At 44.6% G+C, this 558,455-nt stretch overlaps 1 protein-coding gene across 1 annotated transcript; it reads right to left on the bottom strand.

Moving 5' to 3' along the window:
* Positions 1-262,199: 262,199 nt before the first annotated feature.
* On the bottom strand, positions 262,200-506,029 carry LOC148508677 (rho GTPase-activating protein 6-like). Its single transcript, XM_088444291.1, has 12 exons — positions 505,950-506,029; positions 505,561-505,691; positions 505,169-505,216; positions 412,084-412,310; positions 340,913-341,105; positions 336,552-336,607; positions 292,474-292,624; positions 286,750-286,898; positions 278,666-278,830; positions 269,821-269,918; positions 265,927-266,057; positions 262,200-265,377 (listed from the first exon to the last, which is right to left on the bottom strand). The coding sequence occupies exons 1-12, from the start codon at positions 505,970-505,972 to the stop codon at positions 265,217-265,219; spliced, it is 1,533 nt and encodes a 510-aa protein (XP_088300417.1). The 5' UTR covers positions 505,973-506,029; the 3' UTR covers positions 262,200-265,216.
* Positions 506,030-558,455: the final 52,426 nt, after the last annotated feature.

The following is a 558,455-nucleotide window of genomic DNA, read 5'->3' as shown; positions in this document are numbered from 1 at the left end:
CCAGATCAGCAGCTATAGGTAATAGTCATGTATGTATGGTTGTATATATACAGAGCACACCAATTAATAAGTATATTTAAACCACCATTACTACATACAGACAGTAGTGTACGTCAATGTTTTGTTATATATAAAAAATGGACGCAGGACAATAATGTAGCAAAATTAAAAACACTGCAGCCACAAATAGATGCTACCTACCCCGCTCTATATAGAGAAGATACAACCCAGTGAGTAACAGCTGGGACCACGAGGCGCTCAAAAATTACGTCACACAGTCTCCCATCAACACCAGCTGTAGTAGGTGCGCTGTCGCCTGGCAACCACTGATGCGGCCGTGGTTCTAGATGCCCGCATTCCATCCAAGGCCAATGTTTCAGGTGGACTGGTTGTAGTATGCTGCCTAAGAACGACAACGTCTTTACGGATGTTATAAAGGAGTTTTGCATTTTTTTAATCCTTTTTGAGCCGCTGGACTATATATACTGTAAGCCTCCATTAAATAAACCTAACATTAGGATGATTTCAGAAGTTTATTAGTGTATTATATGATTAAGTAGGTAGCTTATGCCGGCCATACACGGTAAGATTTTTTTATACAATGTGCACGATTTTGATCGATCGCAACGATTAATCGTGCATGGTTTGGCATGCTGTACGACGGCGGGGACTGCGTTGTACATCGGCATCGTACATCTTCTGGAAAAACCATAAGATCTGCGATCCGTCATGCTGTTAAGTAAACGAAGCATCTTGTAAGATGCATCATTTGCCATTCACAGCAGCATGCAATGCATCGGGCTGAATTTGAAAACGTACCGAGGTGTTGTACGTTTTCAAATCGCTGGGAGGGGTGCCGCCCTCTAAGGGTGGCGCCCCTGTGCGACCGCACTGGTCTAACACCCCTAGAGCCGGCCGTGGACAGGCGCCGGTGCAATCCGTAGTAACTAACTTCTCTCTCTCTCATCATATTTTACATTGGCAGCCTTGGAAAAGCATAATATATGTGGAAGGTGACTTTGCTTCAGCATAGGTCCCTCATTCTAAAATCTTACATATAAAAAAAATTAAAGAATTTTCAACACATTGAAATATATACTGTAAGCTGCAATTCAGTTCTCCGCAATGTCTGGCCGCGTTTATAACCACTTATTCTGGTAAACAATCTTCACTCGTTTCCCTTAGTACATCTCTATGGGGTACAAGGAAAATTAGCAAAGACAATTTGCTGCAGCCTGTGGAGTTCCTATGTTACCATTCCAGAGTCAAATTGCCTAAAATTGGATTGCCCTCTTAGTTTTGTCAGAGATAATGTATAACACTGGGCGGGATGCATCAACGCTAAAATGCAGTCAGACCTTAGAAAATCCAGTTTTCAGGGGTTTGACCACATTTTCCATATGCACCAAGCTCCAGAAAGCTTGATCCAATAGGCAACGCAATCTATAGATGCGTTGCCTAACAGAAGCTTATGGGCTTCTTTTTGGGAAACTTCCCCGAGAGAGACCCAATAGGATCCCTCCCAGGGTCCCAAGTGGCACGCGTAGAGGGACTCCTGGGTCATAAACACATAAGTCCCCAGACCGCAACAGCACTGCTCTTATTGGGAGAGCTGTCCTTTGCTTAAATCATTATGTATACGGTGTTACTAAATGCTGGTATGCATGCGATGGTTGGCAGGATGCTTTGCATCGAAAGGGGTAGATGTATGAAACGCCAAAGCGGCATCAGCGCACGTTATGTGCGCTAATACCGCTTTTCCCAATGTATGATTGGGTGACTGGGTGGTAAATGACAGGGGCGCTATGCGCCTCTGTCATTATCGGCACTGCTATCTACAAGACAGCAGTGCCGATACAGCGCTGTCCCTACTGTGGCGGCTGCCGGCTCCAGGGCTGCATGCGGGATATCGCAATGTTTGCAAGATCCCCACATGCTCAGTGGAGCCGGCCAGGAATGAGACACAGCCCATCAGCAGTAGGCTGATGCGCTGTGTGCTCTGGCAGGGATAGCCGGAGGGGGGATACATCTCATCGTTAGGGCTTCCTGCTTCGCCTCGGTAAAGAGGCAAAGCAGGAAGTGTTATAGCAATAATAACAATAAGTGCCCCTATAATACATCTCCCCCAAATTGCGATGCTTGATGCATCCTGCCCAAGGTGTGATAACCAGTTTGTCTGTTGGGGAGCCGATGAAGACAGGAACATGGAAAGTATACAAAATTGTAATGTAGCTGTCTCCCCTATCTACTACATATGTCATGTTAAAATGTTGTTTGGGAGGAGAACTCTTTAAAGTAGAAGACATAAAGGGGTCTAACACTATTCAGCAAGCATCTGAGAATGGCGTTATATAAAGAAAATCCTTATTTCAGCCAAAAACTGCAGGGACAGATGGATCTTATCCAATCAGTCCCTGCAGCCGGCAGAAGCTTATGCGGTCAGTGTTCCAGGCAGTGCAATTACACAGATTTGCAAAAATGCATATATATATATATATACACACACACACACACACAGACAGTCAGGTACATAAATATTTTGGCCTCTAGTCACCACCACAATGGCTTTGAAATGAAGCAAACAAGATGTGCTTTAACTGCAGACTTTCAGATTTAATTTGAGGGTAATTACATCCAAATCAAGTGAACGGTGTAGGAATTACAACGGTTTCTATATGTGCCTCCCACTTTTTAAGGGGCCAAAAGTAATGGGACAAACTAAACAATCCTAAATCTAACGTTCACTTTTTAATACTTTGTTGCAAATCCTTTGCAGGCAATTACAGCCTGAAGTCTGGAGCGCATAGACATCATCAGACGCTGGGTTTCATCCCTGGTGATGCTCTGCCAGGCCTCTACTGCAAATGTCTTCAGTTCCTGCTTGTTCTTGGGGCATTTTCCCTTCAGTTTTGTCTTCATCAAGTGAAATGCATGCTCAAACGGATTCAGGTCAGGGGATTGAATTGGTCATTGCATAACATTCCACTTTTTAGCCTTAAAAAACTCTTTGGTTGCCTTTGCAGTATGCTTCGGGTCATTGTCCATCTGCACTGTGAAGCGCCGTCCAATGAGTTCTGAAGCATTTGACTGAATATGAGCATATAATATTGCCCGAAACATTTCAGAATTCATTCTGCTGCTTTTGTCAGCAGTTACATCATCAATAAATACAAGGGAACCAGTTCCATTGGCAGCCATACATGCCCACGCCATGACACTACCACCACCATGCTTCACTGATGAGGTGGTATGTTTTGGATCATGAGCAGTTCCTTTTCTACTCCATACTCGTCTCTTCCAATCACTCTGGTACAAGTTGATCTTTGTCTCATCTGTCAATAGGATGTTGTTCCAGAACTGTAATGGCTTTTTAGATGTTGTTTGGCAAACTCTGATCTGGTCTTCCTGTTTTTGAGGCTCACCAATGGTTTACATCTTGTGGTGAACCCTCTATATTCACTCTTGTGAAGTCTTCTCTTGATTATTGACTTTGACACATATACACCTACCTCCTGGAGAGTGTTCTTGATTTGGCCAACTGTTGTGAAGGGGTTTTTCTTCTATAGGGAAATAATTCTTTTGTCATCCACCACAGTGGTCTTCCGGGTCTTTTGGTGTTGCTGAGCTCTCCGGTGCGTTCTTTCTTTTTAAGAATGTTCCAAACAGTTGATTTGGCCACACCTGATGTTTTTGCTATCTCTCTGATGGGTTTGTTTTGATTTTTCAGCCTAATGATGGCTTGCTTCACTGATAGTGACAGCTCTTTGGATCTCATATTGAGAGTCGACAGCAACTGATTCCAAATGCAAATGTCACACCTAGAATCAACACCAGACCTTTTACCTGCTTAATTGATAATGAAATAATGAGGGAATAGCCCACACCTGTCCATGAAATAGCTTTTGAGTTGATAGTCCCATTACTTTTGGCACTTTAAAAAGTGGGAGGCACATATAGAAACCGTTGTAATTCCTACACCGTTCACCTGATTTGGATGTAATTACCCTCAAATTAAATCGGAAAGTCTGCAGTTAAAGCACATCTTGTTTGTTTCATTTCAAAGCCATTGTGGTGGTGAATAGAGGCCAAAATAAGAAAATTCTGTCAATGTCCCAATATTTATGCACCTGACTGTGTGTATGTATGTATGTATGTATGTGTATAAATATATATATATATATATATATATATATATATAAAGCAGGCAGGGTGCGGCACTCATGGCATATTTCAATGAAGACAAGAGACGGTCAATGTAGATCAACGTTTCAGTTCAATAGGAACTTTTTTCATGATAATCTTGGGGGTGTAATCAACAGAAACAATGAGGCAATGGTTTACTCTATCTTCTCTCATAATGACGCTGGAAAATTCCATCAATCCTCTGGTAGGTTAAGCTGTGCCCTTCAATTAATCTTTAGGTGGTATAGAATATAGAAATCACCTGGCAAAAAATTGGGGGTAAATTTAGAACATTTTAGAAGTGGAGATGTTGCCCATAGCAACCAATCAGATTCTAGCTCTTATAGATTGTAAGTTTGCGAGCAGGGCCTTCCTACCTACAGTATATATCTGTCTGTTATTACCCAGTTTTGTTCTAGTAATGTTTCCAATTGTAAAGCGCAACAGAATATGTTGCGCTATATAAGAAACTGTTAATAAATATAAATAATAAATTAAATCTTCTAGAAGGTGGTAGTTAAATGTTAAGTATAATCTAAAAACTCAAACATAAATTTACCCCTTGGTGTTTCATATTTCTTAAGCCGCATACACACTTAACGATATGCTCTATGAGTGATATTGTTAAGCGTTTCTCCTGCACTGCCGGGCTCAATGTCATTAACGACATTGAGCATACACACTGAACGATGTCGTTAACAATATCGTTCAGTGACGGCTCCCTCCCTCATCCCTGTACTTGCAGAACCTGACAATATCATCAGGTTGCCCTGCAAGTACAGGCGATGAAAGACATTAACGATCTGCTGGAGCGCGCATCGTTAACGATGTCTTGCATACACACTGGACGATATTGAACGTGATGAATGATATCGTTCACATCATACAACTTATCGTGCAGTGTGTATGCAGCATTAGTTTTTGTTCTGTCCTCACGTGCTCATGACTCTTACCAACAAGAGAATGAGGTCCGTGCCACTATAATACCCAGGGCCGGTGCAAACCATTAGGCAGCTGCCTAGGGCGCCGACCCCTGGAGGGTGCCGCTGAGTCCACCAAACAAAAGAAAAAAAGAGAGTAAGCCTTCTTTTAAAAGGTGCTGGTGGCGGCTGTAGTTATAATCAGCAGCAGCCGCTGCTATCCAGCCCAACTCTATACATGACCTCACTCACTGGTCTCTCCTGCGGCCACCCCTGCTGTCTGGGCTGATGCAGGTGCCTTTTCCCTGGGCTCTGTCAGGGCCACGTCTGAGGGAGACAAGTGAGTGGAGGCCGCCCTTGATTCTCAGAGCCCGTACCGGATTTCTGTCCCAGCCGTTCCTGAGATACAGAGTCTGGCATCGGCACATACCTTGCATCCCATCTGCCACTGAGAGATACCCGATCCCAGCCTCCATTAACCCCTGCCTTTCCACATCGTAATTTTTTGTGTAGTGCATCATCATTGCACCATTACCCCCAGAATCTACCAGTCAGCCCCAACCTGCTGCACATCTCCGACCCTTTCCTTACTGTCCTGCTCCTATCTGCCGCAGTGGTCCTCGGTGTCAGCAGCCCACCCTGACAGCGCTAAGGGGCTGGAAAGTGTGTATTGGAGGGGTAGTAGGCTGAAGTTCTGCCTAGGGTCCCAGGAAACCTTGCACCGGCTCTGCATCTACCCCTATGTGCACCACATTGTTCAGGACATTTTCCCATCTGACGTGCACAGTGGCGGGCTGGGCTGGGGGGCAGGGTGCCAACTGCCCCCTGGGCCGGTATACTAATACGCATTTGGGGCCGCACAAGCCAGGAGGCAGGCAGAGATTACGGAATTTGGATTGGATGGCTAGTATTAAGTGTTCACACTACTGGCAGTCAAGGAAGCGCTGTGTTGCAGCCAGCCAATAATATCTTCAGCTTTTCCCTGCGTCCCCAATCACTGTGGCCGACAGCTCTGCCTCATCCAATAGCAGTCTGCGACCTCCGATCTGAGTCACATGACACCGCCGGGCTCGCGCTCATTTATCCCCGACTCGAGTATGGAGACTGCCCCTGCATTCTCTCCTAAGCGCTACCACCGCTCCTCTGGGTGCCAGATCTGGGAGTGACTCCGGGATCCAGGCGTTAGATCTGCATCCAGAACCAATGCAAGGATGCCGGTAATGAGGGAGATGGGTGTGTGACTGGGATTTGCTGCAGGTTACCAGGGCTGGTGTGGTGACAGCTCCCTCCGCCTGGCCTCTTCCTACTAACCTTCATTCCTGTGCACTGGTCTCTAATAATTGCACAGCTGACGCTGCTGACGCTGCTGCTGCTGTGTGCACAGAGAGAGGAAGGGGGGGGGGAGGGAGTGATGGCAGTGAGTAAGCAGCTGGCACTGCCACAGATGTAAGATTACACACATTATCATGGCAAACCTGCAGCACTGACCTCTTCTTCATACAGTATATGAGAACCCATGTAACCATAATACTATTATTATTATTATTATACATATAGCATCTGGGGAGGTAATTGTGTGCCATTATACAGCACATTCACAGGACAAGGTCATTGTAATAAAATATAGAGCTTGCAGTATTGCTTTTTTTATATAGTGTAGGGATAAGGGAGGGTCAGTGGTCAGTGATTTTACTAATACACGTAAAAGCAGAAATCCTCTCAGACCTGTAATATGGCCAGTGGGGCCCTGCATGGCTGCTTACAGAGGTGTGCTAGGTCGGATGGCAGGATGCCATCTATACTTGCCAGGGCCACTTGTATGCATTTGCCCCCCAGGCTAAAAGTTGCCAGCCAGCCCCTGGACGTGCGGGACTCATCAGATGTGAAGAAGCAATGAATGATGCACATGTATGCGGAATTGAGCGTACACACTATGCGATGTGGCTGATACAGCATGTCATACCGGAGCATATTTATATAGGAACATTGTGCCTCACATGAGAAATATTGTGTCTCTATATCCACAAGTGTAACCTGGAGACTGATACTTAATAACACCTGTGTGGTGTAATGGAACTTTGGTCTCCAATATAAGAACTAGGAGACATACACCACATACCAGAAGGATCAATTTAATAGATAAAGCGCAGAATTGTTTTTCTTGTTTTATATTATATATGTTATGTGGTATGCAATTGTATCTTTTATCTATATGAGATTTAGTGGAGCGCACCCTTAGGTGAATGTGTTTATATTCACTATAGCATTTATGTGTAATTTTAACTAAAGTAATTGGAACCTTGGATTGGGTGGCAGCTATATTGAGAACAACAAGTTTTAAAAAAAAAATTATATAGTAGACTTGGTTTTACTAATTCTATTGCGCCCGGTATTTACTATATGTATTTGTAACATACTTGCCTACCTTCCCGATTTGGCCGGGAGCCTCCTCGAAAATTGGGTGCCACTCCCGGCCCCCCGGAAAGGCAGCAAGCCTCCCGGTCCCCGATGAACCGTCTGGCCCCCCCCCCCGCAAATATAGTATAATCCCCAGCAGCGCGCGGGGGGGGGCAGTGATGCGATTTGCGCTGAATCGCGTCATCGTGGCCCCGCCCCCTGCTTTACAATGGCATTTATCTCGCCATTGGGAAGAGGGGGTGGGGCCGCGATGACACGGTCGCGCTGTCACGCCCATGCCAAGCCCCCCGCGTTGATGCATCATGTACCGGGCCACGCCCCCTTTTGATGTGACACGCCCCCTGCTGAGGACGCCCGACAGCTAACTCCCGGAAGGAGGGAGCTACAAGTCGGCAACTCTGATTTGTAAGTATGCCATGCCAGTTTTCCTCAAAATGAAAAATTGGCCAATATATCACCTATGTACCCCACCTTAATTCTAAGCAGAAGTGAGAGGTAAAAGTTTCCACTTTCAACTCTGCCAGATTCAAAACTTTTTTCTCGGCTATGCAGTATTATTATTGATAGGTTCTACATTGTCATTACTGGAATGCATTCGCCTGTTTCAGAGGCGAATTTATTCTGTGCTCGTCCCAGCTCTTCGCCTACTTCAATTGCAAAACAGGCGAAAACGGAAATAGGCGAATGCGGAACAGGCGAAAAGCTCTGAAAGAATTGGGGAAATCAATCTGTACCCCAGAAATCAATATAGATGTGTACTACTAGCCCTAATAAGACTATTTTGGGTACTTAAGTTGTGTAAATTGATTGCTATTAGCGTCTAGGTAAAAGTGGTGAAGAATGGCATAAAGCTGTATTTTTTGGTGAAAATAAGTAGTCCTGTCAAATTTGGGGTGCTTGAAAATGGGTGCTAGCATGTTTTTATGTCTCTAAAGTGAACTTTTAAAAAACGTGAAAAAGCCACCTGCTGCATGCACCTGCAATCCCAAAAACACCTGACCCATACTTGGGGACCCCCAAGAAGTCTATTTCGATACTTTTAATGTTTATCCCCCCACTTTTTAAATTTTCACCCCAAACATGACATGTCTTTTTTGGGGTGTTCTTAGATTTTTGTTTCTGTTTTTTTTGCAGATTTGTCCTTTGGGGGGCTGTCCCAAGGGGTCTGAGTTGTTTCCCCATGGTTGCACCCCAAAATAAAGATTTTGCATTTCTTTTCACCAGCTATTGATTGGAGAATTTTTTTTGGAGAATTGTTTCCCCTTAGGCGAAATTGTCCTGGAATTGAATTTGGCAAATTTTTTGTAGGCAATTTTTTCTATAAAAAACAGGCGAATATGGCTTTTCGCCTCTAATTGAATTCCCCTCTTAATTTCTACAGATACTGCAATCATGCTTTGTGCATTTTAGACCCTCCCATCAGTCGCACTTTTGACGTAAGTTACAGCGTCATTCATGTCTCTGTACACAAAAACGATCAACAACATGCCTGTGTCACTCTAATAACACCCTCATTCTATGTTACATCTGCATCTGATTAGCCAACCCTATCTGTAATCACCCAGGTACAGTACGCCACACACATTTTTAATATACTTCTTCATGCATGCGCCAGAATCTGTACTGTGACTCTGGGCCTGATTCAGAGCCGGACGCTCTGACCAGAGTGCTCGCTCTGAATCAGGGCCCTCCTACCTAAACTTGGAGCGGCCTCCTGGCCGCTCGCATAGCTGTGGGTGACCACCCACAGCATATGCGAGCGGCCAAAAAGATGGTCGCGATGAGACCCTACGGTAGGGTCTCGGTGACCGCAAGCCCTGGAGTGATTTTGGCTCTATCAGAGCCAAAATCACTCCCACTGACATCACTAGTGATGTCAGTGGGGCCGGACTCAGACGGTAGGCGTTCCCATGGGAACGCCTCAGTCTGGCAGCCACGCCCCCAGCACGCCCACCAAAGGGGGCGTGCTGTCAATCAACATCGACAGCACGCCCCCTTTGGTGCGAGACCCGGAGCGACGGCTTCCCCGTCGCTAGCCGGGTCTCGCGCATGCGCACGACGGAGCAGCCTCCGTCGTACGCATGCGCACTAGGGCACCATCGACCCGCTTGCGAGCACTCAGCGCTCGCGAGCGGGTCTGAATCAGGCCCTCTGTACGAACATTATCAGGATGCATGATGGTAAAAAATAAATAACACATTGGCCCCAATAGGAAAAGACAAACATTGGCCCCCGACAGGAAAAAACATAACACATTAGCAATCACAGGAAAAAAAAACAACATACACATGGGCTCCCACATGGGAAAAAAAGCACGTTAGACCCTCAAGAAAAAAAAAAACAACTACATTGACCCTCACAAGAAAAAAAATAAAACACATTTGCCGCTTACAGGAAAAAATAAAACACATTAATACATTTACCCCCAGCACCCAATAAGTTTCCCAGCACCCATTACTAAATTCACACATTGCACCTATTATTACATTTACCCACAGCACCCATTCTGGAGTCAGTCACATTCATATAAAGTGGCTCGGAACTGAGAGGTAAATGAGCAAAAGAGAGTATTCTAACAATTTCTAATCTCCAAGCTACCAAAATGACTGATCCTTATGCTATAGCAGAATCTTTTGCACTGAATTATTCTACTTTGTACAACTTGGAAGATGACTCCGAAATACCCAACCTACAACAGCACAGATAGATACATTTTTAAACACGGTTGACTTGCCATCTAGATGCTGACTCTCTTGCCTCCTTGGCGAGGCCATGGACAGAGGAAGAAATATCGTCAGTTATAAAATCCCTTCCTCTAGATAAGGCTCCAGGCCCAGATGGGTATATTGACAAATTTTTTTAATATTTCCAGGGTGCATTGTCCCCTATTGTAGCACAAATGTTTAATGAGGCCTCATCGGTGGGTTCATTTCCAGGAGAAATGCTGGAAGCGAGAATAGTAGCATTCCCTAAACCGGGAAAAAAGTTGACCTCCATGGCTAATTACGATCCAATTGCACTCCTAAACACCGATATAAAAATATACGCTAAACTTTTAGTGAACATAATTAATGTATTACTACCTGATCTAATTCATCGAGACCAGGTAGGATTTGTATTAGGTCGCCAAGACTCGGACAATATGAGAAAAGTGATTAATATTATAGAAGCTTTTTTTGAATTTGATCAGCCCCTTCTCCTTCTCTCATTGGACGCTGAAAAAGCGTTCAATAGACTGAATTGGAGATACCTAAAAGCTGTCCTGGAAAATTTTTGAATTGAGGGTAGACTACTGTCCTCAATCCTTGCATTATATTCATCCCCCTCGGACAGAGGCCCTGATTCAGAGCCGGACGCTCTGACAGAGCGCTCGCTCTGAATCAGGGCCGTCCCTCTGAATTTAAGAGCGGCCTCCTGGCTGCTCGCATAGCTCTGGGCGACCACCCACAGCTATAGCGAGCGGCCAAAATGACGGTCGCGTTGGTCAAGGCCATCGCGACCATCGGGCTTGCGACGAGACCCTTGTGGTAGGGTTTCGTTGTAGCAAGCCCTGGAGTGCTTTTTGGCTCTATCAGAGCCAAAATCACTCCCACTGACATCACTAGTGATGTCAGTAGGGCCGGACCCAGACGGTAGGCGTTCCCATGGGAACGCCTCCGTCTGGCAGCCACGCCCCGGCACGCCCACCAAAGGGGGCGTGCTGTCAATCAACATCGACAGCACGCCCCCTTTGGTGCGAGACCCGGAGCGACGGCTTCCCCGTCGCTAGCCGGGTCTCGCGCATGCGCACGACGGAGCAGCCTCCGTCGTGCGCATGCGCACTAGGGCACCATCGACCCGCTTGCGAGCGCTCAGCGCTCGCGAGCGTGTCTGAATCAGGCCCTCTGTACGAACATTATCAGGATGCATGATGGTAAAAAATAAATAACACATTGGCCCCAATAGGAAAAGACAAACATTGGCCCCCGACAGGAAAAAACAACACATTAGCAATCACAGGAAAAAAAACAACATACACATGGGCTCCCACATGGGAAAAAAAAGCACGTTAGACCCTCAAGAAAAAAAAAACAACTACATTGACCCTCACAAGAAAAAAAAATAAAACACATTTGCCGCTTACAGGAAAAAAATAAAACACATTAATATATTTACCCCCAGCACCCAATAAGTTTCCCAGCACCCATTACTAAATTCACACATTGCACCCATTATTACATTTACCCACAGCACCCATTCTGGGGTCAGTCACATTCATATAAAGTAGGGGTGTGCACCGGCCACTTTTCGTGTTTTGGTTTTGGATCTGGATCTTTCTTCGTGTTTTGGATATGGATTGGTTTTGCCAAAACCACCCTTCCGTGTTTTGGGTTCTGGGTTTTGTGTTTTGGATCTGTATTTTTTTTAAAAAAGCATAAAAACAGCTAAAATCACAGAATGTGTTGGTTTTTCTGCTCCTATGCTATTATTAACCTCAATAACCTTAATTTCCACTAATTTCCAGTCTATTCTGAACACCTCACAATAGTGTTTTTATGTCCAAAAGGTTGCAACGAGGTAGCTGGATGACTATGCTAAGCGACACGAGTGGGTGGAACAAACACGTGACCCATCTATGAGTGACACTGCAGTGGCAGACAGGATGGCAGTTTGAAAAACTAGGCCCCAAACAGTACATAATTCAAAGAAAAAAAAGAGGTGCAAGATGGAATTGTCCTTGGGCCCTCCCACCCACCCTTATGTTGTATAAACAGGACATGCACACTTTAACAAACCAAACATTTCAGCGCCAGGGTCTGCCACACGACTGTGGCTGAAATGATTGGTTCGTTTGGGCCCCCATAAAACAAGCTGGCAATTAATCTGTCCCTGCAAGAACTGGCTCTACGGAGGCAAGATGTCGTCCTCATCCTCCTCATCCACCGATTCCTCACCCTCTTCAGTGTTGTGTACATCCTCATCCTCACAGAGTATTAATTCGTCCCTGCTAGAATCCACAACCACAGGTCCCTCTGTACGTTCTGGAGGCTGGTCTCCCTGGAAGAGATGATAATTCATTTTATGAACATCATCTTCTCCACATTTTGTGGAAGCAACCTCCTACGCCTTTCGCTGACAAGGTTCCCGGCTGCACTAAACACTCTTTCGGAGTACACACTGGGGGGGGCAACTCAGATAAAATAGAGCCAGTTTGTACAGGGACCTCCAAATTGCTTCTTTTTCCTGCCAGTACAGGTATGGACTGTCTGACATGCCTACTTGGATGCTGTCACCGATGTAATCCTTTAACAGACAGATGCACGCTTGTCGCTGCTGCTTTAAGGATGCACGTGCGGCTACATCGCACACAAGTCACAAACATAAAATTAAATAGTTTTTTATTTTTTGGAGCACTTTGAGGGTTACACCACCCTTTAACAGACAGACGCACGCTTGTCGCTGCTGCTTTGAGGATGCAGGTGGAATCTAGACGGGATTTGGAACCGGGGACACACTACCTCCATCAATTGTCTAAATCCCACTGCACTAACGGCGGATACCGGACGCACGTCTAACACCAACATAGCAGTCAAGGCCTCAGTTATACGTTTTGCTTCAGGATGACTGCTGTCGTACTTCATCCTCATCGCTAGGGACTGTTGGAGGGTCAATTGTTTAGTAAAAGTAGTGGTGTTCCTACTTCCTCTCTGGGATGATGAACAACTCCCATCAGCAGCAACAGCACTAGGAGGAAGTGGTTCTTGATCTTTCCCTATTTTATTTTTATTGGAGAAAGTTTGGTCCTCCATTTATGTTATATTGATATATACGTGCGGCTAAGGCGCACACATACACAGAAAATATTTTTTTATTTTTGCTGGAGAGTAGTGCACTTTGTGGGTTACACCACCCTTTAAGAAATGAGCCAGCCGGCTCTTTACTTATGGGACACAGGCGCACACTTGGCACTGCTCCTTTGTTGATGCACGTGCAGCCACAGTGCACACAATTCACAAACACAGAAAATATTTTTTTATTTGGTTTGGAGTGTACTTTGGGGGTTACAGCACCCTTTAACGGTCAAGCCAGCCGGCCCTTTACTTATGACACAGGCGCACGCTTGGCACTACTTTGTTGATGCACGTGCGGCTACTGCGCACACAATTCACAAACACAGAAAATATTTTTTTATTTGGTTTGGACTGGAGTGTACTTTGGGGGTTACAGCACCCTTTAACGGTCAAGCCAGCCGGCCCTTTACTTATGACACAGGCGCACGCTTGGCACTACTTTGTTGATGCACGTGCGGCTACTGCGCATACAATTCACAAACACAGAAAAAATATTTTTTTTTTTTAGCACTTGGGGGAGCACCCCTGATGGACAGAGCACCCCCTGGACAACACTACAGTACCCCTTTAGGACTGGGACACTGCACAGGACTTTGGAGTGGACACAGCCCCTATGGACAACTGACTGCACAACACAGTCCAGCCAGCCCCTATGGACTTTGAAGTAGTGGACACAGCCCCTATTAACAACAGCAGCACAGCACAACACAGCCAGCCCTTATGGACTTTGAAGTAGTGGACACAGCCCCTATGGACAACAGCAGCACAGCGCAGCACAGCACAACACTACTCTGCACTACACTACACAGCCCAGCCAGCCCTAACTCCCACCCTCCCTCTTCACTGTCCACAGCCGAGTGAGAAAATGGCGCCGACGCGGGTACCTTATATAGGATCCAAAACCCGCGAGACCCGGAAGGCGGGATGATGACGTTTTGCCTCGATTTCAGATCCGAGTCAGGCGGGAAAAGTCGAGCCTGACTCGGAACGGCCTCGGATCGGGGGTACTCGGGGGGGGTTCGGATTTCAGAAATCCGAACCCGCTCACCCCTAATATATATATGTGTGTGTAGAGAGAAAGGAGCCAATAGTAGATGATAACCTCCCCTTGAAGAAGGCTGAAGGACGAAACGTGGTGGGAAGTGACCTCTCTTGCTCCATGAACTTAAGACTGACATTTGATCCAGATAAGAACAGTTTTTCATTTTTATATATTTTCTGCCAACTTGATCAACTCTTCATTTTTTTTATCTAAGAACTAGGTGTTCTATGTTATGCTAATTCCGTTGCATGGAACTTCCATTAATAATAGCTTGCTTTCCTCATTTCTATTACACCACCTTTTATTGTACCCCTCATACTTGTCTCTCTTGCTTTTAGGCCACCCTCCACCGCTTTCAGACCTTTTATACATCCATTTTATTTCCAATTTTTTATGTATGTACATTCATCAAACATTTTGCACTTTATGCACCCCACTGTGCAATTTTATATATTGTCTAGATTAAATATTGTATTTTATATTTATCATGGTATAATTTTCTGATTTCATTTATTTGTTATTGATTCACTTACACTGTATACTAAAACACAGACTTAAGATGGGTATCCACTACTAGATATACAAACGAGAGCACGATTACGACATTGCAATCGTGCTCTCGTTTGTATAGCTAGTGATGTGCCTAGACTGAACGTTCACTCGTTCAGTCCAGGCACATCCATCATCCCCGCACATGCTGAACCTGACGGGATCGTCAGGTTGACCAGCATGTACGGGTGATAATAGATGTCGGAGCGACCAGGGTGCACGCGCTTCGCTGGTTGCTTTCGAACTAAAATCGCCTAGTGGATACCCCCCTTTGCACTTACTAACAGTAAGATCTGTGTCTATGATTAATTTGTGTAAACTATTAGAAATCTGACAGTCGCTCCAGACAGTACACCCATCTGTGTGTGTGTGTGTGTGTGTATGTATATTAGGGGTGAGCGGGTTCGGATTTCTGAAATCCGAACCCCCCCGAGCCCTCCCCGATCCGAGGCCGATCCGAGTCAGGCTCGACTTTTCCCGCCTGACTCGAATCTGAAATCGAGGCAAAACGTCATCATCCCGCCTTCCGGATCTCGCGGGTTTTGGATCCTATATAAGGTACCCGCGTCGGCGCCATTTTCTCACTCGGCTGTGGACAGTGAAGAGGGAGGGTGGGAGTTAGGGCTGGCTGGGCTGTGTAGTGTAGTGCAGAGTAGTGTTGTGCTGCGCTGTGCTGCTGTTGTCCATAGGGGCTGTGTCCACTACTTCAAAGTCCATAGGGGCTGGCTGTGTTGTGCTGTGCTGCTGTTGTCCATAGGGGCTGTGTCCACTACTTCAAAGTCCATAGGGGCTGGCTGGACTGTGTTGTGCTGCTGTTGTCCATAGGGGCTGTGTCCACTCCAAAGTCCTGTGCAGTGTCCCAGTCCTAAAGGGGTGCTGTAGTGTTGTCCAGGGGGTGCTCTGTCTGTCAGGGGTGCTCCCCCCAAGTGCTAAAAAAAAATAATTTTTTTCTGTGTTTGTGAATTGTGTGCGCAGTAGCCGCACGTGCATCAACAAAGTAGTGCCAAGCGTGCGCCTGTGTCATAAGTAAAGGGCCGGCTGGCTTGACCGTTAAAGGGTGCTGTAACCCCCAAAGTACACTCCAAACCAAATAATAAATATTTTCTGTGTTTGTGAATTGTGTGCGCAGTAGCCGCACGTGCATCAACAAAGTAGTGCCAAGCGTGCGCCTGTGTCATAAGTAAAGGGCCGGCTGGCTTGACCGTTAAAGGGTGCTGTAACCCCCAAAGTACACTCCAAACCAAATAAAAAAATATTTTCTGTGTTTGTGAATTGTGTGCGCAGTAGCCGCACGTGCATCAACAAAGGAGCAGCGCCAAGCGTGCGCCTGTGTCCCATAAGTAAAGAGCCGGCTGGCTCATTTCTTAAAGGGTGGTGTAACCCACAAAGTGCACTACTCTCCAGCAAAAATAAAAAAATATTTTCTGTGTTTGTGTGCGCCTTAGCCGCATGTATATATCAAATCGATATAACATAAATGGAGGACCAAACTTTCTCCGATAAAAATAAAATAGAGAAAGATCAAGAACCACTTCCTCCTAGTGCTGAAGCTGCTGCCACTAGTCATGACATAGACGATAACATGCCATCAACGTCGTCTGCCAAGGCCGATGCCCAATGTCATAGTAGAAGCCACATACAATCCCAAATGACAAAGTTCAGGAAAATGACCTTAAAAAAACATTTAAATCATCTGAAGAGAAACGTAAACTTGCCAATATGCCATTTATGACACGGAGTGGCAAGGAACGGCTAAGGTCTTTCCCTATGTTCATGACTAGTGGTTCAGCTTCACATGACGATGGAAGCCCTCCTCCCACTAAAAAAATCAAACGAGTTAAGCTGGCAAAAGCTCAGCGAAGAACTGTGCGTTCTAAGAAGATATCACAAATCCCCAAGGAGAGTCCAAGTGTGGTGGCGGTTGCGATGCCTGACCTTCCCAGCACTGGACGGGAAGAGGTGGCTCTTTCCACCATTTGCACGCCCCCTGCAAGTGCTGAAAGGAGCACCCACAGTCCACTTGCTGATATGCAAATTGAAGATGTCACTGTTGAAGTACAACAGGATGAGGATACTGGTGTAGCTGGCGCTGAGGAGGAAGTTGGCGAGGAGGATTCTGATGGTGATGTGGTTTGTTTAAATCAGGCTCCGGGGGAGACAGTTGTTGTCCGTGGGATGAAAAAGCCCATCACGGTCATGCCTGGGCAGAAGACCAAACATTCTACCTCTTTGGTCTGGCAATATTTCTATCCAAATCCGGACAACAACTGTCTTGCCATTTGTACCATATGTAAAGGTGGAATAAGTAGGGGTAGGGACGTTAACCACCTAGGAACATCCTCCCTTATACGGCACCTGCAGCGCATTCATAATAAGTTACTGCCAAGTTCAGAAACTTTGGCTAAGACCGTAAGCAGTCCAGGGACACCTAAATCCCGTTGTCCTGTTGTATCCAAGCGCCTGCAAACCACACCGTCAACTACCTCCTCGTCAATTTCCTCCTTAGTCAGGATGGGAAGTAGTCCTGCAGGCCATGTCACTGGCATGACTGACTCTCCTATACGGGATTCCTCCGGAGGATCCTGCATTGCAGCGCCTCCTGCTGCTGCTGTTGCTGCTGCTGGGAGTCGTTCATCATCCCAGAGAGGAAGTAGGAACACCACTACTTTTACTAAACAATTGACCCTCCAACAGTCCTTAGCGAGGAGGATGAAGTACGACAGCAGTCATCCTGAAGCAAAACGTATAACTGAGGCCTTGACTGCTATGTTGGTGTTAGACGTGCGTCCGGTATCCGCCATTAGTGCAGTGGGATTTAGACAATTGATGGAGGTAGTGTGTCCCCGGTTCCAAATCCCGTCTAGATTCCACTTCACTAGGCAGGCGATACCGAGACTGTACAGAATCGTCAGAAAAAGTGTCCTCAGGGTCCTGAAAAATGCCGTTGTACCCAATGTCCACTTAACCACGGACATGTGGACAAGTGGAACAGGGCAGACTAAGGACTATATGACTGTGACAGCCCACTGGGTAGATGTATCACCTTACGCAGCAACAGCAGCAGCATCTCAGAAACGCCAGCTCGTTCCAAGGCAGGCTACGCTGTGTATCACCGGTTTCAGTAAGAGGCACACCGCCGACAACCTCTTAGAGAAACTGAGAGAAATCATCGCCCAGTGGCTTACCCCACTTAGACTCTCCTGGGGATTTGTGATATCTGACAACGCCACCAATATTGTGCGGGCATTACATCTGGGCAAATTCCAGCACGTCCCATGTTTTGCTCACACAATAAACTTGGTGCTGCAGAATTTTCTGAAAAGCGACAGGGGCGTGCAGGAGACACTTTGGGTGGCCCGAAAATTTCTGGCCACTTTCGCCATTCAGCGACTGCGTGCCGAAGACTGGAGCGCCAGCAAACACTCTTGAACCTGCCCCGCCATCACCTGAAGCAAGAGGTTGTGATGTGGTGGAACTCAACCCTCTATATGCTTCAGAGGATGGAGGAGCAGCAAAAGGCCATACAAGCCTATACATCCACCTATGACATAGGCAAAGGAGGGGGTATGCACCTGACTCAAGCGCAGTGGAGAATGATTTCCGTGTTGTGCAAGGTTCTCCAGCCCTTCGAACTTGCCACACGTGAAGTCAGTTCAGACACTGCCAGCTTGAGTCAGGTCATTCCCCTCATCAGGCTTTTGCAGAAGCAGCTGGAGAAAGTGAAGGAGGAGCTAAGACGGAGCAATTCCGCTCGGCATGTGGGACTTGTGGATGAAGCCCTTCATTCGCTTTGCCAGGATTCCAGGGTGGTCAATCTGTTGAAATCAGACCACTACATTTTGGCCACCGTGCTCGATCCTAGGTTTAAAGCCTATGTGGTGTCTCTCTTTCCGGCTGACACAAGCCTGCAGAGGTGCAACGACCTGCTGGTGAACACACTGTCAGCTGAAGCGGAACGTGACACGTCAACAGCTCCTTCATTTTCTCCCGCAACTGGGGCTGCCAGGAAAAAACTTAGCTATCCTAAGCAACCCGCTGGCGGTGATGCAGGGCAGGCAGGACTAAGTTTGGACATCTGGTCCAGACTGAAGGACCTGGCAACAATTTCTGACATGTCTACTGTCACTACATATGATACTGTCACCATTGACAGAATGGTGGAGGATTACATCGGTGACAGCATCCAAGTAGGCATGTCAGACCGTCCATACCTGTACTGGCAGGAAAAAGAGGCAATTTGGAGGCCCCTGTACAAACTGGCTCTATTTTACCTGAGTTGCCCCCCCTCCAGTGTGTACTCCGAAAGAGTGTTTAGTGCAGCCGGGAACCTTGTCAGCGAAAGGCGTAGGAGGTTGCTTCCACAAAATGTGGAGAAGATGATGTTCATCAAAATGAATTATCAACTCTTCCAGGGAGACCAGCCTCCAGAACGTACAGAGGGACCTGTGGTGGTGGATTCCAGTGGGGACGAGGATATACACAACACTGAAGAGGGTGAGGAATCGGTGGATGAGGAGGATGAGGACAACATCTTGCCTCCGTAGAGCCAGTTTGTGCAGGGACAGATTAATTGCCAGCTTGTTTTGTGGGGGCCCAAACGAACCAATCATTTCAGCCACAGTCGTGTTGCAGACCCGGGCGCTGAAATGATTGCTTTGTTAAAGTGTGCATGTCCTGTTTATACAACATAAGGGTGGGTGGGAGGGCCCAAGGACAATTCCATCTTGCACCTCTTTTTTTCTTTGCATTATGTACAGTTTGGGGCCTAGTTTTTCAAACTGCCATCCTGTCTGCCACTGCAGTCTCACTCCTAGATGGGTCACGTGTTTGTTCCACCCACTCGTGTCGCTTAGCATAGTCATCCAGCTACCTCGTTGCAACCTTTTGGACATAAAAACACTATTGTGAGGTGTTCAGAATAGACTGGAAATTAGTGGAAATTAAGGTTATTGAGGTTAATAATAGCATAGGAGCAGAAAAACCAACACATTCTGTGATTTTAGCTGTTTTTATGCTTTTTTTAAAAAAAATACAGATCCAAAACACAAAACCCAGAAACCAAAACACGGAAGGGTGGTTTTGGCAAAACCAATCCAGATCCAAAACACGAAGAAAGATCCAGATCCAAAACCAAAGCACAAAACACGAAAAGGGGCCGGTGCACACCCCTAATGTATGTATGTATATATATGTATATATATATATATATATATATATATATATATAAGAAAATAAAACTGAAGGGCACTCGGCAGGACTTCCACAGCCTATATAGATCAATCAAGAACCAGGCAGAGCCAGATGTAATGTCAACGTTTCAGCAGAAGATGCTTTTATCAAGACATGAATAAGAACAGAAATGCAGTGAAATATATAGCAGATCACTCACCCAAGTGTCCATCACCTCCACGATCTCCCCAGCCGCGGCTCCAGCTGATGACGTCACCGTCGGGAAACACCAGCGCGCGTGTAGGCCTGGGGGGCGTGGTATAATCACCAAGTGCCATCACCATGGCTATCTAATACTATACAGGAAATAGGCTCAACAGGGCGATGTATACAACATGCAGCAGCGCACAGTACTGTAACATGAATGACCAAGATATTGTGCACAAAGTAAAGTATGTCTCATGTCACATCTATAGTACATGTATAAACAAACATATAGTTTGACCGACTGCGCTACAAGCTAGCTGCGCTAAATATAACAAACATATAGCAGCGCACAATGTAGTGACATAAATGACCAAGCTAAAGTGTACAATATGTAATGTGTCCATGTTATCCCAATATTGCATGTGTGAATAAACATGTACTGTAACGGGCTGCGCTAAAGGCTGGCTGCGCTACAAGGGACAAAAACTAACTACCCATTATAGAAAGCACGAAAAGGAGAGATTTTCATTTAAGCCCAAGGGATGTACAGTCTGCAGAACATGAATCCATTTAGCTTCCTTTTGAAGCAGGATTCGACCCCTGTCTCCACCTCTGGTGCAAGGAGGCACCCAATCTATCATTTTATATCTCATGCTAGATAAATTATGTAGATGCTGCAAAAAATGCTGTGCGACAGGCTGGTCACAATTTTTACCATCCAAGGCTGCCCTAATGTTGGAACGATGCAATGCCATACGTTCCTTCAATTGTCGCGTGGTTTTCCCAACATAAAGTAAACTACATGGGCATTTAATATAGTACACAACAAATCTACTCGAGCATGTTAATGCATATTTGATGGAAAATTTCTTGCCTGATCTAGGATGTGTGAAAGTATCTCCTATCTCTAGGAAGCTACACGTCGTGCAACCCATACATTTATAGTTGCCTGGCTTGCGAGTCAGAAAGTGACTCTGCCGCTGAACTGCAAACTGGCTGATATCATTATGTACTACAGTGTCACGAATATTTCTCCCTCTTTTGAATGAGGGTAGGATGGAACAGCCACATAAAGATGGAGTATGTTTATCTGTGGCTACAATGGGCCAGATCGCTTTAGCTGTCTGCATGATAGTTTTGCTGTCATCTGTGTAGATTTGGGGCCAAACTATACGTTTCTCCAACGTTTTGGCTGTAGAAGACACCAAAGAATCTTGGCGACTAACTGCAAGTGCCCGATCCCGGGCCTTACTCAGCAGACTGTGATGATAGCCTCTGGCGAGAAATTTGAACATCATTCTCTGAATCTGGATTTTAGCATCAATGGGGTCACTACAAATTCTGATAACCCTCAAAAATTGGGAAAACGGCAACCCATATTTTAGGGGTTTGGGGTGTTGACTATCACTTGCCAACAGGGTATTTCTGTCGGTTTCTTTGTAAAACATAGATGTTTGGATGGTACCGTCGGATAACAAATTGATGGACACATCCAAGAAATGGACAGTGGTGTAACTACTCTCCAAAGTTAATTTAATCGGGCAATCCCGTATATTGATGTTGTGAATAAGTGTTTGAAACTCGTCTTGACTACCCTTCCATATCAGGAATATGTCGTCGATGTAACGACAGTACCCATAGATTTTGTGGGCTATATCTGTATCTGAAAAGAAGAAATCTTCGTCAATGGCTAACATGAAAATATTTGCAAAGCTCGGGGCTACACATGAACCCGTGGCACACCCCGAGCGTTGCAAATATATCCTGTTATCAAAAATAAAATAATTCCGGGTCAAAGTCCATGTCAATAACTGGATAAAAAAGCAAATCTGTGGACCTTTGTATTCCATTATAATGATATCAGCCAGTTTGCAGTTCAGCGGCAGAGTCACTTTCTGACTCGCAAGCCAGGCAACTATAAATGTATGGGTTGCACGACGTGTAGCTTCCTAGAGATAGGAGATACTTTCACACATCCTAGATCAGGCAAGAAATTTTCCATCAAATATGCATTAACATGCTCGAGTAGATTTGTTGTGTACTATATTAAATGCCCATGTAGTTTACTTTATGTTGGGAAAACCACGCGACAACTGAAGGAACGTATGGCATTGCATCGTTCCAACATTAGGGCAGCCTTGGATGGTAAAAATTGTGACCAGCCTGTCGCACGGCATTTTTTGCAGCATCGACATAATTTATCTAGCATGAGATATAAAATGATAGATTGGGTGCCTCCTTGCACCAGAGGTGGAGACAGGGGTCGTATCCTGCTTCAAAAGGAAGCTAAATGGATTCATGTTCTGCAGACTGTACATCCCTTGGGCTTAAATGAAAATCTCTCCTTTTCGTGCTTTCTATAATGAGTAGTTAGTTTTTGTCCCTTGTAGCGCAGCCAGCCTTTAGCGCAGCCCGTTACAGTACATGTTTATTCACACATGCAATATTGGGATAACATGGACACATTACATATTGTACACTTTAGCTTGGTCATTTATGTCACTACATTGTGCGCTGCTATATGTTTGTTATATTTAGCGCAGCTAGCTTGTAGCGCAGTCGGTCAAACTATATGTTTGTTTATACATGTACTATAGATGTGACATGAGACATACTTTACTTTGTGCACAATATCTTGGTCATTCATGTTACAGTACTGTGCGCTGCTGCATGTTGTATACATCGCCCTGTTGAGCCTATTTCCTGTGTTGTATTAGGTAGCCATGGTGATGGCACTTGGTGATTATACCACGCCCCCCAGGCCTACACGCGCGCTGGTGTTTCCCAACGGTGACGTCATCAGCTGGAGCCGCGGCTGGGGAGATCGTGGAGGTGATGGACACTTGGGTGAGTGATCTGCTATATATTTCACTGCATTTCTGTTCTTATTCATGTCTTGATAAAAGCACCTTCTGCTGAAACGTTGACATTACATCTGGCTCTGCCTGGTTCTTGATTGATCTATATAGGCTGTGGAAGTCCTGCCGAGTGCCCTTCAGTTTTATTTTCTTGTGTCTATTATACCTTTATGGTTTGTTGTGGCACCGGGGCAATACATATATCTTTAGGAGAGTGCCGGACTCTTACATGTTTTATTTATATATATATATATATATTATTAAAGCCACGCACCACAACAGGTAGTATGTTCGCTGATAACATTATTTGTGAAATTGGTCTAGATGCAGTTCAAATTTCTGGAACGTACTTTGCAGATGATGACTAGAATGAACGTTCGTATCCTAGTTTGCCCTGAACCAACTCCCACCATGGTTCCTGTTAAGAACGGATGGTTGTCTGGTCAAATATAGTGCTAGTCTTGAGGGTGAATTTTGAATGGACTAATTGTGGTTTTTTGAGCTGTGGAGGCAGCCTTGGGGCTTTCCAGCTGGGGCTTGTTGTGGCCGGAGGCCTGGAGGTGAGATGCAGCCTTTGGGCTGTGGAGGCAGCCTTGAGGGTTGGTGAGTTTTGGCTCGTTATGGCCAGAGACCTGGATGTGATATGCAGCCTGTGGGCGACAGTGTGCAAGATTGTGCACCTGGAACGCTAAACTGCAACTGGTGCCGCCGGGTTAACATATGCCACCGGATGGTGACAGACGCTTCTGGGGTAGGAAGCGCTCAGTGCTGCCCAGATGGTACAAGCAGCACATGTGGACGAGATGAAGGCGGAGCCACCTGGATGGAATAAACGGCACACGCGAAACACAACTAGACTGACTCTGGAACTCGACTGACATGCAGGAGACAGGAACCGGAAGTACAAAAAGCTCTGTCACCGGCATGGAGTGAAGGGCTGGCTGGAATTTAACAGAACAGGGCAAGTCTCCCTTAAAAATAGATTATTGTGCACCTGGGCTGTGCACAGACAAAATAATCAATCAGTGTGCACCTGATGCTGCACACAGACCAGGAAGTAATTAATGCAGTGCCTCAGGCTGGAAACTGCGGATCCTAACAGTTCCTTGATGACTAATAAAAAGAAAGGGAGAGATTCCGCACAGAGCCGTAACAAGAATTTAATGTAACCAACCATGATGCATTACTCAAAATATTTCATCAATAGATGTTGGTGGTGCTCCCATAGCCTAAAACGGAATACTGTAATAAGCAAAAGAAAAAAAGTAAGGCTATTCGTTGGGGCACACTTATACGAATTCGTAAATATTATATTAAAATATAACTTTTAATAAGTATGTATAAAAGTTATTAGTAAGAGGTACCAGGGTTAAACAATTTATATTGGCAAGCTTATTTATTAGACAATTTCTGCATATCACCAAAACATTCCAAATGAAAGTAAAAATACAAACGTTTCATTTATTATTACATGATGGATACCATGGATACTGTTATACAAGCTACACTGTGTGCAGTCCTATGATCCTCACTGATCAGTGCAAAATTACCTACAGCACCTGGTATTCCTAGGGGAATACCAGGGGTATTCCTCCCACACCAGTACTGACCAGGCCTTTCACTGTATCGCTTCCAAGATCTGACGAGTTCGGGCATAGTCAGTGAAGTATGGCTGTAGGTATTTATATGTCACTGAAACCATAAGGGGATTTACCTTATGCACACAGTCTGAGTTTGCTTAAAATGTAGGACTAATCACACCAGGAGAGTCCATTTATTAAGATTTAGCTTTCAAGGAAAGTGATGCATAAGCATACCTTACTTGTGATGCAAACAATAAATATATAATATAAGCATATATGAATGTTGATAATGACATAAATGAGCATCACATTAATCGTTGTATCCTATTGTACATTCCAAAGTATCCAAAAGTAATGCACTTATATAGGTATTATGACAAGCAAGATGATAAATCACAGAGTAAATGATTTATACACATAAATTAGTCACATATAGAAATGTGCACCTAACTTTAGGCCATCTATTCATAAAGGACCTATAATTGCGAAGTGCCAAAGATTAACCTCACAAATGCTGTGGCCACACTAAACAGATTAATCCCTTATTCACACTGTGGTAAACCAACGGTTTAAAAAAGTTGAAGTAAGCTCCGTAATAAAAAGGAAGGCTCAGTATCCTAATTTAATCCTCAATATTTTATAGATAAGCATTCATGTATCAAAATAGCACATGAAGAGCCAGAAAAAGAGTTGCAGCACATAGAAAATGGTGTGTAATACCAACAATGTGTTAACAAATACGCTAAGGCACAGTCTGGTAATGATTTAATGTGCCTTAGCGTATTTGTTAACACATTGTTGGAGAGGAAAAACAAATGGAAGGGGATAAAAAGCCATGTGAGATCACTCAAGGGCCCTCATTCAGAGCCACTCGCTAGCGGCAGTACGCTCGTTCCGAGCGATGTTCGCACATCTGCGCATGCGTACGGATCGTTATACGCATGCGCGAACCAGTCAGTGCGGCCGAAATTCATGTGCTCGCAATATAGCGAATGCCTGCTATTTTGAGTGACAGAATGAGGCGTATGTGGGTGGTAACAGGGGAAGGTGCTTGAAAACGGGGAGTGGAGATCAGAACGCAGGCGTGCTTAAAGGTCAAAACGGGCGTTTTATGGGAGTGCATAATTAATACAGCAGCGTCATTGACCACGTCACTGGGTTATTTTATAGCCAGAACTGCTCGCAAGATTGTGGTAGCAAAAACCAACCACAAGAATAGCGAGCAGTTCATACGCTGGTCGATGTACTCGATTAATCTAATAAATAGCGGACATGACGTATGGTGCGAGTGGCCAGGGGGCGTTTTTAACAAATAAACGAGCGTATGTTTTGCTCGCTCGTTCAGACTTAGAGGTGTGAACAGACTGCAATTTGCGAACGGATCATTTGAATAGCCACCCCTTGTTTTTGAACGAACGACCGCAAATAGCGAACGGCTCTGAATCAGGCCCAAGGTCACTGTCCAGCAAAGGATGAAAGAGGTCAAAAAAGGCTTTATTTAAAAAAGTTTCACCAATGACAGATTAAGAGATGGGAGTGATGGCCTAAATACTTCAACAGTACGATTATGACTGTATTACAGATCGCAATACTGCATACACACACAGTTCAACTGCGATAGCAATTCAAACCACTGCAATCGCAATGCAAACTCCACCACATAAGGATGTCCACTTTACCATATGCACATCCATAATACCATCAGTACAATCGAGTGCCATCGGACAAGCACAAGCTATGACCTTACTCAGAAACAGCCACGCACGTATGGCTTCGCAACTTTTAACCTGTAAAAAATGTTTTGTTCAAAAGATGATTGTTACAGTATGCTGAAACTGATTTAAATACCTGACCCTATAGAGGTGCATCAGCATGAAGTCACCAGTCAGGAATTTTGTGCAGAAATTAGTGTTATCAAATCAAAAAAATTAGAGTTCAAACTGCACATTATGCAGACATTGGGCCTGATTCAGAGCCGTTCGCTATTTGCGGTCGTTTGTTCAAAAACAAGGGGTGGCTATTCAAATGATCCGTTCGCAAATTGCAGTCTGTTCACACCTCTAAGTCTGAACGAGCGAGCAAAACATACGCTCGTTTATTTGTTAAAAACGCCCCCTGGCCGCACGCACCATACGTCATGTCCGCTATTTATTAGATTAATCGAGTACATCGTACAGCGTATGAACTGCTCGCTATTCTTTTGGTTGGTGTTTTCAACCGCTATTTTGCGAGCAGTTCTGAGTTAAAAAAAACCAAGTGACGTGGTCAATGACGCTGCTGTATTAATTATGCACTCCCTTAAAACGCCCGTTTTGACCTTTAAGCACGCCTGCGTTCGAATTCCACTCCCCCGTTTTCAACCACCTTCCCCTGTTACCACCCACATACGCCTCATTCTGTCACTCAAAAAAGCAGGCACTCGCTATATAGCGTACAAACGATTTTCGGCCGCACCGACTGGTTCGCGCATGCGTACTAAAAACCGTACGCATGCGCAGATGTGCGAACATCGCTCGGAACGAGCGTACTGCCGCTAGCGAGCGGCTCTGAATGAGGGCCATTGTTCATGGACATCAGGAATGACAGCCCTGGGAAAGCTAAACTGTAGGATAGAAGTGTAGGATATTTTTATTGGGGTGTATTGATAATAAACTCTTAATTGCAATGCTACATTGGTTTCTGTGTATAGGTGCTGTGATGATCTGGGGTATATTGCTCAGTAGTGGTCAGTGGTGCAGTGTTTAGGTGCTCAAAGGAAGGTTAACACCCAGTTTGTCCATGGTTAAACAGTCAAAAGGGTGCTTTACTGGTGTCGGCATAATGTAATAGAAAATGAGTGGAGTTTGCTGCCCGGAAGCCAAGTGGCTGCGGCAGTTCTTTGGCACTGGCCGCGAGCCAAACTCGGCTCGCGGTCCAGTAGCCAATAGGAGGCCAACGCGGCATCATAGCCCCGCCCACTCACGGTATCTTGAATTAGACGCCGCTGAGCGGAAACTTCAGTGCCGGCGGCGGAGGGGAGGAGTGAAGACCTCCTGAAGACAAGAGAAGAGAAGAGCGGGGCGGCAACAGTTCCAGCGGCCGCGCAAGAGGCCAGAAGCTGGCACGATCAAGGAGGAAGAAAGGAAGAGGTGGCGCCGCTGGCCAGGACAAGCCAGCGGCAGAAGAATGAAGCCGAGGACCGATAAGGACTGCAGAGGTATAAAGAAAAAGAGCTAATGAAGCTCCCCCCCCCCGCAGCCTCTTCCACCATATGGGTAGGTGGCCTTGGGCCACCGTTACTTAACCCCTCCCTAGACCTCCAGGGTTGTCAGGCACTAGGCCCGTGGGATAAATTCAGGCAATAGGCCTGTGGGTATATAGGTGGGCACAAGGCCCGGGCTACATAGGGGGCATTATGCCCAATTGAAGGTGTGAGTGACCTGGGCATTAGGCCCAGGTCACTAAATGGCAAATAGGTGGGCCAATACTGGGGGCAATGCATAGGGGGTAAACTACTGGGGCAATGCATAGAGGGTAAACTACTGGGGGCACTGCATAGGGGGGGATTACTACTTTGGGCAATGCATAGGGGTCAACTACTAGGGGCAGTGCATAGGGGTCAACTACTGGGGGCAATGCATAGGGTGGACTACTACTGGGGGCAATGCATAGGGGGACTACTGCTGGGGGCAATGCATAGGGGGATTAAAAGGCATTAATGTGCGGCATAATGTGTAAAGGGCATTAATGTGCGGCATAATGTGTAAAGGGCATTAATGTGCGGCATAACGTGTTTAGGCCAGGCATGACTGTGTGGCATCATTTGTAAGGGCTATTACTGCATGGCATAATGTGTAAAGACCGGGCATTAATATGCGGCATAATGTTTAAAAACCGGGCATGGCTGTGTGGTAAAATGAGTAAAGGCCGGGCATGGCTGTGTGGCATCACTTGTAAGGGATTAGGGGAGGTCTGAGAGGCATATGGGGAGCTCTAAAGCATGGAGGGTCCCTGGGACCCACACATTTTGTCACCGCGATCACTGATATATAATTGTTCTACCCATGCTTAATTCTCCTGCTGCCCGACACTTTGACGCGATCGAAAGCCACGCTTTACTGATGTTTCATATAGAAATGTCACTGTGACTTATTGGCTGCCAAGCAGGATCCCATTGGACAGCAGAGCAGATCCCTCCCCCAGTGTAAAAGACAGGGTGATTCGTTGCCATTAAAAAGTGAAGAAAATGGACAGACAGCCTGCATCTACTTTCTGCGTTTTAGTGGCCGCGTGTTGTGTGTTACTGGGCCATATGTGTAGCCTTACGTGCACTGCTAAATCAGGTCCAATGATCATGAAAAAGCTGCAGACAACTGGGCTGCTAAGAATAAGAGAAGAATTAATATATAAAATGTTAATTTCTAGTTTAAATCAATATAAGAGCAGGATATCAACATTTTATTATTGCGAAGACCCCCATCCAGCTAAAAAATGCAGCTTTTATAGGACTGTCCCACAATCCTAATAGTGAATACTTTTGTCCCAGCTGCTGGGAGGTATGTCATGATCCTGGGAGCGAGTACTTCTCATGTGCTAGACACGCCCCCAAAATGCTGTGGCCACACCCCCCCAAGAGGGGGCCCAGTGAAGTTGCTGTACCGGGGCCCAAGATTTCCCTTGGCAGCCCTGCGTGCAATAGAACAGCTGTGGCTTCTGAGCCCGGCCCCCATCCGGGCACAGGGGCTGCTGGACACCTGTTCTCGGCAGGGTCACATTGTGTGGGGGCCCCTCTATGCGTGTGGGCCCCGGGACAAACGCCCCTGTCTCCCCCCCCCTTTAATCCGGCTCTGGAATCTGGGCCTGATTCAGACCCGCTCGCAAGCGGGTCGATGGTGCCCTAGTGCGCATGTGCAAGACCCGAATAGCGACGGCCAAGCCGTCGCTATGGGTCTCGCACCAAAGGGCGTGCTGTCGATGGTGAGTGACAGCACGCCCCCTTTGGTGGGCGTGGCTGCCCAGACGGAGGCGTTCCCATGGGAACGCCTACCGTCTGGGTCCGGCCCCACTGACATCACTAGTGATGTCAGTGGGAGTGCTTTTGGCTCTGATAGAGCTAAAAGCACTCCTGAGCTTGCGGCAGCGAGACCCTACCGCAGGGTCTCGTCGCAAGCCCAATGGTCGCGATGGTCTTGACCATCGCAGCCATCATTTTGGCCGCTCGCATAAGCTGTGGGTGGTCACCTACAGCTATGCGAGCGGCCAGGAGGCCGCTCCAAGAATAGGTAGGAGGGCCCTGATTCAGAGCGAGCACTCTTGTCAGAGCGTCCGGCTCTGAATCAGGCCCTCTGTACACAAGTCTGAATTAGGCCCATAGTCCTTTTAGGGAGTTTTTCATCTTTCACAATTCTGTCCGATCTTGCCCATAGTGACATTTAAAGAGTGCATCTCCATTGTTCGATTGCTGCCAACAGCTATTATCCTTCTAGAACATCTTAATTTGTGCAATCAAATTGCTGTTTGTCTGCTGTTCATTATACAAGTCCTTTCATATACTATCCAAATCCCTTTGCTTCTAGCATATCACTCTTCACGCCAGCCTTCTCACAATCAACTTGTAGGATTGCTCTCCATATAAACAATTTCCAACTTTTGTACAGCTACCTTCATCCCTCCGTTACATACAGAGTGGCTCTGAAATGGGTTGGGTACAGAATGCCAGTGGTCAGAATACCGACAGCCAGAATCCGGATGCCCAAAGATAAGTTTCCTAACCCTAACCATCCTCCCCCCACAGCTAACCCTATCCCCTGCAGCCCAACCCAAACTCTCCCCCTAGAGCCTAAACCTAACCCTCCCCCTAACCCTAATACTTAATGTTGTGGGATTTAGACTGCTGTCAGGATTCTGGCGACGGTATTCCGAGCCTCTGCTCCCTGCTTTGCATGAGGGAAGTCAGAGTTTCCGTTCTTTGTACAGTATCAAGGCAGAGTATAGGAGAGGGAGACTGTTTACACTCATTTGTGTTTGAGAAGGAGATTCTCTGCACTGTAATCTCCTCTTGTCTGGTATCTCTTTAACAACTGCCTCATCATCAGGCTTGGACTGGGCTGCTGGGGAGTCGGGAAAATCCCTAGTGGGCCTGGCTGATTTGCCTATGGCACCAACACCATTCTCTATAACGAGGCACAGCATGTAGTGCAGCTACTAAGGTACCCTGCACTGCACTACTGGGTAATATCCATGAGACTCTGCAAAGGGGCCAGATGAGCATGTGCTGGGCTCTGATTGGAGGAGCCCATCACATGCTCCTCTGACCCGTGGAGATCACCAGAGAATTTCTTTCTCATATGCATAGCTTTCCGGAGGCATGCTTCAGTATTGTGATGAATTGCCAGCATTTTTGTGACAGTTTCTTTCTGGCTGTGCAGTCACTGACCTCAACATTCAGCGTTATTTCATTCTCTGTGCTACTGCCAGTAGAATTAGATACCAGGTTTCCTGCATCATAGCCTGAATTTCTGTAACCTGGCGCTTACATATTTTTGCTGCCTTTTGTGTGTAGCCAAAAAGCGGATTTTGCGTCTGCATGGGCATAACTACACATGATTGCGTCGGCAAAATCCGAATCTTTCCCTTGTAAATGTATATGTACTGTTGTGTGTGTGTACAGGAAATGACAATAAGAAATGAAGGGAGAGCGCTGGATAGAGGTATAATATTTATATTTAATATCAGTTTAGACATATATATAAAAAATACAATATTTAATAATATAAAAAGCAATGACAGAATAGTATAACTAAAACCAGGATCGACCAAACAAACATAATCTGAAAAATCAGAGATTGAAAATGGTCAGTTTGTTAGTGCAGGTCAATTAGTAGAAAATGAAATTTTGGCAGCAGATGTTAATAGAAGCAAAGCTTGATGAAAAAGCATCATGCACTTAAAGCAACTGTATCAGCCACAAGAGTATGGATAAAGCTGCATTGGTATGAGGCAACAAGTCCTGCACATATTGCCAAACTCCAGTTATATTGATATAAATCTCCTACAGGTAGAAGAGCAGGGTATGATATGAGTTACACAATCGTATCCCCGTGGGGAAATAAACTTGCTCTATATGTGTCCACTCTATGCCGGCGTCCCGGTCAAAACAGTGATGGATTAGCTACCTGTGTTCCTGGAGTCTCCAGCAGCGTGGTGGCTCTCTATGAACAACAAGCGTGTCCAGCAAAGTGAAACCAGTCGACGGAGAAACTGGCTATGCCTCCGTGTGCTGCAACAATTGAGGGAGGGAGGCGGAGGGAGAAGGACAGCATCCCCATATAGTGCTGTATCCCGGTCTCGAGTGCTGCAGTAACTCCGGTTAGACTGGGTAAGGTGGAACACGCTGGCACGGTAGAGGCGACCAATCAAGTGCTCTCTTGGTCAGGATCCTGGGATTATCACCTGGTGCATTTTTTGGCCAATGAGAAGGGCCGTTTCATCAGAGGTCAATTACAAACCTTTGAATATGGACAGAAAGGTTGAAAGAGAGGTTATAGGAAGATTGTTTCCCTGCCAGCCATAAATGTCCACAGAAAAAAGATGTCCCTGGAAATGACTACACATCTGACCAGGCTATGCTAACACCAGGCATAAAAAGTCCTGTGTCCTGTTTAGGGATGGAGATCAAAGAATTGTTGTTTATACCAACAGACAGCCAGGCTACAGAGGTGTATGTTTAACTACTTAATCTGTGTGCACGTTTATTGACCTAAGCCCACTTCTCAAACTTCTGGGCTGAAAGGTAATTAAGAACCCCTGCTCAAATGATAGAGAAACCCTGTAGTCCAGCTAGAGGGACAATACTCTCTGAGCTGAGAAGGGTTACAATTACCCCAGGGAGGAGGGGTAAGGGGGAAGGAGCTGGGCACACAGGGATAAAATACAGGCTCACCATAGTTGCCAAATCCACTTATAACAAGCGGAATTGGGCTTGTTTTTTTGCAAGTTGCTTGTTTTTTTGCAAGTTGCTTGTTGCTTGTTTTTGGGCTTGTTTTTTTAAGGTTGCTTGTTTATTTTGTGTGCATTGCCGAGACACCCCTGGAGGTAAGTAAATGTGTGTGTGTGTGTGTTTTTTTTGCACTGATAGTGACTGAGAGAAGTGGGAAGGTTGTGTCTGGGGAATAGAGCACAGTAGCTGGAGTACAGGGTGAAGTTGGAGGGGGCAGGCAAGAAGGAGAGGTAAACTAGATGTTAGAAATGAGGCAGGTACATGGGGGTGGGTTAAACTTATTGAGGCTATTAAAAAGAGGAGATGATGGAATTAGACAGCCTACAATCCAACATGACCCATTCCATTAGGTACAAAATGCTCTGCTCCTGGACTTCCCACCTAATGTATGATGATTGCAGTCACCTGTGTTGAACTAGGTAATTGATGAGACAGGTGTTTCAGTACAGGTGTCTGCAATCATATATTAAGAGGGAAGTCCAGAGCAGAGCATTTTGTACCTAATGGAACGGGTCATGTTGGAGGGTCTGAGACAGGTGACAGGAATGAAGGAAGTAAAGAATAGTGGTGAGAGAAATGCGGAGAAGAAGAGTCGGGTAAAGGAAAGGTGGGTACACACTAGACTATATGTTGCCTGATCCTGCTGATTGGACTGACATATTATCCACATCGGCCAGTGTGTAGCCACTATGCATGACCCTGCATACTGCTGCGGGTTGTCCAACGGGGTTGTACCGTTGGCCTGCATGTAGGGCCGATGGAACAACCCAGATGCCGACACTGGTATAGTGGATGGAGCCGGTGCCTGACATATCGGACGTTTGGTCACCACATCATGCAGTATGTATCGACTGCCCGATCTATATTGCGTGGTCGGGCATCGCATCACTGGGTACACACATCAGCAAGTGTGTACCCAGCTGAAGACTGGCAAGGGAATATGGTATGAAAAGAGGGAGGAGGTAAAAATATGGCAGCTGATTTAGAGGGAGAAAAATAAATAGGCAGATAAGGCTGTGCATATACTAAAATATTTAGGTTAGAGAAGAGGGGGAATAAAGGACGTTAGGCAGGTAGAGAGTGATTAGGGTTTTTTATTGGGCTTTTTAGGATTGGTTTGGGCTTGTTTTGGGCTTGTTTTTTACTTATAGGTTGCTTGTTTTCCATTTCAGAGTTGGCAACACTGAGGCTCACTAGTCAGAAGGGGTGATTCTTTGCTTGAGGCTGTCGACAAGACATAGCGCACCTGAACTCTTCCGTGAAGGCCTCATCCCAAAAGCTGTTCTATCCGTCGCGATCTGAATGGTCTGTTTTCTCCCATTTTATTATTTTCTTTGGTTTACTGGAAACTTGTCATTAACTGTGTTTGTGACTTTTCGTAACATCCTTATATCCCTTGTAATTTTTGTACATAAGCTTTGAAGATATTTCTTGAATTAAATTAATTTTAGTTCTTGGAATCTGTGTTTTTATTACCCAAACGCCTCATGTTTGGCATGTTACCTATGTCTAAATATTGATAAGTTGTGTGTACAGGTAAGAGCAGAAGCTTGCCTTATGCTTTAGCATTAAATTGGTCTTCTGCTGGTGGCAGATACCGGAGTTAATAACCACACACACTGAGGTATTGGTATAAGGTCACGGCGGCGACTCTCTCATTGTCGTATCTGGGAAGATTCGTCACGGCGGTCCGTGCTAGGGGGTGTCTGTGGTTCTTTGGTTTCTGTTCTTTTCCTGGGCTGCTGTAAAAAAAACTGTTCTTGTAGTTGATCAGTCTCAAATGTCAACACCTCTTCCAGGTTATCGTAGGCAACTTGGACGTATTGCTTCTCTTCTAATAAAGTTTTATGCTCCAGCCTGACATTAACTAGTTATATTTGCTCATTAATATGTTGGTCAGATAGCTGAGTCATCTCCTTGTCTTGTTTTTCTTTACACAAGCCATTCTCATTCTTCACTGTCCGAAGTCCATAGTCTGCAGACTAAAGCACCACTCGCAGATTATGGACTTCACTCTGTAGCACATCCTCCCTACTAAAGTCATCTTGTTGTTGTTTTTCATAAACATTCATCTCTCCAAGAAGCGGCCGATGCTGAAGAGAATTTAACCAGAGGGGATTATCCTGCACAAAAAATGAATTTTATAAACACTAATGTTGAACTCATATCCTTTATTCATATTTATACTAATCGACTTGTTTATGGCTAATATGCTTGTTTTTGCCCCAGCATTGTATTTGTATTATAGAGTATGCTGCCACCACACTCATTAAATCATAGTATCATGTAGAAGAATGAGATCACTGGTGCACTCCAGGAGTAATACAACATAATCATATTGTACTATTAAGAATTTCTGCATTTCTTAAAACATAACCTTTAATGTTTAACTAATAATACATTCATATTGTATCCAAAACTATTTATTCCTTGGCAAAATATAATAAAATAAAGAAAAAAAGGTGAAAAAAAAAAAAACTAAAGAAATACTGGAATTATTAAATTGACAACTTCCTATCCTCTGAGTGTATGTCAGTTATTGGAAAGTTCCTATATTGGTAATGTGTTAAAAAAAAACCTGTTTCTGAAGAGAAAAGCTCCTGTATCTGAGCTGAAAGATGCTCCATCTTGTTCACTTGCTGTTGGAGCTTCAAATATTTATTATCTTCTTCATCAAGTATTGCTTGGTTGGACACATTAAAGAGTCTTTTCTTTCCACACCAGAACTAAATTCGCCACTTTCCTTGTACGCACTGCGTCACTCTGATATCTTTTTACACCTTATCACACACTATTGATGCAATTCCACAATGTCCTGTTCTTTCTTTGCAAGTAGCGAATCATTTACACGGTCTTTTCCCACTATAGATGCTGTTATCACTTCAGCCTTCTCAAGGATTTTAGACATTACTGCCAATTTGAGGTCGGTTTCTTTAAGGGGTCTATTCATCATCAGTTCATTTCTACAAAAGCAGGTGAAACATTTTGACCTACTTTTGTGTAAGCCAAGAGTCAAGGCATATACATGATAAAGATATCTTCTTGGTTATCACAGATATCTCCTGCTTAGCTTTCAGCTCCAATGTGGCCCGCCATCCCCATACACTAGTATTGGAACCTAAATTCATCAAACTCCAAAAATATATATTTTTTTATAGAGTTTGACTGTGGGAACTTACGCCATCTTCATGTTCCTCACAGTGAGTTGGATAACTAATTATCGGGGGGCCACCTGCCCCCCTGATAATTAGCATAATGAATGGACCCATAGGAGAAATTTTTTTCTTCTTTTTGTCTACATAATATTTTTAAAGAGAATAATTCACTTTGTAACTTTAAAAAAATTTGCTGAGGCAAATGTTATTTTATTTAACACTTCTATCTGCCCATAATAATAAAAAATTCTTTCATGCTAAACTTTGTTCATATGGTCAAACTCTTCCATGCTGACATACTCTTCCCTTGGCAGACCCGGCACCATACACTGACTACATACACTGTTAGTCTAAAGGTGCCCATCCATTAGACTACTTAATTGAGCGATTGAACGATAACATTATCATTCATAAATAGTTTGCAAAAATGTCTAAAACGACCAGCGATGCACGCTCCCGCTCGTCGTTTAGACATCTATCAACGGGCAAACATGCTGGACAACCTGATGACAACGTCAGGTTCAGCATGTTTGCAGATGATTGATATGCCTACACTGAACAACTGCTTGTTCAGTGTAAGCACATCACAGACTGATAAACGACTGCACAATTACAATATCGTAATCGTGCAGTCGTTTTCATGTCTTCTAGTGGATGGGCACCTTTACTCCGCTTTGCAGTTCAGATGCCCTTTTTTCCCTGGAACATCACTTCACACCACATCATCTTAGAAAGAGTTATCCACCATCATCTCACAGAGGAGTTCAAAAACTTTAAAGGGGGAATTCAGTTGGCCGCAGGATATACTCTGCAGTTAATTGATCAAGCCACGTGGAGAAAAGCTATTCAATTAATTAGCCTTATCCCAATGTGATAAGCCAGAGGATAATGCTTGCTAACCCATTGATTCAGCATAAAGTGTGGAATCAATGGGTTTCCCCGCTCGTTACAATGCAGAATCAGCATTTTAACGTGGATAGAACTGCCTCTGGTGCACGGGGTTACCACAGCTAAATGAATTGCCCATTTATGGGCAGGTTTTAGTAAATAGTCTTCATCACACCAATTAACATTGGGATTAATAAATGAATGTCCAGAATTCAACAGTTATTCAATAAAGGTGAGTGCAACTATTATCATCATCATCTGTATCCATCACTGCATTTGGAAGATTTACTGTACACTATGTTGTCTCGTCTTTTTCTTATCTCCTGAGTATTGGGAACCCGATACTGAACACCCAGACATAAAGAGGAGGCGTCACTGCAGAGCAACCACTAAAGGACCACAGTCCGATGCCTATCTTTGTCATTTATATGGTGAGTTACCCATTTCATCATACACCAATATGACTGTATAACCGTATACATTATGATCTTGTCTTCTCTTCTTATTTTATAACCACATTGCTAAGATGAAGTAATATTATTCATACACACTAATAAGACAGAGACAGCGCCAGGACAAAACTCTCTATCTATATTCATGAAAAAAGGTTCATATGTTGCCAAAAACAGAAACCCCTAAAAGAGAAAAAAATGTGACAACCAAGATAAAAACTTTTTTAGGGGTAAACAAATTTTTGGTAGTTACATGTTTTCTTCTGATATAACATTTTAGCAAAACTGAAGTCATGGGGGATGCTACTGATGTTTGCTGAAGCCATTCCAGCAATACTTGGAAACTGGTGTCTGCACTCATATGGTGTGTGAGTGCATGGGGTGATGTACTGTAGAAGGCACATTGTCATCACCCCTGCCATCAGCATGACCCATTGACGTTAGTCGCTGTAGTCTATGGGCTACACCGCACATTCACGTTTCTCCACCTTTAAGCCCTTCGGCGAATTCCTCAGGAGATATTTACTGTGTCCACGGCTAGCTCTATTTATGTTATACAGCCGCTATCATAATCAACTGTTCCCGCTAACAATCACTATCATGCACACGCACCAATCATGCACTTCAAGCCTCTTTTTAATGCCGCTTGTTTCTAAGCAACAATCTCTCTGCTGCTGTTATATCTACACGTGTGTTCCTCCTGTGTTTTGCACGTCTCATTATATTGTCTCTTCGACCCGAGTCTATCAAGCTGCAAACATTATACTCTCAGGACGTCTCTCATTAGTGGACTAGTTCACCTCAATCCTAGGGCTAATTGGAATAAAGTCAGCTTATTAATGTGGACTTTATCTTAAAGGTGCCTCATTTATACCCACGATAAGGTGCACAAGTTAATTCAAAATATCATTATATAAAAATATATACAGTCAGGTCCATAAATATTGGGACATTGACAGAATTTTCATATTTTGTCCTCTATTCACCACCACAATGGCTTTGAAATTAAACAAACAAGATGTGATTTAACTGCAGACTTTCAGATTTAATTTGAGGGTAATTACTTCCAAATCAGGTGAACGGTGTAGGAGTTACAACGGTTTCTATATGTGCCTCCCACTTTTTAAGGGGCCAAAAGTAATGGGACAAACTAAACAATCCTAAAACTAACTTTCACGTTTTAATACTTTGTTGCAAATCCTTTGCAGGCAATTACAGCCTGAAGTCTGGAACGCATAGACATCACCAGTCGCTGGGTTTCATCCCTGGTGATGCTCTGCCAGGCCTCTACTGCAAATGTCTTCAGTTCCTGCTGTTCTTGGGGCATTTTCCCTTCAGTTTTGTCTTCATCAAGTGAAATGCATGCTCAATCGGTTTCAGGTCAGGGGATTGACTTGGCCATTGCATAACATTCCACTTTTTAGCCTTAAAAAACTCTTTGGTTGCTTTTGCAGTATGCTTCGGGTCATTGTCCATCTGCACTGTGAAGCGCTGTCCAATGAGTTCTGAAGCATTTGACTGAATATGAGCATATAATATTGCCCGAAACACTTCAGAATTCATTCTGCTGCTTTTGTCAGCAGTCACATCATCAATAAATACAAGGGAACCAGTTCCATTGGCAGCCATACATGCCCACACCATGACACTACCACCACCATGCTTCACTGATGAGGTGGTATGTTTTGGATCATGAGCAGTTCCTTTCCTTCTCTTCTCTTCCCATCACTCTGGTACAAGTTGATCTTTGTCTCATCTGTCAATAGGATGTTATTCCAGAACTGTAATGGCTTTTTTTAGATGTTGTTTGGCAAACTCTAATCTGGTCTTCCTGTTTTTGTGGCTCACCAATGGTTTGCATCTTGTGGTGAACCCTCTATATTCACTCTTGTGAAGTCTTCTCTTGATTGTTGACTTTGACACATATACATCTACCTCCTGGAGAGTGTTCTTGATTTGGCCAACTGTTGTGAAGGGGTTTTTCTTCACCAGGGAAATAATTCTTCTGTCATCCACCACAGTTGTTTTCCGTGGTCTTCCGGGTCTTTTGGTGTTGCTGAGCTCTACGGTGCGTTCTTTCTTTTTAAGAATGTTCCAAACAGTTGATTTGGCCACACCTAATGTTTCTGCTATCTCTCTGATGGGTTTGTTTTGATTTTTCAGCCTAATGATGGCTTGCTTCACTGATAGTGACAGCTCTTTGGATCTCATATTGAGAGTTGACAGCAACTGATTCCAAATGCAAATGTCACATCTAGAATCAACTCCAGACCTTTTACCTGCTTAATTGATAATGAAATAACGAGGGAATAGCCCACACCTGTCCATGAAATAGCTTTTGAGTTGATAGTCCCATTACTTTTGGTCCCTTAAAAAGTGGGAGGCACATATTGAAACTGGTGTAATTCCTACACCGTTCACCCGATTTGGATGTAATTACCCTCAAATTAAATCTGAAAGTCTGCAGTTAAAGCACATCTTGTTTGTTTCATTTCAAAACCATTGTGGTGGTGAATAGAGGCAAAAATCTGAAAATTCTGTCAATGTTCCAATATTTATGGACCTGACTGTATATATCATATATAAAAACACTTGTTAATATAGATGTTGTTCCATACAATATACGGCCTGCCCATATATATGTAAATTCACAAATACCTATACCACTTCATAAATATAGGTGAAAGTATAAATATAAAAAATGATTATACCTATATATATATATATATATATATATATATATATATATAAAAATCAGAAAACCCAGCACTCACCATGTTTAAACACTCACAATGATGTATAAATAAATAAATAAATAAATAATGGGGATTTGGTTCATGGATTGATCAATGCATCTAAGCCCGCAGCCCACATCAAGGGACCCCACTTCTCTGCAGGTCCTTCACTATCCGTCACACTGATGGAAACCTGGTAGCTGCTATCACATAGTTTAAACTGAAAAAATGTTACCTGATTTAAAGCTCACCTGCCAGCTAATGGCTTTTAAAAGGTAAGGCAGTCACCTAACATAGCTTCCATCATACTATCAAAAAGACAGCTGACACAGGTCAATATATGCAGGTCTGCACCCCAAATCTGGGAGTGGTGAGTGCAGTGGATTTCTGACTTTGTTTATGCGGTTAATTTTTAATTAACCTTTTGTGATCATAGCTTTCTCATGCACCCCATGTGCAAACTCGTTTATATTGACCTGTGTCAGATCTCTTTTTGGTAGTATGATGGAAGCTATGTTAGGTGACTGCCTTACCTTTTAAAAGCCATTAGCTGGCAGGTGAGCTTTAAACCAGGTAACATTTTTTCAGTTTAAACTATGTGATAGCAGCTACCAGGTTTTCATCAGTGTGATGGATAGTGTAGGACCTGCAGAGAAGTGGGGTCCCTTGATGTGGGCTGCGGGCTTAGATGCATTGATCAATCCATGAACCAAATCCCCATTATTTATTTATGTATTTATTTATACAGCATTGTGAGTGTTTAAACATGGTGAGTGCTGGGTTTTCTGATTTTATTTATTTAAGCAATGTGGTCACAGGCCACTTGCACCCCAGTCCTGGGAATGGCGAGTGCAGGTCTGCACCCCAAATCTGGGAGTGGCGAGTGCAGTGGATTTCTGACTTTGTGTATATATATAATTATATATATATATATATATATATATATATAGTGCATCTGGAAAGTATTCACAGCGCTTCACTTTTTCCACATTTTGTTATGTTGCAGCCTTATTCCAAAATGGAATAAATTCATTTTTGTCCTCAAAATTCTACACACAGTACCCCATAATGAGAATGTGTAAAAAGTTTTTTTGAGATTTTTGCTAATTTATTAAAAAACAAACAAACTAAGAAGTCACATGTACATAAGTATTCACAGCCTTTGCCATGAAGCTCAAAATTGAGCTCAGGTGCATCCTGTTTCCACTGATCATCCTTGAGATGTTCCTACAGCTTAATTGGAGTCCACCTGTGGTAAATTCAGTTGATTGGACATGATTTTGAAAGGCATACACCTGTCTATATAAGGTCCCACACTTGACAGTGCATGTCAGAGCACAAACCAAGCATGAAGTTCAAGGAATTGTCTGTAGACCTCCGAGACAGGATTGTCTCGAGGCACAAACCTGGGGGAAGGTACAGAAAATATCTGCTGCTTTGAAGGTCCCAATGAGCACAGTGGCCTCTATCATCCGTAAATGGAGGACGTTCGGAACCACCAGGACTCTTCCTAGAGTTGGCCGGCCGTCTAAACTTAGTGATCGGGGGAGAAGGGCCCTAGTCAGGGAGGTGACCAAGAACCCGATGGTCACTCGGTCAGAGCTACAACATTCCTCTATGGAGAGAGGAGAACCTTCCTGAAGGAATCCACCAATCAGGCCTGTATGGTAGAGTGGACAGACGGAAGCCACTCCTTACTAAAAAGCACATGGCAGCCTGCCTGGAGTTTGCCAAAATGCACCCGAAGGGCTCTCAGACCATGAGAAATAAAATTCTCTGGTCTGATGAGACAAAGATTGAACTCTTTGGCGTCAATGCCAGGTGTTATGTTTGGAGGAAACCAGGCACTGCTCATCACCAGGCCAATACCATCCCTACAGTGAAGCATGGTGGTGGCAGCATCCTGCTGTGGGGATGATTTTCAGTGGCAGGAACTGGGAGACTAGTCAGGATAGAGGGAAAGATGAATGCAGCAATGTACAGAGACATCCTGGATGAAAACCTGCTCCAGAGTGCTCTTGACCTCAGACTGGGACAACGGTTCATCTTTCAGCAGGACAACGACCCTAAGCACACAGCCAAGATATCAAAGGAGTGGCTTCAAGACAACTCTGTGAAAGTCCTTGAGTGGCCCAGCCAGAGCCCAGACTTGAATCCAATTGAACACCTCTGGAGAGATCTGAAAATGGCTGTGCACCAACTCTTCCCATCCAACCTGATGGCGCTTGATAGGCGCTGCAAAGAGGAATGGGCGAAACTGGCCAAAGATAGGTGTGACAAGCTTGTGGCATCATATTCAAAAAGACTTGAGGCTGTAATTGCTGGCAAAGGTGCATCAACAAAGTATTCAGCAAAGGCTGTGAATACTTATGTTCGTGTGATTTCTTAGGTTTTTTTTTTTTATTAAACTTACAAAAATCTCAAAACTTTTTACACGTTGTCATTATTGGGTATTGTGTGTAGAATTTTGTGGACAAAAATTTATTTATTCCATTTTGGAATAAGGCTGTAACATAACAAAATTTGGAAAAAGTGAAGCGCTGTGAATACTTTCCGGATGCACTGTATGTATATAAATATATATATATATATATATATATATATATATATTCACCCAAAGCATACAATGTTGTCACAAATGCAGTTGTAGAGAAATCGTTATATTTAACAGAATTTTACTAGAAAATAATCAATATGCAAATATCACCATAGGCTCAAATATACAAACAAAAAAGACATACAGACAGAATCCACATTTATTATACATATATAAATGTAAAAGTTGCCGTTTAAAGTTTGTGTGCTAAAACTAAAAATTTTCATTGCTACAGCTTTTGAATGTTACCACAAGACAATGATGATGCGCTAATAAACAAATAATATTTATACTATGTACAGTAGTTCCCAAAATGGCAGAAAAAATTCTCAAGACTCCACCTATATAATATTTATAATCTTTATAAAAATGGAATATGTCAGTACATATAATCACATTTACACTTAAAAATAATCACATTTATCCAATATAGAAAGACTCAAATACACTCCTGAGAATTTAAATATATATAATATACTATCTTTAATAGAAATGAATCACTGGATCTTTGATGCCTGGAGCCGTCTCTTGTCAAATGAATGACATGTGGAAAATCCAATAATAAATATATATAGCTCTTTCTGTATGATATAAGTGCTCACACTGTTATACCAATCTCTCACCACATCGATAACTAGTTGTAGAGTCCCATGAACAATCCGTTGTGTTTGGAAGGATACACCTCCTATGAAGCACGCTCATGGTGGGCACGCCTGGTAAGTAGTGGGGGTCTGGACAGTGTTTCACGTGTGCAGCTGATAACCAAGGGAGTTTCATATGCACAATCCCAAGCAAAATGAGCTGTTCTGAGTCATAGCCACTTGTATATATGTGCTGATGGAGCTTCCAGCTACCGGCTTGAGACTCAGTCTATTAGGTTTCCACAGCACAGGATCCCAGTTTTAGTAGCATGGCAGCAAAGCTACTGTAATATATAATCGCTGGCAGGTACATCTCTGTCCAGTTTCGCTCCAATATGGGGGCTTTATCAAAGAGGAATCATATACAGGACAGGACGTCCTTATATACCTGCTTCTTTATTCAATTATTAAACTTTCTGCTCAACATATCATCCACACCTGTTGACCTAGGTGTGCTCAGGTCAGCATTACTCTTAATTGAGTCTTTTTGTGTCTAAATGCTGCAGACAAAAAATCTCATGAAGTTATAAATATAGACTGTCGAAACTGGATTATTGGCTGAGACAAGATCAGTTTAAAATAGAATCGCAGCTACACCATCTTGCGACTGGCCGCAAGACGCCATTTTGCGAAATGGCCGCCTAAGCGCCATTTTAGATAAACTCACATTTTAGTACATGTGGCGATAATACTATTAGCATCATGCGAATGCATCTGTGACCATCGCCATAGGTTACGGCGATTCACCAAAAGCCCATTTCATTACTTTAAGTATTATAAAGGATATTTATTTCAGAAATGGCTTTGCAGTATGCCAAAATTGATTGCATTAGCTGAATAGAGCAAATGGCTACGTGACAACTAGCTTGTGTAGATAAGCTTCCTGGACAGTGTCTGCCCTCACTACAGGTGGTCTGGCTCGAATACACACCTTACATTAGCAGGCTTCCTGCAATGACATGATTTCAAAGACTTAAGTGTCACCTTAGGTCTGTCTCTTGTAGCTGGGCTATTTGCATTTCACACAAGAGACTGGGAGAATAAAGAGTTTTTCTTTTGAAGCCTGGGACAGGTGGGGGGGACTGCTGACAGAGTGGACATGTGGAACTATCTGGCTCAGCATGTCACACTGCTAAGATGTTCACTTAGTGAGAGTTAAGTGCACCCTTCCTCATACACACATTAATACGTCTTTATATCAAACCCTGAATACTCACACATTACATATTCACACATAAGGTTTAATAAGCTTTAAAGTATATGATTTAAGTTGGTTCAGTTAGTTTAAATGCTGTCAAATAAAGATATTTGATAACTAAGGTTCTATACATGTTAAGACAGCCGTGTGTGGGTTCGTACTGATGCATACTCTTTCAACAGAATTCCGGTACTATCGGTGTGGAGATTGCATCAGGCATTCTCAACTTATGGACCGCAGAAACTGCAAGCAACAAAATGTATTTTATGAACAACTGTTAGGATGCAGCATGGGGAGGTGGGAGGGAAAAGACCCTCAGTTGTTAGAGGCTGGGCGAGTCTATTTGAACCAGCCTGTTAAATGCACTGTAACATATGCTTCTCCCCTGGGAACCAATGGCATAAGCAAGAAACTTCTCTATTGTCCTGTCTATTCTGGGGGGGTATAAACATGTGTGCTCAAACACTGGGTCTTTAGTCTTCTTGCTGAATGCTGATTGACGGAGGTTTTCTTTCTGAATGCCGGGATCTGGTCCAGAGGCGCTGCGTATGTATACTGTACTTGGGGGTCTGTATAATTCCTTTGCGTCTAATTGTGTCTGGATCAATAGCGTGTAACTGACTGTACTTTTTACTTGAATAATACTTTGTGCTTTGGAACCACATGTTCTAAGTCTGGGGTCTCTATTTACTGTATGATTGCGTACGCAAATTAAGCGTCATCCTTAGAGGTTTATAGGTAGGATTTTAGAAGGTACAGGCAGGGGTATATAGAGGTTCAATTTTAATATCGACAAGACATACACGATTCATAACCATAATATATACTAGTCAATAAAACATCATTGTTAAACTTAACAATTCTACCTGAAAATTAATGGTATCTTGATTTAACACATTCAAAACAATTGAATATTTAAACATTCTGATAATCCCTATTAAATTAAACATGCAAACTATTCTAAGAATTCCATACTGGGATTCAAACCCCAATGTATATATAAGGCAGAGTAATAATAATAATAATAATAATAATAATAATAATAATTTTATTTATTAAGTGCTTCTCTCCTAAAGGACTCAAAGTGCTTTACATTTGCCTTTACAGTACAAAATAAACTTAAACAAGGGACATTAGGGAAATGCATGGGTGAAGAGGAAAGTCTTGAGTCTATTTTTTTTTTTTTTAAACATTCAAGTTTTATTGTTTAAAATTTTTTTGGGGAAGAGTATGGGGCACAGAAAAAAAAATTAGGAGGGAAAAGAGGGGGGGGGGGGGGGGGGTAGTGGTACAATAGTTGTGAACATGAAGAGCCACTAAACATTCACAAAATTTTAGACTACAGAATATACAAAATAAGTACACAGCCATGATCCAGATTTTTTTTTGTTTTCTTTTTTTTTACAATTATACACCTTCTCATATACATAAGATAAGTTTAAGGTTCAAACCTTAATTGGTAGCGTTAGATTACACTGAAACATTATAGCTACCTATGTGAAAAAAAAGTACAGGTCAGTTGAGTAGATCTAATAACTCCACTCTCCTCTTTAAATATCACCAATTGGCTAACACACTACCCATTGCTAGTCATTAATCTGAAGCTCACATCTCATGGTTTGGGTTTTAAAGCTCAATAGTCAAACCAACCCATCCACTTCAGCAGCGCGTTCACCCCCTCCGTCTCAAACTCACAATGGTGCTGCACATTTCTTTCTATAGCTGTCAGTGTAGGAACTATAGGGGACCGCCAGTATTGTGTTATCATTTTCTTAGTGGCAATAAAAATATGACCCATTGGGGGCGTGGCTTGCTGGCTAAAGGCAGGAGACGTGTTCCCCTGCAGCTCCTCATATTATCCTTACAAACTCCCGATTTCTGCTGGACCCCGCTGCTTTTATCGGTCTTCTCTGCCCAGTTTTACTGCCTGCAGCCCTGCTGACCTCCTGTCTGGACCCTGGGAGTGTTTTGTGGCCCTACACCACTTCCAGAAGCCCCGGCCTCGATTTTTGAGCTCCGTGGACCGGAGCAGTCGCGGTAGTCGCAGTTGCCGCTGGACGGAGCTGCGGCCCCTCTGCACCCTCCGGACCCTCGCTGGCTGCTGGGACTCAAGGTGAGGCCACTCATACCCTCAGGGTGCCCCCACACATACCCGCAAATGTACCCGCGAATCTCGGGAGGCCATCATCTTCCCGCAATTTCCCCGGCCCTGTGACCCTCACTGCAGCTACCTCCCTCCCCAGCACTGACAAGGGACCCAGAAACCATCCAGTAATACTTATATAATTATTAGCCTTGTGTAAGGCCAGCCTACGCTTCAGGACACACTGGCCTTCTATTACCTGTGCTGGCTGCCTCCCTCCTGCTGGATTTGGTCCTCTGCTGATGGGCTACTCTCTCTCCATCTGCTGTGGCTGGGACTTTGTTGCTGCTCACACAGAGGCATCTATAACTTACCAGCAATTGGGTCCCTTGACGCCCCTGCGAACATGCCTGCATGGGACATCCCTCCTGTCATCTAAGCGGCACCCATCACACCAATCTGCAAGCCTCTTGTGCCACAACTCACTCATCACCTATTCCTGAGCTGGCTGTGTGCCCCTACCCTGCACACTCCTCCTACCTCACCTGAGCCTCTGTCTCCGGGACTGCCTCTGTCTCTGACCAGTACAGGACTCTGTTTACTGCATATCTACTGCTCTCCTTATTGGCCATAATTCTGGATCTTTCAATCTGTTTTTGGCCCTCATTCAGAGCCACTCGCTAGCGGCAGTACGCTCGTTCCGAGCGATGTTCGCACATCTGCGCATGCGTACGGATCGTTCTACGCATGCGCGAACCAGTCAGTGCGGCCGAAATTCATGTGCTCGCAATATAGCGAATGCCTGCTATTTTGAGTGACAGAATGAGGCGTATGCGGGTGGTAACAGGGGAAGGTGCTTGAAAACGGGGAGTGGAGATCAGAACGCAGGCGTGCTTAAAGGTCAAAACGGGCGTTTTATGGGTGTGCATAATTAATACAGCAGCGTCATTGACCACGTCACTGGGTTATTTTATAGCCAGAACTGCTCGCAAGATTGTGGTAGCAAAAACCAACCACAAGAATAGCGAGCAGTTCATACGCTGGTCGATGTACTCGATTAATCTAATAAATAGCGGACATGACGTATGGTGCGAGCGGCCAGGGGGCGTTTTTAACAAATAAACGAGCGTATGTTTTGCTCGCTCGTTCAGACTTAGAGGTGTGAACAGACTGCAATTTGCGAACGGATCATTTGAATAGCCACCCCTTGTTTTTGAACGAACGACCGCAAATAGCGAACGGCTCTGAATCAGGCCCTTTGTCTCCTACTGAGAGATTGATATAACATATAGTTTACACTCCCGCCCTGACAGCTACAACATGTACTAACTGAAACCTCACCCTCTCCCACCCCTAATTAGTACATGTGGAGTTTTTTACGTTCTTTTCCCCCCTTTTATATACCCACATTCATAATGCCTGGAACGAAGAAACCCCTTGCAGGATACCTTACACCATACCTCACGAAACCTAAATCCCTGTCTGATGCTAAAAATATTGCACCAGAATCGGATCCTGACCACTCTAACTCAGAATCGGAAGAAGATGACCTCTCTCCCATTACCATCAGGGATTTTCTTATACTGTTCAAAGAACTCAAAGATGTGAAAAAGTCTGTTCAGGCTCTTCATACCATACAAGCAGAAATTTCTGCTATTGGTTCCAGAACAGACCAACTAGAACGTAGAGTAGAGGAGGTGGTTACATCCCAGCAATCTTACGACGCCGACCTCACACAGTTATGCCAAGATGTTGCTCAGCTTCAAGACGGCCAAGAAGACCAAGATAACAGGGCCCGACCTAACAACATCCGCATCAGAGGTATTCCTGAAGACGTCGAGCTCCCCCACCTTGAGCTCTATCTCAAAGGCCTGTTCATGCAACTCTCTCCCTCTACTCCGGAAGATCACCTGCTCCTAGACCGAGCCCATCATGCGCTAAAACCGCGATCTCAATCTTCTTCTTAACCTGGAGATGTAATCCTATGTATGCATTACTTTACAGCCAAGGAGACTATAATGAGAGAAGTTCGCAAGCTCCCTTCGGTCACCTTTAGGGATGCTACTCTCCAGATCTTTCAGGATGTTTCCCCTTTGACTCTTGCTAAACGTAGGGACTTTAAGTCTCTTACCACCCTGCTTCGCCACCATAACATTTCCTGACATTTCATAACCTTTTGCATTCTAATATGGTACCAGAACTAACTACATATGGCTCGGTCTCTCCTTGAAGTTCAACCTCTTCTTTCAACACTGGGTATATCAGAAGAACTTGTCCCTACATCCTCCGCCCCCCTCCCTCAAAGGTCTCGACAGCTGACTTGACACCCCCCTCCATCTGAATGGTCTACTGTTCCTGCGTCTTCCAAGTCTTCCACTCTGATCCCTGAAACCAGAGACCTGCTAAAAGGTTTATTGTTGCATTATTTTTGTGATTTCATGATGGGGCCCCTCCATTTGTGAGGACGTCCCGCATTAAAAATATTTATATTATAGTCTCACTATTTGTATCTGGAATTCATCTGGCCTATTTTTGATATTTTTATAGAAGTTTATGTAATTATGTTTTGATGAAGCTCCATTACAATGAGTATAAGATATATCTATATATGTTTATATCTTAGCTGTTCACTCATTACAGCCTTATTGAGACTCTGTTGAATTGTTTATATGTATAAGTCCATGAATATCCAAATTTTATTAGTTTGTATTTCAGTTGTATCTGGGATGATTTAACCTTCGATTCATTGCCATGTCTTGTTTATTAATTTTTATGTTTCTATTGTATTTTATATGTTCCCCTCTTTATATTGTTTTCCAGTTTTGCACAATATTGGCTTATCTATATTTTCTCCTACTTTTTGTGGTCTCCTTCCCTTTTTTGTTTCTATTATTTTCTTTCCCTATCCTCTACCTGTACGATGTTGCACTTTTTTCTTTCTGTATATTTACTATATTTAGGGCTTGTGGGAGGGCCCTATATATTTTTTTCTCTCTATGACATCACTATGGATATGTGGCCCACTTCTGCCATGCCCCCGCGCTGACCTATGTGCTTTATTAGTACATAGTTCCCCTCCCCTCTGTCAGCACCCGTGGCTTTGGACTTCTGTGCCATTTGGACAACCTACCTTCCTTTTCCCTCACCGGTTTCCCTTCCTTCTCAAACAGGACAATCCCCTCCTTTCTATATGCCTGATGATGTGTCACTTTTGCTTACCTCTCCATCTTAAATTGTTTTTTTTTCTAGCTTTCCTCTCGACCATCGCGCATGGGTCTTAAGGTACTCTCTTTCAACGTGAAGGGCCTCAATAACCCCCTAAAACGTAAGTTTTTACCACTCTTAATTTATATAAAGGAGATTTAGTATTCCTACAAGAAACCCATTTTTTGCAAAATCTCCATCCAGAATTTCGCTCTAAATCCTATCCCATCACATATCATGCCTGCGACTCTAGGCAGAAAAAACGAGGAGTTGCTATCCTTTTTGTCCACCACCTCACTTTTTGATATGATCGACTCTTATGAAAATAAAGAGGGCCGCTTCCTTATTCTTGTGGGAACTCTTAACAATACACCATTGTTAATATTTATGCCCCTAACCAAGCCCAGCCAGCTTTTTTCACTAGACTAGAAACCCTCCTATCTCGTAAATGGCAGGGCTCCCTTATTGTATCTGGTGATTTTAATGCAGTACTGAACCCCTCACTAGATAGATCTACCTCGGAGACCACTAACTCCAACAGGGCAAACCTCCATAATTCCAAGGCACTGCTTGATCTCATGAAGTCCCAGCTTCTCTATGATTCCTGGTGGGTTCGAGAGCCTCTTACTCGAGACTATACTTTTTTCTCCCCTGTGCACAACTCATATTCCCGTATAGACATGATCCTGCTCAGCCACGACCTAGCCCTACAACTTGTGGATGTTCGTGTCCATTCTTTGATATGGTCTGATCACGCTCCTGTTTCAGCTGACTTCTCTTGTGTCACTGAACGCCCTCATCAAACAACATGGCGCTTAAATTATACTATCCTTCATTCTCACGATACGAATACCCTTCTTATGGATTATTTTCAATTAAATGCTCTCCCAGACACTTCTCCCTCCACTCTCTGGTTGGCCCATCAAGCTGTTCTATGTGGACATCTTATTTGTATAGCTTCCAAAGCTAAAAAAAAGATTTTCTAACCCATACTAACTCCCTCTCCATCCGCCTCCAACAACTAGAATCACAACATAAACAGTTCCCTAGCACCTTTTTTCCCAACACACAGCTAAATGTCTAAAATGGTTGCGCCAAACCTTTTATGAAAAGGGTGATAAGGCTGATAAGATTTTGGCATCTAGGCTGTGTACGACACAAACCCATAGAAATAGCCTCATGATTAAAAATTCCAATAATCACCTTCTTCATGACCCGGCAGCTACTCGTTCTGAATTCCAGAGCTTCTACAGTAATTTGTATAACCTACAATCTGCCTCATCCCCTACTTTTATCCCACCTACTGAGACGGCAATTCAAGAATTTGTTTCCGCTCCCAATCTTCCTCAGCTGTCTCATGAAGCACTCCTGGGTTTTAGTGAGGAGATCTCAGAAGTGGAAATCATAATTTCCATTAAACGATAGAAGTCTGGCAAGTCCCCTGGACCTGACTGCTTTACGGCTGCATACTATAAAAAATTCATGGAACATCTGGTTTCCCACCTGCACACCCTTTTTAATACTGTTTTACAGGGGGGCTCCTTTCCTATGGATATGCTAGAAGCCAGAATTGTCGTGGTGCCTAAGGAGGGTAAGGACCCGTACAATTGTGTTAGTTATAGGCCTATCTCCCTCCTCAATCTAGATATTAAAATATATGCTAAAATTTTAGCCAATAGACTCAACCAGGTCCTTCCCTCCTTGGTCCATTATGATCAGGTCGGCTTTGTGCCGGGTTGTCAGGCTCGGGATAATACCCATAGGACCATAGATTTAATTCATACCATAAACTCCAGGAGGTCCCCAGCTGTTGTCCTTTCTCTCGATGCTGAAAAAGCATTCAATAGGATCTCCTGGACCTTTATGTCCCAAACCCTACGATCATTTGGGATATCGGGAGACTTCCTGGCTGGTGTCATGGCCCTCTATTCCACTCCCTCTGTTACTGTTTCTATCAATGGAATCCCCTCCAACCATTTCCGTAATCTCAAATGGCACCAGGCAGGGCTGCCCTCTGTCCCCTTTAATCTTCGCCCTAGTGATAGAACCCCTGGCCTCCTTCGTCCGACTAAACCCTAACATTCATGGAGTGCAGGTTGGAAATTCATCTTCCGATATCACCCTCTTTGCCGACGACATTCTACTTACCCTCACTCAACCCCGGATATCTTTACCCAAACTTTACAAATTATTAGACCATTATGGTGTCCTCTCCGGACATAAAATAAATTTTTCAAAATCTGAGTCCATGCCTCTCCATAACCCCAACCAGGAAGTTGATGCCCTTAAATCCTCCTACAGTTTTAAGTGGCAACATAGAAAAATGAAATACCTTGGGGTCTTTCTGACATCCCGTTATGATCTTTTATATCAGGAAAATTTTCCCCAACTTTTTGCGAAATTACAAGCGGATCTGACTTCCTGGAAACGGCTTATACTCTCGTGGCTGGGCAGGATCATCGCAGTGAAAATGAATATTCTCCCCAAATGGCTCTACCTTTTCCAAACCCCTCCCAGTGGTGGTTCCCCTTACCCTCCTTCAAAACCTTCAGAAATCTGTCAACCGTTTTATTTGGAATGGTAAACCCCCTCAGCTATCTTTGTCCATCCTTAAAAAAACTATTTCCAAAGGGGGTAGAAATCTCCCGGATTTTAAGCTCTACTATCTAGCCTCACACTTTTCCCAAATAGTGTCCTCCTATTCCTCCCACGGATGTCCTCCTGGCTTCATATTGAATCTAGCTATATCAATTCCCCAGACCTATCTTCCCCATTTGGAGAACCACAAATACCAGCATGCGGGGCATTACGGGCCCGCTGGCACTTGTAGTTCCACAACTAAAGAAATACGTAAATAAACAAACATACACCGTGAAAGTAAAGTTTTAATAAAACATACATGCACACTCACAATCACACATACTCACCTAGTATCCGAAGTAATCCATAGGGGTGTACTTGAAAAAAAAAATCCATACTCACCTCTGCTATGCGTCGTGCCCCGTCAGTGAAGGGGCCGCCAGGAAATCAGGGAGCTGCTCCGACAGAGATGCTCCCTGATTGGCTGGCGGCCCCTTCACTGACGGGGCACACGTGTGCCCCGGTCATTTACGCAGAGCAAAGGTATGTGTACACACATACCTTTGCTCAGTCCGTATGGTTCGTTTTTTTGCGTTTTTTTATTTTAACAGCTGGATTGCCTACTTGGACAAGTGGACGCGATCTACGCATAGGAGAGGTGAGTATGGATTTTTTTTTTTCAGGTACACCCCTTTGGATTACTTCGGATACTAGGTGAGTATGTGTGAGTGTGCATGTATGTTTTATTAAAATTTTACTTTCACGGTGTATGTTTGTTTATTTACGTATTTCTTTAGTTGTGGAACTACAAGTGCCAGCGGGCCCGTAATGCCCCGCATGCTGGTATTTGTGGTTCTGGAAAATTTATTTTTACACTTTACACTATCAGCCTGGCACCCACGGCCATAGGGTGCCGGGGATAGCCCCGGGCTATCAGTCTAGGCCTGGGGTGCCCTGGAGGGGGGTACCCCTTTATTGGGGGGTACCCAACTCCCCAGGGATCCCCGGCCTGGACTGACTAGCGGTCAGGGATAATGCTTTGGCCGGGGAAACCGGTGAAATGTTTTCCCTGGCTGTGGCATTATCTCCCTGCTAGACAGAGTTCGGTGCTGGTTCTGGAATTTTCAGGGGACCCCTACTCGTTTTGTCCCCTGATTTTCCAGAGCCAGGACCAGCTCAACAAAGCCCTGTGCTGGTTCTTAATATACAGGGGCCCCCTATGCATTTTGGTCCCTGTATTTTTTGAACCAGAACAGGCTTTATAAAGCCCGGGGTTGGTTATGCTTTTGGGGAGGGGGTGCACGTCATTTTTTTTAATTTAAAAACATTTAACATAAGTACACACAGAAACATGTACATATCTCATGGATATGTGCATGTTTCTGTGTTAATCTGACCTGCTCAGGATGTACTCGCTAGCCTGAAGCAGGTCTATTATTTGGGGACTTTTGGTAATCTTTTTTTTGCGAGTCTGAAACAGACACTCTATTACATTGGGCAAGTTGATTGTTTTCAATGTGAAAACATCTGGATGCGAGTTTGAGAATGGAGAGTTTTAGTAACTCTGAAAAATGCTAGTTTTAGTGAACAGACACCCTATTACATTGGAGAGTTGTAAAAAATTGTGAGTTTAGCACCAAACTCGCAGTTTACCAAAACAGACTACCTATTACATTTGGCCCCATATGTTTTCTCAAGTTTGGGCTCCGTGGCTCTCATACAACAGCACTTCACTACCTCTGCTCCCTGCACTCACTACCCATATGTGATTCATGCGCGATGGTTTTGTCTGCTCAACATCCAACTTCTCTATGCAAACCTCCCTAATTGACTGAATATTCTTCTCTCCTGTTCTCCAAATGGCACGTTTTTCTTTTTACCTTCTAATACTTCTTGCCCAGCATTTGGCATTTTCTATGATATTTTGTTTCTCTTGATAGTCCTGTTCCCACCCCCTCTACTAACCCCCCTACCCCCCACATGTTTATTGCTACTTATTTTATTGAAAAAAAATGGCTCATGTACACTGTATTTTTCTATGTTACACTTTTATGAGCTTTCTAAATAAATAATTGTTTTAAATAAAAAGAATATGACCCATTATATACTTGTCGCTTTCAGTCAAATTTTCTTCATATAACTGGAAGATAGCCAGCACAGGATGAGGTACGATAGAGATCTTTAGGATTGTAGAAATTAGACTGAATGTTCCAAATGTGAAATGCATTTAGATCATTTATAACTGGTTCGAAATATGGAGCGACAATCCTCCTCTGAAAAGGAGTGAGAGAGGTCAGTCTCCCATTTTCGTAGTGCCATAAGTTTACTAAATTCTACAGGGGTTATAAGGTAGGTATACCACCAAAAAAAACCTCCCTTGCTATTTGTTTTACACAATTGATTATATAAAAACTGAGGGAGGTTATGGATAACATGTGGAGCTGGGGTTACACTATTTAACCAATGTCTGATTTGTAGGTATTTATAGAACTCTTTAAGGGCTCTATTTATTAACATTATTTTTACTAAAATAAAGTAAAAAAGGGTGTTTTCACACCATTTTCACATTATTTTAGTATCACCTATACTTATTACAGGGCAATTGGAGTAGACTTCATCAAATTCTACTCTAACCCCTAAGTATCACTTATTTTTAGTAATCAAATCGCATTTCCCATAATTGTAATGGGAAATGTGATCTGTCTGGTAGTTACTAAAAATAAATTGTGAAAAAAATACCTGGGGAGGCCCTGTGATAATAACGCCACCTGGAGGTGGCGTTATCCAGGGTCTCCCCCGGTTACCGGACTCCTACTCTGCTCTAATGGGGAGAGCAGAGTAGGAGTCCGTGGAGGGGGTAGCAGCGGTGGCCGGTCGGCGCATGCGCAGGCACTTTGTCACAGTATTTTTTCCGAAAATATCGTGACTAGTGTGTGGATGGGATTCGCAGGGACAGAGCTTTATCTGTAGTAGATCCCCGTGATATTGCCTGAATTCGCAATGCGAATTCAGTCATTAATATCACACTACAATCTGAATTCAATATGCGGATTGTAGTAAATAGAGCCCCAAAAGAGGTGTTGAATTGCATACTAATTTGCAAATAAGGTAGAAGAATACCTGATGCTGTAATCTCTTTAAGGGAGATTATACCCTATGTTCCCCATGTTACGAGAGATAGGTTAGGAATTAGGGTTGCTATTCCCTCCAATGAAACGTTGGGGGAGGGAAGAGTAACATCTGATGTCAAATTTACCAGTTCTAGCCAGGCTTTTTGAGATGTAAATACCGTCGTGGATCTCTCAATCCACGGCAAGTTAACATTTGAAGGTAGCCACAGACAATCAGTGAGCAGAAACGGGAGAACCATATCACGCTCAAGTTGAACCCAAGGCATTACATTTTCTTTAGAAAACCAGTTAGGCAATTGCACTAGAAGCGACGCTAACAAATAGTACTTTAAGTCTGGATACCCCTGACCTCCTTCTGTTTTTGGGAGAGACAGGGTTTTTCTCGCTAGCCTTGGTTTTTTGCCTTTCCATACATACCCGTTAAAGATAGGGGTGAGCGGGTTCGGATTTCTGAAATCCGAACCCCCCCGAGCCCCCCGATCCGAGTCCGATCCGAATCAGGCTTGACTTTTCCCGCCTGACTCGGATCTGAAATCGAGGCAAAACGTCATCATCCCGCCTTCCGAGTCTCGCGGGTTTTGGATCCTATATAAGGTACCCACGTCGGCGCCATTTTCTCACTCGGCTGTGGACAGTGAAGAGGGAGGGTGGGAGTTAGGGCTGTGTAGTGTAGTGTAGTGTAGTGCTGCTGTTGTCCACTACTTCAAAGTCCATAGGGGCTGGCTGTGTTGTGCTGTGCTGCTGTTGTTAATAGGGGCTGTGTCCACTACTTCAAAGTCCATAGGGGCTGGCTGGACTGTGTTGTGCAGTCAGTTCTCCATAGGGGCTGTGTCCACTCCAAAGTCCTGTGCAGTGTCCCAGTCCTAAAGGAGTGCTGCAGTGTTGTCCAGGGGGTGCTCTGTCCATCAGGGGTGCTCCCCCCAAGTGCTAAAAAAATTATATATTTTCTGTGTTTGTGAATTGTGTGCGCAGTAGCCGCACGTGCATCAACAAAGTAGTGCCAAGCGTGCGCCTGTGTCATAAGTAAAGGGCCGGCTGGCTTGACCGTTAAGGGTGCTGTAACCCCCGAAAGTACACTCCAGTCCAAACCAAAAAAAAAATTATTTTCTGTGTTTGTGAATTGTGTGCGCAGTAGCCGCACGTGCATCAACAAAGTAGTGCCAAGCGTGCGCCTGTGTCATAAGTAAAGGGCCGGCTGGCTTGACCGTTAAGGGTGCTGTAACCCCCGAAAGTACACTCCAGTCCAAACCAAAAAAAAAATTATTTTCTGTGTTTGTGAATTGTGTGCGCAGTAGCCGCACGTGCATCAACAAAGTAGTGCCAAGCGTGCGCCTGTGTCATAAGTAAAGGGCCGGCTGGCTTGACCATTAAGGGTGCTGTAACCCCCGAAAGTACACTCCAGTCCAAACCAAAAAAAAAATTATTTTCTGTGTTTGTGAATTGTGTGCGCAGTAGCCGCACGTGCATCAACAAAGTAGTGCCAAGCGTGCGCCTGTGTCATAAGTAAAGGGCCGGCTGGCTTGACCGTTAAGGGTGCTGTAACCCCCGAAAGTACACTCCAGTCCAAACCAAAAAAAAAATTATTTTCTGTGTTTGTGAATTGTGTGCGCAGTAGCCGCACGTGCATCAACAAAGTAGTGCCAAGCGTGCGCCTGTGTCATAAGTAAAGGGCCGGCTGGCTTGACCGTTAAGGGTGCTGTAACCCCCGAAAGTACACTCCAGTCCAAACCCAAAAAAAAATTATTTTCTGTGTTTGTGAATTGTGTGCGCAGTAGCCGCACGTGCATCAACAAAGTAGTGCCAAGCGTGCGCCTGTGTCATAAGTAAAGGGCCGGCTGGCTTGACCGTTAAGGGTGCTGTAACCCCCGAAAGTACACTCCAGTCCAAACCAAAAAAAAAATTATTTTCTGTGTTTGTGAATTGTGTGCGCAGTAGCCGCACGTGCATCAACAAAGTAGTGCCAAGCGTGCGCCTGTGTCATAAGTAAAGGGCCGGCTGGCTTGACTGTTAAAGGGTGCTGTAACCCCCAAAGTACACTCCAGTCCAAACCAAAAAAAAAATTATTTTCTGTGTTTGTGAATTGTGTGCGCAGTAGCCGCACGTGCATCAACAAAGTAGTGCCAAGCGTGCGCCTGTGTCATAAGTAAAGGGCCGGCTGGCTTGACCGTTAAAGGGTGCTGTAACCCCCGAAAGTACACTCCAGTCCAAACCAAAAACAAATTATTTTCTGTGTTTGTGAATTGTGTGCGCAGTAGCCGCACGTGCATCAACAAAGTAGTGCCAAGCGTGTGCCTGTGTCATAAGTAAAGGGCCGGCTGGCTTGACCGTTAAGGGTGCTGTAACCCCCGAAAGTACACTCCAGTCCAAACCAAAAAAAAAATTATTTTCTGTGTTTGTGAATTGTGTGCGCAGTAGCCGCACGTGCATCAACAAAGTAGTGCCAAGAGTGCGCCTGTGTCATAAGTAAAGGGCCGGCTGGCTTGACCGTTAAAGGGTGCTGTAACCCCCAAAGTACACTCCAGTCCAAACCAAAAAAAAAATTATTTTCTGGGTTTAGCCGCACGTATATATCAAATCGATATAACATAAATGGAGGACCAAACTTTCTCCGATAAAAATAAAATAGAGAAAGATCAAGAACCACTTCCTCCTAGTGCTGAAGCTGCTGCCACTAGTCATGACATAGACGATAACATGCCATCAACGTCGTCTGCCAAGGCCGATGCCCAATGTCATAGTAGAGGGCACATACAATCCCAAATGGCAAAGTTCAGGAAAATGACCTTGAAAAAGACATTTAAATCAGCTGAAGAGAAACGTAAACTTGCCAATATGCCATTTACGACACGGAGTTGCAAGGAACGGCTAAGGTCGATCCCTAGTATGTTCATGACTAGTGGTTCAGCTTCACATGACGATGGAAGCCCTCCTCCCACTAAAAAAATCAAAAGAGTTAAGCTGGCAAAAGCACAGCGAAGAACTGTGCTTTCTAAGAAGATATCACAAATCCCCAAGGAGAGTCCAAGTGTGGTGGTGGTTGCGATGCCTGACCTTCCCAGCACTGGACGGGAAGAGGTGGCTCTTTCCACCATTTGCACGCCCCCTGCAAGTGCTGAAAGGAGCACCCACAGTCCACTTGCTGATATGCAAATTGAAGATGTCACTGTTGAAGTACAACAGGATGAGGATACTGGTGTAGCTGGCGCTGAGGAGGAAGTTGGCGAGGAGGATTCTGATGGTGATGTGGTTTGTTTAAATCAGGCTCCGGGGGAGACAGTTGTTGTCCGTGGGATGAAAAAGCCCATCACGGTCATGCCTGGGCAGAAGACCAAACATTCCACCTCTTTGGTCTGGCAATATTTCTATCCAAATCCGGACAACAACTGTCTTGCCATATGTACCATATGTAAAGGTGAAATAAGTAGGGGTAGGGACGTCAACCACCTAGGAACATCCTCCCTTATACGGCACCTGCAGCGCGTTCATAAAAAGTTACTGTCAAGTTCAGAAACTTTGGCTAAGACCGTAAGCAGTCCAGGGACACCTAAATCCCGTTGTCCTGTTGTATCCAAGCGCCTGCAAACCACACCGTCAACTCCCTCCTCGTCAATTTCCTCCTTAGTCAGGATCGGAAGTAGTCCTGCAGGCCATGTCACTGGCATGACTGACTCTCCTATCCGGGATTCCTCTGGAGGATCCTGCATTGCTACGCCTACTGCTGCCGCTGCTGCTGTTGCTGCTGCTGGGAGTCGTTCATCATCCCAGAGAGGAAGTAGGAACACCACTACTTTTACTAAACAATTGACCCTCCAACAGTCCTTAGCGAGGAGGATGAAGTACGACAGCAGTCATCCTGAAGCAAAACGTATAACTGAGGCCTTGACTGCTATGTTGGTGTTAGACGTGCGTCCGGTATCCGCCATTAGTGCAGTGGGATTTAGACAATTGATGGAGGTAGTGTGTCCCCGGTTCCAAATCCCGTCTAGATTCCACTTCACTAGGCAGGCGATACCGAGACTGTACAGAAACGTCAGAAAAAGTGTCCTCAGTGTCCTGAAAAATGCCGTTGTACACAATATCCACTTAACCACGGACATGTGGACAAGTGGAACAGGGCAGACTAAGGACTATATGACTGTGACAGCCCACTGGGTAGATGTATCACCTTACGCAGCAACAGCAGCAGCGTCACCAGTAGTAGCATCTCAGAAACGCCAGCTCGTTACAAGGCAGGCTACGCTGTGTATCACCGGTTTCAGTAAGAGGCACACCGCCGACAACCTCTTAGAGAAACTGAGGGAAATCATCGCCCAGTGGCTTACCCCACTTAGACTCTCCTGGGGATTTGTGATATCTGACAACGCCACCAATATTGTGCGGGCATTACATCTGGGCAAATTCCAGCACGTCCCATGTTTTGCTCACACAATAAACTTGGTGGTGCAGAATTTTCTGAAAAGCGACAGGGGCGTGCAGGAGACGCTTTGGGTGGCCCGAAAAATTTCTGGCCACTTTCGCCATTCAGCGACTGCGTGCCGAAGACTGGAGCGCCAGCAAACACTCTTGAACCTGCCCCGCCATCACCTGAAGCAAGAGGTTGTGACGCGGTGGAACTCAACCCTCTATATGCTTCAGAGGATGGAGGAGCAGCAAAAGGCCATACAAGCCTATACATCCACCTATGACATAGGCAAAGGAGGGGGTATGCACCTGACTCAAGCGCAGTGGAGAATGATTTCCGTGTTGTGCAAGGTTCTCCAGCCCTTCGAACTTGCCACACGTGAAGTCAGTTCAGACACTGCCAGCTTGAGTCAGGTCATTCCCCTCATCAGGCTTTTGCAGAAGCAGCTGGAGAAAGTGAAGGAGGAGCTAAGACGGAGCGATTCCGCTCGGCATGTGGGACTTGTGGATGAAGCCCTTCATTCGCTTTGCCAGGATTCCAGGGTGGTCAATCTGTTGAAATCAGACCACTACGTTTTGGCCACCGTGCTCGATCCTAGGTTTAAAGCCTATTTGGTGTCTCTCTTTCCGGCCGACACAAGCCTGCAGAGGTGCAAAGACCTGCTGGTGAACACACTGTCAGCTAAAGCGGAACGTGACACGTCAACGGCTCCTTCTTCATTTTCTCCCGCAACTGGGGCTGCCAGGAAAAAACTTAGGTATCCTAAGCAACCCGCTGGCGGTGATGCAGGGCAGGCAGGACCAAGTTTGGACATCTGGTCTGGACTGAAGGACCTGGCAACAATTTCTGACATGTCTACTGTCACTGCATATGATACTGTCACCATTGACAGAATGGTGGAGGATTACATCGGTGACAGCATCCAAGTAGGCATGTCAGACAGTCCATACCTGTACTGGCAGGAAAAAGAGGCAATTTGGAGGCCCCTGTACAAACTGGCTCTATTTTACCTGAGTTGCCCCCCCTCCAGTGTGTACTCCGAAAGAGTGTTTAGTGCAGCCGGGAACCTTGTCAGCGAAAGGCGTAGGAGGTTGCTTCCACAGAATGTGGAGAAGATGATGTTCATCAAAATGAATTATCAGCTCTTCCAGGGAGACCAGCCTCCAGAAGGTACAGAGGGACCTGTGGTGGTGGATTCCAGTGGGGACGAGTTAATACTTTGTGAGGATGAGGATGTACACACTGAAGAGGGTGAGGAATCGGTGGATGAGGAGGATGAGGATGACATCTTGCCTCCGTAGAGCCAGTTTGTGCAGGGACACATTAATTGCCAGCTTGTTTTGTGGGGGCCCAAACGAACCAATCATTTCAGCCACAGTTGTGTGGCAAACCCTGGCGCTGAAATGATTGGTTTGTTAAAGTGTGCATGTCCTGTTTATACAACATAAGGGTGGGTGGGAGGGCCCAAGGACAATTCCATCTTGCACTTCTTTTTTTTCTTTGCATTATGTACAGTTTGGGGCCTAGTTTTTCAAACTGCCATCCTGTCTGCCACTGCAGTTTCACGCCTAGATGGGTCACGTGTTTGTGCCGCCCACTCGTGTCGCTTAGCATAGTCATCCAGCTACCTCGGTGCAACCTTTTGGACATAAAAACACTATTGTGAGGTGTGAGGTGTTCAGAATAGACTGGAAATGAGTGGAAATTAAGGTTATTGAGGTTAATAATAGCATAGGAGCAGAAAAACCCACAAATTCTGTGATTTTAGCTGTTTTTATGCTTTTTTTCAAAAAAATACAGATCCAAAACACAAAACCCAGAACCCAAAACACGGAAGGGTGGTTTTGGCAAAACCAATCCAGATCCAAAACACGAAGAAAGATCCAGATCCAAAACCAAAACACAAAACACGAAAAGTGGCCGGTGCACACCCCTAGTTAAAGAGTCTTTGGAACTTATTAAGAGTGGAATTTGGTACAAAGATAGGTATTGTTCTAAATAGATATATCAACTTCAGCAATACAACCATCTTTAAAGCGGAAATTCTACCCATCCATGAGATATCATACAACATCCAATCAGTCATTGTTAGGGATCATTTCTGCAATAAGGGTAGGTAATTAGTTGATACTAAGCTATTAGTAGAGGAAGTTAAATAGATTCCCAAATATTTAATAGAATTATCCTGCCAGGAATAGAAGTAATTTGTTTTAAGGGCTGTTACTAAACATTGAGGGAAATTGATGGGGAGTGCTTCTATTTTGCAACAATTTAGTTTATAGTAGGAAACTTCCGAATATTTTTTTAATATAGCATGTAAGGCTGGTAGGGAGGTAAGAGGGTCTGTAATGGTTAGGAGTACGTTGTCTGCAAATAAACTTGTTTTATATATTCTATTAAATAATATGGGGCCTTCTAATGACCTCAGCTAAGGGTTCAATCGCCAAAGCCAACACCAAAGGGGAAAGGGTGCACCCCTGGCGCGTACCATTCGGAATCATAAATGGGGAGGAGAGTATACCATTGATATAGACTCCGGGCCTGATTCAGACCCGCTCTCGAGCGCTGAGTGCTCACAAGCGGGTCGATGTTGGCCAAGTGCGCGAGACCCGAATAACGACGGCCAAGCCGTCGCTATGGGTCTCGCACCAAAGGGGGCGTGATGTCGATGGTGAAAAAAAAAGCTTCTATAATATTAATCACTTTTCTCATATTGTCCGAGTCTTGGCGATCTAATACAAAACCTACCTGGTCTCGATGAATTAGATCAGGTAGTAATACATTAATTCTATTCACTAAAAGTTTAGCGTATATTTTTATATCGGTGTTTAGGAGTGCAATTGGATCGTAATTAGCCATGGAGGTCAACTTTTTTCCCGGTTTAGGGAATGCTACTATTCTCGCTTCCAGCATTTCTCCTGGAAATGAACCCACCGATGAGGCCTCATTAAACATTTGTGCTAAAATAGGGGACAATGCACCCTGGAAATATTAAAAAAATTTGTCAATATACCCATCTGGGCCTGGAGCCTTATCTAGAGGAAGGGATTTTATAACTGACGATATTTCTTCCTCTGTCCATGGCCTCGCCAAGGAGGCAAGAGAGTCAGCATCTAGATGGCAAGTCAACCGTGTTTAAAAATGTATCTATCTGTGCTGTTGTAGGTTGGGGTATTTCGGAGTCATCTTCCAAGTTGTACAAAGTAGAATAATTCAGTGCAAAAGATTCTGCTATAGCATAAGGATCAGTAATTTTGGTAGCTTGGAGATAAGAAATTGTTATAATACTCTCTTTTGCTCATTTACCTCTCAGTTCCGAGCCAATAAATGACCAGCCCTATCTCCTTGTACATAGTACTTTTGGCGCAGTGTAAACAACATTCAGTGCACATTGCAGAATGCTAAAGTATTCCATTCTTCTCGAACATTGAGCAGGTCTCTGTATATTTTATCGTCATTGGGGTTAAGTCTATGTTTAGCATCTAAGGCCCTCATTCAGAGCCACTCGCAAACAGCAGTACGCTCGTTGCGTTCCGATGTTGAATAACCGCGCATGCGTCGGTGTAACACTGCGCATGTGCGTACGGCAGATTGCGAGCTTTTTTGGTCTCGTTCGTCAAATAGCGTACAGGAAGTGACATGTCAAATGTGATTGACAGAACAGGGCGTTTTTGGGTGTTGACGGGGGTGGAGATGGAAAAACGCAGGCGTTTTTGGGGCGTACATACATTAGCAGATGCGAGCGTAAAATGTGTTCGGACCGACTCATACGTCACTGGATGATCCTCTTTCCCTTCAAAATGCTCGCACAGCTTAGGGTCTGGATTACTCGACCACATTGGCGATGGCCTTCTCCTCCGTCCCGGGACTCCACGATGTTGTTGCGATTAATCGCGGGAGGGCTGAAAAGCAATTAGTGTTGGATTGAAAACCGGCTTGGTATGTGTTTTGAAATCAGTTTTTTGGGATAGCACAAAACCGTACGCAGGTGGAAATCAGAGCTGCTAATGTCAGGATGACACAATCAATTTGCGTACATTTGTGGGGGTTTATTTTGCCCTCAATTTGGTGGTTAGGGCCTATTGTAACAATAATGTCATCATGTTTTAATTTTCCCACCATTTTATTTTTGCCTCTTGAATTTGCCTCGTTATATGAATTTTTAAACGTTCCTTAAAGAGCCCATTTTTTTTTATTGGTTTTTTTTTTTTTTTTGCCAGTTTTTGCCTTTTGGTCCAGGATTAAATGTAACCCATTTGTACAATAATTTCACAATCCAATGTCAGATTTTTGGTGTCAATTTATTGCTCAAACAAAAAATAAATTAATAAAAAATTTGGGGACATCTTTTTTTGGCAAAGATCTGTCCCAAAATCAAACAAATTGGCCCAACATAACTGTTGACATAAACATACAACAAAAAATTAAAAACATTTCACAAGAAAGGAGAGGGAAGTTTTGACCAGAAAGGAATATGAGCCAAGCACAGAAGGATTGTGGGAAAGTCACCATTGCTGTCACGATTTTTCACCCGTTTGGATGGGGGAGGGAGGGCGCCAGACCGGGTCCGGGATGTCATCGGGCTGGCCTGTCCAGAGGCAGATGTTGTGGCCTCTGGACTAGGCACAGGGCTAGGCACATTTGGAGGATTGGCTGATGTTGTGCCAGAGGTGGAGGATCCTGATGTTCCGGCAGGAAGGGAGGTCGGCTCCACCATGTGCTGGCGAACGAGCTGCTCCAGGGCATTGGCGATGCGGATGTTGGCCCTGGTATTTTCCGCCAGGGCCTGACCAATGGTCACGTTGGCCGCAGCATTTTGCTCCAGGGCCTCAGCCACCCGTAGCAGACTGGCGTCCATCCTCTGCAGAATCTCCGTATGGAAATCTGATTTGAAATTGAGTTCTGTGAGGAGGGACACTGCCTGCGAGGGGGATTGCCCTGGACTGGCTTCTGCAGGGTCCTCAGCCGGATGTACTGGTTCCTCCCCTGCCGAGCCAGCAGAAATTCGGCGGCCAAGGCTCCCCTCTGGAGCAGACTCATCCGCCTGTGTCTCTGTTAGGAAAAAAGAGAAAAGACTCACATTAGAATCTACATATTGGCACAATAACATTTCAGAGTTGGTGACATCAAAAGATTTACCTGGGACAACATGAGGAGCCGCAAAGTCTGGCATGTCCGTATCCATGTTGGACATGCCAAACACCTCCACAGGCTGCACACACCCCTGTGCCAGCTCTTCTAAATCCGTCAACTCCAATGACACAGGGGTGGGACCCCCACCTGTCCCCCTTGCATGCCTAGCCCTGTCTGCGAGTTTTTGCTTGAGGCGATATTTGAAGTCGCCCCATCTGTGGGAAAAAATGGAAACCATTATCCTTTTGTTTAAAATGGTGTTTGTTTTTAGGGGGGGCAAGTGTTTACTTACCGCCGTTTGACATCCCGGGCTAGACGGACATAATCACCCACCCTATTGACAGCAACGGCTACCTCTTCCCACATTCTCCCCTTCTGGCTTAGACTCATATTCCTGTCTGCCTGTGGCAGATGTCCACACACTTCTGTATCAAAACCTCCATCTCCTTTCTTGTGAAATGTGGCTGCCTTTTTTTTTTGGCAGCTTTGGCCAGAATACTGGGCCCAGCAGCCTCTTCCATGTCATCCTCCTCACCTATTTGTGTAAATATTCATATTTCACAAAATCACAACTTGCCCAATCTTATGTTTCAAATTAATCATTGATACAAAATGCATGAAAGACTTACCGCCTGACTCTTGGGCATTGTTTCCCTGGTCTGTCGCCATGTCTGAGGTCCAAACAAGAAATACACCAGAATTTTAATGTGTTTTCGTGACGTATTTATACATGCGTCCTTATTTTGCGGCCGCATCATTGATTGTGCGTTCCTATGATCCCTCCTTAATTTGTGCGGGAAACGAAACACTATTTATGGCTTGGTGTGTCTCGAGTCGAGGTGGCGTTTTTGGATTGTTGGAGGTTACCTTGGCTGGAGTTTATTGTTTGCGGATAAAGGAGTTGGCGGTTGGAGTTTATTTTGTTTGGTAGATTTGCGTTTTTATTTTCCGTTCTCTTTTTTGGTTTTTTTTTTTTTGCCCTCGTTTCTTGATTTGGTAAGTTTTGTGAAGTCTAACTTTTGATCAATTGTTGTCTCATTGTGTTTCTTCTTGTTTTTAATTTTTGGATCCATAATTTCATATATTTTAGCTTTTTATTAATTTCGGACCCAAAGACCTTTTGATTTGGACTCTTATATATTTGCTCTTGGTAAGTCCATTTTTTATCTTGTATTTGTGAACTAATTAGCGCATTTTTCTCAGTTTGTATAGTGACTTGTATTTGCGAACTAATTAGCGCATTTTTACTACTTACTATTGTGACTTGTATTTGCGAACTAATTAGCGCATTTTTACTACTTACTATTGTGACTTGTATTTGCGAACTAATTAGCGCATTTTTACTACTTACTATTGTGACTTGTATTTGCGAACTAATTAGCGCATTTTTACTACTTACTATTGTGACTTGTATTTGCGAACTAATTAGCGCATTTTTAAATGCTTATTAATCATGTAAATTTTTTGGTGGTTGCCCTTTCGCTTTTTTGGCAAACATTTCAACCCATTTTGATGTACTGTGTGCAATGTCGTTTTGCTCTTTTGCCAAATGTGTGTTTCGCATATTTTAAGTTTTGTCTAGCACAAAATTTAGAAACAAAAATGCACAGAGTGAAATTTGTCAAATTATTTTTGTGATTAATTTCAGTTTGGACGTATCATGACAATACCCCGGCATGTAAGCAGCAATGGATGGTATCATCAAGCTAAGTTGTTTTTAATTTTCTTTTGGGGTGGGTCCAAAGCCTTACATTCCAATCTTGCCATTTCAGGTTGATCTTGGGCGGATTGTTCTGGCCATGCTCCCGGAAGCCGACCAACCTCAATCTCGTCCCAGGCGTAGGCATCGTAGGCGTGCAAGGCCCCAGATATTTCGAACACGTGTCACCCTTTTTGGAATGCCCGATGATGAGGTTTTAAGATGCTACCGTCTTCCTCCCAAAATCATCATAGACACTCTCTCATTAATAGAGAGTGATCTTGAGCGGCAAATTGACAGTCCTACAGCAATACCACCACTTACGCAATTTATGGCGGTGTTACATTTCTGTGCCTCAGAATCGTTTCAAACAACGGTCGGAATAGTGGTGGGCATCTCACAATCCTCCTTTTCCCGGATCCTGAGGGCAGTGATGGAGGCACTTTTCAAGCACCTCCATCATTTTATTCAAATGCCTTTGGATATGGGTGCCCTTAGTGTGGCCAAGGCCAATTTTTACCAAATAGCTTTGCTTCCCACACATCATAGGGGTTGTGGATGGTACTCACATACCACTTCAGCCTCCAGCACGGCTGGAGGCCATATTTCGAAACAGGAAACACTATCACTCCCTGAATGTAATGGTGGTATGTGATGCCTCCCTCCAGATCCTGTCCCTGAATGCAAAATTACCAGGAAGTGCACATGACTCCTTCGTCATCCGGCAATCAGGGATATGGCACAAATTAACCAACCTACAAGCTGGTGATGCGTGGCTTCTGGGTAAGTGGAGACCTTTAGTACATAGCAATGTTAAGCTTGATACACAGTGATCCTGATGTTGTCTATTCTTTTTCACAGGAGACAGTGGATACCCTTGCATGCCCTGGCTGCTCACTCCTTATTTGGCTCCCACACCAGGTCCACAAAGTGAGTTTAATACCGCACTTACAGCCACCAGGCAAGTGGTGGAGCGCTGTATCGGCCTTTTAAAAGGCCGATTCAGATGCCTCCACCGCTCTGGTGGCGAGCTCATGTATTTGCCGGATATGGTTTCGAAAATTGTGGTCCTGTGTGGGATCTTTCACAACATCGCCATAAGGAGTGGTGTTCCAATGCAGCCAGAGGATGCCTTACCTGAGGATGGCCCCCCCGAGGTTGGTCGGAGGTCAGTATGTGGGGGGGCCATACGCGATGATGTGGTGGCCCGATATTTTAGGTAATTATTGATCAAACAACAGTGTGTATACCCAATGTGTTACGGTTTTTTAACGTTCATCTTTTTTGATATTAATTCTTGCACCATCTTCTGTTTGTTTGCATAATCTTTGGCACTCCCACGATGACTACTTCCTGCTACCCTTCAAAAACCTTTCTGTTGAAACTTCGGGAATATATTCTGACACCAATATTGCAACGCCATATTTTTGAAATCATGTGGGCATGGACCTTCGTCAACCAGTTCTTGATTTGTTGTGTGTTTGTTTAGTGTTTTTGGTATGTGGTGTTTTTCAGATTATCACTGTGTGTTTTGTTTGTGAGTGACCACTTTGTATTTTGATTTCTGTTGTGAATAAATATTTGGAGAGTGTAATTTGTTTCCTTTTTGGGCACGTTAGAAGCAAGTGTAAACAAACTCCCAAACGTTAATTTTACCTAAGGGGTAACCCAGTAATGAAGCAAGTGGAGCTAAAATGTAATATGTTTTCGGGGTACTAACCAACACAACAGGGAATCGTGTACAATCAGTTGCCTTCGTAAGATTGTCCTAAGCAGTTTGGCCACCAAATAGGAACCTGAAAAATGGTGTAAACTATCATGTTGACCACCACAAAAAAGGAAATGACATTGGTACTGGGAGGTGTTTCTTGTGCCTGTTTGCATTCAAAATACAACACACAATCTGTAGTGAGATTCTGTGGCAAACCTTGCTTGAAGAGTCTACTTATGGCAGTGTAAAGAATCTTGGGTTTACTACAAACGCATGAGACAGAGCTTGATTTAAAACTGATTTATTAAGAAACAATTTGTAAAAAAATAAAAAAAAAACTAATTCCTAAGGAGGACCAACAGATGGTCAAGGCCCTGCATAAGCCCGGTGATCTGCTCCCGCATACGGCCCACACAATTCACGATCTCTTCCCGACGCCTCTGTTCCTCTGTGGGTGACAAAAGTTTGGGGATTAATAAATCGTTAATGAAGCAACATTGTAAAAAAACACAAAACAAGCAAACCAAAACTTACAAGCTTGTGGGCCAAAAAAACATTACACGGATAAAACCCAGCACCCCAAAATGTCTAAGGGCAAAAATACAAGGGCCCTAAAAAAAGGCACACAGGTGTGATATGTGTATGGTGACATCAGCGGGAACAGGTAAAGACAACCCCCAAAAATACCCTAAGGCGACAAAAAGTCAAAAAAAATGGGGACGACACATGATTACATACAAACAGTTTGTGGTGTCCAAAATAAACTTTAAAAACATACCATTCTCCAAAACGACAGAGCCAGAAGCCACTCCCTGGACCACCTCTGAGGTGGCTACATTCCCCAACCCGAGGGGCAAGGCGTTTTCGGGATCCTGGGAGGGGGTATTTGGAGGAGGGACGGATGGAGGAGAGGGGGAATTGGGCTGGAGGGGAAGTAGGCCTGAATTTTCGGCCACAGGGTCTGGGGAGGAGGGGGTAATAGAGGAATTGGGGGTTGGAGAGAGGGGCCGGGACCGGCGTCTTGTGTGGCGATGCCGCCGTAGTGTTTGCTGTGCCCCTAAAAAATGACAAAAATATTGTGGTTAGTTTCAACAGGAAACCAAAAAAAAACAAAAAACAATAGGACAGACATGAAAACATGCACATGCAGATATGACTACAATGACTCAATAGGACAGACATGAAAACATGCACATGCAGATATGACTACAATGACTCAATAGGACAGACATGAAAACATGCACATGCAGATATGACTACAATGACTCAATAGGACAGACATGAAAACATGCACATGCAGATATGACTACAATGACTCAATAGGACAGACATGAAAACATGCACATGCAGATATGACTACAATGACTCAATAGGACAGACATGAAAACATGCACATGCAGATATGACTACAATGACTCAATAGGACAGACATGAAAACATGCACATGCAGATATGACTACAATGACTCAATAGGACAGACATGAAAACATGCACATGCAGATATGACTACAATGACTCAATAGGACAGACATGAAAACATGCACACGCAGTTAGGGCACACAAGATAAACTTGAAAACCACAGTCCAGGACACTTACTTTCCGCAATCTGCATGCGAAAGCATGCCAGCAAGCGGGGCGTCCGCCGGTTCAGGTCCGACCACCTGCGCTCCAGCTGGCCAATATGTTGGCGTGAGCCGAAGGAGCGCAGGCGTCAACGTACCTCCGCATATGCGGAACGCTTGCGCCTATTGGAGATGGGTGGAGGCTGACTGGTGATCCTCCTGTCCATCACCTCCGTCAGCACCAGCAGTTCGCGCCTGGTGAATGCGGCGGATCTCATGATGGCAATGGTGTTTTTTTGAAAAAATATTTTTAATAAAGCACCCCAAAAAAATTTGATTGGCTAATGTATTTGGGAAATTAACAGGACAAATTCTATTGGTTAGTGTATGAGTCATGTGTTCGACAGGGCCACAAATCTCTTGAGAGTTATGATAGGCTTGATGCAGTGACATGCATAAGCAAATTTAAATAAAGAAATGAACCACAGAAAAATTGTGGGGAGACAAACAAATAGAACAATTGTTTAATTGGGGCTAACATGTCTTTTGAACAATAAAAGCGAAGGTTTCAGCCGTACGTATTCTGCGAGCAAATACAAACACGGACAAGATTAAAGTTTATTGCATTGTGTTGAAAAAAAAAAAAAACAATTAAGCTAATTGATACATTGATTGGCATGATACGATTGAGGGAGGTAGGCCGAAAAAACGAGCAGGTAATCGGAATCTGACAGTCCCACTTCCGGTTTGTACTTGTGCGTGCGTTCCCTTCAAGCCATTTCGGGGATGTACGCTCGCTATTTGGCATGCTCGTTAGTCAAAGGAGGGGTCGCCTGAGTTTGGGGCAGATTTTTAGCTGCGTAGGAAAATACGAGCGAGTGCTTGAATTTAAATATTTTTTTACGTACGCCGAACGTGCGTACGCCCACTTGCGAGTGGGTCTGAATCAGGGCCTAAGTCAGCTAGTCGACACTCTATATCTACTTGCCGCAAAACCGCTGTCTTATGTAGGCGGGCCACAGCCTGAATCGCTGACCCTCTAACAACCGCCTTTAGAGTGCACCAAAATGTAAATAGAGTGGTGTCTTCTGGTTTGTTGGTTTCTAAATAGGTAAAGAGAGCTTTGGATATTATCTCCTTAGATTCTGGGTTTACTAAAAGATGTTCTCCCAATCGCCAAGGGCCCGGGGGGGGGGGGGGGGGTTCTTAGTCTGGAGATGTCCCAATCAATAGAGCTGTCACATGATTGGACCATGCTACTGGTAGAATCAGGGATCGCTTAATATAAGGTAGAGACCATCTATCCGATAAGGCTAAAGTAATGCGGGAATATGAAATATGTACCTGGGAGTAAAAGGTGTAATCCCTTTCTCCGGGGTGTCCCGCTCTCCATGCATCATATAGCTCATAGTCTCTGAGGATTCAATGGAAACTATGGGAATAATCAGATATAAAATGGGATACCGCTCTAGGACTGGCTGAGGACTTATCCAAAGAGGGTCTAGGACCATATTAAAATCACCTAAAATAAACAGTATACCTTTCCTACAATCTTGAAGGGCTGTGCAAAATTTCCTGGTGAAGGGCACTTGTTGAGTGTTAGGGGCATAAATTGAAGCAGTTGTCATTGGGATATTATCTATCTTACCTATAAGAGTTAGGTACCTACCTTCCTTGTGTTTTATTTGTTTATCTAGAACAAAATTGCATGTACTAGAAAATAGTATCGCCACTCCTGCTCTAGCAAGGAAGGACCTTTGGAGGTATAGCAATGGGGGTATTTCAAATTGGAAAATTGGGGGGGAAGATTGCTGAAAGTAGGTTTCTTGCAAGGCTATTATGTGGGCCTTACACTTGGCGAAATGTCTAAATGCAAGTCTTCTTGTATTAGGAGAGTTGAGACCTTTTACATTAATAGAGAGTACCTTAACCATTTGGAAGGACAAACACAGTGCTGGAAAGTGACTTGTCTAAACCATGTTGTAAAATGGACAAAGCCTGTTGGCCTGATTCAGAGGCGCTCGCTATTTGCGAGCGCTCTCACTGAATCAGGGCGGGGTGTTTTTTTTTTCCGGCCTCCAGGCCACTCACTAAGCTGTGGGTGACCACCCACAGCTTTAGCAGATGGCCTGGCGATGGTCGCGATTATCGCGACCATCGGGCTTGTGAGGAGACCCTGTGGTAGGGTCTCAGGTCTCGCAAACCCGAGTGGACTTCCTGCTCTAATGAAGCAGGAAGTCCACTACTGACATCACGAGTGATGTCAGTAGGGCTGCCCACAAACGACAGGCACACCTTCGGGAACACCTCCGTTTGTCCAGCCAACCCCCCTACCCGCCTACAAAACGGGGCGAGCTGTCGATCAACATCAGGCTTGGTAGTTTGGCATTCCTTTGGTAGTTTGGCTGTGGGGATTCCAGCCCAGATGGAGGATACTTTATCTGCAAAAAATTTTGCAAACTCATTGCATCTTGACTGGGAGAGGGTTTCATCAAGCTGCAGGCATGCTGGTTTGCAAAGCATCACCACTGTACGGAAAAGCTGAGCTGGCCTATTGTTTGCTGCTTTGATCTCATTTGAAAGTAACTCTGTTTTCTTATGGGTGATTGTTGATTGATATTCTCCAATATGTTTGATTAGTGTTAATTTATCCTCTACCAGATTCATCTTCCTCCATTGTCTTTCAAGTCTACACCCCCTTTTTTTGAGTTCACCTACACCATTGTCAAACCAAGGGGCTTGATAGTGTGGTATGCGGGGTCATAAAAGAACAGGGGCAATAATGTCCTTTGTAGCTGTCACATCTCTGTTATAGTAATGGACTAGAGAACAAGGATCTTCACAGGCCCCCATTATCGCAGAAAGATCCAGGTTTGCTCCAAGAGCCTGGGGGGTCATGCCCCTCCTTGGATGATACTTTGGCAACTCCATGGGTAAAGTTCTATTTTGAGGGGTTGCAACTGAGAAGCGAATTGAGTGGTGGTCTGACCACGTGACTGGGTTTACATTTAGGTCAGAAACTTCTAATCCAATCTGGAAGACAAGATCAATAGTGTAGAGTTAGAATAAGTGTAAAGAAGCTGCTCTAGTTTATTGCCCATAAAAGGATGTACTGTAGTTACGGGTTGCTGCTATGGGAATTAGAAGTGGGGGTGCACTAAACAAACCCCAATAATCATATACAGAAAAGACAGTAATTCCTAGCGCATACCTTACAGTATAAGTATATATCCAAAACGTTAGATTCATAAAATTAATGTTTCAAAGTCTCAGTAATCTAATATGAAATTTATTGGTGTTAAAATCTACTAAAAGTAATCTTTGGATTTAATAACGATTAGGTAGGTTCATAAAGATATAAAATTTCTACACTTTACTAAAAAATATATAAAAAAATATGTAAATACGTTTATCAATTTGTTAAAAACTGTATCTGAAGTGCAAACACCTAATACCGGTATACGAAACATATGAAATTACCACATGACAACATATATCACGTTAACATAAAAAATGCCAAATTGGTACAACATATAAAATCCAGAAACATATGGATACCTTCTGTGTATACTGGAATAACCCCACTTGTAATAATGTCTTTTAGGGGATAATGTCCTTATGTATAAATATCAAAATATCTGGTGGTGAGTGCATTTTACTCACCCCAGTAAAGGTGTCTTTATGATTTGCTCCCAAAGGTAGTATTTAGAGGAAAGGGACACTGTGTGGTCAGGTGCTCAATATCATGCCTCTGAAGGCTGGTCAGCCTTAGTTCTCTTGATTTCCAGGTTACTGATGTACAGGCGCTGCAGTCACGCAGGTGTATTCAGTAAGCCGGGTGTGTGTGTTCCGCTATGGTGGTATGTGGAAGGATCTGCCGGCAGACTTACCCATGTCTCTATCTCCTGTGCATAACAGTTTATGGTGGTAGATGCAGGATCGATACGTTCCACTTGCTTCCACGTTTCACCTGATCACAGGCTTCGTCGGGAATGTAGAGTTGATCGAACCTTCCCTCCTGTACCGTCCAAATAAAGCGGTCAGCGGCTATGAGTCCTTGCAGAGTCATCTCCATCCTTATGGTGCTGGTGTGGGGTTTTATCCACCCTGAGTTGTATTAGGGAGAGTTATGCTTGCCTAGCTGTTTATGGGGGTGGTGCATAGACCTGCATTCATGGTTATATGAAATGGCATTGAACGAAACACAATTATGTGACAAAAGACTACATATAATACTGATCTCAGCAAAACCTGAATATGTACATTTATGCAATAAGAAAAGGGGGTTTATTAAGAGAATAGGGGGTTTATTAAAAGAATGTAGGAACATTATATACATGAATGACGGTAATGATGAAAGAATCAAGTAGTAGAAATGGTACTAACAATACTTGGGAATAGTGAGAGTTAAGAGTGTACAAAAAGTATGAGGCACCTATAACTCATATTCGTGTATTTGGCTTGTGTATTGAGATTAAAATGACCATGTGATGTTCCATATATAAGTATTTGTGTATCTAAAAATAGGGATATCCAATGGCATAATAGAAGCAGGATGTGGTTTAGTAAGTCGGTTGACCCAGATTTACTCAAAAGGCGGGAATATAATGTCTATGGGACTGGTGCGGAAATGCTACATGTGGAGGGGTAACCGTGGCTAAATTCCTATATTACTTCTTTGTTTATGGCTTGACCCACATAAGGTTTAGAATTTGGTTGGGAATAGTAAAGGAGTATCACAATTATATAAGACAATATCAAATATATAAATATCTAAAAAAGTACAGACATTATTTAAAAAGGTACAGACATAGTTTAAAAAATAGATACTAGTAAAAAGGAACTAGTGTATGTAGGTGTGATCCATCTGGTCGTATAAGACATCATATCATAGGGAAAAAGGTGGCCCTGAATGTCAGGTTTTTGTGCTTTTACACATTTTCCAGTGAACTGATGCCAATGTTACTATCAATCATCAAGGAAGGGGGTTACTTCTAAATCCATATTTAGTAATTTCAGTTGTCTTGTTCCTAGTGTGTAGATCATCTCTGTTTCTTTTCTTGCAAGAGCTTTTTCCATGTTGTTTTCTCTCCAATTGGTTGTGACTTTCTTTAGACCTATTATGTTTCTCATAGAAGTGGACTGGAATGCTATGGTTGTCTCTTTCATTTTGGATATTGCATAAATGCTCTTGGATTCTCACATGTAACTTTCTTTTGGTCATCCCTATATACTGCAGTCCATAAGGGCAAGTCAAAAGGTAAATTACACCTTTCATATTGCAAGTAATGCATTCTATTATTTTGTATTTTCTTTGATTGGAAAAAGATATGTCTTTCACAGGTTTCAGGGATCTCTTTTTCTTTGTTTTCTTTCATGCTGTACACATTTTGCATCTGTAGAAACCCTTTAGTTATGGGTTGAGCCAAGTTTTCTCCAGCAGTTTGCTCTGGGCTGAGAAATTTGAGATAAAAAGGAGTTCTTTTTGCTTTCTTAAAGGATGTTTTTTGTAAGTTAGAAGATCTTTACAGTCCATGGACTCTGCTTTTTTGCATGCTTTTTCTACATCTTCCTTTTGGTAATTTTTTTTACATGAAATGAGTTGCCAGGTTTTTGGATTGTTCTATGTAGTCTTTATTTTTGGAACAGTTTCTTCTTATCCATCTGAACTGTCCCCCTGGAATGTTTGATAACCAATTGGGATGATGATTGCTCTTCACGTCCCGATAACAATTTAAGTCGGTGGGTTTTGTAAAGGTTTTTGTTTCCAGTTTATTGTCTTCTATGTAAATTGTTAGGTCCAGAAAATTGATGCTTGTTTTGCTACTTTCGTTATTGAATTCCAGATTTAGTGTATTGTCATTTAGAGTATCTATGAAAGCCTCCAGTTCTTCTTTTGTGCCTTTCCAGATGATGATGATGTCATCCATATACCTCGTCCATAGTTTTAAGTTGTGTTTGTATTTCTCATTGTCCCATATGTTCTCTCATTCCCACTGTGACAAAAACAGGTTTGCATAAGATGGCGCAAATTTGGTGCCCATGTATGTACCTTTTTCTTGCAAGTATAAGCTATCATTAAACCAAAAATAGTTATGTTTCAGGATAAAATTAATTGCCTCCATAATGTAGTCTATTTGTAATGTCTGTAGGTCTGAATCTTCCTTCAGTCTTTTCCTTACATTCTTGTATCCTGCTGCATGGTCAATGTAAGTATACAGTGACTTTATGTCACACGTAGCTAGCATGAAGTCTTCTTCCCATACAAAGTTATTTCAAATGTTTAAAACTTATGTTGTGTCTGTTAGGTGTCCAAGTTGCTTGACCACTATCGGCTACAGAAATGTGTCCACATATCCTGACAGTTTTGCCGTCACAGAGTCTATTCCTGCTACTATTGGCCTACCGGAGGGTTCACAGGGTCTTTGTATATGATTATGTATATGATTATTGGGGTTTGGTTAGTGCTCCCCTACTTGTTATTTCCATAACAGCAACCCATAACTACATGACATCCTTTTATGTGCAATAAAGTAGCGCAGCTTCTTTACACTTATTCTAACTCTATACCCACCTGCACTACCATTTCAAGAAGCAGCAGCTTATTTGTGCACATATTTTAAGTAAAATAGAGATACATAATTCTATATCTTATTTCATCTTAGTAGAGAATATCAAGAGATACCTACATATACTAACCAGTAGAGCTATTATTATAAATTACACAACATGGCCCTCAATAGACAAGAATGATATAGACATTTGGATATGTTTCCTTCCGAATCCAACTCTACAAAGGGAAGAAACAACAACAGTTTTGGAAGAAAATTTTTGTTCTTTATATCTAACATTACAAAAACTAGAAATCACAGAAAGAGCACCACTTTAAGCTGCTACATTGAACAAAAAATGATTTCAAGAGAACTATGAATAATAAAAAAAACAACTTTTACTCAGAGAACAAGAAATTTATAGAGCAGTGGAATGAAACCCTAGACATACAGTACCAGTCAAAAGTTTGGACACATCTTCTCATTCAATGGTTTTTGTTTATTTAAATTATTTTCAACATAGTAGATTAATACTGAAGACATCAAAACTATGAAAGAACACATATGGAATTATGTTGTTAACAAAAAAGTGTTAAACAAATCAAAATATGTTTTATATTTTAGATTCCTCAAAGTAGCCCCCTCTTGCTGTGATGAAAGCTTTGCACACTCTTGGCATTCTCTCAATCAGTTTCATGAGGTAGTCTCCTGGAACGGTTTTCCAACAGTTTTGAAGGAGTTCCCAGAGGTGCTGAGCACTTGTTGGCTGCTTTTCCTTCATTCTGCGGTCCAACTCATCCCAAACCAGCTGAATTGGGTTTAGGTTGGGTGATTGTGGAGGCCAGGTCATCTGACACAGCACTCCATCACTTTCCTTCTTGGTCAAGTAGCCCTTACATAGCCTAGAGGTGTGTTTGGGGTCAGTGTCTTGTTGAAAAACAAATGATGGTCCCAGTAAGTGCAAACCAGATGGGATGGCATGGCGCTGCAGAATTCTGTGGTAGCCATGCTGGTTAAGTGTGCCTTGAATTTTGAATAACTCACCAACAGTGTCACCAGAAAAGCACCCCCACATCATCACACCTCCTTATTTCACAGTGGGAACCACACATGCAGAAACCATCTGCTCACCTTTTCTGCATCTCACAAAGACACGGCGGTTGGAACCAAAAATCTCACATTTGGACTCATCAGACCAAAGTACAGATTTCCACTGGTCTAATGTCCATTCCTTGTGTTTCTTGGCCCAAACAATTCTCTTCTTCTTGTTGTTCATCCTCAGTAGTGGCTTCTTTGCAGCAATATGACCATGAAGGCCTGATTCACGCAGTCTCCTCTGAACAGTTGATGTTGAGATTTGTCTGCTACTTGAACTCTGTGAAGACTTTATGTGGTCTCTAATCTGAGGTGCTGTTAAGTAGCGGTTTCTGAGGCTGGTAACTCTAATGAACTTATCCTCTGCAGCAGAGGTATCTCTTGGTCTTCCTTGCCTGGGGCGGTCCTCATGAGAGCCAGTTTCATTATAGCGTTTGATGGTTTTTGCAACTGCACTTGAGGATACATTCAAAGTTCTTGAAATTTTTCATATCTACTGACCTTTATGTCTTAAAGTAATGATGGACTGTTGTTTCACATTACTGAGTTGAGTGGTGGTGCCATAATATGGATTACAACAGTAGTCAAATAGTGGTGTCCACTGTGTACTAACCCTACCTCTGCACACCACAACTGATGGTCTCAAACACATTAAGAAGGCAAGCAATTCCACAGATTGACTCTTGACGAGGCACACCTGTTAATTCAAAACCATTCCAGGAGAGTACCTCATGAAGCCGATTGAGAGAATGCCAAGAGTGTGCAAAGCTATCATCCAAGCAAAAAGGGCTACAGTACTTTGAGGAATCTAAAATATAAAACATATTTTGATTTGTTTAACACTTTTTTGTTTACAACATAATTCCATATGTGTTCTTTCATAGTTTCGATGTCTTCAGTATTAATCTACAATGTTGAAAATAATTTAAATAAACAAAAAACATTGAATGAGAAGGTGTGTCCAAACTTTTGACTGGTACTGTATGTTCAACAAATTTAATGAGATTAATTATAGAAGACAGAGAAATGTCCATCAAAAAAATCAAGACAGCGATAGAAACTATAAGAAAGAAAGTAGAACCCCTTAAACATATGGAATACTTCAGGACATTAGAGGGTATAACAAATAATAAATTGAGAAAGATAGAAGAAACAGTTATTGAACAAAAGAAGAGAAAATTCCAAAGAGATATAGAAGATTACAAAAGGGGATACCATGAATGGAAAGTGGAGAAAGAAAAGTCAGAAAGATCTACTCAATTTAGGGGCAACAATAAAAACACATATAAAGACAGACCAAGATGGACCCCATCTCATCAAGGGGACCACAAAGAAGGACACGAAGTAGAAGGAAGAACATGTGCAAGAAATCCCACAATTAGCAATCCACTAAGAGGAGAATATGGACGATCCCCAAGGAACAGATATAAAAGAAATGAAGGAAGAAGTCACTGGAAATCTAAGAACTTAAACCCAGAGAGGACTACAAATCCATGAAAAGAACAATGGGAGCACAGAAAAATAGCTAGATTCAACACAACTCCCTATAACTACACTCATAAAAGGCAAAATGGTAAAGAAAGAACATACCCCCAACAGTACACACTAATTAACAGCTACAACCAAGGCCGAGAGGACCAACAGGCAGAATTAGATACATCTACAAGGACCCTCATGAATCATATCAAAGATACAACAAACAGACAGAAACCAAACCCAGAGGAAATAACAGAAGATGAAGCTGAAACTTTTATGGACACCTTTTTGGATGGCCTACAATATCAGCAAGACCTCAGATACTGGGCCAATGCCCAAGTGGTCAAAAAACTACAGGGATGAAGAAAAAACAACAAGAAGAAAAAGGATTTCCACATCAAGTGAGGAAAACAAGGAGGAACCAAAACAAAACAGAAAAAAGAAAAAAGGAAAGGGAATAAGGAAAGCATCCCAAAGTCATCTTCAACATAAGCAAATACAAACTCAAGGAGGCAGAAATAAGAATTTTACAAAAAGGACTTAAATTTGCCCCAACAAATAAATTAAGAAAATTTGATACAGTAATAGACTTGCACAAGTTCATAAGGAAATTAGCTTTGAAAAAATACTTTAAGAAGAAAGTAGACAAAGCAGATCAGAACTTAGAAAATCCTAATGCAGATCAGTGTGATCACTTATATGAGTAGCTAAAGGAATGACTTGTGTGAGGCCCAGAGCATTCATTGTGCACAGGAGATCTTGGCCAAGGTGATAGAGCTCATCATCAACCCATGCATTGAAATCCCCAAGGATCAGCCATCTTTGATGCTTCAGAACTAGTCCAGCAACAATATCTGCAAATTCTTGTATAAATATCTTTCCATCTCCAGGGGGGCGGTAAATGAGAAGTACTCTGAATCCTAATTCTGTAGAACTCCGAGCAGCAATGCACTCAAATGAGTGAGTAATGTCCATTGGGTGGACCCTAAGTTTAAGTGCTTTTTAAAGCAGATGGCCCCTCCTCCCCCTCCCCTGCAGTTAAGTCTTGGGTTGTGAATGACAGAGTAATTTGTTGGACCTGTGGCTTCAAAAATAGGTGCTGCTTTTTTGTCTAGCCAAGTCTCTGTAATGCAGGCAAGATCTGAAGATTCAATAAGGTCAGCAATTGTAGCAGTCTTGTTTCTTATAGATCTGGCATTACAAAGGACGGACCTGATAGGGCATACCAGAGGGCCTGTAGTTTATTTATATTGAGTGTGGGGGCTCTGGGGATGTCAGTCACAGAGCGAGAGTTTAATGATCTGTTCTTCCAAGCATAGGGTCGTTTGATAGGTACCACTTCTATTTGTCTCCTATATGAAACTGGTGAACCTGAAGGCAAGGAACTTACGTGGTTACAGTGTATAAGAGATTTTCAAACTCGTTTCCCATGACTGCCCCATTGAGTTTTTTTTAAATACCCAGGGATTTAAGAATGGAAGCCTGTGCTGGATCAATGGGAATTGCTGCTCGTGGTAGGCGGGGTGAAAGCATAAAGCTGGAGGTGTAAAAATATATTGGGTCATCGATAAGAGAGCATGAATTGCATTTGATGATGAGAAAAGATCAAGCAATTTTTATTTTTCTGTTTTCTCAACTCTGTGTGTGATCCAGAAGTTATAATGGGTTTCATGAACAGTCTAATTTAATTTGGCTGTTGCTATGCACAGTTACTTCTCTCTTATACAAAAGGTATATTTTGAATAAGGAGTATCTAAATAAGCTAACTTGTCTTTTCAGTTGATGATTTAGAGTCGCACAAATTATTCCAGGGCAAAGCAGGCTTGTGTAAAGCTGTTAGAAGCCATTCCTATTGTATAGGTGTGAAAATCCCAGTGTGAGGCTCCTTTTGAAGTGGATATTCTGTTCAAGGGTAAAGATAACATGTCACCAGGGAAAAAAATGGGATCCTGTGTTTTAAAATGACCGGACCTCCAGATTTCAAAGACTGGGGATACTGTATAATTTAGGTTATTAATGCACAAAATCAGAGTTATTTGCTGAGCAGAGAACAGAGGTGAATGATGTCTTAGGGGGGAGCTGGAGCCAAAGATAATTTGTATTCTACAGTACCTTGCTCTGGGGTGTCCAATGCAGAAGTAATGCCAGTCTGAGTTCTAGTGGAGAAGGGGAGGTTTCAATCCAATCCAATGTGAATCTCCGTGCAGGAAGGCAATCCGTTGATTTTGGAGAGATGTTCATTTAGTGCAGTACAAGTTAAAGGTAAGTCTTTGGATATCTCTTGTGCTTCTGATGTCACTTTTGTAGAATTTAAGCATTTTAATGGAGATATTCAGGAGCATGTAAAAGGTGAGGCAGCTATGTTGAGCGCCTGAGAGTATTTACCACTGCACCACCAGGGTATTACAATAATCAAACATAGTTTTCCATATACTGTGTTACTTTTAGAGTGACTCAAGATAGATATACATTTCTATGGTATTATATTACATCTTACTTTTATTGAGAACAATATTATAAAAATGAATATATACTGTAAAGCATAGAGAAAGGTTCAATGAATATTTGGAAGATATACATATTTACCTGTATTCCTATATTTTTGTGCGAGTCAAACTCCCACTATAAAATCAGGTGAACCTCATTACCCAATCTTACTACCGATAGAATAGATAATACAAGATACCAAAAAATAATAAAACCCCTATTTTGATACATTTGACCATATGAATTGGATAAACCCCTCATTAATGTGTGGCAGTCCAACCTACATCCATAGACCACTCGACTTGCCAAAGCAGTCCAGATGTATTATATACAAGAATAGTAGGCGGTGCCTATAAACACAAATCAGGGAGTGTAGTATTAAATATCCTTTAATAAAATCTCATGTATCTGAGTGTAGATGAACATTCAAGGGCATGAATAAAACTCCCGGGAGTATAAGAAGTCTATACACAACATATACTAAATAGAGCATAAACTCATCTTCCAATATTGCTATAACAAACAGACACATACAATAAAACAATTTTCTCTCTAATAGTTCTCAGCTGATGAGTATGAATCTGAACTCCAATGCATCTGTAGAAACATGTATTAAGCCAGGTTTAAAAGAGGCCCAATTGACAAGAATGTGTCTAATGGCTGAGAACAAGCAACTATTGTAGTGATGGATGAAAAGATGAACGGCCCAGTAAACTAAATAGCCGCCTACTATTCTTGTTTGTATTTTTTGCTACAGTTGGAAGCTTGGCAATACTTCCTGTGTTTGTGCTGCAATTTTACACAAGGAGGGGAGTTAACCACACACCATCACTGGCGCTTGGGTTATATCTTTTTACAGATGTATTATATGATAACTAAAAAGCATATGAAATGCCGGCAAAAAGATCCTCACCATTAAAGACCCAGATAGATCTCCTAAGACTCACTGGATTCAAAGTAGATGTTAAGAGAATGATTCAAAATCTATGTTGTCATTGAGACCAGTGGGAAATAATGTATGTAACCTAAAAATCCAATAGGCTTCCTTAGCACATAATGTCCTGTAGCGATCACCTCCCCTTTTGGTTATCCCAAAATGTTGGACTCCTATGACTTTTAAACCTGATGGATTACCCTCATGGCACTTTGCAAAATGTTGGAACACACTATGAAACTGATATTTCTTAAGTATATTAAGCCGATGATCCCTCATTCTCATTTTAAGCTTGCGAGTAGTTCTGCCAACATACTGGAGGCCGCATGGGCACTTCAGTACAAGGATGCATAACATAGTGTTGCAATTAATGAATTCCTTGTATGGGAAATGATTCCTTGCTTACACTTGACATAACTGACTGTGCCTTGTTTATTTACAGTGAATTATAAAAAAGAATTTGACTCAAATAGTTTCTCTATTTTAGTAGTGGCCATTATAAACTTGGCTCCAGAATGTACCCCAAATTCAATTTAATCATCTTCGGCGCAATTGTTCTAATGTGGAAACTTTTCGAGTTCAGGCAAATCAACTTCTTGTAGATTTTTTGGATAGGGGGTACCCTAGGCATCTTTTGAAGTCAGCCTATGATAGATCTTTAAATCTAGAAAGGGATAGTCTTTTAATTCCTAAAAAATCCAAGTCTTCTGATGATAAGAGGGATGAGAATTTGGTTAAATCAGAGACGCAAATGTATTTAATCTCTAAATTTAATAATACATCTAATGCGATTAAAAAGACTCTAATGAAAAATTTTACTATATTACAACAGGATCCCTTCCTTAATGAGGCAGTGGACCTGGAACTAAAAGTAATTTTCAAGAAGAACAGAAGTTTAAAGAGCATTTTAGCTCCTGGTGCTATCAGAACTGTGGTTCCTGCCAAATCCAGTAGAGACAATTGGCTTCCATCTTTTCCCAAGGGCTGTTACAGGTGCGGGAGCACCAGATGTATCACATGTAGATTTATTATAAACAAGGCTCAGTCAGTTTTGTCAAGTGTAAGTAAGGAATAATTTCCCAATCAGGAATTTATTAATTGCAACACTATGTTCTGCATCCAGGGCCGGACTGGGAGTAAAAATAGGCCCTGGCATTTAAAGCACACAGGCTCACCTCGCATCAGCATCTGGTTCCTGGCACAGACCCCTCCCCTTACTATTCCTGACTCCTCCCACTTCCTAGTCTATGCTATAAGTACAAATATAATTAATATTAGAGCAATATACAAGTGTACATTATTCTCTGTATTAAAATACACACATTACAGAGCTCATCCTGCAGGGGATTCAAACATGTGCCATAGTCAAACTTTTGCTATTTGGTTGGTGTTAAGTAAAGCTGGCACTTCATTGGTGGAGGTTACAAACAAAGAAAAGGACCAAGACCTAGCTTAGCAGTTATAGAGAATTAGATAGTGTCACTGTAGGAATTTTTGTGGGCAGGTGTGCTGAACACACATGTGCACACCAAAGCAGAGCCGTAACTACACATTTTTGCCCCATGTACATAAAGAGCATTGGTGCCCCCATTAGAAATTGAGGCATAGAGAGTGAGCGGCGAAGGTGCATTCCTGAAAAACACAGGTGTGGTCTCACTGGGAAGGAGTGTGACCACACAATAGTATCCCCAATTCAAATTATGCTACACAGTTGAACCCTTAGTCAAATTACACAGCACAGTAGTGCCCCTTCATCACATTACACCATACAGTAGTGCCCCTTCGTCACATTACACAGCATAGTAGTGCCCCGTTATCACATTACACCACACAGTAGTGCCCCATTGTCACATTACACCACACAGTAGTGTTCCTTATTGGTTTTACGTCACACAGTAGTGCCCCTTATTCACGTTACACCACACAGTAGTACCTCTTATTCATGTTACACCACACAGTATGCCAGAACCCATTCACGTTATGCATCATAGTAGTACTCCTTATGCACATTATGCCACACACAGTGATGCCCCTTATCACACATTATGGCACACAGTAATGCCCATTACACATTATGCCACACACAATGATGCCCTTTACAAAGTATGCCACATAGTCGTAGTGTCCCTTGTAATACATTATGTAACACAATAGTGCACCTTATAACATTATGCTACACAGTAATGCCCCTTACACATTATGCCCCCCCAGTAACTCAACTCCCCCTGTGTCACTCCAGCAGCCTCTCAACTCCCCTGTGTACCATCAGCAGGTGTGTATTTGGTGTTGGGCTGCCAATCGCTCATGACCAGGCACCAGCTTGGGAGGGCACGCTGGTCTTCAGTCGGGAAAATGCCTTATTCAGCATCTGCATACAGGCCCTCTTAATGGCCGTGTTCCTTGGCTGGGACTGCTTGCTCTTGGAGGAGCAGGGAGGCTGCTTTCCGGTCTGGGTGCTGCTGGCTACACATTTTCTACGCCTACCGCAAGTCTCCACATTACCATGTCTGCCAATGCCTGGGCCTGATGCCGTCCATGCAGGGAGAGCTGCATGACTATGTCTTTGGCTCCTCACACCAGTGTTTCACCCAGAACATGGCTGCAAAACATGACATCATGACGTCATGATTCTGACACGTCTTACAGACACTCCGCTCACTGAGAGATAATTAAAAAGTAGGCAAGTATGGGCTATTCCCTTTGTTTTGTCTTTGGTGAGCTGCCATAAAAAGAGCCCTAACTAGACATTTTTGCTCACATATACATATACAGTACACACACACACACACACACACACACACACACACACACACACACACACACACACACACACACATATTATTTGTAGCTGTCAGCCCGGCACTCCCAAAGCCATGTTTTGTACACCGTTGCCCTCTGGTCACGATTACTATAGCTTAGAAAACCTCAAACAGTGGTACTGGAAATAGTGGATTACATTATATATATATATATATATATATATATAATGGGCTGCCAGTCACTTCAGGCTTAGTCCAAAAAGGACCCAGTCCATAATATCCAAATGAAAAGAGGTGCACTCATCAGACTTGATCAAAGAAGTGAAAAAACACTCAGCACTTTTTTCTTTCATAAATATCACCGAAAGTTGTCTCTGGTCGATGTTTTGGTCCAAACAAGGACCTTTCTCAAGACCAACAATCTGCCATAAGGTCAGCCATAATGTCTACATTACGGTGGTATTTATGAAAGAATAAAATGCTGAGTATTTTTTCACTTCTTTGAAGTCTGGTGAGTGCACCTCTTTTCATTTGGATATATATATATATATATATGTATTTATTTATATAAAAACTTTAGAGTGCTCCTCTCCTATTGGCTATGCAAATAGAATAAAGGTGGACATATATATATATCTGCGTACCGGATAATGCAAAGTATAGTGTCACTCCTCCGTGTTTCTGGTATGTAAACCGACCTCCAGCTACATAAACGAGAACAGGCTTGGCCCCTTCCTGCGGGTCAGGTGCAGCCGCAGCCTCAGTCCCTCAGCTGCATGGCGATTCCGCCAGCGTCGCCAGGAGTGACACTACTATATGCACTATACTTTGCATTATATGGGACGCAGATATATATATATATATATATATATATATGTCCACTTTTATTCTATTTGCATAACAGTACTACACTAAATTACGTTCATGGTCTTGTATTAAGCCCCTTTTTTAAGGTTGATTCAAGCAACATCACCCTTGGATTAGCATCCTGATTACATTGTTGCCACGTGGATCCTGGTCATAGGAGGGTTTCCTGACTATCAGATAATCGTGATATAATTTTATTTTTGGTACGCACATTATCAAATATATGTTATATACCTTGCACAATTAGGCCACGCCCCCTCATCGCATACTGCTGCGATCTGGGAAGAGGCAGGGATCTGGGAAGAGTAAGGGTCAGGATCTGGGAAGAGGCTGGGAAGAGGCAGGGTCAGGACTTTTCAAAGATGCATGCAGACAGGGGTATATATCGGGGCGCAGGGGGGATCATTGATACTGCTCTGGCTGGAACAGAAGTGCTCTGTGACTCCGCCCACAATGGGAGGTTTTAAAGGGATTCCTGGCCAACAGCACAGCTGGATGGATCTGACCGAAGGCCGGGGCCAACCATTCTGTTTGTGTTATAAACACAACGGGAGTGAGTGACTGGAAAGCACTGTTCCCTTGCCATGGCGCTGAGCAGAGCATCGGGTGGTATATTATCTACTCAGCTGGTCTTCTCCAAAGCTGGACAGGCCCATTTGGTCATCGGCCCTTCTGGCAATTGTCAGATCTGCCCAATGGCCAGTCCGGCCCTGTCTGCATCTATGTACTGGAGTGCCAATGCAGCCTCCAGTATGTTGGTAGAACTACTCGCAATCTTAAAATGAGAATGAGGGAACATCGGATTAATATACTTAAGAATTATCAGTTACATAGTGTGTCCCACCATTTTGCAAAGTGCCATGAGGGTAATCCATCAGGTTTAAAAATCATAGGAGTTCAACATGTAGGGATAACCAAAAGGGGAGGTGATCGCTACAGGACTTTATGAGCTAAGGAAGCCTATTGGATTTTTAGGTTACATACATTATTTCCCACTGACAACATAGATTTTGAGTAATTCTCTTAACATCTACTGTGAATCCAGCAAATCTTAGTTAGGAGATCTATCTGGGTCTTTAATGGTGAGGATCTTTTTGCCGGCATTTCATATGCTTTTTAGTTATCATGTAATACATCTGGACTGCTTTGGCAAGTCGAGTAGTCTATGGATGTGGGTTGGAATGCCACACATGAGGAGTTTATCCAATTCATATGGTCATATGTGTCAAAATAGGGGTTTTATTATTTTTTGGTATCTTGTATTACCTATTTTATCGGTAGTAAGATTGGGTAATGAGGTTCACCTGATTTTATAGTGGGAGTTTGACTCACACTAAAATATAGGAATACAGGTAAATATGTATATCTTCCAAATATTCATTGAACCTTTCTCTATGCTTTACAGTATATATTAATTTGTATAATATTGTTCTCAATAAAAGTAAGATGTAATATAGTAACATAGTATATGGAAAACTATGTTTGATTATTGTAATACACTGATTGTGCAGTGGTAAATACTCTGCCTTACATATGGAGAGATTTTGGTTTGAACTTTGAATCCCAGTATGGGATTCTAAGAATATTTAACATTTTTAATTTAATAGGGATTATCAGAATGTTTAAATATTCAATTGTTTTGAATCTGTTAAATCAAGACACCATTCATTTTTAGGTACAATTTTTAAGCTTAACAATGATGTTTTATTGAATAGTATACATATATTATGGTTATGAATTGTGCATATCTATATTTATAACTTCATGAGATTTTTTGTCTTCAGCATTTAGGGCTCTATTTACTACAATCCACATTTTGAATGCAGATTATAGTGTGATATTACCGACTGAATGTACATTGCGAATTCAGCCAATATCACAGAGATTTACTAAAAATCCCTTGCAGCGACAGAGCTTGCGATAAAAAAAGCTCTGTCCCTGCAAATCCCCTCTGCACACTTATCACGGTATTTTCACAAAAAATACAGTGACAAGTGCCCGTACATGCACCGACCGGCCGCCGCTACGCCCCACTGCTAAGTCCCAACCCCGCGATCGTGACCCCCCGCGTCCCTTCTCCTCCACACGACGCCCTTCCTTAATTACACTTACCTCCGGTGATCGGTGCTCCAGTGATGTGCTCCGTGGCTCCGGTCAGCGGATCTCCCAACCTGCACTGGGACCCGGTCAGCTGATGACCAGTTCCCACTGCAGGATGGGAGACCAGCTGACCAGAGGGAGGACATCACCGGAGCCCCAATCTCTATGTTTTTCTTTTTTTTTACTAATTTTTTTTTCTTTTTTTTACAGTGTATCAGCATGTGGTCTGTTTAGACCACACAGCTGATCACTGAGGCCGGCTTCGGGTTCTGCTCTGCCTTTTAGAGCAGAGCAGGTGTCCGGTAACTGAGGCAGACCCTGAATAACGCCACCGCCAGGTAGCGTTATTATCACAGGGCTTTCCCCGGTATTTTTTCACAATTTATTTTTAGTAACTTTGGCCAGATCACATTTCTCATTACAATTATGGGAAATGCGATCTGCTTACTAAAAATAAGTGATAATTAGAGCTTGGAGTAGAATTTTACGAATTCTACTCCAATTGCCCTTTAGTAACTTTAGGTGATACTAAAATAATGTGAAAAGGGTGTGAAAACACCCCTTTTCACTTTATTTTAGTAAAAATAATGTTAATAAATAGAGCCCTTAGACACAAAAAGACTCAATTAATAGAAATGCTGATCTGAGCACTCCTAGATCAACAGGTGTGGATGATATGTTGATTGGCAAGTTAAATAATTGAATGAAGAAGCAGGTATATAAGGACGTCCTTTCCTGTATATGACTCCTCTTTGATAAAGCCCCCATATTGGAGTGAAACCGGTCAGAGATTTACCTGCCAGTGATTTGTATATTATAGCAGCTTTGCTGCCATGCTACTGAAACTGGGATCTTGTGCTGTGGAAGCCTAATAGACTGAGGGCCTGATTCAGCAGGATTGCTATTCTGCTAGAACACACGCACTGCAGTTGCTAATATTAGCGGTAAAATGCAAATGTTTGCAATCGCAGTGCGATCACAGCCTAACATAAGGACGCCCACTTCGCTAACTTCAGCACACGCTATGAGCCCTCATGCTAGGTATGGTATTACAGTGGATAATTTACGCATGCCCCTGCAACAGCATTGCAATGCACTGGCATGCCTGCGTTCATTGATGAAGTGATTCATTTCTATTAGAGACAGTATATTTTATATATTTAAATTAGGGGTGTGCACCGGACACTTTTCGTGTTTTGTGTTTTGGTTTTGGATCTGGATCTTTCTTCGTGTTTTGGATCTGGATTGGTTTTGCCAAAACCACCCTTCCGTGTTTTGGGTTCTGGGTTTTGTGTTTTGGATCTGGATTTTTTCTTAAAAAATAAAAAAAAAACGCTAAAATCACATAAATGGGCCTTTTTTTGTTCCTACGCTATTAATAACCCCAATAACATTAATTTCCACTCATTTCCACTCTATTCTGAACACCTCACACCTCACAATATTGTTTTTAGGCCAAAAGGTTGTACCGAGGAAGCTGGATGACTATGCTAAGCGACACAAGGGGGCGGCACAAACACGTGGCCCATCTAGGAGTGGCACTGCAGTGGCAGACAGGAAGCCAATCAGCGTTATGGTGCCCATTTGCATGTAGCACGAACCCGGGAGATCCGTGCTACATGCATCTGTGTGATTGGCACAGAGCAATGACAGGTCCGTGAGACCCGTCTGTGCTGCTGTGGTAAAAAAAAAAAAAAAAAACCTGTGTAAAAAAAGAAAAAAATGGCGTGCACCCCCCCAAAAAAGAGCAACCAGCCCCGGGCATTAGTAACCCAGTGCTGGGTGTGCTTAAATACAGGGGACAAACGACGTAGGGGTCCCCTGTACTTAAGCACAACCAGCACCGGGCTAGTCAGAACCAGCGCTGGTTGCCAAAATACGGGGGACAAACGACGTAGGGGTCCCCTGTATTCTGCGCAACCAGCTCTGGGCTCTGATCCGGTCCTGGTTCTGGAAATATAGGGGACAAAAAATGAGTAGGGTTCCCCTGTATGTTCCAGAACCAGCACTGGACTTTTTCTAGCGGGGGGCTGATGCCACAGCCAGGGGAGCCCTTTCACCGGGCCCCCCAGCCGCAGCATCAACCCTGACCGCTAGTCAGCCCAGGCCGGGGATCCCTGGAGAGCTGGGGACCCCCCCAATAAAGGGGTCACCCTCTCCAGGGCACCCCAGTCCCAGGCTGATAGCCCGGGGCTATCCCCGCCACCCCTGGTGGCGGTGGGTGGCGGGTTGATTGTGTGGTGTGGTGTAAATAAAGAATATCAAACATTGTCTTTACAAGTAGAACTGCAAGTCCCAGCTAGCCTGCCCCGCATGCTGGTACTTGGAGAACCACAAGTACCAGCATGCAGGGCATTAAGGGCCCACTAGTACCTGTAGTTCACCTGTAAAAAAAATGTTTAAAAAAACACAGGACACACACACCGTGACAGTATAAGTTTATTAAACATACATACACACACACACATGTACACATACTCACCTATGTAACCTGTAGCATCGGTCCACTTGTCCGGTAAAGTATCCCTAGGGGACCTGTGAAAAAAAACATACTCACCATCTCCTATGCGAGGTTCTGTCCTCTTCGTTCCAAAGTAGGCATCCCCGGACTTGGCAAAAAAAAAAAACGAAAACGCGATCCACGAACTTAGTACCGTTCTATAGAACGGTACTTCCCGAATGAGAGCTTAGCGGCGGGGTATCACCATGAAAACCCCGCTGCTAAGCGTTCATTGGCTGAGAGAGGTCATCTCCCGTCTCTCAGCCAATGAACGGCTCCCTCCATTGTAGTCAATGGTGGGAACCGCAGGGTAAACTTTAATAACCTTGCGGCTCCCAGCATTGACTACAATGGAGGGAGCCGTTCATTGGCTGAGAGAGACGGGAGATGGCCTCTCTCAGCCAATGAACGCTTAGCAGCGGGGTTTCCATGGTGATACCCCGCCGCTAAGCTCTCATTCGGGAAGTACCGTTCTATAGAACGGTACTAAGTTCGTGGATCGCGTTTTCGTTTTGTTTTTTTGCCAAGTCCGGGGATGCCTACTTTGGAACGAAGAGGACAGAACCTCGCATAGGAGATGGTGAGTATGTTTTTTTTCACAGGTCCCCTATGGATACTTTACCGGACAAGTGGACCGATGCTACAGGGTTACATAGGTGAGTATGTGTACGTGTGTGTGTGTGTGTGTATGTATGTTTAATAAACTTATACTGTCACGGTGTGTGTGTCCTGTGTTTTTTGTAAACATTTTTTTACAGGTGAACTACAGGTACTAGTGGGCCCTTAATGCCCTGCATGCTGGTACTTGTGGTTCTCCAAGTACCAGCATGCGGGGCAGGCTTGCTGGGACTTGCAGTTCTACTTGTAAAGACAATGTTTGATATTCTTTATTTACACCACACCACACAATCAACCCGCCACCCACCGCCACCAGGGGTGGCGGGGATAGCCCCGGGCTATCAGCCTGGGCCTGGGGTGCCCTGGAGAGGGTGACCCCTTTATTGGGGGGGTCCCCAGCTCTCCAGGGATCCCCGGCCTGGGCTGACTAGCGGTCAGGGCTGATGCTGCGGCTGGGGGGCCCGGTGAAAGGGCTCCCCTGGCTGTGGCATCAGCCCCCCGCTAGAAAAAGTCCAGTGCTGGTTCTGGAACATACAGGGGAACCCTACTCATTTTTTTCCCCTGTATTTCCAGAACCAGGACCGGATCAGAGCCCAGAGCTGGTTGCGCAGAATACGGGGGACCCCTACGTCGTTTGTCCCCCGTATTTTGGCAACCAGCTCTGGTTCTGACTAGCCCGGTGCTGGTTGTGTTTAAGTACAGGGGACCCCTATGTCGTTTGTCCCCTGTATTTAAGCACACCCAGCACTGGGTCACTAATGCCCGGGGCTGGTTGCTCTTTTTTTGGGGGGGGGCACGCCATTTTTTTCTCTTTTTACACAGGTTTTTTTTTTTTTAATTTACCACAGCAGCACAGACGGGTCTCACGGACCCGTTAGTGCTCTGTGTCAATGACACAGATGCAAGTAGCACGGATCTCCTGGTCCGTGCGTGCATCTGTGTCATTGAAATACACAGCAGCACAGACGGGTCTCACTGACCCATCTGTGCTCTGTGTCACTGTCAATCACACAGATGCATGTAGCACGGATCTCACGAGTCCGTGCTACATGCAAATGAGCACCATAATGCTGATTGGCTGAGAGCCGTGACAGACGGCTCTGTCAGCCAATCAGCACTTTGCCCATTAAAGGCAAAGGCATTTTTTTTTAAATGGCCGCTCGAGGCAAAACCTCGAGATCCGACAGCAGATCTCGAGGTTTTGCCTCGGGAGAGGGATCCGGGGCAGACAGGGAGATCCGAGCTTGGGCTCGGATCGCCCCGGATCCCCGAAGTTCGTGTGGGTTCGGTTCTCAGGGAACCGAACCCGCTCATCCCTAATTTAAATTCTCAGGAGTGTATTTGAGTCTTTCTATATTGAATAAATGTGATTATTTATAAGTGCAAATGTGATTATAAGTACTGACATATTCCATTTTTATAAAGATTATTAATATTATATAGGTGGTGTCTTGAGATTTTTTTCTGCCATTTTGGGAACTACATAGTATTTTATTTATTTGTTTATCAGCGCATCACCATTGTCTTGTTGTGGTATCTCTATGTTAGTAGTGTGCATACACAAGTCCACTGGGTGAATTTGCTGCTATTATTTATAATAATCTATTCATTGATTGGCACCCAGTCTTTTTGTTTCTCTACTTTTGCATGTTAATCTCAAATACAAGTGATCGTTTGCTGCAATAGGATATTCATTATTGTAGCTGGATTTGTAACAGAGATTCACAGTAAAGGGAATTTTTGTCTGCTAAAATTCATTCTGCTGGTTGTAATATATCTGTAATATATCTGTTTATGACTTGTTAGGATATTAATTAGTGCCTCATTTATAGTGGCTAAGCGTATTATAGTTCAGCCTATGGAGGCATTGTCGCCAGTGGCGGAAGTCCCGGAGACAATGGAGTCATCTGCCGCTGGGCGCCAGCCCTGAAGGGGGCACCTGGCTCCATTGTCTCTGGGAGCTGCATGGAGAAGGAGCGCCGCTGATCGGCGCTCCACCTCCATTGGCGTAACTACGGAGGTTGCAGGGGGTGCGGTCGCACCCCCTGCACCCTCCATTTGCCGAGTGTGTTACAAGCGGGCGCCCGGCTCCTATTCAAACCCCAGTGGCAGCCAGAGGACGGAGCTCCCTCCGTCTTCCGGGTCCCGCAGTGCACTATGTGAGTGACATCATGACGTCACTCCCATAGTATAGAATATTAATAACAGCGCTCCAAAGGAAAGATGAAGATGTATTTCAATGGAAGCAGCTTGACAAGCGGGCAGTCCTCACCACGTGTTATTTAGAAATGAGAAAAGGGGTTTGTCAAGTGCTACACCTATGAAAATGTGTGATAGTGTGGCATGTATATTATCAACACAATCTAAATTCAGAGATATGAACATACAGTGGGGGAGAGGAGTGTGCTGTATTGCTATCTACTTTCAGACATAAAATACTGTATAAATGATATGCAAATGATGAATAGGATAATATTCTATTTATTGGTAAAAACCACACAAACTTGATGAAGGTGTCTGTATGATCAGCAATGGGTGGCAGCGGTGGATAGAAATTTGAATAGTAGGATGAATACGGTGGATAAAAAATTGATTGAGACTGTCCTGTATTGTCACTTGATGTAAAATGTTCGTGACTTGAACTTTGATGAAGGATTAATTATCAATAGAGATCACAGCGTCCTGTGATCTCCAGGGAATAGATTGATGCTCTGGTTATATATGATGATTATCTGTACTTCTGTGTAAGAGAGTTGCCCGGGATATCTTCGGGCTAGAGGGGGAACGAGGGGTCTGACTGGTATGCCCCGGACTGTACACGCCGCTCATTCCAACCTCTAGGATGTGCATGTGTCTTGGGAGGAAGCAGACGCCGGTTCAGGTATGCGAACCTTACACCGGGTGCTTCCTCCACTGCTGGGATCTTACCTGGTCTGACCACTCTTGCGCCATCCTCCCACCTTCTAGGAAGCCCTCACAGTCTCAATCCTCTGTTCCTGTGCTTCGCTGTCTGTCCTCGTGAAACACACGGTGATACTCCGGTCTCCGTCTGCCTCTCCGTCTGCGTCCTCCGTAAAGTGATCGGGATCCCGAGTAAGTGTTTGCTAGGGTGAATTGCTGCCACTGATTTCCTGGTCGAATGTTGTCTCTGACAATATATCCAACGCGTTTCAGCCTTAGTCGGCCTTTGTCATAGGAACAGAGGATTGAGACTGTGAGGGCTTCCTAGGAGGTGGGAGGACGACGTAAAAGTGGTAAGATCCCAGCAGTGGAGGAAGCACCTGGTGTAAGGTTCGCATACCTGAACCGGCATCTGCTTCCTCCCAAGACACATGCACATCCTAGAGGTTGGAATGAGCGACATGTACTTCTATTGAAGCGCATTGCCGATCACATCCACACTGGTTGTTAGCACGGTCCGGGGCATACCAGTCAGAGCCCCACTCCTCCCCCCTCTAGCCCGAAGATATCCCGGGCAACTCTCTTACACAGAACTACAGATAATCATCATATATAACCAGAGCATCAATCTATTCCCTGGAGATCACGGGATGCCGTGATCTCTATTGATAATTAATCCTTCATCAAAGTTCAAGTCACGAACATTTTACATCAAGTGACAATACAGGACAGACTCCATCAATTTTTTATCTACCGTATTCATCCTACTATTCAAATTTCTATCCACCGCTGCCACCCATTGCTGATCATACAGACACCTTCATCAAGTTTGTGTGGTTTTTACCAATAAATAGAATATTATCCTATTCATCATTTGCATATCATTTATACAGTATTTTATGTCTGAAAGTAGATAGCAATACAGCACACTCCTCTCCCCCACCGTATGTTCATATCTCTGAATTTAGATTGTGTTGATAATAACATGCCACACTATCACACATTTTCATAGGTGTAGCGCTTGACAAACCCCTTTTCTCGTCACTCCCATAGTGCCGAGGAGTGGACGCCGGGGACGGAGCTCAGGAGAGAGCTCCGTCTTCTGGGTCCCGCAGTGCACTATGGGAGTGACGTCATGACGTCACTCCCATAGTGCTCAAGAGCAAACTCCGGGGATGGACAGCAGCAGCACTGGAGCGGGGTAAAGGGTAAGTGGTTTTTTTTGTGTGTGTGTGTGCGTGCGGGGGGGGAGGGCTCACTGCAGGGGGCAACTACTGGGGGCTCACTGCTGGGTGCAACTACAGGGGCTCACTACATGGGGCAACTACTGGCGGCTCACTACTGGGGCAACTACAGGGGGCTCACAACTGGGGGCAACTACTGGGGGCTCACTACTGGAGGTACTGCATAGGGGGACCATTACTGGGGGGCACTACATAGGTGGGCACTGCATAGGGGGACCACTACAGGTGGCATTGTATAAAAGAAGCTGCATAGGGGGGGCAGCGGCAGCTGTGGCTGGCATAGGTGATGGGGGGTGGTACATTTTAATTTGGGAGGGGCACCAACATTTATCTTGCCTCCGGGCACCTGGGATGAAGTTATGCCACTGATTGTCGCAGGTGAGAAATCTTACGGCCTCCGGCCCTGATTCAGACCCGGTCGCTCTGACAGAGCGCTCGCTCTGAATCAGGGCTAGGTTTTATTTTTTTTAGAACGGCCTCCTGGCCGCTTGCATAGCTGTGGGTGACCACCCACAGGTACAGCGAGCGGCCATGATGATGGTTGCGATGGTCAAGACCATCGCGACCATCGGGCTTGTGATGAGACCCTAGTGGTAGGGTCTCGTGGCCGCAAGACCCAGAGAGCTTTCGGCTCTAACAGAGCCGGAAGCTCTCCACTGTGACATCACTTGTGATGTCAGTGGGGCCGCCCCCAAACGACAGGCGTTCTCATGGGAACGCCTCCATTTGGGCAGCCACACCCTGGCCCGCCCACAAAAGGGGGCGAGCTGTCACTCAACATCGACAGCTCGCCCCCTTTGTTGCGAGACCCGGAGAGACGGAGTGCCCGTCGCTATCCGGGTCTCGCGCATGCACATGACGACGGAGCCGGCTCCGTCGTGCGCATGCGCTCTGGGCCACCATCGACCCGGTTGCGAGCGCTCAGCGCTTGCGACTGGGTCTGAATCAGGCCCTCTGTCCAGCTCCGGAAACTGGCACTGTTATAGTTTACTGTTACCAAAACACCAAATTGTCACAGATGTTGAAAAGAGCCCTAGTGGTTTTAGCCATGCTGAACAGGATGTATAACATTATAACAATGGGTCCTAACACCAGGTTTCTCTGCTATAGCGTGGACACAGTTAAGCGTGTCATATCCTAGATTTTTTTGGGAAATACTCTTTTACAGGGAAGGTGAGGATGCCTTTTTTATTATTATTTTATTAAACCTTTTTCTTTTTGCATCATGATACAGTTACTGTATATTGCGTGCTCATCTTATATTCAGGGAACACTCCCGGACTCTTTACGTGGGCAGTCCGGATCTAGATAACTTGATTATTATGGCCCCATCTAATTGCACAAATAGTTCAATGCTGTTTGCAAACTGGCATTTTCCCAGAACCACTAAAAGAAGCAATTGTTAGACCACTTCTTAAAAAAACGAATTTAGGCCCCGACTGCATGACCAACTATAGACCAGTATCAAACCTTCCTTTTCTAGGATAGGTCATTGAGAAAGTGGTGGCAATGCAACTGGAAACCCACCTGTCTACCCATGATATTTATGATCCATTCCAGTCAGGATTCAGGAGAAGACAGCACTGAAACAGCTCTGGTATGTTTGCTTAATGATCTTCTGATGGCAAGAGACAGAGGTGATTGTTCAATCTTAATCCTTCTTGATCTCTCAGCAGAATTTGATACTGTGTACCACGGGATTCTAATTGAGCGCCTGAAAAATTTCTGTGGACTGGATGGCACAGTCCTTAGCGGGTTTAAATTAGGGGTGTGCACCAGCCACTTTTCGTGTTTTGGTTTTGGATCTGGATCTTTCTTCGTGTTTTGGATCTGGATTGGTTTTGCCAAAACCACCCTTCGGTGTTTTGGGTTCTGGGTTTTGTGTTTTGGATCTGTTTTTTTTTTTAAAACCGCATAAAAACAGTTAAAATCACAGAATGTGTTGATTTTTCTGCTCCTATGCTATTATTAACCTCAAAAACCTTAATTTCCACTCATTTCTAGTCTATTCTGAACACCTCACACCTCACAATAGTGTTTTTATGTCCAAAAGGTTGCACCGAGGTAGATGGATGACTATGCTAAGCGACACGACTGGGCGGCACAAACACGTGGCCCATCTTGGAGTGACACTGCAGTGGCAGACAGGATGGCAGTTTGAAAAACTAGGCCCCAAACAGTACATAATTCAAAGAAACCTTATGTTGTATAAACAGGACATGCACACTTTAACAAACCAATCATTTCAGCGCCAGGGTCTGTCACACGACTGTGGCTGAAATGATTGGTTCGTTTGGGCCCCCACAAAACAAGCTGGCAATTAATCTGTCCCTGCACAAACTGGCTCTACGGAGGCAAGATGTCGTCCTCATCCTCCTCATCCACCGATTCCTCACCCTCTTCAGTGTTGTGTACATCCTCATCCTCACAGAGTATTAACTCGTCCCCGCTGGAATCCACCACCACAGGTCCCTCTGTACGTTCTGGAGGCTGGTCTCCCTGGAAGAGTTGATAATTAATTTTTATGAACATCATCTTCTCCACATTTTGTGGAAGCAACCTCCTACGCCTTTCGCTGACAAGGTTCCCGGCTGCACTAAACACTCTTTCGGAGTACACACTGGGGGTGGGGGGGCAACTCAGGTAAAATAGAGCCAGTTTGTACAGGGGCCTCCAAATTGCCTCTTTTTCCTGCCAGTACAGGTACGGACTGTCTGACATGCCTACTTGAATGCTGTCACCGATGTAATCCTCCATCATTCTGTCAATGGTGACAGTATCATATGCAGTGACAGTAGACATGTCAGAAATTGTTGCCAGGTCCTTCAGTCCGGACCAGATGTCCAAACTTGGTCCTGCCTGCCCTGCATCACCGCCAACGGGTTGCTTAGGATACCTACGTTTTTTCCTGGCAGCCCCAGTTGCCGAAGAAAATGAACAAGGAGCTGTTGATGTGTCACGTTCTGCTTCAGCTGACAGTGTTTTCACCAGCAGGTCTTTGCACCTCTGCAGGCTTGTGTCGGCCGGAAAGAGAAACACCACATAGTATTTAAACCTAGGATTGAGCACGGTGGCCAAAATGTAGTGGTCTGATTTCAACAGATTGACCACCCTGGAATCCTGGCAAAGCGAATGAAGGGCTTCATCCACAAGTCCCACATGCCGAGCGGAATCGCTCCATCTTAGCTCCTCCTTCACTTTCTCCAGCTGCTTCTGCAAAAGCCTGATGAGGGGAATGACCTGACTCAAGCTGGCAGTGTCTGAACTGACTTCACGTGTGGCAAGTTCGAAGGGCTGGAGAACCTTGCACAACACGGAAATCATTCTCCACTGCGCTTGAGTCAGGTGCATACCCCCTCCTTTGCCTGTCATAGGTGGATGTATAGGCTTGAATGGCCTTTTGCTGCTCCTCCATCCTCTGAAGCATATAGAGGGTTGAGTTCCACCGCGTCACAACCTCTTGCTTCAGGTGATGGCGGGGCAGGTTCAAGAGTGTTTGCTGGTGCTCCAGTCTTCGGCACGCAGTCGTTGAATGGCGAAAGTGGACAGAAATTTTTCGGGCCACCCAAAGTGTCTCCTCCACGCCCCTGTCGCTTTTCAGAAAATTCTGCACCACCAAGTTTATTGTGTGAGCAAAACATGGGACGTGCTGGAATTTGCCCAGATGTAATGCCCGCAAATATTGGTGGTGTTGTCAGATATCACAAATCCCCAGTCTAAGTGGGGTAAGCCACTGGGTGATGATTTCCCTCAGTTTCTCTAAGAGGTTGTCGGCGGTGTGCCTCTTACTGAAACCGGTGATACACAGCGTAGCCTGCCTTGGAACGAGCTGGCGTTTCTGAGATGCTGCTACTGGTGACGCTGCTGTTGTTGCTGCGTAAGGTGATACATCTACCCAGTGGGCTGTCACAGTCATATAGTCCTTAATCTGCCCTGTTCCACTTGTCCACATGTCCGTGGTTAAGTGGACATTGGGTACAACCGCATTTTTCAGGACACTGAGGACACTTTTTCTGACGTTTCTGTACAGTCTCGGTATCGCCTGCCTAGTGAAGTGGAATCTAGACGGGATTTGGAACCGGGGACACACTACCTCCATCAGTTGTCTAAATCCCACTGCACTAATGGCGGATACCGGGTGCATGTCTAACACCAACATAGCAGTCAAGGCCTCAGTTATACGTTTTGCTTCAGGATGACTGCTGTCGTACTTCATCCTCCTCGCTAAGGACTGTTGGAGGGTCAATTATTTAGTAAAAGTAGTGGTGTTCCTACTTCCTCTCTGGGATGATGAATGACTCCCAGCAGCAGCAACAGCAGCAGCGGCAGCAGGAGGTGTAGCAATGCAGGATCCTCCTGAGGAATCCCGGATAGGAGAGTCAGTCATGCCAGTGCGCATGCGTGAGACCCGCTACAACCGACAGCGCTGGTCGTAGCGGGTCTCTTTCCAAAGGGGGCGAGCTGTCGATGTTGATTGACAGCTCGCCCCGTTTGGAAGGCAGGCCGGGGGGGTGGAATCCCAAACGGAGGCGTTCCCATGGGAACCCCTGCCGTTTGGGGGAGGCCCCACTGACATCACTAGTGATGTCAGTGGAGAGCTTCCGGCTCTGACAGAGCCGGAAGCTCTCCGGGGCTTACGACAAGTGAGACCCTACCCTAGGGTCTCGTCGTAAGCCCCGATGGTCGCGATGGTCTCTGACCATCGCAACCATCACCCGAGCGGTCGTTAGAGCTGTGGGTGTTAACCCACAGCCTAACGACCGCAACAGAGGCGGGCGGTCAGGATGCAAGTGGCCGCCCAGTTTCTGAGTGACCGCTTGCATCCTCCGACCGCCTCTGAATGAGGCCCTTGGACTCTCCTTGGGGATTTGTGATATCTTCTTAGAACGCACAGTTCTTCACTGTGCTTTTGCCAGCTTAACTCGTTTGATTTTTTTAGCGGGAGGAGGGCTTCCATCGTCATGTGAAGCTGAACCACTAGTCATGAACATAGGGAAAGACCTTAGCCGTTCCTTGCCACTCCGTGTCGTAAATGGCATATTGGCAAGTTTACGTTTCTCTTCAGATGTTTTAAATGTTTTTTCAAGGTAATTTTCCTGAACTTTGTCATTTGGGATTGTATGTGCCCTCTACTATGACATTGGGCATCGGCCTTGGCAGACGACGTTGATGGCATGTTATCGTCTATGTCATGACTAGTGGCAGCAGCTTCAGCACTAGGAGGAAGTGGTTCTTGATCTTTCCCTATTTTATTTTTATCGGAGAAAGTTTGGTCCTCCATTTATGTTATATTGATATTTATACGTGCGGCTAAGGCGCACACAAACACAAAAAATAATTTTTTATTTTTGTTGGAGACTAGTGTACTTTGTGGGTTACACCACCCTTTAAGAAATGAGCCAGCCGGCCCTTTACTTATGGGACACAGGCGCACGCTTGGCGCTGCTCCGTTGTTGATGCACGTGCAGCTACAGCCCACACAATTCACAAACACAGAAAATATTTTTTTATTTTGTTTGGAGTGCCCTTTGGGTGTTACAGCACCCTTTAGCGGTCAATCCAGCCGGCCCTTTATTTATGGGACACAGGCGCACGCTTGGCACTACTTTGTTGATGCACGTGCGGCTACTGCGTACACAATTCACAAACACAAAAAAATATATATTTTTTATTTTGTTTGGGGTGCCCTTTGGGGGTTACAGTACCCTTTAATGGACAAGCCAGCCGGCCTTTTACTTATGGGACACAGGCGCACGCTTGGCGCTGCTCCTTTGTTGATGCACGTGCAGCTACAGCCCACACAATTCACAAACACAGACATTTTTTTTATTTTGTTTGGAGTGCCCTTTGGGGGTTACAGCACCCTTTAACGGACAAGCCAGCAGGCCCTTTATTTATGGGACACAGGGGCACGCTTGGCACTACTTTGTTGATGCATGTGCGGCTACTGCGCACACAATTCACGAACACAGAAAATATTTTTTTATTTGGTTTGGAGTGTACTTTGGGGGTTACAGCACCCTTTAACGGTCAAGCCAGCCGGCCCTTTACTTATGACACAGGCGCACGCTTGGCACTGCTCCTTTGTTGATGCACGTGCGGCTACTGCGCACACAATTCACAAACACAGATAATATTTTTTTATTTTGTTTGGAGTGTACTTTGGGGGTTACAGCACCCTTTAACGGTCAAGCCAGCCGGCCCTTTACTTATGACACAGGCGCACACTTGGCACTACTTTGTTGATGCACGTGCGGCTACTGCGCACACAATTCACAAACACTGAAAATATTTTTTTATTTGGTTTGGAGTGTACTATGGGGGTTACAGCACCCTTTAACGGTCAAGCCAGCCGGCCCTTTACTTATGACACAGGCGCACGCTTGGCACTACTTTGTTGATGCACGTGCGGCTACTGCGCACACAATTCACAAACACAGAAAATATTTTTTTATTTTGTTTGGAGTGTACTTTGGGGGTTACAGCACCCTTTAACGGTCAAGCCAGCCGGCCCTTTACTTATGACACAGGCGCACGCTTAGCACTACTTTGTTGATGAACGTGCGGCTACTGAGCACACAATTCACAAACACAGAAAATATTTTTTTATTTTGTTTGGAGTGTACTTTAGGGGTTACAGCACCCTTTAACGGACAAGCCAGCTGGCCCTTTACTTATGGGACACAGGCGCACGCTTGGCGCTGCTCCTTTGTTGATGCACGTGCAGCCACAGTGCACACAATTCACAAACACAGAAAAAATATATATTTTTTTGCACTTGGGGGGAGCACCCCTGATGGACAGAGCACCCCCTGGACAACACTACAGCACCCCTTTAGGACTGGGACACTACACAGGACTTTGGAGTGGACACAGCCCCTATGGACAACTGACTGCACAACACAGTCCAGCCAGCCCCTATGGACTTTGAAGGAGTGGACACAGCCCCTATGGACAACAGCAACACAGCACAGCACAACACTACACTGCACTACACTACACTACACAGCCCAGCCAGCCCTAACTCCCACCCTCCCTCTTCACTGTCCACAGCCGAGTGAGAAAATGGCGCCGACGCTGGTACCTTATATAGGATCCAAAACCCGCGAGACCCGGAAGGCGGGATGATGACGTTTTGCCTCGATTTCAGATCCGAGTCAGGTGGGAAAAGTCGAGCCTGACTTGGATCAGCCTCGGATCGGGGGGGCTCGGGGAGTTCGGATTTCAGAAATCCGAACCCGCTCACCCCTAGTTTAAATCATTTCTGAAAGGCAGGTCACAGAGAGTTTCTTCTAGAGTAAACTCTTCATCGACAGTGCCACTTCCATGTGGTGTCCCATAGGGTTCTATACTATCTCCCATGCTTTTTGCAGTATACATGCTACCATTGGTGAAATAATCAAACGTCATTGCCTGGTCTACCACTGCTATGCAGATGATACACAACTGTACCTGTCCTTTGATCCAGGTACAAAGGATCCCATAACAATCCTAAATGGCTGCCTAGCTGAGCTTCAGGAGTGGATGAGTGCCAGTTGGCTGTGACTGAACCCTGATAAAACAGATGGTCTCATTCAGACCCGCTCGCGAACTCCGGGCTTGCGGAAGCGAGACCCTACCACAAGGGTCTCGTCGCAAGCCCGATGGTCACAATGGTCTTGACCATCGCGACCATCTTTTTGGCCGCTCGCATAAGCTGTGGGTGGTCACCCACAGCTATGCGAGCGGCCAGGAGGCCGCTCCAATATTAGGTAGGAGGGCCCTGATTCAGAGCTAGCTCTCTGGTCAGAGTGTCCTACTCTGAATCAGGCCCAGAGGTCCTTATGATATGTTGTGCTCTCTACCTCTCCCCATCAGACCCTCCACCTCTCTACAATCCTTCAAACGGGCTCTCGAGACCCACTTCATCAATGCTTTCCAGCTCTCATCCTAACTTGCTACTACATGCTCCCTCCTCCCTATCTTTTCCATCTGTATCATGCCTGTCTGTCTGCCCCTCCCCTTGAGAATGTAAGCTCTTGCGAGCAGGGCCCTCTACCCTCTTGTGCTTCGCCTTACTTTATGTTCATCTACTTCTTACTCACCACTAGGACACCTAACACTTGGTGCCTATGCTTTGTTGCTTAATTGGGTGTTATGGCCACCTATGTATCAATGTATATTATCCATGTCCTTGTCCTTCATTGTATTGTATTTTACTGTAAGTCACTTTTTGGTTATGTACCTTGTAAGGCGCTGCAGAACACTTGTGGCACCATATAATAAATGATAATACTAATAATACTAATAATAATAATAATAGGTCACAAGTCAGCGCTACAGCATAGCCAACCAACAGGACTTACGCTTGGGGGATCAGAATTACAAAACACTGAACATGTGCAGAATCTTGGTGTTGTTCTGGATAGTGGCTTGACCAGTGGCGTAACTAGGGGGGGTCGAGCAGGGCTTGTGCCCTGGGCGACATGGCAGGCCCAGCAGAGGGGGGTGCCAGCCAGGGCATTGTTACCCGCACCACCCGCTCTCCGCTCCCCCCCACGCTTCCCTCGACGAAATCTACTACACAGTACAGTGTAGTGAGTTACCACAGCAGCAAGCTGCTGGTGCTGACTGTAGGGGGAGCTGCAGCAGAGACACGCAGCCCCTCCAAGGCAGTCCTCCTGGTATTCTACAGCATTCTGCTGATCCTGAGAGGCTGAGAGCTGCTGCCGGCGCAGGGTGACATGGATAGTGAAAGTTCTCCTTCTCTGCAGCTTCACCACTGGTAAGTATTGGGGGGGGCTGATGCATCATATATATATATGCATATATATATATATGCATCAGCATGTGTATATATGTGTCAGCGTGTGTATCTGTTTCAGCATGTGCATGTGTGTATCTGTGTCAGCATGTATGTATCTGTGTCAGCATGTGTCAGCATGTGTGTATCTGTGTCAGCATGTGTGTATCTGTGTTACTGTCAGCATGTATGTATCTGTGTCAGCATGTGTGTTTCTGTGTTACTGCCAGCATGTATGTATCTGTGTCAGCATGTGTGTATATGCATCAGCGTGTGTGTATATATGTGTCAGCATGTGTGTATCCTTGTCAGCATGTGTGTATCTGTGTCAGCATGTATGTATATGTGTCAGCATGTGTGTATATATGTGTCAGCATATATGTATCTGTGTCAGCATGTGTGTATCTGTGTCAGCATGTGTGTATCTGTGTTACTGTCAGCATGTATGTATCTGTGTAAGCATGTGTGTATATGCATCAGTGTGTGTATGTATATATGTGTCAGCATGTGTGTATCGGTGTCAGCATGTGTGTATCTGTGTCAGCATGTGTGTATCTGTGTAAGCATGTGTGTATATGCATCAGCGTGTGTATGTATATATGTGTCAGTTTGTGTATCTGTGTCAACATGTATGTATCTGTATCAGCATGTGTGTATCTGTGTCAGCATGTGTGTATCTGTTACTGTCAGCATGTGTGTATCTGTGTCAGCATGTGTGTATCTGTGTCAGCGTGTGTGTATCTGTGTTAGTGTGTATCTGTGTCAGTGTGTGTATGTGTCTGTGTCAGCATGTGTGTGTGTGGCTGTGTGTGTCTGTGTCAGTGTGTGTGTGTGTGTATGTGTCAGTATGTACTGTATGTGTATATGTCAGTGTGTATGTATGTGTATATGTCAGTGTGTATGTTTGTGTATATGTCAGTGTGTGTGTATATATGTGTCAGTATGTACTGTATGTGTATATGTCAGTGTGTATATGTCAGTGTGTGTGTGTGTGTGTATATGAGTCAGTGTGAATATATGTCAGTGTGTGCAGCGCCGTAGCAGGACGGCAGTGTGCCCTGTGCTGCACTTCCGCCCCTCTCGCTCACCCCCACCCCCCTCCTCCCCCTGAATGCTTACCTTTTCCTCTCGGAGGTGGGTGGAGGACGGGGATCTTCGCCGGCATCGCTGGTGTGCGCCGCGCAGCACTGCAGGTCACTTTCTGCAGACCTCTCTGGAGTCGGGCAGTTCGTGGCCAGTGCCGCTAGGGGATTCCGCCCTGTGCGGAGGCATCGGCCGCACCACCCTCCGTACGGCCCTGAGTGTGTGTTTATGTATCAGTATGTACTGTATGTGTATATGTCAGTGTGTATGTATGTGTATATGTCAGTGTGTGTTTGTATATGTGTCATTGTGAATATATGTCCGTGTGTATATGTCAGTGTGTGTGTGTGTATATGTGTATATATATATATATGTGTGTGTGTGTGTGTAAACATGTGTCAGTGTGTGTGTGTATATATATCTGTGTCAGTGTGTCTGTGCTGAGAGAGAACGCGGGGGGAAGATGATGGTGTGACTGAGAGATAACGCAGGGAGGGAGCTGATCGCCTGACTGAGAGACGACGCAGGGGGGAGCTGATCGCCTGACTGAGAGACGACACAGGGGGGGAGGTGACGGTATGCTGAGAGATGAGGCAGGGGGGAGATGATGGTGTGCTGAGAGTTGACACAGGGTGGCGGTGATGGTGTGCTGTGAGACGACACAGGGGGGAGGCTATGGTGTGGCTGACGGATGATGCAGTGGGATGATGGTGTGGCTGAGAGACGCAGGGGAAAGGAAGTTACACAGGAGGCACGAGGCTGGTTGAACCGCTGTTGTATGATGATGACTTTGTTATTATTCCCACACGAACAGGCATCTTCCGGACGATGTGACATACATGAATAGTGAATACCGACTGAAGACGCCATCATCCCAGGGAGGATACATTTCTTCAGAGGTTCCACGTTGTGAGAAACCACCACAGAGGTAAGGTGCATATGGAATGTAAAGGAATGTGCCAAAATATGGGTGTCGTGTCATGTTGGCATGCCCCATATTCAGTAGCCACGCCCCTTATGGGTGTGGTCACCTACCAGATTTTTTGCGTGCGCCTACGGCGCGCAAGATATATTTGTAGTGTGTGTGTGGGGGGGGTGCCAATCTGAAACTTGCCCTGGGCTCCGCAGACCCTAGTTACGCCACTGGGCTTGACACTTAAACATCAGGTATCAGCCGCAATCAAATCCTCATTCTTTCATCTAAGGAACATTGCCAGAATCAAGCACTTAATTCCCTCAGAAGATCTGCCTAAAGTCATACATGCATTTATATCATCACGCCTAGACTACTGCAACGCCCTCTACCTTGGACTCCCAGCAAAAGAATTGCACCACTTGCAGATGGTACAAAACACAGCTGCCAGGCTATTAACCAACCAGCCCCGTTCCAGCCACATAACACCCAGTCTCTCCTCCCTTCACTGGCTGCCTGTCAGATGGCGAATTGTTTTCAAGATTGGATTAATAACTTACAAAGCCCTACATGACCATGGCCCAGGGTACCTAAAGCAGCTTCTGATTCCTTACCGTCCCACTCGATTACTGCGATCCGTTGACGAAGGACTATTAACAGTACCTAGAATCTCACGGAATTTGTCTGGGGGTCGAGCTTTCAGTTTTGGGGCTCCAACCTTATATAACTCACTTCCCCGCACAGTTCGAGAGGCCTCCACTCTAGAATCCTTCAAAAATAGACTCAAGACTTACCTTTTCACCCAAGCATTTCACTAATGTCGCGTGTTTAAGCTTATTTTGTGTTTCTACTTCAGGGTCCATAGGGGGTCCACAGGGTTGACCTTGGGGTATAGGTTGGGAACCAAATCCGGGCACCACGCAGTTAAAGCTTTTAGCTCCCAGGATGCACTTGGGTCCACTCTCCCTATAACCCCACCCCCAGCCAGAGGCACCTCAGTTTAAGTTGTGCCCGGCTGGAGTCGGGTCACCGTTGAGTGCAGTGGGGAGCTGATTAGCAGCCCCTAAGCTTTATTTTTTCTAAGTACAGAGTTTTTTTATTTTTACTTTGGACTTTCAGAGCGGCAGCGTCGGACTGTCCATAGGACGTCTAAGCTGCCGCTCCGTCACCCCGCCGGCGCTGAGACGCCAGTACAAATCTGGGGATCTCAGCGGGACCCCAGAGTCTGTACTAGCCGGACTCTGCGGGCACCCAGGACTGCTGCCGGATCTACGGGGAGCAGGTAAGCGGTGATCCGCGCATTTAATATGCAGTCCTGTGCCTCCGGTCTCCGGGGACAGACCGGAGGCGCCGGCAGTGGCGGCGGGCCCCCCATACCCCGTGTGTCCACTAGACCACCAGGGACTTACTGATCGGCGCTGGGAGCCGGCGTCACGGGAGGTTAATAGCCGGCCAGGGGAGGAAGCTTTCCCTGTTACAGCGGCTCCTCCCCTCAGCTCAGCGCGCCTTTCAGTATGTATAGTCTGGCGTCGCTGAGCTGCATCCTCCGCGGGCCACGCTTCTTCTGAGGTCTCCAGCGGCCATTTTCTTGTGGTGCAGCAGCAGAGCTCCGGAGATGGCAGTGAGTCCAGTCCCCCTGCGTACCTCACCATCAGGTCAGTGTACACAGCGCTGTAGCCTTCCCAGACACTGAATCTGGGTAAGTTGAATGCAGTGTAATAGTGCAGTATATTATATGACATGTTTATGTATATATGTATATATCTGCATGGTATGTGACTTATGCTAGTGCTGACTGTCTGTATTTAATTCTCTCACCTGTCAGTGTATATCTATCCCTTTTTCTTATCTGCCCTAATACAGCTGTACTTAGGGTGGTTCTGAGACCTCACATTTATATACTCGTTGATATTTGTCAGGCTTGTCACATACTGTTGCGTGCTGCACGTTGCCACATTTTCGTTGGAACTGTGTGTTGCATACGCTGAAAATGGGTCCCTGCGGCTAATTTTAGCATCAGTCAGGACCAGTATAGCACTGCTTGATATTTCCGCCAAGATTGGTCAGATATCTTTGACCAGGAGATAGAGCGTTATACTGCACCCATTTTTGCTATCCTGCAAGTCATGTGCTGCAGGTGTTAGTGCGGAGGATTTGTTTCATAAAGGGTTCTGTGTGTGGCGTCATCTGGTGCCGGCCCCTTTCACGACCCCCTTCGGAGGTTTGTTTTCTCGGGATCCTCTCAATTGCGGATCGCCGGGTGGGCCCCATTGTTGTACCTCACTTGGGGTTACTTCACCATACTGCCCTTTTCATCTCAGGGTATCTTGCAGTTTCTTGCACTCTTCCCCTGTGACACAGACTATCGCTCCCTGCAGGGGGTTTGCGCAGTATATGAAATCCCCCTGGTGCCACCATAGTCTGTCATTCCCCTTGCAGGGATTCCCACGGCCACCCTGGGTGGATGTCGTTTTCTACGAAACGCAAATTGGCGTGGTTGACGCCCTGTGGTTACTTCCCAGTTGGCTGTGCGTGAACTGGATACTGTTTTGGGCTCTTTCCCTCTTACACGGGGGGAAGCCTATTTCAAGTATTATTATCCCTGCTTTGGACTGGTGGCAGGTCCATTCTGGTTAGAGTGAATGTTGACCTGCACCTGTATCATACACCCTCAGTATTGCGTGCCTTCTGGTTCCCTGTTGCTGACTAGCAGGGGGATCGCATGGCGGGACTCTGGCTGTTGTCAGTTATGAGGTATTACAACAGTGTTTGGCCTCCTGTCCCAAATTCCCTGAGGGTCATCACGAGCCCCTCATGGGGTGGATGGGCATGTTACTCGTCAGATTACAGACGTTACTATGCATCCCATTCCTGCGCGGTCGGATTCTTCTGATCCGTAGGTGGTAACTCTGCCTGAAATCAGTATACTCGCTTTCAGGGGTTGTTACCCATCCTACCATGGCTATAGCATAGTTGGTTAATACTATTGCATACTGAGCTGATGCATTTGTAATGTTTTTTCCCCACCAACACGTCTGGGGTTCAAATGTATTTGGTCGCACATGTAATATATGCAGTTGTCATAGGTGGACATGCCTATATTGGATACCAGTCTCCTAACTTTCAGAGTTCCGGCTGCGACGGTATCCTCCGTAATACCCTATGGCTGCGCTCTGGGAATGCAGAGGTGCAGATACCATCTATAGGGTAGATCTTGTTGGGTCCTGACCTTGACAGTGGCAGTACAAATTTCCCGCCTTCAGCTATGCCCACTACAGGGCCTCAGACTAAGTCTATTAAGTCTTTTTGTCCTCTGGGTCAGCCTAAAGGTCTGTTTCTTCAACCGAGCAGGCCTGGACTGCCAGCCGATCCTGCTTCTGAACCTACGGATATATTGTCAGCATGACGAGACAGGCCTACCACTGGGAGATGGCGATTTTCTCAGTTCGCCCGGTACTAGTGTCTAGTTGCCGCGGCTACGTGGGTAGGAGGGTACGCCCTCTCTTTGCTCAGGCGGCCTATTTCCATGTGATGGTACGCAGGCCCTTATTCGGACCCGAACAGGGCCTTACGAATCCAGAAAGCTATACAGTTGTTGGGGTAAGCGGAGCTAATTGGGCCATCCCCACTTTCTCAGCGAGGGACTGGTTGTTCTGCTTTCTTTCTGGTGCGGTGGCTGAATGGTCCTCTTTGGTCTATTCTCTGTCTCAATTCCCTGAACCAGTTCCTAAATCTACCTGGGCTCAGGAGGCAATCCCTATGCTCCATCATACTATGTTTGGAACCTGGGAACTTTATGGTATCACTGGATATACAGGACGCGTGCCTACGGGCACTTACAGAGACCTTGCCTCAGCATGGACTGAGGTTTGCTGTATCACAGCACTTACGGTTTTCGGGCTCTGCCTGTTGGGACTGTTCTCAGCCCCACAGGGGTTTACCAGCGTTTTGGATTTTCTGACAGTTCTTCTGTTCAGTATATCCCAATGCTCCTGTACCTGGATGGCCTCCTGCTCTTAGCAGGATCACCGGGGTACTTTACAGCCGGGTCAGGTTGACTGTGGCTTCTTCAAGGTGCAGAAGTTTAATCAATGGGGAAAAAGTCCTCCCTGCATCCCTCTCTGGGTATTCTTCACCTAGGAGCCCTGCTGGATTCTCAGAATCTGAGAATTCTTCTGGCGTAAGACGGCATCTCCACTCTTCCATTAGGAGTACATGGATGTCTGCGCAGTCGACATATGTCTTTGCACTTTGGGAGGCATGGTCCACTATTCAGTGTCTGCCTTTGGAAGGGTGGAATGGGCTTAGTTCCATTCCAGGCCTTTCCATAATTGGCTTATCTCCAGATGGAACAAGTTTTTTTCTGTCTGATCACTGTTCAAATGATGCTGCTCTCCCCGGAGGCAAGTCTGTCCCTTTTCGGGTGACTATGACCATCTCGTCCAGGGTATTCTTTGCTAAGGACAGTGGGCCTGATTCAGACCCACTCGCGAGCGGCTGTCCGCTCGCAAGTGGGTCGATGGTCTGCACTGAGCATGCGCACGACGGAGGGAGCTCCGTCGTGCGCATGCGCCAGACACGACGAGCGAAGGACTTTCCTTCGCTCGTTGTGTCCGATCAAAGGGGGCGTGCTGTCAATGTTGATTGACAGCACGCCCCCTTTGGTGGGCGTGCCGGGGGCGTGCCTCCCTGACGGGGGCGTTCCCACGGGAACGCCTCCCGTCAGAAGCCGGCCCACTGACATCACTAGTGATGTCAGTGGGAGTGATTTTGGCTCTGATAGAGCCAAAATCACTCCGGAGCTTGCGGTTGAAAACCTCAACCGCAGGCTCCGGCTCGCAATTTCGATGGTCGCGATGGTCACGACCATCGCGGCCATCAAAATGCACGCTCGTATAGCCTGTGGGTGGTGACCCACAGCTATACGAGCGTCTAGGAGGACGCTCCATGAAAATGGAGCCCGGCCCTCATGCAGAGCGTGCGCTCTGCTCAGAGCGTACGCTCTGCTCAGAGCGTACGGCTCTGAATGAGGGCCAGTGTCTGGTTCGCATCCATTTCAGTGCAATTGGATGTCTGTCGATTCCACCCTGTCAATTAACTTGTTGGAACTTTAGCCTGTCTTGGGCCTTCACTCTGGCATAGCCCTTGTTTCCCGGTGAACCTGAAAAAGTTCAGTCCGACAGGGTCAGAACAGTAGCTTCCTTTTTAGCAATACTGTTCATTGGGTGGCAATGTCAGGTATGTCATACATTCGGACATTGTCTGAGGGTCTCCTCCCGACCATCTCGACGGTGTTCATTTCAGGTGCTCTCCATTGGGAAGCGGGAGTCCTCAGCCGTTACGACATGCATCCCGGGGACTAGTCTCTTCCCCAAGAGAGGTTTCATCTCCTGGTGAGCAGAGGGGGGGGGCCCTCCTGAGGTGACACTCATGGCCTTCTGACTCTATCACACTATGGTGTTACAGTCCAACTCTGGGGATTCTGAAGCAACCTTCAGTGACTCTTTGTCGGTGAAGGGGTTCTTCCAATTTGCGTACCTGTGTTCTCCAGTCTCCATTATTCTTCGAGGGAAGTGTTTCAATCGAGACAGAGATGCTTTCCTGCTGGTGGCTCCTGATTGCCCCAGATGTCAGGGGTACTTGGTTTTTCGGAGTCTCTCCATCGATACTCCATTCCTGATGCTTCACTACCCAGACCTGTTGTCTCAGGGTCCTGGGGTTTACCTTGGACCTGGGTCGTTTGTCTTTGACTACGTCCCTACAGTGGTCTTACGGCTTCCATGGCTTTGTCATCGTTGGAATGACTGGAGCACATGGATCAGCTTTTGCTGGGACCTACCACAAACTGTGGCAGCCATCATTCTTATGGTATTATACCTATCGATACGATCCTCTGGTGGCCAGGATTTTCAGATATTCTGGCATTCCTTCCGGCTGGCTTGGGTTTCACCCTCGGCCTGGCCTTCCTGACAGTGCAGATCTCTACTCTGTCAGTATGATTAGGTTATGGAATTGCTCCGCTCTGATATCCAGTTCATCCTTTGGAGTGTTTTCTGGATTATGCCTCCATTTGTCCTCCCTAGGGACTTCTTGGGAGTTAGGAGTGGTTCTTTGTTAACTCCAGGGAAAGTTAATGGAACCGTTGGTTGTGATAGCCATTACATGGTCTATTGCTTTGGCTTTCTCTCTTTCTATCAGGGAGTTTATATCAACCAGGTGAGTGTCGGAATTGGGAGCGTTCTCAGGTGGCTCCCTCTTCTGGAGGGCATCTTGTCAGGGTGTGAGTTGCTCTCACCCTGTGTTTCTTCTTAGTGATTTTCAGGTTCCATATTATTCTGGAACTTATGGTGCGGCCATTCAGTTCCCAGTCCTCTCGGCTGGTGTGGCCTCATTGACTGTGGTCCGGCCTCTGTGGATTTATGTGATCCATTCAAGTTCCTGACGGAAATCGGACTCCTTATTGGTGGTCTGAGATTTCTGGTTTTAACAGGAAAGGATGGCCGGCCTATGGCCATATGTTGGCTGGACGGCCTCGTATGTCTTCTTCAGGGGCCTACCCCTGCTGCTTGTTTTTTCTCGGGCCATGTAACCCTTGTGGGTGGCTCGCTGTGGCGCCTTGGCTGCTTTGCCTTGCTAGGTGGCCACGTGGTCTTCTGTCCACACCTTTTTAAGGTTCTAGGCATTGTTTTCCTTTGCCTCTCAGGATGCTTCCTTTTTGGCGGCGGATTCTCCTCTCAGCACAGGAGCGTCCCCTCCCTTGGTTGAACTGCTTTGGGACATCCCCAAGGTCAACCCTGTGGACCCCCTATGGACCCTGAAGTAGAAAACAAGAGATATGGTAAGAACTTACCTTTGTTATCTCTGTTTCTACGAAGTCCATAGGGTCCACAGGGCGCCCGCCCTGACGCACCTGGCTTCAAATGGGCTGTGTGACTGGTCACCGGTTTTCCGTCTCCCATTTCTGTGAGTATGGTTATCGAGTGTTCCAGTTTTCTCTCTTTTTTTTTCTCCTCCTCCGGCCTTTGGCTACTTACAAACTGAGGTGCCTCTGGCTGGGGGTGGGGTTATAGGGAGAGTGGACCCAAGTGCATCCTGGGAGCTAAAAGCTTTAACTGCGTGGTGCCCGGATTTGGTTCCCAACCTATACCCCAAGGTCAACCCTGTGGACCCTATGGACTTCGTAGAAACAGAGATAACAAAGGTAAGTTCTTACCATATCTCTTGTTTTTGTACTATAAAGGCAAATGTAAAGGACTTTGACTCCTTTAGGAGAAAAGCGCTATATAAATAAAATTATTATTATTACTGCTGCACAATTCTTTGAATCACTGCATTATACAGTGGGGCTGCGACGATGTGATTCATAGCAGCACACCCAACAAACCTCCCACCTGGAGCTCCCCACAGGAATCTCTCAGAGGATACTAGTAAAACTTTGATAAGTGTAGATAAACTTAAAGCATATCTTAATGTGCATGTAATTACATGTTTATTTTTAAATAAACAGGCTTGTGATGGAGAATACTGGTGATATTACAATTGAGATGAAAAAGGTTCTTATATCAGTCTATATATACATATGTATATACCTAGTGCACTAAGGGGCCTATGCATCAAAGCTGGGAGAGAGATAAAATTGTGACAAATAATTACCAACCAATTAGCTCCTAACTATCATTTCTTAAACACAGCCTGCAAAATGTAAATTGGAAGCTGATTCGTTAGTACTTTATCTCTTACCATTTTATTTCTCTCCCAGCTTTGATACTGTACATAGGAGCTCATTCAGACCTGATCGTAAGCAGCAGTTGCTCGCTGTTGCCGATAATCGCACATCTGCGCATGCGTATGGTTCGCAATGCGCATGCACAAGCCAGTCTTAGTGATCGGGAATCGAGCGCTCATTGCACACAGACTGGCCGCTACTTTGAGTGACAGATAGTGCCTTTTGTGGGTGGTAACAGGGGAAGGTGCTTGTGAACGGGGGTGTGGTGTGCGAACGCAGGCGTGTCTGGCCGTCAGAATGGAGTTTAATGGGTGTGCATAATTAGCAAAGTAGCGTCATTGAACACGCCACTTGGTTGTTTTTAGCCTGAACTGCTCGCAGTGCTTGCGGGAGGGTAGGGTCTATCACAAGCGCTGCGAGCAGCTCTGATGGCCCTCAATGTTTCCAATTAAATACACACTTCCTGGAGATGACGTGTGCAGCGAGTGACAGTTGGGAGGTTTGATAGTCCTGCGTACGCTCACTGCCATCGCTCTCTAGGACATAGAGGGCGTCCTTACACAGCAAAGTGCGAATGCTTGATTTGCATAGCGGCCGCTGCTTAGCGATCGGGTCTAAATGAGCTCCATAGGCCCCTAAAAACATACCACAATACAGGAAGTTAAAGTGTAATGGTGCATACGCATGGTCAGATTTCCCTGGTCGATTTGAACGATAATGATATCGATCATATCGTTATCGTTCAAATCAACCAGTTTTTGGCCCCTTCAACTGAACAAACAATGGTCGATGCGTGGGCACGGATCGTCGATATCAACCATCGCCCGTGCATGCAGGCCAACCTGGTTGAAATCGACCAGGTTGGCCTGGTTACTATAGGGACCTGCGATCGTTAATCATGGGTCGTTATAGTCGATGGGGGGTTGGTGAATGTGCTGGATGTTCGATATCAAACATCCAGCAGAAGCAGGGCGATCAGACAATGATCATTATTGTTATCTGATCGACCAAAAGTCTGACTGTGTGTATTTATTATTTTATTTATTATTACCAGTTATTTATATAGCGCACACATATTCCACAGTGCTTTACAGAGAATATTTTGGACATTTACATCAGTCCCTGCCCCAGTGGAGCTTACAATCTATATGTGTGTATGCACCATTACAGCTCACTAACCTCACAAGATTCCTATAATATTGATGAGTCTCTAGATTCACTGTCACATACATTAAATTTCATGAAATCTAAGGCTGGCTGTATAATTACAACCACTACTATAGTTTTCTACACTGCTTTTTTATGTTGTTTTTGTCAGGTAGAAAGTCACTGGTTCTCATCTCATGGTGACACAAAGAGGAATGTATGATTATTTATTGTTCAGCATTGCAGTTACTCAGTGTCTAGTGTTCAAGGACAGCAAGATATGGGAAAGGGGAAAATGTAGGCAGAACTTAGAATCTTGATATGTAGGAGACAATCCAGAAAAAAATTGAAAAATCGATGCTTAAAGAAGCACTGAAAGAAAAGTAAACAGATAAAGGTATATGGCATAATAATATAGTATTACATGTCAAAATGATTATTAAAAACTTTATTTTGAAATGAAGTGTATTTATATAGCTAAGATTATACATAAAGTGATAAATAATAGTAGGAAAACATCTGTTAGGCATTATCTGGACCACCCTAACAACTGTGTAATGTTTCTGACATCACAGGGGTTTTAAACGCCCAAAGAAAATTGTCTTTCAACTTAGGTGTTTGAATTCTCAGCGTTGAAACGTCTAATTATTTAATGATGGAGTAGGGGGATGTGTGAACATTAATGCATGGTGGACAACATGATGCTGGGTTGGGGAAGACATATTGATTGTGGGAAAGGAAAAGGGATATGAGTTGGCGCTATCAAAAAGCGGCTAGTTCAAATGGAGGTGTCAACTCCTAACAATATATATATACAGCACTTGGATTCCTATGTGGACTTGCTTCCGGTCCAGCACCGCTCATTATTTACCAGCCCATCACTTTCAAACGTCAGCACGCCAGTACAGTCACTTCTGCATCATTTTCAGGTCGTGGACATTATAACCAAGTCTGGTAAATACTATTAGCTCGACATTATTCCGGATCCACACGTGTAGGCCAGTGACTGTTGCTACATTTTTATCACCAACTGTTACTTCAATCAAGACTATTTTCTGAGATTTCTCTGTCATGTTTAATTGCTTTTAATCTATATTTTTTTTCCGTTGGGGAAGACAGTAGCATGCACTTGTGCTTAGTTCTTAAGGCCTTATTCATTGTCTTAGTAAGATTAAGTTGGAGTAAAAATAGCTAGCGCCCATTCTTAAGAAGTAAACTAATAATGGCCGGGATTAGTCCTAGCTGCAACACATGTTTTTCTCCCGCTCCAGTCAGCAGCAGCGTACCCCCACCATCTCTCCTACTGACAATGGAAGTGTAGCACTTGGCTTCAATACCTTCAGTGTTTTAGCCCTCTAACCATAGGTGCACTACAGTATGCTATACACTGGAGGATGGGCAGCTTAAGTAAAGCAAAGCTACTTTGTACAAGGGGATCCACGATGCCTTTTTTTTTGCTCCCTGGGCCAAAGGTGCAAGTTTTTTGTGCCGGACAAACTTGGACCTAATTGCACATTTGGAAGGTGCGAGTATGTCCTGAAATTTGCAAATTTAATAGGGTGCGAGTTTAAGTGTCACAGTTTGACTCTAATGCAAGTGCATGTGAGTTAAACTGCTGGTAAACCAGTGAGCCAATCCTGGTTGTGGAAATACAAGGAATAAAATGAGTAGGGGTCCCCTGTATTATCCACAACCAGCACCAGACTCTTTCTAGAGGGGGTGTAATGGTACTTCATGGAGTCCCCTGGCCAAAGCATTATCATCCCATGCTAGTCAGCCCAGGCCAGGGATCCCTGGGCAGGTGGGGACCCCCAATAAAGGCCCCCCTCTCCAGGGCAATGCAGATCTGGGATGATAGCCCGGGCTATCCTCAGCACCCCTGGGTGTTGGGTGCCAGGTTGATTGTTTCAAATAATATATAAAATAATATTGTCTTTTACAGGAGAACTACACAAGTACCAGCATGCGGGGCATTAAGGTCCCACTGGTACCTCTTGTTCATCTGTAAAAAAAATATATTAAAAAACCACAGGACATGAACAAGGTTATAATATTTTATTACACATACAGTCACTTATTCTCACAATCACACACACTCACCTACAATCCCTGTTGCCATTCACGTCCTCTTCCCCATGTAGCATCCGCGTAACAAATACTCTATACTCTCTTACCCATTATTCCGGTCAGCTTCTGTCCCTGTAGGCATCCATGTCTTGAGAAAAAAGCAAACCAAAAACGGACATAGAAAGGCATCGGCTGCGCGTCCATTGGCTGAGAGAGGTGAGCCTCCACCTCTCTCAGCCAATGAACGGTTCCCACCATTGAACCTAGCAGTTCCCATCATTGAAGTCAATGGTGGGAACCGCTCATTCACTGTGCCCGGTGATGGTTGATGAAAATCCATGGGAACTACGTCTTTTTCCACCTGTATTTTCGCAACCAGAAGCGGTTCAGAAAAATCCGGTGCTGGTTGTGCTTTTCGGGGGGACTCCACGTCTGTTTATTTTTTCCATTTTTCCATTTTGATAGTTTTTTTTAACACAGAAGCATACACGGATCTCACTGATCTGTTCATGTTTCTGTGTAACTCGCACCTACTCAAGCTATACTCGATAGCCTGAAGCAGCAGTGGCGTCCCTCCCCGCTGTGACACCCGATGAAAAGGGGGCGTGACTTCATGGATGGGTGCATGACCTCAATAACAGGGCATGGGCTTGCGGCCCGAACTCTTGGTGTCATCACTGGGGTGGTGGTGGGTGCCGGAGGTGCGGAGTTCCGGCTCCCTCACTGTGACAAGAGATGAGTGCTGCACTTAATGCTATAGTGCAGCACCCAGCTCCTGTCACTGAGGGGAAGCCAGCACCTTGGTGTCACTGTGAAGTAGGACTATTATTTAACATTTTAGGTCAGTTATAGTGTGTGAGTTAAAAACTTGCATTTGCCAAGTTGTATCCACTCAAAGGCAAAACATCTGGATGCAAGTTTTGCCATTGCCAGTTTGCGGGGGTGTGAGAATGCAAGTTTGGGTGAGTTCTAAGTATAGCGCTATACTCACTCATTTTTAACATTTGGACCCTATTACCATTGGCCCATTAACTTCAAGTACATAAAATACCTGTGGATCTGGATGGTTTAAAACATGAGCAGATTGGAAGGCATTCTTTACCTGGGAGAGGGCAGAAAGGCACATTTTTTGAGTAAGAGTAGTTATTGGCTGAATATTATTAATATTCTTATTATCTTTTATTTTTAATGCACCACAAAGTGTACAAACTGCTGTACATGATAAACATAAACAGTACAAAAAAACATACCGTGTTATTGGTATAGTATAAGGTCCAAAGAATCATTTCACCTTACAGACTGTACGGAAGTGGCCTGAAGAGAATGCAAAATTATGGGGGTATTATGTCTGGAGGTATTATGGGAGAGTAGCAGGCAGGGGCGTAACTAGACCTAGGGGCAAACGCAGGTTTTTTAGGTGGGGTTTATATATATATATATATATATATATATATATATATGCCCCAGATGTGCCAGCCCCAGCCCCAAACAGCCAGTCCCAGCCAGCCCCTGTCAGTCTCTGTTCCAAATAGATAGCCATCCCACACAGCCAGTCTCTATTCCAGACAGCGATCCTGCCAGTCCCTGCCACAGACAGCCAGCTCCAACCCCACACTTTGCTGGTGCTTGTAGCTCCTCAGCTCAGTCAAAATCCACAGTTCTGAGTCCTCCTCTGCTCTCAGTGGGGCAGCGTGACGTCATGAACGCCGGGCGCCGGACCTCACTCTCTCTTCACTGTAGCATAGCGGGCGCAATGGTTGGGGCCCCCCTCTCTGTCCGGACCTCCAGTCCAGTCCCTGATGGCGGCCCTAGTGATCCCTGCGCGCTGCCTGGCCACTGTCGATTCAGCTGTCAACGCTTCCACATCAGGTGGTATGAAAGCCACCTGATGCAGAAGTGCTGACAGCTGGACAGGCAGCGGCTGGGCAGTTCCGAGGGTTGCCGGGGTCGGGTTGGTCGGGGGGGGTTTCTGGGTACTCAGAAACCCCCCTGCATTCGCTAGTGCCATAGCAAAATTTTCATGTGCCCCTCAAGTCATTGCATGTGGCTACGTTTTCATATACACCGGGGCGAGCACATTCCAACGCATGCTAGTACACAATTGGAAGGCTAAAACTAGTAATTGCATATTATTGTCACCATGACAGAAACTTGCATTTACATATTATCAACACTGTGGCTCTGCAAAAAGACTCATGACGCCAAGGCAACTGAGTGCATTTACCTGTGAGTGAAACAGATTTGTCTACAATGTATGTGATAAGTCAGTGGTAATTTCCCAATGGTATTACAATCAAACAAATCAGCAAAGCCTCTGTTGGACAACATGCACCTCTGCACTTAAAGTAATCAGGTCAAGCTTTGTACTGTCTGGCAGACCCAGAGGCGGTTTACTGTCCACCTGTAGCGCACGCAGAAAGAAAATATTTCTAAATTCTGTAACAGGAATTCATGAGAAGCACACATAACAAATAGAAATATTTTCTTGGTATCGCTCCTGTGATTATCTCCAGAAGTTATATAACAATCTATTTGTCCTTGCAACATTTGTTGCACCTTACAATTATACAATGTTGCTCTTCTCTCCAAATAAACCTTCACTGCAATTAACTAGATGGAGATGCAGATGTAATAAAATCAGTTATTATATGTGTGCTCACATGGTGTTCAATTTATTGCACTTTTTTTCCAGAACCGGATAAATTAGTAGATTTGTTCATTATGCTCAATAAGATTTATTAAACATATGTATCATGCATTATTGTATAAATGTCTGTCCTTGTAACAGTTAGAGTTTCTCAAAATCTGTATATAAGGCTATTGTTATCTTTATTCCCACGACTAATAAGACTGTGTAACACTTTCAAGTTTAACCAGTGGCCAATATTTACAAATCGATTTGAGTGCCCCTGTTCTACTTAGTAACTATATATATATATATATATATATATATATATATATATATATATATAGTAGAACAAAAAAGCTGCGGCACTCCAAGATTGGTGAAGTAAATAATGCTGTATTAAAGCCGACGTTTCAAAGCCTTCAGGCCTTTTTATCAAGGCACATACAGTGTGTCAATCAAACAAAAGAGCATACACAATCTTATCTTAAGTAAGCAAGGCACCACACTCATCTGCTGCAGACCGGGGAGAGGGGCCCGTCACGTGTCCCGCGACGTCCCTGAATGATGACGTCACAGCGCTGCTGGTTTGCCGTGGCAACCCGCTACTTGCCGGAAAAGTCTCCCCGGTCTGCAAAAGCAGACCGGGGGCTCAGTAAGTCTCTCACGATTCCCCTTCAATTTTTGATTAGAACTTTTTTGACGAGCGTTTTTGACGAATATTATGTGTATTACCAGTGTGGATTTTATTGTGTCTAGTTATACTAATGGAGATGTGTGCCGTCTTCAGGAATTGTTTTTTGTTTATCCTATATATCTCCATTTGTTCATCTTCAGATGTTAATCTCACTGATGTGTCTCTGTTCTGCTTTTGCAGACCGGGGAGACTTTTCCGGCAAGTAGCGGGTTGCCACGGCAACCCAGCAGTGCTGTGACGTCATCATTCAGGGACGTCGCGGGACACGTGACGGGCCCCTCTCCCCGGTCTGCAGCAGATGAGTGTGGTGCCTTGCTTACTTAAGGTAAGATTGTGTATGCTCTTTTGTTTGATTGACACACTGTATGTGCCTTGATAAAAAGGCCTGAAGGCTTTGAAACGTCGGCTTTAATACAGCATTATTTACTTCACCAATCTTGGAGTGCCGCAGCTTTTTTGTTCTACTGTCTTTTATACCGCTGAAGGCAACCAAGTAGTCGCTGTTTATACACTGAAGTGCCGGTCCATTGTTGCTAGCTTGCATTTTTGGAACGTGTTTCCTCCCGGGACAAGGCACTCACTTCCATTGTTGTACTTATTCAAGTGCACACGCTTCTATTTTATGACACATCTTTTAACATGGAGTATCATCCACCAGCAACAACATCTGAAGATTCTGTGGGATGTAGAGGCATTTTTTCCATGAAGGGCTCCCTGCATAGTTTTACCGATGAGGAGGCCAACAATATCTTATTTACAGAGACATGGCCCATTGCGGACAGCACAGACTCCATTGAAGATACATACCATCAGTTATTAAAACTCAAAAAGCGGGAGATCGACTACCTGCTTCATGGGATTTCTCTTTCTCAATATTATCGTGACCTTATGATCCCCAGGGGTTTTAGGGTCCGTAATTCACCCACCATTGGCCGCTACAATCCAGACTTCTGCCGCAAATGGGTGGGGGTATTAAATAAATGTAGCATGGATCTCATGCTGCTCGTGATTGAAGAATCTGGTCGTGAGTTAAATCTCACCAGACAAAAAATAGAGCCTTTAGAGAGCAAGTTTAAAGCTGACTTACAACATGAGCGCAATATGGAATTATGGCACAAATTACAGTCCCTGTGCGATGAACACAGGAAAGAATTGACTAAGTTTAAAAAGAACAAACGTACCACAGTCATCAATGACTATGAAGATAACAAGGTGTACAGATGGCTTACGGGGACCGAACCGAGGTCGTTACAGCAAGGGTCCTTTAGACCGCGACAGGGATGGCATCAGCGACGGGAGAATAAGATCAGGGAAGTTTATACTTCAAACAGTGATAGTGAGTTTGCGACAAGAGGGTCAGATGAGGCTTTGGAATCACAGCCAGCCCCTTTAGGGGACTCCATCAGTGTTCCAACAGATCCGGTGGCAAAAGGACGCCCACCCGTCGGGGGCACCAAAATGCAAGGACGAAGAGGTCCAAACTCACGAAAGAAAACCTGATTTATAACCTGTCATCCCGTTCCTTAACACCTATTGAAACACAAGTCCTCAATAAAGGGCTAACATTTGTACCCACAAACTTTTTCAATGAGTTCACTTGGAATATCGATTTACATCGTTTCGCTAGGAAACTTCGCATTCAAGAATTCTTCCAATCCCAGACATCATCGCCTGAGAGGGGACTCCATGAGTCTTTTTTGACAAGCAGGAGCAGGTCTACTTTTGATCCCCAGTCATCGAACGCATCCATTAAAACTTTCACGAGACTGATCGATGATTCAGTACATAGGTACATACAAACTCCAACACAGCAGATTCCTAATTTGTCCAAAGCAGAAAGATCTGCTCTCAAAGATCTTAGTTCCTATCGTGACATCATAATTCGCCCAGCCGATAAAGGCGGAGCGATTGTCATACAAAATTTTGATCAATATCGCCATGAACTCGAGAGACAATTAGCGGACGAGAATACGTACAAGCGCTTGAGGCACGATCCCACCCAACAGTTTAAGAAGGAACTGGACTCTGTCTTGGCTGTTGCCAAAACAGAAGGTCTCATTTCTGAACAACTATTGAGGGCACTTAGCGAGGACTTTCCTATCACACCCATCATCTATACGGTTCCCAAAATTCACAAAAATCTCACCTGTCCGCCTGGTCGACCGATTATATCGGCTAAAGGATCGATGTACCAACCGATTTCAAAATTTTTGGATTCAATACTCCAACCGATTGTGATGGGACAACCGATATATATCAAAGATACGACGAGCTTCTTGCTTTTGCTTAAAACCATCAGCACAGTGCCAGAGAACACACTGATCTGCACGATGGATATTAGCAGCCTTTACACATCTATACCACACTTGGGAGGCTTAACTGCTATGCGTAATTTTTTACTTCAACAACAGTTTTTTGGATTTAATATCGACCTGTTTATGAAACTTCTTGAGTTAACTTTAACCAGAAATTACTTTATGTTCAATGGGTCTTTCTATCAACAGTTATCTGGTTGTGCCATGGGGAGTAACGTCGCCCCGACCTATGCGAACATTTTCATGTTCCAGGAGGAAAAGAAGCTGTTTTTTTCTGATTCGTCTATATCGAAACACATTTTACTATATGCACGGTACATTGACGATTTGTTTATCCTGTGGACGGGGGGTGAGGAGTCATTGTTACAACTGATGTCTGAGGTTAATGCAGCTGAGTCACCTATTAAATTCACATTTCAATATAACTCATCGTCCTTAAATTACTTAGACGTTCAAGTGTCCATTATTAAGGGCAACATTGTGACGGGAGTGTTCTGTAAACCCACAGACAAGAACACTTTACTCCTGGCCAGCAGCCACCAGCCTAAACCCCTTAAGAAAGGATTGCCAAAATCTCAGATGATGAGGGTTGCCCATATCACTAGTGATTTGGAACAATCGACAGCAGAAATCGATAGAATCATCGATAGGTTTTTGGTGAGGGGATATGACTTACATTCCTTACATAAAGCTAAAGAAGATGTCTTAAGGATACCACGTGAGGCCTTATTACGTCCCTCAGTCAGAGACAAGAAAGATTCCATCCCGTGGAAAATGGAGTTTCAGACCAGCAGTCCGGTAGTCCAAAGAGCTACCAAAGCACTGTGGCCTATAATAAAAACCGACAAAGAACTCCAGTGCTTTAAAGATAAAGTTCCCATGCCATGTTACACCAGGGGCCGTAGTATACGTGATATGATAGTCCGTACAGATATTACAAATTTTGTTCAGCAACAACCATCTCAATCATCTTTTCTGCACAGGACTAATGGATGTTATAAGTGTCTCCATTGTACTACGTGTTCTCACATGATTACCGGTGAATCTTTTAAACATCCTCATAATGCGAGACAATTTAATATCAACTATATTTTGAACTGTCTATCATCTTTCATAATTTACATCATTATCTGCCCGTGTGGTCTTTATTACGTAGGACAAACTACGCGGACTGTGAGAGAAAGAATGGCAGTACACAGATCCTCGATCAAAGCGGCATTGGCTAAAAGATCTTCTGACCAGCCGGTGGCACGTCATTTTCTGCAACAGGGCCACACGGTAGCCTCCCTTCGTCACATGGTCATTGACCATGTTCCGGTGTCCATTCGGGGAGGGGACAGAGCTGGAAAACTCTTGCTCCGGGAGACTAGATGGATTCATCAACTCGGCACAATTGCCCCACAGGGACTTAATGAAAAAATCAATTGGAATATGCTTAAATCATGATTTTGACAAATACTTTTGCATTGTGTTCGTAATAGGAGCTATATTCTGTTACCTGTCTGTGTGCGATCTGTTGTTCGTTACCCTTCGGGGGCTCAGTAAGTCTCTCACGATTCCCCTTAAATTTTTGATTAGAACTTTTTTGACGAGCGTTTTTGACGAATATTATGTGTATTACCAGTGTGGATTTTATTGTGTCTAGTTATACTAATGGAGATGTGTGCCGTCTTCAGGAATTGTTTTTTGTTTATCCTATATATCTCCATTTGTTCATCTTCAGATGTTAATCTCACTGATGTGTCTCTGTTCTGCTTTTGCAGACCGGGGAGACTTTTCCGGCAAGTAGCGGGTTGCCACGGCAACCCAGCAGTGCTGTGACGTCATCATTCAGGGACGTCGCGGGACATGTGACGGGCCCCTCTCCCCGGTCTGCAGCAGACGAGTGTGGTGCCTTGCTTACTTAAGGTAAGATTGTGTATGCTCTTTTGTTTGATTGACACACTGTATGTGCCTTGATAAAAAGGCCTGAAGGCTTTGAAACGTCGGCTTTAATACAGCATTATTTACTTCACCAATCTTGGAGTGCCGCAGCTTTTTTGTTCTACTGTCTTTTATACCGCTGAAGGCAACCAAGTAGTCGCTGTTTATACACTGAAGTGCCGGTCCATTGTTGCTAGCTTATATATATATATATATATATAGTGGTGGCCAAAATTGCGGACACTTTTTGAAATTTGAATGTTTTTCAACTTCGAATACTTATAAAAACTGTTACACTTCACGCAGTGCAATGATTCATATATCAAATGAAAGAAAACTTAATGCTGAATTCAACACAATAAACAGAGGTCAAATATTTGCATTACAAGGGAAGTTATGCAGTGAAATCAACACTTAGGGTGAAAATCCTGTGTACTTATGATGTTACTGTCCTATCAGTATTACATTGGGTATCCTTTATTTTTCAAGACAGCAGCACAGTGATGTGTCATTGAGCCAACCAATGTTTGGAGCTCTTCCTTCTTTTTTATGTGGTGCCATGAGACAATTATAGCCTCAATTAATTGTCTTTTATTGGATGGACGCCTCAGATGTACCAGTTTTTTCAAACAGAACCACAGATGTTCTATGGGGTTCAGGTCTGGGCTGTTTCCTGGCCATCCCAGCACCTGTATGTCATTCTTCGTGAACCCCTTTTTGCATGTCCGTGCAGTGTGGCAGGGAGCTGAATCCTGCAGGAAAAAAATGGGGCATTATCTGGAAAAAGATCCCTGATAGAAGGTAGAAGTTTTGTTGTAGGATGGTGTCAATGTACTTTCTGCTGTTCAGTGTGTCATCTATGACATAAAGGCGGCCTACAGCATCTGCTGTCATACATGGCCAGATCATAACACTTGTAGGATTCTTTGTTGTAGCTTGAATAAAATCTGGATGTACCTCTTCCCTGATGCGACGTCTCACACATTTTCTCCCATCACTACCAAATATCGATATCTTAGTTTTGTCACTCCATATCACTTGTTTCCACTGACCTTCTGTCCATGCAATGTGTTCTTTTGCCCACTGTATTCATTTCTGCTGCTGCTTTTTATTCAGCAATGGCTTTTTTCGGGGAATCCTACCTTTTAGGCCAACCTCTGTTAGTCTTCTCCGTTCCGTTCTTGCACTGACAAAAACACCAGTTGCCCTCAGTTTACTGCTAATGGCTGCAGATGACATCCATCCATCCATTTTTTTTTCTATCATCAACAGCTGTTGTGCACTTTTTCCGTCCTTTTCCTTCTTTGTTTTGTATAGATTGTGTTTCCTGATAGCGTAAACAAAACTTTCGTACTCCTGATGTTGTCACATTCCTACCAATTTCTCTCGCAATTGCTGCATACGAAAGACCATTTTCACTTAACACCACAATCCTGGATCATGTCGCTGTGCTGCGGTCTCGAAAAACAAAGGATACCCAACGAAATACTGATAGGACAGTAACATCATAAGTACACAGGGATTTTCACCCTAAGTGTTGTTTTCATGTCATAACTTCCCTTGTAATGCAAATATTTGACCTCTGTTTATTGTGTTGAATTCAGCATTAAATTTCCTTTCATTTGATATATGAATCATTGCACTGCGTGAAGTGAAACAGTTTTTATAAGCATTCGAAGTTGATAAACATTCAAATTTCAAAATGTGTCCGCAATTTTGGCCACCAGTGTATGTATATATATAATTATATATATATATATACTTCTCAAGTGGTGCAGCACTCCTGGATTACAAAGAATTAGTCCACCAGCGGCATGTATGGCAATGTTTCAGTGCCTAGCTTTAATAGTGTGGCACTTTCATCAGACAAAGGTTAAAACAAAACATCTTACCTTAAATACAGAAGAACACCATGTGAAAGCTGCAGGCAGACGTGGGACCTCCCACCCGGCCAGCGGCGCAGTGAGTATGACATCAATTAAAGGGTCTGGGGTTATAGCAATCTTCAGGACCTGCTCTATAAGTTTGAATACCCGGGTCCATAATGGGAGTAGCATGGGGCATGACCAGAACATATGATGAAGGGTTCCCAGATGGCCACAGTTTCGCCAGCACAATGGAGATTGTGGGCCAAATCATATGAAGCTTCTCTGGAGTTAGGTACCCTCTATGGAGAAGCTTATAAAATTGTTCAACATGAGAAACACTTTTAGAGAGTTTAAAGCAAGTGCGAAAGACTGACTGCCAGTCTTCTTCAGTCAATGAGCATGCCAAATCTGATTCCCACTTCACCAAAGAGGAAAATTTAGATGGTTTTGTAGAACTAATTATAAGGGTGTACCACCAGGTTATGCCACCCTTGTGGGAAACTGTAGAAACCCTATCAAGCAAATATTTGGGAACCTTACAAATAAACTGGGGAGTATGTGTTACCTTATGTAACCAATAGTGTAGTTGAAGAAAGTTATAGAAATCATTCCCCGGCAATGAGTATTTCTCACGTATCTGAGTGAAAGAGTTCAAAATGCCATCTGAGGTAACATCGTTCAAAGAAATCACTTCCCTGTTTGTCCAATTATCGAATCGTACATTTGGGATAAAGGATGCAATACCCTTAAGCAATAAATTAGTAGCCATGAGAGAAATGCCATCCAATTTGGAAACCACTTCACGCCAAGCCTTTCTGGAAGATGTGATCACTGATAAGCAACCAGTACCTCCAAGGGTTACTGGATTTGAGCAACCACAGTAAGTCTTGCAAAGAGAGTGGGGAGACCATGACTCTTTCGAGACTCACCCATGACTTAGTATTGGTTGGTACTGACCATTCTCCTACTTGGCTCAGTAAACACGCCAATTGATAGATTTGCAAGTTCGGAAAAGCTAATCCCCCTTCTAAGTTTGGTAAGGACAAAACTCTCCTAGCAACTCTTGGTTTCTTATTTTTCCATACGTATGTAGTGAATAATGTGTGAACTTTATCCAATAGATATTTTGGGACTAACAGTGGAATTGTTCTAAAGAGGTACAAAATTTTGGGAAGAAGCATCATTTTCAAGGCGGCTATGCGCCCCAGCCATGATACCTCCTGCATCATCCAGTCTTTTAATAGCAAAGAAAAAGAACTCAATAAGGGGAGATAATTACATATAATTAGATCAGATGTTTTCGGGGTGATCTGGATTCCGAGATATTTAAGACTTCCGGTTTTCCATACATATGAGTGGGAAGCTTTGAGGGAGATAAGTAAGGTGGATGGGATGGTAATTGGAAGGGCTTCAGTTTTAGACATGTTCAGCTTATAATATGACACAAGCGAATATTTCTCTAGTACTTTATGTAAGCTGGACAAACTAGCAGTGGGGTGAGCAAGGGTTAACAGTACATCATCTGCATATAAGCAGATTTTATGATGTACTCCCGCAAAAACAGGTCCTTGTATAATTGGTGTTGATCAAATAGATTTGGCGAAAGGTTCAATGGCCAGTGCAAATATTAATGGGGATAATGGGCAGCCCTGGCGGGTACCATTAGATATGTCAAACCAATTAGAGAGCAAACCATTAATAAACACTTTAGCTGAAGAATTGGAATATAAAGCCATTATGGAAGATAAGGTTCTGTTACAAATTCTGAAACGTTGTAGTACCACTGTTAAATATCCCCAGTGAAGTCTATCAAAAGCCTTCTCTGCATCCAAGGAAAGCACCAACAGTGGCTCCCCCAACCCAGAGAAGGCCTTGATCAGGTCAATTACTCGTCTGGTGTTTTTCGGGGCCTGACGGCCCAAGACAAAGCTCACTTGGTCTTGGTGAATCAAAGAAGGAAGGAGCGGGTTTAGCCTATTTGCTAACAATTTAATGTATATTTTAATGTCCGAATTTAATAGTGCTATTGGGTGATAGTTGGAGATTAGGGTAGTGCTCTTACCTGGTTTAGGAAATGCAACCAATCTAGCTTCTAACTTTTCTTTAGGCAAGAAACCACAATCAGATACCTCACCGAAGAGATTCACTAAAATTAGAGCCAACAAATCACTAAATTCTTTATAAAGTTTACTATTGTACCCATTAGGGCCAGGGGCTTTATCTAAAGGTAGAGAAGCAATGACCGCACCCACTTCCTCCACTGACCAAGGCTCATTCAAGGAGTTGATAGAGGTGTCATCTAGAGAGGTTAGGTGGATGGAATCTAGGAATTTGTCAATATCTGTTGAGGAGGGTTGAATCACTTGGAGGTCATCCTGTAGATTATAAAGTTTAGAGTAGTAATCTGTGAAGGCATTCGCAATATCATAAGGGTCAGTAATCTTAGCTCCCCGTGAATTGTATATCGTCCAAATCCGTTCCCTAGCTATCTTGCCCCTCAACTTCCGGGCCAACATTCTTCCCGCCCAGTCATCATGAGCATAGTATTTCTGTTTTAATTTAAATATTATTCTATGAACCGCTCCTAAAACCAATATATTAAATTTTTCCCTAGTTTTAAGAAGTTCCCTATATATTTTATCATTATGGGGGGAATTTTTATGTCTGGCGTCCAGATCAGCCAATTTTACTTCTAGTTCTGCCTTGGTTTCAGCAGCTGTTTTCCTAAGTCTTGCCGCCGATTTGATTGCCGAACCTCTTACCACCGTTTTTAGAGTGCACCAATGGTTAAAAATAGAAGTGTCTTCAGGTTTATTGATTTCTAGATACATCGTAAGAGCATCCAGGATATTTTGTCTAGTTATGGAATTATTCAGCAAATAGTCACCAAGCCGCCATGGCCTAGAGGGGGTCTTATGAGAATCAAGAGCCCAGTGTAACACAAGAGCTGAGTGGTGTGACCAAGCTACTGGTAAAATAAAAGCTTTTTTGATTTGCTGTAGAGTTCATTTATCTGACAATGCTAGATCTATCCTTGAGTAGGAGTGGTGCAAATGGGAGTAGAATGTATAATCCCTGGACGTAGGGTTCTTCGCCCTCCATATATCATAAATATCGTATTCTGCTAATAATCTATTAAACACTTTGGAGTGATCTGTGACCTGTTGAGAATGTCTTTTACTAGTGGGTGTAGATTTATCTAATGACAGGTCCAGTACCATGTTAAAATGCCCTAGTAGTATAAACTCGAGGATCGGGTGGTATATGCCCCAAATTCAAAACAAACCCTATTTTGCAGGAAATTTTGTTCCATTCTCCAAAAAGTTGTAAGGGCCTTACAACTTTTTGGAGAATGGAACAAAATTTCCTGCAAAATAGGGTTTGTTTTGAATTTGGGGCATATACCACCCGATCCTCGAGTTTCCCTATTAAAATGAGATACCGGCCATTAGGGTGTATAATTTGTTCATCTAGGATAAATTGACAGGAGCTTGAAAATAATATGGCCACTCCCACCTTTTTTTGTGGGCCATTGGACATATAGGATTGGGGGTAATAGGAATTATAGAATTTCGGGGGTGCTGATGAGATGAAATGGGTTTCCTGAACCGCAACTATGTGAGCCTTATGTTTGTGGAAAAAATAAAGGGCCAGAAGCCTCTTATTGGGCGAATTTAGCTCTTTAGTATTGAGGGACAGAATATTTACCATTGTGTCATTATTAAGTAATGATAGGAGGACCTATAGTTTACAGCAAAATATACCAAATCTGCACATATAGTACCACTGGAACAACAGAAAAAAAATCAATATTGGGAGCACAAAAATACAATAAGGAAATGAGAGAAAACAGAGACATAAACAACATAGTAGAAAAAAACATAAAAAGGGAAAATGGAAATAGCACCATATAGGAGCCAGAAAAGGCCACCTCCTGAGGCGGCACATATAGGAAAAGTAGGTAGCACCGGCCACCCCTCACCACTCCAAATTTCAACAACTTTAAACAAGTGTATCATCAAATAATTTCCAATTATGGCATAATATAATGTGAAAAATTTACCAACTGAAGTGACATTATCACAGCAAATCAAACAGTGAGTGGTATCAGAGTAACTAGAATGGAATCACTGTCAATATTAGCAACAGAAAAATCCTACACCTTATATAGTGTCCACTGAGCTTGACCAAATCGAAAACCATTCTTGTGTGTTTAGAACATTGCAACATTATTTAAGACTATTCTCTTTCAATCCGTGGGCTTTTGGGGAGTGACGCAGAGATGTCCTCCAGGTTCCATGAGACCAGAAATTGGACACCATCATCTGGTGAAGAAACTACCATGGTAGAGCTTTTGTGAACAATCAACAATTTAGTAGGAAAGCTCCATCAGTAAGAGATGTTGGCCTGCCGAAGAGCTCTTGTGACAGTATACAATGATCTGCGCTTGGCTAGTGTAGAAGCAGAGAGATCTCCATAGATTTGAAGGTCGCCCAGAATAGTCCCAGAGGTTTCGGAGGATCGGGCTGCACGTAGGACAGCTTCTTTTATGTGGAAGTAATGCATTCGCATAAGAGTGTCTCTGGGTGAGCCTTTAGGGGCACTTCTAGGTTTAGGTATACGATCAACCAGAAAATCATTAATGGACACTGTAGGGAGTAATTTCATAAACAGACTGGTAACATATTCCTTAAGGTCTGAGTATGATACTGACTCCGGAATACCTCGGATTTTTACATTGTTACGTCGGGATCTATCTTCCAAATCCCCGACTTTATCTCTCAGAAAGGTGACCTCCATTTGAAGTTGCTCATGTAACGTTATCAGATCATTGTGGGATTTGTAAACCTCCTTAAATTTATTTTCTAAATGATCTGTTCAATCTCCAATGATGTCCACTGACTGCTGGCATGACTGTAATGCTTCCTTTAACTTCTGAAGAAATCTCAGATTTGAAGGAAGCCAGAAGAAGCTTCATGTATCCTATCGTTAGAGGAGCATCGCCACCCAATGAGTCCCCTGAATCAGGGGGTGATATAGAAGGTTTAGGTGTCGCTTCTGTGGAAGAAGCCGGTTTAGCTCCCTTGCCACCTGTGTGGGTCTTAGAGCCTTGTGCAGGAGAAGATAATTTGAAAAAGCTTACAGGAGGCTTTCGCAGGATTCATCTGGTGTTTAGGAGCCAATGTTTCCGCACCTATCCTTTCCTTGTTTTTTCTTTAATCACAGAAGAGTTGGTGTCAATTATATGTGAAAAATAATAAAGTAATGATATATGTTAAGACATCAGAGAGCGGTGGGGGATTTTATGCATCCATCCACACTACATCTGGAGGATTGTTGAGAGAATAATATCATGTTTCTAAGTGAAATGAGCATCTGACATAGAATGTGCAGCAGGGCCAGACACCAATAAAAAAGGAAGGTGTTGGAAATGATTCACAGATAATGAGTAGTGCAATAACAAAAACTTGCAATCGAGTGGAGCCAGAGTATCAGAGAATGGTGGTAATAGCAAATAATAGGGCACTGTGATTAATATTAATTGTGGTAATATTGAGTTACCCAGAAAGTAATTATATCCAAGCCCCAGGGGAGCAGCTGCTGTGAAATCACTGCTGAAATCCCTTTTCCAGTTTACACAATTTAAAGAGGGGGATAATGCTGATTGACAGCTGTATTATGGCTTGCAATGTGAGGTAAGGCTGGAAATGGTGTCTGCCAAAGATTCCCTGTTCAATAATCCCCACTGCCCTGTTTTTCAGTGGAATGGAGTAGGGTGATGAGGGATGGGGTTAACAGCCCCTCCGGTACTGATTGCGTCACAGGGTGCGGCAGGCCTTCTCCAAAATCCAGTCCCCGGCTCACCACTGGATACAGTGCCACAATCCGCGGGAGCAAATCCTCGATCCCCAATTCCACGGACCGCTGCAGTCACCGCACCGGGTGGTAGAGGGAACCTCAGGGGAGAAGGGGCTGTAGTAGTGATGGCCTCGGATGGGCTGAAAGACCCCACAAAGGGTCTAGTCGGAGCTCACAGGCCGTGTGTCCTCTCTCCTCTCCCGCTAGGCCACGCCCTACACACACAACTTTTATTGATAGGGGCCCCCACCCATTTGTTACCCAGGGGCCCCCACAGACCTTAATCCGGCCCTGTGAATTTCTGTCAAAGAATTACAAATATTTTCTCACCCTATTCATTTGAATATAATACAATATATATAGGGTATGTGGTTATGTTAATATTTAATTATTGGTGTTGCAATTGTTTTAAATAAATAAAAGTTATATTTTAATGGATTGATGTGACCAGTGCACCATTACACTATTTATTGTCCTCATATAAATGACTTGATCTCTATAGTGGGTAGTACCTCTTTATTTGAAAATTAACATTCATTTCAAAGGAATAATTAAGAGCAGGTCACGCACTGGGGCGGTTGTCTCCTTTTCTTTGTCTCTGTAACCAGCCAGGTACTTGAAGAGCCGGCGCGGGTCGCTGGGAAGGGGGCATGGCCTAATCGTGGGAGGCATGACCAAGCCCCCTTAGGGGAAAAAAAACACACTTTTTTGCAGCATAGTGCGTGCATCATGTCCCCGGTTCCCTGGGCTCAAAGCGGCTTTAATGGAGGTAACCTGAGCAGATCACTCAGGCTGCCAGTACTCTGTACAGAGGCTGTGTGTTACGGGGGGCAATCGCCCTCATCGCCCCCCCGGATCCGCCACTGCTTGGTGGAGGTAACTGCATTGGCGGCAGGCCTGCATCTGGGAGGATCCAGTCCTCTGCAGAGTTTAGCAGTGGTGCCAATTTAAAAAATGGCACCTCAGCTGCATTTTTGAAATTCAATATGGTCAGCGCCCCGCCCCCTCGGCTGGCTTCTATCAGCCAGCTCAAGGTAGTGGCCTGGCAGTCCTACAGCAGGGAGGGAGCGTGAAGAGCTCCTGAAGAAAGAAGACTTCCGAAGTCCTAGTGGGCGGCAGCCATGCAAAAGAGCTCAAAGACTACCACCCACTACTGTAGGTGAAGAGAACACCAGAAGCCCAGGGGAGGTGGCAGCCACATAAAAGAGCTAATTGGCTGCCACTCCCAAGCTGAAGACACTGGAAGCTCTGGTGGGTTGGTGCCCACCAGGCAAAGATGCCAGAAGTTCTGGTAGGTTGGCGCCCACCAGGCAAAGACGCCGGAAGCCCTGATGGGTTGTTGCCTGCCAGGTGAAGCCCTGGGTGGGTGGCAGCCATGAAAAATAGCTCAAAAGCTACAGTCACCCAGGCGAAGATGCCGGAAGCCCTTGTGGGTTGGCGCCCGCCAGGTGAAGATGCCGGAAGCCCTGAGGAGGCGTCTCCCCCCATGTGAAGACTCCATGAAAGTCCTGAGGGAAGGTGGCAGCAATGTAACAGAGCTGAAAGGCTGTCACCCCCCCAGGTGAAAGTGCAGCAAAATAAATTATTAAAACATTTGGTGTTATAATTTAATTTTAATATTTCTTTTACAGGGGTGCTATAGGTACCAGCGGGCCCTTAATGCCCAGCTTGCTGGTACTTGTGGTTCTCCAAGTACCAGAATGGGGGGGAGGCTTGCTGAGACCTGTGGTTCATCTGCAAAAGACAATATTTTTACTTATTTCTTTGCACCACACTTTTACATAATCAACCCACCACCCAGGGATTCTAGGGATAGCCCCGGACTATCCGCCCAGGCTTGGGGTCACCAAAGAGGGTCACCCCTTTATTTGGGGGTCCCCAGCTCCCCAGGGATCCCCGGCCTAGACTAGCAGTCAAGGTTAATGCTTTGCCGGGGGACCCGTTGATAGGGTACCCTCGGTTGTGGCATTATGCCCCCACTAGAAAGAGCTTGCTGCTAGTTATGGAAAATACAGGGGACCCCTACTCTTTTGATCACCTTTATTTTCAAAATCAGCACTGTCTCGCTGAGCCCAGTGCTGGTTGTGCTAAATACAGGGGACCACTATATCTTTTATCCCCTATATTTTGACAACCAGGACTTGCTCAGAGAAGCCTGGTGCTGGTTGTGCTAAATACAGGGGACCCCTACATCATTTGTGCACTGTATATTCACAACCAGGACCGGCAGTGTAAAGCCTGGGGCTGGTTGTGATTTATGGGGGTACTTTATACAATCAACCCTGCACCCACCACCCAGGGGTGCCAGGGATAGCTCCGGGTTATCAGCCTAGGCCTTGGGTGCCCTGGAGAGGGGAACCCCTTTATTGGTGAAAGGGCTCTCCTGGCTGTGGCATTACTCCCCCACTAGAAAGAGCTTGGTGCTGGTTATGGATAATACAGGGGACCCCTACTGTATTTGTCCCCTATATTTCCAAAACCAGGCCGGGCTCAGCTGAACCCAGTGCTGGTTGTGCTACATACAGGGGACCCCTACATCTTTTGTCCCCTGTATTTTCACAAACAGGACCAGCAGTTAAAAGCCTGGGGCTGGTTGTTCTTTGGGGGGGTGGGGGGTGGCATGTATTTTTTTTTACACATATTCAATGTTTAACACAGATGCATGGATGGATCTCACTGTCGATGCATCTGTGTCTTATTCATTTAATTTTCTCAGATGCATGTCCAGTGCCAGTGAGCCCCTCTGTCATCTGCTGATGCCCCTGTGCATTGCCCCGCTGCTGCCATTGCTCCACATGCCCCACTGCTGCCACTGTCCCACACACCTGTGTGCTCGTTGGAATATACACATCTATAATCAGTGCACTAGTAATACTTTAGCTGTAAACAGTCTTTAGTGGACCAACTCATATATAATGTACAGAGCAATTGACCCCTTATTCTTCACTGCAATGTGAGTAGATAAGCACTCAGGTCCTGGGGTAAGTAAAGACCGCTGCTCCCCTCTGTGATGCCAAGGATTCACGGGCTAATGAGACATCTAGGTAAAAAAAAATACAGTAGAGGGGGCACTCTATCATTCATGAAACGTTTTGATATACGGTGTACAGGTATATATTTAGTTTCATCTGCTTCTTACTCTCCACCACGGCACCTAACACTTGGTTGCTTATGCTCTGTTGCTTATCTGGGTGTTATGGTCGCTAATGTAGCAATATATATTATCCATGTCCTGGTCCTGTATTGTATTGTTCTGTAAGTCGCTTGTCTACAACTTGTTTATGTACTTTGTAAGGTGCTGCGGAACATTTGTGGCACCATATAAGTAAATGATAATAATAATAATAAAACATCCGCAAACTAGCAGGTAATGCTCGTACCATTAGATAAAACACTGTGGGCTGAATACCACATGATTTAGAATACTGCACCACGCACCACCAAGGCAATGCTGCTCCACTCTGTGAGTATCACCTCCAGGAACCTTTACACCGTGCCACCGATCCGTGGGTTTAGATGCGGTACACCGGGGTCCAGAACTTCACGCTGAGGGAAAGAGAGATACCGGATGCCAGAGAGCGTCTGTGAAGCCACACTCTAACGCGTTTCATAGAATACTTCATCAGAGGGCTGGCTTAACGGACGTGGTGAGCTCACTATAGCTGCGCTGGCAGCCAATCGTTAATTAGCTACCCACTGTGAATTTACATATGTAAACAAAATATAGCTCCCAACGCTGGATGTTGTACCTAACCAGTAATCCAATATTAAAACCTTTTTAGGCAATACCCTTAAATTAGGGCTAGTTGTTTACATATGTAAACAAAATATAGCTCCCAACGCTGGATGTTGTACCTAACCAGCAATCCAATATTAAAACCTTTTTAGGCAATACCCTTAAATTAGGGCTAGTTCAAACCCAGAGTATTCGCTGAGATTAAAACAAACCAACCACATACAGAGTAGATTTAACTTTTGTTGCACAATGGATATTGGTTCTTAAACCTAATGAATGCTTGTTAGTAACATCCAGAGATAGGCATATCTTACAATTAGATCCAGTTTTATCTATATGTCTGCCGAAGCAACCGAACATTGTGTATACAAAAGCCAAGAATGTAAAATCTATAATATCAAAAAGTTTGAAAGAGTTGGAAGCATGTAAAGAACTGAATAGTAGTAATTTTCTGAAAAATGTTAAGGGCTTTTTCCCATGTGGAAAATGTGTAAATTTGGAGAAAAAGGTGTAAAATAATTATATGGATCAACTCAGGAGAAGTCTTTTTTTTTTTTTTTTTTTAAATATCTTTTTATTGAACAGCAATAAAACAATTATACATTGCACAATCCAAGAATTAAATAAAATAAAATTATCTGATAAACGACTAGTCTGTTTCTTGGAACAAACAATATACAAACTACTGTTAATCTTTTCAAACTTTTTTGGAAAATAGTACAAATATAGATTGAAATTATGTCAAAGTACAAAGAAACAAAGTACTTGAATATAATATAATGTAGAAAATTACAAAATTACTGTATAAAAAAAAAAATCGATATAGTTCACCGTATAGAAATGCAAGTAAATATACAATTAATGTCACTCAAACTATGCAACTTATAGAGCCAGTGTAAGCAGCAATTGAATTTTGAGTTAACCAATTATCACATCAACTTCGGTATATCAGTCAATCGTTGCGTCAATATAATCTACATCAATGCAGAATTATATTAGAAAAAGGGGGAGAGTTAGAATAAAATGATAAAAGAAACAGAAGAAGAAAGAAAGGTGAAATAGAGGGGGAATCACTGACAAAAGGTGAGAGATACCTTGTCTGGGGGGATTCACAGAGAGCTACATATAAATAGCAACAATAGGGGCATTTTAAGTGATATTTCTTAGCATAAACCATTCCGTGTGATCAAAGACTTTCCATATGTTATTCCGAATCTGGACCGGTAAACATTGTATGTATGGTTCCCATTTTTTGGAAAAAATCCGTACCCCTCTTTCGATGTTAAAGATAGCCATACGTCTCTCCGCATAAATTACCTCCAGCAGCGCAATTTTCCATTCCATTAGTGTAGGTGCTGATTTTGAGATCCAGTAATTAAGGATAAGTTGTTTAGCTACTGTAACCATGACTCTCAGAGCAGGTTTCCATGGGCCCAAAGAGGACTCAGACTCCCATATTGAAAATTCTGCGAAAATAAGAGCTGCCGCATTTTTGGACAATTTAAGATGTATTGTATTATTTAGATAACACAAAATTTTATTCCAAAATCTATGGATCTTTCTGCAGTACCAGAGGTTATGCGAGAGAGAGGCATTAGAGCAGTCACATTTCACACAATTTCCCTCCTCCAGTGGCACAAAATGTCTCAGTTGGGCCGGGGACATATATGTACGATTTAAAATTCTAAGATGAATTTCTTGAAGTTTCGCTGACTTAAGACAGGGTAAAACACGATCCAGATTCGCAACAAATGGCTCCAAGTCACATAATTCGGGTATCTCTGTGTGCCAAGCTTCCGCAACTGGTGCCCAAGCATGTATAGGAATTTCAATCCAGGAGAAGTCTTTTAATATTAATAACTTTATCAATTGTAACTCTTTGTATGTGGTATACATGATCTCGTGCCCCTGTGGCCTTAAATATATCGAAAAGACCTAGAGAACCCTAAAGATTAGAATAATGGAACAAATCTGTAATATTAAGAATGAAGTATTAAATAACAGCCTACCACACCATTTTAAACATTTTCATAATAGCAATCCGGAAGGTTTGCAACTTAAATGGATTGAACATATCCATAAGTTGGAATGAGGTGGCAATAGGTATAAAGAACTGATAAAGAAGGAAAATTGGATCATCACCCTCGATACACTGACACCTAAATGCTTAAATTAGGGTTATGAAATCACCCCATTCATTAGATAAACCATTATAGAATCATAATAGATAACACTAACTTTGGTGCAAATTATATGACTAGATAACCTGCGATCTGTGATGATGGAGAGCAATGGGCCATCTTTAAGAAGTTAGTCTTGTAAGTTTTTTAATGTGTACCAATAATGTTGTAATTTAATTTTATATATATGTACTTATATTGTAAGTTGGCTTATGAATAGATTGGAAGCTGCCATGATAGGTAATCTGATATTAACCTATATAATGGTATACTATTCATTTGTTTTTATGTGTGTGTGTGTATATATATATATATATATATATATATATATATATATATATATATATTAGGGGTGTGCACCGGCCACTTTTCGTGTTTTGGTTTTGGATCTGGATCTTTCTTTGTGTTTTGGATCTGGATTGGTTTTGCCAAAACCACCCTTCCGTGTTTTGGGTTCTGGGTTTTGTGTTTTGGATCTGTATTTTTTTTAAAAAAAGCATAAAAACAGCTAAAATCACAGAATTTGTGGGTTTTTCTGCTCCTGTGCTATTATTAACCTCAATAACCTTAATTTCCACTCATTTCCAGTCTATTCTGAACACCTCACACCTCACAATAGTGTTTTTATGCCAAAATCTTGCACCGAGGTAGCTGGATGACTATGCTAAGCGATACGAGTGGGCAGCGCAAACACGTGGCCCATCTAGGAGTGACACTGCAGTGGCAGACAGGATGGCAGTTTGAAAAACTAGGCCCCAAACAGTACATAATGCAAAGAAAAAAAAGAGGTGCAAGATGGAATTGTCCTTGGGCCCTCCCACCCACCCTATTGTCCTTGGGCCCTCCCACCAACCCTTATGTTGTATAAACAGGACATGCACACTTTAACAAAGCAATCATTTCAGCGCCCGGGTCTGCAACACGACTGTGGCTGAAATGATTGGTTCGTTTGGGCCCCCACAAAACAAGCTGGCAATTAATCTGTCCCTGCACAAACTGGCTCTACGGAGGCAAGATGTCATCCTCATCCACCGATTCCTCACCCCCTTCAGTGTTGTGTACATCCTCATCCTCACAGACTATTAACTCGTCCCCACTGGAATCCACCACCACACGTCCCCTCTGTACGTTCTGGAGGCTGGTCTCCCTGGAAGAGTTGATAATTAATTTTTATGAACATCATCTTCTCCACATTTTGTGGAAGCAACCTCCTACAGCTTTTGCTGACAAGGTTCCCGGCTGCACTAAACACTCTTTCGGAGTACACACTGGAGGGGGGGCAACTCAGGTAAAATAGAGCCAGTTTGTACAGGGGCCTCCAAATTGCCTCTTTTTCCTGCCAGTACAGGTATGGACTGTCTGACATGCCTACTTGGATGCTGTCACCGATGTAATCCTCAATCATTCTGTCAATGGTGACAGTATCATATGCAGTGACAGTAGACATGTCAGAAATTGTTGCCAGGTCCTTCAGTCCGGACCAGATGTCCAAACTTGGTCCTGCCTGCCCTGCATCACTGCCAGTGGGTTGCTTAGGATACCTAAGTTTTTTCCTGGCAGCGCCAGTTGCGGGAGAAAGAGAAAATGAAGAAGGAGCTGTTGATGTGTGACGTTCCGCTTCAGCTGACAGTGTTTTCACCAGCAGGTCTTTGCACCTCTGCAGGCTTGTGTCAGCCGGAAAGAGAGACACCACATAGGCTTTAAACCTAGGATTGAGCACGGTGGCCAAAATGTAGTTGTCTGATTTCAACAGATTGACCACCCTGGAATCCTGGCAAAGCGAATGAAGGGATTCATCCACAAGTCCCACATGCCAAGTGGAATCACTCCGTCTTAGCTCCTCCTTCACTTTCTCCAGCTGCTTCTGCAAAAGCCTGATGAGGGGAATGACCTGACTCAAGCTAGCAGTGTGTGAACTGACTTCACGTGTGGCAAGTTCGAAGGGCTGGAGAACCTTGCACAACACGGAAATCATTCTCCACTGCACTTGAGTCAGGTGCATACCCCCTCCTTTGCCTATGTCATAGGTGGATGTATAGGCTTGAATGGCCTTTTGCTGCTCCTCCATCCTCTGAAGCATATAGAGGGTTGAGTTCCACCGCGTCACAACCTCTTGCTTCAGGTGATGGCGGGGCAGGTTCAAGAGTGTTTGCTGGTGCTCCAGTCTTCGGCACGCAGTCGCTGAATGGCGAAAGTGGACAGAAATTTTTCGGGCCACCCAAAGCGTCTCCTGCACGCCCCTGTCGCTTTTCAGAAAATTCTGCACCACCAAGTTTATTGTGTGAGCAAAACATGGGACGTGCTGGAATTTGCCCAGATGTAATGCCCGCACAATATTGGTGGCGTTGTCAGATATCACAAATCCCCAGGAGAGTCTAAGTGGGGTAAGCCACTGGGCGATGATTTCCCTCAGTTTCTCTAAGAGGTTGTCGGCGGTGTGCCTCTTACTGAAACCGGTGATACACAGCGTAGCCTGCCTTGGAACGAGCTGGCGTTTATGAGATGCTGCTACTGGTGACGCTGCTGTTGTTGCTGCATAAAGTGATACATCTACCCAGTGGGCTGTCACAGTCATATAGTCCTTAGTCTGCCCTGTTCCACTTGTCCACATGTCCGTGGTTAAGTGGACATTGGGTACAACCGCATTTTTCAGGACACTGAGGACACTTTTTCTGACGTTTCTGTACAGTCTCGGTATCGCCTGCCTAGTGAAGTGGAATCTAGACGGGATTTGGATCCGGGGACACACTACCTCTGTCAATTGTCTAAATCCCACTGCACTAATGGCGGATACCGGACGCACGTCTAACACCAACATAGCAGTCAAGGCCTCAGTTATACGTTTTGCTTCAGGATGACTGCTGTCGTACTTCATCCTCCTCGCTAAGGACTGTTGGAGGGTCAATTGTTTAGTAAAAGTAGTGGTGTTCCTACTTCCTCTCTGGGATGATGAACGACTCCCAGCAGCAGCAACAGCAGCAGCGGCAGCAGGAGGTGTAGCAATGCAGGATCCTCTGGAGGAATCCCGGATAGGAGAGTCAGTCATGCCAGTGACATGGCCTGCAGGACTACTTCCGATCCTGACTAAGGAGGAAATTGACGAGGAGGGAGTTGACAGTGCGGTTTGCAGGTGCTTGGATACAACAGGACAACGGGATTTAGGTGTCCCTGAACTGCACGTGCAGCTTAGCCAAAGTTTCTGAACTTGACAACAACTTTTTATGAACGCGCTGCAGGTGCCGTATAAGGGAGGATGTTCCTAGGTGGTTAAGTCCCTACCCCTACTTATTCCACCTTTACATATGGTACATATGGTACAGTTGTTGTCCGGATTTGGAGAGAAATATTGCCAGACCAAAGAGGTGGAATGTTTGGTTTTCTGCCCAGGCATGACCGTGATGGGCTTTTTCATCCCACGGACAACAACTGTCTCCCCCGGAGCCTGATTTAAACAAACCACATCACCATCAGAATCCTCCTTCAACAGTGACATCTTCAATTTGCATATCAGCAAGTGGACTGTGGGTGCTCCTTTCAGCACTTTCAGGGGGCGTGCAAATGGTGGAAAGAGCCACCTCTTCCCGTCCAGTGCTGGAAAGGTCAGGCATCGCAACCACCACCACACTTGGACTCTCCATGGGGATTTGTGATATCTTCTTAGAATGCACAGTTCTTCGCTGTGCTTTTGCCAGCTTAACTCATTTGATTTTTTTAGCGGGAGGAGGGCTTCCATCGTCATGTGAAGCTGAACCACTAGTCATGAACATAGGGAAAGAACTTAGCCGTTCCTTGCCACTCCGTGTCGTAAATGGCATATTGGCAAGTTTATGTTTCTCTTCAGATGATTTAAATGTTTTTTTCAAGGTCATTTTCCTGAACTTTGTCATTCGGGATTGTATGTGCCCTCTACTATGACATTGGGCATCGGTCTTGGCAGACGACGTTGATAGCATGTTATTGTCTATGTCATGACTAGTGGCAGCAGCTTCAACACTAGGAGGAAGTGGTTCTTGATCTTTCCCTATTTTATTTTATCGGAGAAAGTTTGGTCCTCCATTTATGTTATATTGATATATACGTGCGGCTAAGGCACACACAAACACATAAAATAATTTTTTATTTTTGCTGGAGACTAGTGCACTTTGTGGGTTACACCACCCTTTAAGAAATGAGCCAGCCGGCTCTTCACTTATGGGACACATGCGCAAGCTTGGCGCTGCTCCTTTGTTGATGCACGTGCAGCTACAGCCCACACAATTCACAAAGACAGAAAAAAAAAGAAGAATTTTTTTATTGTTTGTGGAGTGCACTTTGAGGTTTACACCACCCTTTAACAGACAGACGCATGCTTGTCGCTGCTGCTTTAAGGATGCAGGTGCGGCTACAGCCCACACATTTCACAAAGACAGAAAAAAAAAGAAGAATTTTTTTTTTGTTTGTGGTGCGCACTTGGAGGGTTACACCACCCTTTAACAGACAGACTCACGCTTGTTGCTGCTGCTTTGAGGATGCAGGTGGAATCTAGACAGGATTTGGAACCGGGGACACACTACCTCCATCAATTATCTAAATCCCACTGCACAAATGGCGAATACCGGACGCACGTCTAACACCAACATAGCAGTCAAGGCCTCAGTTATACGTTTTGCTTCAGGATGACTGCTGTCGTACTTCATCCTCCTCGCTAGGGACTGTTGGAGGGTCAATTGTTTAGTAAAAGTAGTGGTGTTCCTACTTCCTCTCTGGGATGATGAACGACTCCCAGCAGCAGCAACAGCACTAGGAGGAAGTGGTTCTTGATCTTTCCCTATTTTATTTTTATCGGAGAAAGTTTGGTCCTCCATTTATGTTATATTGATATATACGTGCGGCTAAGGTGCACACAAACACAGAAAATATTTTTTTTATTTTTGCTGGAGAGTAGTGCACTTTGTGGGTTACACCACCCTTTAAGACATGAGCCAGCCGGCCCTTTACTTATGGGACACAGGCGCACGCTTGGCGCTGCTCCTTTGTTGATGCACGTGCAGCCACAGTGCACACAATTCACAAACACAGAAACATTTTTTTTATTTTGTTTGGAGTGCCCTTTGGGGGTTACAGCACCCTTTAGTGGTCAATCCAGCCGGCCCTTTATTTATGGGACACAGGCGCACGCTTGGCACTACTTTATTGATGCACGTGCAGCCACAGTGCACACAATTCACAAACACAGAAAAAAAATTTTTATTTTGTTTGGAGTGCCCTTTGGGGGTTACAGTACCCTATAGCGGTCAATCCAGCCGGCCCTTTATTTATGGGACACAGGCGCACGCTTGACACTACTTTGTTGATGAACGTGCGGCTACTGCGCACACAATTCACAAACACAGAAAATATTTTTTTATTTTGTTTGGAGTGTACTTTAGGGGTTACAGCACCCTTTAACGGACAAGCCAGCTGGCCCTTTACTTATGGGACACAGGCGCACGCTTGGCGCTGCTCCTTTGTTGATGCACGTGCATCCACAGTACACACAATTCACAAACACAGAAAATATATATTTTTTTTGTTTGGAGTGTACTTTGGGGTTTACAGCACCCTTTAACGGACAAGCCAGCCGGCCCTTTACTAATGGGACACAGGCGCATGCTTGGCGCTGCTCCTTTGTTGATGCACGTGCAGCCACAGTGCACACAATTCACAAACACAGAAAAAATATTTTGTTTTTTTGCACTTGGGGGGAGCACCCCTGATGGACAGAGCACCCCCTGGACAACACTACAGCACCCCTTTAGGACTGGGACACTGCACAGGACTTTGGAGTGGACACAGCCCCTATGGACAACTGACTGCACAACACAGTCCAGCCAGCCCCTATGGACTTTGAAGTAGTGGACACAGCCCCTATGGACAACAGCAGCACAGCACAACACAGCCAGCCCCTATGGACTTTGAAGTAGTGGACACAGCCCCTATGGACAACAGCAGCACAGCGCAGCACAACACTACTCTGCACTACACTAAACTACACAGCCCAGCCAGCCCTAACTCCCACCCTCCCTCTTCACTGTCCACAGCTGAGTGAGAAAATGGCGCCGACGCGGGTGCCTTATATAGGATCCAAAACCCGCGAGACCCAGAAGGCGGGATGATGAGGTTTTGCCTCGATTTCAGATCCGAGTCAGGCGGGAAAAGTCGAGCCTGACTCAGATCGGCCTCAGATCGGGGGGGCTCGGGGGGGTTTGGATTTCAGAAATCCGAACCCTCTCACCCCTAGTATAAAGGTCCCATGATTGCTGCCATTTTTCATTCCAGCTGTGGAGAGTGAAGAGAGAGGGAGGTGGGAGCTGTGCTGCGCTGCTGTTGCATAATTCTGCCTTGTGAGGTTGTGCTGGGAGCTGTGCTATGCTGCTGTTGTGCATAATCATTGTGGGGCTGGCTGTTGTCCATAGGGGCTGGCTGCCTGTATAGGAGCTGGCTGTTGTCCTATCCATAGGGGCTGCCTACAGTTCATAGGACCTGGCTGGCTGTTGTCCATAGGGGCTGGCTAGCTGTTTTGAGGTTGTCCTGTCCATAGGATCTGGCTGACTGTTGACCATAGGGGTTGGCTGTTGTCCATATTAATCCATATAGGGGCTGGCTGCCTGTTGTCCTGTCCATATGGGCTGGCTGGCTGTTCTGCTGTGTTGTCCTGGGGGTACTCTCTCCATCAGGGGTGCTCTTCTTCACCCCCAATGTAAAATTTTTTTTTTGTGTGTGTGTGTTAGCCTGCCACACCACCAGTGTGAAATAAAAACATTTTTTTTCGTTTGTGCGCGTTAGCCACATTTATTAGCAACGTAGATGCGCAGGGGTGCTGTGCTGCCTGTGTCGTTTATCAAGTGGCCGCTGCCTCGTTGGGGTGCTCTCCCTCCCAAGTATCCCCCAAAAATTAATTAAATCAATCAATCTGCTTTTTTTGTGTGTGTGCACGTTAGCCATGGCATCGCAAAATGCCTCTGCTGATATTTGCATACACATTTTCAAAGGTGAAATTAGAGGATATGGTTTAAAAAAATGGAATAAAGCAGTTAAAACTGCATTCTCTGATTATAGTGTCCCTACTCCCAGTCCCTACCCATGACCCCGCTACCTGAATTTCAGCGAGGTAGAGGGGCAACTCCATGCAACCGTGTTCCAGAGTGCAGCTGCTCCTTCTGTAGCCCATGTGAGAAGATGTGTAGGGGGTGTGGTGATGATATGGACTAAAATGGAGCTCACATCCGCTAAAGTGGACAATGAATCCCCAATCTAACAGGGAGAGCAGCTGTAATTTATACACAACACAGGATGGGATGACGATATAGGCTTGGGTGGTGGTATAATCTGGGGTGATGTATACATAATCTTCTTCACACAATATTAATTTGTCCCCGCTGGAATTCACCATTACAAGTGCTGCTGTAATTTTTGTACGTAATTGACGGTAAAGGTCTTCCTCTTAGAATGTGTAGTTCATTTTGATGGGCATCATCTTTTCCACATTTTGGGGAAGTAGTCTCAGACCGATCACTGACAAGGTTCCCGGCTGTGCTGAAAACTCTTTCTGAGTACACACTGGAAGGTGGGAAGCTCAAGTAAAGCAAAGTTGTGTGTAAGGGCCTCCAAATTGCCTATTTTTCCTGTCAGTAGTTATTTACATCTTTTCAGATCTGTGTCCATTGGGAAGAAAAAAACAATGTCTTCATCCCTTCTGGGATCCACTCCCAGCAGCAGGCATGGCACTCAAGACACAACTTAAGACTTAAACCTTAAATCTTAAATGTTGCATATGCTATTCTATTCCGTTGTCCACAATATCTGCTCTGGTTAAGTGGACAGTGGGTACAATGGCAGTTTTAACTGAAGGCCACTAACTAACTATGTTTATTTTAATGTACCTGTATTGGTTAAGAAATGCTTTTTTGGAAGGTTTGCAAAGGATTATTTAACAGTTAATTGTTTTTGGAAAGCACTCTTTTTGGTCCCCTTCTGGGATGAAAATCCACTCCTAGTCGCAGAAGCAGGTGCAGGATTCTCAAGAAAGACACAACATAAGGCCTTAAATCAGGGGTAACCAACCTTGGTCTTTGAGAGATACTAACAGTTCAAGATTTCCAGACCACCTAGCTGGTGCACAGGTGTACTCATTACTCACCAACATATTTGGTAAGATCTACAGGTGGAGTTAATTATTTATTACACTTGTGATTCTTTGAGGAGACCTGGAAAACATGCACTGTTGATAGCTCTCAAGGACCAGGCTTGGCTATCACTGCTTTAAATCATAGATCTTACGCTTGTCCACATATCTGTGCTGTTTAAGTGGCACTTTGAGGCCACTAACTAACTATGGCCCTCATTCAGAGCCACTCGCTAGCGGCAGTACGCTCATTCCGAGCGATGTTCGCACATCTGCGCATGCGTACGGATCGTTATACGCATGCGCGAACCAGTCAGTGCGGCCGAAATTCATGTGCTCACAATATAGCGAATGCCTGCTATTTTGAGTGACAGAATGAGGCGTATGTGGGTGGTAACAGGGGAAGGTGTTTGAAAATGGGGAGTGGAGATCCGAACGCAGGCGTGCTTAAAGGTCAAAACGGGCGTTTTATGGGTGTGCATAATTAATACAGCAGCGTCATTCACCACGTCACTGGGTTATTTTATAGTCAGAACTGCTCGCAATATTGTGGTTGAAAAAACCAACCACAAGAATAGCGAGCAGTTCATACTCTGTTCGATGTACTCGATTAATCTAATAAATAGCGGACATGACGTATGATGCGAGCGGCCAGGGGGCGTTTTTATCAAATAAACGAGCGTATGTTTTGCTCGCTCGTTCAGACATGGAGGCGGCAACAGACCGCAAAGAGCGAACGGTTCATTTGAATAGCCACCCCCTTTTTATGAACGAGCGAGCGCTAATTGCGAGCGGCTCTGAATGAGGGCCTATGTTTTTTTTAATGTCCCTGTACATGTTGGGATACGCTTTTTCATGTGAAAAGCATTACTAGAAGTCTTCCTGGTCCCCTTCTGGAATGAGAAAACTCCACTCAAAGCAGCAGCAGGCATGGCCCTCAAGGATTCTTCTGGGGCAAGGACTGATGTGAATGTGTCAAATATTTTTTTATAAATGCCTCCTGCCCTCCCCTTCTCCCTCATAAATTTTCATCAGAATCAAAAAACGAAATTAAATTTACTACCAATCAACCCTTCCTGTTCTTGCCCTGCCTTCATCTACATACATGACATGCTCCAACTCCCTCAGGGCTCTCTTGAGTAATAAAAACAATTGTTTCCTGGTGTGCCATGTTGGAAGTTGAACTGCAACGTGTTTGTGCCGCCCACTGCTGCCGCTTAACTTAGTCAGCCAGCTAGCTTGGTGCAAAGTTTGGGCCTAAACTGGATGAAAACAATATAGTGATCTGTGAGGTGGTCAAAATTGACTGGGAATGAGTGGAAATAAATGTTATTGAGGTTAATAATACTGTAGCAACAAAACAGGCCCATTTTATGTGATTTTAGCTGTTTTTATGATTTTTTTAAAGAAAAAATTCAGATCCAAAACCAAAACCGAAAAACAAAATATGGAGGTGAAATTTTGGGAAAAAAAATCCAGATCCAAAACCAGGGGAGATCCAGATCCAAAACCAAAACACGGGGGTCAGCGCACATCTCTAGTTTAAACTAGCCCTAATTTAAGGGTATTGCCTAAAAAGATTTTAATGTTGGAACGCTGGTTAGGTACAACATCCAGCGTTGGGAGCTATATTTTGTTTACATATGTATATTCACAGCGGGTAGCTGAGTAGCGATTGGCTGCCAGCACCACTATAGTGAGCTCGCCACGTCTGTCAAGCCAGCTCTCTGACTAAGTATCCTTCAAAACGTGGTAGAGCGTGGCTTCGCGGATGCTCTCTGACACCCCGCATCTCTATGTCCCGTGGCGTGGAGTTCTGGTCCCCGGCATGCCACACCTGAACCCACGGATCGGTGTCATGATGTAGAGGTTCCCGGAGGTGACATTCGCAAAGTGGAGCAGTATTGCCTTGGTGGTGGGTGGTGCCGTATTTTAAATCATGTGGTATTCAGCTCACAGTGTTTTTTCTAATGGTACAAGCATTACCTGCTAGTGTGCGGATGTTTTATACCTGTAAACCATATATTAAAATGTTTCATGCACGATAGAGCGCTCCCCTCTTCTGTTTTGTTTTTTACCTAGATGTCTCATTAGCCCGTGAATCCTTGGCATCACAGAGGGGAGCAGCTGTCTTTATTTACCCCAGGACCTGAGTGCTTATCTACTCACATTGCAGTGAAGAATAAGGGGTCAATTGCTCTAGACATTTATATATGAGTTGGTCCACTAAATACTGTTTACAGCTAAAGTAATACTAGTGCATTGATTATAGATTTGTGTATCGAGTTTGTATATTCTCCCTGTGCTTGTGTTGGTTTCCTCCAGGTGCTCCGGTTTCCTCCCACACTCCAAAAATATACTGGTAGGTTAATTGGGTCCCATCAAAAATTAACTCTAGTGTGTGTTTGTATGGGAGAATGTAGTAGGGAATATAGATTGTAAGCCCCACTGGGGCAGGGACTGATGTGAATGGACAAATATTCTGTGTAAAGTGCTGCGGAATATGTGTGTGCTATATAAATAACTGGTAATATATGTATTGTGATGGAAGCACTGGTAAAGTGCTAAATGGTGTATATTTTTGCCCAAGGTTTCTGACCTATGTATTTTAAACCCCCAGGAAATGTCTGTGTCTACTTAATGAGAATTTGGTCTTTTATAATGGGTCCTGGGGGTGTGGTTGTGAGAAAAGGGAGGGCTCTATCCACGAAGCCCAGTTCGGGTTTTCTGGCCTTCAGCCTGAGAGCAGGCTATTTAAGTGATTGCACCTGTGAGAGACTGATATAAGCTGTGTCAGGGTTTGGCTTAGGGTCTCATAACTCGGGAGAGCAGGCAGTCAGGCTTGTTCAGAGACATTGTGATGTACTACTTGTAAGTACTGTGCATATGCCTATGTTTGTGGTGAGGGCAGTAGAGGGAATTTATTGTTTAGTTAGTGCCCAGACAGGCTAGGATTTATTTTCATGTTCTCTATATTATTCGTGCAGCTACAGTAGCTTGCACGAAAACCCTAGTCTGGTGTGCTGTTTCCTGGCTGCTGTCTGTTAGGAGGTGTCCATCTACCCCAGGTGAGGGACCTCCTACCCTGATCATATTACAAGTGGTGGAGAATGCGGGCAACACACTGAAAATAGGAGCAATAGGAAAAGTTTTGCATTTGAAATTTAAAGTGACAGACGCCAATCTGTTGTTTTGGACATCAGCTCGTGTATGGTGAAATCCATGATGGTGTCGGCAGATGCTTAGGGAAGCCAGATTCTGCTTCAAACCTACACCCAGACTACGGCAGCTCAGCAGGAAACTATCAAAATTCAGCAAGAATCCATCAGGACTCAACAAGAATCCACCAAGGTGCAACTATTGGCCTTTGAGGCAGCCCAGAGGCAACAACATGTGGCCATAGAGGAAAACCACCTGGCCTTAAGAGAAGTGGTACAGCAGCTAGTAGCCCAGTCTGGAGATGCTTCCACTGATGTTCCAACTAACACTCGCTCCATATGGGCCAGTCACTTTCTGCAAAAGATGACCCAGAGTGATGATGTTGAAGCATAAATTACTGCTTTTGAAAGAACAGCCGAGAGAGAGAATTGGTCTAAAGGACAGTGGGCAAGTCTTGTGGCAGCCTTCCTGTCTGGAGAACCGCAAAAGGTTTATTTTGACTTGTGCCTGACTGATGCTAAAGACTATGACAAATTAAAACAAGAAATCCTAACTCAGTTGGGAGTCACAGTGTTTGTTCGCTCCAAACAAGTCCACCATTGGGAATACCAAACAGAAAAGCCTCCCCACTATCAAATGCATGACCTCGTCCATCTGACCACAAAATGGCTACAGCCAGAATCTCTAATGGGACTACGACTCTGCGCAAGTGGATCAGCCTTGCAGACCATAAACTAGCAGACTAATTGGTTGAAATGGTGGAGAGGTATGTGGCAGCTGAGGAACTATTAAGGGTACCCCACCAAGTCCTAGTTCCACAACGGCGATCTCCCATGACCACTGGGAAGACTGTTCTAGGGGAGAAGGGTACTGTGTGGTTTGGAACCTGGAAGTAGGCCAGTAGGGTCAGGAGGTTCCTACTGCATAAAAGACTTTATAATAATCTGAAACAATGTTTTCGATGTGGTGATTTGCGCCATATTGCTGCTAATTGTTCACTTACCTCTGAATCTATGAATTTGCAGTGTCTTTCTTTGCTTAACCAGCCTGTACTGCTGACCGACAGGCTGAGACAGATAAGGAAATGTGTATAGTCACTATAGAAGGTAAATAGGTAGAGGCTCTGTTAGATTCTGGTAGCCTGGTTACTCTTATGAAAGCTGAACTGGTGAACCCCTTAAATCGTAAGGGAAAACTGTTGGTGTGACTTGCATACATGGGGATACTTGGTATTCTGTTACTGTGGAAGTGAACATAGAAATGGATTGTGGTTCCACTGTAGTCTCTGTGGGTTTGGTTCATTGCTTGATGTATGATGTAATATTAGGGAGAGACTTTGCCCACTTCTGGAAGTTGTGGGAAAGCCGATTTGTTACAGAAGTAAAATAACCCAACCCATTTGAGAAGGTCACTGATACAGTAGCAATGGGTGTGTCTTCCGAGTCTGAAATGTTCCCTTTTTCTTGCATGATTGGTGAACCAGAAAATGGTGAGCGCAGTAGTGGGTCACCGAATGATGTACCTTCCACTGAAATAGGAAATGTTATTGAACCAGTTGATCGTCTGCCTGATCTTGAAGTCAGAAAAGAGATCTTTGCTGTATAGTAGTTAAATGACCCTACTCTGGTAAAAGCTAGAGAATGTAAAAGTGATTGATGGCAAACCCATAGACCCTGATAGTCAGTTGTCATATCTTCACATGGCAGTACGCCAGGAATTTTTGTATCAAGTGACTAAGAAAGGGAAAGATATTGTGGAACAATTGGTAGTTCCCAAGGCATATAGAAGAACAGTGTTAGACCTGGATCATGGTCACATAACTGCAGATCACCTAGGGGTAGAGAAAAACACTGAGCAAATTTTACAGAGGTTTTTCTGGCCCGGGGTCCATAAAGAGGTATCTGAATATTGTTCTTCCTGCCCTGAGTGTGAGTATCATGCTCCAAGGCCAAATTTTAAAAGTCCCATTACCCATTATTGAGGTTCCGTTTGAAAGAAATATGGATTTGGTTGGACCTCTAATGAAATCTGCTTGGGGCCATCAATATGGTATACAGAAGCGATACCACTGTGCAATATATCAACAAAGACCATTGCTAGAGAGTTAATCCATGTCCTTAGCAGGTTGGGCATACCTAAGGAAATCCTGACTGAACTATGTACCCCATTTATGTCAAAAATCATGAAAGAGCCTGTTTAAAATTACTCAGTTAAAAACCTCTGTGTATCACCCCCAGACCGATGGGTTAGTGGAGGAGCTTAACAAAACTTTAAAAATCATGTTAAAGAAAGTGGTGGATAAAGATGGAGGAGATTAGGATTACAAATTACCTTATTTATTGCTGGCCATAAGAGAGGTTCCCCAATCCTCCACAGAGTTTTCACTTTTTGATTTGTTGCACGGGAGACATCCAAGGGGATTACTGGACATTGCCAAAGAGACATGGGGCAGTCCAGTCCATATAAAACTGTTATTGAGCATGTTTCTCAAATGCAGGAAACAATTGCTGCAGTGGTGCCGATAGTGAGAGAGCACTTGGAGCAGGCCCAACAGGCACAGCAGCGGGTGTACAATCGCAATGCCCAGTGTCGAAGCTGGATAATTGGCTGAGACAAGATCAGTTTAAAATTGGATCGCAGCAACGCCATCTTGCGACTGGCCGCAAGACGCCATCTTGGAAATGAGATCGCAAGACGCCATTTTGTGAATGGCCGCCCAAGCGCCATTTTAGATAAACTCACACTTTAGTACATGTGGCGATATTACTATTAGCATCATGCGATTGCATCTTTCACCATTTCTCATACACACATTAATACGCACAATTGCGCTGTTAACTAGTCGCATATTAGCGAATGCATAACATCCTGTATGAAAACGCTGTTTATTAGCTACATGCGCACGCATCTGCCCCAAGTTAACTAGCGTCTTTACATCAAAACCACATACTCACACATTACATATTCACATACAAGGTTCCATAAGCTTTAAGGTATAAGATTCAAGTATGCACATTTATTATAATTGCTAGGAAATAAAGATTATTTTGTAACTAAGGTTTTATACGTGATAAGTAAGCCATGTTTGGTATTTTACTGATGCGTACTCTGTCAACAGTATTCCGGTAATATCGATGGAGAGATCGCAAGATGCATTCTCAATTTATGGACTGCAGAGACTTCAAGCAACAAAATGTACATTATATGACCAACTGTTAGGATTTGCATGAGGCGGGAAACCAGAGACAACCAGTTGTTAGAGGCTGGACTGTGTCTATTTGAACCAACCTGTTAGATGCCTTGTAACATATGCCCTCTCCTTTAGGACAAATGGTATTAGCAACAAACTTCTCTATTGTGTTGTTTATTTCTGGGGGCTATAAATATGTGTGCTCTGACCCTGGGTGCCTGGTCTTCGTGCTGAATGCTGATTTACAAGGGGTTTCTTGTTGATGCCTACATCTGGTCCAGAGCACTGCATATGTATAACTGTACTTGGGTCTGTATAATTCCTTTGCGCCAAATTGTACTTATAACTAGCGTGTAACTGACTGTACTTTTACTTGAATAATACTTTGTGCTTTGGAACCACAGGTTCTAGGTCTGGAGTCTTTATTTACTGTATAACTGCATACGCAAAACAGCGTCATCCTTAGTGGTTTATAGGCAGGATATCAGAAGGTATAGGCAGGGGTGTATAGCGGTTCAAAGGCAGTATCGTTAGTTGGGGGCTCGTAGTGAAGTCACTTACCCACTCACACGGCACATACGGTTATTGATATCTCACAAAAGGGTGGAGTGGCCACATGCAGGGTTTACCTGCAACCGCTCGGTGCTGAGAGATCGCTACCCATTTTCGTGTGAGCCAGGGACGCTGACTAGAATCCAGGGACAAGAGAGGAAAAAGTTTGTTTTCCTTTGTTGATAGAACCTAACATTTAAAGGGGTTTCGTAGTATTGAACACACGGCTGAGTCGCAGTTTTGCGCACAGTAAAGATGCACTTTTTTGTGTACGCAGCTAAAGATTGTCATACGGTTGTGTGGTAGTTGCATTATTGTGTATGCGACTGGTCGCACAATAGCGTATACGTACTTCTGGTTGTGCTGCCACATGTTTAAACAAAGCCATTGAGTTTACATTTTCAATTGTTGCCAATAATTGGGTTAACGTGTAATTTTCTGCGCAGGAAAAGAGTGTGTGATTGTGAGTATTTGTTTAGGGTGTAACACGGGACCTAAAGGTTAAGGATATTGTATGACCCTTAAGTACTAGGTGCAGGAGTTGGCCTACTAGCTCGGTAAGTAGATTACCATTCTATACACATCAGCAGGTGTACATGTTGTCTTTGTTGTAGGGACCGGCTCTCGGTGTGATTGCAGTGTTCAATAATTAGGTTGGGTTATTTGAGCATTGTAGTTGAGCCACACTAGGAAACTTGTGATTGTGAGATGAGAGATAATAGGTGAGTGGGGGCATCTAGAAATTTCTTCCGTAGGTGAGCGGGGGCATCTAGAAATTTCTTCCGTAGGTGAGCGGGGGCATCTAGAAATTTCTTCTGTAGGTGAGCGGGGGCATCTAGAAATTTCTTCCGTAGGTGAGCGGGGGCATCTAGAAATTTATTCCGTAGGTAAGTGAGAGTATCTAGACTGTCTTTCACCAATTTAAATCTTTATTGAAAAACTTAGGGTTCTCCCAGGATGAGGGCCAATCAAACGGTAGAGATGTTAAATGATTTGCTGCTGTTGGAAGCGCCACTTGGGTCGGTGCGGCATATTATGTATATTAGGTATGGTGCCAATGCAACCAGGTATTGTGATTTATGGTTTAATATGACGAGGAAGAGTGTTAAACCGTTTCCTAGAATTGGTAGTTTTGATAAAGATGTATTGAATAATGTCCGAGACCACATAAGTCTGAAGTGCTCTCGAGGCAAAAAGGTAAAATATTATGAATGTTTAAAGTTGTGGCAGCATGAAGGGGATGCGTGGCTTAAAAATGCGCAAGCGATGCAAACTAGTGTTGTGAGCGCATTGCCAGAGAATGCATCCACGACGCTAAATTGCAATACGAGGAGCCGCAAAATGGCGCGCACATGCGGCAAGGTAGCGTTGTTGAAGGTATTGCTAGCAGTTCACGCTCACCTCCCCCACCTTATGTGGATGGAGGTGCAATTACAGTTATCAAAAATACCCATAAAAATGTAACAAGCAATTTGTACCCTCTCTTAAGCAACCATAAAGAAAATGTTCATGATGTGGATGATGAGCCTATTGTAATGTCTGCCATTTCCCATGCTGTACAGATGATAGATGCTGCACCACAACAATCATGAGTGGTGTCATCATCTCCATCAGTAACAGTAAGGGAAGTGCTAGCCCCCTCTGCACCCGTAGAGGAAGTTGTTAATATCATACGTAGCAGCAGCAGACTAAACCCCCAGCCAGGTAACAAGGTCAAAGGTAGCAGCGCTGCCGGTCTGCATCCCATTCGGACTATAACTGTTCTGAATGGAAATACAGATGCGAACGGTGTAGTGCACACGAGGGAAGTGGTAATGCATTGTCCTTGGACAAGAGCAGAACTAAATTCCATCATAAATGATTTCCCCGATCCCAAAAAGGAACTAGCCAAATGTCAAAGATTTTTGAGGAATTTGGGTAGTTCTCAATAGCCAACTAATAAAGATTGGCATGTGGTGTTAAGGGCTGTCTACCACACAATACCAACATGACAAAATTTATCACGGATTGTGTATTGGATGGTGACGTTCCCTTAACAGACCAAGTAAATCAAGATAATATTTCCCGCTTCATAACTCAATTGGGTACATATTTTCCAGCAGTAGTTAACTGGAACAAAATTTTCACCACAAAGCAAAAGGAGAGTGAATCTGCAGAAGATTATTGCGACCAGGCTCTGCAGACTATCACCCAGTACACTGGGTTAGAAGATAGCACTCACCACAGGGAAATGATTGTCACCATACTCATGGATGGCCTTAAAGAAGAATTAAAGACCCGGGTTCAGACCTCACAGCCTCGCTGGAGGGGAGTCACAATAGATACTCTCATAGAATCTGCCATAGAACATGATAAAAACATCTCAAAGAAGAGAGAGACCCAGAGCGAAAAACTAATGGCTGTCAGTATCCAAGCTCTGGAAGGAATGACTGTAACATCACAGCCAGTAGACACACCTGCACCTATACACACACTTGCACCTGAACAGTTACATGTCCTCACCAATCCCACACCACAGCAAACACATCCTTACCCCACATATCATACACAACCACAGGTTCCATGCTACCCACAAACTTCATACCTCCCACCATAATCTTATCCTCCTTATTCCTGCCCATACCCACCATCTTTCCCTCTTGCTCAACTCCCACAACAATCTTTTCATCCACCCCGTTCAAAAAGATGTTTTAACTGCAAAGTGAAGTACTGCAAAGTGAAGAACACCACACATGAACACGGGTTTCCCATGGGTTCATAGGCAACCCCAGTATCTTCTCCCAGGCCTTATATGACTGTTTACAATCTTTTCAACCTGCCAATGGATCTGTTCTAATGTAAAATGTGGACGATTTATTGTATTTAGGTCATGTTTAAATTATATTAAACTGTTGTGCTTTATCTCTCACACACAGGACACAAGGTTGCTAAGGATAAACGGCAGCCATGCCAGGCTAAGGTCAAATACTCGGAATACTATCCAACCCAGGGGCCCAGGCATTATTTAGAGCAGTAGCTATTAATAACAAGATTTAATTGCAGGAACCTGTATGCAGATACTATATCCCTAGAATTATTAAAAGTGATAGGGGGACTCATTTTTCAGGTGACGTTTCCCAGAACATGTGTAAGATGATAGGTAATAAAACCAAGATCATTCCAGACTGTCATTTCTTTTATCTGTCCCCCATTTGAGATACTGTTTAAGCAGGCAGCCTCATGTGAAAAAAAAAATGATAATGTGGTTATTGTGCAGGGTCCCACGAAGATGAATAAGAATAACAGAAATTGAAAGTGTTATTAACTAACATGTCTAATGCAAACTGTCATGATGTCAAACCTGGGGAATTTGTAATGATCCGAATTTTTTTAGCTCAGGTCGTTTGACTGATCGGTGGAAAGGTCCGTATCTGACGATTGTTGACAAAGTACCACATCCTCAAAGGGTGGCCGGGGAAGATACATGGGTCCATTCCACTCACTATAGGGAGGTTAACCAACCGGTGGAGATACAAGGTGGAGACGAGGCCGATAACATGGACCTGTCAATTGCGAGCTTGTGCCGGAAGGATTAAAAAGGTGACGGTGAGATACCTGAGCTAAAGAAATGTGTAAATCAGTGTTTCCAGCAATGGAGTGGTCTGCTGTGGTCATCCTAGTTCTTTCTTCCAGAGTTTCTGTCGTGATGATCTTTTTGGGGATACCCAGTTTCTGTGATGGAGGACCGATAGAGGAGATGAGAGCTGATGGCAGCGCTGATGGAGTGGAGTCAGGAGGAGTGCTATGCCAATCAGGGGAGTGTCTGACCAATCTTAGTACTGTTATTGTTAAGAGAGCTGTTATTCCAGATATTCGGGGATGGTGTGAAAGTTTGTCGTCTGAAGATTCCTGTATTTGTGAGCTTTGTGGGTCCTTAGTTGATGAGAACTGTATCCAACGGTGCCAACCTAAATATAACCTGTACTGGAGTGGGTATCCTTTAGAGGATTATCATAGCATGGTAGGCAAAGTGTTAAATCAAACTGATTGCTGGGTGTGTTCACATGTACCACAGGGACAGCATAATGTAGGGTTGGTGCCATTTCCACTGAATATCACGGAAATTTTAGAATTACAAAAAGGGAAAACATTGGATGGAAAATTCCTCTCATCCAAGCCACCTCATTTCAAACTCTATCAATTCCAAGTAGATAGATCACTTTTGTGTTTAAACATAACCAACCCCAATAAACCCGGGAGTTGGGAAGTGACAGGGAATAATCAGATGATGACCTTCTCACAAAGAGCTGATAATGAGTCCGTAAATCATGATCTGTTACGCTCAATTAAATCTAGTGGGAGACATTTTAGGTACCGGTATACATTGAGTTCCACCAAAGAAATTATTGGTAAGGTGCCAGATGGTTATTTTGCTAAAATAAAACAGCCAGAGACTTGCATGTACCAGATGGAAGACCCAGAAATAGGATTGTTTGCAAGGGAAATGTGCTTAATGATAATGATGCATACCATTCCTTATGTTCTCCCTGATCATGTATATTTTATATGTGGAAGAAAAGTGTATAAGTGGCTCTCCCCGAGTTCCGAAGGTTTGTGTTACCTGGGAAGAGTAGTCCCAGAAGTTATGACCCTCACACATGTTGAAATGCTTGGCATACATAAAAACACACCATCACCATATCTTCACATGCAATATGAACACAGAGGCAAACGAAATATGATACCTGGTGACGTGCATAAAGCCACTCAGTTAATTAGTGAGACAACTGGCTTTCAAGTTTTAGTCACACTGGATCCCACCAGGATCGCTCGGGGTACATTAAATTTTAGATATATTCAGGAACTTATAATAGGGTGGTGAGGCGCGCTCTTCTGTGGGGAGTTCATTATATTCAGGAACTTGCTAAATTGATAGATAATATCACCGAGATGTACGATGACACATTCAGGTATACAGGGAGAGAATTGCAAGAGTACAAGAAATAACTGGTGCAACACAGGCTAGTGTTAAATTATTTAACTGCTGATACTGGAGGCTATTGCGTAACGTTGGCCACCCAATTTGGAGTAAAATGTTGCACCTATGTCACCAATGATACCAGCGACCCTAAGGAAGTGATAGACCGGAAGATGGATGAAATTCTGCAGCTAAAATGGGAATTTCGTAAGAACCATAATGCTTCAGTGGCTGAAGTAGGGGAGGATAGAAGGATGGGTTTCATGGCTGAACCCAGTGAAATGGTTCTCAGGTCTAGGGGAATGGGTCCAGGAAGTGATCGCCAGCATTGGCAAATTCTTAATCCTTATACTGATTGTCATCATAATAATTGGCATATGTGTCCGGTGTGGAAAATTTAAAAATAGAGTAAAACGAAAGAACGAAATCATGATGATGGTCAGTATGAATACCGAGGTAAGTACAGAACTGCATTACAACCCTGAACTAGGAAATACCATCATTTAATGTATTATATTTAGACCTGCATAGAATGTATTATTGAAATGTTATTTTTAAAACACCTCAGATAATACAAAGTCTCAAATTCCCCTTCAAGACTGCCTTTATAGGACTGGTGTATCCCCACACCTTTCACATGATCTTCCAAGATCCGTGGTGTGGGTATAATAGTAGTTTTATGTCCCCACTCAGAGACACCTTATTGATCGATTAAGAACCACCTTGTGCCATCCCATAATAACACTAAATAGTATATAAATGTAAGCCTAAATTATATTTTAAAATCAGATTGTGATAGAATGTTGTTCGCTATCAAAGGGTGGACTGTCGAAGCTGGATAATTGGCTGAGACAAGATCAGTTTAAAATTGGATCGCAGCGACGCCATCTTGCGACTGACCGCAAGATGCCATCTTGAAAATGAGATCGCAAGACGCCATTTTGTGAATGGCCGCCCAAGCACCATTTTAGATAAACTCACACTTTAGTACATGTGGCGATATTACTATTAGCATCATGCGATTGCATCTTTCATAATTTCTCATACACACATTAATACACACAATTGCGCTGTTAACTAGTCGCATATTAGCGAATGCATAAGATCCTGTATGAAAACGCTGTTTATTAGCTTCACGCGCACGCATCTGCCCCAGGTTAACTAGCGTCTTTACATCAAACCCCACATACTCACACATTACATATTCACATACAAGGTTCCATAAGCTTTAAGGTATAAGATTCAAGTATGCACATTTATTATAATTGCTAGGAAATAAAGATTATTTGGTAACTAAGGTTTTATATGTGATAAGTAAGCCATGTTTGATATTGTACTGATGCCTACTCTCTCAACAGTATTCTGGTAATATCGATGGAAAGATCGCAAGATGCATTCTCAACTTATGGACCGCAGAGACTTCAAGCAACAAAATGTACATTATATGACCAACTGTTAGGATTTGCATGAGGCGGGAAACCAGAGACAACCAGTTGTTAGAGGCTGGACTGTGTCTATTTGAACCAACCTGTTAGATGCCTTGTAACATATGCCCTCTCCTTTAGGACAAATGGTATTAGCAACAAACTTCTCTATTGTGTTGTTTATTTCTGGGGGTTATAAATATGTGTGCTCTGACCCTGGGTGCCTGGTCTTCGTGCTGAATGCTGATTTACAAGGGGTTTCTTGTTGATGCCTACATCTGGTCCAGAGCGCTGCGTATGTATAACTGTACTTGGGTCTGTATAATTCCTTTGCGCCAAATTGTACTTATAACTAGCGTGTAACTGACTGTACTTTTACTTGAATAATACTTTGTGCTTTGGAACCACAGGTTCTAGGTCTGGAGTCTTTATTTACTGTATAACTGCGTACGCAAAACAGCGTCATCCTTAGAGGTTTATAGGCAGGATATCAGAAGGTATAGGCAGGAGTGTATAGAGGTTCAAAGGCAGTATCATTACCAGTTACGTATCTTTGCTCCTGGGGACAGAGCATTTGTTTTGGTTTCCACAGTAGAAAGTAAAATTTTGGCTAAATGGCAAGGACCCTTTAAAATCCTCAAAAAAGTGAGGAGGTTAATTATAAAGTTTACCAGCCTGGGAAAAGAAAGCCAGAACAGATCTACCATGTAATTCTTCTAAAACCTTGGAAGGATAGAGCGGCTATGTCAGCCATCCCAGCCCCTCCAGTAAACCCAGGGCCTTTGGCAGGGCCGTAGCTAGGGTAGTGCGGCCAGTGCCATCGCACAGGGCACCACAGGTCAGGGGACGCTGTTTGGGCCTGTCAAATTTCTGTTTATCATCATTCTCACTTGTAGCTTCCACTCATTTCATCCCCAGCATCTCCTGGCCTCACCTATCTCTTCCCTGGCCCTTCCCATGAGTCCATTCCCCTTTTTTGTGCATTATGGGGGTCATTGAGACCCGCTCGTGAGCGTCAGGAAGCTCACAAGTGGGTCGATGTTCCCCACTGTGCATGCGCACGACGGAGGGAGCTCTGTCATGCATATGCGCGAGACCCGGCGAGCGACGGGCTCACCATCGCTCCGGGTCTCGCACCAAATGGGGCGTGCTGTCGATGTTGATTGACAGCACGCCCCCTTTGGTGGGCGTGCCTGCCAGATGGAGGCATTCCCATGGGAACGCCTACCGTCTGAAGCCGGTCCCACTGACATCACTAGTGATGTCAGTGGGAGTGATTTTGGCTCTGATAGAGCCAAAATCACTCCAGGGCTTGTGGCAGGGGGAACCTACCGCAGGGTCTCTGTCGCAAGTCTGATGGTCGCGATGGTCAAGACCATCACGACCATCTTTTTGGCCGCTCGCATATGCTGTAGGTGGTCACCCACAGCTATGCGAGCGGCCAGGAGGCCGCTCCATTTTCATGGAGGAGGGCCCTGATTCAGAGTGAGCGCTCTGGTCAGAGCGTTCAGCTCTGAATCAGGCCCTATGTCCCTTTGAAAAATGAGGGTGGCGCCAATGCTCTTTCTGGCACAGGGCACTAAAAAGTCTAGTTACGGCTTTGGCCTTTGGTTCCCAAAGTAACAGTAGCTAAAACTCTATCAACTGTTCAATAGCAGGAGGCTAAACAATTTCTTATAAGAAATAGAATTTCGTTTTCAGACATACCGGGTAAAATCACAATCATTAAACATGACATAATAACTGGTCCAGGGGTTAAGATGAACATAAGCCCTATAGATTATCAGAATCCCAACGGGAATCAGTGTCCAAAGAAATTAGAAAATGTTGGAGTTGGGTGTAATTGAAGAATGACATAGTGAGTGGTCAAGTCCCATTGTGCTTATTCCAAAGCCTGAGAGGAGTTTGCACTTCTGCAATGATTTTCGTAAATTGAATAATGTGTCAAAGTCTGATGCCTATCCAATGCCTAGGATGGATGAATTTATTGAAAGATTAGGCACAGCAAGGTAATTAACTACTCTAGACTTAACCAAAGGGTGTTGGCAAGTGCCGTTAACTGAGAATGCCAAAGAAAAGAAGCTTTTCTGCACCAGAAGGGTTGTTCCAATACAAGATGTTACCATTTGGGTTACTTGGGGCACCTTCTACCTTTCGAAGGATGATGGATAAAATTCTGAAGCCCCCTAGACAGTATGCTGCTGCTTATTTAGATGATGTAATCCTCTATAGTCCTGATTGGCAGTCTCACTTATCCAGAGTACAAGCAGTGTTGGACCCCTTCTATAAGGCAGGATTGACAGCCAACCCAAAAACATTTTGTCTAGGGATGGAAGAATTAAAGTATATTGGATACACAATTGGCAGGGGTTTGATAAAGCCCCAAATTAATAAAATTGATGCAATACAAAATTCGCCACAACCCCTAAATAAGAAGCAGGTGAGAGCATTCTTGGGAATCATGGGGTATTATAGAAGATTTAAACCCAATTTTGCCACCATTGCAGTTCCACTGGCAGACCTTACTAAAGGCAAACAGAAAGTTATGGTTCAATGGAGTCCTGAAGCATAAAAAGCTTTTCAGGAGTTAAAGATAGCATTTTGTACCCAACCAGTTCTGATGACACCTGACTTTAACAGGGAATTTGTTGTGCAAACTGATGCATCAGATGTAGGGATAGGAGCAGTCCTGTCCCAGAACAAAGAAGCTGAAGAACATCCTATTATTTACTTAAGCAGAAAGTTAAATGTAAATGAGAGAAACTATGCTACTGTTGAGAAAGAAGCATTGGCAATAAAGTGGGCATTAGAAACTCTCAGGTACTACTTGCTGGGAAGGAAGTTCAGGTTGATCAATGATCAAAATTTCTTTATTGCGTAAAGCAAAAAAAGAAAAAAGACAAATATGCCTCCTGTAGGAGAGAGATATATATTCCACAAGAATTTTGTCTCTTTTTCCTTCAGGGTTTATTATCTGAATAATAATTTTGTCGCTTGTGTACACTTCATATCATATCCCTGTAGGAGATATATATCATATGTTCTTCAATATATGCCAATTGCTTTTTCTTCCTTCAGGGTTCATAATGACAAAACTTTGCCATGTATGTACACTTTATGTCATTCTAGATCAATTATAAGGTCACTTCTTCAGATAGCATGATATTCATCTGATTTATGTGTATATGTTGACCTTTCATTTGATTGATACCTATTTATATTTTCACCCTAGATGGGAATTCATCTTAATAAATAGTTCAATAAATGTTAAGTTTTATTTTCACTTCATTTCTGTATACATCACATTTTTAATTTTTGTATAAGAGTGCTCCCACAAAGACATATTTGTCTTTTTTCTTTTTTTGCTTTACGCAATAAAGAAATTTTGTATGCATGGCCTATTCTGCAATGGACATGTCCTGCCTTTCAGGGGCATGGCCTATTGGGCAAGGGGCATGGCCTATTCGACAATGGACATGTCCTGCCGCTCAGGGGTTGTGGCCTATTGGGCAAGGGGTGTGGTCTATTGGGCAATGGTTGTGGCCTAATGGGCAAAGAGTGTGGCCTACTGGACAAGGGGAGTGTCCTATTGGGGCAGGAAGCATGACCTATGGAGGAACATGGCCTCTTGGGGCAGGGGGCGTGGACTCTTGGGCAGGGGGCGTGGCATAGGCACACAGTTGAATCAAACTCACAACCTCAGTGCTATGGGTACGATTTACTCAGTCTGTGCTGCTACAGTTGTACTTGATATGTAGGTTCATAGCCCAACTGTGGAAGGGGTGTTGCCTATTGGGAAAGAAGTGTGGCCTATTGGGCAAGGGGTGTGGCCTATTAAGCAAGGGGCATGACCTATTGGGCAAGGGCGTGGTCTATTGGACAAGGGACATGGCCTATTGGACAAGTGGCACGGCATATTGGACAAGGGGAGTGTCCTATTGGGGCAGGGGGCATGACCTATAGAGGAAAATAGCCTCTTGGGGCAGGGGGCGGGGCCTCTTGGGCAGGGGGCGTGGCATAGGCACACAGTTGAATCAAACTCACAACCTCAGTGCTATTGGTACGATTTTCTCAGTCTGTGCTGCTACAGTTGTACTTGATATGTAGGTTCATAGACCAATTGTGGAAGGGGTATTGCCTTTTGGGCAAGGGGTGTGGCCTATTAGGCAAGGGGCATGTACTATTGGACAATGGGCATGTCCTATTGAACAATGGGCATGTCCTACCGCTCAGGGGGGTGTTCCTACCACACAAGGGGTGTGGCCTAATGGGCAAGGGGTATGGCCTAATTGGTAAAGGGTGCGCCCTATTGGGCAAGGGACATAGCCCATTGGGCAATTGGCATGTTTTACCACTCTGGGGGCATGTCCTACCTCTCAGGGGGTGTGGCCTTTTGGGCAAGGGATGTGGCCTATTGGGTAAGGGGTGTGGGTTAATGGGCAAAGAGTGTGGCCTATTGGACAAGGGGAGAGTCCTATTGGGATAGGGCGCATGACCTATGGAGGGACTTGACCTATTTGGGCAGGGGGCGTGGCCTATTGGACAGGGGGCATGTCCTATTGGGCAAGTCCTACTGCTTACGGGGCATGTACTACTGCTGAGGGAGTGTGGCCTATGGGGTAAGGGGTGTGGCCTATTGGGTAAGGGGTGTGGCCTATTGGGCAAAGGGGTGTGTCCTATTGGGCAATGGGCATGTCCTACTACTCAGGGGGCATGTCCTATTGCTCAGGGGGTGTGGCCTATTGGGGTAGGGGGCGTAACCTATGGAGGGACCTGACCTATTTGGGCAATGGGTGTGGTATATTAAGTAAGGACATGACCTATTGGACAAGGGGTGTGGCCTATTGGACAAGGGGCATGGCCTATTCTGCAATAGACATGTCCTGCCGCTCAGGTGGTGTTGAATATTGGCAATGGGTGTGGCCTACTGGACAATGGGAGTGTCCTATTGGGGTAGGGTGCATGACCTATGGAGGGACTTGACCTTTTTGGGCAGGGGGCGTGGCCTATTGGGCAAGTCCTACTGCTTAGGGGGCATGTACTACCACTGAGGGGGTGTGGCCTATTGGGTAAGGGGTGTGGCCTATTGGGCAAGGGGCATGTCCTACTACTCAGGGGGTGTGAACTATCACTCAGGGGGTGTGGCCTATTGGGGTAGGGGGCGTAACCTATGGAGGGACCTGACCTATTAGGGCAATGGGTGTGGTATATTAAGTAAGGGCATGACCTATTGGACAAGGGGTGTGGCCTATTGGACAAGGGGTGTGGCCTATTTTGTAATGGACATGTCCTGCCGCTCAGGTGGTGTTGCCTATTGGCAAGGGGTGTGGTCTATTGGGCAATGGGTGTGGCCTAATGGGCAAATGGTGTGGCCTACTGGACAAGGGGAGTGTCCTATTGGGGTAGGGTGCATGACCTATGGAGGGACTTGACCTTTTTGGGCAGGGGGAGTGGCCTATTGGGCAAGTCCTACTGCTTAGGGGGCATGTACTACCGCTGAGGGGGTGTGGCCTATTGGGTAAGGGGTGTGGCCTATTGGGCAAGGGGCATGTCCTACTACTGAGGGGGCATGAACTATCGCTCAGGGGGTGTGGCCTATTGGGGTAGGGGGCGTAACCTATGGAGGGACCTGACCTATTAGGGCAATGGGTGTGGTATATTAAGTAAGGGCATGACCTATTGGACAAGGGGTGTGGCCTATTGGACAAAGGGTGTGGACTATTTTGCAATAGACATGTCCTGCCGCTCAGGTGGTGTTGCCTGTTGGCAAGGGGTGTGGCCTATTGGGCAATGGGTGTGGCCTAATGGGCAAAGGGTGTGCCTACTGGGCAAGGGGCATGTCCTACTACTCAGGGGGTGTGAACTATCGTTCAGGGGGTGTGGCCTATTGGGGTAGGGTGCGTAACCTATGGAGGGACCTGACCTATTAGGGCGATTGGTGTGGTATATTAAGTAAGGGGCATGGCCTATTGGACAAGGGGCATGGCCTATTTGGCAATGGACATGTCCTGCCTCTTAGGGGGTGTGGCCTGTTGGGCAAGGGGTGTGGTCTATTGGGTAATGGGTGTGTCCTAATGAGCAAGGGGTGTGGCCTATTGGGGGGCACAGGGTGTGGCCTACTGAGGCAATGCGCAATGGTCAATGCTGTTACTTGTGATATATATACAGGTCATTTGAACTAGGAGAGGGGGCGTGGCCTAACTGTGGAAGGGCGTGTGCTACTATAATTATTTCTAGTTACTTGGAGAAAGGAAGGAAAGCCAAGCGATTATACAATTATACACACTCTACACAGATAGGGCCGTACTGGGAATCGAACCTCTGCGATGGGAAGCGGCAATGCTAACCACTACACCATCTGTGCTGACGATTATGCGAAGAGCATATTTAAAGATATATAATAATTCCTTAATAGAATACCCTTGGTAATGCCACCTAAACTATGCTTATAAAGATAATCACCAAAATTCTGAAAAAATCATTTTGTTAATACACAGCCCTAAAAAAATACATTAAAACATTATTACAAGTACAGATAATAAAATAATCACCAGTTATTTATATGGTGACAAGTTGGCCATTCACGTTTGGAGTAAACCAGAGTGCCACAGGGAGAGTATACAAACTCCACACTGATGTGGGAAAAGTGGGAATTGATCTCACAACCCCTGCGCTGGGAGGCTGGAATGCTAACCACTACACCATCTGAGCTACAGTTATAATCAAGTTCCATTGGTAATGCCACCTTAACTACCCTTATAAAAAAAGATAATCACCAAATTTCTGTAAAAATATTTTTTTTTCTCCATAGTTCATACAAAACCCTATGGAGTTCATGTCCCCAAAACAATTCAATTAAAATGTTATAAGTATAGATAATATCATTATTTATAAAGTGCACACATATTCTGCAGTGCTTTACAGAGTATATTTGAAAAAACAGGGGGCGTGGCCTACCGGTCAGGGGGCGTGGCTTAAGGAACAGTTTAATCTAACCCACAACCTCAGTGCTATGGGTACGATTTACTCAGTCTGTGCTGCTACAGTTGTACTTGATATGTAGGTTCGTAACCACACTGTGGAAGGGGTGTGGCCTATTGGGCAAGGGGTGTGGCCTATTAAGCAAGGGGCGTGACCTTTTGGGCAAGGGCGTGGTCTATTGGACAAGGGACATGGCCTATTGGACAAGTGGCACAGCATATTGGACAAGGGGAGTGTCCTATTGAGGCAGGGGGCATGACCTATGGAGGAACGTGGCCTTTTGGGGTAGGGGGCGTGGCCTCTTTGGCAGGAGGTGTGGCATAGGCACACAGTTGAATCAAACTCACAACCTCAGTGCTATGGGTAGGATTTACTCAGTCTGTGCTGCTACAGTTGTACTTGATATGTAGGTTCATAGCCCAACTGTGGAAGGGGTGTGGCCTATTGGGCAAGGGGTGTGGCCTATTGGGCAAGGGGCACGTACTATTGGACAATGGGCATGTCCTATTGGACAATGGGCATGTCCTACCGCTCAGGGTGGGCGTGTCCTATGACTCAGGAGGTGTGGCCTAATGGGCAAGGGCAACCTCAGTGCTATGGGTACGATTTACTCAGTCTGTGCTGCTACAGTTGTACTTGATATGTAGGTTCGTAACCCCACTGTGGAAGGGGTGTGGCCTATTGGGCAAGGGGTGTGGCCTATTGGGCAAGGGGTGTGACCTATTAAGCAAGGGGCGTGACCTTTTGGGCAAGGGCGTGGTCTATTGGACAAGGGACATGGCCTATTGGACAAGTGGCAAGGCATATTGGACAAGGGGAGTGTCCTATTGAGGCAGGGGGCGTGACCTATGGAGGAACGCAGCCTTTTGGGGTAGGGGGCGTGGCCTCCTTGGCAGGAGGCGTGGCATAGGCACACAGTTGAATCAAACTCACAACCTCAGTGCTATGGGTAGGATTTACTCAGTCTGTGCTGCTACAGTTGTACTTGATATGTAGGTTCATAGCCCAACTGTGGAAGGGGTGTGGCCTATTGGGCAAGGGGTGTGGCCTATTGGGCAAGGGGCACGTACTATTGGACAATGGGCATGTCCTATTGGCCAATGGGCATGTCCTACCGCTCAGGGTGGTCGTGTCCTATGACTCAGGAGGTGTGGCCTAATGGGCAAAGGGGTGTGGCCTAATGGGTAAAGGGTGTGGCCTATTGGGCAATTGGCATGTCCTACCACTCAGGGGGCGTGTCCTTCTACTCAAGGGGCGTGTCCTACCACTCAGGGGGTGTGACCTATTGGGCAAGGGGTGTGGTATATTGGGTAATGGGCGTGGCCTCATGGTCAAGGGGTGTGGCCTATTGGGCAAGGTCGTGGTCCATTAGACAAGGGGCATGGCCTATTGGGGTAGGGGGCATGACCTATGGAGGGACCTGACCTATTTGGGGAGGGGCTGTGACCTTTTGGGTAAGGGCTGTGGCCTATTGGGTAAGGGGTGTGGCCTATTGGGCAATGGGCATGTCCTATTGGGCAATGGGCATGTCCTACCTCTCAGGGGGCGTGACCTATTGGGCAAGGGTTGTGGTATATTGGGCAAGGGGTGTGGCCTAATGGGCAAAGGGTGTGGCCTATTGGACAAGGGGAGTGTCCTATTGGGGTAGGGACCGTGACCTATGGAGGGAGTTGACCTATTTGGGCAGGGGGTGTGGCCTATTGGACAGGGGGCATGTCCTATTTTGCAAGTCCTACTGCTCAGGGGGCATGTACTACCGCTGAGGGGATGTGGTCTATTGGGCAAGGGGCATGTCCTATTGGGCAATGGGCATGTCTTTCTACTCAGGGGGCATGTCCTGTCGCTCAGGGGGTGTGGCCTATTGGGGTAGAGGCGTAACCTATGGAGGGACCTGAACTATTTGGGCAATGGGTGTGGTATATTAAGTAAGGGAAAGACCTATTGGACAAGGGGTGTGGCCTATTGGAAAAGGGGCATGGCCTATTCTGCAATGGACATGTCCTGCTGCTCAGGGGGTGTGGCCTATTGGCAAGGGGTGTGGTCTATTGGGCAAGGGGAGTGTCCTATTGGGGTAGGGTGCATGACCTATGGTGGGACTTGACCTTTTAGGGCAGGGGGCATGGCCTGTTGGACAGGGGGCATGTCCTAATGGGCAAGATCTACTGCTTAGGGGGCATGTACTACTGCTGAGGGGGTGTGGCCTATTGAGTAAGGGGTGTGGCCTATTGGGCAAGGGGTGTGACCTACTACTCAGGGGGCATGAACTATCACTCAGGGGGTGTGGCCTATTGGGGTAGGGGGCGTAACCTATGGAGGGACCTGACCTATTTGGGCAATGGGTGTGGTATATTAAGTAAGGGCATGACCTATTGGAAAAGGGGTGTGGCCTATTGGACAAGGGGCGTGGCCTATTCTGCAATGGACATGTCCTGCCGCTCAGGTGGTATTGCCTATTGGCAAGGGGTGTGGTCTATTGGGCAATGGGTGTGGCCTAATGGGCAAATGGTGTGGCCAACTGGACAAGGGGAGTGTCCTATTGGGGTAGGGTGCATGACCTATGGAGGGAGTTGACCTTTTTGGGCAGGGAGCGTGACCTATTGGGCAAGTCCTACTGCTTAGGGGGCATGTACTACCGCTGAGGGGGTGTGGCCTATTGGGTAAGGGGTGTGGCCTACTACTCAGGGGTGGTGAACTATTGCTCAGGGGGTGTGGCCTATTGGGGTAGGGGGCGTAACCTATGGAGGGACCTGACCTATTAGGGCAATGGGTGTGGTATATTAAGTAAGGGCATGACCTATTGGACAAGATGTGTGGCCTATTGGACAAGGGGCATGGCCTATTCTGCAATGGACATGTCCTGCCGCTCAGGTGGTGTTGCAAAACCCTATGGAGTTCATGTCCCCAAAACAATTCAATTAAAATGTTATAAGTATAGATAATATCATTATTTATAAAGTGCACACATATTCTGCAGCGCTTTACAGAGTATATTAGAAAAAACAGGGGGCGTGGCTTAAGGAACACAGTTTAATCTAACCCACAACCTCAGTGCTATGGGTACGATTTACTCAGTCTGTGCTGCTACAGTTGTACTTGATATGTAGGTTCGTAACACCACTGTGGAAGGGGTGTGGCCTATTGGGCAAGGGGTGTGGCCTATTGGGCAAGGGGCACGTACTATTGGACAATGGGCATGTTCTATTGGACAATGGGCATGTCCTACCGCTCAGGGTGGCGTGTCCTATGACTCAGGAGGTGTGGCCTAATGGGGAAGGGGTGTGGCCGAATGGGTAAAGGGTGCTGCCTATTGGGCAATTGGCATGTCCTACCACTCAAGGGGCGTGTCCTTCTACTCAGGGGGCATGTCCTACCACTCAGGGGGTGTGACCTATTGGGCAAGGGGTGTGGTATATTGGGTAATGGGCATGGCCTCATGGTCAAGGGGTGTGGCCTATTGGGCAAGGTCATGGTCCATTAGACAAGGGGCAAGGCCTATTGGGTTAGGGGGCATGACCTATGGAGGGACATGACCTATTTGGGGAGGAGGTGTGACCTTTTGGGTAAGGGGTGTAACCTATTGGGTAAGGGGTGTGGCCTATTGGGCAATGAGCATGTCCTATTGGGCAATGGGCATGTCCTACTGCTCAGGGGGCGTGACCTATTGGGCAAGGGTTGTGGTATATTGGGCAAGGGGTGTGGCCTAATGGGCAAAGGGTGTGGCCTATTGGACAAGGGGAGTGTCCTATTGGGGTAGGGACCGTGACCTATGGAGGGAGTTGACCTATTTGGGCAGGGGGAGTTGCCTATTGGACAGGGGGCATGTCCTATTTTGCAAGTCCTACTGCTCAGGGGGCATGTACTACCGCTGAGGGGATGTGGTCTATTGGGCAAGGGGCATGTCCTATTGGGCAATGGGCATGTCCTACTACTCTGGGGGCATGTCCTGTTGCTCAGGGGGTGTGGCCTATTGGGGTAGAGGCATAACCTATGGAAGGACCTGAACTATTTGGGCAATGGGTGTGGTATATTAAGTAAGGGAAAGACCTATTGGAAAGGGGTGTGGCCTATTGGACAAGGGGCGTGGCCTATTCTCCAATGGACATGTCCTGCTGCACAGGGGGTGTGGCCTATTGGCAAGGGGTGTGGTCTATTGGGCAAGGGGAGTGTCCTATTGGGGTAGGGAGCATGACCTATGGAGGGATTTGACCTTTTAGGGCAGGGGGCGTGGCCTATTGAACAGGGGGCATGTCCTATTGGGCAGTCCTACTGCTTAGGGGGCATGTACTACCGCTGAGGGGGTGTGGCCTATTGGGTAAGGGGTGTGGCCTATTGGACAAGGGGAGTGTCCTATTGGGGTAGGGTGCATGACCTATGGAGGGACCTGACCTATTAGGGCAATGGGTGTGGTATATTAAGTAAGGGCATGACCTATTGGACAAAGGGTGTGGCCTATTGGACAAGGGGCATTGCCTATTCTGCAATGGACATGTCCTGCCGCTCAGGTGGTGTTGCCTATTGGCAAGGGGTGTGGTCTATTGGGTAATGGGTGTTGCCTAAAGAGCAAGGGGTGTGGCCTATTGGGGGGCAAGGTATGTGGCCTACTGAGGCAATGCACATTGCCTATTGGTCATCAATGCTGTTACTTGTGATATATATACAGGTCCTTTGAGCTAGGGGAGGGGGCGTGGCCTAACTGTGGAAGGGCGTGTGCTACTATAATTATTTTTAGTTACTTGGAGAAAGGAAGGAAAGCCAAGCTATTATACAATTATACAAACTCTACACAGTTAGGGCCGTACTGGGAATCGAACCCACAATCTCTGCGATGGGAGGCAGCAATGCTAACCACTACACCATCTGTGTTGCCGATTATGCGAAGCGCATATTTAAAGATATATAATAATTCCTTAATAGAATACCCTTGGTACTGCCACCTAAACTATGCTTATAAAGATAATCACCAAAATTCTAAAAAAATACATTAAAACATTATTACATGTACAGATAATAAAAAAATCACCAGTTATTTATATGGTGACAAGTTGGCCATTCACATGTGGAGTAAACCAGAGTGCCACAGGGAGAGTATACAAACTCCACACTGATGTGGGAAAGTTGGGAATTGAACTCACAACCTCTGCGTTGGGAGGCAGGAATGCTAACCACTACACCATCTGAGCTGCAGTTATAGTCGACTTCCATTGGTAATGCCACCTTAACTACCCTTATAAAAAAAGATAATCACCAAATTTCTGTAAAAATATTTTTTTTTCTCAATAGTTCATACAAAACCCTATGGAGTTCATGTCCCCAAAACAATTCAATTAAAATGTTATAAGTATAGATAATATCATTATTTATAAAGTGCACACATATTCTGCAGTGCTTTACAGAGTATATTAGAAAAAACAGGGGGCGTGGCCTACCGGTCAGGGGGCGTGGCTTAAGGAACACAGTTTAATCTAACCCACAACCTCAGTGCTATGGGTACGATTTACTCAGTCTGTGCTGCTACAGTTGTACTTGATATGTAGGTTCGTAACCCCACTGTGGAAGGGGTGTGGCCTATTGGGCAAGGGGTGTGGCCTATTAAGCAAGGGGCGTGACCTTTTGGGCAAGGGCGTGGTCTATTGGACAAGGGATATGGCCTATTGGACAAGTGGCATGGCATATTGGACAAGGGGAGTGTCCTATTGAGACAGGGGGCGTGACCTATGGAGGAACGCGGCCTCTTGGGGAAGGGGGCGTGGCCTCTTTGGCAGGGGGCATGGCATAGGCACACAGTTGAATCAAACTCACAACCTCAGTGCTATGGGTAGGATTTACTCAGTCTGTGCTGCTACAGTTGTACTTGATATGTAGGTTCATAGCCCAACTGTGGAAGGGGTGTAACCTATTGGGTAAGGGGTGTGGCCTATTGGGCAAGGGGCACGTACTATTGGACAATGGGCATGTTCTATTGGACAATGGGCATGTCCTACCGCTCAGGGTGGGCGTGTCCTATGACTCAGGAGGTGTGGCCTAATGGGCAAGGGGTGTGGCCGAATGGGTAAACGGTGCAGCCTATTGGGCAATTAACATGTCCTACCACTCAGGGGGCGTGTCCTTCTACTCAGGGGGCGTGTCCTACCGCTCAGGGGGTGTGACCTATTGGGCAAGGGGTGTGGTATATTGGGTAATGGGTGTGGCCTCATGGTCAAGGGGTGTGGCCTATTGGGCAAGGTCGTGGTCCATTAGACAAGGGGCATGGCCTATTGGGGTAGGGGGCATGACCTATGGAGGGACCTGACCTATTTGGGGAGGGGGTGTGACCTTTTGGGTAAGGGGTGTGGCCTATTGGGTAAGGGGTGTGGCCTATTGGGCAATGGGCATGTCCTACCACTCAGGGGGCGTGACCTACTGGGCAAGGGTTGATGTATATTGGGCAAGGGGTGTGGCCTAATGGGCAAAGGGTGTGGCCTATTGGACAAGGGGAGTGTCCTATTGGGGTAGGGACCGTGACCTATGGAGGGAGTTGACCTATTTGGGCAGGGGTGTGGCCTATTGGACAGGGGGCATGTCCTATTTTGCAAGTCCTATTGCTCAGGGGGCATGTACTACCGCTGAGGGGATGTGGTCTATTGGGCAAGGGGCGTGTCCTACTACTCAGGGGGCATGTCCTGTCACTCAAGGGGTCTGGCCTATTGGGGTAGAGGCGTAACCTATGGAGGGACCTGAACTATTTGGGCAATGGGTGTGGTATATTAAGTAAGGGAAAGACCTATTGGAAAGGGGTGTGGCCTATTGGACAAGGGAGGTGGCCTATTCTGCAATGGACATGTCCCACCGCTCAGGGGGTGTGGCCTATTGGCAAGGGGTGTGTTCTATTGGGCAATGGGTTTGGCCTAATGGGCAATTGGTGTGGCCTACTGGACAAGGGGAGTGTCCTATTGGGGTAGGGTGCATGACCTATGGATGGACTTGATCTTTTAGGGCAGGGGGCATGGCCTATTGGGCAAGATCTACTGCTTAGGGGGCATGTACTGCCGTTGAGGGGGGTGGCCTATTGGGTAAGGGGTGTGGCCTATTGGGCAAGGGGCATATCCTACTACTCAGGGGGCGTGAACTATCGCTCAGGGGGTGTGGCCTATTGGGGTAGGGGGCGTAACCTATGGAGGGACCTGACCTATTAGGGCAATGGGTGTGGTATATTAAGTAAGGACATGACCTATTGGACAAGGGGTGTGGCCTATTGGACAAGGGGCGTGGCCTATTCTGCAATGGTCATGTCCTGCCGCTCAGGCGGTGTTGCCTGTTGGCAAGGGGTGTGGTCTATTGGGCAATGGGTGAGGCCTAATGGGCAAAGGGTGTGCCTACTGGACAAGGGGAGTGTCCTATTGGGGTAGGGTGCATGACCTATGGAGGGACTTGACCTTTTCGTGCAGGGGGTGTGGACTATTGGGCAAGTCCTACTGCTTAGGGGGCATGTACTACCGCTGAGGGGGTGTGACCTATTGGGTATGGGGTGTGGCCTATTGGGCAAGGGGCGTGGCCTACTACTCAGGGGCATTAACTATCACTCAGGGGGTGTGGCCTATTGGAGTAGGGGGCATAACTTATGGAGGGACCGGACCTATTTGGGCAATGGGTGTGGTATATTAAGTAAGGGCATGACCTATTGGACAAGGGGTGTGGCCTATTGAACAAGGGGCGTGGCCTATTCTGCAATGGACATGTCCTGCTGCGCAGGGGGTGTGGCCTATTGACAAGGGGTGTGGTCTATTGGGCAATGGGTTTGGCCTAATGGGCAAATGGTGTGGCCTACTGGACAAGGGGAGTGTCCTATTGGGGTAGGGTGCATGACCTATGGATGGACTTGACCTTTTAGGGCAGGGGGCATGGCCTATTGGACAGGGGGCATGTCCTATTGGGCAAGATCTACTGCATAGGGGGCATGTACTACCGCTGAGGGGGGTGGCCTAATGGGTAAGGGGTGTGGCCTATAGGACAAGGGGCGTGGCCTATTCTGCAATGGACATTTCCTGCGCTGAGGTGGTGTTGCCTATTGGCAAGGGGTGTGGTCTATTGGGTAATGGGTGTCGCCTAATGAGCAAGGGGTGTGGCCTATTGGGGGGCAAGGTATGTGGCCTACTGAGGCAATGCACAATGCCTATTGGTCAATGCTGTTACTTGTGATATATATACAGGTCCTTTGAGCTATGGGAGGGGGCGTGGCCTAACTGTGGAAGGGCGTGTGCTACTATAATTATTTTTAGTTACTTGGAGAAAGGAAGGAAAGCCAAGCGATTATACAATCATACAAACTCTACACAGTTAGGGCCGTGCTGGAAATCGAACCCACAACCTCTGCGATGGGAGGCGGCAATGCTAACCACTACACCATCTGTGTTGCCGATTATGCGAAGCGCATATTTAAAGATATATAATAATTCCTTAATAGAATACCCTTGGTAATGCCATCTAAACTATGCTTATAAAGATAATCACCAAAATTCTGAAAAAATCATTTTGTTAATACACAGCCCTAAAAAAATACATTAAAACATTATTGCAAGTACAGATAATAAAATAATCACCAGTTATTTATATGGTGACAAGTTGGCCATTCACATTTGGAGTAAACCAGAGTGCCACAGGGAGAGTATACAAACTCCACACTGATGTGGGAAAAATGGGAATTGAACTCACAACCTCTGCCCTGGGAGGCGAGAATGCTAACCACTACACCATCTGAGCTACAGTTATAATAAAGTTCCATTGGTAATGCCACCTTAACTACCCTTATAAAAAAAGATAATCACCAAATTTCTGTAAAAATATTTTTTTTTCTCCATAGTTCATACAAAACCCTATGGAGTTCATGTCCCCAAAACAATTCAATTAAAATGTTATAAGTATAGATAATATCATTATTTATAAAGTGTACACATATTCTGCAGTGCTTTACAGAGTATATTAGAAAAAACAGGGGGCGTGGCCTACCGGTCAGGGGGCGTGGCTTAAGGAACACAGTTTAATCTAACCCACAACCTCAGTGCTATGGGTACGATTTACTCAGTCTGTGCTGCTACAGTTGTACTTGATATGTAGGTTCGTAACCCCACTGTGGAAGGGGTGTGGCCTATTGGGCAAGGGGTGTGGCCTATTAAGCAAGGGGCGTGACCTTTTCGGCAAGGGCATGGTCTATTAAGGGGCATGGAATATTGGACAAGGGGCATGGCCTATTTGACAGGGGGCATGTCCTATTAGGCAAGTCCTAATTCTCAGGGGGCATGTCCTGCTGCTCAGGGGGTGTGGCCTATTGGGCAAGGGGTGTGGCCTATTGGGCAAGGGGCTTGTCCTATTGGGCAATGGGCATGTCCTACCACTCAGGGGGTGTGGCCCATTGGGCAACTGGTGTGGCATATTGGGCAAGGGGTGTGGGTTTGTGCAGCTACAGTTGTACTTGATATGTAGGTTCATAGCCCAACTGTGGAAGAGGTGTGGCCTATTGGGCAAGGGTTGTGGCCTATTGGGGAAGGGGCACGTACTATTGGACAATGGGCATGTCCTATTGGACAATGGGCATGTCCTACCGCTCAGGGGATCATGTCCTACCACTCAGGCGGTGTGGCCTAATGGGCTAGGGGTGTGGCCTAATGGGCAATTGGCATGTCCTACCGCTTAGGGGGGTGTATTACCACTCAGGGGGCATGTCCTACCACTCAGGGGGTGTGGCCTATTGGGTAAGGTGTGTGGCCTATTGTGCAAGGTTCATGTCCTATTGGACAATGGGCATGTCCTGCTGCTCAGGGGTTGTGGCCTATTGGGCAAGGGGCATGTCCTACTGCTCTGGGGGCATGTACTTCCACTCAGGGGGTGTGGCCTATTGGGCAAGTGGTGTGACCTAATGGGCAAGGGGTGTGGGTTAATGTGCAAAGGGTGTGGCCTTATGTTCAAGGGGAGAGTCCTATTGGGGTAGGGTGCATGAACTATGGAGGGACTTGACCTATATGGGCAGGGGGTGTGGCCTATTGGACAGGGGGCCTGTCCTATTGGGCAAGTACTTCTGCTTAGGGGGCATGTACTACCGCAGAGGGGGTGTGGCCTATTGGGTAAGGGGTGTGGCCTATTGGGCAAGGGGCGTGTCCTATTGGGCAATGGGCATGTTCTACTACTCTGGGGGCATGTCCTATCACTCAGGGGGGGTGGCCTATTGGGGTAGGGGGTGTAACCTATTGAGGGACCTGACCTATTTGGGCAATGGGTGAGGTATATTACGTAAGGGCATGACCTATTGGACAAGGGGTGTGGCCTATTGGACAAGGGGCATGGCCTATTCTATATGCAAACAGGGGGATGAGACCGCACTAGTTAATTGAATTCAAGCAACTCTTTTAGAGGGTCACTATGACGCAATGGAAATACCAACATAATAATCATTGAGATACAATTATCAAATGGTTCTAGGTTGGTGGTTCCTCCCCAAAATTTGTGCTGAACACATGTACAAAATTTCTTTATTGCGTAAAGCAAAAAAAGAAAAAAGCAAATATGTCTTTGTGGGAGCACTCTTACACAAAAATTAAAAATGTGATGTATACAGAAATGAAGTGAAAATAAAACTTAACATTTATTGAACTATTTATTAAGATGAATTCCCATCTAGGGTGAAAATATAAATAGGTATCAATCAAATGAAAGGTCAACGTATACACATAAATCAGATGAATATCATGCTATTTGAAGAAGTGAACTTATAATCGATCTAGAATGACATAAAGTGTACATACATGGCAAAGTTTTGTCATTATGAACCCTGAAGGAAGAAAAAGCAATTGTCATAAATTGAAGAACATATGATATATATCTCCTACAGGGATATGATATGAAGTGTACACAAGCGGCAAAATTATTATTCAGATAATAAACCCTGAAAGAAAAAGAGACAAAATTCTTGTGGAAAACATAATATATATCTCTCCTACAGGGATAAATACCCACTCCAAAGTCTAATAATGTATGATAATGAACAGCCTCCAATTGTGTTCACCTGAGGATCATGACTGGTAACAATAATGGCTGTTACACAAAAGGTTTCCCTTAATAAAAAGGGGTTTCAAGATATACAGGTATGACAAATGATATTTAGGCAATCATTGAAAGCCACAATAAATATTGTATGATAATGAACAGCCTCCAATTGTGTTCACCTGAGGACAATGACTGGCAACAATAATGGCTGTTACACAAAAGGTTTCCCTTATTAAAAGGGGTTTCAAGATATACAAGTATGACAAATAATAATTAGGCAATCATTGAAAGCCACAATGAGGTAACAACAGATGTTATATAAATAGACCTCTTTCTGAACTCTGTTGTTATCAGACACGGTATAAGATGTATTGAAAACAATATTGGGTATGTATTCTAAGTTAAAGGAAAAAAGTTAGATCCAGGGAGATGAGAGAAGCGACTAGCCAATTCTGCTTTCCCCTGTCTTGGGATCAAACAGGGGATGAGAGAGAGGGAGGCGCATTGCCCTTGAGGAAATAACAGAAGTGCTTCTGCTGTCTGGGGAATCCGCCGTGTCTAACTCCTGTTACCGCTGGGCATTGCAGGAGAAGTCGCCGGCTTCCTCCCAGATGAGAGAGCACTGTGAGGGAAAGAGAAGGAAGTACCTTAGTCAAGGTCTGTGTGTAAGGGGGCTGCTGGAGTGGTGTATGAAGATAATGCTGCTGGCGCAGTAGCATGCGCGTTTCGCCGGGAGGCTTGGTCACCTAATCGTCATTGTTGACTCTAGCTTCCTGCCTTTTACATTGCCTACATCCAATCATGGAGCTATGCTTGAGATTGACTGCATTGTCAGCCAATGATCTGAATGAGTCAGACGGCCACTGGTAATAATGCTAGGAGGAAAAAGGGAGTATCCCAAATATCTCATTACCATATGTAAACAAAACGGATTCCTGTGAATAAAGGACTATGATTCAATCACATGAAAAGAGAGAAATGGGAAGAAGCATCTTATATCCTTATGGTGATTGATGTAATCTCTATAGAGCCTATTAGAATAGCGATTTAATAATTAAAATCATGAATAAAAAGGGAATAAATATATATATATACATACCTATGTAATAAATAAAGACACATGTATCTATATATTGGGGACACATTTGGTGTGATCAGTGAACACAAATAGTGTTTAATAATTCCAATAAGGATAAAATGATCAATAGTGAAGTAAGTGGGATTCTTAAAAATTTGGATAGTGTGAATGAATAAAATAATGAATAATAATATATAATATAGAAATTATTATTTTTTTTATTATTTATAAAATCAAAAGGAATGAATATAACATAATGTCAAAAATATTATGTATTAACATATATACATCAGACAAGAAAAAATGACTCTGATATAATTAATGAAATAGTGTGTGAGGATTAGAGTGTAAGAAAAATAGAAAGTGATTCAAAATGGGGGATTGATGATTATGAAAAATAGGAATGATAATGTGGCATATGTGTTAAAGGTGTGAAATGTGAAAAATAGTACTAAGTAGAAGTATAGTGTGAAAGAAAAGCACAAAGTTTAATGTGGGAATATCAGATGAATACTGTAGGAATAGAAAGGGGAAAAAAAGGGAATGTGGATGAAAAATTATGGATATATATAAATAAATAAAAATATATATATAGAGAAATAGGTGAAAAATAAAAATAAATATAAAATAAATAAATATAAAAATTGGGGAAGAGAGCAAATGACATAAGAAATTAAAAGAAGTGGGGATAAGTATTGTGAAATAAAGTGTGATCAATGATGAGTGAGAGATGTAAGGTGATGAAAGAAAGAGAGTGAATTAATCAAATGATGCACAGGGTACAAAAAGATTAAACATAGATGTAAGAACTTGATGACTAGAAATTTCAATGTAGAAGCCACTTAATATTGAAAGTCATATATTCAAAAACATAGAGTTGTAACTATAGAGAGATTTGAGAATATGAAATAGATGTTAATTTACATAATTATAAGGAGAGAGAGGAAGAGAAGTAAATGGAGAACTACGTAGGCTAATAATGTTATTCAGCCAAAAAAACAGTATAGTTTATATTTTCGTTTAAGCCTCCAGGTATTAGTGTTCCTAAGCGGAAAATCCATTCACTTTCTCTTCTCTGGAGAGAAGTCCCCTCCTCTGAGTCCAAGTTTCACCTTCTTTAGGCAGAATACTTTGAGGTCTTGTATCCTTCCGGAATGTACAGAATGGAAATGCTTCACCACTGTAGTGAGTTGTTTCTTTTTAATGATATCTGTGGCAGCATTTCAGACATTGCCTATGTGTTCAAGGATTCGGGTCTTCTTCATTCTTGATGTCATGCCAACATATTTTTTCTCACATGCGCAGGTGAAACAATAAATAACATTTGTAGTTTTACAATTATGAAAGTCATTGATTTTCATCTCCTGATGGAATTTATCTTTAATCGTTTTGATGTTAAGTATGTGTGGACATACTTTACAATTACCACATGGGTGACTGCCTACATTAGAAGAGGTTTTTTTGGGTTGTGAAATAAAGTGACTTCTTACTAGTTGGTCTTTAAGGTTTGGTGACCTTCGCCAACTCATATTTACCTTATCATCCAGGTTTTTAGCTAGGTCTCTATCTGATAATAGGATGTGCCAGTGTTTCTGTAGCGTGTTTTTGACTACTTGCCAGCTATTGCAAAAATCCCCTATAAACCTGATGTTATTGTTTTTTTCTCTTTGGGATTTTTCATTGAAAATGAGGGATTCTCTTGTTGTTCTTGAGACTTAATTTCTTGCTTTCTTTATCAGTCTCTTACTATACCCTCTATCAATTAGTCTCATGGTGAGATCTTTGCTCTGGATTTCGAATGTTTTCTCATCTGAACAATTCCTTCTTAGTCTCAGGAATTCCCCTTTGGGAATATTCTTTATAGTTGATGGGAAGTGAGAACTGTCACGATGTAATAAGCTGTTTGTAGAAGTCTCCTTCCTGTAAATCTCAGTATGAATTTTATTATTATCTCCTTTGAGGATTCTGAGATCTAAGAATGAGATGCTCGTACTGCTGCTGTCATGTGTTAATTTCAAATTGATGTTATTCTTATTGAGATGTCCAATGAAATTGTCAAGTTGTATCTTTGATCCCTCCCATATCATCAGGATGTCATCAATATAATGCATCCAGATGATTATGTGTTAGGTATGAGATTCATTTGGATCTTAAAACACATGTTCTCTCTCCCACCATCCTAAGAAGAGGTTAGCGTACGTGGGAGCACATGCTGCTCCCATCGCAGTGCCACTCGTTTGGATGTGGAAGTGGTTGTTAAATGTAAAGTAGTTGTGATGTAAAACGAAGTCCAGAAGTTCCTAAAGAAATTCCTGGAAGTCCCCTAGTCCTTACATGGAAAGAAAATATTTCACAGCTTGAATCCCTAGGTTGTGAATGATGGACGTATAGACTGAGTCAACATCAAGACTGACAAGAAGATAATTATCCTCAAGAGTGATATCATGTAATTTCCATCAGTTGTGTCCTTAGTATAAGATGGAAGACTAAGGACATGATGTCTAAGATGTACATCAAGAAAACAACTGGCTTTTTCAAGAAGTCCTCCATTGCCCGACATTATAGGTCTACCAGGTGGATTTGACAAGTTTTTGTGAATCTTTGGTAGAAGATAAAATGTCGGGGGTTCTAGGATGAGAGATCCATAGATAGTCATATTCAGATTTAGTTATCGTACCATTGTAAAAGGCCTTAGCTATGATCCTAAGATAGAAAGTTTTAAAATTATCAGTAGGATCAAATAAGGTGGTATAGTAACATGAAGCATCTTGGAGTTGTTTATTGGCCTCTTTTAGGTACATGCTCAAAGGCCAAATGACGATATTTCCACCTTAATCGGATGGTTTTATTATTACATCATCCCAGTTTTTAAATTCTTCCGTGGCTCTCCTAAGTGACACATTTAGGTTGTCATTAGGTTTACGATATCTCTGTTGTTTGTAGATGTTATCAAAATCTTTTGAAACTAGATTTAAGAAAACACCTACTTCCGGGCATATATTCTCCAAAGGAAAAAAGGTTGAGCATTTCTTACATACAGGTCTTAATTTTGTAGATTCCGTTTCGGTGTTTTGAGCTAATTCCTCAAGAGCAGCAAGTGCCTCAGTTTCCAGTTGTGAGATATCTTCCATATTGGCATTGGTATTGGTGTCAGTGGATCTAGTATTTTGAAATTTATTAAGTAAAAGTTTTCTCCCAAAAAGCTTCAGATTGGTTTCCCATTTGAATCTATTGAAATGGTGAGTAGGTGAGAAGGAGAGACCTTTACTTAAAATCTGAGTTTGATCTTCAGTGAGGATGTGTTCTGATAAATTAATAATTTTGAGTTTTGCAGTTGGCATGGCTATCTTTTGCTGGTCCTTGTTGAGTAACGGCTTGGTGATTGATGTTCCCATCTGTTTCTTCCTTTGGCCCCGTCTTGTTTTAGATTTGCGGGGCATCCGCGGGTACCCCTGGTATCCTCTAAAAAAGATGTAAACTGTGAGGGATTGGTGTTTCTTTTAATTAATAAATCTTTTTGGTGTGAGTTGTTCTCACTTAACTCATCTATATCAGAAATATCTGTTTCTGAGGATGAGGGTGTATGATCCAGGGGTTCCAGATGTTTTCTTCTTTGGGGTTTACTCCAGCGGAAGATGTTCCCTGAGGAGAAATCCCTTTTGTCTCTATAGAATTTATTCCGTTTGCGTTCGATTATTGTTTTATCATAATCTTCAAGATCTTTTTTGATTTTAGTAAAGGAATTTTGGAAGATAAGATTTTGTTCCCATTGTTCTAAAACCTGGCCTAGTTTATCAACTTCTCTGATACATTCTTCTAGGATCAGATGATCATGTATTATTAGAATACCCATCAGCTCATGAGAGCATTTAAGTAAACTGTTCTCCAATTCCTTTCGCAAATTTTCAGTACATAATTAAAATGTAGGGAAGCGTTTTGGATGTAAACCTCTTGGGGTGATCTTGTGTTTGCAATAATTATCAAGGCTGATTAAATCCCAATTTGTCCTCATTTGTCACTGTAAGATGCGTTTGAGTTTGGACAAATCCTCTTCCCAACCTGAATTAATCTCTGAACTATTGGACTCTTGACAGAAAATACCTTCTAGATCTTCTAAGCGACATCTATTGTGTAATTCAGTCTTAAGACTGAAACTGGTCATAGTACAGAACAAGTTATCAACAGTTTGTACAGATGAAAAGAATGTATAAAATAGAGACAGTATACAGCCAGCAAGTTATGAATATTAAGGCAGGAGTATAGAGTCACAAAATGTGATCACAAGGAGATTTCAAATGAAAGAGAGATAATAGTAAATAAATTATTTATAATATATCAAAATTATTATTTACCGTGCAGGGCTCAGGATCTGAGAAAGACTCAGGAAAAATACTATATGCAAACAGGGGATTGAGACCGCACTAGTTAATTGAATTCAAGCGACTCTTTTAGAGGGTCACTATGATGCAATGGAAATACCAACATAATAATCATTGAGATACAATTATCAAATGGTTCTAGGTTGGTGGTGCCTCCCCAAAATTTGTGCTGAACACATGTACAAAATTTCTTTATTGCGTAAAGCAAAAAAAGAAAAAAGACAAATATGTCTTTGTGGGAGCACTCTTATACAAAAATTAAAAATGTGTTGTGTACAGAAATGAAGTGAAAATAAAACTTAACATTTATTGAACTATTTATTAAGATGAATTCCCATCTAGGGTGAAAATATAAATAGGTATCAATCAAATGAAAGGTCAACATATACACATAAATCAGATGAATATCATGCTATCTGAAGAAGTGACCTTATAATCGATCTAGAATGACATAAAGTGTACATACATGGCAAAGTTTTGTCATTATGAACCCTGAAGGAAGAAAAATCAATTGGCATATATTGAAGAACATATGATATATATCTCCTACAGGGATATGATATGAAGTGTACACAAGCGGCAAAATTATTATTCAGATAATAAACCCTGAAGGAAAAAGAGACAAAATTCTTGTGGAAAACATAATATATATCTCTCTCCTACAGGGATAAATACCCACTCCAAAGTCTAATAATGTATGATAGTGAACAGCCTCCAATTGTGTTCACCTGAGGACAATGACTGGCAACAATAATGGCTGTTACACAAAAGGTTTCCCTGAATACAAAGGGGTTTTAAGATATATGGGTATGACAAATGATATTTAGGCAATCATTGAAAGCCTCAATAAATATTGAATGATAATGAACAGCCTCCAATTGTGTTCACCTGAGGACAATGACTGGCAACAATAATGGCTGTTACACAAAAGGTTTCCCTTATTAAAAGGGGTTTCAAGATATACAAGTATGACAAATAATAATTAGGCAATCATTGAAAGCCACAATGAGGTAACAACAGATGTTATATAAATAGACCTCTTTCTGAACTCTGTTGTTATCAGACATGGTATAAGATGTATTGAAAACAATATTTGGTATGTATTCCGCGTGTTAAAGGAAAAAAGTTAGATCCAGGGAGATGAGAGAACCGACTAGCCAATTCTGCTTTCCCCTGTCTTGGGATCAAACAGGGGATGAGAGAGAGGGAGGCGCTTTGCCCTGGAGGAAACAACAGAAGTGCTTCTGCTGTCTGGGGAATCTGCCGTGTCTAACTCCTGTTACCGCTGGGCATTGCAGGAGAAGTCACTGGCTTCCTCCCAGATGAGAGAGCACTGTGAGGGAAAGAGAAGGAAGTACCTTAGTCAAGGTCCGTGTGTAAGGGGGCTGCTGGAGTGGTGTATGAAGATAATGCTGCTGGCACAGTAGGATGCGCGTTTCGCCGGGAGGCTTGGTCACCTGATCGTCAGTGTTGACTCTAGCTTCCTGCCATTTACATTGCCGACATTCAATCAAGGAGCTAGGCTTGAGATTGACTGCATTGTCAGCCAATGATCTGAATGAGTCAGACGGCCACTGGTAATAATGCTAGGAGGAAAAAGGGAGTATCCCAAATATCTCATTACCATATGTAAACAAAACGGATTCCTGTGAATAAAGGACTATGATTCAATCACATGAAAAGAGAGAAATGGGAAGAAGCATCTTATATCCTTATGGTGATTGATGTAATCTCTATAGAGCCTATTAGAATAGCGATTTAATAATTAAAATCATGAATAAAAAGGGAATAAATATATATATACATACCTATGTAATAAATAAAGACACATGTATCTATATATTGGGGACACATTTGGTGTGATCAGTGAACAAAAATAGTGTTTAATAATTCTAATAAGGATAAAATGATCAATAGTGAAGTAAGTGGGATTCTTAAAAATTTGGATAGTGTGAATGAATAATGAATAATAATATATAATATAGAAATTATTATTTTTTTAATTATTTATGAAAATCAAAAGGAATGAATATAACATAATGTCAAAAATATTATGTATTAACATATATACATCAGACAAGAAAAAACGACTCTGATATAATTAATGAAAAAGTGTGTGAGGATTAGAGTGTAAGAAAACTAGAAAGTGATTCAAAATGGGGGATTGATGATTATGAAAAATAGGAATGATAATGTGTCATATGTGTTTAGAGGTGTGAAATGTGAAAAATAGTACTAAGTAGAAGTATAGTGTGAAAGAAAAGCCCAAAGTTTAATGTGGGAATATCAGATGAATACTGTAGGAATAGAAAGGGGAAAAAAAGGGAATGTGGATGAAAAATTATGGATATATATAAATAAATAAAAATATATATAGAGAGAATTAGGTGAAAAATAAAAATAAATATAAAATAAATAAATATAAAAATTGGGGAAGAGAGCAAATGACATAAGATATGAAAAGAAGTGGGGATAAGTATTGTGAAATAAAGTGTGATCAATGATGAGTGAGAGATGTAAGGTGATGAAAGAAAGAGAGTGAATTAATCAAATGATGCACAGGGTACAAAAAGAATAAACATAGATGTAATAACATGATGACTAGAAATTTCAATGTAGAAGCCACTTAATATTGAAAGTCATATATTCAAAAACATAGAGTTATAACTATAGAGAGATTTGAGAATATGAAATAGATGTTAATTTACATAATTATAAGGAGAGAGGAAGAGAAGTAAATGGAGAACTACGTAGGCTAATAATGTTATTCAGCCAAAAAAACAGTATAGTTTATATTTTCGTTTAAGCCTCCAGGTATTAGTGTTCCTAAGCGGAAAATCCATTCACTTTCTCTTCTCTGGAGAGCTCTAGTTATGTCCCCTCCTCTGAGTCCAAGTTTCACCTTCTCTAGACAGAATACTTTGAGGTCTTGTATCCTTCCAGAATGTACAGAATGGAAATGCTTCACCACTGTAGTGAGTTGTTTCATTTTAATGACATCTGTGGTGGCATTTCGGACATTGCCTATGTGTTCAAGGATTCGGGTCTTCATCATTCTTGATGTCATGCCAACATATTTTTTCTTACATGCGCAGGTGATACAATAAATAACATTTGTAGTTTTACAATTATGAAAGTCATTGATTTTCATCTCCTGATGGAATTTATCTTTAATTGTTTTGATGTTAAGTCTGTGTGGACATACTTTACAATTACCACATGGGTAACTGCCTACATTAGAAGAGTTTTTTTTGGGTTGTGAAATAAAGTGACTTCTTACTAGTTGGTCTTTAAGGTTTGGTGACCTTCGCCAACTCATATTTACCTTATCATCCAGGTTTTTAGCTAGGTCACTATCTGATAATAGGATGTGCCAGTGTTTCTGTAGCGTGTTTTTGACTTCTTGCCAGCTATTGCAAAAATCTCCTATAAACCTGATGTTATTGGTTTTTACTCTTTGGGATTTTTCATTGAAAATGAGGGATTCTCTTGTTGTTCTTGAGACTTCATTTCTTGCTTTTTTATCAGTCTCTTACTATACCCTCTATCAATTAGTCTCATGGTGAGATCTTTGCTCTGGATTTCGAATGTTTTCTCATCTGAACAATTCCTTCTTAGTCTCAGGAATTCCCCTTTGGGAATATTCTTTATAGTTGGTGGGAAGTGAGAACTATCACTATGTAATAAGCTGTTTGTAGAAGTCTCCTTCCTGTAAATCTCAGTATGAATTTTATTATTATCTCCTCTGAGGATTCTGAGATCTAAGAATGAGATGCTCGTACTGCTACTGTCATGTGTCAATTTCAAATTGATTCTTATTGAGATGTCCAATGAAATTGTCAAGTTGTATCTTTGATCCCTCCCATATCATCAGGATGTCATCAATATAACGCATCGAGATGATTATGTGTTGGGTATGAGATTCATTTGGATCTTGAAACACATGTTCTCTCTCCCACCATCCTACAAAGAGGTTAGCGTACGTGGGAGCACATGCTGCTCCCATCGCAGTGCCCCTCATTTCGAAGTGGAAGTTTTTGTTAAATGTAAAGTAGTTGTGATGTAAAACGAAGTCCAGAAGTTCCAAAAGAAATTCCTGGAAGTCCCCTAGTCCTTCCATGGAAAGAAAATATTTCACAGCTTGAATCCCTAGGTTGTGAATGATGGACGTATAGACTGTTTCAACATCAAGACTGACAACAAGATAATTATCCTCAAGAGTGATATCATGTAATTTCCTCAGAACATCAGTTGTGTCCTTAGTATAAGATGGAAGACTAAGAACATGATGTCTAACATGTACATCAAGAAAACAACTGGCTTTTTCAAGAAGTCCTCCATTGCCCGACATTATAGGTCTACCAGGTGGATTTGACAAGTTTTTGTGAATCTTTGGTAGAAGATAAAATGTCGGGGTTCTAGGATGAGAGATCCATAGATAGTCATATTCAGATTTAGTTATCGTTCCATTGTAAAAGGCATTATCTATAATCCTAAGATATAAAGTTTTAAAATTATCAGTAGGATCAAATAAGGTGGTATAGTAACATGAAGCATCTTGGAGTTGTTTATTGGCTTCTTTTAGGTACATGCTCAAAGGCCAAATGACGATATTCCCACCTTTATCTGATGGTTTTATTATTACATCATCCCAGTTTTTAAATTCTTCCATGGCTCTCCTACGTGGCACATTTAGGTTGTCATTAGGTTTACGATATCTCTGTTGTTTGTAGATGTTATCAAAATCTTTTGAAACTAGATTTAAGAAAACACCTACTTCATGGGCATATATTCTCCGAAGGAAAAAAGGTTGAGCGTTTCTTACATACAGGTCTTAATTTTGTAGATTCCGTTTCGGTGTTTTGAGCTAATTCCTCAAGAGCAGCAAGTGCCTCAGTTTCCAGTTGTGAGATATCTTCCATATTGGCATTGGTATTGGTGTCAGTGGATCTAGTATTGTGAAATTTATTAAGTAAAAGTTTTCTCCCAAAAAGCTTCAGATTGGTTTCCCATTTGAATCTATTGAAATGGTGAGTAGGTGAGAAGGAGAGACCTTTACTTAAAATCTGAGTTTGATCTTCAGTGAGGATGTGTTCTGATAAATTAATAATTTAGAATTTTGCAGTTGGCATGGCTATTTTTTGCTGGTCCTTGTTGAGTAACGGCTTGGTGATTGATGTTCCCATCTGTTTCTTCCTTTGGCCCCGTCTTGTTTTAGATTTGCGGGGCGTCCGCCGGTACCCCTGGTATCCTCTAAAAAAGATGTAAACTGTGAGGGATTGGTGTTTCTTTTAATTAAAAATCATAATAAACAATAAATATTGTATGATAATGAACAGCCTCCAATCGTGTTCTCTTCAGGTGAACACAATTGGAGGCTGTTCATTTTCATACAATATTTATTGTGGCTTTCAATGATTGCCTAAATATCATTTGTCATACCTGTATATCTTGAAACCCCTTTTTATTAAGGGAAACCTTTTGTGTAACAGCCATTATTGTTGCCAGTCATTGTCCTCAGGTGAACACAATTGGAGGCTGTTCATTATCATACATTATTAGACTTTGGAGTGGGTATTTATCCCTGTAGGAGAGAGATATATATTATGTTTTCCACAAGAATTTTGTCTCTTTTTCCTTCAGGGTTTATTATCTGAATAATAATTTTGCCGCTTGTGTACACTTCATATCATATCCCTGTAGGAGATATATATCATATGTTCTTCAATATATGCCAATTGCTTTTTCTTCCTTCAGGGTTCATAATGACAAAACTTTGCCATGTAAGTACACTTTATGTCATTCTAGATCGATTATAAGGTCACTTCTTCAGATAGCATGATATTCATCTGATTTATGTGTATACGTTGACCTTTCATTTGATTGATACCTATTTATATTTTCACCCTAGATGGGAATTCATCTTAATAAATAGTTTTCAATACATCTTATACCGTGTCTGATAACAACAGAGTTCAGAAAGAGATCTATTTATATAACATCTGTTGTTACCTCATTGTGGCTTTCAATGATTGCCTAAATATTATTTGTCATACTTGTATATCTTGAAACCCCTTTTAATAAGGGAAACCTTTTGTGTAACAGCCATTATTGTTGCCAGTCATTGTCCTCAGGTGAACACAATTGGAGGCTGTTCATTATCATACAATATTTATTGAGGCTTTCAATGATTGCCTACATATCATTTGTCATACCTGTATATCTTGAAACCCCTTTTTATTAAGGGAAACCTTTTGTGTAACAGCCATTATTGTTGCCAGTCATTGTCCTCAGGTGAACACAATTGGAGGCTGTTCATTATCATACATTATTAGACTTTGGAGTGGGTATTTATCCCTGTAGGAGATATATATATATTATGTTTTCCACAATATATGCCAATTGCTTTTTCTTCCTTCAGGGTTCATAATGACAAAACTTTGCCCTGTAAGTACACTTTATGTCATTCTAGATCGATTATAAGGTCACTTCTTCAGATAGCATAATATTCATCTGATTTATGTGTATACGTTGACCTTTCATTTGATTGATACCTATTTATATTTTCACCCTAGATGGGAATTCATCTTAATAAATAGTTCAATAAATGTTAAGTTTTATTTTCACTTCATTTCTGTATACAACACATTTTTTAATTTTTGTATAAGAGTGCTCCCACAAAGACGTATTTGTCTTTTTTCTTTTTTTGCTTTACGCAATAAAGAAATTTTGTACATGTGTTCAGCACAAATTTTGGGGAGGCACCACCAACCTAGAACCATTTGATAATTGTATCTCAATGATTATTATGTTGGTATTTCCATTGCGTCATAGTGACCCTCTAAAAGAGTCGCTTGAATTCAATTAACTAGTGCGGTCTCAGCCCCGTTTGCATATGATCAATGATCAACCCTTTGAAATGGATGTCTGAGGGTGCGTGACCTGGCAGCTGACATAGGAGGACATGTACAGCTGGAGCTCCTACTTGGGTGCTTAAAATACCCCATAACTATGTCCTCTGGGGACATATCCTCAAATCCCCCCTCCACTCCACACCAGGCAGTGTGGTCTGTGGATATGGGGGACACAGGCATACTAAAGATCTCTGCACTCTATGGACCAGACCTATTAACTTTGTAGAGGGCAGGTTTGCTTTATTTTGTGCAGGGTCTCTTACTTGTACTTTTCCTAATTTGCAATATTGATATATTAATATATTGAGTTACATGTAATTTCCCAGTGGGTGGTTGGGGCTCGGTCCCTAATTTTTATGAGCACTCTACTGAGGCTGGAGCTCCCTCTTGTGGTTGATCTTTATTATAAAAGCATTTTATTTATATTTACATTCTTTTATTCGGCTCTGATAGTATAAAGGCCTTTTGAATAATAGTGCCATGATACCTTGAGAGGCCGAGACTTCTCAACGTACTTTACAATGAAATCAGCTCCTATGATCCAACGTTGTTAATGCCTATGGCTGCTTAGGCCACCTCTCTGCTAGTAATAACAGTCTACATCTCTTTACGACTGCTCAGTTCAATTTCTCCGCTGATGGCCTTGTTATTTTCCCTGATCCCTATGGGAATAAACAAGAAGGGATCCTCGAAGATGGAAACTCCGAAGCCATCAGGTTCTGCTCTCCAACCTGATTTGCGTAAATTTATGAGGACGCTAGCTTCTTCTTCAGCGACTCAAGATGCTTCCTCTCAACCTTCTTCACCGTGTACACCCCCATCACCAGACTCATCCCAATCTGGTGATACTGCGGGCAAAGGTCCACCAGAATCCCCTGATCTCTCAACTATAATGCAGCTTCTTAAATCCTTGCCAACTAAACAGGAGCTTCCATCTAAACGGGACTTTAAACTACTTGAGCTTAGACTTCAAGAGACAATTTGTAAGGAATTAGTGGTTCTTCAGGCTGACATCTCTCAATTGACAACCAGACTGGTATCTTTGGAAGAGAACAGGGAATATATGGCTTAGTATATACAAAGCCTACAAGACACAGTTCATGCTCAAAAATAGAGGTATTCTCCTTTTGCAACAGAAAATGGACGATCTGGATAACCAAGGATGCCAAAACAACCTCTGTATTTGGGTTATCTCTGAGGATATACCCACGCAGGGACTTATCAATGTGCTGATCAAGATTTTTTATTAAATATTGGGCACTGACCCTAGCGCACTCATCACCTTTGATAGGGCTCACAGAGCCCTGAAAGCACATGGGGATTCTTCTGCTAGACCGAGAGACGTCATTTGCAGATTGCATTACTACAACCAAAAGGAAGAGATACTGCGGAAACTATGTAATGTAGAAGGAGTGGACTTTAATGGCAGTCGTGTCCAGATATTTCAAGACCTCTCCTGGCACACCCTCCAGCAGCATCGTCTTTTACGGCAATTAACTGAAGCTATGCATTCTGATTGTAGGAAATATAAATAGTTATTCCCGTTTGGTCTTCAGTCGACACATAATGGCAGGTCTCCTGTATTCCGTGATTTATCAGACCTTGATACCTTATGTTCGGTTCTGTGCTTTCCCACACCTGTGCTACCAGATTGGGATGAGATTTACATAGTCCCTCGGGAGGACGTTTCACTGGATGCAGCATTCAAACAGGTGAAGAGCTCCAAATGTCAAAATAAGCAGAGGGAGCAGGTAGCTTTGTCTGATAACACTTGACTGCGTTCTTGTGGTTTTCTGTGGGAAATGTGTTGCTTGACCCTCGATCAATCTCTGATTGTGTGCCTCTAATAAGGTGAGGGTGATTTCCTATGCAAGTTCAGGACTTTTGGAATAATTTTTATCTTGTCTTCATCACCACTGTTCGAGTTTTTCTACCTATAGGTAGTTTACATTTTTAGTTATTGTTTTTTCAATTTCTCTGAGGTGTATGTATGCTGTTGACCTGCTATGGAACCTTCTGGAAGGTTCTAGATTATTTTTGTTAGTGCAGTCATATTGACTGTTTAATATTGGTTCATAATTTTAATATTATAATGTTATGTAGACTGTCCAGGTTTATTTTGCCTGGTAGCTTAGGTGTATCTTGTCTCATATTTAATGTTTTTTCACATGTGATGTTATGACAAGGTTTATTCACTGTTCATTGTCTTTCACTGTCGGTGGCACTGATCCCCCAGTGCCCCTATACCGCTGATGTCTTTCCTAATCATGGAGGGAATTTCTCTTTTTCCTTCCATGCTTATTGGGAGCGGTATTTCTCTTGTTGATCTTTTTATTTTGTTTATTGTCTTCCAAGTTTATAAGTGTATTTTCTCTTTTTGTCTTTCTTCTTCTATCTGTTTTTTTACCCTCTCTCCCCTGTTCCCATCGTGTTACTGACCGCTAGAATAGGATTTTTGTTAAAATTGTTTTTGTGTCCCGTCTCAGCATCCTGGGCCATATATTGGGCTTGTCTCTCTGTCTTCCCTGATAACTCTTAGGGGTATATTTACTAAAGTGAGAGATTTTACAAGTAGAGATGTTGCCCATAGCAACCAGAGTCTAGCTATTATCTTCTAGAAGGTGCTAGTTAAATGTTAAGTAGAATCTGATTGGTTGCTATGGGCAACATCTCCATTCTAAAAACTCTCACTTTAGTTAATATATCCATTAAACTCAAAATAATTTTGATAATTTCTAAGGGATTAAATATTCCTGAAAAGAGATACAGACTTCTCAGAGAGCTCCAGGCATCCGGGAGCAGATGTGGCTTTAATCCAGGAAACTCACTTCCAGGAAGGTAAGGCTATGTTTCACCGTAACCGTGACTATCCACAGGCATACTATTTTAACAATAGTCTGGGTAAGACATTGGGCGTGGCAATTCTTTTTAGCCACCATCTTCCCTTGTTGAATGTTGAGACTCACGTTCTCACTGAGGGTAGAGGGTTGTTGGTTAAATGCATGATTCATAATCAGACTTTTACTTTTGTTAACATTTATGCCCCAAATGTGAACCAACCCACATTTTTTAATCACTTGTTTGACAAGGTACATGCTTTGAAATAGGGTATAATCAAGTATCTTGGTAGCAGGGGGTGATCTCAGTTGGGTTGACCACTCAAATCTGGACCCATTCTCTTCATCCTCCGACCGTCCTGATAAATGGCATCGCAAGTTTGCCGTTTACTCCATGAGCACCAGTTACTAGACACTTGGAGATTACAACTTCCTGCAGACCGGGATTATACTTATACTTTTTTCTCACATCCCCACAATGTTTATTCCAGAATTGATAATCTGCTATTAAAACATCACCACCTGCATATGATTGTCTATGCAGAGATCGGGAACCTTACATGGTTGGATCATGCACCGGTATCTCTTACGATTAGGATTGTCCATCCTCCACCTGTTATTCATTCGTGGAGGCTCAATGAGCTCCTCCTCCAGGATTCTTATTGTAGGAACCAGCTGAAACAGTGTATTGAAGACTATATTTCTCTCAATGAGAGTCCTGATATATCAGCATTATGCTGTGGGAAGCTCACAAATGCATTTTGAGAGGTAGGTTGATACAGCTTGGCTCCTACATGTAAAAACAGTGGGAGGGGCAACATTTGAAGCTTTAACAGAGGATTCAGGCTTTGGAGACATTTCATAAATCTTCCCTGTCTGGAGACATTCTTGCAGACCTTACTGAGGCCGTTTTTTCCAATGGAGCAACAAGCCTAGATGCAAGCAAGGGTGCTGCGTGCGCAACGAGTTTCCATGCATATACAGTCCATACTGGACGATACCGTCGAAAGTGCCATTTGACTTCTGAATTGCGAAGGCTTTTCATACCTGATTTTTCTAAGATAACTGAGGAAGAGGCACTTGATCTAGAAAGGCCCTTTAGACAGGAAGAAATAACAGCGGCAATCAAGGCTTCTCCATCTGGGAAAAGCCCTGGGCCGGATGGCTTTCCTATTGTAAGACCTTAGGTGATACTTTGGCACCCATGATGCTCTGAGCCTTTAATGTTGTCACTGATAAAGAATTTTTCTCTGCTCGGTCTCTAGAGGCTTACATCATCATTATCCCTAAGGAAGTGAAAGATCTGTCTCGTTGTCCTAGCTATAGAACATCCTAAATGTGGACCTAAAACTCAATGTGAAACTCATTGCCAACAGACTTAAACTACTATTACCAGCCTTAATTCATACTGGCCAGATGGGATTTGTTGTGGGTAGCGAGGCCCGTGACAACACTACCAAAATGGTTAACTTGATTCACCTTGCGACCCAGTCTCCTATGCCTGCGATGCATAGTTCCACTAATATACTTACTCTTGAGACTCATCTAAAGGTTATATCTTGCTGGTATAGATGTCCTTCCATTTTATCTAAATTGTACCCTGGGATGTCTGCTTGTTGCTGGAGGTGTGGATTTGGGGACCCCACTCCATATATGGTGGTCTTGCCCAGTCCTGTGGGTTTTCTCGGATGAGGTAATGTTGGTCGCACTGAATTACTGGGCTCAGAGGTACCAGATGGGCCTGAATTCTGGCTTATAAATGACATGCCTCACCCTTATCTATGTACCAAAAAAAATCACTGTAGAAATATTTAAACAGTGCGGTTAAGGCTGTAATCTCTGTGTGCTGGAGGTCTACCTCTCCCCCGACCCTGACTGACTGGTTTCAAAGAATCAAAATGTATACTTTGTGTATTGAATAAATAATGTTATATTAGTTATATGTCCCAAGTGTATATTTCACTATATAAGCATATATATAAAGATTTATATATATAAATATAAGCATATATATTCAAACCCTCACCAACACCTCCGAATCTGAAAGAACTTGGACGAGGAGAACCAGCAGGAAGATACAGAATGACAATGTTTGGTAAGTACACACCTTAATTTACCTATCCTGCATAATCGTGTTTACCTGGTTCCTGATACTGCGCTATTGCATTATATTTGAGGTGGAGAGGAGAGCAGAGATTGCCATGGCACCATCATCTTAATTGTTTAAAGAACACCCATCCTACAGCTACAACAGGACTAATCCCCAGAGACTATAAATATACAGACCCTCATCTTACTATTTTTGGACATGATTTAAGGACATTTGTAACACATATCGGGATTACTATAAGATTTATTTTTGGACATTATTTAAGGACATTGGTAACACACATTGGGATCACGTACAAACTGTATTGGATTGTATTTTAAAAACACCCTATTGTCAGGACTGCGACTATTTCAGTACATAAAGATAGACTACTTTTGCCAAAGTTCCATTGTGGTCGTTGGAGGAGCTATCCTGCTTGCTGGCATGCTTCTATTTCAGGGAATAGAGTGTTAAAGTGATCATCTGTTTCCCAGGTGTCGTCAGGTTGTGGGATTCCTAGATTGCTCATTATTTCAAACCTGATTCCATTTGGGTCACATGTTCTGAAACTTCCTATGGATCACAGACCTCTACTGTAAAGCCTGTTACTAACTGTGTCTCAGTGTCTGTGCAACGTTGCTTTCAGGTCTTTTCTTGGACTCCTGCCAGATCCCCGCTGTGCCTGTGGATTGCTGTGGACTTTGTTGTATTCCAGATGAACTTCTGATGTCAGTCACCCGCTGCACTACAGGGCCCAGCATTCCTATTGCCTAAGTATTGCTGATTGCTCCATCACTGCAGTTTCACCATTTTGCTGCACTATTTACTTTCCTGTTGTTTTTCCGTTCCTGTGGATATTGAACTCATCCTTGTTACAGTTGTCAACTGCACCATTCCAGTGTCATCTCTGCATCACAGGGCTCAACCCCACCGAACCCTAGCCGTACTACAGGGCCCAACCCCGCCACAATCTTCTCCACGTCACAGGGCTCAACCCCGCTACAATCTTCTCCACGTCGCGGGGCTCAACCCCGCTACAAACTTATCCGCATCACGGGGTTCAACCCCGCTACAATCTTCTCTGCATCACGGGGCTCAACCCTGGTACAATCCTCTCTGCATCACGGGGCTCAACCCCGCTCCGAACTCTAGCCACACCGCAGGGCTCAGCCCTATCCTGGAATCTCATTGTCTTACAGGGCTTAACCGTGCTCCGACTTCACAACTCCACAAGGCTCAAGTTTGCTTCATCTCTCACTGCACCGCAGGGCTCGGTCCTATCCAGGAACTATATTATTCTGCAGGGCCTGCTCTGCTCCGGATTTCCATTACTACAGGATTCTACCCTGACAAAGGTCCTTAATGTCATCCTGAGGTGTTAGCCTCATTCTGGACTCGGGGTTCCCTACCACGTTAGTTCCTATATGCTAAAGACTGCTTATATATATTCTCTCCTATACATATTATTGCATATGTGAACCTCTGTGCTGTTTGAGACTTTATTTGAGACCTTGCTGTTTATAATTCTTATGTGACTACATTCTATTTTACTTTTATCCTGTGCTACTGAGTTTCATGGAAGGTCATTCCTAGGACCACCCCAGTTTATTGTGCCTAGTAGGCCTGCCTCCCTCCAGGAGTCTCAAGTGTTGGCAGCACAGACCTAAAACTGAATCCGGATCTGGAACAGGCTACTGGGGTAAAAGGTGCTTCAGGGTTTGACTACCCATTTAGATGTACAGGAAAATACTCAAGTTCAAGTTTTGCAATGTCTACAGGATTTTCCACATGCCTTGATAAACTTAAAATTCCTGCTACAAGTACATCAGGGGTTTCTGCTTCTCATTTACACCTACCGACTCCCACCTCTTATGATGGTAATCCAAAAATATGTAGAAGATTTCTCAACCAATGTGAGATTCATTTTAAATTGTTACCTCAGAGTTTTACCACCCCTCATGTCAAAGTGCTTATATTATGTCATTATTGTCTGGTACTGCTCTTGAGTGGGCCTCTCCTTTATGGGAGAGAAATGATGCCTTAATATCTAATTACCAAGCTTTTGTTTCTACTTTTAAAAGGATATTTGATGAACCTGGAAGATCAGTGGCTACATCTGTGGACATTTTACGAGTAAAGCAGGGAGCAGCTCCAGTTGGTCAGTATGTGGTTCGTTTTCAAACTATAGCCGCAGAACTTAAGTGGAACAATGAGGCATTAAGAGCAGCATATTGGAATGATATCTCTGAGAGATTTAAAGATGAGTTGGTGATTCGGGATCTTCCTGAGAGTTTGGATGAGTTAATTTCATTGACTATTAAAATTGATCTGCGTATGCGAGAACGAGGGGTTCAGAGGAATCGCACTGAGTGTTCTAAAAATTCTCTTCCCCAGTCTCGCTCTGTTCTTGGTACATCTGATGAGCCTATACAAATTAATAAAGCCAAATTGTCTGAAGTGGAGAAGCAACGTAGAAGACGTTCTAATCTGTGTATGTATTGTGCATCCTCTGAAAATTTTTTAGCTAAATGTCCAATAAGGCCGGGAAACGGTCATCCCTAGTTGATGGAGGGGAAGTCAAACTAAGGGTACTCTCTAAAGTTTCCCCCCAAAAAAGATTGTTTAATTTCTGTGAGCATTCCTGAATTTGGTTCTTCATGTCAAGAGTATTCTGCATTGCTAGATTCTGGAGCAGCTGGCAATTTTATTTCATTGTCTTTAGTTCAAAAGTTGAAAATTCCCAGTGGCGTAACTACTGCCCCCGCAGCGCCTGCGGTGGCTTGGAGGCACTGGATAGCTTGGGGACGACCGGGGCAGTAGTTACGCCACTCAGTGGCGGAACTCCCATGACTACGGAGGGTGTAGGGGGTGCGGTCACACCCCCTGCACCCTCCATCTGCCGGGCGCCCACTGAGTGTGTTACCAGCAGGTGCCCGGCTCCTATTCAAACCCCCGGAGGCAGCAGGAGGATGGAGCTCCCTCCGTCTTACGGGTCCCGCAGGGCACTATGGGAGTGATGTCATGACGTCACTCCCATAGTGCCAAGGAGCGGACGCCGGGGACGGAGCTCAGGGGGCCACTACAAGGGGCAACTACTGGGTGCAACTACAGGGGGCTCACTACTGAGGGCAACTACATGGGGCAACTACTGGGCACAACTACAGGGGGCACTACTAAAATGGGCACAACTACAAGGGGCACTACTAGAAGGGGCACAACTACAGGGGGCACTACTTGAAGGGGCATAACTACAATGGGCACTGCATATGGGCACAACTACAGGGGGCACTACTTTAATGGGCACAATTACAGGGGGCCCTGCATAATGGGCACTACTACAGGGGGCATTGCATAAGGGGCACTATTACAGGGGGCATTGCATAAGGGGCACTAGTATAGGGGGCATTGCATATGGGGCACAACTACAGGGGGCCCTGCATAATGGGCACTACTACAGGGGACATTGCATAAGGGGCACTATTACAGGGGGCATTGCATAAGGGGCACTATTACAGGGGGCATTGCATAAGGGGCACTAGTATAGGAGGCATTGCATTTTGGGGCACAACTACAGGGGGCACTGTATAAGGGGCACTAACTTGATACACACAGTTTACAGGTTATAAACTATGGCCCTGATTCAGAGCCAGATGCTCTGACCAGAGCGCTCGCTCTGAATCAGGGCCCACCTCCATTAAGATGGAGCATCCTCCTGGATGCTCGTATAGCTGTGGGTCACCACCCACAGCATATACGAGCGTGCAAAATGATGGTCGCGATGGTCTTGACCATCGCGACCATCGGAACTGCGAGTAAAAGCCTGCAGTTGGGTTTTTCAACCGCAAGGCCAGGAGTGATTTTGGCTCTATCAGAGCCAAAATCACTCCCGCTGACATCACTAGTGATGTCAGTGGGGCCGGCTTCAGACGGTAGGTGTTCCCTTGGGAACGCCTCCGTCTGGCAGGCACGCCCCCGGCACACCCACAAAAGGGGGCGTGCTGTCAGTCACCATCGACAGCACGCCCCCTTTGAGGAGACACTCCGAGCGAAGGAAAGTTATTCGCTCGTTGGGTCTCACGCATGCGCACGACGGAGCTCCCTCCGTCATGCGCATGCGCAGTGGGGAACATCGACCCACTTGCGAGCGGACTGCCGCTCGCGAGTGGGTCTGAATGACCCCCTATGTTCCCAATAATCTGGTTCTACACGGACATAAAAACTGTGCAACCTGTCTTGATCTGAGGTGACACACTGGCAGGAGCAGAGAGAAGGGTTGGTGAAGTAGATCTGTCAGGGTGGGATGTAGTGGGCATTACTGTTTGGCATAATGTGTATTTGGCATTACTGTGTGCACAATGTGCTATTAGGGGCATTACTGTGTGGCATAATGTGTAAGGGGCATTACTGTGTGGCATAATGTGTTGTATGTGGCATTACTGTGTGGCATAATGTGTTGTATGTGGCATTACAGTGTGGCATAATGTGAAATAGGGGCATTACAGCATGGCATAAATTTGTTATAAGGGCTTTACTGTATGTCCTTATGTTTTATATTGTGGCATGTGTAAGGGGCATTGCTGTGTGGCATAATGTGTTGTAAGGGGCATTCCGGTGTGGCACACTGTTTTATAAGTGGCATTTCTGTGTGTGTTATAATGTGTAAGGCACATTGCTGTATCATGTAACCACACACCTTAAACATCGTCTTTGGGTGTGTTTGATCTTGGGGCGGGGGGGGTGCCTGAAACTTTTTTGGCATGGGGGAGAAAATTTATAGTTACGCCACTGAAAATTCCTGTTGTTAAATTAACCCATTCTTTTTCCTTTTCTGCAGTAAATGGGACTAGAATTTCTAGTGGATATGTTACACATCAAACAAAGTCTGAAGTTGAGGGTAGGAGCTTTGCATGAAGAAAGCTTAGAGTTTTTGGTATTACCTATTTCTATGTATGATATAGTTCTTGGTTTACCATGGTTAACTCTTCATAACCCTCGTATTGATTGGACTTGTTCTCAAATTCTTCTTGGCGTCCCAAATGCAAATTAAATTGTTTGATTCCTGTGATACGATTGGCTGAAGTGAAAGTAGATGTTCCACCTTCTCTCCACAGCCTTATCATGAATTTGCTGATGTCTTTTCTGAGCAGGCGGCAGACGAACTCCCACCACATCATCCCTGGGATTGTCCTGTTGAACTTATCCCTGGTAAAATGCCACCTAAAGGTCGAGTATACCCTCTCTCTGTTCTTGAGACTCAAGCCATGTCGGAGTATGTGTGAGATAACCTATGAAAGGGGTTTATCAGACCTTCTTCATCTCCCGCTGAAGTGGGCTTCTTTTTTGTAAAGAAAAAAGATGGCAGTCTTCGTCCATGTATCAGCTTTATAGGTCTAAATGAGATTCCGGTAAAAAAATAAATATCCTTTACCTTTCATTACGGAACTGTTTGATAGAGTTAACTATTTACTAAACTTGATCTAAAAGGAGATTATAACTTGATCAGAGTTAAAGAGGGTGATGAGTGGAAAACTGCGTTTAATACGCGAGATGGCCATTATGAGAACCTCGTTATCCCTTTTGGTTTATGTAATGCTCCTGCGGTGTTCCAGGAGTTTGTGAATGAAATTTTCCAAGATATACTTTTCCAGTTTGTTATTGTTTATCTTGATGATATTTTGATTTTTTTCCAGGAATCTTTCTGATCACCGTACCCATGTTAAAGAGGTATTAAGTCATCTTCGAGCTAATAAGCTTTATGGTAAGATCTCCAAGTGTGTTTTTGAAGTTCCAGTTATATTCTTTTTGGGGTATATCATCTCCGGTTCTGAGCTTCAGGTGGACCCTGAGAAGTTAAAGGCTATTCAAGATTGGGCTTTGCCCACTTCCTTAAAGTCTATTCAGAGATTTTTAGGCTTTGCCAATTATTACAGAAAGTTTATCAAAGCGTTTTCAACGATTGTAGCCACAATTACTGCTATGACAAAAAAAGGGGCTAATCCCAAAGTATGGTCCCCAGAGGCATTGAATGCCTTTCAGACTCTTAAAGATGTATTTTCTGCGGCCCCCATTCTAGTTCAACCTGACGTTGAGAGACCATTTATGCTAGAAGTGGATGCTTCCACTTATGGAGTTGGGGCTATTCTGTCTCAAGTGGCTGCAGATGGGAGAACAGTGTCTTGTGGATTCTTTTCATGAAAGTTTTCTAGTGCTGAGAATAATTACTCCATCGGGTACCAAGAATTGTTAGCTATTAAGTTAGCTTTGGAGGAGTGGAGATATTTATTAGAAGGCGCAAAACATCCTGTTACTATTTTTACTGACCATAAAAATTTGTTGTATTTGAAGACGGCCCATTGTCTGAACTCACGACAAGCTCATTGGCCACTCTTCTTTTCTCGTTTTGATTTTGTCCTCAGGTATCATCCATGTTCTTTGAATAAAAAGGCAGATGCTCTCTCACGCTCAATGTTGGAAGAAAAAGAACATAATGAGGATCAAAGGTACCCTATAATAAACCCTCTGGCCTTTTCTTCAATTTCCATCTCTCCTGATCCTCCTCCTGGGGAGATATTTGTAGCACCTGAGTTACGAGGTAAACTTCTTTCCTGGGCTCATAATTCTCATTTCTCTGGACATCCAGGGGTTCGTAAAATGTACTCTTTTTTGCAACATTCCTATTGGTGGTCTTCCATGAAAAAAGATGTCCAAGAGTTTATACGTTCTTGTTCTAAGTGTGTACAGCATAAGTCCTCCCAGCAGTCTCCAGTTGGTCCTCTCCATTCACTACCCATTCCCACCCAGCCATGGACCCATCTTTCCATGGATTTTATTACAGATCTTCCTGAGTCTAGGGGGTGTACAGTTATTTGGGTAGTGGTGGATCGTTTTACCAAGATGGCTCATTTTTGTTCTTTGGCTCGAATTCCATCAGCCCCCAAATTAGCACAAATATTTATCAAAGAGATATTTCGTCTTCATGGACTTCCTTCTGAGATAGTGTCTGATTGGGGTGTCCAGTTTGTTGCTCGGCTTTGGAGGGCTTTATGTTCATCATTGCAAATTAAATTACAGTTTTCTTCTGCATATCATCCTCAGTCAAATGGACAAACTGAAAGAGTGAACCAGTAGTTGGAGACCTTCTTAAGAATGTACATTTCTTCCTCCCAAGATGATTGGATGGATTTTTTGCCTTGGGCTGAGTTTGCTCATAAATTTCATTATTCGTCTGCTACAGGTGTAAGTTCTTTTTTTGCCAATACTTGTCAAAATCGAGTTCCTGAGCTTCAGTCAATTCCTACTGTGGACATCCCAGCAGCTAAAGCTACCCTCCAATATTTTCTGGAATTTGGAGACAGGTACATAAGTGTCTTAGGAAAGCCTCTCATAATTATAAAACCTTTGCTGATAGAAAACGTTCAGCTGTTCTTAAATATTCTGTTGGGGATCGTGTCTGGTTGTCTACTAGAAATTTGCGACTTAAGGTACCTACCATGAAGTTTGCTCCCCGGTATATTGGTCCTTTTCGTATTATAAAAATTATCAACCCAGTGGCATGTAAATTACAGTTACCTCCAACCATGCGTGTACCTAACTCCTTTCATGTCTCTTTGCTTAGACCATTGATTCTTAATCGATTTCATGACAGCTTGCCTAAAGTACTTCACATAACAACTGCTCGAGGTCTGGAGTTTGAGATCGATAAGATTCTGGATTCACGTAAGCATCAAAATCAATTGCAATATCTTGTAGACTAAAAGGGTTATGGCCTGGAAGAGAGATCTTGGATTAAAGATTCTGATGTCCATGCTCCTAAGTTGATACGTAATTTTCATGCTAAATTCCCTTTAAAACCTGGTGGGTGTTCGGAGACCACCCAAAAAGGGGGGGTACTGTCAGGACTGCGACTATTTCAGTACATAAAGATAGACTACTTTTGTCAAAGTTCCATTGTGGTCGTTGGAGGAGCTATCCTGCTTGCTGGCATGCTTCTCATTCAGGGGATAGAGTGTTAAAATGATCATCTGTTTCCCAGGTGTCATGAGGTTGTGGGATTCCTAGATTGCTCATTATTTCAAACCTGATTCCATTTGGGTCACATGTTCTGAAACTTCCTATGAATCACAGACCTCTAGTTTAAAGTCTTTTACTAACTCTCAGTGTCTGTGCAATGTTGCTTTCAGGTCTTTTCTTGGACTCATGCCAGATCCCCACTGTGCCTTTGGCTTGCTGTGGACTTTGTTGTATTCCAGATGAACTTCTGATGTCAGTCACCCGCTGCACTATGGGGCCCAGCAATCCTATTGCCTAAATATTGCTGATTGCTCCATCACTGCAGTTTCACCATTTTGCTGCACTATTTACTTTGCCTGTTGTCATTCCATTCCTGTGGATATTGAACTCATCCTTGTTACAGTTGTCAACAGCACCATTACAGTGTCATCTCTGCATCACAGGGTTCAACCCTGCTCCAAACCCTAGCCTCACTACAGGGCCCAACCCTGCTACAAACTTCTTCGCATCCCGGGGCTCAACCCCGCTACAATCTTCTCCGCATCCCGGGGTTCAACCCCACTACAATCTTCTCTGCATCCCGGGGCTCAACCCCGCTACAATCTTCTCCGCGTCATGGGGCTCAACCCCGCTACAATCTTCTCCGCGTCACGGGGCTCAACCCCGCTACAATCTTCTCCGCGTCACGGGGCTCAACCCCATTACAATCTTCTCCGCATCACGGGGCTCAACCCCGCTACAATCTTCTCCGCATCACGGGGCTCAACCCCGCTACAATCTTCTCCGCATCATGGGGCTCAACCCCGCTACAATCTTCTCCGCGTCACGGGGCTCAACCCCGCTACAATCTTCTCCGCGTCACGGGGCTCAACCCCATTACAATCTTCTCCGCATCACGGGGCTCAACCCCGCTACAATCTTCTCCGCATCACGGGGCTCAACCCCGCTACAATCCTCTCTGCATCACGGGGCTCAACCCTGCTCCGAACTCTAGCCACGCCGCAGGGCTCAACCCTGTCCTGGAATCTTATCGTCTTACAGGGCCCAACCCTGCTACAAACTTCTTCGCATCCCGGGGCTCAACCCCGCTACAATCTTCTCCGCATCCCGGGGTTCAACCCCACTACAATCTTCTCTGCATCCCGGGGCTCAACCCCGCTACAATCTTCTCCGCGTCATGGGGCTCAACCCCGCTACAATCTTCTCCGCGTCACGGGGCTCAACCCCGCTACAATCTTCTCCGCGTCACGGGGCTCAACCCCATTACAATCTTCTCCGCATCACGGGGCTCAACCCCGCTACAATCTTCTCCGCATCACGGGGCTCAACCCCGCTACAATCTTCTCCGCATCATGGGGCTCAACCCCGCTACAATCTTCTCCGCGTCACGGGGCTCAACCCCGCTACAATCTTCTCCGCGTCACGGGGCTCAACCCCATTACAATCTTCTCCGCATCACGGGGCTCAACCCCGCTACAATCTTCTCCGCATCACGGGGCTCAACCCCGCTACAATCCTCTCTGCATCACGGGGCTCAACCCTGCTCCGAACTCTAGCCACGCCGCAGGGCTCAACCCTGTCCTGGAATCTTATCGTCTTACAGGGTTTAACCCTGCTCTGACTTCACTACTACACAAGGCTCAAGTTTGATTCATCTCTCGCTGCACCGCAGGGCTCGGACCTGTCCTGGAACTATATTATTCTGCAGGGCTTGCTCTGCTCCTGTCACATGCCGCCCTGGAGACTCCAGAATCAGACCCCGTCACTTACCTTTGCGGGTGCTGACCCACGCTGTCTTCCAGCTCCTGCACTGTGCGCTGCTTCCTTCTCTCTATGGCCAGTCTCCGCTGTCCTCTGGAGGGTCCCGCTGCTCTGCTGCTCCCACGCTGGCTCCTGCTTGTCGCTGGTCCCCGCTGACTTCTTCTGAGAAGCGCTGTCCTCCGGTCCATGGGTGCGGCCATCTTGGATTGCCCATGTGACTCCCCTACCACCAATGAGGAGTCTTCTTCTTTCTCAGTCTGTCAGCTCCCAGTGTCCACTATAAAAGGTTCCCCAATGCTGACACAAGTTGCCAGTGCAACTAGTTTCTTAGATTACTAGTGAGCTTTCCCACTGTGCTCCAGCCGCTCCACGTAGCTTCCCAGCTACCGACGTCTCCACACGGCTACCCAGCCGCTCCACGTAGCTTCCCAGCTACCGATGTCTACGGCTATCCTGCCACTCCACGTAGCCACCCAGCTACCAACATCTCCACACGGCTACCCAGCCGCTCCATGTAGCCACCCAGCTACCAACTTCTACCCACGGCTATCCAGCCGCTCCACGTAGCCACCCAGCTACCAATGTCTCCACACGGCTACCCAGCTGCTCCACGTAGCCACCCAGCTACCAACGTCTCCACACAGCTACCCAGCCGCTCCACGTAGCCACCCAGCTACCAACGTCTCCAAACGGCTACCCAGCCACTCCACGTAGCTACCCAGCTACCAATGTCTCCACACGGCTACCCAGCCACTCCACGTAGCCACCCAGCTACCAACGTCTCCACACAGCTACCCAGCCGCTCCACGTAGCTACCCAGCTACCAACGTCTCCACACGGCTACCCAGCTGCTCCATGTAGCCACCCAGCTACCAACATCTACCCACGGCTATCCAGCCGCTCCACATAGCCACCCAGCTACCAACGTCCACTCAAGGCTATCCTCTCTTCCAAGTGGCTCCCAAGCTACCACGCTACTTCTATATTCTCAAACTCCCTCTCATGTGGAGGAACTTTATTAAGCCAAGTCTCCTCCAGCGAGCATCTGCGCCAAATAGTACAGGTCCAAGACCCAGTCCGGGAACACAGCCTTTAAATCCCATGATTGTGACAGCTCCGGATTTCCATTACTACAGGATTCTACCCTGACAAAGGTCCTAATGTCATCCTGAGGTGTTAGCCTCATTCTGGACTCGGGGTTCCCTACCACATTAGTTCCTATATGCTAAAGACTGCTTATATATATTTGGGGATTCTCTCCTATACATATTATTGCATATGTGAACCTCTGTGCTATTTGAGACTTTATTTGAGACCTTGCTGTTTATAATTCTTATGTGAATAAATTCTATTTTACTTTTATCCTGTGCTACTGATTTTCATGGAAAGGTCATTCCTAAGACCATCCCAGTTTATTGTGTCTAGTAGGCCTGCCTCCCTGTCTCAAGTGTCAGCAGCCATGACACCTACCTACAGATTAAAAGTTTAGACTCTCTTTTTATAGCAAGTACTGATACCAGGACACAATTTTACGCAAACAACAGAAGGGACACCTTGAGATATTCCATTAATAATGCCCCAGAGTGCCCCACAATAATAATTATATACAAATAATTAGATTAAGTTGCCAATATTTCTTATTATTGATAAAGCCTATAGGGATGGTTGTCACAATAGGTATCAGATTGAATGTAAATGTAACTGTTAGGCCACACACAGAGGGTAGATGTATGAAGCAGTAAAAAGAGAAGTGGTCCAGTGGAGAAGTTGCCCATTGCAACGAATCAGCTTTGAAGGGGCATTTATTATTTTATTATAAAATGATAGATTGAAGCTGATTGGTTGCCATTAGAGATGAGCCGGTTTGCTTTCCTGGAAACCGAACCCACCTGTACTTTGCATATTTGAGGCTTGGATCCCCTCATCATTTTCTGATCCAAACATGAGTCGCAAAGTCATCTTTCCAGAGCCAGATCTCACCAGTTTTGGATCCGATATAAAAGTTCCTCCCGCAAGGATTCTGCGCCATTTCTCACAAGATCATGGGAGGGGAAGGAGGGTAGGCTAGGCAGCGGTTAGTTTAGCTTAGTCTAGTAACAATCTAATAGACACTCAGTTACAGTGATAGTGACAGTTAAGTTTAGTGACCCTGTCCTTGACGGGCAGTGCCACCTACAGTGTCAGTCCCCTAGGTAATTCTGGCCCAGGTAGTTTTGTGGATAGGCAGTTAGTAAATCATTGCTTGTTTTTTTTATAGTGCAGGAAAATAGTTGAATAATGAAATAACCTTTTTCTACTTCAGGGTCCATAGGGTATCCACAGGATACCTTGGGGGTATAGGCGATGACGTCAGACATCGGCATCGGGCACCACAGAGTTAAGTTTTCAGCCTCCCAGGATGCACTGGGGTCCCCCTCCTATACCCCGCCCCCGAGCCAAGGCAAATCAGTTTCATAGGTGCCCGGCTCGGAGTCGGATCACCTTTAACAGAGGGGGGCTGTTCTGGCCTTGAAGTTCTTTACGGCAGCTGTGGCTGCACAAGATGAGCTGCACAGCATAGACAGTCAGTACTGATGTCTATGCTGTCACTCCTCCACCCTGCCGGACCAGAACGCTGGTACTGGTCCGGGGATGCTGGTGGGTGTCTGGGGTCACAGCTAGCAGTGACCCCAGATTGCCTGGACTGTGGCTGGAATCAAGGGGGCAGGTAAGAAATCGGTCCCGCGAAGGTTACCCACCAATATACACAGTACTTAGTCCCCAGGAAGGGGGCTCCCTGGGGACTGGCTGCACATGGAGCCATGCATTAACCTGCACTTCCACTATACTCCAGGGACAGCGGGCCGCGGCTGAGCGGCAAAGTCCGGTTTCCCAGTGGTTAATTGCATGCCAGGGGAGCGTGCCTTACCTGTATACAGCCGGCGCCTCCCCGGCTGCACAGTGCCTTTCTATAGCGGTCTGTGGCCCTGATTCAGAGCCGGACGCTCTGACAGAGCGCTCGCTCTGAATCAGGGCCGTCCCTCCTACTTTTTGGAGCGGCCACCTGACCACCCACAGCTATAGCGAGTGGCCAAAATGATGGTCGCGATGGTCAAGACCATCGTGACCATCAGGCTTGTGACGAGACCCTTGTGGTAGGGTTTCACTGCCGCGATCCCTGGAGTGCTTTTGGCTCTATCAGACCCAAAAGCACTCCCACTTACATCACTAGTGATGTCAGTGGGGCCGGCCCCAGACGGTAGGCGTTCCCATGGGAACGCCTCTGTCTGGGCCGCCACGCCCCCGGCACGCCCACTAAAGGGGACGTGCTGTCAATCACCATCGACAGCACGCCCCCTTTGGTGTGAGACCCATAATGACGGCTTGGCCATCGTTATTCGGGTCTCGCGCATGTACACGACGGAGCCGCCTCCATCGTGCGCATGCGCACTTGGGCTTGCAAGCACTCAGCGCTCGCGAGCGGGTCTGAATCAGGTCCTGTGTCAGTGCTCCTCCCCCGGGCCTGCCTCCTCTCTGCTCTTTCTAAAGAGTGTGCAAACGCTGCTGGATGCTGAATACCGGTGGCATCATGGTCCGGTTCCCCCCGCATACCTCTCCTTCGATTAAGGTCGGTGTATGTATCAATGTTTCCTACCAGGCTCTTGTTTGTGTAGTTGATCATAGTGCTGATAGTGCAGGGATTTGTTTCTGCATTGTATGTGACTTACTGCTAGCGCTGCTGCCTGTACTTTCACTTCTGACTGTCAGCCATTTTACCTATGCTTGTCTTCCTCTGCTAAAGCCCTTGCAGTGCGGTGTTGCAGGCTGTTTATTGCATCACTATACAAGCATTTGTCTGTGAGGTGTGTCACATACATTCCGTTACACTCATCATGTCTGAGAGTGAACCATACTTGCCATCTCTCCCTCATTGTCAGGGAGACTCCCTGAAATAGCAGCAATGTCCCTGTCTCCCTGAAGAGTCTACCAATCTCCCTCATTTCACCTCACCCCCATTATGACACTTATATAAAAGAAAAAACAGATATATACATTCAAATGGGATCATTTCCTTGCATTGGTTATAAGGCACAATGATCCCTATGGTTACATGTATTTTCTGAGAAGTATCTGTGTTTTCATCAACAAGTAGGTCTTACTAACTGCTTTGGGGCTCATTTACAAGTGGATGTAAATCAATTTTAGGACACGCCTCTCAGATGTAGCAGGACACGCCCACTTTACAGCCGGAGTCATAGGTGCTGCTTTCACAATCTCCCTGAAATGCTTTTTCAAAAGTAGGCAAATATGGAGTGAACGTGATTCTACTCTTCAGCTAAAGTGTACCAAATGTAATGTACCATTAGCGGAGGGTGATGGAAATGCTGAGGGGTTATGTAAGGCGTTTTATCTGATATCACGCCCGATTTCTGTCACTGCACCTGTGCAGGAACCGCCCTGGGCTTGTTTTGCTAAGGCACTTACAACCCTCATGGGCCAGCTAGCGACGCCCTCTGCGCTCCCCCAGATGGGGTTATCACAGCAGTCAGTGGGGTCGTCACCCATGCAGGGGTTCTCCAGACAGTTGATGGTACCCCAGTGTCTCCCGCTTTCGCCCCCCCCAGGTCTCACAAGAGCCTGCGTGGGTGAATTCCTTGTCCAACACGGTGCAACACCTGTTGGATGTTTTACAGGGGGAGTCATCATTGCGGCCTCATAAGCGGCCTTTAGTGTCTCAGGCGGCTCAATATGATGAGGAGGATGTGCCGTCTGATGACAGTGAGATTTTTGACCTTTCTGACCATGAGCACCTCAGTACTAAGGAGGCAGAGTCTAAGTCAAAAGTCTATATACCTGGCCTTATACGGGCAGTCCGTGCGGCTTTTGTTATTGAGGATGATGATCCCCCCATGGCCAAATCCAAATATGCCTTCTTTAAGGATATTAATGATGATGCCACTGTGTTTCCTCTATCTGGTCAGTTAGTGGATCATGTAGAGGAAGTGTGGAAAAATCTGGGTAAACGTTACCAGCCTCAAATACATTTGGCTTTTGCATACCCCTTTGCGGATAATTATTTCTCCAAGTGGGAATCTCCTCCGCAAGTGGATTCTCATGTAACACGCCTAGTGAGGAGTGCTTCTTTGCCCATACCCTCCATGTCCTCCTTAAAGGATGCTACGGATCGCAAGGTTGAAATATGCCTGAAATCCATTTATTCCCTTGTGGGAGGGGCGTCCAGACCGGCTATAGCCGTGTGTTGGGTGGCCAGAGCCATAGAGCGCTGGGCTGATAGTTTGGAGGCGTCTCTCTGGACTCTGGGCCTGATTCAGACCCGGTCGCAAGCGTTGAGCGCTCACAACTGGGTTGATGGTGGCCCAGAGCGCATGCGCACGACGGAGCCGGCTCTATCGTGTGCATGCGCGACACCCGGATAGCGACGGGCAATCCGTCGCTCCGGGTCTCGTACCAAAGGGGGCGTGCTGTCGATGTTGAGTGACAGCACGCCCCCTTCGGTGGGCGGGCCGGGGGGGTGGCTGCCCAAATGGAGGCATTCCCATGTGAACGCCTCCATTTGGGGGCGGCCCCACTGACATCACGAGTGATGTCAGTGGGAGAGATTTTGGCTTTGTTAGAGCCGAAATCTCTCTGGGGTTATGCCCTCTCTTCCGGCGCAGGCCCCCCAGGAGGTTTTTCACCACAGGCCTTCCATCAGATCGGAACAAAGGCCTGGAACTACAGAGTTGTTGCACTCTATGCTCCAGGCTGGAGTTATAGTGCCTGTTCCATTCTCCCAGAGGGGCATGGGTTTCTATTCCAATCTCTTTCTGGTGCAGAAACCCAATGGGTCTTACCGACCAATCCTCAACCTCAAATCCCTCAACAAGTCCTTGAGGGTGCCTCGGTTCAGGATGGAGACCCTGCATTCCATTATCCTGGCGATGGAGCCTGGGGATTTCATGGTGTCGTTGGACATTCAGGACGCTTACCTGCATGTCCCCATTATCTTAAAGCATCAGCAATTGCAGTGTTCAACAAACATTTTCAGTTCCAGGCACTACCCTTTGGACTGGCAACAGCGCCAAAGTCATAGCGGTAATGTAAGCCCACCTGTAGATGCAGGGGGTCCGCATGTTACCTTATCTGGATGACCTTCTGTTGTTAGCAGGGTCTCCAGAGGTCCTCCAGCTTCATCTGAAACTGACAATCTCAGTATTGCAGAATCACGGCTGGTTAATAAACTGGAAGAAATCCACCCTGGTTCCCTCGCAGAGGATGCTCCATCTTGGGGCCCTGTTGGACTCTTAACAACAGAGGATCTTTGTGATGGAGGAAAAGATCTCTGCATTACAGGCAAGGGTACGCAGTTGCCTTCAGAGCTGCTGAGTGTCTATTCACTCAGCGATGAGGTTACTGGGCTCCATGGCGTCTCTCTTTGACATGGTGGAATATGCCCAGTTTCACTCCAGACCTATGAAGCAGTTGATCCTCTCTAGATGGAATGTGTTGCCCCATCGGATAAAGACACAGACCATCGTGCTTTCTCCAGAGGTTCGTCTGTCTCTGGCCTGGTGGCTGTGAACAACTCACCTGAACAGGGGACGTCCCTTTTGGGTGGCAAACTGGGTCCTTCTGACAACTGACGCCAGTCTCCGAGGTTGGGGAGCAGTCATGGCTCCACACTTGTTCCAGGGCAGGCGGACTCCGGTAGAAGCTGCGCTACCTATAAACATCTTGGAACTTCGCACGGTATTCACTGCTCTCCAGCAAGCAAAACATGTTCTCCATGGTAAACCCGTGCAGATACAATCGGACAACGCCACCATGGTGACTTACATAGACCGCCAAGGAGGATCCCGAAGTTGGGCAGCGCTGGCAGAGGTGTCCCGCATCCTGACTTGGGTGGAGGGCAATCTCCCTGCCATCTCGGCGGTGTTCATCCCGGGAGTCTTCAACTGGGAAGCGGACTTTCTCAGCTGTCAGGACGTGCATCCAGGAGAATGTCTTCACCAGGAGGTGTCTCAACTCCTGGTGGACAAGTTTGCAAGAATTTACCACCAAGTATGGCATACTTTCTTTGAGTGGTGTTGTCCTAGAGGCTATGATCCTCAGGTGTTCCGGATATCCAGAGTGTTGGCTTAACTACAGGCGGGCTTAGATCACGTTCTTCGCCTTGCTTATCTGAAGGTGCAGGGTTCTGCCCTGTCAGTGTGGTTTCAGCGTAGGATTGCTACACTTCCTGATGTCTGCACCTTTATGCAAGGTGTACTTCATATCCAGACTCCCTTTGGTGCGAGCTCTAAGGATTTATGTTGACCGCCCCAATTCTTTTAGGAAGTCGGACTCCTTGTTTGTCCTCTATGGCTTCTGTAAGAAGGGTTGGCCTGCCACTAAGCAAACTTTGGCAGGATGGATTCGCATGGCAATTTCTGAAGCTTATATTCATGAAGGCCTTCCTGTTCAATTTTCTGTTAGGGCTCATTCCACTAGGTCTGTGGGTCCTTCGTGGGCAGCTTGACATGGTGCCTCTGCGGTTCAGCTTTGCAAGGCAGCCACGTGGTCTTCTCTCCATACATTTGTGAGGTATTATGCATTCGATACCTTCGCCTCTCAGGATGCTTCCTTCGAGCGGTGGATTCGCCTTTTGGCACAGGAGTGTCCCCACCCTTAAAGGATACTGCTTTGGGACATCCCCAGGGTATCCTGTGGATACCCTATGGACCCTGAAGTAGACAATATGAGATATGGTAAGAACCCTTATCTCTATTTCTACGTGGTCCATAGGGTTCCACAGGACTCCCGCCCTGTTGCACCTGTACTGCAGATGGGCTTTGATCTGGTCACCGGTTTTTCCATCTCCTTCTGGTGAGAATGTGATTCTTGTGTGTTCCAGACTTTCTTCTCTCTTTCTTCTCCTCCTCCGGCCTATGGCTTGTTACTTAACTGATTTGCCTTGGCTCGGGGGCGGGGTATAGGAGGGGGACCCCAGTGCATCCTGGGAGGCTGAAAACTTAACTCTGTGGTGCCCGATGTTGATGTCTGACGTCATCGCCTATACCCCCAAGGTATCCTGTGGAACCCTATGGACCTCGTAGAAATAGAGATAACAAGGGTAAGTTCTTACCATATCTCATATTTTTTATTTGTTGCTGTAACTTCAGGCCATAATACCATATATCAGTCAGTAGTGGTCAGTAGGGCAAGGGCCACTGCGCAGCATGTCTGTGTGAGATAGAACAGTCAGTAATGGTCAGTAGATCAAGGGCCACTATGCCACTAAATAAAAAAAATATTTTGTTTGTGATAAAAACAGGTCGTGATCCTGTCTGTGTGAGATATAACAGTCAGTGGATCAAGGGCTACCACAAGTTTGTTGGTGAGAAAAAAAAATTGTGTGAAAAAAAATTCAAGGGTCCATATGGAACACAACAATCAATCAAAAGAACAGCAGGAGCAGCAACCTAGCGCTGCAGTTGCTGTCATGCTGTCACCACCAGTCATCATGATGTTACTGCTTCAACGTCATCTACTAAAGACAATGCATAAAGGTATAGAGGCTTTCAGTCAGGATCCAAAAAACAACATTTTACAGTGGTAAAGAAAAAAAAACACCTCTAACAAAGGGAAAGTTTAGTGCAAAAAAAATTGCCTACATGCCATTCACCACATGCAGTGACTTGGCCTGTATTTATGATTCAGTTCCCCCGCAACCCTCTGAGAACTTTTCAGTTTGTGTATGCAGAGATCATTGCCAGCAATGTCAGCTGCCCATTGGTAACTTGTTTTGTGGGGGCTCAAACAAACCAATCACTTCAGCCACAAGTTGCAGTCCCTGTCACTGAAGTGATTGGTTTGTTAAACTGTGCATGTCCTGTTTAATATATACAACAGAAGGGTGGGTGGGAGGACCCATGGACAATTCCATCTTGCACCTCTTTTCTTTGCATTATGCGGTGTCTGGGACATTTCTGACTGACATTTTTAATTTTATAATTTACTAGCTGGAGTACCCAGCGTTGCCCGGGATTTTAAGGATGTTTGTTTACACATCATCTTCCAACAAACCTCTACTCAAGGAAATAGGACCTGTAATGGTGTAAAGCAAACTTCGGAGATAAAAGCATTCAAAATTTGTCGGATGTACAGTGTAAACACGGCCAAGAGCTTCTGTTGTTCTGATACCAGGATGACCATCTACAGCGACTCCCTGTTTTGTGCGCATAAAAACTTTTTGAGAAGCATTCCATGTGTAATATTTTGGCAGCTCACAGTATAGCAGGGTCCTTGCAAAGTCATTATTTTGACACAGTTCTAAGAAAGAAGTCAATGTTGTTGCGTAATTTGGTATAGTCAGAGAGCTGAGAATGCTGGGAAAGCCTGCTAAAGCTCTCATCGATAATAAACATTAGAAGGAAAAATTTTGCTTTTATACAGTAAAATAGTACAGATAAGAAAGTTCTTAAATATCACCACTGGAGGCAGCAGACAGGAGTACAAGGCCCCACAATGAGCGCCCAGCAAAAATTGTGTTTTTCAATTAATTAAAAATTATCTGTAATTAATATTGATTTAAATTTTTTTTAGTTGCCTCGGCCGTGTTTTAATACACTCGTATGTAAAATTTCACGATCTTGGCTTGTAAACTGTGGATTTGTATAGAAAGACAGAAGGACAAATTTTCGCTTTTATATAGCAGATTAACCTGCCATCCTGTCTGCCACTGTTGTGTGGCAAATGTTTCATAGATATCATATATTTCTTTAAACTGCCATGCGTTTGTGCCGCTACTCTGATGCTTATTTTTTGTTGTTGTTTCATACTGTATTTAATTTAACTAAAATCACAAATAGGTATCCTTGCAAAATACTCTTATGCTTTTTCAACCTTGATTTGTAGATACCAACCTGGTGAGCTTGGCTTTCCTTGATCATAACAGCCATGTTTGGTCAGATGCAACTCAAGCACCAAATGGAGAGGCTATTTTGTCATGGTATTTGGAGATGTTCTCCCTCCTCCCCTCCCAGCTTTCCCATACATAATCCCAGAAGCACAATGATGATATTCTGAGCTTCTGTTTTGTATGCTGCCACATTCACAGGGCCGGTGCTTCCATTAGACAGCCTTATGCAGCTGCCTAAGGGCGTCGGGCCCTGATGGGCGACCCGCTGAGGCTGTCATCTAGAGGGGGCAAAGTGTTGCCTTTCGCGGAAGCCACTAAGGACACCCAGTGTACACTGCTTACACCAGCAGCGGGTGCCCATTTAGACCCACCCCACCACAACAACTCCCATATTGCGGCACTCATCCGGACTTGGAAATGACACAACTCAACAAATCATTGCTCCAACGTTTCGGATTTTACTCCTTTGTCAAGGAACAGATATATATATATATACAGTATATTGGACATTAGAGTGACCCTATGGTTACTCCGAATGTCCGACTGTATATGACCACCGGTCAGTGGCATAACTAGGGTCTTTTTGTAGCCCAGGGCAAATTTAAGTTTGGAGCCCTCCCCTCCTCCAAGTTTAGCGCGCCTACGGCGCGTGGCAAAATGGGCCTGGTCAAACAACAAAAGGGGCGTGGCTACTGAAAATGGGGCGGACCAACATGACATGCCACCAATTCCTTGTCAGTCTGTGAACATTCCTTTCTATTCCATATGCACCTTACCTATACGGTGGTTTCTCACAATGTGGAACCTCTGAAGAAATACATCCTCCTTGTGACGACGGCGTCTTCAGTCGTTATTCAGTATTCATGCAAGTCACATCATCCAGTGGATGCCTGATTGTGTAGGAATATCAACAAGGTCATCATCATACGATAGCGGTTCAACCAAACTCGTTCCCCCTGTGTAACTTCCTTCTCCCTGCATCTCTCAGTCACACCATCATCTCACTGCATCATCTCAGCCAAACCATCATCTCCCTCCGTGTCGTCTCTTCTTAGCCACACCATCGCCCCCTGTGTCGTCTCTCAGCACACCATTACTCCCCCCCACGTTGTCTCTCAACACACAGATACACACAGACATATACACACACACTGACACATATACACACACTGCCATAGATACACACTGACACAGATACACACAAACATACGCACACTACCATAGATACACACTAAAACATATACACAACACATATACACACAAACACTGATAATATACATACATACACAGTGACACATACTGATACATATACACACTGACACATATACACACACACTGATAATATACATACATAAACACTGACACATATACACACACACACTGATAATATACATACATACTGACACATATACATACTGACACACACTGACACATATATAAACACACATATCCATACACACAAACACTGACACACACACCATGACACATACACACACACACTTACATACACACAAATCCTATACAGACACACACACAAAGCCTATACAGAGACACACTTACATACACACAAAGCCTATACAGACACACACACAAAGCCTATACAGAGACACACACTTAAACACACACAAAGCCTATACAGACACCCTTACACACATACACACAAAGCCTATACAGACACACATACACACAAAGCCTATACAAGTATACAGAGACACACACAAAGCCTATACAAGTATACAGAGACACACACAAAGCCTATACAAGTATACAGAGACACACACATACACACAAAGCCTATACAAGTATACAGAAACACACACATACACACAAAGCCTATACAAGTATACAGAGACACACATACACACAAAGCCTATACAAGTATACAGAAACACACACATACACACAAAGCTTACACAAGTATACAGAGACACACACATACACACAAAGCCTATACAGTATACAGAGACACGCATACACACAAAGCTTATACAAGTATACAGAGACACACACATACACACAAAGCCTATACAAGTATACAGAGACACACACATACACACAAAGCCTATACAAGTATACAGAGACACACACATACACACAAAGCCTATACAGACACATTTACACACACACACACACACACACACACACACACACACACACACACACACACACACACACACAAAGCCTATACAAGTATACAGACACACACAAAGCCTATACAAGTATACAGAGACACACACATATACACAAAGCCTATACAAGTATACAGAGACACACATACACACAAAGCCTATACAGACACATTTACACACACACAAAGCCTATACAATTATACAGGACACACACGTACACACACAGCCTATATAAGCATACAGAGAAACACACATACACACACAGCCTATACAAGCATACAGAGACACACATACACACACAAAGCCTATACAGACACATTTACACACACACACAAAGCCTATACAAGTATACAGAGACACACACATACACACAAAGCCTATACAGGTATACAGATACACTTAGACACACACAAAGCCTATACAGTATACAGAGACACACACATACACACAAAGCCTATACAAGTATACAGAGACACACACCAACACACAAAGCCTATACAAGTATACAGATACACTTAGACACACACAAAGTGACTGACTCCCAGCAGGTCAGGAGGAGGATAGAGCTAGTAGGAAGGCTGCCTAGGAGGTGTTGCGAGCCTCCGCTGCAGCTCCCCCTACAGGCAGCCAAGCCAACAGCAGGCTAGCAGGCACACTTGCATGCTCATTAAAAAGCAGACTCAGGACACAATAGTGGTGCGAGGGAGGTCGTGCGGGTACGATGCCCTGCCCGGTGGCACCCCCCTCTGCAGGGCTTGCCATGGTGCCCAGGGCACGTGCCCCGCTCGCCCTGCCCTAGTTACGCCACTGCCACCGGTGTCAGTGGAACTGCGTCTTCCGACGCAATCCCTGACACCAACACGCCCACCGATAGAATCGGGCCCTATCTATCTATCCTGCCTGTATCCCCTGACTATACTAGAGACTGCCTGGGTGTACCTGCAAAAGTTGCGCATTATGTTTTTTTTTTTTTTTTGGAGTGGTAGTTTTCCTGTTTGACAGTGGTGGCTGTGGAACATTTAATACGCCACCACCACACTTTCACCTGAGGGGCTATAATGTGTGTGTGTGTGGGGGGGGGGACGCGGAGTAGGCAGAAGTTTTGCCTAGGGTGCCAAGAAACCTTGCACCGGCCCTGCACATTCATAGTTCTTCCGCCCGTTCAAGAATCAAAATGGGCAGGTTCAACACCGGCATTGCTCTTGTCAGTGGGAGGGACACAATGGACAATTCCATCTTGACCTCTTTTTTTTGCATTATGCACTTGTTGGGGCATTGCTGATTGTCTTTTTTGTGTAGATGACAAACATTATTGTTATAGTGTATTAAACTGCTATCCTGTCTACGACTGCAGTGCCTTTCCTAGATGTGCCATGTTGGTAATTGAACTGCCACAGCCGCTGAAATCTTCTATGTGCAGTTGATAAATGCCAAAAATGTCTAGTAATTTTTATGGCCACAGACAGCATCTCCTGCATGCCCCTTTTATTTTTATAAAAAATTCGGAACCACCAAGTTGATTTTCTTTGCAAAACATGGGACATGTTGTTCACCCATGCTCTCCCCTCCTCCCTCATAAATTTGCTTTGGAATAAAAAAATTCAATTAAATTTACTACAAATCAACCCTTCATTCTCTGCCTTCAACTACATACATACTCTGTCTCCTTCAGGCCTCTTGATTAATGAAAACATGTGCCAAGTTGGAAGTTGAACTGCCAAGTGTTTGTGCTGCCCTCTGCTGCCGCTAGTTTGGTGCAATCTTTTAGCCTAAACTGGATGAAAACAATATTGTGAGCTGTGAGGTAGTCAAAATTGACTGGAAATTAGTGGAAATTAATGTTATTGAAGTTAATAATACTGTAGGAACAAAAACAATATTCCACATTATGTGTTTTTATAAATTTTTTTAAAAAAGAAAAAATTACAGATCCAAAATAGGGGTGTGCACCGGCCACTTTTCGTGTTTTGTGTTTTGATTTTGGATCTGGATCTTTCTTCGTGTTTTGGATCTGGATTGGTTTTGCCAAAACCACCCTTCCGTGTTTTGGGTTCTGAGTTTTGTGTTTTGGATCTGTATTGTTTTGCATAAAAGCATAAAAACAGCTAAAATCACAGAATTTGTGGGTTTTTCTGCTCCTATGCTATTATTAACCTCAATAACATTAATTTCCACTCATTTCCAGTCTATTCTGAACACCTCACAATATTGTTTTTAGTCCAAAAGGTTGCACCGAGGTAGCTGGATGACTATGCTAAGCGACAAGAGCGGGCGGCACAAACACGTGGCCCATCTAGGAGTGACACTGCAGTGGCAGACAGGATGGCAGTTTGAAAAACTAGGCCCCAAACAGTACATAATGCAAAGAAAAAAAAGAGGTGCAAGATGGATTTGTCCTTGGGCCCTCCCACCCACCCTTATGTTGTATAAACAGGACATTCACACTTTAACAAACCAATCATTTCAGTACCAGGGTCTGCCACATGACTGTGGCTGAAATGATTGGTTCATTTGGGCCCCCCACAAAACAAGCTGGCAATTAATCTGTCCCTGCACAAACTGGCTCTAGATGTCGTCCTCATCCTCCTCATCCACCGATTCTTCACCCTCTTCAGTGTTGTGTACATCCTCATCCTCACAGAGTATTAATTCATCCCCGCTGGAATCCACCACCACAGGTCCCTCTGTATGTTCTGGAGGCTGGTCTCCCTGGAAGAGTTGATAATTCATTTTTATGAACATCATCTTCTCCATATTTTGTGGAAGCAACCACCTACGCCTTTCGCTGACAAGGAACCCAGCTGCACTAAACACTCTTTCGGAGTACACACTGGAGGGGGGGGGCAACTCAGGTAAAATAGAGCCAGTTTGTACAGGGGCCTCCAAATTGCCTCTTTTTCTGCCAGTACAGGTACGGACTGTCTGACATCCCTACTTGGATGCTGTCACCAATGTAATCCTCCACCATTCTGTCAGTGGTGACAGTATCATATGCAGTGACAGTAGACATGTCAGAAATTGTTGGCATGTCCTTCAGTCCGGACCAGATGTCCAAACTTATGACACAGGCGTATGCTTGGCGCTGCTAATGTGTTGATGCACGTGCGTCTACAGCGCACACAAGTCACAAACACAGAAAAAAATAGTTTTTTATTTTTTGGAGCACTTTGCGGGTTACACCACCCTTTAACAAACTTGTGGGACACAGGCGCATGCTTGGTGCTGCTCCTTTGTTGATGCACGTGCAGCTACAGTGCACACAATCACAAAGACAGAAAAAAAGAAGAATTTTATTTTTTGTGGAGCGCACTTTGGGGGTTACACCACCCTTTAACAGACTTATGGGACACAGGCGCACGCTTGGCGCTGCTCCTTTGTTGATGCACGTGCAGCTACAGTGCACACAATTCACAAACACAGAAAAAAACTATTTTTTTATTTTTTGTGCAGCACACTTTGAGGGTTGCACCACCCTTTAACAGACAGACGCACGCTTGGCGCTGCTGCTTTGAGGATGCACGTACAGTGCACACAATTCACAAACACAGAAAAAAATGTTTTATTTTTGTTGGAGTGCACTTTGGGGGTTACACCACCCTTTAACAGACAGACATACGCTTGGCGCTGCTGCTTTGAGGATGCACGTACAGTGCACACAATTCACAAACACAGAAGAAAATGTTTTATTTTTGTTGGAGTGCACTTTGGGAGTTACACCACCCTTTAACGGACAGACGCACGCTTGGCGCTGCTGCTTTGAGGATGCACGTACAGTGGGCCTGATTCAGACCCGGATGCTATATGCGGACGGTCGTTCAAAAAAAGGGGCCGGCTATTTAAATCGTGCGCTCGCTCATTGTGGTTTGTTGATGCCTCTATGTCTGAGCGAGTGAATGAAAAATGCGCTCGCTATTTTGTACAGACGCCCCTCAGTCGTTCGCATCACACGTCATCTCCAGTATTTATTTGATTAATCGGGTACATCGAAAGGCATCTGCACTGCTCGCAGTGCTTGTGGTAGGTTTTTCATACCGCAATCACTGCGAGCAGTTCAGGCTAAAAGACAACCAAGTGACGTGGTCGATTACGCTCCTTTACTAATTATGCACTCCCATTAAACGCCCTTTTTACCATTAGGCACGCCTGTGTTCGGATCTCCACTCCCCCGTTTTCAAGCACCTTCCCCTGTTACCACCCACAAACAGTACATTCTGTCAATCAAATTAGCAGCCCCTCGCTGTTTTGCGAGCGCTCGATTTCCGACCGCAATGACTGGTTTGCGCATGCGCATTATGACCCATACACATGCGCAGTTGTGCGAACATCGCTCAGAACGAACGAGCGGCCGCTTCCGAGCGGCTCTGAATCAGGCCCAGTGCACACAATTCAAAAACACAGAAGAAAATGTTTTATTTTTGTTGGAGTGCACTTTGGGGGTTACACCACCCTTTAACAGACAGACGCACGCTTGGCACTGCTGCTTTGAGGATGCATGTACAGTGCACACAATTCGAAGTAAAAACTAAATATGGTGTGTTGCGCTTGTATTTCCGCTGCTCAATAAATAGTGGTCAGATTAAAAATATGGGTATATGAGCGCTGGTATGGATTAGAATTGGTGGACAGCACAAATAAAAATATATGAATGTAATGAATAATCAGTAATCAATAATAAAACAAAACAAACAAACAAACAAACAAAAAAAAAAAGATTTAAAAAATAAATAAAAAATAATAATTAATAAAAAAACAAAGATGAAAATAGAAAGAAAAAACAGCAAAGGAGAGAAAAGGCATAAACAGTATTATGGAATTAAGGTTTATAGTCTTTATAGACTAGTTGGGGGTGTGCCAGTTCTGCATGTACCCCACGAGGGGTCCGCTGTGCTATTGCCACCTAACTCACCCTAACTAGCTCGGCGTTGACTACTGACTTCAGCTGCAGATTCCCATCGCGGCTCACCCTCCAAGTCACTACCCACAAATGCTCAAAACATTTCCAATATATTTCTAAAACCTTGTGTCACAATTGCAACTGTTCCTCTGTAGATACACACCGCGGGATGCATGCATTAGTGACTTAGAAGCACGCGCAATTGAAAAACATTGAGCATTAGTTTAAATGGGTAATCATTATCTTAAAAGGGTAATTATTTAAATTGGAAAACCTTTTAAAATGATTACCCTTTAAAAACATCAGGCATACTCGCTGGGAATTAGCCAAAGCCTGCATCCTGCTTGCTAATACATTTAACCCTATACATTATGTCCTAAAGATCATCAAAGGAGACTTTTTAATGAACTATATCAGACAGATCATGTACACGCTACAAAATGTACATGGTAATTGTTCATTGTTTCTGAATAATGTTGTGACACAGGCCAGATCAGATGAGCAGATCTGATAGGTTTTTAATGGCAATTGGACCTGTGTGCTGTGTATTCACTGTGTATTATTGGACCGATCAGCTGAAATTCTGCTGTTATTTAAGCTAGTATGCACTTAGATTACAAATTCCTGAGATAGAGGAAATATAAAAAAGTAACAGACAAAAAGTACCGAAGTACAAACAACTTGCAGTCAATTGCGCTCCTCCGGGGTACAGGGATTCCCAAGGTACAGGAAAATTCCAGGAGCCCTTGTCCTTAAAAATATATTTCACAGTCCTCTTCAAAGAACTTCTCAGCCTCTTTAAATAAAGTACTTCTTCAAACGAATAGGTATTTTTCCTCAAAAAGAAGGTATATTCACAATATAGTGAAGCATAGTTTATTCAAATTTAATACATTTAAAAAATATATACAGACAAACAATCTGATAAAATAGCAGCGTACCAGAATGTGTGGGGTGTAGAATAACACACACCCAAATAGACATGAATTTGGGGTACTAACAGTTGCCTTCCAGGTATTAGGTCTCTGTGGTTCCCCCAATTATATAACCAGAATACTCCGTTCCCACACAATGTCACCTGGTACAGTCTGCTCTTCTGAATTCACCAACGCGTTTCTGCTCCTAGAGCCTTTCTCAAGGTGTACTTCCTATGCTAACCTTCTCTTAATATATACCCTATACACATACCTTATTGGTTCTTTACCAGCCTTCATTAATTAACACTTAGGACTTCAATATCCATCTTCTCATTATGGAATTATAATTTTCCTTCTATTCATTCATATTTCTATATAGAATTTCATAATAATATAATAAAAACGGGCATAATATAGGAAAAAACCAGCGTGCGTTCCATCTCGTGGAACGCACGCTACTTCCAGTTCCGGGATGTAGGGCGTTAACTCCTACCCATCTTCCCTCGGATATGCCTCTTCCGGTTTCGGACTATTTCCATTTCCGGTCTGTGGATGTTCAGCTGTCCGGCGTGCGTTCCATCACATGGGACGCACGTTCTACCACGTGGAACGCACGTTTCCAACACGTGTAACGCATGCGCCCTCGTATTTCCGGATGCCAGGTACTCTGTACCCACCCGGAGAATTATCTTGATAATATCCGATTAGAAATACTTCTATAAGTATCGGGTCACGTATTTCAGAGATACTTCAGTGGACGGAAGTACCTTAGCCTCCATCCATTCAGTGTAACTCAATCTTACTCCCCAACTTTTATGTGCAATCTCCACAGGTTCCTTATACATTATCCATAGCGGGTGATCTCTCTGATAAAAATAAGAGGTATATCCTCCAATATTAACCCACATACAGTACTAGGATAGTATAAATACAGTTTAAATTACATAAATAAATACATATAAAAAGATCCAGTAAAATATAAAACATATAAAACCATATAAAAAGGTACCAATAAAACAATATTCATAAAAACCATTTAAGTTCCAAATCCAGATTTAACCCTTTTGGAGCCAACGAACCCATCTCATAGATCCATCTCATCTCTATTTGGGCTAGGGTTTGGTCAATTCTTTTCTTTCGCCAGTGGTTTTGAACAACTTGTATGCCTATAACATGTTTTACTTCCGTCCACTGAAGTATCTCTGAAATACGTGACCCGATACTTATAGAAGTATTTCTAATCGGATATTATCAAGATAGTTCTCCGGGTGGGTACAGAGTACCTGGCATCCGGAAATACGAGGGCGCATGCGTTCCACGTGTTGGAAACGTGCGTTCCACGTGGTAGAACGTGCGTCCCATGTGATGGAACACACGCCGGACAGCTGAACATCCACAGACCGGAATCGGAAATAGTCCGAAACCGGAAGAGGCATATCCGAGGGAAGATGGGTAGGAGTTAACGCCCTACATCCCGGAACAGGAAGTAGCGTGCGTTCCACGAGATGGAACGCACGCTGGTTTTTTCCTATATTATGCCCGTTTTTTGTTATATTATTATGAAATTCTGTATAGAAATATGAATGAATAGAAGGAAAATTATAATTCCATAATGAGAAGATGGATATTGAAGTCCTAAGTGTTAATTAATGAAGGCTGGTAAAGAACCAATAAGGTATGTGTATAGGGTATATATTAAGAGAAGGTTAGCATAGGAAGTACACCTTGAGAAAGGCTCTAGGAGCAGAAACGCGTTGGTGAATTCAGAAGAGCAGACTGTACCAGGTGACATTGTGTGGGAACGGAGTATTCTGGATATATAATTGGGGGAACCACAGAGACCTAATACCTGGAAGGCAACTGTTAGTACCCAAAATTCATGTCTATTTGGGTGTGTGTTATTCTACACCCCACACATTCTGGTACGCTGCTATTTTATCAGATTGTTTGTCTGTATATATTTTTTAAATGTATTAAATTTGAATAAACTATGCTTTACTATATTGTGAATATACCTTCTTTTTGAGGAAAAATACCTATTCGTTTGAAGAAGTACTTTATTTAAAGAGGCTGAGAAGTTCTTTGAAGAGGACTGTGAAATATATTTTTAAGGACAAGGGCTCCTGGAATTTTCCTGTACCTTGGGAATCCCTGTACCCCGGAGGAGCGCAATTGACTGCAAGTTGTTTGTACTTCGGTACTTTTTGTCTGGTTTATTGAGGGTGTTGATGACCATCCTCGCGGTCAGTGCAGCACCGTGTGTAGTGGAGCGCAAGTTTTATTAATATTTGCATAAAAAAGTAACAATTTAATTAATTTCATAGATTTAGTTTCTACAATTACCAAGCTCAATGTGGTTTGATAATGGTGTCAACAGAAACTGTCCATTTACCAAAATTCTTTGGATTCAATGTTTTCGGAGCAGCTGTCCTCGCACCAAAGTAATAATGAATTGCTCCGGTAATTAAATATCCACCGCCACAACTCACAGTGAGTTGGATAATTAATTATTGTGGGCCACCCGGCCCCTGTTGATGAATAGGCCCCTGTTACAGCTATTCATTTCCTGAACTGGACAGGAAGGACTCTGACCTCCTGCGACCTGTGCTTTGAATTGCAGTGTGATTTGGCACCCAGTAGCTGCAGGTACAGTATGAATCCAGGGAAAGACTGTGAATAAGGGGATGTTGCCAGCTTTGGAAATTGCTAACTATTTTTCTTATCATTGTGCACTGTTCATTGCAATAAACTTTGCTTCATTGTGCCATTGGCTATTTTGTGGATATTTGAAATTCAAACATTTACAAAATAGACATTGGCATAATGAAGTAAAGATTGAATCAAGCTATAAATGCCCTATTGGTATATGTGAGCACAAATCTAACACAGCACAGCTTAACATAACCTCTTATATAACTTATCTAAAATAAAGGCACAGACCACTATATTGCTATCAAAAATTAGATCAGCCTTTATTTTAAATACAATCAAAAATACTGGTGACGGAAAGAAAGAGCGTCATAAGACCAATGACCAAATTCACTTCAAGCAATTCCACTATCCTCCACCATACTTGCAGGGCCAATTGCCCTTTAAGCAAGTAACCTTTAGGGTCTCCAAATCTGGCACCAATACACTCATAAAAAGGCTCAGCCAGTAAGCCAGTGCAGCTGACCCCAGTAAGGTAAAATCAGCTGTGTATTGATGCAGATTGCACCCATAAATAATTGCAGTGAAATTAACCATTTTCCTGGTGCTCTTTCCCGCCACGCCCAACGACACCTCCTAAAGATGGGCCCGCCACCAGTCTAAACTAAACTACCTAATCCCCTAAAAATGCTCTCTAAGAAAAGTAAAATCCCCTCCTCCGTACGGTGAACTCCATCTGGACGGAAAAGGTGAGAGTCTCTAAAGCATATCAAGGGATGACTTATCACCAGGCCACCTAAAGCTACAATTCTTTTAGCCACCAGAGAATTGACCTTGCATCTCACCTTATCAACTAACACCCCAGGCATCACACTCCTCCAACACTGCCTGGGAATGATGGCACACCAAACTAGATTGCACCATGGCCACCAGCAACAAATTATACAGTGAAACCATATACAATGCAAAGGAAAACATTCAATGCTGCACAGAGCGCTTATAGGCATCCGATTTCATTCGCCCTAGTGCATTAATTTCGGAAACAGACCACCCAGCATGGGCTGCGGCTGTAGCAGCCCCGATCCGGAAGGAATGGGAATCGTAGACTCGGTGAGGCAAGCCAAGGGACTGGGTACACCGTTGAAGAACGGACCGGAATTAATACATGGTCAAGGGGGTACCATCACCATGGATCAACCAAGCACCTGGGATGTTAGGCCTAAGGCGCAAATAATCTCTGGCCAACACAACAGGGCAAACACGTGCGTCCGCACATGCCACTAAATACACCCAGCGACCCCGACCCAGTTGATTAGTTTTAGACCACTGAAGCTTACAAAACAGAGACCGGGCGACGATGATGTGTGAAAAAAGCAAAGCAGGGGGGGCCCGACGAGAAGCCGTTGCCAACTCGCTGATGCGAAAAGCCCCATGAAAGGCCATCGCGAAAGCGAGCCGGAACAGCACGGTTTCATAATGAGACACGCAAACATTAGACAACACAAGAACAAACTGAACAGGTAACGAAAATGTAACTGGCCTTCTGGGGTCATCCTGAGCCGCGGCCAGTCTAGCCCAGTTTTTCACAGCCCTTTGTACTAAGAATCCCTTAGTAAAATCCCGACGCCCATGCAAGCGCAAGAGAAATTAAATGCCGCAAATGATTCTAGCCACCACTGCCCTGGACTTAGCAGCAGAATAGAGACCCCAGATGAAATATAAAAAGACTTGGTAAATCTGCTTACCTCCGTCACGTTTACGGGAGAAAAAGGACACCCACTGGTTCCAGGCAGACTGGTATGACCTGAATGTATTGGGGGAGAGCAAGTGCTGCGCTAACCCCTCCATTCCGGACAAATAACCTGCCAACAATGAGGGGGGCAGAGATCACCAATCGCTGCAGCAGAAGGAGCAAGTTATCTAAATGTGCCCCATTGGAAGCGGGATAGTGCATCCACAATGGAATTGTCTACCCCCGGTACATGCCTTGCTTCGAAGTGAACATTACACGCTAGACAGCACAAAACCAGCTGCGCAAGGAGCCTGAGAACCAGCAAAGATGTAGATCTTTGCCGGTTAATAGCATAAACTACACCCAAGTTGTCGCACCAAATTATGACATGCCGGTTACAAAGCCGATCACCCCATAACTCCAGGGCAACAACTATGGGAAAAAGTTCTAGCAAGAGAAGATTCTTGGTCAGCCCCCCCGTGACCCAAGATGGAGGCCACGAGGAAGCAGACCAAGAACCCCCCAAGTTGGCTCCAAAACCAGTGGATCCCGCTGCATCCTTGAAAAGTTGCAGTTGTACACTGGCAGCAGGGGGATGCAACCAAAAGCTAATGTCGTTGTATTTTTCCAAAACGACATCCCAAACCTGGAGATTCCTCCTAAGTTCAGAAGACAACCGTATGAAGTGGTGGGGTTGGCGTGTTCCTATGGTCACTCTCTCCAACTTACAACAGAAAATAGGACCCATGGGGATGACCTTGCATGCAAAATTGAAAAGCCCTAGTAACAATTGCCTTTGATGCAAGGTAACTTTACCCAGCGACAATGCAAGCGTAATGGCGTCCCGAAGCTTCACTATTTCTCTGCAGGCAAACGGCAACAACAGGCTGCTGTATCAATCTTGATGCTGAGGTATGACAAGCGAGTGTAAGGACCCTCTGTTTTATCGGAAGCAATTGGGATCCCAAACTCCTTACAAGGCAGCAGACAGGAGTACTGAGTGCAAGGCCCCACAATGAGCGTCCAGCAAAAAAACATAAGCTCCACACAACGGGGGGAACCAGCCGGCCTAACACATAGGAAGTCATCGAGGTAGTGCGCCAGACCGGATTCCCCAGTGCCCTCGCAAATGCACCAATGTGAGAATGAATTAAAGGCCTCAAAATAAGCACACGACACGGAGCACCCCATGGGGAGACATTTGTCGAAGTAGAATCCGTCCTCCAACCTAAAGCCCATGAACCGAAACGAGTTGGGGTGCAGAAGCAAAAGGCAAAAGGCAGACTCCACATCGACTTTACCCAACAAAGCCCCCGCACCCTGCAATTTCACTAAACTAAGGGCATCTTCAAATGACTGATAACAAACTCGAGCCAACGACTCAGGTATGGCATCATTATCCGACCCCCCAGCAGGAAAGGACAGATGTTGTATAAACCTGAACTCCCCGGGGGCCTTTTTGGGCACCACCCCAACCGGAGAGAGAACCAGATCTTGCAAAGGAGGAGCATCAAAAGGCCCAGCCATGCGCCCCAAATGCACCTCCTTGGCCACTTTGTCCTTCAGAATTCCTGGCAATAGGTAAGTTGAACACAGGTTTTTTAGCGTGCCTAGTTGAACATCACCCAACACCGGGAGCAGAAACCCCTCGGTGAAACCATCAAGCGAAAACTTTGCCATCTTGAGCAAAGGGTACCAGACCAACCACTTCCACATGGCCTCCACGCGGACCGGCGATGGGGCTCTATGGAGCGGCACCTGAGCCAGCGGGCCTGGGGCCAGTGGAAGGGGGAGGCAGTCTAGGGCATTCCTTGATCGAGTGTGGGGCACCGCAGCGCAGACAGTGGTGTCAAAAACAACACCAGGCTCCCGATGCACAAGTGCTGTTGTTGAAAGCGAAACAACAGCCTTTGGCAGATGGAGACTTAGGGAAACGACTCAGGACTGCTCCCTGGCCGCCGGACTTCCGTCCGGAAGAAACATCGGCGGCCAGTGGAGCAGGATGCGTCACCTCTAACCAGACTTCTACGTCTTTCCACCCCAAATCGATTATTTTGATGCCTGACTGTTTACGGCGAAAACTCCTCATCGTACCGTCACTATACTTGCGCTGCGTGATGTGTGGAAGAGCCCCTGAATCAGGTGAAGGTATCGTATCACATTCATGGCCTCTCCCGGATGCATTTTAAGGTAACAGCCTGCAAAAGCATAAAAACCACTGAGCCAATTTATGTAAGAACGATGGACATCTTCCCTGATGTCCCCCTTCTTTTTTTGCAGCAGCTAAAGCTTTGCAAGACTTGGAAGTAAGGGCAAACACATCAACTTACTTGCCCTTATTAATTATCTCATGCATACGCGGCTGTAAACCATGGATAACGGCCGTATTAGCGAAGCGGACAACATCCCATGGGCTAATATCCGATTCCTCACTTTCGCTGGAGGACCGACGATGTCTACGGCGGCGACGAGACTGTCTAGATGAACGTGAGCGATGTGGCCGCTTAGCTTTGCTGCAACGGTGGCACCTTTGACTTCCACTAGATGTGGATGTGTCACTAGATTCTGAGCTCAATAACCACTCACCATCTGACTCACCCGAAGTAGACGCCCCTTCATCCTGTAGGGTGCCATTGGATCTGCGACCCTCGGCCATCAAACCTGATGCAGAAGTGCCAGACTGTCCAGGAATGCCCGAATCCACCGTCCGAAATTACTTCCGGGAATCATGAGCCGCAAAGTCATCCACACCTCCTCTGGATAGACCTGCAACAACAGAGGAAGAGGCCAGAGACAACGTGCACACACTCCCCTCAGTTACACCCCGTGTGGAGGGACCAGAGCTTGAGGGCCCGGTACCGACAGGCAGGGAAGAGAATATTGGAGGAGACAGCAGAGAAGGAGAAACAGCGGGTGGCACAGGTGTGGGGAGGCTACACATCGTGGACAATTGCGCAACAAGTGGCGTCAATTTCTGCAACGCGGGAATCTGATCCCTGCCGCCGGATGCTTTCCCATTCTGTAATAAAGGTGTTAACCCTCCCACCAGTGATACCAAAACTCCAGCCAGTACTCCCAAATCTGGGGAGGCCGTAGGCGTAGGAGCAGGGGTACTACTCTCCTGAGAGGCACCTAGGTGGTGGGCAGCATAGGAACAGTAGGACCCCCAATCCCCTTAACTATGCGTGCACAAATTACCCTGCCCTCTACCAAGCCTGGTGTGGGTTTGCGCCACTTCACTAGCCCTGCTGGCCCCATCATCACCCTTTACCCTATTGCCTGAAAGATCAGGAGACCCTCCAATATCTGTCCCTGACCTTAGGGAATGAAAATGGCCACCGCCATCTGATTCCAAAATGGCACCGGCGTTCCTACAGGACCCAGCCACCAAACTACAGTCCCGCCTGTGCCATTCAGACTCCCGCGAGAGCAAACCCACGGGCCACCGGGAACACCCGCCTACCACAGCACCACTGCTAGTGCTGGGGAGGGGGAGCCGGAGCGTGCTGGCGCCTACCCCGACCACGGGCCACAGCAGCGATGCTCCCGCTGCTATCAGGAGAGGAGGCAGGAGCGCGCCAGCACCTACCCCGCCTGCAGACAGCGTGGATGGGGCTGCCGCTACTGTCAGGTGAGGACACTGGAGCGCGCCCGCGCCTCCCCCGACCCCGCACCTCTGAAACATCTTCAGGCTCCGTAGCCGGAGCCACAGCATCCGGCATGGGGGGAAAGCGTCCGCAGTCGGGGGGAGACTGAAAGACACCCTCAGCCCTCTCTCCCCAGCCGGACAAGACGAGGCACGCCTGCTTGTGAGAGCCCCAAGAGTCTCAGCATACTGCGCCGGCATAGGGGCTGAACGCTGCGGCCTGGACATAGCAGCAAGGTAAGGGAGCTACTAGGGGGCTGTACAGCAGGAGCAGCTTTTATTTTAACGATGAAAGTAGAGTAGAAAGAGAGAAATTGAAGAGGTAGAAGGAGAAAGGAGGAAAGTAGAAAGTAGAAAAAGCTTTATCACAGACTCAAATATCTTGTACTTGCCTGAAAGTGAAAGAAAAAGAAAGGCAGAGCCCTGCCTAACACTGGACTAACTTAACTAAACTCCTCCCACCAGTTATGACCCACACAATTCTAATAGGCTGACAACACTTATATATATTCTTCTGTGGGTGATCCGGCACTCCCATGAACTGAAGTACAACAACTTAGGTGCCTTCCGTGTATGGTCAAAGTAGTCAAAGAGGAATACAGCAGCACTCCAAGATTCAAAACAATTCAAAATTTGTATTGCTAATCTTCCAACGTTTCAGAGCCACCAAGCTCTTTTGTCAAGGAATACAAGTAAAACAGACATACATATATAGTGTGTTACTTTATATACACAGTGGTCAAAAGCACCGAGTGAGGCCGGGGGCAGGGGCACTTCCAGCTACGCACACGTGGTGCCGTCCAGGGCATCCACTGCCAATGACGTCAATCACTCAGTGTCCATGTTACCATAGTAACGCGACGCCGGGTAGATCTGATGTCACACCGGCCCCCCTCACGCTGCAAAAAATACAAAGAGAGATAAACAAACAGGAAACCTACTACACAATATAAACATATAGACATCACACCAATCGGAGTGTATAATTAGCACCAATAGAAAAGCATCTTTACATGTTATTAATAAAACACCAACATATTAAATTTAAGCATGTGGTTAGAAAAAACCCTACTAAACACTATATTAAAGCTCTTGGTACCAATTGAGTAAGGATCTCATTCTCATAAAAAATGCATGTTTAGTGCATACTGCATTAACGTCCACTTGACTGGATTAGACGACTGCCAATGCTGACACACTAGATCAAAGAAATTTTTTGCTATACATCAAATAATTTTAAAGAAAGAGAAATGCTAAAAGGTCACCATAAGACAAAGTCTAAAACAGTACGCTCCATTGCATTTTGTCATTGAGGCCATTTGGTTTGATGGTATTAAGTCGGTGTATCCACTGCGCCTCCCATCTTAATAACAATCCACCTCGGTCACCACCCCTGATGGATTTAGGAATACAGTCAACAATAATGTGTTTAAATGTTGCTAAAGAATGTTTCGCTTCAAAGAAATGCCGTGCTACTGGCTGAACTGGCTGATCCATTAATGCTGAGCATATGGCAGATCTGTGCAGTGTCATACATTCGCGGAATGTCCTCAAAGTTTTTCCCACGTAGTACTGGCCGCATGGGCAGATGATAATATATACAACAAATGTGCTCATGCATGTGAGTACATGTCTGATGTTAATTCTGGCTCCTGTGTGAGGGTGAGAGAATGATGACCCCGTGATCATGTGTCTACAAGTGGTGCTATTGATGCACTTATAATACCCTGGTCCCTTCTACAAGAAACCAGAGCTTGGTTGGGTCTTGATGTCATTAAAACCAGTGATGTCTGTATGGACAACATGATCTTTGATACTTTTTCCCCTCATAAAACATGCCATTGGCTTTTTTTTATGGAAACATGTTAGACTTTTATCCATCGCCACTAGTGGCCATAATGCCCTTGATGCTCTCTGAACTACTGGGCTGGAAGTACTGAATTGTAATTTCCAGGGAATAATATCTTGTTTAGCTCTATTTGAAGGAGTCAGCAGATCATTCCTATGGATAGTTAATATTTCGGCCTTCTGCTGTTGTAATAGACCCAAGTTATATCCACAATTTACAAATTTCTTGACAATTTTGTCAAGTTCCAGTGCCAGTATTGCTGTGTTGCTCATAATCCGAGCCACTCGAAGCATTTTTGAGCGAGGTAGTCCTTTGATGAGTGGTTTTGGATGGTGACTAGTCGCCAAGAGGAGCGTATTTCTGTCGGTCGGCTTGGTGTATATATTAATATTACCTTTTTCAATGGAGACAAAGACATACAAATAGTTGATAGACACAGTGCTCATTTGATATGCCAATTTAATGGGAGAATCAGTTGAATTAATATCAGTAATGAGAGTTACTAGGGCATATTCTCCTCTTCTGTCCATAATAGGAACAGATCATCGATGTATCGTACATACATTAAAATTGAATTGGCCACCATCAAATTTTCCCAAAACATACATTTCTCCACACTAAACATATATATGTTGGCATAAGAAGGGGAGAAATTGCTCCACATTACACAACCCGATAATTGTTTAATGAAACCACCAATAAATATGAAGTAATTGTTCTTCAAAGTCAATTCCAATAATGACATAAACAAGGACAAATCCAATTCTTTCATGCCTTGATCTTCCAAAAATAGTTTCATTGCTGTAAGACCCTCACAATGTGGAATAGATGTGTATAGACTGCTAATGTCTAACGTGCACAGCAGTGTGTTGTCCGGAACATTATCTATACTTTTTAATTGTTGTAAAGCACTGGTGGTATCCTTGATGTAAAAGGGCTGTTTCATTACATACGGTTGTAGTATGCTGTCCAAATACATAGAGACAGGCTGATATAGAGATTGTTGTGCCGAGATTATGGGATGTCCCGATGGTAAAGTTAGATGCTTGTGTATTTATGGTACTGTGTATAGCACCGGGCCATCAGAAAATTCTGTGTGAGAGTTTTTTGAAGTTTATCCGATATTAGTCCCTCCTCTTTGGCTTCCAATAAGATGTTATCTAATTGAGCCTTAAATTCTATAGTCGGATCCTGTGTGAGAGGGGTATATGTCAATGTATCAGACAATTGGCTCTCAATTTCACTTATATAATCACTCAGGTTCTGTATAACCATAACCCCGCCTTTATCTGCAGGGCGTATAGTTATATCCCGATATTCTCCAAGTTGTCTAAATGCTGTTCTTTCAAATTGTGATGTTGCGTATGTATTTCGAAACAGAGTCATCCATAAGGCGCATAAAGGTTTGTATAGATGGATTGGATGATTGTGGGTCAAAAGTTGAAACTGAATGGTTGGTCCAAAATCTAGTTAAAGCTGGTGATGTTTCCTCTTGTTTAAATGGTTGATTTTGATAGTATTCTTGCACATGCAGCTTTTGTGCAAAACGATGTAAATCAGTCTTCCAAGTCAGGTCATCATGTACATTAGTAGGTATGAAAGTGAGACCCTTACTTAAGACATCTTCTTCAACTTCGGTGAGATGCCTTGAAGATAGGTTATATATTAAATTTTCTTTAGGGTTTTCTGCCCTCCTTTGCCTCTGGTTTTGATGCCCCCGGCGGGTGGGCATCCTTTTGGTCCAGTATCTATCTGAGTAGCCAGAGCTGCGCCTAAAGGGATCTCTTCAGGATTCGATGTATCGTCAGATTCTCTAGTAGCAAATTCACTGTCACTATTTGACGTGGCTAAATCCCCATTTTTGTTTTGCCTTCTCCTGTGCCAGCCCTGATATATTCTCTGTTGCCTAGAGCCCTGAGGGTTAGAGTAACCCCCCATCAACCATCGATAGACTCGGTTTTCATCATAGTCATTGGTGACAATTGAATGTTTATTTTTTTTAAATGTAATTAATTCCTTGCGATAATTATCACATTGGTTGGTAAGTTTTTGATATCAATCCTGACTAATGTCCTGGGTAAGGGTGATTTTATGAGTCCCCTCATATGCTGAAATCTTATCACACATATTTTTCAATTCCTTGCCTGCCTCCTCAACAACTAGCAGCATCAAGTCCAAACTGCACTTGTTGAGGATGCCGATCCATTTACGGCAAAAATCAGGATTATAACACCCTATGGTGGGGATATTTTTCACCCTGAACCCTCTTGTAATAATCTGAGAGAGATATCCCGTGCAGCAGAAAATCGATTACGCGTTTTTTCAACTTCAGTAAATGATGATAGATATCATCCATGTTAAGTTGTTGATCAATTGAAGGTAATTTTTCCTTAAATAATATGTGTTCAGCTTCATCATCAGTGAAACCATGTAGATCTCCTCTTGTGGTGGTAATTCCCCTGCATCCAGCAGGGTCCTGTGAAATAGTAGGTTGTAAAATAGGTTCCATGTTGCTCCTAATAACGATATACAGTATAATCGCAAGGTATTGTCAAAATAACAGTTGAGCGGTGCCTTGATCTGAGATGAATCCTAAATGGACTCAAAATGCTAAGATATATATAGTATTCCAAGGATGGCACTCCCAGCACAATAGAAACAAATGGATAGGTGCCCTCCAACAAGGTCTGATGTCAATCGTTCCATATAACAGTCCACTGTGGCGGCACTCTAGTGAACAAAATTGCTAAGATAGAGGAATTAATTCCAACGTTTCGGTCCTCAAGGTACAAAAATGCAGTACAAATAACATACATGTATATATACTTACAAACCACCACGTGTGTCTAGCGCTGCACGGCGCCCGGGACCGGGGCTCCCTCCAATGACGTCACACCACCTGTCCACACAGCCAGCGCAAGGGTGAATGGGTGAATGGAGTGCTTTACGAAAGTGATCTGAATACAGTGATGTGGTATTTCGCCCCGCAGATAAAGGCGGGGCAATAGTTGTGCAGGATACTACTGATTATATGTGTGAGATAGATAGACAACTGTCTGATGTATCGGTATATAAACCATTAACTTGCGATCCAACTGCCATCTTTTCTAAACAATTGTTTGATAGATTAGATCAAGTGGTGGTGGATGGTCATATTTCTAGCCAACTCATGGACATACTCATTCCTAAATATCCAGTTACAGCACTTCTATACACTATACCTAAGATACACACAAGTCAACATTTCGGAGACCGTATCCCCTTCCTCAAGAAAACTTAAGTGATACAATACAAACACAGTGTTTAAATAAGCGAATCACTCACCTACATACCCCTAGACAGGTGTGCCAGGTTCCGTCCGCCGTCAGACCCGCTCATCCTCAACCGGAAATGCTAACTGCGTGAACCGGAAGTGACGTCGTGTCATCCGGCAACAGGAACCATGGCAACCTGAAATGCAATAACAACAGTGACATGTCGGACTGCAGGAAGTACATCTTTGGCTGACCACAGAAAAAACTATTGATAAAGAATTATTAAGCGAACATAGTACACTATAATAGGTGTTGCACTGCTGCAAATGATATTTGTGTAAATGATAGCTTCGAAAAATCACGATCGTGAGTGATATAAAAAGAGATTACCATACTCTATAAAAAAATTTTTATAAACTGTATCAAACATTGCATTAAGTAAGCTTCACTAAAAAAGTGTCATATAATAAAACTTTACTACTTTAACTGGAGACAATGGGGTAAATTTACTAAAGTGAGAGTTTTTAGAAGTGAGTTTTAAAAGTGTTGTTGCCCATAGCAACCAATCAGATTCTAGCTATTATCTTTTAGAAAGTGCTAGTTAAATGTTAAGTAGTATCTGATTGGTTGCTATGGGCAACATCACTTCTAAAACTCACTTCTAAAAACTCTCAATTTAGTAATTTTACCCCAATGTCTATCCAAATAAATTACAATCCACATATACAGCACATAACAGTGCTGCCATCTAGAGGCTATAATAAGCAACTCTCCTGAAGAGATAAAAAAAAGAGCTATCATGAAAACATGTATATACAAATATTAGTAATAAATCTGTAAAACTACAGCACCAATAATTGGACCATCGTAGGTTTATAAAATATATATTTTTTTAAAACAAAGTTGTTCTCCTAATGTCAAATACATACTGTACATATTTAAACCAGTATTATTAGATGGGATTACAGAACGAATATGGCTTGCTATAAAAAATTGATCAGACCCAGATTTTCATTCAGACCTCTCGGGGACAATATGTCCAACCGAAAGATCCATTGGGACTCTAGTTGTAAGAGACGTTTAGCTCTGTCGCCTCCTCTTAAAGATAATGGCACATGGTCTATGATCTTGTAACGCAATGTTGCCAAATTTTGTCGCAAAGAGCAAAAATGGCGTGCCACAGGTTGTTCACTAGATCCTGAGGCCAGAGCAGAACGGATGGCTGAACGATGTTGGGCCATGTGGATCTTGAAAGTACATTCAGTCTTTCCAATGTAATAAAGTCTGCATGGATAAATAATGACATAAATCACATAGCTTGAATTGCATGATAATGGCCAGCCAATTTTAAAACGTCTGCCTGAATGTGGATGTGTAATATGCTTCCCTATTAACTAGAGATGAGCGAGATCAGAGATCCGAACAAACCCGAATTTCGGGGATCCGGGGCGATCCAAGCGAAGCTCGGATCTCCCTGCCTGCCCCAGGTCCCTCACCCGAGGCAACACCTTGCGACCCTGCTGTCGAGTCGCAAGGTTTTGTATTGAGCGGGCTTAATGCTGATTGGCTGATAGCGCCATCTGTCACGGCTCTCAGACAATCAGGGTTAAGCCCATTGAAAATGCACACAGAAGAAAAAGAAGATGGCGCCCGCCATCCCCCACCGCCTGACACGGCCGGCACCCCCACGGGCAGCATCCCCCCCTGCCGACCACCGCTGCCGACACTGCAGGCACACCTGCACTGCTGCCCCACGTACTGAGGACACCTTCAGCGATCCCCACACTATCGACACTGCCGACACTCCCACACTGAGGAACCACTAGCACCCCTGCACTGCTGACACTTTCAGCAAACCTGCACTCAGGACACCGCTGGCACCCCCGCTCTGCCGACACCGCCGGTACCCTGCATTGAGAACACCCCTGCACTGCCAACACAGCAAACCTGCACTGAGGACACCGCTGGCACCCCCCGCTCTGCCGACACCACCGGCACCCTGCATTGAGAACACCCCTACACTGCCGACACAGTCAGCAAACCTGCACTCAGGACACCGCTGGCACCCCCGCTCTGCCAACACCGTCGGTACCCTTCACTGAGAACACTGCCAGCACCGCAGCTCTGCCATTCCATGTACTGAGGACACCGTCAGCAACCCCCGCACTGCCGACACAGCCAGCAAACCTGCACTAAAGACACCGCTGGCACCCTCGCACTGCCGACATCACTGGAACCCTTCACTGAGGACACTGCCAGCACTGCAGCACTGCCATTCCATGTACTGAGGACACTGCTAGCAACCCCCGCACTGCCGACACTGCCAGCAAACCAGCACTAAAGACACAGCTGGCACCCCACGCACTGCCGACACAGCCAGCAAACCTGCAGTAAAGACAATGCTGGCACCCCCGCACTGCCGACATCACCGGTACCCTTCACTGAGAACACTGCCAGCACCCCAGGACTGCCATTCCATGTACTGAGGACACCGTCAGCAACCCTGCTCTGCCGTCACTGCTGTCACAGTAAGTGCACTATTGGTGTATCCAACCCACACTGTATAACACACTGTATCCGTTTTGGAAATTAGAAGCTGAACTGCTACATGTTAGTGCCACCCACTGTGTCACTTAGCTTAGTCAGCCAGCTAGCTGGATGCAACCTTTTGACCTTAACTAGATGAAGCAAATAATATTGTGAGGTGGTCAAAATTGATTGGAAATTACTGGACATAAATATTATTGAGGTTAATTATACTGTAGGAACAAAAACAGGCCCATTTTATGTGATTTTAGTTGTTTTTATGATTTTTTAAGAAAAAATCCAGATCCAAAACCAAAACAAAACACGGAGGTGAGATTTTGGCAAACCAATCCAGATCCAAAACCAGTGGGGATCCAGATCAAAAAACAAAAACAAAACACGAGGGTCGGCGCACATCTCTACTATTAACAAGTATGAGCATGACATCGAAAACAGACGTTTTTACGGCTCAAAAAATGTGATGATCTTATTTTAGAAAAACCTGTGACATCAGTCTTCATGATTTTTTTCTTTAATGTTTTTGCTCCTGTTATAACATGGCATAAGATAAGCTTTAGACATACATTTTAAATCTGGGTCTGTCTTTACAATGGACCATCATTTTTTGTCTTCATTACCGGTATGATTACTGTTAATGTTAACTTCATTAACCCATGGAATATTGGTCTTGTCATTTTTGTTAATTGGTACCGGCTTTAATAAAGATGTTCTCTTTTGTAACATAGCCTTCTTCCTAGCTCTGACTAGGATTTCCCTAGGATAGCCTCTTGTCACAAATTTTTCAAACATAGCATCAAGTTGTTTTTCAGCTGACTCAGTATTACTATTGCATCTAATAATCCTTAGGAACTGCAAATAAGGCAAACCATGTACTGAAGCTCTTGGATGGAAACTATCATGGTGCAACAGGGTGTTACGGTCCGTAGGCTTCGAATACAATGAAGTCTGAAGCAGACCTTCATTGACAGTAATGAGAATGTCTAAGAAACAGATTTGTTGTTTATCTGCCATTAATGTCAACTTAATAGGGTTTAATGACAATTTCTGTTTAATAATGACATCATTCAAAATTTGTAAATCTCCTTGCCAAAACAATAGAATGTCGTCAATGTAGCGATAATATAATTTAACGTGACTCGCTATTTCGACATTCTCAAAAAATTAAAATTTTTCTATGTACCACATATAGGAGTTTGCAAAAGATGGAGCAACTGACGGCCCCATTGCGCAACCCGTGCGCTGTTTGAAAAACTGACCATTAAATAAAAAATAGTTGTGCATTAGTGTAAAACCCAAAAGGTCTAGAAATAAATCAATATCTGGGCCTGCGTAATTGGTTTAATGAGATTTTTACAGCCATCAAACCTGCTTGGTGCGGAATACATGTATATAGGCTTGCTACATCTAATGTCACCAATGTAATATCAACCAGTACATTTCCCATATCATTCAATTTCAACATGAGCATATTAGAATCTTTGAGATGGGTGTAGTAGGTATTTTGTACACATGGCTGTAAACATACATCTAGGTATATTGCTACAGGCTGGCACAGAGACCCCCCGGCAGAAATAATAGGTCTGCCCGATGGGTTCTGTGCGTCCTTGTGTACCTTAGGCAAAATATAAAGCAATGGTGCAATAGGACAAGAAACCGACAATTTAGCCAAAAGCTCTGTAGATAATAAACCATCAAGCTTAGCCTGGTGTAACATAAAATCGAATTAATTTTTGAATACAATGGTTGCATCCGACTCCAACCGGTCATAGGTGTCAGAATCGCTGAGTAAGCGTACGCTTTCAGCTATGTATTTATCTCTATCCTGAATTACAGTTGAATCTCCTTTATCGTTACTAAAGCGAGAGTTTTTAGAAGTGAGTTTTAGAAGTGATGTTGCCCATAGCAACCAATCAGATTCTACTTAACATTTAACTAGCACCTTCTAGAAGATAATAGCTATAATCTGATTGGTTGCTATGGGCAACATCACTTTTAAAACTCACTTCTAAAAACTCTCACTTTAGTAAATTTACCCCATTGTCTCCAGTTAAAGTAGTAAAGTTTTATTATTTGACACTTTTTTAGTGAAGCTTACTTAATGCAATGTTTGATACGGTTTATACAAAATATTTTAGAATATGGTAATCTCTTTTTATATCACTTATGATCGTGATTTTTCTAAGCTATCATTTACACAAATATCATTTGCAGCAGTGCAACACCTATTGTAGTGTACTATGTTCTCTTAATAATTCTTTATCACCATTTTTTTCTGTGGTCAGCCAAAGATGTGCTTCCTGCAGTCCGACATGTCACTGTTGTTATTGCATTTCAGGTTGCCATGGTTCCCGTTGCCGGATGACGCGACGTCAATTCCGGTTCACGCAATTAGCATTTCCGGTTGAGGATGAGCGGGTCTGACGGCGGACGGAACCTGGCACACCTGTCTAGGGGTATCCGTATGTGGGTGAGTGATTCACTTATTTAAACACTATGTTTGTATTGTATCACTTATGTTGTCTTGAAAAAGGGGATAAGGTCCCTGAAACGTTGACTTGTATGTCTCATTAAAGTTACCCCAGAGGGGGTCTGTTTTCCCTTTATCCTGAAGTCTCTGAGTGCCGCCTCTTTGGACTGTGGATTATTTATGGGGGAGCAATACCCCTTAGGAGTGCACCAGAGCCTGTTCAACTTTAAGGACTGGTGAGTGCTGGGATTTTTTGGATATATTTACCTCAGTTACTCTGACGAGCCTGAGTGTTATTCCAAGGCTCCTGTTCATTGATGTTCTTTGGATCGTCTCATACAGCATAACTATTTTTATTATTAGCTTTCTCATTCTTCTTATCCCTACACATGCTCTTTTGCTGCACATCAATTTGTTGCACTGTCACTTTAAAGCATATTTTTCTGCACCTTATCAATTGCACTATTTGAAGCACTTTAGTGTTGAACATGGCTACGTGATCTAGAAGGTGATTTTTCCTCATTCTTGCTGCACTGCGATAACTATGAGACTCTTAGGTTCTCCCATCAGGATGTGGAACAAATTTTACATAAAGAACCTACAACGATGGATGAACCAGCTGACTCAAATTCTGACAGTTTTAGGGATTTATATAAATTAAGAAAGAGGGAATTGGATTTTCTTTTTCATAGTAAGGAGGGGGGGGCTTGGACTGCACACCCTAATTTTAAACATAATAGGAGATGCTGCCATTCTGTCCCCTGTATTGTAGTACAATACAGGGGACATAGAATGCAAGCGCACACTCTAGGTACTAAGAACAATGATAGAAAAAAAAATCCTGATAAACTCTACAATTAACATGGAGTATAAGTGAGGTTCTTAATACATGTTTGGCCAAAAATGTTTGCCCATCCACCGCGTCAAGGTGAACCCCATAAGATACTTACCTTAGGGACGATTAGGATTTTCACCCTTGCTGGGCTGCCGCTGTCGGGATTTGCATCCGGCGGTAATACCTACTACACCCATCTCAAAGATTCTAATATGCTCCTGTTGAAGTTGAATGATATGGGAAATGTACCGGTTGATATTACATTGGTGACTTTAGATGTAGCAAGCCTATATACCTGTATTCTGCATCAAGCAGGTTTGATGGCTGTAAAAATCTTATTACTACTAACACCAATTACGCAGGCCCAGATATTGATTTATTTCTAGACCTTTTGGGTTTTACACTAACGCACGACTATTTTTTATTTAATGGTCAGTTTTTCAAACAGCGCACGGCTTGCGCAATGGGGTCGTCAGTTGCTCCATCTTTTGCAAACTCCTATATGTGGTACATAGAAAAATGTGTATTTTTTGAGAATGTCGAAATAGCGAGTCACGTTAAATTATATTATCGCTACATTGACGACATTCTATTGTTTTGGCAAGGAGATTTACAAATTTTGAATGATGTCATTATAAAACAGAAATTGTCATTAAACCCTATTAAGTTGACATTAACGGCAGATAAACAACAAATCTGTTTCTTAGACATTTTCATTACTGTCAATGAAGGTCTGTTTCAGACTTCGTTGTATTCGAAGCCTATGGACCGTAACACCCTGTTGCACCATGATAGTTTCCATCCAAGAGCTTCAGTACATGGTTTGCCTTATTTGCAGTTCCTAAGGATTGTTAGATGCAATAGTAATACTGAGTCAGCTGAAAAACAACTTGATGCTGTGTTTGAAAAATTTGTGACAAGAGGCTATCCTAGGGAAATCCTAGTCAGAGCTAGGAAGAAGGCTATGTTACAAAAGAGAACATCTTTATTAAGGCCGGTACCAATTAACAAAAATGACAAGACCAATATTCCATGGGTTAATGAATTTAACATTAACAGTAATCATATCCGTAAAGAAGCCAAAAAATGATGGTTCATTGTAAAGACAGACCCAGATTTAAAATGGATGTCTAAAGCTCATCTTATGCCATGTTATACAAAAACTTTAAAGATATAATCATGAAGACTGATGTCACAAGTTTTTCTAAAATAAGATCATCACATTTTTTGAGCCGTAAAAACGGCTGTTTTCGATGTCTATGTTGTACCACATGCTCATACTTGTTAATAGGGGAGCATATTACACATCCACATTCAGGCAGACGTTTTAAAATTGGCTGGCCATTATCATGCAATTCAAGCTATGTGAATTATGTCATTATTTGCCCATGTGGACTTAATTACATTGGAAAGACTGAATGTACTTTCAAGATTCACATGGCCCAACATCGTTCAGCCATCCGTTCTGCTCTGGCCTCAGGATCTAGTGTACAACCTGTGGCACAACATTTTTGCTCTTTGAGACACAATTTGGCAACATTGCGTTACAAGATCATAGACCATGTGCCATTATCTTTAAGAGGAGGCGACAGAGCTAAACATCTCTTACAACTAGAGTCCCAATGGATCTTTCGGTTGGACACATTGTCCCCGAGAGGTCTGAATGAAACTCTGGGTCTGATCAATATTTTACAGCAAGCCCTATTTGTTCTGTAATACCATCTAATAATACTGGTTTAAATATATACAGTATGTATTTGACATTAGGAGAATAACTTTGTTTTGTTTTTTTAAACTATTTTCTAAACTTATGATGGTCCAATTATTAGTGCTGTAGTATTACAGATTTATTACTAATATTTGTATATACATGTTTTCATGATAGCTCTTTTTTTTATCTCTTCAGGAGAGTTGCTTATTATAGCCTCTAGATGGCAGCACTGTTATGTGCTGTATATGTGGATTGTAATTTATTTGGATAGACATTGGCCCTCATTCAGACCCTTAATTTGACACATTTTTAGTGAAGCTTAATTAATGCAATGTTTGATACGGTTTATATAAATTTTTTTATAGAGTATGGTAATCTCTTTTTATATGGTATGAGAAGCGCTTTGTAAGAATAGTGTATGTTTGCATACTGTCATATGTGGGTATAAACAACTGACCGGGACTGCTATGGGCAGTCGATTCGCACCGAGTTATGCGAACTTGTTCGTGTCCAAGTGGGAGGAGGACCACATTTGGGCTAATAACACATATGGAGCCAACATACACATGTGGACAAGATGTATAGATGATGTACTCATGATAAGGGATGGTAACCAAGAAGACCTGGAAAAATTCTTAACATGCATCAATTCGAATGATTTGAATTTGGAGTTCACATCCACATATATTAGACACTCTATAAACTTTCTATACCTTGAAATCTTCATAGGAGATAGTAAGACTGAAACAAAAATGTATATAAAGAAAGTGGATTGTAACAATTTTCTGCTAGCATCAAGCAATCATCATCCACAATGGATTAACAACATACCGGGGAGACAATTTCAACGATTAAGAAGAAACTGTTCTAAGGATGCAGATTTCGTAATACAGAGCAACAAATTGAAGGAGAGATTTGAAGACAGGAGCTACAATAAAAAATTACAGGAAAATAGTCTCAAAGCAACATGAAGAAAAAATAGAAATGATCTCATCAAGTACAAGACATCCAAAATTACAGATAGCCTTCATAACAAAATATAACAAAATATAACAGCAACATAAAATCACTGGAAAGGATTCTGTCTAAACATTGGCACATTCTCAAAACAGACCCCCTTTTAGCAGATATTATTCCTTCAAAACCAAAAATGGTCTATAGAAGAGCCAATACATTGCAAACATCCTTGACTTCTAGCTATATTCCATTAGCAGAATCAAGTGTGGATAAAGGTAGAAAAGGATTTTATTATTGCAACCATTGTAAAAGATGCACCACAATGGAAAAAGTAACAACTAAAGGGACACTAAATTTTCAATCAAAAATAACCAATAAAGAATATATGGTGAAAGAACATCTAACTTGCAATACCGAGGGAGTCATTTATTTGCTACAATGTGAATGCAGACTTCAATATGTGGGACGTACAAAAAGAAAACTGAAAACAAGAATGTGTGAACATATCAATAATATCAGGAAAGGGTTGAGAACACATAGCGTCTCAGATAATTTTTTTATGAAACATAATAACAATCCCAAAGGATTAAAATTTATGGCTATACAGAAAGTAGAAGAAGACTGGAGAGGGGGAAACTATATACAACGAATGTCAAAAAAAGAAACACAATGGATTTATGAATTAAAAACTCTACATCCTGGAGGCCTAAATATAGATTTGAACTGAGCCCGACTTCCTTGACAAAGTCCGTCACGTGGACGAAACGCATTGGAGCCCTAACCACTGACAAGCCGCCGGCTCTTTCCCAAATAGCGCTAATAGCCAGAGAGTACGCCGGAGGCCAAGCAGAGATCGGAGCAGGCTGAGCCGCAACCCCTGCATTCAAAACGGGAGCGAGCAGAAGCATACCACCATCCCTGCGCCAAAGACAAAGTGCAGAGTCCGTACATCATTGAGCGCCGAATTCATACCGGCATCAGAGGACAATTCCGTGTCTCAGGGTAAGATAGGGACAGATACCCGCGTGCATTGCACTTAAGCAGCGGGCACCATCATCCCAGCAAAGAGCATTAACATCGATTGCATATTCATTCGTTTATTTTAATCTTTCCATTTAATTATTGGTATTTATTTGTTTTTTTATTATTTATTATTTACTTATTTATTTATTTTTTAAGTGGATCTGCAGGTTTCTATCACTTATTTACCCACATATTACATTATACAAACATACACTATTCTTACAAAGCGCTTCTCATACAATATAAATACTTTTCCTATTTTTTTAAATAGTAAATATAGAAGCAGCTATACATTACCAGGTGCGCTATCATAATAATATTAACTAATCTCTTTTTATATCACTCATGATCGTGTTTTTTCTAAGCTATCGTTTACAAAAATATCATTTGCAGCAGTGCATCACCTATTGTAGTGTACTATGTTCTCTTAATAATTCTTTATCACCAGTTTTTTCTGTGGTCAGCCAAATATGTGCTTCCTGCAGTCCAACATGTCACTGTTGTTATTGCATTTCAGGTTGCCATGGTTCCTGTTGTCGGATGACGCGACGTCACTTCTGGTTCACGTAATTAGCATTTTCGGTTGAGGATGAGCGGATCTGACGGCGGACGGAACCTGGCACACCTGTCTAGGGGTATAGGTGAGTGATTCACTTATTTAAACACTGTGTTTGTATTGTATCACTTATGTTGTCTTGAGGAAGGTGATACCAGTGGCGGGCGGGCCGGGGGGCAGGGTGCCATGTGCCCCCCGGGCCGCAGCGTCATGCGGGCCGCGGGCAGTCTGTGTCACTGTGACATAGACTGCACCGCATGTGTAGCGCTGACCGGACGGAGTTCGGTCAGCGCTACACTGCACAAATACACAGCCGCCGGAGTCAGCAGCTGTGTGTTTGCTTTAGCAGCTGATGAGAGTCAGACAGACTCTCATTGGCTGCTGCTCCCACTGCCAGAGCCGGACATCTTCCGGGTCCCGCAGTGGGTAATGAGAGTGACGCGTCACTCCCATGACGCGTCACTCTCATAATGCAAAGCGGCGGACGGAGGAGCTGATCTCGGCTGCGGGACCAGGAGCAGGAGCGGGTGTCAGGTAAGTGTTTTTTTTTTTTTTATATTATGTGTGTCTACTGCGGGGGGTCTGGCACTATAAGGAGGAGACCACTACTAGGGGCACTACAAAGGGGGGACTACTACTACTGGGGGAGCTACAAGGGGGGGGACTCCTACTACTGTGGGCACTACAAGGGGGGGACTACTACTACTGGGGGCACTACAAGGGGGGGACTACTACTACTGAGGGCACTACAAGGGGGGGACTACTACTACTGGGGGCACTACAAGGGGGGGACTATTACTTCTGGGGGCACTACAAGGGGGGACTACTACTGGGGGAACTACAAGGGGGGTACTACTACTGGGGGGGACTACTACTAGGGGCACTACAAGGGGAGGGGACTACTACTAGGAGCATTGCATAGGGGGAGGGGACTACTACTAGGGGCACTACATAGGGGGGAGGGGACTACCACTTGGGGCACTGCATCGAGGGACCACTGCTGTGGGCTCTATATAAAGGGCAATAGTGGGGGTACTGCATAGGGGGAAGACTACTGGGCCACTATTTAAGGGGCACTGCATAAGGGTTACCACTACTGGGGGCACTATATAAGGGGCTTACTACTGGGGGCACAAGGGGCACTGCATCGGGGGGACCACTACTGGAGGCCTGCATAAGGGTGTCCTCTTCTGTTGCACATGGTAGCACTGCATATGGGTACTTACATCAGGGGGCTGCCCCTAATCTTTATTTTCACCTTACATTAATCCCATATGGACCCGCCTCCTCCCTAGAACACTTGAGGGGGGGGGCGCCGTAGCACGCACGTTCTTTTGGGCACCCTGGCTACACGCTACTCCTCTGCCAGGGCCGCCTGCATGCATTTGCCCCCCAGGCTAAAAGTTGCCAGCCAGCCCCTGGGTGATACGGTCCCCGAAACGTTGACTTGTAGAACTCATAAAAGTTACCCCGGAGGGGGTCTGTTTTCCCTTTATCCTGAAGTCTCTGAGTGCCGCCTCTTTGGACTGTGGATTATTTTTGGGGGAGCAATACCCCTTAGGAGGGCACCAGAGCCTGTTCAACTTTTAGGACTGGTGAGTGCCGGGATTTTTTGTTTATATATATATATATATATATATATATATATATATATATATATATATACACACACAAAATATATATATAGAAAATTAACGTTGGCACTCTCCAAGTTTTTAAAGCATTGAAATGTTTAACTTGATATTCACATAACCACCCAGTGAGAAGAGTTTGTTTTACAATGCACAGTCACTTCCCACAGGAAAATACTACAGCAGGGAATGTGTTGATATTAACATCACATGTTTTAGGTACTTATAGCGTCGGTCGACCTCGGCCACCTCCGGGCCGTTGCAGACTACAACCCAGTTACAGTTGCCAGCATTTATCTGAGAATCAGTGTAGGGACTGGCTAGATGGGAATGACCGTGAAGCGGTGGCCAGCTTAACAAATTATTGCAATATTTTGGAACCAACATTCCCTATGTTCAAAGGATTTGCAGTTTGAAAAGCATGTGAGTGCCGAGTTTGTATGATATTTTTTATGTAGATGGTGTGGTCACATACCAAGGGCACCCCAGATGGTCGAGTGCCGTGGATTGAGCCTGTCGTTTATTTAAATTTAGTGGTCACACTTGCTAGGGCACCCTGTTTTTCAAATGTAAGACAAACTTTTTTCTTTTTCCAGGTGCTTATTAACTGATAGCCCTGGGTGTGGTTCTGTCTCTTTAAGGCAGGACCCAGTTTTCTGTTTAAAATGTATGCAAGCTTGAGGCCAAGATGGCAGATCAAGTTCATTTATCTGAGAATCAGTGTAGGGACTGGCTAGATGGGAATGACCGTGAAGCGGTGGCCAGCTGAACAAATTATTGCAATATTTTGGAACCAACATTCCCTATGTTCAAAGGAGTTGCAGTTTGAAAAGCATGTGAGTGCCGAGTTTGTATGAAATTTTTTATATATATATATATATATTAGGGGTGAGCGGGTTCGGATTTCTGAAATCCGAACCCCCCCGATCCGAGTCCGATCCGAGTCAGGCTCGACTTTTCCCGCCTGACTCGGATTCTGAAATCGAGGCAAAACGTCATCTTCCCGCCTTCCGAGTCTCGTGGGTTTTGGATCCTATATAAGGTACCCGCGTCGGCGCCATTTTCTCACTCGGCTGTGGACAGTGAAGAGGGAGGGTGGGAGTTAGGGCTGGCTGGACTGTGTAGTGTAGTGTAGTGTAGTGCTGCTGTTGTCCACTACTTCAAAGTCCATAGGGGCTGGCTGTGTTGTGCTGTGCTGCTGTTGTTAATAGGGGCTGTGTCCACTACTTCAAAGTCCATAGGGGCTGGCTGGACTGTTTTGTGCAGTCAGTTGTCCATAGGGGCTGTGTCCACTCCAAAGTCCTGTGCAGTGTCCCAGTCCTAAAGGGGTGCTGTAGTGTTGTCCAGGGGGTGCTCTGTCCATCAGGGGTGCTCCCCCCAAGTGCTAAAAAAATAATATTTTTTTTGTGTTTGTGAATTGTGTGCGCAGTAGCCGCACGTGCATCAACAAAGTAGTGCCAAGCGTGCGCCTGTGTCATAAGTAAAGGGCCGGCTGGCTTGACCGTTAAAGGGTGCTGTAACCCCCAAAGTACACTCCAGTCCAAACCAAAAAAAAAATTATTTTCTGTGTTTGTGAATTGTGTGCGCAGTAGCCGCACGTGCATCAACAAAGTAGTGCCAAGCGTGCGCCTGTGTCATAAGTAAAGGGCCGGCTGCCTTGACCGTTAAAGGGTGCTGTAACCCCCAAAGTACACTCCAGTCCAAGCCAAAAAAAAATATATTTTCTGTGTTTGTGAATTGTGTGCGCAGTAGCCGCACGTGCATCAACAAAGTAGTGCCAAGCGTGCGCCTGTGTCATAAGTAAAGGGCTGGCTGGCTTGACCGTTAAAGGGTGCTGTAACCCCCAAAGTACACTCCAGTCCAAACCCAAAAAAAAATTATTTTCTGTGTTTGTGAATTGTGTGCACTGTGGCTGCACGTGCATCAACAAAGGAGCAGCGCCAAGCGTGCGCCTGTGTCCCATAAGTAAAGAGCCGGCTGGCTCATTTCTTAAAGGGTGGTGTAACCCACAAATTGCACTACTCTCCAGCAAAAATAAAAAAATATTTTCTGTGTTTGTGTGCGCTTTAGCCGCACGTATATATCAATATAACATAAATGGAGGACCAAACTTTCTCCGATAGAAATAAAATAGGGAAAGATCAAGAACCACTTCCTCCTAGTGCTGTTGCTGCTGCTGGGAGTTGTTCATCATCCCAGAGAGGAAGTAGGAACATCACTACTTTTACTAAACAATTGACCCTCCAACAGTCCCTAGCGATGAGGATGAAGTACGACAGCAGTCATCCTGAAGCAAAACGTATAACTGAGGCCTTGACTGCTATGTTGGTGTTAGACGTGCGTCCGGTATCCGCCATTAGTGCAGTGGGATTTAGACAATTGATGGAGGTAGTGTGTCCCTGGTTCCAAATCCCGTCTAGATTCCACCTGCATCCTCAAAGCAGCAGCGACAAGCGTGCGTCTGTCAGTTAAAGGGTGGTGACACCCTCAAAGTGTGCTACACAAACAATAAAAATATTGTTCTTTTTTTTTCTGTCTTTGTGAAATGTGTGGGCTGTAGCCGCACCTGCATCCTTAAAGCAGCAGCAACAAGCGTGCGTCTGTCTGTTAAAGGGTGGTGACACCCTCAAAGTGTGCTACACAAACAATAAAAATATTGTTCTTTTTTTTTCTGTCTTTGTGAAATGTGTGGGCTGTAGCCGCACCTGCATCCTTAAAGCAGCAGCGACAAGCGTGCGTCTGTCTGTTAAAGGGTGGTGACACCCTCAAAGTGTGCTACACAAACAATAAAAATATTGTTCTTTTTTTTTCTGTCTTTGTGAAATGTGTGGGCTGTAGCCGCACCTGCATCCTTAAAGCAGCAGCGACAAGCGTGCGTCTGTCTGTTAAAGGGTGGTGACACCCTCAAAGTGTGCTACACAAACAATAAAAATATTGTTCTTTTTTTTTCTGTCTTTGTGAATTGTGTGGGCTGTAGCTGCACTTGCATCCTCAAAGCAGCAGCGACAAGCGTGCGTCTGTCTGTTAAAGGGTGGTGACACCCTCAAAGTGTGCTACACAAACAATAAAAATATTCTTCTTTTTTCTGTCTTTGTGAATTGTGTGGACTGTAGCCGCACTTGCATCCTCAAAGCAGCAGCGACAAGCGTGCATCTGTCTGTTAAAGGGTGGTGTAACCCTCAAAGTGCGCTCCACAAACAATAAAAATATTCTTCTTTTTTTTCTGTCTTTGTGAATTGTGTGGGCTGTAGCCGCACTTGCATCCTCAAAGCAGCAGCGACAAGCGTGCGTCTGTCTGTTAAAGGATTACATCGGTGACAGCATCCAAGTAGGCATGTCAGACAGTCCGTACCTGTACTGGCAGGAAAAAGAAGCAATTTGGAGGTCCCTGTACAAACTGGCTCTATTTTACCTGAGTTGCCCCCCCTCCAGTGTGTACTCCGAAAGAGTGTTTAGTGCAGCTGGGAACCTTGTCAGCGAAAGGCGTAGGAGGTTGCTTGGAGAAGATGATGTTCATAAAATGAATTATCAACTCTTCCAGGGAGACCAGCCTCCAGAACGTACAGAGGGACCTGTGGTTCCAGCGGGGACGAATTAATACTCTGTGAGGATGAGGATGTACACACTGAAGAGGGTGAGGAATTGGTGGATGAGGAGGATGAGAATGACATCTTGCCTCCGTAGAGCCAGTTTGTGCAGGGACAGATTAATTGCCAGCTTGTTTTGTGGGGGCCCAAACGAACCAATCATTTCAGCCACAGTCATGTGGCAGACCCTGGCGCTGAAATGATTGGTTTGTTAAAGTGTGCATGTCCTGTTTATACAACATAAGGGTGGGTGGGAGGGCCCAAGGACAATTCCATCTTGCACCTCTTTTTTTTCTTTGCATTATGTACAGTTTGGGGCCTAGTTTTTCAAACTGCCATCCTGTCTGCCACTGCAGTTTCACGCCTAGATGGGTCACGTGTTTGTGCCGCCCACTCGTGTCGCTTAGCATAGTCATCCAGCTACCTCGGTGCAACCTTTTGGACATAAAAACACTATTGTGAGGTGTGAGGTGTTCAGAATAGACTGGAAATGAGCGGAAATTAAGGTTATTGAGGTTAATAATAGCATAGGAGCAGAAAAACCTACAAATTCTGTGATTTTAGCTGTTTTTATGCTTTTTTTCAAAAAAATACAGATCCAAAACACAAAACCCAGAACTCAAAACACGGAAGGGTGGTTTTGGCAAAACCAATCCAGATCCAAAACACGAAGAAAGATCCAGCTCCAAAACCAAAACACGAAAAGTGGCCGGTGCACACCCCTAATATATATATATATATATATATATATATATATATATACACAAAATATATATATAGAAAATTAACGTTGGCACTCTCCAAGTTTTTAAAGCATTGAAATGTTTAACTTGATATTCACATAACCACCCAGTGAGAAGAGTTTGTTTTACAATGCACAGTCACTTCCCACAGGAAAATACTACAGCAGGGAGTGTGTTGATATTAACATCACGTTTTAGGTACTTACCGCGTCGGTCGACCTCGGCCACCTCCGGGCCGTTGCAGACTACAACCCAGTTAAAGTTGCCAGCGGCGTGGACATGCTGCAAATAATTGTGACCAAATGACTCACTTACCTGACACCCGTTATAAGGCCAGTAGATGAGCACCAGCTGCTGCATTAGGCACTCCTGTGTGTGTTCCACCCGGCTAAGCATGCCTGTCAGCATTTTCTCCACCCAGCTAAACACGCTGTCAGCGTGCGTTCCAACCGGCGTCTTCCGCCTATCACACTCTAAGGCTGGGTACACACGTAATGATTTTCTGTTCAACCATCCAACTAGTTTTTGGTTGGAATGAAAATCTGGTAAGGTATGAAACCAAATGACAATCAGCAATTTGCTCCCAAACACCGGAAAATGGACAAAAACTATTGTTTGAACAACCCAGATCAAACATTTAACAAACTTGTCTGAACGACCATTTTCATCTGTTTTCTGGCATTTAGGAGCAAATTGCTGATCATCAGTTACTCCCATACGTTACCAGATTTTCATTCCCACCAATCATCTAGTTGGATGGTTGGACAGAAAATCTTTACGTGTGTACCCAGCTTAAGGTACGCAGAACAAGTTCCGGTAATAGCTATAACCAAGTCAGCCAAGGTTGTGGTGCACTATTTATCATTAATGGCCACTAGGTGTCAACGCAATCTTATAAAGCCCAATATTTAGATTTTCTGCTTCAGCCAGTTGTGGTATCTAGTGAGAGCTACAATACAGATACACCACATCTTCTTTCAATACTGCAAGGGATTGACCATTTGCCCGATGATGTAGCGTTTGCTACTTTTGACATCAAATTATTATGCACGGTGATACCCCATTTACTGGGAGTTGAGGCTGTGAGGGAAGCGTTATCTAACACATAATTTGTTGGACCTCCTATTGATTATGTGTTTTTTGGAAAATAATAATTTTCAGTATGCTGAGTCATTTTATGTGCAGAATACTTGGACCGCGATGAGCTTGAACTTGCTCATTTATGTTTATGTAATTTAAATTTATGCTAATTTATTCATGACCAAGTTCGAGCGAACTTATATCGATCCTAGGTACGGTCCCAGCATTCTAAACTATTTTCATTTCATTGATGATATTCCTTTTTGTGGTGTATCTCCCATGAGTCTTTTGAAACAATGGTTTCCGAGTTGAATATCATCAACGGGCCTATTAAATTTATGAAAAATACAAGCGGATCAAATTTAATTTTTGGATAATTCCATTTTTAGAATTAATGGATGTCTGGGTACAACGCTTTTCGCAAAGAAACTGATCGTAAAATGGTCGACACATGACACATTTCCAAAAAATGTTTTTATTAGGTTAGGGATTGGTCAAAATGTGGACACAAAAATTTTCGACACATTATTATTATTATTATCCTTTCATTATTATTATTTTTAGGGTTACGGTTTGGACATAATGTGGACACATAAATGGTCGACACGTGATTATTTTTTCCATTAGTACTGTATCTGTATTTTTCACAGTTAGTGTTTGGTCAAATGGTCGACACAAAATTGGTTGACAGAAAAAAAATGGTCGACGCAAGATAATTTTTTGGGGTTATGGTTTAGGGACAATTGACCTCAGTAAAAGCTGTACATGCCCCTCTTTCCCAACACGCTATACAGTAGGGGCATCTGATACCTCTTTGAGTCCCTGAACCCCAATACTTGTGGGAATGTGTGACCCGTCTGAACCCATGACGCTGAAAGTGCTTCTGAAACCCTATGGCCACATGTCAGTGCAGGGTGCGGGGGAGTTGTGGAGCTATGTACATACAGTATTGTCATCAATACAGTACTGCAACATTATTGAACAGGAAATCATGTGCTCTAATTTAAAACTGAGGTTGCATTTGAATCTCTGAACCCCAATACCTATATGTACGTCTAAAGCTCGATTGGTGCACTTAAACCCACCCCATGTGAGAGCATCTGACCCGGCTGAACCCCTGACGTTGAGGAGGAGTCTGAAACCCGACGCTCAAGCCCATGCACTCGATGACTGTATGGGTGTGTCATTGCAGGGTGCGGGGGAGTTGTGGAGCAATGTAGTTCCGTTTATAAAGTACTGCAACATCATTGAACATAAGCTCATGTGGTCTTATTTAAAACTGAGGGTGAGTTTGAGTTCCGGGTCCTCAACACATATGTGCGTCTGAAACTTGATTGGTGCGGATGGAGTCACTCCACCACTGTACTTTATAAAAAAAATAACATTATATAGAGGAATGAATCTAAAGTAATCGTGACTAATAATATTGGGATGTGGTGGCATTTGAACCCTGTACTTTGGCAATCTAAAACCAACGCTCTACTACTAGTCCAAGAAGGTTTTCACAACCATCTATTGAATTCTTGTGCACTCCACCCACCCGCCGGCATTATGGAGGGAGCAGTGAGGGAAGCATTATTATAATGATAATAATATAAAAAATGTCTACCTTTCAAAATATTATACTAGTACATGTAAACACATACAGTAACCCACCATTAGTGAATACTAATTCATCCCGTCTCATTGAAAGGTGTGCGTGCGTCTCGTTAAAGTATTGGTTATACCGTCATAAGAACACGGCAGTTACACTACTGTAACTATGTATGTGTACTGATTTGCTTCCCGTTCAAAGAACTCCTGCGATATTATTAAAAAGATTGGTTGTGCGACATGCAATATGTAAATACACTGCGTGAACCTGATTGGCCCGCTTGTAAGGGATATCGAAACCACTTCTACAGTATGGTATTCAGTAGTACAAATTTCATCAGTGGAGCACTCGCCACCAGGGCTGCCGTCAGAAATTAAGGGGCGAGGACAGACAAAATAGGCAGGCCCCACCCCCGCCTTATTCCTCCACAAAAATTTTGTTTTTCAAATCTCTCTAGCCCTGCGGTGTTTCCCTAACCCCAGCCAGTCACAGTCTGTCTCTCCTGCCCTACTTAGCCTCTCGTCTCCACTCTCCAGCCAGCCCCCGTATCCACATGGTAGTTCCTTACCTCCTTAATCTGTTCTGGGCCTGGCTGCTCCGTCCTCAATGTGCCGCGGTTCCCCTCTCTTTCAGCACCTTGACATCATGACGTCAGGTACACCAGCTCACAAAGAAAAAAAAACTTTATTGCACACCCGCAGAGTTTGGAGACGGTGCGGCGGTAGGAGGCAGAGTGGCCAGCCCCCTGTCACTCACTTTTATTATACGGTGCGGGGTAGTAGTGAGCATTGCGTCTGTAGCGGGCGCCGGTAGGAGTGGGAGGGTCACCCCCTCTCACTTTATTGAACGGCGCAGGGCGGTAGGAGTAGGCACCAGATGTCAGGAGCAGATGGGCCCCTGCTCTCTGTCTGTGTGTCCTGGCCCGGGACGCCAGAACCGATAGTCCACCTTGATGGCGGCCTTGCTCGCCACACAGCGGTTAAGCAGTGTATTACATATGCCGTGGATTCTGTTTCATTATAGAACGCCATGGTGCGCCAAAGTACAGCCATCACGCAAAGTTCCAAGGCGCGACTCAGAAGCCTGAATGTCGCGCAATGAGCAACAAACTAGCTGGGCCCATCTGTACTGTTTTGTTTGCTAATAGTCATCACCCCAAGGCAGTGGTTGAAAATGTATCAGTTTCTCAGTTCATAAGAGTGTTGCAGAATAACACTGAAGATGATCTGGCAGAAGTCCAATTGAAGGAGATGAGCTCTCACTTTAAAGAGAGCGGATACTCTAGTAAATAGATATTTGAGGAGACCCAGTCAGCTTCATAGACGAGAAATGAGGCCGTCTACACATGCTACTGATACTAGAATGGTCATTACCAGCCAATTCAATACTAAAGCCACCTAGTTGGCAAAATCTGTTAAGAGAAATTTGCCTAGATTGGAATGGATCTGACTCTCTTTCAAGTAGCATCACGCCTATTGGTATCCTTTAAAAGAGGCAGCTTCTCCGGCAACTGATGAAAAATGTAATAAGAAAAGCTGTACATGGTTGCCAGTAAAGGGCTGCTTTCGTTGTATAGGTTGTATGACCTGCAATGGTAAGATTGCTGGTGTTAAAATTCCTATAAAACATTGGCTTTCATGCTTGTCCTGTTTTGTGATTTACATCTTGATGTGTCCGTCCGGTCTCTACCACGTGTGTAAGACGTCTAGGAGCTTTAGAGACTACATGCCGAATCACAAACATTCTATTCCACATGCATTGATCGGAAACCAAAGCCTATACGGGGTGGTGACAGGGAAAGAAATCTCTAACAGACAGAAGCAAAATGGATGTTTAGGCTCAAGATGCTCGCACCCAGAGGACTTAATGAAAATATTAATTAGAAGTGTTTTCTATAAGTGACATTTCAGATGAAGTCCCTAAAGTCATGTGTGACATTGTTTTTTCAATAAGAGTAAATTACTTCTATACAGTGATTCAGTTTTTTAAATAATATTAATATTGTGATAATTTTTGTGTTTATGATACAGCACTGTATTATGACCATTTACTCACATAGAGAACCCGCTACAATGTTATACTCTCTGTAAAGCACTGTGGAATATGTGTGCGCTATATAAATAACTGTTATTATTATTAATAATAATAATAATAATAATAATAGTAGCCTTTATAAGATTGTGCTGACACCTAGTGGCAATTAATGATAGATCATGCACCCCAACCTTGGCTGGCTTTTACCGTAACTTGTTTGAGTTGCCTCTTGTTCCTGGGGAAAGCATAGAGTGTGATAGGCGGAAGACGCCGGTTGGAACGCACGCTGACGGCGTGTTTAGCTGGGTGGAGAAAATGCTGACAGGCATGCTTAACCGGGTGGAACACATGCAGGAGTGCCTAATGCAGCAGCTGGTGCTCATCTACTGGCCTTGCAACGGGTGTCAGGTAAGTGAGTCATTTGGTCACAATTATTTGCAACATGTCCACGCCGCTGGCAACTTTAACTGGGTGGTAGTCTGCAACGGCCCGGAGGTGGCCGCGCTTGACCAACGCAATAAGTACTTAAAACATGTGATGTTAATATCAACACAATCCCTGCTGAAGTATTTTCCTGTGGGAAGTGACTGTGCAATGTAAAACAAACACTTCTCACTGGGTGGTTATGTGAATATCAAGTAAAACATTTCAATGCTTCAAAACTTGGAGAGTGCCATCGTTAACTTTCTACTTCTATGTGGCTATACTGATAAGTAGTATGGCTGTGTATGTAGCACCCCAGAGTCTAGATTAAGAATGAGGAGAATGTGGATATGTGATCTGTATATATATATGACTCTGTATCCAGCACTCTAGGCTGCTGCTAGCCTAATCGTAAATTGCTTAGGTGCCAAACGGGTAATCAGAACCTCCATATACCGCAGACAATAAGGTGGCACTGCAAGACTTTCAATTGGTGTAAAAAGGTGTCTTTTATTTCATCGATGTTTCGGGGACTGCAGCCACACAGCCGTTGCTAGGGCAACAATAAACAATCTTAGAACAAACTATAAACATTACAAGTAAATGATCATCAAAATCTCTGTGGGCTTTGTTAATAGTGTAGCCTCAAACTTATTCATATGCAACATACAAAGTGTTGCAAAGTGCAAATGTAGCAAATAACTACCTAATGTGTAACATGTACAACATTTATTGATACAGTATAAAATGCTGCTGTGCAAACATATATAAAATTTCCACGTAATGTACAACAGAAGAATGCAAAATAAATAGTGGCCGAAAAACAAAATAAGCTAATAAAGTGAAAGAAATATAAAAAATATATATGAATCACCACAGTATGGCAATAAGCAATAGTATAGAAACATATGAATTAGAATCCTAAAATACTGAATGATACTGAAAATATATCTACCACAAAGCAAAACAACAGAAGATGCCGTGTAGAATCTCAACATGCAGCAATAAATAAAATTAACATATATATGTTAGTTATTATGAAAAAAATTCATAGCGATAAGGAGAACCTATAGGTGGATGAACAATATAACTGTGTAATTCACAGAAAACAGGGCTAACTGTATCAAGAATGTAGATCCATTTGGTCTCAATTTGAAACAATTGTTTGGATCTATCTCTTCTAATTTTAAACGGCACCTGATCAATCATTCTGTATCGCAACTTGGACATGTTGTGCTTGGCCAGTGCGAAATACCTAGCACCCTCTTGGTCACTTTTACCTGACACCAGGGATGCTCTAATGGCTGTCCTGTGCTGAGCCATACACTCTTTAAATTGCCTTTCTGTCTTGTCCACATAGTGGAGGCCACAGGGGGAAGACAGAAGGTAAACCACAAATTTTGAGGTGCAGGTCAAAGACCTCTTTATGGAATAAACTTTGCCTGTGTAGGGATGCGGGAACTTATCACCTGGAATGAGGTAATTGCATGTTATGCATCCCAAACAGCGGTGATTGCCACCTCTTTTACTCAGGAAATTAGACCGATTGTTGACATTCATCCCTGTGATGTCAGCTTTAACTACTATGTCTCTAATACTACGGCCTCTCTTGTAACTAGGCATAAGCTTACAATTATTGAGAGACGAGAGTCCTGGATCTGTGGTCACCATAGGCCATAGTTGGAAAGTTGTTTTTTTTGCAATTGTTCAAAGCCAGTAACTCATGTCTACTGTATGCTAGTGCTTTAGCCGTGGCTTTCAACAAAGCTTTAATGGGGTAACCCCTATTGACAAACTTTTGAACCATATTATCCAATTGTAATTCCTTTTCAATGGGATCACTCGAATTGTGACCGACACGCAACAGTTGAGAATATGGCAAACTATTGACTGTTGCTCTAGGATGGAAACTATTAAATATTAAAATTGTGTTTCTGTCTGTTGGTTTTATAGCTTAGTGGTAATGCAACCATCAGAATTTCCTATAGTGAAATCAAGAAAATGTATTTCACTAGTGCTCATGGTGCTTGTTAGTTTGGCTGGGCAGAAAGATTGATTATGTGATGTAATAATATTGTTCAAATCATTCTCTCCACCCTTCTATATTAGCATGATAGCATCGATATAACGATAATATCTGAAAAATTGTTCTTTAATGCTACTGTCTCTGAAAGATAAATCAATTTCCACCATGTGCATGTAAACATTTGCATAAGAGGGTGCTACCTGACTGCCCATAGCACAACCAGCTCATTGAATAAAAAATTTTACCATCATATAAGAAGTAGATATAGGTCAGAGTGAAATTGAACAAAAATAAATCAATGTCAGGCCCTGTATATTTTTCATTATTGCTTATTAATTTTTTAACAGCCAACAAGTCGTCTGCGTTCGGTATGCACGTATATAAACTAGTTATGTCTATACTGGCAAAGACCAAATCATCAGGTACAACAACAATCTCTAACAACATTTTCAATAAAGAGTTGGTATCCTTGAGTTAGGTGCTAGTATTTTGAATTACTGGTTGCAGGAGTCCATCAAGATACGCAGATACAGGTTCACACAGAGAACCCCTGGCAAAGATGATGGGTCTGCCAGGGGATCTCTTTGCAGTTTAATGAACTCAGGTGTAATGTAGAGCAGGGGAACCACTGGACATTTGGTTAATAAACTTCCTTTAGTGGTTGAGGTGATCATCTAATTCCAGCTGAAATTGATCAGTAGGGTCTTTAGAAAGTGTCCCATACGTGTTGTCATCCGATAATAGCTGCATACATTCAGCTTTATAAGTATCAAGGTCCATGACCACTATAGAGTCCCTCTTGTCGGCTCGCCTGATCACTATATCTTGTCTGGCTCCTAGATTTTTCAATGCGAAGGATTCACCCTTGCTTAAATTATGATGAACAAATGGTATATTATCTTTAATTGATCCCTCTAACATACGTGAGAAAGTTTTAATAGAGGAGTTAAATGATTGTGGATCAAACAAGGAGGAAGACCTAGTATGCTAGTACATGTCATTCACTCAGGTCTGTCTGAGTGTCTTCCGGAAACGAAGCTCTCAGCTGTGGGACGGTGTCTGACCGGAGATAGGTGAGCGGCCTGTTATGTAAGTATATAAGCATGTTCCTATCACCTTGTTCACTTATGTTTGTCTTGATGACAGGGTAGCAGTCCCCGAAACGTCGATGCAACGAGCAACTCCTGAGGAAGCTGGATGAATTTTGGACCAATGAAACACGTTGAGCTTGATATTTCACCTGGAGATACTCCATTCCACCATTGGCTACCACCACCTTTTGGACTTTAAGAAACCCTTGTTGACTTTGGCGATCTATTTCCTTTCCAGAGGACGACAGCCCCACTATCATCTTTATTTGGCCACTGCATGTTGCCAAGGACTGTGGAAATACAAACCCTTATTGGATACCGGTAAATTCTTTCACCTAAAGGGATATTTAAGTCCTTATTGACTTTATTAGCCTATATGACTGTGCTCTTTTGGAAGGAGGATCCACCAATGATTTAATAGATATGATCTATACACACTAATATGTGGCTTTTTTATACATTCATTTATTTATTTTATTAGATTATGTGCATGCTTATTTTCATGTGTTTTTAGGGTTATTGTATTAAATTTGAACATTATTACGACCTACTGTCCATTTGGTAATTACCTTCATCCACATATAGCGCTGTTTTTTTCATTTCTTATCCCAAAGAAACCTTACTTCATATAAAAAAAAGCTGCTAACCTAAAAAGCCATCTAGTAAGAAGCGCTTTACCAGTTAAAACTACCAATATGTTTGCATTGTAAATGGAAACAGGGGCATCTTTAGAGAGGAGGGGGCCCATGTGCATCTCCCGTCACGGGCCCACTCCTCTCACCCCGGTGGCCGGGAGCCGACTGATGGGGCTGGCCAGCCACCGCAGCATCAGTATACTCTGGGCACTAGTGTGTGCCCAGAGTCTACTGCACATGCGCAGAATGCCATGGAAATGGCGCAGAAGCCATTTTCTGGTGTTTTGAGAAGTGATGAGAGACCCAACGCGGGACCTCAAAGAGGTAAGTTAGATAATATGGGTGCAGGGTGTGCGACACACAGAAGTGAACATAAATAATGTCAATGTTAAAATGAAAGATTTTATCACATGTAATACCACTAATGTGGTATATTTAGTAGAGTGCACCTGCGGCAAGTCCTATCTTGGAAGGACTTCTAGAGCTTTGAAAACCCAGTTAGGGCAACATCTGAGGAACATTAAAAAGCACTGACCACACACACATTTTAGAACTCATCATCACTTTGTGGGATTACAACATGTCAAATCCACATGGCGTGATAGAAACACCAAAAGTAACCTAGCCAAAGCTGAAATGAGAACCATCTTTAAATTACAAACTCTATCCCCCATTGGTTTAATCAAGATTTCGAAATTAAATGGTTTCTGTGATTTAACCTCACCATCCTATGAGCCAGGGGCGTAACTAAACCTACAGAGGCCCCATAGCAAAAAAATTCACAGGCCCCCCTCTCAGCCTAAAGCCCCCGCTCTTGTCCCGTGGACCCCCCTTGGCCTGAGGCCCCCCCGCACCCTCCTCATTCCCCGACTTACATGATCCATGGTCGCGCTGTGCAGGGCAGGCGAACATTCTCTCCCGGTCGGCTCCATCTCAATGACTAATGCTGGGAGGAGGTGACCACGCCTTCTCCCAGTATCAGCCAATGGGGAGAGCCGGAGGCGGAGCTGACAGGGAAGATGCAACCAGGGAGCGGGGGGGGCGGCGACCACGGAGCATGTAAGTGGAGTAGAGGGTAGTGAGGAGAGTGATGGGGGAGTGAGGAGGGTGCGGAGCGAAGGGCCGCGGACAGAGGCCTGGCACCGTAGGTGCAGGGGGAGGGCCGAGCCCCGGGTTGGTCTGGGCCCCATAGCAGCCGCACCCCCTGCGCCCACGGTAGTTACGCCACTGCTATGAGCAATTTTAATACATTTTCATCATACAGTAAGCAATTGTTTACTAATTTCTATATTGCACATTTGTTGTCTTTTCTATGTGGATCCCTAAATGAACATTATGCTACCTCATCTACTGAGTCAAAATTCCATCATTACCTTTATGGAAAAGATTTTTATTGAAAAGATTTTTCATTGGAGGATATCTTTAATATTTATTTTATTATATTTTATAACATATGGAATTATTACATCACCTCTGTTATCAACTATGGATCTACAATAGATAAGACAATTTACCAACAACATGGCCGCGATGAAATTCCAGGCTTTGCCTCTCAGTTATGCGATTCAACAAAATTGTGACATCAACGATCCCAATCACCCACCTACAGACCATTCCCACCTATTGCTTTTACCTCTAGCAAACTAACTTATAACGAGGCCAGATTCTAATCAGTTTGCCGGGGACACACCACATAATTTCCAGTTTCTGTCACCCGGACAGGAAGTGGCTTCTAACTAGCACTTCTGGTCATGGACTTTTCGGACCGCTTATCTGGATCCTTCAGAGGCTACTGCAACCCATTCTTCTATTATAGAGAAGCACAGGACAAAAGGAACTATTACCTAGCCGCACCTGAATATTTACATCCAGCCTCGGCAGACATATCGCTTCACTTCTGGTTCCGTTCTCCCAGACCGGAAGTGACTGCAAAATTAAATTTCTACAGCTATAAACTACAAACATGCACACTGGGGAGCACAAGCCTTGAAATACATTAGCGTGTTCCACCAGTGCCCAACTAGGAGGAAGATTTGCTGGATGGACTAAGAAACTTTTCTGGATGAAAGCTTAGGAACCTATACAGGGTACATCCGGAACACCTTGTATTTTACAACACCTGTGGTTCCTCACCTCCAGATTTGGTACGATCCTTCCTCATTATACTTTATCACGTGACTTTTGGGACAATTTTACTAACCCCTAAGTGAATTATCCACCTACTGTCACACATTTTTATACATACTATTGTTTTATTCCAATTACCCATTTTTATCTGTATGTTTTCTATTAAATGTGATACAGTGGATCTTACTACTTATCCTAGTAGTGTCCAGTTTCTGGGTACATACTGGAATTCAGTTATTTATGTCAGATTCATGTCTGCATAAATTTGAATGTGTATAATTCATTACATATTATCTTATGTTTATATACAAATTGGTTTAGCAGAGTAGCGCCAAGCACTGTGATATACATTTTTTCTCTGCTCTCATTTATACTGGGGTCAACTTAGGGGTAACCACAATATCACAGTGGGCTCGCTCACACTCTAAGAAGCGCATTATTATATCCTCTTACACCTTTCCCATGTCATGTTGTGTTTATTTATGCTTGAAGTACCGCACCTTATAAGGACTATATATATGACTTGAGAAATTATAGCAACATTTTGGAACTAACATTCCCTGAATTTAAAGTAAATTAAGTTTAGAGTAGAACTTAGTGTGTATGTATGTATATATGTATATGTGTGTGTGTGTGTGTGTGTGTGTGTATATATATATATATATATATATATATATATATACACACAGGGCCATAGCTAGGGTAGTGCGGCCGATGCTGTACTATCTGGGGTGTGTATGTTGTGTCTTTATTTAACTATTTATTTTACAGTGGGGGTAAGGGTGCCGGCTGCCTACTGGCACTTGTAGTTCCACAAGTGCCAAAGGCCAGGCATGCTGGCACCTGTAGTTCCACTGTAAAATGCAATAGATTACTTCAATTTAACACTTTTACTCCCGCACCCACAGCCCGGGCTTCAGACCAAGCCTGGGGTTTTGGGAAAGGGGGACCCCTTTTTTAGGGGGTCTCCACCTCCCCTGAGATCCCCGGCTTGGCCTGAGTGGCTTGGGATGATAATGCTTTGGCCCTGAGACCCGGTAATAGGGTTTCCTGGCTGTGGCATTACACCCCGGTCGTTTTGGGTTCGGTGCTGGTTTTAAATATAGGGGGACCCCTATGCAATTTTTTTCCCCCTATATTTAAAACCAGGATTTGCCCTGCAGCCTGGTGCTGGTACCTAAATTACGGTGGAGCTCTACTCGTTTTGTTCCCTGATATTTTAGGTACCAGGACAGGCTGACAAGTCTGGGGCTGGTTAGGCTTATGGGGGGGACCCCACGTAATTTTTTTAAAGAATTTAACCCTTTTTTTTACAGGACTAACACACAAACAGCTTGCACATATCTCACTGATATGTGCAGGCTGCTAGCTCGGGAGAGATTTGCAGAGAGAAAAACACTGCAATCTCGGGTGAGTAATCTCCAGCAAAACGAGATACTCGCTAGAGATATCTCGTTCTGCTTCACCATCGGCCAACTCGATTTGCCTCAAATCGCCTGTTGGTAAATTTGAGAGATAAAGAGTGATTAAATCAACCGAGTTTTGGCGAGTTCCAACGACATTAGTCTCATTGAAAATAGGTACCATCTCTAATCTTAGTAAATTTACCCCTAAAAGTCTGTTTGGACTGAAATGTTGAACTGACAGTCTGTCACTTGCATTCTTGATTGAGAGACCTGAAAGTTCCGCTGTCATCCACTACTACATTTGATACTTCTATATCTTAGAGGGTACCAGGGCAGGATCTTGATTTTTATAACTACTGTGGAGTTCTGGTAAGATAGATATAAACATATATATGAGGTGGCACTCAAGACCAAATGACAGGCTGAACAGAGGAGGTAATAGATCAGATGTTTCAATTGTTAATCACATTTCCTTCAGGGATACATGTATGTGTCAGATCTATTACTTGCGCCGTTCAGCCTGCCATTGGGTCTTGAGTGCTGCCTCTGCTCTGTATATGAAAACCCTGCTGGGGAACTGTGAAAGGCACCAGGCACAGTAAGCGCAATTGTAATCGTGAGTGCCAACAACTGGACTACATTTATATGTATGCAGCAATGAGGTGCAGCACTCAGATCCAAATAAATCACTCAAAAAGCGCAGCCTGCGAGCAACGTTCAGCTTATAACTGACTTCAGATCACGGCTGTGCTGTAGGAGTGTTGTTTTTGGACCTTAGTGCTGCCCCTACATTGATGCTATATGTTTCTACAGTGAGGGCATTGGTCATAGATGTTATTATTGTTTAGGAGTGCCGAAACATCCAATATTCTATATATATATGTTTTCATTGGGTATTATTCATGATAAAGATGATGATGTTACATATGACTGAGTGACAGTGTTTCATGGAAAAGGACAGGAGGATCCCCAAGTGAACAGTGGCAAAAATCGGGGCATAACCGGCAAAAAACACCGATGAGGTGCGGCAGTGGAGAGCACAGTAAGATCCTCCTGAGAGCGAGATGGGCGACGCTTAGATAAAAGAGAGGAACCGTCTTGAAAACCTGCAAGGGAATATCATGAGAGATCAGCATAACAAACACAGGAGATATCACTGGGATAAGGAAAAGCATGAACATATAAACATTTAGGGGTATTTAGATTTGGTGCTAACAATCAATCTGTTTTGACACTTATTGCAGCAATACAGATTTTAGCTGTGCCTGAATTTACCAATCTTTTGAACATCTATTGAAAACGCTGCAACCCTGCAAAGGTTTTTTCTCCTTCACGGCTGCCAGCGAAGAGTCACTGATGGCATTACCCAGCACCGATAAAAACAAAACTTCACATTGTTTAATAAGTTGCGTTAAGCTTCCATGATCATAGAGGTCTATGTGGATGGGGGCACGCAACAAGCTAGTTTGGTGGCCACTGGGGAAATCTGATTTCTCCGTTTAACCGTTTAATAGGTTGAAAGAAAAACCTCTCTCTGGTGAAAACACAAGATAAAGGACTTTTCTCAGTATAATAAACAGACCCCATAAATTAAGCAAATGTGGTTACCGGTGGCTTCCACCAACTTTTGCTTTTTCAGTATTCAAATTTCTCACCTGTGGGTCCTCTGGTACTCAGTAGCTGCATTAGTGTTACTAGAGAACTGTGAGGAAATAAAGTAGATGCTACATGCTTTCTCCACTGCTGTTGGTCTTCTTGTTTATTTGGACCAGCTTCATCCAATACCCTGTACAGTACGAAGTACAAAATCACACTATTGTACTATGTTTACCTAATATCTTGCATTACACTGAAAACAATACTGTATATAATAATAATATAACAAAAAACATGCATAAAAAAGTTCAAATCCAGTCTGTGTGTCACATTGTAAGGATCCAAAAATATCCCTCATCCGAGATATCAACAAGACTTTCTGGATTCTAAATCATTAAAACACCCTACTCCCCCATGACAATGTCACATGTCTGTGTGTTTCTGATATCAAAATTTAACCAGGGATGTAAATCATACGGTATGCAGTCGGGAAGCCGACGGACCTAATCCCGACAGCCAGCTTCTCGACTGCTTAATCCCGGCGAGGGTTAAATGACAGGCATCTAAATCTAGACACCTGTCATTCTACCAACGCAGGGAGACCGGCGTCCGGCATCCCAATCGAAGGGACACCAGGCGCCGAGCGTGGATAGCCGCTGGGGGGGAGGGTTAGGTTTAGGGTTCTCGAGGGGGGACTTAGGGTTAGTCGCCCACCCGGGGACTTAGGTGTAGGCGGCGGGGAACGGAGGGTTAGGTTTAGGCACTTAAGAGGCAGGGTCGCCGAGAGGGGGTGGGAGCGGGTACAAACTACCCGGACCCAGGCTTCCTGAAGGGCCTGGCAGCCCCCCCTCCCTCATGGCTGCTGAGCAGCAGCCACAGCAGTCTCCTATGCCTGTGGGGGGGAGCGATCACACTGATCGCACCCCCCCTGGCTTTGCGCCGGGCTGAGGGAGCTCGGAGCGCCCCCCTCGCGCTAAAAAGCTTTATTTTTTTTCCTGCAGGGGGCGTGGACATGCCTCCCGCAATTAGGCCACGCCCCATGTTACCCGGGCCCGCCGTGGCTCTTGGCGGGCCTGCTTAGAGGGAGGATTAAGGTTAGGCACTGGGGGGGATAGAATTAGGTTAGACAATACTTACCTTGGACGATCGGGATCTCCTCCTCTGCCGGGATGCCGCTGTTGAGATTCCAACCGCCGGGCATGGATCCAGCGGTAAATCATACCGATTCCAAATCATACAGGTGTTTTACCCACTTTTGGCCCCCAAATTTTACTTTAGTGAAATTAGACAAAGACATAACTTGGTCTATGAGAAACATGAGGAAGTCATAGCAAGTGTTGAAAGTGTTCGCCATTAGTATCCAGTCCAGCACCACCCTAGTCAGCAGCGCAATCCAAAATTCAAATAGGGGAGCCACATCAACTGCCAGTGAGGATGGCAGTGAGGATGGCAGTTGATGTGGTTCCCCTTTTTGAATTCTGGACTGTGCTGCAACCCCAACTCCGCCACTGCTAGTCAGTAGGTATTCCTGCTTCTGACAGTGGTGTTGTGTACTGAGGCATCCACATTCATCGTGTCTGTGTGTTATGTGCCGATATGAACCTTTATCAACTCAGGGCCTGATTCAGCAAGGAACGCACGGATGCAGACGCACGCACCCATCCGCTGCGAGTATACGCTAATAAATGCACACGTACGCAGAATAAGCAGATGCCTAGCAAAACACAAGACCTCCCGCTTCCCTTAACATGTGTTCTGTTATACCACGCAAGACAGCGGAAACATCGGTAACATCGAGAACAATCGAAACACATTAGCATATTAGTGGTCGACCTGACTCCACACAGGATGTGTGCCGCTTCCTGCGTGCAACTAGACCTTAGGCTACAGCCGTCGCTGCAAGGACTTAATTATGCATGCCTCTAAAACACCATCCAAACGCACAGGCACTCCTTGCAGATCCTCCCCCACAAAACGGCACTTCCTGTCAGGGCCGCCATCAGGGGGGGACTGTCGGGACTACTGTCCTGGGCCTGGACACTCCGACAAAAAAAGGGGGCCCGGCTGGCTCCTACCAACCGCCCGCCGCCGCTGCTACTTTGGATGAATGGGACCACCTAACCCACCCCTGCTTCATGGTCCCCAAGGGAGCCTGCTGCCCGCTGCGAACGAGGTGCTTGTCCGCCCCTTCTGCCGATGTAAGTTTATTGTACATCGTCAGAAGAGGCAGACAGGCCTCCCGTTCATGGCAGGCGCTGGGCCCCTTATCCGGCGCACGTGACGTCATTACGTCACCGCGCTCTAATGAAGAGGAGAGGAGCCGCGCCATCACCAGCCTGCTGGACCTGGACCTGGAGCAAAGGCCCGGGGTAAGATTTATATGCTTCCTCGCTGGGTCTGCAAGAACACTGCGCAGGGCTGGAGAGAATAGTGTGTGTGTGTGTATGTATGTATATATATATATATATATATATATATATATAGTATGTATGTTTATTTTTGTGCATGTGTACTGTGTATATATATATATATATGTGGGTGTGTGTCTGTGTATATATATATATATATATATATATGTGTGTGTGTGCGCATATACACACACACACACACGTACGTACGTACGTACGTGTGTGTGTGTGTATATATACTATAATATGTGTGTGTACTAGGCACATATGCTGCATGTGCAGTTGTATATACCGATATGCAGGGGTATGCGGCCGGTGCGGCCACACAGGGCGGGATCACCTGGGGGTGGGTATTAAGTTTCCATACTTTGGGGGGCCCTGCCCTGCCTATTTTGGCAGTCCCGGGCCCCACTATTTCTGATGGCAGCCCTGCTTCCTATCAATCGCATTTCTCTGGGTCTGGATTGCCTCTGCACACTGAGTACTCATTGCAATAACTAGTTCACGCACGCGCACTGCAATGCATACGCATGCACTGAGCTAAAACATCGGCTGAGTGCGTGCGTTCTCTCCGGTGCGTTCCTTGCTGAATCAGTTTTCCAGTATGTCTGGACAATAATTACTCGTTCAGTTGTGTACGGGTTCATATTGGCATAACACACAGATACGAGGTGGGGCTATGTTAGATTTCACAAAATTATGTAAATTACTTAAAAAAACTTTGGGGCCAATAGCGAGTGAGACACCCTATATAATGCTTATCTTTGTCTTAGTGGACTAAAATGTTGAACATCTAATAATCACACTTGTTTTTGCTATACGCATAGGAGCTCATTCATATTTGCTCGCAAGATGCGGCCGCTCGCTGGCAAAAAGGGGCCAGATATTGAAATGAAATGCTCGCACTGCGTGGTGTAAAGATGCCCTCTATGTCTTAGCGAGCTACGGCACTGAGCGCTCGTAAGTGTATTAAGACGCCCCCTTTCCCCTCGCAACACATGTCATCTCCTGGAATTGTTTTATTAATCGGTAACATCGAGAGGCATCGGAGCTGCTCGCAGCCCTTGAGGTAGCCCTACCCCGCTGCAAGCACTGCGATCAGTGCTGGCTGAAATATATGCAGGTGACGTGTACAATGACGCTACTTTGCTAATTATGAACGCCCTTTAAACAGCGTTTTGTTGGCCTGATACGCCTGTGTTCGCAACACCACACCCCCGTTTACAAGCACCTTCCCCTGTTACCACCAACAAACGTCACTATCTGTCACACAAAGTAGCGGCAGTCTGTGTGCTACAAGCGCACGATTCCCCATCGCTGAGACTGGCTAGCGCACGCGCACTGCAAATTATACCCATGCACACTGGAGCAACAATCGCCCGGCAGTGAGCGATCGCTCCTTAGCGACCGGGTCTGAATCAGGTCCATAGTGCAGTAATTTTCGAGGCCTTTTTTATTTTAGTTTATATACAACAATAAAGACTTTAAAAGAAGTACAATATTTTTGCATTAGGTTTTCTCATATACACATAAATGGTCACTTACTGAGAGAATGAAGAGTTTCGGCGTAATACATAGTCTACAACTTCTGGGTCCGTTTGCAGCAAGCTCATTATTATGTCACCATGTGTATGAGAAGGTACCTACAGAGGAAAAGAAGGACTGCATATTAAGAATACATGGATTTGTGTTAAGGGGCAAGTGAAAGCAAGTTATTACTAAGGATGTGATGTATAAATGTTATTAAATAATGGAGGAGGGGAGGTAGTACATGAGATAACAAATAAAATATACTTTTTGGGCGGGTTCGGTAGGGTTATTCTGCAATGATGGAAAGCACCACCTGCAGCTGCTGTCAGGCAAAGCGAGTCTCACATTTTGGCCATCATTGTTGTCTATGTAGAATATTTGCATTGTAAAGCTTAACAGCTGATTTTATGAAAAGATAAAATATTAACTCAATCTCTGATTATTTTCATAATTAGTAAAGAATGTAATGATTATACGGCTGTGCCTGTGTACTGATCACTACATTCACAAGTGTAGTATGCACAATGGGCCGTAATCAGAGCTACACACAAGTCCATTTTGTGAGAGAATGCTGAGATTTTGTGCACAGTGTGTGTCCAGGTCGGGCATAAAGTACTATGAGCACCTACAGGCGAATCAGAGATACAGTATGTGCATCTCACCATTATCTTCACTTGCAGCTAAATGGCTGTAAATGGGCAGCAGCGGGGTATTTGCACATAAGCAGAGGTGTAGCATGTGGCCAGGGTGCCCGGAGCACGAGCGTGCTACCACGTCCCTCCTCCTCCCCCAAAAAAGTGTGAGCTACATATAATATAACCGCTGTGTGTGTGTGTATATATATATATATATATATATATATATATATATATATATAGGGGTGAGCGGGTTCGGATTTCTGAAATCCGAACCCCCCCGAGCCCCCCCAATCCGAGGCCGATCCGAGTCAGGCTCGACTTTTCCCGCCTGACTCGGATCTGAAATCGAGGCAAAACGTCATCATCCCGCCTTCCGAGTCTCGCAGGTTTTGGATCCTATATAAGGTACCCGCGTCTGCGCCATTTTCTCACTCGGCTGTGGACAGTGAAGAGGGAGGGTGGGAGTTAGGGCTGGCTGGGCTGTGTAGTGTATTGTAGTGTTGCGCTGTGCTGCTGTTGTCCATAGGGGCTGTGTCCACTCCTCCAAAGTCCATAGGGGCTGGCTGGACTGTGTTGTGCAGTCATTTGTCCGTAGGGGCTGTGTCCACTCCAAAGTCCTGTGCAGTGTCCCAGTCCTAAAGGGGTGCTGTAGTGTTGTCCAGGGGTTGCTCTGTCCATCAGGGGTGCTCCCCCCAAGTGCAAAAAATAAATATTTTTTCTGTGTTTGTGAATTGAGTGCACTGTGGCTGCACGTGCATCAACAAAGGAGCCGCGCCAAGCGTGCGCCTGTGTCCCATAAGTAAAGGGCCGGCTGGCTTGTCCGTTAAAGGGTGCTGTAACCCCCAAAGTGCACTAGTCTTCAACAAAAATAAAAAAATATTTTCTGTGTTTGTGTGCGCCTTAGCCGCACGTATATATCAATATAACATAAATGGAGGACCAAACTTTCTCCGATAAAAATAAAATAGGGAAAGATCAAGAACCACTTCCTCCTAGTGCTGTTGCTGCTGCTGGGAGTTGTTCATCATCCCAGAGAGGAAGTAGGAACACCACTACTTTTACTAAACAATTGACCCTCCAACAGTCCTTAGCGAGGAGGATGAAGTACGACAGCAGTCATCCTGAAGCAAAACGTATAACTGAGGCCTTGGCTGCTATGTTGGTGTTAGACGTGCGTCCGGTATCCGCCATTAGTGCAGTGGATTTAGACAATTGATGGAGGTAGTGTGTCCCCGGTTCCAAATCCCATCTAGATTCCACCTGCATCCTCAAAGCAGCAGCGACAAGCGTGCGTCTGTCTGTTAAAGGGTGGTGTAACCCTCAAAGTGCGCTCCACAAAAAATAAAAAATTCTTTTTTTTCTGTCTTTGTGAATTGTGTGGGCTGTAGCCCCACTGCATCCTCAAAGCAGCAGCGACAAGCATGCGTCTGTCTGTTAAAGGATTACAATTGGTGACAGCATCCAAGTAGGCATGTCAGACAGTCCGTACCTGTACTGGCAGGAAAAAGAGGCAATTTGGAGATCCCTGTAAAAACTGGCTCTATTTTACCTGAGTTTCAGTGTGTACTCCGAAAGAGTGTTTAGTGCAGCCGGGAACCTTGTCAGCGAAAGGCATAGGAGGTTGCTTCCACAAAATGTGGAGAAGATGATGTTCATAAAATGAATTATCAACTCTTCCAGGGAGACCAGCCTCCAGAGCGTACAGAGGGACCTGTGGTTGTGGATTCCAGCAGGGACGAATTAATACTCTGTGAGGATGAGGATGTACTCAACACTGAAGAGGGTGAGGAATCGGTGGATGAGGACGACATCTTGCCTCCGTAGAGCCAGCTTGTGCAGGGACAGATTAATTTCCAGCTTGTTTTGTGGGGGCCCAAACGAACCAATCATTTCAGCCACAGTCGTGTGGCAGACCCTGGCGCTGAAATGATTGGTTTGTTAAAGTGTGCATGTCCTGTTTATACAACATAAGGGTGGGTGGGAGGGCCCAAGGACAATTCCATCTTGCACCTCTTTTTTTTCTTTGAATTATGTACTGTTTGGGGCCTAGTTTTTCAAACTGCCATCCTGTCTGTCACTGCAGTGTCACTCCTAGATGGACCATGTGTTTGTACCGCCCACTCATGTCACTTAGCATAGTCATCCAGCTACCTCGGTGCAACCTTTTGGACATAAAAACACTATTGTGAGGTGTACAGAATACACTGGAAATGAGTGGAAATTAAGGTTATTTAGGTTATTAATAGCATAGGAGCTGAAAAACCCACAAATTCTGTGATTTTAGCTGTTTTTATGCTTTTTTAAAAAAAAATACAGATGCAAAACACAAAACCCAGAACCCAAAACATGGAAGGGTGGTTTTGGCAAAACCAATCCAGATCCAAAACACGAAGAAAGATCCAGATCCAAAACCAAAACACAAAACACGAAAAGTGGCCGGTGCACACCCCTAACATACATACATACATACATACATACATACATACAAACAGGCAGACTGGGTCACACATATATTCATACATACATACACGCATACAGGCAGGGTCACACATTCATACATACATACAGGCAGGCAGGGTCACACATACATACATTTATACATACACGCATAGGGGCAGGGTCACACATAAATACACATATACATACATACACATACAGGCAGGGTCACACATTCATACATACATACACACACATACAGGCAGGGTCACATACATACAAACACACAGACAGAAAGGGTCACACATACAGGCAGGGAAGGTGATAGACATAACTGGGGTACTTCTCTCACCTTAATGTGGACCCTGCAGCTTCTTCCTCGTCGACATGCTGCTGTAGCCCTGCCCCCTGCTGGGGTCAGATGAACATGTGCTGAGCTCCACCAATCAGGGCTCAGCACAAGCTCCTCTGACGACGGAGTCTCTCACTAGAGCAGCAGAAAGGCGACTTCAGGGCTCCCTCTGGCATCTAAGGTGCCTGGAGCTCGCGCTCCAGTGGGACCGCCCTCCCTACATCCCTGCACATAAGATAAGTGTTCTGAGGGCATGTCGCAGGTGGAGCTCATTCAGACCCGCTCGCTAAGATGCATACTCTCGCTCCTGCCGATGGTATGCAGGTTGTATGCATTGTGTGCATGCGTATGCATCGCAGTGTGCATGCACAAACCTTAGCGAAAGTTCACAATGCGTTCGCTCGCTGCACATAGACAGCCCAGCAGAGTGAGTGACAGGAGAAGCCGTTTGTAGGTGGTAACACTGGCTGGCCATTAAAAACGGGGGAGTGGAGGTGCAAACGCAGGCGTGTCTGAGCAACTCAACAGCGTTTTAGAGGTGTGCACAATTAGACAGCATCACAGTACACGTCACCTGGCTTGTTTTTACACTGAAGTGATCGCAGTGCTTGCAGCAGGGTATGGTCAACCTCAAGTGCTGCGATCGCATCGGATGTTACCCGATGTACCGATGATTGCATACACTTCCTGGACATGACGTGCACAAGTGGGCGTGTTAAAACAGGCTGGTGTGTGTCTGCATACACTATGTGATCGCTCTCTAAGAAATACTGGGCGTGCTAGTGCATTGCTATGTGAGAGCACTGCCTACGTAATTTGCATACACATCGAGCGAGCGGCTCTGAATCAGGCCCTAAGTGCAATGTTCTCTTAAATATTTGAATGTAGTGATGCGTGGATTAAAAGAAGTTGCCTCTGGACTGCTGCAGTCAGTAGTCCACTGGCAACATGAGGAGTCTTCCATCCCATTTGTCTGCTTACTGCTTGCTTTGCTGCCCCTGGATGGTATTTCATGTAGTGCCAAATTAGCAATTTGGGTTTCACAACAGTTTGCAACTACTATAATAATAAAATATAATTACATGATATATATATATCTTTATTGGTTAGAAAGTGGTGCCTTTGGGGCTTATGCAGAGTGAGGACTATGCCAATTAGCATAGCGTGAATTTGCACCTGCACAGAACAGTGGGAGCACACCTACTATATGCTCCCCTGCAGATTACTTCAGATTGGAAGTTGTTTCTGCTGTATTAGAGAGGTTCTTTCAGTTTAATTGATGCCTACAGTAATAGTGAATGTGTTTGTTGCAAATATAATTAATGGTTTAAAACAAAAGTGCAAATAAGAGGTTCTTTTTTACTGTTCTTACTTAATGGTACAAAGTACTGGTACCTTTTTCTTTTTCATATAATTTTTAATTCTCTCAACTTTTTTCAGAGCCAGGAAGACATCAGTGAAACAATATCAGAAATTATACAGTATCTGAAGACATGTCCAGAGTGTGGAAGCTACTAAACATCTTCAATTATTTGTGTACTGTACCTTTATTCATGGTAAAAAAATCACTGGTCATAAGAAATGCATCTTGAAATCTGCAAATAGGCAGAAATACGCTAATTTTGCTTAGAACATTTTAATCAGAAAGAACATGGAGGTCATCCCTGTATGACTGGAGTGTCATAAACCTCTGGTCTGTCACGTGACACACTCTGTTACACAGAAAGCAAGCAGTGGGTGGGGGTGGTGCTTGGGTCTGTGGTTATAAACCAGTAGATTATCAGTTGGGTTAGGGGTGGAGCCTGTCACAGGGGGTATTGTGGGAAAGTATAGTTATTTCCCTCTCTTTTCTTCTGGAGATTGCCCACCCTCCCTCCCTATGGTTCTAGGAATATTTTAGGTATGTCAGCTTATGTTGTGTGGCAGGTCTTGAATGACCCTTGTTAGTAAGTTTAGCAGGGTGGATATTTTCCTTAATTTCTGTGGAGTTGCCCGTGCGGATGGGGCGGACTTGAGGGCGCAGTCAGCACCACCGGTCCAGGTGGCTGCGGTCCCCCTAGGATGCACGGGGGCTCCAAATGTTGTTAACCCCGCATGGTAGGGCAGAAGGCCTGGGCACCATGCGAGTTGCAAGGAAAAAGGGGGCAGTTGGTCCCGAAGTTCCCTTTTCTGCCGGGCTGTTCAGGCCTGCAGTTTTTGTTATTTTTCTTACTATATATTAAGCATGTTGTTTTCTGTTAGGCCATTCAAGCCCCCGCCACCATTTTTGCCTTAGATATTTAGAGAGTAAAATTCATGCTAAAATAGTTAGATGGTACAAGATTTAGGCGTTACTAAATAGGTCTATAGTTTTTGAGTTTTAATAAAAAGCTGACCCAAGTTTCACCCAATGCTATGTCTCTGCTTCGTTATTTTTAGATAAGTTGGAGTGTGTGCGGTGTGGCATGAGTGTGTGGAGTGATCTGACCATAGAGCGTTTAATGATTATGCCCCTTGGTATGGTAATCAGTGGAGTAATAATGTATGTGGTGCAGAACGGGTGCTATTACCTCTCTAGTGGTAATGTGGTGGGTCCATGCTGATATAGCAATGAATTGTGAGAGTGACAAAAGTGTCAGCTGTAGGTTAGAAGAAGTGGTATTGCTGCGGACAGCAGGTGGTGCACTACAGTGGAGTTGGGGGTAATACCCATAATCAGTAGTAGTGTAATAAACATGAAAAACAGTGAAAAAAACAATAGTCATCAAATACAGTAAGTACTTTAGAAATATGTTTCCTTTTGCCTAGTCTTCCTTACCCACCTCCACCACACAACACGTAACTCACCTGTAACTACTGTACCTTGCTCACTAGCACAACCTTTTATACTAAGCTGTATATATAATTCTTACACTTCTCATTACACTCAGACAGTTCAATCCCTCACTGTGCAGTGAACAGCCCACTATTATATACTGTATATGACAATTTATAGTAGTCTAAAAACTATGGCCCTCATTCAGAGCCGCTCGTTAGCGGCAGTACGCTCGTTCCGAGCGATGTTTGCACATCTGCGCATGCGTACGGTTTTTAGTACGCATGCGCGAACCAGTCAGTGCGGCCGAAAATCGTTGGTACGCAATATAGCGAGGGCCTGCTATTTTGAGTGACAGAATGAGGCGTATGTGGGTGGTAACAGGGGAAGGTGCTTGAAAATGGGGAGTGGAGATCCGAACGCAGGCGTGCTTAAAGGTCAAAACGGGCGTTTTATGGGTGTGTATATTTAAAACAGCAGCGTCATTGACCACGTCACTGGGTTATTTTATAGCCAGAACTGCTCGCAAATTTGTGGTAGCAAACACCAACCACAAGAATAGCGAGCAGTTCATACGCTGGTCGATGTACTCGATTAATCTAATAAATAGCGGACATGACGTAGGATGCGAACGGCCAGGGGGCGTTTTTAACAAATAAACGAGCGTATGTTTTGCTCGCTCGTTCAGACTTAGAGGTGTGAACAGACTGCAATGTGCGTACGGATCATTTGAATAGCCACCCCTTGTTTTTAAACGAGCGACCACAAATAGCGAACGGCTCTGAATGAGGGCCTATATACCATATTGGGATAGATGTACTGTATATATTATTTTATTTATTTTAGTATTTTATTATATTATAGTCCATTATTTTGGACTATTAAAAAATATCACTTTATTTAAAAACATACAAAGTGTGTCTATTATGTAATGTAATTATTGAGGTTATGGATACTATATAAGCTGTAGGCTATACCCCTGATACCTCCCATCTTCCCCTATTTCTCCAGTCTCCCTCTATTCCTCGTCTCTCTAGTTTTTGTTTCTGTGTTTTTATTATGCCATTATTGGTCTCTTCCTCCCCTCTCCCCTGCCTCTCATTTTCCTGCAGTAACAGCTGGAGTAGTGAGCTTGCATGGTGGGTCATTAGCTGTTGTGGGCAACGTTGCCTTTTTGTTTATTTTTCCCTTTCTCTGTACCCCTCACCCCTTTCCATGTCTGCCCCCTATTCCCCATTCTTTCTGTCTCTCTTCCCTCCTGTCCTCTCCCTTATCTGCCTCTCCCCACCTTTCCCTATCTCTCTTTACCTGTTTTCCCCCATCCATCTCTCTTCCACTTTCCATTCACTCTCCCCCTCACCATATCCCCCTCCCACTCTTTTCTCTGCTGCCTTTGTCCTGGGCCATATAGTAGGCATATAGTCTGCCTACTATATAGGGCAGTATTGATATTATATTATTGATGGACTCTTTGCTGCAGTGGCCAGGCAAGTGTAGCTCCCCTGCATTTCTTGAATGATGGGGGAGCTCATGTGACAAGGGGAAGTTACGTATTGTCACATATGTTTCTCAACAATTTTACAATTGCCACATATGAGGCAGGGTGGTACAAGCATTGACCCTTTAAGCTACATATGCTGTTGCTCTTATTGCCATGTCTGGAGAACACCAGATTTTTTGTGTAGATAGCTGAATAGTTGATCTTTTATTTTTCTGTTTTTGTAACATTTCTCCTTAGTTTCATGGCTGGTGATAAAAATACATATATTTCAGTGGTGCAATGCCAACACAACGACTGTTGCTAGTACTGTACATGATTTCAGTGGTGCAATGCCAACACAACTACAGTTGCTAGTACTGTACATGATTTCAATGGTGCAATGCCAACACCACTACTGTTACTAGTACTGTACATGATTTCAGTGGTGCAATGCCAACACAACTACAGTTGCTAGTACTGTACATGATTTCAGTGGTGCAATGCCAACACAACTACTGTTACTAGTACTGTACATGATTTCAGTGGTGCAATGCCAACACAACTACTGTTACTAGTACTGTACATGATTTCAGTGGTGCAATGCCAACACAACTACTGTTGCTAGTACTGTACATGATTTCAGTGGTGCAATGCCAACACAACTACTGTTGCTAGTACTGTACATGATTTCAGTGGTGCAATGCCAACACAACTACAGTTGCTAGTACTGTACATGATCTCAGTGATGCAATGCCAACACAACTACTGTTGCTAGTACTGTACATGATTTCAGTGGTGCAATGCCAACACAAGTACTGTTGCTAGTACTGTACATGATTTCAGTGGTGCAATGCCAACACAAGTACTGTTGCTAGTACTGTACATGATTTCAGTGGTGCAATGCCAACACAACTACAGTTGCTAGTACTGTACATGATTTCAGTGGTGCAATGCCAACACAACTACAGTTGCTAGTACTATACATGATCTCAGTGGCTGTTGCTTCTGCATGCAAGGTAGTCTGTTGTCTGTACAGTAGATAGTGAATGTGTAAGGTGAATGACAGCAGTATGTTATACTCACCATGTACAAGGTAGTCTGTTGTCTGTACAGTAGAAAGTGAATGTGTAAGGTGAATGACAGCAGTATGTTATACTCACCATGTACAAATGTTGATGATACTGTATTAGCGTCTCTGTCACTTTGATCTGTGAGGCACTTTCCTGGAAGCTTTGCTTTTCACACACCAAGCCGCTCTCATTTTGTAGCAAGTTTGGACCGAATATAGTTGCCAGGTTAGCAACAGACATTTTATTTCCAGGAACCTGTGAACAAGGGCACACCCTGCATCAAATTACATACACAGTGAAGACAATTATTATGCACAAAACTGTCCATCTCCAACAATATATTGACACACAGCACTAAATAACACAAACCTTATGAAACACATAAGAGGTGATGCAAAGTAAAGTTCTGCTAATGTATCTAACACAGTGCATGGTCCAGGCCTAGCATATGCAACTTCGGGCAATGCAACTTACTTGCAACTCCATGTATAGCTGAAGGGGTTAAATGGGCAGTAATGGGGTATTTGCATGTAGGCTAAGATTAGCGAGGGCATACTGTCTGGAATCGTGGGCTACGCAGAGTTTTGTGTATGCATATTTACAGCTGTTTTCATATATATTGTTTGCACCAGTGATAGGGCTGGTGATGATGAATACAAAATCACAGATTGGGAAGGTCCGGTCACAGAGATAAGTACAAGTCTGCTGCATATGGATGAATATAATCTTTTAGTTTCATGCACTCAGTGAAGGGAAAGCAATTACGGCCGAGGCACATTCAACTCTGTATCAGCCCCATATTATATGAAAATAGATGTTTCAATCTTGAATATTCTGAAGTGAGTGTCATACACCTGAATTTACGCACGTGTGCCAAGATTTCTGTCACAGTGCATAGAGGAGAGGAGAAATATTATAGCTCAGCTGATGGGTGAAGTTGGGCAGAATAATGATGCCACTTGTGAAGGTCAGAGTAAATGCACTGGTGCAAAAATGAAATTCATATTGGAGATGATTGAAATAAGATAAAGGGTGGAGAGGGTGTATTTTTAGGGGCTGTGCTCTGTAACTGCAGAGAGGGTGTATTTTTAGGGGCTGTGCTCTGTAACTGCTGAGAGGGTGTATTTTTAGGGGCTTCGCTCTGTAACTGCGGAGAGGGTGTATTTTTAGGGGCTGTGCTCTGTAACAGCGGAGAGGGTGTATTTTTAGGGTCTGTGTTCTGTAAATGTGGAGAGGGTGTATTTTTAGGGGCTCTGCTCTATAAATGTGGAGAGGGTGTATTTTTAGGGGCTGTGCTCTGTAAATGCGGAGAGGGTGTATTTTTAGGGGCTGTGCTCTGTAGCTGCGGAGAGGGTGTATTTTTAGGGGCTGTGCTCTGTAAATGCGGAAAGGGTGTATTTTTAGGGGCTGTGCTCTGTAAATGCGGAGAGGGTGTATTTTTAGGGGCTGTGCTCAGTAAATGCAGAGGGTGTATTTTTAGGGGCTGTGCTCTGTAAATGTGGAGAGGGTGTATTTTTAGGGGCTGTGCTCTGTAAATGCGGAGAGGGTGTATTTTTAGGGGCTGTGCTCTGTAAATGTGGAGAGGGTGTATTTTTAGGGGCTGTGCTCTGTAAATGTGGAGAGGGTGTATTTTTAGGGGCTGTGCTCAGTAACTGCGGAGAGGGTGTATTTTTAGGGGCTGTGCTCTGTAAATGCGGAGAGGGTGTATTTTTAGGGGCTGTGCTCTGTAAATGTGGAGAGGGTGTATTTTTAGGGGCTGTGCTCTGTAAATGTGGAGAGGGTGTATTTTTAGGGGCTGTGCTCTGTAAATGCGAAGAGGGTGTATTTTTAGGGGCTGTGCTCTGTAAATGCAGAGAGTGTATTTTTAGGGGCTGTGCTCTGTAAATGCGGAGACGGTGTATTTTTAGGGGCTGTGCTCTGTAAAGGCGGAGAGGGTGTATTTTTAGGGTCTGTGCTCTGTAACTGCGGAGAGGGTGTATTTTTAGGGGCTGTGCTCTGTAAATGCAGAGAGTGTATTTTTAGGGGCTGTGCTCTGTAAATGCGGAGACGGTGTATTTTTAGGGGCTGTGCTCTGTAAAGGCGGAGAGGGTGTATTTTTAGGGGCTGTGCTCTGTAAATGCGAAGAGGGTGTATTTTTAGAGGCTGTGCTCTGTAAAGATGGAGAGGGTGTATTTTTACGGACTGCTCTGTAAATGCGGAGAGGGTGTATTTTTAGGGGCTGTGCTCTGTAAATGCGGAGAGGGTGTATTTTTACGGACTGTGCTCTGTAATGGCGGAGAGGGTGTATTTTTATGGACTGTGCTCTGTAAATGCGGAGAGGGTGTATTTTTAGGGGCTGTGTTCTGTAGCTGCAGAGAGGGTGTATTTTTAGGGGCTGTGCTCTGTAAATGCGGAGAGGGTGTATTTTTAGGGACTGCTCTGTAAATGTGGAGAGGGTGTATTTTTAGGGGCTGTGCTCTGTAACTGCGGAGAGGGTGTATTTTATGGGCTGTGTTCTGTAAATGCGAAGAGAGTGTATTTTTAGGGGCTGTGCTCTGTAAATGCGGAAGGGTGTATTTTTAGGCGCTGTGCTCTGTAAATGCAGAGAGAGTGTATTTTTAGGGGCTGTGCTCTGTAAATGCGGAGAGGGTGTATTTTTAGGGGCTGTGCTCAGTAACTGCGGAGAGGGTGTATTTTTAGGGGCTGTGCTCTGTAAATGCGGAGAGGGTGTATTTTTAGGGGCTGTGCTCTGTAAATGCCTGGATTTGTGCATCTGTTCTAAGATAGCAGAGCTCAGGCCCTTTACTTTTACTGTGACACATCTAGCACCTTTCAATAGTACATTGTTGGAGCAGAGCAATTTTATGTTCACTTTGCCCAATATAAAACAAAAGTTCAAATAAATGGTATTTATTGGGCATCACTTAATGCTTATCATTCATGTACCCCACATCACTTCTCATAATCTCTTCACTCATGAATTATTATGATATTTGAGTCTAACAAATGCATAAATAAAATCTATCTATAGTTTGCGGCATTTATGAAAACACTTTGGTTGATAGACGTGCTGTGCGTGTAAATGCGATCACAAATGTGCTCATTAGAAAAGAATTATGACTGAATGGGCAATCAGGCAGTGGAACTCTGAAGTGGGGGCCCATGGTTTGAACAACTCCTGGGGCACTTTTTTGTTTTAATCTACCACTGTTACAGCATTTACAATGGAATGTAAAACAGCATTCACTACAGTGATTGTGAGTAGTAAAAGTTTTGTAAAGCAGCTCTTTATAAGGATATTGTAATATATAACTTATTAAGGAAAGGGGACATAGATATAAAAAACAAAACTACTGATGTTTACTTTACTCTAGATTTACAGTAAAAAAGTTTCACTGTTAAAGAAACAAATTCTCATATTATAGTTTTGTTCTGACAGTGATTGCATGGTGACTCCATATGAGAGGTAGGGGTGGAGGAAATGTGGGTATTTCAGACAACTTTAACTCTGTGTGACGTTTGCCCATTTGTGTAGTTAAGGCAGGTATACACTTATAGATATACAAACGAGAGCACGATTACGACATTCCAGTCATGCTCTCGTTTGTATATCTAGTGATGTGCCTAGACTGAACGTTCACTCGTTCAGTCCAGGCACATCCAACATCCCCGCAAATGCTGAACCTGACGGGATCGTCATGTTGACCAGCATGTACGGACGATGTTGGATACCGGAAGTTACCAGCAGGCACGCGCATCGCTGGTCGCATGCGCGATTTGCAAGGGATTGCACGATAACGACGTCGTTATCGTGCAATCGCTTGGTTAAATCGCTAAGTGGATACCCCCCTTACTCTGAGCATTCATTTGAAATGAAATCTGAGAGTGAAAAAAGTCTTACTTTGGCCATTTGCACTAATACAGACTTCCATCTCGGCATGATTGCTATGGTGTCTAACTACATGTTAAAGTTATGCGAGCCTCAGCCTAGGCTAATATCCCAGTTCCGGGAGAAAGGAAGGTTTGTTGAGTAATAATTAGGTTATTCTTTTTGCACTTTTTAAAATACAGTAAATCAATGTTCACTTATTGAAGAGCCGAAGAGCTCTTTTCATGATTCAGAGTCGCATCCAAGACGACCACATATGTGTTCTTGGAAATAAATGTGGATCTCCCCTTGTATTCAGAGTTGACTGCATGTATGTGGCTGACCTGTGCCCATCCGTCTGCATGTGAGAGCAGCTATAATCATTAACAGTACGCATTTGCTCTAGTTCTACCCTTGATGCAAGAGATTCATCTGAAATCAGACAATCACCTAGGAATAGCAGTCAATAAACTTTCAATCATCAGAGGGGTGCCTTGTGTAACACCAAGCGATAAACCACCTTCTTAATAAATTATATGAAATAAAGACTCGGAGACATGAGATTTGGCAGAATAATTAGTTAGCAATGTATTAAAATTATCTAATGAGTATTAAATTAATCTAAACTGATTGGAGATATGGTGGCAAAGAAAGGACGGCAACATACAGCTTACTCCAGCCATGCAGCACACAGACATGCATACTAAGCGGACATCGCCTAAGCTGCAGAGCAACCGGTAACTTAAACAACTGTCAACAAAGAGGTATCCACTCAACCCTCTAACATGACCATCCACCCAGAAGGGTGATGACGCTATCCCCGGCAGGGTGTTCCAGCGAACTTAACAAGTCAAAGAGGGTGAGCGCACCCAAAGACTATAATACTACCAACTGAAAGATATTTGCACACTAAGCGGCGACCTGCCGTCCTTTCCTGCCACAGACAACAGCTAACTAGAAAATTCCCATGAAACACATAGGGAGAGAGGGTGGGAAGACAGGAACAAAAGAGGCTTTGGTCTCAGCCCACACAGCCTCACATTCCAAGTTAAAACACACACACCTATCCTAATAGGGCAAACTAAGTCACATGGTGTTACTTAAGCCAGCCCCCAGACTCGAAGTTTAACCCACACCGTTCTCATGCAATCACTCTGTTTGTCCTCCATCTATACACCTTTTGAACACTTTGCCTACATGCAAACTGCCCTGTTTCCAACCTGTTACACCCACATGTGAAAATTAGGGGTGAGCGGGTTCGGTTTTACTCGGATTTACTCGGATCTTTAAACAGCATTTTATTGGCTATCGCCTATCATGTGTTTTGGATAGTCAATATAATAAATCCGAATTTGCGGTAAAGTGGCGATAAGAACCGAGTAAATCCGAGCCTGCACATCCCTAGTGAAAATGCGGTTAAAATGCCTAAGACCATCACCCATAGTTGTGTATGTTCTGCTACAGGGCATGTGTGGTGTGAAAAGCACAAGATCTGTCCACAAAACGGATATATGTGGACCTCTGTATCAGCCCTTATGTCAGCGGTATAGTAATAATTTGTGAAAGACCATATCAATGACTTGCTTCCAATGAAGAAGAAAAGCCCAGGGGCGTAAGGAGGGCGGTGTGACCGGGGGTGTTGCACAGGGAGGTACTGGCCATACTACCATACTACCTGCCACCGTAACCCACACCCTGCTCCATTTTCACTGCTCCCACACTGTGCGTTGCAATCCAGGGTTTGGTTGCGGTGGGTAAAGCCATCTCCTGATGGTGTTACCCTATAGAAGCCTATGGGCTTCTACAGGGAGAGTGCTGTGAGACGGATCCAATCGGCTCTCTCCCAGCACCCCCAATGCGCGTGCATCCCTCTGCCCATGCCAGAGGGGCTTCTGGGTCATAGATCTGGAAGTCCCTCCATCGCAAAGGGCCGCTCTTACAGAGAGAGTGGTCCTTTGCAGTGTTCTTCATGCATACTGGTGCTGCTAATGTGGTGGGATGCATCACATCCCGAATGCGATGCGTCATGCATCCTGCACTGTGGGGAAAGACTTCTCCCGCAGTGCTGTGGGACCTGTATTGCCGCTCGGACCAGCCTTAGGATGGTCAGAGCAGCACACTAGTTACACGGTGCAGTGGCTCCTGCCCACGCACCCCCTGGTTTACGAGGTTATGATGTGCCACTCAAAAGGCGGGTACGGCACAGGGCACACCAGCACCCTGTTATTGGGCTGGTGACACCAAACTTTAATTTTAAAGTGAAAATGTAAATATGAAGCACAGTAAAAAGTACTGTATTTGAATTGTAGACATTCCTGTCTGTGTAGCACCATTTTGAGGTGATCTGGAGGTGTGCTCTTTTCATCATTATCTTTATCAAACACCTGGTGTAAAGTGGCTGTTGTATATTATTCATGCATCTCCTAAACGTCAGGTGAGAACTTTCCTATAGCTATCATTTCTCCTTAAATAAAATAAAGAAATGAAAATAATCACTGCACAGAACACTCTCTTCAGCCTTTTGTTCTCCTCCACCATGAATTGTCAATATGATGTTCTGCCCTATCTCCTTTGTACAGTCCTATGGAAACCTTGTGGCACCTTATAAAAAAAAAAAAAAACACATTCCACACACTTCTTTATATTGTGATATATTATCACAGTTCACAGGTTAATAACCCAAATCTGAGCTTTCTATGGGCCTGATTAAGAAGTGCACGCAAGGGCACTAATGAACGAATATGCCCGATTATCGGGAATCTACGCATGCGCAGGACCCATTCTGCAAGTCTGCAGAATGGGTCCTGCTAAGACGCACGCAAGCCCTTGAATGTCTCTGCCTGATTGACAGGCAGAGGGACTTAAGGGGTGGTGCAGGGGCAGCTGGTGTTCCCGGAAACAGGGCATGTCTGCGCCGGTTACCGGAAGTGGTCAGCCTAGGGACTGTGTGGATGTACGCAGGCTGCTGGGCTTGCAAGCCGGCCTGCCTGAGTAAGCTGAGGCTTACTCAGGTGGCTGGCCGCCTGGCGCCGTCCACTATCGACCATCGATGGTCGTGATGGTGATCCCAGCCTGCGACCTCTGTCGCAGTGCTGGGACCACAAATGCAGCACGGGGTGTCATACACCTCCTGCTGCATTTGTATTATTGTAAGGATCGCAAATTGCAAAGCTGTCTGCGTGCATACATCATATATCTATAGCCTGCGTGCAGCTTTGCAATTGCGATCCTTGCTGAATCAGGCCCTATGTCATGTGCAAATCCAGCAGAGGTATATTAACGAGGGGGTTCATGTGCAGGAATTCCCCTCTCCCCGTTTCCTTGCAGAGCCCCGCCCCAAAACTTTTACTGGCATTGCCTTCTTCCGTGTGGTTTTTTGAGAAGATGGTGTATAATCAGAATATAGAAATGTACCAGAGTCTTTACTATCACCTGCGCCGAAACCATCTTTCCGGATCCATCGCTTGAATGGCACCCCTGGCAAATAGTAGCAGGAAAACTTTATGCAGGCATACAATTCTGGGTGCAAAGTGCAGTGTAGGCCCCCCTTGACCTAGGGGCTGTGTGTATCGCACGGCCTGCACCAATTATAGATACTGTAGTACATTGCCACCAGGGCATAGGGGGGCAGGGCCACTGCGCTGCCTGTAGCATACAGGCACTCTGTTAGCCAGAAGCAAGGGCCATGGGGCAGAGGCGGTGCCATCCACAGAGCACTGCACTCATTCAGAGCCGCTCGCAAAATGCAAGGGCTCGCTCTGAATGAGGCGGACGCTTCTCTGTAAAGCGCCAGCCTCCTGGCCACTCACTAAGCTGTGGGTGACAACCCACAGCTTTAGCAAGCGGCCAGGTTGATGGTCGCGATGGTCAAGACCATCGCGACCATAGGGGCTTGTGGTAGGGTCTCATCTGCCGCAAGCCCCAGTGAGCTTTCGGCATCACGAGTGATGTCAGTGTGGCCGCCCTCAAACGGCAGGCGTTCCTTCGGGAACGCCTCCATTTGGCCAGCCACCCCCCCCACCCCGCCTACAAAACGGTGCGAGCTGTCGATCATCATCGACAGCCGCCCCATTTGTAGTGAGCCCCGGAGCGAGAGAATTTCTCTCTCGCTCCGGGGCTTGAGCACGCGCAGTGTGGCCGCTGCGTGTGTGCAGGGCCTCAATATCAACCCACTTGCGAGCGGGTCTGAATGAGGCCCTCTGTGTGGCGGCACCAGTTGCACATATCTAGCTACAGCCCTGATTGCCTCAAGCATCTCAACATTACAGCAATAGTTAATCATATTTATAAAGGAGGTAAAACATTCACAGTGCTCCACTGCTCTTACCTGCTCTCCTGTAGGGCTGGTTATGTCCTTTTCATGTAGAGCCACCTTGTACAGAAGCTGTAAGATGCGAAGCAGTGTGTCAGCATTACATGATGGCAGCGCAAATATGAGTTGTTGCAGGGTACTTAATCGTTCCTCAAGATTCATTCCTGCAGAAGACAAAATATGTTTGTATGTAAGTGTGTAAATGATAAACAGGTAACATTTCCATACTATGGACCACTTACTTTATGCAGTGGTGGATTTCCCTAGGGGTGCCACCTGCTGTGGGCGGAATAGCCTGCCACCTGCCCCTAGAGCAGATGCTGATCCCTTTTTTTATGTAGCAGTACCAGCGGGGATATGGGGGGAGGGGGTGTCACGGACAGCAGTTTCTGTGTGCAGAGAGGATGGGGATACCTACTGGGTCCTGGAGACTTTAGCCGCCCAATACATGTGACAGGTGGCTCTGAATAAACACAGCCAGCTCTGGCTCTGCCCCCGTCATGATGGCCGGGGATGCCTGGTCTCAAAGCTGAAGCCTCCAGGACCCAGCAGGTATCCCTAAGCAGCAGGTGGTGGGCAGACAGAAATGTGCCTAGGGGTGGTCTGACCCTTATGTCCGCCACTGTATGTATTCCTCTCTTAAAGAGCACACAAAAATAATTTCTTATTAATATATACATATATATATATATGTGTATATATATATATATATATATATATATATGTATATATATATATATATATATATATATTGGGGGTGAGCGGGTTCGGATTTCTGAAATCCGAATCCCCCCGAGCCCCCCCGATCCGAGGCCGATCCGAGTCAGGCTCGACTTTTCCCGCCTGTCTCGGATCTGAAATCGAGGCAAAACGTCATCATCCCGCCTTCTGGGTCTCGCGGGTTTTGGATCCTATATAAGGTACCCGCGTCGGCGCCATTTTCTCACGGCTGTGGACAGTGAAGAGGGAGGGTGGGAGTTAGGGCTGGCTGGGCTGTGTAGTGTAGTGTAGTGTAGTGCAGAGTAGTGTTGTGCTGCGCTGTGCTGCTGTTGTCCATAAGGGCTGTGTCCACTACTTCAAAGTGCATAGGGGCTGGCTGGACTGTGTTGTGCAGTCAGTTGTCCATAGGGGCTGTGTCCACTCCAAAGTCCTGTGCAGTGTCCCAGTCCTAAAGGGGTGCTATAGTGTTGTCCAGGGGGTGCTCTGTCCGTCAGGGGTGCTCCCCCCAAGTGCTAAAAAAATATATATTTTTTCTGTGTTTGTGAATTGTGTGCACTGTGGCTGCACGTGCATCAACAAAGGAGCAGCGCCAAGCGTGCGCCTGTGTCCCATTAGTAGAGGGCCGGCTGGCTTGTCCGTTAAAGGGTGCTGTAACCCCCAAAGTACACTCCAAACAAAAAAAATATATATTTTCTGTGTTTGTCAATTGTGTGTGCAGTAGCCGCACGTGCATCAACAAAGTAGTGCCAAGCGTGCGCCTGTGTCATAAGTAAAGGGCCGGCTGGCTTGACCGTTAAAGGGTGCTGTAAGCCCCAAAGTACACTCCAAACAAAATAAAAAAATATTTTCTGTGTTTGTGAATTGTGTGCGCAGTAGCCGCACGTGCATCAACAAAGTAGTGCCAAGCGTGCGCCTGTGTCCCATAAATAAAGGGCCGGCTGGATTGACCGCTAAAGGGTGCTATAACCCCCAAAGGGCACTCCAAACAAAATAAAAATTTTTTTTCTGTGTTTGTGAATTGTGTGCACTGTGGCTGCACGTGCATCAACGAAGGAGCAGCGCCAAGCGTGCGCCTGTGTCCCATAAGTAAAGGGCCGGCTGGCTCATTTCTTAAAGGGTGGTGTAACCCACAACGTGCACTAGTCTCCAACAAAAATAAAAAATAATTTTCTGTGTTTGTGTGCGCCTTAGCCGCACGTATATATCAATATAACATAAATGGCGGACCAAACTTTCTCCGATAAAAATAAAATAGGGAAAGATCAAGAACCACTTCCTCCTAGTGCTGAATCTGCTGCCACTAGTCATGACATAGACGATAACATGCCATCAACGTCGTCTGCCAAGGCCGATGCCCAATGTCATAGTAGAGGGCACATACAATCCCAAATGACAAAGTTCAGGAAAATGACCTTGAAAAAAACATTTAAATCATCTGAAGAGAAACGTAAACTTGCCAATATGCCATTTACGACACGGAGTGGCAAGGAACGGCTAAGGTCTTTCCCTATGTTCATGACTAGTGGTTCAGCTTCACATGACGATGGAAGCCCTCCTCCCGCTAAAAAAATCAAACGAGTTAAGCTGGCAAAAGCACAGCGAAGAACTATGCGTTCTAAGAAGATATCACAAATCCCCAAGGAGAGTCCAAGTGTGGTGGCGGTTGCAATGCCTGACCTTCCCAGCACTGGACGGGAAGAGGTGGCTCTTTCCACCATTTGCACGCCCCCTGCAAGTGCTGAAAGGAGCACCCACAGTCCACTTGCTGATATGCAAATTGAAGATGTCACTGTTGAAGTACAACAGGATGAGGATACTGGTGTAGCTGGCACTGAGGAGGAAGTTGGCGAGGAGGATTCTGTTGGTGATGTGGTTTGTTTAAATCAGGCTCCGGGGGAGACAGTTGTTGTCCGTGGGATGAAAAAGCCCATCACGATCATGCCTGGGCAGAAGACCAAACATTCCACCTCTTTGGTCTGGCAATATTTCTATCCAAATCTGGACAACAACTGTCTTGCCATATGTACCATATCTAAAGGTGAAATAAGTAGGGGTAGGGACGTTAACCACCTAGGAACATCCTCCCTTTTACGGCACCTGCAGCGCGTTCATAAAAAGTTACTGGCAAGTTCAGAAACTTTGGCTAAGACCGTAAGCAGTCCAGGGACACCTAAATCCCTTTTTCCTGTTTTATCCAAGGAATCGGTGGATGAGGAGGATGAGGACGACATCTTGCCTGCGTAGAGCCAGTTTGTGCAGGGACACATTAATTGCCAGCTTGTTTTGTGGGGGCCCAAACGAACCAATCATTTCAGCCACAGTCATGTGGCAGACCCTGGCGCTGAAATGATTGGTTTGTTAAAGTGTGCATGTCCTATTTATACAACATAAGGGTGGGTGGGAGGGCCCAAGGACAATTCCATCTTGCACCTCTTTTTTTTCTTTGCAGTATGTACTGTTTGGGGCCTAGTTTTTCAAACTGCCATCCTGTCTGCCACTGCAGTATCACTCCTAGATGGGCCACGTGTTTGTGCCGCCCACTCGTGTCGCTTAGCATAGTCATCCAGCTACCTCGGTGCAATCTTTTGGCCATAAAAACAATATTGTGAGGTGTTCAGAATAGACTGGAAATGAGTGGAAATGAAGGTTATTGAGGTTAATAATTGCATAGGAGCAGAAAAACCCACAAATTCTGTGATTTAAGCTGTTTTTATGCTTTTTTTCAAAAAAATACAGATCCAAAACACAAAACCCAGAATCCAAAACACGGAAGGGTGGTTTTGGCAAAACCAATCCAGATCCAAAACACGAAGAAAGATCCAGATCCAAAACCAAAACACAAAACACGAAAAGTGGCCGGTGCACACCCCTAATATGCCCGCTACTGAAAAAATAACAGCAAACAAGGTGCCGCACTCAGCGGTCTAATAAAGACATAAGTTGTAAGTTCCTTAATTCAGCAGTGTTTCAGGCTTTAATTCAGCAGCTTTCGGGCCCAGAGGATGGGCAATTAAAGCCCGAACCGTTGCTGAATTAAGGAACTTACGACTTATGTCTTTATTAGACCACCGAGTGCCGCACCTTGTTTGCTATATATATATATTCTAAACAAATTATTGAATAAAACTGTATTTGTGATGAATCATTGTTATGAACCTTGAGTGGATTCACCACAGAGTAGCAACAGTGCTGAGGATTATGCAAAGATGACTGTTGGGGTACCCCTTTAGGATGAAGTCCAGCAACAGCCGAGAGGGCTGGTAATATAGGAAAGAGTCGGTTTGGACCGAATAGCAGCCTTAAGGGCTGGTAGTGCTTGGTTTGGTGCGGCCTTGGCCGAGTAACAGCCTTGAGGGCTGGAAGTGCCTGGCCCGGTGCGGCCTTTGGGCCATGTAGCAGACTTGAGGGCTGGTGGTGCTTGGCCTGGTGCGGCCTTGGCTGAGTAGCAGCCTTGGGGGCTTGTAGAACTTGGCAGGAAGCAGCCTTTGGGCTGTGTAGCAACCTTGAGGGCTGGTAGAACTTGGCAGGAAACAGTCTTTGGGAGTGCAACTTGTGCCGCCGAGATGACACAAGCGGCAGTACATTAGATTGTATGGATTGGAGACTTGGATGGTAGCCTGTGCCACCGGGATGACAGAAACGGCAGGAGCCATTGGAGAGTGCGACTTGTGCCACCGAGATGACACAAGCGACAGGATACACTGGAGTGCAGCCTGTGCTGCTAAGATGACACAAGCAGCAGGACGCTGGATAGTGACCTGTGCCGTTGAGATGACACAAGCGGCAGGAGACACTAGAGTACGACTTATGCCGCCGAGATGACACCAGCGGCAGGAGGCTGGAGAATGGCCTGTGCCGCCGAGATGACACAAGCGGCCCGGAAATACTGGAGTGCGGCTTGCGCCGCTGAGATGACTCAAGAGGCAGGGGACACTGGAGTGCGGCTTGTGCCACCGAGATAACAAAAGTGGCAGGAGACACTCGAGACTGGCAGAGGTACAAGACACACGACTGGACACGATGCAAACACCAGAACCGGACACATGTGAAACGCTATCACCGGCACCCGAGCAACGCATCAGGGACAGAAAAAGGAGGAAGCACCAATCCAGTACTGGCAGAGATGACGTACAGCCGAATGGAAGGACTCCATGACTTGACAGCGTGGCGTCTCTGTTTCCCAGCAATCGGCCTGAGAGAACCGCCAGGAGCACCGTTGTCCAACAAGACGCGGCTGCGGCTTGTGGCAATCACGCATTTTAGGCTATGATATGTAGCTGACACTGTAATGCAGACTAATTGATTAATATGTAGCTTTCTGAGTGTATTACTGGTTGTTCACTCTGTTTATATGGTCTTGGAGCAATTTAATATTGTGCTGCTTCGGAGTAATATACTGTTTTACTGCTGAAGATTTTATTTTTATTTACCTATCTAGAAGAGCTGGGTCCATTGTGTACTATGCTTTAAACAAGGGTAGAGCTTATTTCTGCTTCATGCTAAGGACCTGGAAGTGACGTGAGTGAGGGCGGATGTGCGATTCTATGCCCATAAAGTCCACCTAAAGAAGAAACTTGTCCCCTCTCGTGTTCAAGATTATATTCCTCCTCTATGTCCAAGTGGATGGTAGGGAATAACGTCAGCGTCCTCTCCGTGAAGGGCATCTAGACACTAGCTTTAAACAAGCTTTACCATCCACTTTACATGGTAATACCTAAGCATATGTCACGTGATCACATCTCATGCAATTATGCGTGTCAGTCATTTCAAGTCAATGGTATAAAAAATATGGAAAGGAGTCCAATCCCTTTTATAATTATAATTTAAAACATTCCTGTAAAGCAAAGCTGGTGTAAGGCTACAAAAAAACAGTTGTCTTTATTTAAGAACAGGAGTATTCAATTATTATTTTAACCTTAATTAAGCTTTGCAAACAAAATGTAAATTGGTTTAGTATAGAGTATTGAAGGCATTGTGTTAAATAGGCTTGTGCATTTTCTCCAGTATTTGTGTATTTACCGGCAGTGTGTATAAAGGCTGTGTACAGCTCCCGAGGTAAAAGAGGCTCCCTCAGGTCTCTCAGGAATCCCTTGAGCACAGCAGATACATCATGCACGCATGTGTCTTCTCCGAGGAGCATGTCACCAGAAATGGTAAATTCTTCCCGCAGCTATAATAGGCAAATATTGCACTTCATTTATTTCAAAATAATGTATTCAGTGCACTTACGTACATACTTGTCAATGTTCCTGAATCTCATATTCACAGTTCTGGTTTACACTTTTCATATGAATAGCCCTGATCCTATAATTAGTAATTAACTATTAGCCTAAATATTAGTCACATTATTCTGTACATGTATCCTGCTTCTATCCAGTGATATAGAAATTCTTAATCTTTTTATGATTAAAGGAGTTTGCGCCTGAACAATTGTTGCATATTCTTTGTGGCCTGTCTGCGGTGAGAATAACTTGTTGAATGAGGCCCTTTGTTCCAAAGCCTAACTGGCAAATGTTATGGTGTTTTTTTCCAGAAGATATTGGGCTTTTATTTTGTAGGAATAAAATAATAAATATCATTATTATATGTGCACTGGGGAAAAATAGGCATAACCATAAAATTCTCATAGTTACTATATACAGTGCCTTGCCTTCTCTTCCTGAGTGTGGGGATACCAGTAATCATGTATGATGTTTGCAAGCTTTGAAGTTGTGACAGGATCAGGAACAATGAAATAATTTTTTTTTTTAACTAATCTAAGGGGCATATTCAATTGGGCACGAGGTTTAGCGAGGAAAAAACCTTGCGCCCCTCGCACCCAATTTTGGAATACCGTGGGTATACGCGGTGCCGATACCAATGGTATCCATTAAAAAATAGTGGTCGCGGGGTTTTCAGCACTGAAAACCCTGTGCCGCATTAAAAACAAAAAAAAAAGCACTTACCTACCCTGTGGTCTCTGCGACTCCTGGTAGCCTCCCCTCTATCTTCTTACTGGAGAGGAGGCTGCTGGGAGTCCTGGAGGCTGCTGGGAGGTGCCAGGGGCTGATGGGAGGGGCAAGGACTGCTGGGAGATGTAGTTCTCCCAGTGCACAGACACTGGGGAACACACACCCGAGGCCACACACACACAACACTCAGACAGCACTGCAGAAGGTAAGTAATTAAGGACTAATGAAGCTAATTGGAAGCTTTCAATTGCTTCATTAGTGCTAAGGGGGGGGGTGCCGCCGGTGTTCCAGAGCAAGTCCCACTGATTTTTCCTAGAAAATAATGATTTTAGGAAAAATCACACTTGCTCTGGGGTTGCGTGAAAAAACCTCCCGACAGACAAAAAAGAAAAAAAAACGCACCTAATTGAATTGCAAAAACCCCGCACCCAATTGAATATGTCCCTAAAGCTGCATACACACGTAAAGATTTTCTGTCCAACCATCCAACTAGTTGATTGGTTGGAATGAAAATCTGGTAACGTATGGGAGTAACTGATGATCAGCAATTTGCTCCTAAATGCCAGAAAACAGATGAAAATTATCGTTCAGACAAGTTTGTTAAATGTTTGATCTAAACAATTTGTTCAAACAACAGTTTTTGTCCATTTTCCGGCGTTTGGGAGCAAATTGCTGATTGTCATTTGCTTTCATACCTTACAAGGTTTTCATTCCAACCAATCAACTAGTTAGATGGTTGGACAGAAAATCTTTACGTGTGTATGCAGCTTAAGAGTTGAAAAACAAAAATCACCTAAATGCTACCTTAAGAGAAAAGTAGTAAATTCAATTAGTAGCAGCTTCAATTAAATGCAAGCTGTAATTGTGGATCTGCCAGTTACAAGTGACTGATCCAGACAGATGGATTCTGATTGCATCTCCATAGGCTGTGAGCAGAATCAGCATTAAGTGAGGAAGCATGAGCGCTGTTCCTGCGGGTCCTGTTGAATGTGGAACACTTTGGCACTGTCTCCATCCATGCCGCATATAGCTAACTGCACTAGCGTCTTCTGGACCTGTTGGAGCTCAAAAAGTGGTCCAACCTTTGATATGCGCTACCGTTCATGTGCGCCATCTCCATGTGGCTTTCTCCCTGGCATTACTCATGGACAGACGCAACCCTGAGACTATCTGTTTGCTTCTGCAAGTATACTACACCACCACTGCTATAGTGAGGGGCATAGTGCTTACAATCGCAGGTGCTTTTACCGCCCTCATGCCCGACGCACTTCAATGCCCAGCAATAGCCATAAGCTCCAGGCTGCTTCTACATCTGTTATGTCCCTGTGTCTTATGCTACTTGTTGATCTACCTGGCAGCAATGTTACAGGGCTTTACTGCGCTCTGTGCCGGCCACGTCCCCTGAGCTCATGATGTTATGCCAAGGGGGCTCCCCTCAGATGTTCCATGGGGCTGTACATGCTGCAGGGTGCATGTTTGGAGCATCCAAAGGACAATAAGGGCGGCACTGCAGCAGCGATTCTGGCTGCAGGGTGCACTTCCATGAATAATAAATATATCTAGCATCATTTATTAATTTATTTATTACCAGTTATTTATATAGCGCACACATATAGGGGGTCATTCAGACCCACTCGCGAGCGGCAGTACGCTCGCAAGTGGGTCGATGGTCCCCACTGCGCATGCGCACGACGGAGGGAGCTCCATCGTGCGCATGCGCGAGACCCGGCGAGTGAAGGACTTTCCATCGCTCCGGGTCTCGCACCAAAGGGGGCGTGCTGTCGATGTTGATTTACAGCACGCCCCCTTTGGTGGGCGTTCCGGGGGTGTGCCTGCCAGACGGAGGCGTTCCTATGGGAACGCCTACCGTCTGAAGCCGGCCCCACTGACAGCACTAGTGATGTCAGTGGGAGTGATTTTGGCTCTGATAGAGGCAAAATCACTCCTGGCCTTGCGGTTGAGAAACCCGACCACAGGGTTTCACTCGCAAGTCCGATGGTTGCGATGGTCAAGACCATCGCGACCATCTTGTTGGACGCTCATACATGCTGTGGGTGGTGGAGGTGGGCCCTGATTCAGAGCGAGCGCTCTGGTCAGAGCATCCGGCTCTGAATCAGGGCCATAGTCAATTTTGTGGGGAGCCAATTAACCTACCATTATATTTTTGGAGTGTGGGAGGAAACCGGAGTATCCGGAGGAAACCCACGCAAGCACAGGGAGAATATATAAACTCCACATAGTTAGGGCCATAGTGGGAATCGAACCCACGGCCTCAGTGCTGTGAGGCAGTAAAGCTAACCATTACACTGCCCTACATTCCATCGCACTCCATATTGCTAGGCTACTCTGCCAAAAGGTTATGGGATCAGGCAGGACCGGCAACAGAAATCTTGGGGCCCTGTACACTGATTTCCCTGGGGCCCCCTCCCCCTCCCCCCATCTCGGAGGGTGGCATTCAGAAAATAATAATAATAAAAAAAAATAATAAATATATATGCAGAAGATACTAATGGCAGCACTCACCGGACTTTAAAAAGTTTTATAAATGACCAATAGGTCATATTAACTGTCCTTTCACTATTGGTGATATATTGAATTTTTAAGTCCTGCGAGTGCCGCCATCTGTATCTTGTTAAATAGTGGTGGGAACTCTGTCACCTGGGGAGGGCACCAGGGCAAGGTAAATGTTCTCATTAGTATGGCTATCTTTTTTGTGTATAGTATATGTGTGTATATATATATATATATATATATATATATATATATATATTGTGACACAGTTAGGTTAGGGGGTCCCTCTCTTGGGTAGAGGACTCCTTCCTTACACACACACACAGCAGCAGGGAAGTAGCACATCAGTCTGGACGCAAGTACAAGCTGGTCGGCGCCAGTCTTTATTGTACAATGTCAGAAATAACACAACGAAAACATAAACGTAAATCCTAGCCCTGTCGGGGCACTAACTTCACAGGTAGTTCCCTCACTACCAGAACCTGGCAGGGCCTAATGCTCTCACCAGCAACAAGGGCACAGCACAACACTTACAGTTAGGTTTTCAAGTGTCTCTGAGCAAACTCCCTGTCTGCTCTCCCAGGTGAGACAATCAGCCCTCAACACACTAGGCTTATATTGGCCACTCTCAGATGGAAACCCTAACAACCTGTTACCAGGCTGCGAGAACCAAAACCTGGAGTAGCCGTGGGTGGAGCCCTCCCTCTCCTCTCACCCACAACCCCCAGGTCCCAAACCGGCTTTTCAAAAAGCCGAGACTCAAGCCTGCTACACTGCAGACTTTCTCCTGGGGATTTAAAACACATAAGACAGGAATCTGGTATAAATGTCCCTGTAACAGACCACTTTACCAGTGATCCTATCACATATACCCCCCCTTTGTTTCGACCTATGGGGCGGAACAACTGAAGCCCCAAAACAATGAACGCGTGACAACGCGTCTGCTTTAAACAACCAGGCCCCCTGGCCTGTGTTCCACTGAAAATTTAAAAGCTTGTAACGCCAAGAACCATCTCGTAATTCTCGCATTACTGTCCTTATTTTCGGACATCCACTTCAAAGGGCATGGTCAGTGATCAATTTGAACTTTCTTCCAACCAAGTAGTACCTGAGAGGCTCTAACGCCCACTTTATGGCCAACACCTCCTTCTCCACTGTGGCATCGGGTAGGCATCGAATTTTGAAACACTGTTCAACTTTCGGAAGTCATTGCAGAAACGCACACCCCCGTCGGGCTTTGGAATCAACACAATGGGACTTGACCATTCACTATGTGATTCTTCAATAACCCCTAACTCTAGCATATTTTTAATTTCTTTCGACACCGATTCTCTTTGTGCTACTGGTAACCTATAGGGCTTTAGATTAACTTTAACCCCTGGGTCAGTGATGATGTCATGTTTAACGATCGAGGTTTTCCCAGGTACGTCAGAGAACAGCACCCTATTTCTGATCAGAAACTCCTTGACCTCTTGTTGTTGAATTGCCGACAGGGTTTTTGCCACTGTCATTTCAGGAACTAAGGGCCCTGGATTTACTGGAGGGGCTCGGACGGCCGACAGTACCGTTCTATCTTTCCAGGGCTTTAACAGATTTATATGGTATATCTGTTCCGGCTTTCTTTTCCCCGGCTAGTAAACTTTGTAATTGACCTGTCCCACTCTTTCTAAGATTTCAAAGGGCCCTTGCCATTTAGCCAAAAGTTTATTTTCCACAGTGGGAACCACACTAACACTCTGTCCCCAGGAGCAAAGCTGCGTAACCGAGCATTGCGGTTGTATACCCTCTGCTGTGCCTGTTGAGCCTGTTCCAGGTGCTCTCTCACTATCGGCACCTCTATAATAGGCAATGGAACTAGTGGTCTCTTAAAACGTGGTCTGGGAGCATGATACTGACACTCAGGGCAGGATGCGCAAAAGTCAGATACCTCTTTATGAAGCCTGGGCCAGAAAAACCTCTGCATTATTCGCTCAGTGGTTTTCTCTACCCCTAGATGGCCTGCCGTTATATGACCATGGGCCAGATCCAACACTGTTCTTCTGTAGGCTTTGGGAACTATTAGTTGTTCCACAATATCTTCCCCCTTCTTAATCACCTGATATAACAAATCCTGACACATTGCCATGTGGGGATAAGACAAAGGACTATCAGGGTCTACGGGTTTACCATCAACTACTTTTACATTCTCCCTGGCTTTTACCAAAGTAGGGTCATTCAACTGCTCCACGGCAAAGACCTCTCTTCTGACCTCTAAATCAGGCAGATGATCAACTGACCCAACAACACGTCCCACCTCAATGGGAGGCACATCAGTTGGCGGGCCACCGTCACGCTCCGCATTCTCTAGTTCGCCAATCATAGTAGAAAAAGGGAATAACTCTGACTCAGAAGAAACTCCCTCCTCCACTATATCGACAACCTTCTCAAGTGGACCGGGGTTGCTCACTTCTGGAACAAAACGGCTTTCCCACAATTTCCAGAAGTGAGCAAAGTCTCTCCCCAATATTGCATCGTACATCAGATCAGGCACCAAACCCACAGAAACTGTAGCAGAGCCACATGGTGTCTCGATGTTCACCTCGGCAGTAACATAATATCGATTATCCCCATGTATGCAGTTCACATCAACAGTTTTCCCCTTATGCCTCAAGGGGTTCACCAGCTCAGCTTTTATAAGTGTCACCAAGCTACCAGAGTCTAACAGTGCCTCTACTCAGTTGCCATCTACAGTGAGTACACACATGTGCTTATCAGTCTCAGCCTGCCGGTCAGCCGTACAGGCTGTCTGTGCAAAGAAAGACCCCCTGCGGTAGACATGAGCAGTATCACATTGCATAGGTTCAGTTGTAAGTGAACAATTAGCGGAAATATGGCCGAAGTCACCACACCGGAAACACTGAATCATATTAATGTCTAGTAGTTTACGGGGCAAGAACCTCCCTGGCCTGGCAGGCCTGTCTCCAGGTTCTACACCCTCAGTCTTAGGTACATCCCACCGCCCAGCACCCTTCTCCCCTGGAACAGTCTTACCAGTGTCTGTGGGAGTTCGCCGGTGCGCCATCGGGGCTCGGTGGGGCATACTCATCAGCTCCTCAGCCGCCACGTACCTCTCCACTAGCTCGACCAACTGGTCCGTGGACTTAGGGTCTGCATGGCTCACCCACTTGCGTAGAGTCGCAGGTAACGATCGCAGGTACCGGTCCATCACGACCCTTTCCACGATCTGTGGTCCCATCAGCGTCTCGGGCTGTAGCCATTTTGAGGACAGATGGACGAGGTCATGCATCTGTGAACGTGGAGGCTTGTCCATATGGAACTCCCAGCGGTGGACCCGTTGGGCACGAACAAAGGTGGTGACTCCCAAGCGAGTTAGGATCTCCTGTTTTAGTTTTTCATAGTCCTTGGCATCAGCCAGGCATAAGTCGAAATGTGCTTTTTGTGGCTCCCCAGACAAAAAAGGTGCCACCAGACGTGCCCACTGCTCCTTGGGCCAACTCTCCCTTTCGGCCGTTCTTTCAAATGCGGCAAGATAGGCCTCCACATCATCGCCCGAAGTAATCTTTTGGAGGAAGTGACTGGCTCGTACGGAGTGAGTGGGGGTGGGAGAACCAGTATTAACATCGCTGGGTCGGGCGACCAGGTGCTGTATCGCCTCTTTTATGGCCTGGCTGTTTTCCTCAATGGAGACCTGTTGAAGTCTGTTAGTCTCCTGCTGAGCCCTGGTAGCTTCCTGCTGAGCTGCTGTAGCTTGGAGCAAGGCCTTAATAATTTCCTCCATTTTGTCCTGGGGTGTAGATTGGAAGCTGAACCTTGCCTCTCTGAGCATTGGCTGATGCCTCCTCTATGGGACTCCAAGGACACAGTGTTATTTCCACTCTCACAAATTGGGCGTCTGTCCCTTTAATTTTTAAATGGAAAGTTTTCCTCTTGCTGCAAGTTCAGTGTGTGTGGGTGCCCGCATTCTCCACCATATTGTGACACAGTTAGGTTAGGGGGTCCCTCTCTTGGGTAGAGGACTCCTTCCTTACACACACACACAGCAGCAGGGAAGCAGCACACCAGTCTGGACGCAAGTACAAGCTGGTCGGCGCCAGTCTTTATTGTACAATGTCAGAAATAACACAACGAAAACATAAACGTAAATCCTAGCCCTGTCGGGGCACTAACTTCACAGGTAGTTCCCTCACTACCAGAACCTGGCAGGGCCTAATGCCCTCACCAGCAACAAGGGCACAGCACAACACTTACAGTTAGGTTTTCAAGTGTCTCTGAGCAAACTCCCTGTCTGCTCTCCCAGGTGAGACAATCAGCCCTCAACACACTAGGCTTATATTGGCCACTTTCAGGTGGAAACCCTAACAACCTGTTACCAGGCTGCGAGAACCAAAACCTGGAGTAGCCGTGGGTGGAGCCCTCCCTCTCCTCTCACCCACAACCCCCAGGTCCCAAACCGGCTTTTCAAAAAGCCGAGACTCAAGCCTGCTACACTGCAGACTTTCTCCTGGGGATTTAAAACACATAAGACAGGAATCTGGGATAAATGTCCCTGTCACAGACCACTTTACCAGTGATCCTATCACTATATATATATATATATATATATATATATATATTAGGGGTGTGCACCGGCCACTTTTCGTGTTTTGGTTTTGGATCTGGATCTTTCTTCGTGTTTTGGATCTGGATTGGATTTGCCAAAACCACCCTTCGGTGTTTTGGGTTCTGGGTTTTGTGTTTTGGATCTGTATTTTTTTTAAAAAAAGCATAAAAACAGCTAAAATCACAGAATGTGTTGATTTTTCTGCTCCTATGCTATTATTAACCTCAAAAACCTTAATTTCCACTCATTTCCAGTTTATTCTGAACACCTCACAATAGTGTTTTTATGTCCAAAAGGTTGCACCGAGGTAGATGGTTGACTATGCTAAGCGACACGAGTGGGCGGCACAAACACGTGGCCCATCTAGGAGTGACACTGCAGTGGCAGACAGGATGCAGTTTGAAAAACTAGGCCCCAAACAGTACATAATGCAAAGAAAAAAAAGAGGTGCAAGATGGAATTGTCATTGGGCCCTCCAACCCACCATTATGTTGTATAAACAGGACATGCACACTTTAACAAACCAATCATTTCAGCGCCAGGGTCTGCCACACGACTGTGGCTGAAATGATTGGTTCGTTTGGGCCCCCACAAAACAAGCTGGCAATTAATCTGGCCCTGCACAAACTGGCTCTACGGAGGCAAGATGTCGTCCTCATCCTCCTCATTCACCGATTCCTCACCCTCTTCAGTGTTGTGTACATCCTCATCCTCACAGAGTATTAATTCGTCCCCGCTGGAATCCACCACCACAGGTCCCTCTGTACGTTCTGGAGGCTGGTCTCCCTGGAAAAGTTGATAATTAATTTTTATGAACATCATCTTCTCCACATTTTGTGGAAGCAACCTCCTACGCCTTTTGCTGACAAGGTTCTCGGCTGCACTAAACACTCTTTCGGAGTGCACACTGGAGGGGGGGCAACTCAGGTAAAATAGAGCCAGTTTGTACAGGGGCCTCCAAATTGCCTCTTTTTCCTGCCAGTACATGTACGGACTGTCTGACATGCCTACTTGGATGCTGTCACCGATATAATCCTTTAACAGACAGACGCATGCTTGTCGCTGCTGCTTTGAGGATGCAGGTGCGGCTACAGCCCACACATTTCACAAAGACAGAAAAAAAAGAATTTTTTTATTGTTTGTGGAGCACACTTTGAGGGTTACACCACCCTTTAACAGACAGACACACGCTTGTCGCTGCTGCTTTGAGGATGCAGGTGGAATCTAGACGGGATTTGGAACCGGGGACACACTACCTCCATCAATTGTCTAAATCCCACTGCACTAATGGCGGATACCGGACGCACGTCTAACACCAACATAGCAGTCAAGGCCTCAGTTATACGTTTTGCTTCAGGATGACTGCTGTCGTACTTCATCCTCCTCGCTAAGGACTGTTGGAGGGTCAATTGTTTAGTAAAAGTAGTGGTGTTCCTACTTACTCTCTGGGATGATGAACAACTCCCAGCAGCAGCAACAGCACTAGGAGGAAGTGGTTCTTGATCTTTCCCTATTTTATTTTTATCGGAGAAAGTTTGGTCCTCCATTTATGTTATATTGATATATACGTGCGGCTAAGGCGCACACAAACACAGAAAATATTTTTTATTTTTGCTGGAGAGTAGTGCACTTTGTGGGTTACACCACCCTTTAAGAAATGAGCCAGCCGGCTCTTTACTAATGGGACACAGGCGCACGCTTGGCGCTGCTCCTTTGTTGATGCACGTGCGGCTACAGTGCACACAATTCACAAACACAGAAAATATTTTTTTATTTTGTTTGGAGTGCCCTTTGGGGGTTACAGCACCCTTTAGCGGTCAATCCAGCTGGCCCTTTATTTATGGGACACAGGAGCACGCTTGGCACTACTTTGTTGATGCACGTGCGGCTACTGCGCACACAATTCACAAACACAGAAAATATTTTTTTATTTTGTTTGGAGTGTACTTTGGGGGTTACAGCACCCTTTAACGGACAAGCCAGCCGGCCCTTTACTTATGACACAGGCGCACGCTTGGCACTACTTTGTTGATGCATGTGCGGCTACTGCGCACACAATTCACAAACACAGAAAATATTTTTTTATTTTGTTTGGAGTGTACTTTGGGGGTTACAGCACCCTTTAACGGTCAAGCCAGCCGTCCCTTTACTTATGACACAGGCGCACGCTTGGCACTACTTTGTTGATGCACGTGCGGCTACTGCGCACACAGTTCACAAACACAAAAAAATATATTTTTTTATTTTGTTTGGAGTGCCCTTTTGGGGTTACAGCACCCTTTAACTGACAAGCCAGCCGGCCTTTTACTTATGGGACACAGGCGCACGCTTTTCGTTGATGCACGGGCAGCCACAGTGCACACAATTCACAAACACAGAAAAAATATTTTGTTTTTTAGCACTGGGGGGAGCACCCCTGACGGACAGAGCACCCCCTGGATAACACTACAGCACCCCTTTAGGACTGGGACACTGCACAGGACTTTGGAGTGGACACAGCCCCTATGGACAACTGACTGCACAACACAGTCCAGCCAGCCCCTATGGACTTTGAAGTAGTGGACACAGCCCCTATGGACAACAGCAGCACAGCACAACACTACACTGCACTACACTACACTACACTACAACACTACACTACACAGTCCAGCCAGCCCTAACTCCCACCCTCCCTCTTCACTGTCCACAGCCCAGTGAGAAAATGGCGCCGACGCGGGTACCTTATATAGGATCCAAAACCCGCGAGACCCGGAGGGCGGGATGATGACGTTTTGCCTCGATTTCAGATCTGAGTCAGGCGGGAAGAGTCGAGCCTGACTCGGATCGGCCTCGGATCGGGGGGGTTCGGATTTCAGAAATCCGAACCCGCTCACCCCTAATATATATATATGTGTGTGTGCATGTATATATATGTATACACACACAACCATACTGTGTGTATATATATATATATATATATATATATACACTCACATATATATTATATACACAAACATACACGTGTGTATGTTTGTGTATATAATATATATGTGAGTGTGTATATATATATATATATACATACAGTATGGTTGTGTGTGTATACATATATATACATGCACACCCACACACACACATATTTATATATATATAATATATATATATATATATGTGCGTGCATGTATATACTGTATATGTATACACACAACCATACTGTATATATATATTTATATATATATACACACTCACATATATATTATATACACAAACATACACATGTGTGTATATATATATATATATACATAGTGTATATGTATATATGTATATCTATATATACTGTGTGTGTATATATATATATATATATATATATATATATATACACACATTTTTACATAGTATTTATTTGGAAGAGCAAAAGAAGTATCAGCAAAATTAAAGTAAAGAACATGTTAATTTACCTCACCACAGTCTGTTGGTGAAGGCTCAGGATACTGGGCTGCCAGTCACTCTGGCTTCTAGGGGAGACTGACATCCAGGGAAGGTGTAGAACGAGCCTGCAGCTTTATGCCTGAACTGACGTTTTACCGGGGGCCGGCGCCGAAAATTACTTCCTGCTCCCCGGCTGCAACCTCGCTCTTCTAGTTTTCTTGGGGGCCGCAGTGGAAGGGAAGAGCTGGCGCCTGGAACAGCATCATGCGCGATATCATCCATATGCCTATTGCCCAGAGGACCGGACCAACTGACAGCACTGGTAAATGGGAGGTGTTGGGCCTGCTTAATAATTTGTTTTGACCTATTTGTGGAATGCGCTGGTCGGGCAGCCGGAATATTTATTTTGTAATTAACTATTAGGTGCCAGGGCCCCATTTTGTGCCCCTGAACCTCGGGGCTCCTCTAAACATCGGGCCTGGGATGGGTGTACCCTTTGTACCCCCCTGCCGCCGGGCCTGGGACCAGGACGCAGTCCAGGAGCCTTAAGTTAATAGGTTATGGTCCCCATATACTGACTCTGCTAACAGGTTCCATGCTTAGTTGAATCTGCCTCTAAGGGCGGAATTCAATTGATTTCGCGGCCCGCATCTCCCGTCTAAAGTGATAGGAGATCGCGGGCCGCTATTCAATTGTGCCAGAATTTCACGCTGATCGTGCCCATAGAGGTCAGGTTTAGCCGCGTAAAGCAGCTAAACCCGACCAAAGTGCTGGGTGCGATCACGAAAAGTGATGTTTGGGCGCCCAAACATGTCACTTTTCGCACATTTCAGCTCTCATCCCCCAGGGGCTGCGAGCTGAAATGTAGCGCTTGGCAGCTGATCGCGCCCGACAGGAGCAAGAATAGAATAGCTCCGTCGGGCGCGATAGGGGATGAAAAGAATTGAATTCCGCCCCAAGAGTTTATTTGGAAACATGATAATTTTATTAAGGCATATGGTATTGTGATAGGATCACTGGTGAAGTGGTCTGTGGCAGGTACATTTGTCCCAGATTCCTGTCTTTTGTGTTTTAAACCCCCAGGAGAAAGTCTGCAGTGTAGACCTGGGGGTTGTGGGTGAGAGGAGAGGGAGGGCTCCACCCACGGCCACTCCAGGTTTTGGTTCTCGCAGCCTGGTAACAGGCTTGTTAGTTTTCCACCTGAGAGTGGCCAATATAATCCTAGTGTGTTGAGGGCTGAGTGTCTCACCTGGGAGAGCAGGCAGGGAGTTTGCTCAGAGACACTTGAAAAACCTATTTGTGAGTACTGTGCTGTGCTTTGTTGCTGGCGAGGGCATTAGGCCCTGCCAGGTTCTGGTAGTGAGGGAACTACCTGTGAAGTTAGTGCCCCCAACAGAGCTAGGATTTATATTTATGTTTTCTTTATATTTCTGTCATTGTACAATAAAGACTGGCGCCGACCAGCTTGTACTTGCATCCAGACTGGTGTGCTGCTTCCCTGCTGCTGTGTGTGTGTGTAAGGAAGGAGTCCTCTACCCAGGAGAGGGACCCCCTAACCTAACTGTGTCACAATATGGTGGAGAATGCGGGCACCCACACACACTGAAGTTGCAGCGAGAGGAAAACTTTCCGTTTAAAAATTAAAGGGACAGACACCCAATTTGTGAGTGTGGAAATAACACTGTGTCCTTGGAGTCCCATAGAGGAGGTGTCAGCCAATGCTCAGAGAGGCAAGGTTCAGCTTCCAACCTACACCCCAGGACAAAATGGAGGACATTATTAAGGCCTTGCTTCAAGCTACAGCAGTTCAGCAGGAGACAAACAAACTTCAGGAGGAGACTAACAGACTTCAACAGGTCGCCATTGAGGAAACCCGCCAGACCTTAGCGGAAAACAGCCAGGCCATAAGAGAGGTAGTACAGCACCTGGTCGCCCGGCCCAGAGATGTTAATACTGGTCCTCCCACCACCACTCACTCCGTACGAGCCAGTCACTTCCTCCAAAAGATGACTTTGGGCGATGATGTGGAGGCCTATCTCGCCGCATTTGAAAGAACGGCCGAGAGGGAGAGTTGGCCCAAGGAGCAGTGGGCAAGTCTGGTGGCACCTTTTTTGTCTGGGGAGCCACAAAAAGCATATTTCGACTTATGCCTGGCTGATGCCAAGGACTATAAAAAACTAAAACAGGAGATCCTAACTCGCTTGGGAGTCATCACCTTTGTTCGTGCCCAACGGGTCCACCGCTGGGAGTTCCATAAGGACAAGCCTCCACGTTCACAGATGCATGACCTCGTCCATCTGTCCTCAAAATGGCTACAGCCCGAGACGCTGACGGGACCATAGATCGTGGAAAGGGTCGTGATGGACCGGTACCTGCGATCATTACCTGTGATTCTGCGCAAGTGGGTGAGCCATGCAGACCCTAAGTCCGCGGACCAGTTGGTCGAGCTGGTGGAGAGGTACGTGGCGGCTGAGGAGCTGATGAGTATGCCCCACCGAGCCCCGATGGCGCACCGGCGAACTCCCACAGACACTGGTAAGACTGTTCCAGGGGAGAAGGGTGCTGGGCGGTGGAATGTACCTAAGACTGAGGGTGTAGAACCTGGAGACAGGCCTGCCAGGCCAGGAAGGTTCTTGCCCCGTAAACGACTAGACATTAATATGACTCAGTGTTTCCGATGTGGTGGCTGCGGCCATATTGCCGCTAATTGTGCACTTACAACTGAACCTATGCAATGTGATACTGCTCATGTCTACCGCAGGGGGTCTTTCTTTGCACAGATAGCCTGTATGGCTGACCGGCAGGCTGTGACTGATAAGCACATGTGTGTACTCACTGTAGATGGCAACCCAGTAGAGGCACTGTTAGACTCTGGTAGCTTGGTTACACTTATAAAAGCTGAGCTGGTGAACCCCTGGCGGCGTGAGGGGAAAACTGTTGGTGTGACCTGCATACATGGGGATACTCGATATTATGTTACTGCCGAGGTGAACATCGAGACACCATGTGGTTCTGCTATAGTTTCTGTAGGTTTGGTACATGGTATGATGTACGATGCAATATTGGGGAGAGACTTTGCTCACTTCTGGAAGTTGTGGGAAAGCCGTTTTGTTCCAGAAGTGAGCAACCCCGGTCCACTTGAGAAGGTTATCGATATAGTGGAGGAGGGAGTTTCTTCTGAGTCAGAGTTATTCCCTTTTTCTACTATGATTGGCGAACTAGAGAATGCGGAGCGTGAGGGTGGCCCGCCAACTGATGTGCCTCCCATTGAGGTGGGAAGTGTTGTTTGGCCAGGTGATCGTCTGCCTGATTTAGAGGTCAGAAGAGAGGTCTTTGCCGTGGAGCAGTTGAATGACCCTACTTTGGTAAAAGCCAGGGAGAATGTAAAAGTAGTTGATGGTAAACCCGTAGACCCTGATAGTCCTTTGTCCTATCCCCACATGGCAATGTGGCAGGATTTGTTATATCAGGTGACTAAGAAGGGGGAAGATGTTGTGGAACAACTAATAGTTCCCAAAGCCTACAGAAGAACAGTGTTGGATCTGGCCCATGGTCATATAACGGCAGGCCATCTAGGAGTAGAGAAAACCACTGAGCGAATAATGCAGAGGTTTTTCTGGCCTGGGCTTCATAAAGAGGTATCTGACTTTTGCGCATCCTGCCCTGAGTGTCAGTATCATGCTCCCAGGCCACATTTTAAGGGTCCACTAGTTCCATTGCCTATCATAGAGGTGCCGTTTGAAAGAATAGCGATGGATTTGGTTGGACCCTTAATGAAGTCTGCCAGGGGACACCAGTATATTCTGGTCATAATGGATTACGCTACCAGGTACCCGGAAGCGATCCCGTTGCGCAATACGTCAACCAAGACCATTGCCAGAGAGCTAGTTCATGTCTTTAGCAGGCTGGGTATACCTAAGGAGATACTAACTGACCAGGGTACACCGTTTATGTCCAAAGTCATGAAAGAGTTATGCCGCCTGTTCAAAATCGAACAGTTAAGAACTTCGGTTTATCACCCCCAAACAAGACGTTAAAACACATGCTTAGGAAAGTGGTCAACAAGGATGGTAGGGATTGGGACTACTTATTGCCGTATTTATTGTTGGCCATAAGAGAAGTTCCCCAGTCCTCCACCGGGTTTTCACCCTTCGACTTGTTGTATGGGAGACACCCAAGGGGGTTACTAGACTTTGCCAAAGAGACATGGGAGGGGCAGTCTAGACCTTACAAAACGGTGATTGAGTATGTTTCTCAAATGCAGGAGAGGATTGCTGCGGTAGTGCCGATAGTGAGAGAGCACCTGGAACAGGCTCAACAGGCACAGCAGAGGGTTAGTATTGGTTCCCACTGTGGAAAATAAACTTTTGGCTAAATGGCAAGGGCCCTTTGAAATCTTAGAAAGAGTGGGGCAGGTCAATTACAAAGTTTACTAGCCGGGGAAAAGAAAGCCGGAACAGATATACCATATAAATCTGTTAAAGCCCTGGAAAGATAGAACGGTACTGTCAGCCGTCCGAGACCCTCCAGTAAGTCCAGGGCCCTTAGTTCCCGAAGTGACAGTGGCAAAAACCCTGTCGGCAATTCAACAACAAGAGGTCAAGGAGTTTCTGATTAGAAATAGGGTGCTGTTCTCTGACGTACCTGGGAAAACCTCGGTCATTAAACATGACATCATCACTGACCCAGGGGTTAAAGTTAATCTAAAGCCCTATAGGTTACCAGAAGCACAAAGAGAATCGGTGTCGAAAGAAATTAAAAATATGCTAGAGTTAGGGGTTATTGAAGAATCACATAGTGAATGGTCAAGTCCCATTGTGTTGATTCCAAAGCCAGACGGGAGTGTGCGTTTCTGCAATGACTTCCGAAAGTTGAACAGTGTTTCAAAATTCGATGCCTACCCGATGCCAAGAGTGGATGAATTGATTGAGAGACTAGGGACGGCAAGGTATTTAACCACTCTTGACCTAACCAAAGGGTATTGGCAAGTACCGTTAACCGAGAGCGCCAAACAAAAGACAGCTTTTTTAGCGCCAGAGGGCTTGTTTCAGTACAAGATGTTGCCCTTCGGGCTACATGGGGCACCTGCTACCTTCCAAAGAATGATGGACAGGATCCTAAGGCCCCATAGACGGTATGCGGCTGCTTATCTGGATTACGTGGTCGTTCATAGTCCTGATTGGCAGTCTCACTTACCCAGGGTGCAAGCAGTGTTGGACTCCATCTATAAGGCAGGTTTGACAGCCAACCCAAAAAAGTGTTGTCTAGGCATGGAGGAAGTAAAATATCTGGGATACACCATTGGCAGAGACCTGATAAAGCCTCAGCTCAATAAAGTTGATGCCATACAAAACTGGCCACGGCCTCTGAATAAGAAGCAGGTGAGAGCCTTCTTGGGAATTACTGGGTACTACAGGAGGTTTATACCCAACTTTGCCACCATGGCAGTCCCACTGACTGACCTGACCAAAGGCAAACAAAAAGTCATGGTAGAATGGAGTCCTGAGGCAGAGAAAGCTTTTCAGGAGTTGAAAGTAGCGTTGTGTTCCCAACCAGTCCTGATGGCTCTTAATTTTGAAAGGGAATTCATAGTACAAACCGATGCATCAGAAGTAGGTATAGGAGCGGTCCTGTCCCAGAACAAGGAGGGTGAGGAACACCCTATTTTCTATCTTAGCAGAAAGTTCAATGTACATGAGAGAAACTATGCCACAGTGGAGAAGGAGGCGTTGGCCATAAAGTGGGCGTTAGAGGCTCTCAGGTACTACTTGGTCGGAAGAAAGTTCAAATTGATAACTGACCATGCCCCTCTGAAGTGGATGTCTGAAAATAAGGACAGTAATGCGAGAATTACAAGATGGTTCTTGGTGTTACAAACTTTTAAATTTTCAGTGGAACAAGGCCAGGAAGCCAGCTGGCCAATGCTGACGCATTGTCACGCGTTCATTGTTTGGGGGCTTCAGTTGTTCCGTCCCACAGGTCGAAACAAAGGGGGGGATATGTGATAGGATCACTGGTAAAGTGGTCTGTGGCAGGTACATTTGTCCCAGATTCCTGTCTTTTGTGTTTTAAACCCCCAGGAGAAAGTCTGCAGTGTAGCAGGCTTGAGTTTCGGCTTTTTGAAAAGCCGGTTTGGGACCTGGGGGTTGTGGGTGAGAGGAGAGCGAGGGCTCCACCCACGGCCACTCCAGGTTTTGGTTCTCGCAGCCTGGTAACAGGCTTGTTAGTTTTCCACCTGAGAGTGGCCAATATAAGCCTAGTGTGTTTAGGGCTGAGTGTCTCACCTGGGAGAACAGGCAGGGAGTTTGCTCAGAGACACTTGAAAAACCTATTTGTGAGTACTGTGCTGTGCTTTGTTGCTGGCGAGGGCATTAGGCCCTGCCAGGTTCTGGTAGTGAGGGAACTACCTGTGAAGTTAGTGCCCCGACAGGGCTAGGATTTATATTTACGTTTTCTTTATATTTCTGTCATTGTACAATAAAGACTGGCGCCGACCAGCTTGTACTTGCATCCAGACTGGTGTGCTGCTTCCCTGCTGCTGTGTGTGTGTGTAAGGAAGGAGTCCTCTACCCAAGAGAGGGACCCCCTAACCTAACTGTGTCACAATATACTTGTTTTTTATACTGTACTAACTAGCATACTATACTTATCTGATTCTCTAGAAGCTAATGTGAGGTTGGAGAAGGGGGCACACTAGTAACAAATCACAGCAATTAGTGACCAGGAAGTGACCTTAAGCTTCCAGAGATACTGTAGCTAGAAACATGTGGGTGTGGAGCATAATTGCCTACCCTCCCGGGATGGCCGTGGGGCTCCTGAAAATCAGGTGGTGTTCCCCAGAGCCGTAACTAGACTTTTTGGTGCCCTGTGCCAGAAAGAGCATTGGCGCCCCTCTCATTTTTCAAATGGACATAATGCACCCAAAAAAGGGCCATGGCTTCATAGGGAGGGGCCAGGGAAGAGACAGGAGAGGCCAGGAGATGCTGGGGATGAAATAAGAGGAAGCTCCAAGCAAGAATGATAATAAACATAAATTTGACAGGCCCAAACGGCACCCCTTGACCTGTGGTGTCCTGTGCGATGGCACCGGCCACACTACACTAGCTTCAGCCCTGGTGTTCCCAACCACCCGGAAAGGTGGACAAGTCTCCCGTGTTTGGGGCCACCCAGCTACTCACAGGTGGCCAATGAAGCAATTTGCGTTGAATCGGGTCATCATAGCCCCTGTCCCAACCACCGGTGTTGAGTCCTTCCCCCCACAGTGCCGACCTGGCTGCCTCCTCCCAGAGGAAGCTGCCAAAAGGTCAGCAAGTATGGTGTGAAGTCGCCCAGTCACAACCTCCTTTCAGGAAAGTAGGTGCACCTGCAAAATATGTCGCCTTAAACCCAAATGCAGTACATAGATTCAATAAAAAGCAGGGCTACATGCCCTTAAGTGCACTGTACATATTTTGGTTATTTCAAAAAGGTAATTTTTGAATCCTGAAGTGTCTTCTCTGTTTAAGATGTCTCGTATGTCTGTATTACTCAAATAAATAGCTGTAAGTTGGATTTCTTTTTGGCATGTAGCCTTGCTTTTTGCTGGGTGGGTCTATTATGTTTCTGAGATACTGTAGCTGGTCATTAACCCCTGACCGGGTGATGCAGTGAGTGGGAATGAAGGGTTTAACATGTTCATAGTAACTGATTATAAGTACATTAAAACGATATATATTATTAATTAAAAACTTCACAAAACTGAATCAGACACAATTTAGTTCACAGATGAAAAGGATTTACTTTAGAAGAATGGTTAGAAATGCTAAATGTGAGTGGGACTGTTCCCACTTGTGCAGCCACATGCAGACTTGCTACAAGTTAGTGGACCCCATTTTTTGCATTCATTTCTACCTTACTGCTTGACGGCAACAGATCACAGTGGTAATAATGCTCTAATGCTAACTGGCATGACAGTTACCTTCTACACCAATCTGGTTACCTCAGCTGTAAATTGACGCTCCACAGGGCCGGATTAAGGCTTGTGAGGGCCCTTGGGCAACTAAGTTGTGGGGGCCCACACCAAACCACACGGAGCCTACCCTCCCTCCCTCACCACACGGAGCCTACCCCACTCTCCCTGATTACTTACCTTCTGGCTCTGTGTTGTGAATGCAGTAGCACAGTCAGTGCTGCTGCATAAAGCGCAGAGCGGCTCCTGAAGCCCGACATCAGTGATCAGCGACACGTACATGATGTGTCACGTGATGCTGATGGGGGAACTCGGGAGCCGCTCTGCGCTCTATGTGGCAGCACTGACTGTGCTGTTGCATTCAGAACACAGATCAGCGGCAGCTCAGTCCCCATCCGGGAACAGGGGACACTGGACACCTGCTCCCCACAGGGTCACCCCGACGCTGTGTGGGCAGGGGCAAATACAGGATTTTCTGGGGGGTTTACATACATTATATATGAAGTATGTATATATATATATATATATATATATATATATATATATACATACAGGCAGGTGCATAAATATTGGGACATTGACAGAATTTTCATATTTTGGCCTCTATTCACCACCACAATGGCTTTGAAATGAAACAAACAAGATGTGCTTTAACTGCAGACTTTCAGATTCATTTTGAGGGTAATTACATCCAAATCAGGTGAACGGTGTAGGAATTACAATGGTTTCTATATGTGCCTCCCACTTTTTAAGGGGCCAAAAGTAATGGGACTATCAACTCAAAAGCTATTTCATGGACAGGTGTGGGCTATTCCCTCGTTATTTCATTATCAATTAAGCAGGTAAAAGGTCTGGAGTTGATTCTAGGTGTGACATTTGCATTTGGAATCAGTTGCTGTCGACTCCCAATATGAGATCCAAAGTGCTGTCACTATCAGTGAAGCAAGCCATCATTAGGCTGAAAAATCAAAACAAACCCATCAGAGAGATAGCAAAAACATTAGGTGTGGCCAAATCATCTGGTTGGAACATTCTTAAAAAGAAAGAACGCATCGGAGAGCTCAGCAACACCAAAAGACCCGGAAGACCACGGAAAACAACTGTGGTGGATGACAGAAGAATTATATCCCTGGTGAAGAAAAACTCCTTCACAACAGTTGGCCAAATCAAGAACACTCTCCAGGAGGTAGGTGTATATGTGTCAAAGTCAACAATCAAGCGAAGACTTCACAAGAGTGAATATAGAGGGTACACCACAAGATGTAAACCAATGGTGAGCCACAAAAACAGGAAGACTAGATTACAGTTTGCCAAACAACATCTAAAATAGCCATTACAATTCTGGAACAATATCCTATGGACAGATGAGACAAAGATCAACTTGTACCAGAGTGATGGGAAGAGAAGAGTATGGAGAAGGAAAGGAACTGCTCATGATCCAAAACATACCACCTCATCAGTGAAGCATGGTGGTGGTAGTTTCATGGCATGGGCATGTATGGCTGTCAATGGAACTGGTTCCCTTGTATTTATTGATGATGTGACTGCTGACAAAAGCAGCAGAATGAATTCTGAAGTGTTTCGGGCAATATTATATGCTCATATTCAGTCAAATGCCTCAGAACTCATTGGACGGCGCTTCACATTGCAGACGGACAATGACCCTGCAAAAGCAACCAAAGAGTTTTTAAGGCTAAAAAGTGGAATGTTATGCAATGGCTAAGTGAATCCTCTGACCTGAATCCGATTGAGCATGCATTTCACTTGATGAAGACAAAACTGAAGGGAAAATGCCCCAAGAACAAGCAGAAACTGAAGACATTTGCAGTAGAGGCCTGGGAGACCATCACCAGGGATGAAACCCAGCGTCTGGTGATGTCTATGCCTTCCAGACTTCAGGCTGTAATTGCCTGCAAAGGATTTGCAACAAAGTATTAAAAAGTGAAAGTTAGATTTAGGATTGTTTAGTTTGTCCCATTGCTTTTGGCCCCTTAAAAAGTGGGAGGCACATATAGAAACTGTTGTAATTCCTACACCGTTCACCTGATTTGGATGTAATTACCCTCAAATTACATCTGAAAGTCTGCAGTTAAAGCACATCTTGTTTGTTTCATTTCAAAGCCATTGTGGTGGTGAATAGAGGCCAAAATATGAAAATTCTGTCAATGTCCCAATATTTATGCACCCGACTGTGTATATATAAAGAATAACTCCAACTCAGGGGACGTTCGTTCAACGTTTCAGTCTATCGACTTTTATCAAGAACTTCAGTGAACAAAGTGACAACCACATACCTTTATACAGACATCGCGCTTGCTGCAGACCAATCCTACTTCCACCTCTCGGCTGGTGCCTCCCCGCAGATGACGTCATCCATGTGCACCACAGGCATCCCGGCGCGCGCGATGACGTCACACGTTGCCGGAGCCTGGTGCTCCTTTGTTGACATCACCTGATCGGGTGACTGACACTCCCACCAGAGGGGAAAATACGAGATCATAGGCAAAGAATATCATAATATGCCTAAACACAAGAGCGAAACAAATATGAACTTTAGGAGTAGGTCTACAAAAACATGTCAAACGCTGCACCACAATATTAAATGCATACAGACAATGATCATGGTGAACCATGCGTTGCTAAGCAACCATGTGTAAACAAAACAAACTACAGTGATACACATACCTATGGTGATGTAAGTGTAACATGACACAAAATGACACACAAACTAAACATATATACCAGACAAAATACAAATGTGACATATAACAATAAAACATACTCGGATAAAACAAATTACAAGTATAATTTATAATATAGGATGGTCGGGCATGTACCGCAAAAAAAATTTTTTGGTGTATAGTACACAAGGAGAAATCATCTCCAAAAAAGTATATTATGTGTATATTAGTAACAATAAAGGAAATAATGACCTACGTCATTGTAATGTGATGCAAGAAATCATCACAAGTGAGATAGAGGCAAATGCACTGCAATGAGCCCCGTACAAATAATGTATAAATCAAATGATGTTAACTGTAGTCAGGAGGTTGTAAAGTCAATCGTTGGAGAGATACCATTACGTCCAAAGGATACTGTATTTATTCACTTACAACACCTGGGATTCTAAGGTGGTCACCCAACCTTGTACTAACCAGGCCAACAAGGTATTGCTTCCGAGATCGGACGAAAATCGGGCACATCCATTGTTGTATGATAGTAAGTATACTGGATCCAGATTTCCAAGGGGTCCAGTCATCCAACTAAGTACCTGAGTAACCTCATGACTTGACTGTCTGGCCCAAATTTAAAAGTAAAAAAATTTTTTTTAAAAGTTCAAATCAAGGAATATACGCAGGCAAGATCTAACTGACCACTACAGTGTTGACTGTAAATGACCAATGAAAAAGTATGCAAAGACAAGAATATACATTACTGAATGAAATTACAGAAATCATATTTGTCCAAGAAATAGAACAAAGGCACCACCATAGGTATGTGTATCACTGTAGTTTGTTTTGTTTACACATGGTTGCTTAGCAACGCATGGTTCACCATGATCATTGTCTGTATGCATTTAATATTGTGGTGCAGCGTTTGACATGTTTTTGTAGACCTACTCCTAATGTTCATATTTGTTTTGCTCTTGTGTTTAGGCATATTATGATATTCTTTGCCTATGATCTCGTATTTTCCCCTCTGGTGGGAGTGTCAGTCACCCGATCAGGTGATGTCAACAAAGGAGCACCAGGCTCCGGCAACGTGTGACGTCATCGCGCGCGCCGGGATGCCTGTGGTGCACATGGATGACGTCATCTGCGGGGAGGCACCAGCCGAGAGGTGGAAGTAGGATTGGTCTGCAGCAAGCGCGATGTCTGTATAAAGGTATGTGGTTGTCACTTTGTTCACTGAAGTTCTTGATAAAAGTCGATAGACTGAAACGTTGAACGAACGTCCCCTGAGTTGGAGTCATTCTTTCTATGCAAGACCCGTGAGTGCCACAGCATTTTTTCCCTACATTACATAAGTATTAATTTACTTCTGATGGCACCTGGGCATTTTTTAAGTTTGTGTGGAGTGCAAGCCCCAATCGCTTTGTCTATATATATATATATATATATATATATATATATATAATTTATTTTTTTTATTTTTTTTGTATTACTTTTTTTATTTATTTATGCACATGTGTATTAAACATACACATATGTATATAATATATGTAGCAAACATATAATATATAAAATACACACATATACAGTATACAAACACATACACACTAACACATATACAGTATAAACACACAAGCACATACATATACAGTATACACACAAACATTTACATACACACATATACAGTATAATTAATTACACACACATAAACACATATACTGTATACACACACATATGCAGTATACACACACATATACAGTATACACACACATACATACACACTAACACATATACAGTATACACACACACAAACACATACATACACACATATACAGTATACACACATATACAGTATACACACACGTAAACACATACACACATATACAGTATACGCACACATAAACACATACATACACACATACAGTATACACGCACATAAACACATACATACACACATATACAGTATACACACACATAAACACATACATACATACTAACATACACACAGCAGTATACACAAACACTAACACATATATACACATTAACGCATACATACACATATATGCACAATCAAACAGTACATATACACACTTTTTATGCAGCTGCTGGTCACATCCTTAGTTTCCGCCCACTTACGCCGTAATGCCGCGATTCGGGGGTCATTTGTGGGCAGGGCTTGTCATATTGGCTCCGCCCCCTCTGGACATCTTAGCAGGGGGAATTGGTCCGTCAGGGGGGTTTCTAGCTACTCAGAAACCCCCCTACATGCTCTAGAGGTGGGGGCCCCTCTGTGTGTGGGGGCCCCGGGACGACCGCCCCTGTCACCCCCCCCCCCCCTTAGTCAGGCCCTGACGCTCCAACACAGTGCATAGGCTGCAATGAATATAGCTCTTTTGGATGATTACTGTAGGTAGCGATAACAGAGCTAAGGAATGTGTTTAATATTATGGAGGGTACACACAGTGCATAGGCTGCAATGAATATAGCTCTGTTGGGTGATTACTGTAGGTAGCGATAACATAGCTAAGGAATGTGTTTAATCTTATGGAGGGTACACACAGTCAGATAGTCCTGACGATATGAACGATAACTATGGAAAAAAAACGTTATATCGTTCATATCATTGACATGTTTGGCCTGCATCGACCAACATTGATGCGCGTGCCCGCATGTCAGATAACGATATCTGAAGTCGTCTGTGTTTGCAGTCCAACTTGGATGACTTCATCATTTTAAATACTAAAAAGAACAGAAATTGGAAACCGCACTGAAAAAATTCTGCGTTAATAATAATAACCGTGATGTATCTCTAGAATGGACCTATTAAAGGACTATGGGCCTGATTCAGACCCACTCGCGAGCGGCTGTCCGCTCGCAAGTGGGTCGATGTTCTGGACTGAGCATGCGCACGACGGAGGGAGCTCCGTCGTGCGCATGCGCCAGACGCGACGAGCGAAGGAAAGTCCTTCGCTCGTTGTGTCTGATCAAAGGGGGCGTGCTGTCGATGTTGATTGACAGCACGCCCCCTTTGGTGGGCGTGCCGGGGGCGTGCCTCCCTGACGGGGGCGTTCCCACGGGAACGCCTCCCGTCAGAAGCCGGCCCACTGACATCACTAGTGATGTCAGTGGGAGTGATTTTGGCTCTGATAGAGCCAAAATCACTCCGGAGCTTGCGGTTGAAAACCTCAACCGCAGGCTCCGGCACGCAGATTCGATGGTCGCGATGGTCACGACCATCGCGGCCATCAAAATGCACGCTCGTATAGCCTGTGGGTGGTGACCCACAGCTATACGAGCGTCCAGGAGGACGCTCCATTTTCATGGAGGGCGGCCCTCATTCAGAGCGTGCGCTCTGCTCAGAGCGTACGGCTCTGAATGAGGGCCTATATATGTTAATACACTCATGTGGTATCAATATTCCCAAAAGATGATTATAAGACCTCAGTCCAACAGACCTATGTATTGGTTAGTCCCTGGTGCTCAGTCACTTTACAACATATAAACCAGAGAAGAAAAAAGGAGAAAGGACTCTTTGTGGGGGCACACAGTATGTACAGAGATTTGGCAAAATCAGCCTTATAAAAATTAACTTTGAGTAAGTATATGTAAAAAAAGAGCATTTTTTAAAAACAATGGACAAACATATATACAAAAAACATATAATACATGAATCAATGGAGGTGCATATCTCCCATAGGGTTATAAAAAGCCAGGCAAGATAATCTATATAATATGCTGTAGGCAGCAATGTAGTGTATCGGCGGTGATTCACAGACTAGGCATATTGTATAGTAAATGACAATAATTGTTTCATATATCATGATAGTTGCTATGACAAATCAGATGATATACTAATGCCTGCATGCACTTTGAGGTCATATATAACATATAGGACAATAGTATCTGTCAAATAATATAATGGTATATATATTAACCTAATTGGTCAATTAAATAGTTTTAAACATTTACTGTCAAAGAATGTTACTGCTCATATGTCCCACATAGAGAAAATTGAAAACGACATAGCAGAAAAACAAGTATTCTGCACATAATTAATTATTGCAATACATGTAGCAAGATGTCAAATGGTAATATTATTCATGTATTGCATGCTGCAGAGGTAAAGCAGTTATGACAATCAATGGTCTCTCTGAGATGGTATTACATGTGCTGCAGTAAAGTGTGAATAGAAAGCTAGCTGATAGGATTCATGGCCGTCTGCCCTGATGCGCTGGGCAGTGCAGGGTGTGTGCGCCACTTACCTGATCAGCGAACAGTCCAGCAATACAGTCTGCGGAGATGTCAGTGGAATGAGTGCATGCCGCTGTGCGTAGTCGGGAAGCCGGTGTCACGGCCACGAATCCTATCAGCTATCTTTCTATTCACACTTTACTGCAGCACATGTAATACCATCTCAAGGAGACCATTTTGTTTATATGACTTTACATACTAACCATTATATTGACATTTAGTACAATGAAATTTTTTTTGTTATATCTAGTAGTTTTTGCACAAACTCATTTCACTTGCAGCAATTGTACAATTTGCATTTAATATATAGATTACAGCGCCAGAATTTTGGCTCCAGTATCCCGACTGCTGGCATCCCGAAGGTATTGGGGTTTAGGGAAGGGTTAGGGTTGGGCACCAGGGGGAGGGTTAGGGTTGGGCACTAAGGGGGGAGGGTTAGGCTTAGGGTGCGGGGAGGGGAAGGTTAACTTTAGAACTTTAGGCACAAGGGAGGAGGTTAGGTTTAGGCCCCGGAGAGGGTGGGTTAGAGTAAGGGGTCAGGTTAGATATACGTACCTACCGCTGTCAGGATTTTCACTGTCGGGATGCCGCTGTTGGTATTCTGACCATCAGCATCCCAACCACCGAGAAGTCGGAAAAGGCTTTTGCCGGGTTCCGATTGCCGGCAATGGGGACTGTGTCGCTCTCGTCATCTATAGATGGTGTAAGCGATACAGGGGGCGATGTATGAAAAGGTGATATGGAGGTTTAGCGGTATCAGCACACGTTATGTTTGCTGATATCGCTTCTCCCCATGTATTAATGCGGGGTTGAGTGTTAAATGACAGGGGTGCTAAGATAGCATGCAGATGTGCCACCCAATGTATGAGCGATCAGTGGCACTGACAGTCCTGACAGCTGCAGCTATTTATTTTGACATCTGCAGCTGTTGTTGCCCCACCACAGCAGGGACAGCACTGCCCCTGGCTGCGGCAGCTGCTAGGCTCCAGGCTGTGCATGGGAGATCTTGCAATGCTTGCGAGATCTTGCACATGCCCAGTGGAGCCGGCCGGGAGGTGAGACACAGCGCATGGGCCCTGTCAGTTTTCAGTCCCCCACTTCGGCAGATGAGATGTTTATACGTCATGTTGGTACTGCTTCCTGCTTCATCTTGGTAAAGACGCGAAGCTGAAAAAGCTATAGCAACAGCAGTGACAAACAGTGATAATCCTAGTTTACCACTGTTTATTAAATATTGAAAGGAGGACATAACCCTTTTAGCGACTGCTGAAGGGGTCATGTCTCATTGTTAAAAGGGGCCCTAAGTGTTTGAAAAAGGACAGATAGAATCTGATTGGTTGCTGCGGTTTGGGGATCAGTATGATATCCAGACAAACTCCATAAACTACAGAAAAATAAGGAGGTCCAAGGATGGTGAGAAATCTCCCCCAATCTGACCTACAAATAGTTCAGGGGCATTAAAATTTAAAATAGCGGATGGACGGGGGCAAGACCAGGGCTTAAAAGTACTCTCCTATGGCTCTGCACTAGGGATGTGCAGGCTCGGATAGGTTCGAGTTTGCACATTGAGTTCGGATTTTTCCCTCCAAAAAAACGGAACTCAGAAAGAGGCAAGACGTCATCTTGCATGGACGAACATCATCAAGTCCAGGAATGATGATGTTCGTCCATGCAAGATGACGTTTTGCCTCTTTCTGAGTTCCGTTTTTTTGGAGGGAAAAATCCGAACTCAACGTGCAAACTCGAACCTATACGAGCCTGCACATCCCTACTCTGCACATGATATAATGGGGTAAATTATATGAACTAGATTTCTCTTTGAAACCACTGTATTTATTGGTTTAGAAAGTAAAACTCAAATGGCCTGATTGGCTACCCTTTTATGAAGTAGACGGACACCTAGATATTTATGGATTCATTATTTTGAGTCAGATGATCTTTCTGAATGGTGTTTCCTGCTTTAAAGGGATTTCTGAAAAAATCTTTTATTTTTTTTTAAGTCATAAACATGAGACAATGGTATGCAATAACAATTAGCATCTGAACAATCAGTAAAGTGAAAAGAAAAAAAGAAAAAAATGAGAGCATATACAGTAGTGACTGGTCATAAATAATACAATAAAAATAGTCTAGCAAAAACGTAGCATCAACACAGGATGGAACAATAATGTTTAGGAGTTAAGAAAAAGGGTATTCCATAAATCTGTAAAACCATAATCATCAATATGCACATGATATTAACAGTGAGGTGTCATGAGCAAACGATCAGGGAAAACAGATAAGGGAAGAAGTAGGAGGGGAACAGTTGGGGGGGGGGGTTGTCACTAAGAAGTATGTTATGAGGAAATACATCAAAGTGGTCTCACTAACCAACAATGACATTTGACTGCATAATACCATGAAGGAATGAAATGGGGATAGAAAAAAAATATTAGGAGTACTGTATGTTCCTGGGGTGTAGTAAATAGAACTTTGCACATATCTTTATAGAGCTTAGACATTAGATGACGATATAGGTACTACCAGTTTGTAGATTCGTGATGCTGTGTTTTAACCTCCTTTATATAACAGCCCCATTTGTCATAAAAATGTTCTACATTCTTTTCTGTGGGGACCTAGATTCCAATTAGAAAAGTTAGAACACAGGTAAGCCAGTATTCTGTTCCAAAGATTTTAATTTTGCCACATTTCCAAAATCAATTATCAATGTGGTGCTGTCATGATGGCATTTCAAGCAACAACCATCTTTGTCAGGTACCAGGTGTCTGCTGCGTTGTACAGGGAATACATGTATGCAAGCTCTGTGGATGCTTAAATATTTACTTGTGTGGAGGGTTGTTTAAAAGTTGCTAAATCTGGGAGGGAGGTTAAGGGGAGTAAAGGATTTCCAATAGGAAGGATATTGGATTTGTCAACATTGATCTTGTATCCAGAAAAGGAGCTAAAGGATGATATGATTCTCAGCACTTCTGGAATTGAAGAGGGTAAATCGTATAGAAATAGCAGCATATCATCTGCAAATAGCGATACTTTAAGATCAACATTGCTGACATGAACTCCATGAAATGTGGGAGAACTGCGTAAAGCTATGGCAAGGGGTTCTAGCACAATACCAAAGAGGAGAGGAAAGCGAGGACATCCCTGCCGTGTATCTTTTTGTATCATAAAGGGTGGGGATAAGTGACCATTACAATGTCAAAAAGGGTTTTTAGAGTGGAGACACAGGAAGGCGGGAAACCAAAGTGGAGTAGGGTGTTCAACAAGTGGTCTCAGGAGATGAGGTCAAAAGCCTTCTCGGCATCAAGGGATAATATCAAGTTAGCGGTTGAAGTATTCAGTGTTAGAGTGGTGTATGGCAGATAAGACCTGTCTGACATGATGGCCCCATATAAAACCTGTCTGATCAGGGTGGATGATATGAGGTTTCAGCCTGTCAGCTAGAATCTTTGCACAAATTTTATAGTCTAATTTCTAAAGAGAGAAGGGTCTATAGCAATCGGGTAATGAGAGATCTCTATCTGGTTTGGGGCCCATCCAGCCCAGGGGATTTGGATGTTTTAAGACGTTGATTGGTTTTAGTTATTTCTAGAAGTGAAAACGTAACCGTCAGTGTTGATGCCAATTCAGGTGGTTGTTCAGAGTATGAAATATTATTCCAATCAATAAGGGTGGATGAGATGTGTGATGGAGTTGAAGGAAGTGGTGAGATGTGTGATGGAGTTGAGGGAAGTGAGGATGTCCGGGGGGAGGAAGGATATGTGGACTGAGGAGAAGAAGGAGATATAGGAAGAGATTTAGCCTGGGAATACAAATTCTTATTAGAAATACCTCATCATTTCTGTAATCTGAGCACAGGAGGAGGTCAAAGAACCATGTGAGGTTTGTAAAGGGTGCACTACCATGAGGGGTCAGGAGCCATGAAGGAGATTTGTCAAGAGGCGACCTGTTTTGTTCCCAAAGTTGTCGAACCGGTAATTTACATTAATGAGGTTAACAATTTCACATTTGTTGGAGATGTTCCTCTCAGTGTGTTTTAGCAGTCATGTATGGATGTTTAGTGGGGGAAAGGATGCAATTTGTATTGATGATAAGCATAATTTAGATTTGCTTGTCACTCAATGTAAACAGATGAGAATCTTTGACCATTTGCCAGAATAAAAGAGGGTCTGACTCCTTGTGCCAAATTATTGAGTCTATATTCCTCCCAGGCTGATTCTAGTTTGTATTTAAGGAGTGGGAGAGATGTGTAGGGAACCGCTATTGATGGTAAGTCCCTCTGTCTGTGTCACTATGTAAGGTAGACCATACCAAGGCATGGTCAGAAAGACCTATTGGTTCAGCATGTGTTTCTGAAACTTTAGGTAGTAAAGTGGAAGAGAGTAAAATGTAGTCGATTCTGTAAAGGGTTCCATGTGCTGCAGACAAGCAGGTGTAATCCCTGTCAGTGGGGTGTAAAACTCTTCATATGTCTACCAGGTGAAAGCGTTTGGAGAGTAATGGAACACCTACTGTAACTTCGGTAGAGAAGGGGGAAGATACTATGGAATCTGATTTAGCAAGCAGGGGGGGATTATATCAGGTTATTGTCACCTCAGAAGATCAGGGGGATATAATTTGATGTGCTTAGTTTTGCCAATAACTATTGGAAGAAAGACTTCGAATAAGTATTGGGAACATATGCATTACATACAATGTATTTGTGACCTTGTATCAAGACTTCTGCTATAAAAAAACGCCCATTAGGGTCTATTGTAGTACAGGTAACTTCTATCTCAGAGCTCGACAAATATTTGTAAAATCAAGGAGTCATCTTAAAAGTTTAATCACTCTGCATGAATCAGACCACCAAACTGCTTCTTCAATGGTCATCAGATTCTATCACATGCAATCTAGGGCCCCTCCCCCTATGTATTCTGTACTGTGTGTATGTATGTACACTGGAAGGACGAGACTCCTTCCACCTTGATTAGCACCCCTCCCACCTGTTCCTGGGTGTTTTTAATTAGCAAGGAGTCCTTGCACTCCAAGACTGCACATATAACAAGGCACAGTGAGGGTAAGACCTACTATATATATGCTGTGTGTCAGTTTTGGGACTGGTATTGGGATGCGGGGATCTCTGGTCTGGTGTGGCTGGACTGTTTCATGGCATCATAATGTACACTTTTTCACTTCTTTAGTTTGTTTTTTATATATGTAGCACCTTATACACTTTTAATTATAACCTCCTACTTATGTAGGACTTAACACACAGGCTTTCTTTAATGTTCTCTAACCTTCACCTTACATCTCACATTAGTGTGATGCCATGGGGCAGTTCTGCTGGGTTGGCCTGGGGAGTCCTGTGCCCTGTATTTGTTCCATAGGAGTGTTAGGGACCTGCCTGATGGAGGTCACCTGGATATGGTGGGCAGGCCAATAATTATGGCCATCATTACGCTAAGAACCTCTTGGATACAATTTAGCAGTATTATTATTAGGTTCAGCATAGTTAGAGTGTGCACTTGCATTTGTTTCTGATTTTCTGCTTGCAGCACTACAAGTCTCAGCAGGTAGCACCTCACATTGTGCTTAGGGTGTGCAATCTAGGGCTCCTCCCCCTATGTATTCTATCACATGCTCATACCTGTCCCCAGGTCATGTTATGCCACACAGTATACCCCAAATTTTTGGTATACAATTGGGAAGCCGGCTGTCTTAATACCGGCAGCCGGCTTCCCGACTGTCATGTCCCGTCGAGGGTGAATTGCCGGGCGTCAAGATGTAGACGCCTGACATTTCCCCGACGCCGGGAGACCAGCGCCCAGCATCCTGATCGAAGGGATGCCGGGCGCCGCGAGTGGACAGCCGTGGGGGGAGAGGGTTAGGTTTAGGGCACCCGGGGGGGTCTTAGGGTTAGGGCACCCCCCCGGGAGGGTTAGGGTTAGGCTAAGGGGAGTGAGGGTTAGGGTTAGGCACCCCCGGGGGGGACTTAGGGTTAGGCACCCCCCAGGGGACTTAAGTTTAGGCAGCGGGGAAGGAGGGGGTTAGGGTTAGGCACTTAGAGAGGGGATTAGGGTTAGGCACTTAGAGAGGGGATTAGGGTTAGGCACCCCTAAGGATGGTTAGGGTTAGGTTAGTCAGTACTTACCTATCGACGATCGGGATTTCCAGCACTGTTGGGGTTCCGCTGCTGGGAACTCTGCTTTGGTCGGCCTGGCGCTGCCGGGAATCTAACCATGTGGCCGGCGGTATTTCATACCGATTCCAAATTTAGTGTAGCCCTTTCACAACACTGCACACAGCACATACCTGTTTCAACGGTTGATTTATCTATCACTAACTAGCTACAGGGGTAGCAAACCTAATGCCCACTGGCTGAAAGGGTATACTGGGTAGTGTAGCTCCATATCAGCTGGAGTGCCTCACGTTGCCTACCCCTGGTCTAACCCATCTAGACATCTCCTTTATGCGATAACTATTGCAGAGTCATTTACATGTATGGAGATTACACTTTGGGTTAGGCGTAAGACAGGTCTCAATACAAAGGTGTGGGTGGCAGATAGTCCCTGTAATCCCCTCCTCCAGAATGAGGCCAGGCCTCTCCATTCATAGCATCACTGACAGATGACAGGACAGAGGGACAGTTATTGGTGACTACCACTTATATAAATGGGAGGGCAGTTATTGGTGACTGGAATAAATATGGGGGGAACAGTCACAGAACCCCCCTGTACTGATACCAATACCCACCAGACAGGGTACATAATATAATAATGCCCTCCCATAAGCTGCAGCATAACTCAATCTAAGTACTAAACAAAACAAACAATGATATAATAAGATGACAGGGTCATATATATATATATATATATATATATATATATATATATATATGACTTCCAAATAGAGCTGTGCCCCCTGCCAAATAAACAGAAGAGCTAGGATTGTAGCAGAGATGACAGGCAATACAACTATAAAAATCAACAGAGCAATAAATGTGTAAAAAGGCGCAAAGACCAATATTCATTTTGAGAGCAGGTCATATTTCAAAACAACAGGGTGAGCTTACTACAAATGAAATTTGAGCAAGGCGCCAATCACTACACTACAGCAATATCTCTGAAGGATCTTACATAGCTTTGACAATATAGGTCAGCGTGCTGGAGACTTCTGTGAGGTATGGCTTGTGGGAGTAGAAGGTGGGTCGGTTTTATCTGAGGGTAAAGCCTGCAGGGATTCCTGTAAATAGGCTGCGGCATCCTCCTGGGAAGTAAAGTCCTTGTGTGAGAATCCATCTTATATGTGGAGACGTGTGGGAAATAGTGAGAATTTGTAAGTTGGGTGCGAATAAGCAAGAAGGCTTTGCATGCCCTGGTAAGTTCAACTGAATAGTCCTGAAATATATAACGATGACCCTCCCATGAGATGGATCACATTTTGCGGGATGCAGACCAAAGCACCGATTTGTGGATATAGTTAAGGCATCTACAGATGTGCCCAAGTTCATTGTGGCTGATCGCGCCACAAATATGCACGCGCATCGCGCTATGCACAATACACTATGGCGCATCCCAAATCACAGGAGTGCATCTCTCATTCATTCCTATGGAGACACAAATACGCATCTCCAATCACGGGAGTACATCGCATGGCACGATTCACTGCGCTACAGGCAAGGATGTAACTGTAAATAAAGTCACCCTCGAGCTGGAGTTGGGGGAAGAGGAGGCTGGACCAAATCTGTGTAATCTTCCAATGACTAGATCACGGCATTCTTCCTTGTAAAATATCAGGTAAGGTGCAAGGTGTTGCCCCTTTGATTGTTTCAGGTAGTCCCACAAGCCTAATATTATTCCTGCGGGACCTAATTGTCAGGTCATCAACCTTGTATCAAAGCTGATAGCTTTCCTTGAAGAGAGACTGCGCAGAGTGCTGCAAATCTGTCACATCCGGTACTGTGGCTCTTAACTGAGATTCAGCAGAAGAGACTCATTGTGTGAGCTGGTGTAATTGGGCAGTGATCACAGAGACTGCCTGAGAGAGTAAAGGATTTAATTGCCTCAGCAATGTCCCCATTAGTGGCTAGAGCATCAGGAGCAAGGCTTACCAGTAAGGCAGGGGGGACATCCGGTGATGCTGCAGACTTTTTGGAAGCTGGAAACACATTCTCTGCTGCGTTTCCGCCATGTTGGGATCCGCCCAGCGTTTCTCCTGCTGCAGCTGTGATGTCTTAGCCAGAGGTGAGGGGGAGAGGAATGTATCCATATGGGGTAATGGAATGCTTAGGGGGTGGAATCACTGTGTTGCGCTGTGAATAGAGGCTCCAGGAGATGGTTAAAATTTGTTTTTTTTGGTCAACTGTCAGCGGAGCTCTAAGATGGAGCTGTCTACGCCATCCAACTGGAACTGGAAGTATTAGGATTTCATTTTTTTTTAACAAAGATTATGTCCAAGAAAAAGAAGAAGAGTATAGGTAAGAACTTACTGAGACCACTATACTATGGAACATTTTTGGGGCAATATGTGGAGGAAACATTATATCGTATGGTAGGGATATTACTTTTTAAAATCATTATGGCGGCAATACTATTAAACTAAATATGGAGCCACTAATAACTATTAAAATAATAAGGAGCCCTCACTATTACTTAATTAATAAGTTGGCACTATGGATCTGATTCAGAGCCGCTCGCTAGGATGCGTTCGCTCGTAGCTGGTCGATTTTTGCATTCTGAGCATGCGTACGTATCGCAGTGCACGAACCAGTGATAGAGATCGGGAAGCGTTCACTCATTGTGCATAGACTGCCCAGCAGAGTGAGTGACTGAAGAAGCCGTTTGTGGGTGGTGACAGGGGCTGGCCATTAAAAACAGGGGAGTGGAGGTGCGAACGCAGGCATGCCTCAGCATCTCAACGCAGTTTCAGAGGCGTGCATAATTAAGAGGCAGCGCCATTGTACACATTACGATTTTAACACTCAAGTGTGTTCGCTTCTGATGGTACCCGATGTACCGATGGTTGCATACACTTCCTGGAGATGACGTCCGCAAGTGGGCGTCTTAAGACAGGCTGGTGGGCGTCTACATACACAAAGCGATCGCATGCCAAGACAATAGTGGCCATGCTTATGCCTTGCCATGCGATCGCCTGCCTTGCCGTCACTGAGCCAAATTTGCATACGCTGGGTGCGAGCGTACGCATCTAACGAGCGGCTCTAAATCAGGTCCTATTTTCAATCATAACATCTATGGGGCGCTTAACTACTTCCTTGCCCTGGTATATACAGAGTCATTAGGAGGAGCCCAATGCTAAAAGGCATTAGGCCAGGAATGCTTAGCAGTCTAAAGCCCCCTAGAGGACTGGGACCTAAGGGGCACAGGGCCTGATTCAGACCCGCTCGCGAGCGCTCAGTGCTCGCAAGCGGGTCGATGTTGGGCCAGTGCGCATGCGCACGAGGGAGCCGGCTCCGTCGTGCGCATGTGCGAGACCTGCATAGCGACGGGCAAGCCGTCGCTATGGGTCTCGCTACAAAGGGGGCGTGCTGTCGATGGTGAGTGACAGCACGCCCCCTTTGGTGGGCGTGCCGGGGGCGTGGCTGGCGAGACGGAGGCATTCCCATGGGAACACCTACCGTCTGGGGCCGGCCCCACTGACATCACAAGTGATGTCAGTGGGAGTGCTTTTGGCTCTGATAGAGCCAAAAGCACTCCTGGGCTTGCGGCAGATGAGACCCTACCACAAGGGTCTCGTCGCAAGCCCGATGGTTGCGATGGTCTTGACCATCGCGACCATCTTTTTGGCCGCTCGCTATAGCTGCACCCACAGCTATGCGAGCGGCCAGGAGGCTGCTCTAAAAAAGAGAAGAAGGGCCCTGATTCAGAGCGAGCGCTCTGAAAGAGCGTCCGGCTCTGAATCAGGCCCACAGCCCATTAGTGAAGGGGAGAAGAGTTTTTTTTTTTCAACATAATTTTTTTACATTTTATTTATCTAAACTAATATTATAAGAACGTTGCATCTGTCTGTTTGCTCCAAGTTGATGCAAAAACTACTAAATCGATTTCCATGAAAACTGCATCATTTAGCATCACATACAGATTGAAACACTCATTCATTTCTGTGTTCAAAACACCTCAGAGACATTTCCCTGTAATTGCTTGATGCACCTGTGTGCTAATCTGGTCAGCCAGGCCAATGACATTTCACCACTCCCTATTTAATGCAGCCCCTGGATTCAACCTGAACAAAGTATTCGTTCACAGGATAGTTCTAGGCCAGTGTTGGCTAACCTTGACACTCCAGTTGTTATGGAACTACATAACCCAGCATGCACTGCTACAGTTTTGCTATTAGGGCATGCTAAAACTGTGGCAGGGCATGCTGGGATATATAGTTCCACAACAGCTGGAGTGTCAAGGTTAGCCAACACTGTTCTAGGCTCCAGGTCTCATTATCTGTGTCTTGTTATATCTCCAATGACTTCTATTTGTTACAGCGTAGGCACTCACTGTTTACCATCCTCAGCTATCCAGTGCCGCTCTCTGCAAGCTGTTACCTGCATACCATCTGCTGCTGTGTATCACCGCCATCTTCCAGCACTGCAGCTCCCATGCTGCATACAGACTTGCCGTCCTGCTGCTCCGTTACCGAGCCGTCGTGTGCATCTGCTGCTCATCCCATCTGCTGCTGTGTATCACTGCTCGTACCATCTCTGTGGATCCCGCTCTACGGCGGTGTCGCTGGCTGCTACCATTAGGACAGTGCATGTAAGTCTCCTGTACTCTGTAAACTCCACAATCTGTGGTTCACTTCAGGTTAAACGGCTATACTATTGTGTTGAACTTGTATTGGTTTCCCTGTGCTGTGGGCTATTGTCTTGTGCTGGTTCTGAGTAGGGTGCAGGTTTCAGGGCTAGTGTTCAATGTTCAGTATATGGTCTCTACACTGAGGTGTCCAGTAAGCTGTATTACCTATCCTGACACTCACTACCTGATTTGCTCACTAGGTTAGGGTTCCAGGTTAGGGTTCCATGTCCTGCGTCAGAGAAGTATCAAGGTTTTAGCTTCCTCAAGCTCTACCCTGATTACATAAGACTCCGATTCCTGGCCTGAGTTCTTAGTTCCGCTCTGCCAGAAATATATTGTTGTGAGTTCCATAGGTCACTCTTGTCCCTGGTCTTGCTGGACTTCGCAGGCCACAAGGCTAGGGGCTGCCCTGAGCATCAGGACTGTTCACTCCAGTTCCAGTTCTGTAGCCATACATATCACCAGTCCATGGTTCCTATATAGTCACTAGTGTGCCTATTTTCTGTGTAGACTCATGAGTCAGAGTATCATCAATCCTCCATTGCACTTCAGTCCTACTCAAATGTCTACAGAATACTAAAACCATGACATTTTGTAGTGGAAACTACTAGAAATAACCTGCACTTTGTTTCATCTTGATTCTTCAACGTAAATCTGAGCAATAAAAAAACCTAAATTTATTGACATCATCAATACAAGGGATAGGTGTGGCACTATGCGCGCAGCCGGTAAGAGGTGGTGTGAGAGGTACTTTGGGCCCATGTTCACTTGAATAGGATAGGCTACATAGCAGTCTGTGCACAGGCAGTGCCGGTTCTAGGGGCGGGCAAGCAGGGTTATCGCCTGGGGCGCTGCAGCCTGAGGGTACGGCAGCAGTCACCCATTTAATCTGACGGCGCCCGGCTGCTCTAGCACTGCCATATTTATAAGCTGCGGCATCATTTGTTTCCTCCCACTGGGTGTCCGAGTCTCCCAGAATACCGGTGCCGGGTGTGACGTCATTGTGCATGGCATTCTGGGAGCAGCCGTGGGAGAGAGAGGATGGAAGAGCAGCAGCAGAAAGGAGAAGGGACTCATCTGCCTTCACAAGGTAAGAATTAGGCAAACAGAGCCCCCACAGTGACATTGTTGTGAGTGGTGGGTGAAGGCACTGCTGCCACCAGTCTGTAAAGCACTGCTGACAGGGCCCCTATGCAAAGCAATCTAACTATAACACCTCAAATAAAAAAAATGTTGGCAGAAGTGATTTTATTGTAGGCAAAGCTGCGGTCAACAGCTAGTTATTATTTTTATTACATGCTGACAGACAAGATGGCTCAAACTGCCTGCGGTTTATCTCCTACCATTACCAACTTTTTTTCCAGCAGGTATCCCTGAGGTTTATGAACCATTTGTTGATACAGTACCTATACAAAATCATCAAACCCTGTCAAAATCCTTTTGTCACATTACACCCTGAAAAATTAAATAAATGAAATCAAACTTTTTTCAGCTTGATTTGTACATTCAACTAGAATGAAAAGGCAACAATTCTGAATATAAATAAAAAATTAAAAACTAGCATTTCAGAGTTGGAAAAGTGATCAGTGCCCTGAGTTAATACTTTGGAGAGCCACCTTCTGCTGCAATTACAGCAATAAGTTGGTTTGGATATCATTAAACCACTGTGTTAATTTCTTGGTGGTATGTTTAGGGTCATTATTGTGCTGGAAGGTGAACCTCTGCCCATTTTCAGCTGTCTAGCAGTGGGCTGCAAGTGTTCCTCAAGAATTCGGGTGTACTTGGCAGCATCCATCTTCCCTTCAGTCCTGACTAAATGCCTAGTCCCTGTTGAATAGAAACACCCCCACCATGCTTTACAGTAGTTATATGTGTTTTGGATAGTGTACTGTGTGTTTGGTTTTCACTAAATATAGCGCTTGGAGCTCAGGCCCTGATTCAGAGCCGGACGCTCTGACCAGAGCGCTCGCTCTGAATCAGGGCCCACCTCCATTAAAATGGAGCGTCCTCCTGGACGCTCGTATAGCTGTGGGTCACCACCCACAGCATATACGAGCGTGCAGGTTGATGGTCGCGATGGTCTTGACCATCGCGACCATCGCCACTGCGAGCAGAAGCCTGCGGCTGAGTTTCTCAACCGCAAGGCCAGGAGTGATTTTAGCTCTATCAGAGCCAAAATCACTCCCACAGACATCACTAGTGATGTCAGTGGGGCCGACTTCTGACGGAAGGCGTTCCCTTGGGAACGCCTCCATCTGGCAGGCACGCCCCCGGAACGCCCACCAAAGGGGGTGTGCTGTCAATCAACATCGACAGCACGCCCCCTTTGATCAGACACTACGAGCGAAGGAAAGTCCTTCGCTCATCGCGTCTCGCGCATGCGCACGACGGAGCTCCCTCCGTTGTGCGCATGCGCAGTGCAGACCATCGACCCACTTGCGAGCGGACAGCCGCTCGCGAGTGGGTCTGAATCAGGCCCTCCGTCCAAAAGTACTATCTTGGTCTCATTTGTCCTAAACTTCCCTCTTAATTTATGATTACAGTCACCTGTGCTGGAATATCTTTCCATCAATTAACTAGCTTAACACATGTGATGGCAATCATAAATTAAAAGGAAAGTCCAGGAGCAGAGCATTTTGTACCTGATGGAAGGGATCATGTTGGAGGGTCTGCAGACTCTTCTAAGTGTTTATTTGCAAAGCGCAAACAGAACTGAGTGTGGCACATTCACAAACATGCGCAGACCAACCAATCTCAGCCATACAGCCATTGGCCTCTTGGTAGCATCCCTGTTCAATATCCTCCTGGCTCTGTCAACCAGTTTAGAGAGGCGGTACAATCTAGGCAAGGTGTTGGTGGTGCCCTATACTTACCATTTCTTAATAATGCTTTGAACGATACTCAGAGGGAATCCTAATATTACAAACCAAAAATGTACAAACCCTATGGTGCTGCACTCCAGTAGTTAATAATAAGTCACCACCTTATATCTAATAGCACATAACAATACAAATCAACCTCACTTGCACTCTTGATTGTTCCAACAAGTCAACAATAAGTTCATCAAAGGAACTGACTCACGTCCTTCGGTATATGGTAATTCTCCAGTATAAAAAATAAATGGGAAACACAATATAGTGTAATAATTTCACTGTATGATGTAGCCACCCGGGGATGTGAATATGAGAATATGGTGGTCTATCAAGATCTTCTCCTGGTTTAGTATGGTCCCAACTCCCATAAGAATCACCCAGATGTGAATGAGGATAAGTCTTGTGTGGAGTATCTTACATATATGCTTAATTGTAAGGCCGATGTATGGGCACATAAAGGTATATTTATCTTCAGTACCATGAAAAACTGCACTCCCTTATGCAAGCTCTGTATTTAGTGGATGTCAGTCACATCTGGGTGATTCTCACGGGAGTTGGGACCATACTAAGCTGGGAGAAGATCTTCATAGACCACCATATTCTCCTCATATTAACATTCTCGGGTGGCTACATTATACAATGACATTATTACACTATATTGTGGTACTCAGTGGGAGAGTAAAGTAATTTTTTTTGTATCCTTCTCCTAACTCGTGCCTTTCCACAACCTTATCTTTGAACACTTTTGAAAGCACCTTTCCAACCATGGTGAATTATTTGCATTTCCATGCACTACTAGTAGTGTAATCAATTGGTGGCCAATTGGCCTGTTTTCTGGTCCAGAAGGTCATTGGACGTACTTCAGCAATGTTTATGATTACTCTAAGGGGTAAATATACTATGATGGGAGCTCTATTTAAGAAGTGATGTTGCCCATAGCAACCAAACAGATTCTACTTCTCATTTATCTAGCACCTTCTAGAAGGTAATACCTGGAATCTGATTGGTTGCTATGGGCAACATCACTTCTTAATAGAACTCCCAACTTAGTAAATTTACCCCTAAGAGTATGATCACTTATTCAAGTCAGTTATTTTAGTAATTAAATTATATTGATTGTTAAGATTTTGAGGGTTATGATATGTAAATAAATTTGGAAAAAGTTTTATTTTATTTATTTTATTTTCCAGGGTATAATGTGACAAAAGGTAAAGAGATTGACAGGGTATGATGATTTTCTATAGGGACTGTATATACGTCGATATGTATTATTTCTGTGTAAAAGTTGTGATGGCGATTTTTAGTATGTCGGGTTTGGAAAATATATTTTTGCTGTGATTTTCCAGCTATTTTGCCTTTAATACATCCTGCAGTTTTAAAATTATCTAAAACCCCCCCAGCAATTTGCCCAAATTGCTGCTTGATAAATTTACCGTCTGGAATGTTTTAATTTCATGTGTCATATTTGTAACCTTATTACTTTGCTACCCATAATTCCCAATGCACACGGATAGTAACTTCTTACACATCCTTATCAGAATTTTTACATTTCCCTATTTATGCATTGCTTCCTTAAACTTTTTACCACAACATACAGTAGTGGTCAATTACCATACATTTCTCTTAAATGTTGAAAATTGTATTGTACACAACCCAGCTATGATCTAAGAATTTTAGCTAATCTAACACATGTTGAAAACAATTGGAAACAATTAAAACAACAACTAATATTACAAAAACTGGTGAAATGAATTCCAATGATGTAACAATTTCTCCCCACTACCACACACCATCTACCCCCTTCACATTGTAGTTACTGGTATCTGTAGTTAAGGAACTAGTAATGGCAGTTGGGAGATCCCATTACATAAATGTAACATTAATATATTAGAAAAGCAAGATATAAAAGTGGCAGAAATTAATGAAATAATTTCAGAAATGAATAAAAACAAGCATCTGGACAAAGTATTATACAAAGTATGGAACCTACTACTGTATAAATCTTGTATCAAAGGACTGATTCTATGAAAAATATCAAAACTAAGGGGGAAATGTATAATCAGCCCCTAACAGTCAATTTTCAAACATAAGGGCCCATTTATCAACGAGTTTTATCATATACAAGTTTTAAAACTTGCTGTGTATGATAATGGTGCTCCAGCCAATCAGCTCCTAACTGTCATCTGTTTGAAAAATGACAGTTGGGAGCTGATTGGCTTGAGCGCCACTTATCATACACAATGAGTTTTAAAACTTGTTGTGTATGATAAAACTCGTTGATAAATGGGCCCCCTAGCCTGTTAAAATGGCAATTAGAAGCTGATTTGGTTGGTACTTTATTTCTATCCACTTTATATCACTCCCAAGATTTTATAATTCTCCTAAATGTTAGAATTGCTAAACTCACATTTATAATCTATTTTTTTTCTACCCAAAGCCACTTTTACTGACAGGAGGAGTGGAATAAGGGCAGAAGTGATAGGGGGTGGGATGCACTGTCTTCAATAATGCGGTCAAGTCCCCTAAAATTCGGTTTTCTGGGACTTGACCGCATTTCTAATTGACACTTCGTAAAAAAAATATTTCCGCAGCTTGAACTTGATAGGTAACCAATGTTACCCAATAGAAGCCTATGGGCATCTATCCACAAAGTGCTGTCAGAGGGATCCAACGGGATACCTCCCCCCCCCCGTGGCACGTGCGTCGTTCCGGGTTTATGACACAGATTATAAATTACTATGGAAAGTATATTATATAATTTTCATTAGAATTTCCACTGTTTTGTTTGTATACAGCATGAATATACAGTAACACTTGCAACCGGTGACGGCTCCTACCTTTATACTTAAGTGGGGCTGAAATTGCCTAGCTACTGCTGGTTGCACATGGTATCAATCACCTTAAGCTATGGCATAAAGTTATAATAACTAACAGACAAATCGTCCACATCTTCTAATGTGTATGCACTATAGCGCACTCCCGTCTGTTCCTGGCATCTTCTGATCTGCTGTACATGCATGGCAGATGAGAAGATATCTTTAGTGATTTTGTGCAAATGAAGTAGTGTGTATGCCCAACCCAGTATGTACGCCCATATATTGATAACGACCTAACGACCAAACAATGTAAGATATATTGTTCCGTCGTTTGGAGGATTGCATAGTGTGTACTCATTATAACGTTTATTCTGGGGATGAAGGGAAATTGGACCACTCATCACGTCATTTGCACATTGTCTAGTGTGTACCCAGCGTTAAGTACCATTGAAGAGATGTGTAACCGGATGATAAGGCGGCAGCCGGGCCGATATGGTATCCGAAGTACACATCAGAATGATGTAATGTAATGAAGGTCGGAACGATCCCTCGCTCCCCGGTGCCTGAACCTAACCTCTCCCCCTAGTGCCTAAACCTAACCTCCCCCTCCCCTCACCCTAAACCTAACCCTCCCTCCTTATTGCCTAACCCTAACCTTCTCCCTAGTGCTTAACCCCTAACCCTCCCCTCTACCCGGCTACTTACCTTCTGGATGCCGGCACCAGGATTCTGACAGTTGTTGGGCTTCCAGCGTTGGTTTTCTAAGTGCATACCCTGTGTCGGGATACTAAATGTATCCCCAGTAAAAAAGCTTCTAGGGCTGCACCGTATGCAGCCTTTAGAGGCAGGTTATAAGTGGCGATTCAGCATAGAATGGCTTCCTGCTGGAAGCTGTAGCTGCTAATAGCACTCTGGACTGGTAGTCCCAGGGGGAAGAGTTTTCCTCCCTAAGCCTGCCAGCCCTGTCACTGTATAAGGTCAGCAGTAACAGCTTTCAATAGGAAGCCAACACCCAGCAAACTCCTCCTCACAAGGCAGGTCTGCACAGGGAGCCTGGCTCCTGCTCCCTGCTGTGCTTGCCCTGCACCGAAGATAGGATAGGATACACATACAGGACAATGCGGGAGCGGAACGGGGGAGGGGGGGCACAGGACCAGAGCGAGGAGAGGGGGTGGGGGGCGATTACTGTAACTGGCACCAGAGCTGAAATGCTTGACTCAGTGGTGGATTTTTACTGGGGAGGCTTCAGCCCCTAGGTAAAATCTGCCACTGCTCATGACACTCACCTGTTCAATTCTTTTCTTTGAGCTCCCAATACGAAATATACCAACTGTCTGAAGCCCTGAAACAAACAACAGAAAAAGTTATGTTATTATTATACTTCTGGGGATATTATTATTACTGTTTAATTCTGCTTCTGTTGTAGTTCTGGCTCACCATGAATAGTTAGTGGCTTAGGCCCCCATGACATTACCGCCCACGATCACATTACAATATGCGATCATAGGCTACAGCGGCTAACGCCATCTTCAACATCGCATTCCGGATGTTGGTAAATTTGGTAGCATCACATCCCCCATACTATGGAGGATGCGGCTGCCTGCGGGAATGGAAATATCACAGCCGGTATCCGAGATACCTTCTGCGGACCCTTCATACATCAGGGGGGAACTTAATATTTGTAGTTAACCCCTAAAATCTGGTGTTTTCAGGGATTATACCTCAAAAATACAATGATAAATGGACCCCAGAGTCAACAAATCCATATAAATGCTGATTGTAAACATAATCTTTCTTTTAGCTACTGGCGCAATTCAGCAACAACAGGCTTAGTATCTACATGATAAATATCCTTATTGTTTATATATTACTAATAAAGGCATACCTTGGACAGACTGCTTCCAGCTCTGCCCCCCCTCCGCATTCTATCCCTCTCCATCCTCACTCTGTTCATACTTCATACAGTACTTACCCCTTTCCTGCACAGAATGTGCTTCCCCCCCCCCCTTTGGCCTGTCCCATCGCTGCAGTGGGAGCCTTAGGAAGTGTGCACCCTGACTCCAACTGTGCATGTCAGAAACGGGACAGACCTTAATGGATTATTATATAGATTTATGAATAATAGCAGCTTTAACATGGTGTGTTAGCTATGACATTTCCAGTGCTTCTTATGGAATTATCTATAATGTTAATCACATTGCTATTTGTAAAGTTTTTATTCATATTTTCCAATTTTGTAAAAATTTGAATTGATACTTACTACTTACTACTGTACAGTAAGTCTGCTTTTCTCACCAATGAAGATAAAGGAGACATTCTGCACACTGACACTTGGGTGTATGGTAGCAAAATTGCAAAGGTGGCTGGATGCCCTTTGTTTCATCATCCTCTTAATATATGTTTTATGTATGTCTTCCACCATAAAACAATCAACACTCATGTTTAATATTTAGAAAATTGAATGCATATTATACATATAAAAGCTTATGAATTGTTGGGTTAATGCGTAGCTCTACATTTAATACTGGTAATTCAGCAAAAACAAACCTTGTAGGCACTCCAAATGTTATATACACTGCTGCTAGACTTGCTCAGCTATGAAACCAAATATACCATCAGATATTATACAAATCACATATTACATAAGAGCCAAATGCACATATATGTATTAGAGATGTGCACTGATCCCCGTGTTTTGGCTTTGGATCTGGATTCATCTTCGTGTTCTGGTTTTGGAACTGGATTTTTATTTTTTTTCTAAAAACCAGCTAAAATCATGTAATTTTTGCAATGCAATACCTGAAATTAGTATTTAAAATCCAAATTCCAAACCGATGGAAGATCAGAACCGCGGCTCAGATTTACCCAGATCTCCTCAGGAGATTAGAATTGTGACTTGGATCTGTCCGGATTCCAATATTCGAGTGGATTCAGATTTCTGGAGAACGGAACCGCACATCTCTAACAGGTATTATCTTTTCTGGTATCGTGGTTACTTCATATTAGGGCCATTGACCATATGGTTTCCCTCTATCGATGGTCAAGCATAACTGAATGTTTTATTTTTTTTGCAAGGTGCCTGGACACAGAGCATAGCTCCACCCCAGCACACATGAAGCCCGGCCCCCAGGTTCTTGATTGGCACACTGGACAGTCAGTTAAAGAACAGGGATAATCATCGGTTGGTGAAACAATCGATGGTCATCCACTGCATAGTTGGTCACCTTCGATAGCTAAACCACCATCAATGGTAAGACCACCGATGGCCATCCCTACTTCATATTTAAATCTCCTTGCAGCAACAAGGTTTCTAAATGCTTAATTCCATTCAAGCCAAACAGAAGCAGAAAAAGTGCATTAGTTTGAGCCCCACTGCGCATGTGCAGCAATCACATTGTGATTACGGACACACAGAGGAATCCATCTCTAAGTGAGTGACAGGTTGTCAGCCTTTAGAGGTGGTAACGGAGGTGGTCAATAAAACGCAGGCGTCTGACCATTTAAATGCCGTTACATGGGAATGCATAAATTATCCCTTGTGATCTGCTATGCAGCAATGAGAGCCATCTGCGTGTCAGGAGAGATGCCGAGTCTGCGGCTGGTCAGACCTTCCACAAGGGCAAGATTGCCGCTTGTGTGACGATGTTTCTGATATTTACGCAGGTAGGCAATGTCGTACGCACATGAGAAGGTAGCGATAGGTGCCCTTATGCTCAGGTAAGCTTTGTAACTATTAGTGTATTTTCACAGATGTGTTGCGTATGAAATCCCAGTTACTATCGCATTAGCGACGTCCATCTCTGAATCAGGTCCTTAGTCCAGTTATAAATGCTGTGACTGTGTAGCATCTATTCTATACCTCTATTCTTTGACAGTACTTAACACTCACACTAAATTGACACAACTTGATAACATGAATGAATATTATTTATTGAGCATAAAATGGCAAAACAGCTAAACAATATAACTCCATAATAACTAAAGATGAGCAGGTCCACCAACCCGAACTTCCAGATCCGAGGCGAGAACCGAGCTAGGCTCGGGTTTTCCCGCCTGACTCGGATCTCAAAACGGATCGGATCTTGTGTTCTTAGCACCAATGTAACTCTGACAAGTAGTAGTAGACTAGTGTAAGTAATATTATATTAATTTTAATTATAGATGTTCCTGCACTATAAAAATGAAAAAATAATGTTTTGCTAACTGCCTACATCAAAAAATAGCTTGGCCAGTATTACACTAAGGGACATATGGTCCTCACTCCTCCTATCCGGGTCCTCACTCCTCCTATCTGACAACAAAGTCCAACACGTCCGGTGGCCCTGTGTCAAAAGGCGCCCGAATAACCCGAGAGGAACTTATATTGGATCAAAACAGGCGAGATCCGATGCTGGGAAGATGATGTTTTGCTCGTTTTGGTATCCAAAACTGGTGGGGAGATCTGAGTTCCGGCTCAGATCCACTCGGATCGGGTAAATTCGAGTGGGTTTGGTTTCCTGGAAACCGAACACGCTAATCTCTACTGTCGAACACTATTTACTTTTTATTTATTTTGTGCTGAAAAGTGTTAATACATTTACTGACAACAGTTACTAATCATGATAAAGTATTGCAATGTTGGAGTAGTAGTAAAACTAGGGGACTCAGGGCCTGATTCAGAGCCGCTCGTAAGCGGCCGCTCGTTCGCTCCGAGCGATGTTCGCACATCTGCGCATGCGTATGGGTTGTAATGCGCATGCGCCAACCAGTCAGTGCGGACGGAAATCGTGTGCTCGCAAAATAGCGAGTGCCTGCTAATTTGAGTGACAGGATGAGGCGTTTGTGGGTGGTAACAGGGGAAGGTGCTTGAAAACGGGGAGTGGAGATCCGAACGCAGGCGTGACAAACTGTCAAAACGGGCGTTTTAAGGTTGTGTATAATTAACAAAGCAGCGTCATCGACCACGTCACTTGGTTGTCTTTTAGCCTGAACTGCTCGCATGATTGTGGTAGGAAAATGCTACCACAAGAATAGCGAGCAGTTCATACGCCTTTCGATGTACTCGATTAATCTAATAAATAGCGGAGATGACGTATGATGCGAGCGGCCAGGGGGCGTCTTTACAAAATAGCGAGCGCATGTTTTGTTCACTCGTTCAGACATAGAGGCGTCAACAGACTGCAAAGAGCGAGCGCTCTATTTAAATATCCGGGCCCCTTTTTCAGAACGACCGTCCGCAAATAGCGTCCGGCTCTGAATCAGGCCCTCAGGGTCAAAGGTTGGGAGCATTCTTCAGCAGAGATTTGGTAATAGCCAGGAAAAAAATCAATGGCAGCCAAATAATCTGGATCGTTAGTGAGGTCAGTGTCAGGCTAAAGTGAATACCAGGAATCAACAGCAAGAACCAGTGAATTAGGATCAGAAAGGAAGTCAGGAACAGAATGAGACTCCGGAATATTGAAATCTAGCTGAATAATGTGGTAAACTGTCAGTTTCAGTGATCATCTTAAGTAGTACTTAGAGAGCATTGTCAATTAGCACCATTTAACTAAAAGAAATGTGCTTCATCTTTACGCTGCACTGCACATAAAATGTTATGTGCATTTCTCATTGTCTTTCTTTGCCAATTCCTTTAGTTTAACCTATCATCGTGCATCAAGTATCTTACCATACTTCTCAATGTGGGAGCAGCATCTCTCTACGATTCGCGGCACCTGCTTGTAAATTGGATTCAGACTTAGCTGTAGACTATTTTCTTCATGTTGGGAACGCAGTTCTGAAGAATGTGACAACTGGAGCGCTTCAAGAAGGCGATCATCTCCGTCATCCAAGTCTGTGATGGAGTCAACACAAAGAGCTCCCTAAAGACAATGGGTGAGAAGTTAGAAGACTGCACAAATCCACTTTGTCTATATAGAGTCTACGGAAATATTCTAAACTGAGCACAATGTTGTTACTTGCTGTACACAGGGCTAAGTGCAGGATATTTTGCAGGGTGGTATATTTAGATGAGCGTCAAATGGATTGAGAGTGACATTGAGGAGCTGCTGTGCCTGATGCAGAGTTTAAGGCGAATCACTATATGTTCCCTCATTGCATGGAAATATATTTGTGCATTGTGCCCACCTCCTATCCATGCCCTTGGTATTCCACTTGTCATCATCATCAAGGCACCCTTTCCCCAGTCTATACTTGGTGCAAATGATATGAATGAAAACAGGTGAGTTTATGCTGACGTATAACACTGCATAGCCCACATCTGCACGCCTCTGTAACCCTGTTACAGCCCAGTTATGCCTTTTCAAGTGTAGATGTCAGTGAAATGCGAATGACTCTGCATCGCCCATGCTTGTGATACGCTCCATAAATAGTACGTTCAACTCAGCCCCACTAGATGCAACATTTGCACCTGGAGAAACCATTCTGTGCTAATGAGGCGGGATGTAAAATGTACAACCAGAGTCATGAGGCACTGACCAATTCTAGAATGCAGTGTATAAGAAGAGCTGGTCAGTGTGGGGCTGATGAAGTGTTGGGTGAGTATTGCACCAACCATTTAGGTAGCCGGGTGTTTTAGGCTGAGAAACGCGTTAGTATTTATCCCCCACATGCTGATGTACCTAGGACTTTCATATTCGGCACCACTGTGAAATTGCCGATGTGAATGGTATCGCTACACAGCAGAGCCTTTCTACATTGCACAGGCACAATTTGTCCAACAGCTGACTGTTATCCACTGTGGGGCCATGGTCTTTTACTCCACATGCAAAGTGCAGCCATCACTACACACCAGGCATCACGGATCCCATCGTTTGGTAGTTCAGGAGAGGCCTCTCCCAACTCAGTGCTGGGTTAGCATGAACACAGGCCGACAGCATATTTCACCACGAGAGGGTATCCAGCCACGGACATACCTTGGGAACACTGGTATACATCCACAGACGTGGATTGCAAACCAAGAAACTATTTCCTACTCTTTTTTTGTTCCTAATATGCAGGCTATTTGGTAATGTCCATTGAGTGTATTTATTCATTATTTTATGAATGCACTTTAACTAATATATATATATAAAATACTTTTTTTGCTGTTTCATTTCATGGTCAGAACAACAACTGATTTTCCATATGGTTTTCATCTTGAGTGATATTATCTGCTGGTGTTATGGAGTAATACATTGAACCAACTACCAGATTTAATTGGACATATTTTTTTCACTCAATGTGGCCACATTGTTTTTACTCAATTCCTTGGGATTTCCCTCATCAGACTGTTTTGAGTTTCTTTTATAATAATCTTTTGGTACTTTCTTCATTATTATTTTTTTTACTCTTACATGCCTAGGTCCTTCAGTATATGTTGCTTTCATGTTTTATTCTTGTCCCTGAGGGTTGTTTTATGTACATTTCTTAAAATTATTTCTAATTCACATTTTTGTAGTCATTAAACTACATTTTGGTTACTCTGGCACTCCCAGTTTCCTCTGTTTCTCTTAGTGGTAGGAAGTTTATACAGCTGTACTCACTGTTACATACACACAGTATCTGGGTGGAGCGGAACTTGCGCGGAAATATACAGAACACCAGCCAGTGATGTATGTGGGTAGCGGTGCATATAGAAGCGATGACAGCAGGTATGCAGTAAATATATTGCCTGGTCTCAGTTGAGCTAAGTAGAACACATCCATGTCCCATTGTGGTACTCTAACAAAGTGACAATATGGCGGCACGCATGCGCAGAAGACCATCTTGAAGACAATATGGTGGCCATCTTGGAAAGGTACTGATGCCTCCCTAAAGATGCTCATGGAGATTGCGCAGTAGCGTACTACATACTTTGACAGAGTGACACGTAACAAACACAGGTTCAATGTATGTGTTCCCGGTGCAGGGGTCCTCCCCTTTAGCTGGTCCCATTGCTGATGTGGGAGCTGTTGGGGAAGGGGGTTAGCTGCAGCTGCGCATGACACAGACAGAACAACTTAGGGCATTATATAATAGATATGTATGAGCAGTGTTTTAAGAGAGAAAAAGAAATGTTGAAAATAACTATTACAATGAAATCCTAAATTGATAGCAATTGGGATGTCAAAGTGATATTTGTACTTTGTGCTCCATGCACACAGGGGCACTGAGGGGAGGAGATGGGTACACAATACCTTAGATTGTCTGGAGATTAAAGCCTGCCAGAAAAGTGCAACAATGCCAATGTCATGGCCACACCTCCTTCAGCAATGCTTTAAAGAGGGCCTAAGTATTCATGGTGGGGGCCTATTATGTCCCCAGAGTCTTATCCACAATGGCTGCCATGCACTCCCACAAATGGCCAGGCATCATGTTTGCACAAAGACATTTCCTGAACCAAAAAGTGGGAGTGCACCAATGTGTATTTTAGGTGGACAGATAAATTTGCACATAAGCTCCAAATACTAAGTAAAATACACTTTTTTTTCATGCGTACACAGACAAAAAATGCATCTTACACTGTGAACAGGGATTTTTGAAAAAATGAGAGGACTGTGTGCCAGATATATGTGTGAGACTCCTCCCCTCTACAGAAATATGATGCTGATGCCTGTGTAGTAGATAGAATAGATCTGGCACAGAGCCTTTGCTATCTCCTGCACAAGTGGGTCACCATATTTTCAATGCATATTGTGGAGGCAGTCTCCTTAACACCCTGAAGCTCTCTGGAAATATGGTGCTGGCATCTGCTAAGAAGATAGCAAAGACTCTGGCACTGATACAGGTGTCGTATTTCAAAGAAATTGCTGGAAAGGTGGCTCTTGCAGCCACCCGGTGAGACCATGCTTTTGGTGCAGGGTGGCCGGTACCTATTGTTGATACTCCACTACTAGTGACTCCTTACACTTAAAGAAGCAGCGATGGGGGATAGAAGGGCAGTCAATCATTGACTGGGTACAGTAAAGTTATGTTCACTTAATTGTGATATAATCAAGGTGGACACAGCTGCAAATATGCATTAGGACTTCTGGAAAATATATTTATTTCACCCCGTCCTGCAGCTGGCATAAACAATGTCAGTTCTCAATATAGAGTGATACCCCTGGCTCTGACAAGAGCCAATGCAAACTTCAGTATAGTTGGCTGCCACCAGATGGAGCTATTACGCACCAAAACTGAGACAAGTCAGCAACAGTGCAGTATGTTTGTGGTTGCACATGTGCAGTTGAGACCAAGAGACACCAAGTAGCGGCGTGCAGAGCGGGGGGAACTGCCGCAGGTCTGCTGTGAGGGAAAAGAAGCTTGGCAAAGCATTATCGCTGAAGTGGAGAGGAGACCGATGCCATTGAATACCCACTATTGGTAAGCTGAGTGTCCACCCAAAGCCAGAGACAGTGTGTCAGCACTGGGAGCCACAGCTGAAATCTGTGGAGGCTGTGAGTGAGTAAAAGAGCTGTAAATGGGAAATGTCTTAATTGTTACAGAGCTATTGTGAGAGTATATAAGAGATACTAAGAATTCTCAACATACTGAGAATTGCTAAAATATGCTGAGATCTGCTATATTTCAAGTACTGTGTTTTCATGACAAGACACTGTTTATGAGTAAATAGCATGATAATCATCTTATTTGAGCTACTAGAGAAAAAGTCCCTGGGTTTGTCAGTATAAAGAGTGGTAGCCATTTTCTGTGAATACTGAGCTGAGTTAAAGAGCACTTTGGGACTGAGTTATTGCTACTGTGCAGTGCTGATAACAATTGGGATATATTGTAAGTTGAACTGTGTTTATTGTTATTGGAAAACCAAAGCTATTGCTATCTGGAATCAGGAAATAACAGCATTAAATGCTAAGTTTATTGCTATCACCAATGATGGATTACAAATACATGCATGTTATAGGTCAGTGATTGTTCAGTAACAGAGTACTCCAATGTCAGAACTTTGAGATCACTTTAGAGTCAAATACTGAACAGTTTTGAGGTTTTTGCCAACTCTGATGAGTAATAATCTGTGTTGCTATTATTGTATAAATTCCTGTTTTGCAAAGTTTAATGTGTGTTTAAGCATAGTATAGTATATTGAGACAACAGAAAATTGCCCTTTTCCTAGTTATAGCCAAAGAGGTGCTGCAACAGCAAAGATAAAGCAGCCCGTTTAACTATTGGAAAGAGTTGTCCATTGCCTATTCACTACTGTGTTGCTAACCACTGTGTTGAAATTGCTCTATTTCCTCTCAGCTGTAAGGTACCATCTACACCTAATGCTGGGCATACACTATACAATTATCTATCATATATCTGTCCAATCTGGCTGGTTGGAATGAAAACCTTGTAATGTATGGGAGCAAATGACAATCGACCATTTGCTCACAAATACTGGAAAACAGACAAAAATGGTTGTTCAGACAAATTGGTTAAAACACACAAATTTAACCAATTTGAACAATTGTTTTTTTGTTCGTTTTCCAGTGTTTAAGACCATATGATCGACTGTCATTTGCTCCCATACATTACCAGGTTTGCATTCCAAGCAGCCAGATTGGACAGATATCTGACAGATAATTGTATAGTGTATGCCCAGCATTACTTATCTGTACCCACTACAACACCTGGGGTACCACAATAGTTAATGGTCAGTTCTCAACATCGTGGAGAACTTTGAATAGACACACTACTTACTGTTAATCTAAAGCAGTGGTTCTCAAACAGGTCACCTAGCAGGTGCACAGGTGTATTCATTACTCACTGACACATTTTAAATGATCCACAGGTGGAGTTAATTATTACACTTGTAATTCTGTGAGGAGACCTGGAAAACATGAACTGTTTTGGGTCCTGAGGACCGAGTTTGAGATCCTGTGATCTACAGTATATACAAAGCTAAGTAGAAGGTACCTTGATTTGTTCTTTAAAACTAATTGCATTATTAATATGTTTTTTTAGTCAGCTATGATACTAGGCTCTGTAATTCCAGAAAAGACATGCCTATCAGCCAATAGTTTATCATTTTAATTATGACAAAACATGAATTTTACTTATGGTAAAGGGTGCTGTTTTTTATTATCTTTTTTAAAAATATTTTAATTGCATTTTCAAATAATTTCAACAATAGTACTGTATATTAGAGTAGCTGAATACATATATATATATATATATATATATATATATATACGCATTGTTGTCCTCAATATAACTTATTTATCTAACTTTTGAGAATAAGTCTAAATGGTATAATGTTATCACTAGTGCAAACCGCTTTTATTAGCCAATGTAATAAAAAGCCCATTCACCTGCCAAAACACCCATTTGATAATGAATCCCTTTAATTTGTTCAAACACTGGCTTGACGTAAATTGACTTTTCGCCAGGACTGTCATTTCTCAGGCAGTACTTTTTCTTTCAAATAATATTTGTGTTGCTTTGTAACCACTACTCACTAACAGATGTGCACCAACTGACACCCACATGTGTGCACACACAGAATCATTTATATCAGCTTGTTTTCAGCTTATACAGTATTCTATTGGGCTTTCAAAAATCACTTGGAGCGACTTCAAAATATTCTGAATATCTTACTGATCTTGTCTTCAACTGTTCTTTAAGAATGAATATGAATATGCATGCTAAATGCACCCACTTAAACTTTCAATGTGATCTACAGATAGCATTGTTTAATGTATGGCATTTGCACCATTTTTAATGTCTGTTCACAATTACTGAAAAAAGATTCTGCATTGAGGAACAAAGATTACTATATTTTCATTTTGCATAGTATGGTATCTTTATGCTACTGTATCTCTTGTACTTTGCCACTCCACCCTAAATACCGTACATACAGGTTATATTGATTACTAATTATAGATATCTGTTCTGCACCTTTTCACCATTCTATTCTCGCCGCGGGGGATACTTATCACTGGAGCAATTCACCATTGCTCCAGTGCGGGGACAGCTGCACCATAAAGCAGCTGTGTAGCTGTGTTACTAACCTCTTCCAGTCGTCGGCTTCTGCACGTGTGACCTGAGGTCACTCATGCGCAAAGCCGCTGGAGAGGTAGGGAGGAGGTGGTAGCGGAGGGATCCGCTTGGATCCCTCTTCGCATCCCCGGAACTCCTTCCCATAGGAAGGAGCGGTGCTCTGAGAACAAAAGCCGTCTGTTCTCACAGAGTTTGCTGAATATCAGGTTGTCTTATCCCCTGATGATTAGTGGCCCATTACCTTAAATATGTGGAAACCAGTGTTTCCACATGGTTAACGGGCCATTTTAGTGATAATGAATATGCCCCTAAAAGACAAACCTTTACTTATCAGTAAAGAAAAGAGATTTAACATTAGTATAAAAGGGATGTGTTTAGTCTAAATCCCGATGGCTGAAGCCCGACAAGGGACTTAAAATGGGTGTCGAAATACTGACGTCTATCTTAATCCCGACGCCGGAACACAGAATGTCCGGGGCGTCCTTAGTGTTAGCTGCAGGGGGGGGGGGGGGAGGGTTAGGTTTAGGTTACATAGCAGGGTTAGCGTTAGGTTTTGAGGGGGGGTTAGGGTTAGGCAACCCTAGGGGGGACAGTTAGGCACCACTGGGGGAGGGGGTTAGGGTTAGGCACTAAGGGGGGAGGGTTAGGTTTAGGCACATAGGGGGGAGACTTAGGTTTAGGAACTAATGGGGAGGGTTAGGGTGTGGGGTGGGGAGGGTTAGGTTACAAGAAGGGAGGGTTTGGGGGAGAAGGGGGGAGGGTAAGTATACTTACCCGACCCCTGTTTGGACACAACCATCGGGATGCCTCTGTCGGTGTTTTGACAGGAGGCATCCCGACAGCCGGCATTACATACCAATTCCGTATAAAATAATGGTACACTTAAACTACACTTTTCAACATGCATTGCACCCATTATGTGACCAGAGTAAAGATGTGATTTTGTGCTCCCTACTTTTGCAACTTATTAGTTCCATTTCATCTACGTTGTCTTAGTAATCTACTGAGACAAGCAGTACAATACAAATGCATAAAATGTTTCTCATAAAATATTTGTCAATGTATGGAATTATAAAACAATAATGTTTTACAGTTTTAGATAATGTTGGTTGTCATTAATGGGTGCAATAGTCTCGGCCGGCACAGGTCAATACACAAGGATGAGGTCATGAAATTTAATACAGTGCCAAGATCTTCCATGTGTGTAGCCAAGATGTTTTATTCCTGGTCTATTCCCGAGAAGCCCTTTTACCTGATTTAAAACTTCCACTTTCAAACTAGAGATGAGCGGGTCCGACTACCTGGAAACCGAACTCTCTCAAACCTACCTGCTCTGAGTTGATCCGGGTCCCGGCACAGATCTTCTTGCCCACTCTGGGTCCAAAAACGGGGCAAAACACCATCCTTGTGGTGTCTTATCTCCAGTATTTTGGATACGGAGTTCAAAATGTCGAATCCAACCAGTGGCTACTAACATGATAACAGGCCACTGGTTGGCTGAGAATGGCTGTCTCTCAGCCAATCAACATTTCCCCATAGACTTCAATGGGTCAATGAGTGACAGCCATTATCAGCCCAGTGTAAAAAAAGATAAAAATAAAAAAATACAAAAAAAACACAGTGGGTCCGCACTCCCAAAGCTCAACCAGCATTGGGCTTTTTTGAGCCGGTCCTGGTTGTGAATATACAGGGGGGGCATAGGGTCCCTCATATTTTACACAACCAGCACCGGGCCCCTAGCTGGTCCTGGTTGTGAAAATATGGGGGAAAAATTATGTAAGGGTCCCCCGTATTTTACACAAACAGCACCAGGCTCTTCCTAGCGGGGATGGAATGTCACAGCCAGGGGACACTCTTATATTGGTACCCCCCTGCCGAAGCATTCAGCATCCCTCACTAGTCAGCCATGACCGGGGATTCCTTAGGATGTGGGGACCCCCAAATAAAGGGGTCCCTCCTTCTGGTAACATCCCAGGCCCAGAGCTATGCTCGGCACACATGATGGCGGTGGGTGCCGAGATCATGGTGTAAAAGATAGAAAAATACTATAGGTCCCAGCAAGCCTGCCCCATTTGCTAGTGCTTGGAGAACCACAAGTACCAGCATGTGGAGAATTAAAGGCCCGCTGGTGCCTGTAGTACCCCTGTAAAACAAATATTAAAAAAAAGACAGGACAGACAGCGATTATTGTATTATTTTATTACACATACACACACAAGCACACACCCTCACAACAATACTTGCCTTCACTCCCAGTAGCCATTCTGTCTTTTTGTCCAGTAGCATCCACTATCCCTGTAATAAAAAATCCATACTCACCTATTCCTTGTGTCATGTCCTTTTCGGTCCATGAAGGCATCCAGGGTCTACTTAAAAAAAAATGCAAATTGCAGAAACCACGGACGTAGTAGTAGAGATGTGCGGTTCGGTTCTCCAGAAACCTGAATCCACCCGAATTTCGTGAATCCTGGTAAATCCGAGTTGCAGTTCTGATCTCCTGAGGAGATCCGGGTAAATCCGGGTTGCGGTTCTGCTCTTTTTGCGGTTCGGAGTTCGGATTTTAATCCAGATCCAAAACCAAAACACTTGAGGGTGGTTTTGCACAAGAAAATCCAGATCCAAAACCTTGAAGGAGATATAGGGGCTGATTCAGACCCGTTCGCTATGATGCGAATGCTCGTAGCTGGCCAATCGTCGCTAACTGCGCATGCGTATGCCTCGCAATGCGAAAAACAATGCGAGACGTCAGGATGCGTTTGCTCGCTGCGTATAGACTGCACAGTAGAGTGATTGACAGGAGAGGCCATTTGTGTGTAGTGACAGGGGCTGACCACTGGAAACGGGGGAGTGGAGGTGCGAACGCAGACGTGCCTGAGTGCCTCAACGCCGTTTCAGAAGCGTGCATAATTAAAAGGCAGCGTCATAGTACACGTCACCTGGTGGGATTTCACTCTGAATTGATCACTGTGCTTGTGGCAGGGTGAAGGCAACCTTAAGCGCTGTGATTGCATCCGATGGTGCTCGATGTACCAATGGTTACAAGCACTTCCTGGAGATGACGTGCGTAAGTGGGCGTCTTATGAATGGCTCGTGGGCATCTACATACACAAAGCGATCACACGCCAAGACATAGTGGGTGTGCTTATGCCTTGCCGTGCGATCGCCTGCCATGCCATGACTCAGCTGAATTTGCATAAGCTGGGAGCGAGCGTACGCATCTAGTGAGCGGGTCTAAATGAGCTCCATAGATCCAAAACCAAAACACGGGGGTCGGCGCACAGTAGTAACCTGTACGGTCACTATTACCTAAATGAGCGCTAGCCAGGAGAACCACCCATCCAAAACAATGGGAGATTCTTCACTAGGCTGAGAGAGCCGGGGGTGATTTGAGCCAGTGTCGCTTGTCTGTTACCACGGACAATTCTGGCCAGATGCCGCTGATCATGACCATAAAGCACCCGTGATTGGCTACTGTGCTGTCTTTGGTGGGTGGTAGGTCCATGAGGTATTCCTGGTGCACGTGACACCGTAGATTGAGGAGGATTGAAGGTCCGCACAACTTCGGAAATGGAATGTCGCATGTATCGGGCAGCCACTATCATGCCCCTTTCGAACTTCGAATAATTAACATCGCCTTGCTATGAGCAGCCTAGCTGGTGTTCAAACTGAGTCATAACATGTCAGATTACATCTGATGCAGGTCTGGGCATTTCCAATGAGTCGCAGTATGGTGACGCCAACTAGCATTACCTTTACATACTACTATCCAATGAGTTGTATATAAACATGTATATATAAACTCTCCCACATTAATTTTAATCAATTGTCAGCAGGTTAAGCAGCTCACTGTGACCAGTTTGTTACATTGAGACCTCCAGTGATAGAATGCTACAGATTCCAAGGGCCAGATTATTATTTCTGACAGTCCCACAGCAATCACAAGTACTCACTCTCTAACTAATCAAAACAAATATAGTGCCATTGGGGCTCCTTATCATTGCCCCAATAAACACTCTGCTGACAGCCTGTAATTAATGCTGTCCGGCATTGTCAGTGTGATAGCAGCAGATCAATACAGTACTATGTGACCAGCAAACACAATGCTGCCACAACACAAGGAGGGTGGTAGGTGCTGTATTGCAGGGGAGTAAATCATTTTTGGGCACCCTCCTGTGAGGCCCCAACAAACTAAATTGCACCTTTCACCGGCCTCTAAATTGGATTTCCCCTAATACCTGTACAAACAATGTACTGTAACGTTTTATATAGCAATAGATCTAATTTGAATCAGTGTTATAGTCGGAGCAGAACCATCATGCCATCTCCTGATTTTAGTTCTCCTTAAATGAAAAAAATAAAATAAAATTGCTAAATAATAATAATAATAATAATATAAAAAAAACTGATTGAAACTAGACATGGGGAATCTCTGGAAGCTCCAGGACTGTGGAGGTAGAGCATCTGTTTGAGGATTGTTCACACAAGTGTCCTTTTACTATTACTAATGCACACATTTTACTTCCTTTTTATATACATTTATTTTGGAATATATTAAACAATATGATCGTTCTGCTTTTTCTACATATCCCCGGGGTCACATGGAGACGGGAGAGTGGAAGAATGACAGATAAGTTTGTAATGAATATTTTATTGGTATGGGCTAGCATAAAATGTATTTGCATATATAGCTGTGTGGAAAATATCACACCAGAGGCACAGGTCTTTGTTTTATTTTCTCTAGATCATTTATACACCAGACGTTTCATTGATGCTTGTGAAAGACAGCTGCCACCTTAACCTACAGAAGCAGACTACAGAGTCTGTGTTTCCACATTGAAAATTCAACATCTGAGGCAACAAGTGATTTATCAACTGGTTGCTTTGTTATTACATAGTAACACTTATTGTTTCATGTTATTTTTGTATTTGTTGGTTTAGCGCCAGGGCTATATTTTATTCTTTCCTAAACAATAAAAAATTATTTGTTTATAGAAGGTGCAGACAGATGATCGAGTCAACATATACAAAGCAGCTCTAACATGGTCTAGGTAAAAAATTTTAATTGTTCGATTGTTTTCACATGAGCATCAAATATTGAATGCAAACAGCAAAATTCAAACACAGTAGTATTTGAGGTGTATATTGAAAAATAATTTTAAAACACATTTTTAGTGTTTATAAATACTATTTAACATGCATTTTAAATATAAATAATAACACCTTTACAATAAGTAAAACAACATATAGTATAACAGCGGACATTGGGCCTGATTCAGAGCCGCTCGTTCGTTCCGACCGATGTTCGCACAACTGCGCATGCGTACGGATTTTAATACGCATGCGCGAACCAGTCAGTGCGGACGAAAATCGTGTGCTCGCTAAATAGCGAATGCCTGCTATTTTGAGTGACAGGATGAGGCGTTTGTGGGTGGTAACAGGGGAAGGTGCTTGTAAACGGGGAGTGGAGATCCGAACGCAGGCGTGCCTAAAGGTCAAAACGGGCGTTTTAAGGGTGTGCATAATTACTAAAGCAGCGTCATCGACCACGTCAGTTGGTTGTTTTATAGTTAGAACTGCTCGCATGATTGTGGTAGGAAAAAAATTACGTTCGCATGTTTTGTTCGCTCATTCAGACATAGAGGCGTGAACAGACCGCAAAGAGCAAACGGTTAATTTAAATAGCCAGCCCCTTTTTCTGGACGTGCGAGCGCAAATAGCGTCCGGCTCTGAAGCAGACCCATTGAGAGAGAGTATGCAGGGGCTTAATGGAAATTTTTAGCCATCCTTAAAACTTAGTTTTTAGTTATAAAAGATAGGAAATGATATCTGAAAGGGAAAAAATATATTTTTCTAGAGAAAATTTATGTTTTCACCAACAAAAGGGCTGGTTTTCTCCTTGCACTGTATATTTATGGGGTTACCACTAACAAAAGCCCAGTTAAGATGGCCTATTTATCAGCATTGAGGCGGTGCTACCTGTTCTGGTAACATGATTCTTGGATTAAAACATTTTACTTAATGCAGTACTGTTTAATTATTTTTATTAATAAAACATGTAATTGTTTATTATAAGGGAGCTACTTTAGCTGACCAGCTTTTTTTCACTTGAACAGCTGTTTTCAACTCTCTCTTTCTGTCTGGGATCACATGAGAGAAAAAGCAGATGATTTTGACACCGCTCACCTCCAGGGCAGAGGGGGTTAGAAATGTGGACATGTTAGTCAGGATGCCTCAGTGGCAAACGCAGGATTTCTAGAGGGGGGTTTCCAAATGCTTGATTTTAGAGCGAGTGTGGCCAGTCCATGAAAAGGGTATACCGTATTTACTCGAGTATAAGTCGACCCGAATATAAGCCGAGGTACCTAATTTTACCACAAAAAACTGGGAAAACTTATTGACTTGAGTATAAGCCTAGGGTGGGAAATGCAGCAGCTACTGGTAGTAATCCCCCCTCTGGTACTGTCCCCAGTAGTAATCCCCCCCTGGTAGTGCCCCCAGTAGTAATCCCCCTCTGGTAGTGCCCCCAGTAGTAATATCCCCCCCTGGTAGTGCCCCCAGTAGTAATATCCCCCCCTGGTAGTGCCCCCAGTAGTAATACCCCCCCTGGTAGTGCCCCCAGTAGCAATATCCCCCCCTGGTAGTGCCCCCAGTATTAATCCCCCCCCTGGTAGTGCCCCCAGTAGCAACATCCCCCCTGGTAGTGCCCCCAGTATTCCCCCCCTCCCTGGTAGTGCCCCCAGTAGCAACATCCCCCCCCTGGTAGTTCCCCCATTATTAATCCCCCCTTCTGGCAGTGCCCCCAGTAGCGATATACCCCCTGGTAGTACCCCCCCCAGTAGAAAGAAATGTAAAAAAAAAAAACACTTACCTGTAACCCCGCTCCTGGTCCTGACGCTGCTACAGGCTCCTCCGCCGCTTTGCATAATGGGAGAGACGTCGTCATGAAGACGTCTCTCCCATTACCCACTGCGGGAGCCGGAAGATGGCTCCCGCAGTGGGAGCAGCAGTAGCCGCTGAGAGTCTGACAGACTCTCAGCGGCTGCTGATTACACCAAACACATAGCTGCCGGCTCCGGCGGCTGTGTGTTTACAAGTGTTTAGTGCTGACCGAACTCCGTCCAGTCAGCGCTACACACGCGGTGCAGGCTGTGTCACAGTGACACAGTCTGCACCGCAGCCCGCATGGTACGCTACTCAGCAGCGTACCATGCGGGCATGACTCGAGTATAAGCCTAGGGGGTGCTTTTTCAGCACAAAAAATGTGCTGAAAAACTCGGCTTATACTCGAGTATATACGGTAATTACCACTTATCCAGCTTTAATATGCATCATACAAAGTATATTGTGTGTCATAATTCCAGCATATACAGGACCAGCAATCACTGTAAGCCATTAAATGCTGCAGAAGGTCCATTAAGTCTGAGCAGAATGTTTTCTTTCAGATGTGGGCATCATTCCAGAGCATTGGAGCAAGACCGGGAGTCTGGGGTAGCAGAAGAAGAACCTAGCACTGCCCTGGACATATGTGTACATATTGGTCTCCTTATGTACTGGATAGTGTATTATTATACAGTATTAATAATTAACCCTATTGATGGTCTATAGCAGTGCAACCATAACAGTGCATGTTTTCCACATCTCCTAGTTGGTGCACAGGTGTATTTATTACTGGCTGACACATTTTAAAAGATCCACAGGTGGTGCTAATCATTTCATTTATGATACTGAGAAGAACATGCAGCGCTAGTAACATTCTATTATATTACTTTTCTATTGTGGTCATGGTGTGTGCTGGGGAGGGGGGTTTCCAGGCAGACGAAAACCCACCTGTGTTTGCCTATGTGCGTGATGGTTTGTGGCAGGCTTGCTGAGGTTTCTCCTAACCACACATTTAAGTGAGTGCCTAGTGATCTTACCATCACAAGAAAATATTGTGCATCACACAAAATGCTCTCTGCAACTAAGAACAAGTACTGGAGCCTGTTGCATTGCATAACAAACTGTCTAATTGTAGGATGATTGGTCTCTTCGTAGTGCATTGTAAAATGTCTTAAAGAAATCTAATCCTACTAATCCTGATTCCTGGTAACTGAAGTGTGCATCACACATTGGGCTCTATTTACTACAATCCACATTTGTAATGCGGATTGTAGTGTGATATTTCCGACTGAATTCACATTGCGAATTCAGGCAATATCACAGGGATTTTCTACAAATCCCTTGCAGGGACAGAGCTTGCGATAAAGCTCTGTCCCTGCAAATCCCCTCCGCACACTTATAACGGTATTTTCGCAAAAACTACAGTGACAAGTGCCGATGCATGCGCTGACCAACCAGTGCTAAGCCCCGCCCCCCACGATCGCAGACCCCATGCGAACCCCCCTCCCCTCGCGACCTCCCCTCCCTTAATTACACTTACCTGCAGTCATCGGTGCTCCGGTGATGTCCTCCATGGCTCCGGTCAGCTGACATCCCATACTGCACTGGGACCCGGTCAGGTGATGACTGAGCACAAGTGCAGGCTGGGAGACCAGCTGACCGGAGGGAGGACATCACCAGAGCACCGATCACCGGTCCCTGGACTCTGGTAAGTTTTTTCTTTTTTACTATTTTTTTTTTCTTTTCTTTTAGCAGAGATCAGCGTGTGGTCTGTTTAGGGTCTCGTCGCAAGCCCGATGGTCGCGATGGTCTTGACCATCGCGATCATCATCCTGGCCGCTCGCATTAGCTGTGGGTGGCAACCCACAGCAATGCGAGTGGCCAGGAGGCCGCTCCATAAAAAAAAAATAAAGACACCCTGATTCAGAGCGAGCTCTGAATGAGGGCCAGTATCCAGTGCTGCTTTATATGACCTTATTACACAATCCAGAAACACAACGCTTACCACTGGCAATAGTTGCTTCCACACAGTTCACATGAATAACTTAAGTGTCTAATAATGGTCTTTCCAGTAGCAAATTTGTAGCAATGTGTAAAGGTATTGAAAAAAAGCACACTATGGCCCTGATTCAGACCCGCTCGCTTCCGGAGGCAGCTCGCAAGTCTGAAGGGCGTTTTTTTTTTCAGTCCAGCCTCCTGGCCGCTCGCTAAGCTGTGGGTGATGGTCAGCCAGGTGATGGTCGCAATGGTCGCGACCATAGGGGCTTGCGATGAGACCCTTGTTGTAGGGTCTCGTCTGCCACAAGCCCCAGTGAGCTTACAGCTCTAATAGAGCCAGAAACTCACTACTGACATCACTCATAATGTCAGTGGGGCTGCCCCCAAATGGCAGGCATTCCTTCCTCCGTTTGGCCAGCCACCCCCCCGACCCGCCTACCAAACGGGGCGAGCTGTCAATCAACATCGACAGCCGCCCCTTTTGGTTGCGAGCTCCGAAGCGAGTGATTTCTCGCTCGCTCCCGGGGCTTGCGAACGCGCAGTCGACTCGCTTGCGAGCGCATAGCGCTTGCAAGCATGTCTGAATCAGGCCCTATGTTCTCAGGAAATCCAGGCTCTCACACGTACTCACAGTCTTTATACAGCCAATGTAGTAGATGTGTGGCTCGTAGACCGGGTATATAGTGAGATCAATTAGACATCTGGCTCTATATGAGAGAAGTCCCTCCGATCGTGGTCACGAGGCACAGCGATCTGCCTAACTTCTGCCTCTTGAAAAAGCCGCCAGGTGCAGGGAAACGTGTAGAGGAAACGGAGGAGCTTTTATCTAGTGGCTAAGGGATCTATTTACTAAGCAGTGTTAGGAGAAGTGAAGAGTGAAAAGTGATAAGGTGCCAGTCAATCAGCTCCCAACTGTCATCTTTCAAACACAGCCTGTGAGATGGCAGTTAGGAGCTGATTGGCTGGCACTCTTCACTTTTCACTTCGCCTAACCCTGCTTAGTAAGTAGACCCCTAAGTATTGGAACTAATACCCTCCTTGATCGTTGGCAGTGTCGGCGCTACCATTAGGCAGCTTTAGGCAGCTGCCTATGGACATCTGCCACTAGAGGGCGCTGATGAATCAGTTTCCCTTAATTATAAAGGATGTCTGATCGAGACATCCTTCATCTGCATCAATCTGCCGGAAACACGGGTGTAAGCAAGTGCACTGCTCTGTGCTCTCCCCTGCTCTCTTGGCTAGTTGTCATATAGTCTTAAGCTGGCCACACACTTGGACTACTTACATCCAACCAGCCAACTTGATTGGTTGGAATGAAAATCTGGTAAGGAATGGGAGTAAATGATGATCAGAAATTTACTCCTAAATGCCAGAAAACAGATGAAAATGGTCGTCAGACAAGTTTGTTAAATGTTTGATTTAAACTATTTGTTTATACAACAGTTTTGGTCCATTTTTCAGCGTCTGGGAGCAAGCTGCTGATTGTATTCCTTACCAGATTTTCATTCCAACCAATCTACTAGTTGGCTGGTTGGACAGATAATCTTTAGATGTGTGGCCAGCTTTAGGCTGTACTATCACTCTTCACACAGCCAGCCCTGACATCGGACAGCACAGCTCCCATACCCTGCTGTTTCCTCCCCTTCCCTCACTCCCAGCCAGGCACAGAGTAGCTCCGCCCCCTAGAAGTAACAGACTGAGACGAGGAGCTGGCCTGTGCTGGGGTGAGAGCTGCAGCTTCATACTGACACATAGGGGTGTGCACCGGCCACTTTTACTGTTTTGTGTTTTAGTTTTGGATCTGGATCTTTCTTCGTGTTTTGGATCTGGATTGGTTTTGCCAAAACCACCCTTCCGTGTTTTGGGTTCTGGGTTCTGTGTTTTGGATCTGTATTTTTTTGAAAGAAAGCATAAAAACAGCTAAAATCACAGAATTTTGTGGGTTTTTCTGCTCCTATGCTATTATTAACCTCAATAACCTTAATTTCCACTCATTTCCAGTCTATTCTGAACACCTCACAATAGTGTTTTTATGTCCAAAAGATTGCACCGAGGTAGCTTTATGACTATGCTAAGCGACACGAGTGGGCGGCACAAACACGTGGCCCATCTAGGAGTGATACTGCAGTGGCAGACAGGATGGCAGTTTGTAAAACTAGGCCCCAAACTGTACATAATGCAAAGAAAAAAAAAGAGGTGCAAGATGGAATTGTCCTTGGGCCCTCCCACCCACCCTTATGTTGTATATGGACATGCACACTTTAACAAACCAATCATTTCAGCGCCAGGGTCTGCCACACAACTGTGGCTGAAATGATTGGTTCGTTTGGGCCCCCACAAAACAAGCTGGCAATTAATCTGTCCCTGCACAAACTGGCTCTACGGAGGCAAGATGTCGTCCTCATCCACCGATTCCTCACCCTCTTCAGTGTTGTGTACATCCTCATCCTCACAGAGTATTAACTCGTCCCCGCTGGAATCCACCACCACAGGTCTCTCTGTACGTTCTGGAGGCTGGTCTCCCTGGAAGAGTTGATAATTAATTTTTATGAACATCATCTTCTCCACATTTTGTGGAAGCAACCTCCTACGCCTTTCGCTGACAAGGTTCCCGGCTGCACTAAACACTCTTTCGGAGTACACACTGGAGGGGGGGCAACTCAGGTAAAATAGAGCCAGTTTGTACAGGGGCCTCCAAATTGCCTCTTTTTCCTGCCAGTACAGGTACGGACTGTCTGACATGCCTACTTGGATGCTGTCACCGATGTAATCCTCCACCATTCTGTCAATGGTGACAGTATCATATGTAGTGACAGTAGACATGGCAGAAATTGTTGCCAAGTCCTTCAGTCCGGACCAGATGTCCAAACTTGGTCCTGCCAGCCCTGCATCACCGCCAGCGGGTTGCTTAGGATGCCTAAGTTTTTTCCTGGCAGCCCCAGTTGCGGGAGAAAATGAAGAAGGAGCTGTTGACGTGTCATGTTCCGCTTCAGCTGACAGTGTTTTCACCAGCAGGTCTTTGCACCTTCTGCAGGCTTGTGTCGGCTGGAAAGAGAGACACCACATAGGCTTTAAACCTAGGATTGAGCACGGTGGCCAAAATGTAGTGGTCTGATTTCAACAGATTGACCACCCTGGAATGAAGGGCTTCATCCACAAGTCCCACATGCTGAGCGGAATCGCTCCGTCTTAGCTCCTCCTTCACTTTCTCCAGCTGCTTCTGCAAAAGCCTGATGAGGGGAATGACCTGACTCAAGCTGGCAGTGTCTGAACTGACTTCACGTGTGGCAAGTTTGAAGGGCTGGAGAACCTTGCACAACACGGAAATCATTCTCCACTGCACTTGAGTCAGGTGCATACCCCCTCCTTTGCCTATGTCATAGGTGGATGTATAGGCTTGAATGGCCTTTTGCTGCTCCTCCATCCTCTGAAGCATATAGAGGGTTGAGTTCCACCGCGTCACAACCTCTTGCTTCAGGTGATGGCGGGGCAGGTTCAAGAGTGTTTGCTGGCGCTCAAGTCTTCGGCACGTAGTCGCTGAATGGCGAAAGTGGCCAGAAATTTTTCGGGCCACCCAAAGTGTCTCCTGCACGCCCCTGTCGCTTTTCAGAAAATTCTGCACCACCAAGTTTATTGTGTGAGCAAAACATGGGACGTGCTGGAATTTGCCCAGATGTAATGCCCGCACAATATTGGTGGCGTTGTCAGATATCACAAATCCCCAGGAGAGTCTAAGTGGGGTAAGCCACTGGGCGATGATTTCCTTCAGTTTCTCTAAGAGGTTGTCGGCGGTGTGCCTCTTACTGAAACCGGTGATACACAGCGTAGCCTGCCTTGGAACGAGCTGGCGTTTCTGAGATGCTGCTACTGGTGACGCTGCTGCTGTTGCTGCATAAGGTGATACATCTACCCAGTGGGCTGTCACAGTCATATAGTCCTTAGTCTGCCCTGTTCCACTTGTCCACATGTCCGTGGTTAAGTGGACATTGGGTACAACCGCATTTTTTCAGGACACTGAGGACACTTTTTCTGACGTTTCTGTACAGTCTCGGTATCGCCTGCCTAGTGAAGTGGAATCTAGACGGGATTTGGAACCGGGGACACACTACCTCCATCAATTGTCTAAATCCCACTGCACTAATGGTGGATACCGGACGCACGTCTAACACCAACATAGCAGTCAATGCCTCAGTTATACGTTTTGCTTCAGGATGGCTGCTGTCGTACTTCATCCTCCTCGCTAAGGACTGTTGGAGGGTCAATTGTTTAGTAAAAGTAGTGGTGTTCCTACTTCCTCTCTGGGATGATGAACAACTCCCAGCAGAAGCAACAGCAGCAGCGGCAGCAGTAGGCGCAGCAATGCAGGCTCCTCCAGAGGAATCCCAGATAGGAGAGTCAGTCATGCCAGTGACATGGCCTGCAGGACTACTTCCGATCCTGACTAAGGAGGAAATTGACGAGGAGGGAGTTGACGGTGTGGTTTGCAGGCGCTTGGATACAACAGGACAACGGGATTTAGGTGTCCCTGGACTGCTTACGGTCTTAGCCAAAGTTTCTGAACTTGACGGTAACTTTTTATGAACGCGCTGCAGGTGCCGTATAAGGGAGGATGTTCCTAGGTGGTTAACGTCCCTACCCCTACTTATTTCACCTTTACATATGGTACATATGGCAAGACAGTTGTTGTCCGGAATTTGGATAGAAATATTGCCAGACCAAAGAGGTGGAATGTTTGATCTTCTGCCCAGGCATGACCGTGATGAGCTTTTTCATCCCACGGATAACAACTGTCTCCCACGGAGCCTGATTTAAACAAACCACATCACCATCAGAATCCTCCTCGCCAACTTCCTCCTCAGCGCCAGCTACACCAGTATCCTCATCCTGTTGTACTTCAACAGTGACATCTTCAATTTGCATATCAGCAAGTGGACTGTGGGTGCTCCTTTCAGCACTTGCAGGGGATTGTGCATATGGTGGAAAGAGCCACCTCTTCCCATCCAGTGCTGGGAAGGTCAGGCATCGCAACCGCCACCACACTTGAACTCTCTTTGGGGATTTGTGATATCTTCTTAGAACGCACAGTTCTTCGCTGTGCTTTTGCCAGCTTAACTCGTTTGATTTTTTTAGCGGGAGGAGGGCTTCCATTGTCATGTGAAGCTGAACCACTAGTCATGAACGTAGGGAAAGACCTTAGCCGTTCCTTGCCACTCCGTGTCGTAAATGGCATATTGGCAAGTTTACGTTTCTCTTCAGATGATTTAAATGTTTTTTTTAAGGTAATTTTCCTGAACTTTGTCATTTGGGATTGTATGTGCCCTCTACTATGACATTGGGCATCGGCCTTGGCAGCCGACGTTGATGGCATGTTATCATCTATGTCATGACTAGTGGCAGCAGCTTCAGCACTAGGAGGAAGTGATTCTTGATCTTTCCCTATTTTATTTTTATCGGAGAAAGTTTGGTCCTCCATTTATGTTATATTGATATATACGTGCGGCTAAGGCACACACAAACACAGAAAATTATTTTTTATTTTTGTTGGAGACTAGTGCACTTTGTAGGTTACACCACCCTTTAAGAAATGAGCCAGCCGGCTCTTTACTTATGGGACACAGGCGCACGCTTGGCGCTGCTCCTTTGTGATGCACGTGCAGGCACAGTGCCCACAATTCACAAATACAGAAAATATTTTTTTATTTTGTTTGGAGTGTACTTTGGGGGTTACAGCGCCCTTTAACGGACAAGCCAGCCGGCCCTTTACTAATGGGACACAGGCGCACGCTCCTTTGTTGATGCACGTGCAGCCACAGTGCACACAATTCACAAACACAGAAAAAATATTTATTTTTTTTGCACTTGGGGGGATGCACCCCTGATGGACAGAGCACCCCCTGGACAACACTACAGCACCCCTTTAGGACTGGGACACTGCACAGGACTTTGGAGTGGACACAGCCCCTATGGACAACTGAATGCACAACACAGTCCAGCCAGCCCCTATGGACTTTGGAGGAGTGGACACAGCCCCTATGGACAACAGCAGCACAGCGCAGCACAGCACAGCACAACACTACTCTGCACTACACTACACAGCCCAGCCAGCCCTAACTCCCACCCTCCCTCTTCACTGTCCACAGCCGAGTGAGAAAATGGCGCCGAAGCGGGTACCTTATATAGGATTCAAATCCCGCAAGACCCGAAGGCGGGTTGCTGACGTTTTGCCTCGATTTCAGATCCGAGTCAGGCGGGAAAAGTCGAGCCTGACTCGGATCGGCCATGGATCGGGGGGGCTTGGGGGGGTTCGGATTTCAGAAATCCGAACCCACTCACCCCTACTGACACACTGGTGGTAAGTGCCATGTGCCTATGTCAGAAATGTAACCTGTGACCTGACACTTGTAATTTACATTTATTTGCTATGTTTTGCTAACACATCTGTAACACTCCTTCTCTGCTGCTGGGGGCTATCTTTCTCTCTCTGTCATATCTACCATCTATCTGTCAGGGTTCAGCCTAGGATCGGCCGTCTCTTACCTCTGCGCCAGCTTCCCCTGACTTCTCGTGCAGTCAGACGTCTGGTGCGGCGGCGGGTGATGCGCTGAGTATACTGTCTTAGGCGCTAGTGGACTTCCATGGTAGGCTTGGTGTCTTGGGGATCGTGGTTCCCATGATGGATGCCGCCATGACAGTCCTTCTCATGTGACAGTATCTCCAACCAATGGTAGCATGGTCTCGGACAGCTGACGCTGTTCTTCTATCATCTGATTCATCCAGGCCTCAAGGAAGTTGTCCGAACAACGTTTGTCAGTGTAAGCTAGCTGTGTCCTCGTTCCAGGTTCCTATGAGATTTCTTCCGTGTCTTCTCTAGTGTGTTTGATCATCTCTGCCGTAGTGCTAACCCTGTGCTATCTTCAGTGCAACAGTGCGTCATACCACCTCAGCCTGTGTGCAACTCAGTAATAATATCTCTGCCAGTGTGCCAACTCCGTGCTACCTTCAGTGCAACAGTGCGTCATAACACCTCAGCCTGTGTGCAAACTCTGCGCTACCTTTAACACAACAGATTGCAGATTGCTGTGCCGCGTGACCACGATCAGTGGGACTTCTCTCATATAGAGCCTGATGTCTAAGTGATCTCACTATACACCGCTATGCAGTCGGGAAGCCAGCGGACGTAAGCCCGACAGCCGGTTTCCCGACTGCTTTATCCCGGTGAGGGTTAAATGACAGACGTCTAAATCTAGACGCCTGTCATTTTACTGACGCCGGTAGACAGGCGCCCGGCATCCCGATCGAAGTGATGTCAGCCGCCGCTGCGGACTGCCACGCTGGGGGAGGGTTAGGTTTAGGGCTCCCGGGGGGGACTTAGGCTTAGGCCCCCCCCCGGGAGGTTAGGGTTAGGCTAGGGGAAGGGAGGGTTAGGGTTAGGCACCCCCGTGGGGGACTTAGGGTTAGCCCCCCCCGGGGGACTTAGGTTTAGGTGGCGGGGAAGGGGGGGGTTAGGTTTAGGCACTTAGAGGGGGGATTAGGGTTAGGCACTGGGGGGAAGGTTAGGGTTAGGCACCCCTAAAGAGGGTTAGGGGAGGGAGGTTAGGTTAGTTAATACTTACCTTGGGACGATCGGGATTTTTAGCCATGTCGGCCAGCCGCTGTTGGGATTTGAAACGCCGGACTTGCGTCTGGTGGTAATTCATACCGATTCCCTATACACCCGGTCTACGAGCCACACGTCTACTACATTGGCTGTATAAAGACTGTGAGTACAGGTGAGAGCCTGGATTTCCTGAAAATATTACGTTGTTTGTGAGAGTGTTGGCTAAACCTCTCTGTGGGTGAGCAGCTGTTACGGACAGCAGAGGATTTTTATCCTTACACATCTGCTGGCACCTAGATCATTTGCTTTGCTATTGGTAGGGGCTCCAGTGCATTGCTTTGTCCAGGGCCTACAATGCTGTGAAGAAGGTCCCCCCTTCCTCCATTCCCGTTACTGGCCATATACTGCACGGAAATCCACTAACCAATTCCGGACCATATGATAGAAAGCTCTTAATGCCAAATGTGGCCACTCCGACCGTAGTCTGAATTACAATTACGCAGACTGTTGTCAATTATTTCCCTTGTTGTGAAATAGTCATCTGTATCTAAGACATGATTTATGCATTTAGAGAAACTAGCAGTTGCAGTGTTGCAATGAAAAAAGGAAAATAAATCAAGGACGGTGTGTAAAGATCATTATAAACTTGGCATACTGATGATGGCATATGATATTTTCATCCCACATGAAATATAATTCTGGCTACATAACGGTATAATAAAAATATTAAATCATAGAGGAAAATATTATAACTTAGTAGCTCTTCAACATTCCTTGCTTCTGACAGTCCCCATCCACTGTTATATCAACATCTGGAACTGATTTCCTGCCACTTTCCCCCTCCTCTTGTTCACTGACATCTAAATAAAAATCCATTAAACTTGTGGGAAACTGGGAGAGGTGATTGTTCTATTTGTAGAATTAAAAACTGGGAATAGAGTGCACTTTAATATGTGACATATATGCTATATTCATAATAAGAAAGTAAAATTAAAGGGTTACTAAATCCAGAAATGTTATTTTTCATTTATGATCCATGATGGTAAAATACATTGTCCAGTAGTCACCTAACTGTCTACTAGAGCATGTTTATTTATGGAAGATAAATTGTCCCCTAAGAAGTTTATCTGGTGCACAGGAAGGAGTTACTATATACAGTACGTATGTAATTAGTACCATAATAAACCCCTATAAACATGTTATTTATCTTGTTAATACACAGTATTTCTTATATTAGGGGTGATGTACTAATCCTTGGAGAGAGAAAGTGGAGGGAGATAAAGGGGTCTATGTATTAAGCCTTAGTGAGACATAAAATGGAGAGATAAAGTACCAGCCAATCAGCTCCTATCTGTAATTTTTCAAACACAGCCTGCAAAGTAACAGTTAGCTGTGAGCTGATTGGTTGGTACATTGGCCCTGATTCAGACCCGCTGGCTGCCGGAGGCAGCTCGCAGGTCTGAAAGGCGCTTTTTTTGTCCGGCCTTCTGGTCGCTCGCTAAGCTGTGGGTGATCACCCACAGCTTTAGCGAGCGGACAGGTGATGGTCGCAACCATCAGGCTTGCGACGAGACCCTTGTGGTAGGGTCTCGTCTGCCGCAAGCCCCAGTGAGCTTCCGGCTCTAATAGAGTACTTAGGGGGTCTATTCATCATCCCTTAATTTATACAAAAGCAGGTGAAAATTTAAATTTTCACCTACTTTTGTATAAATTAAGTGTCAGGACCATTCATCATTCCTGTATCACAGAGATCTCCTAGTTAGAAATCTACCCCGATAATTTACACAGTCCCCATACTTTAGTATGGGGATGTAACAATTATGTAACTCCTCAAGTTCCGAAAAAGCATATTTTTCAGAACTTGACAGTGAAACTGTACGACATTCTGGGATGGCGTACAGCACCCAAATGCCACCACAAGCTACCTTTTACACTGCAGCCTATGCAGTGTAAAGGGTCTGTGAACTCCATGCGGCAGTCAGCTTGACCTCCTCCTCGCTCCACTGCACCCACCACTGCATATCCTGTTAGTCGTGGACTCACCTGCTCCAGTGGCATCAGAAGGGGGGTGCGGGGGGTGCGGGCCGCACCCGGGTGTCACCCGCTGAGGGGTGACACCAAGGTGCAGGCTCCCCCTCGGTGACAGGAGGCGGGTGCTGCACTGTAACATCATGTGCAGCACTTGGCTCCTGTCACAGAGAGGGAGCCTGCACTGCCCGCACCTCCGGCACCCCCCATTGATAACTAAGTGCTGGCGGTCTCGGGACGCGAAGCCACGCCCAGTTCCCAAGGCCACGCCTCCTCCATCGAGGCCACGCCCCCTTTCGGCGGAGTGCGCGGCTCCGCCGCGCTCAAGGCATCCCTCCCCGCACCGGGTGTCACCGCGGGGAGGGACGCCACTGATCTGCTCTACCTGGAATCGGGGGAGAAGCAGCATCATGGCTGTAGACTGGCTCATGCAGCTGTCAGTCCAAAAGAGTCACTGGGTAGAGGATGCTGTGAGGGAGCGGGCACTAGGGAGAGGCTTCGGGGAAGGAGCAAGCAGTGGGCAGAGGAAGCTGTGAGGGAGCGGGCACTGGGGAAAGGCTGTGGGGACACTGGGGAATGATAAGGCTGGCAGCTAGATTGCTGGTGAGCATGGAAGAAGCAGGGGAAATATCTCGCACTTCCGAAAATCTGTCTCTGCAGAAAGAGCAGTTTTTCGGAAGTGATAATTATGTAAAAGAGGCATGATGGGTATTTTTACTGAATTCGCTGCGAGTTGAAAACATAATTATCACAATAAATTTTTTTATCATAATGAATAAACTCCTTAGGGGTGAATTTGTTAACAGGAGTGCAAAGAGTTCAGAGGCACAGAAAATCCAAGTACATACCGCTTCTCGATATCTACTGATGGATGTTCTGGTCTAATCTGCTGTAAGCATTAAATCTGAGGTGCCTTATCGCACTGCCATAGGCTATTATGGCAACGCTAAGTGCCTCAGAAGTTATCAAGCATTGTTTACTGCTTACCGCCTCCAGTCATCTCTCGTACCGCATCGCGTCCCTTGGCTCCCAGTAACCCCATGTCTTCTGTCTCTACTTAGTCATCCTGGAAGTCTATGATGTTTGTATTGTTGTGTGTGAATAAAGTTGGTTAAAAAAGAAAGGAAAAGCTCCCAGGCTGCTCTGCCCAGCAGTCCATACGTCACACGCTTGTCACGCTAGACTGACATCATGTCAGCTGCCGGGGTACTCGCGCAATACACAAGAATGCACGCATGCACATTCACTATGCAGCAGGAGGTAAGGAGGAGGGCAGAAACTGCTGAGGGGTGAACTTAACACTCACCCTTTCCGTCAGCTGTTTCTTAGTAAACATTGGGGTAGCCGGCTCCTGCTTCGCAGCGCTAGCACTTATCGAGTGAAAGAGGGTGGTCCAGGGTGGCAGTTGACGCAATTCGCTCTGAATTGCATTATTGTAGCCGCCACCTGCTTTACTATGCCAGTAATATCGACATTGTAAAGCGGGGGGAGGGTCGAGGCTGTGATGATGCGATTGGGCCACCACGGCCCCTACACCGCCCACTTACGTTGCCATCACGCCCCCTGCTACACTGACCTGGCTGGCTTCTCCCAGAGGGGTCAGCCAGAAAGTCGGTAAGTATGGATAAACTACCAGCCACTCAGCTCCTAACTGTCATGCTACAAGCTGTTTGAAAAATGACAGGAGCTGATTGTGTGGTAGTTTGTCACTCTCCAATTTATCACTTTCCAGAGCTTAGTACATCTGTCCCTTAGTAATTGGGCATACAACTATATTGCACAGTGCAGAAGTAACTGATGGGAGACTACGTTGAATAAATGGAAATTGCTGTGGCATATAGGGGCACGTAGTAACATTTTAATGTCTTCTTTTTTTAGCGTTAACAGTAAAGTTTGTATTCCTGATTATTCCAATTTTAACTGTTCTGCAGCTAACACCACCTGCGTCCTTGTATGCAGTGGCTGTGCTAAAATATTCAAAAGCCACAGAAGATGTCTTGACTTGAAAGGCTCCCACTGCTGGCTTCTGTGATCCACTGCTGCATCCTAGGACATAGCATCAGATCAACTGCATGACCATTGGACATCTGAGTAACCCATACTTGCCTACTCTCCCAGAAGTTGCGGGAGGCTCACGATTTTTTTGGGCACCCCCTGCACCCCAGGTAGAGTAGGCACTCCTCCCGCATTCCTTCCCACTTCCTAATGAAGTGGGCAGAGTGGGGAGAATTTTCCCGAAGATCGGGGTTCCCAGAGTAGGGAGCGGGGCTTAATGACACGATTCTACAAGAACTGCGTAATTTTACCCCGTCCCCTATTTAAATATGAGCTATTTGCGGCAATGCAATTTGCCATGCCGGGGTGGGGCATAATTACATAAACCGTCATGCCCCCCGCACCCCCCCCCGCCCCATCGGCGCCCACCTGCTTCTCCTCCCCGGGGAGGAACAATTAGAATTAGGCAAGTATGGAGTAACCCTCTGTTTACCCAGGATGTCTGGTTAAATCACACAATGGGGCAAGTGAAGCGGCGTCCAAGGACTCAACCATTGGCTTCGGCATGCCCCTGTTTTCTGTAACACTTCCTGTTGCCACCCTGTCGCCACACTCATATGTCAGCAGCATGTCAATCACGCTGCAGTGTTTGGGGCACTGAGAGCAATATCAGCAATCACATGTGCAGTGAGGCTTCTGCACATGTTCACATCTAAAAACATCAGAGATGTCAGTAAACATCGGAGTTATATACATCTCTGAATTAGGTCCATTATCTTCTTTTATTTGTTAAGCGCCACAGGTTGTATACAGTGCCATACAACATGTATATATAAAAACAAAGCATATATACAATGCGCAACAGTAAGCACAAAGCATAAATACAAACATTGCAGTAAAACCAGAAACAGACAGTGTCAGAGTCACTGAAGGGGAGAAGGAGACAAAAGACAAGAAGCACTAGTGGTAAACATAGTGCAAGGGAACAACAAGAGGGAAGAGGGTCTTGCTAAACTGTGCAATGTGACTAACGACCTGTCGTGCGTCCTTAATGATTTCCAGTGCATCGTTAAGGAGATCGGCAGCTCTTTTCTGCAGTAGGTAAGATCTGAAGATATGACAAACGACCCGCAGGGCCGCGCATCGGAACGTTATCGTCCTGGAAGCTGCACGATTTGCAAGTTTTTAGACGATGTATCATTCCGATGCATCGTTTTCGTGCAAATCATGCCTAAAATTGCCCAGTGTGTGGGCCAGGAGCAGAACTATGGGAGACAATGGAGGCACCTGCCACCGGGCTCCAGCACTGAAGGGGCACCTCCTCCATTGCCCACAATATATGCACCCCACTTAGGGCTATAACTACCCGGAGTGTACCGTCACGGCCACCCAATACATGGTACCTTTTCCTGGCACCTGAGAAGTCACTATATACTAGTGGAGAGCTCCGTGTAAGCTGCCGCCTCCATCTATCTATCGACCATCTGAGTAACCCTAGGGTCACGCAGAATGGCTTTGGGAACTGAGACACTGGCGCCATGTTTTCTGCGTTGGGATTGCAGTTGTAGGCTGAGACACTGTCACTGTCTTCTATAAAATTGCCCCTAATACATATAAACTGGTCTTTTGGATCACCATTTAGCCAATTTTATGATGCTCACTCTGTGATTCTATATAATATTTAGAATCGGGATGTAGTTTTCCCGGCAAGAGATTCAAGATAGGCGTCGAAATATCGACGCCTATCTTAATCCCGACGCTGGAATGGCTAGGACGCCAGCCCGAACGATGTTAAGTCCAGGGGAACCCTTAGCGTTAGTCGCAGGGGGGGGAGGGTTAGGATTAGGGAGTCTGACAGGGTTAGGGTTAGGTTTGGGGGGTGGGAGATTAGGGTTAGGCACCCATAGGGGGAAGGGTTAGGCACCCCCAGGGAGAGATTAGGGTTAGGCATTCTCCCGGGAGGGTTAGGTCTAGGGAGCATCAAGAGGGGGTTAGGGTTGGGCACCCTCTTGGGGAGGTTAGGGTTAGGCACCACTAAGGGAGGGTTAGGGCGGGGACAGGTGAGGGTTAGGGTACTTACCTGCCCCAGTCGGGATCTTCATCCTGTCGGGCATCTGCTGTTGGGATTTGACCCAGCGGCTAAACAGATGCCGGTATTTCAATCCCATTCCCTTAGAATCAATAGGTTTCTTGTATTCTTTGTGAATGTATTCTTAAAATATAATATGGTGTTATCTTTAATATAAACAACTAGATTGTTTAATATTTAGAGGTCTATTCATGATGTTAATTATCAGGGACTCCGATAATTAACATACTATGGGGCATATGTATCAAAGCTTGATGTGAGATAAAATTGTGAGAGATATATCACCAACCAATCAGCTTCTAATTTACATTTTGCAGGCTGTGTTTAAGAAATGATAGTTTGGAGCTGATTGGTTGGTGATATATATCTCACAATTTTATCTCACATCAAGCTTTGATACATATGCCCCTAACTCGCTGCAAGCGCCGGAGCAATTCATCATTGCTCTGGCCTGGAGACAGCTGAGCTGAAAATCAGCTGTCTCTGCGAGGGGCTTCACTGCTCCTTTCGGAGCAGTGAATCTTTTAGCAGTGAGACAAGTGTGCATGCATGACCTACAGGTTACGCATGCGCACAAGGGCCCTGATGTCTGGTAGAAGGAGCCGGACAGGGGCGGAGGGATCCGAAAGTATCTCTCTTCGCGACCCGGGACTCCTTCCCATAGGGAAGGAGCGGTTTGCGGGAGCACTCACCATCTGAAGATGGCAAATGCTCCCGCAATCAGGCTTAGAAAATATTGTATTTTCAGAGCTTGATGAATTCTCTCCCCTTACTAGTGTATGGGGACAGCGGGCCATTCCGCAAGAGGAAGGTAAGCCGGAGATATCTGTGATATCTCCTGCTTTACCATCTTGATGAATGGCCCGATAACTTAATTTTGACAATTGCAGGTGAAAATGTTAATTTTCACCTGCTTTGTAGAAATTAAGTGATGATGAATAGACCCCATAGAAATTCCACTTCTGATTGTGAAATGTTTTCTTTTTCTATCAACTTTAGAAAAAAAATGGTTTTAGTCTTGTTAGTAGAGTAAGATGTAGGATTTTTTCTAATAATTTATTTATAAGTAATAATTGTATCAAGAAGGACCACCATCCTCATGATGTAAAGGTTTTATCACTAACATTTTATCTTCTTGAAGGTTTATTTGAAGGCCTATATTTCTCTTTTAGGGCCCTATTTATCAATATTTTTACAAAGAAATGTTCATACCTTTTTCACATTATTTTAGCATCACATAAATGTATTAAAGGGCAATTGCAGTAGTTTTCGTGAAAAACTACTCCAATCCCTTCAACTATGGGCGTAACTACCATAGGTGCAAGGGGTGCAGCTGCTATGGGGCCCAGAGCTTAGGGGGCCGATCTTCTTTGTCAAAGTTACATGTGTTATATACATTTTTCACCATTGGGTGGTACATAGGGACCCTTACAAACTTTTGCTCTGGGGCCTTCAAATATCTAGTTACGCCCCTGCCTTCAATTCACATATTTAGTAAGCAGAACGCATTTCCTATACTTGTAATGAAAAATACGATTTGCCTGAAATGTACTAACAATAAATTGTGAAAAAATAAGTGGGAAAGCCCTGTGATAATAATGCCATCCACAGATGGCGTTTTTAGGGCTTTCCCATGACAAGCAGAGCAGAGCTGAGAGCCACCACCTAATCACTTAAAAAAATAAAAAGATTAAGAAAAACTCCAGTGAGGTCCTCCGGAGCTCCAGTCAGCTGGTCTCCATGCTAATACACTGTGACACTGGTCAGCTGCTCTATGCCAGCTTCTCAGCTTGCAACATAGAGCAGCTGACCAGGGTTACAGTGCAGGAGCATGGAGAACGGCTGACCGGAGCCCCAGAGGACCTCACCAGTGTACCGATCACTGGGCAGGTAAGTGTAAGCTGAATAGGAAGGGGGTAGGATCACGGAGGGATTGCGGTCATGGGGAAGGGGTTGGTGAATCGGCGGGTCATGCGCGAACACCTTCTGACTGTATTTTTTTGTGAAAAATATAGTAAGAAGTGTGCACAGGGAGAGAACTTTATCGCAAGCTCTGTCCCTGCAAGTGATTTTTGATAAATTCCTGTGATATTTCCTAAATTAGCAATGCAAATTTAGGAGAGAAAATCACACTACAACCACATTTGAAATGCAATTAGTAGTATATTGGGGCCATAGACAAATTACACTTTTTAATATATTTTTTGCCTTTCAGGCCTCCCAAATCACCCAGGACTATTTCTATTAGGGCTGTGCATCGGGCACTTTTCGGGTTTTGGATCTGGATCTGGATCTTTCTTCATGTTTTGGATCTGGATTGGTTTTGCCAAAACCACCCTTCCGTGTTTTGGGTTCTTGGTTTTGTGTTTTGAATCTGTATTCTTTTTTTTTTAAAAAGCATAAAAACAGCTAAAATTACAGAATTTGTGGGTTTTTCTGCTCCTATGCTATTATTAACCTCAATAACCTTAATTTCCACTAATTTCCAGTCTATTCTGAACACCTCACACCTCACAATAGTGTTTTTATGTCCAAAAGGTTGCACCGAGGTAGCTGGATGACTATGCTAAGCGACACGAGTGGGCGGCACAAACACGTGGCCCATCTAGGAGTGACACTGCAGTGGCAGACAGGATAGCAGTTTGAAAAACTAGGCCCCAAACTGTACACAATGCAAAGAAAAAAAAGAGGTGTAAGATGGAATTGTCCTTGGGCCCTCCCACCCACCCTTATGTTGTATAAACAGGACATGCATACTTTAACAAACCAATCATTTCAGCGCCAGGGTCTGCCACACGACTGTGGCTGAAATGATTGGTTCGTTTGGGCCCCCACAAAACAAGCTGGCAATTAATCTGTGCCTGCACAAACTGGCTCTACGGAGGCAAGATGTCGTCCTCATCCTCCTCATCCACCGATTCCTCACCCTCTTCAGTGTTGTGTACATCCTCATCCTCACAGAGTATTCATTCGTCCCTGCTGGAATCCACCACCACAGGTCCCTCTGTACGTTCTGGAGGCTGGTCTCCCTGGAAGAGTTGATAATTCATTTTTATGAACATCATCTTCTCCACATTTTGTGGAAGCAACCTCCTACGCCTTTCGCTGACAAGGTTCCCGGCTGCACTAAACACTCTTTCGGAGTACACACTGGAGGGGGGGCAACTCAGGTAAAATAGAGCCAGTTTGTACAGGGGCCTCCAAATTGCCTCTTTTTCCTGCCAGTACAGGTACGGACTGTCTGACATGCCTACTTGGATGCTGTCACCGATGTAATCCTCCACCATTCTGTCAATGGTGACAGAATCATATGCAGTGACAGTAGACATGTCAGAAATTGTTGCCAGGCCCTTCAGTCCGGACCAGATGTCCAAACTTGGTCCTGCCTGCCCTGCATCACCGCCAGCGGGTTGCTTAGGATACCTCAGTTTTTTCCTGGCAGCCCCAGTTGCGGGAGAAAATGAAGAAGGAGCTGTTGACGTGTCACGTTCCGCTTCAGCTGACAGTGTTTTCACCAGCAGGTCTTTGCACCTCTGCAGGCTTGTGTCGGCCGGAAAGAGAGAGACCACATAGGCTTTAAACCTAGGATTGAGCACGGTGGCCAAAATGTGGCACGGTGGCCAAATCTGATTTCAACAGATTGACCACCCTGGAATCCTGGCAAAGCGAATGAAGGGCTTCATCCACAAGTCCCACATGCCGAGCGGAATCGCTCCGTCTTAGCTCCTCCTTCACTTTCTCCAGCTGCTTCTGCAAAAGCCTGATGAGGTGAATGATCTATCAAGATGGCAGTGTCTGAACTGACTTCACGTGTGGCAAGTTCGAAGGGCTGGAGAACCTTGCACAACACGGAAATCATTCTCCACTGCGCTTGAGTCAGGTGCATACCCCCTCCTTTGCCTATGTCATAGGTGGATGTATAGGCTTGAATGGCCTTTTCCTGCTCCTCCATCCTCTGAAGCATATAGAGGGTTGAGTTCCACCGCGTCACAACCTCTTGCTTCAGGTGATGGCGGGGCAGGTTCAAGAGTGTTTGCTGGCGCTCCAGTCTTCGGCACGCAGTCGCTGAATGGCGAAAGTGGCCTGAAATTTTTAAGGCCACCCAAAGCGTCTCCTGCATGCCCCTGTTGCTTTTCAGAAAATTCTGCACCACCAAGTTTATTTTGTGAGCAAAACATGGGATGTGCTGGAATTTGCCCAGATGTAATGCCCGCACAATATTGGTGGCGTTGTCAGATATCACAAATCCCCAGGAGAGTCTAAGTGGGGTAAGCCACTGGGCGATGATTTCCCTCAGTTTCTCTAAGAGGTTGTTGGCGGTGTGCCTCTTACTGAAACCGGTGATACACAGCGTAGCCTGCCTTGGAACGAGCTGGCGTTTCTGGTGACGCTGCTGCTGTTGCTGCGTAAGGTGATACATCTACCCAGTGGGCTGTTACAGTCATATAGTCCTTAGTCTGCCCTGTTCCACTTGTCCACATGTCCGTGGTTAAGTGGACATTGGGTACAACCGCATTTTTCAGGACACTGAGGACACTTTTTCTGACGTTTCTGTACAGTCTCGGTATCTCCTGCCTAGTGAAGTGGAATCTAGACGGGATTTGGAACCGGGGACACACTACCTCCATCAATTGTCTAAATCCCACTGCACTAATGGCGGATACCAGATGCACGTCTAACACCAACATAGCAGCCTCAGTTATACGTTTTGCTTCAGTATGACTGCTGTTGTACTTCATCCTCCTCGCTAAGGTCTGTTGGAGGGTCAATTGTTTAGTAAAAGTAGTGGTGTTCCTACTTCCTCTCTGGGATGATGAACGACTCCCAGCAGCAACAGCAGCAGCGGCAGCAGTAGGCGTAGCAATGCAGGATCCTCCGATGGAATCCCTGCTTACGGTCTTAGCCAAAGTTTCGGAACTTGACAGTAACTTTTTATGAACGTGCTGCAGGTGCCGTATAAGGGAGGATGTTCCTAGGTGGTTAAGGTCCCTACCCCTACTTATTTCACCTTTACATATGGTACATATGGCAAGACAGTTGTTGTCCGGATTTGGATAGAAATATTGCCAGACCAAAGAGGTGGAATGTTTGGTCTTCTGCCCAGGCATGACCGTGATGGGCTTTTTCATCCCACGGACAACAACTGTCTCCCCCGGAGCCTAATTTAAACAAACCACATCACCATCAGAATCCTCCTCGCCAACTTCCTCCTCAGCGCCAGCTACACCAGTATCCTCATTCTGTTGTACTTCAACAGTAACATCTTCAATTTGCATATCAGCAAGTGGACTGTGGGTGCTCCTTTCAGCACTTGCAGGGGGCGTGCAAATGGTGGAAAGAGCCACCTCTTCCCGTCCAGTGCTGGGAAGGTCAGGCATCGCAACCACCACCACACTTGGACTCTCCTTGGGGATTTGTGATATCTTCTTAGAAAGCACAGTTCTTCGCTGTGCTTTTGCCAGCTTAACTCGTTTGATTTTTTTTAGCAGGAGGAGGGCTTCCATCATCATGTGAAGCTGAACCACTAGTCATGAACATAGGGAAAGACCTTAGCCATTCCTTGCCACTCCGTGTCGTAAATGGCATATTGGCAAGTTTACGTTTCTCCTCAGATGATTTAAATGTTTTTTTTAAGGTCATTTTCCTGAACTTTGTCATTTGGGATTGTATGTGCCCTCTACTATGACATTGGGCATCGGCCTTGGCAGACGAAGTTGATGGCATGTTTTCGTCTATGTCATGACTAGTGGCAGCAGCTTCAGCACTAGGAGGAAGTGGTTCTTGATCTTTCCCTATTTTATTTTTATCGGAGAAAGTTTGGTCCTCCATTTATGTTATATTGATATATACATGCGGCTAAGGCACACACAAACACAGAAAATAATTTTTTATTTTTGTTGTAGACTAGTGCACTTTGTGGATTTCACCACCCTTTAAGAAATGAGCCAGCCGGCTCTTTACTTATGGGACACAGACGCACGCTTGGCGCTGCTCCTTTGTTGATGCACGTGCAGTTAAAGTGCACACAATTCACAAAGACAGAAAAAAATGAAGAATTTTTTATTTTTTGTGGAGCGCACTTTGAGAGTTACACCACCCTTTAGCACACAGATGTACGCTTGGCGCTGCTGCTTTGAGGATGCACGTACAGTGCAGACAATTCACAAACACAGAAGAAAATGTTTTATTTTTGTTGGAGTGCACTTTGGGGGTTACACCACCCTTTAACAGACATACGCACGCTTGGCTCTGCTCCTTTGAGGATGCACGTACAGTGCACACAATTCACAAACACAGAACATATTTTTTTATTTTGTTTGGGAGTTTTGGGAGCACCCTTTAACGGACAAGCCAGACGGCCCTTTACTTATGGGACACAGGCGCACGCTTGGCGCTGCTCCTTTGTTGATGCACGTGCAGCTACAGTGCTCACAATTCACAAACACAGAAAATAATTTTTTATTTTGTTTGGAGTGCACTTTGGGGGTTACACCACCCTTGAACAGACGAGCCAGATGGCCCTTTACTTAAGACAACGGCGCACTCTTGGCGCTACTTTGTTGATGCACGTGCGGCTACTGCGCACTCAATTCACAAACACAGAAAAAAAAAATATATTATTTGGAGTGCACTTTGGGGGTTACACCACTCTTTAACAGACGAGCCAGCCGCCCCTTTACTTATGACACAGGCGCACGCTTGGCGCTACTTTGTTGATGCACGTGCGGCCACAGTGCACACAATTCACAAACACAGAAAAAAAAAAATATTATTTGGAGTTCACTTTGGGGGTTACAGCACCCTTTAACGGATGAGCCAGCCGGCCCTTTACTTATGACACAGGCGCACGCTTGGTGCTACTTTGTTGATGCACGTGCGGCTACTGCGCACCCAATTCACAAACACAGAAAATAAGTTTTTATTTTTTTTGCACTTGGGCGGAGCACCCCTGATGGACAGAGCACCCCCTGGACAACACTACAGCATAGGACTGGGACACTGTACAGGACTTTGGAGTGGACACAGCCCCTATGGACAACAGCAGCACAGCACAACACAGCCAGCCCCTATGGACTTTGGAGGAGTGGACACAGCCCCTATGGACAATAGCAGCACAGCACAACACAGCCAGCCCCTATGGACTTTGGAGGAGTGGGCACAGCCCCTATGGACAACAGCAGCACAGCACAACACTACACTGCACTACACTACACTACACAGCCCAGCCAGCCCTAACTCCCACCCTCCCTCTTCACTGTCCACAGCCGAGTGGAGTGCATTATCACTAATATTTGTTCACCTTCTCCAGTGTGTTCAGCACTATTAACATTTATATACTAGCTACACTATGTTTTGCTCTATTTTTGTTTTCTATTTTGAGATACACATCATGAGGGTCAATATGTGAGGATACTTCAGGAATTATCCCAAAGATCCTGTGGACTAACATCCTTGAACTTCCTCTCTGTACATTGTCATTTGACTGGTACACTGAAGTCGCCTGTCTTCCACAATTTTATTCACTAATTCATTGATGGTTTACTGAACAGATCATCTCTGGTAAGCAATTGGCCGCCACCTTTAATAGGGAGTGTTTACTTCACATATATATTTAATTCACTTACTTGTTTTTTACACCTGTTTTGAGCTTTGTGCACCGCTTATATTATTGATTTATATATATATATATATATATATATATATCCAAGGTGGTCCACCTCTCCCTGTTAAATACCTTCATCGCAGGGTGCTATACATACAAGATGCATATGGTGCAGCACTCCAGGCTAGTAAATAAACAACACTTATGACAGCATATCGTGTGGCAATGTTTCAGTGTCCTTTATGTGTGGCACTTTCATCAGGACCACACTATATGCTGTCATAAGGGTTGTTTATTTACTAGCCTGGAGTGCTGCACCATATGCATCTTGTATGTATATTCTGTGCAGGAATAAACCCGAAACATTGAAAACACTGAGGGGAATTCAATTAGAGGCGAAAAGCCATATTCGCCTGTTTTTTTGTAAAAATTCGCCTAAAATAAATTCGCCAAATTCAATTCCAGGACAATTTCGCCTAAGTGGAAACAATTCTCCAAAAATGATTCTCCAATCAATAGCTGGTGAAAACAAATGCAAAATCTTTATTTTGGGGTGCAAACATGGGGAAACAACTCAGACCCCTTGGGACAGCCCCCAAAGGACAAATACGCAAAAAAACCCAGAAACTAAAACCTAAGAACACCCCAAAAAAGACATGTCATTTTTGGGGTGTAAATTTAAAAAGTGGGGGGATAAACATTAAAAGTAGCGAAAAATACTTCTTGGGGGTCCACAAGTATGGGTAAGGTGTTTTTGGGATTGCAGGTGCATGCAGCAGGTGGATTTTTCACGGTTTTTAAAACTTCACTTTAGAGACATAAGAATATGCTAGCACCCATTTTCAAGCTCCCCAAATTTGTCTGGACTACTTATTTTCACCAAAAAATACAGCTTTATGCCATTCTTCACCACTTTTACAAAGACGCTAATAGCAGCCAATTTACACAACTTAAGTACGCAAAATAGTTTTATTAGGGCTATTAGTACACATCTATATTGATTCCCTATGTTAGTGCATCTTTTTCTTGGGTACAGACTGATTTCCCCAATTCTTTCAGTACTTTTCACCTGTTCCGCATTCGCCTATTTCCGTGTTCGCCTGTTTTGCAATTGAATTAGACGAAAAGCGGGGACGAGCACGGAATAAATTCGCCTCTGAAACAGGCGAATGAAGCGAACAGTCGGACAGGCGAAAACTTCGCCTCTAATTGAATATGGCTCACTGTGTGTGTTTTGATTTACCTTTTGGAAATCCGATGAGTGCTGCTGCCAATGGATGTATATTATTGAACTTTTTTGCTGGCACCACTTTATTCATTCTATGGAGGGAATGCCAAATCGATGGAACTTTTATATAAATATATATATATATATTATACATTTATGCACATATAGATAGATATATGCAAGGTCTCTGGCACTCGCTGGATAAAGCGCTGAAACTTTGAAATCCTGTAACGCTGCAATTAGTATTTGTATCTAATCTGGAGTGCTGCCATCCTACTGTGTGTGTATATATATATATATATATATATATATATACATACATACATACATACATGCATACAGTTTGTATATAATTACAAAATAATAGGGTCCTGGGTCACCGGTGACAGCTGAGATGCACTCAAGACAATAGAGTCCAACTGCTATGCACTGCGGGCAATAAAATCCTGTACTGTCTCATGCGCTACGTATGGCTGCCGGAACCTCGGCTCACAGTACAACCACTACAAAACAGCAGCCAGAGACTGTGGACCTAGAAAAAAGGTAACCAAAGAGTAAGCCCCCCAATTGCAGCTGCATACTACTGTGTATGTGTGTCCCGGCACACACAGGAAAGGGGGGCCTGGGATCCTACAGCAGCACACATCATAAAATACAACTGGACAGAAGGAAGAAGCCATAAATACCCTAGAGCAATGTCAAAATCCTGATATATATGAATATATATATATATCAGGGGGGCCCGGGAAGTGGCTGGATTTCTCTTGGCAGCCCTGCTCACAGGTCAACAGCTTCAAGCACAGCTTAAAAGTAGTCGAAGTAAGCATGTTTCAGTTTTAACTACTGTATGGAGAGAAGACATCGAGCTGCAGGTTTCACAGGTCGAGTGGCATTAAGAAAGTCATTGATAAGAAGGCAAAGTAAGTAAAAGAGGCTAGCTTCAAACATGAAGCAACACCAATGGACTACTGAAGCTGGCCTCAAATTTGAAATCTTTGGATAATGCAGAGTTTTTGTATTCCATTCAGTAGTCAAAGAATGGTTCCTCAGTGTGTGACACCAACCATCAAACATGGAGGAGCTAGTGTAATGGTCTGGGGCTCTTATGCTTGATTGTGGGTGAACGACTTGCACAGAGTGCCTGGCAACCTGAACCAAAAGTGCATTTTGCAACACTATGAAATATTCTCTGGTATACTATGTCTATTTGGACAAGGGTTCATCCTACATAAATATAATGATCCATAACATACCTCCAGGCTATGCCAGGAAAACAACAAGACGGTAGGCTTTGAATCATGGCCAGCACAGTCTCCAGATTTGAACCCTAGCAATCTGGTTTGGGATGAAGTGGTCAAACTGATTGTAAGCTTTCTTTTTGCCAACAATTGTTTGTTTGTGCTATGCTTTAATTTCAGAGCACAATGAGGCATTAAACAGCAACTTAATACATCCATTCTCAATCCGTCAAACTGGTAACTGTTTACTTTAAATACAAAATATACAGTATCTGCACAGAGCAACACTATGACTAAGCAGCAATTTACTTGCTATGTCTATACAAGTGATATACATGTATTTTTTCATTTGATGCAGATCTCCATGAGATAAGACCTATTTTTCTGCTCCCATGATTGTGATATTTTATTGTTATATTTTATCAGTATGTGTTTTTTATTTCTATTTGCAAAATTTTTGATTATTAATGGAATACATTAACTGCAGGCTGTACTAGCACCCTGTGTGAGAAGTTTTGAAGTGCACTCCCCTCCTGTTGTTTAGCACCAGGGGTGACATATACATATTAGGGGTGTGCACCGGCCACTTTTCGTGTTTTGTGTTTTGGTTTTGGATCTGGATCTTTCTTCGTGTTTTGGATCTGGATTGGTTTTGCCAAAACCACCCTTCTGTGTTTTGGGTTCTGGGTTTTGGATCTGTATTTTTTTTTTTAAAAGCATAAAAACAGCTAAAATCACAGAATTTGTGTGTTTTTCTGCTCCTATGCTATTATTAACCTCAATAACCTTAATTTCCACTCATTTCCAGTCTATTCTGAACACCTCACACCTCACAATAGTGTTTTTATATCCAAAAGGTTGCACCGAGGTAGCTGGATGACTATGCTAAGAGATACGAGTGGGCGGCACAAACACATGGTCCATCTAGGAGTGACACTGCAGTGGCAGACAGGATGGCAGTTTGAAAAACTAGGCCCCAAACAGTACATAATGCAAAGAAAAAAAAGAGGTGCAAGATGGAATTGTCCTTGGGCCCTCCCACCCACCTTTATGTTGTATAAACAGGACATGCACACTTTAACAAACCAAACATTTCAGCGCCAGGGTCTGCCACACGACTGTGGCTGAAATGATTGGTTCGTTTGGGCCCCCACAAAACAAGCTGGCAATTAATCTGACCCTGCACAAACTGGCTCTACGGAGGCAAGATGTCGTCCTCATCCTCCTCATCCACCGATTCCTCACCCTCTTCAGTGTTGTGTACATCCTCATCCTCACAGAGTATTAATTCGTCCCCGCTGGAATCCACAACCACAGGTCCCCCTGTACGTTCTGGAGGCTGGTCTCCCTGGAAGAGTTGATAATTCATTTTTATGAACATCATCTTCTCCACATTTTGTGGAAGCAACCTCCTACGCATTTCGCTGACAAGGTTCCCGGCTGCACTAAACACTCTTTCGGAGTACACACTGGAGGGGGGCAACTCAGGTAAAATAGAGCCAGTTTGTACAGGGACCTCCAAATTGCTTCTTTTTCCTGCCAGTACAGGTACGGACTGACTGACATGCCTACTTGGATGCTGTCACCGATGTAATCCTTTAACAGACAGACGCATACTTGTTGCTGCTGCTTTGAGGATGCAGATGCGGCTACAGCCCACACAATTCACAAAGACAGGAAAAAAAAGAAGAATTTTTTTATTGTTTGTGGAGCGCACTTTGAGGGTTACACCACCCTTTAACAGACAGACGCACGCTTGTCGCTGCTGCTTTAAGGATGCAGGTGCGGCTACAGCCCACACATTTCATATAGACAGAAAAAAAAAGAAGAATATTTTTATTGTTTGTGGAGCGCACTTTGAGGGTTACACCACCCTTTAACAGACAGACGCACGCTTGTCGCTGCTGCTTTAAGGATGCAGGTGCGGCTACAGCCCACACATTTCACAAAGACAGAAAAAAAAGAAGAATTTTTTTATTGTTTGTGGAGCGCACTTTGAGGGTTACACCACCCTTTAACAGACAGACGCATGCTTGTCGCTGCTGCTTTGAGGACAGTATCATATGCAGTGACAGTAGACTTGTCAGAAATTGTTGGCACGTCCTTCAGTCCGGACCAGATGTCCAAACCGGCCCTTGACTTATGACACAGGCGCACGCTACATCGCACACAAGTCACAAACACATAAAAAAAATTGTTTTTTATTTTTTGGAGCACTTTGAGGGTTACACCACCCTTTAACAGACAGACGCAAGCTTGTCGCTGCTGCTTTGAGGATGCAGGTGGAATCTAGACGGGATTTGGAACCGGGGACACACTACCTCCATCAATTGTCTAAATCCCACTGCACTAATGGCGGATACCGGACGCACGTCTAACACCAACATAGCAGTCAAGGCCTCAGTTATACGTTTTCCTTCAGTATGACTGCTGTCGTACTTCATCCTCATCGCTAGGGACTGTTGGAGGGTCAATTGTTTAGTAAAAGTAGTGGTGTTCCTACTTCCTCTCTGGGATGATGAACAACTCCCAGCAGCAGCAACAGCACTAGGAGGAAGTGGTTCTTGATCTTTCCCTATTTTATTTTTATCGGAGAAAGTTTGGTCCTCCATTTATGTTATATTGATATATACGTGCGGCTAAGGCGCACACAAACACAGAAAATATTTTTTTATTTTTGCTGGAGAGTAGTGCACGTTGTGGGTTACACCACCCTTTAAGAAATGAGCCAGCCGGCTCTTTACTTATGGGACACAGGCGCACGCTTGGCGCTGCTCCTTTGTTGATCCACATGCAGCCACAGTGCACACAATTCACAAACACAGAAAATATTTTTTTATTTTGTTTGCAGTTACAGCACCCTTTAACGGTCAAGCCAGCCGGCCCTTTACTTATGACACAGGCGCACGCTTGGCACTACTTTGTTGATGCTTGGCACTACTTTGTTGCGCACACAATTCACAAACACAGAAAATATTTTTTTATTTGGTTTGGAGTGTACTTTGGGGGTTACAGCACCCTTTAACGGTCAAGCCAGCCGGCCCTTTACTTATGACACAGGCGCACGTTTGGTACTACTTTGTTGATGCATATGCGGCTACTGCGCACACAATTCACAAACAAAGAAAATATTTTTTTATTTGGTTTGGAGTGTACTTTGGGGGTTACAGCACCCTTTAACGGTCAAGCCAGCCGGCCCTTTACTTATGACACAGGCGCACGCTTGGCACTACTTTGTTGATGCACGTGCGGCTACTGCGCACACAAGTAACAAACACAGAAAATATTTTTTTATTTGGTTTGGAGTGTACTTTGGGGGTTACAGCACCCTTTAACGGTCAAGCCAGCCGGCCCTTTACTTATGACACAGGCGCACGTTTGGCACTACTTTGTTGATGCACGTGCGGCTACTGCGCACACAATTCACAAACACAGAAAATATTTTTTTATGGGTTTGGAGTGTACTTTGGGGGTTACAGCACCCTTTAACGGTCAAGCCAGCCGGCCCTTTACTTATGACACGCGCACGCTTGGCACTACTTTGTTGATGCACGTGCGGCTACTGCGCACACAATTCACAAACACAGAAAAATATTTTTTTTTAGCACTTGTGGGGAGCACCCCTGATGGACAGAGCACCCCCTGGACAACACTACAGCACCCCTTTAGGACCGGGAAACTGCACAGGACTTTGGAGTGGACACAGCCCCTATGGACAACTGACTGCACAACACAGTCCAGCCAGCCCCTATGGACTTTGAAGTAGTGGACACAGCCCCTATGGACAACAGCAGCACAGCACAACACAGCCATCCCCTATGGACTTTGAAGTAGTGGACACAGCCCCTATGGACAACAGCAGCACAGCGCAGCACAGCACAGCACAACACTACTCTGCACTACACTACACTACACAGCCCAGCCAGCCCTAACTCCCACCCTCCCTCTTCACTGTCCACAGCCGAGTGAGAAAATGGCGCCGACGCAGGTACCTTATATAGGATCCAAAACCCGCGAGACCCGGAAGGCGGGATGATGACGTTTTGCCTCGATTTCAGATCCGAGTCAGGCGGGAAAAGTCGAGCCTGACTCGGATCGGCCTCGGATCGGGGGGGTTCGGATTTCAGAAATCCGAACCCGCTCACCCCTAATACATATATATATATATTTGTTTTTTATTTTTTTCCTGTTGGTGCTGGCAACACTGAGCTTAGCACTGCCCTCCACTGGCCTGCTAAGACCCACCCCCGATGATGATTGGCCTGTATTCCATTGTGCCCCCTAGCAGCGGTGGCCATTGAGAGATGAAAACCATAGTTGATTCACCATATATAGTTTTTTGCCATTGACGGTGATCACCAATAGCACCGTCAATGATGACCCTTGATGGACAGCACACCGGTGGCCACCCCTGGGCTGTGGGATGGGAGGAGCTAGGAGGAGAAGGGCTGTGGGGAGGGAGGAGGTGGAGCAGCCGGAAAGGGGATGATCTCCCACCAGACACTGACCGTGGTAACCTATAGTGGATGCTGCACTGCACCACCTAGGGTGTGGTGCCCCCCTGTGTGGCTGCTCCACTCGAATGGACCTCAATCCAGTCCTGACTACCTCATACTCATGTCCTGTATAGTTCATGTGTTGTTGCTGTCTTTGCAGTCTATTCATCATCACTTACATTTCTACAAAAGCAGGTGAAAATGAACATTTTCACCTGCAATTGTAAAAATAAAATTTTCGGACCATCATCAAGAAGATAAATCATGAGATATCACAAATATCTCCTACTTACCTTCCCTTTTGCTGAATGGCCTGCTGTCCCCATGCACTAGTATGGGGAAAGAATTCATCAAGCTCTGAAAATATTGTATTGAGTGTGGTAGCATTCGCCATCTTCAGGTGGCGAATGCTCCCGCTTGTGTATCACAACCCATTCCGGCTCCTACTGCCAGACATCGGGGCTCTTGTGTGCATGCGTAACCTGTAGGCAGTGGCGTATCTAGGGGGGGGTCGAGCAGGGCTGGTGCCCTGGGTGCCATCAGACCGGTGGCACGGGGGGCACCGCCGGTTGTGGTCCAGGGCACTCGTCACTAGTCAGTGTAGTAACAAACACCACCTCCGGGTAATACACTTGTACTACCTGGCGGCGGTGTGTTTGTTTTGGCAGCCAATGAGAGTCATGCAGAGTCTCATTGACTGCTGTGCTGCGCCCACTGCCGGAGCCGTGCTGGAGCTTCTCCATCTTCCGGCTCCTGCAGTGGGTGATGGGAGAGACGTCATGACACCATGACATCTCTCCCATAGTGCAGAGTGGGCCAGCCTAGGAGGATGGAGGAGCGGACGGCAGCGGAAGCAGGATCAGGAGCGGGGATTAAGGTAAGTGGTTTTTTTTTAAATTGTGTGTCTGTCTGGCACTGCTTGGGGGGCCACTGCAAAGGGGGGACTACTACTGGGGGCATTATATAAGGGGTACTGCATAGGGGGACCACTGCTGGGGGCACTGCATAGGGAGGACTACTACTGGGGGCACTATAAAAGGGGCACTGCATAGGGTGGACCACTACTGGGGGCACTGCATAGGGGGGCTACTGCTAGGGAATTGTATAGGGGGCACTGCATAGGGGGGCCACTACAGGGGCACTGTATAAGGGGCACTACTGTGAGCACTGCATAAGGGGGACCATTACTGGGGGCACTGTATAAGGGACACTACTGGGAGCACTGCATAGGGGTGACTAATACTGGGGCACTGTATAAGGGGTACTGCATAGGGGGGACCACTACTGGGGGCACTGTAAAAGGGGCACTACTGGGAGCGCTGCGCAAGGGGGACCACTACTGTCGGCACTGTATAAGGGGCACTGCATAGGGGGGACTACTACTGGGGGCATTATATAAGGGGTACTGCATAGGGGGACCACTACGGGGGGCACAGCATAGGGAGGACTACTACTGGGGGCACTATATAAGGGGCACTGTATAGGGTGGACCACTACTGGGGGCACTGCATAGGGGGGCTACTACTAGGGAATTGTCTAGGGGCACTGCATAGGGGGGACAACTACTGGGGCACTGTATAAGGGGCACTACTGGGAGCACTGCATAAGGGGGACCACTACTGGAGACACTATAAGGGACATTACTGGGAGCACTGCATAAGGGGGACCACTACTGGGGGCACTGCATAGAGGTGACTAATACTGGGGCACTGTATAAGGGGCACTGCATAGGGGGGACCAATACTTGGGGCACTGTATAAGGGGCACTGCATAGGGGGGACCACTACTGGAGGCACTGTATAAGGGGCAATACTGGGAGCACTGCATAGGGGGACCACTACTGGGGGCACTGCATAGGGGACAACTGCTAGTGGCATTGTATAAGGGGCATTACTGGGGCACTGTATAAGTGGTACTACTGGGGGCACTGTATAGGTGGCACTACTGGGGGCACTGCATAAGGGTTCATAACTGTGGACACTGTATAAGAGTGCACTACTGGGGGCACTGTATTGGGGCACTACTACAGGGGGCACTGCATACGGGTGCATAACTGTGGGCACTGTATAAGGGTGCACTACTGGGGGCACTGTATTGGGGCACTACTACAGGGGGCACTGCATATGGGTGCATAACTGTGGGCACTGTATAAGGGTGCACTACTGGGGGCACTGTATTGGGGCACTACTACAGGGGGCAATGCATAAGGGATACTGGGGAAATTGTATAAGGGCCACTACTACAGTGGGCATTGCAAGAGAGGCACTGCAACTTGGGGCATTAAGGTGCATATGGAATGGAAAGGAATGTTCCCAGAGTAACGAGAAACCGTGGTGTGTCATGTTGCCATGCCTTTCGTGTCATGTGGCAATGCCCACTTTTGTGGTGCGAGCCTTAGAAGCGCGCACCTACTTGGGTGGGGGGGGGCTGGGCTCCGTTTTATAACTTGCCCTGGGCTCCAAATACCCTAGTTACGCCACTGCCTTTAGGTCACGCATGCGCACTACCGTCACTGCTCTGAAAGGAGCAGTGAAGCCGCTCGCAGGGACAGCTGATTTTGCATTAGCTGTCACCGCGCCGGAGCAATTCATCATTGGCAGTGAGCTAGAATGTTAATTATCAGGGTCCAAACGGACCTTGATAATTAACATCATGAATAGGCCCTTAAGTATTTTTTTTTATATATGTTGATTATGCAAACTAAATTGTTCCTGTTAAACAAGTTGCAGTTAATCAGCATTGCATTGCTGCAGGTTTTCATTTTATTTCTCAACTCTTTTAGCTAATAGAAAGCGAAGGTTGTATGGACGTGAAATGAAATAAGAATCCTGGGGTTTTGCTGATTGGCTGTCTTGATAGCCTTGTTACTAGGCAGATTAAGTGGGTTAAGAGGTCAGGTGGTTGTTAGCTGACCAATGTTTTGAATTGTGGGTGTGCCTGTGATTAGGGGTTTAAATGAGGTGATGTGCATGTGATCTGCCTCTTTGCTGATTCTGGAGAATAGCTGAGTATCACCCTGTGCTGCATTGTTTTCTCCTTCTCTATGATGTATTTCATTCTCATTCTTTCATTCTCTACATTCATTCCCTTTTATCCCTTCAACTTTTTCATTTCATCCCCTTTTATCCCTTCATTCCTTTCATTTCATTCCTCCTCTCATCATGCCCCGTCCCAAGAGAAATGCTCTTATTGGCAGCCTTGCTCTTTTCCTGGCCCTTCCCCCTGGCACTCCTGTCCCCCTTCCGCTCCTTTCATACATCATCCTTCCACCCCTTTTTTTCCCATGCTCCACCTGTGGCTGCGCCCCCGGTTTCTGCCCCCCCTGTTTCTACTGCATTTTCCGCTCTCCCAATTCCTTCTGCCGCTGTTCCTGTACCCCCTTTTACTGCTTCCTCTTTCTGTCCCCGTTGTTTTCCACCACCCTCCTCCTGTCCCCGCTCCCCCTTCCACCTACCCACCTCCCCCCCTCCCCCTCTGTCCTCTGATCGTCCAGTTACTGTTTTGGCTCCTCATGCGTCTGTTCCAGTTTCAGATTTATTGGATGATATGATCATTCTGGCTGTCGGGGGGGCTGTCGTGGTTCCTGCTCCTGTGCGCGTCGAGGTGGACCCGGAAATCGCTCCGGCAGTCCCTCCGCGTGAAGCTTCCAGGGATTCTGTTCGTCAGGGTGGCGGTGAGTATGATATGTCTTCGTCCTCTTTTTCTGCCTCATCCTCTCCCACGCAAGATTGCTAGATTGGTTGCATGGCGTTTAGCTAAAAAGACTGAGGGCAAGAGTAAAACAGGTTAGGCTTCTGGCCATATTGAGCCGCCGCCGGGAGCTGATTCTGTACATTGCGCTAATACTGCTGTCCTGCGGGGTTTGCGCAAAAGCGTCAGGGAAAGGACCACTGGAGTAATTTTGTTGATTTTTTTCACCCTCACGGATGATATGAAGAAGGGCTTAGCTCAAGCTAAAAAGCCGGGAGGGCTCGGGGAAGATGTGTTCTGCGGTTACAATTCTTGGCTCAAAGGGATGCTTATTTTTGAGGCTTGTTATTTAGAGACGTGGCCGGAGGAACATCAGAATGTTATCAGGTACATTTACTTGGTGCATGATATGTTCGCTCGGTCTCCGGGCACATCGTGGAAGGATTATGATTGTCAGTTCAGGCGCAAGCATGAGGGTAGTCGCATAGTCCCTTTCGGTGTTAAAGATGTCGAGGTTGGCTCGAGGTTTCGCAGCAGCGGCGGCCTCCTGTGGACGTGGTGCCCCCCCGCAAGCTTGCTTTACCTAGATCTGGTGCGTTGGGGGTGACGAGAGGGAAGTGTTTTGCTTTCAATGACTCGAGATGCAATTGTGGCACCTCTTGTCATTTTCATCACTCCTGCCGCATTTGTTAACGGGGAGCACCTGGCCAAGGATTGCCGTCGTGGTTCCCGAGCCACAATGTCTGATAGGGGTGATAGCTCCAAGATGGCTAGTTAAGGCTAGATCGCCCATTTGTTTGTCAGAGCTTTCTAAGTGGTTGGCGCGTTATCCTGATAGAGAGGCTGCTGCCTTTCTTTTGGATGGTTTTACTTTTGGTTTCAGTTTGCCTATTTCCGGCCCGCTCCAAGTTAATGCACCCTACAATTTGCGCTCCAGGATGGAGGCCCGTTCCCTGGTCCTCCCTTGCCAAATCTTTGCATCTCGCCTTTGGGGGTGGTCCCTAAGAAGGCGCCTGGGAAGTTTCGTCTGATTCAACATTTATCCTACCCCCATGGTAATTCGGTCAATGATCAGTCCTTTGGTGATGCTTTAGGTCTGGTTCATAGTTTTGGTCCGGGCGCCTTGCTGGCTAAGTTAGATGTTTAGTCCGCATTTCTCTTGTTACCTTTACACCCTTAAGCGATGCAATATTTGGGTTTTAGGCGCAGGGGCGATTTCTTTGTGGATAAATGTCTGCCCATGGGTTGTGCGATCTCCTGTGCCTATTTTGAGAAGTTCAGTTCATTTTTACATTGGTGCATAGTGGCGGGCACTGGTCATGTCGGTGTTGCGCATTACCTTGACGATTTTCTTTTTATAGGTACAGGATGGAGTGAGGTTTGTACGGATCTCTTTTTTTCCGCCACAGCTTTGTTTAGGGTTTTGGGGTTCCTGTTGCGCATGACAAAACTGAGGGCCCCTCATTTTGCCGTTCTTATTTGAGCATAGAGATAGACACGGTGGCAGGTTGTTGTCGATTGCCGCTCGATAAGGTAAATAAGTTGCTCGATCAGATTGAGGTTTGTATAAGAACAGATAGCGGTAAATTGCGCATGGTTCAGTCTTTGCTGGGGTCATTTAATTTTGCCTGTCACATTATCCCCACGGGACGGGTTTTTTGCAGAAAGTTGGAGAGGTCCACGGCCGGGGTGAGCCAGCCTCATCACTACGTACGTTTGTCTTCTGAGATTAAGGAGGATCTTCGAAATTCTTCCAGTTTTCTGGTTCGTTTCAATGGCGAATGTATTTGGCCTTCTGCTCCTGTGGCGAATGCTACTTTGTAGCTTTTCACCGATGCGGCTGGTTCCTCTGGTTTTGGGGCCTTTTTTAACGAGGAGTGGTGCGCAGCGCTCTGGCCTCCTGAATGGCATTTGGAGGGCCTTACTGGTAATTTGCTTTTGTTGGAGCTGTTCCCTATTGTAGTAGCAGGCGAGCTTTGGAGGGAGCATTTGGCTAGTCAGCATGTAGTTTTCTGGTGCGACAATCTAGGGGTGGTTCAGGCCATTAACAATCAGCGTTCTTCCCTCCCACCCCCCAGCTTTGCGTCTCCTTCGACATTTGGTTTTGCGTTGCTTAGAGTCCAACATTCGGTTTCGTGCATGCCACATCCCTGGGGTGCATAATGCGATCGCTGATTCATTGTCCCGATTTCAATTTTCCCATTTCCATTTGCTGGCGCCGGCAGCTTCTGCAGTTGGGTTAACTTTTGTATGGCAGATTATCAGGCTGGAAGAGAGGGCCTGGCGCAGAGGTCGCTGGCTCCAGCAACTCGGAGGGCTTATTCTGCGGCGTGGCAGGATTGGCAGGCTTTCTGTTTGCAAAGCCCCCAGCCGGGTAAGTCTTCCTCGGAATTGATGTCTAGGTTCGCTTGGGGGCATTACCAGCATGGTCGTTCCAAGGCTTCCATGGCCTCGGCCCTGGCAGGGATTTCCTTTTTCAGTAAATTAAAAGGTTTACCAGATCCCAGCAAATCCTTCCTCCTTTCTAAAGCCCTTAAAGGTTGGGCCAAGGAGTTTCCCGCTAGGGCTGACTCCCGCAGGCCTATCGATCTTCATCTCCTGGTTCACTTGCTGGGTGTGATGGACAGTGTGGCTTCGGATTCTTTCGAGGCCTTGCTGTTTCGTTTGGCGTTTGCAGTCACGTTTTTTGGGGCATTTAGGGTCAGTCAGATTGTAGCTTCCAGCAAGTCCTCGGTATCCACATAGTTCATGATGGGTGACATTGTGTTCCAGGAGTCATCCATTTTGTGCAAACTACGGTTTTCCAAGACGGATCAGTTAGGCCGGGGCAGGTGGGTTACCTTGCATAAACAGGGTGACGCCTCTGTTTGCCCGGTGCTACTTGCCGCGTTGTATATGGCTGGTCGCCCAGCAGATGGTGCCCAATGGTTAGTGCATTCAAATTTGTCCCCTCTTTCCAAATTTCAATTTGCTGCTGTTCTTCGGCTAAGTTTATTGGCGTTAGGGTTAGATGGCGCTAGTTACGGGACCCATTCCTTTCGGATCGGTGCCGCTACTAGTGCAGCAATAGCGGGGGCATCCAGCAGTGATATTCAAAAGGTTGGGAGGTGGAAGTCCTCTGCATACAAAATGTATGTTCGCTGCGACAAGCTTTAGGTGCGCTCCTGTGCCAACCCGAAAACTTTGTTTACCCGCCAGTTATTGAATGGTTAGCATTCGATAAGTGGGGGTGTGAGGGGATTTTTTAATTTTTCCTCCCGGGGATCATTATCTGGCCCAACTTGGTTCACGGGGAAGGTTTTTTAGTTTTTCTTCTTCACTCGGGTTACCTGTTTCCCCCATTGCATCCCTGCTAGTTTAGTTGCTGTGTGTTAATTTTGTTGTGTACAGCTTGGTTTTGATGCGGTGGCTCACGGTTAGGGTGTTCTTTCCTTACAGTGGAAGACTTTGGAGACGAGTAGGTTTGGCTTGTCGGCCATTCCTATATTTTCTGGGCTGAACGGCATGGTTTGGCTAGACGTGCCAGTTTATTGTTGGGTGGTAGTCATGTTTGCTGGATAGGTGTGCGTGGCCTGCTGTGTGCATCTGTGCAAGATTTGTTGGTGGAGTCTGCAGCGCAATGGGGAGTACCTGATTGGTTGGTCCTGTATGTTGGTGGGAATGATCTTTGTAAGTTGAAAGGTTTGGAGTTGTCTTTTCGGCTGAGAGAATTGGTTGATTCGGTTCGTTTGCTGTGGCCGAACGTGCGCATTGTCTGGTCTGAGATAGTGCCGCGACTGGTATGGCGTGATGCGCGGGATCACAAGGCTTTGGATAGGGCGAGGTTTAAGGTTAACAGAGCTTTGAATAAACATGTCCTGTCTTTTGGTGGCTTGGTAGTCAAGCATAGCTTTTGGGGTTTGGAGTTAGCAAGATTTTTTCGTCCAGATGGGGTTCATTTGAATAATTTGGGTTTAGATTTGTTTATTAAGGAGTTGCTTACCTTTTTGGATTAATGGTTTTTTCTCATGGTGGCGGGCCAGTCTCAATTTGAGGCTGGCTTTGGCGATAGAACGCTGCATCTCAGTGGCTTTATTGTGGCGCAAGAGAGCGTTGTGAGGGCGCTGGACCTTGATGTAACATGACGAGTCTGTCCTTCTCGTACGAGGGGACCCGAGCGCTTTTGTACGGAAGCGCTCGGAGTAGACTGGCCCAGGAGGGAGGCAAGACCTTCACAGCGTAAGTGCGTCTTTAGGGGGAGCATTTCAGTCGTTCCCCGTGTGTGTCAGCTTGAAAGCTAGAACTGAGTATGCAGCGTCTTCTGGCCACCTTGGTTAGGTGAATTACTTAATTCGGAAATAAAAGCTGTGACCTTTTATCCAAGCTGTTATGGTGTCCATCTCTTTATTTATTAGATAAGTTAAGTGCTAAGTTAAGTAAGGATGTTTAAGGTATTTAATTAGCAATAAGCCAATGGAGATCTTATAACTCTTTTACTCACATGATTTATTATTTCATTTCTAATTGTGTGCTACTACGTGTGTAAGGACTCTCATCAGCAAGGCTTCTGGTTAAACCAAAAAGGGAGTGGTACTGTACTTCCAGGCTCTCACACTATGGGGACTTCAGTAGTCTCGCGTGATTCAGACACGTTGCTGGGGATGAAAGTCAGTCACATCACTCTGTGCTGCCGTAGTCCTGTTTCCCCTCGGCAGCTAAATATAACATTTGGTCTAGAGGTGAATAACTGCATCTTTCATTAGCTGCTGCTAGATGAAAATCCTGTCACTTAAACAAATGGACTATGTAGGTCAGAAATTCCTTCATCATGTATGACTTCAATGCCTGTTCTCCATGTAATAGTAATGGACCACAAGATATCTCCTAACAAGGCATGGAATGTGATGGAAACATTTAGCAGGGACATGTATAAAATGGAAGGCAGAGGATTCTAAAATAAAGATTTGAAGAAGCCTTGCTGCCAACTTACACTATGAAATAGCTGTCTACACAGCTTTGCCACTTATTTTCCAATTATTCTGCACTGGCTGCTGAAATAACTGAGTGGAAGGATATGTGTTATGTAACTTACTTAATGAAGCCCAGAAAATAAAGAAATTGAGACAAACAGGAACAGACTTTTCTCTTACTGCACCTTACACAGTTATGTTGACACCTATGCAGTAGTGATGAATAATCTTTGCTATCCCAGCTCCTACTGAACTGGTTAAGCATCTAAGAAGATGTACTTCAAATAATGATAATTTCATAAGACAGAATGTGCTCTTAGAGACAGTGATTAGTCTAGGACACAGAATTAATAGAAATGCATTCCACATGATGGTGTGATGAGTTTCTGGAGGAATGGAGCCAAAGATGGACTACAATGTAATTCTGACAATTAGAAGCAGACGTGGCAAAGTTGAGAGATATAATTTAACTAACATGCACATGGCAGAGATGCCTAAATATTTTATCAGACATACAGTATGTAACAAATATACACTACATGGCAAATCCAAGTTCCATTCCATTTGGCTGAGATGGAAAAAATCATAGCATATCTCAATAGTAAATCCGATTTTTTTTCTATAGTGCCCATTGGTAGTGATTGTCCTACTGTACAAGACTTGATCTTACCATGGACTGTTAGACCTGTTGTCTGCCCCCTGATATTTGTCCTAGTCATTAAATCATAGGCCTACAGATTCAGATCCGACCCAACCCAGATATCTCCAGCATAAACAAGTAACAATATAACATTTCACTCTTGCAGACAATGGGCATTTTGAATGCGATTCATCCCGCCATCATCATCATAAGCATAACAGCGTTTACTATCGCCGTATGCTTGAAGAAAATGACAAAGAACAGCTCTCCCGGTAAGAGTTATCCATTGCAATAGAAGTATTTCCGGGTTTAGGACCCAGGAGTCCTTCTGTGCGTGTGTCGAGTGACACACTGCAGGGGGTGCTGGGGGGATCCGACTGGATTAATCTCAGGGGGAAGTTGCCCACCACATCCAAGCCCCGCAATGTATCGCATTAGTGCATATGCAGTAAGCAGCCAGGCCACTGAAAAAGGCATTTTCGGAGGTTTGATCGCAAAATTTGATTTGATGCATCCCACCCAATGTCCTATTTACCAAGCCTCATACTGTAACTCTTTATATTCCATGCCAGTTGGTTTTAGCTTAAGTTCCTGAACAATGTGAATAATCACAAATCAGAAGCCCTTCCCTTACATCTCCAGGAACTCTAGAAACATTTCTAAAGTTTATCTTTGACTTTGAAATAAAATGTCTAGGACTCACTAAATCATATGAATAACCAGTACTCAAAATGTGTCAGAGTATGTAAAAAGGACATAATAAAAATGAACACATACACAATTATTGCCTATGTTAAGCCTATAAAATAGCCGGAGAAACTAACATAGATTACTCCTTGAAGAGAGCTCATGTGAAAAAATAGTAAGTAGCTATAAAGGAAACTCATACAAGTCACTCCTGATCCCAGAAAGTGTTCACCGCATGTACCCACCATATTTTGAATCAGTACTGGAGACAATGTGGCCAAATTGGCAGTTTCCATCACATTTGGGGGACTATGTACTAAGCCTTGGGGAAAGACCAAGTAGACGGAGATAAAGTAGCAACTAATCAGCTCCTAACTGTCACTCTACAGGCTGTGCTTGAAAAATGACAGTGGAGCTGATTGGTTGGTACTTTATTTCCGGCCACTTTATCTCTCTTAAAGGCTTAGTACATAGACTCCTTGGTCCTACCCCAAAGTGATATCCAACTAGAATGACATTAATATTTATCTGCAACATTTCAGAGTTACCTCTTTAACCGACCATCTTAAACCGGCTATTACTGTATGTCACCTATTTAACACTTTGCTAAACATGTAGAAGAATGTAGAATGTTGCCCAGCTATACACTAGATGGAGCACAATTGCAGAAAAAAGACTTTCATGAAGGGATTTGCTGCACTTGGTTAATATCTAATATAGAATACATAAAACAGTACCATCTCACAAAGGCCCCTATTTACTACTATCCACAATTTTAAATGCAGTTGTAGTGTGATAGCACTTGGATGTACTAACAGCCGCAGCTGCCAGAGCCCCAGAGGACTTCACTGGAGCACCAATCTCCGCTCCCTGGATGCAGGTAAGTGTTTTTTTTTTACTATTTTGTTATTTTACAGTGATCAGCTTGTGGTCTATTTAGACCACAGCGCTGATCACAGGGACCTGCTTCTAGCTCTGCACTGCCTGTCAGAGCAGTAGTTGGAGAACCGGGGAAAAGCCCTATTAATGCCATTTGACGGTAACGTTATTATCACAGGGCTTCCCCCGGTAATTTTTCACAATATATTTTTAGTAAATCTGAGCTAAAACATGATAATACTCATTGAATCTTCCCCAGATGCAAGACTTATAAAGAGAAAAGGAGGACAGGCTACTATAAAATGTTGAGTCGTTTAGAAATAGTTGTTAGGTTAGTCCCATAACCTTTTGCTCCTCCCATAAGTGTGTAAGCTGTCTAAAGCTTTGTCACTTGGCACAACAGAAGCTGCCCACACAGACAGAAGAAAAAAGTCAAAGTAAGATGACGCGCTAGTGAGATATTATTCTGTATTCCAAATAAATGTTCAGTGTTCTTAAAAGTTTATGATCTTCTCAAGGCCGTAGCTAGGGTAGTGAGGCCGGTGCCATGGCACAGGGCACCACAGGTCAGGGGACGCTGTTTGGGCCTGTCAAATTTCTATTTATTATCATTCTTGCTTGTAGCTTCCTCTTATTTCATCCCCAGCATCTCCTGGCCTCCCCTATCTCTTCCCTGGCCCTTCCCCATGAGGCCATTCACTTTTTTGGGTGCATTATGTCCCTTTGAAAAATGAGGGGGGGCGCCAATGCTCTTTCTGGCACAGGGCACCAAGAAGTCTAGTTACGGCTGTGGATCTTCTGTTACTAAATTTTAAAAATAGAAAAATCATGCTGCAAAAGTAAGAATAAAGTGCTTAAAATATTGTGTATGCTTCTTATTTCTGTGGTCTATAAAATGCAATATACTCAGATATCTATAGATATCAAATCCAATTATGTGTGAGTTGGGTACTATGAGCCATTCTCACGGTGAACTCTCACTGCGAATTTCAGTTGCAATCCAATTCACATTGCTTTTTCAGAGAAAATTCACAGTTTTTGTGCGCAGCCCCCTGAGCTGGTGAAGATGTAGGGAAATCTTTATCATAAGGTAATAATGTTGTGACATGCAATCCTCCCAGGGAATAATCATGGATTGAAAGGGATTAACTAGCATAATATGACTAGTAAAGAAATGTCAGTTTTCAAGTGAATTTCTCTAAAAAGCTCAGAGTTAAATGATGGGGCACAGGTATGCAGAGGTGTAAATGATGTCAGACAGGTATGTAGAGGTGTAAATGATGTCAGACAGGTATGTAGAGGTGTAAATTATGTGGGACAGGTACGTAGAGGTGTTAATGATGTGGGACAGGTATGTGGAGGTGTAAATGATGTAGGACAGGTATGCGGAGGTGGAAATAATGTCGGACAGGTATGCAGAGGTGTGAATGATGTGGGACAGGTAGGCGAAGGTGTAAATTATGTGGGACAGGTACCTGGAGGTGTAAATGATGTGGGACATGTATGCAGAGGTGTAAATTATGTGGGACAGGTATACGGAGGTGTAAATGATGTGGGACAGGTATGTGGAGGTGTAACTGTTGTAGGACAGGTATGTGCAGGTGTAAATGAAGTGGGGCAGGTATGTGGAGGTGTAAATGATGTCAGACAGGTATGCAGAGGTGTAAATTATGTGGGACAGGTACCTCAAGGTGTAAATGATGTGGGACAAGTATATGGGGGTGTGAATGATGTGGGACAGGTATGCGGAGGTGTAAATGATGTAGGACAGGTATGTGGAGATTTAAATAATGTTGGACAGGTATGAAGAAGTGTAAATGATGTGGGACAGGTATGAAGAGGTGTAAATCATGTGGACAGGTATGTGGAGGTGTAAATCATATCGGACAAGTACATGAAGGTGTAAATGATGTAGGACAGGTATATGGGTGTGTCAGTGATGTGGGACAGGTATGTGGAGGTGTAAATGATGTGGAACAGGTACATGAAGCTGTAATAGATGTGGGACAGATACATGAAGGTGTAAATGATGTGGGACAGGTATGTGGAGGTGTAAGTGATGTGGGACAGGTATGGGGAGGTTTAAATGATGTAGGACAGGTAAGTGAAGGTGTAAATGATGTGGGACAGGTATGTGTAGGTGTAAATGATGTAGGACAGGTATGTGGAGGTGTAAATGATGTGGGACAGGTATGTGGAGGTGTAAATGATGTAGGACAGGTATATGGGGGTGTGAATGATGTAGGACAGGTATCCAGTGGTGTAAATTATGTGGGACAGGTAGGTGGAGGTGTTAATGATGTGGGACAGGTATATGGGGATGTGAATGATATTGGACAGGTATGCAGAGGAGTAAATGATGTGGGAGAGGTATGTTGAGGTGTAAGTGATGTGGCACAGGTATGAAGAGGTGTAAATGATGTGGGAGAGGTATGTTGAGGTGTAAGTGATGTGGCACAGGTATGTGGAGGTGTAAATGATGTGGGGCAGGTACATGAAGGTGTAAATGATGTAGGACAGGTATATGGGGGTGTGAATGATATGAGACAGGTATGCAGAGGTGTAAATAATGTGGGACAGGTAAATGAAGGTGCAAATGATGTGGGAAAGGTATGTGGAGGTGTAAATGATGTGGGACAGGTATGTGGAGGTTTAAATGATGTGGGACAGGTATGTGGAGGTGTAAATGATGTGGGACAGGTATGTGGAGGTGTAAATGATGTAGGACAGGTATGCGGAGGTGGAAATAATGTCGGACAGGTATGCAGAGGTGTGAATGATGTGGGACAGGTAGGCGAAGGTGTAAATTATGTGGGACAGGTACCTGGAGGTGTAAATAATGTGGAACATGTATGCAGAGGTGTAAATTATGTGGGACAGGTATACGGAGGTGTAAATGATGTAGGACAGGTATGTGAAGGTGTAAATGATGTGGGACAGGTATGAGGAGGTTTTAATGATGTAGGACAGGTAAGTGAAGGTGTAAGTGATGTGGGAAAGGTATGTAGAGGTGTATATGATGTGGGACAGGTATGTGGAGGTGTAAATGATGTGGGACAGGTATGTGGAGGTGTAACTGTTGTAGGACAGGTATGTGCAGGTGTAAATGAAGTGGGACAGGTATGTGGAGGTGTAAATGATGTGGGACAGGTATGTGGAGGTGTAAATGATGTGGAACAGGTACATGAAGCTGTAATAGATGTGGGACAGATACATGAAGGTGTAAATGATGTGGGACAGGTATGTGGAGGTGTAAGTGATGTGGGACAGGTATGGGGAGGTTTAAATGATGTAGGACAGGTAAGTGAAGGTGTAAATGATGTGGGACAGGTATGTGGAGGTGTAAATGATGTAGGACAGGTATATGGGGGTGTGAATGATGTAGGACAGGTATCCAGTGGTGTAAATTATGTGGGACAGGTAGGTGGAGGTGTTAATGATGTGGGACAGGTATATGGGGATGTGAATGATGTTGGACAGGTATGCAGAGGAGTAAATGATGTGGGAGAGGTATGTTGAGGTGTAAGTGATGTGGCACAGGTATGAAGAGGTGTAAATGATGTGGGAGAGGTATGTTGAGGTGTAAGTGATGTGGCACAGGTATGTGGAGGTGTAAATGATGTGGGGCAGGTACATGAAGGTGTAAATGATGTAGGACAGGTATATGGGGGTGTGAATGATATGAGACAGGTATGCAGAGGTGTAAATAATGTGGGACAGGTAAATGAAGGTGCAAATGATGTGGGAAAGGTATGTGGAGGTGTAAATGATGTGGGACAGGTATGTGGAGGTTTAAATGATGTGGGACAGGTATGTGGAGGTGTAAATGATGTGGGACAGGTATGTGGAGGTGTAAATGATGTAGGACAGGTATGCGGAGGTGGAAATAATGTCGGACAGGTATGCAGAGGTGTAAATGATGTAGGACAGGTATGTGAAGGTGTAAATGATGTGGGACAGGTATGAGGAGGTTTTAATGATGTAGGACAGGTAAGTGAAGGTGTAAGTGATGTGGGAAAGGTATGTAGAGGTGTATATGATGTGGGACAGGTATGTGGAGGTGTAAATGATGTGGGACAGGTATGTGGAGGTGTAACTGTTGTAGGACAGGTATGTGCAGGTGTAAATGAAGTGGGGCAGGTATGTGGAGGTGTAAATGATGTCAGACAGGTATGCAGAGGTGTAAATGATGTGGGACAGGTATGCAGAGGTGTAAATTATGTGGGACAGGTACCTCAAGGTGTAAATGATGTGGGACAAGTATATGGGGGTGTGAATGATGTGGGACAGGTATGTGGAGGTGTAAATGATGTAGGACAGGTATGTGGAGATTTAAATAATGTTGGACAGGTATGAAGAAGTGTAAATGATGTGGGACAGGTATGAAGAGGTGTAAATCATGTGGACAGGTATGTGGAGGTGTAAATCATATCGGACAAGTACATGAAGGTGTAAATGATGTAGGACAGGTATATGGGTGTGTCAGTGATGTGGGACAGGTATGTGGAGGTGTAAATGATGTGGAACAGGTACATGAAGCTGTAATAGATGTGGGACAGATACATGAAGGTGTAAATGATGTGGGACAGGTATGTGGAGGTGTAAGTGATGTGGGACAGGTATGGGGAGGTTTAAATGATGTAGGACAGGTAAGTGAAGGTGTAAATGATGTGGGACAGGTATGTGTAGGTGTAAATGATGTAGGTCAGGTATGTGGAGGTGTAAATGATGTGGGACAGGTATGTGGAGGTGTAAATGATGTAGGACAGGTATATGGGGGTGTGAATGATGTAGGACAGGTATCCAGTGGTGTAAATTATGTGGGACAGGTAGGTGGAGGTGTTAATGATGTGGGACAGGTATATGGGGATGTTAATGATGTTGGACAGGTATGCAGAGGAGTAAATGATGTGGGAGAGGTATGTTGAGGTGTAAGTGATGTGGCACAGGTATGAAGAGGTGTAAATGATGTGGGAGAGGTATGTTGAGGTGTAAGTGATGTGGCACAGGTATGTGGAGGTGTAAATGATGTGGGGCAGGTACATGAAGGTGTAAATGATGTAGAACAGGTATATGGGGGTGTGAATGATATGAGACAGGTATGCAGAGGTGTAAATAATGTGGGACAGGTAAATGAAGGTGCAAATGATGTGGGAAAGGTATGTGGAGGTGTAAATGATGTGGGACAGGTATGTGGAGGTTTAAATGATGTGGGACAGGTATGTGGAGGTGTAAATGATGTGGGACAGGTATGTGGAGATGTAAATGATGTGGGACAAGTATGTGTAGGTGTAACTGATGTAGGACAGGTATGTGCAGATGTAAATGATCTGGGACAGGTAGGTGGAGGTGTAAATGTTGTGGGATAGGTATGCAGAGGTGTAAATGATGTTGGACAGGTATGCTCAGGTGTAAATTATGTGGGACAGGTACCTGGAGGTGTAACTTATGTAAATTATGTGGGACAGGTATATGGGGGTGTGAATGATGTGGGACAGGTATGCGAAGGTGTAAATGATGTGGGACAGGTATGCGGAGGTGTAAATAATGTTGGACAGGTATGCAGAGGTGTAAGTTATGTAGGACAGATATGCGGAGGTTTAAATGATGTGGGACAGGTATGAAGAGGTGTAAATGATGTGGGACAGGTATGAAGAGGTGTAAATGATGTGGAGAAGTATAAATGTTGTGGACAGGTATGTGGAGGTGTAAATGATGTAGTACAGGTTAATGGGGGTGTGAATGATGTAGGACAGGTATCCAGTGGTGTAAATGATGTGGCACAGGTATGTGGAGGTGTAAATGATGTAGGACATGTGTATGGGGGTGTGAATGATGTTGGACAAGTATGAAGAGGTGTAAATGATGTGGGACAGGTATGAAGAGGTGTAAATGATGTGGAGAAGTATAAATGTTGTGGACAGGTATGTGGAGGTGTAAATGATGTAGAACAGGTTAATGCGGGTGTGAATGATGTAGGACAGGTATCCAGTTTCGTAAATGATGTGGGACAGGTAGGTGGAGGTGTAAGTGATGTAGGACTGGTATATGGGGGTGTGAATGATGTTGGACAGGTATGAGGAGGTGTAAATGGTGGGGGATAGGTATGTGGAGGTGTAAGTTATGTGGGACAGGTATGTGGAGGTGTAAATGATGTGGAACAGGTATGTGGAGGTATAAATGATGTGGGACAGGTACTGTATGTGAAGGTGTAAATTATGTAGGACAGGTATGTGGAGGTGTAAATGATGTGGGACAGGTATGTGGAGGTGGAAATGGAGTGGGACAGGTATGTAGAGGTGTAAATGAAGTGGTCCATTTATGTGGAGGTGTAAATGGAGTGGGATGGGTAAGTGGAGGTGTAAATGATATGGGATAGATATGTTGATGTGTAACTGGAGTGGGACGGGTATGTGGAGGTTTAAATGATGTAGGACAGGTATGTGGAGGTGTAAATGATGTAGGACAGGCATGTGGAGGTGTAAATAATGTGGGACAGGTATGTGGAGGTGTAAATTATGTAGGGTAGGTATGCAGAGGTTTTAATGATGTAGGATAGGTATGTGGAGGTGTAAATGATGTGGGGGCAGGTACATGGAGGTGTAAGTGATGTGGGACAGGTATGTGGAGGTGTAAATAGAGAGGGACAGGTATGTGGAGGTGTAAATGGAGTTTGATGGGTATGCAAAGGTGTAAATAATGTGGGACAGGTTTCTGGAGGTGTAAATGATGTAGGACAGGTATGTGGAGGTGTAAGTGATGTAGGACAGGTATGCGAAGGTGTAAATAATGTGGGACAGGTTTCTGGAGGTGTAAATGATGTAGGACAGGTATGTGGAGGTGTAAATGATGTACAGTAGGACAGGTATGCAGAGGTTTTAATGATGTAGGATGAGTATGCAGGGGTGTAAATGATGTGAGAGGTGTAAATTATGTAGGACAGGTATGCGGAGGTGTAAATTATGTGGGGCACTTTGAGTGTTAGAAACGTCATCAGAATAAGTCCAAATAGACATATCATGGATTTTAAATAGTCAAACCTACTGTTTTGACTTTTCCAATCTCTGGATTCATTTATGCATAATAACCATATCTATTGGTAAAGTCACAGGATTGTGCTAATAAACACACTGCCAGCACACCAGAATGGTTGATTGACAGCAATCAACACCTATCTAGAGTGACTGAACTATTCACCAATCACTCAGGCTATCTTTCAGCACCTTTGGACCGCCCCCAGACTATTTATTCAGATGTCAGGAACTCCATCATAACAATATCTCCTTGAAAAAGGCCCTAAATGCTAAGATTTTAACATATCCGTTTTGTTTTTTGCCTACACCAAGGACGTAAGACCAGGGTGCACATCACATGTGATCCGGAACCTTTCTTCAACACCCACTGTTCCCAATATTACATCAATGTGTGACACCATCACAGTCACGTGACCAACCCAGGAAGTAAGCGCCACCGAAGCGTGGAAGCCGGATCCGGCAGGGCTAGGAGCGGTGTCCTTCAGGGTAGAGAGGTAAGTCCCAGGTCGATAGAGGGAGACGCACGGCACACTACTCTCACGAGCGGTGGGTCCGTGTTGTCTCCTCCGACTTCAGCGCACGCTGTGGCGAGACATGCTGGAGCTAACTTGATATATCAGGCAACCTCCGGCATTAATGCCAGCAAGCAACACGCACTGTAGAGAGCAAGCCTCTCCCCAGTAAGGTTACACCGTACTCCCTGACCCCAGGAACACCATCCCGGGCATCTATATTCATTATCCATCATCACCAATTCATTACCAGCGGGACGCCGCGATTGTTTTGACACTTTCCATTTTTCCTGCAGTATCCATATTATACAGTGACTCTGGACAGCAATTATTCAACCATTAGAATTCCCAGTTCGGATTATTTATTATTTATCACTCATCCTACATTTATGGTTGAGAGGTACAGATATCATCTCACATTTGTGCACCAGTTCTAGCTATCCTTGGTTTAGTGCATGGTTCAATAAATATTTTTGTTTTATATTGATATATATGTGTACTGGCTACAATTTTGTCATACTGTACAATTTTTATCAACTGAGATTTTCATGCAAACAAGACACCATTATCTGGTTTTTGTCACTCGATTTAACTTGGTTTATGCTACTTAATTCATACCATCATAACCTATCCACTTCTGTTTATTGACAATTAGTCATTTATAGACGTTTATTTGAGGATATATTACTGGACGATATGAATTTATGTAATCCATTAATACCATTATTTGGATCTATTAACACTAAAAGGTTACGAGTAGGTTGAGCGCTACAACATACTTCTTTTTATATTTATGCTTAATACAGTATATAGGCGGGGGTACCTATAAGTTGTTAGCAGCTCACCTCCTTTAGGGAACTCCGTGCGTAGGATTATTCTGCTTTTCTATTTAGTCCACGTAGGAAGCCGGCTGGAGCTCACTCATGAGATCCACCTTCTGGCCCCCGCCTCAGCGGGTGATAGGAGAGACGTCATGACGTCTCTCCCATAGTGCAGAGCGGGCCGGGAGAAGCGGACAGTGGCGGTCGCATCACACAAGTTGTGTGGGGTTTCTTGTGTGTGTCTAAGGGGCACGGGCACTGGCACTGCATAGGGGGGCGCTACTGGGGCACTGTATAGGGGAGGTGGCCGCTACTAGGGGCAATGTATGGGGGGCTGCAACTGGGGGTACTGTATAGAGGGTGTGGCCACTACTGAGGCACTGTATAGAGGGACTACTACTGGGAGCAATGCATAGGGGGTACTTCTACTGGGGGCACTGCATTATGGGGGACTACTACTAGAGGCAATGCATTGGGGGGAATTCTACTGGGGGCACTGCATAGGGGGGACCACATCTGAGGGCACTTTATAAGGGGCACTGCATAGGGGGACCACTGCTGGGGCACTGTATATGGGGCACTACTGGGGGCACTGCATAGGGGGAGCACTACTGGGGGCACTGCATAGGGGGGCCCAAATCATATTCTTGCACCGGGGCCCACCACTCTCTAGTTCCACCACTGTGTAGAGGTGTAAATAATGTGGCACAGGTATGCAAAGATGAAGTGGGACAGGTGTGTGGAGGTGTATGCGGATGTGTAAATTATGTGGGACAGGTATGTGGAGGTGTAAATTATGTGTGATAGGTATGTGGAGGTGTAAATGATGTGTGATAGGTATGTGGAGGTGTAAATGATGTGTGACAGGTATGTGAAGGTGTAAATTATGTGTGACAGGTATGTGAAGGTGTAAATTATGTGTGATAGGTATGTGGAGGTGTAAATGATGTGACACTGGTGTGTGGAGGTGTATGTGGATGTGTAAATGATGTAGGACAGGTATGTGGAGGTGTAAATTATGTAGGACAGGTATGCAGAGGTGTAAATGATGTAGGACAGGTATGTGTAGGTGTAAATGATGTAGGACAGGTATGTGGAGGTGTAAATGATGTGGGACAGGTATGTGGAGGTGTAAATGATGTAGGACAGGTATGTGGAGGTGTAAATGATGTGGGACAGGTATGTGGAGGTGTATATGATGTCAGGTATGTGGAGGTGTATATGATGTGGGACAGGTATGCGGAGGTATAAATGATGTGGGACAGGTATGTGTAGGTGTAAATGATATAGGACAGGTATGTGTAGGTGTAAGTGATGTAGGACAGGTATGCGAGGTGTAAATGATGTAGGACAGGTATGTGTAGGTGTAAATGATGTAGGACAGGTATGTTTAGGTGTAAATGATGTAGGACAGGTATGTGGAGGTGCAAATGATGTGGGACAGGTATGTGGAGGTGTAAATGATGTGGGACAGGTATGTAGAGGTGTAAATGATGTTGGACACATATGTGGAGGTGTAAATGATGTGGGACAGGTATGTGGAGGTGTAAATGATGTAGGACAGGTATGTGTAGGTGTAAATGATGTAGGACAGGTATGTGGAGGTGTAAATGATGTGGACAGGTATGTGGAGGTGTAAATGATGTGACACAGGTATGTGGAGGCACTGCATTGATGGGAGAGGGGCTTTTGAACTTGCAGATGTTAGGTAAAAGAGTTAATTTTCGACTTTTTTCAAAAATGTTTAAAAAATACTACATAATCTCTGTATAAGCATTTTCTTGTACCCCAAAATACTGGAAAGACTTAAATTTGATGAAAAACACTTGCTGGCTATCATTATTCAACCATCAATAAAAAGTGCCAAAAAACTAATATTTGACACCTTGTAGTACCCTCCTTTTCCTTACGACCAGACGAGGGAGGGGTAAAAGAAGGGGCAGAGACGAGACAGATAGATGGGAAAGAGAGATTTGGGTCAGCGTCGGCGATGGTATGATGGAGGAAGACATAGAAAAAGTGCACAGTTAAATGTAAACAAATCAAAAGCTCGATAGTTAAAATATAGACAAATCAAAATGTTGACCACCAAAATCTAGACACAGCTAAAATGTTGACAGTCATAAAATAATATTTAGTAATGACCAGTAAAAGTGAGTCACATTGATACTAGTCTTCTTCATATGCTAATTACAATGAAACTGGTTAAACAAAATGTTAGTTATTTAGCGTTACTGTGAAGGGCATAAATGTATGGTGCCATATAATGATTTTATGCTGGGGAATTACACATGCCAGCATTCCATGCAACATTCAGCATTCAGTTTCACAGCAGCTCTTATTGATAAACTATCTTTATAATAATACTGTTCAAATGCTACTGGAAATTAAACTGTTGACAAGGCCGGCTAATTGCAAACAGTGTCTACATTTTAACTGTCAATAGTTTGACCATATTAACATTTTAAATTGTCTATCTATTAAATAGGAACAATATATGGCAACATATACAATTCAGGCACACAGAAAATAATGTATTGAAACAAAAAATAATTTAAGAGCTGCTCCTAATAATGAGTTAATCTGTTAAACTCACTTGATCTGGCTGAAAAATGGAAATCCTGAAAACATGGTCAATTCACACATGAAAATGCCTTAAATGGCTAATAGGTAATGACAAAACCACCATTACCTGTAACGGAGAAACGCGTAAGGTATCTCCCTGGACTACTACAAACTGTTTTTATGCTCCAGCCATAATCCAATCCAGCAAGGAATTAATGTTCACAGACAGGATTTTAAACAACACAAGGATGTCCGTGTCCGATGATTGTGGAGCCTGGTCTGATCCACACAAACAGGTGGCTATACGCTCTTCTTTAGCCGGCCAACGGTAAACTATCACCATTCCATCACTGTGGTGAGCTAAGTGTAGCACCTGAATACATATACACAGACTTTTATGTGGAAACATTGGCCCTCATTCAGAGCCGTACGCTCTGAGCAGAGCGCACGCTCTGAATGAGGGCCGCCCTCCATAAAAATGGAGCGTCCTCCTGGACGCTCGTATAGCTGTGGGTCACCACCCACAGCCTATTGGAGCATGCAGTTTGATGGCCGCGATGGTCGTGACCATCGCGACCATCGAAACTGCGAGCCGGAGCCTGCGGTTGAGGTTTTCAACCGCAAGCCCCGGAGTGATTTTGGCTCTATCAGAGCCAAAATCACTCCCACTGACATCACTAGTGATGTCAGTGGGCCGGCTTCTGACGGGAGGCGTTCACGTGGGAACGCCCCCGTCAGGGAGGCACGCCCCCAGCACGCCCACCAAAGGGGGCGTGCTGTCAATCAACATCGACAGCACGCCCCCTTTGATCAGACACAACGAGCGAAGGAAAGTCCTTCGCTCGTCGCGTCTGGCGCATGCGCACGACGGAGCTCCCGCCGTCGTGCGCATGCGCAGAGCATAACATCGACCCACTTGCGAGCGGACAGTCGCTTGCGAGTGGGTCTGAATCAGGCCCATTGTAACAAATACACATACCGTTACAAATTTTTGTTACGGACTGATCAAATAGCTCAGGCTGATCACCTGCTACACATGATATTGAACTGTGTGGATATACGGACATCAATTATATAATCTGAAGGTTACAAACAAATCAATATCGTGGTGCAGACGATTCTAAGCATTTTTGAATATTAGATATTACTATACCTGGAACTGCTTAAACCACTAAAAAGATTTTTTCATCTATCTTATTAACCTATTGGATGCCACTAATTATTTAGTGGAGCTGGAGCTATAAAAAGGATGGACACTATTTTAAACATTTTAAACAGTGACACCTACTGCAGAGGTGTTTTTTTTCATACATCTATTATATTCTAAGTGAGCCATAGTTTTGTATTTCTATACATATGTGTATGTACATTTTTTGCATTTTATTCATTTACTGTATATTTATATTTTAATTTCATTGCTTCATTGTGTAATAAATTGTCATTTTTTAGCTATACAGCGCTCTTTGTCCGAAGTTGTCAATCTATATATATATATATATATATTACTATTAGCCATTTAAGGCATTTTTCATGTGTGAATTGACTAGGTTTTCAGGATTTCCATTTTTCTATCTATTAAATGTCTAACTTATGTCCCTGTCAACATTTTGACTCTTTACATATTGACTTGTGATCTTTTGTACCTGTCAACATTAGGTGTCTATGTTTTGAATGTCTAAGTATAGACTATCTAACAGTGGCGTTTTAAGAGAGGAGGGGGCCCGTGTGCACTCCCTGTGCGGGGCCCCCTCCTCTCTCTCCGGTGGCTGGCAGCCGACTGACGCGTAAGTACAGTATCATTCCAACAACTAGAGAAGTAAATTGTGGCTCAGTATTTGGGTTATTGTACTAAAGTGACTATAACCTATCAAGGTGGGCTTGTTCACTAATCTTTGGCTTTAATTATGTGTATTACTATGATCCTGTGTGTTTTCATATATATATAAATAGAGTAAAATACATTTCCATTTATTTCCCTAAGTGATTCTGGACCCATAGAATTACTAGTTGCCCTCAGTCAGCACATAAGGCTACTTCAGGCTGACCAGCTAGTACTGCTGGCAAATAAGCAATATATAAATAATGTATCTATATCTTCATCGGGGAAGCAAGTTAATTATCAGGAATGTCTTTAACTGTTTGTTATTAAATTCATCATTTATCTATTTAATCAAAACGGCATTTCTGCCTTATGTTTACTGACATTACGTATGAATGATGCAAAGAGAATGTTATTAGGGTATATTCGCTTCCACCAACTGCTGTATATAGTAATAAATTCCAAACACAATTTGAACAGTAGAAAAATACTGGTATAAAGCCTGATTCAGTGGTGGAAGCAGTTGTAGCTGTTACTGCCTCTGTATGCTAATGCTGCAGCCATTGGTAGGAAGACTGATATGTCCACGGCCCCGCGGTAATCCGTCGCTGTGCTATTAAGACATACCATCCGAGATTGCACCAGCCTATTGGAGATGCAGTATCTCTGTCTGAACATGGCCACCAGTGTTAGTGCAATTGTGCCTTGGACACAGTTGCTGATCTGGCAAGCCACCCTCATTACCTCCCTGAAATGCCCATATTTCTACGTGCAATTTTGATCTGCATTTTAGAGCTGTAACCATCGGGACACATGTGAGGTGCGACTTGGATGCTTGTGAAACATCTGCCGCTTGCATGCAGCATCGTCATTATGTGCTGAATCAGGCCCTTACTGATTAACACATGCAATAACAAAAAGTTATTTTGAGTTAAGCACAACTTGCATTTGCACCTTTGTGGAGAGGCGTGTGCAAGCATAGGGATATAGGAAGGGCCTCATATTGGAAGGGGCCCCAGGAATTTCACACAGGACTGTTATCTCCTTGGGTGGCCACATTTTTTTGTGCTCAGAGAATTCAGCCTTGTGCTGAGCATTCTGGGACTGTCCTACTGTGACAAGGGAATCCCACCCTATGAGTTTCCCTGTTATAGTGTGTCCAACCCAGCCTGTCATCGCCTGGTGCTTGTTGTGACTTTTGCATGTGTTATTAGTGGTAACTAGCCCTGACTGGTTCCCCTTTTGGGGGAAGACAACATGTTTATTTATTTATTTATTTTAACACTGTAAAGGTGTGACATAATCATCATAATCATCGTTATCATCATCATCATGGCGTAGTGTGCTACAGAGATTGATCACCTGCATGGGATATGCCTGATTTTTCTAATAGCAGTGGAGCTGGAAGCTCAAACCAGGCTTCCAGTCACCCAACTGCTGGGCCTAAAAAAAGGATTGAGCAGAGTAGAAACTGGAATTTGTCTTATCTCTCTGTATAGCTTTGCCATTGGCAGCTGAGTGTTATGGCAATACAATATTCCTAAATCACAATGTCTCTAAAGGAAATCCTACTTATTGCCACAACAGCAAGATATTTAGTTTCAATTTGAACATCTGCCTTTTCCAGCCATTTATGCATGATAAATGCAGGATGGTGTTCTTTTACTATAACAATAATCTAGTAATTCTTTCATTGTCAAACCTTTTTGGACGTCCTCCATGTTTTGAAACAATGTAATGTAGAAGCTATAGGTACTGCCCATTGTATTGTTTCCTTTAATACCTGATAGTTTCTGACAAGAGAAGTGACTGTCTAGAGCCAATCAATAATTCTCATTAAAAATAAAAACATCTTCTGGCCAATGGGCTGCTGTGTGTAAAGGTGATACAGAACTTATTAGCACCAAATACTGTTTCTGACCTGTTGAAATATATGGAACAATAACTTTCTCTACAATGTAGGGACTTTCTCTACAACATAGGGACATAATAAGATCCAACAATTTCTAAAAGATTAGGAAACTTGCAATTTGCAAGTTCAATACTAGATTCCAATTTGTCAAAGTTAAAAAAAACTTAAATTATGATATCTTTAATTTTAATGACCTTTTAAAGCAAACCCAACCTTCTGCCACGGCTGCATCTCTTGCTGAAACACTCAATTTGGAACCTGTCACCTGTATTGTTCTATAAATAAAAAGAACTAGAGAATGGACTTTATAGCATACAGCCGGACAGGTGCCAAGTATAAGAGAATTTGAGCTAGTGTGAAGAACATATCTATTCAGGGACAAGGTGACCCATTTTGTCATATCACAGATCATGTGATCACTTTGGTACTTGGAGTTGTCAGTTCCCATTCAAACAATGAATCACTACTGGTGCTCCAAACTGATGACCTACAGTAGGAACCAGCAACAGATATGGCAACTAACTGAACCACACACGTCAGATGATCTAGTTATTGGGGACCCAATCACTGACATCCCATGTGCCATGTTTGATAATAAAAGGGACATTTGTTGCTTGTAACAAAGAATATTGGTTTAAATGGATTATTTTTCAGAAATGTTAGAACCAGTCTTAGATATAAGCATATACTGACACTGCCAGTGAACTTGAGGCAGGCAATCGTCAGGGAAGCCCAATTCCATTTCTAAATTACATCCTTTTTAATTAAAAAGGTCAAGGACACATGGAACAGAATGTTCAAGATCCCCAGAGGCACTTGCTGGCTTTAAATGAACTGCACAGTATACTGAACATGGCATTCCTGTTTATTAATTTATTTCCCTGACTATTCATATTGGTGTCAAATATTTGGACAGTGGAAAAAATAAAAAGGTAATTGAAACATGATGCTTACTGAAACAACAGTGACACTATTTCATATATGTCCAGTGTACGAATTATTATTAAAGAGAAAGAAAATGTAAAGAGAAGCACATGAGGGACGAGGTCCCTGCTCGTGAGAGCTTACATGAATGAAGTCAAGCCATTCCCTGAAATGTTGTTACTGAATCTTGGTTTGATGTATATATAAGTATAGTGATATTCTGAGATCCGGACCAAAATCAGGCCCAATTTTAACAAATGGAAAACTGAAACTATTATACTGTGGCAGCTTGGAAACTATTATTGATGTTACCACTAAGTGTACGCTGTGTACATTATTACTATGGCTGTGGTTATTAATATTAGAAATACACATACTAGCATTAAGGAAATAAGAGGCTTTCAAAAAGGAATACATTCAGCCAATTTTATTTACTATTATATTTTATTTTCAAACTTTATTTCTTGTTTTTAACATATTTTGCTAATATAAACCCAATTTATAATATGTTTATATTAAAGGAAAGGAAAGCCAATTTATGTTATTTTTATTTTATCAATATCTAATAAAATTGAACATTTTAACTATTATTACATTGACCCGAGGGCACCACATAAAGTAACTCAATGCTCTTTTTATGAGTCGTTGTCTAACTGGGGTAAGGTGCTCAAGTGAATTGAAGTTCAGCTTCAATGACGAATGGCCATGTGTTTCAGATTGGCCTACACGCCTGTATACACATGTGTAGACAAATCTGGCAAAGATGCAGTATTATGACATTGGGATTTGTTCTGTTGTCTTTTCTGTCCATGCAATGTATTTGTGTGGCGTCTTTTTAGGGAATGTTGGCTCAGTATAAGGCCAGAAACTGTGCACTCATAACCATAATTTGAATAATTTAAACGTTGTAATTTTGCTGTGTAACTAGTCTGAATAAGCCGCCTGCTTAAGAACCTCAACAAGTTGCAATAGTATGGTATGAAATGCAGTCTGAATGGTCCCTGTAATATGTTGATTATCCATTTTCTAAACAGATGCGCGCCTGCAAAATGAACTAATCCTTTCTCACAGTCACATTATCTGGCTGCTTAGCACTAGCATTAATGTTGGCTGCTGCCAAAGATATTTCAGAATCACAATCTGGCCTGTGCCCAACGGGGTAGTTTACTCTAACCAAAAACAACATGAATCAAGAAAGTATTGTATTCATTGTAAACATAAAAAGTATAACAGTAAAGTTGACATTGTTAGAAGAGGTTATAGGAAATGTTATATTAGAGTTGTTGGAAAATATGAATTGTGTGCTCCATTCTCACCCTCCTCCTGGGCTGGGTCATGCTATCCCTGAATGTGGATGATAGCGGCAGGTCCATTAATGTGCTTGGGGTTGACATACGTTGCGTTTGGACTAGAAAACTCAGGACACTGCTCTCAACTTCAGCAAATGCCCTGCGGTTCCGAACAGGAAAAACACGCTGGCGTTCTTCACGATCCTGAGCTATGACATCAGACAAAGATACCCCAAATACTCCATGAGGGCAATCTGTAAGACAATGGGAAAAAATGAAAAGTACTCTTCCCTAGCAATGTATGGAATGCACAATGTGACTGGGGGATAGACTTAACTTGTGGATTGTTTTCTATAGGCTCATCTCTAGGTTACAGGCTTTAATTCAGGGTTTAGGAAACATGAAAATGTGACAAAAAATATGCAGAGTTGAAAATGACCGTAAGTCTCTGCCTGTATGGAGCAAAAGCCTGAATATAATTAATGTATCTAGGTAAACTAGGTATGACTTGTGGTGAATAGAGACAACGAGAATGTGATATACAGTACAGTAGAGGCAGACAGATAATAGTTGTAGAACACAATTCCAAGGATTAACATAATCTATGTCTATGTACTAAGGCTTGGAGAGAGATAAAGTGGAGGCAACCAGTAAGTTCCTAACTGTCACTTTACAGGCTGTGTTTGAAAATGACAGGAGCTGATTGGCTGGTACTGGACCAGTGGAGAAGTTGCCCATAGCAACCAATCAGCTTTGAGGAAGCATTTATCAAGTACTTTATAGAAAATGATAGATAGATGCTGATTGGTTGCTATGGTTAACTTCTCCACTGGTCCACTTCTCCACTGTTATCACAGCTCGATACATCAAGCCCTTTATCTAACATAGTGGTGTACTTACTGCCACACACCGCATCCCTACTGATCGCATATGCACTAACATAGTGCAGTACTTACCGCCACACATTGCATCCCTACTGATCGCATATGCACTAACATAGTGCAGTACTTACCGCCACACACTGCATCCCTACTGATCGCATATGCACTAACACATGCGATCAGTAGCACAAAGGACAGCTCTTCTGATAAGAGCTGTCCTTTGCGATCCTCGCAGCCCCATGTACTTCTCGGTTTATGACCCAGGAGTGCATCTGCGCATGTGCAGAGTGTCGAGGCTGCAGTGGGGCATGCTGGGAGGGATTGGATTGGATCCCTCACACCAGCACGATGCGGTAGAAGCCCATAGGCTTCTATAGGGTAACGCCAGCAAAACCAGGCGTTACCCTCTGCATCGGAGCCCGGCGGCCACGCATTAGTGCATATGGAAAATGTGGTAAAACCCTGGAAACGTTTTATTTCCGCATTTTCCATTTAGTGCATCATCTTGCCCCAAGTCTTAGTACATACACCCCAAAGTTCTCATATACTTTATGCACCAAACATACAGCAATACATTTTCACATACAGTTATTACTCACATATTTCTAAACAATGTATGTTTTAAATGTATGAGTGAATAAGAAATGAATATTCCTTATCAGACAATAACAGTATAGTAGCTGATAATAATACATATCTGCCTTTATTTTAAAAGAGTGACTATAGACAAGTATAATTACAAGTACAAAGATTAGCACAGATGTATCAGTAATTGAGAAGTCAAAGCTGCTTTGTACCAAATAGACATTGAGGCTGTTCCACAAAGCAAGAAGATGTGTGAGAGAAGCCATTGTGGAATCAAGAATTAGAAATTGGAGTAAGTTTGTCATTGCCCTATATTTCTAGAGCTGTGCATAATACATTGTATTGGCAGAGGGTATGAACAGAGAAGACGTTACTAATTATAAACCACTGAAAGTTTGTTTGGAATTTTCCAGATGGCACAAGAACGATCCAGTTAATATGTGGAAAGTGATTTTGTGGTCAGATAAGATAGAGCTTTCTTTAAACATCATTTTTAAGTGTAACTTGTAGAATACATTCTGATGTGTTACATTGGCTTTTGCCACCCAAGGTAGAATTTGTACATTGATGCCTCTATACCCGGTCAGTCACTCTGATCTTGCACACTCACTGCAGGAACGAGTGCAGGGACTGACAGTCAGAGGGGTAAGGTCAGGAGTTAAATATTGCCACAGATATTGCAGGAAGGAGTGCTGGGAAATTATGCCCAGGGCTGTGCCCTGGGTGCTGCTTCCTCATTTACGGGTCTATGTACTAAGCCTTGGAGAGAGATAAAGTGGACGGAGATAAGTTACCAACCAGTCAGCTCAAAACTGTCACTTTACAGGCAGTGGGGTCTATGTACTAAACCTTGGAGAGAGATAAAGAAGTTGGAGATAATGGACCTCATTCAGAGTCGGTCGAAGCGGCTGCACGGTCGTACGCCACCGATGTTCACTATACCGCGCATGTGTAAAGTTCGCAGTGCGCAAACTAGCCGCTATGATCAGAAATTTCTCTCTCCTTCAACACAGCTGGGTTGGTAGTTTGAGTGACAGATTGAGGCGTTTGTGGGTGGTAACAGGGGAAGGTGCTTGAAAACGGGGGAGTGGAGATCCGAACGCAGGCGTGCCTCATTATGCGAACGGCGTTTTATGGGAGTGCATACAGTTTATGGGAGTGCATAATTAAGAAAGTAGCGTCATGGCACATGTGACATGGGAGGTTTTTACATGATCGTAGAGCTTAAGAGAGGGTATGGTCAACCTTAAGCTCTACGACCAGTTCCGATGGTTCTTGATGGTCTCGATTAATCCTTATATGGCCGGAGATGACGTGTAATGCGTATGAGAAGGGGGCGTATTTTTTTGTCTTCCGGCCGCTTCCTCCCCTTGGTCGGCCAGCTACCGATCCGAACTTAGGGACGCAACTTGCGAGGGAATCATTAGCATATCTGGCCCCTTTTCCAGTACGACCGTGCGGCCACTTCGACCGACTCTGAATGAGGTCCAAAGTACCAACCACAGTCTGTAACATGACACGAAGGAGCTTATTGGTTGTTACTTATCTCCATCCACTTTATCTCTCTCCAAGTCTTAATACTAAGAGCCGTATTAAATTTGAGCCGAGCCGTGTTAAGTTAACGCGGCCCGGACTTAACGCCGACTTCGCCTGTTTTGTAGGCGTTAAAGTATTGCGCACGTGCACGCTTTACCCCGTATTCAATTTGAAAGTACGCGTAAACGGCACCCGGCGATACTGTAACTAGCGGAAAGTACTGTCATTTTCAGGGAAATCAGCCTGATACCCCCCAAAAGATGCCCTGACATGGGGGTTAGCTATGGTTACCCCCGATTTGGCTTGCTGAAGGTATTTGGTGTTTTTAAATGGGCTCAATAGCTGCTAAATAGCGTTTTTCTATACGTGATGCAGAATAGTATTTAGGAGTATTTTTTCCAGAAATTAACTTATCCCAGCACATTTGGGGTACTTCAAAATGGGGGTCATCATATTTAAAGTTGAAAAAGTGAAGTTGAAAAAATCGTGAAAAATCCACCTGCCACAAACACCTGCAATCAAAAAACACTTGGGGCATACTTCGGGACCCCCCAGAGTCAAGTTAGCTAGATTTTAAGTTTGTAACCCATTTTTTTTTTTTCCCCGTTTTTCAATGTAAATTTTTGGGGTGTCCTTAAGTTTTTTTTACATATTTTTGACACAGATTACCTTTGGGGGACTGTCTGAAGGCTGCAGGGGGGTTCCCGCAACGTTGCACTCCAAAACCCCAATTCTGCACTTTTTCCCGCCTGCCATTCATAGGTAATACTTTACCGCCTATTACATTGCATTGTTTTTCCGCCTAGGGGGAAAGTCTTTCAAATTGAATACGGGGTAAAACCAAATCAGGCGAAAATTACGTCATCGGCGAAAAAGTATCGCGGATCCGGACTTAACGCTTCCAATTGAAGACTGCCATAGACCCCTTAGTGCCACTCCATAAACATTGCTTTGCCTTCCTCCCACTTCTTTCCTTGTGCAGAGCCTTAGCGAGGTGACATCCTCTCTTCTTGGGACTGTAGTTCTGGGCTGTGATATCATATACCAGCACTGTACTCTGAGCCTTCTCTCAACATGGAGGAGCAGCATTCAGCAGCTTCATAGGTAGAAATTACCCTGCTATCACTTTGTGAAGTGTCCTGTTATCATAGGTATGCACAGGACCCAGCAAAGGGGGTGTCACAGTGACACCTACCCCCTGCTGGAACATGTACTATCCCCACTACCCCCCTCCTCCAGGACATAAATGAAGCGGCCGACCAGCTGTCGCACCAACTGAGCGGCCGATTTGGGAAGCTATAATCAGTTACCAATCAGGCGCTCAATATATCTGAAGATGCATAAAAACTAGATCACCCAGTTCTGATGTCAGTGTTGGTAGTCCCTGTATGCCATGTATGGGTGCAGTGGTGTCACAAAGGGGGTGCGGGGGGGGGTATGGCCCACACCCGGGTGCCTCCCAACGAGGGGTGACACCAAGGTGCAGACTCCCCTTCGGTGACAGGAGCCGAGTGCTTCACTGTAGAATTAAGTGCAACACTTGACTCCTGACATTGTAAGGGAGCCGGGACTGCAACAAGGCACCTCCTGCATCCCCCCTCCAGTAGCAAGAACGGGACCACCGGGGTTCGGGCCGCGAGGCCACGCCCCCGTCCCGGGAGGCCACATACCTGTCCCACGAGGCCACGCCCCTTTTTGGCAGCGCCGCACATATAGCTTCCCTCCCCGCACCAGGTGACACCGCAGGGAGGGACGCCACTGTACGGGCGGTCAGCGGGTTGCCCGTGACACACAGCCAGACATACCGATAAATCTGTAAGGTATATCAGCATTGGCTGTGCTGCAGCGTTAGCCTAATAATGTATGTCTGAAAAAATCCTGTACCGATATATCATTCGTCATTTGCTTAAGTTATATATGTAGCAGGATAGGTACGGGGTGCTGGCATTCGGGATCCTGGCGTTCAAAATCCTGACACCAGCATCCCAACAGGGTTAGGATACTAACATCTATTGGTTGGTATCCTGGCCCTCCCTGTGACCCTAACCTAACCCTCCCTTCCCGGTGCCTAAACTTAACCTCCCCCTAGTGCCTAAACCTAACCTCCCCTTCCCCTTAGTGCCTAACCCCTAACTCTAACCCTCCCCCTAACCCTGCTACTTACCTTCGGGATTCCGGTGGTCAGGATGCCAGCGCCAGGATTCTGACAGGTGTCGGGATTCCGGTGCCAGTATTCTGACTGCCGGAATCCCATGTGCCGGTATACTGAATGTATACCATATTTAGCAAAGCAATAGACTACTCATGGACTACCCCCATCCCCAACCCCATCCAGGACATAGACTACACAGGAGAGTGTGGATTGGCAACCCCTTTGCCTGCTCCGAAGGGTTTATATCCATTTAACTCTAGGTACACGGAGGCATCAACTTAAATATAAGGATAGGCTCCTCAGCTACTGGGCCCAGTCACCCTTGCTGTTACAAACCCTGCTACCCTTAGCTATATACTGTAGTGTCCTTGATCAGCAAGAAGCTTAATGAGTTTTCCGCTGTGTGATTGCTGAAACTGCATTTTAAGTGATTTTAATACTTTGTTTCTTTATGCACAATACCCAATAAATAGCTTTTTTTTATTTGGATCACGCTGTGCCATACCTGGCAGTCTTTTTAGTCAGTTATTTGTGTGAAAATAACTAGCAGAAGAATACTTTATGCCATGTGGGGAAAGCCTGGAAATATTTACATGTAATTTAGTACAATTTAGAAGTAGTGATCCAATCTACAGAAAATCCCATGTGTATATACAGTATTATCCTGATAGCTCAGGACCAAAGATTTCTGGGTAAGAGATTTTTCGTAATTTTGGGGCACACGGTCTATAACATAGAACCTTACAAAATAAAACTCTTTTATGTTGCAGATATAAATAACTTATTAGTAACTAATATTAACAATAGCTCTATTCTAGAGGTATTCCAGTTTCCCCCCTCCAAAAAAAATCACAACACAAAAAATTCACATCTGTTATAAATTAATACATATGTGCCTATTCATCATCACTTATTTTTCACAAAAGCATGTGAAAATTAACATTTTCACATACATTTGTGAAAAATAAGTGTCAGGGCAATTCATCAAGTTCCGAAAAATTATATTTTTAGGAACTTGATGGTGTTGCTGAATGCCACTTTCAGATGGCGTTCAGCCCCTGCTGTTTGCACAGCAGCCTGTGAAGATCTACAAGGCAGCCACAGTAGAGGGATCTATTCAGATTCCCTTTAGCTGTGTCTCCTTCCTTGCTTACATCCAGCGGCTCTGGGCTCCATGCAGATCCTCATGTGTTGCTTCACATCAGCAGCACTGGCGGCCATGGGGAAAGGGTGTCACCAGTGTTGTGCTGGGATGGAGACCGGCCAGGAGAGAGGTGAGCGTCTGTGTGCTTGCGAGCGGGTCTGAATCAGCCCCAGTGTGTATTAGGGGCTCTACTATGTGGCATAATGTGTATAAGGGGTACTACTGTATAGCATAATGTGTATAAGGGGTACTACTGTGTGGCATAATGTGTATAATATAAGGGGTACTACTGTGTGGCATAATGTGTATAAGGGGTACTACTGTGTGACATAATGTGTATAAGGGGTACTACTATATGGCATGTGTATAAGGGGTACTACTGTGTGGCATGTGTATAAGGGGTAGTACTCTGTGGCATAATGTGTATAAGGGGCACTACTGTGTGACATAATGTGTATAAGGGGTACTACTGTGTGACATAATGTGTAAAAGGGGTACTACTGTGTGACATAATGTGTATAAGGGGTACTACTATATGGCAAGTGTATAAGGGGTACTACTGTGTGGCATGTGTATAAGGGGTAGTACTCTGTGGCATAATGTGTATAAGGGGTACTACTGTGTTGTATAATGTGTATAAGGTGCACTACTGTGTGACATAATGTGTATAAGGGGTACTACTGTGTGGCATGTGTATAAGGGGTACTACTGTGTGGCATAATGTGCATAAGGTGCACTACTGTGTGGCATAAGGTGAATAAGGGGCTCTACTGTGTGGCATAACGTGAACAAGGGGTAAATATGAGACATGCAGGGAGCAAATTTATCATTTACAGAGGGGCGCTAAACACATATAGCACTGCAGAATGTGAGGACGGAGAAGGAGCAGCTGTGGCTGAGCATGCGCAGCAAATCCCAAGCTCCCCCTGACATTCTGTACACAGAGATGTCTGTCGATTAGAGTTCTCTGTATAGGCACCTGCTGTCACGGTTTGTGTTGAGATGGAGACACAGCTGTCTCCATCTCTGAAAAAAAGAACTTTGCCCACCAGGGGGTACTCAGAACCCCCTCCCCCCCCCCCACACACACACACACCTCATGTGCACCACTTAAAGGAAGGAGTTTGAAGTCAATTTGCATAAATTCACAGGCAAGCGACCACCAATACACGCTGCTGCATTAGCTGTTGCATGCAACTAAGAATCAGACCCATCATATCCAAATCAAGAAGCTATAGATTTTTTAACCTCTGGAATTTTGCTGGACACAAGCTCCCAAGGCTTCAGGTCTTTTTGTGGCATATAAATTAGCGCCAAGCAGTACAGATTGATATTGATTTGACACATCCGAGTATTGAAGAACCTGCTGACCCAAGTCAGTACTCTTGCTATAATCAGATCTCAAAACTAGACAAAATGCCCTATAAACCACTCCTTCCTACACTTAGATGCCATTTTACATTAGAATTTGTTGGGCGATGGTGTTATGGTACTGATGGTATTGGCTATTTTTTGGCTAGTTCAGTAAAAGTGAAAGGCAGGGTGACAGACAGAGTTAGAGATGGTGAGCAGACAATGCGTATTGGACTAGTATGCTTGTTTTGCTTCAACAGCAACCACCCCGACCCCCCCCAAAATAAAAAAATAATAAAATAAGAATAAAACATGACATAATAAAATAAAAATAAAACATTTTTTTCTTAAAAAAATAGATGTTCTCAGTGAAAATATGATATTGTATTTCTATTTTGAGAGGTCTAATTATCAATTTAATAGCAAGCTTCAGGACACTACAGTGGGTGTTCGAGTCTGCCAAATAACACCCATAAGAAAAAATTAAACTCTTTACCTCAGTTAAAATTCCCAATTTTTTATCAAATTTCCATCGCAGGGGGGAGCCGCGAATAGAAGCCCATAGGCTTCTATTGAACAACACCATCTAAAGATGGTGTTTCCCATGCATCCAAGCCCCACAATGTATCGCATTCCGGGGCTTGGTGCATATGAGAAGTGCGGTTAAACCCATGAACACGGCATTTGCGGGGGTTTGACACATTTCTGACATTGGTGCATCCCGTCCTTAATAAATAACTGTTTATCTGGTATCAACTATTGGCAAAAGTTTTTTCTTCCTAGATTTTATTGCATGTAAATTGATGAACCGCTCAGGTTCTCTGGTTTTATTCTTGGAACAGACTTTTTCGATAGTGGACACTGTGTCTACATGGAGGATACATGGTTACCATATTTAAGCGGTTAATGTATCAAGCAGTGAAAAGAAAGTAAACAGTGAACCAGTGGAGAAGTTGCACATAGCAAACAATCAGCATCTACCTATCATTTTAAAGAATGTACTTGATAAATGTTACCTCAAAGCTGATTGGTTGCTATGGGCAACTTCTCCACTAGTCCGCTTTTCCACTTCCTTTCACTGCTTCATACATCTACCCCCTAAGTGTGTGCTAGCATTTCAATTGTTATAATATGTATCTTATCCGTTTTGGAACATACTAATAATAGAACTAGATGAATTAGGGTAGTGGTCTCCAAATATTTTCAGTTCAAGGCACCCTTAGGGTCTCCTTGATTTTTTTCAAAGCACCCCTAAGCCAAAAGAATCACAGAGCGGTCTCTCTCTGACCCAAGTAGTTGGGTCAAAATGAAGTAATTAGTATTTAGGTCAGAACCAAGATACTTATTAACTTGTTTGTAAAAATAATATACATAAATCCAAGGAAAAAGAATATATATTTTTTTCTAAAATATTCCTTTCAGAGAATAATTTTGAACACTCATTAACAATAATTAGCTCAAACAAAATAAAACAACAATATGTACCAAAATGTACTTGGTTATTAAAGAATGTCATAAAAATATCAAGCTTTTTTTTAATAGGATATGTGCTCCTGTTGTGCACTACAACCCTGGGGATCAGCTTGGACACTGCCACCCTTATTTCCTGTTCCACATTGATTTTTGATACTTGCTTTTTATTACAGCTACAGATGAAAATCCGGCATCACACAGATATGTTGTTGCAAATGGAACGAGGATTAGCTGGGCTTTAGCACCTAGCATCGGATATTCATTGTTAATGGATAACCAAAACCCTTCAAGTCCTATGCTGTTAAATTTTACTTTCAGAGTCTTGTCACAGGACAGTGAATTCAGATGGGGCCTTGGTACTGAATGCGTCTTGGATCCATACAATTTTCTCCATATTCTCTGGAAAATATTGTTCAAACCAGTCACTGAGCTTTGTTAGATGATGCTCCATAACTGATTTAAGTTTATGTGTCAAGTAAACATCATTGGATGTAACAAACTGATGCAACATGGGGAAATAGTCACTGTAACCATCTTCATTTAATTTTCTTTTCCATAAAGAAAATTATATTTTGATATTGATTGCAAAGCACAGCTTTGGACATTTATTTTAGGTAAATTGCTATTACTTTTTTATTAGGAGCAATTTCTATAAAGGAAGTTAGGAATTTATTGTGAATCTGTGATGTTATGCCATGTTTCCCCGATAATAAGACCTACCCCGAAAATAAGCCCTACCCTTACTTTTGTAACCCGGTCCAAAATAAGCCCTACCCCGAAAATAAGACCTACCAAAGTCCCCATTTTCAGCTGGGAACACTGTAGAGGCCAGCGTGCCCAGTCATGCAGTGAGCGGGTGACGTCATGATGTCACCCGTGCACTGAGGTTCCTGTGTGGCCGCACCTGCTGGATCATGCTAGATCCAGTCAGCGCGCAAGTGAGAGGGACATCCCGGACGGCGGCGAGTCAGGTAAGTACCGTACTGTACTGGTGGGTGGGGGATCAGTTACAGGGGGGCTTGTACTGCAATAATGGAGGCTGCATAAGGGACACTGCTACAGGGGGGGGCTGCATAAGCGGCACTGCTACCGTACAAGGGAGGCTGCATAAGGGACACTGCTACAGGGGGGGCCTGCATAAGGGGCACTGCTACCATACAAGGGAGGCTGCATAAGGGACACTACTACAGGGGGAGCCTACATAAGGGACACTGCTACCGCACAAGGGAGGCTGCATAAGGGACACTGCTACAGGGGGGGGGCCTGCATAAGGGGCCCTGCTACTGTACAAGGGAGGCTGCATAAGGGACACTGATACAGGGGGGGGCCTGCATAAGGGGCAATGCTACTGTACAAGGGAGGCAGCATAAGGGACACTGCTACAGGGGAGGGCCTGCATAAGGGCACTGCTACTGTACAAGGGAGGCTGCATAAGGGACACTGCTACAGGGGAGGGCCTGCATAAGGGGCACTGCTGCCGCACAAGGGAGGCCTGCATAAAGGACACTGGTACGGGGGGCTGCATAAGGGGCACTGCTACCGTACAAGGGAGGCTGCATAAGGGACACTGCTACAGGGGAGGGCCTGCATAAGGGGCACTGCTACTGTACAAGGGAGGCAGCATAAGGGACACTGCTACAGGGGAGGGCCTGCATAAGGGGCACTGCTACTGAACAAGGGAGGCTGCATAAGGGACACTGCTACAGGGGGGGGCTGCATAAGGGGCACTGCTACTGTACAAGGGAGGCTGCATAAGGGACACTGCTACAGGGGGGGCTGCATAAGGGGCACTGTTACTGTACAAGGGAGGCTGCATAAGGGACACTGCTACAGGGGAGGGCCTGCATAAGGGGCACTGCTACTGTACAAGGGAGGCTGCATAAGGGACACTGCTACAGGGGAGGGCCTGCATAAGGGGCACTGCTACCGTACAAGGGAGGCTGCATAAGGGACACTGCTACGGGGGGGGGGGCCTGCATAAGGGGCACTGCTACCGTACAAGGGAGGCTGCATAAGGGACACTGCTACAGGGGAGAGCCTGCATAAGGGGCACTGCTACTGTACAAGGGAGGCTGCATAAGGGACACTGCTACGGGGGGGGCTGCATAAGGGGCACTGCTACTGTACAAGGGAGGCTGCATAAGGGACACTGCTACAGGGGGGGTGCTGCATAAGGGGCACTGCTACTGTACAAGGGAGGTTGCATAAGGGACATTGCTACCGTACAAGGGAGGCTGCATAAGGGACACTGCTACAGGGGGGGGGGCTGCATAAGGGACACTGCTACCGTACAAGGGAGGCTGCATAAGGGACACTGCTACGGGGGGGCCTGCATAAGGAGCACTGCTACCGTACAAGGGAGGCTGCCTAAGGGACACTGCTACAGGGGGGGGGGCTGCATACGGGGCACTTCTACAAGGGGGCCTGCATAAGGGGCACTGCTGTCAATGTTAATTAAAATAAGACCTACCCTGAAAATAAGCCCTATGGTGTTTTTTTGACCAAAAAAAAAAAATAAGACAGTGTCTTATTATGGTACCCCCTTCTCACAAATTGTTTATCTAGACTTTATTGCATCCCAATTTAGTGTATGTTGAGCAAAGGGGTGGGGTGGGGTCCCAATCTGTGGGCACACAGAATCATGTTTGTAACTTTAGTTATGACAAACAGAGTGATTGCATGAGAACGGTGTGGGTTAAACTTCGAGTCTGGGGGCTGGCTTAGGTAACACCATGTGACTTAGTTTGCCCTATTAGGTGTGTGTGTGTGTCTTAATTTGGTATGTGAGGCTGTGTGGGCTGAGACCAAAGCCTCTTTTGTTCCTGTCTTCCCATCCTATCTTCCTATGTGGATTCAGTGGGATTGTCTGAGTTAGCTGTTTTCTGTGGCAGGAAAGGACGGCAGGTCACCGCTTAGTGTGCAAATATCTTTCAGTTGGTAGTATTATAGTCTTTGGGTGCGCTCACCCTCTTTGACTTGTTAAGTTCGCTGGATCACCCTGCCGGGGATAGCGTCATCACCCTTCTGGGTGGGTGGTCATGTTAGAGGGTTGAGTGGATACCTTTTTGTTGACAGTTGTTTAAGTTACCGGTTGCTCTGCAGCTTAGGCGATGTCCGCTTAGTATGCATGTCTGTGTGCTGCATGGCTGGAGTAAGCTGTATGTTGCCGTCCTTTCTTTGCCACCATATCTACAATCAGTTTAGATTAATTTAATACTCATTAGATAATTTTAATAAATTGCTAACTAATTATTCTGCCAAATCTCATGTCTCCGAGTCTTTATTTCATATAATTTATTAAGAAGGTGTTTTATCGCTTGGTGTTACACAAGGCGCGCCCTCTGATGATTGAAAGTTTATAGTGATCAGTAAGGCTGCATAGCCTGTGGCTGCATTAGTAGTCTGTGTTAGATTATAAGTGTAACTACAATTTGATAACTAAGATTGAGTTACGCTGGAATTAAGCTGGAGGAAAACTGGAGGAAAACATCCTCAAAACCAGAACACTTTCTGACCAACATCAAGCAACATACTTTTGTGACTTACCGAATTCACCATCTGCTGCTGTATGCATATCCAGGAAACTCCTTACTGCACTCGCTGCTTGGACATTGCAAGTACTTCCCTATCTGCGTGCTGCGTGCAGCTCTATCTGCTGCTGCTCTTGTTGATTGATCTTTGTTGTTCAAAACACCTTGGACTGGATCGGCTCTGTATATTGTAATTTTTGCCTCCATATTACAAAAAATCTTGTTTGATTTGCCTTTTTCCATTGCATCACATCAATCTACTAATCATTCTTTTAATAACTAATTCCTTCTCCCACTACTCAGACACTTCTCTTTATATTTCGCTTTCGGAGCTGCGCTCATACATCAGCACCACTGTTCTTTTACCTGTATTTTTGAACATTTAACGACTTTTATCCACACTGTCTCTACATCACACAGCCTCCACTCCAGTTTTCATCTCACTTATTACCTCGTCCACAGCATGAACACCCTTTCTTCAAACACCCCCCTTATTCAGTGTCCACATAATCCTATACATTATCCACCCCCATCCTCCCCCTCTTGCCTTCTCCACTTGCTGTTCCCCCTTTTTTCTCTCATTAGTCTGCTTTCCAACACGCTGCTTCTTTCCCCCGCCTTTCCTGTTCCTCCTCTCTCAGCCACCTCCCTGCCTCCATGGCCTTGCTACCCCACCACTAAGCCCTATGCCCTCCTGGTTCTGCCTGTCACCTCCAGGGCTGCCAAGAGAAATTCTGGGCTTGGAAACAGCAACATCCTGTGGAACCACAGCATGTTGGGCATGGCTGCACCCGTTTGTGGGTGGGTCTAGCACATATTTGCCTACCTTTAAGAATCTCTTCCCGGGAGAAGCCCGGGTAAGAGAAGCAGCAGGGGGGCGATGGGGGCGGGGCCTAACGAATCGCGTCATTAAGCCCCGCCCCCTCGCTTCAAAACTGCCGCGATTGGGTGAAATTTACATAGAGGGCGGGGCCAAATGCTGTGATTTGTTCAGAATCACATCTTAAGCCCTGCCCCCTTCACGGAGACCCGCGATCGCCGCGGGTATTCTCCTCATTCTGCCCACTTCACTAGGAAGTGGGCAGAATATGGGAGAAATGCCTACCCTGGGTGCAGGGGTTACCCGAAAAATCGGGAGCCTCCCGCGAAAACCGGGAGGGTAGGCATGTATGGTCTAGCATGAGAGATGCACCCACTCAGAGGAGCATGGCATAGCACCCAGCAGCTGGGACTAAAGTATTCACTACTGTATTAGGATGGCAGGAGCTGGCATTTTTAGCAGGATGTATTTAGATGCTAAAATGGAACACACAAAAATTAAAGTGCTACAACTTTATTTTATACATCTCTCATGTAAATAACACATAAACAAAATCTATTTTCTGTCATAGAGATAGATGAATGAAGGAGTTAAGTTTGACATAACATCAGGTCATCTTATGCTCACACATTCCGCAGCACATATCCTAACCCACTGCTCCATGCTCCTTCCTCACTCTCTACCCCATCTGTGTCGCCCCTGTCTGTCTGCCCCTCCCCTTTAGAATGTAAGCTCTCATGAGTAGGGCCCTCATCCCTCACGTGCTTCTCCTATCCCTACTTATAGTATCTTTTACTCCTAACTCCCCAATTGGCACCTAACATTTGGTTGCTGAGGCCATGCTGCTTGTGTTCTTGTGTTATGCAGCTAAGCTTTGTGTATAAACCATGTGCTCTTCCTGCATTGTTTTGTATTACTATTAACTGTTTTCTTGTGTGCTCATTTATGTTCTGTGTAAGGCGCTGCGGAACCTTTGTGGTGCCATATAAATAAAGGATAATAATAATAAAAGCAATTTTTTTCGGAAAGCTAATACCTTCTCTGAGAGTTTAAGAATGTGGGTGTTGCTTCCCTGTAGTGAGAGATTCAATGCATTCAGTTTGGCAAACAGATCAGACAGGTATGCTAATTTGGACAAAAAAATCAATATCCAAGTAGTTATTGGCAGACTCGTGTATTTCTTCTACGAGATAGAAGTAGAGTCCCTGGCGTAATTCAAAGACATGGGAAAGTACATTGCCACGGGAGAGCCATCATGAGCTACAGTAGTACAAAAAGATGTATACTCAGAGCCCATATCCTCACACATTTTTCTAGAAAACCTTCCTTCTGTGGCCGAGATTTCTGACGTTCGGGAGCCAAATGTAATTGGGTGAGAGTTTAGAAAATGTGAGAGTTTAGCAGTAACCTGTCACATTGGTTGAGTTTTATCTTCAAAATGGGAAAACATCTGGATGAGAGCTTAAATTGTGAGTTTTTTTAGTCTAAAAACATGTGAGTTTGCATGTTCTCAGACTCTATTACATTGTCTTAGTTTAAAAAGTGTGAGAGTTTCTGCTAAACTCTCACATGTTCTAAGCTCTCACCCTATTACATTTGGCCCCATGATATTCAACACACTTTCCATGACTGCATTCAGTGGTGGACTCAGTTGCTTTGAGGCAAGGGCTTCCCTGGGATAATGCAGTGGGTCCACAGTGCATCAGCTGCTTTGCTTGGTATGAGTGCCTGGAATCCTCCATAACAGCCAGACATAGAGCGACCACCATCAGACACCGAAGCACATTGTCCAGTCTAAGTGGTTTTCACTCAAAAAAGTGTCAATGATCTGAAACAAGTCTTGTGCCTTTATACCTGTGGTGATCCTTTTACAAAAGAGAAGGTCTTCCACAATATTGTCACCATCTACAAAGTGTTTGTAGCAAATCAAACGACATCCTTGTTGTTGTCTGTTGCCTCATCTAGTTGTAGCGCAAATTCCTTCCCTTTCATTTTTTCAATTAACTGGTCATTCAGATCTTCAGCCATATGTTGGATTCTGTGACTGATACTATTGTTGGATAAAGGTATCTTCGAAAGCTTTTCTTGCCGATTCCCCGACCATAATGTTGACCATATCCACTGCAGCCGGTAAAATGAAATCAGTTCTTCCGCGATGGTGTGAGGCATTTTACACATTGCAACTTTATATGCCACCTTGTAGGATGCAAGCAAAGCATTCCTTGGTATGGATGCTTGTTTAAAAAAATTACCTTTTTGTTCTTTTCATTCTTTTAGCTTTCTGATGAAGTAATCACGTGGTTTGTAAGCAATGTTAGGGTGATTGGTCTTTAAATGGCATCTTAGTTTGCTTGGAGTCATGCATTCTACAGACAATATTTTCAGGCATAGTACACACTGTGGACTCTGGGCCTGATTCAGAGCCAGACGCTATTTGCGGTCGTTCGTCCAGAAAATAGGGGTGGCTATTCAAATGAACCGTTCGCTCTTTGCGGTCTGTTCACGCCTCTATGTCTGAACGAGCGAACAAAACTTGCGGTCGTTTTTTGAAAAAATACGCCCCCTGGCCGCTCGCATCCTACGTCATGTCCGCTATTTATTAGATTAATCGAGTACATCGACCAGCGTATGAACTGCTCACTATTCTTGTGGTTGGTTTTTGCTACCACAATCTTGCGAGCAGTTCTGGCTATAAAATAACCCAGTGACGTGGTCAATGACACTGCTGTATTAATTGTGCACACCCTTAAAACGCCCGTTTTGGCCTTTAAGCACGCCTGCGTTCGTATCTCCACTCCCCGTTTTCAAGCACCTTCCCCTGTTACCACCCACATACGCCTCATTCTGTCACTCAAAATAGCAGGCATTCGCTATTTAGCGAACAAACGATTTTCGGCCGCACTGACTGGTTCGCGCATGCGTATTACGATCCGTACGCATGCGCAGTTGGGCAAACATCGCTCGGAGCGAACGAGTGGCCGCTTACGAGTGGCTCTGAATCAGGCCCTCTATTCATGGTTGACATCTACAGACGTAAAACCAAGGTCTTGGTAAGTGTCGTCGTATCTGCAAAGTTTTATTATCTCCACAACTTTGACACTGGTCTTTGGTTCCTCATTCTTTCCTTCACTACCACGGTTCTTTCCTGTGCTCAAAAATCCTTCCATATTTTGTGCAAATAAAATAATTCCGGCCTGAAGCAATCACAATAAAATATTTTAAGTTGAAGGCAAACACTGTGTATCTTCTATGTGAGAAATACAATTGTGCTTCTTAGAAGCAACACCAAACAAAAAGAGGGAACAGCGCAGGTGGACACCCCACAATAGTGTTGGACAGTATTGCTGTCGAAAGTATATTCCCTAGTGTATGTGTGTGCCCAGTATGTCTGTCCCTGTATGTGTGTGTCCAGTGTATGCATGCCCCAGTGTCTGTACCAGTGTATGCATGCCCAGTGTATGCGTGCCCAGTGTCTGTACATGTGTATGTTTCTAGTGTGTACCTGTAGTTTCTGAAAAATGACTTACCGATGTTACCATAAGATATTTTACAAATATCACAATCTGTTGTGACTCTGAGCTGTTTTTTTTTTTTTTGGACCAATTACAGATGGAAATTTTGTATTTTGACAGCGCATATCAGCTATTGCTATGACACATTACAGTACCCCCTGTTCATACTGTACCACATTAGAGTGCCTATCACACCTAACCCACCCCCCGCGCCTCTGCTCTGGCTCCAATCACCAACGTGCATTAAAAAAAAAAAATACCAGTCAGCAGCTTCTGGGAAGTCTCTGGCTTCAGCACCTCGGTGACAGCGTTGCGGCACCAAAGGGTGCCATGGCGCAGAGATTGGGAATCAATGGCTTAGGGACTGATTCAGTAGCTCTTCTGCATAAACATCGGTACCATTGACGCACATCGGGCAGTTGCGCAGAATTTACAACAAGTCTGAACGACTATGAAACGGCGTTCAAACAGACAAGGCAACCCCCAAATGTTGACTTGAGTACTTGCTGTGTGCGACGAGGTTTGCAATGTAGTACTCTGTGCATCCGTGATCACAATGCGATCATTGCGCACGCGCAGTGCGGCTTATATGCATGAGCAATGGCAAACAATTGTTCGATCTGCGTCTGTAATCACCATTGCATCTACTGAATCAGGACCTTCATTTTTATTTGTATTGGTATTTTCAACATTGCTTTTATTTCAATTTTCAGATTTTTTAATATTGATGTTAAAAGTGATTTATACTTTGTGAAGAGCTGTGCGACTTTTATAATTTTTTTACTGCCTCCTGACTACAGCTGCAGAAGTTTGTTCATATATACATGAAATAATATGCACTATTAAATTGATTTAATTTGTTTAACACCAATTAGGTGATTTATTCAAGTGTTAGTAGCGTCACACTACACCATCTGGGTAGTTATTACACAGAATATATTGTTGGTTCCAACTATTACCTTCTCACACATTTATCCATCCTGTACCAAATCCCCCTTTTCTCTCTAAACCCATAATTCAGCTCTGGAATAGATGTGTCAGAACTCTGAAAAAGCAACATCAATGAGAAGTGGTAGGGGTCAGAGGGCCTGATTCAGAGCCGCTCGTAAGCGGCCGCTCGTTCGTTCCGAGCGATGTTTTCCCAACTGCGCATGCGTACGGATCATAATACGCATGCCCGAACCAGTCAGTGCGGCCGAAAATCGTTTGTTCGCTAAATAGCGAATGCTTGCTAATATGAGTGACAGGAGGAGGCGTATGTGGGTGGTAACAGGGGAAGGTGCTTGTAAACGGGGAGTGGAGATCAGAACGCAGGCGTGCTTAAAGGTCAAAATGGGCATTTTATGGGTGTGCATAATTAATACAGCAGCGTCATTGACCACGTCACTGGGTTATTTTATAGTCAGAACTGCTCGCAAGATTGCGGTAGGAAAAACCAACCACTAGAATAGCGAGCAGTTCATACGCTGGTCGATGTACTCGATTAATCTAATAAATAGCGGACATGACGTATGGTGCGAGCGGCCAGGGGGCGTAGTTATCCAAAAAATGACTGCAAGTTTTGTTCGCTCGTTCAGACATAGAGGCGTGAACAGACCGCAAAGAGCGAACGGTTCATTTGAACAGCCACCCCATTTTCCTGAACGACCGTCCGCAAATTGCGTCCGGCTCTGAATCAGGCCCAGAGTTCATAGTGGCTGTCATCACATGCTGACGTGATGACTTTTTTCAGCAGCCAATTTTATTACATAGACATGTTATAAATAGTTCTACTGTATGTATGTTATGTTTATAACTTAATAGTTCTACTGTATGTATGTTATGTTTATAACTTAATAGTTCTACTGTATATTTAATTCTGGGACGAATTATAGGAAGGGCGGTAGGGGCAGTCGCACCGGGGCCCCCACACACTGTCGGCAGACTCGTCACTGCTACCAACATTAAACCGGAGTACAGTATTTAGCTGTCTCCGCTCTGGTCTTCTTCTGCAGCTCGGCCACTGGGGAGTCATGCGAGATGATGACGTCAAATCTCACCAGACAGTGACTGCGAGAGCTGAGGCTGCAACATAGAGAAGAGATTACTCAGATCCTCAGTGGCTCGTACTCAGCGTTCCCCAGTGGTGCAGCTCAGTGGCTCGTACTCAGCGTTCCCCAGTGGTGCAGCTCAGTGGCTCGTACTCAGCGTTCCCCAGTGGTGCAGCTCAGTGGTGCAGATGACAGGCAGGTAGCCCACTGCCCTGCTGTGCCTCAGAAATGTGAGTCTATACAGTATATGAGGAGGAGAAAGAAGGGGGTGAGGATGGCGAACTGTGGAAAATGGTAGAAAGCTGTGTACCCGGACGGATGGCATAAAGAGATGTGGGCGAAGCAGACATGGGCGCCGAGAGGGGAGGTGAGCGGGTACTGATTACCATGCCAGGGGGCCCGGGCCTCAGCACACTAGTAACTGTTTTGCCGGTTTTTCTTTTTTCTACCTTGTTACTAAAAAAAATATGAAATCACCTTTATTAAACCTCCACCATGGGGGGCGGCAGTTCGGTCAGAGGTGATGGGAGCGGGGGTAGTGGGTCACTGGACTGGGTCACCAGACTGTGCATCACACTGAAGTTACTTGCTCCCAGCAGTCGCGCTGCTGCGGAGCCAATGCCATGGTCTCGCGAGGCTCTCTACACCAGGCTGCAGGAGACGGGCGGGGATTGGGAGAAGGAAATAACAAGAAGACAGACAGACATCAGGCTGGATGACCCTGGGCTCAGACACGGAGTGGTGTGAGTGTGGCTGAGGGGAAGAGCCAAGGAGTGCCCCGCTGACTGCTGTGACTGTAACTGTGACACTGCGGTGCTGCAGTTTCTAGATTTTAATTTACAAATATAATAAATGTATCCAGTGTATCAGTGTATTAGATATGTACTGTATATTTTATATATATATATATATATATATATATATATATATATGTAAATATAAATATGTGCATGTGTGTGTATTAGCGCGTGTATATATATATATATATATATGTGTGTGTGTATATATAATATAGATGTGGGTGTGTATATATATATATATATATATATATATTTAGTGATATATATATATAGCCACCATACAGTATATATATATATTTATTTATTTTATTTAGAGGTCCTGGGGGATGCGCTCTGCAACCAAAGACAGCTGAGATGCACAGCAGATGATAGTGGGGCGCTGCGTCCTGCCCAATTTTAAAAGGACAAAATTTTCCCTGCCCTCTTAGCGGCACCCCACTAAAACAGCCTGCCCTGTGCTTTCCCCACCAGTAGGACGCAGTGTCCCGCTGGTGGGAAGACCGATCACTGCCGTGTTAATAGAAGCCTTGTGTGTACTCACATCATTTTTATACTGTGACGGGAGAGCTTTGGGGAAGCCCAGCACCTCCATAAGTGCTGGGTACGAGTTTGAAGAATTGGTGGCATGTAAAAAGGACACGCCATGCCTACTTTTCGGAACGCACATGCAGAGACTCCCTGCCCTGCCCGCAGTCTAGTGGAAACAATAATCCAGATGCTATGCACTGTGGCCAATAAGATCTTACCCTGTCTCCCCCTCCAATAGACAGCAGAAATGTCATGTGCTGCGTATGGCTGGGAGGGCCCCGGGAACTTGCTGTACCAGGGCCCAGGATCTCTCTCAGGCAGCCCTGGAAGCAGATAGCTCACCTGAAAGTGTTTTAGCTTCACCAGGGTGGTTGAAGCTAAGGGGGGAGGAGCGTGACGGTCAGCATAATTCCACATAAAGTAAATGTGGAATATCCAGATCTCCCAGGTTTGGCAGAGCAAAGGCATTAGGAATGTGTAATGTCCCGTTCAGGTGTTGCCTCAATCAGGGTCTGGAAAGGCAGCTGATTAAAGACACCTGTGTGAGGCTGGTTTAAGAACTGCAGAGACACTGGGGAAACTGAGCCTGACGGTGGATAGTCACCAGGCTTATAGGCCCGGGGGTGACTAGTGTTAGGGATCCTGGACCTGCGAGTCCTCTGAAGAAAATATTGCTGTTTGGAAGACTGTGTAACATCTTGCATGTGAAATGGCCTTATTCTGTGTACCTGCCTATGGTGAGCAATAAAGCTACTGATGGATTTTACCCGCCCTATGGGATTCTTGTCACAGTATATATATATATTTATTACATTTGCTGTACAGTGTAATGTTACTGGATTATCAAGTTCAAATATAACTAATATATATATATATATATATATACATATATACACTGCGTGTGTTTATACAGTATATACGGGTCGGATCTCCCATGTCCAAAACTCTATTTTCCTAAATATTCTGAATATGGAAATATTTTGGATCTGCTGTGACGTCATGATGTCACTGTGTCTAATGACTGTTGGCGTGGGAGTGGCATTGCAGCCAGTCTCTCACCGGAACTTCTATTCCACAGCACCGGAGATCCCTTCACTCCACAGCAGATGCCGCCAGACCCTCCTGCACTCACGCAAGACCTCCTCACAACCCGCTGCCAGACCTTCCCGGACCGTATGTATATATATATATATATATATATACACAATCCTGTGCAAAAGTTTTGGACAAAGTGCTACAAAGTATGAATGCTTTGAAAAATAAAAGTGTTTATTTTTATCAATTAACAAAATGTAAAGTGAATGAACAAATCAATATATGGTGTGACCACCCTTTGCCTTCAAAACAGCATCAATTGTTCTAGGTACACGTGCACAAAATCAGGGATTTTGTAGGGTTATTGTCAGGTGTATGATTAACCAATCATACCAAACAGGTGAAAATGGTTATCATTTTCATATGTAAGTTGAAACGGGAAGCAGTCGGGAAGCCGACGGACGCAATCCCGTCCGCTGGCTTCCCAACTGTCTAATCCCAGCAAGGGTCTAATGACAGACGTCGAAACCCCGACGCCTGTCATTTGACCTATGCTGGGAGCCCGACGCCCGGCATCCCGATTGATTAAATGAAACAGAAACAGCTGTGTAGGAGGCTTAAAACTGGGTGAGGAGCAGCAAAATTCTGCTACAAAGTTGATGTTGTGGAAGACAGTTTTATGTCACAGGTCATATACCATGACAAGACTGAGCACAGCAACAAGACACAAGGTATACATACTGCATCAGCAAGGTCTCTACCAGGCAAAGAATTCAAAGCAAACTGGGGTTTCAAGATGTGCTGTTCAAGCTCTTTTAAAGAAGCACAAAGAAACGGGCAACGTTGAGGACCATAGACACAGTGGTGGCCAAGCAAACTTAATGCATCAGATGAAAGACACATCATGCTTACTTCCCTTCGAAATCGGAAGATGTCCAGCAGTGCCATCAGCTCAGAACTGGCAGAAATCAGTGGGACCCAGGTACACTAATGTACTGTTCAGAGAAGTCTGGCCAGAAGTGGTTTTCATGGAAGAATTTGCGGCCAAAAAGCCATACAGATGTGTCCTCATACACCTTTCCTTTTTTTTTTCATTTGGCACAAGATGCCGTCATGGCTAAGATGCACCACGATGAGTAGCAATTAGATAAATCCCCAATTTTTTTTTCCTGCAAAAGTACTCATATAAACTATCACATTAAAGTAGCAAATTTTAAGAAAAATCACAAGGCATGGATAATACACAGATTAAAAGGCATTTCAAAGGCGAAAGATTTATTCGATCTGAAGAGAAACTGATCTGAAGAGAAATCTGAAGAGAAACCTTTGTCGCCTCTGATCTTTGCCCTTGTCATTGAACCACTTGCAGCGCAAATACACCTTGACTCGGATATTAGGGGTGCGTCACTTGGAAAGTCTGAATACAAAATATCTCTTTTCGCTGATGACGTACTCCTAACCCTAACCTCTCCTTATACATCTCTCCCGAAAGTTTTTCAAGTTATGACTGACTACGGCTCACTTTCGGGTTATAAGGTCAACTTTTCTAAAACTGAGTCTCTTGCACTTAATATGACACATAGGGCCCTCTCCTGTGTCACAATTATAACTTCTCCTGGCACCCCTCTAAAATTAAATATTTAGGAGTCTACATAACAAACAGTTACGACACTTTACACTCTGCAAATTTCCCCCCTATGCTTAAAAAAATTAAACTGGACCTTCTTCGATGGCGTGATCTAATAATCTCCTGGTTAGGCAGGATAGCAGCAATCAAGATGAACCTTATGCCTAGATTACTCTACCTTTTCCAGACCCTCCCTGTTGCTGTTCCCAAATCAACTTTATTGCAAATCCACAGGTGGTTTGTCCAATTCGTATGGAAATCCAAACCTCCCCGCATTGGTTTCCTGACTTTTTGTTGTCCCACCACTAATGGGGGAAATGGATTTCCGATATTAACCTTTATTACTATGCTACCCATTTAAGTCAGGCAATAGCCTGGTTTACATTATCTCGAATACCCCGCTGGGTGGAAATTGAAACTAAGTTGTGTAATGTTTCCTCCATATCTACAATTATAGGCTTGGCTTCACCTGATAGACCCCAATCTGCTCGCTCACACCTGGTTATCTCCTTTACATGCTCTATATGGGATTACTGTAAATCACATTTTAACACCACCACCTACCCATCCCCCATTACCCCTATATGGTCGAACCCAGCATTCTCCCCAGGTTTCAACCTTTCCCGTTTTTCTCCATGGATTAAAGGTGGGGTCAGGGTGGTATCTGATCTCTGTGAGTCGGATAGATGCGCCCCTCTGGATTCCCTACAGAATAAATTTAATATATCTTCTGTTAATACTTTTACTTATATTCAAATACGTCACTTTATTAACTCTTTTCCCATTAATTCAATTGTTAGATCTTTAACACCTTATGAGTCTTTATGTCTCCGTAATCCTCTTATGAAAGGTATTATATCTGTCATCTATAATCTTTTATTGAATGTTAATTTATCAGATGCACCTGCCCATGAACTTCAATGGGAAAAGGATTTGGGAAGCCCACCAGACGAGGGCACATGGTCTGTGGTGCGGGAGAGGGTATCCAAATCTTCTATTTCCACCTTAATAAAGGAAAATGCCTACAAGATATACTACAGATGGTAGCTGGTGCCTGCCCGCCTGCATAGAATGTATCACCTAGCATCTGATCATTGCTGGAGAGATTGCGGTGAGGCAGGCACCTACATTCACATATGGTGGTCATGTCCTAAAATAGCCAAATTTTATGATGAGGTTGCTGTCCTCCTTTCGGAAATACTAAAAATACCACTGACTAAATCTCCCTGGTCTTTTCTCCTTGGCTGTCCACTTGAGGGCCTCAATTCACATGCTGATAAGCTTTCTTCACATATCTTAAACGCAGCTCAATGTTTAGTTGCAAGACACTGGAAAGATATCAACCCTCCTCCTCGCCAACAACTCATAAATAAAATCTGGCATGTGGCGGCCATGGAGAAAATTTCATCGTACCTCCATAACACCTCCCATAAGTTTCTTATAGTTTGGGGTGACTGGTTTCTTTATAATAACACCACACCACATGAATCCCTGCCCTCAGGCTTTTCGAACCTTCTACTCTAATGATCATAATCCACCTATTATCTGTTGAAATCTGGACTCGGTCTCCTCTTTAACTCCCATGTCCCCCCCAACATGTTTTTTCCCTTCCCCTCCTTTCTCTTCTTTCCTTCTCTTTCTTTTTCTTTTTCACCTCTCTACCCCATACGTAGTTCTGCTTTCCATCAGGGAGGCATCTGATTGGCTCCAAATGCATTCTGCAGCAGGACAACGACCCCAAACATACAGCCAATGTCATTAAAAACTATCTTCAACGTAAATAAGAACAAGGAGTCCTAGAAGTAATGATACAGTGCTTCACTTTTCCCACATTTTGTTATGTTACAGCCTTTTTCCAAAATGAAATAAATTCATTTTTGTCCTCAAAATTCTATACACAATACCCCTTAATGACAACGTGTAAAAAGTTTTTTTGAGATTTTTGCAAATTTAATTAAAAAAAAACCTAAGAAATCACATGTACTTAAGAATTCACAGCCTTTGCCATGAAGCTCAAAATTGAGCTCAGGTGTATCCTGTTTCCACTGATCATCCTTGATATGTTCCTACAGCTTAATTGGAGTCTACTTGTGGTAAATTCAGTTGTTTGGACATGATTTTGAAAGGTATACACCTCTCTATATAAGGTCCCACACTTGACAGTGCATGTCAGAGTACAAACCAAGCATGAAGTCCAAGGAATTGCCTGTAGACCTCAGAGACAGGATTGTCTCGAGGCACAAATATAGGGAAGGGTACAGAAAAATATCTGCTGCTTTGAAGGTCCCAATGAGCACAGTGACCTCCATCATCCATAAATGGAAGAAGTTCGGAACCAACAAGACTCTTCCTAGAGTTGGCCGACCGTCTAAACTGAGCGATCGTGGGAGAAGGGCCCTAGTCAGGGAGGTGACCAAGAACCCGATGATCACTCTGTCAGAGCAACAGCATTCCTCTGTGGAGAGAGGAGAAGCTTCCAGAAGGACAACCATCTCTCCAGCAATCCACCAATCAGGCCTGTATGGTAGAGTGGCCAGACGGAAGCCACTCCTTAGTAAAAAGCACATGGCAGCCCACCTGGAGTTTGCCAAAATGCACCAGAAGGACTCTCAAACCATGAGAAACAAAATTCACTGGTCTGATGAGATTCTGATTGAACGCTTTGGCGTCAATGCAAGGTGTTATGTTTGGAGGAAACCAGGCACCGCTCATCACCAGGCCAATGCCATCCCTACAGTGAAGCATGGTGGTGGCAGCATCATGCTGTGGGGATGTTTTTCAGAGGCAGGAACTGGGAGACTAGTCAGGATAGAGGGAAAGATGAATGCAGCAATGTACAGAGACATCCTGGATGAAAACCTGCTCCAGAGCGCTCTTAACCTCAGACTGAGGCGACGGTTCATCTTTCAGCAGGACAACGACCCTAACCACACAGCCAAAATATCAAAGGAGTTGTTTCAGGACAATTCTGTGAATGTCCTTGAGTGGCCCAGCCAGAGCCCAGACTTGAATCTGATTGAACATCTCTGGAGACATCTGAAAATGGCTGTGCACCAACACTTCCCATCCAACCTGATGGAGCTTGAGAGGTGCTGCAAAGAGGAATGGACGAAACTACTCAAATATAGGTGTGCCAAGCTTGTGTCATCATATTCAAAAAGACTTGAGGCTGTAATTGCTGCCAAAGGTGCATCAACAAAGTATAGATCAAAGGCTGTGACTACTTAAGGACATGTGATTTCTTAGTTTTGTTTTTTTTTTAAATTAAATTTGCAAAAATCTCAATACATTTTTTTACACGTTGTCATTATGGGGTATTGTGTGTAGAATTTTGAGGACAAAAATGAATTTGTTCCATTTTGGAATAAGGCTGTAACATAACAAAATGTGGGAAAAGTGAAGCGCAGTAAATATATTCCAGATGCACTGTATGGCCCTCACAGAGCCCTGATCTTAACATCATAGAGTCTGTCTGGGATTACATGAAGAGACAGAAGGATTTGAGCAAGCCTACATCCACAGAAGATCTGTGGTTAGTTCTCCAAGATGCTTGGAACAAGCTCCCTGCTGAGTTCCTTCTAAAACTGTGTGCAAGTGTACCTAGAAGAATTTAAGAATTAATGGTGTTTTGAAGGTAAAGGGTGGTCACAACAAATATTGATTTGATTTAGAATTATCTTCTGTTCATTCACTTTGCATTTTGTTAATTGATAAAAATAAACTATTAACACTTCTATTTTTGAAAGCTTTCTTACTTTGCAGTACTTTTTCCACACCTGCCTAAGACTTTAGTGGCTAATAAGTGTAGAAATATCCTTATAAAAAGGAAATGAGTAAGGAAATATTAATCCAGTGTCTACATATATGATATGGGAGTGGTGTAAATTTTTTTAGGGTAAGTCACCAGTATGGTGACCATCTTGAAGTCGGCCATCTTGGATTCACTCTAATTTTTTAATTGGGAAGGTAGTCATGTGACATGTCAAACAGATGCAGAATTCCATAAGAAAAACAATAGTGTTCTTTGTTTTAATGTATTTTTATTTATTCTTGAGTTTTAATATAAAGTTTATATGATATGTTCAAAGTGCTGTCCACCATGTTGCAGTATTAAGGCTATTCTCTTTTCCCATTCCTGATGAACCTTGACCAACATGTCTGGCTGAATCTGAGCACAAGCATTAACAATTCATTCACAGATTATATTTCCTTACTCGTTTCCTTTTTATAAGGTGTTTCAACACTTATGGACCACCCTGTATATTAGAGATGAGCAGGTTCGCTTTTCAGAAAACCGAACCCACCCTAATATCACATTTCAAATATGATCAGAGTACCGGCCCGGGTCTTTCTGCCGGGCTCGGATCCTAAAATGAGGCAAAACACCATCTTTCCAGTGTCGGATCTCACATGTTTTGAATTGCATATAAAAGTACCTCCCTCTTGTTTAGGCACCATTTCACGCTGGAGATCCAACGGATAGGTTGTAGCTAGGCAGGCAGGAGTCTCTTAGTTGTATGAAAAAAAAACTGGTAGTGTTTAGCAGCAGTTAAAAAGGCTGCAAAGGCAGGGCCACTGTGTCACGCTGTGGACTCAGGAAGGGAGCATTGTGTATAAGACTCTGGGCCTGATTCAGACCCGCTCGCAAGCGCTATGTGCTCGCAAGCGGGTCGATGGTGGCCCAGTGCGCACGTGCGCATGCGCACTGTTCGTGCGTGAGCCCCGGAGCGAGCGCAAAAAGCACTCGCTCCGGCGCTCGCATCCAAAAGGGGCAGCTGTCGATGTTGATTGACAGCTGCCCCGTTTGGAAGGTGGGGAAGGGGGGTGGCTGAGCAAACGGAGGCGTTCCTGCAGGAAAGCCTCCGTTTGTGGGTGGCCCTACTGACATCACTAGTGATGTCAGTAGGTGGCCTTCCTGCTCTAATAGTGCAGGAAGTCCACTGGGGCTTGCGGCAACGAGACCCTACTGCAAGGGTCTCGTCGCAAGCCCGATGGTCGCCATGGTCTTGACCATCGCGACCATCATCATTGCCGCTCGCATAAGCTGTGGGCATAAGCTGTGGGCGTAAGGCTGAAGAAATGCCTAGGGTGCCAAGAAACCTTGCACCAGCCCTGACTTTACTCCATACATGTCTACCCTCCCGGATTTCACTCCTGTTTTTTCGGGTAACCCCCTGCATCCCCGGAAGGGTAGGCACTTCTCCCACATTCTGCCCACTTCCTAGTGAAGTGGGCAGAGTGGGGCAAATTTCCGCAGTGATCGCGGGGGCGGGACTTTGTTATGCAATTTTTCATGAGTCACATCATCTAGCCCCGCCCCCTATTTAAATTTGCTCCAATCACAGCAATTTAATGTGGAGGGGTGGGGCTTAATGGCGTGATCTTTCAGGCCCCACCCCCTGTCACAACCCACCTGCTTCTTCTCCCGGGGAGGAGAAAAAAAAGGTAGGCAAGTATGGTTTACTCCTAGCACATCACATTGATGGTCTCCTGTCCCTGCAGTTGCTCCTGCAATGCGATCATGGGTGCTAATATCCTGCCAAGATCGCATTGCAAATGCAGTCATTAATAAATTGGCTCCAATAAGAACTACATTTTTATTTTGTTTATTTAAAATCCAGTTTTACAGCTTTACATAAACATCAAAATCTACACAAAACAACATAAACCAATGAAGTGACATCAGGTGATACAGTAAGTTTGAAAATGTACACAGGTCCAACAAATTAAACCTTTCATATACAGTAATTACACTGATTCAGGGAAATGCTAAGCAAAACCCTCGGTGTTAAAGGAATGGCAAAGAATCCTTCTTGACCCCAAAAAGATGTCTCCCGATACACAAAAATGCAAACTAATTTAGTCAACGGTATCCTTAACCCCATACACATGCTCTATTGTAGGATGACATTTTGCCAATAAATATATCACTTTGAACACTGATGCGAGAGCTGCACACTTTTCAGATTCTGAAACCTTGCACTTTAGAAATCATGAGGTACCCTAGCCTAATATTATAAACGGAATCGGTATAAAATACCAATGGACGGGATGCAGGCGGTCAGTACACTGACAGCGGCACCTCGATGGCTCAAATCCCAACAGGGCATATACTAACCCCTCCTACCCTGCACCCCAACCATCCCGGTATGTGCCTAAATCTAACCCTCCCCCCTTAGGGCCTAATCCTAACTCTCCCCTCTTAGTGCCTAACCCTAACCCCCCCCCCCAGGTGGTGCCTAAACCTAACCCCCCCTGCCTGAAGCCTAACCCTAATCTCAACCCTCCTGCAGCCTAACCTGTCCCCAGGCTGCCTAAACCTTACTCCCTCCCCCCACCCGCGGCTAATACTTACCTTTCCCCGGTGTCCTTACGATCGGGATTTCGGCGCCAGTGTTGTCTCGGCGACCGGGATTCTGATGCCGGGGTACCAGCAGATGGCATCCCGGTTGTCGGGATGTTAACTGCATCCCTTATAAACAACTTATTATGGGAAATCCAGATTAGTTTACCATTGCTCATCACTCAATTGCCTTGCAACTTTATTTCATTTTATGGAAAGAAAGAGCACCATAAATCGAAAATAATAATAATAAAAAAAACATGAGGGAAAGATTCAAAGAGGATGGACAAAGCAACATGATGACGTCAGATGCTGAAAAAAGAATAGAAAAAAACAGGTCAACATTAATTAATATTTTGCACAACTAGGAACCGCAACCGTCACCAATCAACCTAATCATATTCATAATAAGACAATACAGTGAAGCCAGTTACAAAGTAAAAAAAAGTCTCTGGAAATCACTGGATCATACTAAAAACAAAATAATCCACAGATCCCAATATTGGAAAAAGAGCAAGTAGCACACAGAAAAACAGAAGAAACCTTGGGGCTGCATGCCAAAATAAAATAAAATAACGAAGCCCAAAGGTGACCAAAGTGAAATATCTTTAAGCCACAAAAAATTGGCAACATGAATGATTGAAATACACAAAACAATCACATAGAGATGTAGTATAATATATATATATATATATATATATATATATATTGTGATAGGATCACTGGTAAAGTGGTCTGTGACAGGGACATTTATCCCAGATTCCTGTCTCATGTGTTTTAAATCCCCAGGAGAAAGTCTGCAGTGAAGCAGGCTTGAGTCTCGGCTTTTTGAAAAGCCGGTTTGGGACCTAGGGGTTGTGGGTGAGAGGAGAGGGAGGGCTCCACCCACGGCCACTCCAGGTTTTGGTTCTCTTAGCCTGGTAACAGGCTTGTTAGGGTTTCCACCTGAGAGTGGCCAATATAAGCCTAGTGTGTTGAGGGCTGATTGTCTCACCTGGGAGAGCAGACAGGGAGTTTGCTCAGAGACACTGTGAAAACCTAACTGTGAGTGCTGTGCTGTGCCTTGGTTGCTGGTGAGGGCATTAGGCCCTGCCAGGTTCTGGTAGTGAGGGAACTACCTGTGAAGTTAGTGCCCCGACAGGGCTAGGATTTATGTTTATGTTTTCTTTATGTTATTTCTGTTTTGCACAATAAAGACTAGCGCCGACCAGCTTGTACTCGAATCCAGTCTGGCGTACTGTTTCCCGGCTGCTGTGTGTGTGTAAGGAAGGAGTCCTCTACCCAGGAGAGGGACCCCTAATCTGACTGTGTCACAATATATATATATATTATAAGGGCACAGTCATGCCCTTATATTAGGGCTGCATCTAAAAAAAATGGATTTCTGCAGGTGCAGGGTGTTTTAGGGGCTACACCTCAAAACATATAGGAGGTACCAAGTTGAAATTTGGTAGGGGCGGGTAGAACTGTTGCATGGTGCTGCATGCCAAATTTCTGGGCATAACCATAAAAAATGAGGATTTGGGAGTAATCTGAATCTCCAACTGTCACATTTTTCTGACATTCTCAGTTAGGACCACTTTTCTGCTGTAGTCTATGGGTTTTTTTTGGGAAGGCAAAACTCTGGGTAGCTGGTAAATTTAGACTTGGGGTTTGTTTTATTAGGTGGATATTGTGCCAGGGTACATGCTTTTGGGGTTCAGGTAAATTAGAAAGTTACAGTTTTTAAAGTATTACCTCAAGAATACGCCATTGTAGAAATAGAAGTTTTCAACTTGTTGCACAGCCACAGTAGTAGCCTCCAGCAGGTGTAGTCATAGTGGCTTCACTTGGGTGCAGCAAGATGGCCGTTGTTTGCGGGCGTTAGCGGGGGACCGGGGGGCAGGAAGACGGTGTTTGCTGCTGTCGGGATGCGGGGTAGAGGGGTTAGGGGTTAGCAGGTATTAGCTACAGACAGGAACCGGGGATGGTAGTGGGCGTTAGCGGCGGCGATGAAGGCGGCAGTGGTGCAGGCGTTAGGACCCGGGGGAGGTAGCAGCACACAGATGCAAGCTTGGATCTGAAAAGTCTGTGATACCTGCATCTGTGTTTAAAAAAACAAACACAGAAGCAAGGACGGGTCAGTGAAAACCATCTGTGCTTCTGTGTTTAAAAATAAAAACATTGTAAAAAAAAAATGGCATGGCCCCCTCCGAAAAAAACAACCAGCCCCGGGCTATGGTGCCCCAGTATTGGTTGTGTTAAATACAGGGGATAAACGAGGTAGGGGTCCCCCATATGAAGCACAACCAGCACCAGGCTTTTCAGAAGCAGTCCTGGTTGCCAAAATACGGGGGACAAATTACGTATTTAGCGCAACCAGCACTGGGCTCTGAGCCGGTCCTGGTTCTGGAAATACAGGGGGGAAAAATGCATAGGGCCCCCTTGTATTTCCCAGAACCAGCACCAGACCCTTTCTAGCAGGGGGGTGATGCTACAGCCAAGGGAACCCTTTCACCGGGCCCCCCAGCCGCAGCATCACCCCTGACTGCTAGTCAGCCCAGGCCGGGGATCCCTGGGGAGTTGAGGACCCCCCAATAAAGGGGTCCCCCTCTCCAGGGCACCCCAGGCCCAGGCTGATAGCCTGGGGCTATCCACGGCACCCCTGGGCGGTGGGTGCCAGGTTGATTATGTAAAGTGTGGTGCAATTACATTTAAAATAGTGTCTTTTTCTGTGGAACTACAGTTCCCAGCAAGCCTCCCCCGCATGCTCATACTTGGAGAACCACAAGTATGAGCATGCGGGGCATTACGGGCATGCTGGTAGCTGTAGTTCCACAACAAAAGCAATATTAAAAAAACACACAACACACTCAGTCGGCGGCAGGGAGGCAGCAGAGAAGAGCTGCCAAAGACAGAAGACGCCTCGGAAGCCCTGGATGGGCAACGGCCAGGAACAAGAGCTTATAGGGCGTCACCCTCCAGGTGAAGATGCCATAGAAGTCCTGGGGGTGCGGCAGCAATGTAAAAGAGCTTAAGGCTGCCGCCCCCCAGATGAAGGTCCCGCGAGATAAAATATTTAAAAAAAGGTATCTGTCTGTTTTATTTTAAGATTTCTTTTGCAGGGGTACTATAGGTAGCAGCAGGCCCTTAGTGCCCGCCTGCTGACGCTTGTGGTTCTCCAAGTGCCAGTATGCAGGGGTTGCCTGCTGGGACCTGTAGTACTACTGCAAAAGACAATATTTATATATTTATATGCACCACACAACTTAAATCAACCCATCACCCACCACCCAGGGGTGCTGGGGATAGCCCCGGGCTATCAGCCTAGGCCTGGGGTGCCCTTGAGAGGGGGACCCGTTTAATGGGGAGTCCCCAACTCCCCAGGGATCCCTAGCCTGGGCTGGCTAGCAGTCAGGGGTGATGCTTCGGCTGGGGGGGGGGGCCCAGTGAAAGGGCTCCCCTGGCTGTGGCATCACCTCCCTGCTAGAAAATGTCTGGTGCTGGTTCTAGTAAATACAGGGGGGGCCCTACACATTTTTTCCCCCTGTATTTCCAGAACCAGGACCAGCTCAGAGCCCAGTGCTGGTTGCAATAAGTATGGGGGACCCCTACATCCTTTGTCCCCTGTATTTTGGCAACCAGGACTGGTCCTGAAAAGCCTGCTGCTGGTTGTGCTTCATACGTCATTTGTCCCCAGTATTTTGTACAGCCAGTACTGGGGCTCCAAAGCCCGACGCTGGTTGTTTTCTATGGGGGCGGGTCTACGTTTTTTTTTTACACATTCAATTTTTAACATAGATGCACAGATGGATCTCACTGCTGTATTTGTCCATCTATGACTTCTTGATTTGATTGTCGCCCACTGATGCCCCCTTTGCACTGCACCTCTGCCACAGCTCTGCACTACCGCTGCTGCTGCTATCCCACACGCCTACAGCCATCTCGCACTCTGCACCTCCCAAACCAACCTCCTGTGTGCTGTCCCCTCTTCCACCTGCGTTAGTGTATCATTTTGTTGGCCTTCTCCCCTGCAGGTGGCCCCGTTTGCTCATCCAAACCCTGATAGTTAATACATTTCAAAAAAGCTATGAAATTCTATAGAAAAAAAACCTTACGGTTTCGCATATCCCATTAAGACTGCTTAGACATGATCTGAAAATTCACAAAACCTATTAATTTTCTGACACTCAAACTCCAAAAAGCAATGAAATTACGATCATTAAGGCTGAAGCCTTAATGGATGTGTTCCTTGCACAATACAGTATGGTAATGGGAAGATTGTGGGCACTGAGTGGGATGTGGGAACCACATAACTGCTTTGACCTCAGTTGCATAGACTGCATGTGTGTTTTCCAATGAGCACACAATTCTGTGAATTAGCAGCTCCACCATTTTGTTAGTGACAGCAATCTCTTTCTGTGAGAGTGCTGAATCTGTAGTTAACTACAGGGTGTGATGGCATACCATATCTGTATGGTGCAAGCAACACGTCCATTAAGGCATCAGCCTTAATGATCATAATTTAATTGCTTTTTGGAGTTTGAGTGGCAGAAAATTAATAGGTTTTGTGAATTTTCAGATCATGTCTAAGCAGTCTTAATGGGACATGTGAGACACGTAAGGTTTTTTGTCTATGGAAAAAATAACATGCCCAAGCAAACTACAGTAAGTAGGCCACACATCTAGACTACCAAATAAAGGAATGTTAGAACACAATAATGTACAAAATAATAAACAGGGAATTATATTACAGCACTTGGACAACTTTAACATCATAGACATAGTTACACTAACTCCAAAGCATAAAGGTGAAATACAAAAAGCACTCTCACGATTACACCAACTAGATGAATACGGTATGTAAACTAAAAACACCTACACACCTACACATACCTTTGGGGTTTCTACTAATACAAGCACCAATAATCTCTAACTGCAAATCCCCCAAAATAAATAACCAGATCACCAGGGCACATGTTCTAGCATATACTTAATAGAGATGTGCATGGACCCCATGTTTTGTTTCTAATTCATCATCGTGTTTTGGTTTTGATTTCCCAAAACCACCCCCACGTGTTTTGGTTTTGGGGGGCAGATGTACCTTGTTCTGGAAAGTGATAAATTGGAGAGTGATAAACTACCAAACTAAAAACCAATCAGCTCAGAACTGTCATTTTTCAAACACAGCCTGTACCATGACAGATAGAAGCTGAGTGGCTGGTTGTTTATCACTCCAATTTATCACTTTCCAGAGCTTAGTACATCTCCCCTGATCTGTATTTTTTTCACAAATTGATAAAAACATTTAGCGGACCAGGCAATATAAGGTAAACTATCACCGGCAAGGAATGCTGGGAGTGACTGCAATATAACAGGAAGAGGAACCAATGTAAACCATCCGCTGATTGCAATTAGAGCTGTACTGCATACACACTGAGAGACTAGCACACACTTGATTGCAGACTAGCAGCAGCTGAATGCTTCCACACATATTGACAGCTTCCCTGCTGCCTAGCAACAGACAGGACTAGAAACTGCTAGTCCCTGTCAGAAATCCTTGCTGCGGATCGTAACATTGCAGCTGGGGACAAAACAAGGCTTAAAAGTTATACATCATACATATGGACTGGGGTCGTCAGCACCCGGAAGTACAGCAGTGCCCAGAGCATCTTCAAGACACACCAGAAAGTGCACACAGAAAGGTGCCTACCTGTAGCCTCCAAAGGATGCTAAGGATGGCACTGCCACAGTGAACCTGGCTGCAGGGTGCCGTTCCAGGCACACTGCTAGCCAGGAGCAAGGGCTGAGGGGAAGCGACGGTACCACCCACAGAGCCCTCTTTAAGGCTCTGATTGCAGCCCCCTTAAGTCTATAGGTAGGAGCCGCCACTGCCCATCAGTATGTTTAAAGTTAACATCTCTCACACAGACTGCAGGAGGGTGACTGGTAGTGCATGGATACATTGTAAAATTGTGTGAGATCCTGCAAGCTGATGAATTGGGCAAAGGGGCATGAGGCTAGCCCACATGTAAGTTAAAATTGTGTCTAGAGGGCAGTAGTGACTGTATATCATCTTAAATAAATCTAATACTTAAATCCTTTTTTTCAACAATGCCTCATTTTCTACTTTAAAAAGAAAAATAGCAAATATCCCTGTATTATAATTAATTTCTCCTAAAATTTAATGTAGCACTATGATCTATCTGAATTGAAAAGTTAGAAACATAAATGGTATCAGCCTCAAAATATACCAAAAAATAAATGAGGTCTCAAAAGAAATCTTTATGTCATTAACTGTGGGCTATTCAGTGTTAAATCTAAAAGAAAATACTGCTGTTTGGAGGCGTATTTTTTGTATTTCGAATAAGGTAGGTACAAGTGTGTACTGAGGAGTAGTAGCAATCCAGGTACACATAGGAGCAGATGCATATAGTATAAGGTAGGTACAATTGTGTACTGAGGACTAGTAGTAATCCAGTACATACTTACCTACTCTCCCGATTTGGCCGGGAAAATCTAGGCATTGCGAAGTTGGGGCGAGACGAAAATGACAGGATTCCGTGACCACGCCCCCATTGCTGGGTAGTATCCAAAGCCACGCCCCCCTTTACCTCTCCACATCCCCCTGCTTCACTGACCTGGCTGCCACCTCCCGGAGGGGGCTGCCAGAATGTCAACACGTATGTACAAGTATGTACTGATGACTAGTAACAATCCAGGTACACATAGGGGTACTTTTACTAAAGTGTAATATTTTGAGAAGTGGAGATGTTGCTCATAGCAACCAATCAGATTCTAGCTATTATCTTCTAGAATGTGCTAGTTGAATGTTAAGTAGAATCTGATTGGTTGCTATGGGCAACATCTCCACTTCTAAAAGCTCTCACTTTAGTAAATTTACCCCATAGGATCAGTTGCATATAATTAGAGATGTGCGCTGACCCCTGTGTTTTGGTTTTGGATCTGTATCTCCTTCAAGGTTCTGGATCTGGTTTGCAAAACCGCCCTTGCGTGTTTTGGTTTTGGTTTTGAATCTGTATTTTATTTTTTTGTTCCTACAGTATTGTTAACCTCAATAACATTAATTTCCAGTCAATTTTGACCACTTCACAGCTCACAATTTTGTTCACCAACATAGGCCAAAGGCTGGTTGGCTAAACTAAGCAACTAACAGCAGCGGCACAAACACAGGGCAGTTATATCTGTATACAAATGTTTTCCAAATTAGTAATTTATGAGCAATAACCAATCAAACTAACTCACAAGTACGTTCAATAGAAAACAATCCAACACAGAAATTTACTAAGAATCGTGCGTGGAATATCCTTGCTCAAAACAAGTAGTTGTAGTTAACAAGTAGCAAACAAAAAACCCCTAAACCATGCATAAATAGCAACAGCAGACATGAATGCCCCCTACACAAGTGCACATGCCCCAAGCACATGCCTATTCTCAGTGCCCAATCTGTATTTCCCTCCTGGGGGTGCTGGGTCACTGATGACTGGCACTCTGTGCCCATGTAAAGCCCCAATCAATCAGCCTTTTTGTTGAGGTTTTCCCCAAAATCTCCCCAACCATAAAAACAGCATTCAATAACTGCGGGTCAGAAACAGTGCGGGTCGGGTACAGTGCGGGTCGGGTACAGTGCAGGTCAGATACAGTGTGGGTCAGATACAATGCGGGTCAGAAACAGTGCGGGTCGGGTACAGTGCAGGTCATACTTGCCTACTTTTGAAAAAGCATTTCAGGGAGATTGTGAAAGCAGCACCTATGAGCGCGTGTTACAGTGGGCGTGTACTGAAAAATCTGAGAGCCGTGTCCTAAACCTGACTTACATCCAAACTTACAACCAAGCCCAAAAGCAGTTAGTAAGATCTGTTTGTTGATGAAAACACACTAATACTTTTCAGAAATTCATAGGGATCATTGTGCCTTATAATAACCAATGCAAGGAAATGACACTAATGATCCCATTGGAATGTATATATCTCTGTTTTTTAATATAATAGCTTCATAATGGGGGTAAGGATGAAATGAGGGAGATTGCTAGACTCTTCAGGAAGACAGGGAGATTGCTGCTATTTCAAGGAGTCTCCCTGACAATGAGGGAGAGTTGGCAAGTATGCAGTGCGGGTCAGAAACAGTGCGGGTCGGATACAGTGCAGGGTACAGTGCGGGTCGGATACAGTGCAGGGTACACTGCGGGTCAGATACACTGCAGATCAGAAACAGTGCGGGTTGGATACAGTGCAGGGTACAGTGCAGGTCAGATACAGTGCAGGTCACATACAGTGTGGGTTGGATACAGTACAGTTTGGAAACAGTGCGGGATGGATAAAGTGTAGGTTGCATACAATGCAGGTCGGATACAGTGCGGTATACAGTGTGGGTTGGCATGGCCGAAACTAGGATTTTAGTCACCCGGGGCAAGGCAGTAATTTGACGCCCCCCCTCCATGTTTTGATATTACTGCACCCCCCAAACACCCTCTCTTTACAATAATTTTACTTACCCATAAAAGCACAGAAAAAGCCTCTCACCTCACAGCCCTCCTCATCACAGCCCCTCACTGCAAAGCCCTCTTCACAGCCCTCTTTATCAAGGGTCCCTCACACCACATCCCCTCACTACACAGCGCTGCCTCACTACACAAAGGCCCTCACTAAACACAGCCCCTCACTATACACAGCCCTCCCTGCAAAGCCCTCTTCACAGCCCTCCTTATCAAGGGTCCCTCACACCGCAGCCCCTCACTACACAGCGCTGCCTCAGTACACACAGCCCCTCACTATACACAGCCCCTCACTACACAGCGCTGCCTCACTACACACAGCCCCTCACTACACACAGCGCTCCTTCACTGAACAGCCCCCCTCACCAAACAGCCCCCTCACTGAAAAGCCCCTCTCATCTCCCCACCAGCAACAGCATACTTACCTGCTGGCTCTTGCACAGCAGCGGACTGGAGGCGGCGGCAGCGCCGTGTGGACTGGAGGCACTTTAATCGTGATGGACGGGCCCAACGCTGCGGCCATCCTCAGCGCAGGGCACTGTGAGTATGGACTGGGAGAGATGTCATGACATCTCTCCCAGTCCCAAGAGACACTGCAGGAGACAGGGGAGGGGGAACAGCAGCAGCAAGCTGCCATGTGTTATGGTAGCAGTGCGCACAGCAGAGGAAGAGCCGGGCCCACCGCTACTGATACTTGTGCACATGACCCCTCAGCCCCCCCCTAGTTGCGGCCCTGGGGTTGGATACAAGGAGACGGTTAAAGCACGTGACACAGTGTGGGTTGATTACAATGTAGTTTATAGTCAGATACAGTGCAGGTCAGATACAGTGTGGGATATAGGCCCTGATTCAGACCCGCTCGCAGCCGCTCGCTGGGTCTGTGGGCGTATTTCTTTTCTCTCCAGCCACTCGCAAACCTGTGGGAGACCACACACAGCTTGTGCGAGCGGCCAGCAGACCATCGCAAACATCGCAACCATCGGCCTTGCAACAGGACCCTACGGTAGGGTCTAGGCTGCAGCAAGGCCGAGTGGACTTCCTGCTCTAATAGAGCAGGAAGTCCACTACTGACATCAGTAGTGATGTCAGTCAGCCCTCCTACAAACGCCAGGCGTTCCTAAGGGAACGCCTACGTTTGTGAAGCCACCCCCCCTACACGCCCACAAAACGGGGCAAGCTGTCAATCTACATCGATAGCCGCCCCGTCTTGTTGCTAGCCCCGTAGCGACTGAACTTAGCGACTGAACTTCAGTCGCTCAGCAGGGCTCGTGCACTCACACACTGTACGTGGTGCATGCGCAGTGGGCAACCATCGGGCTGCTTGCGAGTGCACATCACTTGTGAGCGGCTCTGAATCGGGCCCATAGTGCGGGTCTGATATAGTGCAGGATACAGTGTGGGTTGGATACAGTGCACGCCGGATACAGAGCCTGATTCATTACTGTACGCAACTGGGTATGCAATAGCGATTACACATGCAGTTCAACTGCGATAGTATGCTAATCTATTGCTAATACATTGCGATCGCAATGCCCTCGCAGCACTGCACAGGGATGCCCACTTTGCTTGGCACACATCCGTAATGTTTAGCAAGACTGTGATACCATCAGTACAATCGAGTACCATCGCAGCCTCACGCACAGTTGCACAAGCCCTGACCTTACTTAGAAATTGCTAACAACCATGCACGTTATGAGACCTCAGACTGCGTAGGCCATCGTAGTGGATAATTTATGCATGCCCCTGCAACAGCGTGCGAATGCACTGGCACCCCTGTTTTTCCCCGACCACCCCCCCCATCACCACCCACATATTGCACTTCCTGTCAGTCACTCTGTGATGGGTCTGCGTAGCCACTGCGATTGCAGTCACGGTCGCTAGTTTGTGCATACACATGTGCAGAACACAACAATCGGCCGATTGGATGCGTAATCACAGCAGCGTACGCTAATGAATCAGGCCCACAGTGTGGTATACAGTGTACGTTGGATACAGTGCATGTCGAATACAGTGCAGGGTACAGTGTGAGTCGGTTACAGTGCGGGTCGGATACAGTGCAGTTTATAGTGCAGGTCAGATACAGTGTGGGTTGAATACAGTGTGGGTTGGATACATTGCAGGTCGGATACAGTGTGGGTTGGATACAGTGTGAGTCAGTTACGGTGCGGGATACAGTGTGCGTCAGATACGGTGCAGTTTACAGTGAAGGTCGGATACAGTTCGGGATACAGTGTGGTTTTGATACAATGCAGGTCGGATACAGCGTAAGATACAGTGTGGTTTGGATACAGTGCAGGTCGGATACGGTGCGGGATACAGTGCCAGTCTGCAGGGGTGTATATAGGGGTCCGAGCGCCCCTGGCAAAGCAAGAGACTGGCACCTCCCCTTCATATTTTCAGAATAATTACACTCTGTGAAGGGTACGCTGGGTGCAGCCGTACAGTCCCTGCTCTAGTTCACTTCCCTGCCTGTGTTATTCTGCTCCACCCTCCTCCCCATTGTTCCCATTTCTTCCCACCTGTACAGGGGGTGGCAGTGCTGGCTGTGTCCTCAGTGCAGGGTGTTGGCAGTGTTCTCAGTACGTAGGACGGCAGTGCAGGGGTACTGGCAGGATCCTCAGTGCAGGGTGCCGGTGGTGTCGGCAGAGCAGGGGTGCCAGCGTTGTCCTCAGTGTGGAAGTGCTGGAGGTGTCGGCATTGTAGGGGTGCCAGTGGTATCCTCAGTGTGGGGCTGCTGGCAGTGTCTTCAGTGCAGTGTGCCAGTGGTGTAGGCAGTGCGGGGTGCCGGAAGTGTCGGCAGCACGGGGGTGCCTGCATGTCTGCAGCGGGGGGAAGTGGTGTCAGTGTTGGGGATGGGCGGTATCTATCTTCCATTTCCTGTGCCCATTGATAGACGGCTCTCTCAGCGGTAAGTCCATTGAATTCAGTGGGACTTTGTAAAATGGGGGCACAAGGTTTTGCCTTGAATAGGGATCCAGGGTGGGCTGGGAGATTTAAGCTGTGTCTCGGATCCCCGAGGTACACACAGTAATGCCCCATTTAACATTATGTCACACACAGTAATGCCCCTTACCAGAGACGTAACTAGACTTTTTGGTGCCCTGGGCCAGAAAGAGCATTGGCCCACCTGCATTTTTCAAAATGGGACAAAAGACACGCGTCCGAAAAAGGGATGTGACCTCATGTGCTGCCATCAGAAATTTTGGGGCAGATAGCTCCAAGTGTAAGGTGCCTAACTGCCATGTGAGAGATGATGGGTTTGAGTCCCGGGTATGACAGTATTTTCAAGTGTGTGTTAAATAAAATAGGATGACTCAAGGTGCTCGAGTAGGTGGCCAGATGGAAGGGGAGTCGGCCACGGAGGAGGTAGGGACGGCCAGGAGATGCTGGGGATAAAAGGAAACTACAAGTGAGAAAGATTATAAACAGAAAATTGCTGTGCCCTGTGCCATGGCACAAGTTGCACCACCCTAGTTACGGCCCTACCCCTTACACATTATGCCACACACCATAATGCCCTCTACACATTCAGCCAACTGCCCGAACACTTGCTGCAGAGGCCGCCAGTTGTGACATCAGTCATGACATATGTGACCGACTACTAGTAAGTATGTATGCACAATTGTCACATAGGACAGCGGATCGGCTGCATGGCCAATCTGTCTTCCTAGTGTGTACCCAGCTTAAAAAGTAAAACAAGCGCGGGGCATGGCCTGGATGGCACTGTGAGCAGACGTGCTGTCCTTCTGCTCCTGTTTCCCAGACCTAGTTTAAGTGCTTTTGGAGATGCTTTCCACCTCTCCACTCTCCTAGTACCTGCCTGGTACCCATACATTGCCTGCTGCACTTGTGCAACTCTGGGGGCAGAGAACGGTTCCTTTATTGGAGCTCCGGAGGCCCGGGTCTACAATTGAGCTGAAGCCACGGGTTGTAGTGTGGGGCCTTAGACGCGGCACACTGCGGTTTTACCTATGCTGCTGTCCGGACTCCCGGCTACCCTCAAGATTGCTGACCATCAGCTCCCCTGCACCCGTTGACCACTGGTTCCCCACTGCCGCTGACGGAGAGAGCGCCAGGTGAACAGCGGACCCACTTTCACTGCACTTCTGCCCGCCAACTTGGATCCATTCCTGAGACCTCCAGCTGCCGGGACTCATTGCTGACGGGAATTGGAGCTAAGAACCTGGATGTTGTGACCCCTATAAGCAGGGCCAGCAACTGAAATCTTGGGGCCCTGTACACTGATTTCTCTGGGGCCCCCCTCCACCTCTCTTGTGCTATAATGTTCTCTCACAGCATGTTTCCCTTTTAGGGATGAAGATACCCTCACCCATGCAGTAACTTACTCGTGCCTTGCTATCACATCACTACAGGCTTGCCTACACTCCCGATTTGGTCGGGAGCCTCCCGAATATCAGGTGCCGCTCCCGACCCCCCGGAAAGGCAGGCAAGCCTCCCAGCTGCCGTCTGCACCCCCCAACTACAGCTAGAAACCCCTGCAGCAGGGGGGTTTGATGACGCGATTCGCGCTGAATCGCATCATCATGGCTCCGCCCCCTGCTTCACAGTGCCTTTTTTCGACATTGTGAAGAGGGGGCGGGGCATGATGACGCGATCGTGTGGTCACTCCCCTGCCCCGCCCCCAAAACGGCATCATAGCCCAGCCATGCCCCCCGCAGAATGCAGGCATTCAGCTCTCTCCCAGAAGGAGGGAGCTGAATGTCAGCAAATATGCATCACTACCAAGCGCCATCTGTCTTCTGAAGTTCTCTTACAGTACATGTTTACTTTTATTATATTCTGCACTGCAATGCCGCCTAAACGCCGGAGGGAAACCTCAGTGATTACCTGTTCAGTTTCCTACTCCATCCTCCACTAAACAGAAACCATCAACTTTGTCATCACTGAAGACCGCTCCGACATCTGTCGCCCCACTCTCCAAAGGCTCCATGTCCCAGGCTGATTTGGGCTAGATCTGGGTCCGTCAGCTCCTCTCACTGCTCAATCGATTGTTCCAAATGTTCAGAGTTTTTCACACTGACATCCTCTCTGGAGTGGAATCCTAAGTGCAATCGCTTAGAACAGAGGGCCTGATCCATACCCATTCAGCTGCCAAAGTAGGCAAATCCCGCGTTCGCTAGCAAGACATTAGCATGCCCAGTATTTCTTGCCATTAGATCGATGTATGCATTTAAACACCCACCAGCCTGTCACAAGACGCCCACTTTCCCTTAGTAACACACGTCATCTCCAGGAAGTGTATGAAACAATCGGTAACATCGAGTAACATCGGACCCATACTCAGCACTTGTGGCTGACCTTATCTCACCGCAAGCACTGCGAGTTCTGCAGTGTGTAATTCAGCCATTTGACGTGTATGCTGACGCTGCATCTTAATTATGCATGTCCCTGAAATGGCGTTTGCAACACCACACCCCCGTTTCCATCGACCACCCACAAATGGCTTGTCATGTCACTCATTCTAGCGGAATGTCTGTGTACAGGGTGTGATCGCTTCGCGCACATGCACTGAGTCTTATACGCATGCGCAGATTGCACACATTGGCAGGCTACGTGTGAACACAGACTAGCGAACGGGTCTGTATCAGGCCCAGAGTTCGCTCATATAGATCATCTGGAAGGAAAGGTGCGCAAATTGGTTTCCTCACATAGTGACCTTCTTACTGCTCACTCTGAGTTGCAATCTGAAGTATCATCTATTCGTGATAAGATGGAAGACCTGAAGGACAGATCAAGATGGAATAACATTAAAATACGGGGTATCCCTGATTCGGTTGCCCCTGCGGAAATACAAGAATATGTGACCAAGTTATTCCAAAAACTCCGTCCCTCGGCTTCAACATAAGACCTACTCATTGACCGAGTTTATCGCCTGCCTAAGCCGAGAGTGGGTACTAACATCTTTCCTAGAGATACCATGATGAGGATTCACTTTTTTTTCATATTAAGGAACTCATTCTGAGAGCTGCCAGACAAGCAGAAGGATCCGATACCCTTGGGGGTCTGCAGAACTTCCAGGATTTCTCGGGACAGACTTTGGCCAAGAGGCGTTCGTTTCATGCCATCACTTCAGCGCTGCGTGACTACGATATTTCCTACTGCTGGGGATTCCCGGTCAAGCTTCTACTTCATTATGAATCTTCTTCTTATGTTATCTCTTTAGCTAAGGCCGGAGTTAAATTGCTAGTGGAATGGAACATTACTGTTAATGCAGCTAATGCTAGATCTTCAGATCATGCTCCTCCTGATTGATCATGTTTACGTGAGATTACACTCTATTTTTTGATGTTTTGTAGTTCTGATCTCTGATGATATTGTGTTTATTTTGGTTCGTTAGATTTATACTATTGTTTCTGTTATGTAAATTTGTCTTACAGCTACTGTTTTTATACTATTTAGTCAGTATTAACTGTATGTATACCATGTTTTTATACAGGAACTTCCACGTTTATCACCTGTCTTGTTCCACTATTCACTATAGTTTACAGATTATATTGTAATTCTTTAGAGGTGGAATGTATCTATATTTTCTATGATTATTTCTATATTGTGTGTAGTGATTGTTTATGTATTCTCTAAGTTGTGATCACTATGTTGGGTATGTTTAGTATTTTAATAGGTGCCCAGCTTTGTTCCAATGCTATCGGGTAGCTGCACGGGTTGGTGGTTTTCCTGCAGGGCCACCCCCTAATGTTTTCTGTTTTGCTGTAATTTTTTTCCTGCGTTCTAGCCCCGATTTTTGGGCTAATTCAGTTTATTCCCTTTTATTTTATGTATCCACTGGTGTTTTTTCTTTTTTTTTTGGCCCCTCCTTTTCTGTCAATTTTTAGGAATGTAGATATACTGTTCTATACATGCCCTTTGGAGACTTGGTTATTCATAACACCAAATGAAAATGCATGGGCTTAATTCCCCTAATAAGAGAAGACTGGCACTGACCACTTTTCATCAGGAAAACGCAAAGGTGATAGCTTTGCAGGATACACATTTTCCTCACTAGCGCCCCCTGTGATTTGTAATTCTAGATAGCCAGTAGTCTATTATGCTAATGGCCATTTCAAATGCAATGGGGTCGCTATATTATTCCATTGCTCGATACAATTTGAACTTTCCTGCAAGATTGTAGATAGAGATGGCAGATATCTAATATTAGTTGGGAAGTTAGATGATAAAGAAGTGACTTTGGTTTCCCTCTATGCACCTAACTCGAGACAAGTACCTCAGGTTAGATGTTAGAGGCCCTCCAAATAGTTCAAAGGGGTCATCTAGTGATCATGGGTGACTTTAACTTGGTCCTAGATATTAAACTTAACAAACCACCTATTGTGGAAAAAACGAGAATGGGCTCAGATTCCTCAATTGGCTTTCATAATCTACTGGCAGAGTTCGATCTGTACGATGTATGGTGAGTTCAAACCCCGAGGGTTAAAGATTTTACTTACTTTCACATGTTCATAATTCTTACTCCCGAATCGATCTAATCCTCCTAGATAAATTGACGCTCCAGAATACTCGGTTCTAAATATAAACTGCGCTATTAGAATGCTACTAAGATAGCAGCTCAATTCATTTAATACAATGTGTCAGAATATAAAAGAGCGCTTGTATATTTGTTATAAATGAATGGAATGCTACTAAATAGCAACTCAATTCAGTTACTACAATGTGTCAATGTTGAATGATTATAGACATTTTGCTGGTGTTTAAGTTGTCCATACACATGGGAGAGAACAGGGTTTCGATCTTGCCTGCCATGAGTCGCACGAGGCTCCAGAATACTCGTCAGTCTAAAATTGTAGTATGGTCTGACCACGCAGCTGTGGCTTGTATCTGGGACTATGGTAACTCTAGGTTTCCCCCTAGACCATGGAGATTTCCTGAGTATCAGTTGACATCTCCTCAAGCAACCACACATCTATCAGATACTTTTTCAGCCTATAAAGTTACTAACTACCCAGACGACACGTCGATTTCTACATATTGGTGAGCCCTTAAGAAAGAAAGCAATATCTTCAACAACAGTCTGACTTAGAAAACATCTCGCACAAGTAGATTCTCTGAACCATGCTAGACCATCCCATCTCTTTAGGGACTCTATCCATCCGAAACCAACTTAAAAATGATTTATGACTCGTATGAGGAATGCCATTTCTAAACTGCAGCAGAAATTTTGGGCAATAAATCAGGTACATTTTTAGCTTGTAAGCTTCGTTTACGCCAAACAATAAATAGAATAAAAGCCATTGTTACCCCAGATGGTCAGAAGAAACTTAGCCCATCATCCATAGTATCTGGTAAATGCTTTTGCTATGAAAAATTATATCATTTGAATAAAGATCCTAACACCCCTCAACCCACGGATGATCTTATTTCTTTGTTTTCTTAAAAACTACATCTCCGTAAATTGAAAGCTGATGAGTTAGAGTCCCTCAATGATCTGTGGTTTGAGGGGGAGATTCTGGAGGTTATTGAAGCTCTTCGTTTAGGGAAGGCTCCTGGCTCAGACTGATTTACCAATTCTTTTTATAAACATTTCTCACTCGAAATTGCCCCTGCTCTTACTATGCTTTTTAATTCTGCTGCTAGCCACGGTTCTCTTCCTGCTGAAATGTTAGAAGCCCAGATAATCACCATTCCTAAACCTGGGAAGGACGCCTGTTTATGTCAGAATTACAGACCAATTGCTCTCCTTAATTCTGATGTGAAGATTTTTTCTAAATTCATAGCTAACCGTCTCTCTCCATTAGTTCCCCAACTCATTCATCCTGACCAGGTGGGCTTTGTCCGAGGGCGTGAAGCCTCAGACAATACCTGTAGAGTTTTTGATTTGGCTGAACTTTTAGTTAAAGAGAAGAAAGAATCTCTTTTGCTTTCCATAGATGCTGAAAAGGCGTTGGACCGCCTACACTGGAAATTTCTTACTGCCACTCTGAAAAATTTTGGTTTTCAGGGAGAAATACTCTTTTCTATATCTGCTTTATATAGTAACCCAAATGCTAAAATACTGAACAATGTTTTTTTATTTTCTTCATTTGCTATTTCAAATGGTACGAGACAGGGGTGCCCCCTTTCACCTTTGATGTATGTTTTAGCTATTGAACCCTTTGCAGTTTCCATTCGCAATTTGATGCTTCCCAGGAATTACTGTAGCCTCAACCTCTCACAAGTTATGTTTATTTGTTGATGACATTTTATTATTTGTAAAATAAATTGACAAAGCGCTCCATGGTGTTAAATGAGATGCAATAGTCTATGGTCTTGAACCCAGATGTTCAGGACCCGTGTGTGTATGTATGAATAGTCACAATAGGAGGTATGTAGAATTAAATAAAAGCTGGTAGGCAAAATCTTGAGGCTGGGTGTTCAGGACTTAAGTCCTCTGAGACACAAATAAGTCTATATGATAGGGAGTGGTCAACAATAACCTTCTAAGAGTCAGTATACAGTGTGAGTCCAAATGAAGTAACCTTCTAAGGGTCACTAATCACCGGGAAAGACCAATAACCAGGTGGACAAAAACTGTCGGCAGGGTGTTGAATATTCACATTTATCAATGGTAGAATAACTCAGCTATGCAAAAACTGTTGGCAGAAAGTTGCATGAATACGAATGGGCTTTGTCCAGGATTTGGATACAAATGGCCTCCTCCTCCACTGCTCACACCACCTCAGAAAAGGAACGCAGTATCAGAGTGACAGGTACACTAGAATGCAGTGTCATAGGTGAGGAATAATTGCTTACCTGACCATGATGCCTGCTGGTCCTGCACGTACATGCATCTGCAATTGCTGTATGCGAGTATCAGTGGGTAGCCTATAGTGGGTAATGATGACTAGGTATACTGAACTTAATAGAAAATGGAACTGTTTAATAAACAGTATTGGACAGAAAATACCCTTCAAACAGGGATTGTAATTAAAAGTACATAAGTATAGGCAATAGTTTCCCAACGCGTTTCATCTCATTTAGAGACTTCTTCCATGGCAAATGTCCTTTGATGTAACTCTCTCTTCTTATATACTGACTATGATTAGCCATTCATCCCCTGGTGTGGTAGCGCCGCACTTCCGGGTGATACTTCCAGATTGCGTGCGCATAATCACAGTAATGGTGGTTAATCATGGTGTCTCCTAGTGTCTAGCCTATGTTTGCAGTAGTGTAATTGAGTATGCGGCAGCGCGATGTCCGTGCTGCCATCTGGTAACAGTCGGTGAGAGTCGCGCAAGACTCTCTCCTGCTTCATTGTCCTCATTAGTGGTGGCGGCCATCTTTGTTGGGACTAATGTTATACTTAAGTGCGCGATATCACGATATCTCTAATGCCGTCTGATTATAGTGGATGAGAGTGATACAATAGTCTCTCTTACTTCTTTGTCCTTACTAATGGTGGCAGCCATCTTTGGTGAGATTTGTTCTATGTGATATATAAATCGTATGCCAGAGAGTTGTATTGGCAGCCAAGAACATGCATAACTATATAAATTGTGATACATGTCAGTAGATTTGTTAATGTAATGAACCTTATAGACTAATAGAGCTCTAGGAGCATGCCCATAGTAGAGATATCAATCCGGTATTGTAAAGCTAATGATGGTAATAAGTGGGAAAGACCACAGACTTATAATGATCTTAACTAATTAGTCCCCATTGTATAACAACAAATCATCTTCATCTATTGGTCATAAGGGATATATGATGTCATGGGTATCTATATGGGATGACTGACTTTAGGTTAGTCGAGTATAGTAACATGAGAAAAAAAAATGTAAAAACTGGTTAAGGTATACACAGAATTAACGTTATCTCCAAAAAATGGAATATGGTAATAAAGTAAATAATATAAATGAAATAACCCCTCTAACGTGTATTCTAAAAAATAAAAAAATAAAAAATAGTAAAAAAGAAAAAGAAAAGGAAAAAAGAAAAAAATTAGAAAATAAGGGAATAAGAACATAAAAATAAATGAAAAAATAACCCCATATACACATAACCAATACGAGCATTGATATATGTAACTATGCACATAGGTGAGGTGAGGTTTAGATTTGGTTCTTGCTAGGGGATTTACAGAAAAATGGTGGGGCTTAATCATATCATCTAATATGATCACAACTTAGGGATCTATATTGAGACCTTCCGAGTGTAGAGTTTGTAGGTCATAAATCCATCGTCTCTCTGCGCGGTCTATTATGTCTATTTTGTTGCCTCCCCTCCAGTTGTAATTTATTTTATCAATTCCCATGAATTTCAACACCTTAGGGTTGCCCTGGTGAACTGATTTGAAGTGTTCAGAAACACTATGATTCTCAAAGCCTTTGTGGATGTTTCTGCAGTGTTCATAGATCCTTGTTTTAAGGGGTCTTGTGCTACGTCCCACATATTGAAGCCCACATGGGCACTCTAGGAGATATATTAAGTTATCACTGTCGCAGGACATAGTGCCTCTGATCTTGTATTCCTTCGTTTGATTAGATGTTATTGTGCTTATGGGTCTAGTGCTTGTATAGCCCAGTAGTTTACATTTGGAGCACCTACCACAATGGTAGAACCCATCTCTGACAGTGTCCCCCTCAATTGTCCTCTGTCTCACTCTATTAATTTCTCGAAGATGATTATGCACTATTTTTTTTCTTTATATCGGTGGCTTTCCTAAATACCACATCCGGTTTGGCCTGCACTATTGTTTTCAAACTATTATCCATCTGAAGGATATGCCAATGTTTTTTGAGAATGCTTTTTACTTTATTTGAGGCCACTTTATATTCAGTTACAAAGTAGACTTTATCATGTTTACTGGTCGTAGTTGATGGTTCTGTCTCACAGTATTTTAGTAATTGCTCTCTGGGTCGGGTTTCAAGTTCTTTAAATGCAACTTCTACTGACTTCATATTGTAATTTTTTTCTTTAAATTTGTGTTTCAATTCTAGACCCTGTTTGGAAGTGTTGTAACGATGTTTCATCACCTCGCCAAATACACAACACATCGTCTATATAACGTCTCCAGAGGACCAAGTTTGCCTCGAGCCCCGCATTAGACCAGATATTATTGTCTTCCCAATGACTCATAAAGAGATTAGCGTAGCTCGGGGCAAACTTGGTCCCCATCGCTGTTCCTCTGCATTGTAAGTAGAAGTCACCACCAAACCACATGTAATTATGTGTTAAAATGTGTTCTATACCCTGAAGTATGAAGTCTTTCTGTTCCTCAGCCATATCCCCATCTTGATCAAGAAAATATTTGATACTGGACAAACCTTGCTCGTGGTTGATAACAGTATAGATTGAGGTGACGTCGCTCATTATCAGCCAGAGATCATCACTCCACTCTATCTCCTGTAATGTAAGGAGCACTTCAGTCGTGTCTCGGAGGTAGGCTGGTTGTTTTTGAACATAACTTTGTAAAAAATTGATGATATATTGGGAGAGGGGGGAGGTAATAGAGTTGATCCCTGATATGATCGGTCTTCCAGGGGGGTGAGTGGTGTTTTTATGCACTTTCGGCAAATAATAAAAAACGGGGATTACCGGATTAGGTGTATTAAGGAAGTCATATTCAGAAAAAAAGCAAGCTAGAAACAACTTAGCATCCAATATCGAACAACCGATTGGTATTTTCAATCTTAGTGAACTTACCCTAACTAGACCACAAATTTCCCTCCTCAACAAGGGTTTAAAATTTGCCCCGACTAATAAACTAGACAAGTTTCATACATACTTAGATGTTAAAAATTTCACGAGGAAATTAAGCCTCAAGAAATATTTTTTGGGCAAAAACGCGGATGCACCTAGGATCACAAATGATTTCTTGGACAAATTTAGACACACTGGGTTAAGACCAAAATCCACATTCAACCCCACTCATTTAAAAGGATGTTTCATCCAAACATTTGAAAAAGCAGTTCTTGATGACATCAGGAAACTAGATCCCAAGGTAGGATGTAACAGACCTAACCTATCAAAAGAAGAATGGGAGGCTTTAAGATCACTAGAAAGGAACAAGGATATTGTTGTGAAGCCTGCCGATAAAGGTGGGGGAATAGTCATTTTAAATAGGCGGGATTATGAGGAAGAGTCTTATCAGATTCCCAATGACACTACCACCTATCAGAGATTAAAGGGAGACCCCACAATCACATTCCAAAAAGAACTTCAGGCACTTTTAAATATAGGAAAGACCCAAGGAATTCTCAATAAGCACGAATATGACTTCCTTAATACACGTAATCCGGTAATCCCCGTTTTTTTATTATTTGCCAAAAGTGTATAAAAACACCACTCACCCCCCTGGAAGACGATCACATCAGGGATCAACTCTATTACCTCCCCCATCTCCCAATATATCGACTAGTTTTTACAAAGTTATGTTCAAAAACAACCAGCCTACCTCCGAGACACGACTGAAGTGCTCCTTACATTACAGGAGATAGAGTGGAGTGATGATCTCTGGCTGATAACCAGTGACGTCACCACGCTCTATACTGTTATCAACCACGAGCAAGGTTTGTCCAGTATCAAATATTTTCTTGATCAAGATGGGGATATGGCTGAGGAACAGAAAGACTTCATACTTCAGGGTATAGAACACATTTTAACACATAATTACATGTGGTTTGGTGGTGACTTCTACTTACAATGCAGGGAAACAGCGATGGGGACCAAATTTGCCCCGAGCTACGCTAATCTCTTTATGAGTCACTGGGAAGACAATAATATCTGGTCTAAGGTGGGGCTCGAGGCAAACTTGGTCCTCTGGAGACGTTATATAGACGATGTGTTGTGTATTTGGCGAGGTGATGAAACATCGTTACAACACTTCCTGACCTATATTAACGATAATGATAAAAACCTTAAGTTCACTTCAATGTACAGCAAGACAAGCATTATTTTTCTAGATTTGCAGATTTTCATCCATGATACCAGAATCCATACTAAGACCCACATAAGGCAGTAGATGTTAACAGCTACATCCTGGCACAGAGCAATCACCACCCTAGCTGGATAAACGGGATCCCCAAAGGCCAGTTTACCCGTCTGAGACGTAACTGTACTAAATTAGAAGATTATACCAAACAGGGTCTAGAATTGAAACACAAATTTACAATATGAAGTCAGTAGAAGTTGCATTTAAAGAACTTGAAACCCGACCCAGAGAGCAATTACTAAAATACTGTGAGACAGAACCATCAACTACGACCAGTAAACATGATAAAGTCTACTTTGTAACTGAATATACAGTGGCCTCAAATAAAGTAAAAAGCATTCTCAAAAAACATTGGCATATCTTTCAGATGGATAATAGTTTGAAAACAATAGTGCAGGCCAAACCGGATGTGGTATTTAGGAAAGCCCCCGATCTAAAAAAAAAACAGTGCATAATCATCTTCAAGAAAATAATAGAGTGAGACAGAGGACAATTGAGGGGGACACTGTCAGAGATGGGTTCTACCATTGTGGTAGGTGCTCTAATTGTAAACTACTGGGCTATACAAGCACTAGACCCATAAGCATAATAACATCTAATCAAACGAAGAAGGAATACAAGATCAGAGGCACTATGTCCTGCGACAGTGATAACCTAATATATCTCCTAGAGTGCCCATGTGGGCTTCAATATGTGGGACGTACCACAAGACCCCTTAAAACAAGGATCTATAAACACTGCAGAAACATCCACAAAGGCTTTGAGAATCATAGTGTTTCTGAACACTTCAAATCAGTTCACCAGGGCAACCGTAAGGTGTTGAAATTCATGGGAATTGATAAAATAAATTACAACTGGAGGGGAGGCAACAAAATAGACATAATAGACCGCGCAGAGAGCCGATGGATTTATGACCTACAAACTCTACACTCGGAAGGTCTCAATATAGATCCCTAAGTTGTGATCATATTAGATGATATGATTAAGCCCCACCATTTTTCTGTAAATTCCCTAGCAAGAACCAAATCTAAACCTCACCTCACCTATGTGCATAGTTACATATATCAATGCTCGTATTGGTTATGTGCATATGGGGTTATTTTTTCATTTATTTTTATGTTCTTATTCCCTTATTTTCTAATTTTTTCTTGTTTCCTTTTCTTTTTCACTATTTTTTATTTTTTTATTTTTTAGAATACACGTTAGAGGGGTTATTTCATTTATATTATTTACTTTATTACCATATTACCATATTCCATTTTTTTGGAGATAACGTTAATTCTGTGTATACCTTAACCAGTTTTTTAAAAAAAAATTCTCATGTTACTATACTCGACTAACCTAAAGTCAGTCATCCCCTATAGATACCCATGACATCATATATCCCTTATGACCAATAGATGATCATTTGTTGTTATACAATGGGGACTAATTAGTTAAGATCATTATAAGTCTGCGGTCTTTCCCACTTATTACCATTATTAGCTTTACAATACCGGATTGATATCTCTACTAGGGGCATGCTCCTAGAGCTCTATTAGTCTATAAGGTTCATTACATTAACAAATCTACTGACATGTATCACAATTTATATAGTTATGCATGTTCTTGGCTGCCAATACAACTCTCTGGCATACGATTTATATATCACATAGAACAAATCTCACCAAAGATGGCTGCCACCATTAGTAAGGACAAAGAAGTAAGAGAGACTATTGTACCACTCTCATCCACTATAATCAGACGGCATTAGAGATATCGCGATATCGCGCACTTAAGTATAACATTAGTCCCAACAAAGATGGCCGCCACCACTAATGAGGACAATGAAGCAGAAGAGAGTCTTGCGCGACTCTCACCCACTGTTACCAGATGGCAGCACGGACATCGCGCTGCCGCATACTCAATTACACTACTGCAAACAGAGGCTAGACACTAGGAGACGCCATGATTAACCACCGTTACTGTGATTATGCGCGCGCAATCTGGAAGTATCACCCGGAAGTGCAGCGCTACCACACCAGGGGATGAATGGCTAATCATAGTCAGTATATAAGAAGAGAGAGTTACATCAAAGGACATTTGCCCTTGAAGAAGTCTCTAAATGAGATGAAACGCGTTGGGTAACTATTGCCTATACTTATGTACTTTTAATTACAATCCCTGTTTGAAGGGTATTTTCTGTCCAAATACCCTTATTAAACAGTTCCATTTTCTATTAAGTTCAGTATACCTAGTCATCATTACCCACTATAGGCTACCCACTGATACTCGCATACAGCAATTGCAGATGCATGTACGTGCAGGACCAGCAGGCACCATGGTCAGGTAAGCAATTATTCCTCACCTATGACACTGCATTCTAGTGTACCTGTCACTCTGATACTGCGTTCCTTTTCTGAGGTGGTGTGAGCAGTGGAAGAGGAGACCATTTGTATCCAAATCCTGGACAAAGCCCATTCGTATTCATGCAACTTTCTGCCAACAGTTTTTGCATAGCTGAGTTATTCTACCATTGATAAATGTGAATATTCAACACCCTGCCGACAGTTTTTGTCCACCTGGTTATTGGTCTTTCCCGGTGATTAGTGACCCTTAGAAGGTTACTTCATTTGGACTCACACTGTATACTGACTCTTAGAAGGTTATTGTTGACCACTCCCTATCAAAATAATATCAGGCAGGGGGGAACCTCACTAGCTGCATCCATTCAGACTCCGGGGTCCGGCCAGTTAGGGAAAGCATCCAGCATATTCCTATTTTTTGCAGTATCGCTTTGCGAGTGACAGGGATTTTGGCCACACAACCTACAATTTCACAATAGCGCCATAAACATTTTTGTCTCTCTTATATGTGTTGATTGCATTGTATGTCAAACATTATTGGTCCTTAGATACAATATTTCCAAAACAGCAACAAATTAGATACATTGTCACAAGCGCTTCTATAAATCCAATAGCCTTTTACTGATTATTTAAATAAAAAGCTGCTTAAACAATATTTGGGAGTGCAAGATATCTGTCTAATTGCCATATACTTTACTGTTTTAATCTGTGCTGCATCCAATACACATGTCTGACATCAGACATCTACATAGGAATTTTATTAGTGATGATTTTTTTGTAATAATCTAAAAGCAAAGACCTGCCAAGTAAAGAAAAAGATTTCTGTGCACGCTTTCTAGAATTTGAGAAACTGTGCACACTAGAAACAAAACAATGGTGGGAGATCACCACATTGAAAAGATACTTAGAATGTAATTTAATACCAAGAGGTTTGCAAATTCAGAAAAACCCAACCTTCACCCCAAAAAACAGCGAATTTTACACTAAATGGAATAAATTACTGGATGAAATTTCAATCAAATGAATTGAACTTATCATAGTAGATAGAAGTGAATCATTACAAGAAATACATGAAAACATAATAAAGTATGAATTGGAACTCACACTGGTGAAATATATGGAAGATTACAAAAAGCTCATGCAATTCACTAACAATAAAATAGACGAAATGGAAGGAGATGCTAAGGAGAGAAAGAGAAGGAAATTTTGGAAGACTTGGAGGATAAGAAAATATATGATCCCACAGTATGCAAACTTAGGAACATGAACAAGAAAGAGGCAGAACATAATATAGAACGCAGCAAGGAACAACCTAGACATCAGATGAGAAATAAGAATTCGTTATTAATAACTCCCTTCAGTCAACCAAAACACAGAACATATTTGCCATATAACAGTAAGAACTTTAGCTATACAAATGACTCAGGAAATAGAAGAACGCACAACCAGAGATTCAAATCAGCACAGGACTCCTTTGAAACATGGAAAGGGGAGGCTCTGAAACACAATGAACAAGAAGCATTCCTATTAAGACAGAGGATCACAAATTACAAAATGGATAATACTCCTGTAGAAGGGACGAGCATTAAGAAAAGAACAAGATGGAACTCAACAGAAGATTTTTAGAATTTCTGGAAAACATGGACAACCCACCAACGACCCCCCAATTGAAGAAACAAAGAAAAAATGTAACAGAAGAGGCAAAAGGGGAAGAGGAAGAACACACATAGAAATAGACCTCACAAATACCACAACACAAAATGAAATAGGTGGAATTTTCAACTTAATCCATACCTAATAAATTCAATATGTACATTGACCTTCACAAGTTCATGAGAAAATTGTGTCTAAAAAAGTATTTTATGAAGAATCCAACTGTAAGGAACCCTCTGCACAGTATAATTACTAGTGAACAAGACATAGTACACACGGATCTAAAACCACCCAGCAATTTCTGTCCTAGCTACATGAAAGGGTCTGTACTGGAAATCTTTCAAAAACTTGTGGAAAAGGACTTAATACCTGAAAAACCAAACATCAAAATGAATTTGAACAAAGGAGAAAGAAAAGCACTGGAAGAACTAAAGAAAATAAGGAAATCATCATAAAGTCAGCGGACAAAGGTGGACGATTGGTGATTATGGACAAACATAAGTACTTATTAGAAATAGAAAGACTTCTCTCAGACCACAGCACGTATGAAAGACTAGGAAAAGATCCCACAGAGGCATATACAAAAGAACCAAAAGAACACCTGGAAGAAGGCTTGGCTCTCGGGATCCTGAATAAAAAATAATTTGAGCATTTAAATATATCCACACCAAGAACACCGGTATTTTAGCAACTTCCAAAGTTACACAAAGACCCAATAAACCCACTGGGCAGACCGATAGTGTCGGGGATACAATCTCTAACCTCAAATTTATCTGGATATGTGGAAGTGTTTCTACAACCATTGGTAATCCAGCAAATAAGTTAGATCAAGGACACTACATCGGTACTACGACAACTAAGAGACATGACCTGGAAAGAATCATATTTTTTAGCAACTTGTGATGTGAAATCATTATACACCTGCATCCACCATGTTGATGGCTGTGCCCACACTTATCATTACCTCAATCATCTTTCTAATCTCCCCAACCAACAAATCAACTTTCTCATGAGCAGTATAGAGTTAATTTTAGATCACAATTTTTTCTGGCAACAAAATTACTTTTTCAAACAGACAAAGGGAACTGCAATGGATAGTTGCTTCGCACCCAGTTACGCAAATTTATTTGTCGCCAAATGGGAGGATGATTGTATATGGCTCAATAACCCATTCCAGAAACACCTAATACATTGGAAGAGATTTATAGATGATGTCATCTTTGTATGGGACGGTGACGAAGATTCGCTAACAAAATTCGTCACCTATCTAAATGATAACCAATTGAATCTTGATTTCACTCACCAATACAGCAAAAGCAACATACAATTCCTGGACCTAGAAATCAACATAGAGGAAAATGAAATACACACCAAAACATTTTTCAAAAAAAGTTGACTGCAACAACTACCTTTCGTCCTCTAGCAACCATAACCCTAAGTGGATCAAGAACATTCCAAAGGGACAATTTCAATGTTTTAGAAGAAACTGTACAAATTATGAAGTATTTAAAGAGCAAAGCTTACTGCTCAAAGATTTGTTAAAAGGGATTATTCAGAGAAGATCATTAATGAAAGCCTAAAGAAAGTTGAATCATTAAAAAGGGAAGATTTGCTTCAATCCAACAAATGAAGAGAAAAAAGCCCAATGAAAACCCTCTTCATCACACAATTCAACAGTTACACAAAAGGTCTGGAAGCCAGTTTAAAGAAACATTGGCATTTGCTTGAACTGGATCCAGAAGTAAAAAAATCTTGTTACATCCAAACCTATGATCATATACAAGAAAGCACAAACATTGCAAAATATACTCACGGCAAGCTGCATACCTCCGGAAAATCTATATAACATTGTGAAACAAAAAGGTTTTCTTTTTGTCTCAATTGCAAGGCGTGCAAAGAAACTGGAATGAACACTACAAAGCCTCTACTGGGTTTCTGCTCATATTAAAAAAAAAACAATTTGAGATTAGACAAAATTTAAGCTGCAATACTGAAGAAATAGTTTACTTATTGGAATGTCCCTATGGCCTTCAATATATAGGACCCACAATTAGGAAACTCAAAAATAGAATAGGAGAACATATATACAACATAAAAAGAGGTCTCACAACCCATAGTGTTTCCAATCACTTTCTAATACACCATCCAAAAAATCCAAAAGGAATGAAATTTATGGGAATCAGAAAAATTTATAAAGATTGGAGCTGCGGACAATATCAAGAAAAAATCTCCAGATCAGAAACAGAATGGATCTATAATATGGGAACACTACACCCAATAGGCTTGAATATAGATTTTGACCTAGGACCCTTCTTAAAGATCTAAACACTCACTATATATTCATTTTATAGATCATTATAAGCTGAAGATAACCATTATTATGTACAACTTTTATATTTATATATTAATTTACATGGCATTTATTATACCATAGAGGACCTGTTAATAATTTGGATACAATTATGCAATCCACTGAGAAGTACTGACTTAAAAGGGTATTCAATATGAAACGTTAACTTCACTGCCGAAGTTAACGTTTCATATCGGAGTTTTTTTCTGCGTTAAAGTATCGGGCGCGCTCCCGCGTATCCCCGTATTCAATTTGAAATCGTCGAAAACGGGAACCTCCAAAGGTGGATTTGCGTAAAGTTACGATTTTTTCCATAAAAAATTTGTAAGACCCCCTAAAGTTGTAAAAACATGGGGGATCACTATGGGTACCCCTGTTTTAGCCTTTAAATGAAAGTCGGGGATTTAAATAGCCGCAGCAGGTGTTTTTTTCCCGACATTGAAGAAGTGTTGCAGAAGAGCACTTAGGTTATTTTTTTCGTTTTTTTAAGTGGTCCCATCAAATTTGGGGTACATGAAAATGGGTACTAGCATATTTTTAAGTCCCTAAAGTAAGTTTTTAAAAATTCTGCATTTGTGCACCTGCCGCTATAAATCTATTCTTCAAAACACCTGCCGCATACTTGCAGAATAGCCCTGAACCTATTTCCCTATTGTTAAACAATTTTTTCCCATTTATTTTTTTTCACCCCAATTTTTAAATTTAATTTTTTGGGGTGTCCCTATTTTTTTTAAACCCAAATTTATTTTTTAAAGGGTGTCCCGATTTTTTGTAGGACATTTTTTTTTGAACATTTCCTTTTAAGGGGACATTCCCAAAACTACAGGCTATTTTTTATAAGCCTACACCCCCAAACCCCTATTCTGCATTTTTTTTCACTTGCTATATTAGTGCTTAGAAAAATTATCCCTGTTTTTCAAAAAATGACCCTTGAGCCCATTTAAGGAAAAAAACGGGAATTTTCGGGAAATATGCCTGGGACCCCCCTAAAGATGTCCTGACATGGGGGATCACTATGGGTAACCCCGTTTTTGCCTGCTTAAGAAAGTCGGGTTTTTAAATAGCTTTGCAAGGTGTTTTTCCCTGCCGCGGCTATTAGAAAGCCTGACTTCCTTCAGGAGTTAAAAATGGGGGTACCCATTGTGATCCCCCATGTCTAGACATCATTAGGGGGGTCCCTAGAATATTTCCCGAAAATTTCCGTTTTTGTTAACCTTTAAAAAAAAAATTGTAAAAATTTAGAAAAAAAATGACATAAGGACCCCCCCAAAAGCCAAACCAGCCCCAGGCTAGCCAGCCAGTGGTGGTTTCTAAAAATACGGGGAACAAAATGTGTAGGGTTCCACCGTATTTTAGAAACCAACACCAGGCTGCAGGAACTAGTGCTGGTTTTAAATATAGGGAGCAAAAACGACGTGGGGTACCCCCTATATTTAAGACCAGCACCAGACCCAACCGACCGGGGTGTAATGCCACAGCCCGGAGACCCAATCACCGGGGCTCCAGGTCCAAAGTATTACACCCCAAGTCGGTCAGAGCAAGCCGGTGATCTTGGGGGAGTTGGGAACCCCCCCAAAAAGGGTCCCCCCTCTTCCGAGCACCACAGGCTTACACTGAAGCCTGGGGCTCATCCCCATACCCCTGGAGCGGTGGGTATGGGGGTAATAGGGGGGCCAAATAATGTAAGACTATTGTACTTTACAGTGGAACTACAAGTGCCAGCATGCCTGCCATTTTATACTTGTGGAACTACAAGTGCCAGCAGACATGCGGCACCTGTAATTTTACTGTAAAATAAATAGTTAAAAAAAGACAAAACACACGCACCGTGCCCAGTATAAGTTTATTACATACACCTACCCATTCACACCTACTTACCTATACCAGATGAATCTGTCCTCTTCTCCAGTAGAGATCCATGGTAGCTGGCCCTGCAAGAAAGATTTCATACTCACCTACATCCAGCGCTGGTCTCCGCAGTAATCCATGGCTGTTACCCGATCCACGCTACAAGCTATGTGTATGTGTGTTGTCACACATACACATAGCTCCCGAATGCCCGCTGCAGGGACTTCACGGGGCATTGCAGTCCCATCAGCCAATCAGCGGCAGCGCTGACTGTAGCGCGGCCGCTGATAGGCTCCGGCAACTGACAGTTCCCACGTGGGTGAGTCAGCCCACGTGGGAACTGTCAGTTGCCGGAGCCTATCAGCGGCCGCGCTACAGTGAGCGCTGCCGCTGATTGGCTGATGGGACTGCAATGCCCCGTGAAGTCCCGGCAGCGGGCATTCGGGAGCTATGTGTATGTGTGACAACACACATACACATAGTTTGTAGCGTGGATCGGGTAAAAGCGTTTTTTTGTTTTAAAACAGCCTTTAACTTTGTTCCCCAACATTTTTTTTTTTGGCCCCCAAATTCAAAGTGCTTTTTTTGGGGTGTCCGGATTTTTTATTTTTTTTTGACACAGATCATTTCAAGGGGTCATTCTGAAGGGTGCAGGCTATTTTTTTTAATACTGCACCCCTAAACCCCAATTCTGCACTTTTTTTCGACACCTATTCAATGGTGAAAACTTATCCCTGTTTTTTAGCAAAGACTTTTCAAAACTGCGATAAGTCTTTGAAATTGAATACGGTGTAAAACTAAAATCAGTTATATTAACGCAAAAACGTTAAAAAGTGCGATATTAATGCAAAAACGGACTTATCGCACCCATATTGAATACCCCTATTAGTGTTTTTTTGTAGCATACTATGTGAAACAAGTCATTTAACAACACATGCATAGAAACACAAAAAAATATATATCATACTTTTTTCATGTTTTATATTTTATTATAATTTTTTTTATATTACCTAATAAACAGAACACTTGTTTTTAACATAGGCAATAATTTTGACACGTGCTGGGATCATGAAGTTTTTAAAAAACGGATTGAAGACAACAATCAATCACAAAAATCCTTCAGGAATAAAAGAAGGCAGATCCCAATACACAGGCACCCTGAAAAAGTCGATAGTGAAGAAACGCGTTGGTGACCATTAGACCCACCCTGACGTCATCTCCAAGCGGACACGATCTGTAACCATGAGAGGCACTCAGACGGAGAGTGCGCACCTTGTCGGAACTGGTTACAGCAGCTACAGAAGCGAGGCACCCAGGACGCTGACCAAGGAACAAGTGGCAGTCAGAGGGGGAACTCACATAGCCCACGGACCTGGCGCTCAGCTTCCACAAAAGCAGGAGATGGAGAACGGCCTCGATAGGGAGAGGTAGGGATAGCTTCCAGCATATCCATATTTTTTGCAGTATCGCTTTGCGAGTGACAGGGATTTTGTCCACACAACCTACAATTTGACAATAGCGCTATAAACATTTTTGTCTGTCTTATATGTGTTGATTGCATTGTATGTCAAACATTATTGGTCCTTAGATACAATATTTCCAAAACAGCAACAAATTAGATACATTGTCACAAGCGCTTCTATAAATCCAATAGCCTTTTACTGTTAGTCAGTTTTACTGATTATTTAAATAGAAAGCTGCTTAAACAATATTTGGGAGTGCAAGATATCTGTCTAATTGCCATATACTAATGCCATTTACCATATATATATATAGATTGGGAATTTATAATGTATCTCTAAGCCCTCTACATAAAAATAGGTCCATCATTTCGGCAGCATGATAATGACCACCTGCCTAGATGGCTATGCAGTTAGACATAAATCATAGATATTAAAATAGGTTTTTTTAAGTTTTGTCACAAAAATTATGCAATTTTTTTATTTATATGGATTTAGGGAGACATTGTGGCTGAAAGTGTAGGAGGTATACATGCCCACTTGGCTCTGGTCACACCCACATGGCACTGGTCACACCTGCACAGTACTGGTTACAGCTCCTCCCCTTCCTAATATAGGCCCTTGAATATTTTGAGCTGCAGGGCCATATGGCCCTTAATCCAGCCCTGTCATCAGCAGATTATACAGTTACTTTATTTATTTATTTATTTATGTAAAAGCCCCCTGCAAGACTAGGCAAGTCTCCCAGAATGGCTGCCACCCCCCCATGCCCCCCACATCTGCTCTCAAAAGTGGGCTGTCTGGGGGAGGGATGACGGGATTCGCACTGAATCACATCATCATAGCCCCGCCCCTTGCTTTATCAGCGTTATAAAGTGGGAAACGGGGCTGCGATTACATGATTGCACTAGCACGCCCCCACACTCCCTGCTGCACCGAACTGGCAGCGCCCTCCCAGAGAAGGCTACCAGAATGTCAGTAAGTATGTGTTAAAGTCTTTTTATCAAGAATATTTCAACAAAAGTAAAACAGTACAGAAGCAGCTCAGGAAAGGGGAGGGCTGTATTTTCTATAGGATAGGTTTATATGTTAGCACAAAAAATGATAATTATATTGTATTCAGTTGAGGTTCAGCCTGAATGTGGCTAGTTCAGTAGATCCAGGTTCTAACATAGTGATGGGGAACGTCATACAGAGGAGCTGTAATGTATTCCTGATAAACCGTGGGGGCTTTATTGCCAATATTAATATTCTACTCCTAACTAATATGGCTAATTTAATAACTGGATAACTTATCATAATTAATAACTAATTATACAATTTTTACACTCATTAATACTAAAGACCATATTTCTTAATGAATTCTGCCCTTAATATATGCGGAAACTGCATATTTAAGGGCAGAATTAAATAGACCTTAAATGTACCACAGAGGGAAGCAGGAGATATTGGTGATATTGCTGCTTACTATCCGCCGGCTCCTGCAGCAACTGCTAGGCCATACAAATGATTCTTAAAGAAAGAGTTAGGGGTGCACAATGGTGAAGAATGTTGTTTTTTATATGCAGTTTAATAAAGGTTAAAATTATGTACAACAAGATGTATTGTTCAGGTTTTCTAGAAGTTATTGCTGGAGCTTTGTGTAGTCACAGCGCCGGACTCACATCACAGAGATCTTATTGATGATGAAATGCATTGGAAGTGTTTTGGGAGCGGCACACACATAGTAGAAAATGAGGCTGAAGATGTCTGTGACGTAAGTTTGTCGCTGTGACCGATGTGACCCCTAACTCTGTCTTTCATATAAATAAATAGTTAGGGCACTTACAACCCTTTCTCAAACTCTATTAAGCCTGAGATAGGGCAGTAAGTTGCCCATAACATTGCTGCTTTATATTGCTGTATACTTAAATAAACACTGCAAGAAAGCGGAACTTCAAATTACAAGTCCCACCAAACATATATATATTTCATATAGATTCCTGTTATTAATGCACTCAGTCCCCCCTTTCTTCTGTGTTTGGGTCTTTGGGTCATACTTATTATAAAATGTGATGTGCCCCCGAATATTAAGAATCCTTATTGATGCATATCACACCAATAAGGATTCTTTATTCACTTGAATGTATTAATTTAGGTTTCCTGGATGGGCTCTTAATTGGATTTGCAATCATTTACATTCTACCTACGGGCAACTTTGCTACTGCACATGCATATTTTCAAGATGCATATGTTCAGTGCTGTATCGGCCGTAATGCACAGCAGGGTCCCAGTCAATGGGCTACTGCAATCTGAAGATGGCATTAGCCCAACCAGGCAAGATAGCAAAGCTTTGCAGATATTGTTATATATAACAAAATATGGGGATGGCTGCTGCAGGATAAGGGACACTTACTTTTGCCCTTAAACAGTTACAGTTTTTGCATATTTTAAGGGCAGAATTGATTAATAAATAGGCCTCTTGGTGCTTATAGAATATTTGTAGCCGACATCCTGGTTCAGCCCTGCTCACATTTGGGAAGGATTGCATGGTAACCATACACCACTGAAGAGGTGCCTGGGGAAGCTCAGTAGTGCTAGCAGTTATCTGGTGGGGTCAGTTTCTGGATGTGCTGCATAGGTCCTGCTACCAGGCTACAGAATCCCTTATACCATATCAGAGTTCCTACTTTTATATGTCCATTCATAAGATAAATAAGATATTATTATCTCTTATATATAATGTGCTGACATCCTACACAGTGCTGTACACTTATGGGATCATGACATAAACAAATGACATACAATGACATAAAACAAAAGGTAAAGCTGGCCCTGCCCCATTGAGCTTATAGTCTGAGGAACACCTCATACATAAAGAAGGGAATTAGTATTATTGCCACTTATTTATAACAATGACAATTGTAGCAGATGGAGGTGACAGTGTGTTGTGATAAGAGGCCAGCAGCTTTATCCTTGGTGAATGTCTTATCTGTGTTTCTACCAATGGGGTCACAAGGACATGGACTGATGCTATATAAATGTGGCAGGTAGGGCACAAAGCTGATCTAAGCTGCAGCCATCTATAGCTGCTGTCTGCATGCATTCAGGGCGGGATTACGTTTTGTGGGGGCCCCAGGGCAGTTACTGTATATAAAGGATGCCCAGCTACTAGCAGCCACTTTGTGTTGACATTCTGTCTCACATTGCTACTTATTGAGTAATTCCTACTTATTTTAGACTTTGGTAAACGACTATTGATAAGGACATTGGATTAACATCTTCCAATAAGGTCCTGATTGACATATCCAATAAGGAGTTAAAAAAGACTGAAGAACGTCTTCAAGTAGGACCAGATAACATGGTCACACTTACCGTTTTAGACACCTCCCTCCCTGGTATCTGGTAAATTTTTACTCAATGGAAATTGATTCATCTGATGTGATACTGCATGAGGGAGGAGAGAATAAGAAATGACCAGCCATGCTGCCCCCTGGGGAGCTTACTGATATCACTAAGGTGATGCTGCATGAGGAAGGAGAGAATAAGAAATGACCAGCCATGCTGCCCCCTGGGGAGCTTACTGATATCACTAAGGTGATGCTGCATGAGGAAGGAGAGAATAAGAAATGACCAGCCATGCTGCCCCCTGGGGAGCTTACTGATATCACTAAGGTGATTCTGCATGAGGAAGGAGAGAATAAGAAATGACCAGCCATGCTGCCCCCTGGGGAGCTTACTGATATCACTAAGGTGATGCTGCATGAGGAAGGAGAGAATAAGAAATGACCAGCCATGCTGCCCCCTGGGGAGCTTACTGATATCACTAAGGTGATTCTGCATGAGGAAGGAGAGAATAAGAAATGACCAGCCATGCTGCCCCCTGGGGAGCTTACTGATATCACTAAGGTGATTCTGCATGAGGGAGGAGAGAATAAGAAATGACCAGCCATGCTGCCCCCTGGGGAGCTTACTGATATCACTAAGGTGATGCTGCATGAGGAAGGAGAGAATAAGAAATGACCAGCCATGCTGCCCCCTGGGGAGCTTACTGATATCACTAAGGTGATGCTGCATGAGGAAGGAGAGAATAAGAAATGACCAGCCATGCTGCCCCCTGGGGAGCTTACTGATATCACTAAGGTGATGCTGCATGAGGAAGGAGAGAATAAGAAATGACCAGCCATGCTGCCCCCTGGGGAGCTTACTGATATCACTAAGGTGATGCTACGTGACATAAAACTCCTCTACTCTGCGGTAATAAAGAGGTGCTTGCCTGAGATAATTGCCACTATGCCACTGGAAAATCTTGTGTGTAGGATTAACATGATCAATGATGTCCTCACAAAGGGGCAGCTGGCCACTTCTAATAGCCACATAATCTTTGTTTTAGAGATCAGGATGGATATAAGTGGCTTATTAAAAAATATCATCCCTGTTATTAAACAGGCAATGACAAAAGCAGAGCAGGCAACACTAAATGCCTTTGACTAACAGCCAGCAAAGTGCTTTTCTACCTGGCCAGGGACTACATGGAGATCACCATTGCGGAGCTTGTGACTACTATTCAGGTACACGGGTGCTCCCCTCCCCTCCCCACTGTCTGCATTTAGCACGATGGCTGCAATAATGTCTTATACCACTGTGCCCTTCACTCAGAAGGTGTATTTGTTATCTCTGATATGTCCACATATGGAGACAGTAACTCATCCTAGCACCCAGACAGTGCTTTCTATGTTCATCACTAATGCTGCTGTGGCCTTTGGAAGTTCTGCTATGCAAGAGCCCAGTATTAAGCTATTATTTACAAAAGTTTGCGCTATACTCACCAGCTGAAAAATACAAAGCGACACCAGTACTGAGGATAAACAGATCATCATTACCACCATACACCAAGTGAGTTCCTTACTGGATAGCCATAGCAGCTTTATACCTCATAGAAGTAATGTGAACAGCGCAGACTAGGAACCCAAGGTAACACCAAAACAACTACATTTGGCCCTGGTGCGATATATAAGACCGTTCCATCTGACACGTTGTGTAATGAATACGAATGTGCTGACAACTTTGTTGAAAGTTTTGTCCAGACCAGAGACTGGAGAAAAATACTGGGTCTTCTTAGGCCACTATATAACTCACTTGATTTACAAAACAAAGTTACAAGTATTACAATTTGTGTGGCTCTTATGGCATATCTTGAATGTGCCTCTGGAGATCTACCTAATGTAGTTGTTAACAACATATTACCTATAATGGATGACCTTGATATCAATACTCGCCTCAAGGTTATAGAGTGCATTGAACATTTCACAAGAGCCTTACCAAATGCGGCTATGAAATTCCGGACTGCATTTATAAAGGCACTTCTGTGGAATATGAAGAAAGAGGATCTGACCTTAATTCCCATCATCCTGACAGTTTTAGTGACCATAGTTGAAATGCATGAAGAGAAAACTTGGTACAAATATAATAAAATCCTCAGCTACACTGCAAGTCATCTAAATAATGCAAACCAAGTCATCCAACGCCATGCAACTAAGCTGTTTGGAGAGCTAGTTCAGCACTGCAGAGTGTTTCCATTTAGTTCCATCACCAGACTAGTTAAGGAGCATTGCCTATCATTAATGGTAAATCTGCACAGCACTAACTCAGACGTGGTATAGGCTGCCATGGTCTGCCTCATCCACTGCTTTCCTCATCAGGGCTGCAAGGCCATCTTCATGGAAGAGGGCATTGAGTGAAGGGACTCTGAATACATATAGGCCGTTTATCATACCCTGGCAGATAAACACCTTCTGAAGGCTATGCTATGCCAAGCAGCAAAAGCTCTGGGCCTGATTCAGAGCCGCTCGTAAGCGGCTGCTCGTTCGCTCCGAGCGATGTTTGCACATCTGCGGATGCATATGGGTTTTAGTACGCATGCGCGAACCAGTCAGTGCGGTCGAAAATCGTGTGCTCGCAAAATAGCAAATGCCTGCTAATTTGAGTGACAGAATGAGGCGTTTGTGGGTGGTAACAGGGGAAGGTGCTTGAAAAGGGGGAGCGTTTTAAGGGTGTGCATAATTAACAAAGCAGCGTCATTGACCACGTTGTCTTTTAGCCTGAACTGCTCGCATGATTGCGGTAGGAAAATCCAACCACAAGCACTGCGAGCAGTTCATACGCCTTTCGATGTACTCGATTAATCAAATAAATAGCGGAGATGACGTATGATGCGAGCGGCCAGGGGGCGTTTTTTCCAAAATAGTGAGCGCATGTTTCGTTCGCTCGTTCAGACATAGAGGCGTCAACAGACCGCAAAGAGCGAGCGCTCAATTTAAATAGCCAGCCCCTTTTTCTGAACGAGCATCCGCAAATAGCGTCCGGCTCTGAATCAGGCCCTCTGACCACATCTGCAGATACTAAGACACTTGCAAGGCTTATTAGTGCTCTAAAAAAAACTTTATGGATTATGATGAGCTCACTCCAAACAACTTCAAATCCATCAGGAAACATCTACATAGAGCCTCTACTTCATGTGATGCACATAGAGAGGAAGCTGCAAGAACAGCATCACAATCCATAGGTGAGAAGTGGAAGCGCCTGGGGTGAGTAAAAGAGTGTAAAAGGAGCAGTGATACACCGAATGCCAGCAAGCAGGCCACGGACATACCAACAAGTGAAGGTAAGACACAGTGGGTTTTTTTGTCAGCAAGCATTGTTATCCTTCTGTTTAACTCTTTAATCACTCCGGCTTCCATTTAAAATTCTAATAACACTTTGAACTACAGTAAGCATTGTTGCAGAAGCAGCCTATGCTTAACTAATAAGTATGGCTACAACCAAGTGTCCAAGCTGATTACAACCCACCCCTAAACCCCTCCTACCACAACACAGGGTAGGAATCAGAGGGTGGGAGGGCCGTCTGCAAGCGCAGATTCACAGTATATTCTGGGCTCAATTCAAACTTACAACTACGTTCTAATGGCAAGGAGGGATAATTAGACAGAGAAAGTAGTGTCCTAGGGGTCTCTAGCCCCATGTAGCACAGTAGGACCCTGATAACATAATGAGAAAGTATATCCCTGTATCCCTGGAACAGAAAGCAGATGTGCACTGTAGTTTATTGTCAATTTAATGTTTCATAAATTGTAAATAAAATATGTGAGAAATATCTACAGTATTTACAATTCATTCTTCTGTTGGGTCATTTTTTTAGTTCTTGTGAATACAGTAGCATTTATTGCTTTTATATATAGCAGAGTAAACATTTTATCTAACAGAAATTATATTCATTACAAAAGTTTGTTTTGGAAATATTGGAGATACAGACAGGGCCGCCATCAGGGGGGGACTTCCAGGACTGGAGTCCCGGGCCCCCCGACACCGGGGGGCCCACCCGTCTGCTGCAGCCCAAGCCCAGGAAAGTCCTCCTGCTCCACGCCCTAACAGCTGTGGCCAGACACTCTGGGGACCCGACTGCTACTAAGCCCTGCTCCTGCACAAGCCATGGCAGCAGCCGGACACTTTGGGGGTCCTGCCCACGGCGCTCCTTGTACTGGCGTCATCCCTCCCACACCATACATCCATCACTATTATTAACTGTCACAGCAGAAACTGCCGCTGCAGAAGGCTGGAAAGGGGGCAGAAGGCCGGAAAAATGGGGGTGGAAAGGGGGCAGAAGGCTGGAAAGGGGGCAGAGGGCTGGAAAAACGGGGGTGGAAAGGGGGCAGAAGGCTGGAAAAACGGGGGTGGAAAGGGGGCAAAAAGCTGGAAAGGGGGCAGAAGGCTGGAATAATGGGGGTGGAAAGGGGGCAAAAAGCTGGAAAGGGGGCAGAAGGCTGGAATAATGGGGGTGGAAAGGGGTCAGAAGGCTGGAAAGGGGGCAGAAGGCTGGAAAGACAAGGGGGTGGAAAGGGGGCGGCAGGCTGGAAGACAAGGGGGTAGGTGACTTGAAAGATGGGGCAGGAGGCTTGTCTTTCCAGCCTGCCCCATCTCCTGTGGCAGGCTGGAAAGACAAGGGGGTGGCAGGCTGGAAAGACAAGGGGGTGGCAGGCTGGAAAGACAAGGGGGTGGCAGCCTGGAAAGACAAGAGGGTGGCAGGCTGGAAAGACAAGAGGGTGGCAGGTTAGAAAGACAAGGGGGTGGCAGGCTGGAAAGATAAGGGGGTAGCAGGCTGGAAAGATAAGGGGGTAGGTGGCTTGAAAGATGGGGCAGAAGGCTGGAAAGACAAGAGGGTGGCAGGCTGGAAAGACAAGGGGGTAGGTGGCTTGAAAGATGGGGCAGGAGGCTTGAAAAACAAGGGGGTAGGTGGCTTGAAAGACAAGGGGGTGGCAGGCTGGAAAGACAAGGGGGTAGGTGGCTTGAAGGACGGGGAGGAAAGTGGGCAGAAAGCTGGAATGGCACAGGGATCTGGAGATGACACAGGGCAGAGAGGCTGGAATGACGCAGGGATCTGGAGATGACACAGGGCAGAGAGGCTGGAATGATGCAGGGATCTGGAGGGGAGACGAGACAGCAAGCTGGAATGTTGCAGGGATCTGGAGGTGACACAGGGAGCAGGAGGCTGGAGATGACATGGGTATGTAGCTGGAAAGACAAGGGGATAGATGGGACATGGAGAATGAGGCTGGAGTGATACACGGGCAGGAGGCCGGAGGGGACAAGAGTGGTGAGTCTGGTTGAACCTTTGTTGTATGATAATGACATTAGTTATATTCCTACACAAACAGGCATTTTCCAGACAATGGGATTTCCTACATGAATAGTGAATACCGACTGAAGACACCGTCTGCCCAGGGAGGATCAATTTTTTCAGAGGTTCCCCATCACAGATAAACCACCATACAGGTAAGGTCAGGTGTACTTTTTATTTCATGTGCACATGCTGTGCCTGTGCCAAATATATTAGAATTGCACATAGTACATGTGCCGGGATTTTGGAATTGCAGAGAGAGAGTCCAATGAGCTGCAAAACAAAAGATGTGGAAAAGCAGTTCTACAGATTACACATTTTGTGCTGCAGATCATTGCTCTGTTCTCTCTGCAATTCCAAAACCCCAGCACATGTACCATGTGCAATTCTATTTTGCACAGGTACTATGCAAACAGTCCAGTCACAGTGATGCCCCTTCTCATCCTGTCCAGTAATCCCCCATCCAGCCCAGTGTCCCCCACCATCTCACTGACTCACTCCAACCCAGTGTCTACGCCCTTCCCTGACCAACCAGCAAACTGCCTCCATCTAATTGTCCCTCAGCAAGAACCCAGCCAGTCTAGTCACAGTATCCCGACATCATTCAGCCCAGTGTACCCCTTCTCCAGCCTAGTGTTCCCCCCTCCCACCACCATCTCACTGCCCTCTTTCCATCAAGCCCAGTGCTCCCCTATATATCACTCACTGCCTCTCCCCATTATTCTCTACCTGTCACCCACTGCCTTCACCCTTTACCTGGCATCACCCATTGCCTTTCCTTTCCTCCCTCTACCTGGCATCACCCATTGCCTCTCCCTGTCACCCACTGCCTGTCACCCTATCCCCGGCGTCACCCACTACCTATCCCTGGCATCACCCACTGCCTTTCCCTGTCACCTTGTCCCTGGCATCACCCACTGCCTCTCTCTGTCATTTTCTCCCTGGCATCACCAACTGCCTCTCCCTATCACCCACTGCCTCTTCTCATCACCCTCTCCTGTCACCCACTACTTCTCCACCTCACACTATATCTACCAGTCACCTATCTCTCCTGCCAGCCACTGCCTCTCCCTGAGGAGCTGCAGCATGTGAGGACTGGGGAGCAGCTAGAACATAATAATAAGAAGAGTGTGGTAATGTAGTTAAGTGTCCAGGGTTGTGGGGAGGGGCTGCCTATTTTGGTAGTCCCGGGCCCCATAATTTCTGATGGCAGCCCTGGATACAGATAATGCCAATGGGCTGCCAGAGGGTACCCAGATGGGAAATGACTGAGAACTGCTGACCTATAGACCATTAGGAGGGTGTGAGTTTTGTTGTGGTAGAGTGCAGGGCTTATTGTACTGATCTCATGCATTCTCATAATGATGTTTTACCTATATGCTCAAATGGGAAACAGGGCATCAGGGGAAATATTCTAACAGACTGAATTTACTTATAATCCTTAGGTCCCAATGGTAACAGGTCCTCCTCTATATTTGTGGCCACTAGACTGATGACTCCATGGAAGGACAGGTACAGAACCCATTCAATTGGGTGTTCCCATCACTACCTGCATCTCTTACTGTACAGTAAATTCCTTATTATTATTATTATTATTATTATTATTATTATTATTATCATTTATTTATATGGCGCCACAAGTGTTCCACAGCCTTCAAAAATACAGAATGTTTATTAGCATCAGACCTAAACAGCTCAATTTATAACAAATCTACAATATATAAAACAGTCAACAATAGTAAAAACTGAGTAAACAACATCAACAATATTTGTCCCTATATTATCAACAACTGAGCAAACATCAACCAGTGATTCTACTATATGAATAACTAAGCTAATAACAGCAATAATGACTGAGACAACTACTGCTTAGTGTACAACATCAATAACTAAGTTAACATCAACAACAGCAGAGTCTAGAAAATCCACAACTGGACCAATAACTTCTACAACAACTGAATCTACATTTTCAACATCTGAGTCAACAACTTCAACAGAGTTGACATCAACAACCCTATTTACATTAGCAATACCTGACTCTACCATGACTCTACCATGTCTGTAACATCGGAGTCAACAGTATCATCAACAAATTAACTTATAAAATCAGCAATAGGTAAGCTTATGGTATTTAAAGCCCAATTTACAACATCAGCAACAACTGGGTCTACAATACATAACAGTCAACAACAGCAACAACTAACTCAAAAACAATATTTGAACCAATAATATCAATAACTGAGTCTATATCAACAACTGTGTCTACTGTACATCTGCAACAATAACTCAGTCTATAGCAACAACTGTGTCTACTGTACATCTGCAATAATGACAGTCTATAGCAACGACTGTGTCTACAGTACATCTCCAACAATGACTGAGTATATATTAGCAACTGTCTATATCAACAACTGTCTACTGTACATCGGCAACAATAACTCAACTGTGTCTACTATACATCTGCAGTAATGACAGTCTATAGCAATGACTGTGTCTACAGTACATCTCCAACAATGACTGAGTATATATTAGCAACTGTCTATTTCAACAACTGTCTACTGTACATCGGCAACAATAACTCAACTGTGTCTACTATACATCTGCAGTAATGACAGTCTATAGCAATGACTGTGTCTACTGTACATCTGCAACAATAACTCAGTCTGTAGAAACAACTGTGTCTACTGTACATCTGCATTAATGACTTAGTCTATGGCAACAACTGTCTACTGTACATCTGCAACAAAAGGACATATGCAATTAGGTGCAAAAAGTCAGTTTCTGCAGAAAAGTATCGCCGGTGACGTAATTTAACTAGGCGAAAACTTATCCCCGTATTCAATTCCAAAGATTTTTTGCCGGTGCGGAAAGTCAATGCACTGGAAAAGGTATAAAGACTCACCTATGAAAGCTGTCGAAAAAAGTGCAGAATTGGGGTTTTGGGGTGAAAACTTGTGGAAACCACCCTGCACCCTTGGGACAGCCCCCAAATGTAAACTGTGTAAAAAAAAAAGTATAAAAAATGCTTAAGAACACCCCAAAAAATTACTGAAAAAGGGGGCGAAAAAGTACAAAGTTGGGGGACAAACTTAAAAACTAGCAAATAGACTCCAGGTGGGCCCCCAAGTATGCCCCAGGTGTTTTTAAAATTGCAGGTGCTTGCGATAGGTGGATTTGTTAAATTTTTTAAAACTTCACTTTAGCAACTATAAAATATGCTAGCACCCATTTTTATGTACCCCAAATTTGCTGGGACTACTTATTTTCTGCAAAAAAACTGCTAAATGCTATTCTTCACCACTTCTACAAAGATGCTAATTAGCAGCTATTGGGATCATTTAAGTACCCCAAATACCTTTAGCAGGCAATTCGGGGGCATTTATAATGATCCCCAATGTCATTGCAACTTTTGGGGGGTGTCAGGCTGATTTCCCCAAATCTGACAGGACTTTTCGCCAGGTCCGAATTCGCCGGGTCCCGTTTTCGCCGATTTCTAATTGAATACGGGGATAAGCAGGGACAAGCGTGATACTTTTCCGCATTGGAAAATCAGCGATGTCGGCGAAAAGTCCGGCATGCGAAAAGTACGGGACTTTTCGCACCTAATTGAATATGCCCCAAAGACTGAGCCTACATCAACAACTGTGTCTACTGTACATCTGCAATAATAATTGAGTCTATGTCAACAACTGTGTCTACTGTACATCTGCAATAACTGAGTCTACAGCAACAACTTCACCAACATCTCAATCTACAAAACGAGCTGAAACAACATAAAAAGTAGTATCTACCATTTTAACTGAGATAACAACATCAACAACAGCAGAGCCTAGAAAATCCACAACTGAACCAATAACATTCTGCAACAACTAAATCTACATCTTTATTATCCATATTACTCCAACGCCTGTGACCATATTCAATCTACTCTGTCCAAACTTCTGAGATCAAATTGTCATCTACTATTCCAACAACTGGAACAATATCTTTACGAGCATATTCTCTGTCACCATAGTGACTCACAACTAAAGGTATGTATCCCAAATTCTTGTCTTGCTTTACCAATCAATAACAAAGAATCTGTCACGGAGCACTGACATTCCTATTTCACAAAAAATATGTGTATTGTCTATACTAGAATTGTGTGGTGTGACTACAATAAAGTTGCACTTATTTATTAAAGATGAATTACCATCAAAATAATGGGTGTTGTAGATTCAGCCCTGCTACTACAGGTGCATGTCCATGTCTGTTTAGTCTGCATTGCCCCTACACTTCAGCTACGTTCTGTTTAAGTTGCGCTTTTACATGAACAGAATACAGCTTGAATGGATTTTAAAAAATTGGCAGAACTGTATGTTAATCACAATGGCCTCTCAGAGGGCCACTAGTGGCAATGCAGGATCCATAAATATATTAACCTTGTCTTATCTCATTTATTCTATTGCCGAACAGAGTGGAGGGAAACCAGAAGTGGAACACCCATATGCATACACACATAGAGTAAAGGGACTTTAAGGGGGCGCCACACAGATTATGACACTGTCTCTGGTGGATCTCTCATGTGTGCAGAGTGTGCTGCACGGGTCCCCACCTATTACAGATACGCCACTGAATTCAACAACAAATCATATTCCACTCTCATGTATAACTGTTTACTGTGACGTAGGATCACTTACATAATAATTAATGTAATTTATTAATCATTCTATCACTTCATCTATTGGGAGTTTTCTGTTTCCCTTGTCAGTTCCCTGAACTCTGACATTTCCAAGGTACTAGGTTGCCTGAATTACATGTGGAATACAGTAATTCTATGGGAAATCTGGTGGCAGACATGAGTACTCCATGTTTCTCTCTCTGTGTATCTCGTGTTTACCTCTCTTTTTTTATCTTCTCGTGTTTCTCTCGCTGTGTTTCTCTCTCTGTGTTTCTCTCTCTGTGTTTCTCTCTCTGTGTTTCTCTCTCTGGATTTATCTCGCTGTGTTTCTCTCTCTGTATTTCTCTCTCTGTGTTTCTCTCTCTGTGTATCTCTCTCTGTGTGTCTCTCTCTGTGTTTCTCTCTCTGTGTTTCTCTCTCTGTGTTTCTCTCTCTGTATTTCTCTCTCTGTGTTTCTCTCTCTGTGTTTCTCTCTGTGTTTCTCTCGCTGTGTTTCTCTCTCTGTGTTTCTCTCTCTGTGTTTCTCTCTGTGTTTCTCTCTCTGTGTTTCTCTCTGTGTTTCTCTCTCTGTGTTTCTCTCTCTGTTTCTCTCTCTGTGTTTCTCTCTGTGTTTCTCTCTCTGTGTTTCTCTCTCTGTGTTTCTCTCTCTGGATTTATCTCTCTGTGTTTATCTCGCTGTGTTTCTCTCTCTGTGTTTCTCTCTCTGTATTTCTCTCTCTGTGTTTCTCTCTATGTTTCTCTGTGTTTCTCTCTCTGTGTTTCTCTCTCTGGATTTATCTCTCTGTGTTTCTCTCGCTGTGTTTCTCTCTCTGTGTTTCTCTCTCTGTGTTTCTCTCTGTGTGCTTCTCTCTCTGTGGGGCCTATTCATTAAACCTAAAAATTCTCTAGAGATAATTAGGTTTAGAATTCGCTTGGAGTTCTACCTAATTATAGGTGGAATTCATCATTCCACCTCTCCATAAGTATCTATTCCAAAAAGCTGTCATTTTTACGATGACAGCTTTTCGGGAAATAGATACTTTTCCCTGCCTACACTACCTTATCGCATCTGGAAACAGTGCTGCGCATGCGCTGTTACATCTGTAAAACCAGCGCATGCGCAGCACTGTCTACAGATGCGTTAAGTTTGTGTACCCCCCCGACCCCCCCTACCCTCCTCCGCTCACCTCCCCCCCCCACCTTACCAGTCCGTGCAGCAGCCTCCGGCTCAGTCCTGCTGGTCTGTCATGTGGTTTCCCAGCAGACCACATGACAGATTAGAAAAAAAAAAAACTTTTTTTTTTTTCTAAACTTTCTTGTGCTCTGCTGGGGAGCACACATGGCCGACCAGCCTCCGGAGCCTGAGGACGGAGCACAGCGCCGGAGAGACTCGTCGGGGGACCTGCACAAGTAAGTCAATTCTGCTATTCGCCACCTCACAGTGGAGAATAGTAACTGCATAAAATTCCGAAAATTCATAATTTTCGGAATTTGATGAATACCACAATTTCCACATCCCCATACTGATGTATGGGGAGTGTGGAAATTAACGCAGGGGAACTTAGCAAGGAGATGTCTGTGATATCTCCTGTGCTAAGTCTGTTCATGAATACCTAAATAACGTTATTTAAGGAAAATGTCCTTAAAAACTTTATTTTAGTGTTGATGAATAGGCCCCTCTTGTTTACCTCGCTGTGCTTCTCTCTGTGTTTCTCTCGCTGTGTTTCTCTCTCTGTGTTTCTCTTTGTGTTTCTCTCTCTGTGTTTCTCTGTGTTTCTCTCTCTGTGTTTCTCTCTCTGTGTTTCTCTCTCTGTGTTTCTCTCTGTGTTTCTCTCGCTGTGTTTCTCTCTCTGTGTTTCTCTTTGTGTTTCTCTCTCTGTGTTTCTCTCTCTGTGTTTCTCTCTCTGTGTTTCTCTCTCTGTGTTTCTCTCTCTGTGTTTCTCTCTCTGTGTTTCTCTCTGTGTTTCTCTCGCTGTGTTTCTCTCTCTGTGTTTCTCTTTGTGTTTCTCTCTCTGTGTTTCTCTCTCTGTGTTTCTCTCTCTGTGTTTCTCTCTCTGTGTTTCTCTCTCTGGATTTATTTCGCTGTGTTTCTCTCTCTGTGTTTCTCTCTCTGTGTTTCTCTCTGTGTTTCTCTCTCTGTGTTTCTCTCTCTGTGTTTCTCTCTCTGTGTTTCTCTCTCTGTGTTTCTCTTTGTGTTTCTCTCTCTGTGTTTCTCTCTCTGTTTCTCTCTCTGTGTTTCTCTCTCTGTGTTTCTCTCTCTGGATTTATCTCGCTGTGTTTCTCTCTCTGTGTTTCTCTCTCTGTGTTTCTCTCTCTGTGTTTCTATCTCTGTTTCTCTCGCTGTGTTTCTCTCTCTGTGTTTCTCTCGCTGTGTTTCTCTCTCTGTCTTTCTCTCTCTGGATTTATCTCGCTGTGTTTCTCTCTCTGTGTTTCTCTCTGTGTTTCTCTCTCTGTGTTTCTCTCTGTGTTTCTCTCGCTGTGTTTCTCTCGCTGTGTTTCTCTCGCTGTGTTTCTCTCTCTGTGTTTCTCTCTCTGTGTTTCTCTCTCTGTGTTTCTCTCTGTGTTTCTCTCTCTGTGTTTCTCTCTCTGTGTTTCTCTTTGTGTTTCTCTCTCTGTGTTTCTCTCTCTGTGTTTCTCTCTCTGGATTTATCTCGCTGTGTTTCTCTCTCTGTGTTTCTCTCTCTGTGTTTCTCTCTCTGTATTTCTCTCTCTGTGTTTCTATCTCTGTTTCTCTCGCTGTGTTTCTCTCTCTGTGTTTCTCTCGCTGTGTTTCTCTCTCTGTCTTTCTCTCTCTATCTTTCTCTCTCTGGATTTATCTTGCTGTGTTTCTCTCTCTGTGTTTCTCTCTGTGTTTCTCTCTCTGTGTTTCTCTATGTGTTTCTCTCGCTGTGTTTCTCTCGCTGTGTTTCTCTCTCTGTGTTTCTCTCTCTGTGTTTCTCTTTGTGTTTCTCTCTCTGTGTTTCTCTCTCTGTGTTTCTCTCTCTGTTTCTCTCTCTGTGTTTCTCTCTCTGTGTTTCTCTCTCTGTGTTTCTCTCTCTGTGTTTCTCTTTGTGTTTCTCTCTCTGTGTTTCTCTCTCTGTGTTTCTCTCTCTGGATTTATCTCGCTGTGTTTCTCTCTCTGTGTTTCTCTCTCTGTGTTTCTCTCTTTGTGTTTCTCTCTCTGTTTTTCTCTCGCTGTGTTTCTCTCTCTGTGTTTCTCTCTCTGTGTTTCTCTCTCTGGATTTATCTCGCTGTGTTTCTCTCTCTGTTTTTCTCTCGCTCTGTTTCTCTCTCTGTGTTTCTCTCTCTGTTTCTCTCTCTGTGTTTCTCTCTCTGTGTTTCTCTCTCTGTGTTTCTCTCTCTGTGTTTCTCTCTGTGTTTCTCTCTCTGTGTTTCTCTCTCTGTGTTTCTCTCTCTGTGTTTCTCTCTCTGTTTCTCTCTCTGTGTATCTCTCTCTGTGTTTCTCTCTGTGTTTCTCTCTCTGTGTTTCTTTCTCTTTGTTTCTCTCTCTGTGTATCTCTCTCTGTGTTTCTCTCTCTGTGTTTCTCTCTCTGTGTGTCTCTCTCTGTGTTTCTCTCTCTGTGTTTCTCTTTGTGTTTCTCTCTCTGTGTTTCTCTCTCTGTGTTTCTCTCGCTGTGTTTCTCTCGCTGTGTTTCTCTCTCTGTGTTTCTCTCTCTGTGTTTCTCTCGCTGTGTTTCTCTCTCTGTGTTTCTCTCTCTGTGTTTCTCTCTCTCTGTTTCTCTCTCTGTGTTTCTTTCTCTGTGTGTCTCTCTCTGTGTTTCTCTCTCTGTGTTTCTCTTTGTGTTTCTCTCTCTGTGTTTCTCTCTCTGTGTTTCTCTTTGTGTTTCTCTCTCTGTGTTTCTCTCACTGTGTTTATCTCTCTGTGTTTCTCTCTCTCTCTTTCTCTCTCTGTGTTTCTCTCTCTGTGTTTCTCTCTCTGTGTTTCTCTCACTGTGTTTCTCTCGCTGTGTTTCTCTCTCTGTGTGTCTCTCTCTGTGTGTCTCTCGCTGTGTTTCTCTCTCTGTGTTTCTCTCTCTGTGTTTCTCTCTGTGTGTTTCTCTCTGTGTGTTTCTCTCGCTGTGTTTCTCTCGCTGTGTTTCTCTCTCTGTGTTTCTCTCTCTGTGTTTTTCTCTGTGTGTTTCTCTCTGTGTGTTTCTCTTTGTGTGTTTCTCTCGCTGTGTTTCTCTCTCTGTGTTTCTCTCGCTGTGTTTCTCTCTGTGTTTCTCTCGCTATGTTTCTCTCTCTGTGTGTCTCTCTCTGTGTTTCTCTCTCTGTTTCTCTCTCTGTGTTTCTCTCTCTGTGTTTCTCTCTGTGTTTCTCTTGCTGTGTTTCTCTCTCTGTGCTTCTCTCTGTGTTTCTCTCTCTGTGTTTCTCTCTCTGTGTTTCTATCTCTGTTTCTCTCGCTGTGTTTCTCTCTGTGTGTTTCTCTCTCTCTGTGTTTCTCTCTCTGTGTTTCTCCCACTGTGTTTCTCTCTCTTTTTCTCTCGCTGTGTTTCTCTCTCTGTGTTTCTCCCACTGTGTTTCTCTCTCTCTGTGTGTCTCTCGCTGTGTTTCTCTCTCTGTGTTTCTCTCTCTGTGTTTCTCTCTCTGTGTTTCTCCCACTGTGTTTCTCTCTCTGTGTTTCTCTCTCTGTGTTTCTCTCTCTGTGTTTCTCCCACTGTGTTTCTGTCTCTGTGTTTCTCTCGCTGTGTTTCTCTCTCTGTGGGGCCTATTCATTAAACCGAAAAATTCTCTAGAGATAATTAGGTTTAGAACTCGCATGGAGTTCTACCTAATTATAGGTGGAATTCATCATTCCACCTCTCCATAAGTATCTATTCCGAAAAGCTGTCATTTTTGCGATGACAGCTTTTCGGGAAATAGATACTTTTCCCTGCCTACACTACCTTATTGCATCTGGAAACAGTGCTGCGCATGCGCTGTTACATCTGTAAAACCAGCGCATGCGCAGCACTGTCTACAGATGCGTTAAGTTTGTGTACCCCCCCAACCCCCCCACCCACTCCGCTCACCTCCCCCCCGACTTACCTGTCCGTGCAGCAGCCTCCGGTTCCGTCCTGCCGGTCTGTCATGTGGTTTCCCAGCAGACCACATGACAGATTAGAAAAAAAAAAAACCTTTATTTTTTTTTTCTAAACTTTCTTGTGCTCTGCTGGGGAGCACACATGTCCGACCAGCCTCCGGAGCCTGAGGACGGAGCAGAGCACCGGAGGGACGCGTCGGGGGACCTGCACATACGGATACAGGTAAGTCGGTTCTGCTATTCGCCACCTCACAGTGGAGAATAGTAACTGCATCAAATTCCGAAAATGCATAATTTTTAGAATTTGATGAATACCACAATTTCCACATCCCCATACTAATGTATGGGGAATGTGGAAATTAACGCAGGGGAACTTAGCAAGGAGATGTCTGTGATATCTCCTGTGCTAAGTCTGTTCATGAATACCAAAATAACGTTATTTAAGGAAAATGTCCTTAAAAACTTTATTTTAGTGTTGATGAATAGGCCCCTCTTGTTTACCTCGCTGTGTTTCTCTCTCTGTGTTTCTCTCTCTGTGTTTCTCTCTCTGTGTTTCTCTCGCTGTGTTTCTCTCTCTGTGTTTCTCTTTGTGTTTCTCTCTCTGTGTTTCTCTCTCTGTGTTTCTCTCTCTGTGTTTCTCTCGCTGTGTTTCTCTCTCTGTGTTTCTCTCTCTGTGTTTCTCTCTCTGTGTTTCTCTCTCTGTGTTTCTCTTGCTGTGTTTCTCTCTCTGTGTTTCTCTCTCTGTGTTTCTCTCGCTGTGTTTCTCTCTCTGTGTTTCTCTCTCTGTGTTTCTCTTTGTGTTTCTCTCTCTGTGTTTCTCTCTCTGTGTTTCTCTCGCTGTGTTTCTCTCTCTGTGTTTCTCTTTGTATTTCTCTCTCTGTGTTTCTCTCTGTGTTTCTCTCGCTGTGTTTCTCTCTCTGTGTTTCTATCGCTGTGTTTCTCTCTCTGTGTTTCTCTTTGTGTTTCTCTCTCTGTGTTTCTCTCTCTGTGTTTCTCTCGCTGTGTTTCTCTCTCTGTGTTTATCTTTGTGTCTCTCTTTGTGTTTCTCTCTCTGTGTTTCTCTCTGTGTTTCTCTCTCTGTGCTTCTCTCTGTGTTTCTCTCGCTGTTTCTCTCTCTGTGTTTCTCTCTCTGTGTTTCTCTCTCTGTGTGTCTCTCTCTGTGTTTCTCTCTCTGTGTTTCTCTCTGTGTTTCTCTCGCTGTGTTTCTCTCTCTGTGTTTCTCTTTTTGTTTCTCTCTCTGTGTTTCTCTCTCTGTGTTTCTCTCTCTGTGTGTCTCTCTCTGTGTTTCTCTCTCTGTGTTTCTCTGTGTGTTTCTCTCTCTGTGTTTCTCTCTGTGTTTCTCTCTCTGTGTTTCTCTCTCTGTGTTTCTCTCGCTGTGTTTCTCTGTCTTTGTTTCTCTCGCTGTGTTTCTCTCTCTGTGTTTCTCTCTCTGTGTTTCTCTCGCTGTGTTTCTCTCGCCGTGTTTCTCTCTCTGTGTTTCTCTCTCTGTGTTTCTCTCTGTGTGTTTCTCTCTGTGTTTCTCTCTCTGGATTTATCTCGCTGTGTTTCTCTCTCTGTGTTTCTCTCTGTGTTTCTCTCTCTGTGTTTCTCTCGCTGTGTTTCTCTCTCTGTGTTTCTCTCTCTGTGTTTCTCTCTCTCTGTTTCTCTCTCTGTGTTTCTCTCTGTGTTTCTCTCTCTGGATTTATCTCGCTGTGTTTCTCTCTCTGTGTTTCTCTCGCTGTGTTTCTCTCGCTGTGTTTCTCTCTTTGTGTTTCTCTCTCTGTGTTTCTCTCTCTATGTTTCTCTCGCTGTGTTTCTCTCTTTGGGCTCTACTACAATCTGCATATTGAATGCGGATTGTAGTGTGACATTACCAAGTGAATTCGTATTGCGAATTCAGGCAATATCAAAGGGATTTACTATAAATCCCTTGCAGGGACAGAGCTTGTGATAAAGCTCTGTCCCTGCGGATCCCATCCGCACTCTTGTCGCAGTATTTTCACTACCCCCCACCGACGCTAAGCCCCGCCCCCCGCAATCACGGACCCCCACGACCCCCCCTCCCTTCATTACGTTTACCTACATCCTCCTGGCCTCCGGTGATCTTCTCCGGGCTTTCCGATCTGGTGATCTCCCATACTGTACTGGGACCCGATCACCTGATGACCGGGCAGCAGTGCACTGTGGGAGACCAGCTGACCAGAGAGGAGCCATCCCCGGAGGCCCGATCACCGGTCCCTGGATTCAGGTAAGTAAAAAAAAAATGTTTCAATTTTTTTTTTCTTTTTTTTACAGCAATCAGCTTGCGGTCTATTTAGACCACACAGCTGATTACTGGTACTGGCTCCTGCCTCTGCTCTCCACGTTAGAGCAGAGTGGGAGCCCAGTAACCGTGGGAGACCCTGGATAACGCCACCTCCAGGTGGCGTTATTATCACAGGGCTTCCCCCGGTATTTTTTTACAATTTATTTTTAGTAACTATGGTCGGATCACATTTCCCATTACAATTATGGGAAATGCGATCTGCTTTACTAAAAATAAGTGATACCTAGGGGTTGGAGTAGAATTTGACTAATTCTACTCCAATTGCCCTGTAATAACTACAGGTGAAACTAAAATAATGTGAAAAGGGTGTGAAACTTTAGTAAAAATAATGTTAATAAATAGAGCCCTTTGTGTTTCTCTCTCTGTGTTTCTCTCTCTGTGTTTCTCTCTCTGGATTTATCGCGCTGTGTTTCTCTCGCTGTGTTTCTCTCTCTGTGTTTCTCTCTCTGTGTTTCTCTCTCTGGATTTATCTTGCTGTGTTTCTCTCTCTGGATTTATCTCGCTGTGTTTCTCTCTCTGTGTTTCTCTCACTGTGTTTCTCTCGCTGTGTTTCTCTCTCTGTGTGTCTCTCTCTGTGTGTCTCTCGCTGTGTTTCTCTCTCTGTGTTTCTCTCTCTGTGTTTCTCTCTGTGTGTTTCTCTCTGTGTGTTTCTCTCGCTGTGTTTCTCTCGCTGTGTTTCTCTCTCTGTGTTTCTCTCTCTGTGTTTTTCTCTGTGTGTTTCTCTCTGTGTGTTTCTCTTTGTGTGTTTCTCTCGCTGTGTTTCTCTCTCTGTGTTTCTCTCGCTGTGTTTCTCTCTGTGTTTCTCTCGCTATGTTTCTCTCTCTGTGTGTCTCTCTCTGTGTTTCTCTCTCTGTTTCTCTCTCTGTGTTTCTCTCTCTGTGTTTCTCTCTGTGTTTCTCTTGCTGTGTTTCTCTCTCTGTGCTTCTCTCTGTGTTTCTCTCTCTGTGTTTCTCTCTCTGTGTTTCTATCTCTGTTTCTCTCGCTGTGTTTCTCTCTGTGTGTTTCTCTCTCTCTGTGTTTCTCTCTCTGTGTTTCTCCCACTGTGTTTCTCTCTCTTTTTCTCTCGCTGTGTTTCTCTCTCTGTGTTTCTCCCACTGTGTTTCTCTCTCTCTGTGTGTCTCTCGCTGTGTTTCTCTCTCTGTGTTTCTCTCTCTGTGTTTCTCTCTCTGTGTTTCTCCCACTGTGTTTCTCTCTCTGTGTTTCTCTCTCTGTGTTTCTCTCTCTGTGTTTCTCCCACTGTGTTTCTGTCTCTGTGTTTCTCTCGCTGTGTTTCTCTCTCTGTGGGGCCTATTCATTAAACCGAAAAATTCTCTAGAGATAATTAGGTTTAGAACTCGCATGGAGTTCTACCTAATTATAGGTGGAATTCATCATTCCACCTCTCCATAAGTATCTATTCCGAAAAGCTGTCATTTTTGCGATGACAGCTTTTCGGGAAATAGATACTTTTCCCTGCCTACACTACCTTATTGCATCTGGAAACAGTGCTGCGCATGCGCTGTTACATCTGTAAAACCAGCGCATGCGCAGCACTGTCTACAGATGCGTTAAGTTTGTGTACCCCCCCAACCCCCCCACCCACTCCGCTCACCTCCCCCCCGACTTACCTGTCCGTGCAGCAGCCTCCGGTTCCGTCCTGCCGGTCTGTCATGTGGTTTCCCAGCAGACCACATGACAGATTAGAAAAAAAAAAACCTTTATTTTTTTTTTCTAAACTTTCTTGTGCTCTGCTGGGGAGCACACATGTCCGACCAGCCTCCGGAGCCTGAGGACGGAGCAGAGCACCGGAGGGACGCGTCGGGGGACCTGCACATACGGATACAGGTAAGTCGGTTCTGCTATTCGCCACCTCACAGTGGAGAATAGTAACTGCATCAAATTCCGAAAATGCATAATTTTCAGAATTTGATGAATACCACAATTTCCACATCCCCATACTAATGTATGGGGAATGTGGAAATTAACGCAGGGGAACTTAGCAAGGAGATGTCTGTGATATCTCCTGTGCTAAGTCTGTTCATGAATACCAAAATAACGTTATTTAAGGAAAATGTCCTTAAAAACTTTATTTTAGTGTTGATGAATAGGCCCCTCTTGTTTACCTCGCTGTGTTTCTCTCTCTGTGTTTCTCTCTCTGTGTTTCTCTCTCTGTGTTTCTCTCGCTGTGTTTCTCTCTCTGTGTTTCTCTTTGTGTTTCTCTCTCTGTGTTTCTCTCTCTGTGTTTCTCTCTCTGTGTTTCTCTCGCTGTGTTTCTCTCTCTGTGTTTCTCTCTCTGTGTTTCTCTCTCTGTGTTTCTCTTGCTGTGTTTCTCTCTCTGTGTTTCTCTCTCTGTGTTTCTCTCGCTGTGTTTCTCTCTCTGTGTTTCTCTCTCTGTGTTTCTCTTTGTGTTTCTCTCTCTGTGTTTCTCTCTCTGTGTTTCTCTCGCTGTGTTTCTCTCTCTGTGTTTCTCTTTGTGTTTCTCTCTCTGTGTTTCTCTCTGTGTTTCTCTCGCTGTGTTTCTCTCTCTGTGTTTCTATCGCTGTGTTTCTCTCTCTGTGTTTCTCTTTGTGTTTCTCTCTCTGTGTTTCTCTCTCTGTGTTTCTCTCGCTGTGTTTCTCTCTCTGTGTTTATCTTTGTGTCTCTCTTTGTGTTTCTCTCTCTGTGTTTCTCTCTGTGTTTCTCTCTCTGTGCTTCTCTCTGTGTTTCTCTCGCTGTTTCTCTCTCTGTGTTTCTCTCTCTGTGTTTCTCTCTCTGTGTGTCTCTCTCTGTGTTTCTCTCTCTGTGTTTCTCTCTGTGTTTCTCTCGCTGTGTTTCTCTCTCTGTGTTTCTCTTTTTGTTTCTCTCTCTGTGTTTCTCTCTCTGTGTTTCTCTCTCTGTGTGTCTCTCTCTGTGTTTCTCTCTCTGTGTTTCTCTGTGTGTTTCTCTCTCTGTGTTTCTCTCTGTGTTTCTCTCTCTGTGTTTCTCTCTCTGTGTTTCTCTCGCTGTGTTTCTCTGTCTTTGTTTCTCTCGCTGTGTTTCTCTCTCTGTGTTTCTCTCTCTGTGTTTCTCTCGCTGTGTTTCTCTCGCCGTGTTTCTCTCTCTGTGTTTCTCTCTCTGTGTTTCTCTCTGTGTGTTTCTCTCTGTGTTTCTCTCTCTGGATTTATCTCGCTGTGTTTCTCTCTCTGTGTTTCTCTCTGTGTTTCTCTCTCTGTGTTTCTCTCGCTGTGTTTCTCTCTCTGTGTTTCTCTCTCTGTGTTTCTCTCTCTCTGTTTCTCTCTCTGTGTTTCTCTCTGTGTTTCTCTCTCTGGATTTATCTCGCTGTGTTTCTCTCTCTGTGTTTCTCTCGCTGTGTTTCTCTCGCTGTGTTTCTCTCTTTGTGTTTCTCTCTCTGTGTTTCTCTCTCTATGTTTCTCTCGCTGTGTTTCTCTCTTTGGGCTCTACTACAATCTGCATATTGAATGCGGATTGTAGTGTGACATTACCAAGTGAATTCGTATTGCGAATTCAGGCAATATCAAAGGGATTTACTATAAATCCCTTGCAGGGACAGAGCTTGTGATAAAGCTCTGTCCCTGCGGATCCCATCCGCACTCTTGTCGCAGTATTTTCACTACCCCCCACCGACGCTAAGCCCCGCCCCCCGCAATCACGGACCCCCACGACCCCCCCTCCCTTCATTACGTTTACCTACATCCTCCTGGCCTCCGGTGATCTTCTCCGGGCTTTCCGATCTGGTGATCTCCCATACTGTACTGGGACCCGATCACCTGATGACCGGGCAGCAGTGCACTGTGGGAGACCAGCTGACCAGAGAGGAGCCATCCCCGGAGGCCCGATCACCGGTCCCTGGATTCAGGTAAGTAAAAAAAAAATGTTTCAATTTTTTTTTTCTTTTTTTTACAGCAATCAGCTTGCGGTCTATTTAGACCACACAGCTGATTACTGGTACTGGCTCCTGCCTCTGCTCTCCACGTTAGAGCAGAGTGGGAGCCCAGTAACCGTGGGAGACCCTGGATAACGCCACCTCCAGGTGGCGTTATTATCACAGGGCTTCCCCCGGTATTTTTTTACAATTTATTTTTAGTAACTATGGTCGGATCACATTTCCCATTACAATTATGGGAAATGCGATCTGCTTTACTAAAAATAAGTGATACCTAGGGGTTGGAGTAGAATTTGACTAATTCTACTCCAATTGCCCTGTAATAACTACAGGTGAAACTAAAATAATGTGAAAAGGGTGTGAAACTTTAGTAAAAATAATGTTAATAAATAGAGCCCTTTGTGTTTCTCTCTCTGTGTTTCTCTCTCTGTGTTTCTCTCTCTGGATTTATCGCGCTGTGTTTCTCTCGCTGTGTTTCTCTCTCTGTGTTTCTCTCTCTGTGTTTCTCTCTCTGGATTTATCTTGCTGTGTTTCTCTCTCTGGATTTATCTCGCTGTGTTTCTCTCTCTGTGTTTCTCTGTGTTTCTCTCTCTGGATTTCTCTCTCTGTGTTTCTCTCTCTGTGTTTCTCTCGCTGTGTTTCTCTCTCTGTGTTTCTCTCGCTGTGTTTCTCTCTCTGTGTTTCTCTTTGTGTTTCTCTCTCTGTGTTTCTCTCTCTGTGTTTCTCTTTGTGTTTCTCTCACTGTGTTTCTCTCCCTGTGATTCTCTTTGTGTTTCTCTCTCTGTGTTTCTCTCTGTGTTTCTCTCGCTGTGTTTCTCTCTCTGTGTTTCTCTCACTGTGTTTCTCTCTCTGTGTTTCTCTTTGTGTTTCTCTCTGTGTTTCTCTCTCTGTGTTTCTCTCGCTGTGTTTCTCTCTCTGTGTTTCTCTTTGTGTTTCTCTCTTTGTTTCTCTCTCTGTGTTTCTCTCTGTGTTTCTCTCGCTGTTTCTCTCTCTGTGTTTCTCTCTCTGTGTTTCTCTCTCTGTGTGTCTCTCTGTGTGTTTCTCTCTCTGTGTTTCTCTTTGTGTTTCTCCCACCGTGTTTCCCTTGGTTATGTAGCAGTGACACAGTCGTTCTGGCTACAGATGACCACTGAGAAAGATCATTACTTAATGTTACATGGATTAGGGAAGCAGTTTACAGTTTTTTAAATCACATTTCTGTATCTATAGGCGCCTCTCAGTCAGTATAAAACAAAGCTTCAAACACGCGGGCGGTATCAAGCATCCCGACCAATGATTGCATGCATACAGGCCTTTAGTAATGCTGTAACCATGTACATTTTAGCAGGTGACACTTCTGCTGATAAGAGCTGTCCTCTGCGGTGCGGGGACTTACAGGTTTATGTCCCAGAAGTCCCCCGAGAGTACATATGCACATGTGTAGCCGTCGTCCAGCGCAAGCCTAAGCCACAAGGGACCCTGGGAGAGATTCTACTGGATCCCTTTTGGGTAAAACTCCAATAAAATATGCTTCTATTAGGCTATGCCATCTCCGGAAATCACGGTAATTACGGTGCTTACGGTACTTGCGATCAAGCCTCAGAAAATGGCATTTTCTGCGGTACGACCGCAGTTTGCAGCATAGTACATCCCACCCACGAAGTGAAACATCTCTAACAACTGCTTAATGCCTCCTTATTCTGATAATCATGGTAAGAAATACATGAGACGTAACTGAACAGTGAAAGCTCCAGTCTCACTATGAGACAGGTTCTTATATAACCTTGGGGGTGATATTTGTGTTCTAGATATGTTTAATGTTTTTCTTTTCTTGTTCTTTTACCCAACAGACATGTTTAATGCTCTTTACGGAGATCCACAGCGGAGATATCACTCTGACATATGGAATAAAGCAGTGCGTTGGTAAAGTATATGTGAGTTCTTTGGATCAGATCATACTCTGGACTGTTAAACTCCTCAGAAGCACATGTAATGTAAAATCTCTTGGATTTTAATATTGATTTATGAGATTTAAACAGAACATTAAATGTTTATGTACTTATTATTACCAATAAAATATATACAACATGATATTCCCTGTTATCTAGATATTGGTGGGTGATGTCACCTGCATGAAAGCTTTCATCACACAATAATCTCAGCATTCTAAGGCCTGTTGCAGTAACCTTCATACTGGTGATGGGTAGCAAGTGGTGATCTGCCGACATACAGTAGCTGGATGGAGTAACTGGAAACAATGTCGGACGCAGACAATGTAAATATATTTGTAGTCAGCTACTACCTCATGATACTTACATGCAACATTTTGTATAGACAGCAAAAACAACAGTGACACCTGGATGCTAAAACGATCCCAGAAGGATTTCCTGGAGACCTTGGGGCATATTCAATTGTGTGCAAGAATATAAAAAATCCAGCACTTGCGAGGTTTTTCCTTCAGGTGCGGTATTTTTGGTATTCAATTAGGTGCGTGTTTTTTTCAATTTAGAGCCCTGGGAGGTTTTTTTCACGCACATCCAGAGCAAGTGTGATTTTTTCCAAAATCGTTATTTTTGGGGAAAATCACTGGGACTTGCTCTGGGACCCCGGCAGCACCCTCCTGAGGACTAATTATGCAATTGGAAGTTTCCAATTTGCTTAATTAGTCCTTAATTACTTACCTTCTGCAGCGCTGTCTACTGCATCTTCTTCTGCATCCAGCATCGGAAGCCGGGTCCTCTGCTGCAGGGTGAGTATGTCAGTGTGTGTGAGTGTTTGTTTGTGATTGTAAGTGTGTGTGTATGAGTGTTGTGTGTGTGTGGTCCCCCAGTGTCTGTGTGCTTCCTCCCGGAATGACCACTGGGAGAACTACATCTCCCAGCAGTCCTTGCCCCTCCCACCAGCCCCTGGAGCCTCCCAGGAGCCCCCATAACTCTCAGCAGCCCCCTCTCCAAAAAGAAGATAGAGGGGAGACCTGAGGTAAATGCAGATTTTATTTTATTTTTGAAATGATGCGGCGCTCGGTTTTCAGAGCTGAAAACCCCACAACCACTTTTTTTTATTGTATACCGTGGGTATCGGGAGCGGCATACCCGCGGTATTCTAAAATTGGGTGCAAGGGGCGCAAGGTTTTTTACCTCGCTAAACTTCGCACCCTATTGAATGTGCCCCATGTAATCAGGAATCCTCTTTTTATATTTTTCTTTGCTTTTTATTTCTTAATTTGACAGTATTTGTGGAAGGAGATAATGCAATGAATGGACTTTCATCCACGGCAGCGTTTCTTCCCATGCAAAGTGCAATAAATTATTCTAATAATTTTTCCATTGTATAAACAAAAACACATTGACATGGTCCCTCATCAGACAGAGGGCAGGATACATCAAGCACCACATTTTGCATCCCGCCACTCTTAATAACTCCGGTATGCATGAAGATTTGCGAGTAAAATCGCAAAGGACAGCTCTCCCGATAAGAGTTGTCCTTTGAGATAGACGGACTTCCGGGTTTATGACCCAGAAGTCCCCAGAACGACATGTGCACTGTCGGGGGTGCTGGGAGGGATCTGATTGGATCCCTCTCACATCACTATGTGAAAAGAAACCCATAGGCTTCATTGTGCAGTACCATCTACAGATGGCATTGCCCACTGGGTGCAAGCTGCGGTCAAACCCCCAAAAATGGCATTTTGGAGGGTTTGACTGCATAATTGATGATATTGCATCATTCCCAGAAATAAAAAGCTCTTTCTTCCAGGTGTCTGTGCCCCATGCCAATGTGAGAGATGTGCAATGCAAGAAGTAGTATCCAGACAACCTACTCCTATTAGTGCACAGAGCGCTAAAATGGCAAAGCATCAGCTTAGTTGCCTGATACATGGTCCTGCCCTCCATGTGACACATATCATTTTAAACATTTTCACACATCCACTGGCACGTACCTGTCTGCAAGGAGGATCTTTCTGGTCTCTGCAGGAGATGACAGAGACAAGAGAGGGGGTGGAGAGGGGGTGAGGAGGCAGGGTCAGGAAGCAGTTTAGTACAGTCAGAGAGGGTAGAAGTGGGTTGCAGGGTCTTGCCCAGGGACACTGGAGGGAGTAGATTTAATAGCAGAGTGTGAGATCAGATAGATTCAGAATAGTGACAGACAGGAGATAGCAGGGGCAGAGACTCAGGGTTCTCAAGCAGGGAGGGGAGGGACAGACTCAGGCAGGAACCAGTGCACACTGATTGCACACAGCCCCTGCAGCAGAGTGGACTCAGAAGAGAAGAGCTCAATGTGCAGCCACAAGCTGCATGGATGTGACAGACAGCCTGGCAACAGGCAGAGAATGCTGCCCAGTCGCTCTGATGGTTCTATAGTCGGAGTTCTGCCTGTCACCCGGCCGTCAGTTGTGCATGTGTAATGTGTGATTGCGGCCCCTCTCTGAAGGGCATGGGGGGCATATGGTACCCTGGCACAGCCCACCCCTGACTGTACCACACTTGTACCAGGCCCCGAGATTCAATACTTCTACCAGGCCCCTTAGGAATCATGGTAGCCCAGTCAATGTGTCCCTCTTGCCTCTGTCGTTGCTGTATTCAGCATCTGCACAAAGAGAGGAAGAGAGGAAGGCCTGCAGCAACCCGGAGCAGTGCACATCACGTGACATCACACCGCTGTATCAGAGAGAGGCTGGGCCCAAGCCACCAGAGAAAAAGAAGGAACAGCAGGCAGTAGGTAACTGTTGGCTGGGCTGGAGAGACATGTGTCAGGCGGTGGTTGGGTAGGCTGGGGATATAGTGGCAGGGGGGGAAATGGTGCTGAAGACACAGGGGCTCGGTTGAGGCTGAGAGACACAGGGGATGAGGTGAGGCTGAGAAACACAAGGTCTGGAGTGAGGCTGAGAGATACGTGGGCTGGGGTGAGGCTGAGCGACACAGGGTCTGGAGTGCGGCTGAGAGACACGGGCTGGGGTGAGGCTGGGAGACAGTGGCTGGGGTGAGACTGAGAAAGGGTGGATAAAGCTGAGAGACAAAGGTGGGGGGATAATGACATGGGAGATTAGTGGATGGCTCAAGATGGAGAGACACAGAGAGATGAAGCTGGAGAGACACGGGGGATGAAGCTGGAGAGACAGGCGAGGATGGGGCTAGAGAGAAAAGGGTTGTGGTTGGTGCAACACAGACAAGGATGAGGCGGGAGAGACACAGGGGAAAGGCTGAGAGACACAGTTGGGGATGAGGCTGGAGAGACGTGGGGGATGAACCAAAGGCCGACCTGCATGTATCTACTGTGAGGGGATAGGGGACCCCAAAAACATGAGTGTGCCGGGCCTCAATATTTCTGTTGCCGGCCCTGCGATGGAGCCCTTAATTCCGTATTCCCCAGGGCAAACATTTGCATTTCTCGTATGAACTGCTCCAATCTTATTATTATCACTTATATATAATAGCATCACCAATTACACAGCGCTATATAGAGAATATTTGTCATTCACATCAGTTCCTGTCCCATTGGAGGTTACTGTCTATCTATATTTCCTAACATAAAAGCATGCATACAGATTAGTGTACATTTTAGTCAACTGACAACCTACTAATATGGTTTTTATTTTTTGGACTGTGGGCGGAAACAAATACAGGGAGAACATACAAACCCCATACTGATAGGTCCTTGGGTGGTAATCAGACACATGACTCCAGCGCTGTAAGGCAGTAATACTAACAATTGTGCCACCTTGCTGTTACTGTATGTCGCATTGACCAAATTTTTATCCTATTTTATACCAGGCATGCCAATCTTTTTCTGGGGTCATACACTTGGCAAAACTTGGCCAAATTTTCATATAGCCTACAACATGGCTGCCTTCACAACCGTCAAATATTTCCAGCTGAAACTCTACTCTATATACAGTATATGTGAAGGCTACAACAAGTTACTTAATTAAAGATAATTAATATTTTATTTGTATTTGTCAGAACTAGAATGTTTATGACATGTTTAAATGAAGAAGATATACCAGTGGGATGAGTCGGTGAACATTTGTGATAGTGCTGGGATTAAAATTAAGCATACAAGCAGTGGACCTTATCTACCTTACAGCCTCCAATTTGTCTAAATGCCTTAACCCCCCTGAAATGCAAATCAAATTATTATACCGCTTTTACACGCGTGTAAGCATTCCTGTTTTGTGGACATGTCCTGTTATTCAACCCTCCTGGAAGGAGGTTTTTGAACTGATAATCAAGGTCATTCATTGCTATCTTCTGCCCTCCTCAGAAATAGCCTTATGCCATTTATATCCTCCTAAACTCCCTGCATGTCACAGCCAGGTATGTGTTTGGTATCCTTATAGCAGGGTGGGTTGCTCTGGTACAAAAATGGAGAGCCCTATGCTCCCCACAATAACTAAGGTTGTGGCCAAAATACATTATTATTTTGTAATGGAGACCACAGGTACCCCTTATTCCACCTCCTCTACCTCCCTTCTGATGATGTGGTATAAATGGCGTGGCATGAGTATACCACTGATGGTGAGGGTTCCTTCCTGACAAACCAGCTGATCCTGTGCCATTTAATCTTAATGAATTAATGTACAATACATTAATCATTTAACTGTGATTAATGAATTGTCACTTGGCTTCTTCTTTTATGTATCTTGTTGACTAAATGTAGGCATGCCAAGCCTAACTATACATGTGAACTTTACAATGTTTTTTGTTATCCCCCCACCCCCACCCATGATGTATTACCCTATCATCCCCTTTTTCTGTCCTCTATGGGGTATATTTACTAAAGTGATAGTTTTTAAAAGTGGAGATGTTGCCCATAGCAACCAATCAGATTCTACCTAACATATATCTAGCACCTTCTAGAAGTTAATAGCTAGAATCTGATTGGTTACTATTGACAACATCTCCACTTCTAAGTACTCTCACTTTAGTAAATTTACCCCATTTTATGACTTGAAAACTGTTTCCATAAATACCATTGATAAAATAAAAATATTGAGCATAAGAAAGCTTTGAAGAATTGGGAACAAGTAAGCCTCTCGTGAAGTTTGCAGAATTAAACCCGATATTGAACTGTATGACCTAAAACATGACGCTGAATATCTGCACCTGCTAAACAGCTAATCCATTTTTCAGCATGTGTCAGAAATTGGCAAATATGTGAATGTACACTGTGCAATGTAAACTTATACAAATAAAATGTGCAATGATGTTACCGTGTAAACATATACTGTAAAATTCTCTCTATAAATATCTACCTCTTCGCTCCTGTTTGCGCTTCACCGTTTTCCTTGTCTTTTGATACCCTGCAATAATAAAGCCATGTCATTTTGCAGCCACCAGAAAACAAAAAGTCACTTACAGTAAAACAAGCGAAGGTACGGTAGGACACTGATAATGAAGAACATACTGCGGTCTCTGCTTGCATGCAGCAGATTCCACAGGGAATCCCAAAATAAACAGATCATTTCCTTTCAGTCTGAGAAAGTGCCCCTTCCCCCGTTCTAACCATACAGTGTCACATAACTATATTTTGTAGCCAACATATTGGCATATTGTAAATGAAGCAAGTTCTACCTGTCCAGTCTATGTCTCATGGGTTCATTTGATGTATTACTATTTAGTACAGTATCACTGCGTAGTAACTCACCAGGTTTTATGTCAGAACAGAGTTCTCTCTCCTGAAGAATATACAGGGCGATCTCCTGTAGCCGGAATCTCTCCAGCTCAGATAAACTCTGTAAGTGAATGGCAGGGAGGTATAATGAAGGCTCGAACATCCTAATAAAGACAGAAAGAAGAGTGTGATCGTGGGGGTACAAACAAATATACGAGGCAGATATGTATGAAAAGACACACACGCATGGAATGAGTCACATTGCTCAAATTGAATTATTTATAGCGGATCGTGTGCATTGAAATAAATAGTACATAGAATATAGTTACACAACACTAGAGTCCTTCTCTGTACCAGATGTTCTTCCAGACATACAGCACTGCTCAGATTTAGAGCTAGAAAATGCTGATAATCCCCCTTACCCTTTTTTCTCACTCTCCTCCATCGATTTCCCTTTCTCAGAAACTCTTTAACCTGCAGTAAAGAAACGTTTGTGTCTCTCACGAGCAGCAGATTAAGACTAAGGCAGAGAAAATAGAAGATGACTGTGGGAGGAGACATGAAGAGAGGGTTGTTCAATGGGATCTACCACTAGAATTGTGATAACTGATATTTAAGTTTAAACAGGATATACATTCATCAGATGTTTAAGTATATTTTCTGTTGTAGAGTTTATTCATTTTAACATCTGGAGATCTGCATATTTTTGCCTTGTTCCAATTAACAGATACTTTATATGTTTGTAATTTTGAATATATCTCAAACTCAGAAATAGACCCACAGCCACAATAGCTTGTGCCTTAGGGCCTGATTCAGAGCCGCTCGTAAGCGGCCGCTCGTTCGTTCCGAGCGATGTTTGCACAACTGCGCATACGTACGGATTGTAATACGCATGCGCGAACCAGTCAGTGCGGCCGAAATTCATGTGCTCGCAAAATAGCGAATGCCTGCTATTTTGAGTGACAGGAGGAGGCGTATGTGGGTGGTAACAGGGGAAGGTGCTTGAAAACGGGGAGTGGAGATCCGAACACAGGCGTGCTTAAAGGTCAAAACGGGCGTTTTAAGGGTGTGCATAATTGATACAGCAGCGTCACTGACCACGTCACTGTTTATATTTTATAGTCAGAACTGCTCGGAAGATTGCGGTAGGAAAAACCAACCACAAGAATAGCGAGCAGTTCATACGCTGTATGATGTACTCGATTAAGCTAATAAATAGCGGACATGACGTAGGATGCGAGCGGCCAGGGGGTGTAGTTTTCCAAAAAATGGCCGCATGTTTTGTTCGCTCGTTCAGACCTAGAGGCGTGAACAGACCGCAAAGAGCGAACGGTTCATTTGAATAGCCAGCCCTTTTTTCTGAACGAGCCACCGCAAATAGCGTCCGGCTCTGAATGAGGGCCTTATTTACAGTTGGGTTTATTTACAGTTTCATTCAATTTACATCAACTCTGAGGTACAGAATTGCATTTTGTTTACACCCTCCCTACTATTATTATTATCTGTTTATATAATTCCATCATATTACATAGCACTGCACAGAGTAAAAGTATTCATTCACATCCCTGTCACATTGGAGCTTACAATCTAAATTCCGTACCACACACACATTAAGATCAATTTTTGTCGGAATCCAATTAATCTTTTATTGTGTTCTGGGATTGTGGGAGGAAATTAGCGTATGTAGAGATAACCCAAGCCAAAATGGAGAGAACATATAAACCCCACAAATGTAGGGCCCTAATGGGAATCAAATCCATCACCCAACTATTTTGGAGCAGAAATTCTAATTGTTGAGTCACTATGTTGATAGCATTGGGGCTCCTCCAAACCCACCTAGAGGTAGGGGATGGATTAATAAATTAAAGTGTCAATAAATTGTAATTTGGAATGTGCCTACAACCAGGGCCGATGCTAGGGTGTTCGGAGCCCCCCTGCAAACTGCACATTTGTGTCCTCATATAGTTAGCATTCCTTTGTAATAGCAGATGGTTCCATTGGTAAGGTGTCTGACTGCAAAGTATGAAGTGCTAGGTTTGAATCCCTAGCACTTTAATTAATAAGAATGTGAAGTAGCTTCATATAGTTAGAATTCACAGGCTTTCAGTGTAGCAGCAAATGGCTCCATTGGTAAGCTTTCTGACTGCAATGCATGAGGTGACAGGTTCACGTCCCAACTATGACTGAATTTTTAAATGTATTAAATGAAGGAGAATATGACTGAAGGGGAGGTGGGCCTGGCAGCAGAGATGACTGATGAAGGGGGAGAAGATGTGATCAGACAGAGATGCCGGGATTCACAGAGCAGGCTACATGGCCAGCCCTGCCTATCACACTGAACTGCTTGGGTACAGGGGCATAGGTAGGGTAACTCCAGGCGCTGAACAAGATTTGGGCAGTTGTTTAATCACCGTCAGACTGCCGGCCCCAGGCACACTGCTTCTGGCAGCGTTGTTCTTGTGATGTCATACACAAGTGAAGACAGTCCCTGCAGTAATTCCCCCTATGGGGTTGCCTCAACAGGTACATGGGTACAGGTTCTCTCTACTTCAGTACAGAGTTTAGCAGTTTCCTCTACAGCCTTTCAAAATATGTTGCAAGGTGAAAACCCCTACCCAGTAATCCTAGCAAGCATACTGTGTTGTCTTCACAGAAGACGCTGACGATCTCTCTGAAACTAAAATTAATATACCTGCATTGGTGCGAGCTGTCAGATCTATTCTCCAAATAGAAGATGATGAGCCCGCCCCCAAATCAAAGCACCGACTATTTAAACGACAAAAAGTGGTTTCAGAGTTTCTGTTCTCTGATCAGCTAGCCGAACACATGGCAGATGCCTGGTAAAAGGTTTCAGCTCTAAAAATAGCCTGACCTATTGTTATCCTTTTCTTGCAGCTCATTGCGCAAAATGGGAGGCTCCTCCAGCAGTAGATTCCCATGTTACGCGATTGATTAAAAGCTCCACATTACCTGTCCTTGCAGCTTCCTCATTAAAGGACCCTATGGATAGAAAGATTTAAACTGGCCTTAAATCTGTGTATTCCCTTTCAGGAGCCATTGCTCATCCAACCATGGCTATTGCCTGCGTGTCAAAAGCAATTGAGAGCTGGATGGGTGTCTTAGAAGGGTCTTTCTCCCTAGAGGCCTCTAGGGATCAGATGTCTTATATACCTCACATAAGAGATGCAGCTTCCTATATCAGAGAAGCCACCTTGGATGCTAGTCTCCTGGCCTCTAGAGCATTGGCTACGTCAGTGTCAGCCCACCGCACTCTTTGGCTATGGTCATGGAAAGCGGATTCAGACTCTAAGAAGGCCTTAGAATCATTACCTTACACTAGTGAGATCCTGTTTGGCCCAGATCTAGACAAGATTGTAGCCAATTTGGCTGCATCAAAAACTGATTTTCTGCCCTCAGCAACCACTGCAAAACCTCAGACAATGCCCTTCAGGTCCTTTCATCCCCAGGGAAAGCCTAAGAGCCAGTCCTTGGCAATCAGCTTCCACAAGGGCCGGCAAGCCCAGGACCAAGCAGACCTGGGCCACATGATGTCCTGCTTCCAAATCTGAGGATAAACCTTCAGCTTGACGGGGTGGGCCTCCCACTGGGGACCCCAGAGTAGGAGGTCGACTTCTTCAATTTGCCCAGTGCTGGCGTCAAACCACCACAGATGCTTGGGTACAAGAAGTGGTCTCTCACGGGTGCATCCTCTCATTCCTAAGAAAGTCACCCCACCAGTTTTTCTACACAGGCCCTCCATCAGACCCAAGCAGGGCTTATCCAGAAAGCCATTTAGTCCTTGCTGCAAGCGGGGCTAATAGTTCCAGTTCCACTATCGCAGCGAGGGAACGGTTATTACTCTACCCTGTTTCTGGGTCTTATCGGCCTATCCTCAACCTGAAATCCCTGAACGAATTCATCAGGATTCCCAGATTTCAGATGGTAACCCTGCGCTCTATTGTACTAGCTATGGAGCCAGGGGACTTTATGGTATCTCTGGATATTCAGGTCCTTACCTACATGTACCTATAACGCCCTCTCATCAGCAATATCTCCAGTTTTCTGTACTACAGCAACATTTCCAATTTCAGGCTCTTCCCTTTGGACTTTCTACAGCTCCACGGGTCTTTACCAAAATTATGGCGGTCATGGCAGGCCACCTGCATTGTCAGGGAGTCAGGCTGCTACCATACCTGGATGACCTCTTGTGCTTAGCAAGCTCCCCAGAGGTTCTTCAATGCCATCTTCAGATCACCATTGCCTTCCTACAGAGACCTGACTGGTTAATCAACTGGAAAAAGTCCTCCCTGAACCATTCACAAAGCATGGTCCATCTGGGGGCTCTTTTGGATACTCAAGCTCAGAGAATTTTCCTGACAAGATCTCCACACTTCAACAATGAGTGCACAGATTACTCAGCAGTCGCCGAGTCTCAGTTCACTCAGCAATGCAGATTCTGGGATCCATGGTATCCACCTTTGACATGGTGGAGTATGCTCAGTTCCATTCCAGGACTCTGTAACACCTAATTCTCTCCAGATGGAACGGATTGCCCTATCAGATCAGATCCCAGACAATGATTCTCTCTCCAGAGGCTCGGCTGTCCCTCTCCTGGTGGTTACAGATGGACCAGGTGTCACCCCTTTTGGATCCCAGAGTGGATACTCCTAAAAATGGATGCAGGCCTCCGGGGCTGGGGCACAGTGACCAGTCAACACTTCTTCCAGGGCCATTGGACATTGGTCAAGTCAACCCTGCCAATCAATGCATTATAACTCCAAGCCATCTACAGAGCCCTCACTCTGGCTCAAAACTTTCTTCAGGGCAAGCCTGTACAAGGTCGGTCCAACAAAGCCACAGCACTATCCTACATCAAATCACCAAGGAGGCACTTGAAGTTGGTCAGCAATGACAGAAGTGTCACACATTCTCGCAAGGGCCGAAGATCACCTTCCGGCCATGTCGGCGGTGTTCATTCCGGGAGTTCTCAACTGAGAAGTGGATTTCCTCAGCCGTCACAACGTGCTTGCTGGGGAATAGACTCTTCACTCAGAGGTCTTTCAACTCTTAGTGGACAAGTGGGGCCTGCCAGAGGTGGACCTCATGGCCTCCCAACACAATTGCAAGCTGAAAGTGTACGAGTCCAGAACAAGGGACACCATAGCAGCCTTCGTAGCAGCCTAGTCTGTAAAGTGGACCTTCCATCTGGCGTACTTATTCCCTCCAGTCTCCCTTCTTCCTTGAGTTCTTCGGAAGTTCAAGCAAGTTGGAGGTACTGTCCTGCTGGTGGCTCCGGCCTGGCCCAGATGACATTGGTACGTCGATCTTCATAGCCTCTCCATAGACGCTCCTCTCCTACTTCCTTAACATCTGGACCTGTTGTCTCAAGGTCCATGTCTATATCTGGACCTGGCCCACCTGTCTTTGATGGCGTGGTTCTTGAGACATCCCTCCTAAGGTCCAAAGGATTTTCTAGCTCGGTGGTCCAGACTACGATCAGAGCACATAAGCTGACCTCTGCTGGATCTATCACATAGTGTGGCACACATACTTCCAGTGGTGTGCTACCAGAAGTTTTGACCGTCAAGTTTTTAGGGTCTCTAGATTCCTGGCCTTCCTTTACGCAGGATTGGACCTTGGACTCTGCCTGGTCTCGCTGAAAGTGCATGTCTCTGCTCTGTCCATCTGGTTCCAGCACAGAATTGCTCCAATGCCTGATTTTCACACGTTTCTTCAGGGTGTCCTCCGTATTCAACCTCCCTTCGTCCCTCCAGTGGTGCCTCCTTGGATGTGGTCCGTGCTCTCAGGATCTACGTGGACTGTACAAGTTCTCTTCGGAAAACATATTCTCTATTTGTCCTCTATAGATTCCACAAGAAGGGCTGGCCAGTTAACAAACAGACTCTGGCTAGATGGCTTCGCATGACTATCTCACAGGCTTACACACAGATGGGCCTTCCTGTGCTGGCTACTATCTCTGCTCATTTCACTCGATCTGTGGGACCCTCGTGAGCAGATCACCTAGTGAGAGGTCTGGTGTAAGGCGGCCACATGGTCTTCTGTCCGCACATTTCATGGGTTTTATGCCTTCAATACCTTTGCCTCTCAGGATGCTTCATTTGGACGCAGGATACTCCTCTTAGCTCAGGAGCGTCCCCACCCTTGAATACTGCTATGGGACATCCCCATGGTATCCCTGTGGATCCCTATGGACCCTGAAGAAAATGAGAGTTATGGTAAAACTTACTTTTGTTAACACTCTTCCTTTGAAGTCCATAGGATCCATAGAATGCCCCCCCCCCCGATGCCCCTGGCTTCTCTGGGTTGGGTTTCCTGGTCACCGGTTTCCCGTCTCTTTGATGTGGAAGTATGATTCTTGTGTGTATCAGTCTTCCTTCTCTCCTCTCCTCCTCCTACCTTGGGCTTGTTAACAAACTGATTTGCCTCAGGCTCAGGGGCAGGGTTTAGGGGGGAGGGACCGTTGCATCCTGGCAGTTGAAAGCTTAACTGTTTGGTGTCTGGTCCTTATCTACCACCTACACCCCATGGTATGGTATACAATCAGGAAGCCGGCTGCCTTAATACTGGCAGCCGGCTTCCCGACTGTCATATCCAGGCGAAGGTGAAATGCCGGGCGTCTAGATGTAGACGCCTGACATTTCCCCGATGCCGGGAGACCGGCGCCCGGCATCCCGATCGAAGGGATGCCAGGCGCCACAAGCGGTCAGCTGTGGGAGAGGAGGGTTAGGTTTATGGCACCCGGGGGGGACTTAGGGTTAGACACCCTCCCGGGAGGGTTAGGGCTAGACTAGGGGGAGGGAGGGTTAGGCACCCCTCTGGGGGACTTAGGTTTAGGCAGCGGGGAAGGGGGGTGGTTAGGGTTAGGCACTTAGAGGGGGGATTAGGGTTAGGCACTTGGGGGGTAGGTTAGGGTTAGGCACCCCTAAGGAGGGTTAGGGGGTTAGGTTAGTCAATACTTACCTATCGACGATCGGGATTTCCGACTCCCATGGTATCCCTGTGGACCCTATGGACTTCGAAGAAAGATAGTTAACAAAGGTAAGTTTTACCATAACTCTCATTTTATCAAAAGTATAGTTAATAAATGAAGTTAATAAAGTCGTATTCCAGTAGTAAAAAAATAAATAAAAACATTACAAATGTGACATATTCTACTACTTGTTATTGAACAAGGAAGCCGTGAGACTCTGAGAGAGGCGGGGAAACGCGTTACATCTTATCCACCAACGTGTATGCTCCACGTTACCTGTTGCATGTAGCAAGGACCATTCAGCTTTAAAGCACACTGAGGCTGGGAAGGAGTATTACAATATCCCTCTGCTAAGTTCACAGTGAGTATTATCACATGGATATGTGCTAAAAAAGCCACTAAGAGGATTGAACTCTGATATCTACACCACAGTGTGTTAACCACCTAAGTGCTGGATTTTATGCCTTTATTTAATATGTTGATCTGTACCTCAGTGTGATAACCATCTCAGTGCTTGATATGTGTTATAAAAACTAGTAAGAGGATTGAATTCTGAGATCTACACTTAGTGAATATTATCACATGGATATGTACTAAAAAAGCCACTGAGAGGATTGAACTTTGATATTTGCACCACAGTGTGTTAACCACCAAAGCGCTGGACTATGGGGCCTATTCATCAACACTAAAATAACGTTTTTAAGGACATTATCCTTAAATAACGTTATTTTGGTATTCATGAACAGACTTAACACAGGAGATGTCACAGATATCTCCTTGCTAAGTTCCCCTGCGTTAATTTCCACACTCCCCATACATCAGTATGGGGATGTGGAAATTGTGGTATTCATCAAATTCCGAAAATTATCAATTTTCGGAATTTGATGCAGTTACTATTCGCCACTGTGAGGTGGCGAATAGCAGAATCCACTTACCTGTATCAGCGTGTGCAGGTCCCCCGACAAGTCCCTCCGGCGCTCTGCTCCGTCCTCAGACTCCGGAGGCTGGTCAGACATGTGTGCTCCCCAGCAGAGCACAAGAAAGTTTAGAAAAAGAAATTTTTTTTTTTTTTCCCCTAATCTGTCATGTGGTCTGCTGGGAAACCACATGACAGACCAGCAGGACGGAGCCGGAGGCTGCTGCGCGGACAGGTAAGTCGGGGGGGGGAAGGTGAGCGGAGGGGGGAGGAGGGTGGGGGGGTCGGGGGGGGGGTACGAAACTTAACGCATCTGTAGGCAGTGCTGCGCATGCGCTGGTTTTACAGATGTAACAGCGCATGCGCAGCACTGTTTCCAGATGCGATAAGGTAGTGTAGGCAGGGAAAAGTATCTATTTCCCGAAAAGCTGTCATCGCAAAAATGACAGCTTTTCGGAATAGATACTTATGGAGAGGTGGAATGATGAATTCCACCTATAATTAGCTAGAACTCCATGAGAGTTCTAAAGCTAATTATCTCCATTGAATTTTTACGCTTAATGAATAGGCCCCTATATGCCTTTATTTAATACCTTGATCTGTACCTCAGTGTGATAATTATCTCAATGCTTGATATGGGCTATAAAAAACACTAAGAGGATTGAATTCTGAGATTTGCACCACAGTGTGTTAACCATATAAGTGCTGGAACGTATGTTTTCATTAATATGATAATCATTTGAACAACTGAATTATTGAGACTTGCACCTTAGTGTCCTAACAATCCAAGTGCTGGACTGTATGTTTTTTCTCTATAATTACAAAAAGAACGGAGATATCATCTATTATGCTGACTATTTGAGGAATTGGATATTTATATCTGCGCTCCATATTCTCCAAAACGGATCATATTAAGAATCACTATTGGTAGCATTATCCTTGGAATTCTGTACAGCCCTACATAAAAAAGCATGACCAGTAAATATTGATTATCCAAAACATATGTGTTTATTTTTAATGTGCAGTCTCTGCATGTGTGGAGTATATAGCTACTAATTGATGGTACCATATAAATGGTGTTTTTTACAAGAGAGTTTATATTCATTGTCAATTAGAACAAGTGGAATATTGCATGCTATGTTTGTCCAATTTTTATAATTGTTTTTTTTCTCTTCAATATTGGCCAATTTTATTATTTTTATTATTGTATTAATAAACATGCATCTTACATATTAAAATTATTGTGTGGATTATCCTATTGATTGCAGCGCTATCTGTTATTTTTGTTATTTTACATTCGTATCTTTCAAGAAGGGTTGGCGATTCCCTTATATACAACAAATAGCTACAGCAAAAATATGGGTTGTCTCCATAAGTGCTAGGATGGCTAGGCGCCAGGATTCTTTTTTCCCTTTTTGCGTTATTGAACAATAAGCAAACAGCCCAGTTAGTAAATCTGCTTTATGCTCATAGGCTATGAAGCTACAGCACATGTGCTGGTTTCATTGATAAGTTCAGAGGTGATGGAACGCCTAATTAAAATATCAATCACAGTGACAACATATAAAGTAGAGAATATTACAGTTACCACCATATAATAGAGATCATAACAATAACCACAAGATAATGCAGAGAGCATTGTATTGACCGCCATATAATACAGAGAGCTTCACAATGACCAGCATATAATGCAGCGAACATAACAGCGATAGCCTGAAAATGTAGAGCGTATTGCAGTGACCCCCATATACCACAGAGAACATCAGTCACTCCCATATAATACAGAGATTATCTCAGTGACCAACATATAATGCAGAGAGCATCGCAGTAATTTCCATATAATACGGAGAGCATCGCAATAATCGACATATAATACAGAGAGTTTTGCAGTGACTGCTATATAATACAGAGAGCATCGCAGTGGGCGCCATATAAAACTGAGGGCATTGCAGTCACCACCATATATCTCAGAGAGCCTTGCAGTGATCACCATATAATCCAAAGAGCATCGCAGTGGATGCCATATAATACAGAAAGCATTGCAGTGACCACCATATAATGCAGTAAACATCGCAGTGACCACCATATAATGCAGAGAGGTTCACAGTAACCGCCAGATTAGGTAGCGTCTCAGTGACTGCCAGATAATGCAGAGATGGTGGTCACTGCACTGCAGTGGTCACTGCAGAGACAGAAAGCATTGCAGTGACCACCATATAATGCAGAAAACATCGCAGTGACCACCATATAATGCAGAGAGGTTCACAGTAACCGCCAGATTAGGTAGCGTCTCAGTGACTGCCAGATAATGCAGAGATAGTGGTCACTGCAGAGACAGAAAGCATTGCAGTGACCACCATATAATGCAGAAAACATCGCAGTGGCCACCATATAATGCAGAGAGGTTAGCAGTAACCGCCAGATCAGGTAGCGTCTCAGTCACTGCCAGATAATGCAGAGATGGTGGTCACTGCACTGCAGTGGTCACTGCAGAGATAGAAGACAGTGGGCCTGATTCAGAGCCGGATGCTATTTGTGGATGCTCGTTCAGAAAAAGGAGCTGGCTATTTAAATTGAGCGCTCGCTCTTTGCGGTCTGTTGACACCTCTATGTCTGAGTGAGAGAACGAAACATGTGCTCGCTATTTTGTAAAGACGCCCCCTGGCCGCTCGCATCATACGTCATCTCCGCTATTTATTAGATTAATCGAGTACATCGAAAAGGCATATGAACTGCTCGCTATTCTTGTGGTAGCATTTTCCTACCGCAATCATGCAAACAGCAAGACAAGACAACCAAGTGACATGGTCGATGATGCTGCTTTGTTAATTATGCACACCCTTAAAACGCCCGTTTTGACCGTTTGGCATGCCTGCGTTCGGATCTCCACTCCCCGTTTTCAAGCACCTTCCCCTGTTACCACCCACAAACGCCTCATTCTGTCACTCAAATTAGCAGGCATTCGCTATTTTGCGAGCACACGATTTCCGACCACACTGACTGGTTGGCGCAGGCGCATTATGGCCCATACGCATGCGCAGATGTGCGAACATCGCTTGGAGCAAACGAGCGGCCGCTTGCGAGCGGCTCTGAATCAGGCCCAGAAATCATTGCAGTGACCACCATATAATGCAGTAAACATCACAGTGACCACCATATAATGCAGAGAGGTTCGCAGTAACCGCTAGATCAGGTAAAGTCTCAGTGACTGCTAGATAATGCAGAGATGGTGGTCACTGCAGAGACAGAAAGCATTGCAGTGACCACCAGATAATGCAGTAAACATTGCAATGACCACCATATAATGCAGAGAGGTTTGCAGTAACCGCCAGATCAGATAGTGTCTCAGTGACTGCCAGATAATGCAGAGATGGTGGTCACTGCACTGCAGTGGTCACTGCAGAGATAACCATATAATGCAGTAAACATCGCAGTGACCACCAATGCAGAGAGGTACACAGCATCTGCTAGATCAGGTAGCGTTGTCAGTGACTGCCAGATAATGCAGAGGTTCCCAGTGACTGCCAGATCAGGGATCATGGCAGTGACTGCCAGATAATGCAGAGATGGTGGTCACTGCAGAGACAGAAAGCATTGCATTGGCCACCATATAATACAGTAAACATCACAGTGACCCCCATATCATACAGAGAGGTTCGTAGAAACCGCCAGATCACGTAGCATCTCAGTGACTGCCAGAAAAATGCAGAGATGGTGGTCACTGCACTGCAGTGGTCACAGCAGAGACAGAAAGCAATGCAGTGACCACCATATAATGCAGTAAACATCACAGTGACCACCATATAATGCAGAGAGGTTCGCAGTAACAGCCAGATCAGGTAGCGTCCCAGTGACTGCCAGATAATGCAGAGATGGTGGTCACTGCAGAGACAGAAAGCATTGCAGTGACCACCATATAATGCAGTAAACATCACAGTGACCACCATATAATGCAGAGAGGTTCGCAGTAACCGCCAGATCAGGTAGCATCTCAGTGACTGCCAGATAATGCAGAGATGGTGGTCACTGCAGAGACAGAAAGCTTTGCAGTGACCACTATATCATGCAGTAAACATAGCAGTGACCACCATATAATGCAGAGAGGTTCGCAGTAACAGCCATATCAGGTAGGGTTGTCAGTGACTGCCACATAATGCAGATACGTTCGCAGTGACCACCAGATCAGGGATCATGGCAGTGACTGCCAGATAATGCAGAGATGGTGGTCACTGCAGAGACAGAAAGCATTGCAGTGACCACCATATAATACAGTAAACATCACAGTGACCCCCATATAATGCAGAGAGGTTCGCAGTAACCGCCAGATCAGGTAGCATCTCAGTGACTGCCAGAAAAATGCAGAGATGGTGGTCACTGCACTGCAGTGGTCACTGCAGAGACAGAAAGCAATGCAGTGACCACCATATAATGCAGTAAACATCGCAGTGGCCACCATATAATGCAGAGACGTTAGCAGTAACCGCCAGATCAGGTATCGTCTCAGTGACTGCCAGATAATGCAGAGATGTTGGTTACTGCAGAGATAGAAAACAGTGGGACTGATTCAGAGCCGGACGCTATTTAAATTGAGCGCTCGCTCTTTGCGGTCTGTTGACACCTCTATGTCTGAGCGAGCGAACGAAACATGCGCTCGCTATTTTGTAAAGACGCCCCCTGGCCGCTCGCATCATACGTCATCTCCGCTATTTATTAGATTAATCGAGAACATCGAAAAGGCGTATGAACTGCTCGCTATTCTTGCGGTAGCATTTTCCTACCGCAATCATGCGAACAGCAAGACAAGACAACCAAGTGACGTGGTCGATGATGCTGCTTTGTTAATTATGCACACCCTTAAAACGCCCATTTTGACCGTTTGGCACGCCTGCGTTCGGATCTCCACTCCCCGTTTTCAAGCACCTTCCCCTGTTACCACCCACAAACGCCTCATTCTGTCACTCAAATTAGCAGGCATTCGCTATTTTGCGAGCACACGATTTCCCACCACACTGACTGGTTGGTGCAGGCGCATTATGGCCCATACGCATGTGCAGATGTGCGAACATCGCTTGGAGCGAACGAGCGGCCGCTTGCAAGCGGCTCTGAATCAGGCCCAGAAATCATTGCAGTGACCACCATATAATGCAGTAAACATCACAGTGACCACCATATAATGCAGAGAGGTTCGCAGTAACCGCTAGATCAGGTAGCGTCTCAGTGACTGCCAGATATGGCAGAGATGGTGGTCACTGCAGAGACAGAAAGCATTGCAGTGACAACCATATAATGCAGTAAACATCGCAGTGACCACCATATAATGCAGAGAGGTTCGCAGAACCGCCAGATCAGGTAGTGTCTCAGTGACTGCCAGATAATGCAGAGATGGTGGTCACTGCACTGCAGTGGTCACTGCAGAGACAGAAAGCATTGCAGTGACCACCATATAATGCAGTAAACATTGCAATGACCACCATATAATGCAGAGAGGTTTGCAGTAACCGCCAGATCAGGTAGCGTCTCAGTGACTGCCAGATAATGCAGAGATTGTGGTCACTGCACTGCAGTGGTCACTGCAGAGACAGAAAGCATTGCAGTGACCACCATATAATGCAGTAAACATCGCAGTGGCCTCCATACAATGCAGAGAGGTTCGCAGTAACCGCCAGATCAGGTAGCGTCTCAGTGACTGCCAGATAATGCAGAGATGGTGGTAACTGCACTGCAGTGGTCACGGCAGAGATAGAAGACAGAAATCATTGCAGTGACCACCATATAATGAAGTAAACATCACAGTGACCACCAATGCAGAGAGGTTCACAGTATCTGCTAGATCAGGTAGCGTCTCAGTGACTGCCAGATAATGCAGAGATGGTGGACACTGCACTGCAGTGGTCACTGCAGAGACAGAAAGCATTGCAGTGACCACCATATAATGCAGTAAACAGCGCAGTGACCACCATATAATGCAGAGAGGTTTGCAGAAACCGACAGATCAGGTAGCGTCGCAGTGACTGCCAGATAATGCAGAGATGGTGGTCACTGCACTGCAGAGGTCACTGCGGAGACAGAAAGCATTGCAGTGACCACCATATAATGCAGTAAACATCGCAGTGGCCACCATACAATGCAGAGAGGTTCGCAGTAACCGCCAGATCAGGTAGCGTCTCAGTGACTGCCAGATAATACAGAGATGGTGGTCACTGCACTGCATTGGTCACTGCAGAGACAGAAATCATTGCAGTGACCACCATATAATGCAGAGAGGTTCGCAGTAACCGCCAGATCATGGATCATGGCAGTGACTGCCAGATAATGCAGAGATGGTGGTCACTGCAGAGACAGAAAGCATTGCAGTGGCCACCATATAATACAGTAAACATCACAGTGACCCCAATATAATGCAGAGAGATTCGCAGTAACCGCCAGATCAGGTGCATCTCAGTGACTGCCAGAAAAATGCAGAGATGGTGTTCACTGCACTGCAGTGGTCACTGCAGAGACAGAAAGCAATGCAGTGACCACCATCTAATGCAGTAAACATCGCAGTGACCACCATATAATGCAGAGAGGTTCGCAGTAACCGCCAGATCAGGTAGCGTCTCAGTGACTGCCAGATAATGCAGAGATGGTGGTCACTGCAGAGACAGAAAGCATTGCAGTGACCACCATATAATGCAGTAAACATCGCAGTGACCACCATATAATGCAGAGAGGTTCGCAGTAACCGCCAGATCAGGTAGCATCTCAGTGACTGCCAGATAATGCAGAGATGGTGGTCACTGCAGAGACAGAAAGCTTTGCAGTGACCACTATATCATGCAGTAAACATAGCAGTGACCACCATATAATGCAGAGAGGTTCGCAGTAACCGCCAGATCAGGTAGCATCTGAGTGACTGCCAGAAAAATGCAGAGATGGTTGTCACTGCACTGCAGTGGTCACTGCAGAGACAGAAAGCAATGCAGTGACCACCATATAATGCAGTAAACATCGCAGTGGCTACCATATAATGCAGAGAGGTTAGCAGTAACCGCCAGATCAGGTAGCGTCTCAGTGACTGCCAGATAATGCAGAGATGGTGGTCACTGCAGAGATAGAAGACAGTGGACCTGTTTCAGAGCCGGACGCTATTTGTGGATGCTCGTTCAGAAAAAGGGGCTGGCTATTTAAATTGAGCGCTCGCTCTTTGCGGTCTGTTGACACCTCTATGTCTGAGCGAGCGAACGAAACATGCTCTAGCTATTTTGTAAAAACGCCCCCTGGCCGCTCGCATCATACGTCATCTCCGCTATTTATTAGATTAATCGAGTACATCGAAAAGGCGTATGAACTGCTCGCTATTCTTGTGGTAGCATTTTCCTTCCGCAATCATGCGAACAGCAAGACAAGACAACCAAGTGACGTGGTCGATGATGCTGCTTTGTTAATTATGCACACCCTTAAAACGCCCATTTTGACCATTTGGCAAGCCTGCGTTCGGATCTCTACTCCACCTTTAAAAGCACCTTCCCCTGTTACCACCCACAAACGCCTCATTCTGTCACTCAAATTAGCAGGCATTCGCTATTTTGCGAGCACACGATTTCCGACCACACTGACTGGTTGGCGCAGGAGCATTATGGCCCATACACATGCGCAGATGTGCGAACATCGCTTGGAGCGAACGAGCGGCCGCTTGCAAGCGGCTCTGAATCAGGCCCAGAAATCATTGCAGTGACCACCATATAATGCAGTAAACATCACAGTGACCACCATATAATGCAGAGAGGTTCGCAGTAACCGCTAGATCAGGTAGCGTCTCAGTGACTGCCAGATATGGCAGAGATGGTGGTCACTGCAGAGACAGAAAGCATTGCAGTGACCACCATATAATGCAGTAAACATCGCAGTGACACCCATATAATGCAGAGAGGTTCGCAGAACCGCCAGATCAGGTAGTGTCTCAGTGACTGCCAGATAATGCAGAGATGGTGGTCACTGCACTGCAGTGGTCACTGCAGAGACAGAAAGCATTGCAGTGACCACCATATAATGCAGTAAACATTGCAATGACCACCATATAATGCAGAGAGGTTTGCAGTAACCGCCAGATCAGGTAGCATCTCAGTGACTGCCAGATAATGCAGAGATTGTGGTCACTGCACTGCAGTGGTCACTGCAGAGACAGAAAGCAATGCTGTGACCACCATATAATGCAGTAAACGTCACAGTGACCACCATATAATGCAGAGAGGTTCACAGTAACTGCCAGATCAGGTAGCGTCTCAGTGACTGCCAGATAATGCAGAGATGGTGGTCACTGCAGAGACAGAAAGCATTGCAGTGACCACCATATAATGCAGTAAACATCGCAGTGACCACCATATAATGCAGAGAGGTTCGCAGTAACCGCCAGATCAGGTAGCATCTCAGTGACTGCCAGATAATGCAGAGATGGTGGTCACTGCAGAGACAGAAAGCTTTGCAGTGACCACTATATCATGCAGTAAATATAGCAGTGACCACGATTTAATGCAGAGAGGTTCGCAGTAACCGCCAGATCAGGTAGTGTTGTCAGTGACTGCCACATAATGCAGATACGTTCGCAGTGACCGCCAGATCAGGTATCATGGCAGTGACTGCCAGATAATGCAGAGATGGTGGTCACTGCAGAGACAGAAAGCATTGCAGTGGCCACCATATAATACAGTAAACATCACAGTGACCCCCATATAATGCAGAGAGGTTCGCAGTAACCGCCAGATCAGGTAGCATCTCAGTGACTGCCAGAAAAATGCAGAGATGGTGGTCACTGCACTGCAGTGGTCACTGCAGAGACAGAAAGCAATGCAGTGACCACCATATAAAGCAGTAAACATCGCAGTGGCCACCATATAATGCAGAGAGGTTAGCAGTAACCGACAGATCAGGTAGCGTCTCAGTGACTGCCAGATAATGCAGAGATGGTGGTCACTGCAGAGATAGAAGACAGTGGGCCTGATTCAGAGCCGGATGCTATTTGTGGATGCTCGTTCAGAAAATGGGGCTGGCTATTTAAATTGAGCGCTGGCTCTTTGCGGTCTGTTGACACCTCTATGTCTGAGCGAGCGAACGAAACATGCGCTTGCTATTTTGTAAAGACGCCCCCTGGCCGCTCGCATCATACGTCATCTCCGCTATTTATTAGATTAATCGAGTACATCGAAAAGGCTTAAGAACTGCTCGCTATTCTTGTGGTAGCATTTTCCGACCGCAATCATGCAAACAGCAAGACAAGACAACCAAGTGACGTGGTCGATGATGCTGCTTTTTTAATTATGCACACCCTTAAAACGCCCATTTTGACCGTTTGGCACGCCTGCGTTCGGATCTCCACTCCCCGTGTTCAAGCACCTTCCCCTGTTACCACCCACAAACGCCTCATTCTGTCACTCAAATTAGCAGGCATTCGCTATTTTGCGAACACACGATTTCCGACCACACTGACTGGTTGGCGCAGGCGCATTATGGCCCATACGCATGCGCAGATGTGCGAACATCGCTTGGAGCGAACGAGCGGCCGCTTGCAAGCGGCTCTGAATCAGGCCCAGAAATCATTGCAGTGACCACCATATAATGCAGTAAACATCACAGTGACCACCATATAATGCAGAGAGGTTCGCAGTAACCGCTAGATCAGGTAGCGTCTCAGTGACTGCCAGATAATGCAGAGATGGTGGTCACTGCAGAGACAGAAAGCATTGCAGTGACCACCATATAATGCAGTAAACATCACAGTGGCCACCATATAATGCAGAGAGGTTCGCAGAACCCCCAGATCAGGTAGTGTCTCAGTGACTGCCAGATAATGCAGAGATGGTGGGCACTGCACTGCAGTGGTCACTGCAGAGACAGAAAGCATTGCAGTTACCACCATATAATGCAGTAAACATTGCAATGACCACCATATAATGCAGAGAGGTTCGCAGTAACCGCCAGATCAGGTAGCGTTGTCAGTGACTGCAAGATAATGCAGAGGTTACCAGTGACCGCCAGATCAGGGATCATGGCAGAGACTGCCAGATAATGCAGAGATGGTGGACACTGCAGAGACAGAAAGCAATGCAGTGGCCACCATATAATACAGTAAACATCACAGTGACCCCCATAAAATGCAGAGAGATTCGCAGTAAGCGCCAGATCAGGTGCATCTCAGTGACTGCCAGAAAAATGCAGAGATGGTGTTCACTGCACTGCAGTGGTCACTGCAGAGACAGAAAGCAATGCAGTGACCACCATATAATGCAGTAAACATCACAGTGCCCACCATATAATGCAGAGAGGTTCACAGTAACTGCCAGATCAGGTAGCGTCTCAGTGACTGCCAGATAATGCAGAGACGGTGGTCACTGCAGAGACAGAAAGCATTGCAGTGACCACCATATAATGCAGTAAACATCACAGTGGCCACCATATAATGCAGAGAGGTTCGCAGAACCCCCAGATCAGGTAGTGTCTCAGTGACTGCCAGATAATGCAGAGATGGTGGTCACTGCACTGCAGTGGTCACTGCAGAGACAGAAAGCATTGCAGTGACCACCATATAATGCAGTAAACATTGCAATGACCACCATATAATGCAAAGCGGTTTGCAGTAACCGCCAGATCAGGTAGCGTCTCAGTGACTGCCAGTTAATGCAGAGATTGTGGTCACTGCACTGCAGAGGTCACTGCAGAGACAGAAAGCATTGCAGTGACCACCATATAATGCAGTAAACATCGCAGTGGCCTCCATACAATGCAGAGAGGTTCGCAGTAACCGCCAGATCAGGTAGCGTCTCAGTGACAGCCAGATAATGCAGAGATGGTGGTAACTGCACTGCAGTGGTCACTGCAGAGATAGAAGACAGAAATCATTGCAGTGACCACCATATAATGCAGTAAACAACAGAGTGACCACCAATGCAGAGAGGTTCGCAGTATCTGCTATATCAGGTAGCGTCTCAGTGACTGCCAGATAATGCAGAGATGGTGGACACTGCACTGCAGTGGTCAATGCAGAGACAGAAAGCATTGCAGTGACCACCATATAATGCAGTAAACATTGCAGTGGCCTCCATACAATGCAGAGAGGATCGCAGTAACCGCCAGATCAGGTAGCGTCTCAGTGACTGCCAGATAATGCAGAGATGGTGGTAACTGCACTGCAGTGGTCACTGCAGAGATAGAAGACAGAAATCATTGCAGTGACAACCATATAATGCAGTAAACATCGCAGTGACCACCATATAATGCAGAGAGGTTTGCAGTAACCGCCAGATCAGGTAGCGTCCCAGTGACTGCCAGATAATGCAGAGATGGTGGTCACTGCACTGCAGAGGTCACTGCGGAGACAGAAAGCATTGCAGTGACCACCATATAATGCAGTAAACATCGCAGTGGCCACCATACAATGCAGAGAGGTTCGCAGTAACCGCCAGATCAGGTAGCGTCTCAGTGACTGCCAGATAATACAGAGATGGTGGTCACTGCACTGCATTGGTCACTGCAGAGACAGAAATCATTGCAGTGACCACCATATAATGCAGTAAACATTGCATTGACCACCATATAATGCAGAGAGGTTCGCAGTAACTGCCAGATCAGGTAGCGTTGTCAGTGACTGCCAGATAATGCAGAGGTTACCAGTGACCACCAGATCAGGGATCATGGCAGTGACTGCCAGATAATGCAGAGAGATTCGCAGTAACCGCCAGATCAGGTGCATCTCAGTGACTGCCAGAAAAATGCAGAGATGGTGGTCACTGCACTGCAGTGGTCACTGCAGAGACAGAAAGCAATGCAGTGACCACCATATAATGCAGTAAACATCACAGTGACCACCATATAATGCAGAGAGGTTCACAGTAACTGCCAGATCAGGTAGCGTCTGAGTGACTGCCAGATAATGCAGAGATGGTGGTCACTGCAGAGACAGAAAGTATTGCAGTGACCACCATATAATGCAGTAAACATCGCAGTAACCGCCATATAATGCAGAGAGGTTCGCAGTAACCGCCAGATCAGGTAGCATCTCAGTGACTGCCAGATAATGCAGAGATGGTGGTCACTGCATAGACAGAAAGCTTTGCAGTGACCACTATATCATGCAGTAAACATAGCAGTGACCACCATATAAAGCAGAGAGGTTCGCAATAACCGCCAGATCAGGTAGTGTTGTCAGTGACTGCCACATAATGCAGATATGTTCGCAGTCACCGCCAGATCAGGTATCATGGCAGTGACTGCCAGATAATGCAGAGATGGTGGTCACTGCAGAGACAGAAAGCATTGCAGTGGCCACCATATAATACAGTAAACATCAAAGTGACCCCCATATAATGCAGAGAGGTTCGCAGTAACCGCCAGATCAGGTAGCATCTCAGTGACTGCCAGATAAATGCAGAGATGGTGGTCACTGCACTGCAGTGGTCACTGCAGAGACAGAAAACAATGCAGTGACCACCATATAATGCAGTAAACATCGCAGTGGCCACCATATAATGTAGAGAGGTTAGCAGTAACCGCCAGATCAGGTAGCGTCTCAGTGACTGCCAGATAATGCAGAGATGGTGGTCACTGCAGAGATAGAAGACAGTGGGCCTGATTTAGAGCCGGACGCTATTTGTGGATACTCGTTCTGAAAAAGGGGCTTGCTATTTAAATTGAGCGCTCACTCTTTGCGGTCTGTTGACACCTCTATGTCTGAGCGAGCGAACGAAACATGCGCTCGCTATTTTGTAAAGACGCCCCCTGGCCGCTCGCATCATACGTCATCTCCGCTATTTATTAGATTAATCGAGTACATCAAAAAGGCATATGAACTGCTCGCTATTCTTGTGGTAGAATTTTGCTACCGCAATCATGCGAACAGCAAGACAAGACAACCAAGTGACGTGGTCGATGATGCTGCTTTGTTAATTATGCACACCCTTAAAATGCCTATTTTGACCGTTTGGCACGCCTGCATTCGGATCTCCACTCCCAGTTTTCAAGCACCTTCCCCTGTTACCACCCACAAACGCCTCATTCTGTCACTCAAATTAGCAGGCATTCGCTATTTTGCGAGCACACGATTTCCGACTACACTGACCGGTTGCCGCAGGCGCATTATGGACCATACGCATGCGCAGATGTGCGAACATCGATTGGAGCGAACGAGCGCCCGCTTGCAAGCGGCTCTGAATCAGGCCCCGAAATCATTGCAGTGACGACCATATAATGCAGTAAACATCACAGTGACCACCATATAATGCAGAGAGGTTCGCAGTAACCGCTAGATCAGGTAGCGTCTCAGTGACTGCAAGATAATGCAGAGATTGTGGTCACTGCAGAGACAAAAAGCATTGCAGTGACCACCATATAATGCAGTAAACATCGCAGTGACCACCATATAATGCAGAGAGGTTCGCAGAACCGCCAGATCAGGTAGTGTCTCAGTGACTGCCAGATAATGCAGAGATGGTGGTCACTGCACTGCAGTGGTCACTGCAGAGACAGAAAGCATTGCAGTGACCACCATATAATGCAGTAAACATTGCAATGACCACCATATACTGCAGAGAGGTTTGCAGTAACCGCCAGATCAGGTAGCGTCTAGCGTCTCAGTGACTGCCAGATAATGCAGAGATTGTGGTCACTGCACTGCAGTGGTCACTGCAGAGACAGAAAGCATTGCAGTGACCACCATATAATGCAGTAAACATCGCAGTGGCCTCCATACAATGCAGAGAGGTTTGCAGTAACCGCCAGATCAGGTAGCATCTCAGTGACTGCCAGATAATGCAGAGATGGAGGACACAGCACTGCAGTGGTCACTGCAGAGACAGAAAGCATTGCAGTGACCACCATATAATGCAGTAAACATCACAGTGACCACCATATAATGCAGAGAGGTTTGCAGTAACCGCCAGATCAGGTAGCGTCCCAGTGACTGCCAGATAATGCAGAGATGTGGTCACTGCACTGCAGAGGTAACTGCGGAGACAGAAAGCATTGCAGTGACCACCATATAATGCAGTAAACATCGCAGTGGCCACCATACAATGCAGAGAGGTTCACAGTAACCGCCAGATCAGGTTAGCGTCTCAGTTACTGCCAGATAATACAGAGATGGTGGTCACTGCACTGCAGTGGTCACTGCAGAGATTGAAGACATAATCATTGCAGTGACGACCATATAATGCATTAAACATCACAGTGACCACCAATGCAGAGAGGTTCACAGCACCTGCTAGAACAGGTAGCATCTCAGTGACTGCCAGATAATGCAGAGACGGTGGTCACTGCACTGCATTGGTCACTGCAGAGATAGAAATCATTGCAGTGACCACCATATAATGCAGTAAACATTGCAGTGACCACCATATAATGCAGAGAGGTTCGCAGTAACCGCCAGATCAGGTAGCATTGTCAGTGACTGCCAGATAATGCAGAGGTTACCAGTGACCGCCAGATCAGGAATCATGGCAGTGACTGCCAGATAATGCAGAGATGGTGGTCACTGCAGAGATAGAAATCATTCCAGTGACCACCATATAATGCAGTAAACATCACAGTGACCACCATATAATGCAGAGAGGTTCACAGTAACTGCCAGATCAGGTAGCGTCTCAGTGACTGCCAGATAATGCAGAGATGGTGGTCACTGCAGAGACAGAAAGCATTGCAGTGACCACCATATAATGCAGTAAACATCGCAGTGACCACCATATAATACAGAGAGGTTCGCAGTAACCGCCAGATCAGGTAGCATCTCAGTGACTGCCAGATAATGCAGAGATGGTGATCACAGCAGAGACAGAAAGCTTTGCAGTGACCACTATATCATGCAGTAAACATTAAATGTGACCACCATATAATGCAGAGAGGTTCGCAGTAACCGCCAGATCAGGTAGTGTCTCAGTGACTGCCAGATAATGCAGAGATGGTGGTCACTGCACTGCAGTGGTCACTGCAGAGACAGAAAGCATTGCAGTGACCACCATATAATGCAGTAAACATTGCAATGACCACCATATAATGCAGAGAGGTTTGCAGTAACCGCCAGATCAGGTAGCGTCTCAGTGACTGCCAGATAATGCAGAGATTGTGGTCACTGCACAGCAGTGGTCACTGCAGAGACAGAAAGCATTGCAGTGACCACCATATAATGCAGTAAACATTGCAGTGGCCTCCATACAATGCAAAGAGGTTCGCAGTAACCGCCAGATCAGGTAGCGTCTCAGTGACTGCCAGATAATGCAGAGATGGTGGTCACTGCACTGCAGTGGTCACTGCAGAGATAGAAGACAGAAATCTTTGCAGTGACCACCATATAATGCAGTAAACATCGCAGTGAGCACCATATAATGCAGAGAGGTTCGCAGTATCCGCCAGATCAGGTAGCGTTGTCAGTGACTGCCAGATAATGCAGAGGTTACCAGTGACCGCCAGATCAGGGATCATGGCAGTGACTGCCAGATAATGCAGAGATGGTGGTCACTGCAGAGACAGAAAGCATTGCAGTGGCCACCATATAATACAGTAAACATCACAGTGACCCCCATATAACGCAGAGAGGTTCGCAGTAACCGCCAGATCAGGTAGCATCTCAGTGACTGCCAGATAATGCAGAGATGGTGGTCACTGCACTGCAGAGGTCACTGCAGAGACAGAAAGCATTGCAGTGACCACCATATAATGCAGTAAACATTGCAGTGACCACCATATAATGCAGAGAGGTTCGCAGTAACCGCCAGATCAGGTAGCGTTGTCAGTGACTGCCAGATAATGCAGAGGTTACCAGTGACCGCCAGATCAGGAATCATGGCAGTGACTGCCAGATAATGCAGAGATGGTGGTCACTGCAGAGATAGAAATCATTCCAGTGACCACCATATAATGCAGTAAACATCACAGTGACCACCATATAATGCAGAGAGGTTCACAGTAACTGCCAGATCAGGTAGCGTCTCAGTGAGTGCCAGATAATGCAGAGATGGTGGTCACTGCAGAGACAGAAAGCATTGCAGTGACCACCATATAATGCAGTAAACATCGCAGTGACCACCATATAATACAGAGAGGTTCGCAGTAACCGCCAGATCAGGTAGCGTCTCAGTGACTGCCAGATAATGCAGAGATGGTGATCACAGCAGAGACAGAAAGCTTTGCAGTGACCACTATATCATGCAGTAAACATTGCAGTGACCACCATATAATGCAGAGAGGTTCGTAGTAACCGCCAGATCAGGTAGTGTCTCAGTGACTGCCAGATAATGCAGAGATGGTGGTCACTGCAGAGACAGAAAGCATTGCAGTGGCCACCATATAATACAGTAAACATCACAGTGACCCCCATATAACGCAGAGAGGTTCACAGTAACCGCCAGATCAGGTAGCATCTCAGTGACTGCCAGATAATGCAGAGATGGTGGTCACTGCACTGCAGAGGTCACTGCAGAGACAGAAAGCATTGCAGTGACCACCATATAATGCAGTAAACATTGCAGTGACCACCATATAATGCAGAGAGGTTCGCAGTAACCGCCAGATCAGGTAGCGTTGTCAGTGACTGCCAGATAATGCAGAGGTTACCAGTGACCACCAGATCAGGAATCATGGCAGTGACTGCCAGATAATGCAGAGATGGTGGTCACTGCAGAGATAGAAATCATTCCAGTGACTACCATATAATGCAGTAAACATCACAGTGACCACCATATAATGCAGAGAGGTTCACAGTAACTGCCAGATCAGGTAGCCTCAGTGACTGCCAGATAATGCAGAGATGGTGGTCACTGCAGAGACAGAAAGCATTGCAGTGACCACCATATAATGCAGTAAACATCGCAGTGACCACCATATAATACAGAGAGGTTCGCAGTAACCGCCAGATCAGGTAGCGTCTCAGTGACTGCCAGATAATGCAGAGATGGTGATCACAGCAGAGACAGAAAGCTTTGCAGTGACCACTATATCATGCAGTAAACATTGCAGTGACCACCATATAATGCAGAGAGGTTCGTAGTAACCGCCAGATCAGGTAGTGTCTCAGTGACTGCCAGATAATGCAGAGATGGTGGTCACTGCACTGCAGTGGTCACTGCAGAGACAGAAAGCATTGCAGTGACCACCATATAATGCAGTAAACATTGCAATGACCACCATATAATGCAGAGAGGTTTGCAGTAACCGCCAGATCAGGTAGCGTCTCAGTGACTGCCAGATAATGCAGAGATTGTGGTCACTGCACTGCAGTGGTCACTGCAGAGATTGAAGACATAATCATTGCAGTGACGACCATATAATGCATTAAACATCACAGTGACCACCAATGCAGAGAGGTTCACAGCACCTGCTAGAACAGGTAGCATCTCAGTGACTGCCAGATAATGCAGAGACGGTGGTCACTGCACTGCATTGGTCACTGCAGAGATAGAAATCATTGCAGTGACCACCATATAATGCAGTAAACATTGCAGTGACCACCATATAATGCAGAGAGGTTCGCAGTAACCGCCAGATCAGGTAGCATTGTCAGTGACTGCCAGATAATGCAGAGGTTACCAGTGACCGCCAGATCAGGAATCATGGCAGTGACTGCCAGATAATGCAGAGATGGTGGTCACTGCAGAGATAGAAATCATTCCAGTGACCACCATATAATGCAGTAAACATCACAGTGACCACCATATAATGCAGAGAGGTTCACAGTAACTGCCAGATAAGGTAGCGTCTCAGTGACTGCCAGATAATGCAGAGATGGTGGTCACTGCAGAGACAGAAAGCATTGCAGTGACCACCATATAATGCAGTAAACATCGCAGTGACCACCATATAATACAGAGAGGTTCGCAGTAACCGCCAGATCAGGTAGCATCTCAGTGACTGCCAGATAATGCAGAGATGGTGATCACAGCAGAGACAGAAAGCTTTGCAGTGACCACTATATCATGCAGTAAACATTAAATGTGACCACCATATAATGCAGAGAGGTTCGCAGTAACCGCCAGATCAGGTAGTGTCTCAGTGACTGCCAGATAATGCAGAGATGGTGGTCACTGCACTGCAGTGGTCACTGCAGAGACAGAAAGTATTGCAGTGACCACCATATAATGCAGTAAACATTGCAATGACCACCATATAATGCAGAGAGGTTTGCAGTAACCGCCAGATCAGGTAGCGTCTCAGTGACTGCCAGATAATGCAGAGATTGTGGTCACTGCACAGCAGTGGTCACTGCAGAGACAGAAAGCATTGCAGTGACCACCATATAATGCAGTAAACATTGCAGTGGCCTCCATACAATGCAAAAAGGTTCGCAGTAACCGCCAGATCAGGTAGGGTCTCAGTGACTGCCAGATAATGCAGAGATGGTGGTCACTGCACTGCAGTGGTCACTGCAGAGATAGAAGACAGAAATCTTTGCAGTGACCACCATATAATGCAGTAAACATCGCAGTGAGCACCATATAATGCAGAGAGGTTCGCAGTATCCGCCAGATCAGGTAGCGTTGTCAGTGACTGCCAGATAATGCAGAGGTTACCAGTGACCGCCAGATCAGGGATCATGGCAGTGACTGCCAGATAATGCAGAGATGGTGGTCACTGCAGAGACAGAAAGCATTGCAGTGGCCACCATATAATACAGTAAACATCACAGTGACCCCCATATAACGCAGAGAGGTTCGCAGTAACCGCCAGATCAGGTAGCATCTCAGTGACTGCCAGATAATGCAGAGATGGTGGTCACTGCACTGCAGAGGTCACTGCAGAGACAGAAAGCATTGCAGTGACCACCATATAATGCAGTAAACATTGCAGTGACCACCATATAATGCAGAGAGGTTCGCAGTAACCGCCAGATCAGGTAGCGTTGTCAGTGACTGCCAGATAATGCAGAGGTTACCAGTGACCGCCAGATCAGGAATCATGGCAGTGACTGCCAGATAATGCAGAGATGGTGGTCACTGCAGAGATAGAAATCATTCCAGTGACCACCATATAATGCAGTAAACATCACAGTGACCACCATATAATGCAGAGAGGTTCACAGTAACTGCCAGATCAGGTAGCGTCTCAGTGAGTGCCAGATAATGCAGAGATGGTGGTCACTGCAGAGACAGAAAGCATTGCAGTGACCACCATATAATGCAGTAAACATCGCAGTGACCACCATATAATACAGAGAGGTTCGCAGTAACCGCCAGATCAGGTAGCGTCTCAGTGACTGCCAGATAATGCAGAGATGGTGATCACAGCAGAGACAGAAAGCTTTGCAGTGACCACTATATCATGCAGTAAACATTGCAGTGACCACCATATAATGCAGAGAGGTTCGTAGTAACCGCCAGATCAGGTAGTGTCTCAGTGACTGCCAGATAATGCAGAGATGGTGGTCACTGCACTGCAGTGGTCACTGCAGAGACAGAAAGCATTGCAGTGACCACCATATAATGCAGTAAACATTGCAATGACCACCATATAATGCAGAGAGGTTTGCAGTAACCGCCAGATCAGGTAGCGTCTCAGTGACTGCCAGATAATGCAGAGATTGTGGTCACTGCACTGCAGTGGTCACTGCAGAGACAGAAAGCATTGCAGTGACCACCATATAATGCAGTAAACATTGCAGTGGCCTCCATACAATGCAAAGAGGTTCGCAGTAACCGCCAGATCAGGTAGCGTCTCAGTGACTGCCAGATAATGCAGAGATGGTGGTCACATCACTGCAGTGGTCACTGCAGAGATAGAAGACAGAAATCTTTGCAGTGACCACCATATAATGCAGTAAACATCGCAGTGAGCACCATATAATGCAGAGAGGTTCGCAGTATCTGCCAGATCAGGTAGCGTTGTCAGTGACTGCCAGATAATGCAGAGGTTACCAGTGACCGCCAGATCAGGGATCATGGCAGTGACTGCCAGATAATGCAGAGATGGTGGTCACTGCAGAGACAGAAAGCATTGCAGTGGCCACCATATAATACAGTAAACATCACAGTGACCCCCATATAACGCAGAGAGGTTCGCAGTAACCGCCAGATCAGGTAGCATCTCAGTGACTGCCAGATAATGCAGAGATGGTGGTCACTGCACTGCAGAGGTCACTGCAGAGACAGAAAGCATTGCAGTGACCACCATATAATGCAGTAAACATCGCATTGGCCACCATACAATGCAGAGAGGTTCGCAGTAACCGCCAGATCAGGTAGCGTCTCAGTGACTGCCTGATAATGCAGAGATGGTGGACACTGCACTGCAGTGGTCACTGCAGAGATAGAAGACAGAAATCATTGCAGTGACCACCATATAATGCAGTAAACATCGCAGTGACCACCATATAATGCAGAGAGGTTCGCTGTAACCGCCAGATCAGGTAGCGTTGTCAGTGACTGCCAGATAATGCAGAGGTTACCAGTGACCGCCAGATCAGGGATCATGGCAGTGACTGCCAGATAATGCAGAGATGGTGGTCACTGCAGAGACAGAAATCATTCCAGTGACCACCATATAATGCAGTAAACATCACAGTGACCACCATATAATGCAGAGAGGTTCACAGTAACCGCCAGATCAGGTAGCGTCTCAGTGACTGCCAGATAATGCAGAGATGGTGGTCACTGCAGAGACAGAAAGCATTGCAGTGACCACCGTATAATGCTGTAAACATCGCAGTGACCACCATATAATGCAGGGAGGTTCGCAGTAACCGCCAGATCAGGTAGCGTCTCAGTGACTGCCAGATAATGCAGAGATGGTGGTCACTGCAGAGACAGAAAGCATTGCAGTGACCACTATATCATGCAGTAAACATCGCAGTGACCACCATATAATGCAGAGAGGTTCGCAGTAACCGCCAGATCAGGTATTGTTGTCAGTGACTGCCAGATAATGCAGATACGTTCGCAGTGACCGCCAGATCAGGGATCATGGCAGTGACTGCCAGATAATGCAGAGATGGTGGTCACTGCAGAGACAGAAAGCATTGCAGTGGCCACCATATAATACAGTAAACATCACAGTGACCCCCATATAATGCAGAGCGGTTCGCAGTAACTGCCAGATCAGGTAGCATCTCAGTGACTGCCAGATAATGCAGAGATGGTGGTCACTGCAGAGACAGAAAGCATTGCAGTGACCACCATATAATGCAGTAAACATCGCAGTGACCACCATATAATGCAGAGAGGTTCGCAGTAACCGCCAGATCAGGTAGCCTCAGTGACTGCCAGATAATGCAGAGATGGTGGTCACTGCAGAGACAGAAAGTATTGCAGTGACCACCATATAATGCAGTTAACATCGCAGTGACTACCATATAATACAGAGAGGTTCGCAGTAACCACCAGATCAGGTAGCCATCTCAGTGACTGCCAGATAATGCAGAGAGGTTTGCAGTAACTGCCAGATCAGGTAGCATCTCAGTGACTGCCAGATAATGCAGAGATGGTGGTCACTGCAGAGACAGAAAGCATTGCAGTGGCCACCATATAATACAGTAAACATCACAGTGACCCCCATATAACGCAGAGAGGTTCACAGTAACCGCCAGATCAGGTAGCATCTCAGTGACTGCCAGATAATGCAGAGATGGTGGTCACTGCACTGCAGAGGTCACTGCAGAGACAGAAAGCATTGCAGTGACCACCATATAATGCAGTAAACATTGCAGTGACCACCATATAATGCAGAGAGGTTCGCAGTAACCGCCAGATCAGGTAGCGTTGTCAGTGACTGCCAGATAATGCAGAGGTTACCAGTGACCACCAGATCAGGAATCATGGCAGTGACTGCCAGATAATGCAGAGATGGTGGTCACTGCAGAGATAGAAATCATTCCAGTGACTACCATATAATGCAGTAAACATCACAGTGACCACCATATAATGCAGAGAGGTTCACAGTAACTGCCAGATCAGGTAGCGTCTCAGTGACTGCCAGATAATGCAGAGATGGTGGTCACTGCAGAGACAGAAAGCATTGCAGTGACCACCATATAATGCAGTAAACATCGCAGTGACCACCATATAATACAGAGAGGTTCGCAGTAACCGCCAGATCAGGTAGCGTCTCAGTGACTGCCAGATAATGCAGAGATGGTGATCACAGCAGAGACAGAAAGCTTTGCAGTGACCACTATATCATGCAGTAAACATTGCAGTGACCACCATATAATGCAGAGAGGTTCGTAGTAACCGCCAGATCAGGTAGTGTCTCAGTGACTGCCAGATAATGCAGAGATGGTGGTCACTGCACTGCAGTGGTCACTGCAGAGACAGAAAGCATTGCAGTGACCACCATATAATGCAGTAAACATTGCAATGACCACCATATAATGCAGAGAGGTTTGCAGTAACCGCCAGATCAGGTAGCGTCTCAGTGACTGCCAGATAATGCAGAGATTGTGGTCACTGCACTGCAGTGGTCACTGCAGAGACAGAAAGCATTGCAGTGACCACCATATAATGCAGTAAACATTGCAGTGGCCTCCATACAATGCAAAGAGGTTCGCAGTAACCGCCAGATCAGGTAGCGTCTCAGTGACTGCCAGATAATGCAGAGATGGTGGTCACATCACTGCAGTGGTCACTGCAGAGATAGAAGACAGAAATCTTTGCAGTGACCACCATATAATGCAGTAAACATCGCAGTGAGCACCATATAATGCAGAGAGGTTCGCAGTATCCGCCAGATCAGGTAGCGTTGTCAGTGACTGCCAGATAATGCAGAGGTTACCAGTGACCGCCAGATCAGGGATCATGGCAGTGACTGCCAGATAATGCAGAGATGGTGGTCACTGCAGAGACAGAAAGCATTGCAGTGGCCACCATATAATACAGTAAACATCACAGTGACCCCCATATAACGCAGAGAGGTTCGCAGTAACCGCCAGATCAGGTAGCATCTCAGTGACTGCCAGATAATGCAGAGATGGTGGTCACTGCACTGCAGAGGTCACTGCAGAGACAGAAAGCATTGCAGTGACCACCATATAATGCAGTAAACATCGCAGTGGCCACCATACAATGCAGAGAGGTTCGCAGTAACCGCCAGATCAGGTAGCGTCTCAGTGACTGCCTGATAATGCAGAGATGGTGGACACTGCACTGCAGTGGTCACTGCAGAGATAGAAGACAGAAATCATTGCAGTGACCACCATATAATGCAGTAAACATCGCAGTGACCACCATATAATGCAGAGAGGTTCGCTGTAACCGCCAGATCAGGTAGCGTTGTCAGTGACTGCCAGATAATGCAGAGGTTACCAGTGACCGCCAGATCAGGGATCATGGCAGTGACTGCCAGATAATGCAGAGATAGTGGTCACTGCAGAGACAGAAATCATTCCAGTGACCACCATATAATGCAGTAAACATCACAGTGACCACCATATAATGCAGAGAGGTTCACAGTAACCGCCAGATCAGGTAGCGTCTCAGTGACTGCCAGATAATGCAGAGATGGTGGTCACTGCAGAGACAGAAAGCATTGCAGTGACCACCGTATAATGCTGTAAACATCGCAGTGACCACCATATAATGCAGGGAGGTTCGCAGTAACCGCCAGATCAGGTAGCGTCTCAGTGACTGCCAGATAATGCAGAGATGGTGGTCACTGCAGAGACAGAAAGCATTGCAGTGACCACTATATCATGCAGTAAACATCGCAGTGACCACCATATAATGCAGAGAGGTTCGCAGTAACCGCCAGATCAGGTATTGTTGTCAGTGACTGCCAGATAATGCAGATACGTTCGCAGTGACCGCCAGATCAGGGATCATGGCAGTGACTGCCAGATAATGCAGAGATGTTGGTCACTGCAGAGACAGAAAGCATTGCAGTGGCCACCATATAATACAGTAAACATCACAGTGACCCCCATATAATGCAGAGCGGTTCGCAGTAACCGCCAGATCAGGTAGCATCTCAGTGACTGCCAGATAATGCAGAGATGGTGGTCACTGCAGAGACAGAAAGCATTGCAGTGACCACCATATAATGCAGTAAACATCGCAGTGACCACCATATAATGCAGAGAGGTTCGCAGTAACCGCCAGATCAGGTAGCCTCAGTGACTGCCAGATAATGCAGAGATGGTGGTCACTGCAGAGACAGAAAGCATTGCAGTGACCACCATATAATGCAGTTAACATCGCAGTGACTACCATATAATACAGAGAGGTTCGCAGTAACCACCAGATCAGGTAGCCATCTCAGTGACTGCCAGATAATGCAGAGAGGTTTGCAGTAACTGCCAGATCAGGTAGCATCTCAGTGACTGCCAGATAATGCAGAGATGGTGGTCACTGCAGAGACAGAATGCATTGCAGTGACCACCATATAATGCAGTAAACATCACAGTGACCACCATATAATGCATTAAAGGTTTGCGGTAACCGCCAGGTCAGGTATTGTCTGAGTGACTGCCAGAAAATGCAGAGATGGTGGTCACTGCACTGCAGTGGTCACTGCAGAGACAGAAAGCATTGCAGTGACCACCATATAATGCAATAAACATTTCTGTGACCACCATGTAATGGAGAGAGATTCGCAGTAACTGCCAGATCAGGTAGCGTCTCAGTGACTGTCAGATAATACAGAGAGGTTCGCAGTGACCGCCAGATCAGGGATCGTTGCCGTGACCGCTAAGTAATGCAGAGAGGTGTACAGTGACCGCCAGATCAGGGAGTATCACAAAAACTGCGAGATAATGCAGAGAGGTTTGCAGTGACCATCAGATCAGGGAGCATTTTTAGTGACTGCCATATAATGCAAAGCGGTTTGCAGTGCCCACCATAAATTGAAAGGAACATCGTAGTGACTGCTGGTAAATGCAGAGAGGTTCACAGTGACCGCCAGATCAGGGAATGTCGCAGTGACTGCCATATAATGCAGAGAGGTTCTCAGTTTCCAACAGATCAGTGGCTGTCAGATAATACAGAGCATTGCAGTAATGGGCAGATAATGCAGAGACCATCAGTGACCCACATATAACACAGATATTATGAATATACCGCTCACACACAATAATAATACCCTCCCACATACACACAAATTAATAAACCACCCCAAGAACAGACAGTATGAAAACACTCCCTTCCCCCTAAGAAGAAAAAAAATACAGCTCTCCTCATTGCATAAGCATTCCACTTCCCACAAATACCATTTAAATATTTTCACACCTCTACTGCCACTTACCTGTCTGGAAAAAGCATCTGTCTGGTCCCTGTGGAGCTCCAGTATACCGGAAAAGATAACAGGGACAGGATAGACTGGAGAAGGGGCAGAGACTCAGAGAGAGGGGGTGGGGTCTTGCACAGGGACAGGAGGAGGTATAATAAAATAGTCAGACAGGGTAAAAGAGGGGGCGGTGCCTCTTGGTGAGGGGGCGGGATCTTGGCTGAGGACAGGAGGGAGTATATTAGAATAGTCATAGGGTAGAGAAGGTGGCGAGACTCGGGTGAGTAGGCAGGGTCTTGGCCAGGTACAGGAGGGAGCAGATTCAGTAGTAGAGTCAGACTCAGAGTAAGGATGGGCATTGGTGTGGTTACCATCGATGGCAAAAAGGAAGTGGCCATCGATGGTTACCAACTATGCAATGGATAACCGTCGATGGTTTCACCAACCAATGCTCATCCTTGTTCTTTGACTGACTGGCCCGTCGGCCAATCAGAACTGGACGGCGGCGCTTCACTTGTGTTGGGGGCAGAGCTATGCTCTGTGGGCCTCATACAGAGGCAGTCGGAGGATGCAAGCAGTCGCTCAGAAACTGGGCGGCCACTTGCATCCTGACCGCCCGCCTCTGTTGCGGTCGTTAGGCTGTGGGTTAACACCCACAGCTCTAACGACCGCTCGGGTGATGGTCGCGATGTTCAGAGACCATCGCGACCATCGGGGCTTACGACGAGACCCTAGGGTAGGGTCTCACTTGTCAGAGCCGGAAGCTCTCCACTGACATCACCAGTGATGTCAGTGGGGCCTCCCCCAAACGGCAGGCGTTCCCATGGCCACCCCCCCGGCCTGCCTTCCAAACGGGGCGAGCTGTCAATCAACATTGACAGCTCGCCCCCTTGGAAAGAGACCCGCTACGACCAGCGCTGTCGGTCATAGCGGGTCTCACGCATGCGCACGACGGAGCCGGCTCCCTTGTGTGCATGCGCACTGGCAAAACATCGGTCCTGTGTCCCGGCACCTTGTAGAAAAAAAACAAAAAACATTGGGTTATGCTGTTCCATCGATGGAGGGGAACCATCTTGTTCTCCCCCATCAATGGTAAAAACATTCAACATTGGCCAAAAACCATGTCGACCATCATAATCATCGATGGTCGATGACCATCCCTTACTCAGAGTAGTGACAGACAGGGTAGAGAGGATAGAGGGGTGGAGACTCAGGATCTTTAGCAGGGAGGGAAAGACAGGAAGGTACCAGTGCATATTGCACAGCCACTGCAGTGAAGTGGACTTGGGCCCTCATTCAGAGCCGTATGCTCTGAGCAGAGCGCACGCTCTGAATGAGGGCCGGCCTCCATGAAAATGGAGCGTCCTCCTGGGCGCTCGTATAGCTGTGGGTCACCACCCACAGGCTATACGAGCATGCAGTTTGATGGCCGCGATGGTCTTGACCATCGCGACCATCGAAACTGCGAGCCGGAGCCTGCGGTTGAGGTTTTCAACCGCAAGCTCCGCAGTGATTTTGGCTCTATCAGAGCCAAAATCACTCCCACTGACATCACTAGTGATGTCAGTGGGCCGGCTTCTGACGGGAGGCGTTCCCGTGGGAACGCCCCCGTCAGGGAGGCACGCCCCCGGCACGCCTACCAAAGGGGGCGTGCTGTCAATCAACATCGACAGCACGCCCCCTTTGATCAGACACAACGAGCGAAGGACTTTCCTTCGCTCGTCGCGTCTGGCGCATGCGCACGACGGAGCTCCCTCCGTCGTGCGCATGCTCAGTCCAGAACATCGACCCACTTGCGAGCGGACAGCCGCTCGCGAGTGGGTCTGAATCAGGCCCTTGGAGTGCTCATTGCAGCCACAAACTGCATGGATGTGACAGACAACTGGGTTACAGGCTGCCCAGCCTCTCAGATGGTGCTATAAATACTGTACAATCGGAGCAACTGCAGAGCACTTTCTGTCTGTCACCCGGCTGCCAGTCGAGCATGTGCAGTGTCTGACTGCGGCCCTCATTGAAGCAAAAGTGTACCGGCCCGGAGGGCATATGGCATCTTGCCCCCCGGCCCAGCATGCCCCTAACCGTAGCATAGGCATGCTCCAGGTGCCATGGTTCCATGCTACACCTCTGCTTAGGTATGCTAGCATTTGCAGAACTACAAGCACCAGCAATCCCTGACAGTCAGAACCCAGTGGGACCTTTACTGTGAAGGAGCCCCTAGTTTCTGAAAAATCCTATTGAAGGATCGTCGACAAGGTGCCCATTTATCATTCTATATTAACCGCAAATATTGTTTCCCCGAGATGTATCACAGAGGGACCACAGCAGATACCTCAGATACTTGCTGCGATCCCTCCATTCCCGCTGGCAGCTGCATCTCCCATAGGTTTCTATGGGGGATGCAATGCTGCCATATTTACCAGTTTCCAGAATGTGAAGCATTCCAGAGATTGGCCCCTGCAGCTACAGCCTATGGGCTACACATAGCGGATTCAGCTGGCAGAGTGTTCCCCCTGAACCCTCCCCGGAAGTGGGTGCTGTGCATGTGCGGCGCATGCACAGTAGCCCAGGCAGCGATGGGGGTGCTCTATAATACATCCCGACGATGTAATTGCGTTTTGCAATGCGATCATGGATGATAATATCGCGCCCACAAAGCATTATAAATGTGATTAATGATAAATGGGCCCCAAGGCAGTGCTGGAAGTGAGGCGGTACACAACGGTATGGTATACCGCCTCTTCATTCCCCCACTGAAATTTTATGAATGGGCCATTCTCCCCGCTCAGCTGCGAGTCTTACTTACAGCTGTGCACTGCAGGCTTAGCAGCTGCGCTCAGTGCTTTCATTTCTGCACTGAGCGTCTGCTGCAGATTTTACTGACAATCCCCCTTCCTTCTCATTGGTGGATAGAGAAGAAGGGGGTGTGCAACAATTTCAAAGCAGCAGCTTGCAGGCAGGATTTGCTGGCCTGCTAAAGCTGCTGCTGCATCAATCAGTGCCGCCGCGCAAATGCAGATCCCCGGGCTGACAGGAGCTCAGACATGTTGGCAGAAGCTGGTGGAGCTGGAGAGGGTGCAGTGATGAGGAGCCGATGCGCACCGGACACGGACGCCATTAATGTGCGGGCAGCAAGAGGAGGGACTCGTGTGTCCAGCAGCAGGGTGAGCAGTCTGTAGGTGGAACACGAGCAGGGAGCCTGGATCCGGATGATAGTCATTATATCATACAGATCCAAGCTCCCTGCTTGTGTCCCGCCACATTGTGGATCACATCTGGATGGGTAACAGGACAGGCTGTAGGGAAGTGCATGATGGCTGCCACCACCTGCGCTGCTGAGGGGGACAAATTTGCACCCGCAGCGCTGGGTAGAAGTTTTTAGGGGCATGGCTACATCTCCCTAGATTTGGCCACGCCCCCTCTGTACCATACCCCCACTTCTACAGGCTCACTTCGACCACTGCCCCAAGGTGACATCAAACCGACCACATATTCAATTACATTGTCACAAACATGTAGGAGCACTAAGGATGTTGGGAGGACATGTGAGCTTTACAAGCCCTTACACAGCCATTTATGGGTACACATATGGAAGTGTGAACTCTACTGATGCTGCGATAAGACATCAGCAAAGTCTTAAGTACAAATGACAGAGCAGTGAATGAATTGCACATACCTGGAGTTGCTAGGTGCAATAGTTCCACAGTATGAAAATATACTCTATACACTAACAGACATTCAGTGCTCAAGTAAAACACATAAAACATAACCCAGCACACTGCCATAAGCCAGTAAAAAAGACTCTTGGGCAGGGGCGTATCTATAATGGGTGCAGGGTGTGCGGGGCACATGGGTCCTCAGGTCCATGGGGGCCCCGCACCACACACCCTGCACCCATATTATTTAAAACTCCCCTGTCCGGGCTCCCGCGTTGGGTGTCAGCACTGCACAAAACACCAGAAAATGGCCGAGGCGGCCATTTTTCCGGCGTTCTGCGCATGCTCAGTAGACTCTGAGCACACTCTAGTGCCCAGAGTTTACTGCTTCTGGGGTGGCAAACAGCCGCATCAGTCAGCTGTCGTCCTCTGGGGAGAGAGGAGGGGGCCCTGCATGGGGAATGCATACAGGCCCCCTCCTATCTGAAAACGCCCCTGCTCTTGGGCACATCCTGGTAAGATAGCTCTCAATTTAAAAATGCATGATTGTATGACCCAATATATATATATATATATATATATATATGTATATATATATATATATGGTTTCTCATTGTTTAGAGTTACGACTGTTAGAGAGTGCACTTCAGCACTCCTCATTCTACTACATATGCTGTGTACTAGGACCCAGAGTTAGAGGGAGGCACAGCATACCTGATGACGTCACTGCTGGGCTACTGCTCGTGTGCAGCTGGCACCATCTTTACTGTGTAGAGCAGTGATTTTCAACTTTTTTCAACTCGCAACACATTAAGAACAAAATTAAAACTGCCAAGATGCACCATTAGTTTTTTCTTTTTTAATATATAATATATGATAACAAATATCAACATATATTTAATATTTGTTATTATTTCTGTTCAAATTAGTAGAAATAAAACACAATCACAATGGCCTCGTCACAATGACCCCCACTGGAAAACACACAATAACAACGGCCCCCGCAAAAGAAACACAATCACAATTGTCCCCACAGAAAAAAATAATGGCTCCTAGCTATCAGTAGCAGAGAAAGAAGATCACAGTTGTCCCTGTCCCTCAGTGGCGGGGGTTGCTGCAGAACTGGAGTGGATAGAAGCTGCTTAGGTGGGAGGGAGAGCGACTCGGCATGCATGACCTATGATGTCACGCCGCCGTGTCTCCTTAAGATAGGACACAGGTCATGGCCTGGGCCACATCTGAGCAACCTGGAAGAGCCCAGCGATGCTCGGGACCGAAGTTTTAAGATAAACTGGCAGTGCGGATACGAACTGTTACCCTATTAATATCAATAAACCCAGCATCCTTGCTAAGTACTCTTTGTGTGGCCTAACAGTCACTTTCACATTCTGCCTGACCACCATCCCAATAGGCTATAAGAATAGTTATGGGTCAGGCACCCCAAGTGTGAAGTAAACATAAAGTTTCCGTATTTCAATCAACACACTATATACAGATAAATGCACAGTGCAAATGCAAGCATGACCTTCTCCAAACTGAGAGGTTCAGAGAACGACACCACGTTGAAGTTCGCTATGGAAATGCAGCTTAAGCGAGAGAAGCTATGGAAAATGATATATGATCCAGGTGGCAATCCAAATCCTAATGAAGTGGATAGGGCCATGGAGGCCACAGGGAAAGTGTCAGCACATGACATGTGGGTCCTGCAAGCAGCAGAAACATAAATGAGTAGAATGACAAGATGTCATCCATATCTGAGCAATTGACATCTACAGGAATCGAGGTGGAAGACGAGGAGGTTGCAATTGCAATGCTATATAATCTAACGGCTGAATTTGACTCTTAGTGGTGACTTTAGAATCCACTGCGACTAAGCTATCAACAGAGATTATAAAGGCTAAACTGCTTCAATTCCAAAAACGCATACTGGCTAAGACCAATGCTGAGAGATCTGCATTACTCACAAGGAACACTGAGGAGCTCATTCAATTTGAGGCCCGATCGCTAAGCTGTGTTAGCTTGCAGCCGGGCGATTTTACATACTGCTCATGATTATGTGCTGCAGTGCGCGTGCGTAAACCACTCACTGCAATGAAATTTCGATTGCTCGCTACGCTCCACATGGACACTACCTTGAGTGACAGAAAGAGCCATTTGTGGGTGGTAACAGGGGAAGGTGCTTGTCAACGGGGAGTGGTGGTGCAAACACAGGCGTGTCTGGCCATGACAATGGCGTTTTATGGGCATCCATAATTACAAGGCAGCATCATTGTACACGTCACCTGGCATCTTTTTCGACTGAAGCACTCGTAGTGCTTGCGGTAGCCCAGTGCCTACCACAAGCACTGCGTGAGCAGTCGATGGTTCTTTTGAGTGCCGATGGCTGCAGTCAGATAATAGAGTAGCAGGTGCTATTCATTCTATTGTATAATTGCAAAGTAGATGCGTTATTTCGCTTATTTTTATTTTTTTTGTATTTCAAGTTGCTCTTTTTGATTATGATTGTGATGTCTTTACAGATACAAATACCAAATACATTTTACTACCCTAACAATTGGCCATATATATTTTAATATTCAAAGAACTCAAATTGTTTTTTTTTTGTGTATTTAAAGTCTAATAGGGTAAACTTTTTTATTTTATTTATGTGCTCCCTTCAAGCTGGTGTGGAACTGCATATCCCAGCATGCCATTCCAGAGTAAATACATGCCTTAATAGCAATAGTGTGCCAGCCCAGGCTTGGATTAGTAGTTCCATAGCAGCTATAAAAAAAAAAAAAAACAACATTAAATTAAATGAGTAGATACACAATTTTCTGGAGGAATTTGGAATGAGTACACACTTGCAAATGTGGTTTAGGACTTTTGTGCCATCACCAAATGTCCCTCCTTCACCTCCTACAAATCAAACTTCACCTCCAAATATGTATGGCACATATGATGGCAAGCTACAATGTCAAATTATGGTTTGTATGGTTTCCAGGGGTACTAGCCAGATCTAATTTTGGCCCATAAACTTCCATAAAGTTCGTTTAGAAATCTGGGTGTAAATAATCCAAGATCATCAATCTTTTTTCTTCCATTTTGCAGCCCACTCCGGAGAGCTCAATTTACGTGTCAGCGTGGACCAGCGTGTACCCTGCTTGTTGCTCGTTCCAGCCACAGCAGGGCACTGGTCCACCTCACCTTCTCTTGGGCCAGTGAGTTGTTGTTTCATCTCCCTGACATCTTGGCTTATGGTCCTTAGAATGGAGGCTTGCTCCACCATGCTGGCCTGGACTGCCTCAATGGCTGCAGATTGTCGTTCCACTGCCACCCTAAGGAAATCGATGACTTTGGCAAGGGTGGCAGTGGTAAATGCGGGAGGCACAGTTGATGTTGGTTGTGCCATCACCCCATCCGACTGCAGCCCTTGATCCATGGCAGGTCCTTTAAAAATTAAGAAGTATAAATTTGAGTTTTGACTTTACACATAAATGGACAGATACAGAGACAGGTGTAAGCAAATAATTACCAGGCACAGCATGTTGGCCATCTTGTGGAGGCACCAGATGGAGTAATTGGGCTTCCGACAATAACCTCCATTCTAAGGCCCTCAACATCTGTTGTTCCCTTTGGGTCAAAGCCAAGCTGTCAGGGAGGGGACCTCCTGGCCCATTAAGGTGTTGGATCCATAAATTGAGCTTTTTCTTGAGTCAGCTGCAAAGATCACCCCACCTAATAAGATTTTTTAGTTTCATTATGCTGTGTACAAAATATCTTGCTATGTCCCAAATTATATATTGAACATTGAGACACCATTTTTAAAGTGTTGACCCCCCCCCCCAAAAAAACCAAAAACTTTTTCTTAGATAATAAACATCATAATTAGTGGTTTGAGATTGATGATTTGGTTAATTCCAGCCATATTTCTAAACGAGCTTCTACTGGAACGTTATGAGCAAAAAAGAATCTGGTTAGTGCCTCATGGATGAGGATATCCGTAACTCTACAAGGAATAACTTGACCTTGTATAGTGCCATCTGATGGGCCACCCACATTTGGAGGTGATGTGTTTGTAGAAGATGGAGGAAGAACACTTTCCACAGGCACACTTTCCACACCCACATCTGCAAGTGTGTTAACATCTACATTTTCAAATGCTAGTCCTAATCCAAATTCATCCAGAAAATCGTGAATCTCGTTCATGCAGTCAGAGAAACTAGCCTCCTGAGAATCCATGACTGCAAAATCCTAAAAACCAGGAGTTGACATTTATTGACATATGCATACGCCGCTGTAATAGTGCACCACTCCCACACAGTGCCCTACGCAGTACACGAGAGACCAACCGATACAAACACACATCTATAAAATCACCCCTCCAAGTTAGAATCACTTTCACGAGAAGCTGCGGAGTGTTGCCAGTGTACGAAATGCCGCACAGGCATGTGTCAGCTGTGGGATTAGGTGAGTCACATGCTGTATGGAAGGTGTTATATATATGTTATATATAGCTAGATGTAGTAAATTAAGAAATGTCCTGTGTCCATCTGCCATTTTTGCGGGGGCCAACCAATCAGAACGCACCATAGTTTATATAAAGTTTGCACACTTTAATATTTGTCATTGCCATCATGAGAGCCACAAGCTTCACCCGCAGGGAGCTGCGAATCTTGGCATGCATCATGGACCGGCGCCTGGGGCCTGCAATGCCATTTGTGACAAGCCGCCAAAAGATGTGGGCCTACGTCGAGGTGCGGCGTAGGTTACGCCGCATAGGCTGTGACCGCACCAGCGTGCAATTAGAACGGCATTGGTCCGAGCTCCGCCGTCGTACACCAGACCTTCTGGCCCGCTTGCTGGCCCTTAACTTGCAGCGTAAGTAGTTCCGCACTGTGAATGCGTGCATTACCAGGGCAATATTTTGCAACTGTTCAAATGATATAGATATATTATTGTGTTTCTGGTACTATAAATGGCTTGGCAGGTTTTTTTTAATTTTTATTTTCAGGTAACAGCCATTTTGTCAAATTACTGGATTCTGTAAATTAACATAAAGTGTGAGTATGTGTGTGTTGTATTCCTCAAGTGTATTATAATGTAAAACAATTTCATGTGTTTTGTTAAAACTGCAATAGCAACAAATTTAATTCTCTTATCCACTCACTCTGTCACTCTCATATTTAGAATATATATATATATAAAGAGATATACATATATATATATTTTTTTATATATTGCGTGATCTATTTTTGAAGAAAGTTTTGGATTAGTATTGCCTAAAATTTTTACAAAAAAAGCACACACACATTTAAAGTTAATTGTTTAAACAATTTTTATAGTTTGGGCAAATCATAACACAAATCATATTTCAAAACCATTATCTTTTAGGCCAACGCAGATGAGCCAGAAGAGGGCATGGTCAACAAAACCCTGCACCTACTCACTTTTCCCACCATTCCTCCCCTCCCTCCCCTGCTCAGTCTTCCCACCAGTCCTCCACTCCCTCCCCTGCTCAGTCTTCCTTCCCTCCCTCCAATCCCTCCCCCTCTCACCAGTCCTCCAATCCCTCCCATGCTCAGTCTTCCCACCAGTCCTCCAATCCCTCCCCTGCTCAGTCTTCCCACCAGTCCTCCAATCCCTCCCCTGCCAACCCAGAACCATCACATTCTCCCAATTCCTCCCCTGGACAAGCTTCCTCTCAGGAAAGTTCTGGAGGTTCCATATTGGCGGGCTCTTCACAGCAGCCATCCCAGGAAGGACCTGCAGCTGAAGGTACATGCAAGACCTAAAAAACATTGACACACACATTCAAAGCACATTTGTATTTTCTGAAAATCATTACAATATGTATGTTGAAGGGAGCTATTTCAGTGTACAAGCTTGTTTGTGTGTTAAATTGTATTTTAAACATAATATAGCCTACAGACCACTTTTCAAATGTCAGTATTGCTATGAGGTAAATAGTGCAGATGTTGTTTCTTTAAAAAAAAAAACATTTCCAAAGTCATCACTGACACATACTTTGCAGTGCTAGGTTTATCATAGGAAGCATAGGTGGGTGATGGTCTACTGTATACTGTATTTTTTTATTTAAAACAAAAAAAACAAAATCAAATACAATTTTATGGTTTTATTTTCAGATGTGCCACAGGAATGCTTGTCCGATATAATCCGAATGGAGATCGACATCAGGGCCCAATGTGTGGCTACCTTGGTGGACTCTATAGCCCGCATGAGGAGGGCATTATAATTTATTGTTAATTTAAAGTTCATTTTTGTTGGTTTGTTAAAAAAACACAAAAAATTTAAAAAAATTGTTAAAAAAATATTGCATTTATTAGACAATATTAGCTATTGGAATGGATTAATTTGCACATTTAGAAAATAATAATTTACCAAAAAAGTACCACAAACACAAGTTTGGGGATGTATGTCTGTATTATTAAAATAAAAAACAAATTATTGACATGGGAATGCAGCAGGTAATTCACATACCTGGGACATTACTGCCAGGCAGTGCATGCATAGACTAATCCAAACAATGCTAAATGGGACCCTATATATACACATTGCTACTGTACATACACTGGTTTAGTAAAAAAAAAAATTTTAGGATACATTACATATATATATATATATATATATATGTAGATATATATGTATACTGTATATATACAAAGAGAGAGATTATTGTATATTTCGATCTATATATGTAACACATATACATATATTGCATAGTAAAGGTACACTCAAAGGAAATAAAAAAATAGACGTGTGTGTGTGTGTTTCTTTAAGAAAAAACAAAACAACAAAATAGTCAAAGCAAGTTTAAGATTACAAAAAAAAAAGATACAATCAAACTATAATTACATACACATAACAAGCTATTAGCAGATGCACATCGCTTGCTAAGGCAAGTACATAGTATTGTAGCAAATGTCCTGCATTGGCTTTCGATATATAGGATGTGGAATGACTAGTCCGCAGACGTCAGCAGTGAGTGCATCGTTAGCAGAGAAGTGATGTTCGCTTGCAGCTTAAGGTGGGTGGTTTTTAATTCTGGCTGGGTGTGCATAGCTTTGCGAGCATTCGCAGGTTTTGCATATGATCGCTCGCTGCGGCTGCAAGCGATCACTGCTTAGCGACCGGGTCTGAATCAGGCCCTAAGTCTAAAAAGCCTAAGTATTTCTTATGTCACAAGATGGGACATAAAGTCTCTGACTAAGAGATGCAAGTGGTGCGCAGCAAAAGAAGTGTGGCAAATGAAACAAGTCAGCTTTATTTGCAACAGTATTCAGAAGGATTGCTAGTACATGGACTCGGGAGCCACAAGGCATTTCAATTGCAATCAAGAAAGGTTTACAGCACTGAGCATGTGTGATCCTATAACAGTCAGAGGGATTAGAGACAAATTCCTTAAAGCCACAACAGTTGGGACAATCATGGTGCGCCTAAAAATAAAAGGTGAAACCATAGTCACAGACATCCAAGATGTGTCATTTGTAACAGATTTGGTGACAAACGTTATTGCCATAAACATCCTAGAAAATAAAAGCTTCAAGGTCACGTTCACAGAGGGCAAGTGAGTTGTGCAAAATAAAAGAGAGACTGTGATAGCGACAGCAACCAAGTGCCAGTAACTATATGTCCTAGACACAGAGGAGTGTTGTACGAGGATGGTCACTGAGACAAGTCAGTCTATGGAACTGTGGCACAGGTAGCTAGGCCACCTGGGGCATGATAACATGCAAAAGCTTCTTGATGGAATGGTGAAGGGAATAGCCAAGAGTGATATTGAGAGACTGGTGTACTGGTGTGTGAGAGCTGTATAATGGGTAAGCAGACCTGCTGTTCCTTCCCAAAGTAAGCAACAAGTTGAGGCACAATTAGCAAGCCAGGTGCGTCGGGGGGGCGCCCTGTGCCCCATATGGAGTCCAAGAAAAGGATTTAACTAGGTAAGACTGTTAGAGACTGTGGACCTGATACAGACCCGCTCACTAAGGCGTGATCGCTCTCTGTGAGCGATTTTCGCCCATCTGTGCATGTGTATAATTCACAGTGCGCGTGCGCAAGCAATTCATTGCTATCTGATTTTGGTAGCTCGTAAGCCACTATCAGGTCACTGCTTTGAGTGACAGATATTGCCATTTATGGGTGGTAACAGGAGAAGGTGCTTGTGAACGAGTGAGTGGTGTTGCGAATGCAGGCGTGTCAGTCCCCCAAAACGCTGTTTAAAGGGCGTGCATAATTAGCAAAGTAGCAGTATTGTACATGTCACCTGCATGTATTTCAGCCCGCACTAATCGCAGTGCTTGCAGAAGGCTAAGGCAACCCCAAGGGCTGCGAGCAGCTCCGATGGCTCCCGATTAATCCTTCATTTCCCGGAGGTGACATGTGTTGCGAGTGGCAAGGGGGCGTCTCCAGACATTTGCGAGCGCACTTTGCCGTAGCTCGCTAAAACATAGTGGGTGTCCTTAAACGATGCAGTGCGAGCGCTTAATTTAAATATACGGCCCCTTTTTGCCAGCGAGTGATCGCATCTTGCTCCTGTGTTTGTTGTGGACCCGGGGTGGTAACAGGAGTAGACACCGGAACAGGTTTAAATTGAAAGGTGGGTTGTTTAATGTGAATGTTAGTAGACTTGAACAATAAGATAAACTAAAGTCCAGTAATAAACAAAGTAATATATGTGGCAGGAAGGAACTGTAGTGAGTAGGAATAAACGAATGTCCAGATCAGTGGCAGAGATGAATGAGGTGAATCCAGATAGACTGTAAGAGTGAAGTGGCTATCCTGGTATGCTGAATAGTGGCTGAGAGGGATATCCGGAAATGCTGTGATGATGGCTGAAAGGTAAATCCGATAATGCTATGATGATGGTTGAACGGAGACGCCGTGATGCAGAGACGCCACTAGACTTACCCTTGCCAGGATGGCCCAATGCTGGCAGATCTCTGCGTACATGCAATGTCAGTCTCCACACTCCAGCTCCCTCGTCAGAAGGACCGCGCCACAGTGCCCTCACCGGTAAGTACCGCAAACCTCCACGCCGTGAAACCCAGGTTGTGACAGTACCACCCTCCTTATGGGTGGCCTCAGGACACCTTCAAGGCTTTTCAGGATGAGCCAAGTTGAATTTTCTGATGAGTTTGGGAGCATGGATGTCCTCAGCTCTGGTTCAACAATGCACTTCCGGACCATAGTCTCTCCAATCAAGCATGTATTGCAAATTACCATGATGAATATGAGAATCCAGAATCTGACACCTCAAATTCCACCCCCTTTTCAGTTTAGATCCAGGGGTGAACAGGGAGAAAACTGAGGAATTTATTGAGAACTAATGGCTTGTTAGGGATAAATTAAATTAATTAGGAATTTTTAAATAATACGGGAGCTGGAGACAATAGGAGACTGGATTGATTATCTGTGTAATGGAGTATGGTCCAATAAACCGGGGAGCGAACTTCATAGACGGTACCCTGAGACGAAGATTGCAGTTAGAAAGTCATACATGATCCCCGACCCGCATCTGAGGAACTTTTCTTCGCTTCCTATCAGTCTGATCCTTCTACCGCAGGGAGGTTTTAACAAGAGCAGTCCGCACTTGAGCCCAAATCTAAGCAACGTTCCGTACAGTGGTATCCACAGCTGGTACATTAAAGGCGGGTAAACTTCAGAACTCAGGGACCCTAGAATAAAGACCATACACAATGTAGAAAGGAGTTTGGTTAGTAGAAGAGTGGTATCAGGGCCGGACACCTCAAATTCCACCCCCTTTTCAGTTTAGATCCAGGGGGGAACAGGGAGAACACTGAGGAATTTATTGAGAACTAATGGCTTAGTAGGGATATATGAAATTAATTAGGAATTTTTAAATAAGACGGGAGCTGGAGACAATAGGAGACTGGATTGATTATCTGTGTAATGGAGTATGGTCCAATAAACCGGGGAGCGAACTTCATAGACGGTACCCTGAGACGAAGATTGCAGTTAGAAAGTCATACATGATCCCCGACCCGCATCTGAGGAACTTTTCTTCGCTTCCTATCAGTCTGATCCTTCTACCGCAGGGAGGTTTTAACAAGAGCAGTCCGCACTTGAGCCCAAATCTAAGCAACGTTCTGTACAGTGGTATCCACAGAAGGTACATTAAAGGCGGGTAAACTTCAGAACTCAGGGACCCTAGACTAAAGACCATACACAATGTAGAAAGGAGTTTGGTTAGTAGAAGAGTGGTATCAGGGCTGGATTATAGGCAGGGTGGACGGGGTGGTCGTCCAGGGGCCCATACACATTGGGGGCCCCCACACTCAGCAAACATGGTCCTGAACCAGGCCACTCTGGTTCCTCCCTGGCCGGCTCCTGGCAGTCTGTCTCTATCACTTATTGATGGACTTTTGAGGATTTAAGACAGAGACAGCAGCAGCATTTCTCCGCCTCTACAGTGGGTGGCAATGACTGCCGATCTCTAAGCCCCGCCTCCTCGCATTGATGATGCTGCAATTTGCGGGTGTATGGGTAGGGGGCGGGGCTAATGCCGTCACATGTCCACCCCTGTCAGGAACATGAAGCAGAAACAGGTACTGTTCGGTCTTCCTCTCTGTCTCCCTCATTCTTTCCCTCTGTCACCCTCTCTCTCCCTCCCTCTGTCTCTCTTTACTCTCTTTTTCTCCCTCCCAAACTGTCTTCCTCCATCTCTCTCCCTTCCCCTCTCTCTTCCTCTCACCCTCTTTCTCCCTACCTATCTCTTTCTCCCTCTGTCTCTCTCCCTCTCTTTGTCTCCCTCATCTCCCCCACTTTCCATCTCTCTCCCCCCTCTCTCTTTTACTCATTCCCCTCTCTCCCTTTCTCTAGATAAGGGGCATATAATAGTGGCTGTGGGGGGCCATGGAAATGTTACTGGTAGGGGCCCCCACAAATTAGTTGCCCCAGGGCCCCCTCAAGTCTTAATCCAGCCCTGAATGGTATGATGCGTTGTGAACAAATTCGTCCCAGGGAAGGGACTCAAACCAGTTGTCCTGGGATGAGGGCATAAGATTCTCATGAAGGTCTCGAGGTCCTGGTTCACCCTCTCAGTGTTCCCATTACTTTGAGGGTGATAGGCCATAGAAAAGTTAAGTTTCACTTGCAGAACAGAGCAGAGGGCTCTCCAGAATTTTGCCACAAATTGGACCGGGGTGGTCTGAGATGATTTCTGAAGGAAGTCCATGAAGGCGAAATATATGGTGAACAAATAGGTGAGCCAAATCAGGTGCCGAGGGTAACTTCTCTAGCGGAATGTAATGGAACATCTTTGAGAAATGATCCACTACTACCCAGATGGTGGTATATCCATTAGAATTTGGCAGGTCTGTCATAAAATCCATGGACAGATGTGTCCACGGACGAGATGGTATGGAAAGAGGCACCAATTCACTGGCTGGAGACTGTCAAGGATATTTATGCTGAGCACACTGGGTAAAAGATGAGATAAACTCAGTTACCTCGGTTTTCGTCGATGGTCACCAATAGGATCTCTTCAGGAACTCCAAGGTTTTACGAATGCCCGAATGACCTGCAAACAAGAAGAGTGGGCCCATGTCAGCAACTGTTTCCTTAATTCCAGGGCCACAAAGGTCTTCCCAACAGGTGGTTGCAGATGTATATTGGCGAAAAACTTTGACTACAGCACGGGAGTATTCTGCAGTGTTTCTGGACCGCTATCAGTGGACAGTGACCGTGACAAGGCATCGGCCTTCAGATTGAGAGCCCCAGAGCGATACGACAGGGTAAAATGAAAACAGACAAAAAATATTGCCCATCGGGCCAGACGAGGACTTACACATTTAATATTTTTTAGGAAAAGAAGATTCCTGTGGTCTGTAAAAATGGTGAAAGGGAACTTAGCGCCCTCTAGGAGGTACCACTAATAGCTCCTGTTCGCCTATGGCATCATTTCTTTCGGCAGGGGAGAATTTCTTTGAGAAGAAACATGGGTGAATCCGGTTATCCTCGAAGTGCTGGGACAAGACAGCTTCTACTGCCTCAGAAGAAGCATCCATTTCCAGTAAAAAAGGCCTGTGGACATCTGGTTGTCTCAAAACTGGAGCTGTTATAAAGGCTTGTTTGAGAAGTTGAAAGGCTGTCTTCACCTCAGGAGGCCATAGAGCAGGGTTGGCACCTTTACGAGTTAGGGCTGTGATGGGAGCCATCGAGGAGAAGAATCCCTTAACAAAATGCTGATAATAATTGGAGAAACCAAGAAGTCTCTGAATGGCTTTCAAAGACGTGGGATGGGACCAATCCAATATTGCTTGGACTTTCTTGGGGTCCATTTCTAAACCTGATCCTGAAATGATATATCCAAGAAATGGAACACTTGGTACACCGAACACTCATTTCTCAAATTTACAATACAGTTGTTTCTTCCTCAGATGAGACAAGACTTCTTTGACATGATTATGGTATTCCTCAGGAGAGGATAAAAAAAATCAAAATGTTATCTAAATAGACAACAACTGAGACATATAAGAAATCCCTAAAGATCTCGTTAACAAAACCTTGAAAAACGGCAGGTGCGTTACACAGCCCGAACGGCATGACCAAGTATTCAAAATGACTGTCCCTTGTGTTGAATGCTGTTTTCCACTCGTCACCTGCTCGGATACGGATGAGGTTGTATGCACCTCGGAGATCTAACTTAGAAAATATAGTGGATCCCTTGACTCTGTCAAATAATTTGATGATCAATGGTAGAGGGTATCTGCTCTTTACTGTAATATCATTCAGGCCTCTCTAATCTATACACGGTCTCAGGCCTCCATCTTTCTTAGATACAAAGAAAAATCCCACTCCAGAAGGCGATGTAGATGGTTGGATAAATCCCTTTTTTAAATTCACTTGGATGTATTCTGACATGGCGTCGGTTTATGGTAGGGACAACGGATAGGTCCGACCACAGGGAGGCATCTTCCCAGGTAACAAGTCAATAGGACAATCCCATTCTCTATGAAGAGGTAAGACATTAGCTTATCTTTTGGAGAAAACATTGGCAAATGACTGATACTCTTTAGGTATAGATGGGACCTCTAACGTCTGAATTTTTCTCACAGGTCGAATCTTCGGGAGACAAGACCCCTGGAATTCCTCACTCCATGACTGAACCTGCATAGTGTTCAAATCAATTCTGGAGTTGTGCTTATGGAGCCATGGGTATTCAAGTATAATTTCATGGGAAGCCATGGGTATGATTAAGAAGCTCATATGTTCAACTTGAAGGACTCCAATACGAACTAGAATATATTGGGTTCTTTTAGGCACAGTTCCATCAGAAATAGGTCTACCATCGATAGAGGTCAAGGAGATAGCATGATCCAAGGTGATGCAAGGAATTTGTAATTTATCTGCCAAACAAAAGGACATGAAATGTTCTGCTGCCCCAGAATCCAGGAGGGCAGATACAAATACAGGACTAATTTAATGTCCTGAGCTATGGACAAGAAAGAATCGTTCTGCTTTCGGGTCGGAAGTATTACTCCTAACTGAGTGTCCCCGGGACTAGTTAGGAATGGGTTAATTCTCAGCTTGCAGGTACAGGAAGCCACCAGGTGACCCATGTCTCCACAGTATAGACAAAGGTACCTTTGAATGCGGCTCTGTTGTTCTTCTTTAGAAAGACGGGTATGATTAAACTGCATGGGTTCTTCATCTGTAAAAGAGGGAGGAGAATGGGTAGAAGAAGCTTGAGCAAGAGGCCTAAAATGATCAGCTTTGTGCTTTTCAGCTTGGCGCTCTCTCTAAAGCGTATATCAACCTTGTTGCAGAGGGAAATTAGATTATTAAGACTAGAGGGTAAATCACGAGTGGCTAGAGCATCCTTTATATGATCGGATAGTCTGTGCCAGAAGGCCGATGTTAGGGCTTCTTTGTTCCATCTGAGCTCTGATACCAATGTCTGGAACTGAATGAAGTACTGACTGACAGGATGGATACCTTGTTTCAGATTCATAATACTGGATAACGCAGAAGTGGTTCTTCCGGGCTCATCAAAAATCCTCCTGAATGATGTTAAAAACTCTGGGTAATTATACAGTGGCGGGTCTGATTACTCCCAGAGCGGAGAAGCCCAATCTAAGGCTGAGCCGGACAATAAAGACATAATATAGGCCACTTTGGTTTTAGGAGTAGGGAAATTGGAGGGTTGTAGGGTAAAATGTACATCACACTAGTTGAGAAATCCACAACAAAGTTTAGGTTTGTCATCAAACTTGCCAGGTGTAGGTAAATACAAATGAGGAGGAACTCCAGAGGCAGATATTACAGAAGTGGAGACAGAAGTAACTGCAGGCACACTTGAAGTAGTTAATGTAGCTTATAAGGTATCCTGACGTAGTGTCATTTCTTGTACATACTGTGCTATCTGCTGTTGCATGGTCTCCAATCCTTCCAGGTGGGAAGCCATGCCATGAATTAAATCTGTTCTGGACTCCTGTTCAGTAGCTGAATCCATTTGGCCAGTGCAAACTTTTAGAGACTGTGGCCCTCATGCAGAGGTGCTCGCAAGAAGCGAGCGCTCGTTCTGAATAAGGGCGGCCGCTTGTATTTTTAAGTGCGGCCTCCTGGTCGCTAGCTAAGCTGTGGGTTACCACCCACAGCTTTAGCGACCGACCAGGATGGTCGTGATGGTCAAGACCATCGCGACCATCGGGGCTTGCGACGAGACCCTAAGGTTGGGTCTCAGCAACCGCAAGCCCCAGGGAGCTTCCTGCTCTGATTGAGCAGGAACCTCCCCACTGACATCACTGCTGATGTCAGTGCGGCCGCCCACAAAACGGCAGGTGTTCCTTAAGGAACGCCTCCGTTTGTGAAACCACCCCCCCACCATGCCTACAAAATGGGCCGAGCTGTGGATCAACATCAACACCGGCCCTTTTGTAGTGAGCTCCGGAGCGAGAGAAATTCTCCCTCGCTTCAGGGCTTGCGCACATGCAGTGCAGCCGCTGCGCGTGCGCAGGGCTTAAACATTGACCAAATTGTGAGTGCTCAGCGCTTGCGACCGGGTCTGAATGAGGGCCAGTGTTTGTTATGGACCTGGGGTGGTAGCAGGAGTAGACACTGGAACAGATTTAAACTGAAAGGTGGGTTGTTTAATGTGAATGTTAGAAGACATGAACAATAAGATAAACTAAAGTCCAGTAATAAACAAACTAATACATGTGGCAGGAGGGAACTGTAGTGAGTGGGAATAAACGAATGTCCAGATCAGTGGCAGAGATGAATGAAGTAAATCCAGATAGACTGTGAGAGTGAAGTGGATATCCTGGTATGCTGAATAGTGGCTGAGAGGGATATCCGGTGATGCTGTAATGATGGCTGAAAAGGGAATCCAGTAATGCTGTGATGATGGCTGAAAGGAGAATCTGGTAATGCTATGATGATGGTTGAACGGAGAATCCGGTAATGCTGTAATGATGGCTGAAAAGGGAATCCAGTAATGCTGTGATGATGGCTGAAAGGAGAATCCGGTAATGCTGTGATGATGGCTGCACAGGAGTGGGTTAACTGAGGAGACAGGTTCAGACAGGAGTGGGTCTGGTGGAAGGTGCAGGACTGGTCTCCAGTGGAGTGCAAGGCAAGGCAGAGCGGTGCAGGCTATGCATGGAGCCGGAGGCTGACAAGGAGCTATGGCAAGCACCAGAGCACAAGTCTAGGGTTCAGGAGCGCAGAGAACTCTTTCTCACAGCTGACGCTGTGAACATATTGCACTGGCAACTGCAGGGCACTCCAAACTCCCTGTAACGGAACGTGATAGGCCAGAGAGAGCAGGTGACCCACAGACGATTGGCCTACTATGTCACATGGCCAAAGACAACATGGTGGCATCCAGACAGCCATGACAAGGAGACGCCACTAGACTTACCCTTGCCAGGATGGCCCAATGCTGGCAGACCTCTGCGTACACGTAATGCCAGTCTCCACACCCCAGCTCCCCCGCCAGAAGGACCATGCCACAGCTCCCTCACCGGTAAGGACTGCAAACCTCCATGCCGCAAAACCCTGGTTGTGACAAAGACCATAAATCCTCTTTTCTTCTTCCTCCACTAGGGGGCACAGGGAGGATGAAAGGACATCTTCAAGCTGTCCCCCTATAATAGGGGACGCTCCTCAGCTGCACTTAGAACCCATTGCCCAAAGGACGCATCTGCAGAGGCGAAGGTATAAAAGGCATAGGAACGGATGA

This window comes from Taudactylus pleione, unplaced genomic scaffold (assembly GCF_031769625.1).
Source record: "Taudactylus pleione unplaced genomic scaffold, aTauple2 ptg000352l, whole genome shotgun sequence".
NCBI classification, from domain to species: Eukaryota; Metazoa; Chordata; class Amphibia; order Anura; family Myobatrachidae; genus Taudactylus; species Taudactylus pleione.
The sequence above is the reverse complement of the archived record's forward strand: the minus strand, read 5'-3'. Positions and strand labels throughout refer to the sequence as shown.

Coding starts and splice junctions, on each gene's coding strand:
- LOC148508677 (XM_088444291.1), bottom strand. CDS start 505,972: ATGGAGGAGAGTGAGAAAAAAGG. Junction 292,625..336,551: donor CAAAGAAAAGAATTGAACAG/GTGAGTGTCATG, acceptor TGCCTATTATAG/CTGCGGGAAGAATTTACCAT. Junction 269,919..278,665: donor ATCATCAACATTTGTACATG/GTGAGTATAACA, acceptor TTTCCTCTGTAG/GTACCTTCTCATACACATGG.